We start from the raw sequence: 576716 nt of genomic DNA on the forward strand, positions 1-576716 counted from the left end.
CCAGAAGGCTGGCCCTGGCCGCATTGCCCCGCTGGATAGCTACACTTATCCGCTGAGCGAAATACTGGCCAGCCCTCTGGTCACCAGATGCGTCTATGAGGCGCTTGGAAAGCTCCTCATAAAGGCGACGCGCACTAGGCCCCCACGGCCCCAAGGTTTCAACCCCAAACGCCGCAAATATGTAGCTACTTCCGAGGTTGGCATACTTGCGACGTTTGAGGTCTTCAGCCGAGGATGCAGCCGCACCAGCACCAACTTTAGTGCTGACCTGTTTAAAATATTTATATTTGCATAATATAAGAAATTGTTACACAAATAATCATCGTCCTCCTTGCGTTACCTCGGCATCTGCCACGGCTCATTTGGGCCTGGGGTCCGCTTTGACAACTAATCCCAAGATTTGGCGTAAGCACTAGTTTTACGAAAGCGACTCCCATCTGACCTTCCAACCCGAAGGGTAACTAGGCCTTATTGGAATTAGTTCGGTTTCCTCACGATGTTTTCCTTCAACGAAAAGCGACTGGCAAATATCAAATGACATTTCGTAGGTACATAAGTTCCAAAAAACGCATTGGTACGAGCCGGGGTTTGACCCTGCAATCTCCGAGTCGAAAGTTGTACGCTCTTAACGCTAGGCCACTAGCGCTTCAAATTGTTATACAAATAATTACTTCCAGAAAATAATACATACTATAACATCTGCATTAAAATTTGTTACATAAATTATTTTAAAACTAGAAAAGACGATTGTCAAGTTTAGTATCTTTTTTCATTGGCAGACTATTCATAAGAACGTTGAAATTGTCATAATTTTAATGCTCTAGTAAAAAGAATTTTCCACAAAAAATGCTGGTTAAAACGCTACAAAACGTACTCGCAATGCTCGTTGTTCTAGAAAGTCGCCAGAGGCACCAGTTATTTTAGCTCCAGGTACCGTAGCGGAATGGCATTTCTGCGAAAACAAAACGCCGCGAAAGGTAGTCTGGCTCTGTCGCGCCAATACTCATGAGCGATAGAGATAGATATCTACGAGCGTTTCGTTTCGTGAGCGTTTGTGCCATTCGGCTACGTACCCAGATATGCCTGTGTCAAAAAGAATGTTTCATCAAAGAAACATTTTATATCTGACATTTATTTAAATCGAGTATTTTTAATATCTTTGAAAATATCCTAAAGATGAAAATGGGACGTCATATTACCTTTATAAATAAATGGAATGCAAATACCTTAATTTACAAAATAAACTTGAAACTGCATAAACGTCGGCAGCAGCCCTGCTACCTGAAAGTTTTTTACGACTATCCGAAGCTGTTTTCCATTGAATGATCGGTTTTATGTTGAATTTAAACGTTGACATTTTAAAATCGAATTTGTGAATTATTTATCGCGGTTTTTATGAGCGTTTAAACAAAACGGGAAAAACTATTTTATATTTTAAAATAAGAAAAGGGACTTCAATTTTAAGATTGTACTTCGACGCTTAAATTAAGTAACTTTCAGAAAGGAACTGGTATTCTAAATAAATCCATTTTGAAGTTGATCGATAATTTGTATCCGGTAAAGCATCTACGATCGTGTGTACTTGCTTAATTTAAAGCCCTGTTGACATATAAATGTATGTATTAGGCATGTGCATAGCTGGGCATTAACTCGTTAATCCGTTAATCGTTAATTAACGAAGTTAATATTTCGATTAACGGATTAACTTTTAAGTTAACTTGAAAAAATGTTAACGGACTCGTTAACTTCCGTTAAATTTCTCCAAATCCGTTAATCGTTAATCTAGTAGGGCACAGGCGCCATCTGCGCTGCGAAAAACACGTTCTGAACGCTACTATAAAAGCCCGAAGTACGGCATGACATTATACTGACAGCAGGGACAAATATTTTAAAAAATCGTAACTACCGAAATATAAACATGCATACATCACAAAGTTATTAGATCAAGTCTAGATGTCGCTGTGAGGGCACGCAAGTGTGGGCAGCTTTCGGAGGACTCCTCCCATCGTTATCTGCGAAAAATCTTTTGTCTACGCCTATTGACAGGAGTGTCAGTGTGACTTCATACACGGTGCCTCAGCCATTGCCCTGTATGCAACGCGCCTGCGTTAAGCGTCACAACTCCGCTTCCTATTGGCCGTCGCCAAGACAACATCAGAACAACACATGCGCATCAACTGGCTTTTCAACCTGACTGCTGTCAACATTGCCTTTTATTTATTTACTTTTTCTTAGAACTATTTTTAATGTATTATTTTTAGATTTATCAAGTTATGTTATGCCACTTATGTCTTCTCAACCCTGCCCTAACCGCCCAGAGTTGCTGTGTTGCCCCGTTTGCAATGACAATAAACAGTACAAAGGTCGGCGGGGGCTCGCGATACATACTGCTGCCAAGCATGGCACACGTATGGCCGTCGACCCCCCGCTGCCCAGCGCCTCTCAACCTGCGCCGGCATCCCCCGCCCGGGGCAACACCGCTTCTTCTACACCACCAAGAGCAGGAATATCTCTAGCGGATAGGTTAGGGTTACTTAAAGCTAAAAGTCCTGTTATAAAGAGAATACCCCGTGGTGCACGCTTCAGTGTCGCACGCTGCCTCGCAGAGTGCGTAGCCAAGGTTGTTACTGAAAATTCCACTCAAGCATGGGAGCGCCTTTTTACCTTGCCCTATATAGTTCTACACGCAGACAAATCGAACAAAGCTTCACTGACATCCCAAATTAAAAATAACATATCATTTATATCTAATTCAACAGCTGGTTCTCCAACTCATCAAAATTATACACGAAGACCTCACAATTCACACAGTGACAAAATTAAATTAATTGAGAATAAATTTTCGGAAGGGGATATTAGTGGAGCTGCTCGTCTGTTGTTTTCAAGTGACGACTTGGCTACGCACTCTCCTGACACCTATGCCGCCTTGATGGAAAAACACCCCTCCCCTGCCGCCTCCTCCACGCTGCCAGCCCCTCCCGGCTCTGACGACTCTAACATCCATGTGTCTGAGGACGCAGTGCTGCAAGCCATAGCATCGTTTCCTAACGGATCTGCTGGCGGAATTGATGGATTATCCCCACAACACCTAAAGGATCTGACTACGAAGTCTCTAGGAGAAGCAAGATCCGATCTGTTAAGACAACTCGCAGGATTGACAAACCTTATGCTATCAGGACGCGTACACCCAGAGATTGTTCCGTTGTTGTATGGTGCTAATCTTGTAGCCCTGGCAAAGAAAGATGGTGGGATTCGCCCAATCGCCGTAGGTTGCACCATAAGAAGACTGGCTTCAAAGCTCTGCTGCAGGAAGATAAAAAAGCAACTGACAACCGCCTTTAAACCGCAGCAGCTGGGCTTTGGGATCAAGGGCGGCTGCGAGGCAGCAGTGCACGCTGCGCGCACGTTTTTGAATCTTTCCGATTATGAGGTATTTGTTAAATTAGACGTCAAAAACGCTTTCAATTCGGTCGACCGCGGGGCTCTGTTAGCAGAAGTTAAAAAGGAACTGCCTGCACTTTTTAATTACCTTTGGCAATGCTACGGAGCTCCCTCAAAATTATTCTTTGGAGATAAAACTATTCCTTCGAGCGTGGGCTGTCAGCAAGGAGATCCGCTTGGGCCCGCCATTTTCAGCCTAGTCATTCATCCCATCATCACAAAATTAAATTCAAAATTTAACCTCTGGTATTTAGATGACGGATCCCTTGGAGGCGATGCTATAACCGTTCTTCAGGATATCCAATACATCATTGATCACTTTTCTAAAATCGGCCTTTCATTAAACTTTACCAAATGTGAAATTTTCATACCAGATCACCTCCCATCCGAAGAAAAAATCGAAATTTTAACTAAATTCAATGCGGTACTGCCAAATATTTCAGTTCACTCCAAATCATCCCTCACCCTTTTAGGCTCCCCAATTTTTGACGAATCCGTCACCCCTGTAGTCAACTGCAAACTTAATTTATTCAATAGTACATCTGATCTCCTGTTTAAAATTAATCCCCATATTGCGCTTTTCATCATCCGTTTCTGTCTTTTCACCCCAAAATTCATGTATTTACTCCGTAGCTGTCAAATGTGGAAATTCACTTCAATCTTTCATCCATCGACTCCTCTCTTCAGGTCACTTTATCAAAAATTTTAAACATTCATTTTGAAAATAGGCCATGGACCCAAGCGGTTCTCCCAATAAGATTTGGGGGACTGGGTGTTCGCACATCGACTAGCGTGGCTCTACCTGCTTTTCTGGCCTCTGCTTATGGTTCGCTTTCTCTCGTCGGCATTATCTTAAACCGTTCCACGATGCTTGACGATGAGATAGCGTACCTGAGGGAGGCCAGGGAGGCATGGTGTGAGTCGTGTCCGAGCGCCGACATCCCAGTTGCCCGCCATTGTCAGCGGGATTGGGACTCCCCACGTCTCAAAGTAGCCCATGCCTCACTAATTGATCAAAGTCCGGACGATTCTGAACGTGCGCGTATCCTTGCGGTTTCAGCTCCCGAGTCGGGTCACTGGCTGCAAGCTCTCCCATCGCGAGCGATTGGTACTATTCTGGATCCAAGCAGCTTAAGGATAGCAATATGCTTGAGGCTTGGGTCCAGAATATGTGTTCCGCATACCTGCGTCTGCGGCAAGGACGTGGACCGGCTGGGCCGACACGGCCTCTCATGTTCCCGAAGCGCCGGCCGAATGTTCCGCCACGGCACAATCAACGATTTGGTCCGTCGCGCGCTTGCCACCGTCTCTGTGCCTGCGGTGTTGGAACCCGTGGGCATGACAAGGGACGACGGCAAGCGGCCCGATGGAGCGACGTTGGTGCCGTGGAAACTCGGAAGGACCCTGGTGTGGGACGCAACGTGTGTAGACACTTTTGCTCAGTCCCACATTCAGGGGACCCGCATTCAGGCCGGAGCCGCGGCTGACCAGGCCCAAATACTCAAGCGCCGCAAATACTCGTCGTTGCTCAACAACTACGAGTTTGCGGCGCTCGCAGTTGAGACTTTGGGTCCCTGGTCAGACAATATGAAAAAATTCATGGGGGCACTGTCGGCACGGCTGGTCGACACCACAGGGGACCCCAGGGCTGGCGCGTACCTCTGTCAACGTATCTCACTGGCGATACAAAGAGGAAACGCCGCCAGCGTCATGGGGTCCATGCCGCAGTCCGACCTATTAGAAGGGGTTTTCTTTTTATAACAGGGGTATTTTTATAGGTAAGTTTTAGTTTGTTATTTAGTTTTATTTATAGGTTTAATTTTATTCATAGGTTTAGTTTAGTTTTCATGTTATTGTTTTAGGTATTACTAGTTTATATGGTTTTGTGTTTAATTTAATATATTAATAAAAACTGGTTGTATTTTCTCTCAGTGCCGTCCCTATCGAACTTACAAATGTCTAGTGCGATAGGGACGGCCTGATGTCTTATCATTTATCGCGCGACCATGCTTGCCTACCTGGTATGCAAGCATGGTCGCGTGATAAACGATAAACGTCAGGCCGTCCTTTTCGCTCTATTTGTAAGTGCTATAGGGACACCACAATGAGATATAGTTTATCGAACTGGTGTGCTACATCCGCAGGACAAGGAATCATACAGTTTTTTACTATTCTATTTTAACATCTTCGTCGAGAAATAAAATACCTACGTGAAGTAAACAATGTATTATTTATAAGGTGCTTAGTCTTTCATAAACATTTTATTACGTTTGAGTCAAACTTCGTCGGTTAAAGGGTTTCTGATTTCTCGACCTACATATTTGAAGTCTCGAGTTCGAGAAATATCGAGTCCAAATTCTCGAGTCTTCTCGAGTCTCGAGTGTTTTTTATAAAGGGTATAATTTCAATAATATTAAAAACGAAAATTTATGATAAAAATGCTTAACAACAATAAAAACCTTCTTTGAAATAAACAAATCAAATTTTACCATAAAATCTACAATTATAGTTCTGAAAATAATGCCTTGTCTTTGGCATCGACATTATCTGCCCCGTCTGTGCACGGGTTAAGTAAATTATAATGTAATGTATTAAATCATAATGTCATTGAAATTAACTGTTTAAAATAACACAGGTTGTCAAAACTAGCCAAAATCGCTGGCAGCTTACTTTGGTATAACTCTACTAAAACATTCATTCAGTAATCAACAAATATAATGTACTTTAATTTCACTCTAAGAAAAATCAACAAAATACATGATTACTTTATGTAAAGGTTTAATTCAACCGAGTCACGGAACTACCCAGCCGACGTCGTCGCCCACGCAACGCGACACCGTTGCACACACGCATCATAGTCAAAACTAAGCGGAAGTCTGCCAAAATTCCCGTACCGAGACCCTAGCGAGCGGTGGCCATATTGGGGAACGAGAAGTTAGATCGCTTTATCTAGTTTCAATTTATATCCGCCGTTCGACACTGACGCCACAGCTTCACGATGAGATCGGGCAGAAGGCAAAAAGTTGCATTTTGCTTCAGTTCGTACTATACATTTGGAACTCTCGTCTTTGGAGAGTTTCGGGTACCTGTAATTTTTTCTCGTCTCGAATGAAGCCGAAAGTCTCGATTTCTGTCGAGTTAGAGAGTCTCGGGCAGAAACTCTAGTCACTCGGTAAGAATTATTATTATCGCTTTTATTCCAAGAATCGATGCGTCGCTGTAGACACAGTAAATCAAATATAACAGTATGGAAATTGAAACCCATGTTTGACCGCAGTCACAGGCTTGGTTTTGGTCAGTCATTAAAATAGGCTATTTCATGACGCTGACGTAAAGAGAGCAGACAATTAATTATTTCTGTTTATTTCTCGGACAAAATTTAATTATACTTTATTAGCTTACTGTCGTACAGATGTAGTGCGAAAAGGGTTTCCTTCGTATTTTTCCGGAAACGTTCGTTTTGGCATCGGTAGGTCAGTCAATGTCAGTACAACTTGTACTGAGTAACAATATAATTATACGAAGCTTTTCTCACTACATCTGTAAGATCGTGTAAATTGTCACAATCATATAATAGTTTATATTTATTCTTCTAACATTTTCTTATAAGATTCTTATAAAATGTGCCCATGTTCCATGGTAATCATTGAAACATGAAACATTGAAACATTTATTTAAATAACACAGTGAGTTAATTTTAGTCTGGTCCCCACACTAGGCATAGCCTGTCCTGTGGTGGACAATCTCAAGATCGCTTATATTATGGGCCTCCAGACTACGATATTTATCATAGACAAATACTTAAAATACATTTATAAATAATTCTCGATTCACACTCGATACACGCAATAACGGTGAATTCTAAGAAATAAAGAATCATTCAATAATATTTATTAAATTATTATTCCCTATAAATCTGTGTAATACGGGGAAGTTCAGTTGAGTCGTAATCCCCGGGGATTTGTAAGTTCATTACCGTCAGTAAAAGTTCTCGGGAATTAAAACGCAGATAAAAACTTGGCAAGAGGGTGAGATGATCGAGCGTTTTTGCTAAGTACGACTCAATGGTTCGTGAGAATCTGTCCATAGGGCACGGGTCGTACTTGGTCTCAAGTGATAATCTTTCCATCAGCTTACTCAGAAAGTCCTGCCATGAATTAAAAACTGAAATATTAAAGAAAAGGTGATCAAAGCGACCGATTGCCGTACTATCCGATCGTCACGGTACGGTACAGGTCTAGAATTATTTGAAGTTATATTTGAAAGGCTAGGCGCCTTTTTGACCAACTGTTACTCCGTTTTCACATTATCCGACCCGATATCGGATGTCGGAAGGATTTCAATGGAAAAAATCCAAGATGGCACCTGTAATGTATGGGATATCGGTCCGACGTCCGATATCGGATCGGATATTGTGAATACGCACTAAGGCGGTGAGCCACATATTGTGTTGGCACTGCACCTCCTATACCAGACCTGTACCAGATGGTTTTTTTACTATGGTACACGTCATCCTCCTTGCATTATCCCGGCATTTGCCACGGCTCATGTGATCCTGGGGTCCGCTCTGACAACTAATTCCAAGATTTGGCGTTAGATTTTATAAAATGTAGTACCTAGAAAACGTCAACTTCTTTTACGATTGGGTCTAAAAACACATTTTCAATACAGGTAGAGGTTTTTCTTTACGCATTAGTGCGAAAAGTGGTTCATTATATGACAGGTCGAAACTTCTGTACTGAAAAACGTCGTACGGTACAGGTGCTAAAAGGATATCCGTAACTCGTATCGATTTAAAACACTCCCTTCGGTAATGTACTATTTTGATATATTTACATAAATAAGACTGATTAGGGTGATAATTTTCTTATTGTTTTTCCGCTTTTACAACTTCAAAACCAACAGTGAAACTACTGACAGAAATGTAAAAAGTGTTTTTAAGAACAATTTTTGTGCATTTAAATAAAATTCAAACTACCTTTCCGAGTCAGATCTAAATTATAGTTAGCTTTCAGGGTAGACCGCATTCAAGAGAGAGAGTAGTGCAGCGGGAAATGCGACAACTGTGGAGATTTACGTTTATTAAAGCGCGGAAAGTATAAAAATAGTTATTTGTTTCACAAGGGGGAAAAGTTAAAAAAGCCTGCCTCAGGCACCAGAGGACTTGGTCACTTTTTCTTTCATATGTGTAATTTATTTCGGTTTTAATTTATATACATAGTAGTGTGACTACTTTAAGACAGCACAAGTTGAAATATTTTCAATAGATTATAATTTAACTTGTGTTCATTAGAAGGGGGAAAAGTTGTTGTTTAACCGCACGTGCCAATATTGATACCCGACCTAGCGAAAGATTCCAATATTGAACCGAGCGTAGCAAGTGGTTCAAAAAGTGGAATCTTGAGCGTTGCGAGGGTTTCAAGGCACGAAGGTTAAACAAACTTTGCCACTGAGTGAACACAAAATTTTTCACCACACCATAATAAACATAAACACGAACAATACACGTGCGAAAAGGAAATTCGTAACTCGTGTCGATTTAAAACACTCCCTTCGGTCGTGTTTTAATTTATCGCCACTCGTTACGAACTTCCTTTTTTCCGCACCTGTGTCGTAATACTGTACTATTATGTTCAACGTTTTGTTAAAGTATTACCTGTCGATGTAAACGCATTGATATGATAAATTTATCCTCGTCGTATAACTCATAACCGAGACAGTTCGCATAGATAATCATAAACCGTCTCAATCGATATCTCAAGCGGAAGCAAATCCCTGTTTGTACCGAGTTTCTGGCAAACTGTGAAATTGAATATGTCCACTGGATTTGTGCGGAAAGGGAACAACATAACATATATACCATTTTGATATAAAGTTGTGGAAGGGAATTTTTATTATTGTAAGTACCTATAATAAAAAAAAATCTCTTTATTTCAGACCAGATGCCAAGATAGCTTCGCAGGAGTTTATTGATTGCAGGAGTTGAAATTTAACGGTATCTCGTATCTTACTTCACCAATTTATCATCCTTGCAGCAACGGACAAGCCGAGAACAGCGTTAGGATCTGTAAAAAAATGATCAAAGCTATCTTAGATTCTCAAACTTGTAAACATAAAATTAATGAAAAGCTTCAAGAATTTTTATTTGAGCGTCGAAATACCATTCATTGTTCGATATCGGCTCGTACAACAACAACAATAACTTATAATATTTTTCATTAGATTAGCATTAGTGTAGGTTAAAAGTATACTTTACTACAATCTTAGATATTTTTTATCACAATCGACGGCCCATTGTAAGGCTCGTTACATTGAAATAATATATTTTATACAAAGACAAAATTTATTCAGAAAAAATGTCAATGGGTCACTTTTACAAGTCAACATTACACAGAAATATTAATAATCGAAAATATTTATTACTAACATTTGCCCGCGTCTTCGCTCGAGTTAAATTCGAAAATTGCGGATTTCTCCATACAAACTTATACCCCCATTTTAGAGAAGTGGAGGGTAAGAAAAGACAAAACGTAGCCTATGTTACTCTCCGTCCCTTCAACTGTCTCCACTTAAAAAATCACGTCTATTCGTTGCTCCGTTTTGCCGTGAAAGACGAACAAACAAACAGACACACACTTTCCCATTTATAATATTAGTATGGATATGGATAAAAGCAAAATATAAAAAAGACTAGATATACTCATTTCTTCATTCCATTAACATTTTACTTTTTGTATCCAGTACTAAAAACACAATTATCATGGGCGCCATAGTAGTCAGCGGAACAAACATTTCAATCCTAAATAAACATTTCAATCTTCAGAAACAAGAAAATTTGGTAGAACATTTGGTTCGTTGGGTGGAAAGAAAATTTGGTAGTCAACATCTCACAGAAACCTTCTGACGTGTTTTCCCAAAACAACGGCTTCATACGGCATCGTAGGCATAGTGCCAGTGAGTGCTACACGTACGCTACGCCCGTAGCCGAAAACATTGAAAACTGCGATTGAAGCGGAAAGCGTCTACGAACATAAAACCCGGGTATCGAGACAGCGGGACTGATTATGTTACCTATTATTTATTAAATTTCGACATCTTAGAAAACATAAAGAAATAAAAATCATAAGAACCGAAGGTGGCCTATCTAGTTAAAATCCGTAGCTCTAGTTCCTTGGCGCCGAGATAAACCCTCTGCCATTCCTCATTCATCATTTTGCTTTCCTTTTTCACAAAGCGTATGTAACCCTTTGCAACATTAAGGGATTTTTGTATTTGCAAAGTGGTCATTGTTATCATATATTCTGTATGAACCTACATAATCCTACAGAGCAAAGTGCACTTTGTTTTCAATTAATCAAATTGTAATGAGAATTTTGTATACGAACAAAGATATAGCGGGATAACTAAGAGATTGACATAAAATAGGAGAAATAAAAAAAGAGACATATTTTAAGCGGGTTACTCACGTATTAAGTCGATATAGCGTTCGACATGTTTCGGTTCAATTTCGAGAACCTTTCTCAAGAGTAGCGACACCCCGCCTTTACATGTCGAGAGCGCGACGCATACTGCGGGCGCTTGCTCGGTGCGCGCGGCTGCTGAGGACGGGCGCAGGGGGGGTCGGCGGCGCGGGCGACGTCACCGTGGCGAGATCGGAGCTACCCACTATGTTACTTTTGTCAAAAGCAGGATTGCACACAACACTTATTACGTCACTTGTTAAGGGTGCGTTTACACTGGGGACCGACGTAGTGCCTAGAACTGTTTTCCAACTAGGTGGCACCGACCAACCACTGTCACGATTGAAATTAGGATGACGACTAATTTCTATAGCTTCCCGTATTTTCCGCTGAACGAAGAACTTTTCTCGCGCCAGTACGGTTACCCTATCAAATCTTACATAGTGCGTCGTGTCCGAATCCAATACGTGTTCTGTCACCGCAGAGCTGTGGGTGTCCCGGCCCTTCATACTACGTATGTGTTCAGAAAGCCTTGTCGAGATGTTCCGGCCGGTCTCTCCAATGTATGACTTCCCACAGGAACACGGGATCCTGTACACCCCGGGAACATTTAAGGGCTCCTTGTCTTTTGGCGAACGCATCCATTTCCTGAGCTGCGTGTGAGGACGGAAAATCGTCTTGATGCTATATCTTCGGCGTAACAAGTGTCCGATATTATCCGTCACTCCCTTGATGTACGGCAAAAATATTTTTAAATATGTATGAGTCTCACGGGAGTTTTATAGTTAAAAAAAGAGACCTTTACAATTCCAATACGAAATTGTTGAAGTATTTCGACGTTTTACCCTCTTATTCATAAACGTACTCTGTACGTTTGTCCTTTTTTTTAATAAATAAATATTATAGGGCATTCTCTTACACAGATTGACTAAGTCCCACGGTAAGCTTAAGAAGGCTTGTGCTGCAGGTACTCAGACAACTTTATATATAATATACAAATACTTATATACATAGAAAACATCCATGACTCAGGAACAAATATCTGTGCTCATCACACAAATAAATGCCCTTACCGGGATTCGAACCCGGGACCGCGGCGTAGCAGGCAGGGTCACTACGCGCTAGGCCAGACCGGTCGTCATTTCTATCACACCAATACGTCGAAAAGGGACAAACGAACTTTATCGGCTTGATAACATTAAAGCACGTTTATGAAGGATAAGGAGGTTAAGAGTCTACACCGTGTTTCCGGTATCACTCAAAACCTCAGACACCCCAACTGATTTTTATTTTTTCAAACGTGTCTAGAGTGTTCATCTTTTAATCTGATGATTATTATTTTTTTAAATTGAATTTTTTATTTTCTGTACAGCTCTACTCGACTTTTAACTCTACACTCAATAAAATAATTGCTAGCTACCATCATAAACCTTCTAACTATTTATTTGTGTACGTTACTGCAACGACATAAGGTTTAACAATAGACAGCTATGTCACTGTAAAGCACTTAAGCTTTGTCACAGTAAACTTCAAATTGGACAGGTAATCGCAGTAAGCAAATTTAAACCTAACATTCAAAATGACAAAGTTGTAATTTGGTAGGAGTTCAATTTGTTATGACATTAAAAGTAAACTGACACACAACGTCAAATTCGTAGCGGAAAAAATAATCGTCCACGTAACCAGCCATTATTAATACCCCTAAATACTGAAAAAGGTATATAACCTCTAGCAATGTGATATGCACAATGTTGTATTAGGAATTAGTAGAATGGGCACGTAAAAAATAACTAATTTAATACAAATTAAAACAAAAAATATTACCCCCATCAAGATATAGCTCAATCGATTCTACTCTCGATTCTGAACAAACGGTTTTCAGGTTTTTAGTGTTAAGTGAAACACGGTGTATATGTAGCTCAAAATCAGGACGAGTGGAAAAAGAGAGGGGAGGCCCTTGCAGAGTTGTCAAACCAATACACTTCCTATGTATGTATTCAACCTACTTAATTACTAGTCATACAATATAGTACCTGAAAGGTACTGATGAATATTGCCAATGAATTTCCGATTAACCCAAAACTCAACATTGCATGATTACGAGAATCGTTGATTTTGATTACACTCCCACAAACCGTACTAAGTAAATTCTGCGTAGCTACAAACTCAATTCCCAAATCGAAATGAATACGTAGCCACCAATTTGGATCTATGTAGTCCATTACTTCCAACACATGCAACCCCATTTGGCCAAACAATAACATTAGGACAATAATTCACGCAGTTTCACGTTCACTTGCCCATAGCGGACACGCAGGACGATAAATACCAATAAATTCATGCCCAAAAATCCGGTTTGCGTTTGTCATATGGATATATCGAGTACTATTATTAATGTAAGCGTGGGGCACATATGTGTTTGAGTGCTGTTTAGTGAGCGCTTGATACTTAGCAGCGAGTTATGAATGGTAAAACTTTAAAAGCGGTGAAGTTTTCCGTTAGACTATTCTTATGGCATTGTAGTGTTTTGAGTTGTAAAAGTTCGCGTCCGGAACAACGGGCTGCGCTTTAAGACTCACATCGCTGACTTTGACAAAAGACTTAGGATTAAATGAGACTGGACCGGCCAACTATATCGCATGCATATAGATAGGTCGGCTAAGATATAGCAACCGATAGGATGCTGAATAGGACGCGTGAGTAGGGTATGCCCATGGCGGCAAGAATCAGTGGTCAGCTACAGGTAGTTCCAGGTCAATAGTCCGTTAATGACTTTGAAACGGTTGTCCCAAGTAATAAAATAAGCTAACGGCCAAAATTACATTAAAAATACAAATTAACCGACAAAATAAATGTTGTAGCTACCCTAGAATAAAAAATAAAAAATCAAATTGAATGAATTCCGTTGCTTTCATAAGTGTAAGCTTCTTACTGCCCATACAACCATTTCAGTCGCAAAATCTTCAAATCAGTAACTAACTGTCAAATGTGACATAACGCGTGGTAACGGCGTGCAAACAATGCGACCGTATTGATACAATAACAAAATGTAGTCGTCGTGTGCACTCGTTACGGTAACAAAATGTGTACGAATTTGTGGCTGTCAATGTCACTGTCAGAATGACTTTTAACGACACTTTATTAGTCGACGTTTGCACACATAACGGTAACAACATGTGGACGAATTTGTGGCTGTCATTGTCACTGTCAGAACGGTTTCTGACAGTGACATTGACAGAATTTGTACACACATGTGTAGGTCTGATTACCGAACTGCTCCTAAACCACTGTATCCGCAAATGACAATCTGAAATACGAAGGTTTCTCAAACTGTCTTGTGAAGTTGTGGACTGGTTGCTTTGAATCATTTAAATATGAGCGAATTAAATAATAATAAACGACGACGACCATTTAAGCACTCTTCGACATTTTATAGAAATGTGGGAAAGTTAAGAAAAGTGCAGAATGATAATACAAATAGATAAGCACTTTATAGTTACTTAATGTATTAAATATATAATTTTTAATTCTTATTGATAAAAATGAAGTGTAGTGTTGCTTTACACAATAAAAGTAGGAATCAAATGAAATAGAGTATTTACTGTGATATTAATAGAATTTCTGTTGCGCAATGATAGTTTTTTTCAGTACAGATGCTGCTTTTTTTAACGCAGTAGTGCGAGCAAATCAAGCATTGATTCATTTCTTGTCTGGTCGAAACTCTTAGCTTAGATTTAGGTACTGAAAATCGTCGTACGATACACGTGCGAAAAGGACATTCACAACTCGTGTCGATTTAAAACACTCCCTTCGTTCGTGTATTAATTTATTGCTACTCGTATCGATTTTCCTCTTTTCCGCACTCGTATCTACAAGTATTTTGTTTGGGTTACAAAAAAAACACATTATTTACTCTACTACGTTTTATTTATGTCTCTTTAACATTACAAATTTGTAGACACTTATCTATACAAAAATCTTGACAAAAGTACAGATCGCTGAAATGAATGTTGATAGTAATATTAATGAAGACTACTTCAACAAGTGTCAATTGTGAAATGCCGCACAATACTAGTTGCTCTATAGAAGACCATAATAATATGATCCCCGATCCTTTACAACCCAGCAGCTCGGTACGCACGTTACAATTTTTTTTTAATCTTCTTTAGTGAGGGCAACTGAGTACGACGGCATATTTAATTGCTTATAAAGTTTGAGGATACCTGAAAAAAATGAATACAAGAAGCCATTCTGCTTTCGGTCACGCGTGTACGCTGCGACCATTTTGCGACCGTTTGTTGACCGTTTGGTGACCGTTTGGCGACTGTTTTTTACATGGAATATTACCGTCTTAATCCCTATTTTAACAACTTTATTGGTTTTCTAGGCATTATTTTTATTATTTCAGTATAGTATATGCACCAGAGCACTAAAACTTCACCAATCAATATTCATAACACGCAAACACCGAGTAGTCAATAATATTATTACTTGTTAAACTGAGGTAAATTGATGGCGCGTAGATAAATTTAGACTTATTTTATGAAATCACTCGAGCAATTTAATTGGCCATGGTAATTAGCCCACATTATATTACAAATGCAAACAATATTTATCTTTAACAAATTCTTACGCCATTACATTTTAATGTCAAATGATTTTATTTCTTTTTTACTTTGACGTCTCTGACAGTCGCCATTTGAAAAGAATGAAATGAACGAATGATTTTGGGAAAGTAGTCGCCAAACGGTAACAATGTGTGCACGCGTAGTGCACACTTCTGTCACTTCTGTGACCATTTGTGCCTGTTACCAATCGTCCCCATTTGGGTCGCCGCGACTAAACGTCGACCGTACTGCGACTAAGCATTGAGACCCGAAGACCTGTGTGTACACAAAATAGGAGGATTTGCGTAGGAACGGCGACCGATTATGGTTATATGGGTGGCCACTTGTAATATCGAACCAACTGAATCATGACATCATGACCCACCATAAGCTCATTTTGCAAAACCGTCTTAATGTAAGTAGATCGAAATTCGCTTACAGCTTACAGATAGGGTTTCCTTGGTGACGAACTTATTGTTGTTTTATTAGACACTGACATGTGTGTAGTGACATAATTAAGTTGGTATTTAAAACGACCTAAGTGCATTATAAGCGATAGACCTTACAGCTTTGAAAGGTTCAAACGAATTATAAGTCAAATACCCATTTGACTTATCAAATGAATGAATCAGTTGGTTTGATAATACGTGCGAGCTGTCGCACAATTTTGAATGGCTGTTTTAGTAATATTTTGTAAAATTCACACTGCAATGCCGATAAACTGCCATTACAATACCGAGAACAATAGCCATGAAATGTTTCCGTCATTGAAAGTTACTAAAAACATTTTCAGCAAACAACTTCTACGGTCCGATGCGAATATCTCACAAACAATTCACACAAGATTGAAACGGATTGCCCGTTCTGTAAAGTTCCACAACTCTATTTTCCGATCGGGAATTACATGCCAAACGATATAAGGACTAATGGACAGAGAATTAGGTGGTCATTTGGGTTCGTCAGGTAGAAAAATAAGTTGGTCAACGACTATTGAGTGATTGATTACCATGCGTTGCGTAGTTTGAAATATTGGTATGCATTTATGCTGACCTGAGAAGTTGGAACAAAATAGTTGCGTATTTTCCTCTCGTTAGTAAACAAACCGGTGCGTAATGATGTTTGCTCCAGTTTCGGAACATTATTCGAGATAAAGTTGGCTAAATGATGTTAGGAAGAAATGTTTTCGCAGTTAAATAAAAAAGGTCTTTTCCTTTTTATGCCTTGGAGAAATGATAATGACGACAGCAAACATGAAGCGTTCAAGACAAATTTGCTATAAAATGGTTGACATTTTATTACATTAAATAACTAAACTCTTGCTGCAAATACTTATTTAAGTATTTAATTTTGTTTTACATAAATGTAAACAATGTAATATTACTTAAGGGGCACAAGGCGTATCGGATGCCAAAAACAAAGATATCTAGATATTGTAGATATGAGCACATTTAAATTTCAGCGATATTGCGATGTTATTAAGAAATATTTTATTTAAATCTCAAACTATCTGATTCGATTTACCTTGCGATCCATTTCACTTTGGTACATTTTTTTCATCACTTTCGTATAGATACTGCATAAACTAAATTGAAAATATACTAAGCAATTTCCTAAAATACGTTGTATAAAAAAAAACATCAAATTGAATAAAAACATAGTATTTCAAAGTAACAAAAAAAAAACAATCAATGCCGCAACAGAAAAAGCAAATAGATTTTTTATCGTGGAGTCACCGGATATTGCGACTGTGTACCGCTCCGTGCTTTAAATAACTTGATGTTTTATTTTTGTTCCCTTCACGAATATTGAAGTCTTGTTAGTAGTCACAGTCTGCGTCAAATACTGTATGTATTTGATAGTTGTCACTATTGTATTCTTACGTTATTTAATTTTTTTACGAAAGATAAATGGAATTCATTTCAAGCGATTTAACTTGCGACCTAACAGAACACCAATACAATCACTACTACCAATTAAGGGGCTACTAAAGGAGCGACTGACAGCTCATAGGCCACGCTTGTCAATTACCTCAGCCCCCGCAAGCACGCACACATAGAAGCGCCGAAATGCGTTCCGCGGAGCAATAGCCCAGCTAAAGCTCCATCTAGCTTCATAAATGTAAACTACAACTATCGGCAGTCAGCCAAAGAAAAATATTTCGGCAAAATGACATTGACAATTTCACGCTTCACAGATGGCGTTGTAACTAATATTGTATTCAATTCATTCGCCCAATGTCAAATAACAAAACGAATGGTTCTTAATGTTTATATCAAAGCTACTATACGTTACGTATAGCTTATGGAGTTTTTTCTACACTCCATATTATGCGCCTTAGGAGATTTATAGAGACAGCTATAATATCTATATTAACGAATTATTCTTGGGTATAGGTTTAAGTAGTTTATTTAACCCCTCTTACAAATAACATTTCCTTGCTACCTAGGTATCTAAATCGCGTTGTATTTTTTTTATTGTTTTGCAATACTTACTTTACTTACCCTTTGGAATATACCCTACGTTCTGCAACACTGCTAGCCCCGTGATGTAGGTAAGTGCGTTTTCACATTATCCTATCCGATATCACATGTAGGACCGATATCCCATATATTTACGCCGTCATCTTTAAATTTTTCCTTGTACTTCTTTCCTACATATATCCGATGTCAGATTGGATAATGTGAAAACGCACTACGTACCTACAGCGAGTCACTAGCCCCGCAATTCCCGTTTAGTTTGTACATTTGGATCACGTCTCTGATTTGGATAAAAATTGGTAGGCTGATAGTCCATGATGCTGAGCAAGATTCACTAGGTTTCCCAAAATGTCCTAGATTGATTGTATGAAACTTTCCTTTTTTGTTACCGAAAATGCATAGAAATCTGGTAACAACAAAGGAAGGTTCTTGCTCAGCATCATGGACTCTATCAGCCTACCAATTTTTATCAAAATCGGAGACGTGATCCAACTGTACAAACTTAATGGGAATTGCACAGCCGGCCTCTTCACCATTTTTTAGTTATATTTTTCACACCCGTGGCGCAGCAGCTACCAGATCTTGCTATGCCACTATGCGAATACAGGTGATGCTATACGAAAACGGTCTAAGGAAACCTCTAGATTTGAAATTAATGAAAATTGGCGTAATTTACAGATTTTGCAAGAAAAATCACTTCATTTTAATAACTGTCAAAATTAATTTTCTGAACTTTTTGCTGATACGGAATTAATATGAAATTGAGTCTCACTCAATTGTTCTAAAATGATCAATGGACTCTATTGTCAAATTAAAGGTGACAGCTAGTAACTAGAGTTGCCAAAAGCAACTGAGTAGCTACTGACGCCACGGCCAACTCATTTATTTACTTTACATATTTTTATCAGACTTAATAAAATTTTTATTCAAAATGTTCATGTTTCTCGAACAGTTGTCCCTTATGTTTTATTTCTGAATGGTATATAGTACCTACATTACGATACAAGTGCAGAAACTCGTGTCGAATTTTTGACAGCTTGTTTAGGATTTCCTCTTCGCACGTGTATCGTACGATGTTTTTCAGTGCCTATCCTACATATGACCCTTTGAAATTTCGACCTGACAGAAATAGCCTGGTATGCGAACTTGTTCTGAAAAACACCATACATGTAAGAACTGAAATAGTAGGTACATTATTAACATTTAGCATTTTCGCGAGAATAATCACCAAAAATATTTTTTCTAAGGTAGGTAAAATTTATGGTTTTCCTACTCAGAATCACGAGCCCTTTCGATCTGGGGCAAAAAACAAGAAATAAAAAAATGGTCCGCAAATTTTCTATTATTTCGCATACTTTTCACTTTGTAACCGCAGCACAAAGTGTTTGAAAAATGGTAACGAAGTGGGAAAAATTAAGTTTTTTTTGCAAATTCAACAAGCTGCAAATTCCACTTCATGCCAATTGAAATTTAAGAAAATTCATCTTTAGGTATGCAAATTCGTCATTTTAACACAACATGCTGCAAATACTTTTTTTTTTGCAAATGCAACATTTCAGAAATTCAACTTCTGGCTGGACACCACCTCAACTCACTGGCACCTATCACTACGCGAAGACCAATCAACATAGACTTACATTAGATTATAATTATATTGTCTTCGGTTAGGACGATAGTTATTTATTACTCATGAAATAAAACTAGCTTTTAATGTCGTCGTCGGAAAACATCAGGATATATTTATAAGTAAATTAATTATACGCGATTTAATCTCTTTTCATTTTTAGAAAGAACGTTGAGTTTGCGGTCCCTTCATTGTTACACGGATCCGAATTAGGGTCCATGTAATGAACGTCCGTGTACCCGTGTTACGTCGTATGTCCAAATTCATGGAGTTTAATTTTGAAATGAATATTGCTAATCACAACAATAAATTGCTGTAATATTAAAAAAAAAGATGATAATTGCTTATTATTAACAATAAATATGGCAGGGATGGAACTTGGCAGGAAGAAGAAGTAATAGCTTGTACAATTAATTAATTATGCAATCATGCACTTATTGTTATGATTTTTTAATGTAAGGTACAGCGGGGCAAATCTCGACTGGGGGCAAATGTAACTGGTCCATTTTTTTCATGTTTTACAATGCTTGAATTATTAATTAGAGTGTCCACTGGGGGCGATACGGGATTTTGTCACTAAAATACCGGTTAAAATAAGAATTTTCTGAATTCGAACGCGTGAGACTCAAAAGCCGGCCCGCTTATATATGGTAGGCGTGTGCAGTGGATCTATGTAGAACTCATCATCATGTATGTAATAAATAAACGTTTCTTAGAAATAAACAGATTTTTTTTATCATAATATAAAAAGGATCAGTTACAATTTCCCCCCAGTCAAGATTTGCCTCTCTGTACCTTACCTGGTACTATGATTATAACAGATATACCCATTTTAGACTAGCGGTCCCGTATGGTATCACTTAAATTCATTTGATTGAATTGATTGAAGTTTGTGTGTCTTGTAATTCGATAAAAGCTACTAACATTACGTACACTTTGTTTTATTGTAAATTATTAATTTTCTGTATTTACATTACAATTAGGGAACAAATCAAATTATTTTATTGAATATTTTTCGATTTGTTTTTTTTTTCAAGTAGTTACACTAGTTCACACTACTATATTAATTATAAATTTAAATAGATATCATACACGAAAGAAAAAACGACAGGGCCCACCAGGGGCCACTGGTGGCTGAGCCGGGAATCGAACCCGGGTCTTCAGCTTACGCGGCTAACGTCCTTACCACTAGACCACTCGCCCGCCCCCGGGTGGCGCCCCCGGCTATATTTAAATTTTATTTAAATTTATAATTTCTTTATTTACATTAATTATCGCCTAGCCAACTTACTCCGAAGATGTGGTAGGTTAACTAAGAGTCTGGAGTTTAGAAAATCGAATAGATACGTGTTATAATTGCAAATAAATACTTGCGTCAAAAATAAAGGGTTTAGAGACCCGAATAGTTCTTCTATCTGTAACAACAATTATTTTCATTAAATTGATTCAAACATCAAAGATATATGAGCTGAAGCCAAAAGTTAGTCAACTATCCCCGGTCTCCCCTAACCTACTTTTTAGGGTTCCGTAGTCAACTAGGAACCCTTATAGTTTCGCCATGTCTGTCTGTCCGTCCGTCCGTCCGTCCGTCCGTCCGTCCGCGGATAATCTCAGTAACCGTTAGCACTAGAAAGCTGAAATTTGGTACCAATATGTATATCAATCACGCCAACAAAGTGCAAAAATAAAAAATGGAAAAAAAATGTTTTATTAGGGTACCCCCCCTACATGTAAAGTGGGGGCTGATATTTTTTCATTCCAACCCCAACGTGTGATATATTGTTGGATAGGTATTTAAAAATAAATTAGGGTTTACTAAGATCGTTTTTTGATAATATTAATATTTTCGGAAATAATCGCTCCTAAAGGAAAAAAAAGTGCGTCCCCCCCCTCTAACTTTTGAACCATATGTTTAAAAAATATGAAAAAAAATCACAAAAGTACAACTTTATAAAGACTTTCTAGGAAAATTATTTTGAACTTGATAGGTTCAGTAGTTTTTGAAAAAAATACGAAAAACTACGGAACCCTACACTGAGCGTGGCCCGACACGCTCTTGGCCGGTTTTTATTAAATGTAGTCTAACATGTCTACCTATTACATATTATTATGTTGAAAAGGTCTGTTTGTTAATAAATACTTATAACAGATTTTTATAGTATTTTCTTACTTTTACCAGGGGCGGCTCACTCCGCGCTTTTATCGCCGCGCTACAAGTACATGTCGGCGGCCGCGAATTCGCGGCCCATTCAGTGGTGACGACTTTCGCGCCGCGCAATAAAATTCAATGTCGCCTGCTCGCGTGCGGTCCGTTTGTTAATGTAGGTAAAAAATTAGAAAGGCGGCATTTTGTGGACATCAAAGGAGTGAGCCTTCTGTACTTGTACTATTATATATTCTATGCTTTTACCTCTGTGCGAGGCTAGCGGTCTCATATGGTACCAGCAATCATTCCAAAAACCGAAGGTCACACATTTTTTTACTCAAATATTGTTACCTTTAGTCAAATAAACCATAGATATATTTAAAGAACTACAAACATTGGATTTAACAAAAAACACTCACTCAATGGGGCTAAGTATCTTGATTGTGTACACTTATGAGGACACCGTGAATCAATATACATTTTAAATAAAGAATAACGATTAAATGGCGGTATGGTCTCAGTCGTTGGAGGTATACATACAGTACCTGTACAAGATAAAATATACTACTGTGTATAATGTATAATACAAACTATGCCAAGCATAACCAAATAAGGATGTAATTCTGCAAATAAGTGATTGAAATAAACAATTTGGTAGTTATGTTGTTTTATTTTATATGTATTCAAGGAGATGAAGAATACAGGTATGCTATGTGCAAATTTCTTTTTTGATGATTTTTAATTGCAAGAATCCATTTGACCTCAATGGTCTGGAATCCAATTAAAATCGTAGGCAAGCTCGGGTGCCAAGTAAATGATATTATAAGATTAGGAATAATAGGAATGCATCCTTAAAATTAACGTAACTAAGAAAACACCGTGTAGAATATTCATATGTCTTGAGAGAATCTGTATCTCTCTCAGTTTTTCTCACTCAGAAGGTGGATCTTCAACACGTCTCGGGTAGTCCGGCGGTTCCTCTTTCTGCAGCCAAGATGAAAGCGAAACCTTGTCCTGATTGTTGACATTTAACTGAAAGTTTAAAGAAATTTAGTAGGTAGTAAAATCACGTTTTTAAAACAAAGATGTCAAATCAGGTAAACAGCTGAACATAAAAAAATCTCTTTAATCGAACTGAAAGAGAGAGAGGCTTTATAACAACAAAAATAGGGTGTGAAATTATTGAAGAATTCGATACGACTGGACGATAATTTCAAGAACAGAGAGGATTGAGGCCCAAATTAATAAGTAGTTATGACTTATGAATGCTAATTGTTACCAGAACTGGTTTCAGACAATACGTATGTTGTCCCATAAACATAGTAAAAAATCTAGGTATTAGGAACCCTTTTACTCAAAAACTGTCCGTAGTTGAAGCTGTAGACAGATCCTTAGTCATTAACATATTATCTTCATCAATTTTCACAGCTAGGTAGTACCTATCTAGTACGTATAGAGTACCTATCTCTGCTGACATTAGAATCCCCTTAGTCAAAGTCCAATCCATCAGAAAGGTATTAATTTTATTTATTATTTTAAGCCAAGCTCAGTTTAGTCAAGACTAATTTAAAACTGTAAATTAAACATAAACGCACTGGCTAGCTCAAACTAACGTACAAGGTAAATCAACTGATGATTATTTTATTTTACATTTTGTCAGAGTTTCGTTTCCTTTCAACCCCTTATTTGCCAAGTCTGGCATAGAAACATGAGTAGTTTCATGCGCTCTGCCTACCTCTTTATGGGATACAGGCTGATTGTATGTATATTTCTAAATATTATTTTATGTAAATTTTATTGCACAATTCATTAAAAAGGTACAAAATTCGAACTTATTTACTGACAAGTTTTATGTGATAGATCAGTAAAAAACCTGAAGCTGTAAAAACAACCTAACAAAACCATCATATTTAGAATAAAACTGATGTAATATAAAACAAAATTAAAGTTTTTGAAATATAGAACGTTAACTAAGGTTTTTTTAGCAAAGTTATTTTTTAATCTTTAGTATAGTATGATTTAGGGGAGTGTACAAGTTTGTAATGGGGTGGCAACGCGCATGTGACACTCTTTGAGTTGCAGGCGTCCATAGGTTACGGTAACCGCTTTCCATCAGGCGGATCGTATGCTTGTTTGCCACCGACATAGTATAAAAAAAAATAAAAAAAAACCTAAATTATTTAGTTAAATTGATAACCAAGGTACAAATTTTGTTTAGTTTTTTTTTTATATTGTGAGATGTGTATCATAACCTAGAGGAACTACACTGTTCAGTTTTATAAATAGTGGCTAAAAATTAGTGGAAATTAATATATGAAATAAAAGTTTATCATAATACAGACTTAGGTATATACCTACGCTTACTTTGTACCTTATGCTCGTTTAGCATGTCGTGTACTGGATATAATGAACTAATAAATATTATGCATTATTTGTATAAAATCCTTTAACTGATGGTATCTGAAATAAAAACTTAGGTACACAGTAAATATAGACTAACTTAAAAATAACCAAATAATCCACCAAAATGAATTCCCACGGGAAGTACGAGTAATTAGTCAACTATGCCTATTACATCAATATTACTCGCTAAATTCTTTGGCCAAGGAATGGACCAAGCCTAGGGTTTCCTAGTACTATCGAAGAGGACCTTCTTTATATATTATCTGAAGTAACTCTCTAACTTCACCATACCAGTCCAGTCTACTACATATTAGTAATGATCAATCCTTCTAAGTAGTACTAGTACCTATCAAATACCAGAAGCGATGTTATGCCTTATCGTATACTCCTTATGCTAAGAAATGATGATGGTTACACGTCGTCCTGTAGAAACAAACCCATTCGTTGTTTGTGAAATTTCTTAAAAATATTTATTAACATGTAAATATTTGTCTCTTAACTATTCAAAAACGCACTATAGAATAAATAGCTTTTTGGGTTTTCACCGGGCAAGTTGCCCAGAGATTCCTTGTACTTACTTACTTACTTTTACAGACATGATTTATGTTTTAGTTATGAAGATGACGGTTAATGCAGTACAAGGATATTTTCCATACCATCTTCGATTCCTATTTCTATATACCTCTATATAGAAAAAAATGGAGTAGGTATATATAATTGGTCGCTTATCTACCTAACAAATAAATAAAAAGTGGTAACGGTTCGGGAATCAGCAGATATCACATACGTCAGTATACCACAGGTCGATATTCGAGTCCCTACACTTTTTATTGCATTTTTCTAAACACTCTCTCATCCGTCACTATCCGATGACATCACGGCGCTTTTTAGTGGCAAGGACGAACCTGTTTAGTCGGACCTGATTACAGTCTTCTAATCACATGTAAAAGCTACCACATAAGTACCATTCTTTAACACATGAGCTTCTTCTACTCCATGCTTTTAACATTGTGCTTAAAACTATAAACTTAAAACTATACATACATAGAAAGAAAGAAAGAAAAAATATTTATTTGGTATAAGAACAGTATAGGTACAACACACTACAAATAGAGTGAACCGGTGTACCAAATAGGATGCCGCTCAGCGTAGACCATGTCTAAGAGACACGGCACTGATTTTCAGGGCACCCATAATTAAAACTAAACTTAAAACTACTTATGACAAGATCAAAACAGACATACATACAATCACGCCTGTATCCCATGAAGGGGTAGGCAGAGCACATAAAACTACTCAACTTCTCTACTTAAAACTATGTGTATATTAAAAGACGTAGTACCTTGAAGTTTCTGGGCCTTATAGTATTGTTCGAAAATAAATGAATATTCTATTTCGGAACACCTGAACCTTGCAAAAAAAATTTACCGGATTATCAAATGAAAGTAAGAAAACTAATTAACGTTTGCCTCCTAGATAGTTATGATTACCAAGACCTGTTCTCTGTCAAAAGAAAAAGGTACCCGTTCTAAATGTCTGCTTGTGTATTCGTGTAGTCCCGGCAGTGCTAAGTTGCCGAGGTACCGAACCCGTCCTTTACAGAATGATTTACATTCCTCACTGTTATAAAATTAAAAACGCATCCATTCTACTGTACGTAGAAAGCAAACTGGACTGTACTTAGAATCCGTGAATCCGGACATATTAAACTTGGGTACCCGGACCTTGATAACACGGACCTAGCCACAAATCCGGATTTATATAACACTACATAAAAGCGAGCCAGGCACCTCATACACGAAACGCACATGCGACTGCGATCGATACTGAAGAAATAATAAACTTTAATGTTTAGAGACACATGAAATGATGACGACCGGTCTGGCCTAGCGCGTAGTGACCCTGCTACGCCGCGGTCCCGGGTTCGAATCCCGATAAGGGCATTTATTTGTGTAATGAACACAGATATTTGTTCCTGAGTCATGGATGTTTTTCTATGTATATATTTATATAATTAAGTATATCGTCGTCGCCTAGCACCCATAGTACAAGCTTTGCTTAGTTTGGGGCCAGGTTGATCTGTGTAAGGTATCCCCCAATATTTATTATTTATTTATTTATTTACATACACACAAACGCATAAATGAGCAAATCCCTAACATGAGCTATGTGTCACTGAAGGGCTCCTAATCGGATCATCATCAGCAGTTCTTTCATCAATCTCTTAACACGAGCTATGCGTTTTTGAGGAGTTCCGTTCTGATCATCATCAGTTCCACTTCGTCAAATGTAAGTCCTTGTCCTTATTCATAATCCAAAACATTAGAGAGACCTTGGTGATAATACAAAAGTCACTACAAGTGTGCCGTTCAAATTTGAGAAGTTCCCTTGGTCTTTCATGGATTGGTATCCAAAGGAGATCACCAAAACTCCAGCATGATCGAAATCTGACTTGAAACCTCAAAGTGCTTAAAAAACTTAACTCGTTAAATTCGTCGTTGAAGAGTTCCGCTCTGATCATCATAAACTGTTCCACTTCACCATATGTGACTGTTTTGAATGGAAATGCATGATGTTCTAATAAAACACAAAAATCACTATATATTATGCGCCTTTCAGACTTTAGGAGTTTTCTCGATTTCTCCAGAATCCAATTATCAGAACTGGCTTTCAATAATATGTACATACACTAAAAAAAATCGAAACCTGTCTACTTAGTAACAAACATCAAACATTACACACGAATTGATAAATGATAACCTCCTCGAAATTTGGAAGTTGGTTAAAAACACAAGTTTTTAAAATTGATAATTAAAACTAGGTACCTTATATTATTTAAATTACCTTTTACAATTTTTTTTATACCACGTCGGCGGCAGGTAAGAGGAAAAGAGGTCACCGGAAACTTTGGACACCTGCAACTCAAGGGGTGTCACATGCGCGTTGCCGACCCATTAGAAACTAAGTACACTCCTTTTTGAAGAATCCATACTGTAGTTCATCGGAAATACCAAAACTATGCTTTATTTCGTGCTACCCTAATAAGGAATTCTGGTAGTGATCGCATACATCGATAAGACCGCCTGTTGCTGCCTTTATTTTCAATGTAATTCTGTTATTAAATTTGTAAACCTGTTATCTTTGTGGGGCAATAAAGAAGATTAACTTATTTACTTACTTAAAAAGTAAAGTAGTGTGTAAGTGCGTTTTTACATTATCCGATCCGATATCGGATGTAGGAAAGATTTCAAAATAAAAAAATCAAAGATGGTGGCGTAAATATACGGGACATGGGATGGGTCCGACATCCGATATCGGAACGGATGATGTGAAAACGCACTACTAAGAGAAACTATGTAAGAGACATAGAGTCATCGAGTATTTTGCCGAACACGCAGAAAATAGACGGGCCGAACCGCACCAGAAAGGTTCCTTTTGTGCCTATGTTTGGTATGAAACCCTAAAAAAGAGAAAGCCAATTCTTAGGTTTATTTTACAGTTCTGGATTAAGCTTGAGTTTAGCTATATATAAACAATAATAATAACATTTGTCGGACACTATCCCGGTGAGTCACTCGGGCACATTGCACAGACATGACCTCATAACTAGGATAATTCACCAGCAGTTAGTATTTTCCATACAATCTTGTGGACCGCGAAGTATCGTACTACAAGTAGGTACTTACTACTTACCTGCGCCAGTTCTCGAAAATGGACGAGATACTTGGTTGATTCGACGATCATCGTCGTTTCGGCGAACGATCTCATAGGCAAAAGTGAGCGACACTCGCTAGGGGTGAGATGCAGAAGGCGGTACTCCTGTACACGGCGCGTAGGTCGGTCACCTTGGGCCCTGCCTGCCCCGCTGCTGGATGTATTTAAAAAATAACCATGTACCTGGAGTCTGTCTTTTCCCTTTCTTATACCATTGTTTTTGTATCTTTTGTATTTTTAGCATAAGCTACAGAAAATATTTTGACATACCAACGTCAACGAGTTTTAATCACAGACAACCGCAGAACAGAAAGATCACTGCACAGACCATACAGGTTGTTTGATAGCGAAGTACGTACTAAGTAGAAAATATCAAAGAATTATAGCAGAGAACGACATAATTACTTATGTTTTAATAGCCAAGCCGAAACGGCAGATTTAACATTTTAAAATTGTACTGAAACACATCCAACTTATCAGTACGTATAAAACCATGAGTCGTTTATGTAAATGGCCTTGGAGATGATGAAATGAGAAAATGAGCCAAATAAATATCTGTAAGTACTCCTCACACTAATAAATACCCTTGGCGGGATTCGAACAAGGGACATCAGCTTTAGCAGGCCGGCAGGGCCAGTCCAATCCAATATGTACAAGGATTTCACTCCAGAGTTGTGGGTTCAAATCCCGTTGCGTGGCCAACCAACTTAAACATTGTAATTTTTTTTATTGCAATATCTATTCTTATTTCTCAATGAATGTATTTTTTTATTTTTGTTTTATTTTATTTCACTTATAATTGTGTAAATTATGTACAACACACAAAACAACATTGTATACATTAGGTTAGGCTCCCTCAGAAAAGGTTTTCTTCTTTTGAAGATGAATTAATATTAATTTCTTTATTTTATAATTTATTTGGTATAATAAGAAAGAAAAAAAAAAAAAAAGTAGAAATTTCGAAATAAAATGGAAAAAAATCACCTAGAAGTTAGCATATTTAGCTGATGGCTGGTACCACAGGGCCACGGACACATTATCGTTCCTGTCGAAATTTCATAGCATCTTGTAACTCAAATAGTATAGAGTTTGACGTAGCTTTGGCAATACGCACACATGCGTATATATAATAAATATACAAAATGAACGTAGTTTATGGAAAAGGATCTAACCCACAAACATTGCCAATAGAATTTAAACTTTCTGACAATAACAATAGTCATTCATTTCAATGGCAATTTTATGGAGATAAATCCTTTTCGCTAAACTACGTCCAAATTTTCGTAATTATAAATTGTCAAAACGCTGCGCGATTTGACATAGGTCTTGCCTCCTCGAGGCCCGCCGGCCGTCTGACATTTTTGACAATAAGGACACATGTATACGATTGACGTATGAAAGAAAGAGAAACGAAACCGCATAAAATGGCCGTTTTCTGTTGAATTCATGATATCGTAAATGATGATAAATCTTTGTATATACGATAATAAAAAATATTTCCTTCTACGAGAGACTAGATAATTTGGAAACCTTCACTTTAAAGTAGGTTAGACTGATTAAAGTTGCATATTTTTTTCACAATGTTAGTTAAACGAAAAATTAAGGCCTTACTTTGGATTAAATTTCTATCGAGAAAATTGTAAGCATTCGTGTTTCGAGCTGTACAAAAATTTCAATCATATAGTCAAGATATACATATCCAAAAATCAGATCTCTAGGTTTCCGGGGCTAAGCACACCAGTGAATCTAAAATCCTAATATTTATCGATGCATGGCCTTAAACCACGGAGGCCTATCGGATGTGTGGCTATGTGTATGTATCCATTCATAAAAATAGGTAAAGGTTTCCTTAAGATTATTTTTGAGCAATAATAAACTCACAAATTTATGGGTCATACAGAGTGTAACAAAAATGGTGGTGATCCGTTTAAGGGCGTACTCAGTATCGTATTCTTATCAGGAAAAAGTAGAAGAAAATTTTTTTTTCGCTAAAAAAATTTTCACTTTTGTATGAGCCGGGCCGCGCGAATCGGTCGAATCTCCATACAAAGATAAAAAAATTTTTTGCGAAAAAAAATTTTTATCCTACTTTTTCCTGATGAGAATACGATACTGAATACGCCCTTAAACGGATCACCACCATTTTTGTTACACCCTGTATTATGAAAAAAAAAAAAAAATTGATATCCTTTTAAAACTTGTCTTAAGTACATACTTTAAAATATCTATCAGCTTTAAAATCTAAAACGATTACATTTATTTAATAGAAAATAATTGTCTTTGAGTTATGTACCTTGTTTTTAAATTTATTATATTCGCTAATTTTATGCTGTATTCGTAGTTAACATACCTGATAACATTATATTGGTTTCGTAAAATAATATTACTTAGAAAATCAAAAACATAATAAGTATTATCATCGAAGTAGACAACAAGAGTTCAACGTACTTACAAAGTTCGATACACTTGCGTGGGACAAAGAAACTACATAAATATACCCCTGTAAAAATAGTGTATTTCAACTTCACATCATACATATATAAGAGGTATATATAAGAGAGAGGAGGCAGAGCAAAAAAAAACTAATCAAGTTTCAGTGCCCTCTTGGCAAATAAGAGGTTCCAATTTAACCCATATCCCATAGTCGACTTCTACGACACCCACAAGAAGAAAGGGGGTGATATTCTTAATCCGTCACTATACGGGCAACTTCGCATCATATTCTGTTAATATTGATCACGCCTTAAAATTTTCTAATACATTACATAAACAAAAGAAGTTAAACACTAAGTAATATGAAAACATGAAGATAAATATATCTAACCCATATTGAACACATTCACCCTATCAATATCATCTTTGGCAGATTGCCTTCACTTCACCTCAAGCGCTAGAAATACAGATATACCGGCGAAGGAAGTGTCATAATATCTATTTTATGAATAAGAGTGCAGTACTAAGTTTCTTTCCTACAAGATGAAGTGAATACTTAAGGTACAGCGGGGCAAATCTCGACGGGGGGACAAATGCAACCGACCAAATTTTTCCATGTTTTGCAATGTTTGTATTATTAATTATAGTGTCCACTGGTTTATATAATGGTACTCGTGATCAGTGGATACACGTGGTTAGTAGTGTAATAATGAAAAAAAGGAAGTTTCAATTGCCCCCCCGTCGAGATTTGTGCCGCTGTACCTTATCTACTTTTGTCGCACAGTTTTTGATCAAAAACTGCTTTAAATTACTTTAAAGTGAAGATAAAACGGAAAACATAGCAACTTAGACCGTTTGCGATGTAGACTAATAGCGATATTTTTGAAGTGAAATGAAATGAAATATTTATTTTTCAAGCAGGCATATTACAATGCGCATGATTATGATCCTCAAATAAAGCTACGCCGGCTCTAACCCTACGCCTCAGCCTCGAGAAGATTTTAGTCCCCCCTCAGTTGGGAGGGGGGGGTGTCCACTATGGGACCGGCAAGAAACTCGGCGGGCCACTTCTTTTCAAAACATTACATCTTATAATTAACATGCATTAAATAACAAGATACAATTTAACATACAAGAGTATTCATCAAAAAAATGTTAACAGACTAGGTAGGTACTCTATGGAAATTAATTTCAATAAATTATATTATGGCTTAATAAGACGTCGTTCTTCTTAAGAGAAAACATATCAAATTGTCACAGAAGAAAAAGAGAATATAAATCTCAATGTCATTAAATATGTACTTTACACAACATAAAATATTTGATGTGCTTTCTTATCTGAACGGTTTCCTCTACACATAATACAATTATTTTGATTGCTATTGGTTTTTTTTTTAGTTTCTGGTTTGGGCCATGCATGTTTGTCTGTCAAATAGTCCTCGGCTCTGTAATAAGCCTTTAACATCAACGATTTTTTTAAGTAAGTAGTTCTTAATAGCTGGGAGGGGAGTATTAAAGCCTGACAAGATTTTATTTCACCCTGAAAGAGTGTCGCTACAAACCGCTTTCATATGGCAATAATGTGCGGACGTCATATATAATGGGGACAGCGTGTACTGGTTTCGCTTTAATATTTGTAGAAAATGAAAACAGGGTTTTAGAGAATCAAAGTTTAATAAGCAAGGTTTAAATACTCGCTATTTGTTTCCGCACAGCCTAAAATCCATGAATCTTGTGCCTTTATCGAAGTCGTCGATGTTTATTTTCTTTTTGCGTGGGACCTTGTTTTATACTGGTGTCAATGATGTAACGGCCTTCTTATTTCTATAAATATTTTTCACGGCAGAGCTACAGACACCTTAAATAAGAACAAAAAATAAATTAAGCTAAATCGAAACCAAATAATCAGTACAGGACAACCGCACTATAAATTGTCAGTACCGGACATGTCAACAAACGATTTCGGAACATTGTTATCGAAATACTGTGAAATCCTTCATCCTTTTTTGTTGTTAGTAAATTATCACCTTAAGTATAATTATTTTCACTTTTTTAAATATTATTTTGGGCAAATTTGCGATGAAACCGTTAGAAAATTGAAAATATTTACTTCTCGTTTACATCACTGACATTCAATGACTTTTGACGACGGGTGTCAAATATTAATCCTTGCCAGTAAAATAAATTAGTTCAGCTGAAAATCCGCAACGTGGCGAGGGTCAAATAAAAACTTGTCAGGCTATACACTAGTTATTTTGCGTTCTAGACCATCCGCGAATAACCCTGCACTAAGAAAAATTACAACCAGTTTTCATGTTCGTTCAACAAGTTTTTTGGTTAAAATAGCGCCTACGTGCTCTTTGGTTCAAACAACAAGCTACTTGTCATTTGAATCGGCAATATATTAGAATCAACAAGTCGATTTTATAAAATAAATTTTATAAAAACAACACAAACACAACACAACACTTTGTTTTAAACATACGTTTGGCTGATTCAAACGGATAAACCGCAACAAGTCGAACTTGTTAAATTCACAATGCAAATTTCTCTCAGTGTGTCAAAACATGCTCAATAATGTAGGAGGTAGGGCATAGGGTAGGAGGTAGGGCATAGCGAATGATATTCCGCTTTGTGTGGTAGGGCACAGTACAGCGGATATCGTCTCGCTCGAATCTAGAGCAGAGCCCAACTGGGGAAGTACCTCCGCCTTACAGAAGACCACAGCCAACTAGCACTAGACCCTACTCATAGTGTTGTGTTCCTGCCGGTAAGTAAGGCTGCCAGAGCTCAACGAGGATGCGGTGTGTTGAGGACGGGAGGACTTACGGAACTAATTTGTTCCTTTGAGTCGTCGGCAACCTGAACCCTCCTTAGAACTTGTACACTCCTTTTTGCTGTGTACCTCTATACTTAACACAGCAAAAGGGAGTGTACAAGTTTCTAATGGGGTGGCAACGCGCATGTGTAACTCTTTGAGTTGCAGGCGTCCATAGGTTACGGTGACCGCTTTCCATCAGGCGGACCGTATACTTGTTTGCCACCGACGTAGTATAAAAAAAATGTTAATATTCCGAGGAAAATGTAAGCTACATTTATAAGGAAAGGCAGTTTCGCAAGGTTGTCCACTTACGTTTCAAGACCACGATTTAACACTCACGTCTAGCACTTGCCTCACGTTTCACTTCTGCACGTTTAGTGCTTTTGTGCGCTCTGTGCACTGAAATCATTTTATAAGCTATTATTTATATTGGTTTGAAATGTTGTTTAAAAGGCTCATTTGATCAAGGAATAGTCTAGATCTAGATTCATAAATTTTCAAAAAATAAATTTAAAAAAAGTACCTACTCAATGGGACCTTGTGCTTTTGTTTTTAACTTTTTATAGTTTGCGTCATAAATAGTATTTTATGCAACTAAAAAGGCGAGTGGCGTGAGTAACAATTTGAGGCGAAGCCAAAAATTGTTAATAAAGACGCCACAAGTATTTATTGACTCAGTTAAACTCCGTTGCATACAATACTTTTTCTACGACCATGCACTTACTTTTTAATAGTTTTCTAGAATAACTTTCGTGAAATTCGCACTATTTCCTGTATTTCGACGCGTCGGCCTCCCCTCTGTTCCTGTCTAACCCTGTCGCTCGCATTCCCCCGCGCCGCGCCGCCGCCGCCAGCCCCCGGTGCCCCGCGCACCCACGCTATATCCCTTAAAGGCTTCCTAACAATGCTTTAAGAGCTATATCGTATGCGTGGATGCGCGGGGCGCCGGGCGGGGTCGGGCATCTTTTATGTAGGGTTTTAACGATCTATGCACGACACTTTAAATGACGAATAACAACATGGGAGTAGAAAAAAGTTATTACTTGTCATTAATATAATTAACTGTCTTTTCAGTAGATTGATTTTTCGTTACCTAGCTTATCTTTTGACTAGGATATTCCTTGAAAAAATATCTCTGCCTGAAATCGGGGGTAGGTACCGTTGTGGTTTAACAAGCTTAACTTTGATAAGATAGTTCATTTGTTTCATGTTAAGTTTACTAGTTTAGGTAGATACCTCCTGTGTAGTTGGTAATATCTACGTTTTACGTAATATCAGTATTTAATTTAATATTAATTTAGTAGTAACTTAGACAATTTAATTTGCTCCTTGTTATTTGCTCATCTAAGGCTCTAGCCACTTGAAAGTCTAACTTTGACGACAGTTATGTTGAAAATCCATCGTATTACATTGTAATCCATTGTATTATCTGTCTATACCCCAAGAGCTATCCGGTCTTGCTACTACTGGGAAAATAACTTAATTCTATAACAGTACTTTTTATGTCACCAAAAATTAAGTTTGGTAATTTGGTATAGTTCTTTTAGTGAAGCCACCAAAATTTGTGGCAAGAAACGTATGATATAATAAAAAAAAGATTATTTTAATTCACTAAAAATCAGGCGAAAATGGTATCAGGACTTTTGTTTTAAATTCGACTACTTTAATTTACGACCTTTATAACACACTAAGAAACCACCTCTTTTTGTGAATGATACTTCGTAGTAACAAAAAGCGAACTAAATAAATTAGTTATGACACAAGCAATAATAGGACAAGTGAAGTTATGGTTGTTTTGTACATACATTATGTGTTGAAACACTATTTCTACTGAAACCACCCTAAAAACAAAACGGAAGTTCAATTTTTTACTAGCTCGGAAGAACATTCACGGCAAAAATTATATCAGCAAAAAAATTGGAACAGACTTTTCGTTAAGATCATAATAAAGAAGTATAAAAAATAAGCCACCTTTAAATGCACGCCAAGAACCGCTAAAACCTGTACTGAAAGAAGTATTTTCATAATTTTCATGTACCTACAAACTCTGCTATTGACGATGTCATTTTCTGCATTATTTCAAAAGTCATTACATCGCGGTATAGTAATATATTTCGCCACCTTTACTATCGCTTAAATAGCTCAGTTATAGTGGCGTAAGACAATGGGCGCGCTCCTGACCTGACGTTGTGGGTTCGATCCTCGGCAGTAGAAATCTTTTTTTCTTGTTATTATTTTTTTATATTTTATACCCTTTTCAACCCTCTCTTTTTAAATATAGATTTTTTTAGTATTAGATTTACAGCCCATTTCATTGAAATTTTGTTAGACACATGTACTTAATGCAATAAGTTTAAAAATTGTCTTTCAGTATTAGTATTGATTGAAGGTAACCTAAGGTTCAACATCGTTCCTACTAACCGCAATACTCTGTCTTAGCTAACCATCGCTAGACGATATGCCCTTGTAATAAGGATTACAAATGTACAGTGACAGTTGTCCGGTATGACTCATAGATTTATATATTATTTAGCTAGATTGAGTTGTTAGGCCAAAAAGTGTGTCCACGCGAGAGGGTAAAGTTCTGTTGGGGGCTGGTGTCCCTCTCGCACTTATTGCCACTGTCAAAATTATTTGAATAACGTCATCACTGTCATTATTTGGGGATACCAGTCAATATTCAAAGTTACTACCAAATCTGCTAATACCGAATTAAAGGTTTTTTTTAATTGCTCAAATCTTTGGTTTTATGGCTTCATAATAATGACTTACCAATTCGTTACAAGGTATTAATATCTTTGCCTCGATATAATACAAAAATTATTTAAGAAGTTTATGAACTTAGTTATCATACAGGTAAAAATACTACTACTATTGTAATCTCTTTAACACTGGTCACACGTGCGAGAGGGACATCAGCCCCAACTTTGACCCTCTCATGTGGACACACTTTTACTAGTCTAATAAGAACGCCTTTCTGCACCGGTGATAAAGTTCAATTTAGTATGGCAAAAAAAGTGTGAGCTCAGTCCCTATTGAAAATCCATGGTATGACTCAATGAAAAATTGGCTAAATAGTGATCGGAAAAAAAGGGTAGAATATATTTCTATAAGTTATTTCTTTGTATTACATTACAAAATGAATGTATTATACATTATAATACTCGTTGTAATTGTATAGATTTAAATAAGTAATTTTGTTAGTTCAAATTAATGACCGTCAAGGAACAAAAACTATTGAGTCGCTATTAGACCGTTTTCAGATTATCCGATCCGATAACGGATGTCGGAAGGATATCAATAGAAGAATCCAAGATTCCGCCTGTAATGTATGGGATATCGGTCCGACATCCGATATCGGATCGGATAATGTGAAAACGCACTTTTTAAAACCAAGATTAATTAGAGTGAGTTGTATGGTCGGTATGTAGTGTAAATAAAAAGTCGAAAAGTCGTAGGTCCTTTCTATACTATTTGCTATGTATTTTATATTTCAATAGGCAGGCTTTTGTACCCATATTACAGTACTTTCAATATGTGCTATCCTATAAATAAATTCGAACACTCGCGTAGACACTTCTAATATTATTTGAATGGCATTACCAACATTAAATCTCTTTTTAAAACCAAGATTAATTAGAGTGAGTTGTATGGTCGGTATGTAGTGTAAATAAAAAGTCGAAAAATCGTAGGTCCTTTCTATACTATTTGCTATGTATTTTATATTTCAATAGGCAGGCTTTTGTACCCATATTACAGTACTTTCAATATGTGCTATCCTATAAATAAATTTGAACACTCGCGTAGACACTTCTAATATTATTTGAATGGCATTACCAAAATTAAATCTCCTTTTGAAAAGAAATTTTAAAGAATATCCCACTATCAGATCAGAGCCACTGGTATTTAATTTAAAACAAATGCCTATAATAAATAAATCCGATTAACCTTTGGGTTGTCTGCTGTCGAATTTAATTATTTTCATAAAAAATATTTTCCTTCCAGCTCGAGATTCTTGGAAGCCCTGTAAATTTTTCTTTGTGACAACAAGATATGACATTTATTTCAGGAAATTTACACATACATACATTACATACATTTATTGTAATAAACGGAGTACAAGTGACCAAGATAAAGATGATACAGTAGGGTATTTTTAAAGTTTATGTAATGAAGAAGTAAAATTGCGGCCTTTTTTAGGTATTTCTATTTATGGAATAAATTGGAAATATCTAATACCTACATACTTATTATATATTGGTAGCGGCTCCATTCGTTCAATATTCGTTCGTAATTCATTTTGACATATAAGTCATTTGAGCATATTATGACAAAAGGTATTTTGATAAAGAGTTTTTAGTGTGTCGCAGTTCCATTTGCAATTTTGATACTTAGGTCTTTATACACTAAGTTGGTTATGGCATGAACGATTTTTTTCCTAAGCAGATAAGAAGTTAACGTTATTAGCATCAACAAGAATGTTATAGATATAATTTAGACCCTGATTTTTAAAACATTTTTGTTAGGAATTGTGCGTCCTTGTATTTACATAATGTCATTGCAGTAGCTTGTACTCATCAACTTATAATATAAATAAAACATAAAAAAAATGAATTAAAAATGCTGTAATATCTATGTATGCGACACTGAGATTTGAACCCGTGACCTGTGGCTTGTAAGTCTAACGATAATCACCGGGGCTATACCTGGCTGTGACATATGGGTTGAAATTAGACTTAGCATAGCTTTCGCGTGTTTGTAACAAGCGTTGCTTCAACGATTCTGAAGAATGGAAGAATACATTTCACAAGATGACGGAGATCTGTCAAATGGTAGAAGAGAAAAACGTGAGATAGATGTATGTACTGACAAGTATATACTCTTTTCGACGACTGTCAAATCGCATGCCTAAAATAAATATGTAATTTTTTAAATTACTTTGGACTTTATTATCAATGGGAAACGTCTGTTTTTAATCTACCTAAAATATTACTTATGTAGAAACAGGCATGTAATGAGGAGGAACACTCAAAGGATATGACAGATGGCGCCACCCTATTAGTCCGTGAGACGTGAGAGCGAGAAGCTGATGATTATGTTTTTTCTCTCTCTCACATATGAACGACAGTGACATGCCTAGACTCTTGCATAGGCGCCGCCTGGCGGGGTAAAGTGTCAGTGTGCCACCTCATTTACGTTAATGTGTAATAGAAGAACAGAATAAAAAGCATGCGACACGGCTCATCACCTACTCTCGGCCCAGCTCCACTGGCGTGGTGATTTGCCATATGGATTCCTAAATGTAAGACACTAAGGTCCAAACCAAACCACGCAAAAATGTAAATATATTATTAAATTAAAGTATTAAATAAAGGTCAAACTTATTGGGTGGATTATCATGCTGTTAATATTGTTAAATAGGGACAATAAAAGTCAACCTCGTACTATTATCTGTTTCGAATTTGCCCGGTCAAATATTTAGATTTTTTTATTTCCATATAAATATGTTGGTGGTTTTTATATGTTAAATATCTGGAAAATTATGTGCTATTCATTTCTGCTTAAAAATATCTGTTATTATATCAGCTCTAGAGCACGTTAGACAAAATTCAAAAATTCTATATCAATAAAGTTAAATTTAGGGTAAGCATTATTTAGAATTATAGCAACTTAAGAACGGTACATAGCTTTGTAAAAAATGAGCGCTGTCTCGCCAACAAACTGCATGAGCAGTTTGGCGAGGAACTTTAAAAATGTAAAATGTATGTTACCTTTAAATAAATAAATAAAAAAAAAAAAAAAAATAGTCTTATTTCCCGTCATATGTATAGGTGGCTTCGGGTTGTAAACCTTAAAACGGATTTTTTTCTACATGTTTCCACCATTAAATTACTGTTAGGTATTTTGCTGAAAGAAAACGCTTACTTTCTGGGCGTAGTTTTTTTTAATATCTTCCATTCCAAACTATTGGTGGATTCGAAAATATAGGTTTTTTAAATTGCGATTAAGCGCTGTATATGAAATAAAACTACTGTTATAGAATTATTTTCAAAAATATCGTACCGGTCTTAGGCTACTAAGAATGTCCTATAATATCTATTTTATTTATTACTAGATTCTTGTGAACACTATTTAATTCGAGAGACAATATTGCAGAGCAGCCTCAAAAGAAACTGATCATTTTCACCTTTAGTTTCAAATATCGTCTGTTATCTAAGTACACTATTTTCTTATTTGTCAATCTCAACTGTTACATTTTTATAGTTATAACATTTCGAAGTGATAACACAACCCTAGGATCTTACGGGACCTTGGGTTGTCTCTATAACTAATAACTATTTTCTTCATAATACATATTATACTGTCACCGCGTACATAAAAAAGAGCGCCCTCTAAACAATAATCATATATCTCGTTAGGATTTAAATCCGATTTGACGGGACACAAGAGTAAGCAAAGATATACTTACTAATTGATTGATTGACCTGCAACACCGGGTTTCAACGCCTGTTTATAAAAAAGTACATAATCATAAATAGTTACATGACATTCATAAATGTGCTAATTAACAACCAAAAGGCCAAAATGTAAGCCTTCTTACACGATGAGCTTCATAAACAGTGGAAATAAAAGTACCATACATTTTTGATGAATAACTCAAAAGCTGTATACTTGTATAGCTATACCTTTGACTACAACCCAGACAGAAAACTAGTCATTGTACTTTTAAAACCTTTAAACGTATCATTGTCAAGCTAAATTAAACCGTGGACGATAGCAAACAGAGGCGTTAAAGTGGCCCGTCGAGGATCAGCGTGCATTCAGACTCAGTGCCTTTATAAGAGTGTCCTTTCAACTCACTCCTTTTTAACCCGGGGCGCAATTATAGCTGACGTGCCCTAGGGTGGTTGCTTTTCAGGGTTCCGCAGACTGTTGATACATTTTTGATGTAAACTTAAACTTCGATGGAGTGTTAAGGCTCGTTTAGATGTCGTGGCACCTGAAATTGCATGAGAGTTCAATTGAGAGTTGAGTTGTTGTTGACGACCGTTCTGGCCTAGCGGGTAGTGACCCTGCCTGCTAAGCCGCGGTCCCGGGTTCGAATCCCGGTAAGAGCATTTATTTGTGTGATGAGCACTGATATTGTGTACCGTGGGACTCAGCCTTGATTGCCTAACTAGTATCAGGTAGGCGTACTTGACAGCCAGATTGCCTAGTATCAGGTGGGCGTACGCTTTGCCACCGAAGTAGTGTAAGTGCATCCATAGTGTAAAAACGTATATCCATCCAATCTAAAACACATAAAGTCGGTAGCAAAACTGGCACGCGAGTACTCGCCTCTAAATATGCCTTTTTAAACATAAAATTACACCAAATTAGGCTTGTGTCGTTCACGAACTATGAACTGTTAGGAATAAAATCCCATCAATGACCGAAATGAACTGAATCTTTCCGTGGTCTGAGAATCGGTCTTTGCTCATTTAGTTCAGTATAGGTTCGGCGAGCGCGAGCGGTTTGGATCGAGAACGAATGTGTGACTGCGCCGACCGAGAGCGAGAGCTACTTAGCAGAGCAACAAATAAAGACAAGTTTTCATATTAAACTTCGGTTACCTTTCGGCCCGGAATGTTACTATCTGTGGACTATTCGTATCATTTTGACACTATTCGGTCCCATTCGTTCTGATCTTTCCGACCTCAGTGGTCGTTGGTCTGGCTGAACTAAATGAGCAAAAGACCTAAAAGAGCGAACTAGTTCGTGGGAGCGATTGAACGAGATCGGAGCGCTCCGATCAACGAACGAAACGGCACAAGCCTACACCAAATCATTATTTTACTATTTGAGACCCACCCTAAATTGTCCTTTTTATACGCACAGCCCAATAACATAAGACATCGCAATAGCCCTTTTTAAAACATTTATGAAATAAGTATTCAAATGTGTCCGAAAATAGGTATATGATAGATTATTTTCCGCTACTGCAAAGTGTAAATTACGATAATATGAATGATACCTACCTACCTTCTTACATTGTATTTTATAATTAAGCTAAGTTACCTACACGTTTTTAAACCTGAACGATTGGTACATACAATAGTTCATATGAGATTCCTAAAGTAACTATAAATAATTATCATAATACTGAACCATAGAACCATAGTACTAGTGCCTTCGAAGTTTTTTTTACGTTTTGCGGTACACCTCGTAAAGCCTGCGTTATCCAGTTTTTGTTGACGAAAAATAGCCTCTTCTCTTTTAAGTCTTTTTTATACTTCAAACAGGGAATATTTTTTTACGACGTTGGCTCTAAACCCCGTACTTTAGGCTTATGAAAGATCAATTTGAAATCTACTTACAAAGATAATGCATTTTATAACTATGCTTACACAAGTAATTATATTTGGGATTTTACGTACAGAATATAACACTTAAGTATAGAACTGTGTAAATATTTCAATAGGGTATAGGTAATGTAATATGTAGTAGGTATACCTACTCTAGAATATTAAGTAACAAGATAGAAATATATGGATGTGGTACAGGATTACTTACTTCGCTGCTTGGTAAGGTAATTAGTGACAATAGTGACGTACTACTATTTATATTTCCCCGGGATGTCCGTATAGGTTTTAAGATAGAAGTTTACCTCTAAATTCCCGTATCACATTAAATATATAATAATTTTTAAGAAAAAACAACCGCTGCCTTTAGGGTTCTAGTGAAAGCTACTTGCGAATGTTGGATTATGTAGAAATGTGGAGGTATTTTTTTTAAACTGCCTTTAATGCTTTAATTATTTATTGATGGCAACACAAATGAATATACGTATACAGTTAAGGTTTGAGGAGTTTCCTCAATTCCTCATGAATCCGATTATAAGAAATCGAAGCTTGACAAAATTTGACTCGAAAACTCAATATGCTTAACAAACATAACAAATCTCATAACAAACAAATGTCTCTGTTCTGAATTTAAATGCATGCTGTTCTTATAAAAATACCATATTAGTCACTATAAGTGTACCGTTCAGATTTGAGGAGTTCGATTCTGACCATCATCAGCAGTTCCACTGCACCATGTCACTGTTCTGGGCGTAAGTGCATGCTGTTCTTATAAAAATACCAAAGTCACTATAAGCGTGCCGTTCAGATTTGAGGAGTTTGGTTCTGGCCATCATCAGCAGTTCCACTGCACCAAATGTCACTGTTCTGGGCGTAAGTGCATGCTGTTCTTATAAAAATACCAAAGTCACTATAAGCGTGCCGTTCAGATTTGAGGAGTTTGGTTCTGGCCATCATCAGCAGTTCCACTGCACCAAATGTCACTGTTCTGGACGTAAGTGTATGCTGTTCTTATAAAAATACCAAAGTCACTATAAGCGTGCCGTTCAGATTTGAGGAGTTCGGTTCTGGCCATCATCAGCAGTTCCACTGCACCAAAATGTCACTGTTCTGGACGTAAGTGCATGCTGTTCTTACAAAAATACCAAAGTCACAATAAGCGTGCCGTTCAGATTTGAGGAGTTCGGTTCTGGCCATCATCAGCAGTTCCACTGCACCAAATGTCACTGTTCTGGACGTAAGTGCATGCTATTCTTATAAAAATACCAAAGTCACTATAAGCGTGCCGTTCAGATTTGAGGAGTTCCGTTCTGATCATCATCAGCAGTTCCACTGCACCAAATGTCACTGTTCCGTACGTAAATGCATGCTGTTCCATTAAAAACACAAGAAATCACCACATGTATGCCTTTCAGATTTGAGGAGTTCCCTCGATTTCTCCAGGATCCCATCATCAGAACTGGGTTCTGAGAAAAATGGGACCAATCTGTATGCATATACATTCAATAAAAAAAAAACTCAAAATCGGTCCAGTAACGACGGAGATATCGTGGAACAAACATTAAAAAACATACAGACGTCTTGAAAACCACCTTCCTTGAGAGATTTTAGGCGGCGGTAAAAAAAACTATTTAAATATAATATATGCTACTTACCGAGCTAAGATTATTTATCTGAATTTTTAGCAGTGGGACACTATTCATCATTCTCTTGCTCTTAATCCGTCACTTGGGGACGGCGCAGCATGTCTTTCTCTTCCATACATGTCTGCCACCCGTTATCTCATCATTAACTTGCCTTCGTTCCATATCATCTCTCACAAAGTCCACCTCTCCTTCGGTTTTCCTCTCCTGTTACTTCATTCTACATTTATTCGTAATATCTTACTCGTCACATGACTGCCATACCTCCGCATGACATGTTCAATAGTGGGACGCTATTATAGGCTAGTAAAAAATAAATATAAAGAAACCTAAATTGTTACACCTGTCTGTGTGTGTATCGAGATTCATACCCATAAAAGAACCGTAACCTATAGCATTCTATTGACAACGAACATGAAGGAGCGGCGGCAGGCGAGAAGATTACCTAGAAAGGAACGTAATCTTGTATGGGCATGTTAAACATTGACGCTTTCGGCGGCCGTCGTTGGAACTTTTTTGATTCCATAAAAAACACAGACAAGCTCACAAAATAAAGACAGCAGGAATTGGACCTAGCGAATACCGATGTCCTAATCTATGGAGGAACTTTAATAGTTAAGGCACATCGCCTGATAGGTAAGTGTAATGTAATGTAAGACTTCACCACCAAATCGATCAACGACCACATTAGATCTAGATATCTTTAATATTAACACGAGCGACATAAATCAAGGGTTATGGCGGCACCGATCCAGAACATGGAGTATAAATTTATCGAACCCACCCTAAGTTATATGTGGGTGCGAATCTAATCCAAGTTATTGCATTTATGTGTTTCAGTTGAGTTCGGGACGCGCCTGGAATTTCAAGCGAGAATCGATTTATGTTACACTTGGTCGTTATGGCTTCTGTTTTCAATTAGTTTTAAGTGATATGGCTGCTTGCTTTGGGTTCGGTAAACATACCGGGATTGAAGGCGATGTGGAAGATTTAGGTGCTTGCTTAACTTCTGAACCCGTTTGGCGGGCTCATGTGATGGGCGCAAATGAACAATGGGGTTATTATTTAATTCGTGGGAAGGTGAACAATCTTCCTTATGTTCTGTACGAGTGTGCTAAAGGAGACAGTTGGCAACCTAAAGACATGGTAAAGTTTTGCGAAGGTGCTGGGGATGAGTTGGTATCGCTCTTAACTCGTTTTTCACGCAATTTATTAGCAAAATTTAGTAAGATTTCCAGGTAAATAGTGTTTACATTTTTTTTACTACCACTTTTTTATGGGATAGGAGGCAAACAAGCATACAACCGCCTGCTTGGTAGGAATTACCCTATCCTATGGACGTCTGCAACACAAGACGTTGCTGACCCTAAAAAATATTTGAAGTAGGTACCTTTTCCGAAAATGTATTTCAACAAGCAAATAAAAAAAGTTTTTAAAAACAATACCTAAATGAAATAAAAGCAACTGCACATTTAGAGTATTGAATTTTTGTTTGATCAATGACTTTAATCGACTTATATAAATACCTAGCTTTACCTACGTATAATACGTGTGGCTTCTAAATCTTGGCTCAATACAACCTTACAATTTTTCTCCACCACCAGCTTATCTGGGTCCTTATTGAAAGTAAAGCGGTCCCAGCGGCCAGCAGGGGATGAAAAATGGCGGACCATACCCGTATTCACAACACGTCTGCCGCATGCCGGGTCTGTACTAAAGAGAACCAGTATAACGGTGACCATACAACTCTTAGTATCTTTTCATTATCAAAGACCAAAGATTGTTGGTTAGTGGAAAAGCGGTTGGAATATTGGACAAGTAACGTGGGTTTAGCGAGATTATGGAGTGAGGAATAAGGCAATTATTAGTAGTTATTACAGAGGTAAGGGGCGTTTTGAGAGGGAATTATCGACAATGTTGTTATAGGTGGCTATTTAACACAGGGGCTATTGTATACAAAAGGGTTCTACATTGAGTAAAAACGAATTAAAATATAACATTATTTATTGCTAATGGTCGTGACTTTTAGCAATTGTGTGATAAAATGTTTGTAATACAATACAAATTTAGAAGTAAATAAATGTTGGTACTACAAGTTACATTTCAATTTCCTACGATGGCTAAGCTAGGAAATCGAACGTCAGCATGGGTCTCCATTTCAGATTGAATAAAATTAAATAGTTCGAATGTCTTCTACAGGTCGCTTTTTAAACGAATTTACGTGAAATTTTGATTGGTAAGTCCAGATTAACTTGTATTTTACAAACTTATATTTCAATAAATTGGATTGTTAACGAAATATTTATAGGTACGTATTTTTTTATTATTATAAATGGGCTTACTCTTGGCCACAGACTAGCCAAAAGCAAAGACGTGGCCTACGATGGAATGAGCTCGCCAAGAACATGCCTGTTCACTCTTGATTTGAAGGTTCCCGAGTTATATGTATGACGTACTACGAGTTAGAACCTTTATGTGTAGTTTAAAATGTACAGTCTTGCTAAAAATAGTTTGAAAAATATATAAAACCAGCAAACGGGAAGATTCGCGAAGGTTCAAACATTCATGAAGCTGCATTTCATCCTGTTACTTATTTGATTTTAAATTCACAAAACGGGCATCGTATCGTACGAGTACATTTTGTTCTGTAAGCAGCTTTACCGTGCATTTTTAGAGGAAGTTACGTCACATTTTTCCGGACAGCGTTCTTTGTACGGAGTTCGGTAAGTGCTGCGTCCGTTCTAGAACTTTAACCCCTAAGTACAGTTAGTGAGTTAGCGTCTATACAACGCTTACTTTTAGCGATAAGCTGTGCACTGGGGACTAAATGACCTGTTATTTATGGCAGTATTGACATAAATTCTGAGACACGACTGCCATGCTATTTCTGGCAATGTCGCGCGGCGTGAGAATCGAAACTAGATTACTTATCTGCCGAGGCCGTAGGCTGAATGCAGGAGTGCTGTAGCGCGTCAGTATCTGATGGTTCGCTAAATATACGGACTTTTTTTTCTTATTAATAGTGTAGGGAAATGAAAGGTAGTAAGTAGCCCATCTCGCGATGTCGTGCATAGCAGGTAAGTGGCACGACTATGAATGCCAAGAACATCTAAAGGTATCGTAACGGCCGCGGCCGCCCACATCGCCACCTAATAGAAAGAAGCGGTATAGAAAAGTAGATATTTTTGTTAGAGTAGGTACCCACTGTATTTACATTTGTAAAAATTTCATATACTGTAAGGACCAAGCATAAGGACTGTATCGTTAAGTATAAGGACAAAACAAACCTCGTCTAAATGTTGACATGTGCATAATTTTGTATTATTATGTTCCGAGAGTATGATCTTAAGGTATTGGTAAGTACTATTTGATATAAGAAGGTCTGATATTTTTTTTATTTTAGGGACTTTATGGTACTTTCATTAAGGTCTAGCAAATAAATTTCGGACAACCCCTATCTGGCTTAATTTGAGAATATTTCAATGACTCTTTGCACGATTTCAACAAACAAAGGTTAATATGCTGCCAAAATATATTCTTTAAGAGTCCTCTTCATGGTTTTTCCAATTGGGTACTTGTAGAATAAATGCGGCGAATTTATATAATTTAAAAAAACGCAATTTTGAGCAACGTTCCGGATTGCCGTAAATTTTTGATGCTAGCAGGATGAGAGAAACAGATAAAAAAATTAGCCATAGGCCAAAGTCTAATTGACATTCATGGTGTTTGAACAGTGCTTAAACCAGATCGATATAAACAATGTATGATAGTCAAATTCGACATCAAAGTCGGAGTTAGAGTAAGCACCATGCCACATTCTCTAAATGGCCGCCATACACAGATCTTGAACTATATTTTTTTTAAAGAACAGTGGCTAGACTATGTCCAGATATTCTGCTTTGTGGATCATGTGTCGTTGAGGTTCGCACCATACAATTTTTTTTCGCAATCGTATCATCTTTTACGCACTTTGTGAATTCTCTAGTAGCATTTGTCCGGAATCGTAATTGGTACTCGGGAACCATGCGTACCTTATTATGTGCCTTATTAAGCCCATGGCTTGTTATAAGAAAAAAATATAATAGCAAATAAATACGGCTACTCAAAGTTGTCTTCATACTTAACGATACAGTCTAATATATTAACCAAACTAATTCGAAGTGAGCCCTGACCCCCAGAGCTCTAATAGCGTGGAACAAGCGCCTAAGTGGCAGCCACATTTCATTCACGGGTGGTGAGTCGCTACGTGAATCACATTTTTCCAGAAGTCCATTATGTAAACAGAGTTTTTAAAGCTCTTACCTACGGAAAACTGTGTTCATACCTATTATATTATTAGGTACGTCGGCTGCCCTACGCAGAAATCAAGTATCTCAAAATTTTCCAAAAAATGGTTTTTTACATCATTCGATTAATTTTTTCAAATTACATCTTTCAGTATTTTTTTGAAATTTTTAAAATGTATATTTTTCAAAATACAGAACTTTAAAAAATTCAAGTATCTTTTTTTAACGGGGTATTCTACGCAAAAGTCAAGTATCTACCCTATTTCTATCCTGAAATCGAGTATCTTGCGAAAGATACTTGCAATTCATATTAGATGGCTAAGTTACTTGACTTCAGAGTTGAAATATTGATATTGATTGCGAAGTTACTTGACTTCAGTGTAGAAATATTGATATTTATTGATAAGTTACTTGACTTCAGCGTAGAACTATTGATATTCATTGCGAAGTTACTTGACTTCGGCGTCTATAATTTTTTTATGATGTCAAAAGCTTGTAATAACTTATATTGTACATGTATTAATTTAGGTTTCGGGTAAAAATTGTCTTAGTATTAAAAAACAACCAGATGTTGTAGATGTAAAAAACAAACAGTAAAAGCACAAGGAACTTGTCTTATTTAATATGTAACTTCCTTTATACAAAATACGAAAATACATATAACGAACGTACAATTACATAATTATTGCATGTTGGTTAGTTGATCAATAGGCTAGTCTAATCAGCTTCTTTTTAAGTACTGTCAAAACGAATTTGAAAAACTGGCTAATATGGAATTTATATGAAATTAAATTGAGTGACGTCACGGTCAACTTAGTTACTTTATACATATATTTCTACCTGACTTATTAAATAGAAATTGGATTTAAAAATAACTGATGTCCATGTTTTTCTCATAATTATCTGATGCTTTATTTCGTACATGATATAAAATATTTTATTTTAACTACAGTCAAGTTCCCTATTATTATAATTAAGGAAGACTATAACTTTCATTATTTTTTTCTGTCTTCGAGTATTTAGGCACCTACCTACTGTACTTAATTAATATTGTGCGTTCCACGGGAAATCGCTTTCGAGGTTTTTTAATTATTTAAATAGTCATCTACAACGTAAGTACTTGATTAATTTTCATGAGTATTTTTGAACTTTTCGTGACAGATAAACCTCTTAAACCTATAATCTTAAGACAACTTGCATTCAAACACAACCAGAGCTTCTTTTCCGTGGATTACTCCAATCTTGCATTTATATTAAAACTTAATTTACACAAGCATGACGTACACTACATTAAAGGCATCTATCTAAAATGTATACATTGTATACATATACTAGCGGCCCGCCCCGCTGCGCACGGGGCTATCATAAAAATGGTTATAGTAATTTATCCGTAAAAGATAGACATATGCTAGTATGGATTTTTTTATATGTCTATGAAAGATACATAATTTTGCAATACATTGTTTTGATATAGCTCAAACAGTTTGGGCAGTGTTTTCGATTAAAGCTCTCAGCCAGCAGAATTTTGTCCGACTTGGTTAGCAAAAATTGACATATCGATAACTTTGGGTTCAATTGGCGTAAAGGACAAAATGCAGGTTTTCAGGAGAAGCAAAAAACAACTTTTTTTTTAGAAAAATGTTTATATCTTTTTTGTTTTTTGACCTATATTTGTGACGTATATAGAAAAATATGTAGATTTTTAGTATCCTTCACCTAGTGTAGCAACCGTAGTGATAAACTAAACGGTTTAGAAGTTAGATGGTTGTAAAGGACACGTCAAAATGCTATGAACGTCCTTTACACCCACGATTTTTTTGAACAATTAGAGTCGATAGGGTCGTAAATGACGGTCTTAGATGATTTTTATACAAATTCGGGGCGTAAATGTAACCAGAATGGTACAAATGGCAACTGTTTTTAGCTTAGTTTACAATTGAGAAACTTGAAAAATGTATCAAAACGTAATTAATATGGCATAGAATAGCCACATTAGTGTTACAGTGTATATTTATCTAAATATTTAGCAAAGACAAAGAACAAGATTATTTTATATCCAGTTATGCAATAAAGAAACAACATTTGCTTAAAAACTATCTAATATTTTGGAAAGTTATTATTTTAGTACTCGCCGCTGTCTCAATAAGTTACGCATTCAGTATTTAATTCTAGCAGGGAAACGCTTTCATAGTTTAAGTAAATATAAAATCACTAATGGTAATCACGTAAATATTTAATCAGCAACTGTGAATGGTAGACTATATTAATACGACAGTAATTTTAAGTCTAAAGTAGAAAGAAGTTCTAAGAATAACTAAGAGTTAAGTACTTATAAACGCAAGTTAGGACGCGTATACAAACTGTAGTCAAGACTACCTACTATGTTGATTCATATTTTTGATAATTTTAAAACAGAAGATTGTTATTTAGTCTTAAACCTGTTAAATAAGAATAATCTTAATTATGAGTACAATCCTAGAAATATTATAGTCAATGCTTTAAGTACCTGGGTACATAACCAAGTCACCAAACTAGCAAAACGCACCTGTTATTGTCGCACTAAATGTTAGTCTACTGTTAAACTTTACTGCCAGCGTAGCAGAGCTGAATGGCAATCTTCTACGCCAGACGCCGACAAAAATGCAGTCTGGTGCAATACGCAAGAGCGATAAAGATATATACTTAGCTACGAAATAGATATTATCGTGAGCGTTTGTGCATTTGGGTACGTACCCTGATTACCATAATCTTTTTTTTAATTACCTACATCTCGCCGCAGTATAATAATACTACGAAAGCGTTTCCCTGCTAGAATTAAAGACTGAATGCGTAACCTACTGACTATTCAGACAGCGGCGAATAAAAAAAAAATAACTTTGAATTTGTTGCCAAAGTATTAGATAGTTTTTAAGCAAATATTGTTTCTTTATTACAAAACTGGATATAAAATATTAGTCTTGTTCTTTTTTGTTGCTAAGATAGCTTAGATAAATAATATACTGCATTAAACTAATGTAGCTATTCTATGCCATATTAAGTACGTTTTGATACATTTTTCCAGTTTTTAATTGTAAACTTAGCACAACATTTGTACCATTTCGGTTACAATTACGCCTCGACTTTGTATAAAAATCATCTAAGACCGTCATTTACGACCCTATCAAATCATGGGTGTAAAGGACGTTATAACATTTTGACGTGTCCCTTACAACCATCTATCTTCTAAATCGTTTAGTTTATCACTACGGTTGCTACACTAGGTTAAAGATACTCGTAATCTGCATATTTTTCTTATACACGTCACAAATATAGGTCAAAAAAAACAAAAAAAAGTGGGTTTATCTTTGTCTTGGAAACCTGCATTATATGTCCTTTACGACAATTGAACCCAAAGATATCGATTACAGTTGCGGATAAAATATTTTTAGTGCTGGTCGTAAAGGGCGAAGAACAAAAAAACTTGTCCTTTACGCCCAACTTTATCACACTACTAAAGTGATCCTTAGAAAGTAAGGGCTTAAAGGGCAACAATATATATCAAGGTGACTTACGACTATATTTTTATTTGTAGATTTCCTTTACGACACAAATAATAATTTATAATTAATGACTTGATATTTACGCCCCTTCAGAAAAGCTATTTTTGCAAGTCCATAGTAGAAAATCTTGGTCGTAAAGGCAACTTTTTAAGAGATATCGAAATTTTAACTACACAGATCGATAGCGCTTGAAATTCTGAACAAAACTGTATATATAACTCATTTTCGCCAAAATGTCCTTTACGCCAATTGAACCCAGAGGTATCGATATTTCAACCAATTCAAACAAGATCTCAACAAATTATATACCAAAATCTTTCCGCAGAATCATTCTATTTACTGGTGAAAACCGCATGAAAATCCGTTCTGTACTTTTTGTTTTAGATACAGTTAAAAATAACAAGCCTACCATAGCTAAATAAAAACAGTTCAAGATACTTGCTTTCTTGTAGAAAAGCTTTAAAATTTTCTTATCGCATTCTACGCAGAAAGCTGTTTTTGTATTTTAAAATGATTGTGCTAAGCATTTTGAAAAAATAATTATAGTACACTATTAATGATATCACGTGCGTCCCATGACTCGAGGGCAAGAGAATCATCCGCTCGGTGTAAACCTTACATTTCCTAAAAGTGTCAAAAAAGCCTATACGTGTTAGCTTCCGGCCCGGAACACCATTGTTCCGTGACGGGAAAGACTTGTTCATAAAATCAAGGAATAATATCTCGTGCGTTGTTTTAAATTTATTAATTTCCCCTATACGTGACGGAATAGTATGTACATTATGAGTTCAGAGGTCAATTGTAACTTTTCGATTAACCTTATAAAACATAGCAACCTCTTACTAAATCATTCTTTAAAATTTTGTGTAACTATTTCTAACAAAAAAAATACTTTTCCCCTCACTAGCTCGGAAACACGTGTTTTGTCCTTTAATACCAGCGGATAAAAACGCATTTTATCCACTAGTGGGTAAACTAATTTGACCTTGAATAAAGTCAAATTAACTGCTTTAAAATTGGTAAAAGTAGGTGAATCTAGTAATAAAGATGATTTACCGCCTGTGGAACTATTGGAAGCAGGATAAACGCATTTTTTGCGTTGTAGTTTCCTCGCTATAGTGAGGGAAAAGTTTTGTGTTACACTCGGGTGCAAATGTATTGTACTTCTCGTGTGTTAAAAAATTCGCAAGTTCAGGATTCTATTCTCGAACTACTCGCTTCGCTCGTGGTTCAACTACAGAATCCTTTCACTTGCTCGTTTTTCAATTCCACACTCGGCGTTAAAATACAACTTTGCCCCCTTGTATAACAAATAACTATAAAGGGATACCTAAGTTCGCCTTTGCACTGAAACTTTTTATTTGAAATATTATGTGTTGTATTCTTGTACAATAAATTGTCTTACTTACTTATATATAATCAATTTAAATAATAAACAATATTAGTTAGTGTGCACGGGAAAACGTCCCACTATGTCGATTGCTATAAAGCCACTTTGTCATTTTATTCATATAAAGATAGAAGGAAATCTCGCCTTAAAGGTGACCGACAAAGTGGGACGTTTTACTAAACACACTCACATTAAAGTTTCCTCAGTTTAGACAATACACATATTGCGAAACCAGCTCAGTAGCTACTATAGTTACGTATCATATATCTTACAATCTATTTAGGAGTTTGTACAATGCCGTATCGAAATATAAATCATTTCGCTGTAGGGTGCGGTATGGAATGCAATATCGACTGGCATTCAAAAATGGTCACACTGCACGGTTGTATCGGATGCCTTTGTGCGGGGTTGCTTGCGTTTTCGACAATCCAATCTTTAAAGGAATTTCTCGTTATGTATCAACAAAAGGTATTTCCCAAAGGTATAGTACAAAGATTTGCTTTGTCTGCGGAGGAAATATGTTTCAACTTTCAAGTATATAATGCAATAATAATTTCACATCAATATTTCGTATTAAAAAACCGGCCAAGTGCGAGTCGGACTCGCGCACCGAGGGTTCCGTACAAACCTGCAAGGTTTACAAAGTTCGTTCATTACGACAATCGAGTCATAACTATGGTATTTTTATTGCAAAAAAATGGGTAGTAAGGTTAAAATTATTAAAAAAAAATATATTATGTGATGTAACTAAAAATTTATGGTTTTCGTAATTTTTCCTTTATCTATGCTATAAGACGTTGCTTCGTACCAAATTTCAAGATTCTGAGTTCACGGGAAGCACCCTGTAGGTTTTGATTCCCTTGCAAGTGTCGAAAATTTGCGGCATAAACGGCTGTATCTTTTGATTGCGTTGGCTTAGAAGTTTGATTTTTTCACAGCTTCAAGGGACAGTAGACCTGAGTAATTGATATAAATTTCAGCTTCATACCTCCACGCGTTCCTGAGAAAAAGGGTCTTGACAGACGGACGGACGGACGGACAGACGGACAACAAAGTGATCCTATAAGGGTTCCGTTTTTTCCTTTTGGGTACGGAACCCTAAAAACTGAAAAAAAAAAAAAGCAAACAGACTTTTTGCCCTTTAGAATTGGTCAAAAGCGCTTAGCCTTTCCAATAAACAAAATAATAGACAATTTTGGGAAAGTTCCGTCGTAGCCCGGTGATGGGAGGGTAGGAACATTAATGGCATGTAAAAAATACGCAAGTAATATAACGGGTTGCACTTGAATAGCACGTTATCTATTCTCGGATTAATTGAGCAATGCAATTTTGTGGATTTTGATTATCATGGATACACACAAATTGTTGATACATTTCCGCTAAGTACTTAACGCCTGATTCCATCGAACGTCGCAGTCGTCGCTTAACCAATTCGTTGCGTGTTCCATTTTCGAAAACTTTACGCGGTGACGGCGAACAACTTTTGTCGATTTTAAAATGTGCGTATGATACGCCAGGCGTGAGAAACGGTTAGGATAATATCGTTATCGTAACTATTATGTAGCTGGCTACTAGGTAACAGGGACTTCTGACGTACTACAGCTAAAGTCGGTTTGTTTCCGGCTTTTAGACTCCGGTGTCAATATTCGACTTCGGTCTTTGCAAGTGGCTTCTGACTTGACTGAAGTTTATTTTAAAGATGCTTTACGTCTAATAGTGCTTGCGAAAATGTACTCGCACCTTGACAGAGTAATAAGTTGGACAAAAGATGTCTGAAACTCTTTTCCTTGAAGAATGCTAAGAAACTTTTGGTAAGATGCTTTAAATTTGAAACTGTTTAAATAATTTGAAAATAATAATATGTTTTCTTCTTGTAATTTTAAATGTCAAATGAAATGTAAAATACGTACCTAATAAATTCATTCATAACGCGGAACAGGATAAAAAAATTAAATAATGTTAAACATACCTAAAAAAAAATTGTAACTCTTCCAATACAATTGGTTCAAAGCGATCAGGTTAAATATAATTATGAAAAGCACAACATCGTAATAAAATAGATTATGTTGTAATTAACTTCAAATATTCCGACATAATTACATTCCAAATCGAAAACTCCGAAAAAGTAATCCACGGAATCCTTGAGATAAAATTCTGTAAAAGGAAAAGAAATTTCAACTTTTCCTTTGCAAGTTTGCAGATGAAAGCGATATTCATTATTAAGTACCTATGCCACTCATTCAATTATGTACGATAAAATTGAACGAATGCTTTTTGTGACATCAGACCCTTTAGCATAACTGCCTTGTCGCGCGCGAGTCCATACATCAAGCGCGACTTCAAGTATGGACTCGCGCGCGACAAGGCAAGATGTGCTAGAGGGGCAGGTTAACTCAAACTCGCAACAAAAGGTTAACTCAAACTCGCAACAAAAAATATGTTTTACCACACCAAGTGGTAAAGGCTCTCTTGATACTTCAAAAACGGATGATGCAATGGATGAGAAAGTTGCATTTTTTCTTTAAGAGTAATAACTTTTTAGTATTTACATACACAAATTTTAAATTGATGCTCGAATCTGGCTGGTCAAATTGCCGTTGAAATGATAATGTAGAATCAAAAATGTTAAATTAATTGACGGGGTTGATTCCCTGTAGGTATGTGTGAAGGTAGTGAAAATTTTTGTGTTTTACTCGATGGCAAATTTTGTTTAACCTACGTATCTTGAAACCCTAGCAACGATAAAAATTCCACACTTTGAACTAAATACGTAAGTACTAGCAGTTTTTTTGTGGTTTTGCTAGGTAGCAAAACCACAAAAAGTGGGCAGGTAGGTAGGTGTAGGTTATTAAATTTCTAGTAGACGCCAAATCGCTTCAGTTTTTAATTTGATCCACCCACTGTAAGATCTTCTGTTGAAAGAAAAGCTATTCGGTATTTCTCAGATGAATTGAGATGTTTGGAAGTTGGGGGCTACCAAGAACATGAAAATTATAAAATTGTATATTTGCATCCCTCTTGCTCGATTATGGTAATTAGTATATAATTATGTATGTTGCTACTTTCTCGCTCTAGTGCGTAAAGAGTAACTATTTTATATGCCTATATAGATTATGTCGAATCTTATAAATATAATACCAATTTTCTTTTTTCCGCACCTAACGTACGTAGGTACGTACGTCGTACGTACGTACCTACCTATTCTACGAAGTTTACTTCTAATCATGTGAGACTTTTCTTTTTTTCAGTACAGATGGTATTTTTTTTACACACTAGTGCGAGAAGTGGTTCATTATATGTCAGGTCGAAACTTCGGAGGGCCATCTGTACTAAAAAACGTCGTACGATATATATACACATACGAAAAGGAAAATCGTAACTCGTGTCGATTTAAAACAGTCCCTTCGGTCGTGTTTTAATTTATCGCTACTCGTTTCGAACTTCCTTGTAATGTACTATTATAGACTTCTGCTGCGTGATGTTGATGAGTGCAACTGGCCCTTATAGAGTCTTTATAGAAAGAGAACCACCTTTACCAGTGTAAAAACTACGTTATTAAAATTCGAATAAGGTCGTCAATCGTATTATCTTAGCATGTTTGCTGTATAGTCTGAAATAATTTCCCAAAGTTCTGCAATTCATTATTCCGATTGGTAACTCAGTTCAAGCTAGCGACGGAAACACCTTTTGAAAGATAAGGTTGCAAATACTTAGGACTTTTATTCGATTTTTTGAAAATTTATAGGCTTCATCAAAATACTTCTTAAACCGATTTCGACATTGGCCCGTACATTTCAATACAATGGCTTATATTATTGCTTTCAGCGAAAGTAACCTTCAACTCATCAATTGAAAAAACAGAGCAGACAATTTTCATCTCCAGTATCACAGGCCGATCCGTACATTTTCTTCGAAACTCGTAAGTCACAGAAGCACGATTATCGCTTGTTCCTTCTGACCTTTAGGTTAAATAAGATATCCTTTGAAATGGCGCGTAAATGTAATATCCTGCGTGTGTCATGTTCTGATAGATAAATTGTGTTACGTTTTATAGATCCTTTAATGTTTTATAGATGATAGACGGATGTAAACGTGACATGAATTTGAAGACAAATTTCATTAAAATTAAAGAAGTCAACCTAACATATTAATTCTTAACCAGTCCACGCTCAGTGTAGAGTTCCGTAGTTTCCTGTATTTTTTTCAAAAACTGTTCAACCTATCAAGTTCAAAATAATTTTCCTAGAAAAAAATAATCACTCCCCACTTTACGAGTAGGGGGATACCTACCCTAATAAAACATTTTTTTCCACTTTTTATTTTATCACTTTGTCGGCGTTATTGATATACATATTGGTACCAAATTTCAGCTTTTCAGTCCTAACGGTCATGGCGAAACTATAAGGGTTCCTAGTTGACTACGGAACCCTAAAAATAACGTATCACCACAGTGTGGCCTGCCTCTGCTCTGCCTTTTTAGTCTGCGTACCCATTAAAGAATGTTCTTCCGCGAGCAACAGATGCAGAAAAGAACACACGTGCCGCTTATCGCTATCGAAGTGATTGATTGTGTGGGATGTGTCTAGAATCTGTTCTCCTTGCAGCATTCACTTTAGATACGCTGTGGTAAACGACATAATGTCAGGTCGTCCTTTCGCACTATTTGTAAGTGCGATAGGGACACACGGATGCGATAAAGATCAGCGTTGGCCCTCCCAGGCTAACACCATGCTGAGTCGGGACCATTTCGTGGCAATTATTATGTATGTACCTATATTTTTGTGTTGTGTAAATAATTTCTGTTGTCACTTGTCACGAATAAATGATTTCTATTTCTATTTCTATTTCTATAAAGGTTTTCGAACTAGTGTGCTACACCCGCAATGTTGTTTTCGGTTAGCGCGATAGTTACTGATGGAATAAAGGAACGTCATGAAGTTTTTGAGTCCGTGGCACACAAAATGGTCTCGCTGGAAGATCAGCGCTGACCCTGTGGTTAGCATTACGCTGAGGCGGGACCGTTTCGTGATAAACTATTTTATCGATATGTGTTTTTTTTCTTCTCTTTGTTTTTTTTTCGTTAACTTTAGAATGTGCTTGTATTGTTTTATATGTGTTGTATCTTATTACGAATAAATAATTTGTATTGTATTGTATAAGTGATCAACGGGTGATGGGGACGCTGTAAAGGATTCGAAACGTCGGGATATGTTGTCATACAATCCAGACTTGGTGTCATACAATAAAATGATGCTATGAGTAAGGCCTTTCAAACGAGATATGTTTGATGCGTATATATATACATTCATGGGACAAAATGCCCATTCTCCTTTATACTCGATATAATCAGTTTCCGTAGTTTTATTTCAAAAGGTAATGTTTTTCAGCTCCTCAGAAAAGGGAAAACAGCACGAGTATATATACACACTTAATAATAAATGGCCAATAAAATATGATAATACCTACATATACTTATGAGATTGTAGGAGGTATGAGACATTTCACTGCCCTAAGTAAGTAGAGCCTGACCAGCAACATATGACTATTGACAAGAGGGCGCTGTTATTCTCATGTATGTATGCGGTGACAGTTCATAATTATATAAATTACTAGCTTTTCCCGCGACTTCGCTCGCATTAGAAAGAGACAAAAAAATAGCCTATGTCACTCTCCATCCCTTCAACTATCTCCGCTTAAATAATCACGACAATTCGTCGCTCCGTTTTGCCGTGAAAGACGGACAAACAAACAGACACACACGCTTTCCCACTTATAATATCGGCACTACTTTTAAAAAATCTCGTATCTAACGCTGTTCCTCAAAGTTAAAACGCAGTAAGTCTATATGCATTCCATGCATTACATACTTACTATAATTTTCTTTTCATTGACAGACGGAGATACAAGTTTTTTTAAAAGTAGTGACGATATTAGTATGGATTTGGTCCGCCGCTTACCATCTTGTTTGACTACCTTCAAACATTTTTAACTACTGTAAACCGTCTATTTTGTTTTCCCTTGCACAATAAAATGAGCAACGTGCACACTTTGCATTGAATTTCGTTATGATAATAATATTATTTGAAAAATGTTCCCACCTCCAACCCATTTCTGCATACTTGGCTTTCTGTCCTTTGCAATGTGCAAAACAAATTGTGTCGTGTTTCTGGGCATGCAATATCTTGCATATGGTGCATTCAGACGCGCTAGTTGCCGTTTTATGTTTGCTTATTTTCAAAAGCTGGTTAATTTATTTTCTGTACGTTTTATCCTTAAATATGTACAATGAGTAGGTAGCGTTTCTGTAGGCACTGCCTGAAGGTGAACATGATATGTTAACAGTAGCAAAATAATGAGGACTTGTAGCTTGGTAGGTATCAAGCAACGAACGATGAAAAGAGATGTACGAAGTTAAACATTGTAGTCTTTTTCCATCCTCATTTCTCATTACTAATTTTGTATATATTTCAGTCAATATTGAAGTTTAAGATGCAGGCAGGCCTACCATAAAAGAATTGAAACATTTATAATAGGTGTTCAAATCCGCATTGCTTATTATTCTTAATAATTCTTCATAGACATTCTAGAACTATAATTTTTTTTTTTTTTTAATTTATTTATTTAAGGTCGCTCAAACATCTGAGGTCATTAGCGACCACTGTAAGAATACATAATCAAATCAAGTCATAATAATTAACTAATTTAAGGAATTTTATCGTACTTTCTGCGTTATTTAAGCATTCTTTTAAACATTTAGGAAGATTAACAGTCAACCTTTCTGCATTATACAACGGGCAATCAATAAGCAGATGTTTAACAGATATATCACTGGTGCATCTTAAACATTTCTTTTGGGTTTCCTTAGTTATAAGATGTAAATGAGTAACATTACAATGTCCTATTCTTAATCTATTCATAACTACTTGATCTCTTCTATTATTTACATAAAATGACTTTTTTTCAAACACTGATTTTCTTATCTCGTATAAAACACTGTTGTTATTATTTACCCAATGGCTGTTCCACAATTTCTTAACATTAAACTTTAGGTATTTTTTGAGGTCTTGTTTATTAGAAGTCGAGAAATTGCATTGTTCATACTTCAAGGCGTCTTTAGCAGCGGTGTCCGCCCTTTCATTTCCAGGCATACCTTGATGACTAGGTATCCAGAATAATTCCACTAGGTATTGTTTATCTGTTAAGTCGAACAGGTTATCTCTTATTAAATTAATCAAAGGGTCTTTGTTATTAATATTTGACAGGGCCTTGAGTGATGACATTGAATCAGAACAAATGATGTGTTTCTTACTACTTGAGATATTGCTAATTACTTCTAGGCATTTAAGGATGGCCACAGCTTCACATGTGAAAATAGATGCATAGTTTTGTAATCTGTACTTATAAATACCGTTTGTTGTTACGATCGCGCAACCGGTTCTACCCTCACAGACGGAACCATCGGTATAGTGAAATGTAAAATCTGGGTATTTATTTTTAATTTCATAAAAAAGGTTTCTATAGGTATAGTCAGGAGTAGAATCTCGAGGGTTTTGGTTTGCTAATTCAAGGTTAACTTTAAGTTCAGTATTTTTCCAGGGTGGGTAGTTAGATTGTTTACGCGGGAATAAAGTAGGTATGTGGCAGTTAATTTCGTTTAAATACTTTTTTATTCTAAGTCTTAAGGGGGTGGGGAGAGATGGTTGTAGGTTGTATTCAATATCAGACGGTAATTGGGTTTTCAAGAGTAACGCCATATTACTATTATTTGTATGGTTAATGGCATATGAAAGGCATAGTTCTTTTCTTCTAAACTCTAGGGGCATTTCGTCCGCCTCCGCGAAAATACTGTTTACTGGGCTAGTTCTAAAGGCTCCTAGACTCAATCTTAAACAAGTACTATGTGTGCTTTCAAGGAGTTTTAAAATGGTGGGAGAAGCCGAATCATATATTATTGAGCCATAATCGATTTTTTGCCTGATCAGTGCTTTGTAGGTATTTTTAATGCAAGTACTATCCGAACCCCATTTATTGGCTGATAAAATTTTAACAATATTCATTCTGTTGTAGCACTCAGATTTTAGCTTTTTTATGTGACTAACCCAATTCATTTTTTGATCAAAAGTTAGGCCTAAAATTTTTAACTTATTGACTTCTTTGATTTGTTGATTGTTAATAGTTAAGTTAACAGTGCCTTTGATTTTTCTTTTTGACAGGGTCATTAATTCGGTTTTTGTAACAGAAAATTTAAACCCAGTACTTTTACACCATTCATTTAGTTTATTTAATGTGTTTTGTAATAGTTTTTCGGTAGGTTTTAGGTTGTTACCGCTACATAGTATTGTCAGATCATCTGCAAATAAGTACCCCTTTACAGGTCGTTCTATTACATCTAAAACGTCATTTATCGAAATCAAGAACAAAATAACGCTTAAAACCGATCCTTGAGGAAGACCGTTTTCAGTAATATGCGGATCTGAGATTTGATCATTAATTTTAACTCTTATAGTTCTGTTAGTTAAAAAATTTACAACAAAGGAGAGGATATTACCTTTAATATTAAACTGTTCTAGCAGTGTTATAACCCTGTGTTTCCACACCATCTCATATGCTTTTTCTAAATCTAAAGCAACAACTACTACACTATGTTTGTTTGCAAAAGACGTTGAAATTTCATTTTCTAAAAACGCTAGATGATCCGATGTTGACCTAAACTGTCTAAATCCAAACTGATATGGCGATAAAAGCTGAGTATGTTCTAAATACCATCTTAATCTATTACTTACAATTTTTTCAAACAATTTACACAAATTACACGTAAGAGAAATAGGTCTGTAACTTGAAGTCGTAGTGGGGGGTTTACCCGGTTTTGGAATAGGGATTACAATAGCTTCTCGCCATTGATCAGGAAAGACGTGATTAATCCATATGTAGTTGTAAATGTCCAAGAGTCTTTCAAAAGCTATCATAGGTAGTTTCTTAATTAAGGTATTGGAAATTTGATCAGGACCCGGACTTGAATTGCCAAGTTTTTGTAAAATTAAGTAAAGTTCGTGTATTGTTATAGTTTCATTAATTGGGTTACTATTATCTTGCAAATTAAATGAATTATTTGTCATTTCTTTTTGGTTTTTGTACTGTAAAAAATCATGATTGTAATTACTGGAGCTTGAATTTTTTGCAAAAGCTGTTACTAATAATTCTGAGTTAATTTTAGGATCACAACATAATTCTCCGTCATTGTTTTTTAAAATTATAGTTTGTTTTTTCCTTTTCTGTCCGTTAATAGAATTTATTTTTTGCCAAATGATTCCTAAGGGAGTATGATTATTAATCGAAGATACAAATTGTTCCCAATTATTTTTCCTACTTTCTTTAAATAATCTTCTAGTTTGCGATCTCTTTTTACGGTATTCTATTTTAAGTAATTCTTGTCTATGTTGCTCTTCTTCGTTAATTTCTTCGTTATTCATAATATGACTATTTTTGGATTTCTTCGCTTCCTTGACATAATTTCTATAAGCTTTTTTAGTTTCCTTTAGTGACTTGGCACATTCCTCGTTCCACCATGGAACTTGTTTCTTTCTTAGTTTGCCAGAGGTTTTTGGAATAAATTTTTCGGCTGAATTAATTATGATTTGATTAAATTCGTTCACTATGTCGTTAATACAGACATGGGAAGAAGGACTTAATTTATCTAAATCTTTAATCTTATTTTCTATTTCGCTACGGAAGTTAGACCAATCTGCACTATGATATTTCCAATACTGTGGGATTCTTTGGACATTTGGGCTCAGATCTATACTAGATGATATAATAATAGGGAAGTGGTCGCTGTCGTAAAGATCATCAATTGCATTCCAATCGAAATAAGTTGATATACTTCGTGAAGCAAAGGTTAAATCTATACTACTAGTATCGCCATTTCTGCTATTGAAGTGAGTGGGCTGCTGAGAGTTAAGAAGAATAATATCATCATTGACATCTAACCAATTAGCTATCACTTTACCACGCTGATCACAATGATTTGATCCCCAATAAAAATGGTGACCATTGAAGTCTCCCAATAATACAAAAGGGGTTGGGAGCTGATTGATTAAAACATTCAGATCATTTTCACTAAAGGAACAGCTATTGGGTAAATATAGGTTACAGACAGTTAAAGCCAGCGGAAATTTGATTCTTATTGCTACTACTTCTAGATTACTTTTAATGTCTATACGTTCAGGAAGAGTGTGCGGCTTAATGTATATAGCTACTCCTCCGCTAGCTATACTGCTGTTTGTACGATTTTTATAAAAATTTTCGTAATTTTTTAACCTAGCACAATAACTATTTTTATAGTTTGTTTCCTGAATGCAAAAGCATAACGGATCAACCTCATTTAAGATGAGTTTTATGTTTTCAAATCGTGCGTGGAACCCGTTAACGTTCCACTGCAAAATGTTCATTGAATAACTTTCAATAAATAAATATATAAAAAGGTTTTATTGAGTCTTCTTCCCTAGATTAATATTTTGAAGTTTTCTGGAGAATCTTGAACATCTGTTTTTTAAGTTCTTGTTCATTTTAGGGCGAATGAATAGGCACATTTCGATTAATTCAGGAATGTTATTGGTGTAATCTTCAACTATTTCTTGTATATTTTGTTTGTTGCGAGATTTGTCTAAGAGACTTACGAATTGGTCCAATGTGATAGGGAAGCGAGATGAACCTTTAAATTCATTCATTTCTATTTGTATATCATGCCAAACTTGTTCTTCTGTTCTGTTGTCTAAGGTTTTCTTCTTCTTTTTAAGAGATTTGTTATTTGGTGATTCTTCTTCAAGGGACATGTTACTGTCGTTATCATCTGTGTTATCACTCAGTGGTAAACTCTCCTCCAAACATATATCAGTTTGTTTCTGGTCCGTATTTGAAGGCTCTGAAGTAGTAGTGGAATGAATACGTTTATTACCTTTGTTGTAGTCTGGCTTATTGGGTGGAGCACTAAACGGGGTACTTGTGATCGGTGTCTGCGTCTGTTCAATATCTATAGGAAGGTGGCTCGGAATTTCTTCACCTACTTTTGAATTACTCTGACTGTTTGTTTGAGTCAATGAAGGTTGAGTTTGTTGACAGTGTTTGGCTAAATGTCCCATACCATTACATATGAAGCACTTCATCGACTCATTTGTTATGTAAATCCAGTAATTTGTATCGTCATAATTAATTTGCATCGATTCAGGTAACTTTTTTTCATCCTCCGGAGAAACGTATACCTGCCGTCGGAAACTCATGATATGGGAAAAACCGGCATCGGGTATCCCAACTTTCATATATGTAATAGGAGACATGATTTTAACGTTCATTTCATTGAATTTTTCTTCTAATATTTCGTGTGGGATAACGGGGCAAACATTGGATAGAACGATTCGCTTATTCCTTGTAATTAAAGGTCGAATCTGCAGTGTGTGTTCTTTGACTTTGACTTTTTTACTTGGTCAACAAGTTCATCCGCTGTTTGTTTCGAGTCCAAGTAAACACATACTCTGGAATTTGAGATACGCGATATAAATCGTATAGACGATGATTTCGTAACCTTTGAAAGCGATAATAGATAGTCTCGTATCATAATCCCGTCTATTGAATCTATTACAATAGCTTGCTCTTTTTTGGGGAGGGTAGTTTTAGAAGTAACGTTGGCGTAACTTACATTGGGGCTTGGAGTTGGGTCTTCCATTTTAAATGGTGCTCCCGTTGCCAGGAGCACCCTCGAGTAGGTACTAAAGGTGGTTCACTAAGGTGAAGTTAAATAATTACTCGCGGCGAATCGGCACATTTATCTAATTGCGATAAGACGCGTGAACCGAACGGCGGTCGCAGGGTAACTGAGAACTATAATTATATCTCATGCATGTTGTGTTATTAAATTATTACCATTTGGTTTCACTAAATAATATCAAAACCAAAGAGGATCGAGTATTATAGAGTGTTACTGTCGAAATAAAATGTGTAAGTAATCACAGTGCATAGACTGCCATCTCTTGACACAGGCTTAAAACTTTTGAACCTCAGTTTTGACAATTTGGCCAATATTATTAGCTTGATATGTGTTAAAATGTCAAATATTAATATTAACGCCATCTAGCTGAGCGTACCCCAAAGGTGTAATGCCATCTAGGCCAACGTACCTTTTTCTGTATGGTACTGAGGTACGTTTTTTTCTTAGACTGTATGTGTCTATACGGAGGTATATTTATATGTCTTTGATCAAAACTAAGTATTCACGATTTTTTAACATTGTTTTTAAAAACAATTTCTAAAACCGACTCGACCCAGGCATGAAATTAAACTAAAATATCTCAGAACTCAGAAAATATTTTAGTTCGTGTGACTAGTCTCTAAGCTCAAACCACCTTCTTAAGGCGAAGCCACAAACGCTGGGAGAATGTTCTGAATTGTTTTCCAGAGAATTCTCTACATGTAAATGCTTGGAATTTCGCGCTGATAACAACCGAATGTTGGTAAACTACGTATGCAAACTATGTATCAAGTGACAAAGTTAAAGTGTTGTCAACGTACATATATTTGATTCCATACAAAGGGTATAATTCATTAAATAAGTTTTTTTAATTATAAAATTTCTGTGACACTTATACAGCTCCTCGTTATGGAGCGAAACAAATATATCGAGCAAAGTTCATATTTATACAGTCAAGTGCAACAATTATGTCACAGACATAATATCTAAGTAAGTAAACTCTTTATTGTACCACCAGCACCAACAAAAGTATACAAGACATGAAATATAAAATAAAGAAGAAAAAGGAAATACAAAAGTGGAACTTATACCTGATAGGGATTTCTTCCAGTTAACCTAATGAAGATAAGTAATGAAGATGTTAGATTTAAATAGTAAACAATCCTATTATCTATCATCTAAATATATCTACATAATTATATATTTATTAGACATAATATACATAATAAATACATGAAACATAAAATATACGTTGTAACCGAACACAGCGTTGGCTGTTGAGTGCCAAGATTTTTTCAGTATAGATATATCTAATCCAGTGTAATAAGAGCGTTAGTGCCATATTTATTGAGTCCATACATATTTTTGCTCTTGTGTCTTGACTGTATATGAGGGGCACGATAAATACAAGATTTATTTGTTTAACCCATCCGATCGTTATTTTTACTAGCGTAACTAAATAACTCACCTATCGTGGATATTATTATTTCTAATAAAACTTTAACTACCGTTCGGTTCTATCTTTGCAACTGTTGTCGTAGTTAATATTATTATGAAGATGTAGGCCATAGGCCCGGCGTGAGCTTCTCAAGACACTTTATTGTCTATTTAGTGTTTTACATTTGCACCGCGAGTCCAGACTAAATGATGAGTCACCGTCTGCCTATACTTTGAAACATAAGTTATGTTTCGGTACAATTTGGTATAATAGAAATCAGTAGTGACTAAAAAGCTTTTTCTACTCGTCGACTGTAATCTGTCAATTAGGACACCACAGACTAAACTATAAGTGCTAACTTTCAGTGTTGGATACTCTATGGCAGTTCCGACTCAACTATAATAATCTCATTATAGTTGACTTTAGTTAACTGTAATAATTTCAAAAATAGAACTTCATACAATTTCTATACTAATTTGCGATACCTGGCAAATTTGTCGGCATCTGAAACACATTTTTTTTAATCTGTCGCGTTATCGGCCAATCGGAGACGGTTATTACAAACAATTGGTTGCTAGGTAATTCGATGTTGATACAACGGTGAACGACGCTAATAACATTAATTTTAACTTGCATGAATGATGATATTTCCGTCTATTGATGATGAAGATGATGACTCGTAGAAAAAGTATTGTATACAATAGTGATATAATTAAGCTTTTCACTCTCGTACCGTACTATTAGGCCACTCAGCAAAGCTTCGTGGCCTAAACATGGTACTCGACTGAAAAGCTTTGTATTATATCACGATTGTATAAAATACTATTATGCATTATTTGATTTCCTCGTATGCTTCGTATATTCAGTCACTGAGTCTATAAAAGATAATATTTTATTCTCAATAGCTTTCCATTCTGGCGGATACTGCCTCTGCATTCGTCCTATTACACGAGCAGGGGCGGCATCCGCTTAGTGTAAATAGTTCATTAAACAGTCGAAACTGTGTGACTAGCCGAATGCACAAAGGCTCACGATAATATCTCTTTCGTAGCTATCTATCTCTATCGCTTTTACGCATTGGCGCGACAGAGCCAGACTACATTTCTGCGGCGTTTCGGTGGCGTTTCGCGTAGTACGGCCCCTGGACGTAAATATCCGAAACAACATTATTCTGTCCAATATTATGTTGTATTTAAACAGTAAGTAATTTAAATATTTCAGCGGCGGTGTGTGAATGTTTGAGATTCTCAGAAGTGATGGATGCTAGCTGCTGAATATGTTCCAATATAATTATTCGTGGAAAGTTTATGTTAATAATTATAGTTGTTCTTAATAAATTCACATTGGCCGTGTCATAATTATGTGATGCATTAGTTAAATGTGATACCGTGTTATTATTTATCAATGAATTTAATTATAAAAAAAATGTTACCTACCTATATATATTATGATATTTTAATAATAATACTACCATGAGACACTGACCTAATAAACATGTGAAATCGAAAATTATCGAAGGTCGCTCGACATGTTTCGCTCCCGACGCAGACACAACTGTCTGCGTCGGGATACCATCGGCATCGCTCGTGCTCATTCAAATGAAAATGCTCCTCGTTACGGAGCGAAACATGTTGAGCAACCTTCGACAATTTTACATGAGTTACCCGATATGCCTGTGCGTACAATTAAATTTTGTCAGGTGCCAGTGTATAGATTTTAATATAAAATTATTCTATATCAAGCAAGCTTTTTAGTGATAACTACTGTTTCCACATTTATAACTCTTTATATTTTCTTCTTCCTCCTCCTACCTTTATTGCAAGTTATGTGCTCCATTTCACTCACTCAATTATTGCTTTCTCATAACTTCTTTCACACATTTGAGACAATCCATCCATCGCTGTTTAAATTATATCATTAATCTTTCATGAAACATTACCCTTTTGTAAAAATCCTAAACTCAGTCATGGTCAGTTTAAAAATAACTTTCTAAAGCCCTAACAGCCAAACTATAGGCTCATTCGTAGCTGTATCTGTAACAAACACGATGTAATGAGCACTTACAAAAGAGCCCGCTTGAGGCGTCAGTCAACAGGGGCTCCGAATAATTGCACCCCCAGGGCTCCCTACAAAGGGATCGTATTTAAATGCTTAGCACCAAAACGAAGATTTTATAGGTTGTTATGATCACTATTTCTTTCTAGCTGAAGATTGGACGTAATGATTTGAGTTGCAGGTAATCGGAGTATCTTAAGCGGGTGGTAGACGTTCACGAGCAAGTACGCGTACTTATGGCTCGACGGCCTTTTTCGATTATGTGCTCCTAGTGAGTATTATATTCTTTGATTGTGTGTCACCGTAAGTACGGGTACTTTAAAACTGCCGTAGTATGCGTACTTGCTGATACGTCTATCACCCGCTTTGCTTTAATCGTAATAATGTGGATTTAGCAGAGAATTGCTGTGTCATCTTTATTACCGATACGGGTCGTTACCTTAGCGATTTTCTTTTTAGTAAAGTAGGTACCTTGAACGTTAGAGATGTGTTATGAAAGGGCATGACATTTATTCCGAGGATATAACTAATACATGAATAGACATATTGACAGGGATATAGACCGTGATTACAGTTTCCTACAAGTTTACACGGGAAACTGAAGACAGTTTCCTACAAGACGGTCTATAGGAGTCCCGGTCAATGTAAGTATAATTAAACTAACCGTGAATCATTTAAAACTATTAATCAATGAATAATTTGGCTAGGGACATACTTAAATTCCTAATTTTTTTTTATGGGATAGGAGGCAAACGGGCAGACAGGTCGCCTGATGGTAAGCGATCACCGCCGCCCATGGACACCCGAAACACCAGAGGTGTTGGAGGTGCGTTGCCGGCCTTTAAGATGGGTGTACTCTCTTTTCTTGAAGATTTGAAGGTCGTATCGGTCCGGAAATACCGCAGGCGACAATTCATTCCACAGTTTAGCTGTGCGGGGTAGGAAGTTTCTGGAGAAACGCACAGTTGAGGACTGCCAGCCATCTAAATTTTACAAATCTTAGTAGTCTATAATGATGTTGTTAAGCGCTGCCTACTGTAAGTTTTGGTATTTTACTTTGATTATTTACGTTAATATTATACCTATAATTACAATTTACTGGTACGGGGGACAGAAAGAGAGGAAAAGACCGCAATGCAAAGGTCCGACGAGGTTAGCAAATCGCTTTCCGTCAACGTCAATTGTGCCTTGGAAGTCGCAAGGGAAGGCCTGGAAATCTGTCATCCAGTATATTGTGGTCTACGTAGAAAGTCACACAACTCTCAGCATTGAAAAGAGCGAAGCATGAAAGAATACCTTAATATCGTGCCACCACCATACCATACCTACCTTCTACGCCTATCTTAAAACATATTCTGCGAAACACACCACTCTTTACAACAATAACGTAGCTCTGTTCTCTCCAAAGGTACAATTCATATTGTTTGGAAACAACGCACAAGCTGTTTTAGAATTCAGTGGTAGCCATTTTGTCTGTCCTGCACACGATTTATGGACCAATAGATCTTACAACATCTGTGGCCATGTCTATCAATTTCGGGCAGTTTTTGAGCAAAAAATTTAGTATTATTTTCGGATACTTGCTATTCGTTGACGATGTTTAATGTTTTTTTTTTCCTGACGAATATTCTGTGACGGAGTTCAATAAAAGAAAGTCAAATCCTATGGGCAACGCCAGTTCGACAGTTTTACACATATTTTAGTACAAAAGCAGTCGTTTAGTAGTTATTTAAACCTGAAAAAAAAATTCATTTGAAGTTAATTTTATTAGCACACAAGTAATTGGTTTTGTACTAAAATATAAATGAATATTGTGTATAATTTAGATGTAGTTTTAATTTCATAATGGTCAGGGTTAGCAGGAACTCGCGTTTCAGATACTTAGTTACTTACAAAAAATATTGCAACTGGATTATTTATCATCCCGCCGAATCCTACGCCGAGTCAGACGATGCAACGGAGCCACGCTGTTACGACGTCGCCCAAATCTAATGTTTAATTTGTGTTATTTTTTGTATTATTTATCGTTTGTGTCTTGTTTTGTATTTTATAGTTTCACAGTGCCTTAGTGTAAACTGTAATGCTGTGTTGCTTTTTTGATTAAATAAATAAAATAAATAAATCATAGGTTAAAATAATGGACACCGTTTTTAAATGTGATTCAGCAATTCATTTCAAAAAATACATTGGCCACCATCGGCAAATACACTTTATTGCGTACTAGAATACTGGGATAATAAATGACCATACTTCAGGCTTCATCCATCCATTACTCGGTCAGTTATGTATGGCAAGTATGAGCCACTCAAACAATACTAGCGCCAGTTGTCGTTGCAAAGCATCTAATGTGGCATTCTCCGGTATAAGATACCACGTTGTCACGCTCATAACATTATTTAATATACATATTTTGAGCGGGTTACTCACGTTTAATTCGCTCGACATATTTCGATGCATTTCCGAGGATATTTTTCGAAGAGTATCACGCGTCAAACGGTGCGGTGCGTACTCGTTGCGTTTAAATAGGAGACATGTCGAGCGTTATTTCGAATATTCCAAATATGTTTGAGTCTCACGGGAGTTTTATAGTTAATACGCTCAACCCCGACTCGTACCAATGAGTTTTTCGGAACTTGTGTGCGAAATGTCATTTTGATATTTGCCAGTCGCTTTTCGGTGAAGGAAAACATCGTGAGGAAACCGGACTAATACCAATAAGGCCTAGTTACCCTTCAGGTTGGAAGGTCAGACGGCACTCGCTTTCGTAAAACTAGTGCCTACTCCAAATCTTGGGATTAGTTCTCAAAGCGGACTCCGAGTTCCTATGAGCCGTGGCAGATGCCGGGCTAATGCAAGGAGGATGATGCTCTAACTTGTTATCCGTACAATAGTTACCAGCAAATTTCGCCCGCATGACTACCGTCATACGCACGTCATACGGTACCTTTTACTTGACAAAGTCACAAATACAGTTAAACGGGTACGCAACCGATATTTTTTTAGTATTAATCACAGTGACAGTTTGACATGTGTCTATCAAAACTGTCGCTGAATAATATCACATTGTCGCAAAGTTGAAACACGACACGCTGTATCGATGACATGTTTGTAAACACGAACATATGATGTGTTTTAGTTGTTTACAGCAAGTATTTAGATCTATTCTTTATTTAACGGCGCTGAAGTGTCTGACCTAAAACTAGAAGTTTATAAAACTTGGCTTGCTTAGTCTAAAATGCATTATTCACTTCAAAAGTGTTTCATCATCAACTCATCAACCTTTTTTTTTTGTTGTTGCTGTGCTATGTTTATTGTTTGTAAAATTGTTTCTTACTAAATAACATTTGATTTCAATTAGAGATTATTCTTTACATTTAGGTATACCATCTCGCTCCGCCTTACTGAGCCATTTGGGGCACTAGGTAGTAGGTGCATATGTTTTCAATATTTAGGTACGCTATGAAAGGTCCAATTATTTAGCTTCCTTCTTCCTGGATTCCTCATGGCTGAGTCGCAACCTCATCACGAGGTACTTATTTTGTGCACCAAATCCCTTATCCAATTTTATTGACCTATACCTAACCTTAAATTGCTCAACAATCACGGAGCGTGATGATCTAAATAGACACAGTCATATATTTTAGTATACATTTTCCGTTTCTGTTGAATGACTCGCTTATAAGATAATAAATTACGATTCGACCTTTCAACCACGTGTATCAACAACGCAAATCCCACACTAGCGTACGAACCTCACCGAAGGGGCCAACTTTAATGGCTTTATTTAATACGAGTTCGATTATTGTTCGACCCGAAAGCGAAAACTGGTCATTACCCGAAATGCGGCCCCCGATTATGTGACACAGCGTCTTTCATTTCAAAAAACATGCAGCCATAGGCATAACGAGCATTTTTTTATAAACTGTGGTGACGGGTAAAGAATTTCACCACCCCCTTTCTTCCCGTGGGTATCGTAGAAGTCGACTGTGGGATATGGGTTAAATTGTGGCGTAGGCGAGAGGCTGGCAACCTGTCACTGCAATGTCACAATTTGGATTTCTTTCAACTCCTTTTTGCCAAGAGTAGCACTGAAACTTAGTAGTTCATGTGCTCTGCCTACCCCTTTATGGGATACCGGCGTGATTGTATGTATGTTATATGTATATGTATGTACTAATATGTACTCGCAATGTACAATATAAAGTGCATATGGTTTACTAAATATTTATTCCTGAAATTATTTTTTTCCTAGTTTAGCCCAATGGTTGTCGTTGATTGAACTAACAATTGGTACGGGAAAGAAAATCAGTACCTTCAGGAGAACTAACCTAACCTAACCGCAAAATTAAAATTTTGAAAAAACTTCCGACTGCGACATAGTTGACCGATTTTCATGAAACATAGCTAAGAACACTCCTGACTAACTCAGCTTTCAGACAAAAAAAACTAAATCTAAATCGGTTCATCCGTTCGGGAGCTACGATGCCACAGACAGACACACACACAGACAGACAGACAGACAGATAGACAGATGGACAGACAGACAGACACGTCCAACTTATAACACCCCTTCGTTTTTGCGTCGGGGGTTAAAAAGTCAATATGTCAATAAAATATGTACATATTATAAGCTAACGCCTGGATTTTCCAAAACTCTACCAGTGATGGTGTTGACCTTAATCTTCTTAACCTGCACTTCTCTTCTTCTACCTCTTTTGCTGGGTCAGTTAAGACAGACACCCTTAACTTTCTTTCAAGTATCCCTACTCCTGATTATCCCCCTTTCTGTTTTGTCCAATTTTCCGAAAGTGAAGTTAAAAAGAACGTTATCGCCATTTCGTCTAATGCCATTGGAGTCGATAACTTAAGCCGAAATATGATCCTCCCTCTAATTGATATTGTAGCGCCCATTATCACTTCTATCTTAAATAGTTCCATTTCATCCAATGTTTTCCCGTCGCTTTGGAAGGAAGCCGACGTTATTCCTTTGCCAAAAAAGTCCAGTCCCTCTTCCTTCTCTGACTACCGTCCTATTTCCATTCTTCCTTTCCTATCCAAGGTTTTAGAGCGCTTAGTCCATCAGCAATTCACTTCTTTTTTGAACAGTCATGCGCTCATGAATCCATATCAATCCGGTTTTCGTACAGGGCATAGCACTACTACAGCTCTTGTAAAAATTACTGACGATATCCGGGTCGGTATGGATAATCGCAAGATCACGGTACTATCGCTTCTTGACTTCAGTAACGCTTTTAACTCAGTCGACTTCGATATCTTACTTGGCATATTGCGCTCACTTAATGTATCTCCTGCGGTAGTTGAATGGTTCCATAGTTATTTGGTGGGCCGGCGGCAGCGTATAAAAGTGGATTCCTTTCGTGCTTCGTGGTGTAACACGCTGGCTGGTGTCCCACAGGGCGGCGTGTTGTCTCCTTTACTTTTTTCGATCTTCATAAACTCTATTACTTCCAATATTTCTTCTTCCTACCACCTTTACGCTGACGATCTTCAGATTTATGCTCAGAGTTCTGCTGCCGATCTACCTCAGACTATCTGCGCCTTAAACACTGATCTGGAGAGAATACTAAACTGGACTAAATGTTACGGTCTCTCGGTAAACCCTACTAAATCCCAGGTAATAGTCATAGGTAGCTCAAAGCTTACTTCCAGGATTGACTTTAATTCTTTACCTGCCATTATGTTTGATGGCGTACGGATTCCATTCTCTCCAAAGGTTAAAAATCTGGGTATCTTGATGGATCAGAGTCTTTCTTGGACAGCTCAGGTGAGTGAGGTTAGCAGGAAAATGTTCGCTGCGGCCGCATCTCTCCGTAGGCTTCGTAATCTCTTGCCTTACGCAACTAGGATTGCGCTTGCTGAATCTCTCTTATTGCCCATATTAGATTATGCCGACATTTGCTATATTGACCTTACGGAGGATCAACTCAATAAACTTGAGCGTCTGCAGAATCTTTGTATAAGATTTATTTTCGGCTTGCGCAAATATGACCACGTGTCTCACTTCCGTTCTCAGCTCAAATGGCTCCCTATTCGTCGCCGCCGGGACTCTCATATACTCGCCCTTCTTTTTGGCATTCTCTTTAACCCTGCTACTCCGCCTTATCTCAAAGAGCGTTTCAAGTTTCTCTCTTCTATCAGATGTTCTCAAACTCATATTCTTGCTCCCCCACCATCTACTTCTAAATTCTATAGCAACTCTTTTACCTTCCGGGCTGTACAGTTGTGGAATTCCTTACCAGTAGAATTAAGACTAGCAAAATCTCTTCCAACTTTCAAAAATCTGCTTAAATTATACTATCTATCTCTATCTTAAGTTGCCATTTTTATTTATTGTATTTATTTATGTATGTATGTATGTATTATGTGGTTGTAAGGTATATTTATTTATGTATTCGGTATATATGTATGTGTGTTTGTGTTGGTTTTCTCTATATTTTTTGTTCTTGCACTGCCTGTTAACTTTTGTTTCTGTTCCGTTTTTCCAGCTACCCTAAGGTTGTCTGGAAGAGATCGCTTTTTAGCGATAAGACCGCCTGTTGTTACCTAGTTATACTCTCACTAAACATTCTGTATACTTATAACATGTAAAATGGTGCAATAAGGAATATTTACTTACTTACTTACTTACTTCCCAAAACGGGTGTGCTCAAGTTTCAGTATCACTGACCAGCCATTGAGCCATTGGCATCAACGAAAATGGAGGGTTAATCCGATGGTTAACCCAACATTTTATATGAAATTTGAGAGATGACAGCCCACTGACCCCGAGTTAAGTGGTTGTTGCAAGTGGGCCTTAGCAATTATGGACTCGAAAAAAATTCTATGATAACGTCGCAAGCAGAACGTATTATTTCTAGAACGTACTTGTTAGATCACTTGCACCACGGAAAATGGAGGGTTAACCCGCGGTTAACCCACCATTTTATATGGACTTTGACAGTTGACAGCCCACTAACCTTGAGTGCAAGTGGCCCTTACTAGAATAAATTGTTCTGCATCAAAACAACATTACAATGTAATATTCATTATCTCAAGGCGTCGACATTACACAAACATCTTGCAGACAGAGAAGCACGTTTGACCAGGCTACTGTGCAAATTGATTCGATTCGGTGCTTTGGCACTGCTTAATTGCCAATGACGTTGTCCGCAAATCCAAATTAAGCTTGAGTACGTCAATACGATATCGATGAAGGAGACATTGTACTGACTACTGATACTGCTGTGGTATTGCTGTGGCAGAATTGCTTAATGAAACACGCATATCACATACAATAAATTGACGTCATTATTACTTACTTACTTGGCTGGCGCGAATACCCAAAATGAGTTTTGACTTCCAATACAAGAGCACGTCTTTTGCTCGGTCTTGAGCGGTAGTATCGCGCCAGCTTTCGCCGACGCCGACGAAGTCTACCTCCACTCTATCCGCCCAACAATATTTTAGGTAACCAGCAGGACGGAGCCAATTGGGTCTCCCCAAGTAGACCCTTTTGACTGACTGATCTTCTCCCATTCTCTCAATATACCCTGCCAACGGAGACGATGCGCTTTGGTTTCACCTATTATATTTGACTCGGCTATTAGTTTTTAAATTTCGGCATTTCATTTTTGCGGATCCTCCAACTGCTATCGTCTCTTTTAACGGGTCCCAGAAACTTCCTCAATGGGGTACATTCGGTACGTTCCTAACGTAGGGTTGTTGCGTGACTAAAAGGCCTCCTCCTTATGTAAGCGTCCAAGCGTCACACTCATACATAGGATGCCGGATCACGGTCTTGGAATTACTATCGCAACTAAAAACTTTACGATATCGAAGAATAGCACACTCAATGAAGCCTATCTCGCGGGAAATAATTCGTGTATAGGCGGATTTTGGCATAGTTGTAGGGAATGGTGTTCTAATCCACATACTCAAAGTACTGATGGGTAGGGGAGGAGCTAACGGGTGGAGGGGGGTGTAAAGGTCCCTTTTTTTAGTTTTTCGCGAATAACTCAAACTGTGGCACGTAGCAAAAAATGTTCTGAAATACAAGTAATCTTCATAAAATTCTCTACAAAAAAGTCTTATACACTTTTTATCTGGGACCAATCGTTCATGAGATATGGAAGGGAAAAGATGGTCAATAAAGGAATAAACTCATTTGTTTATGAACAATACGTTTATTCTTATAGAGACGCGGTAGCGTGTCAAGCCAGGTTCAAGTAACAAAAGTAGCAAGCAGCACCGTGTGTAATATTACACGAACCGTTTGGAGCCACATTTGACCCCCTTCTAACTCAAAAACGTGTTATAATGCAACGTAAAAAGAAACCAACGCGCGTAGTAAAAGTATGAGCTATAAGCGCTCCTCAATAAGCCCGGTACTAGCAGCCCGCCTTAGTGCGTTTTCATATTATCCGATCCGATATCGGATGTCGGAAGGATTTCAAAGGCAAAAATCCAAGACGGCGCCTTAAATGTACGGGATATCGGTCCTACTTCCGATATCGGATCGGATAATGTGAAAACGCACTTACTCCGCGCGCGCGCAGCCCTCTATAAGCCATCGCGCGGCCGGCGCTCGCTCATCCCAGTCGTCCTCAAAACGTCGACGTAAGACCGCCCCACAAGGATGGGGCGCGACCAGATACAGCCCTCACAGCGCCCAGCGCGGAAGGGGCTACTCACACCCCAGCAGGGGTGTTGAACGACATTACAGCAGCGCTCGCTCAGTTTGAATGAATGAATAGAAAAACGTTTATTGCAGAAACCATCATACAGCATCACATACATTGAAAAAAAAAGAAAAAAAAAAAGAGATCTTAGGAACTAAATACTTAAAACTATATTGCTTATTATTAAATACAACAAAAGGTGCTGATGCTGCAGATAGAGGCCACAAAAGGACTCCACTCAGCATATGCTCCAGCATATCCAGCTCCAGCATCCAGTCTCGTCGCGAGCGCGCTAGCGACAGGTCGTGACACTAAGGAGCCATAAGTGCGCGTGCGCAATATAAGTTCTAACAATGGTGAAATGCGTAGCAAACGGTTGTAACAAAGTGATTAACACAAAAGCCCCGGGAGTGCAGTGCAACAAATGTGCCAAATGGTGGCACGCATCATGTGCATCATTGTCCACAGAACACCTGAGTGCATTATCTGTAACGGACGCAATTGATTGGAAATGTCCCAAGTGCATACCAACGAAAGGTGCAAAAAAACGTATATCGGTGATTCTGCCAGACCGTGAAGAAGAGGACTCCGAGGCGGAAACGCAAATCGAAGCAGAGAAAGTGCTACTAGAAATGAGGCAAGAAATCCGGCAGTTACGAAAAACCGTTAAGGACATAATAGAACAGGAACTTAGATCTACCCTCGACTTTTATTCCGACAAAATCGATGAATATGAAAGCAGGCTAACGGACCACGATACTAGGTTTAAATTAATAGAAAATCAGTACAAAGAACTAAACAATACATGTAAGAACCTTACTCTAAAAAACGAAGTACTGGAGCAAAAACTATACAAAAGCGAACAGGCGATGACATGCAACGATATTGAAATATGCGGAGTCGTAGAACAAGAGAACGAGGATATCTACAAAATAGTAAAATCAGTAGGACAGATGCTGCACCAAGATCCTGGAGACGTCCTTAGGGCCTACAGGAAAAAAAAACCCTTACGCTCCGACTCCGCCCAAGCCGAGCGCGCCAAACGGGACGCGCCTATCTCGGTGACCTTAAAAGAGGGCAAGCGAAATGACTGGTGCGAGACAGCAAAAACAACAGAAATAACTGCCCAGGACATCGGAGGACAAGGCAATAAGAAAGTGTACGTGCGCGAGTCGCTGACACCTACAACATCCTACCTACTGTGGAATGCCAAAACGAACCTTAGGGACAAAGAGCTGTGCCAATACGTCTGGTATAAAAACGGCCAAATCATGGTAAGAAAAAAACATGGTGATAAAAAAATCTACTACGTTAAGGCCGAAAAAGATATCGAGCGAATTGCCAAGGAACTTCAAAAAACATAGATATGTACCTACAAGATATAAGTACCTATATCGTGTGATCGAATATGCCAACATGCCAAAAAAAAATTATATATATACCTATATAAATATAAACTAAGAAGGATATAAATAAAACATAATGGATATACCTAAAACAACAGCTATAGAGAACTTTTACGACTCCTGGATAGATTTCATGTTTAGTTTACCAGACGCACAAAATAGTTTAGTCCTGCTACATGTCAACATACGGTCATTAATAAAAAATCACGCCCAACTGGAATACATCGTCACTAACACCCCACGAACAATACACTTAATAATTATCACAGAAGTAAACATTACGGAATTAATAGCGAGTTTATTCGACATACCAGACTATGTTATGTACACAGAACTACGAACGCGAAGAAAAGGAGGCGGCATTATCATATACGCGCATAAAAGTGTTCAATTCACCAAAACTCCAGTGAATACAGTGAATTTCGAGTGTATGTGCGGTGAAGTGGAAATCGCTAAAGGTGGTAAAGTGAATCTATGTTCAATCTATAGGCCACCTAACTTAAGTAAGTCAAACTTTATTAGTGAACTTTCGCAATTAATTTCAAAATATCCCATTAACTCTGACTGTATAGTAGTAGGTGATATGAATATTGACATTTCGTGCACGAATAGTGTTGTAAAATCATACCTAAACAGCCTAAACGAATTAGGATTTGAAAGTTGTATATCACAATTTACGAGAATAGAATCTAACAAAAATAGAATATCCAAATCCTGCATAGATCACTTATTCGTTCGTGACGTTGGCAAGTACGGGGCGTATGCGCGCTCCCTACGATCAGCTGTTGTGCGAGATGCGCCGGCCGACCACTTCATAACCGGACTAGCTCTTATCAGCGAAGCGAGCGAATGTACCTACAAAATAGTAAACAAGCTGAATAACGAACAAGTCAAACTAGAATTAAGTCAAATTGACTGGAGCGCGGCGCTTCAATGCGACGACCCGAACGAATTAGTAGATCTCATAATTAACAAATACCAATCAATATATAATAAATGTACGTACAAATCTAAAATATGTGTTAACAAAAGGCAGGATAACCCCTGGATAACCGATAATTTAATAAATATGTGTAACAACAAGAAAAAACTCTTAAAAATATATTTAGCAGACCCAAGTAACAAGGAAAATGAGTTAATATACAAAAAATATAGGAATAGAACCAATAGGAAAATATGTCAAGCTCGAAATAATTTTACAAAGAAAGAAATATGTCAAAATTACCGAAATCCCAAAAAAATGTGGGAAATTATAAATAAACTTACAGGGAGAATTGTTAAAGCAATTGATGATGTAATACTAAAGTCATTCAGGTTAAAAGCGAAACACTTAGTCAATAAATTTGCAACGGAGTTTAAAGAAAATGTCGAAAATGTGATAACTAAATGTAACATGCCATTACTTGACGAGAAATCGTACATAAACACCCCTAACCTAACATTTCGCCTGGGGAAAATTAACGAAAAAACAACACAAAAAATAATAGCCCAGATAGACGATAAAAAAAGTCCGGGATACGATAAAATAAGGGCAAAAGACTTAAAATACATTTCGGAACATATGACCCCAGTATTAACACACCTTATAAACTTATGTATAACGCACTCCGTTTTTCCTGACAAACTTAAAGTAGGGTTGGTAAGACCCATTCATAAAAAAGGTAGTCACGCTGACACTAACAATTATAGACCGATAACAATCTTATCATGTATAGATAAAATCATAGAAAAATATATAGGTAGCTCCCTAAACTCATTCTTATCAATTAATGGCATAATTCACGAAAGACAGTTTGGTTTCCAAAAAATAAAAGTACATCCCAATTGTTATCATTGTTTACTGATGAAATTAACGAACACTTGGAAAAGAAACATCATATACTTGTGGTAATGATTGACTTTAGCAAAGCTTTTGACACTTTGGCTCACACTAAACTATACAAAAAACTAGAACAAAATGGGATACAGGGACCCATGCTGGAACTTATCAAAGACTATCATGCTAATAGACACAACGCCGTAACCATAGCGGGCGAACAGAGTGACCTAATTCCGACCTTATGCGGCACCGCCCAAGGCTCGATTTTATCTCCAACGGAATACTTGCTATATGTAAATGATATGTGTAAAATCTTCCGGCATGGTTCGGTATACCAGTTTGCAGATGACACATGTTTAATTACAGCTCATGAGAACTTGGAAACTGCACAAAACATGATGCAGCATGATTTTGATATATTGTGCAAATGGGCTCACGACCTAGGTCTGACACTCAACTACGCCAAAACCAAAATGATGCACATTCACTCTCCATACAAAAAAAACTACTTCACACCAAAGATCGTGGCCCACGAGCACAAATGTCTACACATGCCTAGCACTAATTGTAAATGTAATCACCTAGATATTGTAAAAGAACATACTTACCTTGGGCTAGTTATAGACCATAATTTTAATTGGGGCCCACACATCCACCGAGTATGTAATAAACTTAGGGCTATATTATCTAAGCTATGTATTCTAAAAAACAAAGTCCCTTTTAATACATTAAGACTACTATACATGTCTATGGCGGATTCTGTCATAAGTTATGGCCTGGCTAGCTATGGTAGGTCATACAAAACCTACCTAAACGATATATATAACCTACAATTACGTATCCTTAAGACTATTGTACCTACAAAAATTAAATATAAACATAAATGTAACTATGAGAATCTATTCAGTTACTGCGGGGTGTTAACTGTTTTTGAAAAGATAGATTTAGCTATTATAACTCAATACTACAAGAACATAAAATACTTACGGAAAAAAACACGACCTCTGCGGCTTCGTAACTTAGATAACATTCCAACATACGAGATCGAAAAAACTAACAATGAGTACGGGCGAAGAGTATGGAAATGCACATTACCGCGGATACTGAATAGATTCCCAAATGAATTGATAGACTCATTAGAAAGTCGAACCTGTAGCCAAGCTCGTTATATACTGAAAAAACACTTATTAAAAACGAAAAAACTTAATTATGTATAAATAAAATAAAGAACAATTCATATGTAACTAGACTCCTTAACTCAAATAATCTTTTCAATTTAAGATTAGCAGTTAAGTATATTATAAATGCATGCACGTTTCTTAGAAATAAACAGATTAAATTTAAAAATTTAAATTTAAAATATAATGCTACAGCGCTGGTCTTCCGTGAAGCCCAGGAAGTAAGAAGATAGCTCAGAAAACTAAAGGAAGTGTCAATATAAGGAACAAAAAAAAAGTGATTTGATTAAAATAAGGAAGTGGATAGCAATTATTTAAATAATATATAAACAGGTCTGTGAATGTATTAAATATATAATAAAGTAAAATATATAAATATTACGTTTAAGTAGTTTATAAAATTAAGTAGTCATCAGATTTTAAACAACTAAACACTCATACAGTTTGTCTCGCGCAGCGATCTGATCACATTGTAGCTGACTTGACGAGCAAAGCATCACGACCGCCCGGTATTGCTTTGATGGGATAAATTCATAAATAAAATTCCTAACTATCTTCCGTCTCTACTTCGATGGGAGCTCCGTTAGTGCATGCTCCCGAGCATACATCACAGACACTGGAGCAGGCAATTCCTGCTTTTCGGCAGCCGCATCGCACCCCACACCCAGTCTTGCATCGGCAAAATATAGTTTTGAGAATGGAGTCAGGTGCCACTGGGTCGTTGGTTGTCACTGGCTTTAATATGCCATCGCCTCTTCTAGTTCATCCCCATTCAGTAGGTGGTAAATAAGTTGTACGTTAAATACAAAATATTTGTACAAAATATTGACTTAGATGGGAATCAAAGCAATACCGGGCGGTCGTGATGCTTTGCCCGTCAAGTCAGCTACAATGTGATCGGATCGCTGCGCGAGACAAACTGAGCGAGCGCTGCTGTAATGTCGTTCAACACCCCTGCTGGGGTGTGAGTAGCCCCTTCCGCGCTGGGCGCTGTGAGGGCTGTATCTGGTCACGCCCCATCCTTGTGGGGCGGTCTTACGTCGACGTTTTGATGACGACTGGGATGAGCGAGCGCCGGCCGCGTGGTGGCTTATAGAGGGCTGCGCGCGCGCGGGGTAGGTAAGTGCGTTTTCACATTATCCGATCCGATATCGGAAGTAGGACCGATATCCCGTACATTTAAGGCGCCGTCTTGGATTTTTGCCTTTGAAATCCTTCCGACATCCGATATCGGATCGGATAATATGAAAACGCACTAAGGCGGGCTGCTAGTACCGGGCTTATTGAGGAGCGCTTATAGCTCATACTTTTACTACGCGCGTTGGTTTCTTTTTACGTTGCATTATAACACGTTTATGTGAAATAGTTTTTGAGTTAGAAGGGGGTCAAATGTGGCTCCAAACGGTTCGTGTAATATTACACACGGTGCTGCTTGCTACTTTTGTTACTTGAACCTGGCTTGACACGCTACCGCGTCTCTATAAGAATAAACGTATTGTTCATAAACAAATGAGTTTATTCCTTTATTGTCCATCTTTTCCCTTCCATATCTCATGAACGATTGGTCCCAGATAAAAAGTGTATAAGACTTTTTTGTAGAGAATTTTATGAAGATTACTTGTGTTTCAGAACATTTTTTGCTATGTGCCACAGTTTAAGAGTTATACGCGAAAAACTAAAAAAATTGACCTTTACACCCCCCTCCACCCGTTAGCTCCTCCCCTACCCATCAGTACTTTGAGTATGTGGATTAGAACACCATTCCCTACAACTATGCCAAAATTCGCCTATACACGAATTATTTCCGCCGACGGACAGTTAAATGTCTTCGTTAGGCGTGCTAGAAGGAGGCATGAGACTGCAAAAGCTTTAAATACTGTGATACTGTTCTGGTGTTGCTGCGGGTATTCTTGTTTGACGAAGCTCGCTCTGTGCTAAATGCAAATGGACGTCAATGTATTATGGAGTTACTATCGACACTAAAAAAAATGTCAGTTATAGAAAAATGCATATTACATATTAATCATATTACATGAGAAAGGCCAAGAAAATTCGTACATTTTTGATGAATAACTCAGTAATGGCGTTACTTATCAGATAACTAAAAATAGCGTAGTTTGAAATAAAAAACTTTTTTTTACCTCTTACTTACCTGTTTTTCAGCCCGTGTGTCCCAATTGTAAAAGGCAGCCGATTAATGAAAAGCGCCAGGGCCCAAACTCTCCTATTTAACACAACTCGCTTATTCGATTTATAGAACAACTTTACTTCAGAAATGAAGAGTTCCTACGTACGGCGTATTATGAACGGAACAATACATTTAAAACTTGGCTTTTAGACACTTATTTAGGTTCACAGGAATTTAATTTCGAAGATTTGGATTATTTTGATAGGGATCAACAGTATACAAAAGCTGAAACTTCATAAGGAAACCTACGTAGGTATTGTTCGTTTGTTTTAAATGTTTATTTCAAACAAGAAATGTTTTATGTATTCGAAATATATATATGAATTGCAAGTCCTGTTTTCTAAATTACGCGATACTTACCTACCTATATTAATGCGACCTTTAAGAAAAGAGCGTACCTAATTTTAAAGTTCCTATAATTTTCTAGCGTTGTAGCTGCAACCGTTTGCTCGTTTGCTGCTATATCATAATTAAAACATATTTTAAGTGCGTAAGTTACTATTAATGACGTAATTTCGAAAGTCACATAAAAATCACAATTATTTCTATCATAATCAAGATTGTTTCGAAATTACCCGAGCATTTCTGTGATTCGAAATTACCCCAACCTTAGGTAGGTTGGGGTTGTTATGATTGTTAACCCAGTTGATGTTATTTTAACCCAAAATTGACATGAAAAACGTATTCATAATAATCAGTCAAACAGTACTTTACAAAGTTAGTATAATACATATTTCTTGGCATTTGCAACGTACTATGTCTATCCGCAACCTTTTCTCCCCCATGACATTTACCGCACTGTACCGACTCGCTAATGATGCTCCACAATGACCATTTAACACTTCCATAATGAGACAGCAAGACGGTCGTTATTCAAAGTTCGCGACTCGGTACTCGCCTGAAGTGAAACTGCAGTAAATCACGGCGACGTGCGATGCAAGCACAATAAGTGCGCGGTTGATGCTGACAAGGATATGAAGATTTATAAGCGTTTTTTGTGGGAAAACACATAGGTGGGAAAAATATTGTTTTATGACTGATGACATATAGCTACCTATTGTGGGATATTATACCAAGTAAAAAAATAATGGCTGTGTTCAGAGCAGATGGAAGTACAAAGTACAATAAATGTAAGTGCGCGGTTGACGATGACCAAGGATATGAAGATTTATAAGCGTTTTTGAGCAAAAATTGTTACATATTTAGGTGTGGGAGATATATTGTTTGTTGAGTGATGACGTCGTGTACCTATTCCGGGAAATAATAAATAAATAAATATTGGAGGACACCTTACACAGATCAACCCAGCCCCAAACTAAGCAAAGCTTGTACTATGAGTGCTAGGCGTATATCGCATACTTATATATGTCACCGTAAAATTTTAAAAACTGTTAGTTTATAATTTCACTAGCGAGATTATGAACTAACGAAATATTGTGAACCGTAACGTACAGTTCACAATTTGACTGATTATTTTTACGTTAGATTATAATCTAACGAAGCGAACCCGTCAAATTGTAAACTGTCATGGCGTCGGAACGAAGCTAGCGCTCTGATTGGTCGGTTTTATAGTAGATCGTTCTGTGCCCATAGAGTGATACAAATAGACACTGCAATCACAGATGTCAATCAAAAACCTTAATTAAACTTTTATCATCTGAATTTGATATTTTGTTTAAGGAAACGGTCGAACTTTCCAAAGAAACAAAATTGTCAGCTATTTTGCTTGTTATGTGGCGGCTTAATTCATATATTTCTTGTGGTTTAATATTCAGTTTTAGAAAAAAAGTCGTTAGTTTATAATCTGACTGGTGAGATTATGAACTGACGAGTTATTGTGAATCGTAAGGTTAGATCGTTCTGTTCCCATAGAGTACTTTACATAAACAGACACTACAATCACAGATGTCAATTAATAAGTACATTACTCTTCTTGCGGTATTGTTTTGATACATGGACACTCGTTTCAAACTTCCTTTTTTTCACACTTGTATTGTTCGACGTTTTTCAGTACGTATGGCCCTTTAAAGTTTCAATATAGGCACATAATGAACCACATTTCAGACTAGTGCCATAAAATCGCACCATCTGTACTGAAATATATTTCAGTACAGATGGTCTTTTTTATGCACTAATGCGAGAAGTCGTTCATTATATGTCAGGTCGAAACTTCGGAGGGCCATATGTAATGAAAAACGTCGTACGATACACGTGCAAAAAGGAAATTCGTATTTACGAATTTCCTTTTCGTGTCTATTTATGTTAAGTACTCTATGGGCACAGAACGATCTAACAATAAACAGATCGTTCAGAGCGCTAGCTTTTGACGCATATGATAGTTTACAATTTGACGGTTTCACTACGTCAGATTATAATCTAACGAAAAATAATCCGTTAAATTGTGAACGTTACGGTCGACAATAACTCGTCAGTTCATAATCTTACTAGTCAGATTATATACTAACGACTTTTTTCTAAAATTTAATATTTAACCACAAGAAATATACGAATTAAGCCGCCACATAACAAGCTAAAATAAATTTCAATTTTGTTCCTTTGGCAAGTTCGGCTGTTTCCTTAAACAATATTTTTTTTATTTTATTATTATAAATGGGCTTACTCTTGACCACAGACTAGCCAAAGGCAAAGACGTGGCCTACGATGGAGTGAGCTCGCCCAGAAGATGCCTGTTCACTCTTGATTTGAAGGTTGCCGGGTTATATGAGCTCGGAAATATAGCCGCCGGCAAGGAATTCCACTCCTTGGCAGTGCGCATAAGAAAAGAAGAAGCAAAGCGCTTCGTGCGGATTCGTGGAATATCCACCAAGTAAGGATGTAATATCCAACATGTGGAATATCCACCAAGTAATATTTCGAATTTTGATAATAAAAGTTTAATTAAGGTTTTTGATTGACATCTGTGATTGCAGTGTCTATTTGTGTCACTCTATGGGCACAAAACGATCTACTATAAAACCAACCAATCAGAGCGCTAGCTTCGTTCCGACGCCATGACAGTTTACAATTTGACGGGTTCGCTTCGTTAGATTATAATCTAACGTAAAAATAATCCGTCAAATTGTGAACTGTACCTTACGGTTCACAATATTTCGTTAGTTCATAATCTCGCTAGTGAAATTATAAACTAACGGTTTTTACAATTTTACGGTGACATATACATAGAAAACATACATGACTCAGGAACAAATATCACACAAATAAATGCCCTTACCGGGATTCGAACCCAGGACCGCGGCTTAGCAGGCAGGGTCACTACCGACTACGCCATACCAAATCTTTGTGAGTTAGGAATTGGAAGACGAAATAAGAACAGTTGCAAGCACAATAAGTGCACGGTTGACTCTGCCGAGGATCTTTTCCGTGCAAAATTCATAAGTAGGTAGCGGAGAATTTACTATTTTATGATTTATGACCGATGAAGTGGTATAGCTACATATTCTGAGAAACTATAGGATAGGAAATTTGTTTTTTATCATGCGGAAACGTCTGCGAGCAATATTACATATTTTTAAATTAAATAAATACACTATGTATTATGTATTAGAAACGATAAGGAGCGGGGTTTAATAGTTAATTTATTTGTAAATATTTATTTTAAGTTACCTTTTATTAAAATGTTGTATTTTCTTGGAATAACCAATAAATTGCATTATAACTATTAAAAAATATAAATATATTTATATATATATATATATATATACTTTGGCTCCGGCAAAGCCAGAAGTCGCAGGTTTCAGTCCTGCCGAAGGTGTGAATTTTTCCATTTTTCCTATAATTTAAAAATATTAAACATGTTTAGAGCAGATGAAGGCAACATGAGTGCGCGGTTGACGCTGATGCAGATCTTTTGATTACCTAATTATAATAAGTCAACGGTTCTTGGGAAAAATAACAATGTGCATATTATAATTATATTGATTTTACGGTCCTTAACACGTAGTTTGATATAGTCCGTTCCTTAGTAGGTATTAGTAGCTAGGTTTATTTAATGATTAACTACTGCTCTCGATTCATTGAAAAAATATATCAAAAAGCAAAACAAAATAAAATAAAAAACTTTTAAAGTTACATTTAATTAAAAAGTTCCTCGACACTCAAAAAATTTGAAAATGGATTTAATTTTTAGCAAACAGATTTTAAAACCAAGTTATTGGAAACTTTTTAAAAGTTGATTAATGAAATTGTTGGTAAAATACTCTGGATAGCTGATAAAAAAAGGAAATTTAAATGCGCTTTAAAATTATTAAATTTTCGGTTGAACGCGCGGATTCATGTACTTAATTAGACAAAATAAAAAAAAAGTTTCTTAATCTGCATTGTTTTACCGTATTTAATTATCTGTTAATTCATAAAATTGGAGAAATTACCCAATGAAATATATTAACTTAATTACAATACGTACTTACATTTTTTTCGCGACTGCGACTCACTCCTACCTAACAATTTTATTGTAATAAGGTACAGCAGAGCAAAATCTCGACTGGGAGACATTTGTAACTGATTCATTTTTCCATTACTACACTATGAGGTTGAGTTCTACATGTATCCACTGAACACGCCTACCATATATAACCGGTGGACACTCTATTTAATATTGCAAACATTGTAAAACATGGAAAAAATGGAGCAGTGACATTTGCCCCCCAGTCGAGATTTGCCCCGCTGTACCTTACTTAAACTTAGTTTAACTGTCTCGTTTAATTAATTTTCAAACTAGGATCATTTTTTGGCGCAAAAACTTTTGAATTTGAAATTGTTGGGAAAACCATTATTTTTAACCGGTTAGCTGGTTACGTTCTCTTACATACCCATAACATTCTTGTCGTGTATATGTCGTATGGTTTAAAACAATAAAAACCGGTTTTTTCAAAGGTACTGTTTATGTTTACGCGACACACTTACAATCGAGCCAGCCGGACTGCCCGTCGTTTGTCGAATAAACCTTGTATGTACGTACAATAAACTTCTCAAAACGTTCGCGTTTTAAAACTTCGGGATAAACCCGAAACCGGCTCCGTGTTTTGCACACGGCAAATTCAGTAAAAACTTGTAAAAATAGAGAACATAGCATCATGTTAAAACACGGTATAGCAAAACGAGTTTACCGTGACAAGCAGCCCAATCAGGACAGGCCCCAGCTCGATTTTCCTCCGATATTCGTACGATATTGCCGGCACCGGATACGCCGACAGCGTCCGGCGCGATCGAATTCCAAATTCATGATTCCGACTAAAATTCGGAATTGAAATATGAAGAAAACGATGTCGAAAACAGTTATAAAATTAAATTAGCACGTGAAGTAAAACTACGAATTGAAAATAATTACAACTAACTACAGATACATTAAATCCCCTGTAAATCGATATCTACAGCACAATAGTAACAGCAGCTGGAATTTTAAAATTGGCAGGTATTGATACAAAATTTCATCAGTCTGCCACTGACCACGAACGCATTGTTACGTTCGAAACGTCGGATCAGTTTTCGTAATTTTTCGTAGATGTCACGATAAGGATAGTCAACCCAAAAAGAACAATTTTGACACTAACAAATCGGTAAACTACGCTGTGACGTCTTAAACTAACTGCTTGGATCGCTCCGTTAGAATGAATATTGAACACCCGTATTGCACAAAAGATTGTGACTCAGTCGGATTCTCCCACGTTACATCTTGTAGCTTTCCAGGTTAATTCAATGACAGATGAATTCAATTCCCATATTGTCCCAAACCCAATACAGGTTGTAATTGGAACGATTTATGCTCCTCTTCTTCTCAATTGTAATGTATTTCTATCCAAATAAGTGTAAGTATGAAGCTTAATTTGTGAATCTAGGAACCGGTTAATAGTCCGTGTTAAAGTTTTCAGTCAGACTTTAGAGCTACCATTTCTCCTCATTTTGCATTCAACACCCATAAATTCTCATCAGATCGGATTCCGACTACAGCGTCCCGAAATTAGTGCAATCGCACTCTATGCCTAGCTTGCTTCAAATTCACAATAGAGGAAACTAGTCTTTATTCTTCGTAGCTATTGTGATTTGCATTACTACGTGACTGCTACATGCATCCTGGGTTAGAATCCTGGCTCGTACCAGAGAGTTTTTTAGAACATGTACGAAATATAATTTGATATTTACCACTAGCTTTTCGGTGAAGGAAAAACATTATGAGAAAACCTGTATTACACCTGCGAAGAAATCCAAAGTATATGGATTTAAATATATATATGGATTTAAGTATAGTATATGGATTTAAGTATATGTGAAGTAAATCCGTAGGTATTGGGCTCCCGTGAGGACTAACTATAGTCTCGGCCCTCTCAAACAGACTTAGTGAAAATGAAACACATTGCTGTTTTGCTTATTTAACCAACAAAGACCGCTATACTTCTCTGTCCAAAACCGTTTATCTGTTCTCTCTAGTCGACCGTGCCGAGTACGCTTTTTCGCACTTGTATTGTAATGTTCTATTTAATTATTTGTTATTTTAGCAGTATAGTTGTATCTACATAACGGTATCTACTTTGTTAATATTCTTATCAAGAATTTGACGAAACGGCTCAACTCTCAACATAATCTCTACTCTCTCAACTCTATTTGGTTATTATTTCTGTCTATCTAAGGTAATATCTATATCTACCTGTATGACCCGAATATTGCCACGTAGTATTTTAGGTCATTGCAATAGGCGTGTGTCGGCATAAAACGAACACATCCAATATTCCTTCATCACGCAGTACGTGTGTTTTGTTGTCCTGACGATTCCACAGAACGTTCAAACCCAACCATTCCAAAACAGAAACACATCGTCCTGAAATTAGCACATTTCACACCCCTATTCCAGCTCGACGCCATCGGCAATAATTGCTGGCTCCGTATTCGAGCAAGTGAGTCAGCAATAGGTATTGATTGGGACGTTCGATTCGATTGGTCCTGAATAGGTTGGATTACAGGGCGTCAACACGGGAAGTAATCAAGTGACCGACGTCTGATGACGCGACGGTTTCAATTCCAGAATAGGGGTGTTGAGGTGGCGGAGTTTTGAGAGAGGCAATTCCGTTCTTGTAAAGTGTTGAATTGGATAGCATAACGGCTTGATTCAAACTTCACAAGTTCTAGATTCGATATGGATGGGATATGTCAGACTACGGAGAGCGTGCTTAAATATGGTAAAGCTGTATCATTTCTGGATTTTAAACAAGCTATGTGCTTGCTCAATAATTAAGTGAACGTATCAAAAAAATCGTATGCTGTAAAAAATTGTACCTATTCAAGGTATGATGTAACAATTTTATTTAATCAATGTTACGCACTTCAAAAACGTTCAATTTGTTACATTTTAATTAAGTCGGACTTCAGCAACGATCCTATTCGTTTATCTATGAAAGCTTTCATTTAGTTATGCATATTTCACGTTTTTTTTTGTAAGTTCTATAATTCTTTTTTAACCTAATGGATTTGTGTTTAGCTTTTTTTTTTTTAGTCTGTTATTATTTGCCAGCCAATAATATGATTAAAATTTATAATACATTTTAATTCTGAAATTTCATCGCAATTTCACCTTTCTCAAAAACGATTCCGAGAAAATTAAACCCCTTTGTAATTATAATTTCATATTACTCGTACTTTATTTACAGAGTGAAATGCAAAGCTTTGAGTAAAAACACATTATTTATATAGTTATGAGTAATATGAAATAATTCTGTTTGTCTGTGCTCATAATTATCCTAGTCATTTTTTTGCTAAAGAAATGGACCTAAATTACCTATTACACGTATAGTTATGAGCTAGTCATTAAAAAAATCCTCTTTTTTTAATTGCCGCTTTTTGTTTAAAGACGGAAGTAGCTTAACATAATATAATGTTCTTTAAATGTAGGGTACCTTATAGGTGTTTATTGATGCATTTTTTTAATACTCAGGGAAAGAACAGAAGACTGAGATAATAAAGCTATGTTGGGTCGGTCTACTATACACATATCCTCTTGTGTAAAAAACTTTTTTTTTAAATTATGATCTATTTTGAGACAGTTTTTTTTATTTTTCATATGACTGCAATCCGTGATGAAGTAATAAAAATGGTGAATATGATTACAACCAACGGAAATATTTACGTGAAGAGTTCCAAGACACAATATTCCCCTTCTAACCCTGTAAGTGACCTAACTTTACAAACTTAATAATCTTAATAATCTCTTTCACGAGTCCCAAAAGCTGTATTGCAATTCAATTAATTAATTCAAAATTAATTATTTCAGAAACAAACTTGGCTTCTTAAAGATGCCTTTACTTTTCTCTTCATTTGAAATTTCATTACAGACGTTCAGCGATGAGACACAATTTCTTTTTAAACGGATTATTAATGGAATTACTATTCTGTCAAAGGCTGACAGTTTCATAAGAATACTAAGGTCGGTGATCGATTTCGAGTTCTGCTTACAAATTTAATAGGCATGCAATGGCAGATAGGCATTTACGCGAGAAGAATCATCAAAAAAAATTGTTTCAAAGTTGGTAAATTTGCACTTTATAGCCGCTGTTTGAAAAATAGGTAGTAACGAAGTGCAAAAAATTTGAGACGCTTTTTTCCGCCTAGCAGGATCGATAGGGCTCGTGATTCTGAGTAGGAAAAACATTAAATTGACCTATTTTGGAAAAAAAAGTTTTTAATTTTATTTAGCTAAATGCCCAAATCTTGCTAGTTTTGTTATCTGTACAATATCACTGCTGATTTGAAAAATCATAGATTACTTATCTAAAAAAAAATCCAAAACGAAACGTAGGTAGGTAAGGTTTTAGATTGGAAACAATGGGGGCTCTGTTTTGTTCTCATGTTCAATATTACTAAAAAACTGTTCTATGTAGTTCCTGTGAAAAACGAGTCGTGTAAGTACAGTCAACCAATTGGAACCCTGCCACTCTACAACTATGTCAAAAATGACAAGCAGTAAGAGATTTTTTATTTCACCTCTTTAGATTATAATAAGTTACCTAATAACATTAAAGCACAGGAAACATCTCCATTATTTTATAAAAGCATCAAGTCACTTTTGCAACAAAAATTCTATTATTCTGTGGATGAATTCTTTACTGACATTTTTGATTAATTAATTTTGTGTATAATGTAGTGAATAATTGAGATTTTAAGTAGCTGTCTAAATTTGAAATAAGCAATTAATGTAATTATTATTATAATAAGCATTTATTTTTTTTATATTAAAGGAAAAAATGGAAAAATTTACGCTTCCGGCGGGACTTGAACCCGCACCATTTTTGCAATCCGTGCAATGCTCTTACCAATTGAGCTACGGAAGCCACGCCGGACCTCGCAAATCTTTCCATGCCTTTCCTTTTTGTACACACGTCTTGGGGTGACGTCTAGCGCCATCTACCGACAGACTATTACATCTTGTAACGGCACTGGAGTCTCAAGTTATATTGAGAATTCACCAGTAACAATGTGCTAACCCATACTAAATTAATTTTATTAAGCAGAAACGTCTGCTAACGATTCTAAACATTTTTATATTAAAGGAAAAAATGGAAAAATTTACGCTTCCGGCGGGACTTGAACCCGCACCATTTTTGCAATCCGTGCAATGCTCTTACCAATTGAGCTACGGAAGCCACGCCGGACCTCGCAAATCTTTCCATGCCTTTCCTTTTTGTACACACGTCTTGGGGTGACGTCTAGCGCCATCTACCGACAGACTATTACATCTTGTAACGGCACTGGAGTCTCAAGTTATATTGAGAATTCACCAGTAACAATGTGCTAACCCATACTAAATTAATTTTTATTAAGCAGAAACGTCTGCTAACGATTCTAAACATTTTTATATTAAAGGAAAAAATGGAAAAATTTACGCTTCCGGCGGGACTTGAACCCGCACCATTTTTGCAATCCGTGCAATGCTCTTACCAATTGAACTACGGAAGCCACGCCAGACCTCGCAAATCTTTCCATGCCTTTCCTTTTTGTACACACGTCTTGGGGTGACGTCTAGCGCCATCTACCGACAGACTATTACATCTTGTAACGGCACTGGAGTCTCAAGTTATATTGAGAATTCACCAGTAACAATGTGCTAACCCATACTAAATTAATTTTTATTAAGCAGAAACGTCTGCTAACGATTCTAAACATTTTTATATTAAAGGAAAAAATGGAAAAATTTACGCTTCCGGCGGGACTTGAACCCGCACCATTTTTGCAATCCGTGCAATGCTCTTACCAATTGAGCTACGGAAGCCACGCCGGACCTCGCAAATCTTTCCATGCCTTTCCTTTTTGTACACACGTCTTGGGGTGACGTCTAGCGCCATCTACCGACAGACTATTACATCTTGTAACGGCACTGGAGTCTCAAGTTATATTGAGAATTCACCAGTAACAATGTGCTAACCCATACTAAATTAATTTTTATTACGCAGAAACGTCTGCTAACGATTCTAAACATTTTTATATTAAAGGAAAAAATGGAAAAATTTACGCTTCCGGCGGGACTTGAACCCGCACCATTTTTGCAATCCGTGCAATGCTCTTACCAATTGAGCTACGGAAGCCACGCCGGACCTCGCAAATCTTTCCATGCCTTTCCTTTTTGTACACACGTCTTGGGGTGACGTCTAGCGCCATCTACCGACAGACTATTACATCTTGTAACGGTTTTTCCTTTAATATAAAAATGTTTTTCCTTTAATATAAAAATGTTTAGAATCGTTAGCAGACGTTTCTGCTTAATAAAAATTAATTTAGTATGGGTTAGCACATTGTTACTGGTGAATTCTCAATATAACTTGAGACTCCAGTGCCGTTACAAGATGTAATAGTCTGTCGGTAGATGGCGCTAGACGTCACCCCAAGACGTGTGTACAAAAAGGAAAGGCATGGAAAGATTTGCGAGGTCCGGCGTGGCTTCCGTAGCTCAATTGGTAAGAGCATTGCACGGATTGCAAAAATGGTGCGGGTTCAAGTCCCGCCGGAAGCGTAAATTTTTCCATTTTTTCCTTTAATATAAAAATGTTTAGAATCGTTAGCAGACGTTTCTGCTTAATAAAAATTAATTTAGTATGGGTTAGCACATTGTTACTGGTGAATTCTCAATATAACTTGAGACTCCAGTGCCGTTACAAGATGTAATAGTCTGTCGGTAGATGGCGCTAGACGTCACCCCAAGACGTGTGTACAAAAGGAAAGGCATGGAAAGATTTGCGAGGTCCGGCGTGGCTTCCGTAGCTCAATTGGTAAGAGCATTGCACGGATTGCAAAAATGGTGCGGGTTCAAGTCCCGCCGGAAGCGTAAATTTTTCCATTTTTTCCTTTAATATAAAAATGTTTAGAATCGTTAGCAGACGTTTCTGCTTAATAAAAATTAATTTAGTATGGGTTAGCACATTGTTACTGGTGAATTCTCAATATAACTTGAGACTCCAGTGCCGTTACAAGATGTAATAGTCTGTCGGTAGATGGCGCTAGACGTCACCCCAACGTGTGTACAAAAAGGAAAGGCATGGAAAGATTTGCGAGGTCCGGCGTGGCTTCCGTAGCTCAATTGGTAAGAGCATTGCACGGATTGCAAAAATGGTGCGGGTTCAAGTCCCGCCGGAAGCGTAAATTTTTCCATTTTTTCCTTTAATATAAAAATGTTTAGAATCGTTAGCAGACGTTTCTGCTTAATAAAAATTAATTTAGTATGGGTTAGCACATTGTTACTGGTGAATTCTCAATATAACTTGAGACTCCAGTGCCGTTACAAGATGTAATAGTCTGTCGGTAGATGGCGCTAGACGTCACCCCAAGACGTGTGTACAAAAAGGAAAGGCATGGAAAGATTTGCGAGGTCCGGCGTGGCTTCCGTAGCTCAATTGGTAAGAGCATTGCACGGATTGCAAAAATGGTGCGGGTTCAAGTCCCGCCGGAAGCGTAAATTTTTCCATTTTTTCCTTTTTCCTTTAATATAAAAATGTTTAGAATCGTTAGCAGACGTTTCTGCTTAATAAAAATTAATTTAGTATGGGTTAGCACATTGTTACTGGTGAATTCTCAATATAACTTGAGACTCCAGTGCCGTTACAAGATGTAATAGTCTGTCGGTAGATGGCGCTAGACGTCACCCCAAGACGTGTGTACAAAAAGGAAAGGCATGGAAAGATTTGCGAGGTCCGGCGTGGCTTCCGTAGCTCAATTGGTAAGAGCATTGCACGGATTGCAAAAATGGTGCGGGTTCAAGTCCCGCCGGAAGCGTAAATTTTTCCATTTTTTCCTTTAATATAAAAATGTTTAGAATCGTTAGCAGACGTTTCTGCTTAATAAAAATTAATTTAGTATGGGTTAGCACATTGTTACTGGTGAATTCTCAATATAACTTGAGACTCCAGTGCCGTTACAAGATGTAATAGTCTGTCGGTAGATGGCGCTAGACGTCACCCCAAGACGTGTGTACAAAAAGGAAAGGCATGGAAAGATTTGCGAGGTCCGGCGTGGCTTCCGTAGCTCAATTGGTAAGAGCATTGCACGGATTGCAAAAATGGTGCGGGTTCAAGTCCCGCCGGAAGCGTAAATTTTTCCATTTTTTCCTTTAATATAAAAATGTTTAGAATCGTTAGCAGACGTTTCTGCTTAATAAAAATTAATAATAAGCATGTTAAGAATTTATAGTATGTAAGTTACTATGTTGCTATACCCTGACGGGTGCATGTTGTGACCTAATCTATAAAAACACCTATTGTAAGCACATGTATATGCAATAAATGATATGAATATGAATATGAATAGATTTCAATCTGATTTATAATGTCACTATGACATACTTCTACAGTGGCCTAGGGTTCCAATTGGTTGACGTACAAGTGTTGCGTTTCGATGTCCAAGTAGCATCAACGATTGTCACTTCAGCTAGACTGGCAGGTTGTATGTTGTATTTGTCTATCTATTGACAGCGCCATCTATGATTGCTTTTACATACTATTCCGAACCCTAGATGGCTTACCTCAAGGAGCGGATGTTCTCAGTCGATATAGGTCATTAAGTATGTAGTTTCCAATACCGCCGATAGGTGGCGGTATTATCAATAGTAATAAACTCATGCTAATCCCTTAAAACTGTGTAACTAGAATAAGTACGTTCCCTTTTGAAAATGAATAGGCCTGAACCAAGCAACATCGGTTTTTCTCTTCTATACCTGCCTAAGACCCTCGACCCCCAGACACGTGGCAACAGACAATACGAGTAGTTTTGTATTATTCAGCGATAGAACGGAACAGAATGGAATAGTAATACAATATACAGGTAGGTACTTAATATAGGTACTGTATAAATATAAATCATATAGGTATAGGTACTTTAAATAATAATACGTGTACAATCATTTAAGTTTTATATAAATGAAGGCATTACTTAATTTTAAATAACGTACTTTATTTTAAACCGTCTCAAAAATCACAGAATTTAGCTGGCAATTAAAATACGTACAGCTCCCTAACTGTTAAACCAACGAGAAAAAGTGGAACATTAATAGAAATTTCGCTTCAAACGTGTCGACGGAAAAGCTGATTTATTTTAATTAACACGGCACATGGTTGAATATATTATGCAAATATTTAAATAAGATTAAGGGTATATTTACAACTAATTTGAAATACAACTAGGGAACAAATCAAATTATTTTATTGAATATTTTTTGGTTTGTTCTTCTAGAGGTTGGTTAGCCCTCGGGTTAACCTACCATTTTCTTTGGTGCAAGTGGCCCTTAGTCTTGAAAAGTCTTCTTCCTTGCGTTATCCCAACATTTTTCCACAGATCATTCTTATTAGCTCTCCCTTGGGATTTTGACAACTGATCGCGCGATTCAGTGGAGCTACTATTACACTTTGTACTTTTAGGCATTTAAATTAACATAAACAAATATTTTTTAAATTTTCGGGCAGTTAGAACCTTTGTTGATTAACCAAACAAATACAAATTCAAGCGGATCTGTCACTGAGCAACCTATATTTAACCTTGTTTTTTGGTCGTGTTATGTTTTAATTTACTGAACTGAATAAGTAGTAATCTTTTAACTTTCCTTGACCTTTAACCTTTCCAAGTTTACGCATCAAAGGTTAGTAGACGATAAGAAAGCGCCCTACACATTCGTCATCGTGTTTAGTGATACTTGATATCCAGGCTTTTGTGACGGACAGTTGACCTCATTCGTATTATATTCTAATAATAAATGTACACCAAAGAGAGGGTGAATAACCCAACTAATAAATATGTCTCAGAAAGTAGGTGAACATGTCTAAGGTAAATGACCAGTGGGTGATTTACCTTTTCATCATAGTATTTGATAATATTTATTTTGAGATATACATACAACCTTGTTCCTCCGTCCCCATTTCACCTTAGGACCACCAGAAAATCGGCAATGCGGCATCGCTTCACGGTTAGTATTCCAAAAATACGCACTAAGCGTTTCGCTTTAACATTTATTTTGCGAACCGCCAAGGAGTGGAATGCCCTGCCTGAGTCTGTGTTTCCACATGAGTACAACACGACCATGACATGAGCACGGGAAGCATGGTCGCGCGATAGACGATAAAATATCAGGCCGTCCCTATCGCACTATTAGTAAGTTCGATAGGGACGGCCAGATGTTTTATCATTTATCGCGCGACCATACTTGCCTGCCAGGTCTCTTTAAAGCAAGAGTAAATAGGTATCTCATAGGTAACCGTGCTCCATCGTAGACCGCATCATCACTTACCATCAGGTGTGATCGTGGTCAAACGTCTACCTATTCATACAAAAAAAAAACATACACTTCCTTATAAAACACGTCTTTAAATATTCCTAAAACTTATGAAAGTTGCTAAAGAAACAACTCCCATCAATAATTTTATTTAGTCAACTAGTTGTTCTCGAAATATAAAAATTCGTAAAACAGGCAAACGGGGCTGATTCATTTTCTAAAATATTGCAACATTTTGATCAATTTAGACTGTTTTTTTACTTTCATACACTTGGGCTCCCATTATTTTTATTACGTACATTACTTGATTGGAATAAATATCCAACTGACCCACTTTATCCCCAACACGCTGTCTTAGAGGAAGTCAAAATTACCATACCCATTCTGAAGATTTATAGGTACAGAACCTACTTAGGGCACCTTTTCCTTGCATTAACGACAGTCCAACCCTTTTCAGCTGTCAGGAGGCTATTCTTGAGTCCGTCTTGAGATTTCAACTCAAACGAGATTCACAATTACTTACTCACGGTCTTCGTTGGATTTTAAACGCACTGGATTGCATTTATAAAATGGAGATGCAGGATTTTTTTTGATGAAGTTTATCGTTAGGGTTTCGCGGAAGGTACTAAAATAAATTTGTTGTCGCTCTTAATTTAGTTTACTTATTTTAACACTTAATATTACACATACCTACCTGCCATGTCAAGTAAACAACATATTAAGAGTAAATTAATAACGATAGTATATTGATTTATTGATATGTAATAATAAAAATAAACAAGCAATCGTTATGTAATTAAAAATATTTATAAACTTTGTGAATTAACATTCGGATTATAATTATTAATTAGAATTCATTATTATACTCAGGATTCAATACGAAGTTAAAAGTTAACGAAGTTTTTAACCCACGCTGATTATTTCCAAGAACTGAAGTTTCATAGTTAATTCGTGAAATAATAAATATAAAAAATATTTATTTCAATAGGTATCATGAACAACGAGCACTTTCAGTGAACTGCCAATTTGATTCAAATTATTATTCTTACCATTTCTACGAATCAGAGCAGTCACGACCATCGTGACACTTCATAAACATCGTCATATAAAAACTTGAATGATTCGCTTCGGCCCGAGGCAGCAATCCAACTTTTTAAATTAAGCCAGACAAGAAAATTCCAAATTCATCTCGAATGAAAGAAACAGACGAGTTTTTGTCCATTATATGAATTCATAAGTGGTTCCTTATTTTGTTCACGTAAACATCTAAAAAAGTCCGAATTATATTTTCTTGCAACCTAGGTAACAATGTACCCCCTACGTACTTTTAGTACGTACTTACCAACTAGTAAGTCATTATTTTCTACCTCTATAATCAGTTATTTTGTAAATATTAAGTACTTACCAGACCTATTTGCTCCTATCAATTATAAATCAATATCGGCTGCTCGCGTGCGGTTCGTTTGTTAATGTAAATAGGTAAGAATTTAGAATGGCGGCATATTGTGAATATCAAAGGAGTGAGTTTTCTGTACTTGTACTATTATAATATATATTCTGCGGTCTAAGCTGCTTCTGGACAGGTATGTGTAATAACATTTGTGGTTCTAAGCGTAAAGTCACAATAAAAGACACTAACTATATTTCTTTTGTTTCAATGTTATGCTATGAAAAAAATATTTCTATTTCTATTCTATTAAAGTACAGATGTAGTGCGAAAAGTTTTCCTTCGTATTTTTACGGAAACGTTCGTATTTGTCATGCTAGTTCGGATAGTATCAGTACGTCTTGTAGTGTATGCACGTCCTACTGAGACTGACTGAAATAGCATGACACGTTCGTACGTTTCTGTAAAAAATATGAAGAAAATTATTTTTGCACTAGATCTGTACAAATTTTATTTCATAAAATCATTTATATTTTTAATGCTTGACAACCAATTCTCTGCCATTTCTCTTCATCTATATATTCTACGAAAATGAAATAAAAAGTCCACCAATCTAAATTGCTTGCGTTCAACATAAATTCTCCTAAATAAAACCTAATTTCTTACCGGTATAACACAAAACACTCTCCAATGCCAATAAAAAATGAAATATACCGGTAAACATAATCGTATATAAATATTTCCAGACGAAAATTAAATGCCTCTCTTCCGCAATCGTGGCTCCCAATATGCGGAAAAAGATTTTTCGCCTTGAGCCATCTCAGATTAATAAGGAGTGGCCCTGAATGGTTATAACAGAAATTGCGGAAAATGTCTTATAAAGTGGGACACAAAGATTTGTTGAATGGTAAATAAGAAATAAATGGTATTTTTTATTTAGGTACAAAAGTGATAAAGAAAGATCAAGAGAAGATAAGTATAATCTTACGGTATCTATTTATGTAAGTATATTATAATTATATTACAAATAGGTATTAAGCAAAAATATTGAGGTAGAAAAACCGAATATTGTGAGTGTTGTGTCAACAAGGTGACATCCTTAGTGCATAAGTTCAAGTGGGATGTCAGGACCAGGTGCGGGTAGTTTGAAAAACTCGTACAGCTAGAAGATGTTGATGTCAACTTTAGCCGGTCTGCTCCCAGACAACGGGGACAATGCCGCCCTTGAAACGTCGGAGGTTAGTATTTAAAACATAGTAAGGTGCATTAGGGTAATTCCGAAAGTCGTCTAATTACGAAAGTCACATAAAAATCACCATTATTTCCATCATATCAAGATTCCCCTTTCGGAATTACCAGAGCATTTTTGTCATTCGGAGTTACCCTGATGCAATTTTAAAATATGTGTAAAAATCGTGAAAGTTTAAATCAGTAAAATAAAAAAAAATATTGGGGACACCTTACACAGATCAACTTAGCCCCAAATTAAGCAAAGCATGTACTATGGGTGCTAAGTGACGAAATATTATTTAATATTATTTTTATTATAAAAGTACATCCGCATCATATATATTGTAAATTACATAACAAACATTCAAACAGGTATTAAGTACTGAAATATACACCGTCCACGTAGATACGTAAGAAAACCATAGGTACGAGTAGGTACTTACGTACGTACGTACGTTACATACAGTCAATCAATTGGAACCCTAGGCCACTGTAGAACGTCATTGTGACGTTATAAATCAGACTGTAAGAAATCTCTTAACTGCTTATCATTTTGACATGGTTGTAGAGTGGTGGTTCCAATTGGTTGACTGTACGTACGCATCACATCACATGGCTTGAAAAGTTTGTGCACATTTGGATGACTCTGAGGAGGCAGATTGACATACATAATACACTATGCCATATCCATTATGAATATGATAGTTTACTGTGTACGACAGGCGCCAGATCACTGTGTAGTAAATATTTGAGAGACTGATATTATTCTTCTCAGACAGAACTGTTCATAATAAATGACACAATGATTAGGTTCCTGAGGTTCCTGACTATTGTTGAAAGACAGGCGAATTTACTCGTTACAGAATTGCGCAGAATTATGCTTTATGAATCTGGGTCAGAATCACAATGGAAAGGATTATAAGCTTTCTGTTGGTGTGAAGTTATTCTTTTGAAGTGTCTTTTTGATGATCATAATGATATTTTGTTCCAGAATTTGTATCCTTATTTGAAATCAGGAGAAACGATTAATTTATGTAAGTACTAGCTTTTACCCGCGGCTTCGCCCGCGTAATAAAAGTATTCATTAAGATTTTCATTTGGATCCTTAGGTTTCTCTGTAGGTATATTTATCTGCGATTATTTCGATTGCACATAATACTTTTGCTTGCAATGATTGTAGAAATATTACACATCGACCACAGCGTAGGTAATTCTATATACGCTGGGGAAACCTTTATAAACATCCCACATAGCCCGTATTTCGACACTATGATCGGTGGGTAAAAAGTACTTTTTTCTATTATCCCTTACAATTTTTTACATTTTGCTTATACTTATCGCAAACGTAATCTTCAAGCAATCAAACAACGATCGTCTTAGAGCACATTGATTGTAAGAGACCGCCGACCGATTATCCGTATCCCTCTAACGATACCCATATTATCCGTATCCGTATCCGTATCCGTATCCGTATCCGTATCCGTATCCGTATCCGTATCCGTATCCGTATCCGTATCCGTATCCGTATCCGTATCGCTATCGCTATCGCTATCGCTATCGCTATCGCTATCGCTATCGCTATCGCTATCGCTATCGCTATCGCTCTCGCTATCGCTATCGCTATCGCTATCGCTGTCGCTATCGCTAACGCTTACGCTGTCGCTATCGCTAACGCTATCGCTATCGCTATCGCTATCGCTATCGCTATCGCTATCCCTATCGCTATCCCTATCGCTATCCCTATCCCTATCCCTATCCCTATCCTTATCCCTTATCAAGATGTTTAATGATATAACACTTAAAGTTCTCGCGTTTTGTACACATATTTAAAGTCACATACAGGTCGAACGCGATTAATTAACATTATTTTTACCTTTTTTCCCAACGTTTCGGCCAGGTTGCACTGGCCGTGGTCGCGGAAGACTGACGTCCCAGCAAAATGTCACCGGAGATGTAAACAACACAAAACTACCCGATATTAATTTATATAAATGTTCGGGGTAGACAAATAAATATAATCTACCCGCTTTTAGTTAATGTTTATTTCCCACCATGTTTATTTTAAAGGTAAAAATAATGTTTATTAATCGCGTTCGACCTGTATGTGACTTTAAATATATGTTTAATGATTTCTTATCAAGTGCTAAAATAATTATAAAGTTTCATGGTTTTATCTTTTAAAATTAAGAAATCCCATACAAACTTTCAACCTCTTTTTCAACCCCTTCATCCCTTTTTTTCGAAATAAAAAGTAGCCTATGTTCTGTCTCAGGGTCTAAAGATTGTCTGTTCCAAATTTCATCAAAATCGGCTGCGTGGTTTAAGCGGGAAAGCGTAACAGACAGACAGACAGACAGACAGACAGACAGACAGACAGACAGACAGACAGACAGAGTTACTTTCGCATTTATAATATTAGTATAGTAGTATAGTATGGAGTATGGATAGTATGGATTAGCAAGGATTATTTATATAGGATTGACAATCTTCATACTAAGAATCGTATCTCAATTATTTAGCGCCACGTCCTATTAAATACTATCATAACTACACTGATGATGCCTACAATTTTTTTTTTCAACGTGTATTGACGTTGTGTGGGCTTTTTCAGCCCCGCTATAAATATATCGTCCTTGGTATTAGTACTCAAAGAAAAGAATAATGTGCTTTACAATATGTGTTGCTGTAATTTGTTAAATGCAAATATATAATATTTTAATGCGTATTAATTCGCATACTAACACGAAGAAAAATACTGCTTAACTGCCTCACGGCTCGAGAAAAATATCAAATGTCGAAAGTAATATCATCACAAACCGCTTCGACGAAAAAAATTTAATCAATTTTTTGGCCGCCGAAACCATGAAATATTTTTACATTTGAAACGATTTTCACAAAAACTGAAACAGACCATCGATAGCGGTACGTCAATGGAATTTAGAATATTAAACATGTTTCAAAAAGTATGAAATTCGCAAACAAGCCAAGGTCACATCCCTTACCAGGTGACTCCAATCTATCCCACACAAGATTTGCCACAATAAAGATTTCCCTTGCCCTTCCAAGATTTATGGCCACCGCAACCTTTCGTTGCAATATGTACGATATTGCATTTTTTACCGAGACGCGTGTGAAATTGCGTGATTTGTTACTTGTTCACCTGAAATTTTGGGGCTGGTATTAAAGTTCTCGGTGAATGAATAATGTTATTGCTACAGTTTCAACTTTATGACCATCTGGCGTAATAGAAAATAAATAATATGCTAGGCCCTATGTGTATATACGCCGAATATTAATACACACATAAGCGGATATTGATATGAGACTTGTGCACCTAAAATTTTGGAGCTGGTTGGTGTTAAAGGTTAGGTACGGAGAATGAATAACGTTAGGTTTCAGCCCATGCCTGTGATTGTGGCGTAATAGGAAAAAAATAATATGCCAGGTAAAAACGGAACATGTCAGCAATGTTTACGTTATTTTAAGAATATTAGATTGGTTTTATTACAGCAGGGTAAATGAACGAGACGCTTTACGCTTAATAGCTGATTATTAAATTAACTCCCATCAACTTACTTTGCTTATTTCTTTTACGAAATTTTAAACACACCAATTTAATTCTTTAGAAAAGTCTGAAACGCAAAATTGACCTAAAATTGCGAGATAGTAAAAAAACGAGACGTTACTGATAAATCCAAGCTTATTGAATTCTTCTAGACACCGGTGCTTAGCAACTAATTACTTAATAACCTTGACATTCATTTATGTAGCGTAATGTACGTAAATTACCAAAGGTGTGTGTATGAGTAGTCTCTTCGCTGTCAAAGTGTATCCCAGGGTCCCCAGGCTCCCATGAGGCGTGATGAATGCCGCGATAATGCATGGAGGATGATGATATAAATTATTTTCCTTCGTATCAGATAAATTAAGTATTAGTTTATAAATAAGCACGTACAGTATATAAAATGAAAAAGATGTATGATTGTTTACATGGCTCAACACTTTTATCGAATAGGTAATTTTTCCGGTTGCCAAAATTTGACTTAATCCGATGCGAATAATGAAGAAGACCAGTATCATGTCAAAAACAGTAAGAATAACTTAAATATTACCATGACGCAAACCAGGTAGGTAATTTGTTTACTTACATTTTTTCTACGAATTCTCAATGACAAGAACCATCATATACTAAATAATATTAAGGAGACTGAATGTAAATCGAGACCCTAATGAGTTTCTGTTCCAATAAATCTCTTTGATACTCATTAAGTTATTCCGAAATTCAGACTGACACAGACTATTAAAACAGATGGAATTCGGCTACTTATTTAAGTGCTTGTACAAAAACCGTCCATACTTAAAACTTAGAGATGTTGATTAAAAACAACGAAAGGCGGTCAGAAGATCGAGAAGTTAAGACGTTAGCCGAGTAAGCTGAACCCAGGTTCGATTCCCCACTCTGTCGCCAGTGGACTTGGTTGAACGTGAAGATTGATATTTTTATGGTAAGTTGTTTTGGAGTACCCAATGACCAATGCCTAAAGGTTCTCAAGTCCAGAACTATAGTTAATAGTAGTAGTAGTAGTAGTAGTAGTAAAACTCTTAATTGTACCAGAAAATAATACAACACACAGGAAAAAGAGCTTATTACAAGTACAAAGGCGAACTTATCCCTTTAAGGGATCTCTTCCAGTTAACCTTTGAGCAATCATCAAATCAATAATCATAAAGCTATGCAAGTAGGACTACTTAATAGCCACGATTGAAAAAAATATTGTTGCTCTTTTTTCCTGGACATATAATTATGTATATAAAAAAAATGTTGGTCGACCAGTTGCAAATCGGCGATGTACTTAGTTATCTAGATTTTTTTTTACACCGCTGACCCCGCGCGAGTTAAATACCGCTGACTGCATCTAAAACGAATGGAATCGTGTCCTAGGGCGAGCATCGAACAATGTTTGATGTCGACGATATAAAAGCCAAAGCATATCGATGTCACCAAGTATTCCTTTGTCGCAAAGAGGCACCTAATAAATAAAACAAAGTGTCACATGCATTTTCCTGTTTGTAAATAGATATTGAGTATCGTAATTTTATTTTTTGAATTTTTATTGTCATTCTAGTACATTCCAGAGCTATGCTAAAAATTGTACAGAAGTATGTACCTATTTTTGAGAATTCCACGTTTGTTAAAATAAATAAAATAAATAAAATAAATATTGTAGGACATTCTTACACAGATTGACTGAGCCCCACGGTAAGCAACGATATATATAATATACAAATACTTATATACATAGAAAACGTCCATGACTCAGGAACAAATATGTGTGCTCATCCCACAAATAAATGCCCTTACTGTTCGAACCCAGGACCGCGCCTCAGCAGGCAAGGTCACTAGAGACTGAGCCAGACCGGTCGTCAAACCGGTCATCAGACTGAGTCAGAACGGTCGGTTGTTACTGTGTTATGGTAAGTTAAACTTTGTCAAAATTCGGTTTTAAGTATCAAGAGAGCCTTTAACCACTTCTGTGATGAAAAATATTTTCCCATTTAAAAAAGTGAATATTCTGTTCCTGTTACGATGTAAACTCGTAATGTTAGTCATTAGAAAAAAACCGGCTCGATCGATGTCGCCTTGATACATTTCAAATGTTCTTTTAAGGACAAGATAGCGAGACGTGTTTTAGTGCCTGTAAAAAGTTTGATTTTCCTCGATATTGTGCATTGGCGTAGAATAACTATTTGAGTATTGGCAAGCGTTTGTCCTTCTATTTTGTTCTGCAAAAACATATTCTGCTTTTGATATTAAGTGAATCAATAAATATGTAAATAATACTTCATACAACCTACAACTAATTAGTTTTACTATTTATTTATTAAATCGGACTGTTGTTGATACCTATCTACCTGTAATGTAACTGTTAGTTGTGTTATATTTGAATAAAGAATTTATTATTATTATTATTTGCTTGTCTTTTCCATATCTCGGGACCATGGGGTCCCGGACCTTTGGGAGGCATGTGTGGGGCCGAAGCCAACAGCACAGAGGCCCTTTTAGACATTTTAATCTAAAGGCAAGGGATACACGTGGCGGATACCATCCCCGAGCGCACAATATCATACAATCGGAGATGGTCCCCGCCAGGTGCAAAGACTATTGCAGTGCAGCACTTTTGTGCTGCGATGGGAGCTAAGGTCATGGGTTATTGTTTTGAAAGTTGGATGAACTGGTTAAAGGGCTATGGGAGGAGACTATCGGACACCTGCCGTGACAATTAGTCTCACAATTGTAAAAGGCAGGCGGTGACTCGCCAACTCATTGAGTGGGCCCTGCAAAACGGCCGCACGCACGGTGCGACAACAGAGCAACACTTGAGAGTGGCTAATTATTATTATTATTAATACATAAATACGAGTATTAGACGACTTTCATACACAGATTGACTGAGTGGCGCGGTAAACTCAAGAACGTTTGTGTTGTGGTACTCAGATATCAAAACACATAATATCAAAACAATTTCTGTCGTTATTAAAATTACTTAGACTTACAAAAAATGCAGTTTAATCTAGCTGTTAATAGAGAAATAGTATTTTATAAAATCGTGATATAATACAAAGCTTTTCAGTAGAGTACCATGTTTAGGCCACGAAGCTTGCTGAGTGGCCTAATAGTACGGTACGAGAGTGAAAAGCTTAGTTATATCACTATTGTATACAATACTTTTTCTACGAGTCATCATTTTCATCATCAATGGACGGAAATATCATCATTCATGCAAGTTAAAATTAATGTTAATAGCGTCGTTCACCTTTGTATCAACATCGAATTACCTAGAAACCAATTGTTTGTAATAACCGTCTCTGATTGGCCGATAACGCGACAAATAAAAATAATGTATTTCAGATGCAGAAAAATTTGCCAGGTATCGCAAATTAGTATAGAAATTGTATGATGTTCTATTTTTGAAATTATTACAGTTAACTTAAAGTCAACTATAATGAGATTACATATATTATTATAGTTGAGTCGGAACTGCCATAGAGTATCCAACACTGAAAAGTTTGCACTTATAGTTTAGTCTGTGGTGTCCTAATTGACAGATTACAGTCGACGAGAAGAAAAATATTATTATGAATAGGTAGGTATTACGTACAAATATCTTAATGGGGCTGGAGCGAGTCGCCGGCATGCGAGTGTGGAGATCCAAAGCAGACCATTAATCACATGGTATTTGAGTGCCCTGTTATCAGATACAATGGACCAGCTGAGGATTTTAAAAACCTGACACAAACTGCGTGTTTGTACCTGCAGACTTCTAAATTTTAAGTTTAAATGTAAATAATATTATGTGTGTATTGTATCGCCATACGATAAATAAATAAAATATCTTAATAACACGGGGATAATAACGCCTGAATATCAAAGAACTTACACCCGCTTTGTGATATTGTATCCAAAGGTATTTTGTTTCCAAAACAACAATGTTTAATTTATTCTGATTTTATTTATGTTGTACTGTATCTATATACGATACGATACATTATATTTGAAATAAACTAATTAATTTGTATAATAATCATTTTATTATGATATCCCAAACTGAAGAGAAGTTGACAAGACGTCAAATGTGCTAACAGAACTAAAATCAATATTAATAAGGAGTCAGTATACCACAATCCTCCCCACTAAAACAACGAAACAATAACACTCTAATAATGTCTAAATAATATAAATCATAATATAAATTACCTGTATACAGGATTTTTATTCCTAGTACAACGTGGCATGGGGCGGTTCAACACAGGAGATGAATTCACATTTGTACTACTCCCACCTCTTACACTATCCCCCTGAGGAGGTACTGGCGCAGACCCTACAACCGGCTGAGCTGGGACCTCTGCTACGATGTCACCCGACAATGAAACATCAGGCGAAGCTGGTAAAGGCAACGGCTGCGTATTTACAAACGGAGGTTCTGGCCCTGACAACGGACATGATAACAATTTCAATCCTTTTGGTCTCATTTGATCGACATGCCTGTGAGCTACTTCACCGGTATTGGTTGTCACTGCATAATCAGTGTTCCCTAATCGTGCAGACACTACGCCAGGCATCCACTTGTCCTTTGAGTTATACCGCCTGATCCACACAGAGTCACCGACGTCAACTGATCTCTGGGAGCCACCGGCCTGTTCCGCCATCTTCATCTGTGAGCCCCACACTTTAACCTGCCTATCGGGTTTAAGAACGTCAAGACCCGTCCGCAACTTTCGGCCCATGAGACACTGAGCTGGGCTTTCACCCGTAGTACAATGAGGGGTGTTCCTATAATGTAATAGGAAGGTCTGTATTGACATCTTAGTGTCTATGTTTTGCCTAATAGCTTTTTTTACCACCCTTTTAACCGTCTTAACTGCATTCTCAGCTGCGCCATTTGAAGATGGATGATAAGGAGCTGAAAACACGTGTTGGATATGGTTTCCCTTCAAATATTCACTAAACTCCTTACTAGTGAAAGGAGGGCCGTTGTCTGACACAAGTTGCTTAGGAAAACCAAAACGAGAAAACACCTCGGCCAGTTTTTCTATTGTGTGAGCAGCTGAGGTACTCGATACTTGGAATACTTCCAACCACTTAGAAGTGGAATCAACCATGATCAAATAAAGCTTTCCATTAACCGGACCCATAAAATCTACATGAATCCGCGTCCATGAACTGCTAGGATAAGGCCAAGGGCAAGGTACATGGCCTCTAGGTGAGTCCTGCTCCATCGCACAAACCTCGCAAGTTTTGCATTTAGCCTCGATCTCTTCATCCATGCCAGGCCACCACACATAACTCCGAGCCATAGATTTAGTTTTGACGATACCCATATGAGGCTCATGTAACATCTCCAATACCGCTTGCTTGCAAGAGTTAGGAACGATCACCCTATGGCCCCACATAACACATCCACGCTCAGAATATAACTCTTTCTTCCTATTAAAGAAAGGCTGCAAGTTTCTTACATCATTCGAATCAGGCCAACCGTCATCAATATAAGATAAAATTCGACTCAACACCGGATCCCTAGCGGTTTCACGTTTGATGACTTCACTATCGATAGCCAAAGCATCTTGGACATAATGTAAATATGTATGTTCTGGAATAGATGGTTCCATTCCTACATCGCCTTCGATCGGTAGCCTTGACAAGCCGTCAGCCAAGTTTTCCTTAGTATTGATATACTCTATGTCATAAGAGAATGCCGACAATATCAATGCCCATCTTTGCATTCGGCTTGCAGCCATCGCAGGAACACCAGTCTTAGGCCCAAACAGACTCACCAATGGCTTGTGATCGGTCCTTAAAGTAAAATGTCGCCCGTATAAGTACTGGTTAAATTTCTTTAAACAGTAAATAATAGCCAAGGCCTCCTTATCGATTTGCGAATATTTTTTTTCAGCTTCACTTAGCGATCGTGATGCATAAGCTATGGGGCGCTCGCCCTGCACACTAGGTTGTGTCAGCACACCAGCGACGCCACGTGAACTAGCATCACATGTCAAAATTAAAGCCTTATCCTGATCATAGTGCGCTAAAACCTTCGATCCAGATAAACGCCGCTTAATGGTCATAAAGGCCTTTTCACATTCATGTGACCAATTCCAAGCAGCTCCTTTTTTTAGTAAATCATGCATGGGACTCAATATCGAACTCATATTTTTAACAAATTTCCCATAAAAGTTGACCATCCCTAAAAAGGATCGTAACTCTGTGACATTTTTAGGAGTAGGCACCTTTAACATTGCCTCAATCTTAGCCGGATCAGTCGCAATACCGTCTTTAGATACAACATACCCAAGATAATTTACCTGGCTCACTAGAAATACGCACTTGCTTTTCTTAACCTTTAAACCACTCTCATGCAATCGCTTAAGTACCGCATCTAAAGCCTTAAGGTGTTCTTCCTTAGAACTGCCGCCTATAATAACATCATCTTGAAAAATTCCGACGGACGGATGCACTCCTTTTAATAAGTTAGTCATAGTTCTTTGAAATATCCCGGCACTAGATGCCAATCCAAATACTAAACGGTTATACCTAAACAAACCCCTGTGCGTGTTAATAACAGTTAAGTCTCTAGATGTTTCGTCGAGTACTAACTGATTGTAAGCCTGAGACAAGTCGATCTTACTGAAATACTGCGAGCCATTTAAGGTCACAAGTAAATCCTCAACGCGCGGCAATGGATATCTGTCAACCAGCAAGACCGGATTTAAAGTTATCTTATAGTCCGCGCAGAGCCTCAAACCTCCGTCAGATTTACTTACGGGTACCAAAGGCGTAGCCCAGTCCGAGCTATCAACCGGCTCTATGATTCCATCGCGCAGCATTGAGTCTAACTCATTATCCACTCGCCGCAGCAGCGCGTACGGAAGAGGACGAGCGCGACAGTAAATAGGAACCGCTCCGTCACGCAATCGCAACTGTATCTCTCCACCATTGAACCGTCCCAAGCCACCATCAAAAATCTCCTTATACCTGTCAAGTAATACATCAACATTTAATGACACATCCGTAGCGATATTATTAACACAACTCGCATGTTTACACATAGTAGGTATTTTTAATTCAGTAAGCCAATGCCTACCGAGCAGAGATGTAGTCCCTTTATCCATTACAAATAATTCCAAATTCTTGGAAATTCCCCCATATTTAACATTCGGTTTCAATACCCCGACATGTTGAATTTTTGTCTTATTATAACAATTAAACCCTTGACTATACGGTTTTAACGGCACGTCAGCAAACATAGCGTCATACGTTTCCTTTGATATACACGCTATGGGGGCACCTGTGTCAACCTCCATACTAATAACCTTATCATTAACAATCAAAGGTAAACTAACCGGTGGATACTTGCTCAGCGACAAATAATTAATAAAATCATCATCACAGCTTGAGTAGTCCGTGTCGTCCACATCGTTACTCCCGACAAAATTGACACCTCTTGTCTTCCTGTGACTATTCGTCGATAACGGGTCTCTCCTGCAAGAAATATCAGCCAGCGGACACATCCTACGAAGATGCCCGACATTTTTGCACTTACTACAAGTGTGTTGTCGATATTTACATTTTACCGCAGTGTGGTTGCGCCAACCACACACAGTGCATGGTAGACCGTTAGGCGAATCTGCTTGAAATTGCATATTTCCTTCAGCACGTGTCGAACAAGCTGCCTCTTGTCGCCCTGCCTCTCCATTACGCTTTCCTCGTATATTTAGCTTGTTTAGCTCAGGTGTAATATTACCAGCCTGAGTGTGAACAATTCCCGTTCGCTCTACTGATGCCGCATCTCGCTCCGCGGATTCCATTGACTTGGCAAGCCTTACCGCTGTCTCATATGTCAAGGTTTCCTCCGCAAACAGCCTTTGGCGAATCACATCGCTGCTAACGCCGCAAACAAATTGATCTCTGAGATTCTCTTCTAAAGACTTTCCGAAATCACAGTATTTCGACAGGCGCTTAAGTTCCGCAACATAACAAGCGACTGTTTCAGTTGTCATTTGCCGCCGCTGTCTAAATTTGTACCTTTCAGCCATAATGGATGGTTTCGGTTGCATCTTCTCCCATCACGGAAATAAGCGTAGGCAGCCGCAAAATACATTTCCAATCTTTCCGTATAGAAATTCCAGTTCCCATCTTGTAGATTGAACTCTTTTATACTCCCGATGGACATTTTTGCGAAGTAAATATTCCTCGTCGCCAATGAAATAAACTAATTAATTTGTATAATAATCATTTTATTATGATATCCCAAACTGAAGAGAAGTTGACAAGACGTCAAATGTGCTAACAGAACTAAAATCAATATTAATAAGGAGTCAGTATACCACAATATTATATGTACATAGTAGTAGAATTGTGCACAAAATGTAAGCAGAGAAAACGTCAGCAAATCAATTCACAATTTTCTTCAGTCAGTTTCATTTTCTGAGCTATCGTTCTTTTATGTATAAATTTTATTGGTAACGTACATGTAGCTCCTAACACTAGGGTTACCACAAAACCGACGTTACCCCAGAAGTAACCAAGGGTCTCATTAATGTACCCAAATGTTAGGGTTGTCGCAAACGTGAAGAGTAGAGACATCATGTTCATTATAGTTCCGACAATAAGTTCTGACTCAGGGTACGTCAGTTCCGTTGCCACGTCGAAGCTCACGGCTGTGAATCCACAGAGAAATGTTCTGAAAAATAAATTAAAATTTTATGGAAATGGCGGGGTAGGCAAAGGCCTGATGTCGGGACAATTTTGATGCTTTTCTGAAAAACTGGCCGGAGGAAATGGAGAATCGGGAGTCATGGAAAACCAGGGGAAAGGCCTTTGCCCAGCAGTAGGACACTCACATAGGCTAAGAAAAAAAATGGAAATTATTTAGTTGAAGTCCTAGCAAGGGCAAATATTTTTGTCCTGTAAGTTTGTACTAAAATGCGTAACAGACAATAATATTCTGTAAATTAAATGTCAAAGCAAAGGCCCGTTCAAAACAAAACCGTTCAAATCAAAACAAAACATGAAATTATAGGGCTGCCGAGCACTAAAACTTCCCTTGGATTCTGATGAAAATGTAATTCTTGTTGGAATTAAATTTTCCAAGAAATAGTGACAATGACACTCAACTTTATGACGATACAGGAGGGGTCAATTCTCCATACAAACGCTCTGGACTATCGTCTCCCTGGTTTTTGAAGATAGAGCGCTGACTTTTTCAACACAGATTATCATTATTTTTATCTGTGTTGTGGACCGTTTTGATTTTTTTTATATTCTCATTTTTAAAGACGCCCATCAAAAAATTCCAAAAACGGCCTTATTGATTATGGCGCAAAAAAAGTGTGGTATTTAAAATTGGTAACAATTAGCCAAAAAAACTAAACGGTCCGATACAGACAATGTCATTGTTATTCAGGATCTTAAATTTCGTTACGAGTGATTGTTTTGAAGGAGATAATTTGGTGGACGTTAAATAATCACATTATTCGATCCGATATCGGATGTAGGACCGATATCCCATACATTTTGATTTTTACTATTGAAATCCTTCTGACATTCGATATTGGATTGAATAATGTGAAAACGCACTTAGTAGTCGTTCTTGTATGGAGACTTACTGAAATGCCATGAGTGACTTTTCTTGAAGGAAATACAGTAGGTAGGTAAATCCTTACCCAACAAAAGCTGCTCCCGCGAACATAGCCCAAAGCGCCTTACAGTAAACCAATAGAATAGTTAACGTTGCCATAGCAACCGCAGACATATAGTAAATAAAAATAAGCAGAAACTTGAATTTCTTGGTTCTATCAAGTATGAAACCATATGTCACAGATGCCGTCATACCGAAAACTATCATAGTCACGCCTATGTTACCAGCGGTTTCTTCTTGGCCCTGAAATAAAATTATATCTTTACCTTGTGTGGCAACCGTTTTAAAACGTGCCTCCATTGCGTTAACGTGCAGGGGGCCGATTTTTGAGTCTCACGGCGTTCGAATTCAGAAAATTGTCACTGAAAATAATAGGCAATTTACCGTTTTCAACCGGTATTTTAGCAAAAATCGGCCCCCAGTTTCTGAATTTGAGACCCCCCAATTAGCGTAAGTTGTGAACAAAAATTTACTCACTGTCAGTTTTGTTACGATAACAATTAAGTATGAAATTTCAATAAAAATGCTGTCTTTGTGTTAATTTCCTAAACTTTAAGCGATAATCTACATTCAGAATGTGAAAAAGTAAATTTTTAGACAGATTTTATGCTTAATTATTTGTCGTCACAAAACTGACAGCGAGTTAATTTTTGTTAACAACGTACGCTAATCGGGGACCCAAATTATGAAATTGCTCTAACATCAGTGTGCGTAGCCGAATGCAGAAACGCTCACGATAATATCTCTTTCGCAGCTATCTATCTATATCGCTCTTGCGTATTGGCGCGACAGAGCCAGCTACATTTCTGCGGTGTTTCGGTGGCGTTTCGCGTCGTAGAAATGCCATTCGGCTACGGGGCCAGGATCTACCTATGACAACTCTGAACTTACTTTAAATAAAAAATACTAAGAAAGGAAGTGTTAGTATAGTCTCAATTTCTTTAATTCCACACATTGGATTAGGAAAACCTGTTAATTACATTATTAGCTACTTAAAATTTAATACCAAAAGCTACAAAAATGGTTAGGTTTGAGGTAAAAGGTTTCAGTTTCCATAAAAATGATGCAAACGATCCTCTTCGCACCTCGTGTACAATATTTAAAAAAAAATTTGAATAACAAAAGGTTCCAAATTCAAAAACAAATCGAATGTTTCGAGGATTTCGAGTTGGAACGTAAATAGATCGCATAAGAAATTCAACCAGTAATAATCCCCAAAAAATCCTGACTTAAGTACATTATTTATTCAATCGTATATAAAAGCTAAAACTAGTAACGAACTTACTGGAAAATAATTCACAAAAATCTGGCTTAGCAAAGTGGAGAGCCCATTAAAACATCCATTATTGATGCCCGTAGTAATAAAAAGAGCTAGCAAACTACGTTGAGAAAAGATTCTTTTAAGAGTTCTCATGTATAGTTTTAAGTTACTTTTGGTGGCCGATCTTGCTTTAGCTTGGCTTAAAGTTGGCGGTAAAGATGGTTCAGCCTTGAAAGCTGAAACATACAATTGTAACTTAGAAAACGCTTTTCAAGAAATAAAATAAATAAATATTCGGGACACCTTACGCAGATCAACTTAGCCCCAAACTAAGCAAAGCTTGTACAATGGGTGCTAAGCGACGATATACATACTTAAATAGATAAATACATACTTATATACATAGAAAATATCCATGACTCAGGAAAAAATATCTGTGCTCATCACACAAAGAAATGCCCTTACCGGGATTCGAACCCAGGACCGCGGCTTAGCAGGCAGGGTCACTACCGACTGAGCCAGACCGGTAGTGATTGTTTCCAATATAAGAAAAATATTAAGAAATATAACAGATATTTCAGTTTTTTGACACCTCATAAGTTGTTCGTGGAAATCCTGTTAAAAATAAATTTTAATATATAAATAGGTATTAATACAATATGCAAATGAAATAAATAACTTACTGAAAATAACTAGCACTGCCACTAAACTGGATGTAACAGCGAAGTAAATAAACATTTTAAATAAATCTTCTCCAATCTCGTTTGGGTCATTATGGTCTGAGACTAATATTGGAGGCAAGAAAAATCCCACAACTAGACCGAATTGGAATCCAAAAACTCCTATACTGCAGGCTGATGATACCTGAAAACATAATAAGCATACATCAGGGTTTTGGGAGCGGGAATGATTTACACTAGCCCAAAAATGGTGAAAACGATAAAAGATAAACATTACTTTAACATTTCTAGGTACATTTGGAGCCAGTTACATAGTTTTTTTTTATATACCACGTCGGTGGCAAACAGGTATACGGCCCGCCTGATGGAAAGCGGTCACCGCAACCTATGGACGCCCGCAACTCAAGGGGTGTCACGTGCGCGTTGCCGACCCATTAGAAACTTGTATACTCCTTTTTTGAAGGACTCCATACTGTAGTTCATCGGGAATACCTCGACAGGGAGCTCATTCCACAGCCGGAGCGTTCGTGGGAGGAAATTCCTCTGAAACCGTACGGTGCGCGACCATTTAGGTTGTAAGGTGTGTGGATGAGCGCCCTGTCCATGGCGAGCGGTGCGATGATGAAAAGTGGCCGTTGGCATCATGTTATATAGTTAAATATGTATTTCAGTAATTCATATTACTATAAACAGAGTTACAAATACACGAATTCATTCCCGCTCCCAAAACCCCGATGTATGATAATAAGAGTAAATTTGAACTACATTTTAGTTACTTAATACGTACTGTTGTATATCGTACCAGTGCGATGACATATCGTTATTTGTATTATTTTGCTAAGTGTGGTGGAAAGTAGAACTAATAATCATGAAAATCCCAATTTTTATTTTTATATAAATTGGGATTGAGTAGAATTTCTAAAAGCACCTATTTGTATAAGTAATTGAATACAACTCTCAGTTATGTAAAAATAATTCACTTATAATGTAAACCTAATACTTCTACCGTTTATTTTTTCGTTAAAATAATGCTTCAATGACTGTCATGACATTTATTACAGTAACGCAATTTATATCGCCTGTCAAGTTAGAGTTGCAGAGAAAATTATCCAAAAAACATAATTTTTTCCCTCAAATAAATAACGAGTTATTTATGAATGTGAGCAAAATACGTTGCACGTTTGAAAATTTGCATTTTAGATCTTCAGAAGCATTTGGGTGTTCCAATCCAATAATCCTTCTTTAGTGGTCTGCCTTATGGGAAATGGTCGAAGAGATTTAATAGTTCAGATCTGGAAACCGCTATAAATTTTTTAGAATGTTGTTGGGGAGGTTTTGAATCGTAAACTGTTAATTAAAGCTGAATTATCGAGTAACCTAATAATCAGACGTCGTCGGCGGGGTCACAGTATTATGAAGAGTACTATCGTACAGTATGGCCACTCCCGCTCCCCACTGAAAGTGCCGCCCACCCCCTCTCGGTTACCTCACAGTTACCGCCTGTCAAACACGCGAACAGTCTACCGGTCATATTTCACTCATACAAGCATAATACGCGTTAGACTGTGTGCTAGGAACGCGCCTCTTTCATATTTGATCGCCAGTGTCCGAGGTGTGGCGGGGTTGAGCTATTTTCATACTTAATTTGACATGTTTGACGTCATATTTAGTAGGAAAATAGCAGAGCTCACCCCCGCCGATCTCTGCTAATAATGCACAATTCAGAATTATGGCTTATGTAGTAGGAGGATTTATCTGCATTAGATAATAAAAATAAGGTTTCTCAACTAGTCCTATTTGCACCAAAGTCGTAAGATATTGTTTTGATTTGTTGTTTTGTGCAAATGAAATTAATATTAATAAAATTGAGTGACATTTGTCATCTTTAAATCTGCAGTCATTAAAACAGGAGTGTTCAAAAAACCTGGACTGAAATTATGAACTTGGCAAATCTAAATTAATTTTCTTTAAAATTGTTATGAATAGGAGCATCAAAAGGGGCAATATATCTACCTACGAACAATGAACTGTAATGTCAACATAAATCTTTATATCAAAAGTAATAATAATTTAATAGAGAATAACAATGTAATTATTTGACATGCAATTGTTATTGTCTGTAATCTGTTTTTGTATTTCCATGTATAAAACCTAAAAAAAATTTAATTTTGGAAAAAACCCCCGACCGCGACATAGTGGACCGATTTTCATGAAATATGGCTAAGAACACTCCCGACTAACTCAGCTTTCAATTAAAAAAAAACTAAATCTAAATCGGTTCATCCATTCGGGAGCTACGATGCCACAGACAGACACACACACAGACACAGACAGACAGACAAACAGACAAACAGCAGACAGACAGAAACAGACATACAGACAGACAGACAGACAGACAGACATACAGACAAACAGACAGACACGTCAAACTTATAACACCCCGTCGTTTTTGCGTCGACTAGTTTCAAAGAGAATACATCGAAATGAAACCAATCTACTAGGTACCCTATACCTATGCAATCCAAATAAACGTCAGTGAATAGTCGGCCGGCGATTGGCATTGTAAGCCTTTGGTCGTGCCGCCGCAAACATGTAAACTCATGCGATACCTACCCCGTTCTATGTAGTTCTAAGAGCTTATAGTGTGTAATCCTTACGGGCGATACATCACATCAGACTCTAAGAATTCATTTGTGTTATCATTAATTGAGAGGTATTTAGAAAATGTTCTTAATTTTCAACCCAAACCATTTTTTTTCTCAGCAGCAGTGTACTGTAAACATGGTTACGATGACAGTTAATGACTTTACATACGGCAAAGAGGATCGAGTATTATAGAGAGTCACTGTCGAAATAAAATGTGTAATTACAGTGCATAGACTGCCATCTCTTGACACAGGCTTAAAACTTTTGAACCTCCGTTTTGACAATTTGGCCCATATTGATATATTTTAAAATGTCAAATATTAATATTAGCGCCATCTAGCTGAGCGTACCCCAAAGGTGTAATGCCATCCAGGCTACCGTACCTTTTTCTGTATGGTACCAAAGACCTATATAACTCCATATAGACAGATAAAGTCTAAGAAAAAAACGTACCTCAGTATCATACAGAAAAAGGTACGGTGGCCTAGATGACATTACACCTTTGGGGTACGCTCAGCTAGACGGCGCGAATATTAATATTTGACATTTTAAAACATATCAAGCTAAGAAATTAAGAATATGGGCCAAATTGTCCAAACTGAGGTTCAAAAGTTTTAAGCCTGTGTCAAGAGATGGTAAGCAATGCACTGTCATTACACATTTTACTTCGACAGTATCTCTCTATAATACTCGATCCTCTCTGATGGTACTGAGGTACGTTTTATTCTTACACTTTATCTGTCTATACGGAGTTGTATATGTTTTTGACATACGGGTATAGTATGAATTTTCTGAGATGAACGTTTCGAGCTTCGTTTATATGAGCTTTTAAAAGTAACTGTCTGCGAACGTTTAGCGCTAGTATTTGCATTAGGTACATTACACCACGGGCCAAATCTTTTTGTAGAAAATGCTCGACCGGCATCGTATGAGATTAATATAAAGTATGTAATATTTGACAATACCGATGAGAGGCCATGAGTTAAATGCGGTATTAAATTTAAAAGTGGAAACCAGAGACTTGAACTCATCCAGAGGCCGTGAGTTCAAGTCTCACCTCTCTCACCCAAGGCAGACATTTTCCACTTTTAAATTGAATACCTACCGCAGTAACTGCAAACGCAGTGCCATTGTAGGAACATTCTTGAACGCATTGGCGTTAATGGTGTTACATCGGCAGCCGTCAATTGGACTATTCCCTTGCATCTTTGATTAAGGTCGATAATCGAGACGGTGAAGTGACGTGTATGATTTTGTCGATAGTGTGAATATCGATATTGCAATAATTTTATACAATACAATACAATACAAATACTTTTTATTGCACACCTTGATAAAATACAACAATATAAAACAAGGAAACAACACGAACAAAGGTAAACAACAGGCGGTCTTATCGCTAAAGAGCGATTTATTTCAGACAACCTTAAGGTAGCGGAAATTGATAAATGTACATTAGGTATGTCAGTAGGTGTCAGCAAATTCGAAGAAATAAACTTACCGCACAATACAGACTAAAAATATAAAATACATAAACATACATACATGCAGATAAACAACTATATGCAAAAATATATGAATAAAAAATATATAAATAAATACACATATAACAGTAGCAGGTATTTAAAAGGAGTAATCAGACAAAAATATTATGGAAGAGATAAAAATGGAGTTTAAGTAGTCTCTTGAAAGAGTTAGGAGACAGCACGTCTTAATATGTCATGAGGTAGGGAATTCCAAAGTAGAAGATAGTAGGTCTAACATCTCTGATAATCAGTGATCGGTTTTTTGGATTCGACATGGGGTGAACGACCTCAATCATTATGTTAGCTAGTATGGATATGCCCCGGGAATCCGGGCTTAATGTTGTTAGAAAAGGCAAAAAAATATGTACAATGTCCACAATGCCAAATGGTTTTTTTTTTTATACTACGTCGGTGGCAAACAAGCATACGGCCCGCCTGATGTAAAGCGGTCACCGTAACCTATGGACGCCTGCAACTCAAACAGTGTCACATGCGCGTTGCCACCCCATTAGAAACTTGTACACTCCCTTTTGCTGTGTACTTAACACAGCAAAAAGGAGTGTACAAGCTCCTAGGAGGGTTCGGGTTGCCGACGACTCAAAGGACAATAGACGGAACAAGTTAGTTCCGTAAGTCCTCCCGTCATCAGCACACCGCACCCTCGCTGAGCTCTATTACTCAACCAAAAATATAAAGCAACAACATTAACATTATAAACTTGAAATAAACATAGAAACTAAAAATAGTACATAACGTAATAGGCCTTACTAACATGCGATTTCATAATCGAAGTTTTTATCTCAACTGGTTGCCATGTAAGAGTAAAAAGTTCCTTAGAGATAATTTCGTCGTATCAATATTAACTTTTCTACTTGATATCCCGCGAGGGTGAATCCAAAAAACCGATCACTGCTGATAATCTATTTAGTAAGTAAATGGGGAGGAAAACAGGTACGAGAAAGTCAACGTTATTTAGAATCCGGAGATAATAAAATAAGTGTATTTGGCTTTTTCTGTAAACTGTTGATCTATAGACTCTGCGCTTAGGTAATCAAAATACGAGAATAAAGTGAGAAATAATTAAATAGGTAAGAATATTATTTGTGATTTTAATATTTATATATTTATTAAGATCTTTATTTATTTATTATTTTCACTAACATAGCGCCATCTCGTAAAATGAAGTGCGCTTATTATACGTATTTTGAAAATAACCTACTAAAAATTATGCCTAGAACTGTACAATCAAGGAACACTAAATAAACCAAACGGTACTTTCCAATTAATTAACGAGCCGATTAGTTCTCGATAACTCGCACATAAACTATCGATAACTCACAAAAAACTATCGATAGCCAATCGCCAGCCCTCAACCAGCACTTAAAACGTCTCGAGTCGATCAGTTGTCCCAGAGCGATAATTGTGCAGCTAATGGCGGTGAAAATTACTTTCCCAATTGATTACAGGAACTGGTGCATAGTTCCCGTTGCGAACTCAATTGCAGCTGAAGGAACTAGTTTATTGTGCAACTGTTGCATACGAGTAGTACATTTGAGAGCGGATGAAACTTATTTATGTACTCAGCATGAATTTCTAGGAAAGTACTAGTAAATGATGCAATATACCAACGACGCTTTTTCAATACATGTTCATAATTAATATAAAACTGCTAATTTCATTGATACATTATATTTCAAAATATATAGCAGAGTCCAAGCAATTGACTAACATAATCATGTAAAAAAATCAAGGTGAAAAATTCTGACACCATACAGATTTTCACTCCCAAAATTCGTAAAATGTAAATTGTAACTAGCCCATGAGCCATAAGTATATATAGACGTCCGTTACATAAAAATAATGATTCACCTGGAAATTGTTTAAGTACATTATTTTTATGTTTACAAGAATAAATTATAAGTTATTCTTGTAAACAATACGTATATCTAGTTGTTTACAAGAATAATCTTATAATTTTATAACTTTTATGAAAATAGTAGGTAGGTGTTTCAAGTTTATAATTACTTAATGACTTGTACCTAATTAATAGCGTGACGTGGGAAGAGATAAAACTAATACCAATTATTATGTATAAATCAGCGAAAATGTAATCATTTCTCAAAAAAAATATAGTTATGCGTTTCGCTGAACAATGCTCATTAATAACCGAAACAACAAGCATAAATATCAAACAAAACAATGACGCCGAGAACCGAATAGAACTGAATCAGTTTCATTTGTGGTAAACAAAATTCACGATCCGTTTCCGTGATTGAAATTGATCCATGTCACGTGAACGCGGTTTCAAAAAAATGAACCAATTTTTCATTCGCAAAAATATCCCCGGAGAATAAAAGGCAACCTATATTTGCAGAAAATACATTTTCTCCACCATAACATAACAAGGGTAACCATTATAAATTCATTATACAAGGCACCTCCACGTTAAGAGAAAAAACATGACTAAGTGGTAGGACATTTTTTATGCTTTAATTTGGTTCCTCGATATGTGTTATTTTTTGGTTAATAAAACCGAAATAACACAGCAAAAGGAAGCACAAGTTTCTAATTGGCAACGCGCATGTGACACTCTTTGTGTTGCAGGCGTCCATAGGCTACGGTGACCGCTTTTCATCAGGCGGACCTTATGCTTTTTTGCCACCGACGTAGTATAAAAAAAATATTTTTTGTTATAGGTAAATGACATAATTAGGAACTAAATTTTTTTATTACTTTTATCTTAACTCAGACGATTTACCTTGGTTGCACTAACTGTGGTTCGTGTATCATGGGGACAAAATGAAACTATTTAAATATTGTAGGTATACCATTGACTTACCTCGCGCTCTCCGAACCAAATACTCGATAACTTCTGTGGCACGCTCAGCATCAAGACTTGGGCGACGGCGACCACAGTCTGGCCGGCCAGAGTGACATAGAAACTGCCAGGACTAGCAGAAAACAACTTGATGCAGGAGCCGAGAGCAGTGCCTGATGAGCCGAGAATTGCCGTCCAACGGAGACTCTAGAAGAATTGTTGACATTGTTGAAAATGTGTATTTGTTTAGAAATGTAAACCTATGTTTTCACATCACGTTACCAATATTTGTTACAAGTAATGTCAATAAAGAAGAATGTTCCAGATTTATTTGCATTTTTTTCATATAGGTAAGTTGAATCAAATATTGGACATTTGCTTATTGACGAAATATATTTATGAGGTTTAAAGATGCGAAGCCAACCAAAGGATAAATCAAAAACAAAAAGAAATCTTTCTTTACAACAGTGACATATTTATAGTATCGCCAACAGTAATAATTTAATGTATAAAGTGTATTAACGCAAAAGTAAAATGTTTGATATTTGAAGTAAAAATACTACTATTTACACATGCTGTCATTATTAATTAGTATTTTATTAAGTATTCTGTTGATATCAACACTTTAGTTGAAAAATAAACAACAAGTATGTATAAAGAAAAGTCCATAAATCTTTCGGTTTACAATGTTAAAATCGAACAAAAGCCACTTACAATCCGGTCCATAAAGCTTGCCGCGGGCAGCGCCAACGGCAAGTAACACCCCATCATCACAAGCGAGGTCAAATTGACATGCCAATTACTGACTCCATAAAATTTTGTCACGGCGTTCGGTATAATAGAGTACTGAAGCCATTGCGACGAATTGCATACCATGTACAACACGTATAACGCTAGCATGTACCATCTCTGGGGATAGACTTTTAGTGCCACCTCTTTCTGCTTTTCAAACTGGTCATTTTCACTCGGTTTTGGTGTGTCATGTTCATCCACTCTCAATTCCTCTTTCCCGTTTAAAAATTGATTTTCGCTTTCCATTGCCTCTTCCAAATTTGTAACCTCGTAAACTATGAAGAGTTTTTGTAAGACGATATTCTGTAGAAGACTCCATAAGCTTTTTCTTGGACACCAGCAGAAATATAGAAGTACTTAAGTATCTGAAAATAAATCAGAATTTGAAACGGAGTCAGAGTAAACGGTTGGGTTGATGCAAACTAAGGAGAAACGAATAAGACTGTTGCAGATAAAGTGATCATATTTAAATACTACGTATATCTTATCTAGTAGGTGTAATATCAGTTATAAACTTGAGCACTATTCAACACATAAAGATAGACTACTCATTTTTATTACGGTGCATATACAGTCATAGCATAGTCATTTAGCAAATAAAAACGTTTGTATAGATGTTTTTTTCCAGCCACATACATCAAGTGCCACTTTAACATTGTAAGTATAATGGGGATATTATGTATAACCTAATAGAGAGCTTTTTTATCGAGGACCGTGTTTAAGCCTTGAAGGTACGAAATTGAAAAGATAAATTATTAATTATTAAAAGAGTTTGGTACAAATGGCGATAAATAAAACACAACCAAAGTTTTGCAAAATACGGAAAGCTACATTTTAACGCGTCTTAAATTAAATCAAATAATATAAATAAGCTGTCAGTTTAATGTTTTTCCTTAACACTGACTGTCTATTATCTTGTTTGATAAGCACTTATGTTTGTTGTTTCTCTAAGGAATAAGTCTCCTAAGCCTTTCGCAATATTTTATCCTCACGAGGTGTTTTATCACTTCTGATTCTGACGTAAAATTTATTAGAATAAGTGCCTTGTTTGGTGAACATTAAATTTGATACATTAACTGAGCCTGCGATATAATATAACAGAACGTTGGTTCAAACGACAACAATTTTATGTTGTTTAATGTAATAAAGATTTGTCCTGAATCTTAATGACGTGGCATTAAATTACTGTTTGTTACTGTATGAATATAACGTACCGTACCTTGTATTGCTTGTACGCGGTTATTTATTAAATTAATATATTTTTCTTTTCAACTTTTTGCTTATAGTTTTAGTAAAAATGTAAACTTATTCTTTATTATTTTCTATCTCAATAAAATTGATAGACTTTATACTCAAACGTATTAGGACTTGCAGACAAGAGTACCCGGTCACACACTGTTAGCAAAACTAGCGACGCAAAGGATGTCGACAATTTTGTACTTTACACATTGACGCATGGAAGGAGAATTGAAATGGAGGCCGATTCTGTATATGTAAATCAATTGATACTTTTTGAAGTGAAACTTCTAATGCGACTTCCAACTGACAGCGCGTAACACTCAGTCATTGTTACATTGCGTGAAATGCCGCTCACTCAGCGCGTAACATTCTGTCAGTGCGCGTAACATTCGCTCAACGCGACACACTCATTCCATTCATTCACTTATTCACTTAGTGACAGAACAGAATGCCCAAAATGATTTTGAATGGTGGAATGGTTGGTTATGTGTGTGTTTTATATTTAGACAGACTTAACTAAACGCAAAAACGTGATGGTCACTTGACAAAATGTTTTTGAGGTTATGTTATGAAGTTTCACTTCTTCCGCGCGGAGGGGCTCCACGCACTGTTCTTTTTTTACCTTATTTTGACGTATCAATTTAATTTAATTCAAAAGAAACAAAAAAGTAACACTGAGTGTCATCATCAGGCATATGCCAATATAATTAGAAAACTTCAACACGATTCCAACTTGAACTGCTGTCAAACTTCGGTTTCGATTCAAATTATATTTATTTATTTAGTGTGTAGTTGTGTACACTCCTGATTAAATGTCGTCAGCACTAATCAGTGTGTCATTAACGCTAATTGGTGTTTATAAGCTAAGATCTGTAGGAGGTAGGGCATAGCGAATGTAATTCCGCTTTGTGTGATAGGGCACAGCACAGGGGATATCATCTCGCTCGAACCTAGAGCAGAGCCCAACTGGGGAAGTACCTCCGCCTTTCTGCTTCACCCAGCCCATAAACGTACAATTAAATATACACCTATTCATAATCAGCAAGAGCTGGACGATATTTTAGCAAACCAACATACTACCAGCACTTGGCGCATGTACACAGATCTGATGGAAGCCTTACAAAAGACCGCAGCCAAATAGCACTAGACCCTACTCATAGTATTGTGTTCCTGCCGGTGAGTAAGGCTGCAAGAGTTCAAAGAGGGTGCGGTGTGCTGGCGACGGAAGGACCTACGGAATTTGTTCCGGTTATTGTCCTTTGAGTCGTCGGCAACCCGAGCCCTCCTTAGAACTTGTACACTCTTTTTGCTGTGTAGTTAACATAGCAAAAGGGAGTGTACAAGTTTTTAATGGGTTGGCAACGCGCATGTGACACTCCTTGAGTTGCAGGCGTCCATAGATTACGGTGACCGCTTTTGGTATCAGACGGGTCGTATGCTTGTTTGCCACCGACGTAGTATGAATAAAAAAAAGATCACCCAAGGTCGTATCAAAACAAGATTGAGATAACATAGATTGTTTATACACAATTGGCTTCCTGGCGTATGCATACATGGTGCCTTATATCATTTTGTGTTAATAAGAAAATGACATGACTTGTTTCAATTGACACTTCGTAAATAGTAAGGAACATACAACAATCCTTACTAATATAGAAATACAGAGAGACGAATTAAAAATGCATACAAATTCTAAACTTGGTTTTATTAACTTATATTAGATAATCCTAATGTTAGTTACTGGTATGAGTTGCATTGAAAATGAAAATGAAAATGAAATATTTATTGTACTTAGATAAAACTTTTTTATAGGTTAATATAAAGTACCTTTGGAAATAACTTTTTGTTTCAACGCTATCGAGTCTAATGTAACCTTCTTTTTAACCGCCGCCTCAAATCTCAAAGGAAGGGGTTCTCAATTCGTCTGTTTTTTTTTTTTTTTTTAATGTTCGTTCCTCGATATCTCCGTTGTTACTGGACCGATTCTGAAAAAATTTTTTTGGTTGATAGTATATGCATACAGATTGGTTCCATTTTTCTTAAAACCCAGTTCTGATGATGGGATCCTGGAGAAATCGAGGGAACTCCTCAAATCTGAAAGGCATACATATGGTGATTTTTGTGTTTTTGAAGTAACAGCATGCATTTACGTACGGAACAGTGAAATTTGGGGCAGTGAAACTGCTGATAATGGTCAGAACGGAACTCTTCAAATCTGAACGGCACGCTTATAGTGACTTTGGTATTTTTATAAGAACAGCATGCCCTTACGTCCAGAACAGTGACATTTGGTGCAGTGGAACTCCTGATGATAGTCAGAACGGAACTCCTCAAATCTGAACGGCACGCTTATAGTGACTTTGGTATTTTTATAAGAACAGCATGCGCTTACGTCCAGAACAGTGACATTTTGGTGCAGTGGAAGTGCTGATGATGGTCAAAACCGAACTCCTCAAATCTGAAGGGCACACTTATAGTGACTTTGGTATTTTTATAAGAACAGCATGCAAGAACAGTAACATTTATTTAGTTATGTTTGTTAAGCATATTGAGTTTTCTAGTCAAATTTTGTCAAGCTTCGATTTCTTATAATCGGATTCATGAGGAATTCAGGAAACTTCTCAAACCTTAACGGTATAGGTACGTATATTGATTTTTGTTGCCATCAAATAATTAGAGCATTAAAAGCAGTTTAAAAAAATACCTACACATTTCTACATAATCCAACATTCGCAACAAGTAGCTTTCACCAGAACCCCAAAGGCGGCGGTTTTTTTTCTTAAAAATTATTATTTAACTGCCGAAATATTATTTTCGTGTATTTTTAGGGTTCCGTATCTCAAAAGGAAAAAACGGAACCCTTATAGGATCACTTTGTTGTCCGTCTGTCCGTCCGTCCGTCTGTCAAGACCCTTTTTCTCAGGAACGCGTGGAGGTATGAAGCTGAAATTTATATCAATTACTCAGGTCTACTGTCCCTTGAAGCTGTGAAAAAATCAAACTTCTAAGCCAACGCAATCAAAAGATACAGCCGTTTATGCCGCAAATTTTCGACACTTGCAAGGGAATCAAAACCTACAGGGTGCTTCCCGTGAACTCAGAATCTTGAAATTTGGTACGAAGCAACGTCTTATAGCATAGATAAAGGAAAAATTACGAAAACCATAAATTTTTAGTTACATCACATAATATATTTTTTTTTAATAATTTTAACCTTACTACCCATTTCCTCATAAACGCGTAGAGGTATTAAATTGAAATTCATACCAAATACTCAGGTCTATAATACCTTTAAGCTGTAACAAAATCAAACTTCTATGTCAACGCAATCAAAAGAAACAGCAATTTAAGCTGCATATTTTGAAACTCGCAAGTACTCGCAAGGGAATCAAAACCTAAAGGGTACTTCCAGTCGACCTAGAATCTTGAAATTTGGCATGAAGCAACGTTTTTTAGCACACATAAAGGAAAAATTCCGAAAACCTTAAATTTTTAGTTACATTACAAAATATATATTATGACTCGATTGTCGTAATGAACGAACTTTGTAAACCTTGCAGGTTTGTACGGAACCCTCGGTGCGCGAGTCCGACTCGCACTTGGCCGGTTTTTTTTATTCAGTCTTCAACTGTACATAATGGATTCTGGCAAATGGGGATTTATAGTTAATATGGTATGGTTTTTTTCGATCTCTTCGCTTTATTGTCCTGTGTGTGTTATCTGTCGTGGCATCACCGAATGGGCCCTACGGAAGACCAGCGCTGGCTTTCAGCTAGCAATATGCTGAGTTGGGTCCATTTCGTGATGCGCACTTAATGCTCTGTTCTTTGTTTTTTGTTTTCTTGTTGCTTGTACATGTACCTACGTGTTGGGAATGACAAGAATAAATGTCTTTTACCTTTATATATAATAACATTACACACGAATATTGTATCAAAATGCCTCCATATTTAAAATCAGCAGTCCATTTAATTTTGCCTAACTAGTATTCTAAAGATAGGTATATATTGTCTACTTTGTTTTTGTTGTTTTAATCAATGTTACCTTAACCACTAACAGGCTCCCAAAACCCGTGTTCATCCGAAATTAGAACTAAAACTAGAGTTAAAAGGGAAGGTTGTATCGTAGAGGCATTAACAAATGTAGGATCTTTCGTCCCTTTTGCGAAACTACCTTGTTTTGCTCAATTCCGCCCTAACAGAATTAATTAACGTTACTTTCGAGGGTCAAACGTCGCAAACTTACATTAGATATTTGCGTCTGAGCGACATTTTGAGACTTACCTATATTAACAAGTTTAGTTTAGTTATGAGCAGACATCGTAAAATTTGTAGCGATTTCGTTGCAGCATTGTTGCGTTAAAAGATAATGTATGTCCGGATGTAGCTGGAATAGTTGATTAGGATTAATAACAGATATGAACCTGAACTGATCATCTACATAGAAAATGGTTGTATAAACTACTTTATTTCAACCATGTTGCATCGAAATAGCTAGAAATACATACATACATGTTCCGAATGAATATTTGTGATTACATACATACATACATACATACATACATACATACATACATACATACATACATATAATCAAGCCTGTATCCCATAAAGGGGTAGGCAGAGCACATGAACTACTAACTTTCAGTGTACTAATGTTCATTGCTAGAAATAACGCCTGGTTATGAGAAATGTTAATAGGTTACATTGGGGAAATTTTGAAGCACAGAAATGCTGGGGTAATTTCGAAAGAGGAATCTTGATACGATGGAAATATTGATTTTTATGTGACTTTCGAAATTACCCCAATTCATCCTATACGAATAAGGCTGCATATATTTCTAGTATCTAATGTGAAATTCCTGTTCTGTTTAATTAAAAGCTAGAGAGCTTTAATTCCCAAGAAATTTGAGGTAATTTTAGGATATTAATATTTTCTCCAGTGAGAATTAAACTGGCTGTGTAGACAAGAAACCAATCGTTTACGCTCTTTAATTTTTTTTTATCATAAACTGGCCAATGAGTCCAGTGATTGACCTTAGTCGCACCTGTAGGAAAGTGACGACAATATGTAAATATCCAACTGACTCAGCTTGACAGAAACTGTAAACACTGTGCACTGTTGAACTCGTTAATGCGAGTACCTAACGACTATTCCTTAGCAGAATATTAAATCAGCATTACATAAATACATGAGAAAACCTCTCATCTTTGATGCGTCCATTTATTCACATTCCAGACACGTACAAAAAAAGGTCCAAGATGAAGAATCGAATCGGATAGCCCATCGCGAGGAATTCATATAATCGCATACCGATTATTATTATGCATCGAGCGCCAATCGAATAATTCGAATAGAACTTGCGCGAGAGACGTGCGAATGGTATTTGATAGTTCGTATCTGTTTTATTGGCAAATGTTTTTTTTATATTTAAAGTCCGTAGAAAGTTATTTTCTCAATATACGAGTTTTGAAACGACTAGCTAGATGTATCTGAAACTTTGTACTAACGAGTATCTACAATATTATTACATGTATTGATTAAGCAAATTAATTGCCTGCCGCTTGTTTATTATGTGGCTTCGGATATAATTATGTTCCGAATGAATATTTGAATGTAATAGGTACATTCAACGCTATTATTATTTCATTTAGCTATAAAAACTGTAACAGGCTGACGTTGACAAAGTAGCCTGTTAATAACTAGTCAAAGTTTGTAACGATTCTGCACTCTATCGACGGAGCTGAACATTCCACTGATTTATTATGAATATCATATTACTATTAAGGATTGAATGTTTAAGAAACACACATCAAATGAAATTCTTGGCCATATCAAAACAGTTTCTACGGGTTATTTTTCATTATCATATATTTTTATTACTTGCCATATTATAGGTACTTATTTCATATTTTTATGAAGGAAAATCTACAAAAAAACAAATACAAACAAAAAGATTCCAACTTTGTCTTTAGAAATTAAGAGTAATTTAAAGCAATAAAGAATATTTTATTTCCGGAAAGAAAACGGAAACGTGGAAGTTTTAAAACTCAAGCACAGCTTGACTTGTTGACTGACGAAGATTTGGGGAATTGTTTCACAAAATATACATTATATTTTAAAACGACAGCGTTCCTTTGAGATTAAATTATATAGTTTATTTTCCTAATTAAAAAATGAGGTCAGGCAGGCAAAAAGATAATGACTTAATTCATGGAAAATCACACCAACATCCTCCTTTAGATTAGGTGTTTATTATTTTTTTATAATAAACAAAACTATAGCAATTACGTTTATTCAATTCAACCTTTGAAAGCGATATGGAAAGTTGGACAAAATTCTGTTTCCCAGCCATTAGTGAAGAACGACCAATTAAACTTTAACTCGGCTGAATGAAACGTAAACTGAATAGCGAATCAGTCACAGTAGGTTAGGAACCTCTTGAAGGTCTCTCGTTTGAGGTGCTAACTTTTACTCAATTTACACCGTCCGTAAATGAGATTCGACGGTAATAAAAAAAAAATTAAGGTACCATTCCGTTTTGAATCGCATGACTGCAGCTGCACGCAAAATCAGCCATGTAACTAAAATCGTGCGGGTAAAATGGACTGGTAATTTAATGTGTGTCGAAGTTCATACTGGTTAGTAATGATTACTCACCTTATACTGGGTCCGGATTACGCAGGAGCTTCTAATGCTTCAATTTCAATTTACAAATGACTTTTGACCAAATGAATCAATACAAATAGAAACGCTGGATGCTTAGACCCGAGCCCGATCCTCTCTAACGTAAGTCATTCCTTACTGGTTATCCATTCCATGTCCTGGACCACTAGATCACTCAGATAATCAGCAACACAGCACAAAAACAAACATAAATTTGCGATCATGATAGAATTCGATGTGAAAATTCGCTACTATAAAAATATGCTTTTGTGATAATCATCTAACAAATCACGGTAACCGTCTCAATTTAGTTTTGTAATATAGATTATAGATGTATGCTACTCTAAGTCTAGGCGCCTTTAACCCACTTAAGTAGTCAGAATACTTAAAATGTCAATAAAAAAGAATCCATGAAATAATTTGATTTGTTCAATAATAAGACACTTTGTTCTGTCATTCTGTACTTCTATATCAACTGCGAGTCAAATTTCAGCAACCAACCGGATGGTAGAAACATAACTGGCTTAAGTAACAGTTAGCAGTTAATTTGGTATCTTATCCGCTCTCACTTTGCAGTCGAGAACGCACGGATCATTTTAAAGTTTCTGCTATCTCTCTGCTCTCTGAAACTACGAATTATCATATTTCACCCCGACTTTGAAATATATTCACGTAATAAATGGATGTACGATTTATGAAAGTGGTTCAAATTTTCAAACATAATTATTATTTTAAGACATTTAGTAGAATATTTACGAATTAAAGCAAAAAATAATGTAAGTTAAGCTTCCATAAAGTTGAAAAAAATCGGAATAATTATAAACAAATAATATGAATAAATAAATATAAATAAATATTGGGGACACCTTACACAGATCAACTTAAGCCCCAAACTAAGCAAATTTTGTACTATGGGTGCTAAGTGACGATATACATACTTAAATAGATGAATACATGCTTGTATACGTAGAAAACATCCATGACTCAGGAACAAATGTCTGTGCTCATAACACAAATAAATGCCCTTACCGGGATTCGAACCCAGGACCGAGGCTTAGCAGGCAGGGTCACTACCGACTGAGTCAGACCGGTAGTCAATTAAAAAAATACATGAAACAAGAAAAAAACTGTCATCTAAAAATATATTTAAGTATGTTCTTTATTATTTTGTACATACGAATTATTGACTTGTTTTGTACCATAAAGTAATCTACTAATATTTCTGTAAGATTTATTTAAGTTTCCGATGCTGAAATACACCTAACGCTGAGATCGCTGTTTAGATTCACAATCTCCATCTATGTTTACCAGAGATTTAATTACGCAAGCCGGATGTGCCCGCGACACAGGGGACGGAAGCCTTTGTTCTGGACCCCTGCAAAGACCATCTAAAGAAAATGAGCTGTAAGCAACGCCACGTCGTCTCTGTCTGGGGGTGACAGTTCTTTGGTGGTACTAGTCGATAATCTAACCATAATGAGTTATTTCTAATTAACACAAGTCAAGTTAAATTAAATTCTATTGAAAATACCTCAGGCACTGGAGGCCTTGGTCACTTTTTCTTTCATATGTGTAATTTATTTCGGTTTTAATAATGAGTTATGTTTATAAACTAGACAGGTTAGTTATAGAAGTTAGGTGGAAACACATCTATTCAAGCGCATGTTGCGCAAGTATTTCCTTGACAAAGTTTCTTCATCGTCATCTTAATGATTTACACTAGGTATAGGTATATCAATGTAAATATTTATGTATGTTTGTTTTTATTACGTATGTATGTAAGTGTATCTTGAATATGTATAGTTTAATACTCATTTATTCATAGTTTAATTTGGTTACAGTTTCCTTTTCCTTCTTTTTATTAAGACACTGTACCTACTTAACTTGATATTAAAATATTCTTGATATTAAATCAATAATGTAATGCAAAATAAACAATTTGGTTTTACACGGGGTCGCTCAACAACCGACGCTGGCGTTGAGCTAATCAAACAGATTGTCGATGCCTGGGAGGAGTCAGAGGATACCTTAGGTATCTTCTGTGATTTATCTAAGGTTATCAATTGCATCTGTCATGAAACACTGATCAGGAAATTGCACTAATGGAGTGAGAGGATCGGCACTGAATTTAGTCAAATCTAACTTACACGATAGAATATAAAGGGTCGACGTGAATGGACAGCGCTCACCGGGGTCACTAGTCTCTATGGGTGTACCGCAGGGATCAATATTGGGGCATTTCCTGTTCCTTATCTACATTAATGACCTGCCATATCTTGTAAATACCCACCATGATATAGTATTGTTTGCAGATGATACTTCCCTTATTTTCAAAATCAAACGTCAGCAAAAAACCTGTGAAGATGTAAACAATGCTATTTCCGAAGTAGTTCATTGGTTTAGTGTTAATAACTTATTGTTAGTTTTTAATAAATAAATAAAAAATAAAATAAAACAAATTTATTTCAGATAAAAAAATCCATATTATCGTTATCATACACATTTAAACATTAAAATTATTTTATAAATTTGAACATTACAAATTAAATAACAATTATTACATTTAAAATCAATATTAAATACAAGTCACATCATTACAAATATTTCAATTACAACAATCATTTTAATAGTTTTCTTGAATAACTTTCGTGAAATTCACACTGTTTTCTGTATTTTGACGCATAGGTTTGCGCTGTCAGCTCAGCTGCCCAAAGCGCGCAGTATCGTTATAACAATGCGTTGCCATGGTTGCAGAGCCAAACAATGCGTTTTCAGTTTTTTCGATACTGCGCGCATGCGCGGAAAGCTGGCGTACGCTGGCTTTGGGGAATATACTTTTATGTAGGGTTTTAAAGATCTATGCACGACCCTGTAAATGACGAATAACACTTCGGGAGTAGAAAAATGAACAAAAGATAATTACTCCCGTGTAAACAAGATAATAAAGAGACACGGCGATGTTTATAGTTACTCGTCCAGCGGTGAACTATCAATATCGCCGTATCTCTTTTTTTACATGGGAGTGCTTATCTTTGTTTGTTCTTATAACCAATAGCTCAATAGCTAACTAGCTCGCGATGGGACCAGTGCCTTAGCTTGACACACGTGACACTGTTGTATACGCCTTCGTGTTATAAAAAATAATAATAGTTCGGAAATTAAATTTTTTTTTTTCTATTAACGAATTATTATGAAATACAAAAATAGTTATGAATTGTCTTTTCCCACTTGTATCGTAGGTACCTACACCGTTCAAAATGACAAGTAACTTACCTACTACTTTGTGAAGTAGTGCAGCAGAAAAACACCATAAATTATGTAACTACTGTTATAGTATTTTGAGCAACTTTAAACTTTAAACGCCTTAAGTGAGGTCAAAAAAGTCTAGTGACGCCACGAGTATTTTTTGACTCAGTTAAACACCGTTGCATACAATACTTTTTCTACGACCATGTACTTACTTTTCAATAGTTTTTCAGAATAACTTTCGTGAAATTCGCACTGTTTCCTGCCTTTTAATCGCACTCCCCGCCCCCGGCTGGCGCCCTTCGCACCCACGCTATACCCATTAAAGGCTTCCTAACAATGCTTTAAGAGTTATAACATATGCGTGGGTGCGCGGGGCGCCGGGCGGAGGCTGGCATCTTTTATGTAGGGTTTTAGAGATCTGTGCACGACACTGTAAACGACGAATAACACTACGGGAGTAGAAAATTCTTATAGCCGAATGGCACAATCGCTCACGAAACGCTCACGAAACGAAGCGCTAGTAGATATCTATCTCTATCGCGCTTGCGTATTGGCGCGACAGAGCCAGCGGCGTATCGCTTTCGTTTGGCGTCGGAGAAATGCCATTCGGCTACGGGGCCTGATGAGAATACGATACTGAATACGCCCTTAAACGGATCACCACCATTTTTGTTACACCCTGTATAACTCACGCTCCACCTGCGTGCAATAAATAGTACATTTAAAGTGCGGGTGTGATGAAAAATATTTTTAACACATTGAAGTTGTGATTATTGCTAGCATGTGATTTGATGAAAATGCAAGTACATGATTCAATAACCATTTTCATTAAGAAGTCACTTTCACAATTATGGGTTTCTAAATAAGGTACAGCTGCGCAAATCCCGAACTGGGGGGCAAATGTAACTGATCCATTTTTTCCATGTTTTACAATGTTTGCATTATTAAATAGAGTGACCATCGGTTATATTATATGATAGGCGTGTAGATCAACATCTTAGTGTAATAATGGAAAAAATGGATCAGTTACAATTGGTCCCCCAGTCGAAATTTGCCCCGCTGTACCTCACATCAAAACCAATTCTCAATAAAAATAAAAATTAATTAAATTAAATGTATGAATTTTCTTTTCAAATAATCTCCATTAAAATTATTATGAAGCAAAATTACGACGAAATTAATTTTATGAGAAGGATTCCTTTATTTATGTGAGAAACATGAGCTCATTAGCCTTTATTACATGGGCTTGTAATGAGATTGTACTTTTAAAGAACAGGACATTTATACGAGTGGTTACGTAATGAAAATACGTAGGTACTGTCATGATTTATTTATAATTACACTTACTTACGATAGCAGTAAAATACATTTGAAGTGTGGCAACATTATTACGTTACCCTAAATATACACGGGTAATTGGTAAAATAATATCATACTACTGGCAACACGGCGGTAGGTTCAATAAGTGGTGGGGACGAAGGCGAGATGGGAGAGAGACACGACCGGCTCGTTCACTTGAAAGGTGGTCAATGAAGAGAGCACATCGTGAAAGATTAGTCAGATAAGTGTACCTGCGAGTACTCCTTGTTTTGTAGATAATATTTAGAGTAGGATATTGATGAGCCTTCACATTACCTACTTCTTTTCTGCCTTGACTAGCATGGCCATCTGCTGCATGCAACTAGAGTTCTGTGGAGGTGGGCAGAAATTATCACGGGTGCCGCAAGACAAGCGAGGATCTCCGGCAGGGTTCTCACGCGCAAGTCCATATCTAGCGCGAATTTAAGTCTGAACCCGCGCGAGAGTGCAATTTGTGCTAAACCACCTTAGCACATGATGGCTAACTACCTGTCCTTATGTCCAATTAGACAAAGACGTGTCATCTATCTCGCGGCGACATCTCCCGCGGCCATCATGCTAGGCATACTGGGTAGACCCAAGCCACAGTATAAGGACGACTCAGTAGTTTACTCTCCGGCAGCGGCGACGCGAAAGGTTTTACGCTTAGACTTTATCTGTCTATACGGAGTTACATATGTCTTTGGTTTGGTAGCACCATACGAGTATATACTGTAAATACGTCATAATTGTCTGACCTTTTGCAAGCATATTTTAAAAGCATTAGACATTTACACAATAATATTACACTAATAAATTATATAAGAATTTAAGCATTCCAAATGTTAAGTCCTAATATTCAGCAAGAGTAAACGGTCCTAATGAGACTAATTATGATTTGAATTTTGAATTTGCAAAGTAAAGTCAACACTTCTATCTCTGAAATGTAAAGTTGAATTAAAATAGCGTTATCATATCATTAACTTGTACGTTTCTACGAAGTTAGAATTAAAACAGGTTTAAAGTTAAAAAGAATGATAATTGAAATAATATAACTCATCACAGTCTTTGTGTTCTTCAAACAGTTGTATGAGTTGTATCTTTTTGATAATGAAAAAAACTTAACTTTAGGTAAAATAGTTTTATCTCGTATAATGAAATAATGAACTCAAGTCTCATTTACAAATCTTTAATCACATAACTAAGTAGGTAAGTATTACAAGATTTAAAAAGGAAAACAAACATGCTTTTTTTACACGGACACTGTTTTAAATTTGAAAAAAAAAATGTGTCTAATTTTTTTTTATCTAACAAACGGACTTTATAGATTTATGTCTCGCCTATTCCACCATTCAATTTCGCAGCTCTCGCAATATATCTCGCTTGCGCTTGTAAATACAAAGGTACATTTTTTGGATCATGGAAAATACATTAGGAATTATATCAAGGTGGGTCGTATCGTACTATAACAATGGCGTAGCGTATCAAAATGATACTGATAAAATACTGCTAGTAAAATCAATCGCATAATAACCTAACCACAAATTTAAAATTTTGAAAAAACCCCCGACCGCGACATAGTGGACCGATTTTCATGAAACATGGTTAAGAACACTCCCGACTATTTAATTCCGTTTTCAAACAAAAAAACACTAAATATAATTCGGTTCATCTGTTCGGGAGCTACGATGCCACAGACAGACACACACACAAACAGACAGGCAGACCGACAGACAAACAGACAGACACAGACGTCAAACTTATAACACCCCGTCGTTTTTGCCTCGGGGGTTAAAAATACGGCTAAGAAAATCAATCGCATAAAAAAACATCAATCAGCTAACATACTACGTCAAAATTCTAGAACCAAACTACATTAAAGAATGAACCTGGAGTTTTCGAAACAGTAATAAAGATAGTGCCGACTACAAAGCAAACGGGAAAGCTATGAATCAAGCTTTAAAGAGTCAAATAAACTCGACTCTACTGTTAGTCAGTGTTAACAGTTTGTGCTACTTTTTCGCTTTAATGGATACAAGTTTTCAAACTTCAAGCATAGGATTGAGCCGTCTTTGTAGACGTTAATAAGAACGTTATTTATTGCTGCATTAAAATGCATAAGGAAGCAGCATTTTATTCAAGAATGTTCCCTACTCTTTCTTCAAGTTCTTACCGTTCAAGAATCTTACCTAATATGAAACTCTTCGTATGAATTATTTCGTTTGTAATTTGATTCTATGGACATTTAGGTCCAGCTTACACTACTAGCGTCTTCTGGAGTACCTAGCCAAGCTTACAATCACTTAACTTTTCGTAGCTAAATAGTTCTTCCTATCGCTCTTCTGTAGTGGCACGACAGATCCATACTGCGTTTCATAGCCACTAAACTCTATCGTGCCACTACAAAGCGATGGGAAAAGCTATCTACGATACGCTTACGAAGAGTAAACGATTGTGACGTATCGTAAAGCTATCGTTTACGATACGTCCCTGATCTACCTACTTTTCAACGCTGATGACGCAACATTCTCTAAACAGGTCCCGTAGCCGAATGGAATTTCTGCGACGCGAAACGAAAACGAAACGCCGCGAAAGGTAGTCTGGCTCTGTCGCGCCAATACGCAAGGGCGATAGAGATAGATATCTACGAGCGTTTCATTTCGTGAGCGTTTGTGCCATCCGGCTATGCACCCTGGCCCCGTAGCCGAATGGCATTTCTGCGACGCGAAACCTAAACGAAACGCCGCGAAAGGTAGTCTGGCTCTGTCGCGCAAATACGCAAGAGCGATAGAGATAGATATCTACGAGCGTTTCGTTTCGTGAGCGTTTGTGCCATTCGGCTACGTACCCAGTGGATTATAAGTAACGCCTGTCAGCCCGTGCAAATGGAACATGATAAAAAAAAACTTTAGTGGAGAAAAATACGAATGAAAATAATTTGGGGGACTGATCTAAATACTCCAACGCAAGCGACGCAATATTATCTAAACAGTAGATACTATTGACAATACCTATTTTATGAATTGACCTTTTCCTGTTATAGCCCGCAGCCAAAAACCGAACAAAATAAGTTGAATGCCAAGAAGGTTATTGTTATTGTGAAATAGACCGTAAAGGCTACCAGTTCCAACTTTTAGAGCTTCCTGGGCGTTTTATTATTGTTATCAAAGCAAAGAAAACATTTTTATGTAAATGTTTTCTGTTTATCAATCTAACCTTTGTTGTTGAAATGAGAAACTTGTCGTACAACAGGCGAAACTAGTAGTACCTAATGTATGGGTTAATTTAAACACAGTTTATAATAAAAAATGTATAGCAGAATATATTTAGCACAAGATACAGGAATATAGAAAATCAACAACGATGTCAATCAATATTGACATGTCATCTGTACTCGCTAGGCAGCCAGGATTACAATAAGAAGGTTTATACTGTGGACACAAATTAAACCCCTAACACGCCCTCTTAATCTTGGACGACTTCTAGCAAGTCTTGAACAAATTTAATGATACAGGAATATAGAAAATCAACAACGATGTCAATCAATATTGACATGTCATCTGTACTCGCTAGGCGGCCAGGATTACAATAAGAAGGTTTATACTGTGGAGACAAATTAAACCTCTAACAGTATCCTTTAGTTTTCGACGTTTATTTGCGTTCATATTGACAGGATAATGAACTAAATTTTTGAGCAACAATACAACACGGAAGATACAGAAACATAGAAATTCCAATAGAGACAACGGTTTTCAGTAACATTTTGTCATTCAATTCACATGGAGCCCAGTCATTAGTAAAAATAAAAAGAAACAAAATATTGCAGGTTGAAGAACGGAATATCGTGATTGTTATGTGTATAGACAAGGTGACATCCCTATTGGACAAAACACTCGTGTGAATAATCAGGGCCAAGAAGTGAAAGTAGTTCAAAAAACTCGTACAGCTAGAAGATGTTGAAAGTTAACTTTATGCAGTCTTCTCAGAGACCTTCTTTCTCCAAGACCACGTGAAATCGCTGTTCTTGAAATTTCGGAGCTTAATTAAACTAATACGCGATTACAATTTTAATTAATGTTAACTTTGCTAGTGTAAGATTGATTACCATCGTACACCTAGTAGGCCTAATTGATTAAGCCCCGAAGCTTTACTCTAGGGTATCGTACGGTCGAGTGCACAAACATCTTAAAAGCCAACATGCCAAAAATATGTATACGCGTCTCTAAGACAATGACATTAAGGTCGTATACATATATTTGGAATGTTGGTTTATAAAGATGTTAGTGAACTCGAACGTGACGGTAAACTTGCTTGAAGCCATCAATGGGGCTGTGTTTTGGCTGTCCCTGTAATTAGTATTAGGTTGAAAGATGTAACGCAACACTCAAAGGACCTTGAGTATTTGTTATTGGCATACTGATCTTAATCTCGGTAAATTGTTAGATACGTAGACAAAATGTAAATCACTGGAAATAAATAATAAAATCGGGATGATCGTTTAAAGCTGAATTAGTCGGGATTGTTCATGGCTAAGAACAATCATAAATTTGTTTTTTATCATGCAGAAACGTCTGCGAGCGATATTATGGCTGAGATACGCGTCATACTCGTGAACGGGTGCCGTCTGTGAAGACCGGTCTGTTTAAGCTTACTGGGGCTGTTATAACTTAGTAACTTTAATTCTAATTTTTATTAAATTAGGACACTTTGTTCGGTTGTCGTTTGTTTCCTTTCTTTTAGTGAATATTTTAAATATATGATTTTGACTCATGGAGACCATATACATCTCTAAGGAGAATTAGATTAAGTAGATATACATTTTATTTTTAGTTGTGACATTTAGAGTCATTTGCACCCCTAAAGTAATTTTAGACTGTTTTTTTTTTTGTATTTGTACTTTTTATATTAAAATTTAGTGTAGTTCTTGGTTGTAATTCGACATTTAGAGACCTTCTACATCTCTAATTAATTGTATAGAGTTAACTTTAGTTAGAACTTAGAATTAGTATATAATAGTATCAATTGTAATTTCAACTCAATTTTAAATATTTTTTTAAATACCTATGTACATGTGACGTGTAAAAGTGCCCCTGTGGCCTATTTGCTGAATAAATTATTTTGATTTTTGATTTGATTTTGATTACATATTTGTAAATTAAAGGAGAAATAGAAAAATTCACACCTCCGGCAGGACTCGAACCTGCGATCTTTGGCCACAGGTCACAGGTTCGAGTCCTGCCGGAGAAGTGAATTTTTCCATTTTTCCTTTAATTTAAAAATAAGAACAATCATTTCATAAAAATTGGTCCACCGTGTCGGGGGTTTTTTAATTTTAATTTTGTGGTTATTAAGTTACAAGCATGTAAACATACATGCTGTGTCCTTTCATAAAGCAGCGTCAGTATAATTAGCTGGTATCAAAAGCTGCGAATGGCGTTTCATTAACGGCTGAAAATGCTTCTAGAAGAATGGTACAAGTTAAAAGATTTTGGGTTTCTGCTTGGCTACCATTTTTAATGCTTTACTCGATAGCGTGAACGTCACGGAAAATTTGGGACACCCAAGTAGCGTAAGTTGTTAACAAAAATTAACTCGCTGTCCGTTTTGTGACGATAATTAAGCATGAAATTTCTATAAAAATATAATTTTGTGTTAATAACATAAACTTTAAGCGATAATCTACATTCAAAATGGGAAAAAAACAAATTTTTGGACAGATTTTATGCTTAATTGATAAAGATGAAGGTGGATGGTTACAACGGTAGTGGAAGGCCTAAGAAAAGATGGATGGAATGTGTGAACAATGATATAAGAGTGAAAGGTGTTAGTATGGAAATGACGGCTGATAGAGAAGAATGGAGGAGGAAAATCTGCTGCGCCGACCCCAAATAATGGGAACAGGGCAAGAACATACAAAAATCATTCAGCTTCTCAAAAAAAAAATCAAAACATTTGCAACTCATTGCGATGGACACATTGTGCATTGGTGCAGCGTGCGATCTAAAGAATTCGCCACCACCTCACCTTACCAACGTAAGTTTTGGTTTTAGTAATCGTTTGGATGTGGTATTTTATGCTATTGAGTGAATATGTGTATTGTTTGCTCTTCTAAAATTCACTAGCGATAAGCACATACACTCATCTACGATACTTTTTAATAATTTGTCAATCAATAGTAGGTAATGTATTCATATTATATAACTTAGTTCGATCTACAGTTGATTCAACGAGAATTACCCGTCACCACACGGACAAGTTTTTAATATTACGAGTATGTACTTTACCCACAGGCGTCCCGATTTATAAGTTTTTGCATTTTTTTTTATATTTAATTTGACGACCGGTCTGGCTCAGTCGGTCCTGGGTTCGAATACCGGTACGGGCATTTATTTGTGTGATAAACACAGATATTTGTTCCTGAGTCATGGATGTTTTCTATGTATGTAAGTATATATTTATCTATTTTACGTTTGTATATCGTCGCTTAGCACCCATAGTACAAGCTTTGCTTAGTTTGGGCCTTACACAGGGTTAGTGGGACGGCAACTGTCAAATTCCATATAAAATGATGGGTTAACCCTCGGGTTAACCCTTCATTTTCGTTGGTGCAAGTGGGCCTTAGGTGTCCCCGATATTTATTTATTTATATTTATTGTAAGTGTCAGTGAGCTTAAATGATTTGTTTACGCTTGTTAGTGCCTTAAACAAAACTGCATGTTTAAATTAAAATGTGAATTAAGAAATACAAATACCTTGCCGTAAAAAACCCTATTAACTTGGACTGGACCTGGCCCGCTAAAGCCTGATGAATACTTCATTACTACGGAAATAGGCCAAAGGTTACCTTCTGGAATGCTTTGTATTTTTTTTTTATTATTTTGTTGAATCCACTTAATTTATATTGGCTTTGATGTGATCTTTCTACTCATTAGCTTACCTACATCATAAATTAGAAGACGTATATATTTAGAATACCTTTCTCCATATGTTGATTCTGATAAAGATGTTTTATGTATTTACATATAAAATAACTGGCTTTTGCCCGCGGCTTCGCTTGCGTTCAATTCGAAAAATGTGGAATGCTCCATACAAACTTTCACCCACTATTTTAGGGAAGCGGGGGGTTAGAGAGAGAAAAAAAGTAGCCTATGTCATTCTCCATCCCTTCAACTATCTCCAGTTAAAAAAACACGTCAATTCTTTACTCCGCTTTGACGTGAAAGACGGACAAACAAACAGACACACACACTTTCCCAATTTATAATAGTATATATGGAAGTATGTATTTGTCCTTATGATACAAGCTTCTGTACTGTTACATAAGATTTAAGTATACCTACATGTATATTCTTTACTTTTATCTCTTTAAGTTTACTGCATTTAAATAAGTGATGCGAAATGTAAAATGTAACGTTTACATAATAGACTTCCAGCTGTAGAAGTTTAAAGCACTTCTGGTTCTGCGGAAACCACGCGTTGAAACTCAAAATAAAATGAAATAGTTTTAAAATCGCTGCCCAAAATACCAAAGCCCGAACACCTGGCCCTGAGCACTTAAACTCGGCGGCGTACTGTGTTTTAGTGGCGAATTCTCACTTGAAAATTTATCGTAGAATGACCGTGAAATGAAATGGTGAGCGCTTTATGAAGTGAGCAGATGATCTCGAATGGTGCTAAAATGGAATAGTTGAAAAGGACCTGTTGGACTATTTGATTATTAGCTTTATTCAACCCAAAATCACTTTCATACGTATTAATCATTTGTTTTCTAGGTCGGGGACCAACTGCATCAAAAGGGCTTGCCTCGTGATCTTCGTGACTTTTGCTTTTTTGCGTAAATGATGCTTCTCTGCGCGATTTGAGCGTAACACGTCAAATATTTAGATACAAGCTCAAACCAAAATGTCCCGTTAAATAACGGAAGGGTTACCACGAAAGACCAGCGTCAAAGTATCCAAAAGGTAGCTTTTTTTTTAATTTATTTAAAGGTAACATACATTTTACATTTTTAAAGTTTCTCGCCAAACTGCTCATGCAGTTTTTTGGCGAGACAGCGCTCATTTTTTACAAAGCTATGTACCGTTTTTAAGTTGCTATAATTCTAAATAATGATTACCCTAAATTTAACATTAAATAGTAATTTAGTAAATACACACCTATGTGAATATGTGCTTAAACTAACATGCTTTACAAAATAGTAAGTATGACAAACAATACAATGAATTCCTATTACTGCTTGGTAGCTGCAATTAAGGTAGGTTATCTATAAGTGTTTTTTTTAATTTATTCTTTACTTGCAATAAACTATATTTGTTTTCCTTTTGTGTGCTTGACACCAAGCTGAGTGGAAACCTTTTCAGTGACGTTTAAATGCAATTATTGTCACATGTTTTTATATTTTTTTTATTGTTTAAGTGTCCTGAATAACGGTTTTTCTATTCTATTCTATAAAATGTCACTTTTGCTACTGACATATCGCATCTATTGCCGGTAGTCTCACAATGAATATAGTGCGAAAAGCTTTTCCTTCGTATTTTTACGGAAACGTACTTATTTGTCATGCCAGTTCAGGCAGCGAATGGCATTTCTCAGTACGCCGCTCTTGTACTGCCAGACGCGATGAGATAAATATCTACTAGCGCTTCTTTCGAAATTCGCTATGACAGCGTTGCGTCTTGTACTGAGACTGACTGAAATAGCATGACACGTTCGTAAGTTTCCGTAACAATACGAAATAATTTTTTTATGCCACATCCGCGCTTTCTCTCTTATTCAATTGAAAGCTACACTCGCATATTATGTACTAGGCTATACACGATAGACGTGACAATAGTTAATTTGTTTGACAAGGGGACAAAAGTTGTTAATTAACCGCACGTGCCAAAATTGATATCCGTGCAAGCGGAATATTCCAATATTTAATTGTCAGAAGTGAAATCTAGCACAATATTTGCCACGGAGTAAAACACAACATTTTTTACAACACCAACACTGTAGGGAATCAATTTATTATATTAAATTAAACATGACGTATAAATATTGTCTTCAGTTACCGCGATAGTTACTCATGAAATAAAACTATGGAAACGGATTAAATCGCGTATAATGAATTTACAATTCATCCCGACGTTTTGAACACTTTACAGCATTCGTGGTCAACGGGTGAGGAAAAATTACAATGTACAAAAGCTATCCACATACAAGAAATTTAATATTAATGAACCATGACCATAAATAATATAGATTTCTAAGGCAGGTTCACACACTATTAATAAAGCTAGTTAATATTTCTCCTATGTGGGTAGCATTTGCACATTGTAATTTTTCCTCAGTCACCCGTTGACCACGAATGCTGTAAAGTGTTCGAAACGTCGGGATGAATTATAAATTCATTATACGCGATTTAATCCGTTTCCATAGTTTATTTCATGACGTATAATTTCAAATCATCTAAAAGTAAATTGTACCAGCCAGCCTTAGGATATCAAGTTAAACTTTGCACTCTTGTGGATAAAACGCAACTTTCTAATTCATTTTCGAAGTATCAAGAGAGCTTTCAATTGGTGTGGTGAAAAAAAAGTTGAAACGCTTTCACGTACACTTTTAATATTTAAATATTTTGTGACGGTGCGTTAAATAGTGCCAGAGGCATCACGCCTGAAATCGTATACGCCATTTTAGGTTTTTCGTCAAATATTCAAAAGGACGTCATCCAATTCATTTCACATTCCAATTTTAAAATAGTATGAATTGAATCCTTTTGTCTTTGAAATTGAACGTTGAAGTTGTTTTGAGAATTAAAAAAGAGATTTTTATTATTTTTTATGAACATGAATTGTTAGCCAATAATTTTCTAGGTTTTGAATATCATTAATTTCCGAAAAGTATCGACTGATTACATTGATTATACAAATAATTATATATTATATTGTCTTTTTCAAGTACATTTTTAGCACTAATAATATTTGCTTGCCAATATTGATCGTTAGGTCATAGATACTCACGACTAGCATAATTGATGAAATGGATATTTTCGCTTATTGATTCTATCAATGCTTGATTCGGTCAACTTAACAACCAAAACGTATTACTTATGGTGCTCTTCAATACACACGGGCAATACAATTCCAAGCAATCTACATACGCACCAAATAACTACGGAGCAACCGCGGCAATGATGTAAATTACATTAAATTAAAAAAATAATCTAATAAGAAATCATAATTATTTTCTGCAATCTTCGAATTGTGTTAAACTCCATTAGAAATTTCATTTTACCGAAAATATACTTATAAGTAAGAGTAATGAAATGAAACCAAATCAACACATCAACCGCGATGTTATTATATTATTGAATTGTTCAGTCTAAAATTAAGATCCCGCGATTATTATTCCTCACCAGAGATACAAACTAAAGATACTTAAAGAAATACTTGTTCAGACAAAAATATATTTTTCAGTATTTTCTAAATGTTTCTCTTTTATTTGATCAGTAGATTTCTTCAAATAGACAGACAACTAGTGTTCATATTTTGTGCGTGTTTTATTTCGTGTGTCATTTGATATGACAGTTATTACAAAGATGACGATGCAGAAAACTGTATAAAAATCTAATTTCTTTTCTTTTTCGTAAACACATAAAAACAAAGTGCGTCACGAAATTATTTCAGCCAGTAATTTTAAGTACCTATTGGTAATGTAATTGGTAGTTATAAATTATAATGTATGTTTAAGCTTCGCTCGCGCTAAATTCGAACATTGAGGAATGCTCTCCATCCATCCAATATGATCCTCCATCCCATTCAACTATATCCACTTAAAAAATCACCTCAATTCGTCGCTCCGTATTGCCGTGAAAGACGGACAAACAAACAGACACACACACACAAACACACATTTTCCCATTTATAATATTAAGTATGGATTAAACTAAAATATTAAACATTAATATTTAGCGTAAAATTTTAATAATGAATTTATGATTAGGTTATAACAATACCTATGAGAAATTTAGCTTATTCCAGTTAAGGCTAATTTACATATTAAGTATGTCTACTAAGATTTCTAAAAACTTCTATTTTTAATTTCAACATATTTTCCAGTCTCACAGAATTATTTTTAACAAAGGGGACCATTTTACAAAAAAAAAATGTTGAAACGTTTTGCGGTGTTAAATTTTCAATCAATAATAATTGTATAATTTTGATGACTCATGATAAATTGACAATTGTTGATAAATTGACTCATGATAAAAAAAACTAATAATTAATGTTCAATGTTATCTCAAGGTTACATACATAAATAGATACAAAAGCCTTTCCAGTCGAAAATCGGTCCAGCTTAAGTGTCAGCCAACAGTCATCGATCAAGGAGTTACAAACTAAGTTAGGAGTTTGCACAATGGAGTGGATATATTTTTCATTACTTGTTGGGAGTCTTTGCAAAGGTCCAAAGTCTTGGTTAATTTGTTAAACATTAGTGAAAAGTGAAACATGCCAGTGACCTGATTTTTCGAGTTCTCTGTTCGTTAGCAATGTATCTGTAAAAGGGATTTTGCATGTTATCAGCTGGGCATTTTCGCGAAAAAAGATTCTAAAACTTATTTTTCCAAATTAGGTAAATTTAATGTTTTTCATACTTAGAATCACTAGCCCTTTCGATCCTACTAGGCAGAAAAAAGCGTCCAAAATTTAATTTTTCCACTTCGTTACTATTTGTCAAACACTTTGTTCAGCGATAACAAAGTGGAAAGTATGCAAAATAATAGAGAATTTTGTGACCATTTTTTTGTCTCTAATTTTTTATCCTAGATCGAAATGTCTCATGATTCTGAGTAGGAAAAACATAAATTTACCTACCTTAAAAAATTTTTTTGGTGATTCTTCTCGCGAAAATGTAGTGCGTAGCACTTGTTGGCTATTGAATATTTAAATATTTTCGAACTCAATATTATACCTATTATATTCTCAAGTATAAACTAGGTACTTTGTCGCTTACCTTAATAAAAGAAATCAGTTCCTTACTTTATATTTAATAATTTGTTAAAGCGTACATATACACGGCAATTCGGTTGACGAGGACGTCACATCCATACTAATATTATAAATGGGAAAGTGTTTGTGTCTGTTTGTCTGTCTTTCACGGAAAAAGGGAGCGACGATTTGACATGATTTTTTAAGTGAAGATAGTTGAAGGGATGGAGAGTGACATAGGCTACTTTTTGTCCTTTCTAACGCGAGCGAAGCCGCGATAAAAGCTAGTGTTTGTATATTTTATAGTTAGTGGCATTATATTTCACATGCCAAAATTGAGTAATCCGTAGTTTTTGATCTATAAAAGGCTTAGTGAATTTTATAACTATCTGATAAATTATTACTCAAACAAAATATTTCATTTTAATATTTAAATCATTTCAACCTGGGAAATTCATTGTAAATAAGTAGGTACATAATTCAAGAGAACATGTCGGTCGGTGAAAATAAGGCGTGGCGGACTAAGGCGTTTAAAAACAAGTGGTTTCCTTTGGCAGAATCGGTCTTTAGTACCCAAAACTTAAGGATTTAAGGAACCACCTATTAACATGATTTTATTAGCTTAACCTGTATGTATGTATGTATGTATGTATGTAACGGAATATTTTAACTTCATCTTTATTTTTAATGTAAGTTTTTCCGGGAGTGGGGTGGGTGACTGGACTGTGTAGTGACTCGCATCTTTATATTGAAAAAAAAATCCCTACATACGTCGTTTTTAAATATGAATATCATGGACACAACGCTTCTCCTTTTAAATTATACTATGTATACTCATTTAGATATTATAACTTAATTTTGAATTCATCATTAATTTAATGATAATAATCGTCACCAATTATCTTCGTATATTACGGTACCGATTAATGAAAGGACCCCGAATTTTGCCAAACTGTAATCCGTTTAACACCTCAACTTGCCCATCTCGAACTCCGGGCCGTCGGGAACAAATTTCTAACTGATTATGGCTATTTATTCAATGAGATAAGTATGCTTGTTTGTCAGCATTCAATTTGTAATTTTAAACGTACCTAGCGAAAGGCATTTAGTTTAGTTTAAGTGCGTTTTCAAATTATTTGATCCGATATCGGATGTAGGACCGATATCCCTTCATTTAAGCCGCCATCTTTGATTTTTGCTGTTGAAATCCGTCCTACATCGGATCTGATACGGGATCGGATAATGTAAAAACGCACTAAGGAACAATGCCTTCGTATTTTCGTGATGTCCGCTTTTGAATATTATGAGCTCGCTATGATAATGACAAATGGAAGTCATTATTCAGTGATGTCATACTTGAACTTATATACAATCAATAGCATCATAGATAATTTTTAAGAAAAAAAAAACCGCCTTCCTTTGGGGTTCTGGTGATAAATACTTTCAAATGTTGGATTATGTTATCAATTCGTCTGTATATTTTTTAATGTTTGTTATTCGATATCTCCGTCATTTCTGAACCAATTTTGAAATTTGGATGATTCTGAAGTACTTACAGATGAGAACGATTATCAGAACGGAACTCTAACCAGAGGCGGCTCACTCTTTATCAGCAGTTCCACTGCACCAAATGTCACTGTTCTGGACGTAAGTGCATGCTGTTCTTATAAAAATACCAAAGTCACTATAATTGTGCCGTTCAGATTTGAGGAGTTCCGTTCTGACCATCATCAGCAGTTCCACTGCACCAAATGTCACTGTTCTGGACGTAAGTGCATGCTGTTCTTATAAAAATACCAAAGTCACTATAAGTGTGCCGTTTAGATTTGAGGAGTTCCATTCTGACCATCATCAGGAGTTCCACTGCACCAAATGTCACTGTTCCGTACGTAAATGCATGCTGTTCCTTTAAAAACACAAAAATCACCATATGTATGCCTTTCAGATTTGAGGAGTTCCCTCGATTTCTCCAGGATCCCATCATCAAAACTGGGTTCTGAGAAAAATGGGACCAATCTGTATGCATATACATTCAATCAAAAAAAAATTTCAAAATCGGTCCAGTAACGGAGATATCGAGGAACAAACATTAAAAAAAAAATACAGACGAATTGAGAACTCCTTCCCTTGAGATTTGGAAGGCGGTTAAAAAGTATGTCTATGTTTATTCTTAGCTTTATACAGTTGTTCAACCAATGTTTGTTTTGATATAAAATTGACTACATTACAAGTTAATACAACTGCTTATTATTCAACTTAAAAATAACCCTAATTATGAAGTTATAGAATTCTATTTCCCGCGGCTTCACTTGAGTTAAATTCGGAAATTGAGGAATGCTCCATACTAACTTCCTCCCCCATTTTAGGTAAGTGGGGGATTAGAAAGAGACAAAAATTTGCCTATATCACTCAACATCTATTCAACTATCTCCACTTAAAAATCGCGTCAATTCATCGCTCCGTTTTGTCGTGAAAGACGGACAAATAAACACGCACACTTTCCCATTTGTAATATTAGTAATGGATTTTAAATTCGTGAATACAGACAATACTAACGCCGTGGCTTGCGTGGGCAACGGTCGCGCGATGATCGCGCGACGGCGATGCGACGCATACGAAATCAAACCTTATCGATATGGAAGTATGAGACGCGACGGCGACGGTCGCGCGACGGTCGCGCGACTGTCGCGCGACTGTCGCCCACTCAAGACACAGCGTAATTACACGTTACAATACAAACAGAAAAGAAAGAAGCAAGAAGAAGTTATCAACAGTGCTCGGATACCGGTTAAATTTACAAACCGTTATCATGTACTTGCGGCAAAACCTTTAAATATCGTTTTCGCTCGAAAAACCGCTATTTTTAAACCGGTGTTTAGGGGAACGCTTTCATAAAGGTTTCGTTCGATTAACCGGTTTAGAACAAAATAAACCGGTCTATTCCGTAGCATGATGGATACGTAATACTGTGCTAACCAAACAAAAAAGTCGCTGCGTGAACGTAGGTATTTACGCGGCGCCGGTGCGTCTCGCCGCTCGTCGAATAAATCGGTTAATTTCAGTTAAAATAAAGTTCTCATAACGTTCGCGTTCTTTTCAAAGTTCGGAGTAAAATCGAAATAAACCGGTTTTAACCGGTAAAACATAAATCGGATCCCAGTCTTGGTTATCAAGCTAATAATGACCAAGATCATTTAAAACAGACATATTTAATGATATAGCGTTAAAACCCAGTATTAATTCAACTCAACATTTTTAGCAACCGGAAACCATAGCAGCTCGTGTTTGCTCGCGGCGGCAGCCACTCCCGCTCACTTCCGTCCGCCATCTTTACTAAAAGGAAGTTTGCTTAGTAGGAACACATTGTTCCTAAAGTTGCCGAAGTGGCTCTCAGCCAAGACTCAGGTTCGGTTTTTGTCTAAGCCTTCGTAATTTTAAGCATCTGAGATTGTAAAGGATCGGAGTTTGAAGTTTGTAAAGTTATGTATATATTTTGTTCTAAGATTATTATTACATACATACATACATGGTTTGTCGACCGGTCTGGCGCAGTCAGTAGTGACCCTGCCTGCTTCGCCGCGGTCCCGGGTTCGAATCCCGGTAAGGGCATTTATTTGTGTGATGAGCACAGATATTTGTTCCTGAGTCATGGATGTTTTCTATGTATATAAGTATTTATATATTATATATATCGTTGTCTGAGTACCCACAACACAAGCCTTCTTGAGCTTACCGTGGGCCTCAGTCAATCTGTGTAAGAATGTCCTATAATATTTATTATTATTATTTATATTTATACATACATATAATCACGCCGGTATCCCTTAAAGGGATACCTCTGCCTACCCTTAAAGGGGTAGGCAGAGCACATGAACTACTCAGTTTCAGTGCCACAGATTATTATTATTATTTATTTTACCAACTTACATTTACAGAGAATCCAGGCATGCAAGTTATGGGTTACAAATTACAAACACTTAAAACTAACAATAAGCTTATAACTAAAATCAATTAATATTAATAGATGTGGGAGTGGATATGGACTCGAGGTAGCAGGATGCAGAGGCTAGGACCTTAGGTTCTGTCTGCGAGAAAATATCAATCAATCAATCAATACCATTTTAGGGCAGTTGGCGTCGAGACCCTAGGGCCATGGGGTCCAAGCGCCCGTGAGGTTTTTAAAGAGCTGAGCGCAAAGCTCAAAGAAACTACCGGTGACCAGAGAGCTGGCAGCTTTCTCTCGCAACGCATTAGCATTGCTATTCAGCGAAGGAATGCTGCCAGCATCTTTGGCACCATGCCGCGGGGGCCATATTTAGACATATTTTAGTTTATTTTTAGTTTAGTTTAGTTTTTAATTTAATTTTAAGTTGTTTTTTATTGTTATTTTTAGAGTTAGATATGTATTATTTATTTGTTACTTAAGTTTTATGTCTAATAAAAATATATTATGTTTATCAATCAATCAATCAATCAATCAAAATATTTATTCGTAATAAACTTAAAACTACACAATATGCAAAAAAACAGTATTACTAAAACTACAAACATATCAAGATTGGGATTATGTAATTATGTTATTAATAGGGTTAAGTGCAACATATAGAGGACTAGTCACTAGTGTCATTGTACTGGTCCTGCGTATTACGAACAGAGGTGAAGAATATTGATTAAAGAGAAGTCAGGAAGATTAATTAAATTTAGTAGGTAATAGGCGTTAAAACTCTAGGTCCATTGGGTCCCAGCGCGAACAAGTTTTTCACAAAAATCGCAAAACGTCCGGTTAAGGTAACTGATGACGAAGAGCTGGCGATTTCCTCGCACAACGTAGCAGCATTGCGATACAGCGAGGAAATGTCGCCAGCATCCTTGGTACAATTACCTACTTTAGATATCAGCTAGCTTTAATATTTATGTATATAAGTATTTATAAACTCTTTATTTACATGAACATATTTACATAATCTAATTATATAAGAAACTAAGACTAAACTTAAAAGCTAGCTAATGTCTAAAATAGGCCCTTGAGGCATTGTACCAAGGATACTGGCGACATTTCCTCGCTGTATCGCAATGCTGATACGTTGAGCGAGGAAGTCGCCAGCTCTTCGGTCACCAGTTACCTCAACCAGACGCTTCGCGATTTCTGTGAACAACTTGTTCGCGCTGGGGCCCCATGGACCTAGAGTTTCTGCTTTAATATTTAGTCTTAGTTGCTTATATAATAATGTAAACATGTTCATGTAAATAAACATTATAGAGCGAAAGTAAAATTTACTGAAATGGAAGTTGTTAGTCTAAAAATACCTACATAATTATATTTGAAATCTAAAGAATTTACATTTGATGAGCTATAAGCAATCATGGAAAGCGATACAATTGAAAACATTTGAATAATGCAATTCATCTCAAAATGTGTAGTCACATACCTAATATATCACTACCGCTAGCTGGAAAATGCAAATGTACATATATGGATGTCAATGCATTTGTCTCAAGTATAGGTGAAACACTTAAGAAAGTCACCTGTTGTATGTGTGGGTGACGTGTTCGAATAGAGAACACATATTTAAAATTAGTAACACAAACAAAACAAACGCCTATTCGAACACGTCACTCACACATACAACAGGTGACTTTCTAAAGTTGTTCACCTATAGTGATGTAGAAGACATAGAACGGTCAACCAAATCTTGCCACTAAGAAATGGCGGGAAAATTAAAATTTTCTATGGCAAGTACGCATTCTCCCCTACATTTTCAATCAATTTTTAAGTGTTATGGCTCGTCGATGATTCAGCCGTCAAGGTTTACGAATGCATGCGTTTTATAAAGAGAATTGACCGCTTTTTTTAGTGCCAACATTTGATTGATTGAATACCAGAATTGCTTAACACGTGCGGGTAGCGTTTAATTTCAATTTGTTATTTGAGCTCATAAATAAACTTTGCTAGAATTAATATAATAATTCTAAAGCAGTTTCCAGGAAACGTTGAACCTATGCCGAAATTAATATAATAATTTATTAGATTCAGCTGAATATTGGGAAAGTTCAGTTTCCCTAACAAAATTTCACCGGTCACTAAACGAAAAGTGAATTTCGAATAATAACAAATTCAATGAGTTTAAAATTTAATATACGGGCATAACTTAATGAATTAACAGACCAAAAAGGAGATGGCGGGACGACCTGGACGCATTCTACCCGAAATGGTGGGAAAATGCCAACAACAGGGTCGAGTGGAGAAAGCGAGGGGAGGCCTTTGCCCAGCAGTGGGACACAAAAGAGGCTAATTAAAAAAAAAAACTTAATGAATTATCCTTTATGAGTTAATTTTATAACATTTATTTATTTATTTTTATCGAGATCAAAGTTTGTTTTACACGAGGCGCAGTTCGTAGAATGTTATTTTTAACCCCCGACGTAAAAACGACGGGGTGTTATAAGTTTGATGTGTCTGTCTGTCTGTCTGTCTGTGTGTGTCTGTCTGTGACATCGTAGCTCCCGAACGGATGAACCGATTTCGACTTAGTTTTTTTTGTTTGAAAGCTAAGTTAGTCGGGAGTGTTCTTAGCCATTTTTTATGAAAATTGGTCCACTATGTCGCGGTCGGTGGTTTTTTTCAAAATTTTAATTTTGTGGTTAGGTTAGGTTATGAAAGTTCCCCCCGCAGGTTGCTCACCTTGTCGTGGTGGAGGGGCTTAGTAACCGTGGCTTGGTCACCCACGGTGAAGCGAAGAGGCAACCAGGGCCGGCTTGTTGCTGGGCGAGCTGGCCCGAGGAGGATTCTCCAAGTGGGCTTCATAAGCTCGCTTGTGACGCATTGGCGGAGGACCGTCGAGGAAGAGGAGTGTCGGTATTGCGGTGAGCCGTTCTCCCTGTCCTCGGCGGCCGAGGTGGGATCGCAGGGGGAGAGGCGTGATGGTATAGCGGTGCGCCACTCTCCCTACCCCCTGCGACCTTGGCGGGGCCGCTCCGCTGTAGCGGCATTGGTGGGGCCGCAAGGGAAGAGCAGTGCCGGTATTACGGTGCGCCGTTCTCCCTATCCTTTGCGGCCGACTTGGTTAGCGGTGGAACCAAAGACCATGTCCACCGCCGGGCGCCGGAACTCTTCTGGCGCCCATGGAACCTGCGGGTGATGGATCGGGAGTCCCATCACCCGCCTCAACGAGGTTCCGAGCTGGAAGGCCCTCCCGTGTTCCGAGGGCCTTCAGCGCAGTAAGCTGCCTAAGCAGCTTTCGAGAAGGGGCCCGCAAGGGCAACGCTGACGGGGTATCGGAGGCCTACAACCGAGTGCCCGAAACCCCGTCCAAACAGCGAGCGGCGGAACGCCCCAGGGGGTTTAGTCCGTGCGAGTCGGACATACCCACTGGCTTCTCCCGGGCCAGTGGGATCCATAATGGATTCCCCCTGGGTATCAAAAAAAAAAAAGTTATGAAAGTTAATCACTTATTTATTTAGGTAATTTTTTATTGGAAACAATAAAAACCTTATTAAATGGTCAATCTGTTCGTATTTCATAATACTATAACTCAACTTAGATATATTGTTAAACAGAAGGACTGAAGAAGGCTTGCCAAAACAGCAATTCCTTTCGTAACAATTCATTCATTTTTAACCCCCGACGCAAAAACGACGGGGTGTTATGAGTTTGACTTGTCTGTCTGTCTGTGTGTCTATCTGTGTGTGTCTGTCTGTGACATCGTAGCTCCCGAACAGATGAACCGATTTAGATTTAGTTTTTTTGTCTGAAAGCTGTGTTAGTCCGGAGTGTTCTTAGCCATGTTTCATGAAAATCGGTCTACTATGTCGCGGTCGGAATTTTAATTTTGTGGTTAGGTTTTATTAGTATGTTACAAGATACATTAATTAATTGTACACCCTAATTTTGTCTTTTTTACTAAATAATATTTTTTCCGTGCGTTCAAACTCCCATTGCGCCTGATAGCTCTGTTATGTGCAATCGAGACTCGGACTCTGATTTTTTTTTAATATTTCCAGAAAATGGAAAATACAGATACGCTAAATAAACCGCATTAAAATCATAATTACCCTCTAATTCCTCCCCAAGCGCAAATTACCGAAACTCGCTAAAATACTAAGCATTATCGGACCAGAAAATACCAGGTGCATCGTTTTACGGGTGGGTATAATGCGGGCCGTCAATTTCACTTTATGGCTGCGTTGCGCACCGGCGCGTTGGGGTGGCCAGCCGAGCGGGGCCAGGTGTGGGGCGCCAGTGTCAGCGGGATCAATTCGACACCACCTCTGCCGGCGTAACTGAATGGCAGACGACAGAAATGAAGTCTGGCTCGATCGCGCCGATACACAACAGCGATAGAGATAAATAGCTACGAAACAACGTATCCGTATAACGTATAACATATCAGCTCCGTATAACGTATAACGGAGCGTCAATGTCAGCGGGATTAAATCGACACCTCTCTTTAGTTTATACTTCCCGTGTTTCGGTTTACTGGGAACGCGTTGGAATAATGACTCACTGTCTTAATTAATGTAACACCTATTATTAACAGTAATTTATGAATTGTACCTGCACCTCCTAGTTGTAATTTAGTTATAAGGAACACTTGCTGTACCCTAACAGGGTTCATGTGTGAACCTACTTTATTGTAACACCTGTTTTGTACCACATGATATGCAATAAATTATGAATTATAAAAAGACAGATGAAACACGCGACATGTGTTACGATGGAAATTTGAGACTGGAAAATTATAATTTCAATCAAAATAATTATGTGCCTACTGAAATATAACTAGAGACTCTGTAAGTTGTATTATAGTATTTTTTTTGTGCAATAGTATTTACATACTCAGAGGTGTAAGGGCCGTCAATTTCACTGTACGGCTGTGTTGCGCACCGGCGCGTTGGGGTGCCAGCCAAGCGGGGCCAGATGTGGGGCGCCAGTGTCAGCGGAATCAATTCGACACCACCTCTGCCGGCGTAACCGAATGGCAGACGACAGAAATGAAGTCTGGCTCGATCGCGCCGATACACAACAGCGATAGAGATAAAAAGCTACGTAACAGATATTATCGTGTGCGTTTGTGCATTTGGCTGCGTAGCCTGTTTAGTTCAATACTGCAGTGTTTTCAGCTTACCGGGAATATGACGTTAGATATATATGGGGCGTCAGTGTCAGCGGGGTTAAATTATCTTCTCTTTTTAGTGTATGTATACTTCCGTATTTTCAACTTACCGGGAAAATCACGCGTTGGGATATAATATACGGGGCGCTAGTGTCAGCGGGGTTAAATTGACTCCTTTGTTTAGTTTATACTTCCGTTCAGTTTACTTAGAATGTAACGCGTTGCACATATACGGGGCGATAGTGTCAGCGGGGTTAAATTGACTCCTTTGTTTAGTTAAATAAAGTTAAATACTTCCGTGTTTACAGTTTACTGGAAATTAGAGGTGTTGGAATAACGAAAAGGCGGAAGAAGCGTAGTGGGTTTTGATAAAACTTTTGAGTGAAAAACGATAAGATTTAATTATAGCTATGATGTGCTTACAACAATACTGAAGGCTCTAGTACCCGTAGACCTCATTCTAAAAAAAACGTAATCATTTTACAGCGAAATCAGCAGTATTACAGCGAAATCACTTTATTTTTGTGTCACAATAGGACGTGTCTGGAACACATTATCAATAGGGACACTTGTACCAGCATTTATAACGAAAAGTGCCAATATGCATTTATTAACATGCATATTGCATATGCCATGTTCCGGTCGACATCATTAGGTAGAACAAGTAGGGCAGGATATAGGTACGTAAAGTAGAAAATTTTACGAACAGGCAGTGGATAATAGCGACCTACAGAAAATAATCAGCATTTTTGCCAAACCTATAGCTTGGGTGGTTTATATACAGAATATAAGTATAGAAAAGCAAGAGGACATTTTATAGATTTAATATTCACATGCAGTAAACATGATAATAATTAGGTATAATATATATAAAACAATAAAATTTTAAAAGGTAATCGACTGCCGCTATAAATCGCAATGCAACCCAAAACAAAGTTCCAAAAGCACATTTTCATAACATCCTTGCATTTTTTTCGTGACCACAATACCGACTGAAACCTTCACAACACTAAGTCGAAATTCAATTAACATTTTACGAGGAAGTGGTCACAAAAACATGAAGTGCAGTAATGAAGTGGCCATAAAAACTGGAAGAGTTTTTCGGGACCATAAAAAGAATGAGACTCTGAAACGATTTTACGCTATATTGGCTAAATAATAAAGTCCAGTTTAATGGTCTAAGATAAATCCTGAGTATGAAAGGCTTTTAACGTCACCTTAAACAAACGACAATCGCTCTATAAAAATCGAGAATATCTTAATTTTTCTCAAGGACGTTAACATACAGGAAAATTTAGTGGCCAGTATTATTTTACAACTCTACTATTTTATGAGGATAAAAAATTTTAGTAAAAAAAAATATTTTAGGATTACACATCAACCCAGTCCAAAGCTAAGCAAAGTTTGCTAGTTGATACATCCCACGTAGGGTTAATTCTCAAAATTATCATACAAAATGAACGTTATTTTGTTCTTCTTAGTACATAGTTTCTAGAGACATCAGCAATTATTTCCAATAACCGATAACAAAAAGAAACAGAATGTATTTTATTGGATTTGTTTTTGACAGTGATTTTTGAGATTTTATATTTTAATCTATAAAAAGACTATCAAAAGATCGAAGTCGATTTCATAGTATTCTACAGATAAATTGCACAATAGACTTTCACGATGTTTTCGCAGAAACATTTGCATTTGTAAAAAGAATGGATATAGAGGATTAATGGACATTGTCAGAGTAAAAATTGTAGTCACAGTGAATTCTAATGCCATCTATCGACACAGGAAAACGTCTAAAAAATAATTGCCATATACATAACTGGGTATCAACCAAATGATCATGGCAACGGCACCATCTAAACTAAAATATTTCTGTCCGGGTGTTTCCGAAGTTGGAATGTTTTTATTTTTAGACTTTATTTGTCTTTTTGGGAGTTTTATTGTCCTTTGTATTTCTCACATTACGTCACGTGCGTTCGTTTCCGTGAAAATTCGATAGATAAACTTTTTAAGGCCATTTCTACTAGGATTACCTCAGGAGCTACCGACATAATACAGGTTGCTTGAAAATAAAAAATGGGATGTGACAGATGCACGGTCAGACGAAGAGAAGCACGAGTGATCATATAAGTTTTCATTTTTAGGGTTCCGTAGTCAACTAGGAACCCTTATAGTTTCGCCATGTCTGTCTGTCCGTCCGTCCGTCCGTCCGTCCGCGGATAATCTCAGTAACTGTTAGCACTAGAAAGCTGAAATTTGGTACCAATATGTATATCAATCAGCCAACAAAAGTGCAAAAATAAAAAATGGAAAAAAATGTTTTATTAGGGTACCCCCTACATGTAAAGTGGGGGCTGATATTTTTTTTCATTCCAACCCCAACGTGTGATATATTATTGGATAGGTATTTAAAAATGAATAAGGGTTTCCTAAGATTGTTTTTTGATAATATTAAGATTTTTGGAAATAATCGCTTCTAAAGGAAAAAAAAGTGCGTCCCCCCCCCTCTAACTTTTGAACCATATGTTTAAAAAATATGAAAAAAATCACAAATGTAGAACTTTATAAAGACTTTCTAGGAAAATTATTTTGAACTTGATAGGTTCAGTAGTTTTTGAGAAAAATACGGAAAACTACGGAACCCTACACTGAGCGTGGCCCGACACGCTCTTGGCCGGTTTTTTTTCTTTTTTTTAGGTATGGAACCTTGTAGGAAGCGCTGACCTAGCGGTAAGTACGTCATACGTGCTTACTTTCTTTTTTTTTTTCGTCTAGTTACCCTTCGGGTTGGAAGGTCAGATGGCATTCGTTTTCGTAAAAACTAGTGCCTTCGCTAAATCTTGGGATTAGTTGTCAAAGTGAACCCCTGACTGCCATGAGCTGTGGCAAATGCCGGGATAACGCAAGGAGGATGATGATTTAGGTATGGAACCTTGAAAATCGTAATTTGATAATTTCTTCAGAAGCATTCTTACGGATAAGTAAACAATGGAAAGAGTATTTGAGTCTCAGCATGTTTGGGAATTAGATAATTTAATTAACTAGTATTTTACAGTGCTATTAAGTTACAAACAAAACTGTTGGAACAAGTTTCCGTCTGTAATTAGCAGAGTTTAGGCACTGGTTCCACCGCGAGCTAGTAAGCTATGAACTATCGGCTATAATGACCTAACCACAAAATTAAAATTTTGAAAAACCCCCGACCGCGTGTCGACCGATTTTCATGAAACATGGCTAAGAACACTCCCGACTAACTCAGCTTTCAGACAAAAAAAAAACCTAAATCGGTTGCTCCGTTCGGGAGCTACGATGCCACAGACAGAAAGACACACAGACAGACATGTCAAACTTATAACACCCCGTCGTTTTTGCGTCGGGGGTTAAAAAGGAACAAAAGATAAGCACTCCCGTGCAAACAAAAGAGACGGCGATTCTGATAGCTCACCGCTGGGCGAGTAACTATTATAAACATCGCCATGTCTCTTTTATTTACACGGGAGTGCTTATCTTTTGTTTGTTTTTATAGCCGATAGCTCATAGCGTACTAGCTCGCGGTGGAACCAGGGCCTTAAGCTGAAATCCGTTTGGGATGTACTGGCCAGCAAGTTAAGCTAATATTCATATTCTAGGCGTTTTTAGGGTTCCGTAGTCAACTAGGAATCCTTATAGTTTCGCCATGTCTGTCTGTCCGTCCGTCCGTCCGTCCGTCCGTCCGTCCGTCCGTCCGCGGATAATCTCAGTAACCGTTAGCACTAGACAGGTGAAATTTGGTACCAATATGTATATCAATCACGCTAACAAAGTGCAAAAATAAAAAATGGAAAAAAATGTTTTATTAGGGTACCCCCCCTACATGTAAAGTGGGGGCTGAATTTTTTTTTTATTCCAACCCCAACGTGTGATATATTGTTGGATAGGTATTTAAAAATGAATAAGGGTTTACTAAGACCGTTTTTTGATAATGTTAATATTTTCGGAAATAATCGCTTCTAAAGGAAAACAAGTGCGTCCCCCCCCCCTCTAACTTTTGAACCATATGTTTAAAAAATATGAAAAAAATGACAAAAGTAGAACTTTATACAGACTTTCTAGGAAAATTGTTTTGAACTTGATAGGTTCAGTAGTTTTTGAGAAAAATACGGAAAACTACGGAACCCTACACTGAGCGTGGCCCGACACGCTCTTGGCTGGTTTTTTATTTGATGGATTACAAAAAATCAAATTGAAAGGCCAATTCGAACGTTAAGTGATATAAGTTTGACATCTGATAGATGTCATTCGGTTCGGATTTCGTGAGCCTGATTATCGATTTCAATATTTGGCCATGCATGTATTCGCACGGCGAAAACTCCGAGTAACTCGTACATGATTCAAATATCATTATGATTTTGTCAGCAATTCCCGTCAACTTTGTACAAAAATTAAGAGAAAAGTTAAATTTGTTTTTATTAATTCCTATTTTGTTACCAAGATTTTGTTGATTAATTGAGATTTTATTAAGTTTTATTTCGTCATTAAGTTCTCTAGTATCTATATTTTCTTAATTATAACAATTATCCTGTATTCTTACGAAAGTCGAATTATATTACAAATGTTGGTAACAAAATAGGATCAATTAAAATTTGCTGACGTGGCATTGTACAAAGTTGACGGGAATTGCTGTTGTGTGAACCTGAAAGCGAGCAGTTCCCAAAAACCTTGTCAGCCAAGCCAAAATAGCCATGTCAGCAAATTTTAATTGATCCTATTTTGTTACCAGCATTTAGTAATATAAGTCGACTTTCATAAGATAAATACAGGATGATTGTTATAATTAAGAAAATATAGACTGATACGAACCTAAAAGTTACATAAAAAAATCAATTCAGCGTATGAATCTTGGTAACAAAATAGGAATAAAAACAAATGATTTAACCTTTTCCTTAATTTTTGTACAAACTTTTTGAGAAGTGCTGAAGTCACGTTTTCATTGCGCTACCCCGGCTTTTTTTTCACGGCCCATAGGAACCCTGGTGTCTGTTTGACAACTAATACCAATTTGAGATTGAGGTTGGCCCCAGTTTTTTTAAGAAAGTGACTACAATCTGATCTTCTAACCCTTGATCCTTTGGGTTAGAAGATCAGATTGTAGTCTGTTTTCATTATAGTGTAAACTACAATCCTATTGTTCTTCTTTGCTGATAAACTGGTAAAAGCGCTGGTAGCCTAGCAGTAAGAGCCTGCGACTTCCAATCCGGAGGTTGCGGGTTCGAACCCCAGCTTGTACCAATGAGTTTTTCGGAACTTATGTGCGAAATGTCATTTGATATTTGCCAGTCGCTTTTCGGTGAAGGAAAACATCGTGAGGAATCCGGGCTAATCCCAATAAGGCCTAGTTACCCTTCGGGTTTGAAGGTCATATGGCAGTAGATTTCGTAAAACTAGTGCCTTTGCCAAATCTTGGGATTAGTTGTCAAAGCGGACCCCAGGCTCCCATGAGCCGTAGCAATATGCCGGGATAACGCAAGAAAGATGATGAAAAACTGGAAATACCAAATGATATCTATTTCTTATATGTTTATTATTTATATCAGTTAAACAGCCATAAATAATAAAATTATAATGTCAGCGTAAGTTCGAATAGACTTGCCAGTTTCTTAATATTAAACTTCTCAGGTATCTATAATCCAGGCTATTTTGAACTAGTCTGAAAGTTAAATTTTTTGCGCTCCGGCTAATAATGTTGAGTCCGATTTTCACAATATATTTACACGCTACTGTCATAGATTATTAATATAACCTAACCACAAAATTAAAATTTTGAAAAAAACCCCGACCGCGACCTAGTGGACCGATTTTCATGAAACATGGCTAAGAACATTCCCGACTAACACAGCTTTCAAATAAAAAAAACTAAATCGAAATCGGTTCATCCGTTCCGGAGCTACGATGCCACAGACAGACACACACACAGACAGACAAACAGACAGACAGACGGACAGACAGACAGACAGACAGACACGTCAAACTTATAACACCCCGTCGTTTTTGCGTCTGGGGTTAAAAATAAGTTACTAACGTAACAGCTCCTTCACTTGCCCGCAAAACGACAAATACCTACGCTTTATCTAACTAATACTAATAAGTTACTACGTTAAAACTCAGAAGAATAGTAGGTAAGTGCCACGCGACTACACAGTTAGGCGGGCACGTAGTGCCCCACGGTCACTTGTTCATTCGAATGAACGGCTAGCGTGTAGGTACTTAAGAGGATACGGTAGCGAAATTGCTAAAATGGAAAGGAGCCCCCCTTTCAGCTTGGAATTTTAGTTAAATATACAAGTGTTATTAACTAGATTTATCGAAAAAAAATTGTCCATTAAGAACAACTCAGTCAAAAGATATTTAAAAAAAACTTTTAAAATCGAGGTTCCGCTTTCGACTCTTTCCTCCTTCAAAACTTAATCAATCGGAACGAAATTTGAGAATCTGATTAACAATGAAATAATCTATGTCGGACCGTTTAGCTTTTTTGGTTAATTGTTACCAATCTTGAGTATCACACCTTTTTTTGCGCCACAATGAAAAAGGCCGTTTTTGGAAATTTTTGATTGGCTCTAGAATCTTTAAAAAGCAGAATATCAAAAAAATCAAAACGGTCCGACACAGATAAAAATAATAACAAACTGTGTTGAAAAAATCATTGCTCTGTCTTCAAAAACCAGGGAGGAAATAGTCGAGAGCGTTTGTATGGAGAATTGACCCCTACCGTATCGTCTTAACGGGCGACCGCGAGCGAGTGACGTAGGCCTGGCTAGTGTAGAAACCCTTATAAATGCAAAAAGCATAGCATTGCCTGATTATCAACCAGATTTGTCCGGATTCGTACGGATTTAGTTTAAGTAGGGCTAATGACCGGTAAACCTTATTGGTAAGTACTAGCCAAATCCAATTTTAAACGTGTCTATTCAATAGGTGCTTATGGTACTGTCCTCTATTTGTAGCCATGTTAAATAGTTATCCTCCTTGCGATATCCCGGCATTTGCCACGGCTCATGGGAGCCTGGGGTGCGCTTTGACAACTAATCCCAAGATTTGGCGTAGGCACTAGTTTTTACGAAAGTGACTGCCATCTGACCTTCCAACCCGAAGGGTAAACTAGACCTTATTGGAATTAGTCCGGTTTCCTCACGATGTTTTCCTTCACCGAAAAGCGACTGGCAAATATCAAATGATATTTCGCACATAAATTCCGAAAAACTCATTAGTGCGAGCCGGGGTTCGAACCCGCAACCTCCGGAACGAAAGTCGCACGTATTTACCGCTAGGCTACCAGCGCTTCCAGACATGTTAAATAGTATGGAGTCAAAAGCAGCTCAAAACAGCTTCCTTTACTGACAATATCAACTATCTAGCCAAGCTCTTTGTTCAAACATATATTATCTAAGAACTCTATAGGAGATAAATAAAGTGTATAAAAATGAAATCATGAAAATTGTGTGCTCGTTTAGGCGCAATATCTTTGCTCCATGGGCATTTTCAGAAATTGGGACTCAAAATTATTGAAATGAAATGAAATGAAATTGACAGTTGTTAATAAAAATTAACTCGATGTCAGTTTTGTGACAGCAATTAAGAATAAATTTTGTCTAAAACCAACTTTTTTCATGTTGTAAATGTAAATTATTGCCTATAGTTTATGGAATTAACACAAAAGCAATATTATTTTTGAAATTGTATGCTTAATTGTCGTTACAAAACTGACATCGACTTAATTTTTGTTAACAACTTTCACTCATTTTGCACCATGACTACAAAGTCTACCTTGGTATGCCAGTACATAAAAGATTTTTTTTTTTAATTGTACATATAAGATTACGTGTAAGTAAGGATGGTACAGGAAAGAAGTACAAATTAAACGCCCGTCAAAATTTACTCCCTGTACCATATTTGTGACAATAATAGTACATTGTGCAACAAGGGAGGTAAGGGGGATTTTGACAACGAGTGTATAACTCGCGACAGCCGACACGAGTTATCAAAATCCTTAACTCCTGAGTTACACACAATCAAATGTTTTTCATCACATTTGAGAGGAAAAAATCATGAGGCAACCAGTAGTCTATCTTTACCTACTTTATTCTTCAGTACACGTAGATGCAATTAGACCTTTAAACAGCAAACGTGATGAAAACTTATTTGTGATAATCAACGCCACTCCACCGTCATTGCAATATTATTGGGTGGTAGGTCAAACTGGACAAGGTGAGCTGAGTTCACGTAATGCCAGACCTTTTTTATAACGTATTGTAAAAGACAGTTCATCCTATCTGAAATGGATGGCCTTTTTTATTCAAAATTTAAGCCAGATTTAATATATAAAAACATTGAATATACTGACCGCTTTACCTATTCTTTATATCCCTAATGCGGGTCTGAATTATTTATTTTTATCCTAAACAGGTTATACCTTGTAATGCATTTTTAGATCGATTTTATTTCTTATTTTAAGAAAAGACTACACCTTTTCAGATATTAAGTAAGTCACAAGAAGGTATTTGTATTGATTGATTGATTTAATTGTAAGCTTGCTTACCTTAATACTTTCCTATTATGTATTAATAAAGAAAATGTAAGGACCTATACACGGATCTAAGTAGACTAATAAAAAAAACTTCACTAAAAATCTTAATATTATATAAAATTACAATAAAGATAATTTCGGCAAAATTTTTTTTACAAAAATATACCTATACCAAATTTTCTGTTGTCGATAAGTTTGATTTACATTATTTGATTCTTAAAAAAAAACAATATTTGATTAACAGCCGACAAGTACCTTTTCGGTTGAAAGTGGCACATATAATCACGAATTTAATTAGAAACTCACTACACCACATAATAACGTTGGATCATAATTTAAATTGACGACACGCGTCCCCCTGCTTATGTTTAACTTTCGTGTCAAACTGCCACTATTACGATGCCTGCCGAAATGAGACATTTCAGTCCATAGATTGTAGAAACCCCTAAATGACGCCACGCGTGACGTCATAACACCAGTTTTTCATTATGACTGATAGCCAGCTGCAGAGCTGGTCACCAAACATGTATTTATAATTTTCAGAATAATATTGAGTGTTATAGTAATAAATAATATTGAGAGGAATAATATTGAGTGGTAGTAGTAGTAGTATGAAGCGCTGGTGGCCTAGCGGTAAGAGCGTGTGACTTTCGATCCGGAGGTCGCGGGTTCGAACCCCGGCTCGTACCAATGAGTTTTTTGGAACGTATGTGCGAAATGTAATTTGATATTTACCAGTCCCTTTCCGTGAAGGAAAACATCGTGAGGAAACCGGATTAATCCCAATAAGGCCTAGTTAACCTCCGGGTTGGAAGGTCAGATGGCAGTCGCTTTAGTAAAACTAGTGCTTACGCCAAATCTTAGGATTAGTTGTCAAAGCGGACCCCAGGCTCCCATGAGCCGTGGCCAATTCCGGGATAACGCAAGGAGGATGATGATGATAGTAAAAAAGGGATAGATACCACGACACTGATTAAAAATTGCCTATTTGTCGCTTTCAGTATACGGTATGTTCTCTAACAGTGTACAGGATATAGATCGTTAAAAACCTTCCATTTATTTATTTCGTCTGTTGTTTTCCTATATCTATGTTTTCGTCAGTCGACGAAATTGCCTAGGGTCAAATCTAACAGGTTTAGTTTATTGGGTGCGCCAATAAAAGCCTGGGTTTGTTATAATTACCCGTGTTACGGGTAGTTATCATGCTACCTGCCCGCCCTGATAATAGGGGAGAAAAGAATGTGTGGATAGGGCGTTCGTAGACTAGAGGTATATGAAAATATAAATAACTAGTTTTTTTCCGCGGCGCGTTGAATTCGAAAATTGCGGAATTCCCCATACAAACTTCTAACCCCCATTTTAGGGAAGTGGTGAGTTAAAAAGAGACAAAAAGTAACCTATGTCACTTTCCATCTCTTCAACTATCTCCCTACTATAAAATCACGTTAATTCATTGCTCCGTTTTTCCATGAAAGTCGGACAAACAAACAGACACACACACTTTCCCATTTATAATATTAGTAATTAAAGTAATATTATATCCTTCGTTTTTAATATTTTCTGACCGTTTTTTTAATAATTGCCGTCTTTGATCGTAAGGATAAAAAATATAAAAAGGTTTTGAATGTAACATTATATATATATACTAATTAATAATTAACCGTTTCCGATTTTTGGGTAGTAATGAAATAAATTGGTGTCACGAGCGTTCACACCACATTTTAAAATAATGAATGTACACTTAATTACATTTAATGTGTAGTTTTATTACTGTACCTGCACATTGGTGTACACATGGCAAATGCAATCTATAAATGTAAATAAATCTAATCTTAACGTCCAATAGCCATTTTCGTTTCACTAAAAGCACGAACTGAACCTGAATCTACGATGCTAATTGCACAGTTTCCAAACGAAAGAACCGTTAGTTTTCAACCAATTGAAAATTCATAGTTCTAGAGCGAAGCGCAAATAAAATGACGAAAGTCACGTAGTATGGTTCCGTGTGAATTTAGATTTGTTTGCCCGATTTGCTGGCGTTTTTCAAACTGTATTGTTATTTTATTTTTGATAATACCTGACGCTGATGGGTCTTAAATCAAACTTTCCCATTTATAATATGGGACGAATATTTTATTTGACAACAACACTCTTAGAATAAAAACAATAATACTAAACATAAACTAAACCTTAATCTAAAAATAAATACCTAAGTAAACTAAAAATTATAAAAACTAAGAAACTTCTTAGGCATGGTGCCGTAGATACTGGCAGCATTTCCTCGTTGTATCGCAAGGCTTAAATTCTTTGGGCGAGGAAGCTGCCAGCCCTACGGTCACCGCTGTCTTCTGTCAGTTTTTTCGATATTTCCTTAAATAAATTTAAGGCGTTCGGACCCCACGGGCCAAGGGTCTCAACGCCAAATGGTACGAAATGGTATTCGGCGCCAAAACCCCTGTATTTTACTTTCTTTAATTTTTCGACCGCTTCAGCCGCTGCGCCGACCTTAACAGATGTTCCGTGGAGATGAGACGGGGCTAGGGTGTCTACACATGTGGCGTCCGGTCTCTTACCATCATCTCTTATACTACCGGGGGGCTCGAGAAGAGCAGGCACATTGACACTGGCAAGAGACCGGCGGAGGATGTCATTGACAGCGGCGTGTCTGGAGAAACGGCCTGCGCTCTTTTGGCAGGAAAGCCCATGGTGTCCGAAGGCTTCGACGTCAGTGCCATTAATATGCCTACAGTCTGATCAAAAAGAGTAGAAATTAAAAAGTGGCAGCATCGTAGTGTCGTCCCGTTTTCTCACACATGTTGATTTGAAAGGGATGACACTACAATGTTGGCACTTTTTAATTTGCTCTTTTTGGTCAGACTGTAAAAATAATAATTTGTAAATACATATTAAAAAGATTAAATGTAGAAATATTTAACAGTTTTCTTTTTAAATATTAAAATCAGAACCTTGAATTAAATATTAAAATGACAGTAAAGAATACCCATTTTATCCCTTTCATTCTGTTTTATAGACCCTCAAAAGAATACTAGCGTAACGTTTAAAAACAGCAGTGCACGTAAAACTTCAGGTTCCGTAGGATGTCATGGAAAATAGTAGAATCGTTTTTCAATAAATATGCTAATTCAACTTTTAAGCATATAGCACGCAATCCATTAAAATCATACGAATCAAATGGAGGCGAAGGCATCAAGGTTCTATTTTATATTTTGGGATGTTTCTTTCTTTTCTAATTAAAGGATCAGTTTTGAACAGATCAGGTAATTGCAATAAGTATTGTGTTGGTTTAACTTTGTCTTAGTTTGATCGGTTGTTATAAGTAGATGTATGTTACCTACTTACACCTGCATTATACAACAGTCACGCTTTTTTTCTTGGGTAGATAAACATCGCAGATTTCCACTAGCACAATCCTGATATCGCGCTCGCCAGATTAAGGTACTCCAAGCCTCGCCTTTCTACACTTTAGTATTTATATTTTGAATAAAGAACCATTTTATTTCATCACATCAACTGCTCCATCAAGCTTTCGCGGAACCCAAAGACAAGACAAAACACAGGTACCGTATCCACATTTTTTTCTCTCCAGCCACAATTCCCCCGGGTAGCTCGCATACCGAATAGAAATGTGTTGATTATTTACAAATAGCGTGATTCCACGATTCCTAGTCGGATATCGTCTATTCTGATGTGATTCAGACTTTTATTGGATTTAGTGCAAGGTTTCAATTCGATTTGGTTTACAAATGTAGTGATTAGAGTGCTTTTGATTTGTTAAAAGCCGGTGAGTTCCGAGGGAAGCTCAATGCCGATTGTTTAATTAAATGTTGCTTTGTAAATATTTCGTTCATTTGCGTTAGGTTCAAGCTTATTACGTTATCGCAGAACATGTAACTAGGTTGCAAATGGACTTTGATTTCTTGTTCACGAATATAAACAAAATACCAAATAGCCATATGCCACAGGATAAACTTCTCCTCGTTGTGTATGAATCCTTTAAAAGTATTGAGCAGCATTATAATTTTAAAAGCTTTATTTGTTATGGGTGCCATGATTATGATCTTGACACTATGCTCCTTGATTCTACGATCATTGTCACACTTGTTTCAGCAAACGGTCTCTTAGCGGAGATCATCGTCCAACTTCTCGATCGACTTTCACTAGGTGGCAGCATTAAAGGGCCAATCCCAGAGATCTTGGACACGATGATGTGGATTTAGTTTGTCGATTCCTGTCACATAAATTAGAGAAAGTCACAAGAAAGAAAATTTGTCACATAAAATTTCTGGTTTCCTAGGATAGCTGATACCAAAACCGCTCGAGAGCATAAGATTTCTATCTCTGATGATCGCCTCTTGAGGACGTCAGATACTTCAAAAATGTGAATAAATTCAATTTTGTCATAATAACCGACCAAGTCCAAGTCTCCATTCGTACATTATACATACATTGTAACTTTACATACATTACATACATATTGGTAGCTTTATTTTTTATCATGCAGAAACGTCTGCGAGCGACTTAATGTATTTTTGGTTTTTCCTATTTCTACGGTATAAGAATAGTTTTATATTTCATAGGGTCAGGTCAACAAGAAATTCGTACTGTTCAAATTACAAAATTATGTTTGAATTGTACACCAGAAGTACAGATCTGAGTATTCTGAGTGTAGGCTTAATTTTGCTCACGCTGACAAAGCTTCTTGACTATTGCCCTAGGCCGCGTTTGATATATAATTACCGTGAATGATACATTACGATAACAGCTTCCAATTACCTTTGATTTAATTAACAGGAGATCTTGACTGTATTTCGATTAACATTTGAATTTCTGAAGACTTACAGCCTTATTATAATGATATACCTAAGATCGCACAGTGATGACGATGAAACTTATATATCAGTGACAAAAAGTGACATCTTTGGTATCAAAAGTGACATTTTTAGTATCATCTCCTTACGTGGGTACCATGCTTGACAATAATTAGATTGGCGGCCGTGGCTCTCCGTCTGGGCTGCGATGTTTGTGAACCCCATGTATGCATCTGCGGTCGGTAGTTGCTGTCGGTGTGCAGGGAGACACCCTCGTCACCACGCGCTGAACGATATCGTGCGGAGGGCGTTCGTCTCGGCGAATATACCGTGCGTGCTGGAATCACCGGGTCTTAGCCGATCGGACGGAAAGAGGCCCGACGGGGACAAAACTGTTTGTATATACCTTGATTATATAATTTTAAATATTGTACTTTTTGGAGCCTTTTTTCTAGCATTTCGATGTTCGTGTTACATGGTGCTTTATATTTTTCATTGCCATTATACATTTTGATAAATTATGCTGAAGACTGTTTTGAAACCTAACATCTTTGACGACCGATCTGGCGCAGTAGGTAGCGACCCTGCCTGCTACGCCGCGGTCCCGGGTTCGAATCCCGGTAAGGGCATTTATTTGTGTGATGAACACATTTGTTCCTGAGTCAGGAATGTTTTCTATGTATATAAGTATTTATATATTATATATATCGTTGTCTGAGTACCCACAACACAAGCCTTCTTGAGCTTACCGTGGGCCTCAGTCAATCTGTGTAAGAATGTCCTATAATATAATATAATATATATTAGAGATGGGCCGAATATGGACTTTGCCGAATACGAATATTCGGCCGAATATTCGGTTCAGGTCTTACCGAACCGAACATTCGGCCGAATATTCGGTTACGCCATATTTTTTAAGAGGATGTTCCTTAAAACTATTAAACGATTGATAATGGTTACATATGTTACTACAACTATGTTTTTATGATTTAGTGGATAACTAAAACTTAGTTAAAACAACTCTGAACTCTTCCCAACTGTTAAAATACGGTTTCTTAACTTTTTTACAAAACAATTGTATTTATATTTTGACGCATAGGTTTCTCTCTTTTTAGCAGTTCATTGAAAAGCTACTAAAATAGGAGCTTATTCTCCAATGGAATACGTAAGATCTTCGTTAGTTATTTAGTTTGTTTATTCGGTAAATATTTGGCAATGCAACCGAATTATTCGGCCGAATACGAACATTGAAAAACTTGCCGAATATGCCGAATAGCGAATATTTACCGAATATTCGGCCCATCTCTAATATATATAATGTTAGCTACAATGTCTGCAAACTGCTGACGAGGCAACGCGACCACCCGACGGGACCCCTTCCTCAGGCTGCGAGGACCGAAACTCTGCCTATTTGGCCGTAGACGCTCGCTCGATTAACATCTTACAAACTTAAATACTAGCTCTCAGATTTTTGATCATAAATTTAATTCAAATATTGAAAATGTACTTGTATTCGTATTTTCTTCAATTAAATTGTATTTAATTTTGGTTTCGTATTTCATTTTAATGAATAATCGACTGATTTAACTAAAGTTCCTCCCTAAGAACTAATAATAATATAACATCTGACGTTTCAAGGACGGCATTCTCCCAGTGGTCTTGGAGCCGACTCACTTCGACTTTCTGTCACCACGAGGACAATGACGTCCTGATAACGTTGGAAGTTAGTTTTAAATACAGTTATACTCGATTAAGTCCCGTTTTCATAATTTAAAATCGTAAAAATTATAATCAGAATTACACTGAAGATTTATAAATGAGCGTTTGAGCTTTAATTTTTTGAATATTTTTGTTATGTTGGTACATAGCTGAGCAACAAATTAATTAGCTAAGTTAGACACCTTATTAGACACCTTACACAGATCAACCTAGCCCCAATCTAGGCAGAGCTTGTACTATGGGTGCTAGGCGACGATATACCTACATAGAAAACATCCATGGCTTAGGAACAAATATTTGTGCTCATCACACAAACAGCAGTTCTCAGTAAGTTTGTAGTTTGTACATAGCCACGTCAGCAAATTTTAATTGATCCTGTTTTGTTACCAACTTTTAGTGATATAAGTCGACTTTCGTAAGATATATACAGGATAATTGTTATAATTAAGAAAATATAGACACTAGAGAACCTTAATGACCAAATAAAACTTACTAAAATCTCAATTCATGAAATAAATCTGGGTAACAAAAAAGGAATTAAAAAAAAAAAACTATTTTTTTTTCTTAATTTTTGTACAAACTTTTCGAGAACTGCTGATAAATGCCTTACCGGGATTCAAACCCGGGACCGCGGCTAAGAAGGCAGGGTCACTACGCGCTAAGTGCAACCGCCAGTCTTAATGTTTGTTCTTCCCTAAAATTTCGTGTATTTGTGATAATAATCGCCACATCGACACGCAATAACGTTGCCAATGGTACCAACGTTACCAAAATAATATTATATAATTATTTATATGGGAATTGTGTTTTATATCTCATAATGTTATCAAAAACGTATGATTGACAAATAAAACCCTATGATTTTCGACGCATTAAGGCCATTACTTTTATCTTTTTATGCGGGCAATTAACGTGAATATTTAATAAAGTAATGAAAGCAGCTTTAAGTCTCATTTAGTTAATTGTATGATAAAAATACGATACAATATGAAACGAGGAAATAGAAGCTATTAATATAATCATATTATGAAGTTACTGCCTGTTCCAGCCCTCATTTTCTAGGTTTTTAAATGTTTAATTTTATGGAGTCAAATGAGCGATTGTGACGTTTGGCTAGGCACCCAGCGTATCAATCATGCTGCCAATTTTATCACTTATCCACGTGGATAAGACATCTGTCACTCTCACACTGACATACTTGCCAAAGCGTGACGGATGCTTTATCCACGTGGATAAGTGATAAAATTGGCAGCATGATACGCCGGCTGGAGCTAATATCATCTTATCAGTTTTAATATTAAAGTGTTCTAAATATCAACTACCAACCCAAAAATTCTGTCTATCTGTTTTTTTTTAAGGGATAGGAGGCAAACGAGCCGACAGGTCGCCTGATGGTAAGCGATCACTGCCGCCCATGGACACCCGAAACACCAGAGGTGTTGGAGGTGCGTTGCCGGCCTTTAAGATGGGTGTACGCTCTTTTCTTGAAGATTGTAATTCTATCAGAGTCAATATATACACGAACGAAGAATAAAATTAAAGCTGCATGCGATTTACTGAAATAAATCTTGACATAATTTTCCAAGATTTTCATCGTCTAATTTTCTTCGCTTTTTCCTTTTGCTCCCGAACACAGGTCTAAACCGAAGGAACTTAAAAAATCACAATAAAATTGAAGTTTAAGATTACTTCAAAAAACCATTATCTGAGTGAGTTCTTCGATTAGTTTTTGATTATTAATATAATAAATATATAAACACCGTGTTTTTTTTTGTTTTCCGCTTAATTCGACACGTCGTTAGGTTAATTATCAGGAACCACCCTTTATATCACTTTTAGTTAAATTCGCAAAAAAAATATTCATCATTTTCATACATAATAAATGAATTTATTAGTGTGAGAGACCCTTAAGAATAACATTCAAGTTAGTTTCAAGTGATTGACGGCACATGTCAAAACAAATAACATTAATAATTGGTAAAGGCTGTCACACGCGTGTTCAGAAAATATCTTTATTTTTTAATAACTCGATAACCGCAAGAGTTAAGACGCTAGTTTCTTAGAGAATTTAATTGTATTTGATGTAATGAATTAAAATTAACAGAATTCAATAAGAACAGGGTGTATACAATTCAGAAGCATAATATCCTTGACCTCCCACTATCCTTGGCCACCCATCCCGGTCCCGCATAACCTCAAAAAGTGAGATTGAATTCTTGAAATGAATCTTTGAAAGATTGATGTTTGTAGGTTTCCGCTTCTTCTCGAAAATCAAGATCATACTCTCAACTTTCAAGGGCATTTTGTCTTTAGGTAGCTCTTGAAACGCGGTGAGCCCGATTTAACCTTTAATACAAATCAGTTTAACTTTACAAGAGGGTAATTGACAATATTGATTTTGATTGAAACTGCTGGGTCCGTACTGGGTAGTATTTGTGCCAATTATGTTAAGGGTTTTATTCATTACGTATTAAAATAAGGTCACGTGTATTATGGAGATCCAAACAAACTTAATATGCGGCATTTGATGCTGATAATTCGGTATTTAACCCTTAAATGCATGGTGATGTATATGTCGCAGTAAGATAGATAAAGCCGTTATATAGTTATAATCCTAGTAACATAGTTAAACGAAAGCGATTAATTGCTATCTTACTAGGAATATAACTATAATACGTTACTAGTTTAGTCATATAGTTATATGACTGGATTCGGCGTAATAATTATATTCCTAGTAAGATGGTAAGGAATCGCTTTCGTTTAGCTATGTTACGGCATATAATTATATCCCTAGGGTTATAACTATACCTCCGCCGCACCGCCGGACTCCTGCCTACAATCATTTCACTAAACTGAATCCAGTCATATAACTATATGACTAAACTAATAACGTATTATAGTTATATTCCTAGTAAGATAGCAATTAATCGCTTTCGTTTAACTATGTTACGACATATATTTTCGACATATAATTATATCCCTAGGGTTATAACTATATAACGGCTTTATCTATCTTACTGCGACATATATAATATATGCATCATATATTTGATGGCCCGTGGCTATCCACAATCACATTTATTGCTTAATTATTATTCATTATTTATTACTATTTTAATAAACGATTAAATAAATTATATAATATAATGATTTACTATTCATTATTAAAGGATTAAGATGAAACGGCGGAAAAGTGTAAAAAAACAGGATGATGGCGATTTTTAGTATGGGATTTAGGCAGAATTTTTCGAAGTTAGTAATTATTTTATGTTTTAACGTTTTATCATAGGGGTTTCACAAATAGTGTACCTTTATAATAGTAGTATTTTTTTTAAATACAACTTACCAATAACGCTATATTTATATAAATAAGATTTGGCCTATTTAATTTCTAACACTGATTTAGTATAAAAATCGATCTTAAATATTTTTTTTATTATTTTTCCCAGAGTCAGAAAACCATTGTCTATCACATAGTTATATTCATATCTCGTTAAAAGAAAAATTCATGCATTTAAGGGTTAATAAATATACCTAGATATTTTTCTGACATTAACGTCAAGTTGTAAGTGCTTGATAAAATAAAAACATCGACAATCCTTTTATCGATAAAATAGCCTTAAGTACATAAGGTTAATAATTACCACTAATAATAACCTCTAAAATATTGAATAATAATGTAAGAACTTAGATAATTGAAGAAACTATTAAAATATGGTTCGTTTTACTATTATTGTCCATTTATTTTCAAACATGTGACATTTGTATATCAAATGTACAATGAGCCTAACGTCATTAAGACCATAAAAATCGGACGCCTGCGATGGGCAGGACACGTGATTAGAATGGACGAGGCCAGAGTACCCAAACGCCTTTTAGATGGCCGACCGGAGGGCAGCAGAGGTAGAGGCAAGCCCAAGCTCAGATGGTTAGACGGCGTATACCAGGACATCAGGTCCCTAGGAATGAAAAGTTAAAAGGAAGGAAATAGATCGGGCTGGAGAGACTTGCTTGACCAGGCAAAGGTCCACCCGCGGCTGTAATGCCTCAGATGATGATGATGATGACATTTGTATAAAACATTAATGTTATATACATCTGAATTCACGCTTATATTCCCTAAACGGGGTAGGCAGAGCACATGAAACTACTCAAGATCCAGTGCCACGGCAATAATTAATGATATAATTATAATAATTAATGGCATATTATTATGTAAGTTTTCGATGAACTAAATATCGGAAGGAAGTCATTAGTATCACTTCGTTCGTGGTAGAGAAATATCTAGGTATATTAATAAAACTAACTTAATATGGTAAATAAACGCGTAACATAATATGGTAAAAATAAGAATCTTTTTTCTGTTCTTTTTCTTTCTTTTCTTTTCTTTATTGGAGAAACAACAGAAGTAAGCACAAACAAGATTACATTAGATACGATATATACAGTTCAAGAGATGTGCACCTACCTCCTAAGACGCTCTCACTGAGAACTATTCAAAATATAGATAAGACACTTTTATTACTACAGTAAATTAAGCTTAACGCACTCAACGGCTAAGTAATGATGGAACTAATGAGGTATCTCTATTCCTACAGCTTCTTGATTTGTATAACATGTTAAAAACTAAAAAAACTGTGAAACTGATTTTGATATTTGCACATACAGTATGTATGCTTTTAGGTGTACACTTGAAAGTAAGAAATACATTTAAATGTATTAATATTAAACAGCAAGTCACATAAAGGGAGACGAGCGAGACGCGAGAGTATGTTAATGGATACCTATCATAAAATTATGAAGCTGTAGGTAAATGAAAAGTTGAATAAAATACCGAACATTTAAGTGTGCGGAAAGAGGAGAATCGTAAGAGAAATTTTACAGCTAATCTATTTCTGCAGGTATAGTCAACCAATTGGAAGCCACTGTAGAACTATGTCATAATGACGTTATGAATCAGATTGTAAGAAATCTCTTACTGCTTGTTATTTTGACATGGTTGTAGAGTGGCCTAGGGTAACAATTGGTTGACTGTACGTAGTCAAGCACAAAAGCTTACGATAATATCGCTAGCTAGCTATCTCTATCGCTCTTCCGTATAGGTGAAACAGACTGCTTTTCGATCGGCCTATAGCTTTAAGGATTGTTATTACGGCTAGGCCGACAGACTACTGAGAAATGGACTATGTTTCAAAGGCAATAGAATCAGACTAAGTAGTTGGAATTCATACTTGTGGTTAGTTTAATGTAAACGTAAGCCATGTTCTACGAAATCTTGCTAACGGGCGAATGAGGGAGTATTATTTGAACATTAATTGAAATGTCTGAATTCCTGAAACCAGAAAACTTACCTTTAATTGTATAGTACTATGTATCTACGGTCCTGGCGCTTAAGAACGAGGAGGGCCGACCCCAAATAATGGGATTAAGGCAAAGAGAAAGAAGAAGAAGGAGGAGTACTATGTATCTACGTCCGTAAATCCAACTACTAAGAAGGTTAAAGGGGGATTAAAATTTATTGAATTTGATTGAACTTCAGGAACTTGACACTGGGTTCAAATGTAATTATGTCAAATACAATAAAATATTTTTTAGGATTTTTGGAAATTAATGCCCTACGTAAATGGGACTTCAAGATGAAAGTTTAAGTTTAATTAAGTCAGGGATTGGAATCTTCGTACAATTAATACAAAAATTCTAGCATAGTAAGTCGCGAGAAATACCTAGTATATTATGTGGAACATTTCCACTCGGCTGATGTTATTAGGTACCGTCTACCACTGCCTGCAGCCTGAAAGCTGTCATAGACAAACACCGCTAGTCCAGCAAGAATTCTTAGAATATCATTTCCCCTACCTAAGGTATAACTTTCGTATAGGTATACTTAAGTAATTAATTCGAGTACCGTTAGTTTATTTAATACATAAACGAATAAACAAGGTCCATAAACGAATAATCATATGTACGTATGTAAACCTATAACATTGATAATTTGGGCATTTCTACAAGACTACGTCGCAGCAAAATAACGATCACAATTTTTACCGGTATGTTCACTCATTTTGTACTTCCTTGTACTTATAATTAAATCTGTTTGTAAAATTGAAACGTTTATCGCGGTGTACTATTTAACAACTTATACTTTTTCGTCGCACACTCACTGCGCAATATTCAAATAAAGCGCCAAAGGGATATATTTTTCAAGATTTTCGGTCATGCGCGAACCGCCCGGGTACCAATACAAGTTTCACTTGTAGGTGATCGGGTACACACATTCATAATCGCCGACTATCAGTACTCGGAAAATCACGGACACAGGCAAAGAAAATCACGCACACTTTGACCCAATCTCTGTAGTACACTGTGTAAGCATGGGGGTTCCACGCACACAGCGCCGCGTCAACCCTGCGATGCTGTGTACATTAGTCTCCTCCTGGGTACCGTGTCGCAAGGACGTGTATTTTATCATCATTTTTATGACGTTCGTGAGTGTAACGATGTGAACTCGGTATCATAAGAGTTAACTCGAGTGTTAAGCTTTTCACGAGTTTGTATGGATAGTGGACGTTTGAAACTTTTAAGTGTATTTATGTGGAGTGTTGATACAGTTGTGTGAATATTTAAAGGAAATACATTTGGTGTTTTTGGATAAATTAGCAGGTAAGGTATGTAAGCTATAAATTAATTATCAAATACGATTTTTATTTGCTGAAATATTTAAAAAAACTTTTTTATCGTTAATCATCGTGAACTAGGTAATTAAATAGGTTTATCAATTGAAGATAAAGTTACGTAGGTACGTCACAAAACTGGCTTCTGCCAAAAGTCAAGACACTACTTTTGCGGTAACATTTAACAAGTTTTAAATGCCTTATTGCCTGATAAGAGCGGCTCTCATCAGCCTCAACTTTAGTTGGTATACTCTTGATAGGTATTTTTTGCGACAGTTATCAGAGTTATGTTATCTATGTACATAGTATTATTATATAAAAAGTTATAATAATATTATAAACATATATTTAGTTTTGCGTATATTTCGAGAAATTTATCTTTATTTAAGTTCAGTTAAAATCAAGAAATTTTTTATTACATTGTTTATCCAGGAACAAATTAAATGTTGTTACTATTGGTACCGACTTCACAATAACGATTTTATGGTACCTATTGTGTGCTGGATACTCGAACCTCTTAAATGATATTCACGTCGTTAGGCACGTGCAAAAAGGACTATAGTAATGTGAATTTTAATGTTCTGTGATGACATTGTTTCTCTTACAAAATTAGTAAATCTACTTACTAAAAAGCCAAAAAAATGTATTATAAAATAGACTATACCATTTTGAGTAATTTTTGCGGGCAAAAAAATGTACCACTTAGAACCCTCCTAGCAGGGAAAGGAAAACGCTTTTAAAAAGAGGTGAGGTGAAAATTACGCGTCTTTTAGAGAGATACCAAGAAACATTCAGGATGCAATATCCGTTAGATACGTCGCGGTCGTTTGTACCTACCCGTGGTATAGTAATGTATTTTTCCCCTCACTAGCTCGGAAACACGTGTTTTGTCCTTTAATACCAGCGGGTAAAAACGCATTTTATCCACTAGTGGGTAAAGTAATTTGACCTTGAATAAAGTCAAATTAACTGCTTTAAAATTGATAAAAGTAGGTGAATCTAGTAATAAAGATAATTTACCACCTGTGGAACTACTGGAAGTAGTGATAAACGCATTTTTTGCGTTGTAGTTTCCTCGCTATAGTTAGGGGAAAAGTTTTGTGGTACACTCGGGTGCAAAAGTATTTTACTTCTCGTGTGTTAAAAAACTCGCAAGTTCAGGATTCTATTCTAGAATCAACTATAGAATCCTTTCACTTGCTCGTTTTTCAATTCCACACTCGGCGTTAAAATACAACTTTGCCCCCTTGTATAACAATAGTACATTACGATACAAGTGCGTAAAAAAGGAAGTTAGAAACGAGTGGCGATAGATTAAAACACGACCGAAGGGAAAAAAACAACATCTGTACTGAAAATAACTATTTCAGTACAGATGGTGTTTTTTTTACGCACTAGTGAGAGAAATGGCTCATTATATGCCAGGTCGAAACTTCGGAGGCTCATCTGTACTGAAAAACGTCGTACGATACACGTGCGAAAATGAAATTCGTAACTCGTGTCGATTTAAAATACTCCCTTCGGTCATGTTGTAATTTATCGCCACTCGTTTCGAACTTCCTTTTTTACGCACTTGTATCGTAATGTATGTACTAATTTAGTACAGATGGAGTTTTTTTACGCATTAGTTCGAGGAGTGGTTCATTTCCTGCCAGGTCGAAACTTCGGACGGCCATTTGTACTGAAAAACATCGTAAGATACAAATAAAATGACGGAATTCGTAACTCATGTCATTTAAAACACTCCCTTTTATTTTTATCGCCTTTCGTTTCGAATTTCCTCTATTCCGCGCTTGTATCGTAATGTACAATTACGCTAGTCCTGAACATTAATTGGTATTACATACATAATATATACACGATTATCTAATAGTTTCGTCCTATATACTACAAAATATAATTATGTAAATGTTTTAGGGCGGGAAATCCAGCAATATTGAGATTTTCGCTTCGTCGGAAATAAGAACAAACTGCCGAGGCGGGCTGATCCGCCGGATTCCCAAGGGTTAAGATGAATGCTCTAAGATCTCGGCCACCTAAAACGCTCACACAGAAAATGAGACCATTTTTATGTCCATCTTTAGTTATTCTTGGCACTTAGTTACGCCAGAGAATATATACTTATGTTCCACTTTGATATAAATGCCAGTGACCCGATAGTCGGGTTCTCTGTTTGTATGCGGTGTTCATTACATACGCATTTCTACATGTTATCGTCTAAGCTCGTAGAAGTTGTTGCGCGTAGCACGCGCTGCCGTTGAATGTGTTAAAATAAAATCGTAGAGTAAAACATGTTTGTACAAATTTCATTTTTTATTCATCTTTATTTTAGTACCGACGTATCTCAATTAGTTTAACCATAATTTTAGAACAAAACGGGACTTAATCGCGTAAACACTTACATTCTACCCGTGACCACGAACATAATGTGATGTTCGAAACGTCGGGCCTAATATAAATGTAAGTGTTTACGCGATTAAGTCCCGTTTTGTTCTAAAATTATGAATGCAAATCGTGTTAGTTTAACCACTTTACACAAAACCACAAATTATGCAGCCAAAGCTTCGTCAAAAATCACTATTGGTTGGTGACAACCGCATGAAAATGCTTTCATTATTTTGAAACTTGTCCAACAATATTATTTTACTTATAATTTGTTATTCAGTAAACGCCCACAATTATTTCGGAGTGCAAAGTCATTGCTCCTTTCAAAATTATTAACCCAATTTTGAACATCTTATAAGAAAAAATCAAAATAACTTTATTTACGGAGCTTAATGTTTAAAACATCAGGGAATTTATGAAGTGAGCGTGCTTGGGAAAAATAGGCTTCATGACAAATAACTTGGCGTCTAGTATACACGTAATATTGTAACCTGTACAAGTATGGTTAACTGGTACTTACCTTAATTGCCGCACTAAAGGTGTTACGACGTTGAACCTATTAGGTACGTAACGAGGCATTTCTTTTGCACACGAAAGAACATTAGACGGCCATCTTGAATTTCTTCGTAGTTTAAAATGAATGTCTAGGGAATTCTGAGCGATTATTTTACAGTTATTATTTTCAATGTAAACATGTGGTAACAAAATAAATGTATTTTGTTTTTCGTCCATTTAATAAATTCTTGCTCTTAAACTGTATTAACACCAAAATAATGTGGGTTTTTAAATTAAATTGTGCTCAACATATTTCAAAGCTGCTTCCAACATTTTTCATTAACGATTAAATTCTTTAAAAAAAAGAGGTATATACAGATTTTGGCACAATTTTTAGATGACTAAACTTCGATAGCAAAACGCTTTGATCTTGTTATCATTCTTCCAAATTTATCGCGTCAAACACAGATCCTTTCGATCTAACGGAACGTAACCGATTATGACCTTGGCAAGGTTACTTTAGAAAAGTTAATTACATCCCTCACCGTTGCCTGGGAAGAGACTTCTCTGGGTTTTCATGACGTCCAATTTTATATTTATTTAACCGGTTGTGTCGAGAAAGAATTCTCACCACATCCAGCTGGGTCTTTCCCGATTAGACTTTCTTTTGTCTTGACTTTTTGATGGGATAGGTACATCCACTTGTCGACCATTTTATATTTTTGTTCCGTTTCATCATGGCTGTTAGGGAAGCATATTTTTGCGCGACAGTATCTCTTGCGGTTGAGACTGTTGACTATCCGTCCCACTTTAATTAATATAGTTGGAAAAATGGTCTTCCTGGTTAACTCCTATCAGAGTTTTTTTTTTCGACATCAGGAATGCGAGTTTTAGAGCGCAGCGTAGTGCACCGGATACCATCAGTCCGTTTGAAGTTTTGACATGTAAAAAATTGCGTCGATCCAATACAGTTCCGATAAACTTTTAGATTGGATTATTGCTTTTTTGCTAGTGGCTTTGAAACTACAACGCACGAGAAATGTCAACGATGATAATATTATGTTAGTGAATGATTAATTTTATTGCCTCAGAAATTTTCGATCTGACCCAACATTTGAATCTTTAACCTCCTCCTCATCTTTGCTTCGCTCTCTCCTCCTCAATGCTGAGGGTCGTGACCTCCTACGTGTATCACTTGACTCCGGACGACAGATTTCTAGGCCTCTCGGTCCCTTGCGACTATTAAGGCATCATGAACCTTGACGGAAAGCGATTTGGTGATTTGGTCGGACCATCGCGTTGGAATGCGGCCCTTTCCTCTCTTTTCTTCCACTGAACCAGTGACCATAAGTTTTTCCAGGTTGTCTCCTGTCTTCCTGGCTATGTGTCCGAAGAATTAAAGTTGCTTTAACAGAAAAGCGTAATCATAAACAAAGGCTAGCAACACTGCACATATTTACAACCCTCTGTTTTTTTCGGCCATCGATTGCCATTAGGCGATTAGTTTTATTGACATTTGGGCATTTTCAGAATTTGGGTCCCCCCAATTAGCGTAAGTTGTTAACAAAAATTAACCCGCTGTCAATTTTGTGACGACAACTAAGCATAAAATTACTTTTTTTTCACATTTTGAATGTAGATTATCGCTTAACACGAAAACAATATTTTTATTATAATTTCATGCTTAAGTATCGTCATAAAACTGACAGTGAGTTAATTTTTGTTTACGACTTACGCTAATTGGGGGTCCCAAATTCTCAAAATGCCCATTTACGTCTTTCTTACACTATTATGCACTGTAAGTAAAAAACAGTGTTTTTTTTTTTCATTAATATAATAACCAAGCCCGTTTTAATGCTCTCATTGTCTGTTTTTGTCTAAAAGTACAATAGACGTCGAGGAATTGAGGAGTTTGAAAATTCATTATCAAAGTCCTTGCGCGCGCGAAGTACAAAGGGATGGTTAAAAAGCCTGATACGACGGAATTTGATGATTGATAAGGCACGATTTCATTGGGTTAGTGGGCCAAATGTTTGCGTGACAAAATCGAAACTTGATTGACTTGAAAATGAATAGTAAATGTCAATAATGCAAATCATGTTGTTTACCCAGAAAACAACAATCAGGACAAGTTAATAAAACATTATAATTTAACTAATATTTTTTATCCCAAGAGATTCATATGGACTTATATTTGTCCGATAAATTGAAGTACTTATTGTGCCTGAGCTTTAGTAGTAGTAGTAGTAGTAAGCACTTTATTTCACAGAACAAATTACAAGTACAGTGAATAATTATAATGGTTATGTACAAAGGCGAGCTTATCCCTTTAAGGGATCTCTTCCAGCTAACCTTAGAATAACTAAAAGAGAAAAATAGGAGATGGTAGACAAACACAACGAAAGTGCATCGGCATATATATATATACAAAATCCCTATAAATTACATATCTTTACACATATTTAATATACATCGCTAATCTAAAATCCATAAATAATATATATTTATATATACAGTTAAACATGTATTAAAATAATAATAATAACCGCACATAGCCCAGCTTTCAAAAAGGTTTGCGGATTTAAGAGCAAAATACGAGAGTAAGACATGTCCGTGTCTTTGTTATTATTTTATTAATATAAAGATAAAATTATTACAATAAAATTTTATTATTAGTTGTCTGATTATGCCCAAAAACCGAAAACTGTTTTGAAATTTCACGAGCTGTATCTTCATTTGTATCAGCATATCTATCTACTTATAGTTATTTTCTGCAGTGTACGTACTTGATATCCAAATATTAAAATATGCCTCTTTCTAGTCAATTAGTCGGTTTTTTGTAAAAAAAAGGTACCGAAATACGTATAGGAAGCGGAAAATACAATATGTCACAAATACCTCCGTGAATAAGAATTGAAATGGAAAATTATACAGCTGGTAAGGATTTTTGCAAAACAACTATTATAGGTGAGGTACCTATAAAATGTTTTGCTATTTTGAAATTATATTACAAAAACTGTAATAAGCAATTAAAACTTTATTTATAAAGGGCACAAACCAGGAGCGAGACGAGATAAAAACTCAATTATGTGAAGCTTTTCTCTTAAAAAATATTATCTGCTAAACCGCTTGGCATTTATTAGGTACATCAAATCAGAGTTTTAATTAAAAAGTTTAAATGCTGTTTATAAACTGATTGTATGCACGATTATTTTTTTGCTCAAAAATACTCGGGGTATTTTTCAGTTCATTTCTAGGAAGCGCTGGTAGCCTAGCGGTAAGTACGTGCGACTTTCGTTCCAGAGGTCGCGGGTTCGAACCCCGGCTCACAACAATGAGTTTTTCGGAATTTATGTGCGAAATGTCATTTGATATTTGCCAGTCGCTTTTCGGTGAAGGAAAACATCGTGAGGAAACCGGACTAATTCCAGTAAGGTCTAGTTTACCCTTCGGGTTAAAAGGTCAGAATGGCAGTCGCTTTCGTAAAAACTAGTGCCTACGACAAATCTTGGGATTAGTTGTCAAAGCGGACCCCAGGCTCTCATGAGCCGTGGCAAATGCCGGGATAACGCAAGGAGGTGATGATTTTTCAGTTCAAAAAGATAATTATTATGGACGGTCAGTAAATATGTTTTTTTTTTGTATTTGTATTGAAGTTATTGTTAGGTTTTTCAACTAAAGTAACTAATTGAGCATGGAAGGAAAAATGTTCAACAAACTGTTTCATTAATCATCAAGCTCAAAGAAATCATAATCTGGTATGTATTTATTCTGAAACGTGAAAAATAAAATACGGAACGGATTTTTACAGGGTTTTCATTTCAATATGTAGAATGATTTTTAAAGGCACGTTTAAGTATATAATATTTTAAGATATTGTGGATTAACTTAGATATTGATTTAAATTTGCTAATCAAATCATAAAAAAACTCTGCGATTTTTTATAGAAAACGCTGTTCAATGTTTGAGGTTTAACCATACAATGTATGGTAGGTAATATTGTCTGGTTTTGACAGGTCTACAAAACCGTGGAAATGTGTACCTTTAAGAGGATACGGTAGCGAAAATGCTAAAATGGAAAGGAGCCCCCCTTTCAACTTGGGAATTTTAGTTAAATATACAAGTGTTATTATCTAGATTTATCGAAAAAAAATTTGTCTATTAAGAACACTCGGTCAAAAGCTATTTCAAAAAAATGTTTAAAATCGAGGTTCCGCTCTCGACTCTTTCCTCCTTCAAAACTTAATCAATCGGAACGAAATTTGAGAATCTGAATAACACTGAAATAATCTACGTCGGTCCGTTTAGCTTTTTTGGTTAATTGTTACCGATCTTGAGTATCACACCTTTTTTTGCGCCACAATGAAAAAGGCCGTTTTTAGACATTTTTGATTGGCTCTAGAGTCTTTAAAAAGCAGAATATCAAAAAAATTAAAACGGTCCGACACAGATAAAAATAATAGCAATCTGTGTTGAAGAAATCATTGCTCTATCTTCAAAAACCAGGGAGGAAATAGTCGAGAGCGTTTGTATGCAGAATTGACCCCTACCGTATCGTCTTAAGGAAAACTTACTATACATACATACATACATACATATAATCACGCCTGTATCCCATAAAGGGGGAGGCAGAGCACATGAACTACTAAGTTTCATTCAGTGCCACTCTTGGCAAAAAGGGGTTGAAAGAAATCCAAATTGTGACATTGCAGTGACAGGTTGCCAGCCTCTCGCCTACGCCACAATTTAACCCATATCCCAGTCGACTTCTACGACACCCACGGGAAGAAAGGGGGTGGTGAAATTCTTAACCCGTCACCACACGGGACACTTACTATACCCATTTCTAAACCGCGCAATAGGTACCCCTATTGAAAACTGACTTGCAGGGGCCCATTTTCAAAACTGAAAGTTACAAGGTACAAGGGGAAGTCTCTTTCCAACTTGTCATATTAGACGTTGACTACCACTTGTAAATAAAATTGTAACTTGTAGCTTAGAGAAATGGGACCCCGAAGTCACGACGCAATTTGTTATAACAAAGCGCAATTTAGTATCTCAACTCAATAATTAATTAATATAAATATAAATGGGAAAGTGTGTGTGTCTGTTTGTTTGTCCGTCTTTCACGGCAAAACGGAGCGACGAATTGACGTGATTTTTTAAGTGGAGATAGTTGAAGGGATGGAGAGTGACATAGGTTACTTTTTGTCTCTTTCTAACGCGAGCGAAGCCGCGGGCAAAAGCTATTAATTAATATTAATATAAATGGGAAAGTGATGTGTCTTTTGTCCGTCTTTCACGGCAAAACTGACCGACGATTTGACGTATCTTTTAAGTGGAGGTAGTTGAAGGTTTGGAAAGTGACATAGGCTACTTTTTGTATCATCATAGCCCTCCACTTCCCTATAATGGGTGGAAGTTTGTATGGACCATTCCGCAATTTTTTCGAATTTAGCGCGAGCGAATATAAATTCTGCGTATGAATTGCTGAATTGTTGGTTCTATCGACGTCAATGGAAAAAGGTCACGCGGTCCCCTTATCCCTTTAATTAAAAAGTTAAACCTCCCAAGTACTTGGGATTCCGGTTTGAAAAATAAAATTTAATAATGCCTGAAAATATTTTTTTGAAAATTGAGAGAAAATATCTTGTTATACAGAAATTTGATATTCAATCGGCTATAAGTGAATAAACAAGTAAGTATAGGGCTTCTATTAAAATTAGAGAGTTTTAAAAATGTGGTTTTTATTTCAGTCAAAAGTTCACTTTTCAGGTACACAGTACCTATACTTTTTAGTCGTTATTAAATTATGTGGCTCTGACAACCCTATCACACTATAAGTGGGTAACAAGTAGTATTTCAATTTTAAATGATTCAAACCGTTTTAATACTGAAATTTTAACACATTAAATGACTTTTAAAAGAACTTAAAATCATGTAGGTATTTTCTGATCGCAATTTGCAAGTTTTTATCGTGGTAGTACAGTCGGCGTTAAAAGTAGTGGATCAAACAACAACGCTTTATCAAGCAACCTACATAAAAAATATAATTATATTTTAAAAACCAATTTCTATTTAATAAATCGGATATAAATAAAATAAATTAGTAGACCGTTACGTCACTCAACTCGAACTCATATTATTAGCAACTCGTTGTGACAATTCGTAACTAACCTAACCACAAAATTAAAATTTTGAAAAAACCCCCGACCGGGACATAGGGGACCGGTTTTCATGAAACACGGCTAAGAACACTCCCGACTAACACAGCTTTCAGACAAAAAAACGAAATCTAAATCGGTTCATCCGTTCGGGAGTTACGATGCCACAGACAGACACACACACACACAGACAGACAGATAAACAGACAGACAGACACGTCAAACTTATAACACGCCGTCGTTTTTGCGTCGGGGGTTAAAAAGAAGCTGATTTGACTAAAAGGGAAGAAGCCTGTAGAATCCCTACTGTTTAATAAATTGTGTGTTCCGAGCCTTTGTTTCTATTATTTATTTTAGGGTTTAATCAGTAAAGAACGAGGGTCAAGGGAACGAGTCTTAGATCCTTATATAGTTCTATTTATCGAGGTCACGTCCATAATGTATGCAGTCTAGAACTCTGTCGCTTTGAGAAAACATGTAAGCTGCGAGTTAATGTCGTGGAAAGTTACAACGACAACGTTGTAAAAGTTTACTGACGGTGTATTTAACAAACACTAACATTTGACTTGAACTCTTTCGCTTTACCGAAGCGATGGCAAGTGTGTCGTATTTTGAAACTTTAGTTAGGTTTTTTTCTATGTTTCTCAAATCATTTTGAACATTTTTCTGTACGACATTACCTAACAAAATATAGGTATAGTTACTGTAAAATATATCACTAATATTAGCATAATTTAGGAAAAAACTTATTCCAACTCGCAAAAAAACTTATTCCAATAAAAAAATGGCAATCGCTTTGGCGTAGTAGTTAGTGCTCCTGCCTACTCAGCTGATAGTTTTAGGTTCTAATCCCAGTAAGGGCATTTATTTGTGTAATGAATCATACTTAGGTGTTTTCTATTTTTTTATATTTATTTATTACCAAATATATCGTTTCTAAGTACACATAACACAAGCCTTCCCGAGCCTAGTTAACCATTATTTATTTTTATTAAATATTTCATTTAAATGTCCAAGATTCCTTTGTTTTACATTGTCTGCAGCTTGAGCTCTTTCCTCAACCACTAACTTAGTCCTTATCTGAGAATGTAGGTACAACGGATGTTCTTAATGTTTACGCTACGAGAGATCTTGCATACGAGTGCACCTGCGATGCACTAGTGCGCCAAATTATTCTAGTATATTTCGCTAAGGATTTAGTAAATTGTATGTATGTAAGTACTTTGTTTAATCTAAAGGAGATCAACTACAAAACACGTTACACCACAAAGAAACAAATATAATGTACAGTCAACTAACTAAATGCTAGGACACTCTAGAACCCTGTCGTATCGACACCGTGTTTATTTGGTACAGAATTCAGTTTGACTTTTAATGTGAAACGGTTTTACAGTGGCCTACGATTCAGATTGGTTGACTGTACAAAGGCGCACTTGTTCCTAAGAGATCCACTCAATATTCTTGTAGTAATTAATCGTGCATTGTGCATGTTTTAATAGTTAGAATACAATTGCAAAAAAGTACTTAAATAGACAAGACTTGCAATTTATATATTCGTACAATTTTTATTTTTATTCTAAGTTAAAAGTATACTTTATTTTTTAAATTTTATCTTGAAATATTACCTTAAGTATTTAATTGAAACTAATAAATAATAAATAATAAATAATAAATAAATATTATAGGACATTCTTACACAGATTGACTGAGGCCTCTCGAGTAATCTCATAGAAGGCTCATAGTGCCCTGGTCACTTTTTCAGACAACGATATATATTTTAATACATATAATATATATATACATTTAAATAGCATCAAGTTGAATCAGGAACAAATTTCTGTGCTCATTAGACAAAAGTAAATAATTTATTTTTCGAAAACCGCGGCGTATCAGGCAATCATTACCGACTGCGCCAGACCGGTCGTCACTAATATCTGCTACCTCTAGCTGTACGGAAGATGAGAACTCTTTTCATGTCATTTTTCGCAATTTTTTTCCACATTTCCGAACTTATCTCAAGAATGTGTCTTTATTTCTGTCTAAACCGTTGTTGGTTTATCTGCCTATTAGCAAAGATACCTACTTACACAGATAAATATCCGGATCTGTTAAATCAGAACATTTTGATGGCCAATCACCGTTATGTTGAGCAATATTTTTAATAATTAAAAGAAACGTCTGTTTAAAACTTTTCAATCTTTTCATATTTGTCATATTTATATAAAATATTTTCATAAGTACTACAAAACTGCCTTTGCCGAAAAGACACAAATGGCGGTATATGTCCAAACTGGAGCGTGCTGAAATATATTACACCCATCTTAAAGGCCGGCAACGCACCTCCAACACCTCTGGTATTTCGGGTGTCCATGGGCGGCTGTGATCGCTTACTATCAGGCGACCTGTCTGCTCGTTTGCCTCCTATCCCATAAAAAAATATTTTTTGTGTTAGAACTAAGTGAAATATTTATAGAACACTACGTAAGTACGTACGAGGGTCATGCCAAAAGAAGTTAGATACTCCATGGTCATTTGATTGATACTGGCCAGTTATAAACCAATGTAAAGGTAGGTTATCTGCTTATAAATTTAGAAATGGAACACTTGGAAATTCTTAGGATTCCTTTTTCAATTATTTTTTTTCTAAATAATTTTGGCGGGAATTTTCCGCAACAATGGAGCTTACTCGACGTGATTTTCGTGTTATGATATATTATGACTTTAAAAAAGGTTTAACACCTCAAGAGTGTTTTGAACTTTTAGTCTCGACTTTTGGAGAGTCTGCGTGTTCACGTGCAACTGTTTTCAATTGGTTTGCTGAATTTAAAAGAGGACGGGAGAGCTTTGAAGATGAGGCGAAGACCGGACGGCCGCCAACCGCAGTCACTGAAGAAAATGTAAAGACTGTGGAAAAAAATATTATGTAGAGCTCGAGCGTGAACTGGGCATTGGATCAGCAGCATTGCAAACTATAATTCATAGTAAACTGTCTCTCCATAAGCGTTGTTCAAGATGGGTGCCGCACAAGCTCACCGATTTAAAGAAAGACCGTCGCGTAGATTGGTGCAAATTTATGATAGATAAATTCGACGCAGGCGAGAACAAAAACGTATATGATATACTTACAGGTGACGAAACATGGCTATATAACTACGATCCCGAAACAAAGCGACAGTCCACAGTATGGTGTTTTGAAGATGAGCCGACGCCAACAAAATGTCGCCGAAACCGAAGCACACAAAAACAAATGGTTGCCTCATTTTTCTGCAAGACGGGACATATTGCTACAATAGTGCTAGAAGATCATAAATTAACTTTTTAACAAAAAATAAAACCGCCTTCAAAAAAAGCGTGTTACAAAACACGGAGAAACTAAAAAGCCAAAAATAATAAACCTTCGAATTCAGATTTCTTATCGGATTGCAATAATCTAAACATCCAAATTATAAACAAATCAATTATTTTTGTAGTCGGTACCAGACCTGTTCGTCGCCTTGCTATTTCCTGTTTGCCCCACCCAACCATACGCAGGCTGGCCCCGACTCCAAAAATAATTGATTTGTTTATAATTTGGATGTTTAGATTATTGCAATCCGATAAGAAATCTGAATTCGAAGGTTTATTATTTTTGGCTTTTTAGTTTCTCCGTGTTTTGTAACACGCTTTTTTTGAAGGCGGTTTTATTTTTTGTTAAAAAGTTAATTTATTTGTTGATTTTTAGTGGTTCCTAGTGATATTATATGTATCAGTCCGAATATATGTACAGTAGTGAAAGAATTATCCTTTAACTCCTAACCGTTGAGGAGTTGACCTTCCATCATCAGCTCAGCCACATAAAATTATTACCATCAGGCGTAAATACTGGTGTACCTTTGAAAAATACACAAAGAACATTACATGTGCCTATAACATTTGAAGAGTTCCCTCGATTTCTCCAAGATCCCATCATCAGACCCCGACTTGGTGCCAATGGGACCATCTCGGGGTTATACCCGTTCGATCAAAAAAAAAAAATTTTGAAAATCGGTCCACGATCCTCGGAGATATCGAGTAACATACATACAAAAAAAAAAAAAATAAATAAATAAAAAAAAAAAAACATTCAGTCGAATTGAGAACCTCCTCCTTTTTTGAAGTCGGTTAAAAAGACAGTTAATTCAGAATGGTATGTGACAGTTTGTGCCCCAAGAGTACTGTCAGCTTGGTGTGACAAGCGGCCGAAGTCAGGAACCCGGCACCTGCTCTGGCACCACGACAACGCTGCCCCGCACACTTCCGCTAGAACACTTGACTATTTCAGCTCAAAAAACGTGACTATTCTGCCCCACCCCCCATATTCCCCTGACTTAGCCCCCTGTGATTTTTATCTTTTTCCTAAAATTAAAGAAAAATTAAAAGGAAGGCGATTTGAGAACAAAGAAGATGCGTTGGCTGCGTATAATTACGAAATTTCTGAGGTGTCTAAAGAAGAGTGGTCATCGGTATTTTCTAAGTGGTTTAGACGGATGAAAACGTGTATACGTGTTCACGGTGAATACTTCGAAAAAATAGATAGCTGTAATAAAGAATAAAGTATGTAAATTTTGAGTATCTAATTTCTTTTGGCATGACCCTCGTATACGTAATACATACCTATAATAAAAAAAAAATTCATTGGCCCAAATTCTTACAAATGCTTGGAAATATAAAGGAAAACTGAAACAAAAATGAACAATATGAGCTGTGATGGCCCATTTGGTATGGAACCGTCGTAATTTCATTGTATTGTTCTGTGTTTGCCATATTGTCTGCTATTACAATAAAATTGTACCCCGTTTTATATTAAAATGCCAACAAATTTAATACATGGCGTCAATTTATAAGTTTTGTATATCTAGTTATTGCGTGTTATAACTTCTATATGTATTTTCCATATGATTGTTTTTGTTAACAATTTGACAGCGTTATATTATGCTTTTAATACAATTAGACACTTCTTCAATTATGTAGGTATGTGTTGTGCATAATAATTATTACCAATTTGTTGTTAAGGGGAAATAACATAGTATCGTCTTAAGTCCGCCCTAAATTTTGTTTATTACATGTAAAAAAAATGGTTTAAGGTTGACTGGTAGATATTGGCATTAATTATACCTTTTGTGCTATCTATAAGATTTCTGTTTCGCAATAAATTTTAAATATATTGATTTAGACTAACACGATTTGCACTCATAATTTTAGAACAAAACGGGACTTAATCGCGTAAACATTTACATTTATATTTGGCCCGACGTTTCGAACATCACATTAAGCTTCCTACCGTTATTTGAAGCCTATTTTATTATATTTGAGAGAGCAATCCTGTTAACAGATGACGTAGCGGTTCAAATATTAGCTGACAGTAGTCGCCATTATCCCCACCACCAGTTTTACCTTTCCAGTTTTATCCCCTCACCACCGGGCGGTAGCGCCTGCGGGCGCCGTTTGCCTCATTGGCGTTCTGTTCTTCGGAGCGTACGGTTCACTACAAAAAATTCTTAGAATTTCTGAGATTCTTAGAATTTTTTGTAAGTAAAAAATATGTAATATTTTACAAAATATTTCATATTTTAACGGTTTTACCGTTCGATTATAAATAATAAAACGTGACGGACATTCCTTGTCCGTCGCAATATTTTTAGATAAGCTGACATTTCGAGCGCAGCGAAGGCGTCGCGGTAAGTAAGCGACGAGCATTTGTTTTACTTTATTTGCAGTGAATCGGTTCGCCATAAGCACGGATCAGGTCATTGAGAATTGAGACAGTTTAAATTAGACCACGATTTCATAAATTGTTCGTTAATTATAAAAAGAAAGACGCATCTTTGTCGTCATAATTTATAAGTTGTTAAGTGGTCGCGGTCTCATTCCTGAATGAGCATATTTTGCAGAAATGTCTGTTTGAGCGGTTGCTAAGTAATTAAACTTTTTGCACAAGCCTGCGCAAGGATAAAGTGCATCCTATTAGGATACTTGATTACTATTTTGTGAGGGACGCTTAAATTTTTAAGAATATATTTATGACCTGATATTTTCCGTGCATATCCCCAGTATTATTACTATGCAGGCTATGGCGTGTAACAGTGATTGCTTTCAAAATTTTGATGGTCTCGCAAGAAGCTAAGATGCAATTCATTAACGATTAAGTAGATAAAACCTAGGACACGTTTAAAACCTTGTTGTATCAACTTTTAAAGGTTCTGGTGTCATATTGGATTCCCTATTGGGGTCCGGTCTACTTTAGGGTTAATGAAGCCCCGCTTGAGCCGGGCTTCTGTTCCCGTCCTAAAGGACAAAAGCAAACTCCAGCATTTATTATTACTATTATGTTATTTTCTTCATTCTTAATTAAAGAGTGCCTACTATTGATGCACAGTATCGTTCTAAGTGTAAGCGTTGAATAAATTTCCGGTACTAATAATAATAATAATAGACTTACTGGAAGTTTGCTACTCTAGCTAAAGTAAAAGATTTTGAGTGAAACCCCTGTATGTGATATAAAATTGTAATGTGATATGCATGCTTTTCTATGTCTAAAAAATGGCTATTTCACCCTATGTCTATAGTGTGAGGTCTGAGATTTACCAGAATAACCATTATTATTTAAAGTAGGTACCTACTCTGTTGTAAATTACCACATACAGGAGAGTCACTATTGATCTTTTGCTTCTATCCAATTAGGATATATAAATAAATAGTAAGTGACTGTCTGCTGATTTAAGTACACAAGTTGTTGTGCAATAAATTTATTATTATTCTGCTGCGCAAGCAGATGTGTTGACTATGCAGTATTCGTATCGGCTCATATCCTAGATTTAGCGTTACAAAGAAAAGACCCGAAAATTGTTTTTTATTCGAATACCTACTCTAATAATTTCCGCTTGCGCAAGGCGTAAAGAGACATCATTATAATAACATTGTTGCTTGGGATATCCATTGAGACGATTTGCGAGGCTGGGCAAATGTTAGCGGGAAATCCGTGTAAATAGGAAAGTTTCCGCCAAGCCTATGTATCTAATCTTAATTACTCGTACTTCCGTCTGCGCAAGACGTGTAAGTATTTCTACTTACCCAACAAATAATAAGCCTGCGCAAGGCCTTTGTTTGTTATTTTTTGTTATTTGACTGCTACACTAGCAGACGAAATAAAAGAAAGGAGCCTATGAGACTATCTATCTAGTGTAATGAATTACCAATAATATAGCAAGCCCGTCCTGGCCTGCGCAATGTAGCGTGATCATAGAACTTGCCTTTTTATAAAATTTTATCTGCCATTCCATAATATTCATAATTTGCCTGCGTAAGGCATGTGAATATTATGAATATATTGTGAATATTCAGCAACAAAACATAATCTCTGAAGAGATTTTGGCCGTCACGGCTATAGCCTCCGCAGGGCGTGTTAAACTTACAACTCGGCTCTCTGCTAGAACTATCAGGAACCGGATATTCTTAAATTAATGTAAACAGCATTCTTAAACTGTTTTTGCAGGGTTTAAGTAGGTAAGCAAGATATGATAAAACATATGTATTAGCCTGTTACATATCGCTAAACAAGTGCTTTGATTATGCAAGTAGTATTTGCTTCGGCAGTACATATACTTAAATTGGAATGACAGAATATTAGCATAGCCCCTGCGTAGGGAAGACCCGCAAAGTGGTTAATTAAGCGTCTGGCCATATTACAATAACATAAATATATGCTTCCGCAAAGCAACCACAAGTCATATACTGTGTATTATTGCGTATCGGGCTACTACCACGAAAACGCATGCTATTAAGTAAATATACATTTCAAATACAAATCATCATATTCATGAAATATCTAACCTAACCTAACCTATTCAGCCGCCAGCGACTAGCTAAGCGAACTTACCGGTCAATGGCTCTTTTCAACCACATATGTATTGCCGGCTCCGCTAGCAGCGTGAAGCTCGCACTAGCGCTGAAACCAGCACCACTTGCACTTTTATATATTCTGTGCCAGCACCAAATCAATGATTTTGAATACAAGTCACGTGGAACGGGATGAGCCTAGTTCCTTATTAAAGCAAAGGTTGGATTAGTGGGTGTACTCTTCGTAATCCAGCTTGCCTGGTAAAAGTGGTAAATAACCAAATTGTTCCTATATCTAAGATTGTGGTAATCTATACTGGAACTGAGTAATTGGCTTGCAAAAACCTGACAATTTGTGTTGACTATCAAATTTACGTCATCAAAGACTCAGATCTTTAACCTTTTATTAATTTCCTATGAGTTAGACACTTCACTTCCTTCTGTGGACATAATAATATATAAGGTTGTACCCCGCTGTATGTGAATATAACGTTGGAATTCTTTAACCTTCCACGTATAATATATATAAGAACAATTTGGATGTTTACCGTATGTAAATACCTATGACCCACATAGGGTATGATATGATCAGAGATGAATAAAATTTATCTGTACGGTACCTGTCTGAACGACAATAAGCCATGCCATACAAAGCTTTTAAATCAAATGATTGATATCGATTCCAAATCAAGAACCTTCTAGATTTCCTAGACAACTTGTCTAACATCCCACAGAAACCCGCTCTCTGGGTAAGAAGGAGGCCAAAGTTCTTTTCGAGAAAAGGGATGCACCGTAATCCTAAATGTGACGTTAGAAGAATGTACATACAACATGTACCTCTTAATCAGCTTGAATCTGCTCCTAACGCTAAAAGACGGCTCTTTAAGATTTTTAGTATCAAACACTAATTATTCTGGGAGCTTCATTCAGGCAAATAACCGCGAAGGTTATTGCTGCAAGAATACTACCAATGTTCAACAAGAACTGATCGCCGAGTCTGCCTACATTCTTCCCTTGTTTTTGACAAAAATAAGTTATGAATTATTTAGTGTCTTGCTTGGCTACTCGTCTAAAATACATAAAATGTACTAATATTAGAGCTATGCGCCTGTGACATAACTAATTTATGGGGTCAAATCAATGCTAAAATCTATTTTGGAACTATTTTTAGTCTTTTTTTTTTTTTTCAAATATAACTAAAACTTCAGTTAGGCCTACAGTCCAAGTTATTTATATATCTTACCATAATGTGTATCCAGCAGATATAGTTGGTACTTATATATATTACAATGATAAGTGAAAACCAGTGTTTTTCTAGCTATACTACAACTTATTAGCAAAGGTAGTGCTGCTTGCTGCTTACCATATCAACCTAACTAATTGCAAATACTTATATGTACAACAAAATGAAACCACTTATAGGGTGGTACATATTAAAAATGGACTGAAACGAAAATCTTATAAATTAAAAGATAATTTATTGACTAAATAGCTGCGCTCTGTATACTACTATTATTCACCTTTAGGTGGGCACAAGAAATTCGTCTTTTATTCGTATATGCCAACTTAAATCGGCCTGGAAATACAATGCATGTACATACTGTGACATCACGCAATGATCACCTTTGTTCAAATTTGTACGTACACACTTGACATTGTTTAGCCATTATATGCTAACAACAAAGTAAGGAAATATTGTAGTCGATTTATATATCTTCAAGGGAGTTCCCGTTGTTTTTGTAAAATGTTGTATAAGTGCACTTGATTCCTCATAAAGACTATAAGAACTTTCAAATAAATATTAATACAAAGGAATAAGCCATGAAGATAATTTTGTGTCTGTAATGTAACCTAAACAGTATTATGCCTTAGTTATACTGAGATCTTTAGATCTAACATATATGCTTTGCTGTGATAAAGACAAATAGGATTGTGGCTTGTAATACCTCAACAAGATTTCACTGTCTTTTTGCGAAGTAGATCGATGCATAATGATAAAGGATCCTGAAATTAATAGAAACAGACAATACCGAAAACTATGAATTGATGGGTGAAATGAAATAAACATATGAACTCGCTTTTAGAAATAAGATTTAATCTTATAACTTGATTCACATTGATTTATTAAAAATACAGTATTCACAAAAATAGTAACATGTATCACTGCAGATTCCACTTAGTTGGTTGAATTGAAATGATTCACCCACACACGCAGATTATTAAGTGCACTAGTTGTTTCCACCAGTTTCACTAATGATGAGGAATTAATCACATTGGCGTTATGCTGGCCACCAGGCGGTCACAGACAGGTCTCAAATATAATAAAATAGGCTTCAAATAACGGTAGGAAGCTTAATAGCAGCGTTTTACCTTACAATAAAACGCATATTAAGCGAAGTACCTTATTTGAAGCCTATAGTTTTTAGGCCGCCAGTGGCAATATAAGTACACCGTTGCAATAAACCACTTTACTTTTATTACACCCATGGAGGGTAGGTTTAACTCACTAATGTATTTTATCACCTTCACCATTCAGGTTGCAAAATCCAACACCTATATACTCCAATGTATACTGGTATGTCCCTGTTTTTATTTAAAATGTACATAATAAAAATAATTATTGCAACCTTTTTAGTAAATTGTACACTTATTGCAACTTTGTCTTGGTTATAATTTGAGAACCAATGAGGCAAACGGCGCCCGCAGGCGCTACCGCCCGGTGGTGAGGGGATAAAACTGGAAAGGTAAAACTGGTGGTGGGGATAATGGCGACTACTGTCAGCTAATATTTGAACCGCTACGTCATCTGTTAACAGGATTGCTCTCTCAAATATAATAAAATAGGCTTCAAATAAGGTACTTCGCTTAATATGCGTTTTATTGTAAGGTAAAACGCTGCTATTATGTTCGTGGTCACGGGTAGACTGGCGAGGAATTGCATCAACATCTTCTAGCCGCGCGAGTTTCTCGAACTACCCGCACTTGTTCTTGATTATTGTTATGTTTACGCGATTAAGTCCCGTTTTGTTCTAAAATTTTAAATAGATAAAATAACTCGACCTCATAAAATTCTAACTCGTTATAAAGTACCTATTCGGTACTCATCACAAGACGTGTTTATTGAATATCAATAGACTACTTGCCTCCTAGTCAAATCAGCTTCTTTTTAATAACTGTTAAAACGATTTTTTACGACTTGCTAATATGGAATTTATATGAAATCGAGTTGAGTGACGTCACGGTCAACTCAGTTACTTTATATATTTCTACCTGACTTATTAAATAGAAATTGGATTTAAAAATAACTTCTGTCCATGTTTTTCTTATAAATATCTGATGCTTTATTTCGTGCATGGTATAATAGTACATTACGATACAAGTGCGTAAAAAAGGAAGTTCGAAACGAGTGGCTATAAATTAAAACACGATCGAAGGGAGTGTTTTAAATCGACACGAGTTACGAATTTCCTTTTCGCACGTGTATCGTACGACATTTTTCAGTACAGATGAGCCTCCGAAGTTTCGACCTGGCATATAATGAACCACTTCTCGCACTAGTGCGTAAAAAAAACACCATCTGTATTCTGTACTGAAAAAGATTTTATTTTAACTACAGTCAAGTTCCCTATAAAAACTCAAGTACTGTCAGTTTTGCATTTTAGGTCGATGAACGTGGCTCGGATCGGATCTATCGATTGGTGTATTGCCAAAAATAAACGTTTAAAGGTTTCGAGTCTCACATAGGTACTTTAAAGTTGTGTTAAATATAGGCTCATTTATAATCGGTATTCGGTACTGACGGCACTACACCGCGGAATTCAGAGTACAAAATGCAAACTATAGAATACTATAAGTATTTTGCACAAAATCATGGCACTTGAATCATGTTTCTAGTGTCCGAATTAATACTGATACAATGACAACACGCCATAGCATGGCCATGGCATCGGATTGACAGCGCAGCACACCGGGATTTAGGTATATTATTAAATTGACAGTTCAAAAATAAAAAAATAAATTTTCATTCATGTTCATATTATATTTAAAACGCAATATGCCACAGTATGTCATCACTGCCACTGTTTATTATTGTATGTATCGCCCACATATTCGATGTAGATATCAGCCTTCTTGAATACGGCTGCAAAATCTCCAACCAAAATCGAGTTAAACGTCACGTTTCACGATGAATGGCGTCAACCGTCCCGCTCGGCCCCATACCTTTACACCTACGCAGCTGTAAATTGGTACACACAAAGATTGCTGAAACCTCTAGATGATGGGTGTATGACGTCATCATGGCACCAATTTTCCCTAGAACTATATATGGCAAAAATAGCCAGTTGCTCACGTCGGAGAGGAAGACCCACGGTTACTGATTGAAGATCGATAGGTATCAAGGCACGCGTCGTGAAACACGATGTGTTCACAGGCTAAAATAAAAGCGTCATCAGACTACTTTTACACCCGCCGTCACACGTAAAGGCATAATCACCGGGCATTAGCACCCCATTCACGACACTGTTAATTAAGCAGGGTGTTTACTGATTAAACAGATTGAAGGCGTCATAGTTGTATAACTATACAAGCTTCCTGAGGGAAATTGTATGCGGGTTTTTGATTACGATTCGAATGGGAAATGATTGCTGGGATTGGCTGGCGTAACTATTAAGTTTAAATAATAGTGCTGGGTGACGTGTTTGCAATCAGGTTCTTTACATGTCTTGTTTTAGTTGATTTTTGCATTTGGCAGTTCTAACAGCGGTATTCATGAAAAGAGGTTCAAATAGATATTTGATTTGAGTTATATAGTTGTTAGGGCACTGGCGAGTTGCGATTTCACTACAAATTAGCAACGCCGTCGCCGCGAGTACTTACGCTATGTACTCACCGCCAATGGATCTATCTAGTTTTTCGAGCGATTCCGTTGCGCACTCACGGCGAAATCGCTGAATTTTCGCGGAAAGTACGCTCCATGCTCACCTCGCTCGCTACTCGCGTGCGTGGGCATTTTCATCAGAATTTGGGTCCCCAATTAGCGTAAGTTGTTAACAAAACTTAACTCGCTGTCAGTTTTGTGACGACCATTAAGCATAAAATATGTCTAAAAATTTACTTTTTTCACATTCTGAATGTAGATTATCGCTTCAAGTTTATGTAATTAACGCGAAAACAATTTTTATTGAAATTTCATGCTTCATTATCGTTACAAAACTGACAGTGAGTTAATTTTTGTTAACGACTTACGCTAATTGGGGGGTCCCAAAATCTGAAAATACCCGTGTGCGTGATGTTATTGCCAATTATACTATTACTGACGCAAAGCCAAAATGTTTACTTTTCATAGAAACATCAAATTCCGAGCCCTATGTTGATTAGCTGTTAACGCTTGAAACGTTTTGATTGCTACTTTAAGAAATAAACATATTATGTAAATCACAAAGCTCAAAAAATCGCCCTGTAAATTGCGTTCACGGCCCTTCAAACGGACGGGACAAATATTAGAAATGAGCGCCGAAAGGAATGGAAATACCTTTTGAAATGAAACGTCTCCCTTGAGGAAGGTGATTTAATCAAACATTTTATGAAGTACATAGTGACAACTACTTACTCTGGAAAATTGTATTGATGACGTCATGGCCGGTATTTCAATTTAGATTGGCGTTCTGTAGACTTAAATAAAGGTTACTTACATAATCCTACGATTAAATGGAGCCAGGCACTTAGATATTTATTAAAAATTACTCGTGCCATGTGCCATTTTATATTTACCATTTCTTTAAAAAGAGTGACATGATCACAGACATATCACGTGACTTTCCAAATATTAAGAAATAAACTCGTCTCGGTCTGATTGGAGTCATCTTTTAACCCCTATATCGTAAACTGGGGTTACATTGATCAATTTTAAAGTTTAAACTTAATGGTGCCTGTGCGGTGACGGGTTAAGAATTTCACCACCCCCTTTCTTCCCGTGGGTGTCGTAGAAGGCGACTATGGGATATGGGTTAAATTGTGGCGTAGGCGAGAGGCTGGCAACCTGTCACTGCAATGTCACAGTTTCGTTTTCTTTCAACCCCTTATTTGCCAAGAGTGGCACTGAAGCTTTAGTAGTTTCATGTGTTCTGCCTACCCCTTTATGGGATACAGGCGTGATTGTATGTGTTGTATGTATGTGTTAAAAAAAAGAAAAAAAACCGGCCAAGAGCGGGTCGGGCCACGCTGTGTAGGGTTCCGTGGTTTTCCGTATTTTTCTCAAAAACTTCTGAACCTATCAAGTTCAAAACAATTTTCCTAGAAAGTCTTTATTATAAAATTCTACTTTTGTGATTTTTTCATATTTTTTAAACATATGGTTCAAAAGTTAGAGGGGGACACACTTTTTTTCCTTTAGGAGCGATTATTTCCGAAAATATTAATATTATCAAAAAACCATTGTAGTAAACCCTTATTAATTTTTAAATACCTATCCAACAATATATCACACGTTGGGGTTGGAATGAAAATAAAACAGTCCCTACTTTACAATACATGTAGGGGGGTACCCTAACAAAACATTTTTTTTTTCACTTTTTATCTTACCACTTTATCCGCGTGATTGATACACATATTGGTACCAAATTTCAGCTTTCTAGTGCTAACGGTTATCGGCTGAGATTATCCGCGGACGGACGGACGGACGGACAGACAGACATGGCGAAACTATAAGGGTTCCTAGTTGACTACGGAACCCTAAAAATGGGAACATCAACTTTTTTTAGTCTTTCTCTGTTATAAATCTAGAAAAGCTAACAAAATAATGTATGGAGGATGCGTTGGAACATGTAGATTTTTGCGTTTAAAAATAAACCGAAGTTTTTATCAATGTAGTAGTATCAAGAATCAAAGTAACCCCAGTTTACGGTATTAGGTACACACTCTTGTGCCTTACTTAAGCCACGAATTTTGTTGAGAGACCTCAATACTTACATAAATGCGATACTTGACCGAAAACCTCTATAGGTAAAGACATATTTTTTAAAATACAGCCCACAATAGCCAACATTTTGCAACTTTTATTCGCCTCTTGTTAAATTTTGCTGTTTGCCAAAAAAAAAGGTAAAAATGTCCCCAAGCTACAAAATTGGCCCCTAAATACATGTATCTTACATGTATTTAGGGGCCAATTTTGTAGCTTGGGGACATTTTTACCTTTTTTTGGTAGCATTCCTTTCATCGTTACCTTCCTTAACCCAATTATTTTGGGTTCGGCAGTACATTTAAGGGACGCTAGAGAATTCACCTGAATTCAGATTTTGTCTTGACAGCCCTGAGGGCTTTAGGGTGTCACTAACCTTATTCCAATAAAAAATCTAGCATGGTTTTGGACTGAAATCGAAAAAACGTCTATGTCGGACCGAGCTCGCCCAGAAGGTACCTATAGGCTTAGCTAGGAAATGTAGTCGGCAAGGAAATCTACTTGGCTGTGCGCATAAAGCTAGGTTTACACGGGCTTAATATTTCTCATTAGTATTAGCGATTAGGGGCTTCTCAGCAAAGTGACAAGTGACAAGTAGCCGTCTACACATGGGTATTAGAGAATAGTATTAGTTACAAGATATTGCCATGGTAACGAAATAAACTAATCACTGAAGTAGTTGTACTTCACCTGTCAGTAATGTTTACACTACCTACTTGTAAAGCGGCAAGTATTAGTATTTTTTGCTGGGGCGATAGATACTTGTCGCTTAGGAAATAGAACTGACTGCTATTCACTTGCACTCGCAGTTGCACTAATACTAAGCACTTGTACAATGTGTTTACACGCATGTGACAAGTTAGTGACACGCACTAAGCATTAGCTACTAAGCCCGTGTAAAACCAGCATAAGAAAAGTAGAAGTAAGCCGCTTCGTGCGCATCTACAAGTGAGAGGGGAAACCGGTCGGTCGTGCGTCTAAGAGTCCGATGGTAGAATGTAGAACGGGGATGTCAAATCGGAAGATTCTGTGATGAAAATGAAAAACCATGGAAAAAGTCAAGTATGGTACTAAACATCAAGTCTGATGAAAAACATTGTGTGTAACTCGAGTCATAAGAATAGTGCAAACTCGAGTTTTTAAATCGCTCCGGCAAGCCTCGTTTGCGATATTCAACTTCCGCTCCGTTGTACAATGTACTATTTTACTTCATTGTTAAATTTTAAATTATAAAAAGACTACAAAACCCTGAAAAGAAACGTCTGTCAGTGTCCCATCTTCAGCCAAGTGATGGCCGCTTGGGGTTCGGCCGATTTCCATTTCAGTACCGTGTTTATGTGAGGCGGTCCATCTGTTTATGTTTACTGCCTTTTTGGTATAAAGACGGTATAACAACTTAAAAAAGGTCTAACACAACATTTTGCAAAATACAAAGGGCTTTCATCTGCCAAAAAAAATGTATTCGTGCCATATGTGGAGTAGGCCAGATGACATCTTGTAAACCTCTGTTCCCCGAATTAAATTTTCTTCCTCTACCTTGTCTCTATATTTTTGAAGTATGTAAATTTGTGAAATTAATGTAAACTTGTTTAAGACTGCCAAGGAAGTGTTCCCTAGAAATACTAGGAATACCAACAGACTTGTTGTACCTAAACAACAAAGAACTGCCGCTTTTAAAAGTAACTGTTATTCTATGTGTGTCACGATTTATAATAAGTTACCACAGGATATAACAGACCTACCATGCAATAAATTTAAAAATGCACTATTCAAATGGCTAATGGCAAAACTGTTCTACTCGATTAAAGAATTTGTGGATAGTAATGGGGAAGTATCAACAGAGTAAGATATGCTGTAAATATTGTACATATTGTATACCTTAGTTTAATAATAAGTTAAGTAATTAAGTTAATTTTTAATGTAGTTTTAGTTATTGTATAATTTGCATGCTGCCAAAACACAGCTAAAAAGTTGGTACACACAATTTATGTAAGACCTATCATGTTAACACTTTTTAAATGCGAATAAAGAATTATGAATTATGAAAAAATACTCTTCATAATACTAACGTGCAGGTTTTAAAATATTCATTGATAAAAAGACGATAGTTTTGGGAACCCATTTGGCTGGACAGATTTTAAACAAAACAGTAATCAATGTATTGAACAAATCAAATTATTTCATTAAATATTTTTTGATTTGTTTTTTTTTTTTTAAGTAGTAACACTACTATATATAAATTGAAATAGATACACTAAAAAGCGCCGGTCGAGGTGGTGTAGCGGTTTATCACGTCAGCCGCGTTAGCTGGAGACCCGGGTTCGATTCCCGGCTTCGCCACCAGTGGGCTTGATCGCTTTTTCTTTAGTGTATGGTATCTATTTCAGTTTACAAAACAGTAATCATGAAATAAAACTATGGAAACGGATTAAATCGCGTATAATGAATTTAAAATTCATCCCGACGTTTCGAACTCTTTACAGTCACCCGTTGACCACGAACGCTGTATAGTTCGAAACGTCGGGATGAATTTTAAATTCATTATACGCGATTTAATCCGTTTCCATAGTTTTACTTCATGAGTAACTATCGCGGTAACCGAAGACAATATTAAAACATTAATCAGTTAAAGTTGTCGTAGAAAACAATTTCGATTAAAATGTTTAATCTAATATTATCTTTGTCCTGCCTAACACTGATATACCTAGTTGAAGAATCAAAAATTTAAATAAAAATATATATTTTAAAAGTAACTCAAATAACGTTTAGAACCGCTGCTATTTGTGTTTTTGCTGCAATGACAATCTTATTTAAATGTGTATATTTAATTATGACTTGTAACTTTAAAATGGCAAATATGAAACAAAATGTTACCAATCAGTAGGTAATTGTTATAAAACGCAAAAACTATCTTTTTCTTTTGAACTTGCAAACTAATCGTACTCAAGACCGTTTAGAAGCCTCAAAGCACCAAGAAATCCCAAGGCAAATAAAAATATACGAGTAAGTAAGTGAACAGATACCTAGCGAAAGTCACAATCGCTTATGCTTCGTAAGCGGTTCCTAGCTAGCTGTCCCTGTCGCTCTTCTCTAGCGGCGCGACAGAGCCAGACTTCGTTTCCATCGCCACGTAGCGTCAACAATTGCCACTTCAGCTAGGCTCGTTGGAGCTAGACTCCGCTTAAAGCTTTAAGGGTATTATCTTTTAGTTCCTTTGCGTTTTCCTCCTCAGTTATGAACAGTGCTTTGCTTTGGGAATTAGAGGACTATAAAAAATATGTTAATCGCATTAAGTTGTTTCTACTGGGTGCTCCCCTTTAATCTTGGTTGAGGGATCACTATTAGGTTCATTAGTATTTAATAGGATTATTGCTGTTCATTATTTTGTATAAGACTTAATATGTTTTAGTCTCTGTTACATTTTTATAACATAAACTTTTTATGCTTGAATAAAAAACCTTTTGTGGATAACATGTGTTAAAAAGTAAGAAACTACATTCATTATATCTGCTAAATATCTGAACGTAAGATATGCAAGATTAAAGATACAGGTGTCTTATAAGGTATAACAAATAGGAAGTTCCAAACAGAAAAGAATAAATAAATTATATATGTAATTTACGATAGAATTTAGGATAGAATATTAGATAGGTATGTACCTGAATTGACTTGCGATAATTATTGTCTCATTATTTAGTAAATGTAGTGTTAGTTATAATGACTGTAACGTTCCCTTTACAGATACCTAACTATTAATCTTTCTCACTCATCCAAAATCCTGCAAATATTTTATTTGTTCAGCCTACGGACAGCAAAATTCCAATTTATCCCAAGGCAAACAGGCACTTGAATTATTATTAAATATTGATATATCTTGTCTTTTTTTATAAGAAAGTTATAGTTAGAATCAGGACCGGGTATACTTCTAAGAAAAAATAAGGTAGAAAAGAAATATATCGTGTAACAAATTGAGTGTATTATTTGCCATCGTTTGTTGCCCAGTGAGCTGAACATGTTTGAAGTTCGAATAACAATAGGTCGAAACCTCTTTGATTTGTCAAGAAAGTACCTATCCAATCATAAGCAAACTTAGTCCAACACACTCCTTCTATAGGCAATAAATCAACTTACAAAACACAAACCAATATGAAATATATCTAGTTATAACACTTATAACAGTTGCTTTATTACTCAACGTATTTGGTCGTAAAAAAATAAATGAGATCCTTTGTCTCTAAGGAAGAAATCCTCTTCCCGCGATGAATCGCAGACCATTCAATTTTGTGAGGACTCCATCGATCAATACTCCGTGGGATGATATATGGTTGATAGGACGTGTCACAATCTAACCGATGAAATTATATTGGCTCGCTTATACTTGGGCCTATGCAATAAATTTTCGTCGGATTATATTTAATTAAGGTAATAAATGCTTAAGTGATCTAAATTGCTTTAGTGGTCTCATTTTAATTCAGATTATTATTGAATTAATTCCAATTAATATTCCTGACACCTGAAACCACTTTAAAAATCATATTTATTTTATTCATATTTTATAAACAATGAAGAAAATAATGATTATTACATTTTATTATAGTAAAGAGAGTTCACTATTTTATTCATAGCATTTTATTATCTGAAAACGCCACATGTAGCTATAATATTACGTATGCAAATATGTTAATTCTCCAATTTGATTTACTTTACGATAAATCATATTTTGAAGGTTTAATATTATGTAACAGTAGAAAGTTATTGGCAATAACCCAGAATATGTAAATTTCCTGTCTGGAACAAAAACGTGACGCAAAAACAGGCATCTTATCAGTCTACGTATCTCACACATTGAACTATCATATACCTATCTTTCTAAGACTTCAATATAAGCATATGCTAAGATGCTTCAGAAAACACAATGTCTTCAGAAAAGATTCATCACTTCCACATATTTACAGTTATCGCAAACTACGAGCGTAACCAATAACACGGGCAATACTTATTTTGTTATACAAGGGGGCAAAGTCGTATTTTAACGCCGAGTGTGGAATTGAAAAACGAGCAAGTGAAAGGATTCTATAGTTGAACCACGAGCGAAGTGAGTGGTTCGAGAATAGAATCCTGAACTTGCGAGTTTTTTAACACACGAGAAGTAAAATACATTTGTACCCGAGTGTAACACAAAACTTTTCCCCTCTCTATAGCGAGGAAACTACAACGCAAAAAATGCGTTTATCACTGCTTCCAGTAGTTCCACAGGTGGTAAATCATCTTTATTACTAGATTCACCTACTTTTATCAATTTTAAAGCAGTTAATTCAACTTTATTCAAGTTCAAATTACTTTACCCACTAGTGGATAAAATGGGTTTTTACCAGCTGGTATTAAAGGACAAAACACGTGTTTCCGAGCTAGTGAGGGGAAAAATATATGTAGGGACATCTATTAGTTATGATTTGAAAACCCACTGGCCGGTCTATCTGAAGTAACAATCGTTGACGCTTCGTGGCGATCGGCTCTGTTGCACCACTATAGAAGAGCGAAAGGGAAAACTAGCCACGAAAGGCTTACGAAGTGATTGTGTCGTTTGACTACCAGACACTGCTTAGTCACTGGCATTAAATGTCTTTAACTCATTTTGTCCAATTAGAATTTTAGGATAATCTTACACAGTAAAATACTAAAGAAACATCAACCTGGATCAAATCCATCAATTCATTGAACATTTATGTTTAAACTCATTATTTAAAGGTCAATTGTACCAGACAGCTTCGTACATCCAGGTAAATTTTGTGGATAATCTGAAATTTTCTCATTCATTTTGGAATAGACAAGAGCGCCTTTACCGTTGGTGTGGTAAAAAAGTTTCTGCCCCATCCCTAGAAGCGTTTAAGCGCAATTCAGATTATCCAGCTTAAACCTAGATGCGTAAACTGAGTTGGGAATCGTGTTACTTGTAAATAAGTAAAAATATTTTACCTTACCAAGTAAAAGAGACGTTCTGTTGTAGTAAACGAAATTTTCACTTACCAATAAGGACGGAATTTGATTGTATCTCTTTCTACGAATAATATTACGTTAGAGTTTCCTTATAAATTTTGATTAGATACCTGTTTTGTGTTAGGCATATCAATGCTTGAGATCGCTATATAATAAATAATGTAAGTAGGTCAAAATACACCTCAAAGGTTTTGTGGTTTCGATTACATCGGCGAATAATGTTGTACAAAAAATGCAACTTCGTATTTTGTGTCCAGGGTACGTAGCCGAATGGCACAAACGCTCACGAAACGCTCACGAAACGAAACGCTCGTAGATATCTATCTCTATCGCTCTTGCGCATTGGCGCGACAGAGCGGCGTTTCGTTTTCGTTTCGCGTCGAAGAAATGCCATTCGGCTACGGGTCCAGTTCTATTCTAAATACAAGCGAATCGTGTCAAAGCTCACACGTCTAAGTAATTTACATTTACTGTAACTCCGGACGCTCACTCAGAATTACTTATCAACCGTAGGATCAAACCTGTTTTGAACTTTGATAAAAGGTTGTTGCTAAACCTGCTACAAGTTAAAATTTTGATTAATTTAAGAGATAAAAGCGCGCTTTAATGTTACCGATTTATCTTTTAACAGAACTTATTCGCAGAATTGCTACTCTTGTATTTTATGTAAGTTGCAATAACAAATAAATGTGTATAGCTACTCAATTTACGCCCGCTCGCGCCTAATTACTCACGCCCGTATTACCAAAAGGGGTATGCAGAGCACACGAAACAGCTTGAAAGTAAACGAAACTCACATTACAGTGGCAGGTTGTTAGCCCATCGCCCACGACACAAATAGAACACAATGCTGAATAAAATTGCATTTTATTTTCAGGAAGTTTTTCGTTTATTTTCCCGTAAAATACAAAAAGAAATCGGATATTTCTGAACGCATTATGAACATAAACATCAACGCCAAAAACCTAAGACCGGTAATGAAATCAATCTCGATCTGTCAGCTTGAAAGCTTATTGTTTTCTCCCTATAATTTATCAATATTTTTCTTATTTTCACTTTCGCTGCGGTGTCACGCCGCATTGTACCGCTTCTGTCACGACCTCATACGAAATGAGATATAAATCTCTTTACAAACCTGCCAGCGAAGCTTGAGCTGTGACAGGTCGGACGTTTCCTCCGCTTTTTGTGCTAATTTCAAAGCTAAGGATGAAGAGGGGGGGTCAAGTATGTTGGTCTTTTCGTATCAGTGACATACGTTTCTAAGATGCTCAGTATCGCGTGGATGCCTTCGATTTCTATATTTTCTCGGCCTATTGTGAGAAGGATTAGGGTTTATTAAGTTACTTTGGGTTAGATTCTGAAAGCCTTGTCGTCACACGGTTTAAGGCTCACTGAGCATTTGACTCTTAGGGACAAAGCAAATAAAAATTGGATTCAATCCATTTTTATATTTATCACTAACTTTTGCCCGCTTTGGCTATCGTTAGAAAGAGACAAAAAGTTGCCTTTGTCACTCTTCATCCCTTCAACTATATCCACTTTAAAAATCACGACAATTCGTCGTTCCGTTTTGCCGTGAAAGAGGGACAAACAAACAGACAGACACACTTTCCCATTTATAATATTAAGTATGGATTGAGTACTTTTATTCATTTCTGCGACGGCTAGTCTGGATCTGTCGCGCCAATACGCAAGAGCGATATCTACGAGCGTTTCGTTTCGTGAGCGTTTGTGCCATTCGGCTACGGGGCCAGGGTGGCTAGCCGAATGGCACAATCGCTCACGAAACGCTCACGAAACGAAGCGCTAGTAGATATCTATCTCTATCGCGCTTGCGTATTGGCGCGACAGAGCCAGCGGCGTATCGCTTTCGTTTGGCGTCGGAGAAATGCCATTCGGCTACGGGGCCTGGTCTATTTATTTTAAACTAAAGTCTCTCGGAGCGTCTGTCTGCGTACTCATGAAGAATAAAGAACTGATTTTCATGCGGTTTGCGGTTTGCACTGCACATGTCAATATTTTGATTCCTGAGGAATGTTTAAATTTTAAGGGTTGCGAGTAGGTAATATGTACGAAGCCGTGATCATATAAAACACGTGGGAGTAGGGGGTAATTGCACAAAAGATCCCTATGGGTCAAAGTGAATAGAATAGAATAGAATAGAAAAGAATAGAATAGAATAGAATAGAAGTGTATCCAAAGTGTATCCATTAAGCGCCCATGCAGATTATAAGATAAGATAATCCGTACGAAGCCAGGCTAGTTTTAACTTAAACAACTTTAGGTAAATAATTACTTTTCATAATGTAACTTTTAAATGTTTCAACTACAGTTAGCTTTAAACAACATTTTTGAGATCCGACGATATAATAATATATACTGCGTTTTAGAATAAGGAATGAAAAATGTATTGTTATTATTTTGTAGTTTTTGTATTATGTGGATGTGTACCGTCTCAAACTCTCCCTCAAATGCTCAAAGGTTAACTGGAAGAGATCCCTTAAAGGGATAAGTTCGCCTTTGTACTGAAACTTTTTATTTTAAATATTATATGCTGTATTATTTTCCTGTGCTATAAAGTGTTTACTTACTTATTATATAAATGTTGTCATAAATCATCATCATCCTTGCGTTATCCCAGCATTTGCCACGGCTCATGGGAGCCTGGGGTCCTCATTGACTGCCATCTGACCTTCCAACTGGAAAAGTAACTAGGCCTTATTGGAATTAGAAATGTCAAGTCATAAATATTATATCCAAAACAGTTGCAGAAGTAGATACTGTACCTTTAGGGTAGGGGATGGAATCTCGTGCAAATATGTCACCAGAAGGGCGCGTATCCCTTAATTATTGATTTACTAGCGGTTTTCCCTCTCGTCGACCAACGGCCTGGAATTTGTACACAAAAAGCAATTACTTATATAGGGATAGAACTTGGGATTTGCCTCCGGTTTGGTTGTTATTTGGGTTTACTACGTTGACTTATATGATATGTCCCGAGACTCCCGAGGGATCATGTGTTACTTCGTGTTTTCTTTTTATACTTTTCTTCCATTTTTATACGGCAAATTATTTATTATCATACTAGGATAAAATTATGTTATATAACGATTTCATTATAGCAATAAAACGATAAGAACACATTAGAACTAAACTTAATCTAGGAGGACTTCTAATGTCTTCTAAGTCGCTGCCAGTTGCTACTGTGCCCATAGGACTGGCCGCGTTTCCTCGCTGGTGAGTTAATGCGTTTAACGTTATCAATTGGAAATTTCAATTACCTATTTGAAATATCTCGTAGCAGCCAGAAATACCCCCCTGTATCTTATATGTCATAGATTATATTGTTACTCATTGTTTTTTTTATTTTGTTGCAGGTACTGGTGATTAATGACGTTGGATCTTTATTCTTTGACGAGGAAATGATGGTATTAAAATAAAGTAATTATAAATAACCTTTAGCTATAATTAGCAGAAAATAATTACGTCTCAACCTTCTGGAGGATATTTTCCGTTTACCGTTAAAAAATATTTTAATGTTAGGTAAGGTTATTTTATTTATAATTATACTGTTATTTTCTTTATTTCTTTACGTTATCCATTATAAAGAGCTCGTTTAAATTTCATCGAGATAAAACCAACACGAATACCTTCTGATTACTTACATATTAATTAATAATAATAACCACACCGGTGTAATTTTGCACCGCCTACAATACAATACAATACTCTTTATTGCACACCTCACATAGTTTACAAGTAATACACAAGAAACAAAACAAATTAAACAGAGGTAACAACAGGCGACTACAACTTCTTTGCTTTGCCTAAACGTCTGGTAGAGAATGCCTTATGGAATTAAGTTCGCCTACTGTACCTACATTGTGTTTCTTTGTTCAATAAAGGTTAAATAAATATTTAATTATGCATCGTGAAAATATAGGTCATCGAATGGTATGGATTCAGTGTCATTTTAATAAATGATTTCTTTGGTTATGGTTGGTTAAAACTAAACTAATTGATTAAAAATATAAATAAACAAATATATTATAGGACATTCTTACACAGATTGACTGAGGCCCACGGTAAGCTCAAAAAGGCTTGTGCTGTGGGTACTCAGACGATAATATATATAATATATAAATACTTAATATACTTATATACATAAAAAACATCCATGACTCAGGAACAAAAATCTGTGCTCATCACACAAATAAATGCCCTTACCGGGATTCGAACCCGGGATCGCGGCGTAGCAGGCAGGGTCACTACCGCCTGCGCCAGACCGGTCGTCAATTATAATGGTATATTACCTACAGATAATCCTATTTACGTTATCGGTTTTTCAATTCAGTCATTTTCAACCTGACTTAGTAATAAATTTGGAGTAAGTATTTTTATATTCCTTATTCACAAAGTTTATAATATTACATGTCATTTTTACATTGGTAGCTCGGATTTTAAATGGGTAACATTAGTATATTACTTAATAGTTGTACATTTTTAATGAAACAACATAATTATTACTGTCACATGACTCCGCACATTTATAAATTTGTAATAGCAGTAGAAGATGTACTTGTATAACAAATACACCTTCTATTCAACTGAAATATAAATTTTATCCAAACATGAACCATTACTCAAGGAACCGATCCCATGTCAAGCGATTAACGTATGTTACTCCGAATGGATCCCAACGAGCGTACGCGCACTGTAGCCCCGTTACCCTTTAGTCCTTTTACACTACACTGCGCTCAGTATTAATCTCTTGAATAATTCCTCCTGCAAATGCGGAATTCATACATAATCCTGTGTACGCGTCAAATATTCTTAGCTTTAACATGATGTAACAGACACTAAAATTATGTTTCACTTTGAAACCAATTTACTGGTTTAACGAGATGTGAGAATAAAAGTTACGCGTTTAATTCTCTAGATATATAAATAGCTCAATCAATTTTTAAATTAATAACCTACTGTTTTATATTACCTCTTATTTTGAAAATGCGAAAACGAAACAAGACCAAAAGATAATACTTACATCAAATCTTAAAGTAGGATGAACTTGTCGTGCGATGACGGGTTATAAAATTCACCGCCCACTTTTTCTCCCGTGGTTGGTGTCGTAGAAGTCGAATGTGGGTAATGCGTTCTTTTGTAGCGGGCACAGCCTTCTGATTTTTAAGAGTGAAATATATCTTGATAACCTTACTTTATCTTTAGACATATGAATATTTTAATGACCAAATTCACCGTTAATGACGAAACTTGCAAATATTTGCCAACTTACTTTACCCCGTTCCATGGAATTACAAAATTTCCCACCGATCCGTGAACGTGAACGATACATGAATGAACTTGGGTAACCTTTTAAGTTGAGTAAAGGCTTTCAGGTGACCCTTGGAACCTTGCGGTGTTGTCCCTTCATAATTATGTAAATACTTTGTATACACGTGTGTTTAGGTATCTGTGTAATAAACGATGATAAGTACTTATCTTCTGATGTCTGTGGATATTTTATAGGGGCATTTTCAGAATTTAGGACACCCCAATTAGCGTAAGTTGTTAACAATAATTAACTCGCTGTCAGTTTTGTGACGACAATTAAGCATAAAATCTATCTAAAAATTTACTTTTTTCATATTCTGAATGTCGATTATCGCTTAAAGTTTATTTAATTAACACAAAAACCATATTTTTACAGAAATTTCATACTTAATTATCGTCACAAGACTGACAGTGAGTTAATTTTTGTTAACAACTTACGCTAATTGGGGGTTCCAAATTCTGAAAATGCTCATAGTCCTCTCATAGTTTGTTTAAAATACTGTTATTAATAAGTTATGATAAAAGTAATTTCAAAAAATTCACCACTGAACTGGGCTAATAGACGATCACTAAATAGTTCATGGCATCAGGTTTTACATCGCGTAAATAAATGAAAATAAAAATCAAGAAAATACTTTGCTAATCCACAATTCTATTTGTGGATTCCTAAATTTTGATGATCACTAAACGTTACCGAGCAAGTATTTAATAGACAGCTCTGCTATTTTGTAATATAAAATTACCCACTGGTTTACTTGTACTTCTTATTTTAAATATGGACTTCCGGTTCGAACGCCATCTTAGCGGTATCGTGTCCAGAATAATTTATTTTTCTTTTGCTCATTAATGTTGTTTAAAGTGTAATATTGATAGCTTATTATGCAGAAAACTAATGTTATAGTGAGAAGCTGATGAAGAATTAATCTCGAAAAACGTTTAGCCACTTTTTTGCCGTCAACGGCAGGTAGTCCACGTGCTCTTGTAAACTCTAGCTATCATCAATTTACAAGTGCCAACTCACCGTACACTGTCGTACTTATCGTACCAAAATCGATATGAAATGAAATGAAATATTTATTTTCCAAGTAGGCATATTACAATGCGCTTATGAACGTCAAATAAAACTACGCCGGCTCTAACCCTACGCCTCAGCCTCGAGAAGATTTCAGTCCTCCCTCAGTTGGAGGGACCAGCAACAAACTCGGCGGGCCACTTCTTTTCAAAACATTACATCTTATAATTAACATGCATTAAAAAAACGAGATACAATTTACAATTTACGAGACACAATTTAATCAGCAAAAGTATTCATCAAAAAAAGAAATATTAACAGACTAGGTACCTACTCTATGGAAATTCATTTTAATAAATTATACAAAGTACAAAGCTACTAATCGATAACAATTAGCTTAAATATCACTTTGACACTGGCAAAATAGTCCCAATGGACTGAGGCCATTTAATTTTAAAAACTTAACTTATTTTAAATATTAACTTCCATATTATTTCATATTTTTCTAATACCAGATTAAATGTTTTATGCGATAAACAGGTTTTATTGGCACATAAATTAAAGGCGCTCGGAATTTTTACGACAAGTAAATAAAAATACGATAGATGTCGTAAAAAGAGATTGATTCGGCGAATTGGCTGAGCTGTGGGGTGTCGTCGATGGCTTTAATCGCCTGAGAGCCATAAGGATGCTTTTTCTCCGGCAAGGTGAGGTAAGGATGAGCGGGATATTTTATGAAATATATGAACGAGGCAATATGAAATAGAATGACAAACTCTTCATTTCTTGCTGTCGACGAGGCTGTATTAATATGTGTGCTATTGAAGTGAAAAGCACCGTTGAATACGATTTAGTACCAATATTGTGTGATTTTTTTTTAACTCGATAGAATTTTTATGAAATATACTCAAGACATTACTTAAAAACACGCTGGTGGCCGTAAGAGCGTGCGACTTTCAATCCGGAGGTCTCGGGTTCGAATCTCGAGATTTTTAGAACGTATGTGCGACTGTCATTTGATATAATTTGCCAGTCGCTTTTTGGTGAAGGATAACATCGTGACTTATTCCCATAAGGTCTAGTTACCCTTCGGGTTGGAAGGTGACATGGGTCGCTTTCGTAAAAACCAGTGCCTAAGCCAAATCTTGAGATTTGTTGCCAAAGCGGACCCCAGCCTTCCACTAGCGGATGATGATACTCAAGACATTACTTCGGCAAAACAAGGTCTAATTCATCGACGCCGACGTTTCTATTCTAGTCTTAGTCCAATTAACTGTCAAAGACTAAACGGACCATCGGTTGTCAGAACTAAGTTTAGCAATTCACGTTCAAGTCGGGGCCAGGACGAAATGTTCTTAGCTGTAATTATCTCCAATCCGCTCTGACCAACCGGGGAAGTTTAAAACACTAGATATAGGTTTGAGAAGTTTAATCTTCGGAGATTGTAAAAGTTCACGGAAAGTTGATTCAGATAAAGTATTAAATTTGCTCTTCGAGGAGGTTCATTGAGGATTTTATTAAAAAGAAATCAAAATTGCGTCTTCCTCTTGGTCGGTTTTTTTTTATACATATACCCCTTATTCATTGCGGTTCAGCGTGGAAACGCGGCCAGGGTGATGGGCACCTTTGCGTCGGGAATGATGCGGGGTGGGTTATTTGACTAATTTAGGTAGTTTGTTAAGGTTTTTTTTATGTAGGTATAGGTATATTTATAAACTTTGTATTAAATAGTTAAGTACTTATAAAAACATGTTGCATTGCATAGCTTGTACATATATCTGTGTATTTATAGTATTTTATGCAACAGGCGTTTAAAGGAGGTCAAAAAAGACGAGTGGCGCGGGTAACAATTTGAGGCGAAGCCGAAAATTGTTATTAAGACGCCACGAGTATTTTTTTGATTCAGTTAAACACCGTTGCATACAATACTTTTTCTACGACCATGCACTTACTTTTTAATAGTTTTCTAGAATAACTTTCGTGAAATTCGCACTGTTCCCTGTATTTTGACTTGTCCTCTGTAATGATCCTGCACTCACCCTGTCGCTTCCACTCCCCCGCGCCTCCGTAACCCCCGGCGCCCTGCGCACCCACGCTATATCCCCTAAAGGCTTCCTAACAATACTTTAAGAGCTATATCGTATGCGTGTATCAAGCCGAAAAAGTTCTTTTGGTGTGATAGAAAGGGACAAACGAACTTTATCGGCTTGATAACTTTGGTGAACGTTTATAAATAAGGGGGATAGAGTATTGTGTTGAGCCCTGCCGCAAAATTCCTCAATTTTTTTACATACTTGTGATAGTGTGTAAAGTACAGGGGAGCCATCAAGGCTTGCAGAAGATTTCAACAAATCCAAAATATTTTCACTGTTACGTTATGATACAACAAATCCATCCAATATTTTCATTGGCATTTTAGTTAATAGTGTAAAACATATAAAATATTTCGGTAATCCGTGGAAAATATTTCGATTACTTGAAATTATTCGCCAGCAATTAAAATATTCACTAGTCATTTGCAATAATATAGTCAACATAGTTATAGGTAGGAGTTTGACGACCGGTCTGGCTCAGTCGGTAGTGACCCTGCCTGCTAAGCCGCGGTCCTGGGTTCGAAACATCCATGACCAAAACATCCATGACCCATGAACAAATATCTGTGCTCATCACACAAATAAATGCCTTTACCGGGATTCGAACCCGGGACCGCGGCGTAGCAGGCAGGGTCACTACCGACTACGCCAGACCGGTCGTCTTTTTAATCAAGAGTGAATATACATTTTTTTTTTGTAAACATGCTTCATCTTAGACTGTATGGGCACTTTCCATCAGGTGAGATTGAGGTCAAATGATTTACCTGTTTGTCATTAAAAAAAAGATGCCGCGCTGGTCGGAAGGTATTACAATGCTGGACAAAATTATAAACATAAATAAGAGGCATTTATTTTGATCAGCAAAATAAATATCAAAATCACTGCGATAAGCAACAACTGAACGGGATTAACAAGGTCACATCGCAGCCGCAGCCAATTCTTTTTACTGACTTGTAGCTAGTTTTCTTGTTTACTCCACTGGCCATCAGATAAATCTTTCTTATTTTCGTCACGACCTACTTTCTTCATTATGGCAATCATTCATCTCTCTTTTGTTCTTTGATATATAGCGATGTTTAAATCAGCGATATCCAGCCCTTGCCAGGAAAGCTACGTTAATGCTGCACGAGAAATCGTTTTCCTGTTTGCATGTTGGTATTACTTAATTATTTCCTTTGATTCCTTTCCTTGTTTGTGGAAGATTAAGTAAATTATTCTATCGTTTAGGAAACGTGTCGGCTGGCTTCGTCTAATATTTTTATTTTGTAGTTAGAAAATAACACGTTAAGTAATATAGTGTTAGACGACGTTGCAATTTATTCTGGACATAGCTGTGTAGGTTAGGTACTTTGAATTCAGTAGATAACTACACCATACAACTCAAGCCAAGAGATAATAAATATTTACAATTATTTCAGATTAAATCTTACATAATCGTAGGTAAACTCGTAAATTCACAAAATATTTTTTCAACTTTCAACTGTTGTCGGCTATTGAGGTTCGCGAAGTACTTAACCACTTCACTGCCTCAATACGGACCGCTCAGTTGTAAGTGGCTTACCTGCCGGCGTATTATGTGGTATTATGCTTTCGATTTCGTGACGGATATTTTACCCACATAAGTGATAAAAATTAGAAGAATGATACGCCCAGTCTACGTCACAATCGCTTACTCCATAATATTATTATGGTTACGAACGATTGTCACTCTGGTTAGGCCGGCCGGCGTCAGTGGCATCTAATCAAAGTTTATCTTTTCAAACACTAGTTTCCATAAACCAGTTATTTGTATTTATTTTTATTATAATAACATTTTTTAAATTAAAGGAAAAATGGAAAAATTCACACCTCCGGCACTGCCGTCCTAAGGTAAAAGGCAGCTATTCGACAAAAGCTAGTTTTGAGATAATCGCAAAAAACCTTCTTTTTTGAATTTCTACAAAACGGATTAACTTTTTTCATTATTTCTTTTTGTATATAGTAGGTATAAGTGTTTACTTATTTTAGACATTATTTGTGTGTTTGTACAGCGACTGGTTTTTTTTTAATTCGATAAAAGCCTTTTTGCATAGTATTAAGCTTCAAAAATGGTAGATATTACAAGTCAAGAAAGCGGTAAAACATGCTTTATACGGTGTTCTAATCTAGGATTTTCTCTTAAACTAGGCTATAACGCCGTATATAATCACATACTATCTTATTGCTTAGCAACAATGCCCATCTAGCACTCGAGATTCTATGTTAAAGGCAGTATCGTAGTTATTCGGCCTTTTTAATTAGTATCCTAGTGAGTTTTCCAGATTTTCGACTGTACTGCTAGTCTAAAAGAACGCATACTATCAAAAAAATCGTATATACGGCTTTATAGATTAGTATATTTGGAAGAAATTGGAACAAAATGCAAATACGTCGTTTAAAAACGTATGTATTAAAGAAACAAGAAAACGCCATTCTGTCCCTATTTACTTAAAAAAAAAACTAGATCTATCGATTCTTTTTGGATAGTGATAAATATAATATAATAAACTTTTACAGTACACAATAATACCTGCTTTTTAAGTTAGTCAGTAAGTAGTCAATTATTAGTATCTAATCGTCATTTTTCCTCAAAGCCTAGATGATAAGAGTGCCGTCTGTATACTAAACATACGTGTACTCATTCGGAGTTTTGTGGAAAATTTCTTACGTTGCTAATGGAAACAAGTTAGTAAGTAATGATAAAAAAGGTCAATTTGTTATTTTGCTTTGAAAAAAAGGTCAATTTTTATATCATATGTCATATGTCAATCTATCGCGTCACTTCTGAGAATTGGAGGCAAAATAAATTATAATTATGTAATTTTAATGCCAAGATGAGAGGTAAAACAACAACGGGTTTTAATTGTGACCAATCTGTCTGCAAAGGATTTGGATGACTATGAAATTGGCCGCATAAGATGTGAGTTAGAAAGCAGTTTACACTACCTACTACCAAATGGTTTCGCATGAATTATACATACAGTTTAGAAGAATTTCATAGTCGCTCTAAAAAACCCGGCTCTTTTCTATAAAAAAATTTAGAGAAAAAGATAATATAATTATTATGTGACGAACAGTTTGCATACAAAAAACAATTTTACCAATTTCTAGTAGAGATTGTGCGAATATGTAGCAATAGTTCAGTAAGCTAAAGAGCGTCATTCACTGCGGCTGGTTATATACATGAAACAAATACATCCAAAACGCATCCAAACTCAGGAATCACCCGTCAAAACTCGAGCTCGAAAGTTAAACGACCAAGAGGTACCTCATCCTCTGATAGGTTTCAAATACCTACGATAAAATGATTTTTTGCGAAAAATTTGGGCAAAAAGTGGTTTGGCAAGCAATTTGTCCATTCGTTTTTTGTTTAAGGAAACTTACATTCCTAGGTTTACAAGAAGGAATGCCTTCATAAGCAGGTTCTGCCTAAGTATATGAAAGTACAGGGATCAAATATTCTTCTGGTACGATTAAGCTGCTTTTCACTACGCTCGCCAAGTACCGGTCTGGTATCAAAAGAATGATGTCGAGTTTGTTGCGAAAACATTAAATCCGTCGAACTACCCTGAAATGAATTAAGCTAAGAAACAGATAACATCGAGCAATTCAGAAATGACTGGATTAGTAACCATAAAAATCTTCAACAATGTTACAATACAAAAATTGCGATCCAAAAGTTTATAGTGAGTATCAAAATCAAAGTCAATCAAAATAATTAGTTATAAATTGAATTCGACTACAACAAAATAGTCATTTAATAGATTTTCTGGAAACAGTGGCAGATGACCCCGTAAGTTTATTATATAGGCCTAACTTTCACACGACCATGCCTATGCTTTTTGATACTGGTTATCAAAAATATGGTTATTTTCATATTCAATTTCCTATTATATTTATATTAATATTCCATGTTTGTAAAATAAAACATAGTTGAAAATGTAGACTACTGCCAATACTTCTCCTTCTTATTCCTCATACCCTTATCTCATTTTATGTGGGGTAGGTAGAACAGGTCTTCCTCTTTCATTCTCCTCTTTCATTCTCCTCTTTCGTCATCTCAACATATCTTTCTCTCTAATATCCTATTTCACATAATCCATTCATCGTTGTTTGGATTTACCCCTCCCTCTCTATATCAACATTCATCTCTAACGTTCTCATTCAATAATTGCAAATTATTTACTTGTTTTACTGTAAATTAAACCAAAAAGGATAACGTTAAATACTTAAACCGTGGAATATTAATATACCTCATATAGTGTTTGCGGCAAAAAAAACTACATACGAACAACTTTCCCACCGCAAACTACGCTAAAAAGACGTATTTGCTTTCGAGCAATAATATCTGAAAATCGAGTTAAATGTTTGTATCTCGAATAAAAATGACAATAGAAATGATGTAGGAAATGTAAACAATAGTTATTATTGTTAAAACGTATCAAAAATGCAATCATTCAGTATTTTTCCTAACTTCGTTTGGTTTCGATCAATATTTCGCGCGAAAAAGCCAGCTGCGCTCTCGTACTGTCAGTCACAAGCTGCGCCGGTGCTCGCAGCTCGTCACTGATGGCTTTTCCATAGCATAAAGTATCTTTCGGCTGGCGGGTGGATTGACAAAGGTTGGAGCATATACTGTTTTATAGGCTAGTTTGCAGCACTTTCACCCATTTTAAAAGTTTTTTTACGTTTAATATGACACCCATACAAAATAAGAAGAACGTATAACACTTATTCGTTTTTATAGACTAATATTGTGTTGTAAAACAATCGAGCGATACTAGGCTTAAATGACGTATTTGACATTTTTTACAGAAAAAATGTATATACGCTTTTTTAGACTAGTATCAGTTTAAAAAATTTATCAAAATCCTACGCTAAAACTACGTATAACGTCTTGTACGTATTTTTAGCCTAGTTTTTCACTTTTACGTACTTTTAGGCTAGTAATACTGGATAACATGTCAACCTAACCAGAGCGTAAAAAAACGTATATCTGCATATACGTTGATTTAGCTTAGTTTTGTTAAATAGCTGCTTTTTTGGCTAGGAAATCTTGGAAAATTAGTGCAAATACTGCCTTTTTAAAGAAATTTTCTCGGAAACTAGGCAACATATCGAAAAACGGAAAAAAGTGGTCGATGCAGCTTAACCTGTACATTACGAATATTACAATAAGTCAATTTCGGCAAAATGTCGAATAGCTGCCTTTTACCTTAGGACGGCAGGGCAGGACTCGAACCTGCGACCTTTGGCCTTGCCGGGGAGGTGTGAATATTTCCATTTTTCCTTTAATTTAAAAATATTTAGTATCGCTCGCAGACGTTTCTGACAAAAAACATCTGACTGATAAAAAACAAATTTATAATAACATTGATTGAATTTCTATATTCTCTTCATGGTGCCTATGGCTTTTAACTAGACATTTATAGTATAGGCTAAGGGTAAGTTTCTAAGCAAAAGGTATAGCCACAGAGATAATGTCAACAGAAGTATAGACAAGTACCTTCTGTTATCTTTGAATTCACCAAAATCACACAGCAGGCCTTTGTATGTCTCGCTCGCCACTACATTTGAATTTAAATGACCGCAGCCACAAAAGCCTCTGGGAGTCGATGAGCTGAAACAATCATATACATATTTATAGGCACGTGAATGAATAGGCAAGTTTAGTTTGTATTACAGTCGGCCTAGCCGAAGTGAAAGTAGTTGACGCTATGTGGCGATCGAAAATCGAAACGCAGTCTGGCTCTGTCGCGTCACTACAGAAAAGAGAGAGAACTAGCTACGATACGCTTACGTGTGTATGCGATTGTAACGTTGGCTATGTACGAAGGACGAAGTATTCGGAAGATATTTTAGTATATTAGGTTGTTTCGGTGTGGGATTATCTGGTGCTTTGTTTCCAGTTTGCTACCGCGAATGCGTTTCAAGTGGTGATTAATGATAATGTGAGTTGTACCGAGGTGAACATGAAATACGAATTCCTACAATTTCCGTTCTACAGTTTGATGGAAAGTGTAATGTAAAAAAACTGATTCATTTTTATTGAATTAATAACTTAATTTTTTTTTATTTATGCCGGCGATATACCTAAGAAAGTTTATATACGCTCGTGCCAAAATGTCGTGTGATATTTTCTAGTCACTTTTCGGTGAATGAAGATAAGTATGATGAGGAAACCGGAGAAATCCTAATCCTCATCATCATCATCATATCAGCCCTTTATCGCCTACTGCTGAGCATTGGCCTCTCTTTTAGTACGCCTCTTCTCCTGGTCCTGGGCTAATCTCATCCAGTTGAGACCCGCAGTTATTCGGATGTCGTCGAGCCAACGGATACCAGGCACTTCTAACATTTGTTGCGGCCACCGTTCCGTTAAAATTTTGGTCCACCTGCCATCCTAGAAATCCTAATAAGGCATATTTATTTACCCTTTGGATCGGAAGGTCAGATGGCAGTTGCTGTCGTAAAAACTAGTGTCTACGCGAAATCTTAGGTTAGTTATCAAATCGAACCACAACGCTTCGTAGGAGGTAGTAATTACCGGGATAATGCAAGGAAAACAAACGAAATTGTAGTTACCAATTGCAGTACCAACGTAGTACAAAATTATCTAAGCGGTATTATTACACGTCCTCGAGTGTCGAAACTAAGCGACCGGCGTTCAAAATCGAGACAATTAGGAGATAAATAGATTATCAAGCTGGCGTCACCCCTAATTCTATTAGATACTGTGTTGTTGACCGTACGTAAGTGAACCAGGGATATTCACAAAGCTTGAGCACATCGTATGGTAAAACCAGTAAGATCTTATATGTAAAATGGTCAGCATGATAGTAAGAAGAAGGAAGAATTCTTCATTACTCTCTGTCTGATTCTCTTTAAAAGACCGGTCGTCCTAGCCAAGTGACAATCGTTGACATTACGTGGAGATTAATTCCAAAGTGCGGAAGTGTACGTTGGCTTGGTAACCAGTTACCGATCAGCAATCAAGTAAATTCGAAATTGCTGTTAAGAGCGTTATAACATTTCGGCGTCGGGCGAAATTAGGTATTTTACCCGCCGCGCGAGCCCAATATGCCGACCCTTTCTAGCACGTCTTATCACTCGCTCGCACTACAATAATGGACAAAACAATCTTGATCCTTTCTATGGAATTTTGATAACAACCACAATCTACTATCTCGATATAAACTTTTGGTTTCTAATAAACATTATTTTGTACGAAAATACGAGAATATAGCGCGAAATAATATCAATTATGTTAAAATTTATTTAAAAAATTAAAGTAATAATTATAAAAGTAGATCCCATCCCAAATATTTGCTTTTGTTATATGATAAGTATTAGAGTAAAGTATATATTAATATGATGATAAAATAAGACAAATACAATTCTAATTACTTCAAGGTGGTGCTCAGGGTCTGATGATGGAGCCAGATGGTGGTCACCAATACCAATGAACAATATGACTATACAACTTCGTGGTTTACATGTCATTCTAGCATTTTCACTTTCACATTTCAAGTGCATATACCACGAGTATAGGTTTTCGGGTGTGCTGATTTAAAAATTAATGACCGATTTGGAATCTGACATTGCTGACTGTCACTTTGACACAAAAGTCGTCATGGGTGTCGTAAAATAGGTTTTAGGGGTGCTGATTCCAAAATTAATGACCAATGTGGAATCTGACATTGCTGACTGTCACTTTGACACAAAAGTCGTCATGGGTGTCGTCAAATAGGTTTGCGGGGGTGCTGATTCCAAAATTAATGAACAATGTGGAATCTGACATTGCTGACTGTCACTTTGACACAAAAGTCGTCATGGGTGTCGTAAAATTGGTTTTAGGGGGTGCTGATTCCAAAATTAATGACCAATGTGGAATCTGACATTGCTGACCGTCACTTTGACACAAAAGTCGTCATGGGTGTCGTCAAATAGGTTTGCGGGGGTGCTGATTCCAAAATTAATGAACAATGTGGAATCTGACATTGCTGACTGTCACTTTGACACAAAAGTCGTCATGGGTGTCGTAAAATTGGTTTTAGGGGTGCTGATTCCAAAATTAATGACCAATGTGGAATCTGACATTGCTGACCGTCACTTTGACACAAAAGTCGTCATGGGTGTCGTCAAATAGGTTTGCGGGGGTGCTGATTCCAAAATTAATGAACAATGTGGAATCTGACATTGCTGACTGTCACTTTGACACAAAAGTCGTCATGGGTGTCGTAAAATTGGTTTTAGGGGTGCTGATTCCAAAATTAATGACCAATGTGGAATCTGACATTGCTGACTGTCACTTTGACACAAAAGTCGTCATGGGTGTCGTCAAATAGGTTTGCGGGGGTTCTGATTCCAAAATTAATGACCAATGTGGAATCTAACATTGCTGACTGCCACTTTGACACAAAAGTCATCATGGGTGTCGTAAAATAGGTTTTAGGGGGTGCTGATTCCAAAAATAATGACCAATGTGGAATCTAACATTGCTGACTGTCACTTTGTCATTTTGACACAAAAGGAATCATGGGTGTAGTCAAATAGTTTTTAGGGGTACTGATTCCAAAATTAATGAAATGATTTAAAAAGTAATGACCGATTTGGAACCTGACATTGCACAGTACCCCTGGAAACCTATTTGACGACACCCATAACGACTTTTATGTCAAAGTGACAGTCAGCAATGTCAGATTCCAAATTGATCATTAATATTGAGATCAGTACCCATGAAAACCTATTTGAAGACACCCATGATCACTTTTGTGTCAAAGTGACAGTCAACAGTGTCAGATTCCAAATTGGTCATTAGTTTTCAAACACCTCCGGATACCTATTTGACGACACCCATGACGACTTTTGTGTCAAAGTGACAGTCAGCAATGTCAGATTCCAAATTGGTCACTAATTTTGGAATCAGCACCCCCTAAAACCTATTTTACGACACCCATGACGACTTTTGTGTCAAAGTGACAGTCAGCAATGTCAGATTGAACATTGGTCATTAATTTTGGAATCAGCACCCCCTAAAACCTATTTTACGACACCCATAACGACTTTTGTGTCAGAGTGACAGTCAGCAATGTCATATTGAACATTGGTCATTAATTTTGGAATCAGCACCCCCTAAAACCTATTTTACGACACCCATGACGACTTTTGTGTCAAAGTGACAGTCAGCAATGTCAGATTCCAAATTGATCATTAATATTGAGATCAGTACCCATGAAAACCTATTTGAAGACACCCATGATCACTTTTGTGTCAAAGTGACAGTCAACAGTGTCAGATTCCAAATTGGTCATTAGTTTTCAAACACCTCCGGATACCTATTTGACGACACCCATGACGACTTTTGTGTCAAAGTGACAGTCAGCAATGTCAGATTCCAAATTGGTCACTAATTTTGGAATCAGCACCCCTAAAACCTATTTTACGACACCCATGACGACTTTTGTGTCAAAGTGACAGTCAGCAATGTCAGATTGAACATTGGTCATTAATTTTGGAATCAGCACCCCCTAAAACCTATTTTACGACACCCATAACGACTTTTGTGTCAGAGTGACAGTCAGCAATGTCAGATTGAACATTGGTCATTAATTTTGGAATCAGCACCCCCTAAAACCTATTTTACGACACCCATGACGACTTTTGTGTCAAAGTGACAGTCAGTATTGTCAGATTCCACATTGGTCATTAATTTTGGAATCAGCACCCCCTAAAACCTATTTTACGACACCCATGACGACTTTTGTGTCAAAGTGACAGTCAGCAATGTCAGATTCCAAATTGGTCATTAATTTTGGAATCAGCACCCCTAAAACCTATTTTACGACACCCATGACGACTTTTGTGTCAGAGTGACAGTCAGCAATGTCAGATTGAACATTGGTCATTAATTTTGGAATCAGCACCTCCTAAAACCTATTTTACGACACCCATGACGACTTTTGTGTCAAAGTGAGAGTCAGCAATGTCAGATTCCACATTGGTCATTAATTTTGGAATCAGCACCCCTAAAACCTATTTTACGACACCCATGACGACTTTTGTGTCAAAGTGACAGTCAGCAATGTCAGATTCCACATTGGTCATTAATTTTGGAATCAGCACCCCCTAAAACCTATTTTACGACACCCATGATGACTTTTGTGTCAAAGTGACAGTCAGCAATCTGAGGTACTCTACATATTCGTAATCTGAAAGTAATCAAGTCAATAATTTCAGTTATTTTGAATCGACTATGATTCCGAATTATTGGTAATAGTAATGATTGTATAGATGATTAGTGATTCCTTTACATGTAATGGTAATTTATCGTTTCACTTGATTACATTACAAGTAATCTGACACCCAGTAGTGTCAGATTACAAAGTAAAATCAAGTAATCGTGTAATCCGGAATCGATTACGATTTCCCCATCTCTGGGTTTAGTTATATGGTTCATTGGTACTGGTGACCACCATCTGGCTCCATCATCAGACCCTGAGTACCACCTCTTGTCAAAGGTCTTGTTGAGACGAACCCAACGAGCCTAAACACGAAGTCGTTTACTTACATGGTTCACTGGTACTGGTGACCACCTTCTGGCTCCATCATCAGATCCCGAGTACCATCTTGATGTGTCTTATCATCTTGACCGTATTGTAATTTTCACATTTTTATCATCACAACAACGTTGTAATACTTTAACATTCAAACATAACAAAGTATTACAAAAGCAAATATTTACGGATCTAGGATCAAATTCGTTGGTCGCTGTTTACACACACACAATGCGAGGATAGCCCGTGTAGAAACAAGGCGTCCGACCCACACAACAATAAATATTCTCGACGTTTGCGATGAAAACTCGGAGACCAAAGCGACATACGTCTTACCTGCTCGAGCTCCGGCGCGGCACTGAAATCGCAGGCGTCCGTCGCCGGTAAAATAGCGACAGGAAGGCTAGTTTTCAAAAAATTGGCAAAAAATCATGATAAAATATTATAACGACAAATGGATAACAGCAGTTTAAGCACATTATTGTTTAATGGGCCTTAAGTACAAGATATTTGGAACTTAAATTTACCTCATTTATGAGAGTGATCTTATCAAATTGTACATAATAAGAGCTCCGAATTCTGTGCTTCACGCGGTTTTTTCTAAACGAGCATCAGAAAAACAATCATTACTAATTGAAAAAGCTTTTTTTTTCATATGTTTTTTATTTAACCGACAGTTAATAAGATGTTCTAACTGAAACAAGTACTTTCACTGTCTTTTAGTATGAGTAAAGTGTACAATTTTGTCGATAAATATTGTGCATTTTACAATATATCGCCTTTTTTTGTCATAGCGCTCTTAAGTTGGTATTACGCGCTGAGGTTGATGTCGATATCAATTTCTTTAGATGATTCTTTAGAGGAGGAAGTGAGCGTAATTGCCATTCATAAACGTAGTCATTTTTCTCTGTGGATATTAATATTCAAAAAAATATCAGTGGCCCATTTTTCAAAGCTGAAAGTTATAAGTTACAAGCAGAAGTCTCTTTCCAACTTGTCATATTAGACATTGACTACCACTTGTAAATTGTAACTTCGAGAAATGGGCCCCCGGACGCAATTATTTTTATTATACTATTTAGTCACAGTCATGCTCCTACGTTTCATTTTCCGACTTTTAATATATATTATATAAATCTGGGTCACTTAGAAATAAACAGTCTTTAAATAAACTTTAACAATTATCGAAATTTTGCAAATAGAAGACTTCGTCGTCTGTCCACTGGCGGGCGCTCTCATTGGGAGATTACGTTTTGCAATAGACATATGTATGTACAATAATGTATGAGAACAATTTTATTATTTGATGTATAATGATATCGATTCATCACAAAAATAAATGCACTTACCGGGATTCGAACCCGGGACCGCAGCTTAACAGGCACAACGCGCTAGGCCAGACCAGTCGTCAAAAAATGTAATTATGTTTATAATGATTTTCAGGTCGAACGCGAATAATTAAAGCAATTTTCACCACACCAACGGGTAAAGGCTTAGTTTGCTATTCGAAAACAGATAGCAAAATTGCATTTTATCCACAAGAGTGCAAAGTAATTTCATGCAAATTTTAACTTGATACAACAACAACAACAACAACCTTAAGCTAGCTGATAGAATTTATCTATAAATGATGATTTTGAATCATTAATATTTAATAAATCGATGGATTTGATTTAGTTTGATGTTTTATAGTCAGTATTTTGTTCGTGTTGGTGTGGTGAAAAATTTTGTGTTTCACTCGGTGGCAAAGTTTGTTTAACCTTCGTGCCTTGAAACCCTCGCAACGCTCAAGATTCCACTTTTTGAACCACTCGCTACGCTCGCGGTTCAATATTGGAATCTTTCGCTTGCTCGGGTATCAATATTGGCACGTGCGTGTGGAATCCCAAGCATTTTATTCAGAGGTCAAGTTATACAGGGGATTCAGTCGATAAGTCTGTCGAGACGTTTAGTGAACTACATTAGCAGGGACGCGTGGGAGTGATCGATGACCTCAGTGCGCTTGTGATTGGCCACAATTCGCGCCTATGACTCGCATTTATCCCCATTGATAGAGCATCCATCTCTTTCTGACAACGACTATTGGAAAAGTGACGGATGAGCGCTATAAATAAACTCTTTACCTGTTTAACAATATGTTTCCTCATTTAGAAAAATGCAAGATCATACAGAGTTTATATGCATAAGAATGTCACTAAGACAGATTTCAAAATACAGTCCCCGGTAAAGTGACAAAACTTATAGTCACAAAAGAGTTGTCAAAGTTTTCTTATGCTTATTTACTCATCCATTATACTAACCTGTAGTGAATTTAAAATGTATTTACTGTCAGCATACTTACATAAGATGCAATGGCACAATATTATTGAGTAGGATAAATACCTTATTCCATGTCGTTCCGGACAAACTTATTTTTAATATGACAAATAGGGCAAGATAATGATCATCTCTCTTTGTAGATCATAAAACCCATAAAGTCACCTGTTATAAGGAATCATTTAGGTGCCATTTAGATTGAAACTTATCTTATATTCTGTTTCACTGTGACACCGTGACAATTGTCAATATATCACAAGTAGGTTCAATATGTATTATGTATTCTGAAACATATCTGGAAGCACAAAAACACAACACACAAGTGAGCTAATGATTATTCATTACTGCAGTCTCTCTATATATATAATGATAATTAATAATCTTTGCCCGGAGCATTGTTGTGAATGACAACTTGGATGTGATGTGGTTAGCATCTCACCGTCCATGACTTACTGTGGTACTTATTGTGATACATTTTGTGAGTATATCAATGTATTAGTATCTTCAACATGTACATAATTTGATCTGAAAGAAAGAAACAACACACTATTGGCTAATAGTGGATGTTGATCACTTCAGCCCCAGAACACTATGTTTGGACCACTTTTACTTCCTGTTACACACTCATTATGATCAAATACTACTCCAAAGTGTAAATCTTATACTATTAAACGAGCAATTCTTGTATATTTATTTATTTATTTATTTATTTATTTATTTATTTATTTATATATACCGACGATCTTGGAAACCGCTCTAACGATTTCGCTGAAATTTGTTTTGTGGGGGTTTTCGGGGGTGAAAAATCGATCTAGCGTAGCCTTAGATCCCGGAAAACGCGAATTTTCGAGTTTTCATGAGTTTTTCTTTCGCATTTGTAAACGTAAAATATGGTCCTTAATTTCGCCGCGCGCGCATCGATTCCGCTTAGCTCAGTCGCACGAGGTCGGTCTAATGTACGCAGATAGATCGTAGGTGTCAGGGTTTCGAATCCCGGTCAGAAATTAAGTTTTTGTTTTTTGTCTTTTTTTTTGTTTTTGTATTTATAAGAGTTTTTTTTTATCTAAAGACGTGATATATTAAAATAGAACCGAGCGAAGCTCGGTCGCCCAGATATTATCTCTTAAAGTGCAATGGATCAATGCGTTGAAGACCGAAGCAATGGCTCCGGTGTGAAAGAAAACACAAGACACAAAGACCACAAGGTACGCCAGCACACTAGGTTATAATCCACCTCTTCTCCGGCACAATTATGTACTCTATTTTGATTACATTTTGCATCTCACACATTTAACTGTAGTATATGGTGCTAGTGTCTTTACTCGTCGAATCAGATCGACTGATGTTAATTAAATACTGTTGCACAACAATAAAAGATTACGAGCGCGGCGCGAGAATGACATTGTCAATTTCGGACAAATTTCATAGTACGGGCGTATATGGGTAACTTAATATCGCGCTTCTGAAACTGTTAGAGTAAAAACACCAGGATACCACTATTAATTATACAGTTTATTAAACGGAATCTCAAAATACAAGTTCAATGACAAGCCATCTTCAAGTGACGCCCTGAGTCCGTCTGACGCCATTTTTGACAGCGATGCTAGTGAAGGGGACGTTCGACTAGTGATGTCCTTATAATAATTTAAAAAAACGCAATTTTGAGCAACGTTCCGGATTGCCGTAAATTTTTGATGCTAGCAGGATGAGAGAAACAGATAAAAAAATTAGCCATAGGCCAAAGTCTAATTGACATTCATGGTGTTTGAACAGTGCTTAAACCAGATCGATATAAACAATGTATGATAGTCAAATTCGACATCAAAGTCGGAGTTAGAGTAAGCACCATGCCACATTCTCTAAATGGCCGCCATACACAGATCCTGAACTATATTTTTAGGGTTCCGTAGTCAACTAGGAACCCTTATAGTTTAGCCATGTCTGTCTGTCCGTCCATCCGTCCGTCCGTCCGTCCGTCCGTCCGTCCGTCCGCGGATAATCTCAGTAACCGTAAGCACTAGAAAGCTGAAATTTGGTACCAATATGTATATCAATCACGCCAACAAAGTGCAAAAATAAAAAATGGGAAAAAATGTTTTATTAGGGTACCCCCCCACATGCAAAGTGGGGGCTGATATTTTTTTTCATTCCAACCCCAACGTGTGATATATTGTTGGATAGGTATTTAAAAATGAATAAGGGTTTACTAAAATCATTTTTTGATAATATTAATAGTTTCGGAAATAATCGCTCTTAAAGGAAAAAAAAGTGCGTCCCCCCCCCTCTAACTTTTGAACCATATGTTTAAAAAATATGAAAAAAATCACCAAAGTACAACTTTGTAAAGACTTTCTAGGAAAATTGTTTTGAACTTGATAGGTTCAGTAGTTTTTGAGAAAAATACGAAAAACTACGGAACCCTACACTGAGCGTGGCCCGACACGCTCTTGGCCGGTTTTTTTAAATAACAGTGGCTAGACTATGTCCAGATATTCTGCTTTGTGGATCATGTGGCAATCGTATCGTCTTTTACGCACTTTGTGAATTTTCTAGTAGCATTTGTCCGGAATCGTAATTGGTACTCGGGAGGATTAAGTCAATACTGTCTAAACCATATGCTTTACGTCGAGTTTCTAGGACAAAATGTGTACCTTATTATGTGCCTTATTAAGCCCATGGCTTGTTATAAGAAAAAAATATAATAGCAAATAAATACGGCTACTCAAAGTTGTCTTCATACTTAACGATACAGTCTTTACGTGTTATTTGTTGTTATTATTTAACAAAGTATACACGTTTTACACAATGTAATCATTTAAATAATTTGCGATACTAAGCGTTAGACGTGAGTGATATCATGTAAATAAACTTTTGATTGAGAAGAAAAGTTTTCATGAACGTTAGACTTGTTTATTACATATTTAAACAAGTTCCTGCTTTAATCGAAGACGCATCGAGACGATTAAGTTAATTTAAATAACATCAATGTTAATTACTTCTTCAAAACTAACGGACAAGTCTCATTTTGTCCTACAACAGTTTCAAAATAACCCGACGCAAAATGTTTGATCAATTTTCATGTCATCTATTAGAATTGCTTATCAGTGATGATCTTGAATGATAAATATTTACCAATATTTGGATTTTAATGTATTATTAGACATAATATTGTCTTCGGTTACCGCGATAGTTAAAACTATGTATATTGTATAACTAGCTTTATTAATATTGTATAACTAGCTTTATTAATAGTGTGTGAACCTGCCTTAGAAATCTATATTATTTGTGGTCATGGTTCGTTAATATTTCTTCTATGTGGGTAGCTTTTGCACATTTTAATTTTTCCTGAGTCACTCGTTGACCACGAACGCTGTAAAGAGTTCGAAACGTCGGGATGTATTTTAAATTCATTATGCGCGATTTAATCCGTTCCCATAGTTTTATTTCATGTATTATTAGACGTTTAAATGATTTGAGGGCATTGATTCAAGCTCAGCACGTAATTTTCGTCATCATAGTACAAACCCATATTGGAATTTTCCACGAAATCATCTAAGCGACTTCCTTTGCCAAACTCATTAACAAAGATTGATCAGTTTAAATTATGATAAACAATTATTGCTATATTACATGGCACAAATTCATCCAAAATGTTGAGGAAATAATAATAATATTAACATAATAATATGTTGATGAGGTTAATTATGCATCTTGTTAAAACCATAATGTGTGTTAAAATTAAGGGCATAGCACTGAAGTATAGTGTATTGTTGATGCTGTTTTGTTTATAATAATGCTGGTTTAGCATTGCAAACATTTTTGACAAAAAAAATGTATTCAATGTTCTAAATTGAACCAAAGACAAATATATTACCTAGACAGACACTTGGAACATTTATTATCATGACATAGTCCAGTGTCCATTTAATGCATTGACAGTGATATAATTTGTTCTTTAAATTACATTCCTTTCCAGATTAATTTATTGATTACAGTAGTTGCCTGCCGGTAATCCGGAGACTATTGACCATAAGTTGAAAATATTTGCATTGATAAGGCATGATTCCAGAAGTTCCTGAGGTTAAATCTTGCTAAAAGCTGGAAACACCAAACTGGATATCTATTGAACTATTTATGACACTGGTAAAATTTGTCATAGCTAATGGTAAGAGATTTTGATATTTATAGACCCGATGGACTTTAACGGTCTACATGCTATACTTGTCTGTTACAACAAATCAGTTTGATTTGGAATTGGGCTTGAAACATGCCAATCAGTTAAGTTTTTAAAAGATGTGCAATAATCTGAGGTAAATAACTTAATTGGAGCTTCTAATAATTTTAACCACTTCACTGCGAAGGAATGTTTCCGAACCGAAGCATGACAAACAGGTTACCGTTTGAAGTTGACAAGTATTGTCTACTTTTAATATGTTCTGTTCCTTGAAATATAAAAATAACTGTACACTTCTATTGCTTCTTGATTTCACAAGAATATATATATTTTACATGTTTGTGACTTTTGCAAGAATCAAAAATAATGATATTTTGTTATAAAAACTCATTAACTTGTACTAAGTATTCTTGCATATGCATAGTATTAACACAACTAACAAAATTATGTAGTTGTGCAGGTGGCAGCTATATGGATAATGTTGTGCTTTAAATTGCACATATACCTACAGCTGGAGCACCTCTCTAGTGTGTCTTTTGAAGCATTGTCTGGCAAGCCTGATGGTTTAATCAATAAGCTTATGCACAATGCCTGATGATGATATATAAATACCTTTGTCAAGAACCATTTGGTAAGTGAACAATGATAGATAAAATATTACATTATTTGAATGTAGTGAAACCTCGATAAGTCAAGCCAAGTGCCATATGATTATTCTTGCTTGGCTGGACTGTAGGTATTTCAATAATGGTACGTGTTACCTTATTTAGGGGCACGGGAAAAATAAGCCAAGTTTCATAAAATTATTTTTGGTTGGCTGAAAATGCTGAAATGTATTTTAATAATGGTATATATAGTAAGCGTGATTACCTTATTTAGGGGCACGGGAAAAATAAGACAAGTTGCACGCCGGATTAAGAACCGAGTTGTGTTTTGTCTTATTACTCTCAGATTTAAGAACTAAGTTGTCATTACATATATGCACGCCGGATTAAGAACCGAGTTGTGTTTTGTCTTATTAGTCTCAGATTAAGAACTGAGTTGTCATTACATATATGCACACCGGATTAAGAACCGAGTTATGTTTTGCCTTATTAATCTCAGATTAAGACATTAGTTGTCATTACATATATGCACGCCGGATTAAGAACCGAGTTGTGTTTTGTCTTATTAGTCTCAGATTAAGAACTGAGTTGTCATTACGTATATGCACGCCGGATTAAGAACCGAGTTGTGTTTTGTCTTATTAGTCTCAGATTAAGAACTGAGTTGTCATTACATATATGCACACCGGATTAAGAACCGAGTTATGTTTTGCCTAGGGATGTATCGACTAGTCGCCGACTAATCGGGAAAGCCGACTATCCGGCCAATTTTGTAGTCGGCGATTAGTCGGCGACTAGTCGGCAAAAAAGGCCGATTAGTCGGCACATTATAAGTGATAGAAAAACAGTACAAACATAAATTAACAGCTGATATTATTGTATTATGAACCTATTTGTTATGTTGTTAGTCAAAAGAAAAGACTGCGGCAATCACAGAAAGAAATGTCCTACCAAGGACTATCGGTTTCATAGGCAGGATTCCTACCCACTTAAGCCAAACCGTTTGTTAAAAATGGAAATTGTATATCAATATTCTCATTGACCTATGAACCTTTAAAAAATAATGAAAAGCGCCAACAAAGGACCAATGTAATTCAAAAACTTTGATAAATTACTCGAAAATTATGGTTTGGCCGACTAGCCGACTAGTCGGCCGAGTAATCGGCCACCCAAGCGCCGACTAGTCGGTAGTCGGCCTAGTCGGCCAAATCAATAGTCGGTACATCCCTAGTTTTGCCTTATTAATCTCAGATTAAGACATTAGTTGTCATTACATATATGCACGCCGGATTAAGAACAGAGTTGTGTTTTGTCTTATTAGTCTCAGATTAAGAACTGAGTTGTCATTACGTATATGCACACCGGATTAAGAACCGAGTTATGTTTTGCCTTATTAATCTCAGATTAAGACATTAGTTGTCATTACATATATGCACGCCGGATTAAGAACCGAGTTGTGTTTTGTCTTATTAGTCTCAGATTAAGAACTGAGTTGTCATTACGTATATGCACGCCGGATTAAGAACCGAGTTGTGTTTTGCCTTATTAGTCTCAGATTAAGAACTGAGTTGTCATTACATATATGCACGCCGGATTGAGAACCGAGTTGTGCTTGTGCTATTACTCTCAAATTGAGAACCGAGTTGTGCTTGTGCTATTACTCTCAAATTGAGAACCGAGTTGTGCTTGTGCTATTACTCTCAAATTAAGAACCGAGTTGCCATTGCATATATACACGCCGGATTAAGAACCGAGTTGTGTTGCCTTTACATGATGTTAATAATATATTCTGTTCACAGGGTTTCCTGATATATAAGAACATTGTACCTGAATCTTGTGGTATCCATGGTAGTGTAACTAATGTGATATCCACAAGTAAAAATGAAGTGATTTCCGTCACTTAAAGTGTGAGTCATAATTATAATGATTACTTTAATGTCTGCTATACATTTAGCACTTTGATTATTGTTTCTTAAGTATTTCTGTTTATGCAATGCAGGCCTTAGGAGGCGGACCATGTGCATAAGACCTATTATTGTGATGCAGGTCTTTGGAGACGGGCCATCATGTGTTATATAGACTATCCTTGTGAGGTTAGTTCTATTTCTGGTATTTGTGATGCAGGTCTTGGAGACGGGCCATCATGTGTTATATAGACTATCCTTTTGAGGTTAGTTCTATTTCTGGTATTTGTGATGCAGGTCTTGGAGACGGGCCATCATGTGTTATATAGACTATCCTTAAGAGGCTAGTTCTGTTTCTGGTATTTGTGATGCAGGTCTTTGGAGACGGGCCATCATGTGTTCTATAGACTATCCTTAAGAGGCTAGTTCTGTTTCTGGTATTTGTGATGCAGGTCTTTGGAGACGGACCATCATGTGTTCTGTAGACTATCCTTAAGAGGCTAGTTCTGTTTCTGGTATTTGTGATGCAGGTCTTTGGAGACGGACCATCATGTGTTATATAGTCTATCTTTAAGAGGTTAGCTTGAGACCTTCTTTGTCAAAAGCATGTTTTATGACCTTAAAGAGTAGTGATCTCAAGGTTACCTTGAAAGGGTTGCTTGCACTAATACTTTCCAGAGGTTGCTGGTGGAATTACGGTTTCCAATAGAGTGCATGCTACAGGCTGCGCGACAACCTTGTCATGAAGGGCCAACGTCTGCGGTCGTTGCGCCGCCAGCCTCGAAAGCAGCCGTATCACCGTGGCTTGCGTATGAAGCTTTGATATGGTAATGTTTGTTATCTTATAGCAAAATTGGTGGCTAGTACACATTGATTATTACCTTTTATTAATTTTATCATGTTGATAGATAAATAATTAGCAGTTGTTAAAGGTCCTGCCAAGGAGCAGCCATGTATTCTGCTTAATATATTTTCATAAAAAAAGATTACATGACAATATTTTCTAATATCTTCATTGTCATTGTTTATTACTAAATTATTTTACGGCTATGTAAGCCGGATCTGTAATTGAGAGCATCGACTATGCCAATTGTACATTAATTTCTCGTAACCTTATCATGTTACTTGAACGACAGTTGTGTTGTACTGATTCTATCACCTACTGGCTTAGTTCCAAGGAAAAATTATCACGTTCTCGTTACATTAAGGAACTTAGTATTTCCCATGTATGTTACAGAGCTTTTTAATAAGAGCTTTCTTGCTGCTTGCTGTGTTAGAAGGCGGCTATGCTCACGCATGGAGTGTGTCATGTTCACCTCTCACGAGTTTGATGTACGCGTTGTTGCGCGTGCGGGGAGCTTCACAGCCTACAGTGACGGAGCCAACTGTGAGTTGTTCCATGTATTTGCTATTTAAACGACGCCAATCATCATTATTATATTGAGCGGTTGGTTAGTTTGGAATGCACCGCTCACGTAAGTCTTAACTTAAGGCATAAATGGCATAATACTTACCTGAAAATAAATGAAATGTATTGATGGGTGAAGTTATTTACAAGCAAATATTAGATGGTGTTTTGTACACCAGTAATTACCTGCCCGCCGCTAGATGTCATCTATTTTACATAATTAATTTGACTAATATATAGTATCGATCATGGCGGTAAAACATGTACTTTTCGTACCATCGCACCTTAATAGTTTTAAAGCCTTACTGGCTGTGGAGTTGTTAAATAATGACCTGACTTACTTGTACTAGGCTAGTCTTGTCATGCAATCTTGAGTTTAGTTATGTCATTACTATGATTCGACTATAAAATGAGACCAATTACATATCTTGGTGTAAGTTAGTCTTAAACTACACCGGCCGTTTCCAACGGTACTCGAGTTAATCACTTCAAAGGACCAGGGCCTGAGTATGAGCTGGAGTATACAAAGTTCTTGTTCACTCCGCAGAAAAGAAAAGAACAAATGAACAGATGAAGTCTACCGCCACCAGTTGGAGGCGCAGCCTGCTTCGGCTGCGTTGACTGCGGCAGTCATCAGTAGCAGCATGGATAGCAGAGACTTTCGGGACGAAAGGTCAAGGTCAGAATGGTCGAGTATAAGGACATCACTAGTCGAACGTCCCCTTCACTAGCATCGCTGTCAAAAATGGCGTCAGACGGACTCAGGGCGTCACTTGAAGATGGCTTGTCATTGAACTTGTATTTTGAGATTCCGTTTAATAAACTGTATAATTAATAGTGGTATCCTGGTGTTTTTACTCTAACATTATATAAATTCGCCGTATTTATTCTACAAGTACCCAATTGGAAAAACCATGAAGATGACTCTTAAAGAATATATTTTGGCAGCATATTCACCTTTGTTTGTTGAAATCGTACAAAGAGTCATTGAAACATTCTCAAATTAAGCCAGATAGGGGTTGTCCGAAATTTATTTGCTAGACCTTAATGAAAGTACCATAAAGTCCCTAAAATAAAAAAAATATCAGACCTTCTTATATCAAATCGATACCTTTGGGTTCAATTGGCGTAAAGGACAAAATGCAGGTTTTCAGGAGAAGCAAAAAACAACTTATTTTTTAGAAAAATGTTTATATCTTTTTTGTTTTTTGACCTATATTTGTGACGTATATAGAAAAATATGTAGATTTTTAGTATCCTTAACCTAGTGTAGCAACCGTAGTGATAAACTAAACGGTTTAGAAGTTAGATGGTTGTAAAGGACACGTCAAAATGCTATGGACGTCCTTTACACCCACGATTTTTTTGAACAATTAGAGTTGATAGGGTCGTAAATGACGGTCTTAGATGATTTTTATACAAATTCGGGGCGTAAATGTAACCGGAATGGTATAAATGGCAACTGTTTTTAGCTTAGTTTACAATTGAGAAACTTGAAAAATGTATAAAAACGTAGTTAATATGGCATAGAATAGCCACATTAGTGTTACAGTGTATATTTATCTAAATATTTAGCAAAGACAAAGAACAAGACTATTTTATATCCAGTTTTGCAATAAAGAAACAACATTTGCTTAAAAACTATCTAATATTTTGGAAAGTTATTATTTTAGTACTCGCCGCTGTCTCAATAAGTTACGCATTCAGTATTTAATTCTAGCAGGGAAACGCTTTCGTAGTTTAAGTAAATATAAAAACACTAATGGTAATCACGTAAACTTTAAACAGTAACTGTGAACAGTAGGCTATATTAATACGACAGTAATTTTAAGTCTAAAGTAGAAAGAAGTTCTAAGAATAACTAAGAGTTAAGTATTTATTTATAAACGCAAGTTAGGACGCGTATACAAACTGTAGTCAAGACTACCTACTATCAGGGGCGGCTCACTCCGCGATTGTATCGCCGAAATACAAGTACATGCCGGCGGCCGCGAGTTCGCGGCCTAATCAGGGGTGAAGCGCGTTCTCACGGAACGCACGTTCGCACTTTCTATTGTTACTTTACATCGCGAGTTTTTTTATGGCTCATATGTGATGTCCACGTGTGGAATGACTAATAATGCATAGTTAAATAGACATCATGAATAAAATAGGATAATCTTACACATATCTTATTGATTAAGTCCCACGGAAAAGTTCAATAAGGCTTGTGATGCTGAAGGCTTAAACAAAAATATAAAAATACTGTATTGTACCTATACCTAGAAAGAACCCAAAACTTGAATATATAGTATAACATTTTATCTGAGAATTAATTCGTTTTAATCCATAGGCAACCCTATCATCCGACGCTGCGCACGTGCGGCTCGTTTCTTTGTTAGAATTTTGTAGGCATTTAAAAAGGCGGCATTTCGTGAACATCAAAGCAGTGGGCCTTCTGTACTTGTACTGTTATATTATATTCTGTGCTACTATGTTGATTCATATTTTTGATATTTTTAAAACAGAAGATTGTTATTTAGTCTTAAACCTGTTAAATAAGAATAATCTTAATTATGAGTTCAATCCTAGAAATATTATAGTCAATGCTTTAAGTACCTGGGTACATAGCCAAGTCACCAAACGCTAACGATCATTCGCTAGCGAAACGCACCTGTTATTGTCGCACTAAATGTTAGTATAGTCTACTGTTAAAGTTTACTGCCGGCGTAGCTGAATGGCAATCGTCGACGCCAGACGCCGACAAAAATGCAGTCTGGTGCAATACGCAAGAGCGATAAAGATATATAGCTACGAAATAGATATTATCGTGAGCGTTTGTGCATTTGGATACCCTGATTACCATAATGTTTTTTTTAATTACCTACATCTCGCCGCAGTATAATAATACTACGAAAGCGTTTCCCTGCTAGAATTAAAGACTGAATGCGTAACCTACTGACTATTCAGACAGCGGCGAATACTAAAACAATAACTTTGAATTTGTTGCCAAAGTATTAGATATAGTTTTTAAGCAAATATTGTTTCTTTATTACAAAACTGGATGGATATAAAATATTAGTCTTGTTCTTTTTTGTTGCTAAGATAGCTTAGATAAATAATACACTGCATTAAACTAATGCAGCTACTCTATGCCATATTAAGTACGTTTTGATACATTTTTCCAGTTTTTAATTGTAAACTTAGCACAACATTTGTACCATTTCGGTTACAATTACGCCCCGACTTTGTATAAAAATCATCTAAGACCGTCATTTACGACCCTATCAAATCATGGGTGTAAAGGACGTTAATAGCATTTTGACGCGTCCTTTACAACCATCTATCTTCTAAATCGTTTAGTTTATCGCTACGGTTGCTACACTAGGTTAAAGATACTTGTAATCTGCATATTTTTCTTATACACGTCACAAATATAGGTCAAAAAAACAAAAAAAGTGGGTTTATTTTTCTCTTGGAAACATGCATTATATGTCCTTTACGACAATTGAACCCAAAGATATCGATTAGAGTTGCGGATAAAATATTTTTAGTGCTGGTCGTAAAGGACGAAGAACAAAAAAACTTGTCCTTTACGCCCAACTTTATCACACCACTATAGAAAGTGATCCTTAGAAAGTAAGGGCTTAAAGGGCAACAATATATATCAAGGTGACTTACGACTATATTTTTATTTGTAGATTTCCTTTACGACACAAATAATAATTTATAATTAATGACTTGATATTTACGCCCCTTCAGAAAAGCTATTTTTGCAAGTCCATAGTAGAAAATCTTGGTCGTAAAGGCAACTTTTTAAGAGATATCGAAATTTTAACTACACAGATCGATAGCGCTTGAAATTCTGAACAAAACTGTATATATAACTCATTTTCGCCAAAATGTCCTTTACGCCAATTGAACCCAGAGGTATCGAAATAGTATTCTCGGAACATAATAATACAAAATTATGCACATGTCAACATTTAGACGAGGTTTGTTTTGTCCTTATACTTAACGATACAGTCCTTAGTTAAGGTAAATGTACGTACATTCCTATTAATTACTCGTATAATGTTTCAGAATTTATGGTAATGCTACACTAAGAAATGTTTTACGAGCTGTAATACCAAGCTCTAAGGGACTACAATTTAGTGTTACGTTTGTCATAAAATTAGTGAAATCTTTTAAACGTAATTAAATTATTTAAAGACTATAGACGTGTGAATAACCTTAAAAGATTAAATATATTTAGCTCTGCCACCCTACCCGATGTGAGAAACGTTGCGCGTCTGTTGCGCCAAGATGGAAGAGTGTGCAGTCAACCAATCTGAATCCTAGGCCACTGTAGAACCCTTTCACAGTAAAGCTCAAACTGACTTATATAGCAAATAAAGCACACTCGGGTGTATAGGAGCCCCTACCATTTATCGAGTAAAGGGCGCTTAGCCGCCCGACTCAAGAAGGTTCAAAGCAAAAAAAAAACTGTGTATACGACAGGGTTTTGGAGTGGCCTAGTATTGTAATTGGTTGACTGTACCTAATGAGTGTAAGCGATTGTGACGTTGCCTAAATACCCAGTTAGTTCAATGATTTCCTCGGATTGTGTATAAATATATATAATTATATTTTTATGTAAATTTTCTTTACTCTTGAAGACGCCTAGATTTTATTTTTCAGGGACAATAATATGCGGCGAAAGCGAGTTCAACCCATTTGCAGCTATCTTTTAAATTCAGCGAAGTAATCTAGCAAATCGAAAACATGCGACATTACCCACGTCTTAAAGACACGTGAAGAAAATCTTGGTATTTTCGTGGCATATTTCTGTCTCTCAGCATAAAATAAATTTACTTGATTTGTATGTGAGCTTTACTTTTTGCTCATTGGATTTGATTCATATGAAGATAGCAATATCCTTTGGAGAAATATATCGATAACACCTATTTAGGTTCTTATTTATAATATAATAAAAACAACTGTTTTCATGGACTTACTTCTACCTCTATGATGATAAATTCAATTGACCATGTCGAATGTTCAGTAGTCCGTATAAATTCATCTTCCTGTCTTTCCTCGAACGAAAATATTCATGTAATGTGTTGTGTATAAATAAATAATAAAATATTTAAAAATAAAAATAATATAAAATAAAATGTATTTATTCAAAAATCAAGGATACATAATTGCTTACAAACAATTAAACTAGGTATATGATTAAATACTATTAAGGCTAGTTTAGGTAACCATAAAGTTACTTATCTTATAGGTGTAGTTTATTAGCAATGTATTTAATAGCATTCTATTATGATTATAATTACAGAATCATAATAGGTATAGCCTCGTTTTGCCCCGCCACACACAGGCTGCGTGACTTGCAAAATAGAATAATATATGTCCTGAATTAAGCACATTGGGCGGGACGAGGTTATTGACAAGTAGAAAAAAAATATAAATTTATTTTTCTGATAAATCATGCTCTTGAAATCAAAAAATTTCAAACCGTTCACAGATCTTAATTAAAGTTTCTCTCCCAGAAGTTTTTCTTATACTTAATATACAAGGTTTCGTCTAGCTTTCTGATACTTCGCGGTGCAAGCTAGAGGTGGACTGATTTATGTTATGAAACGAAGTTTTAATTGAAATAGTCCAAAAGTTTCGTAGAAATCTGCACAGAGCAGCTGACGTGGCACGTAGGCATATGTGGATAGTTATAGACGTAGTTATTTAAAACTTAAAGCAAGTAGGTATATTTTCGTTAGGTATGCTAGGCATTTTCCGCATGTCATCACCATTGAACAAACTGACAAGTAGTTGTTGTGAAGGCCTATATAAAAATCTCTAAATTTAAAAAAAAATATTTTAAGCGGGTTACTCACGTATTAAGTCGATATAGCGTTCGACATGTTTCGGTTCAATTTCGAGAACCTTTCTCAAGAGTAGCGACACCCCGCCTTTAAAAAAATGCCTTAAAATATTTTTAAATATGTATGAGTCTCACGGGAGTTTTATAGTTAAAATCTCTAAATTATACAAAATTTTGTTTGTTTCAGAGATTTCTAAAAATACCAGGACTAAGAGCCCTGATTTGGCCTATTAGATCTTTAAAAACCGGCCAAGAGCGTGTCGGGCCACGCTCAGTGTAGGGTTCCGTAGTTTTCCTAATTTTTCTCAAAAACTACTAAACCTATCAAGTTCAAAACAATTTTCCTAGAAAGTCTTTATAGAGTTCTACTTTTGTGATTTTTTTCATAATTTTTAAATATATGGTTCAAAAGTTAGAGGGGGGGGACGCACTTTTTTTCCTTTAGGAGCGATTATTTCCGAAACTATTAATATTATCAAAAAACGATATTAGTAAACCCTTATTCATTTTTCAATACCTATCCAACAATATATCACACGTTCGGGTTGGAATGAAAAAAAATATCAGCCCCCACTTTACATGTAGGGGGCGTACCCTAATAAAACATTTTTTTTTCATTTTTTATTTTTGCACTTTGTTGGCGTGATTGATATACATATTGGTACCAAATTTCAGCTTTCTAGTGCTAACGGATACTGAGATTATCCGCGGACGGACGGACGGACGGACGGACGGACGGACAGACAGACATGGCGAAACTATAAGGGTTCCTAGTTGACTACGGAACCCTAAAAAGCGGACAGATTATACCTACCTACACCACACGAGAAAAGTGAGTAATACAGCACATGGTACCCACGCTCTGCTACCTAACTTGTGCCACACAGATACACAACCTACACCAGAAATGATTTGGCAACAAGCCAAATGCCTGGTATGTTTCTTACAAGCCCAGGATTTATCATGGCGATGAAGAAAACACGTTTTAATAAGCCTTATTATTCTGGAGTTTCCCAACGACACTTTGAAGTTGAGTCTCTACTGTTTTAAATATACATGAGCGTCTCAAGTATGTAGGTACCGTTTTGTTCTGGTTTATTTTTATTTTGGTATTTCAATATACGTCCCTACTTGTGACACTTAATTTTTTGGTCACAAGTCTTTTTGTCGATCTTTTCACGTCTAAGTATGTTGATAAAAATTACAATAAGGAAAGCTTCTATTTATTTTTATATAAATAGTATTTAACTGTGCGTAAATAGGTATTGCTCACTCAGTAATAAAATATGTCTAAAACTCAGTAGTAAACTCAAACAATATTTCATTCAAACAATACAACCCATATTTGTCAAAAATACAACCATAATATTGCCTACACTACTATTATTTACTTTTATTTTACAGTAACGTTTCTTTACCTAATGTAAATTTGAATTTATTCTTAGGTTAATCATTATGTACCTACTCATTTGGTTTTTCCATTGTAATTTATACGCGTACGCGATATAATCCGTAAAAAAAAATCATTGATATTGTTAACTTAGGTAGTCGAATTTTTATTTACAATTTCAATACTTTACAATGACACATTGTATACTTCTACTAATTCCCATAAATGTGAGTAAATAATAATCCTAAATCTCCAAGAAAATAAAAGATTCATATTATAAGCGGCGGGGATTAAAACTAAACTTAACACAAAGCCTTAATCCCCAATTTCGCGAGACAGTCTTAATTTTGGCGTGAAACTCAGCTCATAGCTTCATAAAAACCGCTTGTGTAATCTTTATTCTTAAAGCGTTGGATACAAGGACATATAAAATATAGTGTAAAAACTCCGTAATGTCAGCTGCCGCGCTAAAAGTTGGCTGAGGCTTCGACCCACTTGGCAACTCACATAGATACACGCCTCAGTTTTATATTTACTAGCTGGGTAAACATCGCCTTGGCTTTGAACAGTGGCCATTAAAAAGATACATGCCAAACATGTCAAACAATTTAATTTAGGACAAAAAACCCTTGAAACCCTTAAGAGATAAGTAGGAGTTTAGATATATGTCTCCGTCGCATACTATCTCCAAGTAAATGGAACAATTAGATATTCAAAAACAGTTTCATAAAAAAAATTGGACCAAAAAAGGTGGCTGTATAAGTTGTAAATTAAATTCTTAGCTGTACGTAGCTTTTGAAATAACTTTTTCAGTTACCTGTGCAAAACTCCTCAAATTGGAGCCTGAAGAACCTACGCTATCGCTAAACGAATTTATATTCCTCTACGAACCGAAAAATGATATAACACACCTCGGGCTTAAGCAGGAGACCCCTTTTTTCACACTACTGTCGTATAATATTGAATATTAAAATATATATTGGGAGACACCTTACACAGATCAATTTAGCCCCAAACTAAGCAAAGCTTGTACTATGGGTGCTAGGCGACGACGATATACTTACTTATATATATATGTCGGGGACAGGTCAGGATTGGCACCATTTTCAGACATCGGGGCGTTGCTGGGTCATCGAGGATTGAGACGAAGACGATAGTAATCAACGATTTATTTTACACACTTTAAATTTTACAATAACTGATAGGTAAACAACTTGGTTTAGAACAATTATAGCGTGGACAGTTCCGAGGAGGCTCTAAGACTTCTTGTCTCTAGCGTGGTCCGCCAGAGAGTGTTGGGTCTCAGGTATCCCGGCTCCGTCCTAGCGCACGAAGTGGGGACAACAACTGGTTGGGTGGACAACTGGTTGGTTGTGACGTCAGCTGTCCAGCTGCGACTCTTCGCGCGCTGCGCTATAATTGACTGTCCGTGCCAATATCCGGTCCGTCTCCGACACGGCCTTCCTGCGCTTACACACGTCCTCGTGTGTTTTACTCTGCAACAATAATAGACAAGCAAAGTACACCGTTCGGTCATTCCTGACGAAATCTCAAAGAAACTCGGTAAAATGATCAACGTTAAAAACTTTAAGATAGCATTTACACACTATTACGTAGTGCCAAAACGGTTGTTTAATTAGCAAGTGCCAATTTAGTTATTCTTCACAATAAAACCTTCAAAACTTTAAATTTCAAGAAATGGATAGCATTTATTACACACTATACGCAATGCCAAAACAACCAAGTTCCAATTCAGTTATTTATTCTTCCCAATAAAATCTCCAAAATATTAAATTTGATAAAATGGATAGCATTATTTACACACTATACGCAATGCCAAAACAACCGAGTACCAAATGTTGTCTTTTTTCACAATAAAATCCTCAACACATTTAATCTCATAAAATCCAAACAAGTATCTCATTCGTGGCCTATTGGTTATACGATAACCATACACTACGCGCATCCCCACGGGATCGCCGAGTCAACCATGTGACTCTACGGTCTCTGCAAGACCCGACCTCCGCCAGAGCTCCCCGCGCATCGCGCACCCACGGACTGCACACAGCAGATACCGACTTCTAACGGGCTACGACTACGGTGAAGCCTCTGGTACGGTCTGACCAGCCGAACTGAGATCCTCATTCTCAATATTACACTCGCTATCTTTACATCTAAATCATCAAATGGTACGTGGCTATCTGGCATTTTCCTCAATCTATCGTGAGCCCATTAAATGTTAACCTATTTGTTTGCTGTCACAGAACTACCTAAAATTCACGGTTCGCCAAACAACGACTCTAATCCGCAATTAAAATTGTAAGATCAAAAAAAGCCTTTCACTTTTTCTTTATTATGAAACTAACTAAAAACATGACCAAAAAGTCAACTTTACCAGTTTTATATTTTGTCCTATCATTTTAGTTAAGGACAAAAAAACCTTTTCAAAATTGTATGTAGGTACCAAAATAAGTCAACAATAGTAGAACGAAACTCAACGTGTTGATCTCACTGATCAAAATGTCACTAAATCAGAATCAAGGTAATGAGTTACAGTGCTCTAACAGTTGCATCCATTCGGCAACTTGACACACGTCATACAGCTGACACACGGCGACATATGAACCACCTCTACCCGGTGTTCATCACATGAATATGGACTACCTCCATACGGCATCCAACATCGACCGATTACACCACCAAACCAAACGCACGCCACCCACACGTGGCCGCACAGAAACAGAAAAATAGATCCAAATTTTACTCCTACGTTTACGAATGATTGTAATGGTGTACGCAGTCTGAGCCAAAGCAACATATAGTAATATGGTACAAAATAAAAATTATGTTAACCATGAAAACAACGAGTTTCATTCTTCGATTGCAAACTAATGTTTACCAAAAAAAAATGAATTTACTTTAGCATTAGCAACAGATGAGTTTTATTCTGTTTAGAATTCACAACCTAAACAGAACAAATATCTCAACAATATCCCAATAAAATGAGAACTGCTCACCAGATAAAGTATCAGAGTCCAAAGGTGTGTTCTTATTCGTAGACCTCACGATGACCAATTCACGCACGAAAACTCAATGCTTCAGTTGCCACTGCTATCGCTGCTGCAGCATCAGATGAAATCACGACGCGACGTCGTTTCATAGCTGGCCATTACTGAAAAAATAATTTGCACGGTATCAGTTTCATTGTTTACCGAAGTAAAAACTCAAAGGGAAACAAATTCACAAATAAACAACGACTGGCATTGTCTTAGATATGAAATTTAACAATTATTATTTTATGAACTTTCTCTGATATTAAAATAAAACTTGAAATGGACAAACAAGTGTGAGCACGTGTTTGTTTGTCTTTAAACCTTTACTAAATAAAACGGCTTTTTTAAACTGCTTAACCATGACACTGAATAAAATTCAATAATAAACAATTGGAACGAAACTTGTCCCCTTTTTTTCCCATTCTCCTTGTGCTGCAGTTTCTGCGATACTGGCGTGATGGCACACATTCCTAGATACCACACGTTGTGTAGACTGGACTGTAGCACACTGCAACATACAATTTCATATGCGTAGCTTCTGTTTACAATAAACAATTCGAGATAGATCACGAATTAAGGGGTCGGTATTACTCTAATACTGGCAATAACTTGTCAAATTTGATAAACTACGGAACGTTACAGAATACGGATCTTGGAAACTAACAAAATCAGAATAAGAATCTCTGTTTTTAGATTAAAAGACACTAAATAATTTTAGCACAAACAATAATTACGATTTTCGGAATTTTATAATCACTACGTTTTCATTCTCATCAAGTGTGGATATTCTCAAACTTTCAACAAATAGGATCAACAATTCACGAAATAACATTATGGAATGCATCACTCACCTGCTTTCAAGGTGAGACACGTGACCTTACTACCACGTTTCTAGGTTAGCAATTAGCTCGCAATAAACAGCTCCTGGAACTGTTCCCACATTAAGCCTTTACCCTGGCAACACAAAATAAGGACGACTGACTACTGAGTCGTATGTGAATATCTGGCAGGGGCGACGCGGTCGGCATTTTTCTGGATATCTAGGAATTCTGAATTTCCCGATTTTTAGAACTGTTCTCCATACATAATGATGATGATGTAACGAAATGTCCTCGGCACTGATGTCATTTACACACACATGTCAACACAGACTGTCCAATCCAATATTTCTCAGTTTCGCATGTACTTGTTGCGTGCGAGGGTAGTTTTATGACGCACAGCGCGGCGTGAAGTTTGTACGAAGCGTTATTACTGCTATACTGTGTAAGCGATTTGCGAAAGCTACGTAGACGGCTAGACGATGCTCCTTTTAACTCGTTGACATTATTTTTCTAGCGGGTACTTCCTCTTTTTTTTCACGGTTATGATAACGAGTATGACCGTTTCCATTCTTATCACTCATAAACAACATTTTCCTTGATCGCTTCATAGTCACTGCAACTTGCGGATGGCGACAACAAGCTGGGGTGGCCAATGGATCGTCGGCCATACACACGTCGGTCGTTGCACACCACGTCATGGCGTTGGTTTCTTGTTTGTCGGGTTCCAAGTCCGGAAAGGTCACCCGTGGAATATAGGTTGGTATTGATGAAGTTTTCAGTGTCTCGATAAGGGAGCGCATTTGTTGATTTTGCGCTTCGAGAAATTGCCAATATAGCGGCACTTCCATTCCGGATTTTGCGTCTCTTTGCCTCGATGTGATCCCACCTTCTGATGTCGGGGACAGGTCAGAATTGGCACCATTTTCAGACATCGGGGCGTTGCTGGGTCATCGAGGATTGAGACGAAGACGATAGTAATCAACGATTTATTTTACACACTTTAAATTTTACAATAACTGATAGGTAAACAACTTGGTTTAGAACAATTATAGCGTGGACAGTTCCGAGGAGGCTCTAAGACTTCTTGTCTCTAGCGTGGTCCGCCAGAGAGTGTTGGGTCTCAGGTATCCCGGCTCCGTCCTAGCGCACGAAGTGGGGACAACAACTGGTTGGGTGGACAACTGGTTGGTTGTGACGTCAGCTGTCCAGCTGCAACTCTTCGCGCGCTGCGCTATAATTGACTGTCCGTGCCAATATCCGGTCTGTCTCCGACATATACTTATATACATAGAAAATATCCATGACTCAGGAACAAATATCTGTGTTCATCACACAAATAAATGCCCTTACCGGGATTCGAACCCGGGACCGCGGCGTAGCAGGCAGGGTCACTACGCGCTAGGCCAGACCGGTCGTCTATTATATTGTAATTATTTTAGCCACCATTTTTTATTATTATTTAATTATTATTAAAACCAAGGCACTGTGAAACTAAAAACAATCACATAAAAGTAAGAAAAAATCAACTCAAATTAATTAGATTTAGGTGACAACGTAACTTTGAGGCTTCGTTGCGTCGTCTGTCCGGGCGTAGAATTCGGCAGGTTGCCCTGGAACCGTCGAAAGACCCCTTAGGCCAGAAGCCTGCATTCGCGATGGTGTCTTATAGCGGCCGCCGCATGCGCACAACAAACGAGCTGAAGTACACGTAGCGGCGTGAATGCAGCTGCTGCACCCTTAGCGTGAAGCCAGTCTTCCGGCGAACGTACTTCACCACTTCGTCTGCCACGGCGTAGTAATGCAGGCGAGACACTCGCAGAGCGGCTTACTTGGTGTGGCAACCTGAAGACCAGAATTAACCGGATCCGCAGTGCCACTCACAGTCTTACGAGGCTTGCTTTTCCATTCCTTCCACCAATGTGAATCCCTCCGTATCTACATTGGCGCGGGAGGACTTCCCCTTAAGAAGAGCTAGTGATTCGCATTTCCTAGAAGGCCTTATTATAAACATTTGTAAAACTGTCGCAATTCCCATTATTCGTTCATCTCTAATAATTAATAACCGAAATTAAGTGCAACCGTTGTGAAGCGATTGCTTGTCTGTATTTAGTACAAGAGAACCATATATGGCCAGGCAGAGCCTCGGTTAGGCTTATCAATTCCATTAACGAGAACCCTGCCGAACTGTGTTGAATGGCACAACTCAGTAAACTACGAAATAGAACCGCAAACAGTACAACCGAAACTTCATTATCTCGGTACCGTCGGCCCGTAAAACTATTTCCATTTGCCTCAACCTCACTTAGCGTAATCAACTCAGTATCGTCAAGCGGTGATCTACATGAAACGGTGACCATTCATAAAAGTAATAAATTGTTTATTACATGTCTTAATTAAAAAAGTAAACTGACATCGATAATAAACATACGTATTAAGTAAACTGACATCGATAATAAACATACGTATTAAGAGATTTTTTCCCTAAGTACGCCAGACTTATACGTATCATATGAAGGTATATTTCGTATTACTTCGACAAACACTCAAACACTAGACAACTCTTCTTGCTAGCTAGTAAGTTGTTAAAAAAATAATTATTACTTGGCATAAAACGTAAAATGTAAAGAATCAATAGATTACTACATAAGCAGGAAGCTTATCTGGCGCCCAACGTGGGGCTAAGTACTGTTCTAACTTGGTATATTTCGTATTACTTGAACAAATACCTAAACACTAGCTAGGACTTGCTAATTAGCTAATAATTTGTTAAAAACTTAATTATTACTAGGCACAAAACGTAACGTTGCCCGTATGGTGACGGGTTAAGAATTTCACCATCCCCTTTCTTCCCGAGGGTGTCGTAGAAGGTGACTGTGGGATGTGGGTTAAATTGTGGCGTAGGCGAGAGGCTGGCAACCTGTCACTACAATGTCACAATTTCGTTTTCTTTCAACCCCTTATTTGCCAAGAGTGGCACTGAAACTTGAGTAGTTTCATGTGCTCTGCCTACCTCTTCATGGGCGTGATTGTATGTATGTATGTATGTATGTACAAAACGTAAAATTTAAAGAATAAATAAACTTAATTAGCGGGCGGCTTATCTGGCGCCCAACGTGGGGCCAAGTACTGTTCTAACATGGTATTTTTCGTATTACTTGAACAAATACCTAAACACTAGAAAGCAATTGCTAATAATTTGTTAAAAACTTAATTATTACTAGGCACAAAACGTAAAATTTAAAGAATAAATAAACTTTATTAGCAGGCGGCTTACCTGGCGCCCAACCTGGGGCCAATTACTGTTTTAACTTGGTATATTTCGTATTACTTGAAAAACAGCAGATGCCTCTTGCTAACTAGGTAATAACTTGTTAAAAACTTAATCATAACTAGGCACAAAACGTTAAATTTCAAGAATAAATAAACATTTTAGCGGGTAGCTTATTTGGCGCCCAACGTGGGGTCAAGTACTATTCTAACTTGGTATGTTTCGTATTATTTTAACAAATACCTAAACGCTCTAGCTAACTAGCTAGTAATTTGTTAAAAACTTAATTATAACTAGGCACAAAACCTTAAATTTAAAGAATAAATAAACATTTTAGCGGGTACCTAGCTTATTTGGCGCCCAACGTGGGGCCAAGTACTGTTCTAACTTGGTATATTTCGTATTACCTTAACAAATACCTAAACACTAGATAGCTCTTGCTAACTAGCTAGTAATTTGTTACAACTGAACTATTACTAGGAACAAAACGTAAAATTTAAAGACATATTATGTTAGAATGTTATTCCTTTTACGATAGGATCGATAATGACAATTCGTTTTTAAAAAATCATCACTGTCGACACGCACGTATTGAATACGTGCGTGTTGACAGTGACGATTTAATCAATTCAGTGACGATCGTAATCGATTAGATCAAATTTTGATCTATAATGCATAATATAGAGAATTTAGATAAAAAATTTACACTCATAAAAATTCAAATAAGTTCGTTGAAGAAACCATTATGAAATTACGAATTAGTTTGATTGTAAACTTATGAATGCATGAATCAGTTATGATATTTAAAATAGTATTCATTTATCTTTTACATACTAAAATTTCTAAAGTCTGCCTGCCCATTCCACGCTTTTACGCTCCAGATGCTGTCATTTAATAATGTCTACGCGACTTTATAGAGTGGACACTAAACCGATGAATTGTGCTAGTTTGTGCGTGTCAAGATATTCCATAAAATTGTCCCTAAGAGAAAGTCTTGGGACTAATTAAATTAATGTCCAAGACAAGATTGCCCAAAGTGTTTTTAATTTAGAGATGTCAATCCTTATGAATTATCAATATTTGAGTACCTAAATAAATACCTATTTGTAGCCTTAATTCCTAGTATGAGAAGACAATAATCATTTTTCAATTATGTTCATCAAGTTTTCCATTACAGAAGTGTTCTTATACTGTGCAGGTCTTCTTTATTCTTGCAACATAAGGAGGCTTAAATTATGTGCTTCATTTAAAAAATTGTATAATACGTTTGCCTGTTAAAAAACTACTATTTCATTATTTGCTTCTTGAATCGCACTGAACTAAAATATATTGCAGCATTTTTACGAGTTCCAATCCCTTTTTAGCCTTGAGACATACGCTGCCGCGCTGTCAGTAAGTTTGTTTAGGGCTGTCCATCGTTCGGTAGGGTCCGAACTAAATTTAATTATATAATAAAGTGCAACCCTTCTAGACGCTGTGCCAATCAAATAAAGACGGGATTTCAAAACGACACCTTTTGTTAGCGAGCGATATTTTCCTCTTAGTCGAAGGGGCAGAGTTGGCAATGTTGTTGAGCGGGCAACGTGGTTACAGATATTGGAACACGTTTCTTTTATAAAAGCGTTAAAATTTGTGACAAGATGCCAATCCAGTGCAAGTATTTTTTTTATACTACGTCGGTGGCAAACAAGCGTACTGTCACCCTGATTCAATTCGCCGTGCGCCGCTAGTCCACCTAATTGTTACTATGTTGGTACGCGTACACATTTCATTTCATTTATTTATTCATACACAATAATAAATTGTGTTTTAATGCTACATACGTAAGTAGTTAATTAATAAAATATGCCTTTTTACAATATTCTGAAAAAAAAACACTACTATCTAAACTCACTATTTCTAACCACTTAATATCACAATAGTTAATAACTATAAAGCAATACAATTAAATACATGTCACGAGTAGCGATAATAAAAATCATAATTAACAAACATTAAATAAAACCAATAATAATTAATAATAATTATATTGTGTTTTTTTTTGTTAATAGAAGCGCGATTTTATTCCAAATTTTATCCAAATCATAAACATTAAATAAAACCAATAATAATTAAAAATAATTATCTGACATCCAAATCATATATCTGACATTTGAGCTGTTTTAAAGGCTCGATTCAAACCGTAAATTTTGATGTATTAGCTGTTTTAATACACAGGGAGCCCGGTATGATATTGTATATCATTATTAAACTATAGTAGTTTTAAATACATTTTATAATGTTTGCATAGTAAATGATCAGGATATCCTCTGTTAGCAAATCCGATACATCTCAGGATAAGGGATGACATTGATAAGGGTAGTTCATGCATGCAATATGCTCTTTGCATGTCAATGTTGATCCAATGTTTTATAAACGCGCTTACTATATGGCGCAAGGTTTGAATACATTATACGCTAGTTCAAACGTGGCTGATATTGTCTTGGAAGTAGTTTATCGCAACAAAGACTAAGCTTTTGATAGAGTAACTTGTAAAAATATTTTCTTGACGGTTATGAGAAAAGTTCAAGTGAACCGACACAACAGTCTTAAGAAATATGTTACCTGTTTTATGGGGCCTACAGATAACAATCTCGCTGGACAATATCGGGCTGTCAGTTATTTTATGCACTATTTCTTTTTGCGAATAACAACTGACATTCCGAAATCTTCTATTATAATAGCGAACTAGTAATCTACCCATATAGATATTTTTGCCTTTTGCCGGTGTTCACCATTAACCTTAAAATAATATTTATTTAATGATCATTGACCACTAATGCAAAAATGTCAAGTGTTTAATCATTGGGTCTGTGAATCGACAACACTACATAGGTAAGCACATTCTTATTCATTATAATTATCATATTCGAGAATATATTTTGAGATATATACTTATTGGCACTGATATATCCGATCCATATCATCAGAGCTAATATTAAATGTATTGTTAAATTTCGAATCGGTCTAGCAGGCCGATACAAAAAATATTTTAGGACACCTTTTAGCTTAACAAGGGTGCAAAGAATTCTAACTAAGCCGCAATATTTTTCAACTGAAACAGACTTCCTTTTTGCCTTTGATTAATTTGAACCAGCATTAACTCAGACTTTAAAGACAAACGTTCTTCTCATTACAATAATTACACGAATTTCTCACCCGAAGCCGCGTATTTGATAAAGTTAATCCCTGTTATTTAGAGTCCCATGATACATTTGACTAAAGTTTTGCCGCAAATGTCTTATAAGACATATACGTAAGACGTTTAGTTACTCGTATCGTATTTAAAGGACTTGTGCTTATGTTGTAAGTTCGCCACTTTGTGTGATCAAACGATTTTTAAGGAGAGTTTATTTTGTGAGTTTACATTGGTACCAGATAAACTTATTTCTACACCCAAACTGTTATTCGTCATTTACAGGGTCGTACATAGATCTTTAAAACCCTACATAAAAGTCTATTTCCCAAAGCCAGCGTCCGCCGGCTTTCCGCGCATGCGCGCAGTATCGAAAAAACTGAAAACGCATTGCTTGGCTCTGTCACTATGGCAACGCATTATAACGATACTGCGCGCGTGCGCGGGAAGGCTTTGGGCAGCTGAGCTGACAGTGCAACCCTTTGCGTCAAAATACAAGAAACGGTGTGAATTTCACGAAAGTTATTCAATAAAACTATTAAAAACTAAGTGCATGGTCGTAGAAAAAGTATTGTTTGCATCGGTTTTTAACTGAGTCAAAAAATACTCGTGGCGTCTTAAAACAATTTTCGGCTTCGACTCAAATTGTTATCCTCGCCACTGCCTTTTTTGACCACCTTTAAACGCCTGTTGCATAAAATACTATAAATAATTATCTGTTCAAATACAAATTGTAAATAAATATTTCACACCGAGTATGAAATACAGCACAAGAAGATTAAAAGAAAAGTAGACAGCAGGTATTTTCAGATACCATTTATCCATACTAATATTATAAATGGGAAAGTGTGTACGCCGCGGTCCCGGGTTCGTTTATTTGTGTGATGTTTGTCCGTCTTTCACGACAAAATATGTCGTTGTCTGAGTACCCACAACACAAGCGGAGCTTACCGTGGGCCTCAGTCAATCTGAATATCCTACGTATTTATTTAATATATTTATTTATTTTATTTTAATATATTTAATATTATAAATGGGAAAGTTTTTTTTTAGTGTCTTTCACGACAAAACGATATGTTTTTTATGAAGGGATGGAGAGTGACATAGGCTACTTTTTGTCTCTTTCTAACGCGAGCGAAGCCGCAGGCAAAAGCTAGTATTATATAAATCGTTGTCGTAGAGAATTATAACGAGTAGGTAGCCTGTGTGGTGACGGGTTAAGAATTTCACCACCCCCTTTCTTCCCGTGGGTGTCGTAGAAGGCGACTATGGGATATGGGTTAAATTGTGGCGTAGGCGAGAGGCTGGCAATGTCACAGTTTCGTTTTCTTTCAACGTTTCAACCCCTTATTTGCCAAGAGTGGCACTGAAGCTTTAATAGTTTCATGTGTTCTGCCTACCCCTTTATGGGATCCAGGCGTGATTGTATGTATGTATGTATCTTGAGTACCGTGACGTTAACTCGTTATATTATGTTTGATACCTCAAAAAAATTAGTTTATTTGATTACTAGTCAAATTCCCTGTACTGTACTTATACAAGTACCTACACGTATCCTAACCTTTTGAATAATATAATTAATATAGTATTTATTGAAGCAGAAAGTCAGTTCCAGCACTGTATATTTATAGAAATAGCCCCGGTCTATTTACCGTGCACCTAAGGTTCCGCAAGTTACACTAGAAACAATATTAACTATAAAGTTACACGTGAATTGAGCTCAAAGCAAATTAGATTTTCCTCCAATATTTTAGTTTCATGTTGATGTTATACTAGAACATTTTTGCTTCAGAACAATGTTTTTTTTATCATGCGTAATATAAGCAAACTTCTGAAAGAATGTACACGTCTGTATGTATGACATCTTCGGCATGCTTTACAGTAGTGTTTAACTCCCGACGCAAAAACGACGGGGTGTTATAAGTTTGACGTGTCTGTCCGTGTGTGTGTCTGTCTGTTTGTCTGCCTGTCTGTGTGTGTGTGTGTGTCTGTCTGTGGCGTCGTAGCTCCCGAACGGATGAACCGATTTAGATTAACTGAGTTAGTCGGGAGTGTTTTTAGCCACGTCTCATGAAAATCGACCACTATATCGCGGTCGGGGGTTTTTCAAAAAATTTAATTTTTGTGGTTAGGTTATAAATAACTCTAAATTGTAATAGTGACAAAAACTGTAAACAAAAATATCCCACAACTGCGAGATCATAACTGCAGACATCAATTGCAATGATCAGCTATAGCCAACATGGGACTCGAACCCATCTCTGAATTGCCAGTGTAAAGCATTATAAATTCTGCAATGCCAAAAAGTAGGGGATGTGGCCTATATCACAATACAGTTACACTTCACCGTTCATTACCTGTTCTACAAGGAAATATTGACGCTGAGTAACAAGAAATAGGCACAGAAGTGTCAGTGTCAAGTGTCAATGTCACTGTGGTAAAAGAGCCCACTGTTGTATCCTAACATTCATTATGTTAGTAATGCTAAAAAACAGTGCTCTTCAACATTTGATTATCGTAATTCACACAAACACACCATTTACATAGTAAAAAGTAGAGATTAAAGTGCTTTCAATCACCATGTATGCATGCATATGGCCAAAGACATTACTGTTACTCACCCTGTCTTGTAATCAAGGTAGCAAGCTCGATTTACCTGACAGAACACCCTTTGATAACGTCTTCGGAAGTCGATCTGATTGTAGCTGAAATAATGGCATGCGATTCAAGATACCAAATCTGGTTGAATGTACTCTTGTACGAAGGATAATAAGGGCGCTATTATTCTAATGTATGGGATGACAGTTCAGTATATTATTAAGAAAATAGTTCTAATGAAATTCCGCAACATGTCGCGTAGTCAAATATTTTTGGTCAGGGTATATATAAATGGCTTATCGCAGAAGGACTTGTATGAAAACTGCCCCACTGACTGAACGCCTAGTGAATTTCGGCATTTTCAAGATAACTACTAAAGTTTCTGTTTCTTCAAATGATAAATACTACTACTTGACCCTTTTTTAAAGTCTATTTTATATTATTTATTCCTGTCCAATTAACCGAAGAAACATAATACTATATTTTATTACGACTTGAAAACCACAAAAAAACATTTATAAAGTTTACTTTAACTTGAAATACTATTCTTTTTTTTATTTCCCTTCGGGGTGTACTAGAGGAGGGGAAGAAAACTGCTCAAAGTAGTAACATACAAAATTTATTTAACTCTGCACCAAATGGGCTTGCTTACTGACAACTACTTATGGCTTAGGGCCTTTTAGCTTATAACTTATCTAATTACGGGAACACAAGGTGATATTTGGTCGATTGCGCTATAGTACGGAGATGTTACAGAACTACTAGGCCGGAGAAGAGAGCGGCAACAACGTTATAAGGCTTAGCTGGTTTGAAGCGGCGAGGCGATGGTCTTCCTCTCAGCTGGCCGGAGCTTCCAGTCACTCCGCACCTGCCAGTCGGAACCACGAGGAGCCGCAGCGCTGGGTCTGGCCCTCCAACGGCCACGCCTCTACCAAACACCTCCTGAAATATTCCGGACACGGAATTAATTCTAGCCGAACTTCATCAGAGTTCCTGGTTCGCCCTGCGCGAAGCAAGCACGGCGCACTTCAATAAGTACGATCTCCGATACTTGATTTTTCCTCTAAGGTTACCAGGGCGTATCAGTTCAACGTTACGAGAGAGGAACGTGGCACCGCATGGCGCGCCATGCGCCGAAGTTCACGACTATGACAATTATAACAGCGAATGCTTACCTGTCGGAGGAAAATTGTCCTGCGGGGGGTTTACGGTGAGCAAATGTCAACTCCAAGGGGACAGAGACGCGCCCGGCGCCCGCGGAAGCCGGTTAGTCACGGCCCGCTTTTCTGCCGAACAAGGGCAGCTGGAAGAAACAATTCACGTTAAAGATCGATGACACCGATTCGCATTTCGCGATTTTCCTTTACTAACAGCCGTAAGCAAACTTACCAAGGGAATAAAATCGTCCAAAACACTCAAAGGCGGCCTATCGGCCTATTCTTGGGAGAAAATTTCTCTTCAAAATGGCGTTGGTCCATCTTTTTTCTCGCTTCCTCTTCGGTGTTGCCAGGGTCCCAATCCGGGTACTTCCTCGGAACACTCGACGTCGTTTCGTGTTACGGGAATTAATTTAAAGCGCAATGAAATTCGCTGGACAAGCGGAAAATAATATTTATTAGAATAGAGGGAATGTTCAGAGACAACAATCACTCGTTTGACAAGGAACATAATATTTATTTTAATATCACACGGTCCCCGTCTCGACATAAGTCGAGAAATGTGGACAGAAGGTGCTGGCAACACGACGGGAATAGCTGTGAGTTCAGTGATTCTTTGGCGGGAATTTGAACTGAGAGGGCGGAAAATTTCAAATATTTTTCAAACTTTTCAAAATTCTGTATATATATATATTGTAATTTTGTCTGTAATATAGTATTAGTGTAATATACTGATAGAAAATGAGTGACGGCGAGGGCGGGGGTGAGAAACCCCCGGCCTCCAGGAACAAAAAGAATAAAAGGAGTAAGACAGTGGACCTAGACAAGGAAAATGGTAATGGCGTCGGCGGCGGTGAGGAAAATTCTTATTTACCTTACTTCAAGCCTAATTACAAAAGACTTTACCCAGAAAACTCACTCAACAGTGAATTTAAAGTTTTTGTTGAGTCAACTGGCACGGACAAAATTGGAAATAAAAGCCCGATTTACCTGAATCATATATTCACAAATGGAATCAAAGGTGTGCAGGCTATTCGCAGAGTTAATGCAAATAAAATTGTAGTGGCCTTTAAGCAATTTAACACGGCGAACAATTTCATAAATAACTCCGCTTTTCTTGAAAAAAATGGCTTGCGAGCATTCATTCCTGCGGCGCATATAGAAAAAACTGGTATCATACGATTTGTTCCAACGACCATTTCTAACAAGGATTTGTATTCGAAGCTGTCGTCGATTTACGAAATCATTTCAATTCGACGATTCACAAAAAAAGTAAGTAGGTCAAGACCGAGTGCCTTTACAAACTGTAAGCATCACATTCTTGTCGAACACATTACCGGATAATGTCCAATACGACCTGTTCTCGTACAGAGTCTTTGACTATGTTCCTCCTCTGCAGCAATGTTACAGATGTTTTAAATTTAATCACTCGGCCAAGATCTGCAGCGGCAAACAGCGCTGCAGCTGTTGCGCTGGTGAGCATCACTACAAGGACTGTGAAACCCCAACGGAACTTAATTGTGTTAATTGCAGCGGACCTCATATGGCGATTTCCAGGGCATGCCCAATTAAAATGCAGAAAATTAATGAAAAAAGGAGTAAAATCACTTACGCCTCCACTGTAAATACTGTTGTAAATACTGAACACCTGACTAATTTCCCAGCCTTAAAGGCTCCGCTGCAAGCAGCGCAAAATGTAAATACTAATAATGTAAATACCAATGTAAAAAAGAATGTAAATAAACCTGTAACTATAAATAAGTCACAGACCCCACCGGCACTGCCCACTGTTGCCGATGTTAAGGCGCAGTTACTGAGCAACGATGTTCTGGCCTCAGCTGTTGTTCAAACTTTAGTAGATTTAGCAAATAAAGTTGACGACTCTCCAATTAACACCAAAATAATTAAGGATATGCTCTTAAAGAATTTGTCATAACATGGATTCTTGTCCCTCTCATATTTCACAGTTAAGAATTGCTTTACATAATATTCAAAGTGTTAAAAATAAAAAACCTTTACTTATTCAGTTTTTAAAAGAAAATAACATAGATATTTAAACACATAAAAAAAAAAAAAGTAAAGTGTTATATATATTGGTGTATTAATGTAATTGTATATGTATATATTTGTTACCATGTGTATACAAAATTTGCATTTAATTCTTTTAGTGGTTGTACATTTTTGAATTCGTCACTCATCGTTAATTCGCTTCTACTCATTTCCTCAAAGGTTGACTGGAAGAGATCCCATTAAGGGATAAGTCCGCCTACATTGTATATTACTGACTCTGTAACTGTGTCTCTTTTGTTTCCTTTATGTACAATAAAGCTTATACATACATACATACATATTTGTTTACTTAACGAAACGTGGCTCACAGATGGTTATAATTTTAATATTCCTGGATACAATTTCTATAATAAAAATGCAAAAAATAGACATGGTGGTGTAGCCATACTTATTAAACCATTTTTAAAGTACAAAATACTACAAACAGATTTCTATGAGGATGTACAGACAATTGCTTTATCACTGTCGGTTGAAACAGGTAAGTTGACAATCTTATGTGTTTACTGTCCTCCAACAGGCGGTCTTTTAGAAATTAATAAATTAAAGAAAATAATTCTTGATCTACCTAAACCTATATTCGTATCAGGCGACTTCAACGCTCATCATATAGCATTTGGCTGTGCGTCCACCAAACCGCGTGGCCGGCAATTATTTGACATGATAGAAGAGTGTGATTTATGCATTTTGAATGATGGTAGCTTTACAACTCTTAATTATCCAAATCGTAATCCTTCTGCCATAGATGTTAGTTTAATTAGTCCTAGTGTTGCCCCTCTTTGCGAATGGTTGGTAAATGATAACAACATGGGAAGCTATCACTTCCCGACCATAACCGACATTACACTTTCAGTTGATAGATATCAAGTAAACTCTCCTATTGATAAATATTTATACAGCAAAGCAGACTTGACAAAGTTTAATCAGTTATCAAGTAGCGTCTTTGAAAATTTTACTGTTGATTATGAAAATCCTTTAGAGTCATACAATCAATTTTGCATAGGTCTTGATACTCTTAAACAACAATGTATTCCAAAATTTACTAAAACATCAACTTTTAAAAGCAAACCTCCCGCTCCGTGGTGGAATGAAAAATGTGAGCAGAGTGTCATCAACTCTTATCAAGCTTTAAAATACTATAGAGCTAATCCTACTATAGATAATTATATAAAATACAAAAGACTTGATGCATTAAAAAAACGAACTATTGCAGAGGAAAAAAGTAATGGCTGGAAAAGACTTTGTAATTATTTCAATAGAACTACGCCAATAAGCATCATTTGGAACTACATAAAAAGGTTTAAAGGTATGAATACAAATAAAAATAAATCATATAGTGATGAATTTGTCCCCTCCTTTTTAGATAAGTTGTCTGATGACAGCACAGTTTTGTTAGATAATCTTGATGTTTACTACAATCTCAATAATAACAACGAAAATACAAAATTTCTTTTGCAACCATTTTCAAGAACTGAATTCTTATCAAGTCTTTTATCACGTAAAAATACTAGCCCTGGCTTAGACGATTTTCCCTATATATTAATAAAAAATTTGGATTCAACAGTACTAGATATTTTATTAGCCATCTTCAATGCATTATGGTCGAAACAAATAATTCCGCAGTCTTGGAAAACGCAATGTGTGATCCCAGTCCTTAAGCCTGGTAAGCCTCCAAATAACGCCGATTCATATCGACCTATATCCTTGTCTTCATGTATAGGCAAAATATTTGAAAATATTATTAAGTGTCGACTTGACTGGTTTGTTGAATCTAACGGCATCATTCCTCATGTGCAATATGGCTTCAGGAAGGGTAGGAGCTGCGCAGACAGCTTCCTTTCTCTCATATCTGACCTGAAATATGCAAAAAATAGTCATTCTAGTGCTGTATGTGCTTTCTTAGATGTAAAAGGGGCATTTGATAATGTCCAGCCTAGTGTTCTAGTTAAAGTCTTGACTGGCTTGGGGATACCCGGTCTACTTGCAAAATGGATATATGAATTCCTAAGTAACCGTATTCTATATGTGAAACATAATAACATGTTACATGGACCAAGATCTGTATCTAAGGGTACTATGCAAGGTGCAATTTTATCCCCATTGCTATATAATCTGTACACTAGTGAGATTTGTAAATATGTAAATACACAGTTTGTAAATATTTTGCAATTTGCAGATGACCTTGTATTATACTCAGTGCATCATAGTGTAGACATTGCCATAAATAGGGTAAACTATGCTCTTGAGGAACTTCATTCATATTACTCAAATAAATTACTACTACAAATAAATCCCTCTAAAAGTTCCGCTATGATTTTTAGCAAAGATTTACCATCTTTTCATATTTTATTTAACAATGAAATAATTCCCCATGTTGATCACACATAAATTTTTGGGTATAGTTATTGAAAGTAATCTGTCTTTTGAAAAGCACATTAAATATATTTCACAAAATTCAGCAAAGGGTCTAAACATAATGAGATGTTTGGCAGGAGTATCTTGGGGGCAGACCCAAAAATACTCACTATTTTGTATAAAGCCATAGTTAGGAGTCATTTTGATTATAGTTGTTTAGCGTATTTAGATAGTAAGTGTGTACAAAGATTAGATATTATTCAGAACAAGGCTTTGAGGATAATTTCAGGAGCTATGTGCTCCACCCCTATAAGGGCAATGGAGATAGAAACTAATATTATGCCACTTACATTGAGAAGGTTACTACTTGCAGAAAGATTCGGTGTGAAGCTACTAGCTTCAAGTAATCAACATATAATGAAGAAAATCATACCTTGCGAATTAAACTGTAGGGAGCATCTAACAACAGGTGCTGATCTTCTCAATGGCCATCCTCCCGAACTGTCTCGCATTTTGCTGGAATTAAAGAAAAATTACCCATCAATATACTGTATTTCACCTTGGCCATGCTATTCTCATACATATGATTGTTTGTTTTGTGAGGTTTCAGTAATTAAGGATTTAGTCAATAATAATGAGGAAATGTTAGAGTTTTTAAGTAAAAATGAAGAAGTCTATAAACTTTATACTGATGGTAGTAAAGGAGATCACCATGTACGTAGTGCTGTTTATAATCCTCAAACCAAATTTGTCCAAAGCTTTGTTCTGAACGGTAACTTTAGTATTTTCTCTGCAGAGGCATATGCAGTCTTAGAGGCCATTAAAATTATAAGTCATGTAAATAGTCATCAAAAGTTTCTTATTCTCACCGACTCTTTAAGTTTAATTAAAGCTTTAGAAAGTTTTAAGATACATTTCAAAAGTTTGTATATAATTTTTAAGATAAAAGAAATGATTACTATTTATAAGAAAAAGGGAATTGAAATTTCCTTTATGTGGATCCCTTCACATAAAGGAATATCCGGAAATGAGATAGCTGATAAGGCTGCAAATGAAGGACTTAACCCATTAGATGTATCATTAATGATAAATATACCAATGACAGATTGTTATTCGACAATAAATAATGAAATAAGAAGTTTGTGGAAGGAGTTTTGGAAAAAAGATCAGGAAATTAAAGGAAAATGGTATGGAAGTATCCAAGCAAACTTACCAGTTAAGCCATGGTACCACAAGTTAAGAACAGCAAGTCGCGACTTCATCACAACTTTAAACCGCCTCCGTTTTGGTCACACTAAAACACCTGCTCACCTACCCAAACTTGGGATCATTGGTGATGACAAATGCACCAACTGTGGTAACATCTGTGATGTACAACATATAGTCTTTTCGTGTCCAGCATATTCCATGGCTCGTCTCATTCTGGCCACTGAGGTAACTGAAAAGGAAGTGCTTGAAGTCACAGACGACCCCTCCCGCCGCCTAAAAGTGTTGTTGCAAAATGTGGACTATTATCAACCAATTTATAAGTTCGTTAAAAACACTTTTGGTTCAGTTTGACGTTACACCGGTTTGACAGTATGCAACGAAAGTGAGTTTTAAATGTGTGAAATGTGAAGTGAACCAACTTAAAAAACCGTACAAACGCATTACCATTAAAATAAAGACAGCTTTAGTAAAACTAGTGATATTAAAATATGAACTGTGAAGTGAGCAAAGAACTGACTCATCACCATCAAAAATAAAGACTTGGCTTAAAGGTCTTAGATACCAGGCCATAAAATTACAAAAAAAAAAAAAAAAATGTGAGTTCAGTGATTCATTGACATTTGACAAGTGTATTTTCCTACCAAACAAATAGCTGTGTTTTCCATTACAAACTTAATTAGGAAAAAACATCATTAGCCATGTTAATCTATAGATTGTCTGCGCATGACGTAAATCGAATTGAGCACAAAATTTTCTGACATTTAAGTTATGAGGCATAAAGTACATCATGTCAGTGATTGACTCGGCATGAAGGTAAGTTAGGTTCTATGACGTCACTACACGTCTGACAGCGTTTTCGGTGGCCAAAGTTAAAATAAATATTACACACATTTTGAATCGAAAATACGTAGCCACCATACACTTTTAATACCCAAAATCTATAAAAATTGGTTTCTTATGTCAAATACTACAGGAAACAATCTTTTCTTGTGCCAAATTCGATAAGAGTCTAGTAGCCTACTGAAAGTAACAAATAACATAGCTGTTTACTACCTACATCAACAGTAAGTTCCCATACAAGTTGCAGGTGCGTCTGTCTACATATTCGCTCCTTGAAAAACATAGTGTCATTAAATGAAAAACGTCTTTTTTGGGTACAATGGTTTAAAGTTTTGAAATTTTTGAATTGTCAAAAATTGCCATTTTTACAACAAACTTGTAATTTTTTGGCAGATCTTGTTAGTTTTGTGACTAAACCTGGGGCCCGTTTCTCGAAAGGTACAAGCCTTGTATTACAAGTGCGCAAACTGTCAGATCGTATGGGTCGTCATGGAAACACACTTGTAATACAAGGCTTGTACCTTTCGAGAAACGGGCCCCAGATAGGTATAATAGTAAATTGTATTTTTTTATTTTGTTTCTAAGATAATTAAGCTTAAACAAAATGGTAGTGACACTTTTCCATTTATTTTTGTTTAGGGACACATGACAATTTTATATCTTCGTTTTACTTTGTGGAAAAATGACACTATAGCCATTTTTTTATGAAATTTACCTATTATTTCAATGAATAATTAGCAATCAAACCACCTTTTATGTATATACATTAAAATTTACTGAATTAAATGACATTCGGTCTCAAACCCTGTATCTATTTAGCATTACTGCCCTTAAAAACTAGTGTAAACACTCCTGGCTTGCCCTCTTAAACAATAAAATATAACTAAAAAAATATTAGAAACAAAAATCACTTTCAGTCTTGACATTTGCGTTAGTAATACAACATTTATTTTAATATCCATAAAATTCATGACATTTTATACAAAAAATTAAAATTGTCAGGAAAAAGTAACCAAAGTGCATTCAGGTTAAAATTTTAAAAAATCAAACGCAATAAAATCAACAAATATCGAAAAAAATTACTTAAAATTAACCTTAAAACCCAGTGTTCCTCCCTCTGGCCCTTCCTGTAGCTTCCATGCGATCAGTTATGGACGATCAGTGTTACGATCAGTTTTTGAGGAATATTTTCCCATTCCTCAATAACTACGGCTTCCAGTTCGTTGACGGTGGCTGGAGCAGGATCCCGTGACCAAACAAGCCGTTTTAACTCATCCCAGAGATGTTCGATGGGGTTCAGGTCGGGGCTCGTTGCTGCCACTCCATTACGGTGCATTCCGACCTCATGCATCAGGGAGTCCCGCACTATCAAGGCAGTATGGCAACGGGCGTAGACGTGCATGAATTGGAAATCAGGTCCAAAAAACTCAGCGTACGAGACCATACGTTCTTCTAAGATCTCCATAATGTAACTGCCTGCAGTTAAGGATCCGTTTTGCCGTCGATGGAAATGCCGCCCAGAACATGCACAAGCCGCTCCCGTAACTGACTGTTTCTTCGGTGAAGACTGGTGTAACCTGCTCTCCTTGACTCCTGTACACCCTTTTGCGTTATAGTTGGTGTAAATGATCTCCTTCGTCTCGTTGGGGAACAAAACTTTCCTCTATTGCTGCAACGTCCAATCCTTAAGCCTTATAGCAATTCGATTGGGGTATTGGCTCTGGCTTCAATTGGTAGCCTCTGTCAGCTCTTCGGGGTATCATTTTCTTCTCCCTCAATCTTCTTCTGATCATGGAGACACTCACTACAGTCCTTCGAGCTGCTCTAAGCAGTATCTGCAGCTCAGGAGCGATAAGAAAGCGGTTCCGCAAAGAGGCCGATACAATGTACCGGTCGTCTCTAGCGGTGGTGCAGCGTCTTCTCTCAGATCCTGGCCTCCTGATGTAGCTACTGGTCTCCAGAAACCGCAACAAGACTCGTCGCACCCGGAAACGGATTATGCTTAGGCGTTCAGCAACTTGCTATTGCCGTAGTCCGTTTAGGAGCAGTACCACCACTTGAGCTGCTTTTTCTGGTGTTTTACCCCTATTGCCTTCAAGGCTTTTTTTTCTGCAGGCGTTCGTCCTCGGTGACTTTTGGAGTGCAAAAGATCCACATGACACCTTTACAGCTCCTTCTAAAACCATCTGGGGTAGCACACCTAGAGTCCCATTAAAATCGCATCAATACCTTTTTTTTAAACCACGGCAGATTGGCGATTATTGTTTTTAAGAAAGTTGTACACCTTTTCTCTTAAAGGGCTTTAATTGTACTTTGAAATGATACAAATATTGATAAGTAGATTACAGTAAATAAGATTAGAGATATTTTTGCTTGAAACGATTTTGCGCGAGGTGCGATTTTTTTTTGACGACGTGGTATACCCTAACTTATGCGAAGTTTAGTCGGCCGCTTGAAATGTGCATGCTCGTGGCGATGTAGCAAATAGGTGATCTGTAGATGCTGGTGTGTTTATACTATTGATGATTGCTTTGAATTTTTGAGCCTTGAATATCGTTGAGCCATTTTTTACTGTAACAAACAAATATACTTATTTATGGCTAATAATTTAGTTATATTAATGCACAAGAAATTTATCCACTAGCAATCATAGTTTTTAAATTGTATCTTAAATTAGTAATTGTGTCTTGTAGATCACAAAAATAGCAATTACTTCGTAAAAAATAATTATACAAAAAATAACTTTCATTTTTATTAGCGCTGTTTATAGGTATTTTACAAAAAAATAGAGTAAAATGTCTCTTTCATAGAATTTTATCAAAATTGTGTAGGTTTATGTGCTAAACTTAAATGGAACAATGGTATTAAACGTAATATGTCTAGAAGGTAATTAATCATTAACTGTTTTGTAATTTTAATTACCGCAAAGCATGACATAAAACTTAAAGTGACAATAATCAGTCAACGCGCTTAAAGCTACCATTACCAGTTAAAGAGGCTTTAAACTCATAACAGCGGTATTCCATTGCTTTGCAAGCGTAATTATGGTAATTCATACAATCAAAAATGACACTAAACAGATAATGACGATTCATTCATGCAAATTATTTTTAGCGAGTTAAGACCATAACGTCATTTTAAGTAAAAGTACAGTACAACTTTATTTTTAACCTGCATTAAGCCTAATAGTTTAAAGCCAAACCGTCATTACGTGCACAGTGTCACTATACCTATCTCAAAACGTTTAGAATTGTTAAAGTACTAGTGTCATTATAGCAAAAATGACACTGTTACTTTAAAATGAAACTCAATATTGAATAGTTATTACAAGTTCAAAGTGACACTTTAAGGATTGATACAATGTTCCATAAGAAAATTGTCATACTTACCATTCAATCTCGCGGAAAACCGTCACTAAACATAAAATGACAACTTTCGTCTTACAGTTCACTACATTTTGATCGGCGTCCAGGTCATTAATGCAAACATGACATTGTTCCCGTCCCCCACGCGTCTATTCCCACTATTCGCCATAGTGACATTAGCGCCCCCTGTCGCTTGTAAGCGAGCTAATTCGATAGGTGTCTTTGCATTGCGTTCGTTATGAACGCGCGACCTAGATGGCGTTGTTAACTAAAAACCTATGTTTTTTGGATAGTGTCACTATGTTTTTCAAGGAGCGAATTATATTACGTTCCCATAAACATTAAATAAATAAAAAATATATACAAAGAAATACCTATTGCTCTTAAAATTACCTGAAATAAAGTTGGCTCCGTTTCTTTACAATCGACTACACCGAAATGTTCGATAAATACATTAGTTCAATAGACTTTTAATGTCAATACCCAATCAGACGTATCCGTAGAACTCTAATAAACTCTTCCAACTTCTAGCTTTGTGGTAAATCAACTCGTTATAAAGAAACAAATTCAACTTCGCTCGACCGTAGCTCTGCGTACGAGAACGAAATTGGATGCCTTCGTTTCTTCGCAAAACCAATCGTGTACTGAATTCCTAATGAATACTGTCTTGTAAACGGTATCTAAATTTTATACTGGAATAAAGTTTTAGCTTAGCTTGTAAATATGTATGAATTACTCTACAAGAAACCGTTCTATTGTTCGATCATAATTATCTACTGAATTCTTTATCTGCTAAGGCCCACTTGCACCAACCACTTAACTCAGGGTTAGTGGGCTGTCATCTGTCAAGTCCATATAAAATGGTGGGTTAACCCTCCATTTTCGTTGGTGCAAGTGGCCCGAGGAAGGTAACATGTACCATCGGCGACACTGTTTAGCTGTACATTTGTAATCCTTATTACAAGGAAATAAAGCCTACCGATGATTAGTTAAAGGTGTTGCTGTTTGTACTTAAGTATTGCGTTAATCGGATGGCCAAGCTACGTCTGAGCGACAGATTTTTTTTTTTATATTATGTGTCAACAACCCATTTTTATTTCTGTTATATTCTTCATTGCATAACATTTATATTGATTTGTCTTTTACAGGTAAATTTGAGGGGGAGTCAGCTAAACGAGATAGCCCTCAGCTACCAAAACGTGCGTATTTGTATGGACTTTTCAAATGAGATCATTGTATGTTACATGCCGTGGTAACATGCTATATTGGATCCTATTTAGCATCCTAGTTTGTGTTGTGTTTACCTTCATACCTTGTATTTGTCCAATTTGATGTTTAATAAAGTATATTCTACTCTATTCTAAGTTTGAAAACCACTCAAATTATATGTGTATATAGTTGGGTTAGAACCAAAAATTACATGGCAGCTACATTTTGTACGTCTTGCAAAAGTCTCTTCTGAGATTGTTTTTTTCTAATTATTGATGAGAACCTGTAATGTCCCTCTGCTGGGCAATAACCTTTCATTTTTTTTCATTCCTTGTGAGGAATACCGGGGTGTTAAGCAGTGCTCGGCCATTCGTCCAAAAAGGAGTAGCTGGTTTGGCCATCGTATAATTATGTGGTGAGCCGCTGACTGAATGAGTGCCGCTGTTTCTGAGAAATAACTAAAAATAATAACTTCCGCAAATTAATATTCCAGTTTGACATCAAACACTGTAAATCAAAGTAAACAAACCTAAAATTCTCGTGTTTTAAAGAAATACTTGTTTCTTTTCACCTTTTTCTCGTTGGGTTTTGTTGAAATATTTTACGGTCGAGAAGAAATATAGAGCTGATTGTTTGGATTCCGGACTTGGAGGGTAATTTAAGAATATTGTGTAGGTGGATAACAAAGGTTGACCGAACAGAAATATTTGTATGGGCCTGTAGGCCTTTTATAATTTATATTATAAGTCCGGATTGATGGAAAAAATACATGTAACTTTGAAGAAGATGCTTAATATTATCTAACTGAAAAAAATATGATGCTATAAAAAGTTTCGCTTAAGGTACAGCAGGGCAAATCTCGACTAGTGGGCAATTCGTAACTAATCCATTTTTTCCATTATTACACTAGGATTTTGAGTTCTACATATATCCACTGAACACGCCTACCATATATAACCGGTGGATACTATATTTAATAATGCAAACATTGTAAAACATAGAAAAATGGACCAGTTACATTTGCCCCCAGTCGAGATTTGCGCCGCTGTACCTTACTCTTATGATTATATACACGAAGATATATCTAAATCTAATACAACTACGTAATACCTACCTATATATATTATGTTATGCAAAAGTTACCCGCTAAATCATCCAAATCCTCAACAAAAATGGAGCTAAGATTGCAGAAAAATCGACGAACTTAAAAGTATAGATATAAATAACCAAGTTCAACAAAATATGAGTGCTCACATTGTCAGTGCCAAACGAGTGAACATTAAAATGCAATTTCTGTATCAGGCAATGGAAAACGACTTTTATTGCATTATGTCTGGAACGCAGCTTTTAATGGTCTTGGAAATTATTCCGTGGATTACTATCATTTCGCTACAGATTTATTTCGAGATTTGAGTATAAATATGTTGAATATTTAAATTCAGATACGACTATCCAATTCAATAACCTGAATGAAATATTCTGATATTATGTATAATACTAAAAAGAAATGAAATAAATTGTAATATTTACACAATAAAAACAAGTAAAGATCTTCACGAGAGTCGTAACAAAAGCAAGCCAATGTTTTTCATAATCCAAAACAAACAACGGCTCAAAGTACCAAAAGAACTTGTCAAAACAAAGTGCTATTTTCCTACTAGAATGTTCTTGTTTTCGAGAAAACGTCATTGGTCGGATGCTAGTTTGTTTTGTCAGTTTGTTTTGTGCGGCGACCGAATTGGGTAATGACCAGGAGGTGAAATATTGCGAGCACTCGAGATTCGGCGATAATAGCCCGAAAGGGATGTTTTTTGCTAAGGTCAGCAGTAAACAATAGTTATTTGTTATACAAGGGGGCAAAGTTGTATTTTAACGCCGAGTGTGGAATTGAAAAACGAGCAAGCGAAAGGATTCTATAGTTGAACCACGAGCGAAGCGAGTGGTTCGAGAATAGAATTCTGAACTTGCGAGTTTTTTAACACACGAGAAGTAAAATACATTTGCACCCGAGTGTAACACAAAACATTTCCCCTCACTATAGCGAGGAAACTACAACGCAAAAAATGCGTTTATCACTGCTTCCAGTTAGTTCCACAGGTGGTAAATCATCTTTATTACTAGATTCACCTACTTTTATCAATTTTAAAGCAGTTAATTTGACGTTATTCAAGGTCAAATTACTTTACCCACTAGTGGATAAAATGCGTTTTTACCCGCTGGTATTAAAGGAAAAACACGTGTTTCCGAGCTAGTGAGGGGAAAAGTAAAATTTAATGACCTGATAAGAAATGAATCGAGATTCGTATGATTGATGGTAAAAAAAGTATTTTTTGGGTCTTCTTATAATAAACTATAAAACTTTGAAAATTCTTATGTAAAAATACTGATTTGTGTTTTTTATTTACACTGTATTTGTATTAAGGAAAAGTAAACGTTAATTCCAAGCAGCATCTTAAGTTAGAACCAGGCCAACGCCAAGAAATCTAGTCTACTTAGCCAGTCGCCACTCTTTACACTTTTTTTTTCTACATCTGTTTCACAATTTTGCACATAGGTACAATAAACACATGCAATACACGTTATCGTTATATCACTGCTAGCTAAAGATCATTGATCTCCATCTTGAGCAGTCTCGGGCCAGTCGCTGACCAAGTCCAGGACCAAGTCCAGGTCATCCCGCTATCTGCGTTTGGTGTGATCCTCACCCGTCCTGCGGCACCCGACCGAAGCAATTTTTACTTACCTCTGTGGGTGCATGCGACAGACTTAGCCAGCACAGTTCCATTTTAGCTTGGTGGTTTTGGCTCCAACATCAATAATGCGAGTCTTTAAGCGCAACGAGAGTTGATTAGGTCAATCCGTTGTATCCGAACATGGCGCGCTCCATACTCTTTGGAAAACCTTCAATTTAAAAAACCAAAATATATAACAAAATGACAAAATCAGGCTCAAGTTTACAGTTCCACATAAAACAGCATTATGGGCACGACGGCTGCCAATCCCTTTATCAACGCTTTAATAGCAGTGTGCCTCCACGCTTCGCTGGCTCAAGCACGCAAAATGTTAATTTACTTCATTTGTTCAGTGAAATAATTGAACAATAATTATGTTTCATATTTTTGGAATGATAGTAGAATTATAATTTAAACCCCTGTTGTTATTTATGAAATTTAGTTGTAAGAATTTTACTTCCGCGTATCCGTACAACAGTCAGACAGACTGCAATAAAGTTTTGTTGGGAATTAATTTAATACGCATATGGAATACGTTTTAGGTCACATGGCAGTCACTTTTGTAAAACTAGTGCCTACGCCTAAACTTGGGATTAGTTGTCACTGTAGACCTGGTTCCCATTAGCAGTGGCAAATGCCGGGGTAACGCAAAGAGGAGGATGATGGAATGCATTAAAAAAAAAAACTATTTTAAGAAGCTTTTACTCTTCTGGGCGAGCTCACTCCATTGTAGGCCACGTCTTTGTCTTTGGCTAGTCTGTGGTCAGAGTAAGCCCATTTATAATTAAAAACAAAAAAGAACTGGGGTTATATGTAGAAAAACCTTCAAAGCTACAACTTACACTACTCACGAACAGATTAGAACTTCTCAATTGACATTTTAGGTTATGAAACCTATATCATCTTTGCAGCCATCATTTCCTAAAATAACAACAATCTGATCGAGTCACTCCTTGAGTTTGTAGTTGCACACAATATTCTCAAACACAATATCGAAGTCCTGAATAATTCCCCCAAGCGGCACGTAATCAACTTACTAAATCAATGTTGACGCAAGTATTAAGTCACGCCAGAGATTTCTCTTACCGACACCGTCGGGAATACGGCTTCGAGCTGTATGGATTGTATACAGTGTGTATTTTTGATATTACCGCTTTAACCAGACCAAGGTTTTTAGTGCTAAGAACCCATACAAGAAGTAATTATAAGTTTTTTCCTAACTACCATAGTGTAGTTAATTTTTAATAATATATTGTGCAGCCATGTATTGCGTGCACCTATTTGATATCTGGAAGACCCAAAACTAATTGACAGTTCTTATGTCAAGTGTTAGCAACACTAGCAATGTTTAAAAAGATAAATAATGTGAGGGTAGAAATGGATTTTTATTAAAAATAACAGACGGGTATTCTGGGAAAAATGGGGCATTGATTATCGAGTTGTGACAGTGAGTGGTTATGTGCAAATTAAAACTATGTAATGATTTTGAAAAGTAATTATATCAGTTTGAGAATCAACAGTGGTATACTTTACAACAATCACCGTAAACCCAACGACCTACAATAAATCCGAAGTGGTAAGAACGTTGAGAGAAACTTCAGGTATGTGTTTTTTTTTCTTTTACCTGGATTGCTAGCTGCAAGTACACGCCTACAATGTGGAATATAAAGAAGTTAAATTTGAGTAGGTACTGTACAATAGTATACATAATGCCAATAATCTCAAAAATTATAAGTTTATTGAGCAGTTTGTAATATCAGTTTGTCAAATTAATTTTCGTTACTTTACGAAGTGATCTTGTAATAAGTCACACAGATATCCCAGTAAAATACTCAGTAGACAAAGATACCTACTTACATAACTTTTTGTTATTTAACAATAATTTTATTTAATTTATAAAGGCGTTGTTAAGGGTAACTTGTTTATTTTAGAGATGTACATTCCGCAACGTGATATTTAAAGGTTTATATCTAATTCAGTAAATAATCATCGCTAAAAAAAAAGAGTACTCAACAATGAACGAAACGTTGCATACATTAGCAACTAACAAAACGCGTGTTTCCGCCTGCATACGCTGGCCAATGTAAGTTGACCCCACGCTTCAAGTTATTTACACGCGAATGAACATCAACGTTATTCTGGTTTTTTCTCCGGTATGCAGAAATCGGAGAGCTTCTTGAATATGAAAATTACTCAGGAAGGTTATGGCAACTTTAAATCTTTTGCCCATTCCATAAGGTTGATATTTCAATGAGTAATTGAATGATTACATTTAACCTAATATTTATTTTTTTATATTAGAATCCTTGCATTTAAGTACGTGCTAGGGTTTTGTATAGGAAGTATGTACGATGAACGTCAAATAAAGGAAGTACAGTTTTGCATTGTGCGGTGACTACGTTGCTATTTTAAGAGCAGTAGGCAGAATATTTATTTAATAGTATTGGTTAATGTTTTATTTCAATTTAATGAATACCTGATAATTAAATCGTTTAGTATAGTTACCTATTAACCCAACCGAACCAAATTGCTATTATGCATTGCGTGAAACAATTTATGAATAAACAAAGAAGGTAATAAATGCACCTAAACTGTTTATGGTTTCTGTAAGATTGGTCATTTACGACTCACATCGCTTAGGTAAACGACAATATCACTGTTTAAATGCTTAGCATTTTTTTATGTACCTACTTACTTACCTATAAGAATTTCAATGAACTAATGACGTGTTTATTTCTTTACCCTACGTTTCTTCCTTACTAACCTCCTCTTTTACACTAAAATGTAAAGACTCTCCCAAGAGAAAGTAGCATGAGCACTTTGAGTCCATCGCCGGATAGGTCAGCATATACGCCACCGCTCCCTCGTGGTACGAGGAACAATGACGGTGGTACTAGATCATCCAGACCACCAACACGTTCGGGAAACAGGCGACGACGTGGGCAGTCGAAATCGAAGGCCCCGTTACGCCACCAGCGTAAGCGAGAAACGTATCGAAGCCGATCTCGTCGTCGGACTCGACGACTTACCAGGTCCAAAGACAGAAGCTCATTTAGTAATTCGTCGACGCCAAGTTATACTACGAGCAGTAGCGCTTCGCGCCTTTATCACCGCTCTCGCAAGACTCGCAATAGAACTACCGTACGTCGAGTGACTCGGCGTGGTACTAGCTCATCGACGGGCAGTTCGGACGGTCACGAGATACGTAAAAAGCGACGTAGTCATAGACGTAGACGAACCAATAAACGTAAGCGCAGCGCATCATCTAATTCGACTTCATCGGGTTCAAACCGCGAAGGTCACGTTCGATATAAGAGGCATAAAGTCAATAAGAACCGTACCTCATCAGATATATTTTTTGATCAATTTTCAAAACTAATACAAAATAGGCGGACACGATTTGAGGGAGCTCAGAACGTTATTCCTGATTTTGACCCTGACACCAATGCGCAAACAGCAGCTGTTTGGTTACGTAAAGTTGATGACACGGCAAAAATTTATGGTTGGGATGATAGGGAAACAGTCTATTATGCATTACCAAAACTTTCCGGATATGCAAAAAAATGGTATCAAGGTCAAAATTCTATAAGCTATAGCTGGAGACAATGGAAGAGTAAAATACTAAAGACATTCCCGGACGACCGAAATTATGCTGACAGATTACATGAAATGCTCGAGCGTAAAAGTCAAAAAGATGAGTCATTAGAAGAATATTTTCATGATAAGGCGCGATTGGTTCGAATGTGTAACATTATGGAAAGAGACGCGGTTGACTGTATCATAAACGGGATTTTTGACCAAAATGTAAGATTGAATGCGCAAGGTTCGAATTTCCGAAGACCATCCCAGCTACTGAGATTTTTAAGACGAATTTCTAAAAAGAGTCAGCTACAAAAGAAGACAGGCCCTCTGAATAGCACAAAATATAATCAAATAAAACAAAACGATGCCAGCTCTAACAATGCAACCAAAACACCGACAGCGCCATCATTCCAACCACGCAGCAGATATAGGTTAAATCGATGCTATAACTGTAAAGAACTGGGGCACACGGCTGATGCGTGTAGAAAACCTCTGATTCGTTGTGAAAAATGTAATCGCCTCGGTCATGATGCAATACAGTGTACTCGAGACTCATTTTACGACAAAGGTGGACTTTCTGGTGACAAGATAAATAAAAACATCGAGAAAAAGCCTAATGATGCTAATAACAAAGTTTTGCGCATTACAGCCGAAAACAAGGACCCTAACGGCAAGTATTTTAAAACAATATCCTTAAATAATGTAGAATGTTCAGCGTATGTAGACTTTGGGAGCCGATTCACTTTAATAAAATCTACTTTTGCGGAAAGTTTAAGCTTAATCTTGGATAAATCTAATTTGCCGGTTATGAGAGGATTCGCTTACGGTTGCGTTACACCAATAGGTAGGGCGTCAGTTAATATTGTGGTAGACGCAGTTAATGCAATCGTAGAAGCATTTGTTGTTAACGATGAACTTCTAGAGACTGACGTATTAATTGGTCAATCTTTAACGGAGTTGCCAAACGTCGTGAGTCTTAAGCTACCGACACGGTTAATATTGTACTGTGACGAATCCGAAGTGACGAGAATACAGATATTTAACGCGGCTGATTGTATTGTGGATGGCATAACCACGCTTGAAGTCGAAGCTAGTACTCCGTACACAGGGTTTTTATTTGTTCCGGGTAATTTTTGCATGAAACAGGGTTGCGAGTATGCTTTGCTACAGGGAGTTTACAAATTTGATGAAGGCAAAGGACGCTGTCTAATCCTAAGTTGGGCAAAATCGCCAATAAGCCTTAAGAAACAAAGAATGATAGCACGCGCCGTATGTCTGCCTGCCAATGTAAACTCCAATGTAGTACAAACAACTCCTATAGACATACAAACAATTGTTCCTTCCAACTCAGTAGTGCAATCATCAAATCAGATAAAAGAACCAATCACACTAGACATGATAAATGTTGGCCCCAGGGTAGCGAAGGAGCAAAAAGAATCCTTGCTTAACCTGCTCAACAATTACCGAGATTGTTTTGCTTTAAACATACAGGAATTAGGACTGACAGATGTTACCGAGATGATTATTCGACTGAAAGACGATACTCCTGTTAGTTATAGGCCATACCGTCTCCCGTATAGTGAGCGTGCGAAAGTTAGAGAAATGATAGGTGAACTACTAGCTAATAACATTGTACGGGAATCTAATTCACCATATGCGAGTCCGATAGTTTTAGTTCGTAAGAAAAATAATGAACATCGATTATGCGTGGATTATCGTTCATTGAATAAAAAGACTATAAAAGATTGTTATCCGATGCCTGTGATAGAAGATCAGTTAGACCGATTAAGTGGGAACTCTTGGTTTACTAGTCTGGACCTCGCATCGGGATATTATCAGATACCTGTATCTGAAGAGTCGCGCCAATTCACAGCTTTTGTCACGCCTGATGGGCACTACGAATACACTAGAATGCCATTTGGACTAGTAAATGCGCCAGCTGTATTCCAAAATATGATCAACAAAGCTTTAGGCATGAAGCGATTCGAACTCGCCATGCCTTATATGGATGATCTTTTGTCAACAGGTAAAACATTTGAAGAAGCTTTTAGAAAGGTAGAGGATATTTTAAAACTATTGAGAGATGCAAAACTAACGTTAAACCTTAAAAAGTGTTACTTCTTTCAGACCGAAATAAACTATTTAGGGTACGAAATATCCGAAACCGGTGTAAGACCAGGAAGCGCGAAAATTCAAGCTGTCTCTGAGTTCCCAGAACCCACTAATGTACATCAGGTACGACAGTTTGTAGGCCTAGCAAGTTTCTTTCGCCGTTTTGTTTATAATTTTGCAACAATTGCTAGACCTTTAACCAGACTAACTAAAACAGATGTACCGTGGACATGGGGAGAAACAGAGAAAAATGCTTTCCAGGACATTAAAACCAAATTAGTTTCTCGTCCTATTCTTGCTTTGTATAATCCAGATTATTATACTGAGGTCCATTGCGACGCGAGCAAATTGGGGGTAGGAGGAATGCTACTTCAAAAGCCCGATAGTGACAGCCCATTACGACCTGTCGCTTACTATAGTCGTCAAACGACACGAGAAGAAGAATTCTGGCATTCTTATGAGTTAGAAACCATAGCTGTCGTACTGTCGCTAAAAAAGTTTAGGGTGTACTTAATCGGGATCGAATTTGTAGTAGTGACTGATTGCAATGCTCTGAGATCGACACTGACGAAACGAGACCTGATACCAAAAATTGCAAGATGGTGGCTAATGCTTCAGGAATTCAATTTCAGTATAGAATATAGACCTGGGCGCAACATGCAACATGTTGACGCACTTAGTCGGAACCCGGTATCTGCACCCGACGAGCAAGTAGAATTCAATATTTTGAGTATAACAAGTACAGATTGGCTACATACGGTACAAATGACAGACCCAAGAGTTAAACATATCAAAACTATCTTACAAACACACGAAGATGACATTAAGGACATAACTAAAAATTATGTTCTACGTGACAATAGACTATACAGACGGGATGGACGAAAACTAAAATGGGTGGTACCAAATGGAGCTCGCTGGAGATTATGTCAGATCAATCATGATGAGGCAGGGCACTTTGCTGTTGAGAAGACGTTAGAGAAAATGCGCGCTGACTACTGGTTTCCTAAAATGAAACGTTTCGTTAGTAAATATGTAGCAGCGTGTATCAGTTGCGCTTATAACAAGGAGATGGCAGGCAAGAAAACTGGATATTTGCATCCTATTCCGAAAGTTAGTTGCTTATGGCACACATTACACATGGATCATTTGGGCCCATTCATTAAAAGTAAAAGGGGTAATACTTATATTTTGGGCATTATCGATGGCTTCAGTAAATATATCTTCATTAGAGCAGTTAAGAACACTAAATCTAAAACCACTGTTAAGGTTTTGGAAGATATATTTACCGAAATAGGCTGTCCAAAAGTTATTATCTCTGATCAAGGTACGAGTTTTACATCAAAAACGTTTAAATCATTTGTAACGCAAAGGGGGATAAAACACGTTCTCAACGCCGTAGCAACTCCTCGGGCAAATGGCCAAATTGAGCGCTACAACAGGACAATCCTTAGCTCCTTGGCAGCTATGAATCATGGGGTGGATGAAAGAGATTGGGATATAAACACTTCAAAATTGCAGTGGAGCCTTAATAATACACTAAATAAAGGGACAGGTAAATCACCTTCCGAAATAGTTTATGGGCAAAGGACGACTGGACCTGCAGAAGGAATCTTAAAAGGTGCCCTTCAACAATCTGAAGATGTTACAGTTGATGAAAGAGAAAAGATACGACAACAAGTACAAGATAAAATTATTCGTAACCAACAAATGATGAAAGAAAGATTTGATCTAGCTAGAGCACCTACAAAAACGTTTAAAGAAGGCGACCTGGTCATGATCCCAAACCATAACCCTGATAAAGGAAAGAGCAAAAAGCTAGCTCCAAAGCATCGAGGTCCCTTTAAAATAACGGCTGTTCTTACTAACGATAGGTACCAAGTCACAAATATCGAAGGCCACTCCCAACGCAAATATAGTAATATATTTCCGGCCGATCAGCTTAGACGTTGGATTACGTTCCAAACTTCTCCTCATAATAGTGCTGACGAGACTGATAGCGATGACTCTGTATTGGCTCCTGAAAGTAATGCTACTTAAAATAACAATTATTTATAAATAAATATAGATTTCGTGGTATGCACTCCGTGCTAGTTGCAGGGGTGATGTTATGAAATCGATACTGTAATTAAAAAAAACAACTAATTGAAATATATTTTTTCTCTGTTGTTGGTCCTCGCGTGAATTAAAGCTTGGACATTGTTGTTTGATCACATATGATGTAAATTTAACATCCTTTCCCTATTCCTACTCTTTACAGCCTAGGTTTGGTATGGAATGGAGTAGCATCGGTTGCTACCAAAGAGATGATTTATTCAAATGAAGATGTTGAATTCATATTGATTTTAAACAGCGTATCTGACCCGCGGGTGGCAGTACGATTGTTGAATTAAAAGCAGACCGTAGCCCGAGGGAGGCAAGCGGTGGTAATGATGTCCTTGGGTGACACAGTTATGACGTCCCTGGTGTGTGTGACCACGTCTACGGTGACGGGTACACAGTACGTGAGAAGTGTCAGATCACGTCTACGGTGACGTGTCTACAAAGGAGGCGCGATGTCTACGCCGAAAAGTGTGCAATTTCTAGACTATTGTTAATTATTTAACTTTAAATTAATATTATACTATTGTTAAAATATCTCAAAGTTTACTATTTCAGTTTTTTTTTGTTTTGTTCTCTCTTCCGTGCGAAAATTTATGATGTATCAGATCAAAGACTAGTCTAATTAATTGTCTTAAATTTTAGTTTAATTCTGAACTTGTATGAGGCCATACGCCTTGTTTAGAATGGCCGAGCATTAATCGGAATGGGGACATTCCTTCAACAGAATGGCCGTCTGTTAGCAACACTAGCAATGTTTAAAAAGATAAATAATGTGAGGGTAGAAATGGATTTTTATTAAAAATAACAGACGGGTATTCTGGGAAAAATGGGGCATTGATTATCGAGTTGTGACAGTGAGTGGTTATGTGCAAATTAAAACTATGTAATGATTTTGAAAAGTAATTATATCAGTTTGAGAATCAACAGTGGTATACTTTACAACAATCACCGTAAACCCAACGACCTACAATACAAGTGAGCTAAGGCAGCGTTCCCACTTAAGCGCGCGGCGCGCGCCACGCCACCGCCACGCCGCCTGGGGCGCGTCTTACGTCCTTCCTATACAAAATGTACTGAGGAGACGTTTTTTGAATTACATTCAGGCGGCGTGGCGGAGACGTCCGTTGCGCGCCCTGAGACACGCGACGCTTAAGTGGGAACGCTGCCTAAGTAAGACGCAAGAAGAATAGAGGCAACCTCTATTCTTCATGGTGCGACCTATTAAAGAAAAATAAATTAGAAATACATACGCAACTATGGGAACAAATCAAATTATTTTTAACAAATATTTTGATTTGTGTTTTTTAAGTAGTCACATATATAAATTAAAAATCGAAATAAGATGTCATATATAAAAGAAAAAATGACGAGCACCACCAGTGGTGAAGGCCGGATTCGAACCGGCGTCTTTAGCAATCCGGGCTAACGCCATGAACCCCTAGGCCACCTCGCCACAGAAATACATACGCAACTATGGGAACAAATCAAATTATTTTTAACAAATATTTTCATTTGTGTTTTTTAAGTAGTTACACTACTATATATAAATTAAAAATCGAAATAAGATGTCATATATTAAAGAAAAAATGACGAGCACCACCAGTGGTGAAGGCCGGATTCGAACCGGCGTCTTTAGCAATCCGGGCTAACGCCATGAACCCCTAGGCCACCTCGCCACAGAAATACATACGCAACTATGGGAACAAATCAAATTATTTTTAACAAATATTTTGATTTGTGTTTTTTAAGTAGTTACACTACTATATATAAATTAAAAATCGAAATAAGATGTCATATATTAAAGAAAAAATGACGAGCACCACCAGTGGTGAAGGCCGGATTCGAATCGGCGTCTTTAGCAATCCGGGCTAACGCCATGAACCCCTAGGCCACCTCGCCACAGCGGAAGCCGTCGAAATTAGAAATACATTGCTTACTGAATTATTTTGTCTGAAAAAATAAAAGTAGTATTTTTTAATAAAAAAAAAATTATTCCATTTTAATGACAAAAAGTTCCGTAAAGCTACTACTAGTCACCCTTTAAATATGCGGTAATATCAAAAATACACACTGTATTTATTTTGACGTTATTATTCGTTTGGTGCATTGTTTTGACGTTATTATTCCTGATTAAATTGGCTTTGAGTAACAATACGTGTAGGTACAAGTTTTAATTGAATGCTTCTAGGAGCATTCCAGTTTGTATTTTAAAATTTGTCATTTCACATATGTTTTCATGCAATGACTATGAATTAATTTCAAATAGATTTATTGAAATCCATACGTTAAATGAAATCAAATTGAATTGCCATTAATTATAAAAATATTGGAAACATTGCAATTTGCTCAGAAACATGAATTAGGGGCGACATAATATCGTTCTCAGAAAAGGGCCCTCATAATGATTTAAAACACATTAAATTATGATAAACATTAACTGATTTATGTGTGATTGTGTTTACATAATTTAATGTGTGCAATAATTCCATATTTGTATTATTAGGTATGTTATAAGATGTATATATCTAGTAACTACAACTATGTCGAGGATAAACATTTTATTACTTGAAAATGGCAAAAAAAACATTAATATTAATTTGAAATATTATTAACTCTATTAAAACGAGCTCCGTTGCCTTAAGTTCCATTTACTTAGTGTGAGAACTCGCATGCGAGTATAATTACATTGCGTAAGTGATTTATCTCGCAAGCTCGCTAACTATAATCGCATTCTAGTTCACATGTGGTATACAAATGAGCCTTAAAGGTACTCATTTGCAATAAGACCTGTGTGCCTAGCCGAATGCACAAACGCTCACGATAACATCTCTTTCGTAGCTATCTATCTCTATAGCTCTTGCGTATTGGTGCGACAGAGCCAGAGTCTGCGGCGTTTCGGTGGCGTTTCGCGTAGCAGAAATGCCATTCGGCTACGGGGCCTGGACTGCCAGTAGGATAAAGCTTTTGCCACGATGCGTTTACTTAAAAGTTCAGGGTACCTAGCCAACGTAACATTGTATCGTTGCTAGGTCTCCCTATCGCTCCTCTATAGAAGCACGACAGAGTCAGACTGCCGGTTCGATCGCCACGTAGCGTCACCGATTGTCACTTACCCTAGACCGGATGTTGTGTTAAAAAAAAAAACATTTTCAGACCAGATCATTAATTACCTGCCACTAACACGCGTCTGTACTTAAATTTCAGTGGACAGAGAAAACGCTGATTGCTTTCGAACCTGCTTGATTGCAGTTCATTGGATTTCCTCGGTCAAAGAAAATTTATTTACTCTCTTTGTGGCGCGATACCTATAAAATGAGTCTGGACATCCAACACAAGAGCACGCAGCTTTGCTCGATCTAGAACGATACGAGTATCAAATCAACTTTTTGTCGACTTCGAATTCACAGAGATCTGTCTCCAGTGTCTACTGTATCGGTCGAACTATATTTAGGATGACCAACAGGACGGCGCAAGGCAATTATAATTGTTGGTACGTATGTAATTTTTGGTTAATACTTAAACCAAACTTTAGTAACCGTGAGATTACTGTTCACTTTCTCCATTCAATTAATTTTCCATGAACTTGACGCTGGCGAGTTTTGTATCCTGATATTGCAATAACTCATTGTAGAAGCCATGATGCTACGAGGATGATCTCGTGCAGTAAGTCATGATCCTAACGTTGATAAAAAAAATAAGGGTTCCTTTTGATACGGAACTCAAAAAACAATATATTATTTAAGTGTTAAATTGATCTAATGGGGTTTTTCTGCCACGACAAATCAAAATAATAATTTTGGCTTGTTTTGTAATTCATAATATTTTCGATTACTAATTATTTTGATTTAGATATATAGGTTATGTTTCATTAGTAGACTGCATGTGTCCAATGACAGCTGCGCTAACCGCATAGGTAAGCATTTTGTGTATCACGAGAAAATTACAAATATATATATATATATATATATATATATATATATTATGACTAATGTTTTCGTTGCCTACTGACCTTTATAAACGTTCGCGCAGCGTTTTCTGATTTATAGCTGGACCAAGATGGCCGAAACGCCGGAAATCGAGAATACAAATCTCCGAAGTAAGGATATGTATTTAGACATACATAATATATTATGATATTATATGCTTGAATATTCGAATCTCTAGTATATTATGTAACTTATATGAAATTAAGGAATAATAACGATAAGCGATGACCCAAAATTAGTCTTGGCCTCCAACACAAGCCACTTTACGCAGTCCAGACTTCCAGAGCGATATCACGCCAACTCTCGCCGACGCTGAAAGAATGCCCTATTTCGGCATTCTTTCGGCGTCGGCGTCGCAAATATAATTAGTGAGATCAAGGCACATCGCGTCCGGCTGCCTTAGGTCGCCCATTTAGGTCGTCCAACTAGACGTCTCCCTACTGGCCATATAGTGGAGGCAGATTTCCGTGAACAGTAGGTACCAATTTTTAAATTCTTATTCATTTTAAATTCTTGGTATGTGATTTATTTAGTTTTTTTTTATGTAGGTACCTACAGTCGCGTTCATATTTAATTCCCAATTGTAAAGACAGAGAAAAATATGTAAAAGGTAAAATTCCTTATAACGGAACGAAATTTAAATGTCTAAATACAGAAATCCTTCTTCGAGATATCAACGAAATGGCAATGGTAAAGCCGTAGCGGAAATAATGACACACCGAATAAAAAAGTTCCAAGAAATGTATCCATTCGTGATCGTCTTTTTTTGTATCGTTTTCGATGTAAAATTATTATTACTGAACATGGATAGAAATACTTCGTTTGCATTTAAAACTACGGATCTTATTTTTATGGACTCGGATCGGATTCCGATCTTCAGGAGATTTCTCGATTTCAGGAGATGCTTCGTAGAGAGGCGAAATACGTGTCGAGTTTTTTATTTTAGGTGGTGGGTTGTTATATTCATTTGCGTATTTATTTTGCGGTGAGACGAGGACGAAATCAATTGTATAGTGTATAAAAAACGCAAGTAAGTAAGTATTATGTAAGTATGACGCGTTAGCACTGATTGAATTGCACGTTATCTATTCGCGGATTAGCTAAAGAATGTTCTAGATTTTGGTTACTATGAATTTCCGCAAAGTAACGCCAGGCCCCGTAGCCGAATGGCGTTTCTAACACGCGAAACGAAAACGAAACGCCGCGAAAGGTAATCTGGCTCTGTCGCGCGTTTCGTTTCGTGAACGTTTGTGCATTCGGCTACGCATGCTGATTCCATCAATTATAATAATTTAAGTAGGTACATATTGTACAACCAAAAAATAATTAAAATTTGAATAATTTTATTATTATACACGTTAAACTTTCGCGAGACATATTCAAATAATTAATTAAACTACGGTTGTACTCACGTTATTATCGCTAATGCTGCCCCCACACAAAGGTTAGGCAGGTGCTGCGCTCTCCAAAAGATAAGGACCCACTAGCCCGGGGGTATACGAGATACCTTGTGACTGTGGTAGAACGTATGTCGGCGAGACAGGAAGGAATGTCTCCACGAGGTTGTCGGAACACATACGAAGCGTGAAGAACATGGATACCAGGAATTCCGCAGTGGCAGAGCACGCGTACGATACCGGCGCGTCCCATTTTATACGCTTCGATAGAGCACGGTTATTGGTACGGGAGAAATGTTATGTACCACGCAAAGTTTTCGAGGCCATTGAAATCGGACGCCGCGCTAATTTCAATCGTGACGGAGGCTGGATGTTGCCACCAGCATGGAAACCGGTAATACCTAGTGTGAAGCAGAAAGTGTGTTTTGACAATCGCGTGGACACAGTGAGTGCAGTGTGCTTACCTTCATCGGTCGATACAGCCGCGCTACCAGAACTCTACACTACAATTACAACTGCAGACTGCTCTGCGCCCCCCGCCTCCGTCCTATCAGCGCGCGCGCAGCGGGCGGAGCGGCGCGCGGCGCGGTTAGTCTGCGGAGTTTAACCGTCGTGTGAACTCCTATATGCCTGAAGAGGGGCCTCCGAATTGGCCCGAAACATGTCGCAGCAATAGCGATAATAACGTGAGTACAACCGTAGTTTAATTAATTAATTTTATTATTGATGATGATGATACTGCAGTGTGGATTGTTACTCGGAATTGTATTTTTTAAAGTATAACCTCTTGCCGCCATTACATTTAGATGTTCATTTGGTTACAATGGAATTTTAAGTTTAATGTTAATAACTTGAATTTTGACAAACCTTAATAGTCAAGAGTCTAATACCACGCATTAAATAACCACAAAATAAAAAATTGGAAAAAAGCTCCGACTTAGTGGACCGACTTTCATGAAACATGGCTAAGATCACTCCCGACTAACTCAGCTTTCAAACAAAAAAAAACTAAATCTAAATCGGTTCATCCGTTCAGGGGCTACGATGCCACAGACAGACACGTCAAACATATAACCCCCGCCGTTTTTGCGTCGGGGATTAAAAAGAGAACACAATTCGACCTTGAACCACGGTCAAACTCCGTTTTTGTAGGAAGTGTACCTACCTGTACCTATAATAATTCTCTGATATTATAATGGTGTGGTAACTACCAACCTTTTAAGTTAACTACCATTCCACTTTAACTTGTTTCATCAGTATTTGTGTCGCTATTTAAAATGGTAAGCAAAGCGTGTAAACATTTGTGACTTTGTGTTTGTTCCCTGCATTTTACCTAGATACAACTTGTTTTCGAAGTTCGTTTGTGAATTAAACAAAGTTTCCCTGAAATCATGTTTCGCTTTAAGCCGTTGCAGTATTCATCGTGAGACCAGTGTAGCGTGGTTTCACATGTATATTTTACTTGTTACAGTTTTGTAAAGGTTAAAAATATGAGGCGCAATAAGGTATCAAAAGTTTTAAAAAGTACCTAAGTACTAACAAAATAGTAGCACTTTATTTGCCTAACTAACTTGAAAGTAATATAGGTTTATTATGAACTGATAAACGTTGTATTTTCGAAATATTTTCAACTCGAATTGATTTAGGAATTTTTGAACAGTAATTGTGGTTGTGTTTGTTGTAGCTCGTTTTAAATTTTCGATTGTAATGTAATATTTCTTTGGTTTATATATAGAACCTTCCTGTGTGGTGACGGATTAAGAATTTCACCACCCCCTTTCTTCCTGTGGGTGTCGTAAAAGGCGACTATGGGATATGGGTTAAACTGTGGCGTAGGCGAGAGGCTGGCAACCTGTTACTGCAATGTCACAGTTTCTTTTTCTTTCAACCCCTTATTTGCCAGGAGTGGCACTGAAGCTTTGGTAGTTTCGTGTGCTCTGCCTACCCCATTATGGGATACAGGCGTGATTGTATGTATGTATGTATATAGAACTTTACGGAATGGATGAAAATGTTGGCTCAACAGCCATAGGATATGATTGGCGTCACCGCAAGATAGATCACACGTCTTCTTGTAATCGTATTAATGACATAAGAACATTTTTTTTGCCACTTTTATGAAAGTGATATTTTTGAAAAAAAATATGGTATTTCTACTCAGAATCACTAGCTTCTTCAATCCTAGTAGTTAAAAAAATTGTCCCATACGATTTTTCCTATTTTGTTACCACAAAAGAAGAAAGTACCTAACAAAAATGTATGTAAATTCTGGGACACTTTGTCTCCCAGTGAGATTGAAAGCACTCGTGATTCTGAGTACAATTGACCTAAAATTCCCTAAAAAAATCTCAACAAAAAAATGGCAAAAACAAGAAATGCTCATAATAAGATGGGTAGTCTATCTCGCAGCAATAAACTCTCGCTCCAATCATATGCTAACCTTGTAGCTTGTATAAATAAAAGATTTTTATGTACTCTTCAACGTTTCCATCAGAACCCAGTAATGGAACGTACAGAAACATTAGAATCCACAAAAGTGAAGATGAACACGTGAAATATTATCAGGCAATGCGACTGACATCTATCTCTATACATTGGCATCGAAGCGATTTACATGGGATAAGGTTTATTCGGAATTTTCTTCATCCAACGGGAAGGTTATCCATAACAAATTCAGTCAAGGTCTGATAAGATTAGCAGTCGGATTAAGTCTAGGAAAACAGATTATATCGCGTTTAATGAATTTGTTATAATCTATGTTTCTAACTGGTTACAACGTTCGTGAGGGGTGAGTTAGGAAAAATTACAATAAATAAATAAATAAATTAATTAATTAATTTTGAAGCTGGCCAATACAAAAAAACTAAGGTAAGGTACAGCAGGGCAAATCTCGACTGGGGGGCATTTGTAACAAATCTATTTTTTCTATAATATTTTTTCTAGTTCTACATGTATCCACTGAATACGCCTACCATATAACCGGTGGACCACTCTATGAAATAATGCAAACATTGTAAAACATGGAAAAAATGGACCAGTTACATTTGTCCCCCAGTCGAGATTTACCCCGCTGTACCTTACCCATTTGGGCCATGACGGCTGATGGACAATTTTAACTAATCGAAATCATTTCCATGTATTACATTATTAACTATAGTGCAATTTGTGTCCATTGGTCACATAATGGCACGCATGGTCAGTGGGCACTCTAGTTTAAATTATCCGCCAGTCGAAATTGACCCTGCACCTTATTGTAAAGTTTAGATAAAGCTTCGCGATAAAGTTACGCCGGCTCTAACCCTACATCTCCGACCCAAGAAGATTTAATTTCCTTCTAAATTGTAGGAGAGTGCCCCAATTCTAAGCTTCGGCTTGTAATGTAAATTCAATACTCGATAGAACCCATTCCCATAGTTTTATTTCATTAGTAACTACTGCCACATCTCGGACACTGGCGATCAAATATATGAAAGAGGCTCCTAGCACACAGTCTAAGCTCGTGTAGGTGAACGCGTACCATGCTTGTATGATTGAGATATGACTGGTCGACTGTTCTCGTTTTTGACAGGCGGTAACTATGAGGTAACCGAGAGGGGGAGGGCGGCGCTTTCAGCGGGGAGCGGGTGTGGCCATACTGTACGATAATACTCTTTATTATACTGTGCTACTGCGGTAGAAGGAAATAATAATATGATTAGGTTATTAACAATTTGAAGTACCTAGTAGTAAAACAAATTTTTGCACAAAAAAAAATAAAAGCACAGAGAATACAATATGTGTGGACAAAGGCAAACTTGTCCCATTGAGGGATTTATTGAGTTTTTTTAAATATAATTTCGATGCAACATACAAAAGGAAATTATGTAAATATGATGTTTCACAGAACAGCCCATTTTTCTGTTATTTTATACTTACACCACAAAATATAAATAATATAACAAGTAACTGCACGTAGAATTTTTTTATTAACTTTTCTCGCAATGAAATTTAAGGAAATAAATCTTAAGCTAAGTAAATCAGGCACGGCTTTTAACTAATAAAATAATTTAATGGAGCGATCAGTTAATTCAACTGTAAAGGGTCTCCTTTTCAGTGATTCTACTCTCAAGGTTCCTGAACAGAGCCGTTTCTAATTCTTACATCTGAGTACCTAGCCAACATCACAATTACTTACGCTTCGTAAATATTTGATAACTCTCGATACCGCTCTTCTGTAGTAAATTGAGTATCAGACTGCGTTTCGATCGCAACCAAGCGTCAACGATTGTCAATTCAGGTAGGCTGGCTATACGAGATAGCTATGAATCGCCACCCCTCTTACAATCAAATGGCCATTATATATTTGAAGGAAGCGCACACAGTACAAGCTCGAGTACGTGAACGCGTACTATGCTTGTATGATATGACAGATCAACTGTGTTACGTTACGAAGTGCGTAAGCGACTATGATGTTGGCTAGGCGTCCAGTCATCCCTTATTTCTCTCGGCGGGAAGCAAAATATCGAGTTACGGCGTATTTTCTGTTAGTGATTGTATTACAGTCAAATACTTGATGAAACTGGAAATCATGTTCCGTCAGTCAACCTTGTTTTCCCTCTTAATAAGGTGTAGCACAGCAAAAGGAAAAAGTGTATTTATTTATTTGTATTTTTGCCCCGTATATGATGCGATGACGGCGATATGTTTATTTTTGGTAAGATATAATGTAATAAACGTTCCAGTTACGTAATTTTGAACACTGCTCCAAGTCGGAACATTTTAGTAACTCAGCCAAGCTCAGCCAATTAATCAGATCTTTGAATCGAAACGACTGCTCTGAAGTTACCTCACTAGAGGTAATCTGTAAAAGTTTTTAGTTGTCTGCTGTCAATAAAAGTTTTAAAAATAAAAACACAGAGCGCATCTCGCTATCAAACGTTGCAGTTTGGCAAGGATATTTATAATGTATAGTTATTAAATAAAATCCGGGATAACGCAAGGAGTTATTAAAGAAATTTAAATAAAATGTTTCCGGCGGTGGTAGGGATATAAATACGAAGACATGACGTGAACTTAAACCCATATTTACTAGCGGAAACTACATAGAGAAATATTACGTTATAATACATAGACTCAAAATCATGATTTTCTATTTATGGGTATGTCTTGATTTATTTTAATATAAAGAAACTATTTGAAAAATGCTTTTTAAAAACTTCACAATCAATCAAAAATTATGCATAAGTACCTACTTGTTTTTCGGTACGGTAAGCGCTAACGAAGGTATATTTCTAAAACCCTTTAAAGTAAGTCAGTTTAGTGGTTCACATTTAATCCATACTGATATTATTAATGGGAAAGTGTGTGTGTCTGTTTGTTTGTCCGTCTTTCGCGGCATTTATATTGACGTGATTTTTTAAGTGGAGATAGTTGAAGGGATGGAGAGTGGCGAAGCCGCGGGAAAAATCTAGTATTACATTTATGTGTTAGAGTTCACTACGGAATAATTCAATGTTTATCAGGTTCAGACTATCCTAATACTCAAATAAGCCTAATAGGTACTCAAATCATCAGCTTATTGGAAACTACTTAGTTTGAATAATAAAGCAGTAAGGTAAATAAGGTAAAGTCAATACGGGTTAGTGTGTCATAAGAAGTGTGTCTGGCGACTCTGGCGCTCACATTTGGCCAGTTAAACCAATGACCAGTGTTTATTGACAGTTCATATCCGCCAGTAATCGTGAGTAGCAAGTACCTACTAAAAGTATGAACTCGCAAGAACACTAATTGTGTCAAATGTGAAGGCCAGTCACAATTCCCCTTATGACACATTTATCCGTATTGAATTGACCTTACCCTATAATTATGTACATATTGGTGAAATACTATATACATCGAGCGGATTTTTCAATATTATTACAAATAAAAAACCTAAGTGTACATTTTGTTCGGTTTAATATGAGTAACTAATATTTACCTCCTCTAATTAAATTAATTATAATTGTATCCGATCGTAGTAAAGAAAATGTATTTAGTCTAATGACTGTAAAATTTTTTAAGTATTACCTACTGTTCATGATTTCTTTTGCTTACCTATTAGCTTACATACCTAATTTTGTTAGTAATGTTAACAATCTTTATATTCAGTAATGAACCTCCAGCACGGGTAGCATGGTCGCGCGATAGACGATAAAATATCAGGCCGTCCCTATCGCACTATTAGTAAGTGCGATAGGGACGGCCAGATGTTTTATCATTTATCGCGCGACCATAATTGCCTGCCAGGTCTTTTTTTTATCCAAATTACTTAGTAGGTACCTACATTGTAGTACACCAACTCATTTGTTTATGTGACTGTTTGTGTTCTAAATAAATTAAAAAAAAAAATATATTGCACGGTAAGAGCGTGCGACTTTCGGTCTGGAGGCTCGTACCAATGACTTTTTCGGAACTTATGTGCGAAATGTCTTTTCATATTTTCCAGTCGCATTTTGGTGAAGGAAAACATCGCGAGGAAACCGGACTAATTCCAATAAGGCCTATTAGTTACCCTGCGGGTTGGAAGGTCAGGTGGCGGTCGCTTTCGTAAAACTAGTGTCTACGCCAAATTTTGTGATTAGCTGTCAAAGCGGACCCCAGGCTCCCATGAGCCGTGGCAAATGCCGGGATAACACAAGAAGGATGATGATTGCACTGTGTAAGCACTTACATAAACACGCCTGTACAGTATTCCCAAAACATTTAGGCATAAAACTGCTCAAGTTTCACTCATAGCAATTATGGGGTTGAAAGATAACGAAATCGTTGCACTGTAGTGACAGGGAGCTAGCCTATAGTCTACACCACAAATTGAACCCATATTCCGCAGTCGACTTTTACGACACGGGAGGAAAAGGGGTGGTTCTTTACCCATCACCACACCTGTGTCACAGTATAATAAAGAGTACTATCGTACAGTATGACGATTCCCGCTCTCCGCTGAAAGTGCCGCCCTCCCCCTCTGTTACCTCACAGTTACCGCCTGTCAAAAACGCGAACAGTCGACCTGTCATATTTCACTCATACAAGCATAGTACGCGTTCACCTACACGAGCTTAGACTGTGTGCTAGGAACGCGCCACTTTCATATATTTGATCGCCATGCATATACGATAGTACTCTTTATTATACTGTGCCATCAGTGTCCGAGGTGTAATAGTAGTACCTAGTAAGTAGTAATCTTAATACAGGATGATTTTGTAAGTATTAGTAAGGAAGTATAGGTACATTTCGACTGACGTGAATAAATTGATGCCGGTCATTTCTATACTTAGAACGGAACAGTCCATGTTTTTTTCGCGATTTTAGCATTGGTATTAAGTATTGCAAAGTTTGATTAGTGATTCTTAGAACAAATTAAATTATTCTCATTTGAAAATATTTTAATTTGTATTTTTAAGTAGTAACACTACTATCAAGCCTTCGGTAATTGTGTCATATACTTGGAAATTTCGACCCTTGCTTTCGTGATCCGATGGCCGAGTGGTTTTACAGGCATCCGTCCGGTTAACGGAGTACGCTGGTTCGATTCCAGCTCGGAACACTTGGAGGCCTTGGTCACTTTTTCTTTGTATATGACATTTATTTAATGTTGATTAGTGATGATGATGATGATGTCCTCCCAGACGTATCCGTCGACGGCGACACCTGGACAATTCAGGTATTTTATAAGTTCTGACGTGCATGGGCTCGAACGTGACTTGCGAAGCCGAGTTTTGTTTTAAACTTCCGGTCGCAAGTCATGCAGTAAAGCTCACCATTTGCGTCATAGGTGTATGTGTAGGAGGGCTTGGGCCGAGATTTTCGGATCTGGCGTTTAGCGTCAAGATCTTCGAGGCATGCACTTTCGAAGTCGTTGAGACCAGTGTTGATCGCAGTTCGCCAGTCCGATCTCTGAGTTGCAAGCTCCTCCCATGATTCACACGATATACCGATGGCCGACAGGTGGCGCTTTAGGTTATCCTTGTACCTCAGATATTGCCCACCAGCCTTGCGTTTACCCGAAGCTAGTTCAGAGTAAAACACAATTTTGGGCAATCTTGATGGTGGCATGCGCACAAGGTGTCCACACCAACGCAGTTGACCTTTGATGAGTAGGCATTCCATACCCTTCATACCAGTACGACGCAGAACCTCCGAGTTTGGAACACGATCCTGCCATCTCACCCGAAGAATTGCTCGGAGACACTTTAGGTGGAAGGTGTCGAGACGTTTGATGTCTCCCTTGTACAGACAACAGGTCTCCGAAGCATAAAGCAACACAGGCAGAACTATTGCTTTGTAAACGGCGAGTTTAGTGTGAAGCCTGAGATCGTGTGATTTCCAAACTCGTTGGTTGAGTCCGCCAAAGGCTGCTGCAGCTTTTGCTATCCTGGAGGATATCTCAGACTCGAGGCGATTGATTAGTACTTACAAAATCATTCGTTCTACAAAAGTTCTAAAGTCAATAAATTCTAGTGCCGTATATAAAATACAGCAAAGCCTACGCCGTATATGGCTCAGAATCATAATGTCCCGTTAACTCTTGGCTTCACACCGGGCCAGTTGGCTCGGCTCCATTCCGCTTTGTTCAGTGAAACATGGGAGTATTAGCCTCGATGACGTCACTCTGGTAATTCTTTGTAATTGGATCTATACTCGTAGTGGAATGGCTTAGCTGTTTCTGGATTTGTTTTATTTTATTAAAGACCGAGTAAGTGCCGATTGGATCCCGAACATAGCCGAAGTATTGAAATGGTGAATTTTATGAAATTTTCGTTAGCTAATTGTAACATAAATACGCAGCGTAAACGGCAGTTTTCATACTCATTTTCTATTCCTATATTTAGACAATAGATTTAAATGGTTTTCTACTACGATACTTGCGTTGTATCCGAGAAACGTGGTCCAAAAGTTCTTAAAATTTGTAAGGCGCCATCTCGTTTCTTCCCTCGTTTTTTATCCCTTTCTGGTTTTTCGTTTTTATATAAGTAGATTACGACTCACTGATAATATGAGCAAAATATACATTAATACTTCATGAAGGCAGTATACTCAGCGATCGTCTCTACTTTCGTTTTAATGGTGACTTTTGGGTGATAAAAGGAACAGAATTTTTGAAAGGAGAATCTACCTATTGTATAAGCGCTGGTAGCCTAGCGGTAAGTACATGCGACTTTCGTTCCGGAGGTCGCGGGTTCGAACCCCGGCTCGCACCAATGAGTTTTTCGGAATTTATGTGCGAAATGTCATTTGATATTTGCCAGTCGCTTTTCGGTGAAGGAAAACATCGTGAGGAAACCGGACTAATTCCAATAAGGTCTAGTTCGGGTTGGAAGGTCTGTAATGTTATTTGTTTTGACATGTTCCGTCAATCACTTGACACTCACTTGAATGTTATTCTTAAGGGTCTCTCACACTAATAAATTCATTTATTATGTATGAAAATGATGAAAAAAATTTTTTTTGCGAATTTAACTAAAACTGATATACAGGATGGTTCCTGATAATGAACCTAGCTACGTGTCGAATTTAACAGAAAACAAAAACAACACGGTGTATACATAGAAAACATCCATGACTCAGGAACAAATATCTGTGCTCATCACACAAATAAATGCCCTTACCGGGATTCGAACCCGGTACCGCGGCGCAGCAGGCAGGGTCACTACCGACTGCGCCAGACCGGTTAGGTTATAAATTAGGCACTATCGAATGGATAAGTCTTTGAATAAAAGTCCGGTAGGTATTTATTCATTTACTTCTGCCCTCAAGTTCCTTGTTTATCTGCACCAAAGTTTTCCCCTTAGTCTCAGGTAAAGCCACATACACAATGATTACTCCAATAAAGTTGAACAACGAAAACCCGAAGAACATTGTGTGCATGCCGAAGTACTCGGTGATCGGTGCAAAGACCATAGTTTGTATTGAACAGATACCCCAACTGTAGCATACTAGAAGCCCGAGAATTTTTGTTCTTAGCTAAAACAAAATAAACGATTTTTTTAACAAGCAGAAACGTACGCGAACATTGAATGGTAAGCTTAGAATAAAATTAAAAATTTTCAATTCAACTTATAACTCAGAATTTGGCCCATATCGTGGCTTCTTGGGGGCTTAGATGTCCACAGAGGCTGTGGGTTCAAACCTTACCCCATTTTGTTCCATTTTTAAATTTAAATTGAAATAGTGATGTAATGTCACAAAAAATAAACAACCGGATATACACCTCTTTTTTTCGGGTGAGGAGGTAAAAGCGGCAAATGACTGGACATATAGTGATAATAACAAGAAAGATGCGACTAGTATTAGCATACTACAGTAAATAAATATGTACCTAATGTTTGTTTATTATTATTTATTTATTCAATTAATATACATGTGGATACAAGAACATTATTTTAAATATATGGCTCCACAAAACTATTTATATAGTTTGACTGTGGAGTCAGAGCTCGCTAATATAACAAAACAAAAATATCGCTATATTTACCTGCATGTTGAACATTTCAGATATGACTACGTATGGTAGAGGCATATGCTGTCCACTTGAATACAAGGACATGCCAATACACACGACTGCTAGCCATGACGGCAAAGATTGTCCATTATTTTGCACGAGGATTATTACTCCCAACACGGCCAACGGTATACCAGAGAAAATGGCACTTAGCATTATTAGAGGCTGTAAAATACAAATGTAAATACAGTCACCACAAAATAGTCACCACAACAATTATGATTGCTATCGAAATCCACTTAATATACCTTACTATGGGACATCTGATTTTAAATTTGATAAATATAAGGTTAGTATGTAAATAGGCCATACAAATCAGATCCAGAAAATAACGATTTAAGGAATTAATTCCCATAATGCTGGAAGTTATCTTAATGGCTTAATTTTATTCTAAAAGCAATTATTTTGAGTCTGTTCCACTCCATCCCAAGAGACGTGGATACATTTTCGCAGCCTAAAAATATATATACAGGGTGTAAACCTAATACGGGCGAACCTCTTAACGGTGGTGAGTATAGGACATAAAAAATGGAATTAGATAACTTTTACTTAAAATTGAAATATTTTTTTTATCCATACAAATTAATTCGGCCCGCAACGTAATGCAAACACACTCGCGTTAAACGCTCATTGACAGTTGTCATTGATTGTCATCGCAACCACGTTTACAGTACATTGCTGCTGGGAAATTTTTCAAAAATTAATTATGGGCTGAAACTGAAGAGTAACTCAAAAACACCTCTTAATTAATGATAACAATATTGAATTATATGCCTTGTTTCATTTATCGCCCTTATTACGTTTACGCACTGTATATATTGTTTTCGGTATCGACTATTATATAAACCATTTTTAAAGATAATATTACCTTTCTCCCAAACTTCTCTATAGTTAATACCGATAATAAAGATCCCAAGGTCATAAGAGCTGGAAAAGACAGGGCTTGGACTTCTGGGGCAAAGGATACTCCAGCGTTTCTAAGGATCACTGACGCGTAGGTCAGAATAGCGTACACCCCACTCATGTCCAACAATGTGATGATCAAACACGATAACCACAAACCTTTTCTTGTCGTCGGTTCACATACTGAAAATGAAAACAATAGTAAAATAAACCAGCCAAGTGCGTATCTGTGATGCCATAGATTAAATATAAGAACGTCATACCATTCATTAAAATGCAACCGCCTAAAAACGTGCACACACTACACATGCTACATACTATCTACATTTGTAGATTGGCGTTAAGTGTCACTTTCGAGCCATAAATCTATGTCAAAAGTGACAGTTAACGCCATCTACAAGTATAATCGAAAGCTAAAAGACATTTTTTTGTGGCGCCATCTATGTGTGGTGTAGTGTATGCGCGTTTTTAGGCGGTCGCATTTTAATGTATGGGATGGTATGATGTTCTTATATTTAATCTATGCTGAGGCGCATAATGAAGAGATCCATCGCGGCAGTTTTCGTTACAGGTAAATTCAAAGAGAAAATTTAATATTTAACAAAACTAAAAATGTAGCATGATCAGATCATATATTGTTTAATACTTACTAATAGATTTCCAAGAAACTGGTGGCAGGTTTTCGTACTCCGCAACTTCGTTTTTGGCAATCATGATTTCCCGTTCTACTTCTTTGTCGTTTACTTCTAGTCCTCTTAGCCAGGCTATCACTTCAGCAGCTTTCTAAGTACAATAAATAAAGAGGATATCAGAATAAAGCATCTTAGTGCTGATTTAGGTAGTGAGAGAACTTGCAAGCGACTTTCAGTATATTGCGGTATTTAATTGGTGCGCTAAATGGTATGTAACCTAAACAATCCGTAATGTAACTAAAATCGCCCACCGTGGAAATGCCCCTTAGACTTATTACGTTTGCTCTTTATTTCATGATATATTTATGAGTATTCTTTTTTCTCTCTTAGTGGCGAGATGGGCAGGGTCGCCATGAGATATGATGAAGTTGGAGGGTCGAATGGAGGTTAAGTAAAACTGGTCATTATGGATGATGTGTTGTAGTGTCGATAATCAATACAGGAGAGAGAGCAAAGTAAACTAAAGATACCTTATTTAAAGTAAATTATTGCTTACATGCTATTTATTCACTTACGTGTGTCACATGTATGTTGCAGACAGTACCGTTAAGTTACTGTTAAAGTGTTAATTAGGGATATACTACAGTAGGAATTGTAAGTATATATTTATCTTAATACGCTTTCTGCAGTTTAATTTTGATGTAAAAAAATCCATGCTTACCTCAAATTTTCCTCTCTTTACCAAAAAAGCAGGAGATTCGGGTATTATAAATAGTGCAACTAGGTTAAGGATCGGAATCCAAGTAACTATCCAGAGTACGGTATAGAAATCCAAATATGCTCCCATCGCGTACATTATTAGCAATCCTATGCTCTGAAAAACAAATAAATAGTATTGGTATTTAACAATTATTCTACTCTCTGGCAGAAATCAGTGAAGCCGCTAAGAAAATAGAGAAACCGTCATAAAATTACATTTAAAATATGATATGCCATGCCAGCTACATTTTTAATTGTATTTCTATTGCTGTTGCAGAATCAACATTGGGCGTTAATGTTGCCGCTATAAATCTGTCAATTTATTTGTCAAAATAAGCATTTTATCGAGGAACGAAACTAACATTATTTTTTGCTACACTGTCATTGTCACTATCACGCATGCAGTAGCAATTTTAACGAAGTCAAACATATAAATGCCACAACTCAGTTGCATACATATCAAGTGCTTTATTTTCAGAATCCTACATTAACCTACCAGTAGGAGTATTCCAAAGGATCCCAAAATGCCTCTTAAGGAGTCTTGAGCAATTTCTTTAATGTACACAGGAGCGACACAAAACACGCCGCCCCCGGCTATCCCGCAACACGCCTGCGATATCATTAGACTTATAGGGTGCGCTGACACCAACTTTAAGGCGAAACCAAACTGAAATTAATATTAAAATTCAATACATTAGATTCTTCATATTTGAGATGTCGATATGACATTAAAATAGGTACCTACAATAAAAATTCAATACTTACAATCTGTGGTATAACTACTAAGATCAAAGACAGGCGTCGTCCATAAGAATCTGCTATGTAACCATATATAACTGCTGTGCCGGTGGCAACGGTACTAATACCACTAGCTATAATAGAGATCTCGTAGTTAGAGAGTGGGTAGCCACATGGACTATTCTCAGACTGAAGAACGATGATAAAGGGTGACATCCAGCCGTTTTGCAAACCATATATAAGTACTGTGGCCCCAGCTAAAACAAAAAATTAAATATTGAAGTATACCAGCCATGCTAGCAGTAATTTCTGTAAGGGTCAAAGGTACCTGGAGACATCATATCAGGGCCTTTGAATGCGAAGACTGAACCAGGGTTCCTGTAATGAATAATCATCTCCCCTCCCACACTACAAAATCCGTCGTCACAAATCTCTTTCTAAATCTGTTATTATTATAAAGCTATTAGCTTAGATATCCAAGATGTACCTACATTTTCATTGAGTTTTGGAAGTCGGTTAAGAGCGCTTTCAAAAAATCTGCTTGCTCGCATTTTGACGCCGGCGGCGCTGGCGTGCGCCTGTGTGCAGACGCACACTATAACCAGAAGCATAACGATTGTAGCCTGCGGTACAGACATAGCGTGCGATCCTCTTCGAACCAACCTTACGTGCGGCTAGAGCGAAAGGGATAGCATTCATGGTCGGTACCGCCACGCCGTCAGTAGCGTTGCGGACTAACCATTATTGATACTTGCGTAAAAACACCACCATATATATTACATATTTGCATACATGATTTCGTGCATAAATACTTGACCTTTTAGTTTAATTATTAAACTTATCACAGTTTTTTTTATTAAAACGTGTGTAGCCTTGGAAGAAATAAATTAAAAAACTTTTATAATATAATAAATTGTGTATATAATATTGTCTTCTGTCACCGCGATAGTTACTCATGAAATAAATTTATGGAATCAGATTATATCGCGTATAATGAATATAATCCGTTTTCTTAGTTTTATTTCATTTTGTATATGATATGTTTTCTAGGTTCTTTTCGGTGAAGGAAAACATCGTGAGGAAACCGGACTTATTCCAATAAGGTCTAGTTTACCCTTTGGGTTGAAAGGTCAGATAGCAGTCGCTTTCGTAAAAACTAGTGTCTACGCCAAATCTTGGGATTAGTTGTCAAAGTGGACCGCAGGCTCCCATGAGCCGTGGCAAATGCTGGGATAACGCAAGGAAGATGATGTTGTTTTCTAGGTACATATATATAATGGAACTAAGATCGGTTTTCTTTAATTTTAAGTAGTTTTTTTTAATATTTAAAATGTGTTTTTAGGGTTTCGTAGTCAACTAGGAACCCTTATAGTTTCGCCATGTCTGTCTGTCTGTCCCTCCGTCCGTCCGTCCGTCCGCGGATAATCTCAGTGACCGTTAGAACTAGAGAGCTGAAATTTGGTACCAATATGTATATCAGTCACGCCGACAAAGTGCAAAAATAAAAAGTGGAAAAAATGTTTTATTAGGGTACCCCCCTACACGTAAAGTGGGGAGTGATTTTTTTTTTCATTTCAACCCTAACGTATGATTTATTGTTGGATAGGTATTTAAAAATAAATTACTGAAATCGTTTTTTGATAATATTAATATTTTCGCGAATAATCGCTCCTAAAGGAAAAAAAAGTGTGTCCCCCCCCCCTCTAACTTTTTAACCATATATTTAAAAAATATTTAAAAATCACAAAAGTAGAACTTTATAAACTTTCTAGGAAAACTGTTTTGAACTTGATAGGTTCTGTAGTTTTTGAAAAATATGGAAAACTACGGAAGAGCCGAGCGGCTATTTACCAACGCGGCTTTAAAAACCGGCCGAGAGCGTGTCGGGCCACGCTCAGTGTAGGCACTGAGCGTGACCCGACACGCTCTCGGCCGGTTTTTAAATATTATGTTGTTTTAATTGCATGGAGCACAGGAAGGTCCACATCTATGTATTAGTTTTTTGTAAGGGAATACAACTCTACGCTACGCCTACCTGCTTTAGTTGACTGTTGACACACTGAGACAGTGGATGCGCCAGAGTATAAAAGAGTGATCACCATCTCTTGTCAAAGATCTTGTTGAGACGAATCAAACGAACCCAAACACGAAGTGGTTTCAAGACCTGGTCGTGGAATACTCTTGACTACCTTCCAGCTTCATCATCAGATCCTGGGTACCATCTCTTGTCAAAGATCTTGTTGAGACGAATCAAACGAGCCCAACCACAGAAGAGTTTCAAGACCTGGTTGTTGAATACTCTTGACTACCTTCCGGCTTCACCATCAGATCCTGGGTACCATCTCTTGTCAAAGATCTTGTTGAGACGAACCAAACGAGCCCAAACACGGAGTGGTTTCAAGACCTGGTTGATGAATTCTCTTGACTACCTTCCAGCTTCATCATCACATCCTGGGTACCATCTCTTGTCAAAGATCTTGTTGAGACGAACCAAACGAGCCCAAACACGAAATGGTTTCAAGACCTGGTTGATGAGAACTCATGACTACCTTCCGGCTTCATCATCAGATCCTGGGTACCATCACCTCTTGTCAAAGATCTTGTTGAGGCAAATCAAACGAGCCCAAACACGAAATGGTTTCAAGACCTGGTTGATGAGAACTTATGACTACCTTCCGGCTTCATCATCAGATCCTGGGTACCATCACCTCTTGTCAAAGATCTTGTTGAGGCGAATCAAACGAGCCCAAACACGAAATGGTTTCAAGACCTGGTTGATGAGAACTCATGACTACCATCTGACTTCATCATCAGAACCTGAGTACCATCTATTGTCAAAGATTTTGTTTGAGACGAGTCAGTAACCTAAAATGATATTCAATAATAAATAATACTTACTAAAAATATTAGTCAAGTTAATTAGTTAGTTACCAAAGTCGTCAACCCAAGGATCAAAGTTTTCGGTCGCAGTATACATGCAACAGTACAGCCAAACACGCACTCAAGTGCGGTTTTGGACACGGCGGATGCCGCACACAATGACAAAATAACTTCGCGATCGTCGAGCCGCGTGCGGAGCGGACTAACATACGTCCTGCCTCTACAAGCTCTGCCGCGGTACTGACATCGCAAAGCGCGCGTAACCGGTAATAAAGAGGCATTTTTAAAAAATCGTCAAAAATATTAAATTGCAATTAATAGAAAACTTTTGCATAAAATCTGTTTGAGTAAGCGTTGCAGATTATTTTTATATTAAAGCTACTTCAAAAACACGTAAGTTTTCGAAGAAATTGACACTTATTCTGAGGTGATTTCTGAAACAAATTGGATTCATCATATCCTCATTTACTCTATTCTAAAGCCTTATAACAAAGAAGTAGTCTCAGAAGATTGTAGTACAGGATATACATAATACAAATTTACCACTTGAAGCATTCAAAACTATCCAAATTTTACAAAGTAGACGGACTAAGTCAGCACTTTTCGCGGGTTTTCCTAAACATGCACCAGAAAAAAAATCATAATTCATTAAGTGAGTTAGTTTTTAAAAATCCAGTCTCACAAAATGTAAGTTAAGAAGATGTCCTAATCGAATCCTGAACTTAATAAGTCTTTTAGATGACGGAAAGTGTAGCATTTTGCCGACTAAAACTATCAATTTTACATTATTACGACGTTTTCGTTGAATGCCCTCTTAAAAACGGTAAGCTTAGCAAATATTTACATAATGTAACCAAAGTTTACATTTCTAATTTCAATTTGTGTACATTTCTAAAAACTTACCAATAATACCAATTATCCATTGTTTATAAACAGTGCCCTTTGTTGAATGTTCATAATTTTTCATTTTATTTATATTATTTTCCTTTTATCCAATGTATGCAGTATCAAATATTAACAATTTTGTTCAGTATTTTGCTTCAAATATATTGCTTAAACACGTTTAATTTATAGGCACAACTCACAGGACGTCTTTATAGGTAATATTTTCGCAAAGTGAATTAATGTGTTTATTTTAAATGTCCTAAATATAGGTAGTCAAACATAATATTTATTTTCTTCTTTATCAGTAGCTTTGATATTAATAAGCCGCACTAAAGATAAGTAAAGTCTTGAGTAATGAAGATTGTACGAAGACAGCGAATTTCATTGTATTTGCACATCAAAAATATTAAAGGTGACATATTGAATAAACATGACGCATGTAAAGAAACTTAATAAATAATATTATTATGCTACAAAAAAGGGCGACAAATATCAAAGTGTCATTGAACCCTTGATATAAATAAGAAATCGAGTAAATATTGAGTATTTTTGAACGACAAGTTCTGGATTAATTGTTTACGAGATTGTCGGTGAGGACATAATACAGCAATTCCCGATAAGTTTGTACATTTGGATCACGTCTCCGAATTGGATAAAAGTCCATGATGCTGAGCAAGATCCACTAGGTTTCCCAAAATGTCCTAAGTTGATTGTACTTTCCTTTTTTGTTACCGAAAATGTATAGAAATCTGGTAACAAAAAAGGAAGGTTTCGAACAAACTATATAGGACATTTTGGGAAACCTAGGGGATCTTGTTCAGCATCACGGACTATCAGCCTACCAATTTTTATCAAAATCGGAGACGTGATCCAAATGTACAAACTTTTCAGGTATTGCAGAATATTGGATCACTATTTTTGATTCTACATTTGTGTATCTCAATATTAAAAACGAAATATTTAGTAAAGTAAGTTGCAGAGATGAGTGACCCAGAAACAATATGTTTATATATATGTCGGATCGTGGGCGTATCATACCAGAACCGTTGTCAGGACCCGTTGTAGTTGTTTATGAGAGCTTTTCAATGAAATACCATGTCCATTTCACAGAATTTACTTCACAAAATCAATTACACATTAAATTGCGTTATAGATTACATCCCGCCTATTATTTCGAGCAAACTGCCGGATTAGACCGAAGAATCTCCAACAACGCCAGCACTCCTCAACCATTTCCCCTGCAGCTCGATTGGCAACCTCCAATCATCTGTTCATCATCTGTTTTTCGATTCTGTTCTTTTAGACAATAGCGTCCTCTCTGACGTTTTGGCAGAACTCAGTCGAATACCAGCCAGGTTGTACAAAGTTGTAAAACCCTTGTTTGCTCCATTTGTCAAATATAGCGTCATAAAACGTATCTTAAACCACATTTTGGTCATTCTCCAACATATATATAAACTATAGAATGAGTCAAAATAATTCAAAGGTTCAAAGACAGGTATATTTTATGAGATTAGAAGTTTCCCATCCGCATTGGCCTTGCGTGGGGACTACAAAGCCAGAGCTATTCTCATGCGTGAGAGCTGGGGAGGCCTGTGCCCAGTAGTGAGATCCAATATTAATAAATATATTACTATGACTAGTCCGTTAAATTTGACAAGTCATTAGGTTCATTATCAGGAACCACTCTTTATATCACTTTTAGTTAAACTCGCAAAAAAAAATCATCGTTCTCATTTATAATAAATGAATTAACACGTTCACTGCGTTACGGGGGTTTTTGAACCCCGTACGGTGTCATCACTCAGTGCGGGTGAGAAAAATCGTGTTCACTCCGCTGGTGCGGAAGCTGTATTTTGGTCATTTTTGCAACTACGAAAATGACAAATATACACTTGGATTTCTGTTCAAAAGTATTATTTATTGATATATTAATTATATACGGGGTCTCAGGAACCCCTTACCGACCAGGGAACAAAAATTACCTTCTAGTGCGATACGGGTCTCCGTGAACCCCGTAAAAGAATTTGCTGGCCCGTACGGGGTTGTGGGCATAGTATCGCTAGTGCAGTGCTTACTGAAATTCTTGTTATCGACAAATTAAAAATGAAGCTCCGAACCACACGTTAGAAATACTATATTCCAAAAACAAAGGTTATCCCATACAGTAAACGTCAAAATCACCACAAATTGACATCTAATTGCAGGCAGGTAATTAAATATATGTTTTTAATACGTAAAAACGGTGGTGGTTTATCTTATTTTATTTATCTTTGTTACTTAATTATATTAACTACTTTCACAAAAATCCAAGAGTGCGAAGTATCATATTTTTGATGTGTAATGTTTTTATTAATACAGCACATACATCGATTTTTTTATTTCCCATCACTACTAATTTATCGACCTTAATACATTACATGCGTTACGGGGCGTACTAAGCCCCGTATTTTTTCAATTTTAGTGCGATACGGGGATAAAATAACCCCGTATTGTCTTTTCCATATAATTTTGTGAGTTTTTATCGTATCCACGTGCGGGGATAATGAGACGTAGGAAATTTCATACTCTTACAGTTAGTTGAAAAAAATATTGGAAAATCCAATATTTCAGGAACTTACAGCACTTTTAACAGGCTTAGGCGTACGGGGCACTTTTATACCCGTAACGCACTACGATGTAAACTATTACGGGGCGGATTGGGCCTCGTAACGCACTAGATTTTGGGTTAAGGTTTTGGCTTGCCGCAGCGAACGTGTTAATTAGTGTGAGAGACCCTTAAGAATAATATTCAAGTTAGTGTCAAGTGATTGACGGCACATATCAAAACAAATAACATTGGGAAGTGGTAAAGGCTGTCACACACGTGTTCAGTATTTTTTTTTAAATAACTCGATAACCGTAAGAGTTAAGACGATAGTTTCTTAGAGAAATTAATTGTATTTGATCTAAAGAACCTTCTCTTAAAGTTGACGGAATTCAATAAAAACAATGTGTAAATTAATAAATTCAATATAAACTTCACTCATAATATCTAAAGTCGCTATACGCCCAATCTGTCCAGTATGACACGTGATTCAATAATGTCAGGATACAGACAATTACCAATTAAGTCAATGCAATTTCACCTCATTGTGCATCGTAATCCAATCGCATCCTTATCACAAGGCAGACAGGCTGTCGGCACTGGTTTTATTATTCTCCTCATTCATTTAACGACCAGTCTGGCCTAGTGGGTGGTGATTTAGCTTGTGAAGTAGAAGGTCGTGGGTTCGAATCTTTGTGAAGGTTTTTCTTGCCATCATGTATTTATGTACGTATTTTTATATGTGTGTGGAAAATTATGTCGGTCTTGCATAGGTTTGTAGCCAACAAAAGCGATATTTCTGCACCATAACATAAATCATCTGAAATAGACGCTAATACCTGTATCGTTGCCTAAACCCTATACATATAATTATAACGCTACACGCTACATACAAGGTGTTTAGTACTTAAGTTTAGTATGTATTATAAATATAAATCATATGTTTAAAACAAATAAGATGCAGTGATATCATAAGTAATACTTATAATAGAACAGTTAGCAGTTTTAAAAGTAGAAAAGTTATGACATAGGTTATGTACTTTGATCGAATAATAAAATAAAATAAAATATGGTTATAAAATTGTATTAAACCATTCAGACAAAACACGAGCTACGTGGGCGACAAAAATTCTATTTCTTTAATAGAATCACGTTACAGTAATATTTCCATGTTCCTAAATCAAATTATTTTTCCCGATGAAATAAACGAGAGCGCCCTTATTGCCCGTTGGCGCGGAAGAAATGAAAACGTCGCAGTGTTCAATGCACCTTTCAATAATAGTATTGTAGCATTATAATAATAGATTTTTTTTCAAAAATGAAATGAAATGTTGTCATTACCTACTTCAAATTAGGTCGGGAAGTACTACGTATCTGGTTCGTTGAGTGAGGATGATATGTAATGGATTTCATAGTAATTTCCCCATCTAAGCCAGCCATGCTCGAGTCATTTGTTTCTAAACGTCAAATTCTGACACACCGCCACAGAATAAATAATACTTCGGACGTCATCATTAGAAAAAAAATATGCAAAATGGTTTACATAAGACGGTGGCGCCCCTTATTAATTTCTACTCTTTTTTGCCAGACTATAATGCGGTAAATATCACCGGTTAAAACGTTACCTCAAACAGATTTAAATATAGAGGTACATATATACCCTGTGAGCCCTTCTTTCCCGACGTCTGACATAATGTAAGGTGCATTAGGGTAATTCCGAAAGTCGTCTAATTTCGAAAGTCCCATAAAAATCACCATTATTTCCATCATACCAAGATTCCCCTTGCGAAATTACCCGAGCATTTCTGTCATTCGGAATTACCCTTATGCTTATGCTATTTTTTTTACTAACTTGCTGGCGCGATAGCCCAAAATGAGTTATGGTTTCCAACAGTACTTCACCACCACCACAGCTACTTCAGTCGGTCTTGAGCGGTATCGCATCAGCTTTCACCGACGCCGAGTTCACGGAGGTCTACCTCCACTCTATCCGCCCATTGATATTTTGGGTGACCAGCAGGACGGCGTGCATTTGGTCTCCCCAAGTAGGCCCTTTTGACTGCCCGATCATCACCCATCAAGGTTACTTAGCCAGCGGAGTGATGATATATTTAGGATATCAGTGAAAAGTTGAATTGAATAAATAACTTCACATTTTTACTGAACTAATTTAAAAGCGAATCGAAGTTCTAAAACTAACCTTAGATGTTTCTAGAGAAAATTCACAGTTTTAATTGTTTGTGAAAATCGTGAAAGTTTAAATCAGTGTTTCTACAACTTTTACCTAAAATACGAATAAACTAACCTAATCGAGGTTTATAATGCCTACTAAAAGGATTCATCCTAATTTACGAATTATTCCTTCCCAGTTAAATATGTCAAGTCACAAAGTGTATTTTTAAATTAATCATCAACAATATCACACCCATCTTAAAGGCCGGCAACGCACCTCCAACACCTCTAGTGTTTCGGGTGTCCATGGGCGGCGGTGATCGCTTACCATCAGGCGACCTGTCTGCTCGTTTGCCTCCTATCCCATAAAAAAAAAATCAAAACATGGCATTATTAACACGCAAAAAATACTGTTAAAATGACAAAATGTATATTTCAATGTTGAAGTTGTATTAGGGCATTTTCAGAAATTGGGACCCAAAATTAGTGACAATTGTTAACAAAAAGTTAACTCGCTGTCAGTTCTGTGACGACAATTATATTATATATATTCGTATTTTAGGTAAAAGTTGTAGAAACACTGATTTAAACTTTCACGATTTTCACAAACAATTAAAACTGTGAATTTTCTCTAGAAACATCTAAGGTTAGTTTTAGAACTTCGATTCGCTTTTAAATTAGTTCAGTAAAAATGTGTGTTAAAAAACTCGCAAGTTCAGGATTCTATTCTCGAACCACTCGCTTCGCTCGTGGTTCAACTATAGAATCCTTTCACTTGCTCGTTTTTCAATTCCACACTCGGCGTTTAAATACAACTTTGCCCCCTTGTATAACAAATAACTATAAAGTTCATAAAGCCTTTAGAACAATTTCTTTCAAAAGGGATTTTAGTTTGTACAGGCTTGGGTGTTCCTACATATTTATTTATATATATCTTTTGAAAAGAAGTAAAAGCTTTTGGTCTAAAGCTACGCCGTGAGGCTATTCAACATACATAGTTTCAAAGTCACGTCTATTGTGTCCTTTGAAATTTTAAAGTTCTTTCTGAGCACAACTTTTCACAATATAAAGAACTCATTGTACGTACTTAGTTGCTTAGCAAGTAAAATCCATTTAGCATTTCATACCCTATTCAGAAAATGTTATACATTATTTAATTTGAAAATCTAAATAACAATGAAATAATCTGTGGCGGGCCATTTAGTTTTTTTGCTAAATGTTACCAATTTTGAATACCACACCTTTTTTGCGCCATAATCAATAAGGCCGTTTTTGGAAATTTTTGATGGGCTCTGGCGTCTTTAAAAATAATCAAAAAAATCAAACGACACAGATAAAAATAAAACTAATCTGTGTTAAAGACATCATTGCTCCATCTAAAAAAACCAGGGATGAAATAGTCAACAGCATTTGTATGGATAATTGACCCCTCCTGTATCGTTTTAACGCTTTCGTTCTAGACGTGCACATAGGCTGCGATGACTGCTTATCGTCAGAGTAACAACCATTTAGTTATCCTGTATTACGATCTTGCATGTATGGACTTGTTGCACCACTCTGCTAAACTGTGAAATCTTATAAAATTTCCACTGGCTGCCCAAAGCTTATTTGACATGCCATAGGATTACTTTGTTGTTCACGACCGGTCTAGCTCAGTCGGTAGTGACCCTGCCTGCTGAGCGGCGGTCCTGGGTTCAAATCCGGTAAGGGCATTTATTTGTGTGATGAGCACAGATATTTGTTCCTGAGTCATGGATGTTTTCTATATCTATAAGTATGTATTTATCTATTTACACCCATAGTACAAGCTTTGCTTAGTTTGGGGCTAAGTTGATCTGTGTAAGGTGTCCCCAATATTTATTTATTTATTTGTTTGTTTGTTATTACATTATTTGATTGTTGACAAATCAATATTGATTATTTTAATCGGACCTTGTTTTGATGAGTTGATGTTATTCATTACACACAAAAGGCTGCTCTATATATGCTGATTTATTTAATAAAACCTGATTTTATTGACTAAAAACAAAACTTAAAAGGACAAAAAATCTTTTTTAATACAGTTGCTCAAAAAGTGCCCGTTTTTTGTCTGTTTAGCGTGCGAGAAGTTGTATTTTACGAACTAGTGCGTAAAAAGTATATACGTTCCATTTTACGACTACTTACCGAGCTGTTTTCATATTAGTCTAGTTTACTAAGACAGAATAAAACTATAAACATACTATTAAGTGATTAATATTTAAAACGTTAATATTTCATATGTAATTGTTTACTTTTAGTCATACTAAACATAATTTATAAAATGGTTTATACATTGAAAAATCGGTCATAATGAGTCGTGTAAACAGAACATGATTGGAACGAAACGCGTCTTCTACTGTCAAAGTAGAGGCGTCTACCATGTTTTAACTTAATGCACGTTCAAAAAACCTCAATATGTTACGCGATTTGTCATAATTATTTTACGTTATTTGCAATACGTCGGGGCATAAATGGATCGATTAAATTAAAATGTAGTTGTACATTAAACAATCGTCCCAAATCGTAAATGTTTATGTTTTTATGGCACCCAATGAAATAAATTATGTTAGATGAATAGCAAACTCGAAAATATGCACGCAAGTTTAAAAGCTTCAAAAATACGCCTTTGAATTGTCAAATAATCCGTCAATGTCCATGGGAAAATTGATAGTTCGGATTGTTTTATTTCGTTGTAAGTAGTAGTGTTTTTTCGCAACTGTATTAAAAAACGTCGTTCGTCACACGTGCGAGAATGTCATTCTTCACTCGTCCCGAGATTTGCAAAATGTCTCGGGACTCGTGAAGTAATGACATACTTCTCGCACTTATAACGAAATGTACTATTTCATGTAATTTATTGACGACGCGCCGCGCAGACTTATAAAATGTTCTTACCTTATTACAATAAATAATTAAAAAGACGAGCTTTAATGTTCCTTTATATTTTTGAAGTCTGAGTACCCACAACACAAGCCTTCTTGAGCTTACCGTGGGCCTCAGTCAATTTGTGTAAGAATGTCTTATAATATTTATTTATTTTTTATTATTTATTTATTTTTAAAGGTTCTGCCAATCCCATGTTAAGAGTTCACGTCTGCCTTTATGTACCAAATTTCTATCGATCTAGTGAGATCACTTCCGGAGCAAATTGGTTATTACTTTATTAACAAATGGACGGATTGAGGGACAGGGAAAATTGTGACGCAGTATTTTCCTTTTGGGGTAAGTAAGTAGGTAACTACTTAAATATTATTTATTGCACCACTTACTCGGGTATAGTATAGTAAAAAAATAAGTCTTCTAGTAAGGGTTCTGTTTTTCTCTTTTCGAGGTACGGACTACGGAACCTAAAAAATTGTCAAATTATGCTTTCGTTAAAAATTTAACTCCAACTGAATCAGGAATGCTTTTTTATTAAAACGGTGTTTTCTCAAAGTTCCTCGAACGCCTGTCTGTCACAGAGTTGTAACTTTCAGGCCGGTTCACTCAAACAAATACCATCGCGTTGAATTTTTTATTTCTAGATTTTAACTGTCAGGGCTTTTAATGGTAATTTTTCCGTTCCGTGTTCGTGCTTTTTACTGTGTTGCTGTTGTGACACACTTAATCATGGTTTGGTTAAGTGAGAAAATATTTCGCTTCGCAATTTATGTATATTTAACAATGCCGTCAGGCTTTTGCCTGACTTTTCTGACTTTTGAGCCTGACAGTAAAATGGTGGTTTTTACCATTTTCACCCGAGTTCAACATTCTTCTTTGATTTTTTGCGCATTGAGAAATACGACCTCGGTCTCTTTAAACGTAGAGTGAATAGGCTATTACTGAATCGGTGAGCTCCATCTTAGACTCTGTCTTCACTTCCCATCAGGTGTGACTAGGGTCAATCGCCGATCAGTCCATAATAAAAAAAAAAAAAAAAAATTGTAATATGCCTACTTGGAAATAAATATTTCATTTAAAAAGAAGCAAATAAAATACACGTATATTAAAAAAAGGCAGTCGAGTACTTGTTAATAACAATTAAAAAACTTTTTTAATAAGGAAAGAAGAATATAAATTTTAATATAGGAAAGAAAGTTATTCTGTTTATTTTTAAGCAGGTGCAAAAATATATCATACCATTCATTTTCCGACTCCACAGAAAATATAGAATACTCAATATACTCGGTAGCTTTATGGTCGTTAAAAAAATAATTTTATTTTTAGATGACATTTCGTATGATTTAAAGGGGTACCCTATTTATGAAAGTAGGTTGAATTCATTACAATTTTACTGTATAACGTTGAATTTACCTCATCTCCAGGGTGTTATATTTATCACATATTGGTATTTATTCAGTCGGTCGTTTCGTTTTAATATTCTATTTCTTTGGTTATTATATGATATCTGAATAAAATAGAACAAATGAATGATGAATAAAATAGGACAATTTTACTCATGTCTCTCTACTATTGATTATGTCCCACGGAAAAGTTCAATAAGGCTTGTGTGTGATGTTGGTATAAATTTACAAAAATATATAAATACTGTATGTATGTATACCTACAGAGTACCCAAAACTTGACTATAATAGTGTAACATTTTATCTGATTTTAATTCGTTTTAATCCATAGGCAACCCTATCGTCCGACGCTGCGCACGTGCGACTCGTTTCTTTGTTAGAATTTTGTAGGCATTTAAACGGGCGGCATTTCGTGAACATCAAAGCTGTGGGTCTTCTGTACTTGTACTATTATATATTCTGTGAGTGTACTTCCAAAGTTTAATTGGAAATTATTCCAAAACATTAAACATACACCTGTACTGAAAAAAAAGATTGCTTTTTATATAGGACTAAATCATGTATTTTTATAGCCATAACCACTTATAAAAGAGTCCCATTAAGAACAAAATAACGAACCAAAGAATAAAAAAATCGAAATAAATGTATTTTTCTACGACATAAAGACCGGTCTCGAACTCTGCCATAAACATTTTCTCTAAAAAAAATCGCCCTAAATATATACAGTCGAAGGTGATAAAATATCAACTTCCACAATTCTTCGGAACTTCTTAAATTGACGTTGAAAAATCGCCCCCGATCGAATGATTGATGGCAACAGTATTTGCGTTTAAAAAACAATTCGGACGCTTAATTTTTCTGTCGTCAGATGCCGCTGGTGGCGAGTGATGGATTGGGAGGATAACGGGCGGTTTAGACGCGTTGTAACGCCCGGGTTACTAAAAACAAACTAAATGGTACAAACAAACTGAGTCGGAAATGACGTCCTTGAGTAAATATTTTTCCCCTCACTAGCTCGAAAACACGTGTTTTGTCCTGTAATACCAGCGGGTAAAAACGCATTTTATCCACTAGTGGGTAAAGTAATTTGACCTTGAATAAAGTCAAATTAACTGTTTTAAAATTGATAAAAGTAGATGAATCTAGTAATAAACATGATTTACCACCTGTGGAACTACTGGAAGCAGTGATAAACGCATTTTTTGCGTTGTAGTTTCCTCGCTATAGTGAGGGGAAAAGTTTTGTGTTATACTCGGGTGCAAATATATTTTACTTCTCGTGTGTTAAAAAACTCGTAAGTTCAGGATTCTATTCTCGAACCACTCGCTTCGCTCGTGGTTCAACTATAGAATCCTTTCACTTGCTCGTTTTTCAATTCCACACTCGGCGTTAAAATACAACTTTGCCCCTTGTATAACAAATAACTATTAAAATAATTTGATTAATTTAAACTGAACTTGTTACATTCAGCAACAGTCATCCTCCTTGCGTTAATCCCAGGATTTGCGACGGCTCATGGGAGCCTGGGGTCCACTTTGACAATTAATCCCAAGATTTGGCGTAGGCACTAGTTTTATGAAAGCGACTGCCATCTGACCTTCCAACCCGACTAGGGCCTTAGTATTGGAATTAGTCCGGTTTCCTCACGATGTTTTCCTTCAGCGAAAAGCGACTAGCAAGTTTCGAAAAACTCATTGTTACGAGCCGGGGTTCGAACGCTCTTACCGCTAGGCCACCAACGCTTAATTACATTCAGCAACAGTATAGGCATGATATGTGAGCCACTGAGTTTAATTGTGAATTTATTCGACTTGTTGCGAATATTGTTTAAAACAATATGTGATTTTTTTATAAAATCGATGCGTTCAAATGTAACCCCACGTAGGCGCTATTTTAACCAAAAAACTTGTTGAACGAACATTGGTTGTATTTTCTTTTATTGGAATATTGTGTGATTTAGGATGCAAAACTGTTAAAAACTAAATATAACAAATTGAATCAGAAACGTCGTTATTGAGAATATATTAAAAAAAATATGTATTCAATCAAACATAACTTGTTACATTCAGCAATAGTGATATGTAATCATGTGTGCATGTTTAACATTTTTAAATATTTTGTTGGAATATTGTCAATTATGCCTCGTTGTAATGTTTATTTAGAATAAAATATTGTCAAAAAATCAGTTACTATATAAATACAATTGTATTTATATTTTAAAACCTCTAATACCCAGCCTCATTCTTTCCAGACACAAAGTTATAAACGTGTAATTTCAGTAAGTAATATAATGCACTCCATTACAATTATACTTCTTTCCAGACGATTTATTTCCAGACTTGTAAAAACCGTCCCACTGGGCCTTATAAAAAAGAAATTGACGATACACGGTCGTTTTCGCGCCAAGTTTTCACACTTATCGCTCCCAGCCTCCCCGTTCCAGCCATAATTCCAAATAAGTGTAGGTGAGCCAAAAACGGCCAAGTACAATTTTCATATTTTTCACATAACGTAAAAATTTACCAGTAAAATATGCCACGTCGTAAATATAACAATATGAAACCCCAAAACCTATTTGGAATGGTTCCAAATATTAATATAGCTGCAGAATATGGTAAACAATGTGCTATTATTACGTTAGGTACATAATATCAACCGAATTGTTTCTATAATATATTATACCTGTAAGCATGAAGCTCCTCGGTTTATTATAAATGATGATCTATGTAGGAGAACAGCAGAATGAAATTACATACTACTTATAAGGTTTGTAGGCAACCATGGATGAAGATAATCAAGATGTTAGATTTCAACATACATACATAACATCGCGCCTGTATCCCATAAAGGGGTAGGCAGAGCACATGAATGAAACTACTAAAGCTTCAGTGCCACTCTTGGCAAATAAGGGGTTGAAAGAAAACGAAACTGTGGCATTGCAGTGACAGGTTGCCAGCCTTTCGCCTACGCCACAATTTAACCCATATCCCATAGTCGCCTTCTACGACACCCACGGGAAGAAAGGGGGTGGTGAAATTCTTAACCCGTCACCACACAGGCAACATGGATGCTGATAAGCAATAATGTGTCAACCCACACGCCAACCATTTTGAGAAAATGGCGTCTAAAGATTTTTTCTCATTTTTTTGTGTTTCTCTTAAAAAAAAATGTTTTTATATAGATTGTTGTGTTTTTCAGCTATAATACGTTCAGTAGTAGTGATTATTGTAGCTTAATTTCAAAACAAACTTCAATTTGACGAAATAATGCCCTTTTCTTTTATTGCGAATTGTTCGACGACGTCAAACTTTTTCAAGACTGTGTTATGATACTTAACCCACTTTTGCTAATTGTTTAAAAATATCTATGAGTCTTAAATAAACATGTTAAAGCACATAAATTGTTGTTGTAAAATACTCTACCTATGCATATTTTTAACTTTATAAGTGTTAAGTAACATATCAGTCATGGTCACTTATGTTATTAGGTATGTAGGAATCAATACATTATTTATTTATCAAACCTTTTAATGAGTTTTCTACTCCCGAACTGTTATTCGTCATTTACAGGATTGTGCGTATCGAAAAAACTGAAAACGCATTGTTTGGTTCTGTAATCATGGCAACGCATTGCATTAACGATACTGCGTGCGTGCGCGGGAAGGCTTTGGGCAGCTGAGCTGACAGTGCAAACCTTTGCAATACAGGAAACAGTGTGAATTTCGCGAGAATTATTAAAAAAAACGTTGTAAAAGTATTGTATGCAATGGTGTTTAACTGACTCCAAAATACTCGTGGAAAGTACGCCACTCATATTTCTTGACCTCCTTTAAACGCCTGTTGAATAAAATACTATAAATTAACTATTAGAGTAATGATCATTTCTAGACACATATTTAAATTATCTGTGCTTTTTCAATAAAAAATCGTTACAAAAACCAAATAATCATCTTTAAAAAAAATAAACTACTTATTTAAAATATACAACAAAATATTTTTTTACACTAAGAAATAGACTAAGTCATTTAAATTATGAATAACTCATGACTTGTACAAGAACAAAACATAAAATATCTTTAACAAAATAATAAACTACCATTCAGTAAGTATTCAAAAATCAAACAATATTTTTATGCATACATTAACACGTCTTAATGTAATTAGTAATTATAAAAAAATAGTAGCTTATATTAGATTTTTATATAAACACGTACTTGTAAAAAATGTTTGCAAATTATAATAACGAATATGTATATTCATGACTTAAAATGTTCAATTTCGTACTGAATTTACCATTCATGTGCAAAAATATACTAATGGACTAAGTCATAACTTATTCAAACATAAATTAATATGAACAGTTATATTTTACAATATAGCGTCATGGTACTTACACCAAAAACGAACAATTTATGACCCGAATATAATTTAACAATAATGACTTATGTTTTATAACACGGGTCGTAGCATAAAACAACGAATAAAATATCATTTTGCAATAATCATTCAAGTCTCATAGTGGGTAACTATGTCATTTTTTGCGTTTTGCAAGAATGAGTCATGTGTAAAAAAATCGTTGAGTCAACCCTCTTAACACATTATTGTAATTTAAATATGTCTTCTGCCAATTACTATAATAAGTTAAGGTTCTTGACACATTAATGCAAAACAGGCAACACACGATAAAGGATTTGTGTTAACCTATTTTTTCACTTTTGGGATAGTGAAAATTTTCAAAATGAAAAGGTCATTTTTGCAAATAGAAGTTTAAAAATCCAGCTATAACATGGCATTAAAATCTCATTTTTTTAGTTTTTGTGGGTTGACACATTATTGCTTATCACCATCCACATACCCTTTCGTAATAATCTAAGAATGCGACAATCTTCCACTACTTTTTAAACGCACGAACACTGCAAAATTCTCCACTTATTCAAAAGTGGTGAAATACATTATCTTCGCGCTTTATTGTTCAAACGCAGTTTCGTCGAACTTCAAACAAACCTACAACGTGCAACGCCCCATTTTACTTCTTTGTAATCATTACCTAATTCAATGAGGCGCGCTTCCGTCTTTAACACACTTAATTTATTATAATGATTTTAGGTTCATCATCATCCTCCTTGCCTCATTCCGGCATTTGTCATCATCCACTTTGAAGGGTAACTAGGCCTTATTGGGATTTGTCCGGTTTCCTCACGATGTTTTCCTTCACCGAAAAGCGACTGGCGGATAGCAAATGACATTTCGCTCATTGTAGGTTGCTTTAAATAAATAAATATTACAAGACTTTTTTACACAGGTTGCCTAAACCCCACGAAAAGCTTAAGAAGACTGAACAAGAAGAGCGGAAGTGGTCTCATTCATTCACTCATTTAATATACAAATAAATACGATTAAAACATCCATGACTTATCACGCATATAAATGCCCCCTTACCAAAGTCTAGGCTAAGGCAGGGTTTACGAACTACGCAAGACCGGCCGTCAAAAAAATGTAGGCTGTATTAAACTTGTCGTAATGCAATTTGCTTACATGATGTTATATAACAAACAAATACCCATCCAAGCATAATAAATACCGATACCTAAATTAATTTTGTCCGACTAAAACTAGTTAAAGTTTCGAGAACGGTGCATTTATTTAGGTTCTTCGCAAATCGTATCGGGGTAAAATAAGCCACGAAATGTAAAGCTGGCAGGTCTTGAATTTACGGCATCCGCTTTAGCTGAGCTCTTTTAAATATTAAATGATTAAAATTTTGAAGCGAAACTTAGTAGTGATGGGTTTAAACAGCTCCAAAAGCCAGGATGTTAATAATTATAATTATTGTTAATTAAAATGAATATTGGCCTTAGCACATTAGATAAAAATTATAAACATCTACAAATAATTATGGCAACTATAATAACTTTGTGGAACTATGAGATGAAGGTGACAGGTAAAAATAAACGAACTAAAAACTGATTATAAGTTAAATAAGTTTCACGACAGATGTCTATTGCAATTGCTAAGAAATAAACATTAATAAAATTGTGAGTTTACAATTACATTTTACTTTTAACATTTCTCGTTGACATTAAAATAAAATGAATGAACATTAAGGAATATTCATTTAATACCTATATTATTTTGGCTGGCCGTATTTGATTTTCTGAGTGTCTTTGTGTTTTTTTTTGTTTTACAAATTAATTAGCCCCAGAACGCTTGTGTCATAGTCACCTACCAAGACAACGATACAATTTAAAGTTCATCAATACTTACATTATATAGAACTTCCATGATGACTCCGGAATTAATTAATGTCTTACCGGGATTCAAACCCAGACCCTCGACTTAGCAGGCAGGGTCACTATCAACTAAACCAGACCCACTTGTGTTGTTGCAATTAAATATCACGACGCATTTTTAATGTTTTTGTTGACTAACAAAACTCCTTAACTCAACTTACAAAAATTGACGCTCCGAAAGCTGCAAGCTGCGATTAAAGACAGACAACTCAGTGGATTTTACTGAGTTCATTAAACACGCTAAGTAGATACGTTTGATTGATCTATGGTATATGTATATGACATATGTACCGGTCGCCATGCTTCATGTCTGGTTACATTCACACCAGTATCTTCCGATGCCTTACCACTAACGGTGTCACGCAATGGATTAGGTACATAGGCAGCTCTGTTTTGTACGTTTACTGGCAAGGTTTAATACTGAACAATGAACATGCCTATTTACTAAGTATATAGATACTTAGAATCTGTTTAGAATTTCTCACAGAAACCATTTTACTTATTCATCAAGCATGTAAAAGGCCAGGTCAAAAAGTCCAGGCCAGAAGTACCCGACGAGCATGTAAGACAAACGTTACGAAACTATTTATTAAGAATCGTAGGTTCATAGTAAATGGGAATCCGTGATCTCTGTATACCTCTCTGGGAAACAGGTGTGAATATGTATTTGTAGGTGAGTGAAAAAACATTAAAAAATAATACCAAAAATTGCTTTATTTGTGAAAGCGATAGCGTGATATTTCAACATATTAATTCATTTAACAACTCCTGAATTTGGCGAGTCCTAAACTAACATTAACTTACAGTAAACTGAGCAGGAACATTGTAACCTACCTATACAAACAAGGAACATGTTTTATATACATACCAGACAATTTACGAAAATTATTCGTTATACGGAATTAAATTCAAACAAAGCGTTTATTATTCTGCGTGGGAGCACTGTCTGTGCGCGCAGGCCGAGCTGCGGCCTCGCGTGCTCGGGAGCCTCTCAGGGACACTCAAGGCCTTACTTACTCTACGCAGGTGCACAACTTGTCATAGATCAAGAGCCCAGGCCCGCCAGACCTTCCTCAAATTCTCAAGGATGAAACTTTGGGACAATGTAGAGTTCACATCGGCGTTTAATGTGTGCATATTTTCTAGTTCGGCCCATCGGCCAATTTTTTGCTATCAAGTGATGAAGGTGAAAAAAAAAGTGCTTACTTTCCTTAAATTCTCAAGGCTGATTTTTATATATGTGTTAGAGCACGTTGTTAGAAATTGGTTATCATCAATGCCAGACCGTTTCCGCCGGCCATAACTTTTACCAGACGCGACAAAGTTGGCAAAAAACGACTCTAACTTACCTCATTTTCTCAAGCCTGATTTTGATATATGATACGCAGGGACCTATAACTAGACCGTTTGTAAGCAGCCAGACCAATCGGATGGACCCAACCATCCGCCAGACCGACTTAAAGTTTCGATATGAGCATTAATAGAATTGAAATATTCCGGGTCTATAAAAGCTAAAAACTTGAATTTTCTACATTAAGCTACGTGTATATTGTATACTTGACGTAATAAGCGACTTTCAAAAATTTTACTTCTAAGGAAATAAAAAATTGAAAGTTTATATGTGGTGCAAGATTAATTTTAAGCTATGAATTTTATTTACACTGCGTAAGTACATGTGTATTTTATTATAAATATAACTTTTACCAGACGCGACAAAGTTGGCAAAAAACGACTCTAACTTACCTCATTTTCTCAAGCCTGATTTTGATATATGATACGCAGGGACCTGTAACTAGACCGTTTGTAAGCAGCCAGACCAATCGGATGGACCCAACCATCCGCCAGACCGACTTAAAGTTTCGATATGAGCATTAGTAGAATTGAAATATTCCGGGTCTATAAAAGCTAAAAACTTGAATTTTCTACATTAAGCTACGTGTATATTGTATACTTGACGTAATAAGCGACTTTCAAAAATTTTACTTCTAAGGAAATAAAAAATTGAAAGTTTATATGTGGTGCAAGATTAATTTTAAGCTATGAATTTTATTTACACTGCGTAAGTACATGTGTATTTTATTATAAATATAACTTTTACCAGACGCGACAAAGTTGGCAAAAAACGACTCTAACTTACCTCATTTTCTCAAGCCTGATTTTGGTATATGATACGCAGGGACCTGTAACCAGACCGTTTGTAAGCAGCCAGACCAATCGGTTGGACCCAACCATCCACCAGACCGACTTAAAGTTTCGATATGAGCATTAGTAGAATTGAAGTATTCCGGGTCTAAAAGCTAAAAACTTGAAATACTGCTTTCTCTGTTAGAGTCTTTTCGGAGAGAGAACAGTCGTGGGTTTTTATATTGGACTCCATACATTTCGCTAATCTTCTCCTTCCAAACAGACTCTAATCTTACTATTATTTTGTTATGATGGGAGTTATTATTTAACATTATTATTATTACTAACGGAGTAAAATTTGGTTTTACTTAGTTAGTAAAGTACCTATTGTTACTCCACATTTTTAAGTCAGCTTTCCAATAATAGTAGGTGACTATTAATATTTATTATTGTTTTTAAATATTACCTAACAATTAAGTAAAAATTGGAATAGATCTGATATTTGTTATGACTTTTAAAAATAGTAGAATGCTTTTTATTGTATTCTAGTAACACGTCTTTGATTGCAAATCTAAACTTCAACTCTATTATAACCCGTGTAGGGGATGAATATTCAAAATGAAAGTTTAACAACTTTTCTTGCATTATTCAACGATTATGCTTTTGTAAAAAAGTATAAAATAAATTGAAATATATTCGATGTAGATTATTATTCTATCTTATATTGTAATAATTAGTATATGCCATATTTATACATAGTGTGAGGTCCCTCGCCCACAAATTAAAAAGGATCGATCTTAAAACTAATTTGAAACCACCTTGTTCGACGACCGAAAAAAAGTTTAATTTACTTTTCTTCTTTTATTTGTAATAAAATACACATGTATTTACGCAGTGTAAATAAAATTCATAGCTTAAAATTAGTCTTGCACCACATATAAACTTTCATTTTTTTATTTCCTTAGAAGTCAAATTTTTGAAAGTCGCTTATTACGTAAGGTATACAATACACGGTGTTTCCGGTATCACTCAAAACCTCAGACACCCCAACTGATTTTTATTTTTTTAAACTCATCTAGAGTATTCATCTTTTAATCTGATCGTTACTTTTTTCTTAATTGAATTTTTAATTTTCTGTGCAGCTCTACTTGACTTTTAGCTCTACACTCAATAAAATAATTGCTAACTACCATCATAAACCATAAGACTATTTATTTGTGTACGTTACTGCAACGACATAAGGTTTACCAATAGACAGCTAAGATGTCACTGTAAAACACTTTAAAGCTTTGTCACAGTAAACTTCAAGTTGGACAGGTAATCGCAGTAAGCAAATAAACTCAATATTCAAAATGACAAGGTTGTAATTAGGTACGAGTTCAATTTGTTATGACTTATGATAAACATTAAGATTAAACTGACAAACAACGTCAAACTAGTAGCGGAAAAAATAATCGTCCAAGTAACCGGCCAGTATTAATACCCCTAAATACTGAAAAAAGCCTCTAGCAATGCGATATACACAATGTTGTATTACGAGTACAATAGAATGGGCACGTAAAAAATAACTAATAATACTAATTTAAATAAAAATATTACCCCCAATAAGATATAGCTCAATCGATTCTATTCTCGATTCTGAACAAACTGTTTTCAGGTTTTTAGTGTTAAGTGAAACACGGTGTATACACGTAGCTTAATGTAGAAAATTCAAGTTTTTAGCTTTTATAGACCCGGAATATTTCAATTCTACTAATGCTCATATCGAAACTTTAAGTCGGTCTGGCGGATGGTTGGGTCCATCCGATTGGTCTGGCTGCTTACAAACGGTCTAGTTACAGGTCCATGCGTATCATATATCAAAATCAGGCTTGAGAAAATGAGGTAAGTTAGAGTCGTTTCTTGCCAACTTTGTCGCGTCTGGTAAAAGTTATATTTATAATAAAATACACATGTACTTACGCAGTGTAAATAAAATTAATAGCTTAAAATTAATCTTGCACCACATATAAACTTTCATTTTTTTATTTCCTTAGAAGTAAAATTTTTGAAAGTCGCTTATTACGTCAAGTATACAATATACACGTAGCTTAATGTAGAAAATTCAAGTTTTTAGCTTTTATAGACCCGGAATATTTCAATTCTACTAATGCTCATATTGAAACTTTAAGTCGGTCTGGCGGATGGTTGGGTCCATCCGATTGGTCTGGCTGCTTACAAACGGTCTGGTTACAGGTCCCTGCGTATCATATACCAAAATCAGGCTTGAGAAAATGAGGTAAGTTAGAGTCGTTTTTTGCCAACTTTGTCGCGTCTGGTAAAAGTTATATTTATAATAAAATACACATGTACTTACGCAGTGTAAATAAAATTCATAGCTTAAAATTAATCTTGCACCACATATAAACTTTCATTTTTTTATTTCCTTAGAAGTAAAATTTTTGAAAGTCGCTTATTACGTCAAGTATACAATATACACGTAGCTTAATGTAGAAAATTCAAGTTTTTAGCTTTTATAGACCCGGAATATTTCAATTCTACTAATGCTCATATCGAAACTTTAAATCGGTCTGGCGGATGGTTGGGTCCATCCGATTGGTCTGGCTGCTTACAAACGGTCTAGTTACAGGTCCCTGCGTATCATATATCAAAATCAGGCTTGAGAAAATGAGGTAAGTTAGAGTCGTTTTTTGCCAACTTTGTCGCGTCTGGTAAAAGTTATGGCCGGCGGAAACGGTCTGGCATTGATGATAACCAATTTCTAACAACGTGCTCTAACACATATATAAAAATCAGCCTTGAGAATTTAAGGAAAGTAAGCACTTTTTTTTTTCACCTTCATCACTTGATAGCAAAAAATTGGCCGATGGGCCGAACTAGAAAATATGCACACATTAACCGCCGATATGAACTCTACATTGTCCCAAAGTTTCATCCTTGAGAATTTGAGGAAGGTCTGGCGGGCCTGGGCTCTGGGTCTATCATATTGCTTATTGTCGAATATGCATTAAGAGGATACGGTAGCGAAAATGCTAAAATGGAAAGGAGCCCCCCTTTCAACTTAGGAATTTTAATTAAATATACAAGTGTTATTAACTAGATTTATGGAAATAGTCGAGAGCGTTTGTATGGAGAATTGACCCCTACCGTATCGTCTTAAGCACCTATGCTATTAATAATTTTACTCGCTAAATATTTTCAGTTGTTCAATTATTTGTAACTTAAGTATTTAAAAAGGTAACATAAGTGCAAGTTGTGGAATGAGCTACCTTCTGAGGAAGCATGTATTTAGGGTTCTCAAAGGTCGGCAACGCATAAGTGGCTCCCCTGATGTTGCTCCTCTGCTCGTTTGCTGCCTCATCATCATCCTCCTTGCGTTATCCCGGCATTTGCCACGGATCATGGGAGCCTGGGGTCCGCTTTGACCACTAATCCCAAGATTTGGCGTAGGCACTAGTTTTGCGAAAGCGACTGCCATCTGACCTTCCAACCCGAAGGGTAACTAGACCTAATTGGAATTACTCCGGTTTCCTCACGATAGTCACGATGTTTTCCTTCACCGAAAAGCGACTGGCAAATATCAAATGACATTTCGCACATAAGTAAAAAACTCTTTGGTGCGAGCCAGGGTTCGAACCCGCGACCTCGAGAACGAAAGTCGCACGCACTTACCGCTAGGCTACCAGCGCTTCCACTCGTTTGCTGCCTATTTCATAAAAAAGTGCACCAAATTATTCGTGACACAGTTTCCATGAACAATATAAATAGACTGTAAATTATATTCGTGACTTAGAACAGTTTGTGAATTGTGTTGAGTTAACACTTTCGAAATCGGCTACGCTTCTACGAGCGAAGTCGGGTTCTTGGTAGCGAAAGTGTTAAGAAGTATGACGAATGAGTTTATAAACGTTTCAACAGAACTGTCGATGAAAAACGTAGCAATAGCATCAAACCAAGTTAAGACGACACAGGAGGGGTCAATTCTCCATACATACGCTCTCGACTATTTCCTCCCTTGTTTTTGAAGATATAGCAATGATTTTTATAACACAAATTATTATTATTTTTATCTGTGTCGGACCGTTTTGATTTCTTTGATATTCTTATTTTTAAAGACGCTAGAGCCCATCAAAAATTTCCAAAAACGGCCTTATTGATTATGGCGCACAAAAAATGGTATTCAAAATTGGTAACAATTAGCCAAAAAAACTGAACTCAAATTTCGTTCCGATTGATTAAGTTTTGAAGGAGGAAACAGTCGAGAGCGGAACCTCGATTTTAAAGATTTTTTCGCAATATCTTTTAACTGAGTTGTTCTGAATGGACAATTTTTTTTTCGATAAATCTAGTTAATAACACTAGTATCTTCTTCAACTTAGCGTTTTCCCGGCCTAGCGCCAAGGTCCGTTTTTCTGCTCATCCTTCTCCACTTTGCTAGTTTACAAAATATAGCCGCATTTTATGATTCAAAGATAATTGATTAAAAAGTTCTTGTAAGGTGCAAAAACATATAAGCGGAATTCCACACAAGTCTTGTCAAATAGGGAACTGACTTGCTCAATGCAATACTGTAGTAGGAGGAGATGTAAAATAATCGCTTGCATACCATACTAATTCTTTGCAAATAAACAAATAAATTAATTAAAATAATAAATTTGACGACCGGTCCGGCTGAGTCGGTAGTGACCCTGCCTGCTGAGCCGCGGTCCTGGGTTCGAATCCCGGTAAGGGCATTTATTTGTGTGATGAGCATACACATTTGTTCCTGAGTCATGGATGTTTTCTATGTATATAAGTATGTATTTATCTATTTAAGTATGTATATCGTCGCTTAGCACCCATAGTACAAGCTTTGCTTAGTGTGGGGCTAAGTTGATCTGTGTAAGGTGTCCCCAATATTCATTTATTTTATTTATTTATCTAAACTTACTTACTTACTTAATCATCGGCCTAGAAAAGCATATACAATGACACGAATTTTCTAAATGGATTATCTCATTATGTTTTTAAATGTGAGACCATAACTCGAAAACGAAGTAGTAACTATCTCTTAAATTTTTACTACAACCCTTTCATGCCCAAAACAGGTGCATGTCGAACCAATATTTGAATACAAAATGCATAACAATCCTATGAATAATGGATTCGGTGTAAATATCGGCAGCACAAAAGAGGGTTCGCGAATCGCCTTCGTCCATGTCCATCACGGAAAAAATATTTTCCAAGGATTTAGAGGGATACATCATGAATAAATTCACGGGAAAAGGCTTGGAGTCTCCCGTTTTAGGAGTCGTTTGGAGCTAGCGCCTTAGCCCAAATGGATTCAGATAGCTGTAATGCTGCTTTATTGCCTGTAATTTATTTTAATGTTTAATTGACACTGCTTTATTTTTTCGTTTTAAGCTGTATATTAATATTATAATTAACTTTACAGAAAATCCAGGCGGGCCCATCGCAAAGCAATTTTCTTTACCTTCTTTATTCCCGATCATTCGCCGAAGGCTGATTACTCTGATCACATATTGATTATGTTTGCGAAGACTTATGTACCCAAAAAATACTCGCAAACAAGACCTATGTAATTTGTGTCGTAAAGCAATATTTGGCGATTGATCCATTTTTAGAAGAACATATTTAAATTAATTTTAAAAACACGATTTCTACTCATGACGATTAAAATTGAGTTGGGTTTCAATTTGTATTCATAACGCAAAAATTTTAAATATTTAAAAAATAGTAAATTTAGAAGTAGACTGGTGTGGTGTTTAGATAATAATCCTTGAAAAGAGCAAATAAGCATAAATACTTGAGCTGTTTTTGAAAACATCAAATGACACAAATAAAGTGGTCAAAGATATTTTATGAACCAAAGGAAACTATTTTAGTATTTTTGATATTTAATTTATCATGTGTTTGAAGATGACTACTATAGAATGGAACGTGTGTAAAAAATTGTTTCATTCAATTCTGCCACCACCCTCTGACTGACAAAGGTCACTGGATACAATTAAATATTTTAACTGACCTAATTTCATTTATTTCAAAGCCCTTTATTAACGTAGTTTAAATGGGTACGAAAATATTGCCAGGTACAAATGTAAAGGTGTTAACGAAAAGTATAACCTCCGCAGTAACGAACATAAAAATAGGCTGGTAGTCGAAACACACCGACTCGCCTAATCAGCAAACTTGACACAAATTTTGGGACCTTGTGATAATCGGTTGCCCGACACTATTAGAACTGCAACTACCACCGCGGCGTTCAAAAACCAATTAAAGTTGTGGCTATTGACCCACTTGTTTTATACTCTTGAAAAGTTTTTGAACCTACCTATCCTGACATAATAATATAATGAAATTGTAATTTGTACTCAATTACTCTGTATCAATCTTTATAGCTTTTAAAATTATTATTTATTATTTAAATCAGTAAATTTATAAAAATCTTATACATAATACCAACCTGACATGTAACTTTGTTATTAATAAACTATGTATTTCATTTCATTTCATATAATAATACAGTCTCCCACATCCCACGTCTACGCCTCCACATATCGTTTGTGATATTCTACTTAAAATACTTCATGTCTGATTACCTCGTCACGCAGCTTCGTACGGAAAACTGAGATCCACTTACAATGCAAATCCACGTATTTGTATGTAAAAGTTTACATTTGCATGGGTCCCGTGAAAAATTGTGTGCGTCACGGCTTACCTTTGGGACTTGAATTTTTAGGGACTTTAGTGAATACGAAATTTAGTTTTGTAGTTTGTGAAACGAAACGTGCTGCGCTTAAAGAACTAATCTCAGTGAAGCCGAGTGCATGCATTATTTAGAAACTAATATAGTGGTTTCTGCTTTGAAGTGGCAACTTTCATTCATTAACCACGGGAAGTTTAAAATGTGTGGATAATTTTCATCGTATGCTCAGTAAAGTTCCGCTTAATCAGGAAAAATACAAACGCGATTAAATTCACTGATATGTATAAATGGTGAAGTAAACTTTTAGATACCTATGCGTTCTGAAAATTGCTTCCAATGACCGCTCGCTGCGACGCATACAATAGATTCACAAGGCGTAATTATTTCCCATATATAAACGAGATTTTATTTATTTATTTATTTATTTAAACTTTATTGCACAGTAAAAATATACAGTTACAAAAGGCGAACTTAATGCTACATGGCATTCTCTACCAGTCAACCTTTAGGCCAAACAGAGAAGACCAAAAAAAGGTGCGGGGTGTGTAAAGAACACTAAAGACTTGATTTTATTGGACTACGTTATAGAAAAAAAAATAGGGACTTATATAAATATATTTACCTATTTAAGACACTAATAACTATAATAAATACATATATTAATAATAAATACATATAAATTACATATTCTTCCCGTGGGTGTCGTAGAAGGCGACTATGGGATATGGGTTAAATTGTGGCTGGCAACCTGTCACTGCAATGTCACAGTTTCGTTTTCTTTCAACCCCTTATTTGCCAAGAGTGGCACTGAAGCTTTAGTAGTTTTATGTGTTCTGCCTACCCCTTTATGGGGTACAGGCGTGATTGTATGTATGTATGTATGTAAATTACATATTAAACAAACTATATTATTTTTATTATTTAACGCCGTGGGAAAAAGCCACCCTATTATAACCTAACCACAAAATTAAAATTATGAAAAACCCGCGACCGCGACATAGAAGACCGATTTTCATGAAACATGGCTAAGAACACTCCCGACTAACTCTGCTTTCAGACAGGCTACGATGCCACAGACAGACACACACACAGACAGACAAACAAACAGACAGACAGACAAACACACAGACAGACACATCAAACTTATAACACCCCTTCGTTTTTGCGTCGGAGGTTAAAAACAATGGTGAAGCATTTCTTTAATGTTCCCTAGTAACAAATTCAGCATCAAGGGTCAGGACGTCATGAAGCCTTTTTCCAGCAGTGGGACACTCAAAAACGCTAGGAATAACCTAACCACAAAATTAAAATTTTGAAAAAACCCCCGACCGCGACATAGTGGACCGATTTTCATGAAACATGGCTAAGAACATTCCCGACTAATTCAGCTTTCAAACAAAAAAAAACTAAATCTAAATCTGTTCATCCGTTCGAGAGCTACGATGCCACAGACAGATACACACCGAAACAGACAGACAGACAGGCAGACAGATGGACACGTCAAACTTATAACACCCCGTCGTTTTTGCGTCGGGGGTTAGAAAAGAAAACAAATTACAACTTTCCCAACGTAGGTATATTAAGGCCGTTATGCACGGTGGAGCAGTGTTCACACACACCGACGAAATGACCCTTTCCAAACACACAATAATCTAGGTAATGGGTGCAGGACCCAGAATTAAAATGATGTATTAGGGAATAAGCTTACCTTCCCGAAAGTGACTCCCTAAAAGGTGTTACTGTGGAAACGCGCCGCAAAAAGTGCCTTTGCATAATATGTTAGCCTACCCAAGGGACGATTTTTCTCTTAGTATGAAGACGAATGTGAAATGGTAACCGTGCGAATGAGTAAATTCCAGTAGGTTATAACAGAAATATGTACTCTTTTTTTACTTATAGAATATTGACAATAGTAAATGTTCTTAGATGATATACCTTAGGGACCGGCCACACTTAAGAGGTGCGGAACGGACGTCCGCGCCACGCCGCCTGAATGTAATTCAAAAAAGTCTCCTCAGTACATTTTGTATAGGAAGGACGTAAGACGCGCCCCCAGGCGGCGCGGCGCGCGCCACGCCACCGCCACGCCGCCTGGGGCGCGTCTTACGTCCTTCCTATACAAAATGTACTGAGGAGACGTTTTTTGAATTACATTCAGGCGGCGTGGCGGAGACGTCCGTTGCGCGCCCCGAGACACGCGACGCTTAAGTAGGAACGCTGCCTTACACTAGCAAACTGTGCCTAATCGGATTACAGGTAGTAGGTATCGGATCAGGCTAATAATCTCTAGTCAGTATTACTTGGAAGTGGATGTATTTGGCGGGCTCTAAAATGATTCCACTTAGATTTTAATGAGGCGAATGATGTTCCAATGAAAATCATCCCTATCAAAATAATTATACCGTAGTGCCTGTAGTCATCAAAACGGCCTCGCGTATTTCCGTCGATCGGCTTACCAGTACTCCAAATGAAGTCTATAATTTGGATGAAATATCGTATTACGAAATTTATCTTGAGAGTTTGATAATTATACTCACCCGAATTTAAGCCCTTTAATAAAATCTATGCACAGTCGAGTACACAAATTGTCTTCACAGACCACCATTCTAGATGTAGGTATACACAAACCTACTGTCGTTTTCTTAGAGACATGTAAATATTTTGGCATGTTGGATTGTAAAGAGATTAGTGGACTCGGCCACACCTATGTACTGTGGCAGGTAAATTTCGAGCTAAGAGGCAAGTTCCACATTACACTTTTGCTCCCACACCTGAGCTGTGCGAGACTTCAATCCCTTTTAACTGGGGACCTGTGGACCTGTGGGGGGACCTGTGATTATACAAAAACAAATATGGCTCGAGATCCCTCAAAATAATATGTAGGATACATCTAATCTGAACCATTGAGTAAATGATGATTGCTAAAAAATGGCAGACACGTATTATAGCTCTGAGTAGAAATTATAAAAGGAGATGAAAATAAATAAAATATAAACTTTAGGTAACAACATAATTATGTATCTTACCTAAGTTTTTAATACTAGGTTCTTTAAACTTAATGGATGACCATTTAATCATTTTTAAGTAATTTTAATAGTTATATTATTTTGTCAACTTTAACCCTTAATTTGGCAGACATAGAAACATTAAAAATACCGTTTTTTTTTGTTGAATACTATTTTTATGGGTCAAAAATAATGAAAAAAATCATAATCTTTCAGTTTTTCAGGAAAATTATGTTCGGTGTGGCGAACACTGCCAGCTAATCAAGAATTAAAAGTGTGAAATAATTTGCTATATAAATGTTAAGAAACATACACATTTTTCGTAGAAAGTGAACATAAAAGTATTGTCTACACTTTGTGTGCCCTTTTTGTACTTTGTGACCCCGAAACTAGACCTCCTTCGTAATGTTGACACCGAATATCCCGATACTTTTGGAGACGGTAAGGGGAATGTCCTGGAATTTAGGCGCTATGTTATGTCAAATGGGGTTTTATATGCGGAAAATGTCCAAAACTTCTTACTGGGGTTCAACTAGACGAGATTATGTTTACTCCACTCGGATACCTGCTCAAGAGAGGCATCGATTTGAGACACAAGTTGCATTCTGCTTTCCAAAACCTGCTCACGATAGGCATTTGCACGACCTATGTACTGGCTATCATCTGTGCTGTCATCCGCATAGCAATAGATATTACTAGTTTCTAGCTTATCATTGATATGAAGGATGAACAGGGTCGGTGATAGGATAGATCCTTGGGGTACACCTCCGTTAATGGGCCGGATTTCTGAGTATTGATCGTCAATGAAAACTGAAATGCTTCGCCCAGGTAGAAAGCTGACGACCCACGTGCGAAGCCTTTCTGGGAGCCCGTACGAGGGTAGCTTGGGGAGATGCGTCTTATGATAAACTCTATCAAAATCCTTAGGTAGCGATATCTAGGCTAACTAGCAGTGTCTCTCTCTTGTTCTCAATGGCGGTGGTCCAACTATAAGTATACCAAAAGATCACCAGCGCCACGACCATGGCGGAAGCCGTATTGCCGGTCACTATAATCTGGTGTTCTTCAAGTACGCCAAGAGCTGGTTATTAACCACTTACTTCATTGCCTTGGAGAGAAGAGAGGTTCTCTCATCTGGGCCTCAATGGGCCGACAATGTGTAGGGTTTGTGCGAGCACCATTCTTTGCGGTTGGATGGACTCAAGCAGTCTTTCAGGATGACGAGCATTTACCTGAGCAGTATGAATGCCAAAAAACGCGAATTAAAACTGGAGTAAGCTCCGCAGCGCACGTTTTCAGCACAATAGCTAGAATACCATCAGGCCCATTGGACTTATTGACACCGAGGGCAAAAAGTGCATGCCTAACTACACTTTGAGTGAAGCGAACCTCGGATGAGAGTATTGAGAATTTTTTACTTGGATGAATGATGATGGATGAATCTACTCTTAGAAAGTATTTTTGGGGAAGTGGGAAGACTCATGAGGAAAAGGGGTCTGAATCCTCGCTGTAGGACCTTCCTGATGCAATCCATTGCGGTTCAACACGGTAACGCGGCAAGAACAGTGGTAGGTACTTTTGCATCGGGATGTGCGTAATTAAGTTAGAGTTAGCTATTTTTTTTTTTTATTTAGACGTCATATTAATCCAATTTAATTTACTTTTGTGCTCTTTTGTGAAATAAATATTTTGGTATAAGGTCCACCGATAAGTTGGCAATGTTCGTCACACCGAACATGCAACCCTGGAATTCAAACACTGCGTAGCTGGCGGTGTTCGCCACACCGAACATGCAACAAACCTACTATTTCCCTGGTGTGTGTGTGGATTGAGTGAGCACCTTCCGAAAATTTAAAAAAATATGCTGATCATTTAGTAAAAGTTCTAAAACAATTGTAAAACGAATCTCTGAATTTGTAAAAAGATAAATCAAAAGATACAGCCATTAACATGTGCTCACTCAGTTCTCACAAACTACCAACGAAAACAGTGAATATATTCATTTAACATATAATATTTATATACTAACATTTAGTAAAAAATAGGCCAACCTACCTCTATAAATATTAGATCACCTAGTGACGTATTTAATTTTTTACAAATAGTTTCTTATGCTCACTCAATCCACACACTTTTGAAAAGCCGAATTTTGATGAAAAACATAAGATTTAGACCGCTATTATATGTGTATAGTTTAGTAAAAGTGAAATGGGAATTTGTAAAATACAAAACGAACCACTAACGTGTCAGGTTTTTTTATAATAAATTTTTGTAAGTGCTCACTCAGTCCACACGTTTTGAGAAAGTTAAAAATGTAAATATCTTACGATTTGTAGCACCTAAGACACTCGAAAGTACTTCAACATTTAGTAAAAATTTTTACTAAATATCCACCATCTAATATTTTATATTCGTTGTCTGGTTTTAAAGATATTCAGACATAACTTTTCTCATACAAATGTATCAAGTAGGGTGACCACACTATGTCGGCTCCTGATTTTCCCCACCTTCCCATTGTCATATTGAGATTGGGGAGTTTCGTTCAATTTTGATAATAGTTTATATTAAACTAATACCATATTAATTCTCCATCTGCAAACTGTTTTTAGGTTATGTTCTTGGCCTAGTGATGATGTGTATTGTGTAATTTTTATCGACGTCAGGATAATAACCATATCGACATTCATGCATTAAAAAGGACATGAATGATAATTGGTAAGAAACAAAGAATATAATACTTCACTAGTAAGAAACCAGAACCTGGTAATCTAATCGTGCTAACAGATGAGCGTACCGGATTTGTAAGTGGGAGCGAGAAAATAATAACTATTTCTCGCTCCCATTTACAAGCTAGCAAGCATCCATATGGATGACCTTGGTGCGGTACGGTGCTCGTACGGTCATGTGTTAGCTGCTTTACAGCGTGCGTAGCCGAATGGCATTACTCCGACGCCAAAAGAAAACGAAACGCCGTGCCAGTTAGTCTGGCGCGACAGAGCCACTTACAAATCCGGTACGCTCATCTGTTAGCACGATTAGATTACCAGGTTCTGGTTTCTTACTAGTGAAGTATTATATTCTTTGTTTCTTACCAATTATCATTCATGTCCTTTTTAATGCATGAATGTCGATATGGTTATTATCCTGACGTCGATAAAAATTACACAAAACACATCATCACTAGGCCAAGAACATAACCTAAAAACAGTTTGCAGATGGAGAATTAATATGGTATTAGTTTAATATAAACTATTATCAAAATTGAACGAAACTCCCCAATCTCAATATGACAATGGGAAGGTGGGGAAAATCAGGAGCCGACATAGTGTGGTCACCCTACTTGATACATTTGTATGAGAAAAGTTATGTCTGAATATCTTTAAAACCAGACAACGAATATAAAATATTAGATGGTGGATATTTAGTAAAAATTTTTACTAAATGTTGAAGTACTTTCGAGTGTCTTAGGTGCTACAAATCGTAAGATATTTACATTTTTAACTTTCTCAAAACGTGTGGACTGAGTGAGCACTTACAAAAATTTATTATAAAAAAACCTGACACGTTAGTGGTTCGTTTTGTATTTTACAAATTCCCATTTCACTTTTACTAAACTATACACATATAATAGCGGTCTAAATCTTATGTTTTTCATCAAAATTCGGCTTTTCAAAAGTGTGTGGATTGAGTGAGCATAAGAAACTATTTGTAAAAAATTAAATACGTCACTAGGTGGTCTAATATTTATAGAGGTAGGTTGGCCTATTTTTTACTAAATGTTAGTATATAAATATTATATGTTAAATGAATATATTCACTGTTTTCGTTGGTAGTTTGTGAGAACTGAGTGAGCACATGTTAATGGCTGTATCTTTTGATTTATCTTTTTACAAATTCAGAGATTCGTTTTACAATTGTTTTAGAACTTTTACTAAATGATCAGCATATTTTTTTAAATTTTCGGAAGGTGCTCACTCAATCCACACACACACATTTCCCTGTGAAGATGCCAGTGTTCGGTACCACGAACATGACTTTTTAAGTGTCACTGTCACTAATTTAAGACTTACAGTAAACTAGAAACTCTTTAGTACGATTAATTACCTCATTGGTAACCGATAAATGTCGTTTTTATTAATGTGACACCATAAAAATCTAATATAATGTCATAAATAACTTGATGATACTTCGCGGTTGCCGTCTTGCCGAGTAAAGTTCTTATTTGAAATAATCAACTATGTTCACTTCTTGGCTTGACGTCAAAGAGCCCGTTAGCAGAAGTTGCATAATCCGTGCTCCATATAACCAAGATTGTAAGTTTCGAACTAACGTGCAATAAAATAAAGTGCGCTAAGTTCCGACTGAGATACTGACAGGAAACTCAAGTTAGGAAATAATTTCTCTAGAGTCTGCACTGAATTGTTTTTGAACTAGTAGCATACTTTAAAAGCGTTAGTAGCAACTGGTCTAAAATGTAAATAACCACAAAATTAAAATTTTGAAAAAACCCCCGACTGCGACATAGTTGACCGATTTTCATGAAACATGGCTAAGAACACTCCCGACTAACTCAGCTTTCAGACACAAAAAACTAAATCTAAATCGGTTCAAGCGTTCGGGAGCTACGGTGCCACAGACAGACACACACACAGACAAACAGACAGACAGACAGACAGACAGACAGACAGACACGTCAAACTTATAACACCCCTCCGTTTTTGCGTCGGGGGTTAAAAAGGCCATCAATACTTGTTATTTTTTTTTCGTTTTATCTTAACTTAAGCTATATCGACGGAGGCACGCTTACGCGGGGCTCCTATTCTGTGCAGTTTGGAGCCATTTAAGGATATCTAACGAATGAATCTAACCTATACCTGGACATTTTGCGTTTTCGACCAGTTAGGACTATGGGCATTTTCAGAATTTTGGACCCCCCAATTAGCCTAAGTTGTTAACAAAAATTAACTCACAGTCAGTTTTGTGACGATAATTAAGCGATAATCTACATTCAGAATTTTTAAAAAGTAAATTTTTAGACAGGATTAAAAATTCTGAAAATGCCCCTATACGCTTTAGAATACACATAAAATAAAGAACTGTTTAATACTGGTCGACATGCATACCCAATAGCTTTATATTAAAATTAAAAACTATAATGTATCACAATAAATTCAGTAATAACTACGAGTATAATGTAATAGCATTATTACCACCTCATTAGCAGCACAAAATATTGGGTATTATTTTACCTAATTAATTACCATGGATGGTATGTTCATATATTTTTATATGCACGATGGTCTAGTAATCCGAAAGATTTAATCTAACTATTTTCAACCTAATAAAATAATAAATAAATAACCCAATGGTGTAAAGTAGTAGGTAGGTAGGTACGTAGCAGAAGAACGAATTAATTTTAAGTACCGGAAAATATTGCGCATTGTTTGCCAGAAATTGTTTTGCTTCGTGCTCGTATTTCAAAGTATAACAATAAACGATTCTTCGATATAAAATGTTAATGGCATATTTTTACTTAAAATTTAACATTGCAAATGTTTCATCAAAAAAAATATTTTCGTTATTTAATTCAATGAATATTGCAATTCATTAGATCCAAATTATATTTGATATACTGACTGATTCGATTTATTAGTCCAAGCAAAGATGATAAATACCGAGAATGACAATCTCATAAAGAAAAACTAAAATAACACCAATATTTTTAGGACGACATACTTATAGACAAGACAAGACAAGACAAGACAAAGATGATAAATACCGAGAATGACAATCTCATAAAGAAAAACTAAAATAACATCAATATTTTTAGGACGACATACTTATTCATTTATTTTAATAACATAATATATTATATGTATCTTATCTATACGCATTCAAAAAAAATAGTAGCGATCAGTGTAGTTACGATATGATACTACGAGTATTTAATGGATGGCGCTAACAAACGGAGTTACGATGTACTACGTCAGGAATTCCGGAAAAGTTACCGAAAATGTATAGAAATCAGGTAACAGTTCCTGAGTCCGGTCATTGGCTTCGGGCACTTCCGTCGCGACAAATTAGAACTGTTTTGGACCCAAGTAGCTTGAGAATAGCTATATGCTTAAGACTTCGGTCCAAGATATGTGTCCCTCACAAGTGCACCTGCGGCAAAAATGTCGATGAACTGGGCCGACATGGACTTTCATGCACCAAAAGCGCCGGTCGCCTGTTTCGCCACGGCACCATTAATGATTTGGTTCGTCGCTCGCTGGCCACCGCCTCTGTGCCTGCAGTTCTTGAACCCACAGGCATGTATGGGACGCGACATGTGTAGATTACCTTCGCGCAGTCCCATCCAGGCGACCCGTACTCAGGCCGGTGGTGCAGCTGACCAGGCCCAGGTTCTCAAGCGCCGCAAATACTCGTCCTTGCTTAAGGACTACGAGTTTGCGGCGTTTGCTATGGAGACACTGGGTCCTTGGTCGGCTGACATGAAAGCCTTTGTGGGATCTCTGTCGGCGCGGCTCATTGACTCCATGGGAGACCCTAGAGCTGACGCATATTTCTCTCAACGTATCGCCCTGGCGATACAGTTACAGAGAGGAAATGCCGCCAGCATAATGGGCACCATGCCGCATGGAATTTTCTTTTTATAATTGGGTTTATTTTTAAATAGTTTATATTTAGTTATAATTTAGTTTAGTTTTGTTTAGTTATTTCTAAGTATTTTTTAAGTTTTATATTGTTATTCTTTCACCAAGGTATATAATTGTGTTTACCAAATAAATAGGTAACAAAAAAGGAAGTATTCATACAAACAACCTAGGACATTTTGGGAAACCTAGTGGATCTTGCTCAGCATCATGGACTCTATCAGCCTACCGTACAGTCTGACCAAAAAGAGTAGAAAATTAGAAATTAAAAAGTAGCAACATTGTAGTGTCATCCCTTTCAAATCAATATGTGTGAAAAAAAAACGGGATGTTTATCTCTTATCTACTCTTTTTGGTCAGACTGTATCTACGAAAGTTGTCATTGTTGTCAATCTTTTAATATCATCCTTGGTCTCAGCACCGACATTTTTGAGAGGATTGGCAAGTGTGCCTACTGGAGATTGTATTACAGTTGCCTCCTGCACTGTACCGCCGGTAATTTTTCACCTCATGTGATATCAGGCGAGGTTTTTCGAGATAAAGCACTCACGTGCCACACGCTGGGAAATAATTTAAGTGTTTGTCTCCAGCCAACAGAAAAATGCTCAAATATTTTGGTGCACGCTTATTATATTATCTTATATTTGCTTATTATTGCTTATATTTTCGAAAATAGTAAGTATTAAGTATAATGCTTAGAAAACAAACAAAGATAATACTCGTAATGCAGACACTGTAATACACCTGACTCAGTAGGTTCGTGATGATTAATAAGTATACTTGCTCATGATACCTAAGTATAGTCACCTGAACAATTATCAGTTCCAACTTACCTTATTGAAGTTTGTATCACAATTTTTTACTAATTTCAAAAATTCTTCGACATTTAAGAGTTAGTAGACACCTACTTACGTATCTTTAATCATTTTTCTTGAAGGTTATATTAATATTTTATTGCAAATATCGATCTGATCTGATTATGTTTTAATAGAAAATTTATATATTAAGTAATATTGGAAAAACAATAAAACAACTTTTTTTGCAAGTATGATCGTATTTTTAGGATTTACTAAGACAGTTTTAATGTCTGCGAAAATATATATCCGCGGTCCTGGGTTCGAATCTCGGTAAGGGCATTTATTTGTGTGATGAGCACAGATATTTGTTCCTGAGTCATGGATGTTTTCTATGTATATAAGTATTTATATATTATATATATCGTTGTCTGAGTAGGTACATGCAACACAAGACTTCTTGAGCTTACCGTGGGGCTCAGTCAATCTGTGTAAGAATGTCCTATAATATTTATTTATTTTTATTTTATTTTATTTTATATCTACGCCGCCAGGTCTACTTATCTTATACGTCTGTTTTTTACTCGTGCATCCAACCGTAGCATCAACACAAAGAAAATGTTCACTGTAAGACATTAAAAGTTGCACGTTAGGCTACTCTCGGGTGATTCAAAAAGACGCTTTAATGGCCTCAGGAAGTTTCTTGACTTTCTTTGTAAGCGGTAAACTCACTAATTGAGAAGTTTTCGGTGGAAAGCTTGGGAGGGTAAAACCTCTTGAGAAATAATTTTGAAAAATGAGAGCATACCTATGGCATTCATTTTCTTTCAACGAGTTTGTTTTTGTTGGAGTTAGCTGAAGCCGTTTAGGTGAAATTACATTTTTAACAATAGCGATGGATATCTTATTATGTTTACCTCTTCTATTGATTGACATTAACTCGAATTTTTGAATTATATGATTTTTATGACAGTATCATATTACTATTAGATACTTACTGATAAAATTGTAAGTCATTAGTTTAAATGGTTGTTAGAACTGGAGGCTGAATCATTTTTTTTAATACTACGTGGTGGCAAACAAGCATACGGTCCGCCTGATGGAAAACGGTCACCGTAACCTATGGACGCCTGCAACTTATGGAGTGTCACGTGCTTGTTGCCAACCCATTAGAAACTTGTTGACTCCTTTTTGATTTGTCAAGTACACGTGTAACTCTTTCTTGTTACAGATAATGCACGAAAAACGGAACAGGCAGGGCGTTAAAGAGTACAACAGATGGAGGATGAGCTGAGCCATGGGTGCGATGTGGCGGATGGCAATGCCGGGCTGGCGCGTCAGCTATCGGCTCGAGATCGGGCTTGTGGTTATAGTCATCATGGTGCTTGGATTTTTCAATGAAAGTCAAGGTTAGTCATCAGCTATGAGACAGCTAGTGTCTACTATATATCATAAGACCAGAAATGACCCTTCTAATAAACGTTACGCTGCACGTATGTCAACCAATTGGGACCCTAGGCCACTCTAAAATCATGTCAAAATGAGAGCAGTAAGATATTTCTCACAATCTGATTTATAATGTCACTATGACATAGTTCTAGGGTTCCAATTGGTTGAATATTATGCACGACATGGACGCAAGCAACACAGGTGGATGAGAATGATTTATTCTCGTTCATTCTCATAAAAGCGGAGAAGAATGAACGAGAACGAAACCTGAGTCCCTTAAATATAACTATGGGGTAGTAACTGAAGATGTGTGACTATTGTTATATGACTGCAACGGCGTTAAATCATCTAACAGCGGCAGTAATATCGCAATTCATTAATGCTTCGAATATCGTCTATCTTAGGCACTGGTCCCACCGCAAGCTAGTACCTAAGCTATGAGCTATCGACTATAAAAGAGACAAGGCGATTTTGATAGCTCACCGCTGGGCGAGTAACTATAAACATCGCCGTGTCTCTTTTATTTGCACGGGCTTAATTATCTTTTTAACCGACTTCAAAAAAGGAGGAGGTTCTCAATTCGACTGAATGTTTTTTTTTTTTTTTTGTATGTATGTTATTCGATATCTCCGAGAATCGTAGACCGATTTTCAAAATTTTTTTTTTGATCGAACCGGTGTAACCCCGAGATGGTCCCATTGGCACCAAGTCAGGGTCTGATGATGGGATCCTGGAGAAATCGAGGGAACTCTTCAAATGTTATAGGCACATGTAATGTTTTTAGTCTATTTTTCAAAGGTACACCAGTATTTACGTCTGATGGTAATAATTTTATGTGGCTGAGCTGATGATGGAAGGTCAACTCCTCAATGGTTAGGAGTTAAAGGATAATTCTTTCACTACTGTACATGTATTCGGACTGATACATATAATATCACTAGGAACCACTAAAAATCAACAAATAAATAAACTTTTTAACAAAAAATAAAACCGCCTTCAAAAATAAGCGCGTTACAAAACACGGAGAAACTAAAAAGCCAAAAATAATAAACCTTTCAATTCAGATTTCTTATCGTATTGCAATTAACTAAACATCCAAATTATAAACAAATCAATTATTTTTGGAGTCGGTACCAGCCTGTGTATGGTTGGGTGGGGCAAACAGGCAATAGCAAGGCGACGAACAGGTCTGGTACCGACTACAAAAATAATTGATTTGTTTATAATTTGGATGTTTAGTTTATTGCAATACGATAAGAAATCTGAATTGAAAGGTTTATTATTTTTGGCTTTTTAGTTTCTCCGTGTTTTGTAACGCGCTTATTTTTGAAGGCGGTTTTTGTTTGTTTTTATAGCTGGTAGCTCAAAGCTTACTAGCTCGCGGTGGGACCAGTGCCATAGTCGAGAAGCCACTAAGTATCACAAACTATTTACAACAGTATACAAATATAACAAAACACAGAGTACCTAAACAATCACAAGAGAATGTAGACGTAAAAAAAGTAAAACACAACCAAACGCAACTTTGTTGAATAAAAATATGCCGGCTGTCCGCGATACAGAAAAGTAAAAATATAAAGATGATAAAAATATTACTTATCGATCCTTTTACTAAATACTAGGGACCCAGGGCCTTTATAAGGTTTTACGTGATTCTCAAACAGGACATTCTTAAAAAAAAAAAAAACAATGATCGGACGACTCGTACAATTTCACCATCTCGTAAAACTCTACCATAAAATAAAATGATCATTTGACAACGTGATCGGTAAACCCGTGTTATGCCGCTAGATTGATTATTTTCTCGGCTGAGTGCCGACGGGAATTCTCGAGAATTCTCCAAATTGTGAATCGTTAAACGTAATGACTTAACGTTTTGTCGCTCCAGTGCAGTAAACGGTGCTCAGTTAAAGTTAAACGTTTATGTAAACTCTTGGGAGATGTGATGACTACTGTCATGTAAAATATTAAGCATTATTTTAACGTATAATTCTAATTATAATTCTAGCCTTGTGCGTACTTAAACGTAAGTAGTGGTATACAGAATTGTACCATTTCTCGTATTATTCCATATGAATATTATAAGAACCAGCTACATAACAAGTATTTTTTTAAACAACAGATTATATTCTCCATATTTTTTAATAACTCAGTCCCTAATGTAATTAATTTAATTGTCATACAAAAAAAATGCTATAAATAAGCCCTTTCAAACGAGTCATGACCCATCAGTATACATTCATGGAACATAATACCCATTCTCCTTTAAAAGTCTCAAAGGTCGTTTCACTGTATTTTAAAAAAAATTACACCATGCATGTAATAAGTAAGTATCACAATAGTTATTACAGTTATTTTTATAAATGAAATATCTATTTCAAAAGCAATATTTGTCCCGTGTTAAAAATTTCACCACCCACTCTCCTCTTGTGGGTGTCGTAAAAGTCGACTGGATATGGGTGTCATTGTGGTGTGGTGTCATTGTGGTGGCAACCTGTCAGTGTCAGTTTTCAATCCCTTAATAGCCGAACTGGGCAATGAAACTTAAGCAGTATCATATGGCAACTTTTGGAAACAAATACGTGTGTTTTAAAAATATATAAAACTTTGCAGACTATCTTAAATGTAACATAAATTGTTAGTATTTCAATTAAAGTCTATATTTGGTGGCAAATCTGCTGATGAAATAAGCTGATTTTAGATTTGATTAGTAGATTCTGTCTTCTTTTGTGCTCTGCGACATTAATATTTTTTGAAGTAGGTATTCTCAATTTGAATTATTATTACTTGTATTTTTTTCAAATACCTACCTGAAATATGTATGTACTTAGTCATTTCCATGAAGTACGTTTAGGCACTTATTTAGAAAGACATCTCTGTTATTAGTTTACCCCTCTTATCATAAGCCTTCAATGTGTTCTTTTATATCACTACAGCAAATCTGCCATTATCAAATAACTATCCGTTGAGAGCCACAATATTTGTATGTTTGTCCCAACCCCCGCAAATGTTTGAACAACTAATGTGATTATTTTGTGTAAATAGATTGTGCTCGCGCGATAGTTGGGAATATTTTACCAGTGATACGAGTAGTATTGGTTTTCCACATTGTTCTCGAAATTGGATTGCTTGTATCTTACACGATAGGATATTTATAGGTATCGAGACAAACCTTATTGGTTTAACGATACTATGTAAATTAATTAGAGATTTATGTTTATAATTACCTAAAATAAATAATAATAATAATAACGAAGTGTTCTCGAATTATTGAAATTATTTTATTAGAATCCAATTTGATAGACGATGGTTCTGCTTATTCCATTTATCGTGAAGTGAATGGAAAATTCATAATCTTGGTATACAAATGTTTTGTAGAAACATGATATTACAGCTATAAATAAAACTTGAACTCATCGTTTTATTTACATGAGCAAATTTACACATAAATAGAAACTAAAACGTGATAAGACTAATCATACAGCTTTATAAATATCTGAAAATCTAAACTATACCCTTGAGGTCTGTACCACGGATATTGACGATATCCCCTGCCATACCGATACTTGCACCAATGCACATTTGCAAAACAAACAGACGCTTCGTAGTTTTTGCGAAAGACACCAACTTAGGCACACCCACCTCTCGCCATCAGGTCAGGACATAGCCGAATGGCACAAACGCTCACGAAACGAAACGCTCGTAGATATCTATCTCTATCGCTCGTGTGTAGAGATGGGTAGTGAGTAAATACTCAAGAGTAAATATCGAGTAAATACTCAGTATTTACTCAAAATACCCGTATTTACTCGTTTTTACTCAAATTGGTGGGTATAAACTATTTAGCGTGCTGAAATGGAAATACAAATTAGAAATATTGGTGTATTTTGTTATCGGCTACTCAGTTAAGTAATCAAATTTATATGAATTTTATTTTAAAGACGTGCTCTCCATACATGTAACTATTTTTCACAAAAATAAAATTCAGAAATTACCAGTGTGTTATACATCATCTGATAGGTCTTTAAAAATTAATTGAATGTTTCTAAAAAAGTTTTTTAATAATATGAACAGTTTTGGAATAAAACGATAATTAAGGCCGAAATAATGTTTATATCTTTTTAACTTTCGAATTCGTTGTTGGAAAAATATCCAAAAACCGTCAAATTATTGCCCATATAATACAAAACACAAAACTAGTACTTTAAACGTCATCAGCTGAGCCATTTTTGAGTTTTCTTTAGAAAACCATCAATAAAAGGTCGTAAGTGCCACATTAACAATCACTTCCGAACGTCATGCCGTTATCTAGAACATCAATTTAATTTAAGTCTCATACTTTTACTGTAAATACCTGCTTTTTTAAAACAAACCTGCTAACTAAACATTATCACTATTTTTTTTTCACAATGATTACCTCTTTTTCGACAAACTAAGACTCCCATAAGCTTCTAATAATATAAATCTCATTTAAACATGTCCACACAGTTAAAATAAACACGACTAAGTACTTAAATCTCATTTTTAGGGTTCCGTAGCCAAAATGGCAAAAACGGAACCCTTATAGTTTCGTCATGTCCGTCTGTCCGTCTGTCCGTCTGTCCGTCTGTCCGTCTGTCACAGCCGATTTACTCGGAAACTATAAGTACTACAGTGATGAAATTTGATGGGAATATGTGTTGTATGAACCGCTACAAAATTATGACACTAAATAGTAAAAAAAAGAATTGGGGGTGGGGCCCCCCATACATGTAACTGAGGGATGAAAATTTTTTTTTCGATGTACATACCCGTGTGGGGTATCAATGGAAAGGTCTTTTAAAATGATATAAAGTTTTCTAAAAAACATTTTTCTTAAAGTGAACGGTTTTTGAGATATCAGCTCTCAAAGTCGTAAAAAGTATGTCCCCCCCCCTCTATTTTTATAACTACGGGGTATAAAATTCTAAAAAAAATAGAGGTGATGCATGCTAATTAACTCTTTCAACGATTTTTGGTTTGATCAAAGTATCTCTTATAGTTTTTGAGATAGGTTGATTTAACTGTAATTTTGGTTTGCTGCTACGGAACCCTTTGTGCGCGAGCCCGACTCGCACTTGGCCGGTTTTTTAAATTATTTTTAGGTAACAGTTTCTACTCACCCAAATGAGTAAATACGAGTATTTACTCGGTGCTTTGAGTAAATTACGGGTAAATACTCAGTATTTACTCACCCCTACCCATCTCTACTCGTGTGTATTGGCGCGACAGAGCCAGACTACCTTTCGCGGCGTTTCGTTTTCGTTTCGCGTCGCAGAAATGCCATTCGGCTACGGCACCTCTCGCCTCTTGCCATCATCCTTGATAATGCCAGTCAACTAAGAAGAGCAGAAACATTGTTAATGGCCAGAAGCTTAGGTTTTATATCATTAATTCACGACAATATTTCAAATATTTTTGCTACAACATAATGCTGGTCACATAAAAAAATTAAACATCGCCTCTTCTTTTACTAATAATTGATATTGTAAACATCAGTCCAAAGTAGGTAATTAGTTGAACATTGTGAGAATGAAAATGGAAAAGAAAATTATTCCATTATTAAACAACTTTTAGTTATTTGTTTGTATCAGAAAACACGTTTCATTTATAATAAATTTAGAATTAACTTTGTAGTGATTATATAAATAAATGATTTTCCTTGTTTATCAACCTACAGTAATTAAACTTAAACAATAGTCTCATTTTTTATCGAACGTCTAATGAACACTTAAGTTGTTATTGATTTGTTAAAATTTTCCTGTGTAATATAGGTACCAAATCTATCACTCGTGTAGGTTAAGGATTTCACCACCATCTTTTTTCCCGTGGGTATCGTAGAAGTCGACTGTGGGTGGGATATAGTCTCAATTGTGACAGGTTGCTAGCCCATCGCCCACTATTGTATCCAAATCCCAGTCAACTTCTACGACACCCACGTGATATTAACATTGCCTTTGTATGAAATAGGAAACGTAAAGATGAAACGTGCAATTCTTGACTTCATATATGAAACAAAAGACGTTTTAGTGTGCACAGATGTTATTAATGTGTTTCATTAGACCAGAGAACGGAATAAGGGTAGCTGGAAGCGACAGAAGTATTTGGCAACTGGTTAAACAATAATTATTGCTTTATGCAAGAGGGGAAATATAAGAAAAGATATGAAATAATGGTAAAGCGTCACAAGCCGCTGAGCTAAACGAAGTCGCGGCTTCCCGATGTCGAACGAAGCGGAGCCGAGGTCAAGAAACATGTAATCTAAGGCTAATTTATTTACTGGCCAAAAAGTGTGTATACTTTATGTTCAGTTCGACGGAGCCAGGAAGCGACAACGTCCAGCAAAGCAGCCCGAAATATTACGCAATTCGGCCGAATGATAATAAATGTATATTTAGGATTGACACAACTAGTTTAGTCACTTTTAAAAAAACTCACACACAATAAAACATTATACAGATACAAAAATAATTAAGATTCAATATCCTTCGCCGATTCAACATCTATGAAAAGGAATTACTTCATTATACATTATTTTGGCGGAGCTCGCAGGAACAAAAGTGTCGAGTTGCATGTAAAGGAGGCTGCTCGTCTTGTAATTAATTTTAATTAAAATTTCGCAGAACAAGTGTGACAAGAAGTGATTTTATATAATAGGTAATTACATAAGAATTTATTAATTTTTCAGCATATTTGCTCGTGAGCTGGTGACATACTTATTGAACGGATTTTAGAAATCAGCCAAGAAATTACACGCGTGTGTTTTATTAATTACTTATATCAATGCTCTTATATCTATAATAATCCGATAGAGTAGAGATTATACAAATCTCTAATAATATATTTAGACACCGAGTCTTCTTGAATTGGTCGAGCACATTATACAACGAGAAGTGATAGGTGCCGGTGGCGGCGGCGCCCGGGCGCTTTCGACTCCGCGTAACCCAGGGCGCTAATCGGGGCAGAAACTGAATTTACCCAACATTTGTTTCGCAATGTAGTATAAACAAGGGGTATACTGTAGCCTACTGCTTAGCACATGATTGCCGCGAGTATATGTCGCTGCGAGATAGATCACACGTCTTCTTCTAACTGTATTAACGACATAAGGATGGGTAGTCTATCTCGCGGCGACATACTCTCGCAGCAATCATGTGCTAACCCTGCAGGTGCCGTAGCCGAATGGTATTTCTGCGACGCGAAACGAAAACGAAACGCCGCGAAAGGTAGCCTGGCTCTGTCGCGCCAATACGCAAGAGCGATAGAGATAGATATCTACGAGTGTTTCATTTCGTGAGCGTTTCGTGAGCGTTTGTGCCATTCGGCTACATAGAATAGAATATTCATTTGTATTAATTGTACATCGTCACATTCATCTTTTATACACTATTTACAATTAGGTAAAATAATCATAAGTATTTCAAAATCACAATCAAATCATTACATTAAATTATAAAAATTAAAATGATAAATACATTAATAATTAAAATGCAATACCCTGGGTAGCTATTCGTTCGCGATCCACCTCAACGTTGCTGGTTTCATGTACGTAAGTAGGAACGAGATCAACGGCCTTTGGTAACAACGTACAATTACGTTAATGGTATCGTTGCATGTCCACAATATTCGCGTTCCTTTGTCAATAAGTTAGGCTACGTCAACCACAGTCATCTGAATATATACTGAAGGTAAGTAACCTTCGAACTACTTATGTATTAATTTTACTAAGCATTTGCTCGCGACTTCGTATATATTATATTATATGTCTATATCAGTTATCAGGCAAATCATATCACTACTTTAATACAATATTTAATAATTAATTCTAACCAGTTCGACCTTTTCGCATTCGGTAGGGATGATATAAATAAAAAATACTTATTCTAAATCCGTTCGGCGTAAGAGACAGACATTCGCATTTATAATATTAGTATGGATTTTGTCTCATCACCATTGACGTCATCACATGAAATTTTCATTCATAAAAGCGGACTCTTTATAAATGTAAAGTAGATTTCTTGAAGTATATCCATAAAGTACCAACTCAACAGTAAAAACTTCATTTTTATAACCGTGAATAACCTTCTTCACGCAGCTTGTGAAATTTCGCAGCCGCTTCAACTTAACGACTGGCAGTTAATGTTGCCATATATTAATAAAAGGGTAATAATTCGACAACGGAAATACTTCGAGATACCGTTTGTTACACCGTCGTGATAAAATTAAAGTAAAATGGCAGTTAAAACCGGCAGTTTAAACAAGAGATTACAACCGATTTCAAGACGAGATTTGATTTAAAAACTTTGTCGTTATCCGGATTTGGTCACAGAGTAATTTAAGTGATACAATTTATTCGCCGCCACGACATTGAGGTAATAAAGTGTCATCAACGTCATAACAAAAATTGCACGTGCCTATTACATAACCAGCCGGCCTAGCCGAGGTGATAATCGCTGACGATATGTGGCGAGCCAAATGTAGTCTGGCTCTGTCGCGACACTTCAGAAGAGCAGTCAGTAGCTAGACTTCTTACGAAGCGTAACGCCGTGTCTTGCGTGGGCGACGGTCGCGCGACCGTCGCCGTCGCGTCTCATCGCATCGTCTACTTCCATATGCATAAGGTTTGATTTCGTATGCGTCGCATCGCCGTCGCGCGACCATCGCGCGACCGTCGCCCACGCAAGCCACGGCGTAAGCGATTGTGACGTTGTCTTAATAGTCGAGGCGTGTGTGGGACGAAATGTATTGACTTTGTATTTATCAACATCAAGCCAGTGGCGCCGAATAGGCTAATAAAGAATAATGATCTGATCTTTGATACATATTACACTATATTATTTGTGTTACATTTGTTTTAGCTATATATATTGTGCTGTAGGTAAGTATAATACCAGTGTATCAATAATATTACATAGTTCACAGATCACGTAACGTATCGTAACGTAACGTATGTAACAGTTTCGCATGTTTGCTAAGACGACCATTTCAACTAAGCGTCTATGAAGTTTATCTCTCTACTAAAGTTTCTTATACAGTTGCAAATTAACAAACTCCGCACAACACTTCCCGTTCGGACTTTGACCGTATGAACTCCTCTCAGTGTTTTCCTTTATTGTATTCTAAAGTCTAAACTGATGGTTCTGTGAGCTCTAGACCTTAGCGATATGCTTAGAAAAGGAAAAAGTCAAAAACATTACCACAGTCAAGTCACAATGGTCTTAAGCGTCATAAATGTTAGCGCTTAAGTCTTTTATGGTAATTTCTACAATTAAAAAATCTGGATCGACACAAAATCCTTGAATCTGTTCATGACATTTTCGAGAATCGATTGAGAATGAGGAATTATAGAGTAGAACACCCGGACAGCTAATGCAGTTAAACCGTAAATCTCCGCTATCACTTCGGGTCTGAAAGTGGCAGCTACCTGGAAAAAGAGATGTTTGTCCAGTCCGATATATTTTAACATTATTCAGCGTCACAGTCAAAATTGCGTTTACAGAACATAATGAAATAAATTAATTTGTGTAGAACATTTCAAATGTCATCGTAATCCATTAGTGAATAAGGGTAGTTAGTAAGGATTTAATTTATTTAACATTCAAAACTAGCTTCAGAATAAATTTAATTTCAACAGATTAAACACACAATATGTTATAGTTACTTACCTGTTATTTTTTTACGTTACCTGTATTTTTTATGCAATGGCAAATAAAGCTATGTATTATTTGAAAGTTATTAATATTTAAAAAGCAATATTTTATTTTTCAACTTTCAGCTTGATTCAGGTATTTTTAGTCAACCAATCGATATACTTTGTCCGATAATAGTTCAGAAGCTATTATGAATTATATAAACCGTCAGCCGGTTGTCTCGCAGTGGAAATGCCGTCAGCTGGTTTGAATATTATAATAATGTCCAAAATACGCGCACCATTAATATTTTACTATGTCTGCCCAAGAGGATACGGTAGCGAAAATGCTAAAATGGAAAGGAGCCCCCTTTTCAACTTGGGAATTTTAGTTAAATATACAACTGTTATTAACTAGATTTATCGAAAAAAAAATTGTCCATTATGAACAACCCAGTCAAAAGATATTTCAAAAAAATCTTTAAAATCGAGGTTCCGCTCTCGACTCTTTCCTCCTTCAAAACTTAATCAATCGGAACGAAATTTGAAAATCTGAATAACAATTAAATAATCTATGTCGGACCGTTTAGCTTTTTTGGTTAATTGTTACCAATCTTGAGTACCTATCACACCTTTTTTTTGCGCCACAATGAAAAAGGCCGTTTTTGGAAATTTTTGATTGGCTCTAGAATCTTTAAAAAGCAGAATATCAAAAAAATCAAAACGGTCCGACACACATAAAAATAATAACAATCTCTGTTGAAAAAATAATTGCTCTATCTTCAAAAACCAGGGAGGAAATAGTCGAGAGCGTTTGTATGGAGAATTGACCCCTACCGTATCGTCTTAAGCATTTCTCCACTCCATTTCTCGTGTAGGTGTGTTAGAAGTTGGGATTTGAGTTCAATTGTGCCAGCTGACATTAAAACTTGAGCAGTTTCTTATGCTCTGTCTATCCTTTTCAGTACAGGGTTGAATTCATCCTAAAATATTTCGCAATATTACTACCACCTACCATAACAGAGCTCAGCAATACCCATGTTGGTTGTCATGTAGATAGGGTGTGTTTTAATAACATAAGTTATGCAGATGACATGGTATTGCTGAGCCCGTCGGTCGGTGGTATAAGAATACTCATTGAAAAGTGCGAGTCTTATGCCAAAAAACATAACCTAAGATATAACGTCGAAAAAAGTGTGTACATGATCTTCAAGGCGGGGAGCAAATGCCCATCATACGTCCCACCCATTCGTTTGAATGGAGAACAATTAAAGAGGGTTTATACGTTCAAGTATCTTGGGCATTTGGTCACCGAAGACCTTCGTGACGACGAAGACATTGAGCGAGAGCGCAGAGCGTTAGCTATTAGGGCTAATATGATCGCCCGTAGGTTCAGCAGGTGTACAGCGCAAGTTAAAATAACACTTTTTCGCGCTTACTGTACTTCGCTGTACGCCTGCAGCCTGTGGACGAAATATACGCAGCGTACTATAAATGCCATACGTGTACAGTACAATGATGCGTTCAGGGTACTGTTGAGACTGCCGCGTTACTGCAGCGCGTCGGGCATGTTCGCCGACGCGCATGTGGACGGGTTCCACGCGACGTTGCGCAAGCGCTGCGCTGCGACGCTCCGCAGAGTGCGCGACAGTCGCCACAGTCTCTTAGCTGTAGTGGCAGGTAGATGGGATAGTGCATTTGTTAGGCACTGGACCTCCCAACATCTTAGTTTAAGTATTAACATAGTAATTTAAGTATTTCTGTAACTAACATACTATGGACTGTATTGTCTGAAATAAATGATTTTTATTTTTATTTTATTTTATTTTTTTATTTTATTATAAAAATATTTTGTAAAGTAACACCATCGTACGTACCAATAGCGTAATCGAAAACAAACCTTGTTAAGCAAACGAGTAACATTACGTTTCGGTGTTATATACGTTCTTTATGAGGCCTGTAACGATCATTGCATATTCCCGGCACGGAGTAGGTATAACGCCGGATCTTCATTGCTAAAGAAAGTTAAAGGTGCCCGCGAAAAAAGGGTGTTGGTATTCAAAGAAGAGACCGCCAAACCGCACCTTTCACTTTAGCGGGGTAACGTTACCACCTGAGTGAGATGAGCGTTAAAAGTTTTTGTGTAAAATATGGGAGTGCTGGCTCATGCGTTTATATATTAGATTTGTGAGTTCGCTGCGAATTTTGATATTCTAATTTCTTTTGGAGGATGTACAAAGTGCTCTATAAATGTGTGTAGGAAAAATAGCTCAAAATAGAAATTAGTATATATTTATGTAGGTTTTAAATTCCAATCCACTATTGAAACGTACGAACATGAGGAGAATTATTAATGGGAAAGAAGACACCATAACGAAACGTCGCAATCGGTTGGAAGCTTCCCTTGTCAGATGTGTGGCAAAATGTGTCGCTATCGCATAGGTCTCTTTAGTCATCAAAAGCGATGTCTTTCGGACATTGCACCATAAATCGTCTGAAATAGACGCTAAGGCCTTATATATATGTTATTGAATTATTTTTTCTCTGAAAATGCGTTATCTTTATAATATTTCTTAATCTACTGGACAAAACATTTCATTTTCAATTCTTGGCAATGGTCAACTGTGTTCTCCAGATACTTAGGTACTGCTACGCACAATTAGGTACAGTGAGCTGCAAAATTGCATGGAGAAATTGTAAAGGAATTCATTGATAAATTCACCATGCACTTTTGCAGCTGGTAGTACATTGTACCTGTTTCTCGCGGTATATCTAGACCGACGCAACCATAAAACCATATAGTGTACTCATATTTTACTGGCTAGCAGAGCGCTTTTGACCTTTCTAGTATTATTATAGTCTCCTCTCCAGTAGTACGAGGACAATTGCTTCCCACTAGACGATGAATCCGCTCGGTTACTTATAGACTTGTACAGAGGATCGAATGAAAGAAGATTAACAAAGAGAGAGTATGAGAGAAAAAGAGTGGGCCAAAGAAGGGGTGACCGAATCGGGAAAATATTTCAAATTTGCTGGTCTTCTTCTGACCCGGGTCAAGAGTACCATAAACCGAAAATAAACTTTTTAACAAAAAATAAAACCGCCTTCAAAAATAAGCGCGTTACAAAACACGGAGAAACTAAAAAGCCAAAAATAATAAACCTTTCAATTCAGATTTCTTATCGTATTGCAATAAGCTAAACATCCAAATTATAAACAAATCAATTATTTTTGTAGTCGGTACCAGACCTGTTCGTCGCCTTGCTATTGCCTGTTTACCCCACCCAACCATACACAGGCTGGTACCGACTCCAAAAATAATTGATTTGTTTATAATTTGGATGTTTAGCTTATTGCAATACGATAAGAAATCTGAATTGAAAGGTTTATTATTTTTGGCTTTTTAGTTTCTCCGTGTTTTGTAACGCGCTTATTTTTGAAGGCGGTTTTATTTTTTGTTAAAAAGTTTATTTATTTGTTGATTTTTAGTGGTTCCTAGTGATATTATATGTATCAGTCCGAATACATGTACAGTAGTGAAAGAATTATCCTTTAACTCCTAACCATTGAGGAGTTGACCTTCCATCATCAGCTCAGTTGATTTTTAGTGGTTCCTAGTGATATTATATGTATCAGTCCGAATACATGTACAGTAGTGAAAGAATTATCCTTAAACTCCTAACCATTGAGGAGTTGACCTTCCATCATCAGCTCAGCCACATAAAATTATTACCATCAGACGTAAATACTGGTGTACCTTTGAAAAATATTATTATTATTATTATTATTTATTAATTCATTAACAATATTACAATTGTATTTGAATGTTACTTAAATCTAGTCCTTAAATCTAAAAAAGTAAATAATTTAATCTAACATGCAGAACAATATCAAACGTATTTATTTAATTAAATTAGCTACATTGGCAAATTACTAAAGTAGGTCGTAAACTCCTCGATAGAATAAAAGCACTCCTTCAACAGCAATGTTTTTAATTTATTTTTAAATTTACTAAGGCTAGTGATAGTTCTCCACTCACTGGGAAGCTTGTTGTAGAGCTGCACACTCTGATATTCGGCACAGTGTGTGACTATTTTAAGCTTAGGCTGCAATTTACAATGTAGGTATTTCCTTCTTGTGCTTAGGCGTATCTCCCTCTCCTCAGGGGTCTCGTAGTCGTTGAGATTTTTGACCAAGTCTGAGAGGAGTAGAAGGATGTACAAGGACGGGACAGTCAGAATTTTTAAATCGAGGAAAAATTCCTTACAGGACTGTGTTTGTGGAACTCGTACTATAGTTCTCACGGCTCGCTTTTGTATTATAAAGGCTTTATTCATGTTATAGTCATAGCTGTTTCCCCAGCATTTGACACTATAACGAAGTTTTGATTCCACTAGTGCATGGTATATCATTTTGAGGTATTTTTGCTCCACTATGTACCGCAGACTTCGCAAGATATAACAAGCTGAGCTAATTGAGTTTTCTATGGTCGTTAGTTCATTTTTCCATGTGAGTAAATCGTCTATATGAATACCAAGAAACTTCACACTGCTTACATTTTCTATTCTATGGCCACAGAACGACAGATTCAGTTGGTCCTTTTGTCTGACTGTAGACTTCAGGAGCATGGCGCAAGTTTTACTCGAGTTCACCTTCAGGTTGTTACAGCTAAACCACCAGTCGAATAATTCCAGAGCACGATTAGCTTTTCTATTCAGAGCCTCAAGTGAATTAGCGCTTACAATCGCATTTGTATCGTCGGCAAAAACTATTAGGCTGATATCCGACAATTCTCTTCTTATGAATTGTGCCAAGTCGTTTGTGTAGAGCACAAAAAAGACTGGACCCAGGATAGAGCCTTGTGGTACTCCACGCGTTAGCTTAATGGGTCTGGATTTTATAACATTTTCCCGATCACCTTCTACATCTGTTATTTCCACGAACTGCGTTCTATTGTGAAAGTAGGATTGTATAAGATTTAAGGCCTTGCCTCTAATGCCGTAGAACTCCAGTTTTGCGAAGAGTATATTATGGTCGACCATATCAAATGCCGAGCTTAGGTCCAAAAATATTGCAGCTACTTTGAGCTTATCGTTTAATTTATTTACTATAGTATTTATTAATGTGTCAATCGCTTGAATGGTACCTTTAGACTTTTGGTATGCGTATTGAGTTTCACTCAGGATCGCGTTCGAGCATAGGTGAGCCATTAGCTTTTTTAGAACAATTTTCTCTAAAATCTTGGATAATGTTGGTAACAGGGATATTGGACGATAATTAGCTGGATCCGTTTTTAGCCCTTTTTTGTGGATGGGAATAATTCGGGCAATTTTGAATTGATCCGGAAATAACCCCTGTGAAAGGCAGTTGTTATACAAGTGTGCTAATGACTCCGCAAGAATATCCAGATTTTCTTTTATTATGGATAAAGGAATGTCATCGTATCCCACAGATTTCTTACTTTTCATATGTTTTACGATATTTCTAATTTCTTGGGCATTTGTTTCATTGAAGTGTATGTCATTATATTGTCTTTGGTTATTATTTACTAAAATATTTATTGCTAAGTTGGGGTTCAGGAATTGGCCCATGCTAGTGTTGCCTTTATCAAACACAGTAGAGAAAGTGTCTGCCACTTCGTGAGGATCGCTTATGATTCTATTGTCTATCTTAAGTAGCAGCTTTTGGCAGCCGATAGTTGGAAGCTTATTTCTATGTTTGTTTACAACTGACCAGATTGATTTAGATATATTTGCAGCGTTTTTTATTTCATGCGTGATGCTATTCCTCTTTGCTGCGTTTATAATTTTTCTATATAGGCGTATGTACCTCTTCCTATAGTCAGCAATAGATTTGTCTAAACTATTTATGTTTCCACTAAGCAAGAACCTTTTCATCTTGCTCGAGACTCTGAGGCCCTTGGTTATCCAGATTAATTTGTTTACTTTCCTTAAGTTTGTTTTTTTCTTATGTTTTTTAAAAGAACAAGTAAATGCCGTGTTAAAATTGTCAATAAATTGGTCTATTCCCAGTGCGCGCCAGTTTTGTTGCATTAGTTTAGTCTTAAACATAACATTGTTTTTTTCAGAGAGAGTTCGTCTTTCCCTGTACAAAATTTGTTCTTTCAGTGCGCTACCCGTACTTTCGACTTTTAGGCGGCACGAGATTCCTGCATGTCCGTCACCTAGTCCATTGTGATCGACTGCTGTTAAGACCACGCAGTCCCTCGGCAGGTTGGTCAGTATGTTATCTAAACAGGAAAAAGTCGAATCTCGTTTGAAGGTAGGTACATTGATAAGGTGCCTGAAGTTGTAACGCTTAATTAGTGAGAGAAATTCAGTAGCCTTATTTGTATCATTCAGAATATTGATATTAAAGTCTCCGACCAACAAACATTTTTTGTCAAAAAAGTGCTCCAAAAATTTCTCTAATCGATCCATAAACGTGTCGAAATTTTTATCTACCGGGTTCCTATAACAACAACATATACATATATTCGTTGACATATCTTTAATACCACATAGTTCAAAACTTTCACATTTATATAGTTTCTTACATATTACCAGGTCTTCGACCAGTTTATTCATTTTTCCAACAATTAAACTACCACCTCTTATTTTATTTGGTCTGGTATTATAGCACATTAAATCATAATTATGTAAATTAAATAGAGGAGCTGTAGCTTTGTTGAGAAAGTGTTCTGTAATGCCGATGAAATCATACTCTACATCAGTTCCCTCAAGATACAGCTCCAGCTCATGTGTTTTATTGCTAACGCCACAGAGGTTTTGGTGAAAAATATTTAGATAAGTGTATTCTACATCAACAGTATTTTCATGTAGTATATTATTCATTTTGGGAAAATGTTTGAGAGATCTGTCTTCCGCGTTAGGCACGAAAAAAAGATAATTGATTAGTTTTTTCAACTATATTTATGTGGTCTTGTAAGCTAACAATAATATTTCTCATACCACTATTTTTGAGTTTGCCATTCCATGAAGAGAACATTTCATAGGTAAGATTTAAGTTAGGATCGAAAAAAGTTGAGTATTGGTACTTCATGATGTCATTATACAAAAAAGTGTTAAAAGTGTCTACCCTAGCATTAAACAACAGAGCACCACATATGTATGTCGGACACACGATAATAACGTTGGTAATATTATTTAGTTCCTTTAACACCTCTCCTGTCTGTTTCACCAGTTTATAATAGTCTTGTGTGTTGCAGAAATCTTGTTCTCCTGTCAGAATCACACAATAGTCTTTTTTCGTTAGGGTTTTTGCCTGGTCACTCGCCGCTTTTAGCAGGTCCTGTAGCCCACTACTAGGCAGGATGTGATGACAATACTCGAAATGCTGAAGTCTTTCTTGTCCTTTTATTATTTGTAGTATCTTGTTCCTATTATTGTCGCTGAAGAAAAGAATCCTGTTTTTTGAAGACTCAGGTGTGTGACGTACTTTTCGTGGTATATTCGTAGACTTTTTCAATCTAGGTGTATTTGTTTCCACTAGTTGTTTGAAGGGCTCTAGCGTTGAGATCGGAGATATATTTTCAGGTGAGCCATCGCATGACAAGGGTCTCTTTTCTATCCTAGAACTAGAGGAAGTCCGAAAGAGTGAGTGTGATTTTTTTGTGCTTCGCTTCACTTTGCTAGATCTATTAATAGGTGTCCTAATAGGGGATCCCACTGTTTGACTTTGTACCAAGTTCTTGTAAAAGTCACATTTTTTCCGCGTTTCGCTTAACGTGTCTTGTAGCTTATAATTCTCAGTAAGTAGCTTTTGTACTTCGTTGTCTGCCCCCAACAGCTGTTCTTTAAGAGTTTTTATTTGTAGTTTTAAGTCGTCTACTAGGTAAGTCTGAACCTGAGAGTCCAGGTTTGGCAAGCTGTTGGCGCTATTATCCAAGGATGACGAACACGACGGAGGTGATTCGAGGGCTTCGTTGTCTTCGTGTTCTGTTAGTTCTGTCGTCGAAGCTTCGTTATCTTCTGGGTCCGAGTGGGAGTCTGGGAGGGATTCAAACGAATTTTGAGTAGGAATATTCAATGTAATTTCCTCTTGAGATGTAGAGGCGCTGGTTTGTGCCGCACATACCTTAGTAGATGCGGGAGATGTGCGTTCCTTAAACTAAAAACATTACATGTGCCTAAACATGTTCCCTCGCTCCAGGATCCCAATAGACCCTGACTTGGTGCCAATGGGACCATCTCGGGTTATACCGGTTCAATCAAAAAAAAAATTTTGAAAATCGGTTTCTCGGAATATCGAGTAACATACATAAGAATTTCATCGTTGATCCTCCTATCGGTTAAAAACTTCAAAATACTTAAAAATGTGCTATTTAACAGACTGTAATATCGCTTTATCATAATAATTATGTATCTTACTTGAAAAAATAACCGGAAATTAACATGTTATTAAAGTAACACAATCTAGTATGTTAACTAACTACGTGGGTAGCTCAACTTACCTAATACAAATTACGATATCTACCTCACGGATAAAACAATCCAGCAAATTTTCTCCTTAGGCAAGAGTGTGCAATTACTCAATAAAGCCCCAACGTAATTTAGGCACGATCAGGGCCAGCGTTTGATGTTAGCAAACTTCCTCTATCTTTTTCCTCATCGAATCAACATCGCTAGTTCACATCACGAGCAGAATAAATAATTCCCTTTATACATTTTCTTTAAGCCTGCCTCTTCTTTACTTTCTTTTGTTGTCTATGATTATCTCGTTCAGAACTTTATATTCCGTAGGAAGTTCTGTAGCAGACATTTTTAAGGAAAATAATAAAAAATGGTAACTGACGTTTTCGATTGAAAAATGCATTACTATATCCACAGAATATAATATACATACATACATACAATCACGCCTGTATCCCATAAAGGGGTAGGCAGAGCACATGAAACTACTAAAGCTTCAGGGTCACTCTTGGCAAATAAGGGGTTAAAAGAAATCGAAACTGTGGCATTGCAGTGACAGGTTGCCAGCCTCTCGCCTACACCACAATTTAACCCATATCCCATAGTCGCCTTCTACGACACCCACGGGAAGAAAGGGGGTGGTGAAATTCTTAACCCGTCACCACACAGAAATATAATATACCACAGGAATAGAATATAATATACCTATGTATAGTAGTACAAGTGTACCTATATCTAGTTTTAAATAAGTAAAGTTTAGTTCTACCATCGTGTGAATAATAACACTTGACCCAAACGCTCGGAGGTACATTGATTCGGCAGGCAGTTCAATCAAAATCCAATTTTGATTCCGTTTAATTAACAACATGGATGGCGAGTCTTGTTGTTGCATTTCGAGTTTGGTTACACGTGGTAGGTAAATTAGAAATGCTGACCGGCATAAACGAGTGCATTTGCTGTAGGTGTGCAGTCGAAAATTATATGTATTCAGCGCAAGTAAAAATACAAAACAAAGACTTATTTACAAACGAATTACGAATTGTCGACGATCCCAAACTCACGGGCGGTATTGAACCCTTAAGTCTAAGGAGGGACTTCGCCTCCTTATGTGTGTTCTATCGCCTGTACAATGGGTTGTGTTCTGAAGAACTGTTTGACATGATGCCAACGGCCACTTTTCATCATCGCACCGCTCGCCATCGACAGGGCGCTCATCCACACACCTTACAACCTAAATGGTCGCGCACCGTACGGTTTCAAAGGAATTTCCTCCCACGAACGCTCCGGCTGTGGAATGAGCTCCCTGTCGAGGTATTCCCGATGAACTAGAGTAGAGTCCTTCAAAAAAGGAGTGTACAAGTTTCTAATGGGTCGGCAACGCGCAAGTGACACCCTTTGAGTTGCGGGCGTCCATAGGTTGCGGTGACCGCTTTCCATCAGGCGGGCCGTATACCTGTTTGCCACCGATGTGGTATAAAAAAAAGTCTAGTAATGGCTCATTTTTGTATTGTTTTATTTATTACATTTACTGGGAATCACGAACATTAAAATTTTAAAGTGTTTTCTAATCTAGTACAAGAAAAAAGTGTAGGTACCAAAGATCAATTACCTACGTTGGAAATTTTAAAGTGATGGGTGTGACGATCACGGAATGGAATAATCAAAAAATGTTTCAGAAAGTTTGGGACTATTTTATTCTCCTAACTACCAGGATCGGAAAAACTCTTCATTGATGGGCGTTTTCCGAAATAAATCTCGAATATCGAATTGCACTAGATCTGGACTTGACTGGGCTCATTCTTCTCAGAATCACGAGCTGATTCGATTCTGACGATAAAAAATGTGTCCTATTTTTTTTTCCTTTACGTCACGATTTTAGTATGAACTTCACAGAACTATTTTTTCATATATTTGTATAGGGGCCGAGCGTGTCAAATTTTGTACTGAAGTTGATTCTTGAATTTTAAATATGTCTCAGGCTCTTGATTGTTCAAATTTTTGTGTTGTTGCAATTGAATATCACGTAACGAGGCATTTTTTATGTTTTGGTTGACTTCAACTTACAAAAATTGACGCCCGAAAGCTGAAGCGTATCAGTGGATTTCACTGACTTTGACGCTGAATTTTGTATCTATGGTATATAATCTGTGATAAACTTACTACACGGGACACATTTTTATGGAAAATTTGGAACACATTTTTTTATCGTCGGGATCGAATCAGCTCGCGATTTATTCTGAGAAGCATTGAGCCCAAACACGTCCAGATCTGGTGAAATTCGATATTCTAGATTTATTTTGGTAAACGCCCTGATACGTACAAAAAGAGCACACTACTTTTTTACACACAAACTCGCGCGCAGCTGCACTCACAAATCGGGTTAGCAGAGCACATAAAACCGCTCAAGTTTTAGTGCCACTCTTTTGCAATTTAGGGTTTGAATGAAAATGAAATTGTGATATCGCAGTGACAGGTTGCCAGCCCACATCAAAATATTACTATATCCCACAGCCTACTTCTAAGAAGGATGGAAAAGCGGGTGCTGAAATTCTTAACCTGTTACCAAGGGAAATATTTTATTTCGTTTTAATGTTTATTTGGGCAAACGGTATCATAACTAGAATAGTTTGGGTAATAGTCAAGGATTTAAATTCTTGTATTCTTGTATCTATGTCGGACCGTTTAGCTTTTTTGGTTAATTGTTACCAATCTTGAGTATCACACCTTTTTTGCGCCACAATGAAAAAGGCCGTTTTTGGAAATTTTTGATTGGCTCTAGAATCTTTAAAAAGCAGAATATCAAAAAAATAAAAACAGTCCGACACAGATAAAAATAATAACAATCTGTGTTGATAAAAATCATTGCTCTATCTCCAAAACCAGGGAGGAAATAGTCAAGAGCGTTTGTATGGAGAATTGACCCCTACCGATACGGTAGGGAAAAACGAACATTTTTATTTTAAGTGCCAGTTTTACGAATAACATTTACTTTTTATGTGAATTAAATTTAATTTAAAAAAAAAACAAATTACATACACAAAAAAAATTTTTTACGCGAAATTTGTTCAACGTCATATAACATTTTAACTTTATTTTCCCTTCAGAAATTCGTAGTTACAATCTTTCGGTTTCCTCATGTTACACTGTGTAGAAGAGCGATAGGGAGCGTTATCAACGATACGCTTAAGAAGCGTAAGCGATTGTGACGTTGCCTATAGGTACCTATATATGACAGATCCTGCCGGCGTATCATGCTTCTAATTTTATCACTTATCCACGTGGATAAGACATCTGTCACGCTTTGGCAAGTATGTCAGTGTGAGAGTGAGAGATGTCTTATCCACGTGGATAAGTGATAAAATTAGAAGCATAGTACACCGGCAGCTGCTTATCGTTCGCCACGTCAGCGATTGGATCCTTTGCTTTAGGTTCTGAACGGTCAACTCAATTAACCAGTATAAGCAGAACTTTTGTAGCAATAACAGTTAAACGAAATGAAATACAATACTTATAACGGTTTAGTCCGAAATTCAAATCCGGTTAAGAATAATCGTCCTGATTAAATCTTGCCCTTATTCCGAGCGATTGGCAAAAGTGGCAGGCAAATTACGTAACTTTGAAATCCGAGTTTTGATCCAGTTACTGACAGATCTCATAAGTTTAAACTGACATTTTACGGGTAAAAGAACTTTGAAACTGAACTTTCAAGATAAATTATCATTCAATTTAGGTAAAGGTAATTTTGTATTTTCTTAAGCTATTAATTTATTTAGCCGTAATCAAATCTGATCATAACCTGGTTATTGTTGCTAAGCTTCCATTTATTACTTACTATTTTTTTACCAGTAAAGCCAGTTGAGGTCAGCCTCAACGACACGACAGCGTCGTTTGCCTCTACGGTTTAACTCGATTTGCAACTCCTTGTTGTTCTCCTTACCATGACGTACTAAAGACGTTCAGTTTAGGTTGAGAGAAAGGGACACAGCTATAGCAGTTACATAGCTCCGTCTCTCTCTCTCAACCTAAACTGAACGGCTTTAGCACGTCATGGTAACCCCCCAGGTCGCAATTCTCAACCGATTCTTGTGAAATTTTGTAGTCGAGCCAGTTTTTGGTGTTCCAAAATGCGGAAATTAAAAGATTTAAGCGCCAAAAGCGTTTGTGGTGCTTAAGACCAACGTGACTTGAGTGTGATAATGACTTGAAGAACTGTTTGTCAGCTCACAGAGGCAACTAGTGTCAACCTTGTACAATATAGCGTACTATACCTACATACCTACTATGCTATCTTTTTTTTATTATTATTATAAATGGGCTTACTCTTGGCGACAGACTAGCCAAAGGCAAAGACGTGGCCTACGATGGAGTGAGCTCGCCCAGAAGATGCCTGTTCACTCTTGATTTGAAGGTTGCCGCTATCTACCATACATATACATAAACTTAAATATGCTTAATTCTCTATGGCAACTCTAATTAATAAACACTAAGCAGCTTGTTAATGAAAACATTCATATTAATTTCAGGAACTACATTTTGAAATGCATTCACGTCTCACCGTATAAGGCAAAGGCTGCGTTGAAACTTTACGCCATTACTGCGGCGTTTCAAAGCCGTTTCTCTAGCCGCTGGTCTAAGCAAAAGTCCTACAGTTAAAAGCATTCCTTTTGAAACTAATTATAAATGGTTTCTTATTGTTGCTGTGAATTGTATTTAAATATCGCTTTGATACAATTTTATTTTAAATGTCCGGAATATTATATAGCATTAGAAACGTTTTGAATTATAGATACCTACCTAAATATTTTATGCATATATTCAACAGGGAAAATTATGATCGTTCGTATTGAAGTAAGTTTTATAGCAGTACGCTCAACTGCTGAACGAAATTGTGGTCAAGGGTGAACAAGTACACAGGATTGCCTACATATTTGGTGAGTGGGCATTCTCTTTGCATTGAATAAATTATATTATATCCTGAAATAGGTCCACATTCAAGAAGTTTATTTTACGACGACGAACATTACCTTCTTATCGTGAGTATTTTTTGAGGTCTCAATGTTAGTATTGTTGGATAAACCGCGATGAGAAAATGACTAAAATGCTGGCAAAGGTAGCATCGCAGTTTTTTTTATTGTCATAATTTCATAACCTAACCCTTTGCGTAGTCAGGACGTTAGCACTAAGAGGCTTAGACTAAAGGCATTAGGTCAAGTGGCCTGGCTTCTTTCGTTAAGCCAGTTACATTAGTAACGAGGCTCGCTCAAAGGGAACTGGCGCGATGTTTTAGTTGCTTATGTTGTAAACATACAGACATTATGATAGTGGAAATTATGTGACATCTGTGTCTGAGGTAAAATACCTTCTATCCACGACCGGTCTGGCTCAGTCGGTAGTGACCCTGCCTGCTGAGCCGCGGTCCCAGGTTCGAATCCCGGTAAGGGCATTTATTTGTGTGATGAGCACAGATATTTGTTCCTGAGTCATGGATGTTTTCTATGTATATAAGTATGTATTTATCTATTTAATTATGTATATCGTCGCTTAGCACCCATAGTACAAGCTTTGCTTAGTTTGGGGCTAAGTTGATCTGTGTAAGGTGTCCCCCAATATTTTTATTTTTATTTATTTATTAATCCAATTTTGTCATTAGACCTGTTTAAGAATTAATACGTTTCTGTCAGTGTCCATGCTCCTTCATTTGGCATGCCAGATTAATCGTCAGATTTAAGTTTGAGTTTTTCATGAAGCACTATTTTACAACTATGAAAGCTTTCCTCTTTTATATGCTTATATAAATAAATTAAAAATGCCCTCATTTTTCTAGTAAAGTAAAGAGTTATTTCTTGTACAAAAACTGCAGTTATTTGCACGACTAGTTTAAAATTACCTTGCCAATTTACCTTAAACTACACCACGTTCTAATAACAATGCGATGGTGTAACTATTATGTACTTTACAAATAGCAAACCCGTTACAAGCGAAACGAAAGTCAACCTTAAGCGGGAAAAATAGGGACGTTTTTATATGTGGTTAGTAGTCTTTCAAAAACATGCTGTAGGGTCATAAAAAGGAAGTAAATGAGACGTGAACCGCCCGATTAAAGTCTGGTAATTTGGCTAAATGGCGGTGGGTAAGCTCTAGAAGGGTTAAGTGAGAGCAATGTGGAAATTGTGCAATGGATGCGGTAAGGCGGGAAACTGTTCAAGGTACATAATTATTTAGACGTGATCATATGTTACGTACCTACTACAATAATAAAAAGCCTTTTCTTTTTTTAATGAATAACGACATTTTTCATATTAACAGATCAGATCCACGGAAAATCCTGATTTAAGACATATCCTATATCATATGTACAGTCAACCAATTGGAAATACTGTAGAACTATGTCATTTTGACATGGTTGTAGAGTGGCCTAGGGTTCCAATTGGTTGACCGTACGGCCTTCAGTACTTAGGTCCTGATCTGAACTCTTCTGAACGATTCTGAACGAAAAATGATCAATCTTTTTTTAATCTTGTCTCTAAAGACGAATTAATCAGTGAAACAATCGTAGCGTCGTGCCCCTGGCCGTGTTCGTTGATTTAAAAGTAACGACACTACGATGCCACCAATTTTTAATTTCTACCCATTTTGCCAAGCTGTAAAACAACCATATCCAGTCTTTCCATGTCATCGAGTAAAAAAGGGCTGTACAAACCCCAGAATTAAAGCCACTCACCTGCGCCGCATTAAAGCCCTCAGATGTTTTGGTCCCACATAATTTCTTAATCAACATTAATTTAGACTAAGCATTATTACCTATTCTATTTGAAACGCCTAGAATGCTTATTAACATGTACAAAAAAGTACAAAATAAAGATCAGCCTAATTATAGCGAAACCTTAAAACAGAATATTGATACTGAATATCTGAGAGATTCAATTTCATATTTAATGAAACAAACATTCAGCGACTAAATTCGTCAAGATATTACTTAGGCTTGTTTAATGTTGGTTACGACTTAATACGACAGATGATTTTCCAGCAGATAAATCAAGCGGGATATTTTAAATAGTCTTAAGACTATGGGCACAGTATAAACCACTAATAAAACTCTTCTAACAAACGTACTTGGATTTGGATAAACGTAAATAAGAATAATATGCATAATGATATTCTTTGTGTTTTCTGACTGATATAATGTGGTATTTTTATACTAATACTTATAGTTAATAGTATTAAATAACAACATCTTACTTTGAATGATGTCGAGTAACATTTATAGTAATTTTGTTCAACCACGTGCTTTCGAGCGCAGTAGGTACACTCTAAAAAAAATTTAGTTGTTCCTATCAATATTTTGATAGTCGTAGTCAAGCATCTTGATTCCATACGAGCCTGATAAGATCTTAGACATATCAAATAAGGTAATTTTGATTGCTCTTACTTTTGCAACGTAACTGATCCGATTTAGATCTTGTTCAATAATTCCATGAAAAATAATTATGCGAACTAAATTACCTTAGTAAGTTCAACTAAGGATTGAATCAACCTATGTTACATAGTTATGCCTAACAAGTTAATAATTGATTCAAGGTGTACAATGGTTAGGAATAACAAAACACCTAAGTTATTAGTTCAATAATACATTCTTTTATTGTTTTTAGTAATCAGCTTTATTTGAATTATGTAAGATCGTAATTGTAGTGATTAACTTAACGTCAACTAAGAGAAAAGTGCTCTTAGTTGGTCTTTATTTTTTAGAGTGTACCTTTCGCGTCGCCGCTGCCGAAGAGTAACTACTGAGTCGTCCTTATACTGTGCTATGGACTACTATTGTATGCTATATGCGCCGCCAGAGAAAATGTTCTACGGAAACACCAACGTTGACGCGTGAAAACCACAATAGTAAGGAAAAAGTACTTGTGTTCGACTTGCTAATGCCCAGTACATGCCACTCTTCTGACACATTTATTGACAGATTGAAAGTGGCATCTGGACACAGCCGAGCATTGATATCCATCTACAATACTTTAATGTTACTTCTCTATAGGGACGCAGCGTACAATGTGACACAGTAAGCAACAGCCAGAATTTATAAAATTTCTATTACATCTTTGTAAATGAATCTAAAGAGGCACAGCGTATTTTAATGTATTAAGTACCCTAGAGATATTATCAACCGCATGCATTAAAGTACCATTACCTTAAACCATTAATTAAAGGGTAATAAAATTACGTTACGCCACGGGTACTTAATAACCTTTGTAAGGATGTTCTATTCGTTGTCAAGGGTTCCGTAAGACTAATAATAACTTTATTAAAATACGCCTGGGACAGAGAGAAGTTGGAAGTAGGACGCACGTAAGAACGGTAAACATGTTCACTGTAATGGACATTCGGAATCAGGACACCTGCTCAGAGAATTGTAGCGTACTTGAGAATTATAGATTGTATGGAGTAACGTAAAATGAAATAGTAAGAGATTTTATGGTAGATTATGGTAGGCAGTAGTATGATGTCCCAGCAAATTGTCAAAGGTGAGTGTTTTATAGGAAATCATTTCTTGAGGAAACCAGACTAATTCCAATAAAGCCTAGTTACCCTTCGGGTTGAAGCTCAGATGGCAGTGGCTTTCGTAAAACTAGTGCCTACGCCATATCTTGGTATTGGTTGTAAAAGCGGACCCCAGGCTCTCATGAGCCGCAGCGAATGCCGGGATAACGCAAAAAGGATGATGATGATGGTAGGATGATAAGAAATCATTTCGATTTGCTTTTTTGGCGAAACTTTTTATCAATCTATGTAAAACACTGTTTCATTTAAAAAAATCTATCTATAGGTATATTAAATTGCGTGTCCAAGCTATAATAGGTTTCGGTAATCGCTCTCCATCCAAGCGATTCAGCTTGTTTGTCTCCTATCTCAATAAAATTTAAGACCGTCTATACTCGTAGTTTCCAAGATATGGACACTTTGTCAACAAAAAGGTACCCGTAGTCCCGTATTAACCCCACCGGGCTCCCCTATTATCTAATATTGGGCAACGTCCCAGGGTGTACTAAGTTACTTAGTTAAGTGTTAGGTTCCCGTGTACTAACTAGATTGCCTAAACAAGTTTCACCTTAATCTTGTTTCCATTTCAGGAACGGCGCACTACGGGGAGGACAGTGTGGGCTCGTTTCCGTACTTCGAGTATAACGTGCCGAGGAATGTCACCACCGTGGTCGGGCAGACTGCCTTCTTACACTGCAGGGTTGAGCAACTTGGAGATAAAGCGGTAAGTGTGCACTTTACACAGGACAGTATGGGGTTCACTAGGGTTGCAAAAAACGGTATTTTTTTCTGGCTTGAAAAAAAAACATGAAAAAAACCGTGAAAAAAGTATTTTTTCTGGAGTATGTTTTTTTTTCTAAAGGACGAAGTCTCAAAATTTGCAAAACAGACAATAATTTTATACGGTTTTTTAGACTTTTTATGTTAACTATTAAAGGAATTTAAGTTAAATAACTTTAATTTCTGGTTTCATAAAACTAACATTGTCGCTATTTACTGTTGTCAACACCACCGCCTCTCCACGTCGCATCGGGGATTCCCCAATAAACGTTTGCATACTGAGTTGAATGTTTATCGAATTAAAATGTACGTTATTGTTATTGAAACGTTACAAATTACGAAAAACAGTTATTGTCGTATTATTTGTTCATCTGAAAAATACCATATTTAAAAAAAAACATGGTGCGTTTTTTTTTCATGTTTTTCATGTGTTGGGTTAAATTGTAGCGTAGGCGAGAGGCTGGCAACCTCTCACTACAATGTCACAATTTCGTTTTCTTTCAACCCCTTATTTGCCAAGAGTGGCACTGGAACTTGAGTAGTTTCATGTGCTCTGCCTACCCCTTCATGGGATACAGGCGTGATTGTATGTATGTATGTATGTTTTTTTTCCATAATTCTGAAAAAAAAAAAAAACATTTTTTTTTTTCTATTTGCAACCCTAGGGTTCATGCATGTGTAGTTTTAATACAACGTACCATGGAATATCACCACCGTGGTCGGACAAACTGCGTTTTTACACTGCATGGTGGAACTGCTTGGGTATAAAGCGGTAAGTGTGTATATTAGAGCGTTCGAATCTTACAATGTGCCATAGAATGTCGACACTACCTAACCGTGGTCGGGCCTTCTTACACTGCAGACTGCTGACTGACTAGTGAAGAACACTGCAGGGTTGAGCAACTTGGATATAACGCGGTAAGTGTGCTTTTTACACAGGACAGTATGGGGTTCATGCTTGAAGTTTTAATACAACGTGCCACGGAAGGTCACCACCGCTGTCGGACAAACTGCGTTTTTACACTGCAGGGTGGAACAGCTTGGGGATAAAGCGGTTAGTGTCTACATACACTACTGCAATGATAGCGTGGGATTGTGCTTATAGTTCAAGTACAACGTGCCTAGGAATGTCATCACCGTGGTCGGGCATACTGCCTTCTTACACTGCAGGGTTGAGCAACTTGGAGATATAGCGGTAAGTGTACACAGGAGAGTGATTTGAATTGAAAATGATTCTTCTTTTTGGACATACACCGTCAAGTTTCAGCATGCTGCGTTAAATGAAAGAAAGTGTCTAAAACGGGATACCCCCATTTGCCAGAATTTCATTTGCCATAATTTTATTTGCCATCCTATTCAACAATCATAATATTGTTTCTCATAACATCTTATGCCATAATCATTGTTTACTATATTAATCTAGTGCCAGAAACTTTGTTTCCCATAAAGTCAGTTTCCATAATGTCATTTGTCAGAATCATCGAAATCCGTAATTACCACATTCCATACCATCATTTGTCATACAAATTAGCGTCCAGAAAAGTCAATTTCCATAATGTGCTTTGGCAGAATCGAAAACTACTATAATAGGTACTAGAAGGACTAGAGAATGAAACTGCTATCAGAAAGTAGGTTAGGTTAGGTTAGAACTGTGACCCCCTGGAAAATGAAACTGCTATCAGAAAGTAGGTTAGGTTAGAACTGTGAACCTCTGGAAAAGGAAACTGCTTGAAAAGTAGGTTAGGTTAGGTTAGAACTTTGACCCCCCGGAAAATGAAAATACTATCAGACAGTAGGTTAGGTTAGGTTAGAACTGCGACCCCCTGGAAAATGAAACTGCTATCAGAAAGTAGGTTAGGTTAGGTTAGAACTGTGACCCCTTGGAGAATGAAACTGCTGGAAAAGTAGGTTAGGTTAGGTTAGAACTGTGACCCCTGGAAAATGAAACTGCTATCAGAAAGTAGGTTAGGTTAGGTAATAATATGGGCAACAATTAATATGGCAATAATTGCTTTTGGCGTTTGAATATTCTATGAAACCATATTATTGCACTTAATAATATGGCTAACAAATAGTATGGCATTGTATGATTATGGAAGGTAATATTCGGATAAACAACGAGTATATCATATGATTTTTATGGTAAACAAATCATTCGGGCAAATGAAATTCAGGCAAGGCTGATTCGGGCAAATGAATATTATGTTAAATGACTGTCGGGCAAACAATAGACAACCTTTAGATTAATCAGACTTTAGAACTATTAACATTCTTTAAAATTATTCATAGAATTAAGTATAATTTCTTTAATAAATTGCATTAGGGATGGGATTATAAATGGGAAAGCGTCAGTGTATGTTTGTTTGTTCGTCCTTCACGGCAAAACGGAGCGACGAATTGTCGTGATTTTTTAAGTGGAAATAGTTGAAAAGATGGAGAGTAAAATAGGCTACTTTTTGTCTCTTTCTAACGCGAGCGAAGCCACGGGCAAAAGCTAGTACTTAATAATAATTATATGGGAAAGTGTGTGTCTGTTTATTTGTTCGTCCTTCACGGCAAAACGGAGTGACGAAGTGCCGTGATTTTTTAAGTGGAGATAGTTGCATTTTTAATAAAAATTGTACCGCAATGTGCGTGGAAATATATAATAACTTGCCATCTGACATCAAATGTTTGCCATTTAATAAATTTAAGCAAGCCTTGCATGAATGGTTATTAAATAAAATGTTTTACTCACTCAAAGACTATCTGACATAATGTATATAAAATAATACTTAGGTATTGTAGTGAATACTTAGTTTAAGAAGAATATTTGCATGCTGTTTGTGGACGGTTGAATAAGGAGAACATTTTGTATTATGTAACACCTGTAATCTGACCCTATTCACGCAAATAAATGATTTATGATTTATGATTAGGGATGAATAGTGACATAAGCAACTTTTTGTCTCTTCCGAACCCCCTACTTCTCTAAAATGGGGGGGGGGTTTGTATGGAGCATCTCGCAAGTTTCGAATCTAACGCGAGCGAAGCTGCCCAAAAGCTAGTTAGGTCTGAAGAAGCATATCTTTTGGTGTAATAGGTACTTATATACGATACGCAAAATAAAACTCATACTCGTAAAAAACTTATTTATGGCAGCATCGTATAGCATTCAAAGTTTAAAGACTACACTCATTCCCCAAAGTTCGGCAAAGTTGTTGAAATAAATTCTGTACCTCTATTATGCTCGAGTAGACATTCAAATCAAATTCGGGAAAATTGCGCGATATAATTTACTAAGAGGAGCCTAAAAGGTTCGATTTGTTCGAGAAATTTGAGCCTCGAGCCATTGTTGTTAGTGAAAAGTATGTTGTTGGGTTTCTAGTTTAAAGTTATTAGAAACTACATTTTTACTGATTTATTTTTGTAAAGGAGAATAGGCATTTTGTCCCATGAATGTATACAGATAGGACATGGCTCGTTTGAATGGGCTTATTAATAGCATTATTTTGTTGTATGACACCAACTTCGGATGATATGAAGATAATTATAATGATAATACGAGGGTCATGCCAAAAGAAATTAGATACCCAAAATTTACATACTTTATTCTTTATTACAGCTATCTATTTTTTCGAAGTATTCACCGTGAATACGTATACACGTTTTCATCCGTCTAAACCACTTAGAAAATACCGATGACCACTCTTCTTTAGACACCTCAGAAATTTCGTAATTATACGCATCCAACGCATCTTCTTTGTTCTCAAATCGCCTTCCTTTTAATTTTTCTTTAATTTTAGGAAAAAGATAAAAATCACAGGGGGCTAGGTCAGGGGAATATGGGGGGTGGGGCAGAATAGTCACGTTTTTTGAGCTGAAATAGTCAAGTGTTCTAGCGGAAGTGTGCGGGGCAGCGTTGTCGTGGTGCCAGAGCAGGTGCCGGGTTCCTGACTTCGGCCGCTTGTCACACCAAGCTGACAGTACTCTTGGGGCACAAACTGTCACATACCATTCTGAATTAACTGTCTTTTGATCTTCTAGCACTATTGTAGCAATAAGTCCCGTCTTGCAGAAAAATGAGGCAACCATTTGTTTTTGTGTGCTTCGGGTTCGGCGACATTTTGTTGGCGTCGGCTCATCTTCAAACACCATACTGTGGACTGTCGCTTTGTTTCGGGATCGTAGTTATATAGCCATGTTTCGTCACCAGCAAGTATATCATATACGTTTTTGTTCTCGCCTGCGTCGAATTTATCTATCATAAATTTGCACCAATCCACGCGACGGTCTTTCTGTAAATCGGTGAGCTTGTGCGGCACCCATCTTGAACAACGCTTATGAAGAGACAGTTTACTATGAAGTACTTATAGTTTGCAATGCTGCTGATCCAATGCCCAGTTCACGCTCGAGCTCTACATATGTAAGTCGTCGGTTCGCACGAATATTTTTTTCCACAGTCTTTACATTTTCTTCAGTGACTGCGGTTGGCGGCCGTCCGGTCTTCGCCTCATCTTCAAAGCTCTCCCGTCCTCTTTTAAATTCAGCAAACCAATTGAAAACAATTGCACGTGAACACGCAGACTCTCCAAAAGTCGAGAATAAAAGTTCAAAACACTCTTGAGGTGTTAAACCTTTTTTAAAGTCATAATATATCATAACACGAAAATCACGTCGAGTAAGCTCCATTGTTGCGGAAAATTCCCGCCAAAATTATTTAGAAAAAAATAATTAAAAAAGGAATCCTAAGAATTTCCAAGTGTTCCATTTTTAAATTTATAAGCAGATAACCTACCTTTACATTGGTGTATAACTGGCCAGTATCAATCAAATGACCATGGAGTATCTAACTTCTTTTGGCATGACTAAGAACGACCGAACGAATCGACACGAGTTGCGAATTACTTATTCAATACATCGTTTTGCAGTTTTTGACATAGCTGCGTAATGAGCTCATTACCAAACGAGTGCGGTAATATAGCGCCATACGTGTATATAATATGTGTAAATACCTTAAGCAGTCAATTTATGTGTAGTTTCTCTCGCGTTGAATCTTTGCTAAGTCAATCGTGCGATCCAGATTCCCAGACAGCGTTGAATAAATTAAGTTATTTAATTAATTTGTCGTGTGTTGTGTTTAATAAACGTGAATAATAGTTACAAACTCTAATATGTCTCGGGTTTTAATATACTTATACTAACATACACAATTCAAGTTTGTATTTATGTTAATACGTTTTGTTTTATATTCCTAGGTAAATAATAGGCATTCGGATGGGTTCATGAAAGTCAAGGTTGGTAAGTCAAGATGGTTTACGCTAAAAAATTTAATTTGACAATATAAAGTCTTTACTCGCCTATTGATACCGGACCAAAAATATCTATAAAAATTCGTTACCGGCTTCAATAAAACTAGTTTAACTATAGTTATGCGAAGTGGCACATGGCGATTTTAAATCTAATTTGCAGCGGTAGGCGGCTGGATATTTTGTAACAATTTGCCTTTAAAATTAATCCAAACGTCTCTTCGGAAATTGCGATAGTTTCTACAGTATGGATATGGCATCAATGTATAGGTAAGGTCAGTGTGGAGCAGACCGTATACCAGGAAAGACCGTCTATTGACTATAACTTTTGTGTTTATATATCTACGCCTCTCACACCTCCGGAGGTATAGCAGTTTTTCATCCTTAATCCAGTGGTCTTCAATACATATCCCTAGGACGAACACCTGTTAACAATAAACTTGATTCGTGTTTCGAAATCGACCATCGAGTTCAACATGGTTCCCCAAAAAATTAAAATGAAATAGAAGCAGTCGGATCGGAATATTTGTATATCATGTATGTAACGTAGTCATTTAATAACCGTTCTTTCTGACTAGTACTATAAATCTACTGAAAACGCGCTCAATTTCTAGTTTTATGTTCTGAAATATGTAACTTAGAAATTGGCCTACTCAGAAAGTCCGGCATAAAAGATAAAGGCAAGACCGACATGCATATGATAAACAAGGAGTTGCCAACCTTTTTTAGGCTTTATTGGAAATAAGTCGAGCGTATACAATATCAATATATATATATATAGGCTTATGATAGTTGTACCGTTTTTGATTTTAACTTCGAAATACAGTTTTGATAATGATTCGTATGTTGTTACTAAAATCATTCGAGAATATTAAGTAAAAATAAAACATGTGACATGGTTGTGAAGAATGATAAGAGGTGAACAGAAGTAAGCCTACATTGCATTATTCATCATCATATTGAAGTTGGTAGAATTATAGTAAGTTCTACCCGTTTTTTTATTATTTTTGTTTAAGTATATGTAGATTATGCAACATGCGGTGGCACATATTTCAAAAGAGAGTAGGGTTTCAAGTTGGTCATTATTTTTATGATCAGCATTACCCAACAGGGATCACATGGGTACCCTTTAAAACGGTTGTGACCGACTATTTTACGGCTACCCGACCATTAATTGACATTGCTGACTGTCACTATGACACAAAAGTCGTCATGGGTGTTGTCAAACATATTTTCAGGGGTGCTGATTCCAATAACCAATACAGCCAAAAAAACTGTTTGATGACACCCATGACCACTTGTAAGTCAAAGTGACAGTCAGCAATGTCAGATTCCAGATTGGTCATTAATTTTGGAATCAGCCCCCCCCCCTGTCCCCCCCCCCCCCCCTCCTAGAACCTACTTGACCACACCCATGACCACTTTTGTGTCAAAGTGACAGTCAGCAATGTCAGATTCCAAAGCGGTGTTTAATTTTTAAATCAGCACCCCCGAAAACTTATTTGACGACACAGCAGACGACTTTTGTATCAAATTGACTGTCAGCAAAGTCATGATTTCAAATTAGTCATCAATTTCGGAATCAGCACTCCTGAAAACCTATCTGACGACACCTATTACGATAAGAGTTCAATCGCCCGTTTTAGATTCACGACCCGTATATAAAATATTAAAGGTCATGCCTTGATCAGAGATAGGTATTAATCGATTAACTTTTTATCAGACTAATTAATCGTCTTATGTTAATCGTTATTCGTTAGTCGATTACTTTTTGTCCAACTCTGGTAGTGACTATAGCAAAAACAAGCATTGCTAAGAAATGTTACCAAACGAATTCACGTATCATATCGTATTACCTTTTCTTAATAACAAAGTTTCAAAAACAGATAAGTAGTCGACTGTAATATCGTGACTAAATTGGATTCGCAGGTGTTCGTTAGAAAAACAGTATTATGCAATATCCGGACCTGAAAAGAAAAGGTTATGAACCCCATCTATTACGGGATATATCGGTCTTGCCTTATAAATAGAAAAATGCTTATATGTTCAAAATTACAACGTTATTTTATTAATTATCTAGCACATTCTGCCCTGTTATTACGTAAAATAGCAATGATCATGATTTTGGAACCTATTGTCTCATATGAAATTACGCGACAACAATCACTAGACGGTCTTTCCGTACTCATCGCGGGAGGACGGTCAAACCGCCAAGACTTAAAAAATGTGATTTTTATCACTTAAAAGTACCTTATTTAACCAAAATGTTGTAAAATATCTATAATATTTGCTAACCCGTAGGGACCATGCATATTACGCCAGACTACATTAATTATAGAGTTTTATCCACTCAAACTTTATTTCAAATAAACTATGCAGGTCCTATACCCCGAATCGATTCGGGTCGAATTGGCCCGAAACATGTCGCAGCAATAGCGATATAATAACGTGAGTACAACCGTATCTCAATTAATTATGCAGGTCCTGCCCGCACTCACCTTTCTCTACTCTTTCTATACTTTTTACAATAGCATTCTTACGATATATTATACTTCCTATCCAAATCCGAGACAACAAATATTATTTACTATGCAGCACACGGAATCGTACCGTCCAAAGTCACACATTTCAGAGATATAAAATTTAAAAAACAAGTTCTCGCCATGCATACCTACTACCTTCAACATAGCCCAGCGCCCTGCGGCGTAAACCCATCATTACATGTTTTTGTGTCGTCCGAGTCACACGTAATTTCGTCAAAATAAGTGTTCCTCTAAAAGTGTAAATGTTGTGAATTTATGAAGTTCGGTAAGTGATTTAATACCTACTTATGTACCTATAGTGCGCTAAATGGTGATTATAGAATTCAAACCATATTTGAACGACTGCCGACCGCCGTATAGTACCGGCGAGTTTAGTCTAGTTATCGGCGAGTGTATAATAGTTTTGTTTTTCATTCGATCGTAGCTACGAGCTAATGTGATTTTACACATTAACACATAGCTTGCCTCACTTGCCTATTGATAACTAGAACTAAGAAGTTAACGAAATACTAAATTTATTTGCGGTCATATTTGGTCATACGATAGGATTTTCTACGACTACCTTCTTTTTCAAACAAAAGGCTTTCGGTATGAATACTTAAGTTGCAGTAGGAAAGTAATACGATGTAGTGTTACCTTATTACTAGTATATGTGTTTAAGTAATACGTAAATCACAGATTACTTACAGTAATATGTAACTATTAAACTACCTACTGACAATCGATGTGATCTCTGACTTCAATATTTACGAATATGATTTTACTCGTATATATCGTAGGCGTATAGAACAGTATATTATACGTTAACAACATGTCTGATCTATAAACATATTTTTTCTGGTTGGTGATAAAGCGCCTTTTATAAAAAGTTTAAAAGAAAAACGCATCGTTATGTAAATTGTAACAACATTCAACAATATTTATAAGTCAAACGAGCAATAGTTGTAGCAATATTTACAAATACTGGAACCAATAATTAAACTATATTTTTTCTGTTGATTCATTCAATAATGTAATAATAAATATAATGACCGACTGCACATTGCCAGTAACTGATGCATTTAAACAGGATGCGCTTGCACGATCTTACCTAAGGCGCCTTAACTAATACCGAATCCATGGCACAAACAGCAACACCTTTAACTGACTATCGTTAGACTTTATGCCGTGGTAATAGGGATCACAAATGTGTTGACAGTGTTGCCTGTTGCTTGCTGTTGTATATAGTACGGGCCGTACTTCGATGCCGACGAAAGGATTTATGCGAACATTACGGGTTTCTAGCTCGGCATCATGGTCACATCAAAATTTTTTCTATCAGTTTTGTGTGAAGACAAGTACCCTATGTGAGCAAGTCTCTTTTTGTAAGTAATTACCTACTATTTGGATGACATGTGTCTATGTCCAGCAATTAAATCATAAAGAAATAAAAATAAAGACATTAGAACATTAGATATTGTTTGACATTGTTAAGACATTAGAGATTATAATTATAAGAGCTTATTGTAAATAAAGATTTACTTGTGTCAATAATAAATATTGTAAGCATGTCTTGAAATAGTATTCCGATAGTATAATAGCGTCAAGGATGATTGGTTGAGTATCGGGTAGAAAAGAAATAAAACCCTGATGAGTGATGAAAATTGAGATTACAATGTTGGGTACCCCACAAAAAAAAAAAAAAAAAAAAAAAAAAAAAAAAAAAAAAAAAAAAAATCGAGAGTTCTCCGCTAAATGCGTTGTAACTATATGTACCAAATTTTAATAGTGGCGTGGTATTTTTCTCCACAAATAGTGTCGCGGGCTCCGCTAAATGCGTTGTAGCCATTTGTGAATGAATTGAATGAATTACTTTATTGCGATAAACATGGTATACATTAGTTGGTACATTACTATTTTTGACTAGCAATACATGTTTAGCCAAAAATGGCATGCAAAATTATATCTGAACCTACAGTAAAATGCCCTTCTTTATTAGTAGCGTGACTATTTTTTCTCCACGAATTGTGTCGAGGGCTCCGCTAAATGCGTTGTAGCCATATGTGCCCCACTTTAATAGTGGCGTGGCTATTTTTTCTCCACAAATTGTGTCGAGTGCTCCGCTAAATGCGTTGTAGCTATATGTGCCCCACTTTAACAGTGTCGTGGCTATTTTTCTCCACAAATTGTGTCGAGGGCTCCGCTAAATGCGTTGTAGCTATATGTGCCCCACTTTAACAGTGTCGTGGCTATTTTTTTTTTCATGAATTGTGTCGAGGGCTCCGCTAAATGCGTTGTAGCTATATGTGCCCTACTTTAACAGTAACGTTGCTATCTTTGTTCACAAGTTGTATCGAAGGCTCCGCTTAAGGCGTAGTAGCTGTTTGTGGCACATTTTAACAGTGATAGGCTATCCATTCAACTCAATTCAAAACCTTTAATGGCATAAACAAAACATGTCAAAAATACAAAAATAATAATACAATAAATAAGGAATTAAAATAATCTTAAACAACTTAGTCAAAAAATAATGATAAATTTAAATACTAACCATAATTATATATATAAAACACAAGAAATTAAAACAAAATGTTATCATTTTAAATTAAACTTACTATGTAATTCTCCACGAATGAAGTCAAGATCTCCGCTCTCTGACTGTTGAAACTTTGTGGGCTCCACTTTATTAGGAAATAAATAAAATAAACATTAATAGTGTGATCTTTGCTTCAAAACTGTATCGATGGCTCCACTTTTATAGATACATTTTATAGAGAACATTGTATTTATAGCGTTCTAGCTATATGCACATCAAGTCAACCTTAAAATGACTATATTTTCTCCACAAATTGTCTCAGGAGTTCTTCTTTCGTTCAAACTACATTGAGAATTCCGGTCTCACAGTGCATTGTCCACTGTGTTTTTTCAATCGGTTTACGCTTCGGTGGATTCACGCTTCTGTCGCTACGTTCATCGGTCACTTCGCTCTTCGCTCGCAACTCCAACGTTCTTAGATTGCTTCTCTCCTCGCTGTATTCAATCTGTTTATTCTTCGGCCGCTCCGCTCCTTGGTCTCTCACAAATTAAAGATAGTAACATTACTCCGCTTTAAAAGTGTTAATGTTAATGAGATTTACATTATCTCGAGACTTGTTAATCAGATTTAATGTAATGTAATGTTGTTATATAACTTATGTAGGTACCTACCTACTTAACGCACATTATACAGAATGAATATAAGAACACTTTCGTCTAAGGATTGAACCAATGAACCAATGATTGAACAGTAAACAAAAATGTAAATCTTATTTTCCTTAAAATTGCTAATACTATTGCTCTGACAAGACATACAATATAATGTTGCTACACCATATGAGCATCATGCATACACTAAAATAATAAAATATACGCCGTATTAACCCTTCAGTCATAGCTCTATGACCTATACCACAGCCTATACCTACACAAATCACTTTACAATGCTTAGTACGTGTCATCATTAATTACTCGCTGTTATAATAGTTATAATAATGAAAATAAATAATCAAGGCGCAATAAATCCCTTTCAGGGTGGCTAGCCGAATGGCACAAACGCTCATGAAACGCTCACGAAACGAAGCGCTAGTAGATATCTATCTCTATCGCGCTTGCGTATTGGCGCGACAGAGCCAGCGGCGTATCGCTTTCGTTTGGCGTCGGAGAAATGCCATTCGGCTACGGGGCCAGGCGAGCAACGACTATACCTGTACGTTGCCACATACGCATTAACTACCTACATCCTACACTTTAATTAACATACCTCGATTGAAAGAGAAATCTAATACAATATTTAGAGCTCTAAACTATAGGGGAATTGTGGTACGGAAAACAGGGGCTGACTCGTGGGTGGTGCACATTATCTAGGCCTATATACCCGGGGCGTAAAATCGCCGATGGAAACTAATACACACAATATAGTTGTGCAGTTATGCAGAGTTATTGCAGCCGTGAACAGCTAGATTAATAAATCCAATTAGAAAATAAAGTTTCCAATGAAATTAATATTTAAATTTGAAATCCCTGATTGACATACAGTCTCGCTTAGTAACAAGAAAGTTTAAATAGTTATAATAGTTGATTGTATAACCCAACTACCTATTTTCTTTCTTGTTAATTGTAGTTTTGTATCACAATACATAGTACAGCTTTACTGTAACGTTATTTTATTTTATTAGTATGTATGTTTGTTGTTTGTTACTCCCTCAATTAATTAATAAAGGAAACTGTGGCAAGTGTGGAATAAGCAGAACTGTCTTCTGAAGGATTACCGGACAAACACACCTTTAAAAAGTTCTAATGCTTCAGGTTTTTGGTGTTCATGGGTGACAGCGATCTGTCTGCTCATTTGCCTTCTTTACAACTTTACAATCAGATGTTAAAATTGAATGTTGTATATTTTGTCCTCAAAACATCGGCAATAATTACATAATAATTAAACTAGTAACTAGCTAAGTTTACTTCTTCCTTTTTAAGTATAGGAGCCTTTTTTGTTGGCATCTATATAAATTAATATAATACTTACCAGGTTACTTATGTTATATGAACAAAGTGATATGACGTTTTAAAACAATAATATCTGGGCGACCGAGCTTCGCTCGGTTCTATTTTAATATATCACGTCTTTAGATAAAAAAAAACTCTTATAAATACAAAAACAAAAAAAAAGACAAAAAACAAAAACTTAATTTCTGGCCGGGATTCGAAACCCTGACACCTACGATCTATCTGCGTACATTAGACCGACCTCGTGCGACTGAGCTAAGCGGAATCGATGCGCGCGCGGCGAAATTAAGGACCATATTTTACGTTTACAAATGCGAAAGAAAAACTCATGAAAACTCGAAAATTCGCGTTTTCCGGGATCTAAGGCTACGCTAGATCGATTTTTCACCCCCGAAAACCCCCACAAAACAAATTTCAGCGAAATCGTTAGAGCGGTTTCCGAGATCGTCGGTATATATAAATAAATATATAAATAAATAAATAAATAAATATACAAGAATTGCTCGTTTAATAGTATAAGATTTAGAAAGTAGTATACTAAGGCATTGTATGGACTTACTTTTTAATTGCATAGTAACTGAATTTGACTTTTAATTCACCTTAGAATATAAATAAAACATTGTAACATTTGTAACTGCGTATGCTTATTGCTTGCATTGCCAATGCACAAAAGGGAATTTGTTGCTACGCATAATTTTACATGAGATTTCTTGTACATCAGAAAAACCTTAAATGAAAACTGATGAAACTATAATGACCTTGACTTTAAAACGTAATTAATACTAATTTAAAAACATTTCATTAAAAGCCAAAAAGCGCCGTTCTAAGACCTTAGAAGTTGCAAACTAATCAGTGTTACCATAACCAGGGAATATCAAAAACATTCATAAAGCTTAATATAATTATAACATTTTCAATAGGTTATATATAAAATAATAGGAATAACTTAACTTTAAATAATAGGAATAACTTTTAATTTGCTTAATGACGTCATCATGACGTCACATCATCAGATACTTAATACCATTAAGTAGGTACTCATACGAAACTTAACACTATATCATATTTTGATGTTCTTACTTTATTTTATTTTCGCATGCAGTATTTGTATTGACATGCAAGGCTCTGAACATCTGCATAGTAAATAATATTTGTTGTCTCGGATTTGGATAGGAAGTATAATTAATAATCAAATGAACTTACCTGTGAAGTTTGATTACAATTATACGAGTATCCAAATCCGAGACAACAAAGTCCCGCCCCCCAACCCCGAAAATAACAATAAAATGGTTTCACGACACAAAAAGATCTACTCTAAAATAATGATGGGTTTACGCCGCAGGGCGCTGGGCTATGTTGAAGGTAGTAGGTATGCATGGCGAGAACTTGTTTTTTAAATTTTATATCTCTGAAATGTGTGACTTTGGACGGTACGATTCCGTGTGCTGCATAGTAAATAATATTTGTTGTCTCGGATTTGGATACTCGTATAATTGTAATCAAACTTCACAGGTAAGTTCATTTGATTATTAATTATTTTCAACTAAAAGTACCTTTGTACTATGACTTTCAAAAGCGCCAAATTCTGAAAATATTTAAGTATAAATTATTACCTTTTTATGACTTACACGTCGTTTACATTATGTTTTTAATGGTATTATGAATTAAAATGAAAGGTTTCAAATAAAACAAAACGTATTATCCTCAAAATATTCTCCAGCTTTGATATGCAAACGAAAACGTATGATAAAATTTTCAACATTACGCCGCAGGAATAATATTTGACAGAGTATTTTCGGTTGATTCCGTAAATAAAACGTAATATGTACCTATTATCCAACTGCCAACTACTAATATAGTCTCACCGCAAAGCCCTAGTTGAACTAAAATAGTATAATCGATAGCGAACGGACAGGCTTTGTATCATCGCCCTGCTTCTAATAAAAGACTGGCTGTCTGAGCCAGAGGCTTGCTGAACCGTCTGAAGACCGGGTGTCTGTGATGGATTGACGAGTCATCCGTTGCTGTGCATTTTAAATTCGTACCTTCGTGAAGGTTTCTTTCCTTTCAATGATGTTTGAATTTTTCATTGGAAACTCTAGCTACAAATAAATAGTACGAGTACCTACCTGGCCCCGTAGTCGAATGACATTTCTGCGATGCGAAACGCCGCAGAAATGTAGTCTGCCTCTGTCGCGCTACTACGCAAGAGCGATAGAGATAGGTAGTTACGAAAGAGATAATATCGTGCGCGTTTCGTGAGCGTTAGTGCATTCGGCTACGCACACTGGTCTAGTAAAGTTACAGTGGAAAAAATAGACGACACTTTGTAAAATTATCAACAATTTTTTTTGCCGAACTCATTGGAAATGAATTTTTAAAAAATAAATCCATTCTGTTCTAATTTTTTTTTTGTGGACATAAGTACGAGTAGGTACTAATCACTGGCTTGATTGAGTTGGTAATATAAAGGGAGCGCTGTAGTTTTCAGCAAATACAACTTCTAAAATCGGAGCGAACTAACTATTCGGTAGCTATTTTTAGATATATACATATTACACAATATTGTTCAGTACCTACATTTTCCGAAGGAAAATCCACATAACGTAGAGATTCTAAGAAAATACAATTTACAATATAATTCTAGTCGTGAATATCCATCGAACTGGGACGTCCATTACTAGTTTCAACCCATTGAATGTCTAAAGTGCTTTTGTGTCTTTATTCGAATCGAATTCTATGTAAGTCGTCCATAGCAGTAAATTCTGTTATTACTTTTCGCAACGGCGGTGAATTTACACTGTTTTTCTTGTTTTCATTAGGTTTTATTTGCGATGACAAATATTTTTCCACGGGTATCCGGGGTTCATGATTTACGCCCGGGGAGAGTTATATCGCGTTTTATGATACCGAAACTCAAAGAGAAGTGGAAATGAAAACTTCTTTAGCACCACTCGTAAATTGATGTGTCATGTCAATTGCGTGAGGATTCTCTTTAATGAATGTTACGAATATTAACCTTTATTTTACCGTTTTTATGTCCATATTTATCTCTAAAATAGAATATATTACATTGCACTTTTGCACATTGTAATTTTTCCTCAGTCACCCGTTGACCACGAATGCTGTAAAGTGTTCGAAACGTCAATATGAATTCAATATAATCCGTTTCCAATCGCGGTAACCGAAGACAATATTATATACATAATTACCTATAAAACAACTTGTGATTATTATTCGTCATTCATTTCTTAGACACATACATAAATTCACGCCTGTATTCCCAAACAGGGTAGGCAGAGCACACGAAGCTGTAAGTTTTAGTGCCACTTAGTTATGGAGTTCAAGAAAATAGTTATTTGTTATACAAGGGGGCAAAGTTGTATTTTAACGCCGAGTGTGGAATTGAAAAACGAGCAAGTGAATGGGTACTATAGTTGAACCACGAGCGAAGCGAGTGGTTCGAGAATAGAATCCTGAACTTGCGAGTTATTTAACACACGAGAAGTAAATACATTTGCACCCGAGTGTAACACAAAACTTTTCCCCTCACTATAGCGAGGAAACTACAACGCAAAAAATGCGTTTATCACTACTTCCAGTAGTTCCACAGGTGGTAAATCAACTTTATTACTAGATTCACCTACTTTTATCAATTTTGAAGCAGTTAATTTGACTTTATTCAAGGTCAAATTACTTTACCCACTGGATAAAATGCGTTTTTACCCGCTGGTATTAAAAGACAAAACACGTGTTTCCGAGCTAGTGAGGGGAAAACGAAATTGTTATACAGTGACAGGTTGCCAGCCTATCGCCCATACCACAATGGAACCCATATCACACGACGACTTATACGGGTGGTGCAATTCTTAACCCGTCACCACAGGGGTACCAACAAAATAATTAAATAAATAAATAAATATAGGACTTTCTTACGCTGTGTCTTGCGTGGGCGACGATCGCGCGACCGTCGCGCGACCATCAACGTCGCGTCTCCATATCGATAAGGTTTGATTTCGTATGCGTCGCATCGCCGTCGCGCGACCGTCGCCCACGCAAGCCACGGCGTTACACAGATTGACTGAGTCCCACTTTAAGCTCAAGAAGGCTTGTGTTTGCAGGTACTCAGACAACGATATATATATAATATACAAATACTTATATAGGTACATAGAAAAACATCCATGACTCAGGAACATTTGTGCTCATCACACAAATAAATTCCCTTATCGGGATTCGAACCGCGGCGTAGCACAGGCAGGGTCACTACGCGCTAGGCCAAACCGGTCGTCATGATTATTGTCTTTGTTTTCCCTACTTTGTAAACACAACTTACTTCAGGAAGGAAAAAACATTCTTACAAGATTAATTTTGTTTGGAATTATAATTTAACTCAGAGTCCAATTTGAGTTATACCAATAGAGCTTTGGGGAATACAAGATTTGACACAAACTCGAATTATTCATTTCATTAAGAGGAATAGGCCTCTGGGGGGGCTTGCCTTGGAGCTAAGAGTAGTAGCCAAGAAAGAACGGTCAAGGATTCTTCGCACTGGGTCACAGCTTGCTATTTTGCTTATTGTGTCATTTAAGTATTTGATGTCTTCTGATACATACTCGTGTTTTGAAAGTTGCTTAGCAATTTTGACACTTTATTAACACTTTATTTGTAGACCAACCAGGAGCATTCGAAAAATTATGACGTTAATGGATAAAGTAAGTAATGAAATCCATTTCATTTTATCTCGGTACTACTTAATTACATACTCGTATTTATGAAAATCGCTGGTGGCCTAACGGTAAGAGCGTGCGACTTTCAACTCGGAGGTCGTGGGATCGAACCCCGGCTTGTACCAATGAGTTTGGAAGTGATGTGCGAAATGTAATTCATGTTATCATAGCCAAATATTGGGTTTAGTTGTCAAAGGGGACCCCAAGCTCCCATTAGCCGTGGTAAAATACTTGATTAACGTAAGAAGGATAAATATGAAAGTCGAGAGCTCATAAATTATAAGAACTAGCCCGGATGTGGAGAATCTACAAAGTCGCAAAGAATCAAATTAAATAGGTTGACATGCTATATGAAGCACGTTAGAATATAAAAATGCTGTGTTATTAAATAACCAACATAATGCAATAATGACATCAATGACGTCAAAGCTACTTCAAAGTGAACCGTAAACGGAGAATAATTTTGAGGACGTGCGGTGAGTGCTCAAACTTGGGTTAGTTTATTCTCGGCCGTCAAGTTCAAATTCAATCTATGTTAAGCTTATGAAGTTTCACTCAGTAGGTATTTCATAAGGATAAGGCATTTCATACAATTTCGATTGAACCCTCATTTGATGTGCCTTGGGTGGAATACTACAACGCGATTGGTTAATGAGTTCGTATCATGCGCACAATTGGTCGCACAGACTGCACGCTTGGCTTACATTCAGGCACAGCGGTGTTGCTGACACCGCTTTTCGTTTGTCGCCCGTATGCCACGTCCTTATGACGTAGTATATAAGTCAATATTCATAGGTATCTTTAGTCACGTAAACTAACCTCAAACTTACTTGAACTTAAATCTGTAACGTATTATTTGTAAATGAAGCTAAAACACGGTCTTACGTCCTGACCTAGTTATCTGAGGATATTCGGTATTCTAATTTTATACCAAGCTAAGTGCACATCTCTCACCGGAATTATTTAGGCAGAGTAGGATTAAGATATTTAATGCCTTCTCTGACAGGGGCGACGAATGCATTATTATTTTTCAGTACAGATGGTGTTTTTTTTACGCACTAGTGCGAGAAGTGGTTCATTATATACCAGGTCGAAACTTCGGAGGTCCATCTGTACAGGCCCCGTAGCCGAATGGCATTTCTCCGACGCCAAACGAAAACGAAACGTAGTCCGGCTCTGTCGCGCCAATACGCAAGAGCGATAGGGATAGATATCTACTAGCGTTTCGATTCGTGAGCGTTTCGTGAGCGTTTGTGCCATTCGGCTACGCACCCTGGAAACGTCGTTCGATACGTGCGAAAAGGGAATTCGTAACTCGTGTCGATTTAAAACACTCCCTTCGGTCGTGTTTTAATTTATCGCCACTCGTTTCGAACTTCCATTTTTTCGCACTTGTATAATAATTATGTTTTGACGAATAAGCAAGGTCGTAATTGTCTCGCTGTACCTACCTTATAAGTTACATGATATAAATATCATCCGTGGATCAAATGAGTTTATGTGATATGTTAATAACTCACTTCGAATATCACACATAAATTTCACTTTTTGTAAATTCTTGTAAGATTAAAATAATCTTAAGCCTGCAAAAAAATTCGCTAAAATATCTCTAAGTAAGTACATGTAATATCTTCACATTCTTCAGCCTCCATGTGGTTGATCACAGGATTTAAAAGCTCGATATTTTATTGTTACAGGTATCCTGGATAAGAAAAAGGGACCTCCATATACTTACAGCTGGGATATTAACTTACACGTCAGACCAAAGGTTTCAAGTAAGTTTATTATTATAGAACTGTAATATAATAAATAAATAGGGTAAAAGTACCAGGCCCCGTAGCCGAATGGCATTTCTACGACGCGAAACGAAAACGAAACGCCGCGAAAAGTAGTCTGCCTCTGTCGCGCCAATACGCAAGAGCGATAGAGATAGATATCTACGAGCGTTTTGTTTCGTGAGTGTTTGTTCGCCTACGCACGCAGTGCTCGATACGATAATGCCCAATATACAGGTACGACACCCTTATGTCACATTCTTAATACAGGGTTTTTTTTTTTTTTTTTTAAACCTAATACGGGCGAACCTCTTAACGGTGGTGAGTATAGGACATAAAAAATTGAATTAGATAACTTTTACTTAAAATTGAAATATTTTTTTTATCCATACAAAATAATTCGGCCCGCAACGTAATGCAAACACACTCGCGTTAACCGCTCGTTGACAGTTGTCATTGATTGTCATCGCAACCACGTTTACAGTACATTGCTGCTGGGAAATTTTTCAAAAAATCATTATGGGGTGAAAATTAAAAGTAACACAAAAACACCTCTTAATTAATGATAACAATATTGAATTATATGCCTGGTTTCATTTATCGCCCTTATTAGGTTTACGCGCTGTATATTTTCGAGATTCTTATCATTTATCAACGATACTAATCTGCAGGTGATAAGACCGGACAAGTCAGAAAACTGGACGCTACAGATCAAGTTCCCTCAGGAGCGGGACGCGGGCATTTATGAATGCCAAGTCAACACGGAGCCTAAGATGTCACTCGCTTTTCAGCTGAATGTAGTAGGTGAGTCAATTTAAAATATAATAAAATACGCTTCATATGTGACACAAAATTGAAGGGTTTTTCTTAAGGGTAAGATGGAATACGTTCCGTATAACGAAGCACTACCTAACTGCTTTACATCTTAACCTGCAAGAAAACCCACCAATCTTTCCCCAACTTACTTTGCATACAAAATAGGACACATGCAGACATAAGGGACAAGGGACGCTAAAAATACGATTATCTTTTTAAGGGTAACCTCTCGTATGCCACGATTTTTATAAAGATGTTACAAATATTCTGCAGTTTTTCGGTACCTATTCGGCCTTTTCGACCAATTCGTTGTTTGGCCAAATATTTCCACTTTTCGGTCGCTAAATATTCCGTAAGGGGAGGGGGCAAAATATACTTAATACTTATTTGACCAAACTCGGGGAAACTGTAATTATTTCATCCTCAAAGTGCGTTCAGATATTTTCAAGTGAAACTGTATAAGATTCTCGCAAGACAAAATCGCGGTGGGTATCTAAATATTTATAAGCACTAATAACTACAAAGTTGCCACTAAGTAAACTCGTAAGTCTCCTTAAGAGCCCGTCACGATGGGTAAAAATTCAGTATCTGTCAAATTACCCCATTTACACACACTAACGCACGTCACACTCACCAACATACTTTTCGCACACTACCGCAATTTACTAGAAGAGGTCAGTGACCTAAGTGAGAGGAACTTAAGACAAGTCTATAGTTTCACTGAAGATCAGTTCTAACGTTAAAATCCCATCAAAACCAAAAAAGGGAAATATGAGCCAAGTTCAATATTATATATGCCTTGGTTGTTGGCGTCAACGACAAAAGCAGTGAGATCTAAACGGGTGCCAAGTTCAATGGCAGTCCTCAAAATGTTTTATGACAATTGATGACATAAAATATCATTTCTTATAACTTTTATAATAGAATAGAATAGAATATAATTAATTTATTCGTTAACACACACACAAAATAAACGTTACAAATAATAAGACATAAACAAGAAGGAGATCCAACGAAATGGTCTAATCTTCCGATCAGACCATCCGGTGAAACAATCACGACAGGCACATAATATGTATGTCACAAATATCAATATAAGAGCCAAATTTAAGACGTTTATGTGAAATAGTTTTTGTTGTGAGGACGCCCATAGAGGCTCCAAATAGTTCGTGTAATATTACACACGATGTTGTCTGCCAGTTCGGTTACTTGAACTTGGCTTGACACGCTGCCGCGTGTTTAGATTGCGGACAGTGTCCATTTAGTGTTACCATCTCACACGAATTGACTCCGATTATTTTTCAAAATAAATTTGTGCAAACACCATATAATATCAAAACAACTCTGGTGTAAAAAACAGTGCTTCGTTTATTCTAATTATAAATGGTTAAACCCTTTTCCGAATGAATTAAAATAATTCACTGTTCCTGATCGGTTTAGCCATTATAACATCCGTTATAAATGCACTGAGACAAAGGTTGAGGTTATGTATGAACAGAGGTTGACAGTCAGTTTACATGTAAAATTGTTGCCATATATAGAATTCTTCATTAAAATAATAATTTTCAAAATTTAGTTAAAGTTGTCTGAATCTAAGGTTACGTGCCCCGTGTGCAAACACCATTTAAAAATTATATTGAACGTAAGAAGGTAAGTCATACAGAACAATTTTGTGATAAGATAATATATTATTACAATTAATAGTTTCGCCATTAACGTAAATAATCGTTTATAGAATATAATTATAATGATTAGTTCTGTTAGTTTTTTCATACACCACACTGAATGTCTCTTCGCGATAGAGAATGTTACACACACTGAGACACTAAATAATGTGACCAGTATAATGAAAATAAAGTCCAACGAGTTAAAATTAATTTTAAAACTCTTTCATTTTAATAAAGTTTAGAAGACAAATAATACCTATATTTCTTATCATTGTATTAAAGTTACATATATTTTTTTATTTCTCAACAATAATAAGTAGTAAACAACACAAAAAAAAAACGATTTTAAACTGAGACTCTTTTAGACGTGACGATATTTATTTACCTTATTACTTTTGAATATATTCATAGCACTGGCAATCTTTTTGCATCCGTATATGATTTCCAGTGTCAAAAACAAATGTCATTGGAGCAAATTTGGCGACACGTCCGCTCCGAACGAGCCCGATCGGGCGTCTGACTCAATAGAATCTGTTCGCAGTTTTGACGTTTGTATGGAAAATTTACGAAAGTTTATATTCAACACAGATTTTATTCGTTCTCTTTGTAAGGAAAAATATGAAAAGGTAATAATTCTGTAGTCCAGTTATCTAGCTTATAAAATAACATTATTTTAAAACTAAAACACGGTCGTACATATTCAAATTTATGAAGATGCCGACAGGGGTCGACCGCATTTTAGTTACAACTTTAAGTAAGTATGTATCTAAAATTGGAAGTGTTTCCTGATTTGTATTACACACTATTTTGCATACACATACTTAAAGTTTATAATTATCAAGAAAGCCTTTTGTTTGCCTAAAAGGTTTTCGAAGTAATTGCCATTTGATTCGAAGTATTTTTAGACAAATATTGATGTCGTTTAACTTCCATTTACTGTATTTTAGTAGCATGATAACACACATGTAAACTACTGAATTTTTAGTTTAGGATATAAGTAATGCGACAACATCAATTTTAGCAGCCTAAAGTATACAAAATTGAGCTCAGCTCACTCAGACGTGAGCACTATTTGCGGGTTTTCTTAAACTAGCGTCAGGAAAAAAATCATAATTAATTCAGGGAGTAACTTTTCCTTGATGTTAACTACTGATTTTGTAGATAAGAATACGCGCTGTTTAAAACAAGTGCTTTTCTTATCAATAAGTATATACTGAAACTAAAACCGGACGTAGAAAACTACCAATTTTACGATTTTCTACTTTTTGATATTGACGGCCTCTTAATAAACTTGTACAAGATGGCCAAGTTAGCAAAGTTGACAGAGGTCGAGAAACTATCTGGACGTCACCATTTCTTACTTGGCTGTTATTCCTTGTTTATATAAAGCAAATAATTGAGTTTGTACCTAATATTATCAATTAGCGTAGGTACAAGTGATTAAAATACAAAATTTGTATTTATACGTTCTCATTTATCTAACTCACATAAAAGTATTAATTAATTAATTTTCAAATAATCTATAATACATACATAAATATTGACACGCCTGTTGTTTTCGTTCGGGGTGGGCAGATAACACAGATTTCCACTTCCTACGACCCAGCTGGACTAGCCGAAATGTCAATCGCTGACGCTAGGCTATACGCCGATCGAAACACGGTCTGGCTCTGTCTCGACAATACCACAGTATAATGAAGAGTACTATCGTACAGTATGGCCACTCTCGCTCCCCGCTGAAAGTGCCGCCCACCCCCTCTCAGTTATTTCACAGTTACCGCCTGTCAAAAACGCTAACAGTCGACCTGTCATATCTCACTCATACAAGCATGGTACTCGTTCACCTACAGTACGAGCTTAGAATGTGTGCTAGGAACGCGCCTCTTTCATAATATATTTGATCGCCAGTGTCCGAGATGTGACAATATGGAGCGATAATAGATAAATCAAAAGCGTTTGAGCTACTTACCCTGGCATAGCTCTTCTGCTTCTTTGTTACATAACATTCTTTATTACACGCTAAAAATCTATCGGTTTGAACAATTTCTACAAATAATTCAGAATTTTTTCTCATTACATCTCACACTACTTTACGGTAGGGTCCTAATGACGATAGGGACGGCGATCGGTCGGCACTTCCTCGGAGCAAATGGCCGATTTTACCTAATGGAAGCACCTCCTTTACCTTGCCTTCTTTTAAGTAACAAGTAATTTCAGAAAGTTCCTACTTAAAACTTTTGACTCAACAGTTAAAGTGCAGATTGGCCTGGTTGGTTGAAATTGTAAATTTGTAACTGGTGCCGTAGCCGAATGTCATTTCTGCGACGCGAAACGAAAACGAAACGCTGCGAAAGGTAGTCTGGCTTTGACGCGCCAATACGCAAGAGCGATAGAGATAGATATCTACGATCGTTTCGTTTCGTGAGCGTTTGTGCCATTCGGCTACGTACCCTGGGCTACTAACGAGAGGAGGTCATTCATATTTTCAGTTCTCATTTCCTTGTAACATTTGTAAGTTTTAAGTGGGATACCCCCATTTGCCAGAATTTCATTTGCCATAATTTTATTTGCCATCCTATTCAACAATCATAATATTGTTTCTCATAACATCTTATGCCATAATCATTGTTTACTATATTAATCTAGTGCCAGAAACTTTGTTTCCCATAAAGTCAGTTTCCATAATGTCATTTGTCAGAATCATCGAAATCCGTAATTACCACATTCCATACCATCATTTGTCATATAAATTAGCGTCCAGAAAAGTCAATTTCCATAATGTGTTTTGAAAACTACTATAATAGGTACTAGAAGGACTAGAGAATGAAACTGCTATCAGAAAGTAGGTTAGGTTAGGTTAGAACTGTGACCCCCTGGAAAATGAAACTGCTATCAGAAAGTAGGTTAGGTTAGGTTAGAACTGTGAACCTCTGGAAAAGGAAACTGCTTGAAAAGTAGGTTAGGTTAGGTTAGAACTGTGACCCCCCGGAAAATGAAAATACTATCAGACAGTAGGTTAGGTTAGGTTAGAACTGCGACCCCCTGGAAAATGAAACTGCTATCAGAAAGTAGGTTAGGTTAGGTTAGAACTGTGATCCCCTGGAGAATGAAACTGCTGGAAAAGTAGGTTAGGTTAGGTTAGAACTGTGACCCCTGGAAAATGAAACTGCTATCAGAAAGTAGGTTAGGTTAGGTAATAATATGGGCAACAATTAATATGGCAATAATTGCTTATGGCGTTTGAATATTCTATGAAACCATATTATTGCACTTAATAATATGGATAACAAATAGTATGGCATTGTATGATTATGGAAGGTAATATTCGGATAAACAACGAGTATGTCATATGATTTTTATGGTAAACAAATCATTCGGGCAAATGAAATTCAGGCAAGTTAGATTCGGGCAAATGAATATTATGTTAAATGACTGTCGGGCAAACAATAGACAACCGTTTTAAGTAGGTATATTGGCACTGCCAATCAGTAAAAGGGTCTTTCTGAAGACAAAAGGTGTAATGTGAGTAATGTCCTGTAAGTAAATGACTGTAAGATTACAATTTGGATAAGTACATACGCGTACAAAATATCAGAACAGAAATAAAGGCGTGTTTACCTAATTTTGTTCGTTTTCGGTATTCAAAAACAGTAAAAACACCATCTTTCAATTAAAATATAATTAGGTCAGTTTATGTTAACGTTATTTCACCGAAAAAGACATGTCTTCTGTTATTTTAAATAAAATGAGCTTACTTCTTAAAAGAATTTCTTATCCAAACATCTTTTATCCAGTTGTTCTAGCGAGCAAAGTTCCCAGTATTACAAGATAAACAAGGAAGCAATAAAGTTGATTGTTTGCTGGATATATTTTACGCAACGAAAGTATAGTAAGTTGCAATGAAAGTGTAGTAAAGTAAGTTGAGTTAACATAGGCGATCCAATTAGAGATCAAAAACATAAACAAATAAATTTTATGTTACTTAATCTCAAAGTCACGTTACTGGGGCATTATGGGGTAGTTTTATTGTATTTTATTGAATTGTATCGTATGTAAGATATTGGTAATTATCAGAGAAACAAACAGTCATGAACTGATATAAACTGTGCGAAAAAAAACTTGAAGAACCTACTTAAATATTAATTGATATTGTACCTATGTATAAGTACACAAATTGTAATACACATAAACATCTTAAAGTAAGCTTTGAAGTGTATATTTTGTGAGTTTTTATCGACTGTTTTTCGATTTATTTAACGTGAGTAACTCGCTTAAAATATTTTTGTCTTCGAGTCTCACGCGTGTTTTATACTTAAAATCTTATATGTAGCAACTAAACTTTACGATTTAAGGTCTATTTAGTCAGCGATTGAATTATTTTTTTCTTGTTGAGTGCGTACTGCATATGGTTTCAGCATGTATTAATCTATTCTTACTACCTACGTATACTAATTTTCCCTAATTCTATTTGATATTAACGTTGGCGTTAAATTTATGATCCACTTCAATGTCTTACAAAAAACAGACTAAATTATTTAGGTTTCAGTCCTAACTATCAGTATTACTTTACAAATTACATCATTTATCTTCCAACTTCTAATCTCTTTTCACCCTTTAGTACTACAACTCTTTTAATAATAACATCTTTCTGATCGACTAACTTTTAGAGCCTCAAGCCTGATTGACTTTCAGACGAGTATATCAGGGCCAAGCGATCGAAACTTCTGGAACTTTCGACTTCACAAAATATTGCTTTATTTTTCCACTCCGCTGGATTGCGGGGCTCGGAGGCAACCTCTTCCTATAAGTTTATGAAATATGACCTATTTACCTTGAGAGTGAGATGAGTAAGATGTCTGTTGGGACTGATTTGAATTAAGGCAATTTTTAACACTACGTTTGTGGCCCAGCGGTAAGAGCGTGCGACTTTCAATCCGGAGGTCGCGGGTTCGAACCCCGGCTCGTACCAATGATTTATTCGGAACTTATGTGCGGAATGTCATTTGATATTTGCCAGTCGCTTTTCGGTGAAGGGAAACATCGTGAGGAAACCGAACTAATTCCAATACGGCCTAGTTACCCTTCGGGTTGGAAGATGTCAGTCGCTTTCGTAAAACTAGTGTCTATGCCAAATCTTGGGATTAGTTGTCAGAGCGGACCCCAGGACTCCCATGAGCCATGGCGAATGCCGGGATAACGCAAGGAGGATGATGATGATGTTGGTGGCAAAAATAAGCTTTCGGCCCGCCATGATAAGCATCGTCTCTGTATTTTATGAACGCCTGGAATTCGAGAGATGTTACATGAGGTTTGCCGACCCTGACAATTATCACCCCGTTGAGACAGTGACATTTAGTGCAGTGGAACTGCTGATGATGATCAGATCGGAACTCCTCTAATCTGAATGGCACACTTATAGTGACTTTGGTATTTTTATCAGAAAGCCAAGTAGATACTTACATGAACAATAGTGACATTTGATGAAGTGGAACTTCTGACGATGATCAGAACGGAACTCGTCAGCGACGCATAGCTTATGTTAGGAGCTCTGTTCTTTTTGTTATGTTTGTTAAGCATATTCAGTTTTCAAGTCTTGTCAAGCTCGATTTCTTATAATTGGATATCGGCCGGATTCATGAGGAATGGAGGGAACTCCTCAAACCTTAACGGTATGCGTACGTATATTAATAACGTATAATAAAAGTAGTTTCAAAAAATATACATTTCTACATAATCCAACATTCGCAACATTCACAAGATTTTTTTCTTTAAAATTATTATAAAGTGCATTTACTTAAAAATGAACCATTTATTCATTTCTACAATGAATTGCAATTAAGAGCTCGAAAATATTATACAGTTCAAGTAGATTTCAAACTTCGTTTTTCTGTGGGTTCTATTTATAAATAAAGCTTCATAAAGCTTTAAAAGCGTTTAAGAACATTACCGTTCAAATTTCTGGCACCGTTTAGCACACACACAATTACGCCTACATTTACACAAGACAATACGTTTACAGGCCCTGTAATCAAAACTGGTAAACAAAACAATAGTCATCTCTTTTATACTAATGCACACAGATAAGTGTAGCTGAAATGCATATAATGTCACTAACTACCAATCAGCGATTTTATTCGGCTAAAAACTTTCTTGCTGTACGTACTGGCAGCTGAGAATTCGCGGTTCATATTTGACTAAAATTTGACACGAAAAGGGATGGGATAATTATAATTTTATGCATATTAAAATATAACTACATAATTAATTTGTTGTTATGAAGTAACAACCTACATATGGAAATAATAATTATGTCGTACACGTATTCCGCTTTAATAAGTATTTTTATGGTTAGATAAATTCAATTTATACATATCTGTATAACAATGTACAGTCACGTTCAGATTGTTATTGATCAGTTGCCATCTATTGTTAACAGCTGTTAAACGTAGGCTTTCATTTTATAAATTTTACCTTTTCAGGGCTGGTTTTTAGTACAGTACAGGTCAGATAAATGTCAGCTGTCACTGTCATTTATACGTGTGATGAAAAAGATAGTGATAACTTTATCTGGTAGATATATTTATCTGGCGACTGAAAAACCGGCCCTTAAATATGTAATTACTTAGATGTCGCTACCGAAAGATAATAACATAGAACACTTCTTTCAAACAAAATGCCAGTCAAAAAGTGGTTCCAAGATCATAATACGCCGTACTGACACCGGACCATAGGTCACGTCTATTTCTATTCTACAACCTTTTAAACTAACACGTTTAGGGACGCTTAGTGACGTCATCTGTCATAGACCAAAGGAAACAAATGACTACGCGTATGCTATACCATACGTGTCCACGAATGTGTTCAGATTGGCCATTTAAACCACTATGCCGGTGACACAAGGTCTGTGATCAAAATAATCGAACTCCTATGCCACTGACACGTACGTGTGTTTAAACAAGTTGACTGGCCTATGTCGGCCGCACAGCAGGCAGGCAAACATGATCGCGCGATATTAATAAAATTATACAAAAATGAAAGTTTTAAAATATCAATGGCTATTAAAAATATTGCATAACATCATCCCCATACAAAAGTAGTTCGTACAAAATAAATCGAAATAATTATGATCCTCGCCAAATTACACATGAAACTTAATCCCATATTTTTCTACGTATTTGTTGGAACGACTAGCTCATGATATTACAAAACAGTACGGCATATTCTTTTTGTAAACATATATTCTAAATATGCCGTACTACGACTGTTCCGAGTGGCCGCCATTAGCGCACTGACAAGCTCCGTGGCACAATTTTGAGGCCCCGCCTACCGTGGCACAATATTCGTGGGGTCATTTTTGAGAGCTCTTTAGACATCTAGGTATATTAACAATCGCTGCGTGAAACCTATTATTATCTCACTCGCAATTTATAATAATTAGGTATTTACAATAATAACTTCTCGTAAATAAAACTTTCATCTGCGCCAATGAAAGAAATATATTCGCTTAAATAGCCTGATTTGAAGGCATTCCTTTTGATATTCAATTCATCTTTTATGTGATTAAATACTGTGGCACGAATCTATAAATAAATAAGCCATATAGAAAAAAAAACATTTACAGTTATTCAAAATGAAATTTATTTAAAGCATAAAATTTATTTGCTAAGAGATTATTTCATAGTAAGGTAGACTTTTTATAATAAACTGTAAATATTTACTTGTTAACTGGAATAAGTACTTTTTATTTACCATGCGGCAACGCCTTCTTATAACGACAGTACAAAATACAGGAAACAGTGTGAATTTCACGAAAGTTATTCTAGAAGACTATTAAGAGGATACGGTAGCGAAAATGCTGAAATGGAAAGGAGCCCCCCTTTCAACTTGGGAATTTTAGTTAAATATACAAGTGTTATTAACTAGATTTATCGAAAAAAAATTGTCCATTAAGAACAACTCAGTCAAACGATATTTCAAAAAAATCTTTAAAATCGAGGTTCCGATCTCGACTCTTTCCTCCTTCAAAACTTAATCAATCGGAACGAAATTTGAGAATCTGAATAACAATGAAATAATATATGTCGGACCGTTTAGCTTTTTTGGTTAATTGTTACCAATCTTGAGGCCGTTTTTTGAAATTTTTGATTGACTCTAGAATCTTTAAAAAGCCGAATATCAAAAAAATCAAAACAGTCCGACACAGATAAAAATAATAACAATCTGTGTTGAAAAAAATATTGCTCTATCTTCAAAAACCAGGGAGGAAATAGTCGAGAGCGTTTGTATGGAGAATTGACCCCTACCGTATCGTCTTAAAAACTAAGTGCATGGTCGTAGAAAAAGTATTGTATGCAAAGGTGTTTAACTGAGTAAATAAATATTTGTGGCGTCTTTATTAACAATTTTCGGCTTCGCCTCATATTGTTACCCACGCCACTCCTCTTTTTTGACCTCCTTTAAATTACTGTTGCATAAAATACTATAAAAGAGAACATAAACAATTTGACAAGCATCTGCCGGTTTACTACTTAATTTGCCAAAGTACATTAAATATTATAATATAGGCTTGTACTAATATTTTAACTATAAAACTCCCGTGAGACTTGGCTTTTCGTACGAGAACCTTTCTCAAGTAGCGACACCCCGCCTTTACATGTCGAGAGCGCGACGCATACTACTCTTGAATTTGAACCGAACGAACGCTATATACGTGAGTAACCCGTTTATTTTTAAATACTTGTACATATGTTTATATTTTAATATTATTGAGCATAATTATTTTGTTTTCTTGATTCCAATGGGTATTGAAATCATACAAAATTCAGCAAGTATAATTATTTTTGTTCTTCGAAAAACATTTAGAAATACTTTATGAAGCAGTTAATTTGAGTAGGTATTATATTGTGGCAAAATAGAACTCCATTTGCTTTAGCTACACAAAAACAGCCAAACACTATTTCGTATAGGATTTAGAGAATAATAGAAACTGTGTCAGTATTTGGTATTACTGCTATGAATGTCAAAAATGTGAGCAGCAAAATCGTTTTTGACTTCGTTAAATTACCTTCGCGCTTCAATACTGTTGCTGCAAAATTCATGTAGTAGTTTTTTTAGGGTTCCGTAGTCAACTAGGAACCCTTATAGTTTCGCCATGTCTGTCTGTCCGTCCGTCCGCGGATAATCTCAGTAACCGTAAGCACTAGAAAGCTGAAATTTGGTACCAATATGTATATCAATCACGCCAACAAAGTGCAAAAATAAAAAATGGAAAAAAATGTTTTATTAGGGTACCCCCCCTACATGTAAAGTGGGGGCTGATATTTTTTTTATTCCAACCCCAACGTGTGATATATTGTTGGATAGGTATTTAAAAATGAATAAGGGTTTACTAAGATCGTTTTTTGATAATAATCATAGTTTCGGAAATAATCGCTCCTAAAGGAAAAAAAAGTGCGTCCCCCCCTCTAACTTTTGAACCATATGTTTAAAAAATATGAAAAAAATCACAAAAGTAGAACTTTATAAAGACTTTCTAGGAAAATTATTTTGAACTTGATAGGTTCAGTAGTTTTTGAGAAAAATACGGAAAACTACGGAACCCTACACTGAGCGTGGCCCGACACGCTCTTGGCCGGTTTTTTAAATATATATAGTATTTTATTCCTCAATTAAACTTTTTACACTGCCCCAGTAATACAGACGACTAAGCAGTATTTTTTGTCCCGATTTTAGTCGGGCTAGTAAGCTATGAGCTATCGGCTATAAAAATAAACAAAAGATAATCACTCCCGTGTAAATAAAAGAGACACAGCGATGTTTATAGCTACTCGCCCAGCGGTGAGCTATCAAAATCGCCGTGTCTCTTTTATTTGCACGGGGGTGCTTATCTTTTGTTCGTTTTTATAGCCGATATCTCATAGCAGTCATAGCTTACTAGCTCGCGGTGGGACCAGTGCCTAACGCCTAGCTACCTTCCTCTGTGTTACAAAATATAAAGTGGATGCTTTTGTCCCACATAAGCGAAGGCCATAGTGCTGGGCCTATAACACCAAAACACTTAGCTGCTGTCTTCTGACACAAGATATGAAGTGTATTCTTTTGTCCCACAGAAGCGAAGGCCCATGTGGCCTATAACACCAAAACACTTAGCTGCTGTCTTCTGACACAAGATATGAAGTGTATTCTTTTGTCCCACAGAAGCGAAGGCCCATGTGGCCTATAACACCAAAACACTTAGCTGCTGTCCTCTGACACAAGATATGAAGTGTATTCTTTTGTCCCACATAAGCGAGGGCCTTAGTGCTGGGCCTATAACACCAAAACACTTAGCTGCTGTCCTCTGACACAAGATATGAAGTGTATTCTTTTGTCCCACATAAGCGAGGGCCTTAGTGCTGGGCCTATAACACCAAAACACTTAGCTGCTGTCCTCTGACACAAGATATGAAGTGTATTATTTTGTCCCACAGAAGCGAAGGCCTTAGTGCTGGGCCTATAACACCAAAACACTTGGCTGCTGTCTTCTGACACAAGATATGAAGTGTATTCTTTTGTCCCACAGAAGCGAAGGCCATAGTGCTGGGCCTATAACACCAAAACACTTAGCTGCTGTCCTCTGACACAAGATATATTATGAAGTGTATTCTTTTGTCCCACAGAAGCGAAGGCCCATGTTCTGGGCCCTGCCGACCTGTACGTGAAGACCGGCAGCTCGCTGAAGCTGACATGCATCTTGAGCCAGGGTCCGCATGACCTTGGCACCATATTTTGGTATAAGGGTAAGTATTTTCATTTATTGCGCATAATGTCTTATCATGTCTTCATAATGTATTGTTAACACGTAGTTAAGAAGTCTCGGATCTTTTACTTCATGGGACAGTATTACATGATCTGTGACTTGAACGAAGCCAATGATGCAGTCCCCTTTTAAGTAAAGTACCTACTTACCTATTTATTGAATAAAAATCCACGGAATACAGGAATATTGTATTGTACCTATATTGCAAATAACTGTTTTTAACTGTGGCAGCTGGACAATACTTACTTAATTTAACATTTTCAGTTTAACTCGTGAGAGTTTTGAATGATTCACGTTTAGTTTCACTAGACATAACTATATTGGCCGGGATATGTATCTCTCGATTTTAGACTGGACCAAATGCTTGTAATCAATGATCAGGAGCTCGACATGAAACAAAAACCTAATCACGTTCTATATACTGTTCAAAATAAGTCTGATTTATAAAGTAATTGCGTATTATTTATTGATTTGTTTTCGTTACCTTCTACGGTTTGACATGAAAAACAGCTATAACAATAAAGATTTATTCGATTTCAGCATAAAATTATTATAATAAGAAGCTAAAGACCGTGAGCTCGCAGACAAGGTCACTTCACTAAATTAAACAGAATTAGACGATAGGTACCTAAACTGAGTAAACCAGACAAGTGTATAAATTAATCTAGGCATAACAGCGGCGTAGTCGAATGGCAATCGTCGACGCCAGACGCCGACAGAAATGCAGTCTAGCTCTGTCGCGCCAATACGCAAGAGCGATAGAGATAGCTATAGCTACGAGGTTGCGCATTCGGCTACGCACACAGGGTATCTAGCAAAGATGACATACGCTGACGGTCCGTGACGTCACAGTATAATAAAGTGAACTATCGTACAGTATGGCCACTCCCGCTCCCGCTGAAAGTGCCGCCCCGGTTACCAGTCTATCCAATCCAGTCAGCCTATCAAAAACGCGAACAGTGTCATATCTCACTCATAGATTTCTGATGCATAGCTGCACAAGCTAGAAACGCGCCTCTTTCATATATTTGATCGCCAGTGTCGAGATGTGGAGGCGTACAATACGGAACGGTCTCTCTATCGCTAATACTGAAGAGCGATAGAGAGATCTAACTATCGCGTATAGTATACGATACGGAGCGTCACGATTGCACTCTTGTCTTGGCTATAGGGCCAGATTTGCTTTTTGTCAACAGAAATATCAACCAGTTTATGGTTCTGACTTGAATTAAGGACTTGAATACAGTTGTTATTAAATAAATATATCCTCTCAATTCCTATCCATAGTCATATACGATTATTATTTATCCGTAACCAAAATAAAATAGTCACAAGCAAATATTATTAGTCCAATTAGTTTTTATAGAACCAGGGTGGCTAGCCGAATGGCACAATCGCTCACGAAACGCTCACGAAACGAAGCGCTAGTAGATATCTATCTCTATCGCGCTTGCGTATTGGCGCGACAGAGCCAGCGGCGTATCGCTTTCGTTTGGCGTCGGAGAAATGCCATTCGGCTACGGGGCCAGGCCAGGCAGGAGATAGATATCTACTAGCGCTTCGTTTTTTGCATAAATTCTACCATAGATCTGATACCTACTTATTTTTGTTGAACAAGGTCACGTATATCCTGTACGAGAAATAACTAGAAAATCTTTTTCGCAATCTTCAGGATTATCGGAAACTACTACCTAGGGATTTTTGTAACCAAGTACTCGAGTATTTTATATCTAATTTTAATGCTGCTACAGGCTTCTTAGGTATCCGTTTCTAATGCTGAATGTATAGCAATTTTAACCTGTTATTTCACTGAATTTCCTTACGAGCAATATAAGAATGTATAGTTAATTAGCTGGTTCAATGGGTTATGGTTAAGACGCTACAGGAGCGAATAATCCATACTAATATTATAAATGGGAATGTGTGTATGTCTGTTTGTTTGTCCGTCTTTTACGGCAAAACGGAGCGACGAATTGACGTGATTTTTTAAATGGAGATAGTTAAAGGGATGGAGAGTGACATAGGCTACTTTTTGTCTCTTTCTAACGCGAGCGAAGCCGCGAGCAAAAGCTAGTACATATTATATTAGGTACTTATCACTAATCTGATTGAGTTGGAAATCAAAATGTGCCTTTGTTTTGGCGAATGCGAGTTCTCATTATGGGGTAAACCACAGGGGTAAACTTTGTAAATAAATAAACATATGATAATCAAAACTACTTACTACCACTCTGAAAACCAAACTATATTTTACCTTTTAAACTTATCTTGTATTTATTCGTAGACTATTATTAAAAAATTCGTTAAACACTTTTACATATAAAAGTAATTTACAATATGTATACCTACATTATTTATTAAAGTTCACTTTTTCGCCACACACTAACAACACTAGCCATTTTTCCAACAATCACTCTCCAACTTCTGAATAATTAACATCCCGCCTCTACAAAATACCTAATAGTTCGCAGCCTTCGGGCGCTAACAGGCAAACTCAAACTCAACATAAATCCACCCAAATTGCGTAGGCTCAAAATAAACTAATGAGCCTTGTAAATAACGACCCATAATTTGACATTCCGAATTCAGTCGGTTTTTACAATCAGTTGTACTTAATCTGAGGTAAAACCACCCGTGCATTTCCTATGTATATTTTACTAGTATTGTTAAACGCTGGTTTGCGTGTTGAAGTGGTTTTCATAGAGTGATTCAGAATTACTGTTTTGCGTTCGAAATCTGATTTGACCCTTTGTTGAACAAAACCATTGAAGGTAGTTGACAGCGTTCTCGGAAAAGCTACCCATGCATAGTTTTAGCTCGTTGTCCTTAATGGCCTTTCATCGCTTTCGTGTTGTTGTACAAATCGTTAGGGAAATCTCTCTATTCGTATATGTATGCAGATTGGAAATATCAGAGAATATTGGTGGTTCTTTCACTTCTTTCAATTAATTGGTCACAGAATCCCAAGAGAAGTCAACAATATAAAAAATCAATATTATGTATACTAACTAGCGTATCGTCTGCCTTCTTGAAACATTGGAATCTTTTCTACGAGCCCTGTCTTTACTGAGTATAATGGTGTGACCATATTGCATTCCCAAACTGATCTAGACTATTTAAGGGTCGGTTGCATCAAACCTTTGGTCACAATTAAAGTGTTAATTTTTGTAACTGGAAGTTCCATAGACATCAGACTGCGTGACATTGACGTGTCTGTCTAATGTAGTTGACGCAACTGGCTCTAACTAATATATTACTGATATATGCTAATGCCTCGTTTCTTTCCAGGATCAAAACTAATAGAGTATAAGGAACTAGAAGCGAACGAAATCGTAGAAGAGCCGCGAGTCCGGTTGAAGACCGAGTGGACTGAACAGCTGACGTCTCGACTGACCATCGAGAGACTGCTACCAGGAGACAGCGGGAACTACAGCTGTGTCCCGACCATGGCTGAGGCGGCTTCAGTTAATGTCCATGTCATTAATGGTAAGAATGAAACTGTTCCCGCCACGTTTTTATTATTAAATGGTAAGAATCAAACTGTGTGTCCCGTGTGGTGACGGGTGAAGAATTTTACCACCCCCTTTATTTGCGTGGGTGTCGTAGAAGGCGACTGTTGGATACGCGTTAAATTGTGGCGTAGGCGAGAGGCTGGCAACCGTCACTGCACTGTCACAATTGCGTTTTCTTCAACCCCTAATTTGCCAAGAGTGGCACTGAAACTTGAGTACATTTCATGTGACCTGCCTACCCCACCTTATGGGATACAGGCGTAATCGTATGTATTTATCAAACTGTTGAATCGAGTTTAGCTGTTGTAGTTAAACTAACTGAACTTACTCTTGGAACTTCCCCGAGTGAAGAGCCGCGCACTCTAAGAGTGCAATTCTAAATTCAACAATTCTATAAGTACGCTGCTGCAAACTCTTCCAAAAGTCAAATCATCATCATCATCATCATGTCAGCCCTTTATCGCCCACTGTTGAGCATAGGCCTCTCTTCTAGTACGTACGCCATGTATCCCGGTCCTGAGCTAGTCTCATCCAGTTGTGACCCGCAATTTTGCGGATGTCGTCCACCCAAAAGTTAAATAATTTACAGTAAGTATTGAAAATGAATGCACGACGTTTGTGGTTCAAATAAAACCTCTCATCTACTTCCTAACCTCTATTTCAGCAACATTAGAAGCTGTTCGCGACATATGTACGCGTATTTAAATACTTTACAGAGTACTTAACCTAATTTTCGAGAATTAAGTGTTCATATATAAAATTCAATTACCTAACCAGCCAGGCAATTTAAATAATTCAATTTGAGCATTATTCTTACGTCAATTAACAGTAGCTAGGTGTTTTTCAAAATAAATCTCGAATGTCGAATTTCTGGACGTGTTTGATTCGATCCTGACGATAAAAAAATGTGTCCCGTATTTTCTATACAAAATTCGAGTTTCCAATACGTTACGCTCGTAGTAAGTTCATACTAAAATCATGACGTAAAGGAAAAAAAATAGGATACATTTTTTTATCGTCAGGGTCGAATCAGCTCGTGATTCTGAGAAGAATGAGCCCAAACACGTCCAGGCCCCGTAGCCGAATGGCATTTCTCCGACGCCAAACGAAAGCGATACGCCGCTGGCTCTGTCGCGCCAATACGCAAGCGCAATAGAGATAGATATCTACTAGCGCTTCGTTTCGTGAGCGTTTCGTGAGCGATTGTGCCATTCGGCTAGCCACCCAGATCTGGTGAATTCGAGTTTTCGATATTCGAGATTTATTTTGAATAACGACCAGCTGCCTCTGTTATAAAAAAAACTATATCCACTGGGCTCAAACTATGTCACTTTTTTTAGTGAACTGGTTTTTTTTTTTTATACTACGTCGGTGGCAAACAAGTATACGGCCCGCCTGATGTAAAGCAAGCCTGAGTTTAACAGTAGAAGAGTGAAGAGGTAACACAAAGACCAAACTTTAGCATTTATAATTTACTCGTAAGCTTTGTTATATTTCCGTTTCATTTTTATACTAGGTAACCACCATTTAGACGAAGGCTTATAAAGAACTTCTTGTGTAACAAAATTGCTATTAAGACCCCTTATTCCTTAGAGCGCTCATCAATTTCACGAAACGGCCATCGATAGATGGCGTTGGCGCTCGGTACGCGAGCACCGGCAACTCAACGCGCGTTTCAACGCAGACACGAATAATCTTGATAGTTTTGAATTAAATTGCTAATAACATAATTTTGAATTTTATATGGGGACTCTTTATTTAATTTCATATTCATGGTATGGTAGTAGTAAATAAGGTATATGAATGTAGTAAAAGTATTAGTCTACATGTACATATATAAATTCAGGTTTCCTAATTGATTGATTCAACAACCAACACCGCTGAGCCGAAACTACGAAAGCTAGAAAGTCGAAATTTGTATAGATTGCATTAACAAAATTTCGAAGAGATAATTCTTGAATCGATTATGAAAATTTACACCCCTAGTAGAGGGAAAAAGGGGGTGAAAGTTTGTAGCGGGATCAATTTGTTTTTTTTTTATTAGGAAAATTTTAGTTAGGAACTTGAAATTAGAGAATAGTTTAATAGTGATTTCTGTTTTTTAGGGTTCCGTAGTCAACTAGGAACTCTTATAGTTTCGCCATGTCTGTCTGTCCATCCGTCCGTCCGTCCGTCCGTCCGTCCGTCCGTCCGTCCGTCCGTCCGTCCGTCCGTCCGTCCGTCCGTCCGTCCGTCCGTCCGTCCGCGGATAATCTCAGTAGCCGTAAGCACTAGAAAGCTGAAATTTAGTAACAATATGTATATCAATCACGTCAACAAAGTGCAAAAATAAAAAATGGAAAAAAATGTTTTATTAGGGTACCCCCCCCCCCCCCTACATGTAAAGTGAGGGCTGATTTCATTCCATTTCATTTTTCATTCCAACCCCAACGTGTGATATATTTTTGGATAGGTATTTAAAAATGAATAAGGGTTTACTAAGAGTTTTGAATGATTCACGGTTATTTTCATTAGACTTATATTGACCGGGATATAGACCGTGATTACCTTTTTGATTTTTGTCGAGCTCCCGATATTTCGACGCAGTTGCATGCATCATGATCACGGAAAACTGACGAAGGCGGGTGGATGTTAAAGTTGTATAGACAGCGCGCGATCTACCCTCCTTCGCGCGCGTCGGCTGCGTTCACTTTCAGCGTTACCACTGGTCGCGTTCACACTCGATGGTCTGTCCAAACACACTACACTCACAGTGTCACTACGTTTGTTCAATTCTGACTTCACCAGTTTTTTACACAAACAAATCACTGGATTCCATACATTAGATAGTTTGAAGCCATCCTCACGACTGAAATTTTTATATTTGTGAATCTCAATGGCTTCTCTGAATGGCTTCTTTGGCCGGTGAAGTCAGAATTGAACAAACGTAGTGACACTGTGAGTGTAGTGTGTTTGGACAGACCATCGAGTGTGAACGCGACCAGTGGTAACGCTGAAAGTGAACGCAGCAAACGCGCGCGAAGGAGGGTAGATCGCGCGCTGTCTATACAACTTTAACATCCACCCGCCTTCGTCAGTTTTCCGTGATCATGATGCATGCAACTGCGTCGAAATATCGGGAGCTCGACAAAAATCAAAAAGGTAATCACGGTCTATATCCCGGTCAATATAAGTCTAAGGGTTTACTAAGATCGTTTTTTTATAATATTTTCGGAAATTATCACAGTTATAGTGACTTTCATATTTTTATAAGAACAGCATGCACTTACGTCCAGAACAGTGACATTTGGTGCATTGGAACTGCTCATGATGTGTCACTTTTTAACCGTCGCCTCAAATCTGAGAGATTTGAGGCGAGGTTCTCAATTCGGGATCCTTTTAATTTACCGAAGATTTTTTTGTCGAATTTCATTTCCCAAACGAATTTTGCCAACTACACGTTTGTCAACACAATCTTTCCCATAATAACATTTGACAACGTTAAAATCCGTCAAATGATAATTTCCCAAACTGTTGTAATGCAACTTTTATAACCCCAACTGTTAATTTCGCAAATGTTTCACTTTGACTAGAAAAGTTTGCTCAACTTTACTTTCGTCAAATTAATTACTGGACAAAATTATTTAGTCAAATAGTTTGTTTAGTAAAAAAATTTTTCCTTAAAAACACACTATGCAAAACCAGTTTTTGACAAGTGTTTTAACATGATTGTTTTCATTTACCGAATTTCATTTCCCAAACAGATTTTAACAACTACTTACACGTTTGCTTCCCACAAACACTTTTGACGAAAATACCATAATTATGACGAGTCAAATAATCTTTGAAAACCTAAACATAGCCCAAAAACCTAAAAGTAGGTTTAGGTTAGGTTGGAACTGCGACCCCCACACAAAATGTTCCTAAAAAAGTAGGTTTAGGTTAGGTTGGAACTGCGACCCCCACACAAAATGTTGCTAAAAAAGTAGGTTTAGGTTAGGTTAGAACTGTGACCCCCACACAAAACTTTGCTAAGAAAGTAGGTTTATGTTAGGTTGGAACTGCGACCCCCACACAAAACTGTTGCTAAGAAAGTAGGTTTAGGTTAGGTTAGAACTGCGACCCCAACACAAAACTGTTGCGAAGAAAGTAGGTTTAGGTTAGGTTAGAACTGCGACCCCCACACAAAACTTTGCTAAGAATGTAGGTTTAGGTTAGGTTCGAACTGCGACCCCCACACAAAACAGTTGCTAAATAAAGTAGGTTTAGGTTAGGTAAGAACTGCGACCCCCACACAAAATGTTGCTAAAACAGTAGGTTTAGGTTAGGTTAGAACTGCGAACCCTACACAAAACTGTAGCGAAGAAAGTAGGTTTAGGTTAGGTTAGAACTGCGACCCCCACACAAAACTGTTGCTAAGAAAGTAGGTTTAGTTTAGGTTAAAACTGCGACCCCCACACAAAATGTTGCTAAGAAAGTAGGTTTAGGTTAGGTTAGAATTGCGACCCCCACGCAAAACTTTGCTACGAATGTAGGTTTAGGTTAGGTTCGAACTGCTACCCCCACACAAAACTGTTGCTAAGAAAGTAGGTTTAGGTTAGGTTAGAACTGCGACCCCCACGCAAAACTTTGCTAAGAATGTAGGTTTAGGTTAGGTTCGAACTGCTACCCCCACACAAAACTGTTGCTAAGAAAGTAGGTTTAGGTTAGGTTCGAACTGCGACCCCCACACAAAACTGTTGCTAAATAAAGTAGGTTTAGGTTAGGTTAGAACTGCGACCCCCACACAAAATTTTGCTTAAAAAAGTAGGTTTAGGTTAGGTTAGAACTGCGACCCCTACACAAAACTGTAGCGAAGAAAGTAGGTTTAGGTTAGGTTAGAACTGCGACCCCCATACAAAACTGTTGCTAAGAAAGTAGGTTTAGGTTAGGTTAAAACTGCGACCCCCACACAAAATGTTGCTAAGAAAGTAGGTTTAGGTTAGGTTAGAACTGCGACCCCCACACAAAATGTTACTAAAAAAGTAGGTTTATTTCGAATACGTTAAGATTTGGTTATATAAAAAAATGTCAAAGTAAATGTGGTTTATTTATATTTTTGTCAACTACTCGGTTTGAGTAAACAAGGTTTGTTAAAATAAAAAATGCCCAAGAAATGTTTTACCAAATGTTAGATTTGGCTTTTTTTCTGTTGGGATAATATTGGTTGGCAATTAATCATTTTGATTAATTGAAGTTTGGTAAAATGAACATTGCCAAAGTAAGGAAATGTCTAAATATTTATTTGGATATCATTATTTTGGCAAATATGTATATGTCACACGATAAGTTGGGAAATGATGAGTTGCCTTTTAAATTTTTGGGATACATTGTTTGGGATGTGAAAATCTGGCAAATAACTTTCGGTAATACATTAGTAACCCTCTCAATTCGTCTGTATGTTTATTTATTTTTTTAATTTTTTGTTATCTTTGTTCCTCAATATCTCCGTTGTTACTGGACCGATTAAAAAAAAAAATATTGAATGTATATGAATACAGATAAAAAAAAAGTAGTAGATAAAAAAAAATATCTGTCCCCTCTTTACATGTAGGGGTACCCTAATAAAACATTTATTATTATTAACGACCTTCCACATATTTATAATGAGCCCAAACATGATGGGGTTATGATGAGGAGAATAGCAGTTCTGTTGACCACCTCCTGACTCCATCATGAGAACTTGGACCTCGTCTAGTTCGATGGTGCTCGTCAGCCCAAATCTAATGAGCCCGAACATGATGGGGTTATGATGAGGAGAATAGCAGTTCTGTTGGCCACCTCCTGACTCCATCATGAGACCCTGGACCTCATCTAGTTCGATGGTGCTCGTCAGCCCAAATCTAATGAGCCCAAACATGATGGGGTTATGATGAGGAGAATAGCAGTTCTGTTGGCCACCTCCTGACCCCGTCATGAGACCTTGGACCTCATCTAGTTCGATGGTGCTCGTCAGCCCAAATCTAATGAGCCCAAACATGATGGGGTTATGATGAGGAGAATAGCAGTTCTGTTGACCACCTCCTGACTCCATCATGAGACCTTGGACCTCATCTAGATCGATGGTGCTCATCAGCCCAAATCTAATGAGCCCAAACATGGTGGAGTTATGATAAGTAGAATAGCAGTTCTGTTGAACATCTCCTGCCTGACTCCATCATCACGAGAACCAGAACCTCATCCTGGTCCCAAAATATAATAATAATTCAAACTCTCAACAAACTTCACGTATAACTTAAAATCCAAAATCATATGAAAAGCATGTCGAATGCTAAAATTGCATAAGGTGTAAAAAGGATCAAGATTTGTTTGGTCGCAGTTTACGGCACTTCTCGGAACTATCGCGCTGCTTACGAAAGCTAGGTGCGCCGGACGATCAAACGCAGGTCCGTTGTCTTCGAGCGCTCGGCGCAGACTGAGCGGGCTCGCGTTAGCACAGTGTCTTTTATTCGAATTTTAGGTGTTTTAAAAACATATCTATCGACAGAAAGGTATGTCTTATATGTATGATTTTTTTTTATAGGTCAATAAGAAGTTCTAGTTTAGGATAATATTATTTAAGAGTTACAAAAAATGCAGGAATCGCAGGAAAAATACATAATGTAAACCTCTTTTTATCGAAAAAATGGGGAGGATACGGAAGGTTATTTATCCACCATTTCAAGTAAATCTTAAAATGTCAAAGTATTAGCTAACTCGTACAGGATATAACAAATAGGATTGTGATCATTTAATACCCCAAATAACATTTTTAACAGCACAATCACGATTCTAAACGAGCTATTCCACTACGAAATTTGAAAACGTCTTCCGAAAAAACTGATTTTTCGGAAGTATAAAAAGACATATTTTAAAGTAGTACCAATCGACTTTCTAGCTTAAGATATGTACTTTTAGGAACATTATCATTTTTTTAATAATCATTTATAGTTTCTTTATAATTTTGAATGAAAAAGGTTCTATTTTGCAAAAAACGCTCGTCTTTAGGAATAAGGCCTCTTAAACAACGTTCCATTATTTTCCCTTCCACCTTTTATAAAAACCTAATGAGCAACGGATCGATAAAGCATCGTTAGTGCTAATTATTCGCAAATGAGCATGCTCGTTACCCCAGTGAGGTTACGTAGGAAAGAGGTTCTATGTCAAGAAAACGTTGCATGAAATACATAAATACGTAATAAATACAGGGTGAAATAAAAAGGATCGTTCAAACTTTGCATAGTGACCTTTGAGGTCATAATGAACAACTTTTATTATGGGACCAATGCTGAAATCACGAAAAAAAATTGGCTGTTCCATAGAAATGAGCTGTATCACGACAGTCGAAATCTATGAAACAGCCATTTTTTTTTGCATTTCCAGCATTAGTCCCATGGTAAACCTAGTTCATTATGCCTTCAAAAGTCTTTATTTCACGTACCTATACTTACCTACGCCTGTATTCCTTCTCACAAGAGATAAGTTAGCAACACTTAGCAATTAAGGTATTGAAAGGAAACGATATTGTGACTTTGCAGTGACAGGTTGCCAGCTTCTGACCAACGCCACAATGAGAAGGCGCACTCAAAGATTATGACAAATGGCGCCACCTCATAAGTCCGTTGCACAGATAAAGAATTTCATACGTGAGGGCGAGAAGAAGATATACTTTTCTCTCTCACACATATGAATGACAGTGACATACCTTGACACTTACACAGGCGCCGCCTGGTGGGAGAAAATGTCAGTGTGCCTCCTCATTACACCCATCAATAGTTGGCTTCTATGACACCCACGTGGGGACAGGAGGTAGTGAAATTCTTAACCCGTCACCACACAATATGCATGATATAAATACTAGAGTAAAACAATGAGAAATGAGAAATGAGAAATGAGATTTTTATTGATAAAATTATAAGTAATTTTACATGTCGCTCCAATAATAAATAATTCTTATTAACTAAACAGACTAGTATATTGCTAGGCCCAATTAGTGAGTTAGGTACATCTTTTTATCTTATAGTTAAGTTAATGAGTTAGTTTATAGTTACAGTCGTTACAGAGTTTTTTATTTTGCAACATTTATGTTAAAGAGAATTCATTTTAGTTTGACATCCTAGTAGTTCTTAATATAAATTCGTTTATTGTGTAATAAGCAGATGTAATCAACATTTTTTTAAGTTTATTTTCAAATATAGCCTCACTAGGTGAGTCAATGACCTCTTTCGGAAGTGTGTTATAAATCTTTACACCCATGACACCGAGTGACTTCCGAGCCTTCGCCAGGCGGCGGCGCGGGACCAGCAGCAGGTGCTCGCCGCGCGTGTTGCGCCCGTGGCTCTGCCCGCGGGTCATGTACAACCCTAGATTGGACCGCACGTACTTGCATGCAGTCAATATATAGACACATGGCAGCGTGAGGATTTTGTGTTCTTTAAATAACGACTGCGCTGGGTAATCATATGGTTTATTTGAAATTATCCTAAGGGCTCGCTTTTGCAATCTAAACAGTCTATTGCATTCGGCAGCGGTAGCCCATAGTTCTACACCTTGTGTTAAAATTGAGTGGAAGTACCCGTAATATGCTATTCTGAGGTTTTGGGGTGTTAGAGATGGGGCGAGTCTAGCAAGGGCGAAGCACGCCGACGCCAGCCTGTCAGAAACCGTATCTATATGGGGGGTCCAGGTTAGACCCGCGTCTATGGTAAAACCGAGGTATCTAGCTTGCTCGACCTGGGGAAGCATAGTATTGTTTACATATATTTCTAGCGGACATATACCAGTGTTTCGCAGTTGAAAGTGCATAATATTAGTTTTTTCTATATTCAGAATCATACCGTTAGATGAAAACCACCTGGCAATGTTATGCATTACTTTATTTGCTGTAGTTTTTAAATTGTTGAAATTATCTGCATTTATTATAATGCACGTGTCATCCGCGAACATAATATATTCAGGGTCAGAGCATGCTGTCATTATGTCATTAACTAATATTAGGAAAAGGTTATTACCCATCATAGATCCTTGCGGTACCGCGCAATCTCCTACAGGTTCAAGGTTCGACTTCGAGCCATGGACGACAGTGCTTTGTTGTCGGTTTCTCAGAAATGAGGCGATCGTATTAAGAAAGTTGCCTTCGAAGCCGTAGCGCGATAGTTTGGAGAGAAGCAACGAGTGGTCGATCATCTCGAAGGCGCGCGACAGGTCGCAGAATATTGCTGCCACCTGCCGCCCGGCCTCGAGATGCGTCATCACTCGCGCCACCACATCGCGCGCTGCATGCGTCGTCGATAGGCCTGTCTGGTAAGCATACTGTTGGCTATTTAAAAGTTTGTATTGAGTAAGGTGTTGCATAATTCTCATACTTAGTAAACGTTCGAATATTTTTGATATTATAGGAATGAGCGATATAGGTCTATAGAATTTAGGTATATGCATTTCGCCTTTTCCTTTATAGATTGGTTGTATTTTTACGAGCTTCAAAGTGTCGGGGTAGACACCCGCTGTGACACATTCATTGAATATTAAAAGTATTAAGGATATGACATTAGGAGGAATTAAATCTATGACATAGGTTGTCATATCATTTATGTCTTTAGATTGTTTTCGTTTAACGTCCTTACATGCCTTCAACATCTCGCTAAGAGTGAACGGTACAAACACAAACGCGGGCGGTACTTGCGGCAGATATCTGTCGAGATATGCGAGAGCGTCATCAGCGCACGGGCGCGAGTCATTGTTGGTGTGCGTGTAGTAGTGGTTGAGCTGGTCCGCGGCGGCCGCGGCGCGCGCAGACTCGCAGGCGCCGGGCGCGCGGCTCACGAGCACGTCCAGGGGCCCACTCCTGCTGCCGCTGCGCCGGCCTGTCTCCGACTTGATGACGCTCCACATAGCCCGACAAACACTAAAGACTGTATCGATAATTATAGGGACAACTTTTTCTGGTCACAAATTATTTTAAGTTTGTTTTTTAACATAAACGTCACATGCAGGTCTTAGGTGACATGTCAGAAAGCACATAATTATTTCAATATTTATAACTTGCTTTGTTTAAATTTGGCAAAATGAAAGGCCTCACACTAGAGCAACGAAAACGGATCGTGGACAAATACGTACGTGAAAAAGGTATTTCTATGAGAATGATCGCAAAAATTGAGAAAGTGAGCCGTTCTGCTGTTTTTAATGCTATCAAAAACTATGGCCAGGACCTGTCCTTTAAAGATAAGCCAAAAAGCGGCAGAAAAATTGGTTCACATAATCGCAATTTGGATTCCAAAATATGCCGAAAAATTAAAACATCACCAAATGCTTCAATAAGAGATGTGGCCAAAAAGTGTAAAACATCGGTAGGCATGGTCCAGCGGGCAAAGAAGCGGAACAACTTAAGGACCTATAGAAAACAACGGAAACCAAAACGATCTCATAAGCAGGCCGCAAGCGTAAAAACTCGCCTTAGAAAATTATACGATACTGTTTTGACCAAAAATGAACAGTGCATAATACAAGATGACGAAACCTACGTGAAACTCGATTATTCAGTACTGCCGGGGCCACAATACTTTACTGTCCGCAAAGGAGAACAACTGGACGAGGGTAAAACGTCAATATATGCTGAAAAATTCGGGTCAAAGGCAATGGTATGGCAGGCGATATGTGAATGCGGCATGAAGTCCAGAGCGTACATTACCACTTCTACTACAATGACTACTGACGTTTACATCAAAGAGTGTTTAAAGAAGCGGATTTTGCCCTTGATTCGACGGCATAGAGGGTCTACTTTGTTTTGGCCTGATTTGGCCAGTTGCCATTATGCTGCTCGGACTAGAGAGTGGATGGAAGCGAACGGTGTCGAATATGTAGAAAAATCCATGAATCCACCCAACTACCCTGAAGTCCGACCAATCGAGGAATACTGGGCTATCATGAAGAGGATACTTCGGCAACGATTTTCCTCAGCGGATTCTGTCAAAAAATTTAAATAGATTGGGTAAAAGCGTCCAAAACTGTCACTGTTAGTGTTGTCCGCAACTTAATGAAGAATGTACGAGTCCAAGTTCGAAATATCACCAGAAACCAGAAGTAAAAAACCTGAAAACTTAATTATAATGCTTGAAATATGTTTTAGTTATATTACATAATGCCACCAACTTATGAATATATAGATTGTGTAAAATATGTCACTTTTTAGTTGTCCCTATAATTATCGATACAGTCTTTACCACCTGCACAACATACTATTTTATTATTTATAAATTCTATACGATCATTACGTAACGTAGCCCAGTACTCCGCTTCCAATTTTAATAGATTCGAATGCAACTCGATATCATTAGGCTGTTTAGATAACTTAACCTTTGTTGCGCGCAATTTATGGCGTAGCTTACGTAAGAGGTCATTAACCCAGGTGTTGACAATCTTCTTAATAGGTTGTTTTCGCATAGGGAAGTAAATGTCATAATAATGTTTAATAATATTGATTACTGATGAACTTATTTTATTAGGACATTGATATTTTATAAAAACAGAGTTCCAGTCATATAACTCAAGGCTCTGAGTAAAATTATATTTGTTTTGATTAGAAAAAGATCGTTTAGTTATGTACTTAATTGGGGAACCAGAATTATTGGTATTTATGATGACATTTACACCGAGGTGGTCAGACAGATACATTTCCTTACAAGATACATCACATATCATACTTTTGTGTATATTAGTATATGCATGGTCGATACAGGTTTCTGATGTTGCAGTTATTCTAGTAGGTACATTTACAAGCTGTCTAAAATTATGCTGTTTAATTTTATTTAGGAGACATCGGGTATTAAAGCATTTAGTTAATAGATCAATATTAATGTCTCCAACTAATAACACATTACTGTTTTGTATACTTTCTAGATTTAATAATTCATCTAACTTAGTAAGATATAAAGGTACATCACCATTGGGCGGACGGTAGATACACACAACTATCAGGTCCCGTTCTATGCACTCGATGGCACAGGCTTCAAAGTGGGCTTCGATGGATAAGTCAGCGACCTCCCTGCGTTCCATTGTGATCATATTCGATTTTGTGTAGTCAATCGTACGTGAATGAAATCTTGTGCAATATTGAAACAATATCTTAAAACTCAGCCTCTACGCCTAGTGTGCCTAACTTCGGCTGATTTATTATTAGAAGCTAAATACCGCCTAGTTTTTTTTAATGCAAGTTCCACAAAATTTAATAAATCCAAGTTCATCAATTTATTTGGTATTTAGTTTGCTTTAATAACAGCGGTGGTAATAAAATTATTTCATAGCTTACATATATTATTTTGTATTCCACTGCTGAGTAAAGGCATACAAAAGTCTTTATTTTTGTAAGTTCTACTCACGGGCTCTTTGACAAATAATAAATAAGTAACTTTGAATAAGATAATAAATCCTTATTAAACTTTATAATGCGGTGCCTATCCAAGGCGTCAATTGTTACGACGATGAAACGCTTTGCTACAGGGACAGTTGTGAATTTCAGTTAGACTTCTCAGATTTCACCTTAGTGCTTAAGCATAGTATTTATACGATAAATATACATAAATAATTCGTGTGTTTGTTTGTTAATAGGAGAACATCCAGCCGCAATGCAACACGGGAACGCAAACACGGCATCGCCTTGTGCTCTGTCAGTAAACCTTCTCATCTCTCTGTACTGCACTCTGGCCACCCTGTATACCAACACAGTCGACGGCTTCAGGTGAAAACTAGTACAGCTTAAACAAACGTTTGAGCAAATGTTTGAACACTTTGTAAATGTATTGAATTTTATGGATTAAATTTTATATGTCACGGATAGCTGTAAAAATTATTTGTGTAAATGTAAGTAGTGTTGTATAAAGCTTTATTATATTAATAAGTACTACAATTATGTTCTCTGGGGTACTACTTCCATACAAAATATTTTAGAAGTCAACAAGAATTCATGGTTTAAAATTTCGATTTTTTTTAAATTGTTTTACGTTTGTGTTTTAATTACACTTTTTTAATGAGCCTATTTCCTTGTGCGCATGATTTAGATACAAATAAAATTTTAATTTACGATAGTTATTTTATTATACCTAAATTGTCACAAACCATTTTATACAGTATTCATTATGGCTAAAAACTTCACTTATTACTATTTAAACAATTAGACACAGTTTTTCACTTATCGACACTTCTAGCGGCAATAAAATACTTTAAATTAAATAAATAGGGATATCTCACGCACGAAAGATGACTAGCACATTTGGGAATCACATGTTTTGAAAATCAGTCGTTTTACTTTGTTGTAAAAAAATATAAATTTTTAATAATTATAAATTGTTTAACATTTTTACGTTAATTTTGTTCTTTGTAAACAAAGTAGGGTATATTTAAGTAAAGTTTAAGTAAATTCGGCCTTCTGATTCCTATGTACATAGAAATCATTTTACGGTTAGCTAATTTTTTCATGTTTCATGTTTTGAACGTTAGAGGAAAAAATACTTACCTAATATAATAAAAAAAATATCTTATTGTCCTTGTTTCTGTTATATTACAAAACATTTCATAATTTATTTAACAACAGATATAAATAAAATCACCCTCTTCCAAAATACAAATTACAAACGTTAGACAAACAATTTTTAGTAAAAAATATTTCTACTTTATAAAAATTACAAAAGTTATTTTTTCCTTTGGGACCATAACCTTCGAAATGTTACATCTTTCTGCCACTTTTTTGTTAGCAATCGACAATCTCCTAAAGAAAATTATGAATTTAAGTCGATAAAACTTACGAAAGTACCTAATGACCGAAATGAAATTGTATCTTAATTTACTAAAAATCGTTTTAAGTATTTAGAGCAAAGGAACCAACCCACAATAGATTTCATTGAAAACCCTTTAATTGACAGTCAGCTTAAAAATAGTGATTTGAGTAATACAGTCACCATCAATAGTAACGGATCGAATAACGCTTCAGGCCCCGTAGCCAAATGGCATTTCTGCGACGCGAAACGCCGCAGAAATGTAGTCTGGCTCTGTCGCGCCAATACGCAAGAGCGGTAGAGATACATAGCTACGAAAGAAATATTGTCGTGAGCGTTTCGTGAGATGTGTTGCTGTGCATAGAAAAAATAATTAAACTTGGCATTTCTGACTGCGAACAGGGGACCCATTTCTCAGAACTGAAAGTTACAAGTTACAAGCGGATGTCTCTTTCCAACTTGTCATAATTAGACATTGACTACCACTTGTAAATTGTAACTAGTAGCTTCGAGAAATGGGGCCCTGTACAGATTTACCCATAAATATTTAGAAAAAATATCTGCTACTATTCATAATGACTGTACAAGTATAAATAATATTGGGTTCTTTTCATTTCTGGGCGAGCTCACTCCATCGTAGGCCACGTCTTTGCCTTTGGCTAGTCTGTGGCCAAGAGTAAGCCCATTTATTATTTAAAAAAAAAAAGGTGATATAGCCTATAAATGTATGTTGAGAATAATTTTATTGAAATGTTAGACTGCTGCTGCTATCTTTCAGTTGGTATATTTTAGTAAAATATTTTAGATCAAAGGATAGCTTATAAATATCTGTACATGTATGTAAATAATACTCTGTAAATAATTAGCTATTTTAAAAATAAGTTTTACGGATCAATTAAAAACCTAACTTTTTGTTTTAGGTATATTTATGTTATACTTCTAGAGTTTATAAATGAACATTATTTGTTTTTTGGAGTTACGAAAATAGAAACAGATGAAAATGTTTATATAACAATAGAGCTAAGAAGAAATTTGACAAATAAAGATAGCTACTTACTCAGCCTTTCATTTATATCCTTTTCATTTTCAATTAAAATATTTCTTTCTCAGTGGACGTAATAGACTTGACTGTACTTAAAATAAAATATTTTATATCATGCACGAAATATAGTATCACATAATTATAAGCAAAACAGGAACAGAAGTTATTTTAACTTCAATTTAAATTTTATAATTCAAATAAAAATGCATGACTTAAAAATATATATAAAAATAAATGAACAGAATACAAATATATAAAGTAAATCAGTTGACCGTGACGCCACTCAATTCGATTTCATGTTAATTCCATATTAGCAAGTCGTTCAAAATCGTTTTGACAGTTCTTAAAAAGAAGCTGATTTGACTAGGAGGAAAGTATATAAGAGAAAGAGAGACAATATAATACTCGTACATATAAATATAACTGACAACCAGTTCCTTACCAAAATATATAAGATATATTTCAATAAGTCGGAGTGTAAAAGTGGTACCACGGTACTGATTGAAGATCGAGTAGAGTAGTTATAACCGCCTCTTTCAGTATATGGTATACTTTATGAGAGTGTACAGGATGACATAAGGTTATTCAAATATTCACTTCCTGTTTATACCCTCGGATTGGACGTTACTCACAGGATATAAATTCTGATTGCGTCATAATGAATTGGAAGCTGCAATAATATTCCACGTTGCAAACGTAAAATGCTACTATGTTGCTTGTGTGAAATTACTCAGGTGCTTCTGATGAAATTGGACTGAATTTTACACCTGAACTTTTGAGAGTTAAATTCTGAAGTTGATTGCTTTGCGAATAAAAGTAATTGACAAACATCAAATATTTAAATATACGGTTTTTGTACTTGCGATAAAATGTCGCGATTGGCGACATTGCCTGCACTCATGCTTGATGATGGGTCTTCATATAACTCGAAACTTAACACCAATCGCGATATTTTAATGTGAGTACATTATCATTGGCCACAACATCTGAGCAGATGATTGTTGCAGTGATTTTATTCTGTGGTGCCGGTACATCGTCTTTGGTGGCTTAGTAGTCCGATGGCAATACGACACCTTTTGCCACATCTGTCACAGGTGAAACCTGAGTCAAGAGGAGGAGGAGCTCTGGAACGGAGCTTTTTCTGCTTAAGGTTGTCGAGCCAGGCTTTGTCGTGCTCCGTCACCCCGTCGAATAAGTCACAGCGCCATTCAGGTCTCATGCTAGCGCGTGTCTCCCAACTGTCTAGGTTTATACTAAAAGATTGCATATCCATATTTTAATGTGAGTACAACCCTATATTTAAATATGCCTCACGAAAGTTTAACGTCTAAGTATAATCGAGAAACTTGCTTTACCTGGCCCCGTAGCCAAATGGTATTTCTGCGAAACGCCACCGAAACGCCGCAGAAATGCAGTCTGCCTCTGTCGCGCCAATAAGCAAAAGCGATAGAGATAGATAGCTACGAGAGAGATATCGTGAGATCACACTGACCTTTTTTAAATTAGAGCTCTATAGAAAAAAAAACTATACTTTTAAGCTACTGTTAAAAACTTTCCTAAATAGTCTGTTCCCATTTTCAATTATGTAGAATGGGAAATTTCAACAAACAAGAACTAATTGAGTTACAGTTCAACGTTTATCGCCTAGAGACCCAAAGAGTTTAGAAACAGTACAGAGTAACAGCTTTAGGTATACAAATATGAGGCTAAATTAGGTACAATAACTACAGGCACTCTAGCCAAATGTAAAATCAATGTTGACGCTGTCGCCACAGATAGTATCAATTCCACTCTTGAGCTATGTGACCAATACAAGTTCATGTGACAGCTATTTTTTACACAGATAAAGATTATTTCAGCTAATTTGATACCATCAACTATGTTCAACGAACAGTTTCAGCATTTCTCGTTCTGACTCTCACTCAAAATCGACGATGGAAGAACTACCTCCTGCCCTTAACTATTACACTGCATTGCATTTTGGAACGACGTCCAATGCTGTAATTTTTTATCTTTCTACTTACTGCATTTGATTTGTTTGTAAAAATAGTATAAGCACATTGATCTCGACTCTAGTGTGTCAATTGACAATCGTGCGACGATTCGCGCTCTTGGACAAGAATGCGATGCATTCAGAAGAGGCCGCCGCACCGAGCTTGTACTAATGGGTGCTAAGCGACGATATACTTACTAAACTTACTTATATAGATAAATACATAGAAAACATCCATGACTCAGGAAAAAATATCTGTGTTCATCACACAAATAAATGCCCTTACCGGGATTCGAACCCGGGACCGTGGCTTAGCAAGCAGGGTCACTACGCCAGTACGCGCTAGGTCAGACCGGTCGTCAAAGATTTGTCGTGGATCGCAGCTTCGGAGGCAGATACCAAGGAAAGAGCAACGAAATCTTAACGTCTTTGTCGCACGCAGCCTTCGCAACAACCCACGACAAAGGATGGTAGCATCCTATGTTCCTACTAGCATGGATCATGGTAGTAGCAAGATGTACCTTCATTAAGTTTCTTTACTCCTGCTGGAATTTTTGATGGCCGTCTAATTAAGACGCGCCTTTTAGACATTCTGCGTAGAATGCCACCCTCCTGTTTTAAGAAATTATACCTACAACTCTAATTAATCTAAATGCGACGCAACCCGGTTCAAAATATCGTACAGAGCTGAATGGCTTCATTTGACACCTTTGAATTTATATGTTGAAAATCAAGCTTTGCTGTAAATTGGTCGGATTTTTTCATGTCCATTTTGAATGAGGTAAAATGTAAAATAATTATATAGATCTGTAACCAAAAAAGGTAGAATAGCAAATCCAGGGCCGTACCGGACATCCATTACTGCACAAAGTTCTTTTTGTTAATGGGTGACATTGTTTTTTTTTTGATCCGGCAAAGGCTCGAATCCTGCCGGAGGTGTGAATTTTCCCATTTTTCCTTCAATTTAAAAAATGTATTGCTAGCAGGCGTTTCTGCATGACAAAAAAAAAACAAATTTAGAATAGAATAGAAATCATTTATTCAGGCAACACATCAGCAAGTACAAATAACTCTATCTATAGTAGGATAAAACACATTAAACATAAATAGATAAAATAGGATAAAAAGTTGCACAAAGTAAAAAGTAGTAATAACGATGTGAGGCCTAAATAGTCTCCACTCAGCATTGCAGCAGCTGACACGGCTAGCGTGGTCAACGGCGCTAGTTTTCATTTAGATATTGTAATTGCTGTAAAAAACTGAGTTAGGTATTTTTAACTACCATGGTTTGTGTTACATTAGGCCCAACCCACCATTTTCGTTGGTGCAAGTGGCCCTTAGAAAACTTGCAAAGTTTTTGTTTGTCTCAATTTTAACACTACAATAAAAAAGCCAACTCAAAAATATTGCACTGGAATCCGTGGCAAGAGTAAAATGGAGGCAAGCCTTTAATATTTTTAATTCCGCCAACCTATTAGGTGCGTCGGCTATGTCAGCCGTTTCTCGTAAACATCGTTAATTTGTCCCGGGTTGCCTTTTGGATTTAATTAAGAATCACTGGAATATTTCATTGGTTGTTCTGCATTTTCGTAGGTTTTAAATTCAAAAACATTGCGATTATGATTAGATTATAACAGTTTTACTTCCAGTGTAGCATTTTTAGTAAGTTACTTTAAAGAGATAACAGCGCCCTAAACGGTTACTTACTGGAGCAAAAATTATGCTGATTTTCTTAAACTTTTCGCTATTGAGTAAAATATATATAAAATGGGGTACGTATGTTTCATTACGGTCGAAAATCCCTAGTAAGCGAGTATAATTGTAGTCTGATATATTTCAAGTTTTTTGAACACCTATACAGGATGATTCATGAGTCGTGAGCAGGAGTGAACAGGGTACTGGGGAGGGTCACACTGAGCAACTATCATAATGGGGCAACACTGAATTGTGATTTTTTTTAAAGAACGTAATTGATAATTAGCTATCAATTAAGTCATAGTTAAGAAAAAAAAAAGACAAATCAGTGTTGCCCCATTATGAAAGTTGCTTAGTGTGACCCTCCCCAGTACCCTGTTCACTCCTGCTCACGACTCATGAATAACCCTGTATACATATGTAACCTTTAATCCCTTTAAGTATTTAGTGGCACAGTATAATAAAGAGTACTATCGTATGGCCTTTCCCGCTCCCGGTGAAAGTGCCGCCCACCCCCTCTCGGTTACCTCACAATTACTGCCTGTCAAAAACGCGATCAGTCGACCTGTCGTAATCTCACTCATACAAGCATGGTACGCGTTCACCTACACGAGCTTATAATGTGTGCTAGGAATGCGCTCTTTTAATATTTGATCGCCAGTGTCCGAGATGTGTTAGTGTCTAGGCATTTATACGTATCCATTTGGTTTGAAACTGCCACTGATGGAATATGTAGTCTAAATATCCAATACTTCCTTCCAGAGTTGGTAAACCTAGTATTTATATAATAATGAAGAGAATGTAACCAAACTTTCAACTGTAACCAATCTACCTTAATAGATTTATAGAAACACATGAGACTCAAATCGGTTTGCGTTTGATCTACGATCGCTTACTACTCCGACAGTATTTAGTCAGTCGTCTTTGACGTTGTTAACTCGTGAGGCACACATCAAATCTGTTACTTGTGCTGGAGCTACTACAGAACTCGATTAGGCATGAATTTCAGTCAGACTGACATCCTCAGTAGGGAGAACGTCAGTCCGTTTCATACCTACTCATTACAGCAGTTAGACAAGTTAATTAGAATGTTTCATTCCTAATACATGTAGACAAGTTGATTGGTTAATCTATTGAACAGAATCATCATAATTATGTCATAGATTAAATATAAGAAGATCATACTTTCCCATATATTAAAATGCGACCGCCTAAGAACGCGCATACACTACACCACACATAGATAGCGCCACAAAAAATTTAAGCACAAGATGGCATTAAGTGTCACTTTGGACATAGATTTATGGCTCGAATGTCACTTTCGAGCCATAAATCTACAAATAATCGATGGCAACAAGGCATTTTTTGTGGCACCATCTTCTTCTTCTTCCTCCTACCCTTATCCCACGTTATGTGGGGTCGGTACAACATGTCTTCCTCTTCCATTCTCCCCTATCTCTCGTCATCTCAACACTCACATCTTTCTTTCTCATGTCCTCTTTCACACAATCCATCCATCGTTGTTTGGGTTTACCCCTCCCTCTCCATCCATCAACATTCATCTCCAACATTCTTTTGCCTATATGACACTCATCCCTCCTCATTACATGACCGTACCACGCCAACCTGCCACTCCTCATCTTTTCCGTTATAGGCGCAACTTTCAAACTTCCCCTAATATACTCATTCCTGATCCGATCCATTCTGGTCACTCCACACATCCATCTCAACATTCTCATTTCCGCTACGTGCACTCTCCTTTCATCCTCCACCTTTGTCGCCCAGCATATTGTATTGTATGCGCGTTCTTAGGCGACCATTTTAATGTATAGAATGGTATGATCTTCTTATATTTAATCTATGATTATGTAGATATATTAGATGCATTTTCGACTAGGTACTAATCCAAAACGCCTTGCGATGACTTGGAGGAGTAGTGTAGGTTTTTTAGCAGGACGGAGGCCAACCGACCCATGTAGGCGGCTCAGGCCCCGTAGCCGAATGGCATTTCTCCGACGCCAAACGAAAGCGATACGCCGCTGGCTCTGTCGCGCCAATACACAAGCGCGATAGAGATAGATATCTACTAGCGCTTCGTTTCGTGAGCGTTTCGTGAGCGATTGTGCCATTCGGCTAGCCACCCAGGTGCCGTAGCTGGCATTTCTGCGACGCGAAACGAAAACGAAACGCTGCATAAGATAGTTTGGCTCTGTCGCGCTAATACGCAAGAGCGATAGAGATCGATATTTACGAGCGTTTCGTGGGCGTTTGTGCCATTCGGCTACGCACCCTGGTATATTTAGTTGGAGCGATGTTGTTTAAGCGGATCTAACTAACTTTCATTTTGTGAACCATGCGTTACTTTGCAAAAATTCGGATTAAAATATATTGATGAATCGACTAACCTAATAAATTAAATTCTGGGTATTTTGCATGCTATTAAATTAGTGTCCTGGTTTTAGCTAATTGACCAGCATATCATTGTAAATCGTGATTTATTGAAATCCAGTCCCACTACAATAATCCACCTTACACAATATAATGGAATATTTAAATCCTCCAGGAAGTATATACTCGTAGTTAGAAGTAATACAAAATGTATATTATTATGTTTCTTTCAAATAGGAGTGTGCAGTGTACTTGGAGCTTAGCGGTAAGTACGTGCGACTTTCATTCCGGAGGTCGCGGGTTCGAACCCCGGCTCGCAACAATGAGTTTTTCGGAATTTATGTGCGAAATGTAATTTGACATTTGCCAGTCGCTTTTCGGTGAAGGAAACCATCGTGAGGAAACCAGACTAATTTCAATAAGGTTTAGTTTATCCTTCGGGTTGGAAGGTCAGATGGCAGTCGCTTTCGTAAAAACTAGTGCCTAAATTTTTAACTTCTGATTAGCAGAAACATTTAATTTAATTTCATTTATTATCAACCAACTTACACTAACAGGTAAACCAAACATGTAAGTTATAGGTTACATTACATTAAATCACAACTATATAGGTAAATTGAATAAAATTAACGAACTAGACAGGACTACACAATATTATATATACACTGTTTTATTTTAAATTTAACAACTTATTATACTACTTACTAACTAATTAGCCTACCTAAATAATTAGTACATAATAACAATGACGCTATGACGTTATAGTTGTAGGAGTGGAGATAGACTCCAAATAACGAGTAGCAGTGGCTAGAAGCTTCGTTCGTACGTCGAAACGTCTGCAATCGATGCCACTAGGCTTAGAATAAATTTAAAAGTGGAAAATGTCTGCCTTGGGTGAGACTTGAACTCACGGCCTCTAGATACTACTATGAACTAGTGCCTACCCAAAACCTTGGGATTAGTTGTCAAAGCGGACCCCAGGCTCCCATGAGTTGTGGCAAATGCCGGGATAACGCAAGGCGGATGATGAGTGTACTTGGAGCGTACCAGTCCGACCCCCTGTAACGTCTTACCCAGGGTAAGCTCAAAGAAATAATGAAAAATTTATTCTTTGCTACTTCAATAAAATTATTGACTCTACTCAAGCTTTAATACTTACCATTAACTAAAAGTTGAACCTATAATAATTAGGTGTAAGCTACGAGGGTGGAGTATAAAATAAACAAAATATTAGATACTAAAACATTTCGATTTATTGTATCTATAATCATTTATATTTTTATCAGAAAATAATTACTATAACTCTGTATTCAATTAAATCTGACTAGGATCTACTTGAATACACCGCCTTCATTACTAGGGCCAAGTCCCTACGTCAGGAAAAGTAGACGGAAACAAAAACCTGACTGCCCAAGTTTAACCTGTACACAAGCATAATAAAATATGTTACGGATAAAGAAGTAAAGCATATTAAAATACACAAACAATGTATGGCAAAATCATCTAGGGTAATATAGACTAACGTTATGTTAAGTAGTAGCCAAAGCTCCTGAGGTGTGAGACATGTTAGTGATACAACCAGTGATATGTTCCAACAAGCATAATTCGTATCCTTAAAGTGATCTAAATTATCTATTAATTACAGACAAATATAGAACTAAATATTTCTAAATGAATGGCATAATTAACGCAACTAGAAGTATATAAAAAATTTTGTTGTTTATAATTTAATAATTAGAAAACCATGATAATAATGAAAGTTATTAATGGTGTTTGGTTAAAATATTGGTTTATAAACACTGTTGAACGATAGTGAAATTTAGAGATAAATTGAGATTAAAAAATATGTTTGTTGAGATTCAAGTTAAATAACATATTAATATGTTATAAGATCAATAAACCTGACAGGTAAATCTGGCTTATGACTAAATTAATATTCATTTATATCAATAAATAAAATAGCTGGTTGCAGTCAACGTTCAGGCAAGCTTTGAAATCTCATAAAATTATCATGCATAAGTCGTTATTATGGGTACTACAAATATGTCTAGCCGCAAGCCCCTACGTGAACGCATCCATACGCATGGTATTATAGTCACTTGGACCCGCATCGTCTGCAATACCGTAGACCCGTCGTCTACATGGACTACGTCACGTAAGGTTCAGACTAAAGAGTACTGAAACCGGGACCAAATAAGTAAGTATATGACATGAGCACCCATAAACGATCATAAACAAGACAATGATATAAGCGTTGCCCTTGATATCATGAGATCAGCCATTTCATTATGCATCTGTAACATCACGCAAAAGTAAAATACGACTGTTTATTAAATTAAGCCAGTTGAATAAGACGTTAATACGGAATTTCATGATATTTCATGAAATTCGAGGACAAAAATAATAATATTATAAACCATTATTCCTGCTTATAAAATGCTATTGTGGGATTTTCAGTCTGGTTTTTTAACCATAAGATAAACAAGACCAGTATCTATAAACGTGATTTAGACATGATGTTTTTATTAACATCTATAGCACGCTTATATTGGTCAAACAAAATATATCATGAAAATATATATATAGTTTAGACTTGGTTGGTTGGGTAGGGATCTGGCTTTTGTAACTCAGACTATAATTGTATATTATGTACAAAGAATAGTTGTTTGCAATTCACTGAAAGGCCAGGCTGTGATTCTTATAAAATTACTATGCATACGTCACCTCTATAGACAACTATGTCAACCAAAGTCCTACATGAAGCACTCCACACGCTACCAGAAATATATTACATACAAATACAATCATTATGGGCCCTACCTAGCCCGGGTGTATGTTACATAGTAACTTGCATAATTTTGCAAACCCTTGGGTAATAATATCGATCATGCAACCATAATGAATTCGCCATTTACTCGACTGTCCGAGTATTTTTAGACGTGTAATTGGCTATAATACGTTTCAGTATGAACCCTAAACCCTTTTTTTTCGTGAAAGTGCCTCATGTGAATACAGTAGCGAGTACAGTAGATAGTTAATCGACAAATAGTGTCTAAGAGAGACTATAAACACAGCAATGATATAAAACTGACCGACAACGTCCTGAAACCACCCATTCTTTATTTCTTTACAGATACAAAGTACTGAAAATCAATTAGAATTATCGAAATAATACAAATAAAAGCCAGTGGAAAAGGATTTGATTAAATTACCCATTACCACAAAAATGCCAAGCATTTTCAATACAGGCCTAATTCCAGGTTGAATCATACTAAATATCTTACTGACTAATTTTTGTCCTCATTACCGAGGTATGGCCAAACCAAGACTCAGTAATAATTGAGTTTTATTGAAGAGGTAAAGGGGTTAGCGCTCCTCCAACAATTTATATTATCATTGGCCCCGATACAAGACTATCTCATCCATATAAAATATATAGTTGTTTAATATATAAAGGAGTCTTAGACGACTTGTACCGGTAAACGACAATACACAATTATCGTCCACGGGAGGTTAATAATCTCTCATAGGTTCTAGACGGCTTTGATGTGTGGTATCCGACCAGAGTCCGATAAAAGATCATATAATTCTCCATGATCACACGCGTCTCTATAGTTAGAGGGAAGGCCAGTAAACGTTTTGTATGAATCATAAGATTACTACAAACAAGATACTTAGCAGCTCCGCTACACGTGTTACTCCACCGTAGCCCTCCCTTTTCAAGGATTACTTTCAGTGGGGATGGGACCTGAGGAGAAGCCCTCTTCAATGAAACAGAGACGGGGGCCCTATAATAAAACACATGGTTCGTATTTCCTCAACCTGGACTAGAACCATCGCTCAGCTTAATCTTACATGAATATAAATTTGGGTAGTACCGAAACCTTTGTCATAGCTGGAATAAGTCAATATGAAGACAGTTCCAGATATAACTAAAATTACCTCATTGTCGAAACAGCCACATGTATAATAAAGCCACTGTGACCGGTCTCAACAACTACAAATTAGCAAATAAATATAATATTATTTCAAATGAACGTAACGGCCGCACGAATGACTTGATTGAAAATGACACGTGAATTGGGTACGTATAAAATTCGAATTATGGATTATCACACCCACAATAGCATTTCATGACTCCTGAACTTCATAGCATATAGCTGTTTGCGAATCATACTGACTCGAGATTGAAGTTTACGTAAGACCATAAATATCTATGCCAATCTGTTTAATGAATAATGCGTTACTAATAAATATAACATTACACCTTAGCAAGGTCATTAACATGCACTGCAAATGATTCATGATTCGCAACCAGCCAAAGCTAAATTAAAGTGTGCGGAATATAGATATATGAATAGCTTGAAGCTATGTATGTACTCGTGTGTATTTAAATATTATTCTTATAGTGAAATAAATGTGAATTATTATATTAGAACTTGGATACGAAATATATTAGGATAAACGCCTACATAACTATATGGTACCTAACATCTTACATCTAAAATAAATACGTCATCATGATCATTAAGTAGGTGTCAAATATCAACAGATGGCTATACCAGATAAAGGGTCTCGCAATGTCAACAGAGTCAGGAATAAGTTCATTTGTCATAAAAAGCATCTACTTCTAACAGTCAATGACTAGATATGTAAATCAATAATTGTCGTTAATAAATACGATATTAATCAAGATTCCGTTAAAATATACAACTTTTTGACTGAACCGCAATAATGGAAATATTCAAATATACATAACACGTGTCTTAATTTTAAACAAAATATGCCGCAATAAATTTAATCATTTAAGTAAATAAAACGTACCTAACATCAAAACTACCACGGCTAAAATCTCGGAACACGCAATATAGTTACGTTCTACGCGAGTAAGTAAATCCTCTACGTCTCCGCATGGACTATAGCGTCGTGTTGACGGCTCTGTCCGAAGATCTCACGGCTCATGACGATGGAGACGGAGTGGCTCACACGTAGCTAGTCGTAAAGGAGCTCGCGTCTGACGCCCATCGAGGCAGAGGAGGCCCGTCGTAGCGCCGTAGTAAAACTCTGCATGTCGCCGATGGCATCAGGCTCGCACCCGCAACCGCTCGTGAACCGGAAATAGAAATAGAATTATGTTTATAACATATCTAAATATTTGTTCCTGAGTCAGGGATATTTTCTATGTATGTAAGAATTATATATATTATATATTATTGTCTTGAGTACCCACAAGGCAATCCTTCAGCTTACTGGGACTAGTCAATCTGTAAAGGTGTATCATAATATTTATTTATTTGTTTTATTTTATTGGTTTTATAGTGCCGATTAAAATCAAAGGAAAATCCTATAAATACTGCACAATGTAATAAACTCAAGATTGTTAAGAATACGGTAATTACCTTTACACCCTAGAGTGATCATCATTTTGATATTTAACTATAAATTATAATCATACCTTAAAAGGGACTTCACTATTAAATTACTTCTCTTAATTAAAGAAATAATAAATTACCGTTTACAGCACGATCCAGGCTTAGATTATGCTAGTATGACGACCTAGGGGAGTATGTCAAATTTTACACAAAAATATGAAATCAAATCAATCATGATTAAGATATTAAATATCAATTCAGAACCAACGCACCGTTTGTATTCTCTTCGGTAATACACCATTTTACATTTGCACGTCGTAGCCACGGCACCTTGGCTAGATGCCGGCGAGAAGCACCTTGACCCGATGTATTTTGCAAGTGGCCCGAGGTGACGGTAATGTGACCGCATGTCCATGTAGAAGGGTTTCCAAAACCTCGACGATACACTGGTAAACTGGAGGTCTGGTAATCCGCTGACGGAGGTGCTCGTCGATTCTCCTCGCCCATGGACCGAGAATTGAGAAATGAACAATTTGAATAATATAGTAAATAAAGGAATGCAATTACCTACAACGTCCGTTTATTTCAAATCCTATAGGTACTATTTCTTTACGTTTATTAATATTAGGTAATATTACGATTAAAGTAACTATTTGATAAATTTCTGATCGTTTGAATGAAAGAACTTAACGCTACCTAAAACTGTATCGAACACATCTACGATTCAAATAAACCATTGAGAACCATACATACACTACTCACTTCTATAATGTAATTAATCGCAAATTGAATGTAATAACTATGTGGTAACAATTACAAAAATCACGCATATAAACAAATCACTAATAGTACCAGAAAGGTTGCAAACACACGGCCGCTATTTATAGACTACACCTACTTCTACCATATCTACACGTAACTAAATAGGTAAATACTCGTCATCATATTACCAAATTAACATACACACGATTGCAATTTATTTCGACACAAACCCTAGTAAATATTACAAAGTCACGCGGGTAATCATATCACTAGTAATACTAAAAGGTTGCAAATACGTGACCGGTTTTTATGATAGTACTATTCTTCTACAGCCTTTACGCGTACAAGGGACAGACTACTATAAACATACATACTTTGAGACTTACTTCCGTGAAACTAGTGCCTACGCCAAATCTTGGGATTAGTTGTCAAAGCGGACCCCAAGCTCCCATGAGCCGTGGCAAATGCCGAGATAACGCAAGGAGGATAATGATGACGTTGAAACTTACTTCCGTGAAACTAGTGCCTACGCCAAATCTTGGGATTAGTTGTCAACGCGGACCCCAAGCTCCCATGAGCCGTGGCAAATGCCGAGATAACGCAAGGAGGATAATGATGACGTTGAAACTTACTTCCGTGAAACTAGTGCCTACGCCAAATCTTGGGATTAGTTGTCAAAGCGGACCCCAAGCTCCCATGAGCCGTGGCAAATGCCGAGATAACGCAAAGAGGATAATGAAGACGTTGAAACTTACTTCCGTGAAACTAGTGACTACGCCAAATCTTGGGATTAGTTGTCAAAGCGGACCCCAAGCTCCCATGAGCCGTGGCAAATGCCGAGATAACGCAAGGAGGATGACGTTGAAACTTACTTCCGCGAAACTAGTGCCTACGCCAAATCTTGGGATTAGTTGTCAAAGCGGACCCCAAGCTCCCATGAGCCGTGGCAAATGCCGAGATAACGCAAAGAGGATAATGAAGACGTTGAAACTTACTTCCGTGAAACTAGTGACTACGCCAAATCTTGGGATTAGTTGTCAAAGCGGACCCCAAGCTCCCATGAGCCGTGGCAAATGCCGAGATAACGCAAGGAGGATAATGATGACTTTGAGACTTACTTTCAACTCCGATTGTACGCACTAACCCAATAATACGTTCACTCTTCATAATCGTTCCCGAACTCCGACCCACGTATATTATTTATAAACCGTCAAAACACAAACAAGTATCCGTTACACTGTTAAAAAATCTAACTAAACTGAGAATATTCACTTCGAACGTTATAGCATAGCTGGCAAACTAAAACAATCAACAAGATTTAATTTATTGCAAAATACAAGGTATAAGCTAACGTGACCTATGGAACTACCCGCCATTCATTCAAGACAAATATTACGTTCCGTTTTCACTACGCCCATTATGTTTTGTTTATGCTACTACGAATTCTATGAAACCATATGAACAATATATGATCTTACTAATAAGTACGCGGTCATTATAACCTATGGGTATGCACAAAGTTGAATAACAACCAACAACTAAATATTTAAATTAACGTACCATGCCAGTGTTATCCAATGTCACGTCCACCTCGTGGTAGGTAGACTTACGTGGCTCCACTCGCCCACGTGAATGTAGAAGCCCCAACCATGTGCCGTCCATCTTTGACACAAGCTCTGTCCTAGTCTCCCTCACAAGGCGATAGCAATTAGATACTCACGCCCATGTTAGGACTATATGACGTGTCTCGGTCAGCATGCCTTCAGGTTTAAGAATACTGAATACTCACAGTAATCATGACGCTAATGATAAGTAGTCGTTGTGAAAGCTGCCTCGATAGCCACGCTGTCTTTGGAATTCCTCACGAAGATAATAGGTAGCACGTGGATATTTACGCCCATAGTTAACTATGTAACTTACATTTCAACCGACATGGCTGCAGACTATTCAACAGTGACCCAGATCTTACAGATGGTGTGCTGTAAAGGAAATAGATAAGGAACCTGAACACTCACAGTAACCCCGGAACCAGTGAAACGTAGCTCTTTTGAAACCTCATGGCGGCATGATGCTGTCTTTCGCGCCAACGCTCAGTTTGCCACGACATGCCGCATGCAATGTCTCGCCCGTCACAGCCGTTGGTTTTCTTCATCCTTTGAATCTTCTGATGGCGAATGCTAGACCTCGTATCTGTGAACAAGCTTATTACACGTTTTCCTTACAAACTAACACTCACAGAATTCCCTACTGTCTCGACGCTCTGCCGACGGAAAAAGCCCCTAACTCCCCCGTGTCATCCATCTTATCACCTCGGTTGCTCCCCGTAGTTCCTACCAATTCCTAATAGGTCCTATCAAAATACCGCGTCCTGATTGGTTAATATCTTCGACGCTAACATATGATTGGTGGTTATAGTTCCCGCGCATTTTAATCGATCTCCCGGCATAACTTTAATAAGAAGGTCGGTAAAACAGAAATGTACAATAGATCAGTAATTATTTTGTTGAACAAAAATTAGATTAAATAATTTATTTTAAATGTTTACGTTAATTCCGCAGGGTAGCAAATAATGAATCAAAACGAATCGACCTAATAGTTACACAAAATACCCACAGATGGCGTTCATTTGAACGTCAAGTCTACAATCCCAAGATAACGCGCGAAATTCAATATTGACAAGTTAAATTATCTAACTGAATTAAAACGTTAAATAATTGACTGTAGATGTCGGTCCGTTACAAGTCCAGGTCTTTCCGCCATCTCATCTTTGGTCTACCTCGGCCTCTGGTAATTTGTGGCACCCATTCGGTCGCTACCTTGGCCCATCTCTCCGGATGCATCCGACAGATGTGTCCCGCCCAATCCCACTTGAGCTTGGCTGCCTTCACACCACCATCTGCGATACCTGTTTTGGAGCGCAGCTCCGTGTTCCTTATCCGATCGATTCTACGGACTCCAAGTATGCTGCGCTCCATTGCTCGCTGACAAATCTTGAGTCGGGACTTTTGGGCTTCTGTCAATGACCAAGTTTGGGCGCCATAGGTTAGGATAGGCAGGATGCACATGTCGACAAGTCTGCGTTTTAGCGCAATTGGAAGGTTGCCCTTCATTAACGCCTTCATGGACCAGAAGCTCTTCCAGGCATGTGCTTATTATTTATTTTCTAAGCGTAGTATCACAGAATATATAATAGTACAAGTACAGAAGGCCCACTGCTTTGATTTTTAATCGCGGAGTGAGCCGCCCCTGGTAGTATGATAAAATACAAATATGACTAATACTGCCATTGAAATCATAAGTTAGTTAGTTACGTACCTACTATGTTAAATACCATAAAAAAATAAATTCTGATCCGAATGTTTTGCTTCCTTCGCATCAGCATTGTAACCAATTTATAAAACACTTACTTTTATCAAAAGGAGAGACTAAAGTAAATTGAAACACGGGGATGTAAGTTGATACAACGTCCATTTTGGCGTATATTATAGCGTTTTAAGACAGAACGCGAAATTTTGATACACATCGTCTTTTTGCTTTAAGTATATCTTATGCTAACGTCGTCTCAAAATTAACGTTGTTTTATTCCACCTCTGTTACAACTTACCTGAGTCTCCCCTACTTAGAAAAGAAATTAAGATTAAATCACCAGACGCCAAGTCCCAAATAATATTAATAATTCAAATAGATTTGTCAGTCGCAAAGATAATTTTATCCAGAATAACGAAGGAAAATCCACTTAATCATATTTTATCGTGTAGAAAAATTACAATTAATTATTCGGAAGCTTCTCAAAGTTTGGGCACTCTTGATTAAATCAAAACTTAGCATTTCATGGCATTTGCATCATAAAAGTGACATAATAGACGTTCACCCTACGCTACGGCATAGACAGAAAAAAATATAGATGGAAAGCTTTCAGCAGGATCTACGTCGCCATCAAACATATCGGTGGTATCAAAGTTCTCACATATATCGGAACGGCGCCTCTATTGTCAAGACGGTAGTGTGCGTGTTCCGATATTTCTGAGCTTTGGCAGCTCAGGCCCCGTAGCCGAATGGCATTTCTGCGACGCGAAACGCCACCGAAACGCCGCAGAAAAAATGTAGTCTGGCTCTGTCGCGCCAATCCGTAAGGGCGATAGAGATAGATACGAAAGTGATACCATCGTGAGCGTTTCATGCGTGTCTGTGCATTCGGTTACGCACACTGAAATATCTGATGGTGACTGTACAAGTGTGCACTCTCATGAAGCGTACCATAAACTTAAAGTGACAAATTTAGCTACTCTAATACTCTTCAATCAGTAACGTGGTACTGCTTTTTATCTCCTACTTCAATAAAATATAGGAATGTTTGGTGACCAACTGACTACCAGAAAAGTGGTGCCACGATGACGTCACATACAAGTCATCTAGAGGTTTGTACAATCTATGCACGACGGTGTTTCACAAAAAAAGTTTCCTTAAACTTATTTCCTTCATCTACATTTTATTAAGTCAGGATATTCTTCGGGAAGGCAAGGTGATTGAATATTTTTTTATTAAAAACTTCTCAAGGCAACTCGTTTTCGCGTTTTATTTTTTGCGGGTAGATGTGTACATCATTGATTGCTTGCCCCTTGTTCGTAAACGTACACTAAAGTTATGAAGCCGATAAAGTTCGTTTGTCCCTTTCCGACGTATTGATGTGATAGAAAGAGACAAACGAACTTTATCGGCTTGATAACTTTAGTGAATGTTTATGAATAAGTGGGTTAATCTTTAGTGGTAAATAGTGTAGCTTGTCGAAGCTTAGCTGAGTTAATTATATTTAGATGAACTTAAATTACACTTAAACTAAATTAGAATATTACTCTTGAGTCTATTAATTCTGGGGATAAAGTTTCATTAATTAAGTAACTCAAATTCAAACCATTAGTGGTATCAAATGAATTTAAGATATTTAATGGAAGGTCATAGACAAGAGTTTTGGTTGAATGGTATTTTATGTTTGTACGAAGACATTCTTACATAGATTGACTGAGTTCCTCGAAGGCTTGTGTTGTGTGGGTACTCAGACAACGATATACACCGTGGGCCCGCACGAATTTTTGTTGTAATAATTTTTAAGAAAAAAAAACCGTCGCCTTTCGGGTTCTGGTGAAAGCTACTTGCGAATGTTGGATTATGTAGAAATGTGTAAGTATTTTTTAAAACTGCTTTTAATGCTTTAATTATTAGATGGCAACACAAATGAATATACGTATAACGTTAAGGTTTGAGGAGTTTCCTCAATTCCTCATGAATCCGATTATATTATAAGAAATCGAAGCTTGAAAAACTTTGACTTGAAAAGTTTTCAAGTCAAAGTTTGTCAATGAAAACTCAATATCCTTAACAAACATAACTAAATAAATGTCACTGAACTTAAATGCATGCTTTTCTTACAAAAATACCAAAGTCACTATGAGTGTGCCGTTCAGATTTGAGGAGTTCGGTTCTGACCATCATCAGCAGTTCCACTGCACCAAATGTCACTGTTCTGGACGTAAGTGCATGCTGTTCTTATAAAAATACCAAAGTCACTATAAGCGTGCCGTTCAGATTTGAGGAGTTCGGTTCTGACCATCATCAGCAGTTCCACTGTACCAAATGTCACTGTTCTAGACGTAAGCGCATGCTGTTCTTATAAAAATGGCAAAGTCACTATAAGCGTGCCGTTCAGATTTGAGGAGTTTGATTCTGGCCATCATCAGCAGTTCCACTGCACCAAATATCACTGTTCTGGACGAAAGTGCATGCTGTTCTTATAAAAGTACCAAAGTCACTATAAGCGTGCCGTTCAGATTTGAGGAGTTTGGTTCTGACCATCATCAGCAATTCCACTGCACCAAATGTCACTGTTCTGGACGAAAGTGCATGCTGTTCTTATAAAAATACCAAAGTCACTATAAGCGTGCCGTTCAGATTTGAAGAGTTCCGTTCTGGCCATCATCAGTAGTTCCACTGCACCAAATGTCACTGTTCCGTACCTAAATGCATGCTGTTCCTTTAAAAACACAAAAATTACCATATGTATACTTTCAGATTCTAGGAGTACCCTCGATTTCTCCAGGATCCCATCATCAGAACTGGGTTTTGAGAAAAATGGGACCAATCTGTATGCATATACATTCAATCAAAAAAACAAAATCGGTCCAGTAACGACGGAGATATCGAGGAACAAACATAAAAAATAAAAAAAAAAACAAAAAAAAAAACATACAGACGACTTGATAACCGTCCTTCTTGAGAGATATGAGGCGACGGTTAAAAACAAACAAATAATATTATGTGACTTTTGTAATTTTCGGACAAAAATGGCAAAGTTGCTACGATAAATACTGTCGATGGTTTCCACAATTTTGTTGTTGTTTCTTTAAAATGCAAAGCTTTATTTTTGTGTTTAAAATACATAATATGGGCCTTATAGATAGATAAATAGATAGAATACTCTTTATTGGCACACCTCAGCAAAAGATACAGTGGAGACAAAACAAATGATTATAAATAGAGGCAGACAACAGACGGTCTTATCGCTAAAGAGCGATCTCTACCAGACAACCTTTGGGTAGCGGAAATAACAAACATAATCAAAAAGAGTAGGTGCTTCGAAATAAAAAATCATAATTATTCTAATGTCCAACACACAGATTGAATAAACATACACATATAAGAGAATATAAATAGACTTACATAAACATACTTAAATAGTAATATACAACAAGCCAGATATATAGTATCAAACCAAAAATATACAGCAATCATACCAACCACAGAGTAATTATAGCAATACGATCACTAAGGGAGAGATAGATAATGTTCTTTAAGCATTTTTTTAAAAACAGAAAGAGATTGAGCCCGTCTAATGCCCAGAGGTAGAGAGTTCCAGAGTCGAACAGCTTTGAAGGTAAAAGAGGAGTTGTAAAATTTTTAAGAAGAAGATGGGACAGACAAGACAACAGACTGCGGGACAACCTTACAGGGCCTTATGTTGGTCAGGTACCTTACAGTTTCATTACTTGCTCACGTTACAGGTCCCACCAGGTATGCCTACCCTAGGTTACTAATTTATTTTCCAAGAAAAAACATTACGCCGGAAATCTATTCGCCACGGGGTCGTTTGTAGCCGGACGTGAACCGTTGAACCGTAAAATGCGCTTTAAATTCAATTAGTTAAATTTAACGGCACACTAAACTCGCGGTTTAGCATAAACGCAACTGGCCGCAGCAAAAGTTGTTAATTAAAATATCTATGGAACAGGTTTTTAGCTCCTGTATAATTAAGACAAATATTTTAATGAAATATCTTGCTGAAATGGCATATTTTAATGCACTTTCAAAGGACAGGATCAGTTTTTTTTAATTATCCGTGTGGTGACGGGTTAAGAACTTCACCACCCACATTATTTCCGTGGGTACCGTAAAAGTCGACTGTGGGATGTGAATTAAATTGTGGCGTAGACGAGAGATCGGCTTGTTTTTTTTTCGAACCCTTAATTGCCAAGAGTGGCACTGAAACTTGACTAGTTTCATGGGCTCTGTCTACCTCTTTGTGGGATACAGGCGAAATTATGTGTATGTATGTAAATATTCAGCGATATTATAATTTTAAACATCTCTGTTATCACAAGACCCCAGCTGATATAAAAAAAGTTATAGACGAAACATTTATTGTTGGCACAAGATTGCATGGGCTGCATGGAGCGCTCTTGTTTGTTATTCAATAAGTGTGAGTTTGTTATATCGTGTATGGATTATTTTTCGAGAAAAACGGGGCAAAATGCACTTTTCTGGCATTTTTTTTTTACATTAGAACATCGTGTATTATATTTATAAAACATAATATAAAAACACTTAAATTAAAATCTTACAAATAAGTAAAACTAAATTCTAACTAAATAACTACTTAAAAAACTTATACTAAACAATACTGATAAACAATAATTAGAAAATAATAAAAATACGACCCAATTATAAAAAAAAGCCATGCGGCATGGTGCCCATTATTCTCGCGGCATTTCCTTGCTGTGTCGCCAGAGCGATACGATAACGATAGTCGATGAGCCGTTCCAGAGCTCCCACAAAGGTTTTCATATCGGCTGACCAAGGACCCCTGTCTCCATAGCAAGTGCCGCAAACTCGTAGTCCTTAAGCAAGTATGTATGGCACATAATAACATAATAAATCTGTATTAATCACCCGTCTCTCACCCATTCTACCAATTCCTACTAATCCGGATATCATTGAGCCATACAAATCCTCGGTGTCATTTATCTTGACAAACACAGGAGCTACATCTGCACGGTCGGTTAACCGTCTCATTAGCCCGCGTTACAATCGGCATTATGATTCTCACGTAGATCAAGTCAGTTATGGAAGCGATTCCATTACATATAGACGGTGTACCAAATCTTGGCACAAAAAAATGGGAATGAAACCTTTGCCACTATATTTTCAATCAGTTTTTAAGTGTTATGGCTTGTCCAAGTTTCCGCAAACGTCAAGGCTTAGGAAGGCACGCGCTGTATAATAGTACATTACTACAGAGGCCGGGACAAGACCAGGCCTCAGACCTATCCGTCTATATGTCTTCGGCCGGCAACCCCATTTCCCGCCGAGGTATGTATAGTGCTTTTCTCAAACATGGTATGAAATAAATAAAGTCTACTGAAAATAGTAACTTTGGATGGCTGTATCTCCTAAACGGTGCGTCGTAGCGCAAAAATAATCGAATTTTCGTTCCCCTTTGATGCCCCGTATACGCTTATAAAAAAACAAAAAGTTAAAAAAAAATTAAAAAAAAAACAAAAAAATTTTTTTTTGTATGAAAACGCACCCAAAATCAAATATTGTCTAGGGCCCGTACCAATTGCAGTCGGCACGTCTATAAAGCCCCTTATAGTTTTTTTTTTTAATTGGCTAAATACCTGGATGTTATGTCACAATTATCTGTGTTTGGAAATTAAAAAAGAGGACTTTGCCGGCCTTGGCCTGCAAGGTTTGTATGAAATTCCATTATCTATCAATCGTCCTAGCCGCACCTACAACGTCATACTTCGCTGCCAATTATAAGGCACATAACATCAATATTTCATACCATGTTTGAGAAAAGAGTATTTATTAGCCGGGTGAGCCTTACATTTTTCAAATGTGTCTTTTTTTATAGTGCCAAGATTTGGCTGACCGATTATATCCTGTCTATTTGTATGTCTGTATGTCTGTATGTGTCTCTTTTCTGTGGTATCGTAGCTCCCAAACGAATCAACTGATTTAGATTTTTTTTTTGTTTGAAGGCTCAATTAGTCGGGTGTGTTCTTAGCCATGATTGATGGAAATCGGTTCACTATACCGGGGGTTTTTCAAATTGCAAGTCACTTAATATACAGGGTGATCATCAGAGTACTAGCCTAACTTTGCTTAGAGACTTTTGAGGTCTAAATGAACAACTTGTATTATAGGACCAATGGTAAAATATAGAAATAAAAAAAATTTTGTTCCATAAAAATGAGCAGCCTGCATCACGTCAGTCAGAATGTCAGTTTTGCGGGGTTGTGTTTAATTATAAACTCTATACTGTAATTAATAATAACAATAAATAAATAAATAAATAAATGTTTCATGAAACAGCCAACTTTTTTTCGCGATTTCAGCATTGGTCCCATAATAAAAGTTTAGCTCAAAAGTCACTATGTATTTATTAAATTTATTAGCTAGTAGTCACTTTAAAAAAATTGGCCTGTATTTTATGAAAAAGCTTTTAATTTTATATTCATTTTTACGGATTTATAATTTCAACTACCACGGGTGCCTATCAAAAAACTAATTTAATTAAGTCGCGAGCAGCGACACATAAAAAACGAATACTTTACTAGAAAAGTGTTTTGTTAAAATATATTGTTATTTAGTAAAATAAGAGACATTTTAGTACCTCAAATACCTCATTAATTTAATTAAAAGTCCCAAGCAAGCTCGACCGAATTTCTCCTTTCCATACAAACGGAGCGGAGTTTTGTGCTCATTTGAAACTAAGCGTTGAAATGTAATGAAACTTTTGCACGTATAATGACATAAAGAAAATTAATGTGTATTGTTGCATAAATACAAACGTAATAGGGCAAAAACAAGATTTCTTTGAAAATGTTATATTCTCAGTATTTTTAACTAGGAATGGTAAGCTATTTAGGTATGTAGCCACATAAACGAATAATACTGTCCTAAATATAGGCAAAGACATATAAATGTAACTCCGTATAGACGGATAAAGTCTAAGAAAAAACCGTAGCTCAAAGCCATAGAGAAAAAGGTACGGTGGCCTAGATGGCTCTCTTTTTCGCTCTCTTCTTTCTCGCTCTCTTTTAACAATATGGACCAAATTGTCAAAACTGAGGTTCAAAAGTTTTAAGCTGTGTCGAGAGATGGCAGTCTTTGCACTGTGATTACACGATTTATTTTGACAGTGACTCTCTATAAAACTCGATCCTCTTTGATATAGGTAATCTAAATCTAGTTTTTAATTTATGTCTTCTTATTTTGTTGTACCTAATATTTTTTTTAAGAGAAAGAAAAAGAAATGGAAGCGTTACTAGTTCATATGGAGAACTTAGATTACTGCAGGCTCTTAATAAACGAATGTCGTTTCATTTCCATTGCTTTGGTTTTTAATCAATCTATATAAATAGAAGAGCTGGTAGCCTAGCGAAGTACGTGCGAGTGCGACTTTCGTTCCAGAGGTCGCGGGTTCCAACCCCGGCTCGCACCAACTAATCTTTCTGATTTTTGTCAGTCGCTATAATAAATTGTGTATGTCTTCTGTCACCGCGATAGTTACGAAATGTCATTTATCGATTTTTTCGGTGAAGGAAAACATCGTGAGGAAACCGGACTAATTCCAATAAGGTCTAATTTACCCTTCGGGTTGGAAGGTCAGATGGCAGTCGCTTTCGCAAAAACTAGTGCCTACGCCAAATCTTGGGATTAGTTGTCAAAGCGGGCCCCAGGTATGGCTCATGGGAATGAGCCGTGGCAAATGCCGGGATAACGGAAGGAGAAATCAATCTATATAAATGTTTCTTCGGTTCCTAAATTCGAGGATAGAACAACCACTGATCAATACGGAGAAGCGAGTACACGCCCTAATTCAGAAACTTTACTTTGGACTTATCAGGGTAAACTTAGTGAATAATATATATCACTTACATACTTTAGTTCCAAGACAGTTATTACCATGCCACCCTTGATTTAGGGTCAATAGGGTACTGTTAGGGTACCCTAATGGCGGTCCGGTCCCAGGGTCAGACAGATGATAAGCCAAAGTTCATCTGATAATCAATCATAATTAATATTCGTGCCTCAAACTTTGAATCGATTCCGACATTTAACTAACAAAATTTGACGGAATTATGAAATTTATATGAGTACTGAGAATTCCTAATTAGAAATGATTAAGACGGCGTGCGAACTCGCATGCGATTTTAGTTACATTGCGGGCTGTTGAGGGTACATACAATTTTGCACAGCCAGCAAATACCGCAATGTAATAAAACTTGTATGCGAGTTCTCGTACCGTCTAAATGGGCCCTTAATCTGTGGACGAAAAGATTGAAATAAAATAAGTAGAAGTTACTCTTTTCCAGCAAGCAATAGGCTACTAGACTCATATCGAATTTGGCACAATAAATGATTGTATTTTGTAGTATTTGACATAAAAAAAAAAACAATATTTATAGATTTTGGGTTTAAAAAGTGTATTTATTTATTTATTTTGGCCACCGAAAACGCTGTCAGCGATGAAGTGACGTCATCGAATTCGAACCTTACTGCATGTCAAAACAATCCCTGACATATTTAACTTTATGCCTTCATACTTAAAAAGTCAGAAAATGTCGTTTTCGAATAGAATGACCTGCATGACAGATAATCTATAGATTAACATGACTGTGTTGTTTTCGCTCGATTACGTAAAAGTATACTTTAAAAATATTTTTTGCTGTTTTTAAGTCATAATATAATGTGGTAATATTTTATTTCGGTTAATTGAACAGTGCTTAATCATATAACACAGACTTTAAAAAAAGGTCAAAATGGCCTATAATTTGGTTGTTGGAAAAGTTTAAGTACGAAATTGTATTAAAGTTAGAATTAGAAACTAAGAATTGTCTTATAAAATACAACGAAATACAGCTAATACTAATATATAAAGCTGATCTGAGGGCATTTTCAAAAATTGGGACCCAATAATAGTGGTTGGTCTTAATTTGTTGTCACAAAACTGACATCGAGTTAATTTTTGTTAACGACTGTCACTTATCTTATCTTATCTTAAATCTGCGGGGGCCCTTACGGATACACTTCGACCCATCGGGATCTTTTATGCAATTACCCCCTACGATCCTAAGATCCTTCAGCTATTCAGGAGCTTCTCGACCATCTCCACGTATCGGATGATGAGGCTCATGGGTAGCTCTCTGAAGTCCTTTGGTGCCAGGTAGCCTGCTCCAAAGTTCTTCATTCTTTGTCTGGCGAGGGCGTGACATTCACACATTAGATGTCTGACTGTCTCTTCCTCTTCGCCACACATGCGACAATCAGTGTTGTCGGCGTGTCCCATCTTGACCAGAATTCCTTTGACCCCGTAATGGCCTGTGAACACCCCCGTTATAATTTGGAGTTGTCTTTTGCCTAGCTTCCCTAGCTTTTTGCTCCATCCAGAATCTACCTTCTGCATAAAGAGCTTTGAGTGCTTCAGACCCACCAGGGCATCCCACTCTTTTTGGTGATTGGCCTTTGTTTGGTCTTTCATAGCCGTTTTAATGGTTCCTTGTGAAAGGCCCACAAAAGGTTCCGGACCTATGAAGTTGCCTTCAGATCCGGCCTTGGCAAGTTCATCAGCATTTTCGTTGCCAATGAAGCCTTCGTGCCCCGGTATCCATACCAGTTGCACCTTGTTTAGCCTTCCAAGCTTGTTACGAGCTTGGATGCCGTTTAATACCAGTCTAGAGTCAACTCTGGGCGATGTGAAGGCTTTGAGTGCCGCTTGACTGTCGCTGAGTATATAGATTAGTGATAGAACGACTGTCACTAATTTTGGGTCCCTATTTCTGAAAATGCCCCTAAATACATTGCTTGGTTACGTAAGCTAGGTTATTTACTCAGAATGTATAATATTGACCCATTCATACAATTTATTTACAGATGTTTCTTCAGAACCTTTTCTCTTCAGCTCTCAGCTTTGTGTAAGCAATTAAAAAACTTTTTTTTTAAACACAACTATGTCTAATAATTGGCCAACACTTCTAAATAACAGTGTATCATACTGTACAGCGACTCAATATATTCCAGTACTCTGATGATTATAATGTTGATAATGATTCATTGTACCCTGCCGGCGTATTATACTTCCAATTTTATCAGTCACGTAGCTGAATGACTAAAATGATCGTGTTTCCTTTTCTTCCTTTCATCATGGTGTCATTTCCAGTTAGGTTTGTTCATCTGTATTAGAATTGGCTCAGAATTAGCGGAACGATATTAGTATTGCCAAGTATTACGCTGCATACCATGTCTCGAGTAACAATGTATTGTAGATATTAGGTACCTACATCGCTACTTAGCACCTGCCCCAAATGTAATGTATAATGCTGTCACATTATTTTTGTGTTTTGTTGCTGAGGTGTGCCAATAAAAAGTATTATATCTATTCATCGTCTTACCAAAAAAACAGTTCAAGGTAAGGCGGTTCTGCATTCTGCATGAAATATAATGTAACAAAGAAAGTGGCTGCATAGGGGCCATTATCATAATCAAAATTTGGGACCCCCTAATTAGCGAAAGTTGTTAACAAAAATTAACTCACTGTCAGTTTTATGACGATAATTTAAGCATGAATTTCAATAAAAATATTGTTTTTGTGTTAATTACATAAACTTTAGGCAACAATCTGCATTCAGAATGTGAAAAAAGTAATTTTTTATAATTGTCGTCACAAAACTGACAGTAAGTTCATTTTTGTTAACAACTTTTGCTAATTGGGGGGACCCAAATTCTGAAAATGCCCATGGACACTACATACAGATTGCACCACAGAACCCTGCACACAGCGTGGTCAACAGGTCATCGTACTACATAAATATATGAATGGTGAGATGAACTACATATTTTTCTTTGGATGGGCTTATTCTTGGCCACAGACTAGGCAAAGGCAAAGACGTGACCTAGACCTACGATGGTGTGAGCTCGCCCATGAAGATGCCTTGGTCACCTTGACAACTACAGTAATACGCTACTTGCCTCCTAGTCAAATCAGCTTCTTTTTAAGAACTGTCAAAACGAATTTGAACGGTTTGCTAATATGTACTCGATGGCTAATATGGAATTCATATGAAATCGAATTGAGTGACGTCACGTTGGATTTAAAAATAAATTCTTTCCATGTTTTTCTTATAATTGTCTGATGCTTTATTTCGTGCATGGTATAAAATGTTTTATTTTAAGTACAGTCAAGTTCCTTATTATATATTAAATGCTGACTGTACGTATTAGCATTAGCGAAGGTATTTTCATAAAGAAGGATGGAAGCGCGTTATGAAGAAGTAAGTTTTCTAAGAATCACATTATTTTCACAACAACACGTAACTAATTGGTTCTAAAATTTATTTAAGTGAAATTACAAAAACCTTTTCCACCATAAAACCAACACAAATAAGAACAGCGTCCTAAGAAATAATTAAAAACACGCTTTCAAGCAAAAATATGCTTTGGTTCGGTAAGATTTATTAAATATTCTATTAAGGCAACATAATAAAACGTACACTGCCCTTTATGAAGTACCTGGCTGCTTTTATTTTACTTCTTGGGGTTGCTTGACAGTAAATATTTAAACAGTACAGTAATCTGTCATTTTTGTAGCAAAATAGTACATTACATCAGAGGCCGGGAAAATGAGGATTTCCGGCCAAGTGGGTATATACCGGATAGGGATACGAGGCCGGGAATCCGTTTTCACGCCGAGGCATGTATAGTGCTTTTCTCAAACATACAATGAAATAAAAAAAAATGCTCTAAAGGACAATATTTTATAAAAAAAAGTTACTTTGCAGGCATAGGCCTAAAAAATAATATGAAATCCCTTTACAGTCCTCTCGAGTTGTTGCGCCCAAAAAGCGATACTTCCCAGCCTATTTTAAGGAACGTAAAGACAATATTTCATTGCATGTTTGAGAAAATAATATTTACTGCACATTGGGTTTTGGAAAGAGACAATCATGGACATTTAGGACTATTTTCAAACACTGATAAGCGAATATCCAATTTTTAGATTTTTGTCTTTATTTGTCCAGTAATATTAGATTTCTTACCTTATTTCAGGTTTCTAAGACTTCAGGAAGTACCCCAGAATTTTGATGATCATCAGCGAGTCAGAGAGTGAGTGACGAAATCTTGTCTTAAATTAGCTGTTTTCATGTTCTCTCTTACTTTGCAATATTATATGGTATGTGTTTCGTTCACAATCCTGTTCTTACGGCATTTGACATTGCACCGCATATTTTCAAGGCCCTAGTTTTGGAGAAACTTGCGTGGAAAGAGTAGTCTTCTTTTTCTGAATAGTCTAATAATATTGTGTTTTAGCAGCCAAGGGATCCAAACGCGGTATTTAATATATGATCTAATATTTACTGTGGCATCTGCAAAATCTAGGTTTTGCTAAAATACTGAGCAACTTCATCTACGATGATATCGCCCGGAGCTACACTTACGTGGAATATGATTCATGGCGTTTATACAGAATGATTTGAAATTCGCTTGTCGTTCTTGAGCTGAGGGGTCCAAAATCCCTGGTTTTCAAATAATTTGGTAAATTCGTTCCAATAAGATTAGACCTCCTGGATTAATTGAAATTGCGATTTATTACAATCCCTTTAAAGGAAAAGCGTTTTTTTTTACCTCTTAATTACTAAGAAAGGCATTGGAGTAGTTTCACGTCCCTTTTACAGGAGTACCTACAAATAACAGGAGGGAGTATGTATATATGTTTTTTTTTTAATAGCCCGTTTATGTGGGTGCTTGCGGCAAACGTGGCCTGCCCAGTCCCACTTTAGTCTGGCGGTCTTCTCCCCCGCATCAGCTATTGGAGTTTTGGAGCACAGTGTAGTGTTTCGGATGCGATCCATCCTAGTAACACCTAAAATACTGCCCTCCATTGCTCGTTGGCAAACCTTCAATTTGGACTTCCCTCGGTGAATGACCACGTATATATGTTAGCGCGTTTTAAAAATAAAGTTTCAAGTTACGAATTTCAAAGTTAAGTACACAATCCTCTGTGTAGGAAGCGATTGGACAGTGATGTCATGTCATCCTGTATCGTTATAATAGAATTGGTAGAATTTCATTTACGAAACTATAGGTTAATGCTATGCTGAAACAGAATAAGCTTTATTGAAAGCTCTGCTAAAATAATAGTGCGATTTTACTTTTAAGCTCAATGCATTGTATCAGTGTATTGTTGAGTGAATAAATAAACAACGGTCATGCGGCTATTCTACTGTATCGAAAATCATGGATTGTTTTAACTAGAACAAATAGAATCACATTACTCATGAGATTCTTCAATCAAGGTAAATTAGTAAAATTGGGGAAATCAAATCAATAGACGGGCATTTTCGCGAGAACAATCACCAAAAATATTTTCTATTCTAGGACAAAAAAAACAAGACACAAAAATGGTCCCAAAATTATCTATTATTTTGCATAATTTTCCACTTTGTAACCGCTGTACAAAGTGTTTGAAAAATGGTAACGAAGTGGAAAAATTAAAGGGACGTCCCAAATTTAATTTTCACTTAGATAAATTGATTATCAATATTGAAAAATACAGATTTTTCTCACATTTATTTCGTCGATATTGCCCATGTTTCGACATAAATGTGAACAAAACCATATTTTTCAATATTCTAAAAGATGTTTCATTAAAATTTTACTTCTATAATATTAAAATTGTTATTTATTTATTTTTCACTACCTACTCTGGTTGTTGAACTAAACAATGAAAAGTGCCATCGAATTTTCTCTAAAAATACTCTCAGTACATACAGTGCTTCTTTTACGCACTAGTGCGAGAAGTTGTTCATTTCTTGTCAGGTCGAAACTTCGGATGGCCACCTGTACTGAAAAACGTCGTACGATACACGTGCGAAAAGGAAATTCGTAACGCATGTCCATTTAAAACACTCCCTTTGGTCGTGTTTTAATTTATCGCCACTCGTTTCGAACTTCCTTTTTTACACACTTGTATCGTAATATACTATGATAATTTTATAGACGATTATGATTCCAATCATAAATTTAGTTAGGTAAGATGTACAAAGACTAGTCAGATAGAGTTTCTTACAGAGAAACATTTTAATTTTAACAATGCACTAAACATTAAGCTGTAGTACTCAAAGTTTACTCGCAATGTAAAGCTCTTGTAAGAAGTAAGCTCCTTACTAGCGACTCGACGTAAGTCGCCTAGAAAAAATGCTGTTTATAGCAAGGTTCCGTAAGTGGGAAAGTAACTCGTAATACATTGCACCCGAATCGCACGTTCCGAAGTTTAGCGGGATGGCATTAAACTTTGGAACATGCGTATCGGATCTGCTATGCGCCCAAAATCGTGTTATAAGGAAACGAACTCAACAAAGTATCGTCTAAAGAAAAGTTTAGTCTTTATACTTTACCTATACTTTATTGCAAAGTCTGACATAAAACGTTTCTTTTGTGATTAATTTTAAACATTACTTATTTATCTGTACTGAAAAATGTCGTACGATACACGTGCGAATAGGAAATTCGTAATTCTTGTCGATTTTAAAACTCTTCCTTCGGTCGTTGTTATCGCCACTTCTTATGAATTTCCATTTTTCCGAAAATGTATCGTAATGTACTATTTCCCCAAGGAATTAGGAAATTTCTAGTATTATAAGTATTTTTTTTATCTTTATACCTACACCTTTTTTTATGAAAAAATCGTGTGTTAATAATATCGCAATCTCCCTTTAAATCGATTTAAGTATTTACTCTTCTAGACCACTGATATTTCCTTTTACATGATTTATTTAAACTGTGCCTGAATTTTAAAACATAACATTAAAATTTTGTCGTAAGTATCAAAAGCAGTATGTGTCATAATGTAGCAAAATTATTTACATCTTAAATATATCAATGCCTCACTACGCTAAAGATTCCACTTTAGAATATCTCGCTGTGCTTGGGATTCAATTAAAGAGCCTTGCGCGTTCAGATTCAATAACGCCCTCCCTGTAAAGATGCTATTTGGCTTCCTTGTGACACAATGTAATGTGTTTCTGTAGGTAGTTTTTTGCCCGAAAAATAGTGATAAATAATATTTGAAATGACACGCTTATTAGGTATTGTATAATTTATTATATTTATTACGTTGTGTCAGAGATCACGAGTACTGCTTTCTTATTCGCAGAATTCATTATTTTGAGGCTAAGTTCTAAGAAACCTAACCACCATATTCTATGAAACGTCTAATAACGTGTTTAATTCAAATTACTTAATGTATAAATAATTGGCCGATCGATTTCCAATAATATTTTCCTCTCACTAGCTCGGAAACACGTGTTTTGTCCTTTAACGCCCGCGAGTAAAAACGCATTTTATCCACTAGTGGATAAAGTAATGTAAATCCACTAGTGGGTTAAGAATTTCACCACCCCCTTTCTTCCCGTGGGTGTCGTAGAAGTCGACTGTTGGATATGGGTTAAATTGTGGCGTAGGCGAGAGGCTGGCAACCTGTCACTGCAATGCATGTCACAATTTGGATTTCTTACAACCCCTTTTTGCCAAGAGTGGCACTGAAACTTAGTAGTTCATGTGCTCTGCCTACCCCTTTATGGGATTCAGGCGTGATTATAGAGGTATGTATGTATGTACACATAGAAAAGACACAGTATAATAAAGAGTACTATCGTACAGTATGGCCACTCCCGCTCCCCGCTGAAAGTGCCGCCCACCCCCTCTCGGTTACCTCACAGTTACCGCCTGTCAAAAATGCGAACAGTCGACCATAAGTCGACCTGTCATATTTCACTCATACAAGCATAGCACGCGTTCACCTACACGAGCTTAGACTGTGTGCTAGGAACGCGCCTTTTTCATATATTTGATCGTCAGTGTCCGAGGTGTGGAAAAGATCCATAACTCAGGAACAAATATCTGTGCCCATCACCCAGGACCGCGGCTTAGCAGGCAAGGTCACTACCGACTGAGCCAGATCGGTCGTTTTTTAAACACTGAAACATTCAAAAGTTTGGACAAAGTTTTTCCGGGTGCTATATATGTTTTTATACCTACGCACGAAGCCTGCGCTGCGCCTGTGAATTTAGACGTTGATTTGTATCCTTTGAATGTTAAAAAGAAATAAAAATATTAATGGAATATTGTTGTTGACATAACCATTAACCTATTGAAAACTACATTTTAATCCCCGCGATAGGATCAAACCAAACCCGGGAACCCGAAAAACAAGTCGTAATAGTTTTTTACGGCTTTAGTTATACGCAAACATTGCTCGTAAAGCGTACAGTTTACGCTGTTGCGTCATAAACTCACACATTGGCTAAGCGTAAAATATAGAAGGGAAGTAAAGTAAAAGTCATATTATTAAATTAAAACGAGACTTAATCAAGTAAAACTTACGTTTTTATTTAACCCGACGTTTCGGACGTGACATTACGTCTGTGGTCACGGGTACACTGGCTGAGAGTTGTATCAATATCTAGCTGTACGAGTTTTTCGAACTACCCGCACTTGATTGTCATTATTAGTCACCGGGTTGCAACTTTGCCTACTTTGTGAAGATCGTGTTAGTTTAAATCAATATAAAGTAAAAGTTTAGTATCAGTAGGTACAAGTTGGAAGTTAATCGTAGATCTGAATTTATTGCAATATTAGTTTTTTATTTACTACCATAATTAGCAGATGTCGGATAATTAGCGGACGTGGTGAGCAATTTTTTTAATTTTACATGACTTTCGTCATATTATTAAGGAAAATCATCCCTTGCCAAGATCTGGTAGGTAATTAAATTACTAGCAGCGTTTTACCTCACAATAAAACGCATATTAAGCGAAATACCTTATTTGAAGCCTATTTAATATATTGAGAGACAGCGATACTGCTTGTAGATGCGTAGCGGTTCACAGCAGGTACCTACAGCTGAACACCTGTAAACAACTTGCAACTCCAGTTTTACGATTCAGGTTTCCCCTTCCACCAGGCGACCCGTGCCGTAGGGACGGCAACGATGTTTCATCATTGGTTCTCAAAATATTAATTTAACCGAAGTTGCAATATACCACTTACCAAACGGTTGCATCATTTATGAATTCAAATGTGAAATGAAATAAAGACGTATCTTAGAAACTGAATAGTCTAAAAATGTTGTTTACTAGCAGCGAACAACAAATACCCTCAAATGGAAAAATAAATGTGCCTTGGTTATAAGCAACTGAGTGTTGTAGCCACAGGCGTAGTTAAAAATATAGGCTTCAAATAAGGTATTTCGCTTAATATGCGTTTTTATTGTGAGGTAAAACGCTGCTATTAAGCTTCTGTACCGTTATTTGAAGCCTATTTAATATATTGAGACGTGTCTGTATTCGCCTGGTGGTCAAGAAACGCCAATGTGATTAATTGAATCGCCAATGGAAATAACAACTTCAAGTGCACTTCACACATCAGATACCTTGTGTACCTATATGGAGGAATGTTAATTGCAGCTGACAGCAGCTGCAGTGACTGAATTGATAAGTGCACAGTGACCTATTTTTCTATTGTAACTTATTATTCGTCGGTAAGGAATGTTTGAAACATTTTTAAATTTTATGTATATACCTATTATGTATATACCCATAATGATATTAAAATAAATTATGAAAAACCTGTTACTTTTTTATTTTATCCCCCTAACAAGGTCAGGTCATGACTTATGTTTACGTTTATTTCATTATAATATTCAATTTAATACACTTAGTATGTTTTTAATGTTTTGACCCCGACTCTGCAATTGCCAGTAAGTAGGGTTATTGTAGTATCATTACTTTTAGGGTATAAGCGAAAAACTTAAGTTTTGGATTGTGTGTCAAATTCCTCGCAACTCGTTTATCTCTTTTCAGTATCATAGAATAATCGACATGACATAGGTACATTATATTGATATATTGATTTGCATGACATGATATTATTACATATGATATTATAGAAAACAGTTAAGGAACTGATCCATTCATTAATGCCTTATCCAAATAGTCACTATTTATTTCCGGCAATTACAGCATTACATAATAGACAGTGAATATTATAATTACTGCCTTATGGCTATGACATGGCAAAATTTGGTCGCGAAGAAAAATTTCGCTCAATCGGCTACAACTTTAAAAGTGTATAACACTAATGTGCGCAGCTATTGAAAACCTTAATACCCATGGTATTACTAATGTTCCGACAATCATGGTTCTTTCGTTATGTACTTAATTCGTTTTATGAAATCTAATTTTAGTAATTTTCCCGAGCATTCTAGTATACCGGAAATATTCTTGGCCTCTTGGGTATAACCCATACTGAACCCATGTGTAACGTGGTTCCAATTTTATTAACGGAAATAATAATCTGGGCACGTTTGGTAAGTGCTAAAAAAATAATCTAATCATTCTAAAAAGTCTTATTATCATATATTGAGGATAAGCAGAAGCACACTTGTGAATTTTTCATCATTAAAAACTCCTAAGCATAAGATACTCTTTTGGTAAACGAATCTATCATCCAGGAAGGAAGTGTAAGTATATCAAGTAACAAGACTATTGAGGCTTTGTATAAGTATAACTTAGTCATTCGTTATACATTATGAGTATACGTATTAAGGTCATTGAATCCATGTATGAATACAGTCCTAAACAAAGTACCTCCTGTGCAATTGGTAGTAGTGGTACTACAACAGTTCAACTTTTAATTGCCTTGGTTAACAGGCTACAACTTAACCTTAGACTTTTTGTCTGGAGAGTTCTCTCCCAGTTCCCTAATATTTTTTGTTAGTTATTTACCCAATATGTATGTACTTCTTGTTAAGCCAAGGATTGGCATAGGCTAACAACGCCTAGGCGGCTAGACGCACATGTGCGAAGCGTTTTATTTGTAATTTGTACACATGTTAAGCCAATGCTGATGATAGAATTTTCTTCGTATATAAATGCCTTTTTGTTTTGGGTAACCAGCTTATGAAAGCGCAAGATGTTACAATCAAATATTTTTCTCCTTAAGGATACGTATGTATGCGGGTAAGACTCGTGATTTTCGTTGGAAGCATAAAGATATATAATCATTCCATTATATGGCATGACGTAGCCTTCTGGTTTTGTAATGAAGAATATGATATTGAGGTTAAGGTACCTAGATCTGTAGTTCCGAGATCTGAGGTCCAAACAAAATTTTGAGACACTCATCAAACCCCATGGGTCATGGGCTTATTCGGCATAGCTTTAAAATCGTTTTGACGGTCCATCTTTATATGTGTATTAAAATCATTTTGAAACCACATTAAGTACTTATCTTGCAAAATATTGTTACCAAAAACAATGATTAGGTATGAAAAATAGTTTTCCGAATACCCCATGAATGTGATATATTTATTAACCATAGAGGTTACTTTATTTAAAAAACAGATTAAAAGCTGTAATATGACAGCGTTTTAAGTTTGTAGTTGGGTTTATTAACCCGTACATTTCATCACTTCTTACGTAGGTGTTCTTTTCCCCTCTTTTATTTTTAAAAACGTGTTATGGCGGTAATCTTAACCTAAAACTCATAATTTAAATACGTATTGTTTCATTCGGACTAAATAATGAGTAGACGAGTCACCCCGTGCTACTTTATGAGGATGTGAACACATTTTAATGTAATGGTTCTTTGTAACATTGGTTCAGGTCGTTCCTGGAGCCTCAAAATATGTAATAACATATCACAACTGCATCTTACATAGCGAAAAACTATGCAAAAATGTTTGCTATTTCATCCACATAGCTAATTCCTTAAAATGTGTTCAGCCCACGTGGGCTTAACTGAACAAATTAATGACCTAAAACAGTCCAAAGCAATCTGATCTTTAGATTATTGGCCTCATGTGGCGCCGGAGCGGCCAGCGGGCTAGATAACTATTTGATTAAAATAATAGAATAAATAACCCATTTAAGATGTTTGGGAAACGGTTAATATCCTGAACCAAAGAATACTGCGGCCTTGATATGCATCAACACTATCAACAGGTTTACTTAAATGATTAAATGACCTCAAATCCCACTTTAAAACCTAAATAAGTAGGCTGATAAAACCGCGTCAGCGTGAGCTAGGTGTTTCAAACGTCGTTAGCGACAAAGATAAAATATGTAGTAGAATTTTATTAGTATTGTAACAGAAAACTCGTGTGTGACAGGGTCAGTTTAGGTGCGACGACGAGCGAAGCGAGGAGGAGCGTGTTAGGTTGACAGTGAGCAGTTAGTAGTAGATAACTAGCAGAGCAGCATGTAGTAGATAACTATATAGTGGAAAAAGTTTCCACAAAAAAAGAAACCACGTTTATCAAGTCGCCAGCAATAACTGTGATAGTCTTTTTAGTCTTCACCAGACTCATCATCGTCCTCCTTGCGTTATCCCGGCATTGGCCCCGGCCTGTGAAGGCCTGGGGTCCGCTTTGACAAGTCTTCTCGAGACTATTTAATGATTACTGGGAAGTGATTCCGCAGTAGAAATTTATATAACCCCTGTCAAAATGACTTTGTAATTAACAAAGTAAGCACTTGGTACTAAGCTTAGGAGGAGTTATCATATTGTGTTGTTTCCTCCATCACACGTAAGTTTCAAAACGCCTTGCGTAGGCCGACAAAACCCGCTTTAGAACCATGCTAATTGTATTATACCTATTATACCACATCTGCTTGATCTGCTTGTGACGCAGGATATGTAAACACGCGCCTTGCGAAGGCGGCAGGTTTTCAGCAGGCTAAATAAAATATTTAATCGCCTTGCGCAGGCAGAAAATTGAGTCACGAAAATTGCAAGCCTTGCGCAGACTGCAAAATTTTCAGCTGTCTTAACAATCATATTATTCACACACCTTGCGCAGGCGGGAAATATGAAAATGGGAAGATGCACGTCTTGCGCAGACGGCTGGTTTTTATCTAGATAAATAGTAATACTCATAAGCCTTAATAAGCGGGAAATTTATTATCGGTACCAAAATAAATAGACATTGGGGAATCTATTTTGCCAAAAACTGAGGAAGGCTTGTACTATGGTAGCAAGGCGACATATTACTCTTATTATAGACATATGTATACTTAAGTACATAATAACACAACCGTAACTCGGGAAAAAATGGACGTAGTAAAAGGAAAAAGATCCAATTCATATAAACATAATTATTAGGTGTACAAATAAGTTTTGAGGGGTTTACAAAAGATGGCGTAACTAGTACTACATCGCATCGGACTATCTTGAAACTTGCGTATACATGTTAAAACGTGACCATTTTCCCCTCATAGTAGGATTTATTTCGTTGAAGTGTAAACGACACGCATTTTTGTGCTCCAACTATGTCAACTTTTGTGCCAACTAAACAACATTTGCGGGAAGCACTGCTTTTTTGCTTCAACTTAAAGAAAAGTGCAGCTGAAGGGCATCGACTGCTATGTGAAGCGTATGAAGAGCATGCTCCATCAATAAAAACATGCGAGTATTGGTTCCGACGGTTTAAAAATGGTGACTTTGACGTCAGTGACAAAGAACGCGAAGGGAGGCCAGTAAAGTTTGAAGACGCCGAGTTAGAAGCATTACTGGACCAAGATTCATGCCAAACTCAAGAGGAACTTGCTGAGACCTTGGGAGTGACTCAGCAAACGATTTCAAATCGTCTCAAGGCATTAGGTATGGTGCAAAAAGAAGGACATTGGGTTCCGTATGAACTCAAGCCTAGAGACGTCGAACGCCGTTTTTTCACGTGCGAACAACTACTTCAAAGACAAAACCGGAAGAGTTTTTTACATCGAATAGTGACAGGAGACGAAAAATGGATCAAGTACGACAATCCAAAGTGCAGAAAATCCTGGGGTAAGCCCGGCCATGCCTCAACTTCAACGGCCAAACCGAGTATTCATGGCAAGAAGATAATGCTGTGCATCTGGTGGGATCAACTCGGAGTTATCTACTATGAGCTACTCCAGCCTAACGAAACTGTCACTGGGCAACGTTATCAACAACAATTGATGCAATTGAGTCGAACATTAAAGCTTAAACGTCCCCAATATGACAAAAGACATGACAAAGTGATATTTCAGCACGACAACGCTCGGCCACATGTTGCGAAAGTTGTCAAGGAAACTTTAGAGGCACTGAACTGGGATGTCCTACCTCACCCGCCGTATTCGCCAGACATTGCACCTTCGGACTACCACTTGTTCCGGTCAATGGCTCATGCGCTGTCTGATCAGCACTTTACTTCTTATGAAGATGTGAAAAATTGGCTCGATTCTTGGATCACCTCAAAAGATGAGGATTTTTTTAAACGCGGTATCCGTTTGCTGCCTGAAAGATGGGCAAAGGTAATAGAAAGCGACGGGCAATATTTTGAATGATATACATTGTACCAGTTTTTCTCAATAAAAATTCAAAATTTAAAAAGAAACCTCAAAATTTATTTGTACACCTCTATATTTGAATATAATCTCAACGTAAAAAGGGAAAAGCCATTCAAATAAAAGGCTATTTTCAGAGGATGGCTCTCTTTCGTTCAACTACGTCCCGCTATTTGTGTGCATCACACAAACATATTCCCATACTGGGATTCGAACCCAGAACCATAGGCTCTACAGACAGGGTCACTGCCTACTGTGTTAGACTAGTGCTTTTACACCGTCTTAACACTTGATATTTTTTCCACTAATGCCTGCTTCCACAGAATAATAATTATTATACTAGCCTTTAATATCCTTAAGCGGACTATACACCAAATAAAAACGTACTGGTTGTAAATTTCTTCACACCTTGCGCAGGTAAGAAGTTTTTAGTAAGCTAGTGCAAGTAGTAGCCAAGTAATCAAATTAATCAAATACGCTCGCCTTGCGTTATTAAACGCTATTATTATAGTTAAGGATTAAAGAGTGACTCTCTCGTATGCGGATTTTCTCAATTATCTTTAACCGGAACTTATATTTGGTAATTAATACAACTCTCCACATACCTGAGTTTCACTTTGTAATCCTTTACTTCCACTGGCAAGCGGCTTAGATTTGATTAAGGCATAAGAACATTACCAAACTACATTTTTCAGAGGTATCCCTGACGATACCGTACTGTGCATTTAAAATTGCCCATATTTATTTACGGATCATTTTTCGGATTACACAAACATGTTCCCCAAAGACGCTAATGATATAGGTTTGTTAGTTACCTTTCTTTAGAGCGGAAAGTCGATTTTAAGGCACACAGGGATCGGATATAAAAGCCAACATGATACTTAGAATCAATAAATATTTATTGACGCCCTTGCCAAGTCCGGCAGCTATAGGCTTTAACTTTCGACTTTTGATCTATTTCTGAATTCCGTTACAGAATATCGATCTATTTAAAGAGATTGTAAAGGAATTTTATCCCGCAGCACAGTACCTACCACAATGGGCACGCACGGAAATTATCAGGTCACAGCACAGGCTCATCTTCGGCCGCAAGGCAAAACAAACACTAATCGCGTCAATTACGACTTTAATTAGGACTGTTTTAGTCTCAAAGAGGACAAGGAGATCATTTTTCAATTTTTACTTTCTTGACCTGTTCCGTGCTTAAGACCAATCGATTCACTGAAAAAAATAACTGAAAAAGAAATAAAAAATCGCTTACTTACGCGACACGCTGCGCTCAAAGTGAATCGATCAGGTGCTCAGCTTCTAAAACATTTAATTTATAATAGTAAACGAACGGTAAAACCGTTTTCTAAAACGATATTTTTGATTAAACTTACAAAAAATTCCAAGAATTAAAGAATTCTAAGAATTTTTTGTAGTGAACCGAACGTTCCGACAAACAGAACGCCAATGATGAAACATCGTTGCCGTCCCTACGGCACGGGTCGCCTGGTGGAAGGGGAAACCTGAATCGTAAAACTGGAGTTGCAAGTTGTTTACAGGTGTTCAGCTGTAGGTACCTGCTGTGAACCGCTACGCATCTACAAGCAGTATCGCTGTCTCTCAATATATTAAATAGGCTTCAAATAACGGTACAGAAGCTTAATACATAATTATGAGCTGACAATGCCGTAAACATCGTAAAGAACAATTTAAAATACGACCGAAGGGAGTGTTTTAAATCGACACGAGTTACGAATGTTCTTCTCGCACGTGTATCGTACGACATTTTTCAATACAGATGGCCCTCCGAAGTTTCGAACTGAAGAAATGACGCACTTCTCGCTCTAAAAAACACCATCTTTAAGTATTGAAAATTTATTTGCATCAGCGTCGATTGTAGATGTTCTGCTGTACCTGTTATGTTTATAAGTCCGAATGTATCTTAAAATGTACAACAACTTTTTTGGTTAATACCTGGTTTGGCCCTACATATTCAAAATAACTACGACACAAGAAATTGTGATATAACCAAATTCACTATTCAAATCGCACTAAATAATTTATAGGTATATTGACACCGCGCGCGTTGAAATATGGGCCATTATATGCAATTTATATTGATAAAATATCGGAATTCAGCAAGTGATTATCCAATTACTGTTTGAAAATAAATAAAATTACCATTAGTGACCGAAATGCGACGAAAAACCTGACGCAATTATATATTAAATTCTCTTTACCCGTAATTTGGGTGGTCACTGTAGCACAAATCAAACTTGGCCCTAATTACCTACGTGACTTGGAAACGAATACCTCAATTTACGTGGATACGGCAATGACCGATTCATTCACATGAATATTAAACATCTCGCATGGTAACGGGTTAAGAATTTCACCAGTTTCACAACGCCGTATCCTCCCGTGATGGTTCAATCAGGATTTTTTTTAATTATCCTCTTTTAGTGTCCCACTGCTGGGCAAAAACCTCCCCTCGTCGCTTTTTCCACTCGACCCTGTTATTAGCGTTTTCCCACCAGTTTGGGTAGAATGCGTCTAGGTCGTCCCGCCATCTCCTTTTTGGTCTGCCCGAACCCCGGCCTGCATAGGCTATCAATCAGGGAATATTATTACAATATTCACCGTCCCATTACAGCAAGCTATGTATAATAAATAGGTACTAAAATTGTCCATTACATATTTAGGCAGAAAGAAACAAAGCAATAAAAAGATAAGTTTTCTTCCTGTCTATGGCAATTACTATGTTTGGGCCAATATCTATAACAATCATCCTATTGCCATACCGTAAAATGGTTGAATCATCATCTTGCTAGGCCTTTGTCCCATTTACTTGGGGTCGGCCTTCCCCGTCCTTTTCTTCCATTCTGCACGATTGAGTGCAAGATCGGCGTCTATATTGTGGTCTTTCAGGTCTCGTTGAACCGTCGTCAGCCAGGTTGAATGGTGCCTATAATTGGATAGTTACGCTACGAGAATATTTACTGTTGGAAAATATCTAAGTACTTATTATCGATAATACTATGAAATTCTGTTTTATAAAATATTTGAATCATGGATCCGAAAAACATTTATTGAGGTAACTTATTGATTGTTGTGTATTTTTTAGAGTGCGAATTGTAGAAACATGGACTATGGGTTATACATAGTTGATTGTACCTCTTAAATTCCTAGGTGTTCAGTCAAAATAGGTATTGTACTCAATAATTAACAGATTACAGTTTTTACTTAAGTTTTTCTATTTATTTGTAAAAGGTATTGTTTGTTAATGAATCACTACTACTGAAATGTGTTTTATAATTAAATATCTACTTACAATGTTACTGCTTTGTTCTTGAGATAAAATTAAAAATACACATAGGTACTTATAAAAATTGCAGGTACTATCAGCTGCAAAAGTGCATTGAGAAATTATGAATGAATTCATTGATAAATTCGCCATGCCCTTTTGCAGATAGTACGTACGTTAAATCAGTTCATTATTGCTCTGATTTGAGTGTGTTTGTATTCATTTATAAAAAAATATAAAGATTAGATTAATAAATATTTTGTCTATTACGCCATTCACATGTGTAATGTCACGAGCAATCCGAAAACAAACAATAAAACACAGCTCCTAAACTCAAGCAATTTCGTCGAAAACAAAACAAAGTCATATTTCGCTCTTCAAAACAACCTTTTGTTCCCCAAGTTGCGTTATAACAAGATTGTCAACGTATTACCTACAAATACATTAACTCTCCACTGCGCCCCACTCAGGCCCGTGTCAGCAGCAGTAATCCACTCAGCAGTGCTAGTGTTAAAATTATGGGCGCGGGAGTTTTAAAAGCGAAGCAAGCGAAGCTTAGAGATAATGCCATTAAACACATGCCATTAAAATGTAAGTATATTATTATAATACTAACTTTGAAACTGTAATGTAATGCATGATCACAATTAGACCTAACTCAATTAGAATCTAAATAATAATAGATTAAGAGTTTTGTTTGTAAAATTCTATAAAAAATGACTGAAATAAAGTTTTTTTTTACATACACGTAGGCTGTTTTATTACTAGTTGCGTTTAATTCAAATATATGTACTAGAAATTGGCTCACTATTTGTTGTAACCGCTCGAAAATTGTAAGATTTAGAGGGATTTTAAAATAATACATTACGATACAAGTGCGTCAAAAAACTAAAACGTTTTTCAAAACGTCGTACGATACACGTGCGTGAAGGAAATTCGTAACTCGTGTCGATTTAAAACACTCCCTTCGGTCATGTTTTAGTTTTTTGACGCACTTGTATCGTAATGTGATGGCTCTCCGTAGTTTCGACCTGACGTATAATGGACCACTTTTCGCACTATTGCGTAAAAAAACTCCATCTGTACTGAAAATAAAGTTTAATAGTATTAGCATAGCCACTTGAATATTTTAGCACTATTTAAACTTCTACATTTATTTTAAATATACATTATGATTAGTTCTAGTCTAGATGGATTACCTAATAAAATATTCGGAGTCACTCAAAGCTAATGCATCCTAGAATAATAACTTATTCATATTCTTTAAGCAAAACTTGCACCAAAATGCCAGTCTATCCCAATTATCTCCATTTCCACTAATTGTTTTCTGAACACTAATTACAGCAAAACACAATCTAGTAAAGTATCCTTCAGTTTCTTTATTAATATTTTACTCATGCCAGGAAACATGACATTAATATGACGAGAGAAATACGTAAATAATATCTTTATCTTTTGCTGTTATTGTGTAGGGTTAATTTTGATCATTCATTTGAATAAAAAATCAGGGTTTCAGAAAATCGTGTCTTTTAAATAAATATTATATTATCTAATTTACTTTAGAGCAAGTTGTTATTTTCAACATCGGTTATCTAATATTGGTTTGATCCAGGGTTAACTGAAGTTCTAGTATTAACTGAACTGGTGGATACCTATCATTTAAAGTTAAGCTTATTTCTTGTACTAAGTGTTTTTGGTTACTTGGATTGTTATATTATATTCTACATCTACATTATAGGTATCTACCTGCAGGCACCGTGTCCCTGCCAAGGCTAGCTAAGCGATGCATAAGTGCGCAAGGCGCCTACCTTTTTAGGGTTCCGTAGTCAACTAGGAACCCTTATAGTTTCGCCATGTCTGTCTGTCCGTCCGTCCGTCCGTCCGTCCGCGGATAATCTCAGTAACCGTTAGCACTAGAAAGCTGAAATTTGGTACCAATATGTATATCAATCACGCCAACAAAGTGCAAAAATAAAAAATGGAAAAAAATGTTTTATTACGGTACCCCCCCTACATGTAAAGTGGGGGCTGATATTTTTTTTCATTCCAACCCCAACGTGTGATATATTGTTGGATAGGTATTTAAAAATAAATAAGGGTTTACTATGATCGTTTTTTGATAATATTCATATTTTCGGAAATAATCGCTCCTAAAGGAAAAAAAAGTGCGTCCCCCCCCTCTAACTTTTGAACCATATATTTAAAAAATATGAAAAAAATCACAATAGTAGAACTTTATAAAGACTTTCTAGGAAAATTGTTTTGAACTTGATAGGTTTAGTAGTTTTTGAGAAAAATAAGGAAAACTACGGAACCCTACACTGAGCGTGGCCCGACACGCTCTTGGCCGGTTTTTTTCCTTTTACTGAAACATCGGTTCCCTTTCCTTTTTAACCCCCGACGCAAAAACGATGGGGTGTTATAAGTTTGACGTATCTATCTGTATTTCTGTCTGTCTGTCTGTCTGTCTGGCTGTCTGTCTGTGTGTGTGTGTCTGTATGGGGCACCGCAGCTCCTGAACGGATAAATCGATTTAGATTTATTTTCGTCTGAAAGCTGAGTTAGTCGGGAGTGTTTTTAGCCATGTTTGATGAAAATCGGTACACTATGTCGCGGTTGGGGGTTTTTTCAAAATTTTAATTTTGTGGTTAGGTTATTCTTTCGTTTCTAATGAGAAATAAAGCTAATTAAGCTTACAATGGGAAAATAAACGCAGGAGCGCACACTGGTAAAATCATAAATCTCTCAACATTTTCAGCTTTCACCACGATAAAATAACACAGTAACTAGGTATGTGTGTTTACTTTACCATATTTATGCCTTTTTCATTCAATAAGGGGTCATTGTACCGTATATTAAAATATCTGGCTTTTTTACCCGACTACGGCAACGCAAAAGGAGGGTTATGATTTTGACCGGTATTTTACTAAGTAAATGCCCGCTTTATGAAGGGAAATTATTTCGTTCGTATCCGCAGTAGCGTAAGTATTTATATTTGCCATCGTAAAAGAGCCGGATTACCCACGCGCAGAGATGGGCAAAATGTAATCGACTAACGATTAACGATTAAAATTACAAGATTTAATTGCGACTGACGATTGAAAACCACGAATGATCAATCTTAGTTGTATAGAGCGCGACTAATTTAGTTGCAACTAAATTAGTTGCCGATTGATTTCGGACAACTAAATTTTGTAATCGACTAATTAGTTAGACTTATTTCTCGCAACTAATGTTGACAGACTGATTAGGACATCTTAACGAATGTTTAAACATATCATCATGTATTACCTACTTAAGATATTTTAACCATTTCTAAGGAGTTAGATCGGTGTTCTAACTATTATTTTGCTACTACAGTCACTTTGAAATTGGATTATATTTCTCTTATCTAAGGGTAAATAAAAAATGGGTACTTTGTTTGTGCATTAGTAAAATAACATTAAAAAAACACAATAAAAGTACCCGGTTGACTGGTTTAAATACATTTCCAAAAAAAAATAATGTTTGATTTATTTTTTGAATAATTCTACAACCGTAAGAGTTAAGTCGCTAGTTTTTTAGAGCAATTCATTGTATTTGACCTATGGAACCTTCCCTTAAAATTAACGGAATTCAATAAAAACATGGTGTATAGTATATACCAAATATCGTGAAATTCGTTGTTGCCATTATATAAATTTGAATGTAGAAGCAAGGAAGATGAACAATAATTAACGCTGAGAGTTCTTTACATTACAAAGAGGTTTAAATATTTTAATGACAACAAAATAGTGCGCGTAGATAATAGATAAACAATATGCAGATGTTTGATTCAATAGAACGTCTTATTTTTAGAAGATGCGTCGGCCCTTGCACCAAAATGAAATTATTTCCAGGTAAGTAGGATTAGTCATTTAGCCCAATGTTTTGTCACCACGTGCCACTAAAAAGAGTTTTACTATCGACAGAGACAGCAAAATACTGGTAATTTCTATGTCTAAGATTTACTCAGTATCGTATAATTTAAAGTATTGCAATAACATACTTAATTGTTTTGTTTGCTACTTGTGAACACTGCAGTTTTTCGCTATTTTTCGTTACCGATATATCGTTATAATATTGCATTGTCATTCAAGCATTACAAATTAAACGTGTATACGTAATTTTAGCTCAATCGGTCCAATATATCTACTTCAAAATAATCCACAAAATTCCACCCAAACCAACATAGTTACAACATACGAGTACCTCCAATGTTATATACATACCTACTTGTAGTTACAAATAAGATATAAATGCAAAAACGGCCGACTGTGTAGTTTTAATGATTTATTCGTGGAATTTAGTCGATTGAAACTAAAACTAATTTAGTTGTTAGTCGAACATTCTCACAACTAATTTAATCGCAACTAAATCAATCGCGATTGAATAATGACGATTGATATTTTTAGTCGATTGATTAGTTAACTAAAAAATCAATCGATTGATGCCCATCTCTGCCCACGCGCTGGTTCAGCACAATCATGAAAGTCACACGCGTTGGGCTCGAGGTTACGTAACCAAATGGCACAAACACTCACGAAACAAAACGCTCGTAGATATCTATCTCTATCGCTCTTGCGTATTGGGGCCATTTTTTTTTTTCAAAATTGTCTTCCCCACTTTTTTTGTAACATGGGTATTTTTTACGCGATTCATACTCAGAACCAAGAACACTTTCGATCCTGATAGTAGAAAAAAAAATGTCCCAAGAATTCCGTACATTTTTTCGATCCTTCCATTCCGTTACCGCCATACAAAATGTATGAAAAAGTGGTAACGGAAGGGGAAAAAAGCCTTGGGACACTTTTTTTCTCCTATTAGGATTGAAAGAGCTCGCGATTCTAAGTAGAAAACACATAAAAAATTCCAAATCTAAAAAAAAGTTGGGTGGACAATTTTGAAAAAAATGGCCCATTGGCGCGACAGAGCGGCGTTTCGTTTTGGTTTCGCGTCGCAGAAATGCTATTCGGCTACGAAGCCAGGGATCCTTTAGGAAGGCAAAAGATCAGCCTGAGTGGCGAGCACTGCAAAGTACAGCGACTTATGGTGGTCACGGCCCTCAGTTATGAGGTTTCGGCGAAGGAGAAGAGAAGTACATTTTACCTAATACTTAGCTCTTGCGACCTCCTTGATGATGGAGAAAACGCAAAAACAACAAAATTATGTGGCTGTATGTGTATACCAGGCCAATTGTAAATTATACAATTATCATCAGGACATTCTGAATGTTGTCAGATATCGTTCATTTCGCTCTCGCTTTCTTGTATTTCTATTGGCGCGAGCAAGACGCAAGGACGAATGACATCTTTCGCATTTTATATTCTGGACGTGCGAATTGGCCGGTACTTAATTTTTTAAGGGTTGGAGAGTTTTCAGCCTGAAGTCTCTATGTAGAAATTAATTTTGTAGATTGAGCCTTTGAGCAAACTCCCTCATAGCTCAATTCAAAAAGATAATCATTTTGGGCGAACAAGAACAATATTACGTACCTAAATTAAACAGAAATGAAAAACTTTGTACTGAGTATATTTTAAAACGCCCTACCTGGCAACAGGAAAATTCTATCTACCTTATGGCCGTTTTCATTACAGTTTTAAGTTCGTACGCTAGTAGTAATAATGATTTAGTGAAACATACAATTGCAGTACTTTTAATATACAAAAATAAATAAATATAGGTAAATAGGTACATTATTTTTAAACACTAGAAACTTTAATACTTGTTACGTTAATGTGGGTGTTAATGAATATGTGAGTTAAAACAAAAGTTAACATACATATTTCTATTAATAATTGCATTTATCAACCAACCATTTTTTCTAGCCATATGAATGTATTTGCGATATTTATACCTAGTTAATTCACACAATTAGATGCCAAGTTTCAGTTGCTGATTATTATTCTGTGCACGAGTTCCAAAGTCCAAACAGTTCAGGCTGTGAGTACCCATAATACACTTGTCTCAATATTAATCCTCGCAATAGATACCTAAGCATTACCACTGCGCGTAGGTCGTGACAATGCATCATGAACACACACACACACATGCTTTTCATTGTGTAAGTGTAATGTAGTACCTACACTCACACAATAGTGATGAAACAATCTCTCATCGCGATAGTGAATTGATAGTTTTGTTTGTTACATCAAACTTTTAGTAAAACTTTATTTATAAAATCTTTCGCTTGCGCAGGACTGCAGGAATCAAAATAAACACTCGAAAGAATTTCAAACTTTGCTCTAAGGCCAGATTGAGACGGCGTGCGAACTCGCATACAATTTTAGTTACATTGCGGGCTGTTGCGGTTACGTACAATTTTGCACAGCCATCAAATACCGCAATGTAATAAAACTCGTATGCGAGTTATCGTACCGTCTAAATGGGCCCTAATACTGTATTGACCACTTCGAGTATTTCACCATACCAGTAGACTCATGTGATACCTACTTCAAAAAATAATTTTTCATCACTTTTGCTGTTTAAAGGTCTCATTGCGTCTACGTGTACTAAAAAATAATGTACTATTTTGTTCCCAAGGGAGTAATGGATTTAGTTTTAAAAATTAAAACAATCCGTATAATACTTCAGGCAAAGGATGTTTCAATCAGCCAAGGATTTTTGTTGCAGACCTAAAATTTGACTATTAAGCTATAATAGTACATTGTGCAACAAGGGAGGTAAGGGGGTCATTAAATACGAGTGTCCTGATATATTCACGACAGCCGCAGGCTGGAGTGAATATAGACACGAGTATTTAATATCCTTACCTCCTGAGTTACACACAATGTTTTTCATCACATTTGAGAGAAAAATACAAAAAAAAAGTCATAAGGCAAAACCTTCAACGCAACGACGGCGCAAAGACCAGTAGTGTATCTTCATCTATATCAGATTATTCACATTAAATACCATTGTTTTTGATAACAAACACTTTTTGAACGAAAACAAATACGAAAATCCTGCATATAAATTAAATGCAACGTTCAAAAAAGCATATAAAATCATATAATTGAACTAACTTATTTTCCATTCATTCATTCATTTTGATCTGTTGTACTCTCCGTTGCTAGGCAACGGTGGGCGCCTCGCGCTGGCACGCGGTCAAGCGCGAGTCGAGAACATATTGTCAGATTGTAAATTATAACGATTTATCTGAGTTAAATTTACAAAATAAATGCAAAACACACTGAAATAATTCTAAAACATAAATAAATTGCATTTTTCATACCGTATGCTTTGCTATTCGAAAACAGATAGCAAAATTGCATTTTATCCACAAGAGTGCAAAGTAATTTCATACAAATTTTAACTTGATGTCTAAAGCTGGGTGTTGGAATTCACGTATAAATGATGAATTTGAATCATAAACGTTAAATAAATTGAATTTTTTTATTTATTTTGATGTTTTACAGTTCATATTTTCATAGTCTTGGTGTGGTGAAAAATTTTGTGTTTCACTCGGTGGCAAAGTTTGTTTAACCTTCGTGCCTTGATACCCTCGCAACGCTCAAGATTCCACTTTTTGAACCACTCGCTATGCTCGCGGTTCAATATTGGAATCTTTCGCTTGCTCAGGTATCAATATTGGCACGTGCGGTTAAACAACTACTTTGCCACCTTGTAAAACAAATAACTATTGTAGCTTAATAGTCAAATTTTGGTTGTGCAACGAAAATCCTTGGCTGATTGAAACATCCTTTGCCTGAAGTATTGTACGGATTGTATTAATTTTTAAAACTAAATCCATTATTCCCTTGGGAATAAAATAGTATATTATGCTTCACTACACCTAGACGCAATGAGACCTTTAAACAGCAAATGTGATGAAAAAAATATTAAACGGTTTAAAAAATGCATTTTATTTATGTTTTACAATTATTTTAGTGTGTTTTGCATTTATTTCCTAACATTCAGATAAATCGTTATAATTTACAATCTGACAGGAAATTGTGACGGCCATCCCGATTCGCGCTTGATCGCGTTGCCATAGCAACGGGTAGTACAATAGAAACTTCAATTAGAAAATGAAAAAATGTTAAAAAAATTTTTTGACGGACAAGTAAAATAAGTTCAATTATATGCTTCTTTGAACCTGCATTTAATTTATATGCAGTATTTTAAGTGTTTTTTGTGCTACAAAAACTGTTTGTAATCAAAAACAATGGATTTATTATGAACGTGAGATAGACTACTGGTTGCAGCTCCGCCATTAAAGGTTTTGCCTTATGACTTTTCTGTATTTTTCTCACAAATGTGATGAAAAACATTCTGAGTAACTCAGGAGGTAACGATTTTGAAAACTCGTGCCCTTAACTCTCTCCAACCTGCGGCTGTTGCGAGTTATTGACACTTGTTGTCAAAATCCCCCTTACCTCCCTTGTTGAACAATGTACTATCAACAACATGAGTGATGAGTGCAAAGTAATTTCATACTCGTACTGTAGTTATTTTGTTATCTTAAGATAAAATTGTTATTCTTTTGAATGAATCATTAATTCATAGACGCTCGCGGTTCAATATTGGAACTTTTCGCTTGCTCGTATATTATAGCATGAGCAGTTAAACCACAATTTTCCTCCTGTAAAACAAATATAACTATTATCGTATAAAAAGAAAACTGCGAACAAGCTACAGGCGACCCCTTCCGGGATTTTAAGTTTCCGAATAAACCGCGGAGTCAGCAAACAAAACCGTATGGGACCTTGTAACTTTACGCGGGGGTGCAAACAGGGATCGATTAACCCGTTCCCGGCCATTAGTGGTGCAAACATGTTTGTATGCCGCCAAATGACGGGTTAGGGCGCTAGCGGGAAGTTGATTAATATGAAGAAATATTTTAGATACTTAACTTTAATGTGTTATTCTATTATGTGTTGTTAATATTATTACTGTACGGTGTTTAGAGTATACCTATATTTACTAACAACTTTATAGTGTACTACGAGATTTTGAAGTTTTAAAAGACGTTGCTCGAAACTTCACGGAAAATGTATGTAATTTTTGGTTCTAGGTACCTAAGTTCTAACCGTTCAGACGCTGTTCAGTATTTTCATACAGTGAATATAATTATTTTTTTCGTGTATTTTATTCTTATGCTATCCACTACCGTATTTTAACGTCAAAAACTCATTGTAGCACACTCAATTTAACCCAATTAGTTACGTTACCAATAACAGTCTCTGCCACGGGTGTCATTTAAATATATTTTAATTTAATTTTAAGTTTTATTTTTATGAAATAAAACTATGGAAACGGATTATATCGCGTATAATGAATTTACAATTCATCCCGAGACGTTTCAAACACTTTACAGCATTCGTGGTCAACGGGTGACTGAGGAAAAATTACAATGTGCAAAAGCCTGCCTTACTAAAAACCTGCCTTAAAAATCTATATTATATGGTCATGGTTCATCAATATTTCTTGTATGTGGGTAGCTTTTGCACATTGTAATTTTTCCTCAGTCACCCGTTGACCATGAATTCTGTGAAGTGTTTGAAACGTCTCGGGATGAATTGTAAATTTATTATACGCGATATAATCCGTTTCCATAGTTTTATTTCATAAAAATAAAACTTAAAATTAAATTAAAATATATTTAAATGACACCCGTGGCAGAGACTGTTATTGGTAACGTAACTAATTGGGTTAAATTGAGTGTGCTACAATGAGTTTTTGACGTTAAAATACGGTAGTGGATAGCATAAGAATAAAATACACGAAAAAAATAATTATATTCACTGTATGAAAATACTGAACAGCGTCTGAACGGTTAGAACTTAGGTACCTAGAACCAAAAATTACATACATTTTCCGTGAAGTTTCGAGCAACGTCTTTTACAACTTCAAAATCTCGTAGTACACTATAAAGTTGTTAGTAAATATAGGTATACTCTAAACACCGTACAGTAATAATATTAACAACACATAATAGAATAACACATCCGCGTCGGGATGAATGGTAAATTCATTATACGCGATATAATCCGTTTCCATAGTTTTATTTCTTGAGTAACTATCGCGGTAACCGAAGACAATATTTTATTTTTATTTTTAGAGTTATCTATTTGTTATTTAAGTTTTACAACACGTTAAGATTAATTTACTTTAGGTAGTTTTGCATATTATATTTCGTATAGTTTTGAGTGCCAGCGTCTTAACTAGGAGATAGAATATGCACATCTACCTGTGTATAACACCTGGCAGGCATTTATGGTCGCGCGATAAATGATAAAACATCAGGCCGTCTCTTTCGCACTATTTGTAAGTGCGATAGTGACGGCCTGATGTTTTATCGTTTATCGCGCGACCATGCTATCGGTGCTGATGTAACGTTGGTACTGTACTGTTGATTTTCCAATAAAGAAATTATAACAAAATAAAATTTTAACAACTGAAGGTAAATATTTTACTAGATACATTAAACTAGCTATCTACTTTAAAATTGAACCCTGCTTACGTTTGAAAGAATTATTGGTTTACTAGTAGTTTATTTGAACTGATAACGTTAGTTAGGTCCCGCAGGATTAACTCAGCATAGAACGATCCCCTTTAGAAACATAAATGCGTAAATTTCACCAATTTTACTGGAAATAATATTGTTACTGTTTTTTGCTCTGTGGATATTATTGTACTTTCGAGGTTTAACTGATGTACCTACAGTACCGACCATAAACATATCACATTTATTTTTTTAATAGATAGGTATTTGTCAATGGTTTCAACTTCACTAGTTTGTATTAGACCTATGTCCTAGCGATGAAAAAAAAAATATTTAAACTTTATTGCACAAAATATACACAAAAATGTACAAATAGTGACGTGATTTATATTATTGGCCGGTAATGCAATTGTTATGATATCCGTGTAAGTGAATATACTAAGTATGAAACACTGAAAATAAATGTTGCAAAATATGTTCTGAAATTATTTTAATATATTTTTTGCAGTCAATTTGACATAATTATGTCAATTAAATAATCTGAGAATTTACTTTTATAAAATCTACATTGTAGGTACGAGAAACAAAATATAACGATCAGTGTCGAATGGACGATGTTTAAGTTCATACTGAAAAAAAATATTTTATTCGCTATATTTCTCAATATGTGTTGACAACTGGGAAAATAATTGCTAAAATGAATATTGATTGATTGAATTAGCGTCACCTCAGGAAAAAGTGCAGGCTCCATACATTGCTGCCACTATTTACTCCAGTACTCAGAGGGCCTACCGGGGACGCCCAATCGCACTCGTAAATTCATACCTAACTCTGACAAGGCGGCAAAACGTCCAACGTCGTTCGCGGTAGGTCCCACGTTGTCCCACAAAACTTCAGCAGTATTTTATTCTAACTCGACTGGCCGGTCTCTATTAGTCGTGCGCTTTGTCGATAAATGGCTGACTTAGTTTTGAAGCTATTTATTTATAGGTCTAACTTAGTTTTGTTTTGAACACACCTTTAGTTTGCGCGACTTGGGAGAAGTTTAAGATTAATGTCACTGGTGAAGTTTTGGTCTTAATCTAATGATCTACTAATGAAAATTGGACTTTTAACTAAGAACATTATTTTAAATCACATATCTATACCGTAGGTAGTCGTAAGGTAATGCACACGTGAGTGACTTTTTTATTATACCTATAATATACCCAATGTACCCATATTATGACTGGGTTTTTAACCGACTTCAAAGAAGGTCGAACCGTTGTATCAACGTTGTTTCTGTCGTTGGGATATATTATGTTATGAATTCATTACATTCGATATAATCCGTTATATAATCCGTTTTCATAATTTTATTTCATAAGTAACTATCGCGCTAACCGAATACAATCCATACTAATGTTATAAATGGTAAAGTGTGTGTGTGTCTGTTTTTTTTGTCCGTCTTTCACGGCAAAACGGAGCGATGAATTGACGTGTTTTTTTAAGTGGACATAAGAACGGATGAACAGTGACAAAGGCTACTTTCTGTCTCTGTCTAAACCCCCACTAATACTTCAATAAAATATTGTTCACCTTTCATCTTTATCCCCTAACATTAGAGAGAACGTGAAAGCACGAACCACGAGGTCTTTTATATAAGGCATTTTTACCACAACTGTCATTAATCAACTGACACTATCAAAAACAGACATTTTAATAAAACACTCTTTTGTTTTTTTACATTAAAATTATAAAATTATGTTTAATATTTACTTAGAAATAATATTTGCAATTAAACATTTAATTTGAAAGTATTTGCTTTAATCTGTATTATTTAAAATTTCCTACTTTAGTTCTGGAAATATTGCATATTAAAAAACCTAATAAATAAGCAGATATTTGGAACTATTGGTTCATTTTATGAGCTGTCAATGTTGTCAATAGTATTTATTTGTTTATATAATTATATTAGTTACGTTATTCTTTGTATTAACGTACAGAATTTTATGATATAAGCACTTATTTTATTACTTTGTTACTATTAAATTATATTTTGTGCTGTGTGTTTGGTGGCATATTCGACTGTGTTTACTGCAATGGATCAGCCACAGGCAGGCCCAAGTGGCTTGCAAAAACACTGTCACGTAGTCCTCTGAATGTTAGTTTCTCGAATATATAAATAAATAAATAATCACTCCAATTTTGTTTAGCGAAATCACATGATCCGTTTGAAATTTGAAAGAAATCTAAAAATAATTAATATTGATCTGTTATGTTCTCGTTCTGGTCAAAGTTCTTAACATCTAATATTTGTCCTAAGAAGATAGGTTGACGAAGACTGCTTCTTTGTTTACCAAATTTCTAATTATAAAAAAAAACGAGGTATAGCCGTCGCCTAATATTTTGCGAGAAAATAATTAACAGGTGAGCCGATGGGTTCGGATTTGCAAGCTATCAGAAATCCCGCTTATGCGGCTTATGTACCGTATCGACAAGTTACAGGAAATAGGTATAAGAGGTGCTGCTCATAAATGGTTTATCTCGTACCTCGAGAACCGTAAACAATATGTCGAGATACAGCACCACGACTACCAAACTGGCATGATCAATAACATTAAATCGGAAGCGCAATCTGTCAAACACTCCATTCCTCAAGGATCGTGTATAGGATGTTTGTTATTTTTAATATATATAAATAATCTCCCTAGAAATCTCAATGACATGTGTATACTTTTCGCGGACGATATTTCGATCATGACGTCCTGTCAAAATGACCTAAATCTAAAAAATGACATAAATGACATACTGACAAAACTGACAGACTGGTTGACTGACCATAACTTGGAGATAAATTTTTCAAAAACAAAACTTATACAATTTAGGCCATATCAAAAAAACGCACTAGACATAAATTATTCCTTTAAAGATAATGCAATAGAATGTGTAGATACATTTACCCTCCTTGGTCTGGATATTGATACACACCTAAATTGGAAAGCACATATCCAAAAACTAGCCAGCAAACTTTCAAAATTTATATACGCGCTAAGAGAATTAAAAAGATCGACAAACTTCGATTGCGCCCTTAAGGCCTACTACGCATACGCCTTTTCCTGGTTAAATTACGGGATAATACTTTGGGGAAACAGTACTGATATTGAAGAAATATTTATATTACAAAAAACTTGCATACGAATACTGGCAAATATTACGGTACCGGACAGTTGCAGACCCTATTTTATCAAGTATAAAATTATGACAGTAACTTCAATGTACATTTTCGAAATTTGTAAGTTCGTTAGAAAATATCCAAGTCTTTTTCCAAAAATAGCCGACCGTCCTCGGCGGTACGAGAGTAGGCACAAACATAACCTGGCGCCACCGGAACGTTCAGAACTACACATACACAAAACAAGCCCAAAAATTATGGCTATCAAAATATATAATAAACTTAGTAACGATATTAAAACTCAGACATCACACAAACAATTTAATAACGAATTGAAGAATTTATTACTAAGTAAGTGCTACTATAAACTTAATGATTTTTTGGATGAAAAGAATGATGATAATGAATGCTATTAGTTTTAGTTCAAATTTACACACGCCAATTTAATTAATATAATTTTAATCTTATTTTTATTTTCTTACCCTCTTAATTGAATATTCTGTGACATATTATCTATTTTGGTATACGTAGCAACTTCAAGTGACATTCATAATTTTAATTCTTTTTTGACATACCTACCTTTATGTCCTATTTCATTGTTTCCTATTATATACTTTTACATAATTACCTTGTTAAATTCAATATTGTAATATTATAATCGATTCAATACCTAGCATAATTTAGATTTAAGACTTGCTGTACCCTGTCAGGGTCCATGTGAAACCAATATAAATATGTAACACCTAGATGTAACCATGGATGCAATAAAGAAATTATGAATTATGAATTATGAAGTTTATAAAAGGAAATTTTGTCACGTTTTTTCCCTCCGTCTTTGTGAATAAAACATTCATAGATCAAGAGCCCAGGCCCGCCAGACCTTCCTCAAATTCTCAAGGATGAAACTTTGGGACAATGTAGAGTTCACATCGGCGTTTAATGTGTGCATATTTTCTAGTTCGGCCCATCGGCCAATTTTTTGCTATCAAGTGATGAAGGTGAAAAAAAAAAGTGCTCACTTTCCTTAAATTCTCAAGGCTGATTTTTATATATGTGTTAGAGCACGTTGTTAGAAATTGGTTATCATCAATGCCAGACCGTTTCCGCCGGCCATAACTTTTGCCAGACGCGACAAAGTTGGCAAAAAACGACTCTAACTTACCTCATTTTCTCAAGCCTGATTTTGATATATGATACGCAGGGACCTATAACTAGACCGTTTGTAAGCAGCCAGACCAATCGGATGGACCCAACCATCCGCCAGACCGACTTAAAGTTTCGATATGAGCATTAGTAGAATTGAAATATTCCGGGTCTATAAAAGCTAAAAACTTGAATTTTCTACATTAAGCTACGTGTATATTGTATACTTGACGTTATAAGCGACTTTCAAAAATTTTACTTCTAAGGAAATAAAAAAATGAAAGTTTATATGTGGTGCAAGATTAATTTTAAGCTATGAATTTTATTTACACTGCGTAAGTACATGTGTATTTTATTATAAATATAACTTTTACCAGACGCGACAAAGTTGGCAAAAAACGACTCTAACTTACCTCATTTTCTCAAGCCTGATTTTGGTATATGATACGCAGGGACCTGTAACTAGACCGTTTGTAAGCAGCCAGACCAATCGGATGGACCCAACCATCCGCCAGACCGACTTAAAGTTTCGATATGAGCATTAGTAGAATTGAAATATTCCGGGTCTATAAAAGCTAAAAACTTGAATTTTCTACATTAAGCTACGTGTATATTGTATACTTGACGTAATAAGCGACTTTCAAAAATTTTACTTGTAAGGAAATAAAAAAAATGAAAGTTTATATGTGGTGCAAGATTAATTTTAAGCTATGAATTTTATTTACACTGCGTAAGTACATGTGTATTTTATTATAAATATAACTTTTGCCAGACGCGACAAAGTTGGCAAAAAACGACTCTAACTTACCTCATTTTCTCAAGCCTGATTTTGATATATGATACGCAGGGACCTATAACTAGACCGTTTGTAAGCAGCCAGACCAATCGGATGGACCCAACCATCCGCCAGACCGACTTAAAGTTTCGATATGAACATTAGTAGAATTGAAATATTCCGGGTCTATAAAAGCTAAAAACTTGAATTTTCTACATTAAGCTACGTGTATATTGTTATAATTGACGTAATAAGCGACTTTCAAAAATTTTACCTGTAAAGAAATAAAAAAATGAAAGTTTATATGTGGTGCAAGATTAATTTTAAGCTATGAATTTTATTTACACCGCGTAAGTACATGTGTATTTTATTATAAATATAACTTTTACCAGACGCGACAAAGTTGGCAAAAAACGACTCTAACTTACCTCATTTTCTCAAGCCTGATTTTGGTATATGATACGCAGGGACCTGTAACCAGACCGTTTGTAAGCAGCCAGACCAATCGGATGGACCCAACCATCCGCCAGACCGACTTAAAGTTTCGATATGAGCATTAGTAGAATTGAAATATTCCGGGTCTATAAAAGCTAAAAACTTGAATAACGAATTGAATTTTATATTATAAATAACGTAAACAAGGAAAAAACAAATTGGTGCAGTGCATTATAAATTTAATATTCAATTCAAAGAAGTAAACAATCAATGTTACAACGGTATATAACTAAACGAATTTCCTTTCTCCTACAAAACATGGTAACATACCTAAATAAGTGACGAACTTTAGAATTACAAGTTTAGGAAGTTTAAACATTTGTACTCAATACGAACATCATCAACCCCGTTATAACCCATGTCGGAGATGCTGAATTTTCAGACACGAATAAATTTTTGGCATTCTTCAAATACATGTATGCCGTTATAAAAAGTTTAGAATACTTTACGTGTGTACACAACATATACACTTATACTTTCCACCTCATTTTAACTGAACTTATATAAATGCTTAAATAACTTTTGTAGTATGCGAGGGATTTGACATTATATGCAACATACACATAGTGCCTTTATACATAGTGTGAGGTCCCTCGCCCACAAATTAAAAAGGATCGATCTTAAAACTAATTTTAAACCACCTTGTTCGACGACCGAAAAAAAAGTTTAATTTACTTTTCTTCTTTAAATTTATAATAAAATACACATGTACTTACGCAGTGTAAATAAAATTCATAGCTTAAAATTAATCTTGCACCACATATAAACTTTCATTTTTTTATTTCCTTAGAAGTAAAATTTTTGAAAGTCGCTTATAACGTCAAGTATACAATATACACGTAGCTTAATGTAGAAAATTCAAGTTTTTAGCTTTTATAGACCCGGAATATTTCAATTCTACTAATGCTCATATCGAAACTTTAAGTCGGTCTGGCGGATGGTTGGGTCCATCCGATTGGTCTGGCTGCTTACAAATGGTCTAGTTACAGGTCCCTGCGTATCATATATCAAAATCAGGCTTGAGAAAATGAGGTAAGTTAGAGTCGTTTTTTGCCAACTTTGTCGCGTCTGGTAAAAGTTATATTTATAATAAAATACACATGTACTTACGCAGTGTAAATAAAATTCATAGCTTAAAATTAATCTTGCACCACATATAAACTTTCATTTTTTTTATTTCCTTACAAGTAAAATTTTTTAAAGTCGCTTATTACGTCAAGTATACAATATACACGTAGCTTAATGTAGAAAATTCAAGTTTTTAGCTTTTATAGACCCAGAATATTTCAATTCTACTAATGCTCATATCGAAACTTTAAGTCGGTCTGGCGGATGGTTGGGTCCATCCGATTGGTCTGGCTGCTTACAAACGGTCTGGTTACAGGTCCCTGCGTATCATATACCAAAATCAGGCTTAAGAAAATGAGGTAAGTTAGAGTCGTTTTTTGCCAACTTTGTCGCGTCTGGTAAAAGTTATATTTATAATAAAATACACATGTACTTACGCAGTGTAAATAAAATTCATAGCTTAAAATTAATCTTGCACCACATATAAACTTTCATTTTTTTATTTCTTTAGAAGTAAAATTTTTGAAAGTCGCTTATTACGTCAAGTATACAATATACACGTAGCTTAATGTAGAAAATTCAAGTTTTTAGCTTTTATAGACCCGGAATATTTCAATTCTACTAATGCTTCATATCGAAACTTTAAGTCGGTCTGGCGGATGGTTGGGTCCATCCGATTGGTCTGGCTGCTTACAAACGGTCTGGTTACAGGTCCCTGCGTATCATATATCAAAATCAGGCTTGAGAAAATGAGGTAAGTTAGAGTCGTTTTTTGCCAACTTTGTCGCGTCTGGCAAAAGTTATATTTATAATAAAATACACATGTACTTACGCAGTGTAAATAAAATTCATAGCTTAAAATTAATCTTGCACCACATATAAACTTTCATTTTTTTATTTCCTTAGAAGTAAAATTTTTAAAGTCGCTTATTACGTCAAGTATACAATATACACGTAGCTTAATGTAGAAAATTCAAGTTTTTAGCTTTTATAGACCCAGAATATTTCAATTCTACTAATGCTCATATCGAAACTTTAAGTCGGTCTGGCGGATGGTTGGGTCCATCCGATTGGTCTGGCTGCTTACAAACGGTCTGGTTACAGGTCCCTGCGTATCATATACCAAAATCAGGCTTGAGAAAATGAGGTAAGTTAGAGTCGTTTTTTGCCAACTTTGTCGCGTCTGGTAAAAGTTATATTTATAATAAAATACACATGTACTTACGCAGTGTAAATAAAATTCATAGCTTAAAATTAATCTTGCACCACATATAAACTTTCATTTTTTTATTTCCTTAGAAGTAAAATTTTTGAAAGTCGCTTATTACGTCAAGTATACAATATACACGTAGCTTAATGTAGAAAATTCAAGTTTTTAGCTTTTATAGACCCGGAATATTTCAATTCTACTAATGCTCATATCGAAACTTTAAGTCGGTCTGGCGGATGGTTGGGTCCATCCGATTGGTCTGGCTGCTTACAAACGGTCTAGTTATAGGTCCCTGCGTATCATATATCAAAATCAGGCTTGAGAAAATGAGGTAAGTTAGAGTCGTTTTTTGCCAACTTTGTCGCGTCTGGCAAAAGTTATGGCCGGCGGAAACGGTCTGGCATTGATGATAACCAATTTCTAACAACGTGCTCTAACACATATATAAAAATCAGCCTTGAGAATTTAAGGAAAGTAAGCACTTTTTTTTTTTCACCTTCATCACTTGATAGCAAAAAATTGGCCGATGGGCCGAACTAGAAAATATGCACACATTAACCGCCGATATGAACTCTACATTGTCCCAAAGTTTCATCCTTGAGAATTTGAGGAAGGTCTGGCGGGCCTGGGCTCTGGGTCTATCATTCAAGTTGTATTAGGATGACGTGTGGTCATTCTTGGTCATAAACGAAGTAAACGCGACCGTCTTAAGGCTGTTTGGTCATTACGCCGGGCGTCAACCCCTTTTAGATGGCATGTTCAACATTGCCCTACACGAATAAAAGTTCAGGGTGTGCATTATTAAGGGCCAATTTGAAACAGTGTAACATTGAATTTGTTACGAAAGAACATCTTTTTTCGACAACTAAATTGTTCAGTTGTATCTTATGTTGACTCTTACTCAAGTCATTATTTATTATGTGAAAATCTCATTATAAATAATGAATATACTGATTAAAACGCTAAATATTCTCTTTGAGTATATGAGACTTACACCACATACAGTAAATACATAGTACTACCTGTCCTTTCTCATAAATTATTATAGTAAACTGAATAGATCCGCTACCCGATATTGAATTAAATACCTACAATAATGTCATTCGTCGTATTTTCCAAAAGATCGTGCCCTTGAGAAACTATAATAATAGGTAACGTAGAATGTTGAAAAAAGTTTTGAAGTGAAAACTAAGAAAAGCTTCGGTAAATATTTAATATATTGATTATAGCGTAATATAACATTTTGTTATACGAAATCACTTCCCTTTGTGAGTGGTATATTTAAATTTAAAAAAAAACTAGCTAAGTAAGTTAGCTATGCTATGCTCGAATGAACGACGAATAAAATGAATAGGAATTTACTTCTTCAGAGTTCCGTGGAATCGTAGAATAGGATTGGAATACGTCAGCGGATGCCATTACGATCGGTCCAGTATTCTGTGCACCGGGCAGTGAATTCAAGGAACCACAAAGAAGAATTATTTTACTTCTGAAATGTGCAGTTTCTGGTCATAAATCAATTTCATAGAGCAATGCTTGCTTAATAGGGAACTTAACTGTTCTTAAAATATTGTATACCATGCACGTATATTGTCGCTGAAAATACATATACGGGTATGTCCTTTCTGCGGCAGTAGTTCGGCTGTCGACGTAGTGTCAGCGAATGGGTTAATTCCATATTAGGAAGTCGTTCACATTCGTTTTGACAGTTCTTAAAAAGAAAATGATTTGACTAGGAGACAAGTAGCCTATTGTAAAAAGATTTTTATCCTACGCCAGAGACGATGATCATCATGTATTTATTTTCCGTTGTCTTTGGGTGTCTACGTACAACAGATAAAAATGTTACATGCGTGTTGTGATGCTAATTTCGCAATTTTGCATCCTCGTTGACCTCTAGCAACCTTACTCACCGTCAAGAAAACAACATTATGAGCATTTATGGTATAGTGCCATTTGTATTTGGTGTTTTCCGAAATACCAATAAAATTATAGGATGTTACTTTATAATGTATATTCCAATAGCAGCCGCCTTTGCTATTGTTGGTTGTTTTTGTCTTCCAATTATTATTTTTACCGACTGTTTTTTTTTGACATGATGATTGCTGTTTGGCCGCGCCTGGGGCCAGTTACAGCTGCGGTGTGAGTGGCTTGGCAGTGGCGCGGCCTGAAGGAAGGAAGGAAGTAAAAAGTGAAGAGGAAAAGTACAGAGTGGAAGAATAGTAGATAGAATGGAATAGAGAAGTGAAGTGTTTTTTTTACCGACTGAGCGAGCGCGAATAGTAATAGGCAAAAAGCTTTTATAAATATCACTATTATCACTGTTCTTATTTTAATGTATTCCTGTATAACAGTGATAGGATGTTTTTTTAAATATTAGTACGTTTGTAGGTACTTCCAAGGAGTAGAATTCCTTGCCGGCGGCTATATTTTATTTTATATTTATTTCAATAAGGTGTGAATAATCATCTTCTGGGCGAACTCACTCCATCGTAGGCCACGTCTTTGCCTTTGGCTAGTCTGTGGCCAAGAGCAAGCCCTTTTAAAATAATAAAAAAAGGTACGAGTGTGAATGCACGTTGACACATTTTTCATTCTATTCATTCGATGTTATTTACGAAGAATTCCAACTCAAAAATGAAAACATTCGTCACCTCGTGGCCGACCGGATTTAAAAGAATGATAGTCAAGTCCATTCAGTCGTTCACTCACGGATAACCTGTTCACTGAAACTGAATGAATCAGACAGTTGGCAAGTCAAGCCCGAAAATAGAAAAAGCCAAGGATTAGCTTTTCCTGTAGTGTAGAGTCCACAGTAAACTCGACTGAATTTCAACCTGGCAAAGAAAAATGCCTTTACCGGAATTCGGACCACGGACCGCTGCTTAGCAGGCAGAGTCACTACCCGCTAAGCCAGGCCGGTGGTCACCATATCATGTAGACATTATAAGATTTATAAGTATTCTTAAAAAGTGTTGGTATCGAAAAAGTTCTCCTTGTCGCTATTTGGACTAAGGCCAATTTTCATAGGGCGTTAGCTTTGTTTATTAGAGTGCCATAACAAACATTTGCCATTGCAAACTTGCTTAACACACACTTGTACTAATATGTATTCGGTGACACACACAAAATGTAACAAATTAAGTTATTAATAAAGTTACATTTCAAATCCAAGATTTGGTAATTACAGTAGCAATCACACTCCTAACATAAAAGGCACTTCACACACCAGCGCCATCTAACCGATTACCCTTATAACCTGACTTAACCCTCAGTTAACCCAAAATTAATTAACAGTTCTACTACCGAAAGCGCGAACACATCAGTTAAGACTGTTACTACGAATTCGTTAAACTATTTTGCCACTCCAACCCTCCATTTTAACCTTTATGTCAGTAATAATACGGTTAAAAGTTAGAGTCAGGAGAAAGAGAACAAGGCGGGTATTATACGGTGTAATATCTCCTTATATTTATTAGAGGGACGCCATACTTGGTCCCTGGTCTCATATCCACAAGTTTCCCTCAAAATTACTTGCTTATCTCACCTGGTTAAGGATTAAGGATGAAAAAGGTTTCATACTTTTGGGCTTAGTTTTGATCCGCTGATAATAATGTATTGTTAAGGTATATAAGAGAGAAAGACCTTGTAGGGGTCATCCTGTTATCGAGGATTACAAAGATTTGGGTATATTTATAACAATTGAATATTCAAAACTGTATGTATTATTTGAAACTGTCGCCTATGATCTCTACTTATAATACATTTTGTCTAATTCAATTACAATTACAACATAAGTTTATAATATTTTTTTTGCTCAGCTAAATATTATTTTGTTTTGCGGTATTTTTTTCCAATATTACCTTCATTGAGTATGTACACCTGCTGTAACGTTGCACGTACATGTTTTAATTATAAGCTTTAATTTTATTATTTTTACAATTTTAATTATACAAATTTTAACCAAATAACTAATTTATAAATTAATTTTAATTATAGCTGCATGAATTATTTTAATCAATTATTATTTTTATTATTTATTTTAATCAACTAACTATTTATTTTTACTAATTTAACAATCAATTTTATATTTACATTAATTATCTTATTCTACTTTTCTATTTTAAAGTACGACTAAGAATAAAATAAAATAATTATGTTTTAAAAAACCTCTGTAATAGTCATCGCAAGGTTAATCCGACCGTCCATGCGCTATTCGTATCAACTGTACTACGACCGGTCTGAGCTGACGTCACGGAATAATCTGGAACTGGCGCGAGCGCTGCCCCGCCGCGCCGCCCAGTCATCAGTCCGCGCCAGCCGCCAAACGTTACGCACGTACGTACCGTCGCGCACACGGGCCAGCCCGTGTCGTCTCGCGCGCTGTACAAATTATAATTTTAATTATTTTCTGGTGGGCGCGGACACCTGCAAATTTATTTAATTTAAATATATTCGGCGACGTAATCGCGAAATAACGAGTTCCCGCACCCACGTACTGGTAAGTGCAAAGTGTTGAACGTTATTTTAAAAAATAGTACATATAGTGTAATTTTAATCCTAATGTGAGCTCACTTGTAATTATCTTTTGTTAACTGTGTTAGATCCTTAATTTAAATTACTCATTCCCATTTTATGCTAAACGCTTTTAGAGAGAATGACTTTGCAATTTCCTTTGTTCTGTTAGTGCTAAGTAATGTAATGGCGGGTACGAATAAGTATGTGTGCGTACCTCCTTCTTAATTTAGTCACTTTCTTTGTTCTTTCTTCCTTACTTCTGTGCTTTTCCTTGCTGTGCTTGTAACTCCGCTCTGATTTGTGAACACAAACACGCTATCTGCTTATGCACTTATGCTGCTGGCGCACCGGCTTATTCTTGGTCCCACCTTCATCATCATCATCATCGTCACAGGGTGTTCACCTATCAGAGCGAGCAAGAACAGGGTCTCATCACTAAGACTATGCGTGGAAATTTACAGGGTGCGCCGTTATCTTTTAAAAGAAGACCGTTCGGCCGTCGGTCACGACCGCCATCAGCATCCACACACAACATCTAGACGGCTGGGTTGGAGCCTGAGTCGTTCGCCCGCCGTCGCCCCTGCTCCTCTTCAGCGCTGGCCCCCACACCTGCTGCGGACCACCATCATAACCACCAGCCAGGGCAGTACCGCTCCGCAGTGGCAAATTATAGACCGGGCCTTGACCACCCACGACCCTATTCCAAGATTTTAGTTTTTTTTAAATAAATTATTTTTGTTAACGTTCTGGTAGAATTTTTATTTATGCCCTACCAGTCCTAGACGTTACATTCATAAAATATTCGACCGACTGTACTAGTCTACACTACACTAGTACAGGGTGATGATAAAATTACAATAAATAATGTCATTCAAAATAAAATTATTTTAAAATTATTATTAAAATTACAATTCCACAATAAATAAATAATTACAATTATTATTATTAATTAGGTACACCTTAGTTACTTGCAACCAAAAAAAATAAAAAACGTTTCACAAAAAAAAACAACAAACACACAAATTCTGCGGGGCAAATTTAGACCTTAAGACCACGTTGGGCCAGGGGCGGCTCACTCCGCGATTCTATCGCCGCGCTACAAGTACATCCTGGCGGCCGCGAGTTCGCGGCCTACTCAGGGGTGGCGCTCGTTCTCACGGAATGCATGTTCGCACTTTCTACTATTACTTTACGTCGCGAGGTTTTTTTAAGCGATGTCCGCGTGTGGAATGGCTAATAATACTTAGTTAAATAGACATATTGAATAAAATAAATACCATAGGACATTCTTACACAGATCTACTTCTGTTTAAGTCCCACGGAAAAGTTCAATAAGGCTTGTGATGGTGGAACTTGGACAAAAATATATAAATACAGTATATATACCTAGAAAGTACCCACGACTTGAATATAATAGTATAACATTTTATGTGAGTAGTAATTCGTTTTAATCCATAGGTAACCCTATCGCCGGACGCCGCGCACGTGCGGCTCGTTTCTTTGTAAGAATTTTGTAGGTATTTAAAAAGGCGGCATTTCGTGAACATCAAAGTAGTGGGCCTTCTGTACTTGTACTATTATATATTCTGTGGTTGGGCGCCAATGTAACGTCTAGGACTGGTAGGGCATAAATAAAAATTCTACCAGAACGTTAACAAAAATAATTTATTTAAAAAAAACTAAAATCTTGGAATAGGGTCGTGGGTGGTCAAGGCCCGGTCTATAATTTGCCACTGCGGAGCGGTACTGCCCTGGCTGGTGGTTATGATGGTGGTCCGCAGCAGGTGTGGGGGCCAGCGCTGAAGAGGAGCAGGGGCGACGGCGGGCGAACGACTCAGGCTCCAACCCAGCCGTCTAGATGTTGTGTGTGGATGCTGATGGCGGTCGTGACCGACGGCCGAACGGTCTTCTTTTAAAAGATAACGGCGCACCCTGTAAATTTCCACGCATAGTCTTAGTGATGAGACCCTGTTCTTGCTCGCTCTGATAGGTGAACACCCTGTGACGATGATGATGATGATGAAGGTGGGACCAAGAATAAGCCGGTGCGCCAGCAGCATAAGTGCATAAGCAGATAGCGTGTTTGTGTTCACAAATCAGAGCGGAGTTACAAGCACAGCAAGGAAAAGCACAGAAGTAAGGAAGAAAGAACAAAGAAAGTGACTAAATTAAGAAGGAGGTACGCACACATACTTATTCGTACCCGCCATTACATTACTTAGCACTAACAGAACAAAGGAAATTGCAAAGTCATTCTCTCTAAAAGCGTTTAGCATAAAATGGGAATGAGTAATTTAAATTAAGGATCTAACACAGTTAACAAAAGATAATTACAAGTGAGCTCACATTAGGATTAAAATTACACTATATGTACTATTTTTTAAAATAACGTTCAACACTTTGCACTTACCAGTACGTGGGTGCGGGAACTCGTTATTTCGCGATTACGTCGCCGAATATATTTAAATTAAATAAATTTGCAGGTGTCCGCGCCCACCAGAAAATAATTAAAATTATAATTTGTACAGCGCGCGAGACGACACGGGCTGGCCCGTGTGCGCGACGGTACGTACGTGCGTAACGTTTGGCGGCTGGCGCGGACTGATGACTGGGCGGCGCGGCGGGGCAGCGCTCGCGCCAGTTCCAGATTATTCCGTGACGTCAGCTCAGACCGGTCGTAGTACAGTTGATACGAATAGCGCATGGACGGTCGGATTAACCTTGCGATGACTATTACAGAGGTTTTTTAAAACATAATTATTTTATTTTATTCTTAGTCGTACTTTAAAATAGAAAAGTAGAATAAGATAATTAATGTAAATATAAAATTGATTGTTAAATTAGTAAAAATAAATAGTTAGTTGATTAAAATAAATAATAAAAATAATAATTGATTAAAATAATTCATGCAGCTATAATTAAAATTAATTTATAAATTAGTTATTTGGTTAAAATTTGTATAATTAAAATTGTAAAAATAATAAAATTAAAGCTTATAATTAAAACATGTACGTGCAACGTTACACTGCCTCCTTTGCCTTTAAAGTTTCTTGTGCATTATTAAATTATCTTCAAACTAATTTATCATTCGCTAATCATAAGTTGAACGTGAGCTAAAACAATCCTTCGAGTAAATCTTCCTGTTGAGCTGAAGTTTCCTTGTAACCTGGCTGAAATCTGCCGGCAAAACTATTTTAATTAAAAACTGTAACAACTTGAGACACAGTATATGTTTTATGTTATAAACGCTTGCCTCGGCTATTTTCAACTACCATTATTTTTAACTTTTTCACTTAGCATGTTCTTCACTAATTATTTTATTTTCCTGAGAGATTAAGAGATTAGACAATCGTTGAGAGCTAAAGCGGCAATTAAACAAGTAATTTGAAACTAATTCAGTGATCGTATTAGGTGAACGATACAGGGTAATTGCCGCTAATGTTTTACTTAGGCCAATTCAATCGTATACCGACTCTAGAACGATATCCGAAAGATGTCATTCCGTCATCATGCGCCCCTTCCTGCGTCAATAGGCTACTAGACTCATATCGAATTTGGCACAAAAAATTGTTGTTTCCTGTAGTATTTGACATAAGAAACCAATGTTTATAAATTTTGGGTATTAAAAGTATATAATGACTACGTATTTTCGATTGAAAATGTGTATAATATTTTTTTCTCAAACATGGTATGAAATATTGATGTTATGTGCCTTATAATTGGCAGCGAAGTATGACGTTGCAGGTGCGGCTAGGACGATTGATAGATAATGGAATTTCATACAAACCTTGCAGGCCAAGGCCGGCAAAGTCCTCTTTTTTAATTTCCAAACACAGATAATTGTGACATAACATCCAGGTATTTAGCCAATTAAAAAAAACTATAAGGGGCTTTATAGACGTGCCGACTGCAACTGGTACGGGCCATAGACAATATTTGATTTTGGGTGCGTTTTCAAATCAAGCAAAAAATTATTATGGGAAAAGAGCAAAAGAATATATGATACCCAAGATTTATAATGAATATTCTTTTCTATTGAGAACGCCTAAAATCAGTATAGGTAGTTTAAAATCAAAATTGAAAGAAATTTTACTGCAAAAATATGAAAGTTAACTATTAAGCACCTTACTTATTTTCGGATGTTAGCTAGTGCCTACCTATACTTGTAAAAATAAGTATACCTAACTGAGTCTTCCAATGACTCGTCGCATAAGATTATTTTATTTTATTTTATTTTTCTGTTTTTGTTTATTATTGTATCTACCTAAGTTTACAGGTATGTATTTTAAATGTAATTTGTCATTCATTACTTAACATAAGGTAACCTGTTACTGGACAAAATAGTGTACCTACCTACATACCTTTACTTTATAGAAATAGATTGAGCGCAACGCCAACAAACTGCTCCGCAGTTTGGCGAAACATTAATGCAAGGTACCCAAATTGTAATTTTTGATAAAACAATAAAAAAAAAAATACAAAAAAAAATTTTTTCGTTTTTTTTTTGAATTTTTTTTTAACCTTTGTTTTTTTATAAGCGTATACGGGACATCAAAGGGGAACGAAAATTCGATTATTTTTGCGCTACGACGCACCGTTTAGGAGATACAGCCATCCAAAGTTACTATTTTCAGTAGACTTTATTTATTTCATACCATGTTTGAGAAAAGCACTATACATACCTCGGCGGGAAATGGGGTTGCCCGCCTCAGACCTATCCGTCTATATGTCTTCAGCCGGCAACCCCCTTTGTCCCGGCCTCTGTAGTAATGTACTATTTAACTTTGGCTACCGAAAACGCTGTCAGCGATGTAATGACGTCATAGAACCTAACTTAACTTTATGTCGAGTCAATCACTCACATGATGAACTTTATGCCTCATACATAAATGTCAGAAAATTTTGCGTTCAATTCGATTCACGTTATGCACAGACTATCTATAGATTAACATGGCTAATGTTGTGTTTGCCTGATTAAGTGAAAGTATACTTTAAAAATGTTTTTTTTTCGGTTTTCAAGTCGTAATAAAATATGGTAATATTTTTTTTCGGTTCATTGAACAGTAATTAATAATATAAAATAGACTTTAAAAAAGGGTCAAATAGCCTATTAATACTGTTAGGGACAGTCAAGCGAGCGAAATGTATTGGTATATTGTTACGTTACGGTCAACAAATTTGATAACTAGACCATTCTGGAACCATGGCTCATTGACAACATGCTTTACTAGCTGTTAGAAGCCTATGAAAAGGTTCTATAGTTTGAATCATAGGCCAGATACAACTTCGTTGTTGTCTGAATGGCATTATTTCAATGTTCTAGCGACATCAGTATAAGTTTAAATTTACCTGTAATATTGCTTTCAAGCTCATTATGGTTAATGTAACCATAATAAATAGCTGTATAATGTATTAACTATTTATTAAATTACGCACTGATGCGTGAATTCAAGAGAATTAGGTACATTAAAGGAGCGAATGAACTTTGGCCACAGCTTAAGTAGCTCATAGATCTTTCATTGTAATTTACTTTTTATAGAAGAATTAATTAGTTTAGTTTAGTTTAGTTTTATTTATTTCATAATGATAAATTACATTATAAATTATGCTATGTTAACCTATACGAATTTACATTATGATCGTCAATATAATTATTTCACATGCATTCATTCAATTGTATAATATCAATAATAATAATCAAAACAAAAAGAGTTAACATAATTTGGATGTTTATATTATTGCAATCCGATAAGAAATCTGAATTCAAAAGTTTATTATTTTTTGCTTTTTAGTTTCTCCGTGTTTTGTAACGCGCTTATTTTTGAAGGCGGTTTTATTTTTTTGTTAAAAAGTTTATTTATTTGTTGATTTTTAGTGGTTCCTATTGATATTATATGTATCAGTCCGAATATAAGTACAGTAGTGAAAGAATTATCCTTTAACTCCTAACCATTGAGGAGTTGACCTTCCGTCATCAGCTCAGCCACATAAAATTATTACCATCAGGCGTAAATACTGGTGTACCTTTGAAAAATACACTAAACACATTAGGTACATGTGCCTATAACATTTGAAGAGTTCCCTCGATTTCTCCAAGATCCCATCATCAGATCCCGACTTGGTGCCAATGGGACCATCTCGGGGTTATACCTGACCGATTGAAAAAAAAATTTTTAAAATCGGTCCACGATTCTCGGAGATATCGAATAACATACATACAAAAAAAAAACATTCAGTCGAATTGAGAACCTCCTCCTTTTTTTGAAGTCGGTTAATAAAAAAACGAATTCAAACTAAAAAAAATAATACATAATTGAATACATTTCAAATGAACAAATCTAATAGGTGGTAGGTATAGGTGGTACCGTTATTTGAGTAAAAATAACAATGATTTTTAGTGACTATGGCTGATACTTTTGTTGAGTAAGAATACATATGTAATTTATTTAGTTAAGTAATACACTTAAGTATACCATTCCATTATTATAGATATAATAACCACAGTAAAACGCTAGCTGGCATAGGTTTTTAATGGGTAAATTTTATTAAGTATATCGTATATTATCTTTTCGTATCTTATGTCATCGATCTTATCTTTTAGTATCCTATCTTATCTTATTTCACCTTATAAAGTTGCATACGTTTCATCATTACTGTATGTGACTTATATTGACCTGGATATCGACGGTGATTACTTTTTTGATTTTAGTCGAGCTACCGATATTTTGACGCAGTTGCACGCATCATGATCACGCTGCTACGGATTTCCGTGATCATGATGCATGCAACTGCGTCGAAATATCGGAAGCTCGACAAAAATCAAAATAGTGATGTGCAAGATCCGGAAACTTTCAAAAAAAAATCTTAAATTTCTTAAAAAATTCATGAAACTTTCACGAAAAATAAAGGGAATTTAAATTTATGAAATGGAATGTTTCCATTCATACAATTGTCCATATAAAGTATGGAAAGTTTCCGAAGTTTTCCTATGTGAAAATTTCAGAATTTTGGAAACTTTCTGTCGGCACATCAGTAAATAAAAAAAAGTAATTACGGTCTATATCCCGATCAATATACATACGTCTAATGAAAATAACCGTGAATCGTGAATTCAAAACTCTCATTAGTATATGTGCCTGGTTTATCTGTGTTGTATATTGGAATTTTCCGATTACAAACCTTTCTGTAAACCTCGGTTTTATATTTCTTACAAGACACAGACTCTATTGTTCTCTTTATTTTTAACACAATGCTTCACTGTGACGCATTCTAGGAAAGGAAGGACACTATAAGGACGCCCCAGGACATAAATGTGATAATTTAACCATTATTATCATATTAGAGCCAGACCAAGGTAAGTTTGTAACGTTTTTGATAACCTCATCTATGCAAGGGTCATCTATGTCATCTATGCGAGCTGGTGGCCTAGCGGTGAGAGCGTACGACTTTCGATCCGGAGGTCGCGGATTAGAATCCCGGCTCGTAACAATGAGTTTTTCGGAACTTATATGCGAAATGCCTTTTAATATTTGCCAGTCGCTTTTCAGTGAAGGTAAACATTTTGTGGAAACCGGACTAATCCCAATAAGGCCTAGTTACCGGGGTTAGAACTGTTCACACTTAAGGTCAGATGGCAGTCGCTTTCGTAAAACTTGTGCCTACGCCAAATCTTGGGATTAGTTGTCAAAGCGGACCCCAGGCTCCCATGAGCCGTGGAAAATACCGGGATAACGCAAGAAGAATGATGATCTATGCAAGGGTTAAATAAACGTCATATTTTATAAAAAATCTGGTGTTTAAAATAACTTTTGCACCGGCGGGGCTGTCAAAATCGCTGTCAACTTACTTTGGTATGACTATGAAAGCAATGATCTGTCAAATACTCTTAAAATAATTTTTAAGAAAAAAAAACCGTCGCCTTTCGGGTTCTGGTGAAAGTTACTTGCGAATGTTGGATTATGTAGAAATGTGTAGGTATTTTTTAAAACTGCTTTTAATGCTTTAATTATTAGATGGCAACATAAATGAATATACGTATAACGTTAAGGTTTGAGGAGTTTCCTCAATTCCTCATGAATCCGATATTATATTATAAGAAATCGAAGCTTGACAAACTTTGACTTGAAAACTCAATATGCTTAACAAACATAACTAAATAAATAAATGTCACTGTTCTGAACTTAAATGCATGCTTTTCTTGCAAAAATACCAAAGTCACTTATGAGTGTGCCGTTCAGATTTGAGGAGTACGGTTCTGACTATCATCAGCAGTTCCACTGCACCAAATGTCACTGTTCTGGACGCAAGTGCATGCTGTTCTTATAAAAATACCAAAGTCACTATAAGCGTGCCGTTCAGATTTGAGGAGTTCGGTTCTGACCATCAGCAGTTCCACTGTACCAAATGTCACTGTTCTAGACGTAAGCGCATGCTGTTCTTATAAAAATGGCAAAGTCACTATAAGCGTGCCGTTCAGATTTGAGGAGTTCGGTTCTGACCATCATCAGCAATTCCGCTGCACCAAATGTCACTGTTCTGGATGAAAGTGCATGCTGTTCTTATAAAAATACCAAAGTCACTATAAGCGTGCCGTTCAGATTTGAAGAGTTCTATTCTGGCCATCATCAGCAGTTCCACTGCACCAAATGTCACTGTTCCGTACCTAAATACATGCTGTTCCTTTAAAAACACAAAAATCACTATATGTATGCCTTTCAGATTCGAGGAGTTCCCTCGATTTCTCCAGGATCCCATCATCAGAACTGGGTTCTGAGAAAAATGGGACCAATCTGTATGCATATACATTCAATTAAAAAAAAAATTTCAAAATCGGTCCAGTAACGACGGAGATATCGAGGAACAAACATTAAAAAAAAAAAAAAAAAAACATACAGACGACTTGATAACCGTCCTTCTTGAGATATGAGGCGACGGTTAAAAACCGGCCAAGAGCGTGTCGGGCCACGCTCAGTGTAGGGTTCCCTAGTTTTCCGTATTTTTATCAAAAACTGCTGAACCTATCAAGTTCAAAATAATTTTCCTAGAAAGTCTTTATAAAGTTCTACTTTTGTGATTTTTTTCATATTTTTTAAACATATGGTTCAAAAGTTAGAGGGGGGGGGGCGCACTTTTTTTTCCTTTAGGAGCGATTATTTTCCAAAATATTAATATTATCAAAAAACGATCTTAGTAAACCCTTATTCGTTTTTAAATACCTATCCAACAATATATCACACGTTGGGGTTGGAATGAAAAAAAATATCAGCACCCCTTTTACATGTAGGGGGGGGGGGGGGGTACCCTAATATTTTTTTTTCCATTTTTAGGGTTCCGTAGTCAACTAGGAACCCTTATAGTTTCGCCATGTCTGTCTGTCCGTCCGTCCGTCCGTCCGTCCGTCCGCGGATAATCTCAGTAACCGTTAGCACTAGAAAGCTGAAATTTGGTACCAATATGTATGTCAATCACGCCAACAAAGTGCAAAAATAAAAAATGGAAAAAAATGTTTTATTAGGGTACCCCCCCCCTACATGTAAAGTGGGGCTGATATTTTTTTCATTCCAACCCCAACATGTGATATATTGTTGGATAGGTATTTAAAAATGAATAAGGGTTTACTAAGATCGTTTTTTGATAATATTAATATTTTCGGAAATAATCGCTCCTAAAGGAAAAAAAGTGCGTCCCCCCCCTCTAATTTTTGAACCATATGTTTAAAAAATATGAAAAAAATTACAAAAGTAGAACTTTATAAAGACTTTCTAGGAAAATTGTTTTGAACTTGATAGGTTCAGTAGTTTTTCAGAAAAATACGGAAAACTACGGAACCCTACACTGAGCGTGGCCCGACACGCTCTTGGCCGGTTTTTTATTTTTGCACTTTGTTGGCGTGATTGATATACATATTGGTACCAAATTTCAGCTTTCTAGTGCTAACGGTTACTGAGATTATCCGCGGACGGACGGACGGAACCCTAACCAGCTAGTGTCAGCTAAGACAAGTTTTCAACGATTCCAACAGCTTCGCTATTGTAAATGTTATTCTAACCGTCAAACTTTGATGAAATTATCATGTTTACTGCAGATGCGGAGTTATTAAAATCGTTATCTTATCCTCATCCCCTCTTACTCAGTCATTTCAACGAGAAAACGTAGGTATATTTCCAATTGGCTACGTGCACGACAATTACGCCCACTACCATGTGAACTTGAAATGACATGTAAACAAACATTATATTTTAACGATCTTTCGTTAATTTTAAATAAATCGAATAACAAGAGCTACTATTTCAAGTGTAATTTAGGTAGATAGATTATAAAGACATGGATATAATACCAAAAATCAGTTTCCAAAGCATTACTCACGGTATAAACTTCCAACCCCAGACTACAGAAAGAGTCAATAAATTGGTGCTGGCAGGGCATATAAGGAATCTTGAAGAACATAGGGAGTAATGGTACAAGTTCTTCGAGCTAGTGATATATTATGGTATTCGCTAAACCTCCGTCCCGTTAATGCCATATAAAACAAATCTAAACGTAAGTACCTAGTCATGTCCGCGGCCGCAGAAATCTCCGACACGGGCCTATTCCCAACCCACGCTAGGCCTGAATCTTTAAGCATAATCTTTTACGGTAGGAAAAATACTAACAGCGTATTGAACAATATTAGGTAAACAAAGCTTAAATATAATTTATTATAATGTTTTGTTTTGACATGTCACTTACGTTTTCTTTTCCATTTAGTTCTTTGATCCAATTTCCAGTGTGCTCTAAGAAACGCATAGAACGTGCAACGACTATTTATGCCATTATTTTTACAATTAACAACGAAACAACATTGATGCCCCATATCAAACATTACACATTGTATTATATTTTATGAGTTTTGATAGATGACAACCACAATCAGTGTCGATTTTGACCACCGCAAGCACTGCGATCGCTTTGCTTACCCCCTCCGTGCACTTCGCACGAAGCCATACTGAAACATTTCTTTCAAGTTGATATCATAAAAACTCAACTCTTTCCTTCGGTTTAACGGCCTTATTGGGTATTCCAGAGGCATGGCCTGTAAAAATTGGCATTACTTCACACTTAGAAGGTCTTTAAAATTCCACTCGTGCCACGTTTTTGCATTCAAAGTGGCCATTACCTGACTTTTGGCCCAGCATGTGTGTTGATGTGGATTCTGAGTTAGAGTGTTTGTACGTATCCAAGTGGAGTTTTGTTATTTCTTTTAGCTTAAGTTTTATTGAAGGATGATTGATAAATACCCGTATAAGGGAGGCGGCTGCCGGATCGTAAGCAAACAACATTAACGAGTAAATGTGTTTAATTACTGACTAATAATAGGTTACATATGTTTTTGTATAATAAGACGCACGCACATCGGCACACAAGGCACAATAAAGAGACCAAGGCACATCATCTCCACTGGCTTGGCCATCTTATAAGGATGGGTGATGATCGGGCCGTCAAGAGGGCCTATCTGGGTTGTCCAACTGGACGACGTCCTGCTAGCCATCCTAAGTATCGTTGGGCAGATAGAGTGGAGGCAGATCTCCGTGAACTCGGCGTCAAGGAGGGCTGGCGAGAGGTCGCTTTGGACCGCGCAAAATGGCGTGCTCGTGTTGAGGGCCAAGACTCACTTTGGGTCGTCGCGCCAACAAAGTAAGTAAGTAGTTTATACAATAAGCAAGTACACATAGACAATACACACACTGCACCCGTATACAAAATTAAATTTTTCCTCAAGGTTGTAACGACATACGTGCCAATGGCTTTCATAGTTTCGACCGATTGCTACGAAATAAAATAAAATCTGATAAAAAAAATCAAATGCTCAATTTAGTACTTTATATCGAACGTGTAAAAAAACCTAAAATAAGTATATAAAGCTTATTTAACGTTTTCGCCTTTCAAATACCGGCTCACATTTCATATTTAGCAAACTGCAAACATTTATTCAATTTATTTTCACGGAATTCAAACTGTGAAAAGTTTCAGGTGAAACAATTTAATCGCAGTAGGTAATGGAAAATTGCTAAGAGCACAAATTCAATAAAAATATTTCAGATATTTTCCTTATGATGAATGGGACCCGGAATGAAATAATGTCATTCCTTTTGGAAAAAATCAGGAGCTGACTTCGAATACAATATGGCACCAACCTGTATTTACAAGAAAGTCGTATGAAAAAATATACACACCCTGTTTTTATTGAATTCCGTTAACTTTAAGGGATGTTTATTTAGATCAAATACAATTAATTTCTCTAAGAAACTAGCGTCTTAACTCTTACGGTTATCGAGTTATTAAAAAAATAAAAATAATTACAGAACACGTGTGTGACAGCCTTTACCACTTCCCAATGCTATTCGTTTTGACATGTGCCGTCAATCACTTGACAATAACTTGAATAGTATATTATACACTAATTAATTCGTTTATAATGTACTAGCTTTTGCCCGCGGCTTCTCTCGCGTTAGAAAGAGACAAAAAGTAGCCTATGTCACTCTCCATCCCTTCAACTATCTCCACTTAAAAAAAATTACGTCAATTCGTCGCTCCGTTTTGCCGTGAAAGACGGACAAACAAACAGACACACACACTTTCCCATTTATAATATTAGTATGGATATGGATGAAAACGATGAAAAAAAATTTTTCTAAAAGTGATATACAGGATGGTTCCTGGTAATGAACCTAACAACATGTCGAATTTAACGGAAAAAAAAAAATCACGGTGTATGTAGATGTGGATGTCATCACTACCGTAAAACCTCTTTTCTTTGCTTAGTATAAATACCTTACTGCGCCGGGCTATTATATATATTCCAATTTTATCACTTAACTGTGGATAAGACATCTGTCACCCTCACAATGACATACTTGCCAGAAAGTGACGGATGCTTTATCCACGTAGATAAGTGATAAAATTGGAAGCATAATAGGCACAAGCTATAATCCTAGTGATTAGAGCAGGTTTCCAGAAGCTCTACAAACCTAGATGAAGTAAGTACCATAGTTTAAGGGGTTTTAAGACATACCTTAGACGCCTTAGTCTACCAACGCGAGCATCATATGTTGTGTCTCAGTGGAGGAGGTTCTCAATTCGACAGATTTTTTTTAATGATTAACTGATAATGTAACAGCTTAGTTGTCTGTGTTTTGGAGTTATTTTACATGTGTACAATGTATTGAATTACAATATGGAATAAGAAGTATGCCCTCGATTTCTTTTATTCTTGTTTACTTATATATTTTTAACGCTATTAAATAAAATAATTATAAATTTTATTTCAAATTGACGTTGCCGTTTTGTTTTACTGATAAATTGGAACGTGTGTTACAGATGTAGTGTGTAAAGTGTTTCCTTCGTATTTTTCCGGAAACGTTCGTATTTTTCGTGCTAGTTCAGTCAATGTCAGTATATCTTGTACAGAGACTGACTGAAATAGCATGATACGTTCGTCTATTCGTTTATATCCTGTAACAATATAAATATTGGGGGACACCTTACACAGATCAACTTAGGCAAATCTATGGGTTCGCACTACGTCTGTAAATATCCTGAAAACATCCATGTCAGGAACAAATATCTGTGCTCACAATTTGATAGCAGCGAATCAATAGTCAAGTAAATACCATAGACAAATAAGTAAAGGAAGAGTTTTTGTAACTCCGTACATCAGTAAATGCGAGTTATTTCTTTAGGCATAGTTATAGTGACATCTAGCGACAATCACACGTCAATCACGCGTCAACAGCGTAAATTATCAGTACTGCTATTTGTCAATAGATGGTCGCGACGAACGAAGAATCTAATACTCACCAATTTTTAGCTAATATTACAATAGTATAAATCAGTATTCTGTTTTCAATTCGTTCTGCTTGTAATATAAGTTGTAAGCTGTTATAATATAAAATGTTTGGCAGACGAGATACTATTGACACCTAGCAGTGGCGGAGCGTCGATACAACTCGATTCCCAACGGGTTTGGCAAGTCCATACAAAACAGATTCAAAAACCCCTCCGGCTTTACCAACGAAAATTTTCACGCTCCGCCACTGACACCTAGTATCGAGTAGTGGTACTGATAATTCACGGTATTTGACGCGTGATTGTCGCTAGATGTCACTATTTAATTATGTCTATACAAATAACTCGTGTTCACTGATGTATGGTTTCAACTTTTTAACCGACTTCAAAAAAGGAGGAGGTTCTCAATTCGACTGAATTTTTTTTTTTTTTTTTGTATGTATGTTACTCGATATCTCCGAGGATCGTGGACCGATTTTCAAAATTTTTTTTTTGATCGAACGGGTCTAACCCCGAGATGGTCCCATTGGCACCAAGTCGGGGTCTGATGATGGGATCTTGGAGAAATCGAGGGAACTCTTCAAATGTTATAGGCACATGTAATGTTTTTAGTGTATTTTTCAAAGGTACACCAGTATTTACGCCTGATGGTAATAATTTTATGTGGCTGAGCTGATGATGGAATCAACGGTTAGGAGTTAAAGGATAATTCTTTCACTACTGTACACATATTCGGACTGATACATATAATATCACTAGGAACCACTAAAAATCAACAAATAAATTAACTTTTTTTTTTACAAAAAATAAAACCGCCTTCAAAAAAAGCGTATTACAAAACACGGAGAAACTAAAAAGCCAAAAATAATAAACCTTCGAATTCAGATTTCTTATCGGATTGCAATAATCTAAACATCCAAATTATAAACAAATCAATTATTTTTGGAGTCGGGGCCAGCCTGCGTATGGTTGGGTGGGGCAAACTAGGTAATAGCAAGGCGACGAACAGGTCTGGTACCACTACAAAAATAATTGATTTGTTTATAATTTGGATGTTTAGATTATTGCAATCCGATCCGAATTCGAAGGTTTTATACTCGGCTTTTTACACTTCGTTTTTGTACCTTTTTTTGAAATGATTTATTTTTTGTTAAAAAGTTATCCCTTCCATAATACTGAAAAACTGTTTCTTGCTTAGTCATATAACATCTCCGCCATTATACTCGGCTTCTTACACTTCGTTACCTCGCCAAATGATAAATATTTCCATCCTGAAAAACAATCTTAAATTTCACTGCGGGAATTGTAAATAAGCGTTCGCCTTGGTTGAGGAAACTGACTCGAATTATAAGTTGTATTGTGAATTCCTTGTGTTTTTTGTTATTTGAGATATCTTCTGCTTCTTCTGTATCTTGACGAGCGGTCTGGCTCAGTCGGTAGTGACCTTACCTGCTAAGCCGCGGTTCTGGGTTCGAATCCCGGTAAGGGCATTTATTTGTGCGATGAGCACAGATATTTGTTCCTGAGTCATGGATGTTTTCTTTGTATATAAGAATGTATTTATTCTATTTAAGTATGCATATCGTCGCTTAGAACCCATAACCTTTGCTTAGTTTGGGGCTAAGTTGATCCGTGTAAGGTGTCCCCAATATTTATTTATTTATTTATTCTGTGCATTTGCTGCTGTACAGCTGCAAAACTGCATGGAGAAATTATGAATGATTTCATTGATAAATTGACCATGCACTTTTGCAGCTCACTGTACAGCAGTGAATGTACATTACCCCAATTATTGGGGGAAAGTCTTTATTTTAATATCGTGATATCACGTCAATACACAGTTTGAAAAAAAATTTGTAGGCATCATCAGTGTAGTTATGATAGTATTTAATAGGTGGCGCTAAAAAATTGAGGTGCGATTTTTAGTATGAAGATTGTAAATCCTATACAAATCATCCTTGCTATAATGACGCTTATACCGTACTGCAGCGATGGACGGTTGTATGTATATTTGTCACCATGTCTGTCACGTTCTTACAAGTATGTAAGTGCGAAAGTGACGCATGATGTGACAAGTGACAAACACGACCGTCGTATCAAAACTAATTTATAGCTGTTCAGAATCTGGTTCTCATATTTTTACTTTTTTTATGTATTCTGTGTTTTTACTAGATTTGGACTCCTTGTAATAACTGGTGTTTCTAAAGTTTATACAATTTTGAGAACCGTATGTTACAGAAAAGGCAGTCTAAAATCCTAGCAACACCACGCTCGCTTGAGCTTAAATGAGATGTCCCACGCGAACGCGTTGACGTTTTTGTAGTTTGGCCCACGTAGCAAACAGTAGACCAACAAGCAATCCCATGTTTTGTCAGGTAGGTATCCTAATAAATATGTATGTATGTAAACACTGGATATGGGTTAAATTGTGGTGTGGGCGAGAGGCTGGCAACCTGTCACTGCAATGCCACAGTTTCGTTTTCTTTTAACCCCTTATTTGCCAAGAGTGGCCCTGAAGCTTTAGTAGTTTCATGTGCTCTGCCTACCCCTTTATGGGATACAGGCGTGATTGTATGTATGTATGTATGTATGTATTAAACGACAGAAATATCTATTAAAATATTAAACATGACGCCGGCCACACATTATATTGTACATAAGACAAGTTAGGACATAGAAATACAGTATAGTTATAGTCTACAAAAGCGAACTTATCCCTACAAGGGATATCTTCCAGTCAACCTTTGAGGAAACACTAAAACATGATATATATTATAGATAGGTACACTGGTACCCGAAGAATTGCGAGCAATTCTTCGGGTGAGATGGCAGGATCGTGTTCCAAACTCGGAGGTTCTGCGTCGTACTGGTATGGCGGGTATGGAATGCCTACTCGTCAAAGGTCAGAAACTGCGTTGGTGTGGACACCTTGTGCGCATGCCACCATCAAGATTGCTCAAAATTGTGTTTTACTCTGAACTTGCTTCGGGTAAACGCAAGGCTGGTGGGCAATATCTGAGGTACAAGGATGTCCTAAAGCGCCACCTGTCGGCCATCGATACATCGTGTGATTCATGGGAGGAGCTTGCAACTCAGAAATCGGACTGGCGAACTGCGATCAACACTGGTCTCAACGACTTCGAAAGTGCACGCCTCGAAGATCTTGACGCTAAACGCCAGATCCGAAAATCTCGGCCCAAGCCCTCCTACACATACACCTATGACGCAAATGGTGAACTTTACTGCATGACTTGCGACCGGAAGTTTAAAACAAAACTCGGCTTCGCAAGTCACGTTCGAGCCCATGCACGTCAGAACGTATTAAATACCTGAATTGTCCAGGTGTCGCCGTCGACGGATACGTCTGGGAGGACATCATCATAATCACACTGGTACAGTCTATTACTAAAACTACTTAACCCCGGAAAAGGTGTCTGAACGAGGAGAAAAAGTATAAGTTTGCTGAATGTAGGAAGAGGTGAGCTCTTGCCCACAAAGTACTGTACCACAATCGGAAGTAAGTACTTACTCGTACCTACCTATCATAAACGTAAAGTTTCTGTGGGAATAGGTTGAACTGAGAAATTGGGGTTTCAACCATCGCTCCGGATTCTACCTGGTCCAACTAAATTTCCTTGGAAATTCAACGAGGCAGCTGAGACAACTTTACAGTCCGGGTGGCACCAAAACCTAAGATTCATTTAGTGTTAATGTTTGCCGAAGCCAGTTGCGGATTACTTCATTTGTAAGTAGATGCCGATGCCTGTAGCTGATTTGATTTACGTAAGCTTGACGAAACCTGCGCTGCTAATCGAGCATTTCTTTTTTTTTTGCCAATAAAAAAATTTGATTGTTTTAGGGAATTTTAGGTCAATTGTACTCAGAATAACGAGTAACTACTCTCAATCTCACTGGGAGACAAAAAGTGTCCCAGAATTTCCATACATTTTTGTTACTTTCCTATTTTGTTACCCCATACAACATGTACGGAAAATGGTAACAAAATAAGAAAAAATCGTATGGGACAATTTTTTTAACTACTAGGATTGAAAAAGCTGGTAATTCTGAGTAGAAATAGCATTTTTTTAGGGTTCCGTAGTCAACTAGGAACCCTTATAGTTTCGCCATGTCTGTCTGTCCGTCCGTCCGTCCGTCCGTCCGTCCGTCCGTCCGTCCGCGGATAATCTCAGTAACCGTTAGCACTAGAAAGCTGAAATTTGGTACCAATATGTATATCAATCACGCCAACAAAGTGCAAAAATAAAAAATGGAAAAAAATGTTTTATTAGGGTACCCCCCCTACATGTAAAGTGGGGGCTGATATTTTTTTTTATTCCAACCCCAACGTGTGATATATTGTTGGATAGGTATTTAAAAATGAATAAGGGTTTACTACGATCATTTTTTGATAATATTAATATTTTCGGAAATAATCGCTCCTAAAGGAAAAAAAAGTGCGTCCCCCCCCTCTAACTTTTGAACCATATGTTTAAAAAATATGAAAAAAATCACGAAAGTAGAACTTTATAAGGACTTTCTAGGAAAATTGTTTTGAACTTGATAGGTTCAGTAGTTTTTGAGAAAAATACGGAAAACTACGGAACCCTACACTGAGCGTGGCCCGACACGCTCTTGGCCGGTTTTTTTTTCAAAAATATCACACTTCATAAAAGTGGCAAAAAAAAAAGAATTGCTCAATCATGAACTAGGTTTGTTTATCTTATTCGTATAAATACACTAGCTTTTGCCCGCAGCTTCGCTTGCGTTAAATTCGAAAATATGGGATTGCTTCATGCAAACTTCCACCCCCTATTTTAGGGAAGTGAAGGGTTAGAAAGAGATAAAAATTAGCCCATGTCACTCTCTATCCCTTCAAATATCTCCATTTAAAAAATCACGTCAATTTAATGCTCCGTTTTGCCGTGAAAGACGGACAAACAAACAGACACACGCACTTTCCCATTTATAATATTAATGAGTATGAGTATGAGTATGCGTATGAGTATGAGTATGGATTTTTGAATAGCATGAAAATCGCCTCTGTCTAGTGCTTTGCAACCCTCAGGCATTCAGCCCGCGTGACAGACCTGTCTACTCTACACTCTTAAAGAAAAATGTGACGCTAACGTGTCGCTTCGAGGCTAAATTTAAAATTCAACTTTTTACTAGCAACTGGGGGACGCGGCATACATTTCGCATAAAATTGAAATTTCAACATTGGCATGTTTCGCACTTAGTGTTGAGTTTAAAAATATTTGCTGTAGGTATTAAATACATTTAATATAATTTAACTTATGAAATATGCAGAATGCTATTATGATTTCTTTTTGTTAGAATTAGAATGAGCTCAATCTCAGGGTATATGTATACTATAATAATATATTTGGGCACATCTTATAATTCTTCTGTCTAGATCATATTTACATATATAACCCTCTGCCAGAGACGTGACACGTGACTGGTAAATTGTTGATTACTATCATCATTGTAATAGACTCTGGTAGACAGCACAGCGGCATCGACAGAGGGTTTCTCCCCAATTAGCGTAAGTTGTTAACAAAAAATAACTCGCTGTCATTTTATTATTTTTTATTATTATTGGGAGTCTGTCATGTCCCACTGCTGGGCAAAGGCCACCCCTGCTTCTTCCACTCTTCCCTGTGTTGAGCAGTCCTCGGCCATTCTTCCAAAAAGGAGTCTAGCTCGTTCCGCCATCGCATACGTGGTCTGCCGGGTCCCCGTTTTGGCCTGGGCTGCCACTCTGCAAGCATCTGCAAGCATAAAATCAGTCTAAAAATTTTTTTTACATTTTGAATGTAGATTATCGCTTAACGTTTATGTAATTAACAGAAAAACAATACTTTTATTAAAATTTTATGCTTAACTATCGTTACAAAACTGACAGTAAGTTAATTTTTGTTAACGACTTACGCTAATTGGGGGGTCCCAAATTCTGAAAATTCCCCTAAGCAACACCTACATACTAAGTAGAAAAACACAGTGTGCAATCCTTAAAAAGGAACAATTGGGTAGATTAAAGCCCGAATCGTCTTCGATTGTTAAAAGGAAGACACACATTGTCAGGGACGCGCCCTCACCGCAATGAAGCGTAAACAGAAGCCGTTACCATGAGATTTTGACGTCTTTGAATACGTTGCTCGAAAGTGTAAACGACATGGCAAATGACATACATTATAATTATGGAGAGAACTAAAAGGGTATTTAACTACCTAGCCAACACAACGTGACTCTCTCTCGCTGCCTATTGCTTTTCTGGGTGCGTAGCCAAATGGCACAAACTCTCACGAAACGCTTACGATACGAAAAGCTCGTAGATATCTATCTCTATCGCTCTTGCGTATTGGCCCAACAGAGCCAGACTACCTTTCGCGGCGTTTCGTTTTCGTTTCGCGTCGTAGAAATGCCATTCGGCTACGGGGCCTGTAGAGCTGTTGTGCGCTACAAAGCCAGAATGCGTTTCGAGCGCCACATAGCGGGAATGATTATCACTTCGGCCAGGCCGGCTGCGCCCCCAACGGCTACTTTACTAGAACTAAACATTGCAATGCGCTACTCATTATCATTGGTCACAGCTTCTTGGCACATAATAGTTGCTGCGACTATGGAGGTATCTAGACGTACAGTCACACGTCAGACGTCAGTCCACATCGACTGATGGCTGTAGTAGAAGCCGATGGCCGATCGGTATTTGTAGCCGCATCAATTGGAACATGTATGCCGACTCCTGAAGTGACCCAGCAGTACGCTATCGAAGATTCATCATCATTATCAGCCAGTTGCAGTCCACTCCCTGACATTTGCCTCTCCCAAAACTATACGACACAGAGCTCTGTCTTCTATTTTACTATGTCCAGTCGCTGTCATCCCGCCATCTGGACAAAAGGCGGCCCACACTACGTTTGCCCAGACGCGGTCTCCAACCCAGAACTCGCTTACTCCAGCGGTTATCAGTTCTGCCCAATACCCACTACCATTTCTAGCAGTAGGTAAAATTAGTAAATTTTTAGTAGGTTGAAATAGAATAAAGTATACTAGGTATATCTTCAGACACCCATGGTAGAGGTAGAACCTCTGGAGTTTCGATAAAGACCGTGTTTTGTTTTGGTTGTACCGTCGAATGTAAATGGGGCACTGACTCATTAGAAAGATATTGGTAAAGTACGTGACGAGTTTGTGGCTGTTCTAAAAATTCGTTTGAATCGCAATATTGAGAATACATTTATGAAGAATAAGTTAATGTTTGTATTACGAACCTAACTTATATATAGAGGGTATTAGGCAACTTATAGTTATACATCAAATCAAGGGTGAACATGCATCTTCTGGGTGGGCTCACTCCATCGTAGGCCACGTCTTTGCCTTTGGCTAGTCTGCGGTTAAGAGTAAGCCCATTTATAATAATAATAATCATACATAGGAAGAATATTAACGTTGGCTCTTTTAGTTCTCTTTGTGTTCCAGAGTGGAAAGAAAATATATAGTTAATCTAATTTTATTCTGTAATATCAAGTTGTATAATGATTATGAAATACCTAAAGCCTATTTAAAAGACCAAGCTCAAGCTTTATAAAGGTCACATAAGATAAAAGCTGCCTTTGAAGAAATCGGAACCTACGTCAATACGTGGGATCCAATCAGAATACATAAAACGGTACTTACGCCGGAATAGAATATAAGATCCATCCTTAAAATGTCTGAAAGTCTTATATTTTATTATTATTTCTACAAGGGGTTGTTTTAAAAGTAGTATATATTTCATCGAAATTTGCCATAGCTCTAATGACCATTTAGCTCTATACATTTTAGAAATGTCGTGGAAAAAAATTAAAAAAATGATTATATTAGATTCTATCACGATTCTATTAGGACATTGAAATACTTATAACAAATTTGTACCAAATTGAAGTCAATTCACATAAAAATTGTCCAAATAGTATAAAACCATCCACTGTAACTTTATTGCAAGTCAATTCAGTAGCAGATTTAAGTGGTCTTTATAAAGGCTATCCGGTGATAAAAATAACTACTGCGTCCGCATTATTGTTCCCGCTTCAACGGAAACCCCAAGGAAAATGTAGCAAGCTGACCTCGGGGCAATTTTTCGCACTATTTCACCTGTCCGTAGCAACACTCCGTAGTTCTTACCCGCCGTCGCGGAAATATAGATGCTGAACCATTTGGTTGCTGATAAAAAATAGATTACAGGAATTATAGTTCTATCGTTTAACTGCTTTATTGTTGTATTTATAGCTGCCACCATTATAGCTGCTTTATTGTTGTATTTAACTCAGTTGTTCTGTTAGAAAATTAGCGGACTTTTATTGCCTATCGCCGAGGCAAGCGAGGTTATCTTAGGAAGTTATGTTAGTTAGTTACATAGAGGTACATATATCTATGAGCAAGTTACCAAGTATAATGTATACATACATACATATATTTATGTGCAAAATACAAAAGTAGAGGAAAAAGCGTCCACGACATCGCGTCGAATGCATTTAAAAATGTTTTTGTCATTTGTACTACTGACAAAATGTCCAATGTGTCTATCATACACGCCACAGCGGCATCCGCGCCACTTTCACGTACACATGAATAAGAATTGACATAATTTTATAACTGGTCCTATCGATATAATATCTGTACAACCGTTTAGATTTGGTACCATTGTTATATAAGTACCACAATCTTGTTCAATCAACAAAGAATAAAGCGATTAAAATAGAAACAGCTGAAGTACCATCCAATCATATGGTTGGGGTCGACACAAAAGAAGCTCTCAGCACGAGTGTTTCCTGGCAACGTGCTGTGGTTTCAATCTCTTCGGTCAATCAAAGAGAGTGTCAATCAATATTTTTGAGTGTCGTTGAGAATGAATCAAAATTCGAAAAGGGTTGCGTTATTGTAGAGCGTAAATTTAATATCCGATTTCGATTAATCTTTAAGATGAGCTATTTGGATTCTTGCCGAAAGATGATTTACTGCACAAACACAAAATTTATTTGGCTTTCACTGCCAGTAACACGACCTGCGCGCTTCAAGCTTTGTGTAGATGATAAGACCTTACCTAATACCAAGGATTACTTATATAAGACTAGCTTTAGCCTGCGGCTTCGCTCGCGTCAGAAAGGGACTTAAAAAATCACGACAATTCGTCGCTCCGTTTTGCCGTGAAGAACGGACAAACAAACAGACACACACACTTTCCCATTTATAATATTAGTATGGATTTAGATACTTCATACTAAGAATCGTACCTCGATTTTTTAGCGCCACCTATTAAATACTATCATAACTACACTGATGATGCCTACAAAATATTTTTTTTTCAAAATGTGTATTGGCCTGATATCATGATTTTAAAATAAAGAAATATGTCATTTGTTCTTATAAAACATAAAAGTACACAATAAATATTTGGAGAAAATATGATTTTGGCCACTTCCAGGCTGAGAACAGCGCCTAGTTCTAAGCAGCATCTAGTTTTAAGCCTAAAAGGCCCATTCATTTCAGGGGTACGCTTTTTTTGTATGGGCTTTGTCAGTCCCGTATTAAATCATTCTTGCCTACTAACCATGTGTTTTCTAAGTTTTATAAAACTTTACAAAAATGTACTATCAGCAGCAAAAGTGCATGAAGAAATTATGAATGAATTCATTGATAAATTCGCCATCCACTTTTGCGGCTGATAGTATGTAATTAGTTCGAGTATGTAACCGTTTAGGGCGCTGTTTACTATCTCGACGCCACCACGCCACGCGTTCAGTACGCCACGAATCGTCTGTCATCGGTGTCATTTAGCGTTTCTTAATTTTTTGTATGGGAATTTCCATACACTACGGCTACGTGACATGGTGTCTGTTAACTATCCCTAAGGGCCAGTTGCATCAAACCGTCTGTCACCGTTAAAACGTTCGTTAATTTTTGTTGTATGGGAAGTTCCATAGACGTATGCTGCGTGACAATGATGTGTCTGTAAATGTGGTTGATGCAACTGGCCCTAAGTATCGTAATTTCACCTAAAAACGTACATTCACGGACTTAAATTGTTAAGCCATTCAGAGGCCACAATAATTTTGTCATGTCATAGTTAAACTATGACGTGTCCAGTATAGAATAGGCTAGAAGTGGATCATGTGACCATACTATCAGCTGTAAAAGTGCATGGCGAATTTATCAAAGAAACCATTCATAATTGGACGGTGTTATGGAATAGCGAACTAAGCGCCAAAATCCGAAAAAAAAGTTATGAATGCAGTTCGGATATAAATGTGATAATCTATAGTATTTACTATTTCTTTGTTGAAAAATCATGCTTACAGCCTTATCTTAAGGGGTAGAATCAAGCGACACGTTAAAATTTGTATGGTCCTGTGTACTAAGTCGTTACGTAAAAACGAATTGAACGCCAAATTTACTTTTACAAATTATAATAAGCGTATATTCTAAATCGCAAAATCGAGTTAAACGCCATAAAAATGTTATTAATTCGTTTTGGTTTAAAGTTTTGATGATTTATAAACGCAATATCGATTTAACCGCCCTAATAGTGTCATTTAATTCGTTGTTACATATTTGAAATTGCAGGATATTTCGCTTAATGAGAACTAAGTATCAAGAGGTTTTGTTATATCATAATATCTTATGTGTGTAATCCTGGCTAGTACTAATGAATTATTATTAGTTACAATGCCAATTTTGCCATATATGCTGATTTTTTTGACATTTATTAAAAAAAGTTGATTGGAGAACAAAACTAAATTGTTAGACGGATTAGTCCTAATCATTGTGGAGGAAAACATTGTTGTTGATTTATTTACAATAGCACTATTTACTCAAATATATGAAATTTTATTTTATTCCAGTATTCACTTTACCTCTAACAATTTGCATTAAAGAATCAAGCGACAAAATATGTCTCATAGTACGCTACGACGAAATAAATTAACCTCATCCCAGTATTAGTTCAATAAAGAATCAAGCGGAAAAACGTTAATAACTTCGAAACTTGAATAGGTATGGTGTTATTTTTTTTATCTATTTAAATTATGAACACTTTTATAGGTTCAATGTCAAAATTAACTTTTTTACTTTATAAATGAACTAACAACAACTGATTCAAATTTCAAATCTTTCTAGCTCATTTTCTCGATTTCAACTAACTGTCGCTTGATCGCTTATTCCATAACACTGTCCAATTTTTCCACGCACTTTTGCAGTGCTTTGACGGTGGTCCTGGGTTCGAATTTGATAGATACCCTGCTAGCTGGGCTAGCAATACCTTTCTAAAGAAGAGCTTTGTTTCAAACACTTTTTGTAAGAGTAGAAAATCTATTTAAACTGCATAGAGAAAGAAATTGCCTTTGAAAATGGTTAAATTGAAACTAAAAGCATGGCTTGTACAAAAGGTTTCAGGTTCCATCAAGGAATATATGCCATTTTTTTACTGTGGTAGGTAATAAATGGGCCTACTATTGAGTTACCGGTACTTAAGAAGGCTTATCATTATATTTATTTTTCGTTATTTTATTAAATTATAAACTTGCTGTTTTGCATCTCCAAGCTCATTCATACTTATAAGACGTCACTACTCTGAAAAAAAACTTGTATTTTCTTCTGTCAATGAAAATAAACTTGTAGTAAGTATGTATGGAATGCATATAAACTTACTGCGTAAGCTACTGCTACTTAAGTACGTATTAACTTTGAGGAGCAGTGTGAGATACGATTTTTTGTTTTTCAAAATTGTGATGAAAATTATGTGAGTGTGATTGCGTTAGAGTTTAAAGCTTAATTCTGCACCTGAACCAAAATGTATTCTGTAACCTGCAAAACCTGGTAAGGTAAGGTAAATATTGTGTTCAACTTTTAGTTCTAGTTACAAATAACCTAACCACAAAATTAAAATTTTGAAAAAAACTCCCGTTATATTGGACCGATTTTCATGAAACATGGCTAAGAACACTTCCGACTAATTCAGCTTTCAAACAAAAAAAAAACTAAATCTAAATCGGTTCATCCGTTTGGGAGCTACGATTCCACAGACAGACAGACAAACAGACACGTCAAACTTATAACACCCCATCGTCTTTGCGTCGGGGATTAAAAAAACAGATAAAGTTTGCTTGTGTATTTTATTAGTTTACTCTTAATAATATAAATCTCTAATAAAGCTAGAAGCAACTCACAAAGTATACAAGCTTTTGTTTAAATATTTATATTAGTATACACTATCCCCAAAGGTTACTTACGGTCATCCATAACTTGTGAAGGCATTGACCGTTTGGGACGCAACTTGCTATTATTAAAATATTTATGTACCTACAAGTAGTGTCTGAAAAATGTTGAAAAGACTAACAAATCAAAAATTTTAACCTCTAGCGACCCACCATACAAAAAATTTGCCAATCAAATTTGAATCAATGGTACTATAAAACAGGGCCGAATTTCATTTTTTTGAAAATCGAACGAATCAAAACAAAAGCAACTCAATTCTATTTAACGTAGATTCAAATTCCATCGTAGGTATTTTGTCCTAGTATTAGGACATTGAACCCCAGGAGGTTAAATATTGAAATTTATTGCTTCCAATATTCAGAATTTGCGTATGAATATAATCTATCACGTACTATGGTATTTTTTACGAAATAAGTCGTAACCCTGTAACAATTTTCTTGTTGTACGTTATTTATCCGCCTAATGGTAAGAATGCATATGGGCGCCTCAGACTCTGAACCCTGGCACAGATAAAACAGATTATTAATAAGTTAAATAGACAGACAGACAGACAGACACGTCAAACTTATAACTCCCCGTCGTGTTTGCGTCGGGGTTAAAAACAAACATTATGTAAGCTACTATGTACTGCTGAAATATTCCCACAAATCATTTTATGTGTCTGTTTGTTTACAGCAATCTTCGTGTTCATGATGTCTGCCTTCAAAGAAAATTAGGGAATAAATATTCGATGCGAGTGCCGGATGTTGGCGACGGATACAAAATATTGCCTTGTGTAGGTATCTACTTTCAATAGAATTAAACCTGCTGAGGTTAAACCATTTCGTGGCACCTTCTCGTTTTTATGTGTTCCTATTTGTAATATTTTTCTCTTTTGTGTGTTTACGAATAAAATTTATTCTATTCTATTCTATTCTATTCTAATTAGCGACGAGCACTGAATTTCCTAAAATAATAAAATAGGGTATATTTAATGTTAGTAGGATTCGCTATTTTGTGTCTTTATAATAAGAAATTCAATATTAGTAACCAAGAACGATTTAATACTGAACTGATAAAGCCCATACAAAAAAGCGTACCCCTGAAATGTATGGGCCTTTTGGGCTTAAAACTAGATGGCGCTGTTCGCAGCCTGGAAGTGGCCAAAATCATATTTTCCCCAAATATTTTTGCGTGTTTTTATTTTTTATAAGAACAAATGACATATTTCTTTATTTTAATATCATGATATCACGTCAATACGCATTTTGAATAAAATAAATTTGTAGACATCATAAGTGTAGTTATGATAGTAATTAATAGGTGGCGCTAAACAATCGAGGTACGATTCTTAGTATGAAGTATGTAAATCCTGTATAAATAATCCTTGTTAGTAACATACACGATTGGTGTGTGTAAAGTCTCTAATACACATCAGGCCCTCGTGGCTGCCCACGGGCCAAGTACAGGGACTCCTAAGACTCGTAAGTATTCTAATACATATTTGTAATGAAGATCCAATAGTTATTTACTTAATATTAAAGTCTAAATTTAAGAATTTTCAACTTATTGTTTTCGATATATAACCAGTCATGATAGATTTTTTCACTGTTCGTGAAACGTCACGGATACGTTTAAAGCAAGTATGTCATAAGCAGGGCTCGTAACTTTCATGCCGAAGACATCAATTTGACGTCACGTTACATATAGGATGATTCAAATAGTTTTATTTTAATAATTAATCATTATTCATTAATCAATTTAATCATGTACTAATAATAATTAATTCCTACTTGATACGTGAAACGAAGAGGAAACAATTTGTTTCACGTATTAAGTAAGTATTAATTATTTCAATTATGAATAGATTAGTTTTGAAGTCATGATTAAAATGATTGATGAATAATGATTAATTATTAAATAAAACTCTTGAATCATCCTATATGCAACGTGACGTCAAATTTATGTCATCGGCATGAAAGTTACGGGCTCTGGTCATAAGCTACGTGTACAACATCGTCAACAACATTAGTAAAGAGATGAAACTAATGAATATAGTTACGCGTGGTTGTAATATTTTAGAGTTTCAATGAAAAACATACTGGAGTTGATTAAATTCTTCTTCTTCGTCGTATGAGGATAAAATATCCTCATAGATAGTGATAGGAAAAGCTTACGCTTACAAAGCGTAAGCGATTATGACGTTGGTAGGTAGGTACCAAGCGCGGATCCAGCTTCGTGCCCAGGGGGGGGGTCACGTGGTAAAGGCCCGGGGCCCCAGGGGGGGGGGGGGTCACGTGGTCTATTTGTATGGCCAACTTAGGCTCCAGGTGGGGGTCATGACCCCCATGACCCCCCCCTGGATCCGCGCATGGTAGGTACCCAGGCAAAATTAGGTCTATCCGGTCTTTTCCACTTCATGAAATGTTTATGCAACCAGTTAATATTTTATACAAACTCAGTGACGTAAATTGACGTCCCGAAGAACCGCGAGGGACTTTGTTCCATTTTTCCAACTTTCTCTTTTAATCTGTCATTTTCACTTTAATGGAAACAATGCGTACCTTCGTTTTCATTAGTATCAATAAGTAGGCTATTCATACATAATATGTAGGATAGGATGTATCTTATATTATAAGAAAATATCAGACGTCTGCCGTCTACTTTATTTATTGACCGAGCAAAGGCGCATAGTTCTCTGTTTCAGTTTGTATAATAGTATACAATACGATACAAGTGCGTAAAGTTCGAAAGGTGTGGCTTTAAATTAAAATCGATACGAATTTCCTGTACCTAATGTACTTTTATAGCCTACGTTATCCCGGTCAACTTATGGAAATGGCTGGCTGCATTGAATATAATAGCTGTACGCCGTATCAATAGCTAATGATAATCGTCAGTGTTTTAATTATGGACGTTTTGAACCCCCGACTCAAAAACGACGGGGTGTTATAAGTTTGACGTGTCTGTCTGTCTATCTATGTGTGTGTCTGTCGCATCCTAGCTCCCGAACGGATGAACCGATTTAGATTTAGTTTTTTTTTGTCTGAAAGCTGAGTTAATCGGGAGTGTTGTGTGTGTGAAACATGGCTAAGAAGCCATGTTTCGTGAAAAGCGGTCCACTATGTCGCGGTCGGGGGTTTTTTTTAATTTTAATTTTGTGGTTAGGTTATTGTGTATGTCGCTCGTCTAGTAAGATACATGGAATTTAGCGATTAAGTTTATTTTTTTACGCCAAATCTGGGAAATGGAATCTTAATAGATGCTAATGCTCTTTTTTGAATCTTGAAAGCAGAGCGACCGTTTCGTTTTCTTTCAACCTTTTAATTGCCAAGAGCGAAACTAATATTTTAACTGTTTCACATGCTCTGCCTAACCCAGTTGGGAATACGAACGCGAGTTTAATAAAATATAACAACTTCCCCATAAAAAGTCTAAGTCTGTATCGAAGTTTAAATTCTACTAATGTCTACCTATATAATATTTTCAAGGGCTTTACCCACCATCTTCTAGAGGTATTAATTTTAATGTTTTTACATGTCTATTTTTTTAAATAAATCAATAAATATTGGGGACACCTTACACAGATCAACTTAGCCCCAAACTAAGCAAAGTTTGTACTATGGGTACGACGATATACATACTTAAATTAGCGGTTTTCGCTCGCTGTTCAAATGTAATAAAATAGTATATACTTAAGTGTTTTTAGATAAATAAATTAATAAAAAAAAATAGATAAATACATTATTATGTACATATAAAACATCCATGACTCACAAACAAATATCTGTGCTCATCACACAAATAAATGCCCTTACCGGGATTCGAACCCAGGACCGCGGCTTAGCAGGCAAGGTCACTACCGACTGAGCCAGACCGGTCGTCGAATTATAATGCCCATGGTTCTCAAATGCAAGTACGTAATAAATACTTCGAGATCAGTTATAAAGACCAATAAGGATACGTTCTGCCGGTAAAGGAAACTTATGGAAATAGCTGCCTGCACTTAATATACATAATAAGCTTGGTACGCGTCTCTGGAATGATAAATCGTCAGTGTTTTATTCATGGACGTTTTAGTGTAAGTCCCTCGTCTGGCAAGATACAAGGAGTTTTAGCGATTAAGGTTTATGTTGCTGCGAATAATCTTTTCCCCTCACTAGCTTGGAAACACGTGTTTTGTCCTTTAATACCAACGGTTAAAAATGCATTTTATCCACTAGTGGGTAAAGTAATTTGACCTTGAATAAAGTCAAATTAACTGCTTTAAAATTGATAAAAGAAGGTGAATCTAGTAATAAAGATGATTTACCACCTGTGGGACTACTGGAAGCAGTGATAAACGCATTTTTTGCGTTGTAGTTTCCTCGCTGTAGTGAGGGGAACAGTTTTGTGTTACACTCGGGTGCAAATGTATTTTACTTCTCGTGTGTTAAAAAACTCGCAAGTTCAGGATTCTATTCTCGAACCACTCGCTTCGCTCGTGGTTCAACTATAGAATCCTTTCACTTGCTCGTTTTTCAATTCCACACTCGGCATTAAAATACAACTTTGCCCCCTTGTATAATAACTATTATCATTCAGGTCTGTTTATTATAAAACTGAAAAGGTATTTTCTAGTATTTATGTCACAAAAACAAAAACAAACTTAGTATCAAAAAAATCATAGGGAGTTTGGATAACTCACTAACGAGCATCTCCTATTTTTTTTATAAAAATGTGGACCTAAATAGTAAATGGCAAACGACCAAAAGTACTATACCTACACTCGGGTGCAAAGAAATCGGACCACCTCAGCATTTTTAACGTTTTCTCAATTTGTGTAAAAACTACACCGTGTTTCCGATATCACTCAAAACCTCAGATACCCCAACTGATTTTTATTATTTTTTTAAACGTATCTAGAATATTCATTTAAACTGATTAATTGTGTACGTTACTGCAACGACATAAGCACGTTAAACTGTGTCACAGTACCTAAACTTCAAATTGGACAGGTGACGCAGTAAGCAAATTTAAACCTAAAATTCAAAATGACAAGGTTGTAATTAGGTAAGAGTTCAATTTGTTATGACTTATGATAAACTTTAAAATTAAAGTGACGCACAACGTCAAACTCGTAGCGGAAAAAATAATCGTCCAAGTAACCAGCCAGTATTAATACCCTTAAATACTGAAAAAGGTATACAACCTCTAGCAATATGATATGCACAATGTTGTGTTACGAATTTGTAGAATGGGCACGTAAACAATAACTAATTATACAAATTAAAACAAAAAATATTACCCCCATCAAGATATAGCTCAATCGATTCTACTCTCGATTCTGAACAAACGGTTTTCAGGTTTTTAGTGTTAAGTGAAACACGGTGTATAAGCGTGACTGAAATAATTTTAATACCACGTGTTAGATAATTTTCTGTCCTATCAAATGACATCAATATTCAAGGGTGGGGGTGGATATTGAGTAAAATTTGGGCGGGAAATTCAACCCCCCTCCAAATGTCTCGTTGAGACATGTACTGACAAGAACTTGCAATTAGGCATAAAACCAGTAATTGTCAATGTGTGTGCATCATTCCTGATTGATACGTCATCTTGAATACTGCTCTCATCGAATTGCCCCGGAAAAACTGAAGAAAAATGGATACCACCGAGGCTGAAGCTGGCCAAGCAGTTGCCCTGTTGCAAAATGGTCTTAGTCAGCGTGAAGTGGCTCGCCAACTCAACCTATCGAAATCATCAGTTCAACGTGTGTACCAGAGGTTCCTCAACGACCACATTCTCTCCAGAAAACCCGGATCAGGCAGACATCGCATCACTTCAGAGAGAGATGACCGATTCATCGTAACTTCCTCGCTGCGAAACCGTCGACTGAATGCTGTTCAGCTTCAGCAGAAGCTACGAGACACCCGGAATATGGTTGTTAGCAGATGGACCATCAGAAGACGACTGCTAGAGAAGGGATTGACAGCTCACAAACCTGCCAATGGCCCAAAGCTCACCCCAGACCACCGCACTGCACGACTTGCCTTCGCTCGGGAACATGAAAATTGGACCGTTCAGCAATGGAGGCCTGTGCTTTTTTATGACGAGTGCAGGATCACTTTGTTCGGCAATGATGGACGGACACAAGTCTACCGAAGACCTGGAGAGCGGTTTTCACAATGCTGCATCGAAGAACGTGTCGCCTATGGAGGAGGATCAATAATGGTCTGGGGAGGAATTTCTTTGGAAGCGAAGATGGACATCGTTTTCATCACAGGGCCAGGTACCAGGCCAAATCCGGGTGGTTTGACTGCTCGTCGGTACATCGAGGAAATCCTGGATGAACACGTGATCCCATTCGCGGGATATATCGGCGACGAGTTCATCCTGATGCAAGATAACGCTCGACCACATACGGCCCGGATCACTAAGGAGTACCTGGAGGAGGTCGGCATCGAGGTTATGGATTGGCAGCACGAAGTCCAGACCTGAACCCGATCGAGCACCTATGGGACGAGTTGAAAAGAAGAGTTCGGGCCAGAAATCCCGCCCCTGAAACCTTGCTGCAGTTGCGGCATGCGATTGAAGAAGAATGGGCGGGCATCCCTCAAGACGTAGTGGTGAAATTGATAAGGTCAATGAAAAACCGAATGATTGCTTGTCGTAAGGCTAGAGGAGGCAATACACGTTATTGAAAAGCTGAAAATTGTTTTCATTTTTCCTTATTTTCCCTGCAACCCCACTTTTCCCGTTAGGCATAAGTTTAACTCCAGTACGCATTTTTAGGGCAGCAACGTTCGAAGCCCTGAAAATCTGAAAATGTTGGGCGGAAACTTTTGAAAAGTATATGAATATGTAAAGGAAAGCCGTAGCTTTCATTTGGTATATAACACATCGCGGTGTTGCTTACAGTTTTTACAGAAATTAAAGAAATGTTAAAATTGCTGGGGTGGTCCGATTTCTTTGCACCCGAGTGTATATAGTGCTGCGCAAGTATACATATTTATTGCCGTTATCCATATTCAAAAGAATTAAAATTTTGAAAAAACCCCCGACCGCGACCTAGTGGACCGATTTTTATGAAACAATGCTAAGAACACTCCCGACTAACTCAGCTTTCAGACAAAAAAAAAACTAAATCAAAATCGGTTCATCCGTTCGAGCGCTACGATGCCACAGACAGACACACACACAAACAGACAGACAAACAGACATACACACAGACAGACACGTCAAACTTATAACACCCCTTCGTTTTTGCGTCGGGGGTTAAAAAATTAAAATTTTGAAAAAACCCCCGACCGCGACATAGTGGACCGATTTTCATGAAACATGGCTAAGAACACTCCCGACTAACTCAGCTTTCAGACAAAAAAAACTAAACCTAAATCGGTTCATCCGTTTGGGAGCTACGATGCCACAGACAGACACACACACACAGACAAACAGACAGACAGACAGACAGACAGACGGACAGACAGACAGACAGACAGACAGACACGTCAAACTTATAACACCCCTTCGTTTTTGCGTCGGGGGTTAAAAACGCGAGACTGGTCAGCGCAGACTCGGCTATTGACGACTTAGCTACGCTTTTAGTTATAACCTTAGGGTATGACCTTCAAAAAGATAAAAGGGTTAATTTCTGCTTAAAATTAATAATACCTAGTGTAAACAAGAAAATAACAACCAATATTTAGTAAATAAATATATTCTATTTCACGTGGGTGGTAAGGTGGTAAGTAATACCAAAATACGTTGGATCATGTTTTTGGCTTAAAAGTACTTTAAAAAACAATGTCAATAATTTTTTTTAAATCAATAATCGCCAGTCTGTGGTGGTTACAAAGGAAAAAAGTGGGTATGCAATTTGACTGGTTTCCTAGGTTTGATACCCTAGACGAGTTTAAAAGGGGAGGTAAAGGTGACATATGGGTTTTTCTCTGGCCTAAAAGCTACACAGAGGGTCAGGGGAGAAAAAAACTAGGGTTTAAGTTTAGTTTTAAGTTATTTTTTCCTTTATTTGTTGATTTTATTGTGTTTAATTTTTTTGTAATTTTATCAAGGATACACGTTGGTTTCTTTTCTTTTTTTTTTAATACTACGTCGGTGGCAAACAAGTATACGGTCCGCCTGATGTAAAGCGGTCACCGTAACCTATGGACGCCTGCAACTCAAACAGTGTCACATGCGCGTTGCCACCCCATTAGAAACTTGTACACTCCCTTTTGCTGTGTTAAGTACACAGCAAAAAGGAGTGTACAAGTTCCAAGGAGGGTTCGGGTTGCCGACGACTCAAAGGACAATAGACGGAACAAGTTAGTTCCGTAAGTCTCCCGTCATCAGCACACCGCACCCTCGTTGAGCTTTTGCTAAAAGTTGCCTTTTTTATGAGAAATGTTATGAATTTTATGGCTTTTTCCGATAGAGACTAAAATTAACTTTCAAATAAGGCCACATAGTCATACTTTTACTTATATAATATTAAGGGTATGACTATGTATCAGTAGGCCACATAGTCATACTTTTACAATATAATATTAAGGGTATGACTATTTATCAGTATGACTATGTGGCCTTATTTGAAAGTTAATTTTAGTCTCTATCGGAAAATGCCATGAAATTCATAACATTTCTCATAAAAAAGGAAATTTTCAGCAAAAGAAACCAACGTGTATCCTTGATAAAATTACAAAAAAAAATAAACACAATAAAATCAACAAATAAAAGAAAAAATAACTTAAAACTAAACTTAAACCCTAGTTTTTTTCTCCCCTGACCCTCTGTATAGCTTTTAGGCCAGAGAACAACCCATATGTCACTTTTACCTCCCCTTTTAAACTCGTCTAGGGTATCAAACCTAGGAAACCAGTCAAATTGCATACCCACTTTTGTCCTTTGTAACCACCGCAGACTGGCGATTATTGATTTTAAGAAAATGATTGACATTGTTTCTTAAAGTACTTTACTTAATTGTACTTTCAAATGATACCAATATTGATAGGTTACGATGAATAAGATTAGAGGTATATCTGCTTGAAACGAATTTTGCGCGAGGTGTAATTTGGTAGACGCCGAATGTATGGGAACGCGTGTCAAGCGGTACTCCCCGCCTACAGGTATGTGGTTGTAGTTTGCTTGTTTATTATCCGATCGTAGAAATTTAAAAAGCAACAGATAGCTTAATAATGTAGTTAAATGATTTATATAACATATTTTTTAGCTAAGTGGCCGTTTTCATTGCCTTTTTGAGTCACAAAAATCAAAAAAGAGAGTAAAAAGTCTACCTCCAAGACTAAGTAGAAGAAATTTTATGAGATCAATTGACATAATTAATGCAATGTTTTTCATAGTTTATAGCATTTAATAAGTAGTGCCTTTATTATTCGAGACAGAAACTCAGAAAACAGACCCATTCGAGCTCGTGTAGCCCACGAGCTCGAATGGGTCTTTTTTCTGAGTTTCTTCTTGTACAGCTTTTTAAACATTGCTTTTGCAGTGTCATTTTATGATTTTTTCAGAAAGTATCTGCATGTTTGTTTGATTTTCGTTACAACGGTGGAAATAACATCTAGGTAAATACCCATTTATAAAAATATTGTATAATCTACATAAAAGTATTGATTTAGATATTGAATTTGGTACCCTGACTGAGAGATAATAGACACTTGGGTAAAGGACAGTACTCTGTTTCGTACCTGCATTAATAGAAGTTAGACGTTAGGTAATTGAAGTTACGTCCCAAAGCATTTCAGACGCTTGGAGAAGTTTCCATTATTTGTCGCCCAACAGTTTGTATACACGTCTAACTCTGAGCTGTTTCAGACCTTGAACTTTTGAATTGTTCTAGACTGACAATATGGAAATGGAACAGTTCTTCTTGCCTTGAGACAGTGGTCAAAAAATTTTAGGTTTTGCAATAAACGCCCCAACTAACACGCTGAGGGTGTTCCAGCTACAGTCGCGCCACTACGTGCACTTCAGTTCGTTTGTGTTGCGAGTGCCGCGGCCGCTGCGCTGCAGGACACCATCGCAAGCACAGACTTCTGGCCGAAGGGCGTCGTGTTTCGGCGGTTCCGGGACAACCTGCCGAACCCTATGCCGCCGTGTCAGACGACATAACGGAGCCACGCTGTTACGTCGTCGCCTAAATATAATATTGTTTTTGTTTTTGTGTGTTTTTAATCTGTTTTTACTATTCATGTACTATACGTATTTTTATTTTTTAGTTTCATAGTGCCATGGTTTTATATACTGTTATGCTGTGTAAAATTTTTGAATAATAAAATCATCAAAGACTCCATAAATTGAAATGCGATACTTGCTGACAATGCTGACGCACTACTGAGATATTAAATAATAATGTAGTTCCTATATAATAATGTACCTGACTGTTTTTATTATTTAAGTTAAATTTTATTTAGTTATAGGAATAATTATGTATATTGTATACCGTAAAACGGTTGATTGTGGCACAAGCTATAATTATTTATTAATATTGTAACATCTGTAAACTGATTTGCACAATCTGACAATAAATGATTACTTACTTACTTACTTACCAATACATCGAAGTTTTGGGTGCGCGAATGATTATAGAGGTATTGTACATTATGAAGGTTTATCCTCCTGACCTGATAAATAAAAATTGCAATATTTTTTCCAGACATTTCAACTGACAACGCAGAGTGAGTTTATTTTGGTCCGTTCGATAATTGAACGAAACAAAACAAATTCAATTATGTTTCTTTCAATTTAACATGTACAATCTTGGACTTTAGGACAATATTGTCCTTATTGGTGTACCAACCAACTGCAAAAATGATAGGTGTGTTGATTTTTTTACAATAATCACTTTGTCCCAAATTAATAGCCTAGTGCATTTCAGATTGCATCAAGTCTAGTCCTTACACCCGTGCTGACTTTGCCTGAGGTACATGACACGGGCAAGGGCAGCATCCGCTACATTTTATCAAAGTGAAAAACACTCCCACGCGTACGCTCCCAAAGGTCTGGAACACCATTTTTGCGTGACGTGAGATGTTTGTAACGTAAGATAAAAGGAAAATGTCTCAATTTCTCGTTTCGTCATAATTTATATTACTTTTTATTCTACGCAATTTTCAATATTTGCATAATGTTCTGTGTTACATGATATTTTATTCATATCTCGTTTATCTAATATATAACAAAACATACCTCGTCATGGCTTATAAATTGAATTGATAAATTACCTCAAAACATTTTCCGTATCCCAGACAAAATGGCGCCTCCAATGAGGAAAAATCATCAAAACACTTCCAAACAAATACACCTCCAATCAATAAATGGGTGCGATGAAGAACGCCCCATATTATAATATTCCTCCGAGCTTCCATGGGGAAAGCGAGATAAATTAAATTCTTCATTTGATCGCATTAATTACCTACCTACATAATCACAATAAAAATACTCTAACCACACTAAATGAGGTAGTTAGCAACTTAAAAACACTGGTAGGTTACGTAAAGGAGGTTGTATCACACATCACACAACATAATTATTTAACACAATGGTTGTGGACAAGCGGAAAAATGAGGCATCAAGTCCGCCATTGGGCTTTATTTTGTTGTGCAATTGTAAAGATTAAATAAATAAAACTGCCTGAAAACGAATTTACTGCCTACATAATTAAATGCAAAAGCACATAAACTTGTATGAAATAAGCCACTATTGAAACAACTGCCATAGCCGAAAAGCCTTTGAATATTCACGAGTCATTAAAACGGGGGAGTGACATTTACAATTGGACTTGGGGCTTAATAGGCTTAATAGGCTAAGAATTACTTTTAATGTAAAAGGGAAAAATAAATGTCTGACTTGGTTCGACTATAAAAGAGATTTAAATCAAGAAAATATCGCTAAATTTGTTCATTGTATGTCTGCCTTATCATTCTCTGATGTATTATCCTCTGACAATCTGTCAGTGGCTTTCACTTTGTTTTACGAAGTTCTGTGCTTATTTTATAATCTCTGCTTCCCAGTCATCAAGGTAAAGGTAAACAATCAGAACAAAAAAATTAAGTGGCTGTCTAAAGGTATACGAAAGTCCTGTCAGACAAAGCGTAAGTTATATCTCAGATACAAATTAGAAAAAACAAATAAATTGGGAAACAGAATGAAATTTAAAATATATAGGAAATTATTGAGAAAATGCATTACAAAGTCACAAACAATTAATAATAACAACTACATATCAAATCATAAAAATAAATGTAAAGCTACGTGGGATGTCATCTCCGCTAATTCGTCTAGTGCTTATAATTATAATGAAATTGATTATGTGAATTTTAACAATAAGACATTCAAAGATCCTCTAGATATTTGCAATTTATTTAATAATTATTTTATCGACATTACCTCAGTACAATCTGCTATGAATCGTAATCAGGCAAATAGAATTGACAACATAAGCAATTATCCTTCCACGATATTTTTACATCCTGTAGATTCAAATGAAGTTTATAAACTGATAATTACTTTAAATAATAGTAAGGCTTGTGGTTATGACGACATTACCTCAAGAATCCTTAAATTAATTGCTAATTGTGTATGTCAACCTATAGCTCATATCATCAATTTATCGTTTTCTCAGGGCATCTTTCCAGACCAATTGAAATTATCTGTTGTTAAGCCTTTATTAAAGAAAGGCGAACGCAGCGATCCTAACAACTACAGGCCAATAACAATTGTTCCCGTTATCTCAAAAGTTTTTGAGAAAGCTTTATGTGAGAGATTAACAGGGTTTTTAGAGAGAAACAATTTGCTGAAACCGGAGCAATTCGGTTTTAGGAAAGGCCTTTCAACTGAGTTGGCCTGTTTTGAGCTTGTGAAGCATGTATCCGAGTGTATAAATGGCAAAATACCTGTAGTTTCTTTGTTTCTGGATCTAAGTAAAGCCTTTGACTACGTAAACCACGATAAACTCCTCGGGAAACTTGAATGTTATGGAATAAGAGGCGTAGCACTAGAATGGGTTAAAAGTTATTTATCGAATAGGAAACAATGTACAGAAATTGTTAAAATTCAAAAAATGAAAAATCATTATGTCAAAGTCAAATATCGATCAAATTTTCGTGAAATTAAAACTGGAGTGCCTCAAGGGAGCAATTTGGGCCCCCTTTTATTTTTAGTCTATATAAATGACCTTCCTCTTACTATTCCCCACAAATGCATATTATTCGCTGATGACACTACAATATTGATAAAGGGAGATAATATTCATGAATACGAGAATAATATAAATGATACATTAGCTGACATAAATAATTGGACAATCTGTAATAATTTAAATTTAAATATAGAAAAGACATTTTTTATTCAATTTCATTCATATAACAGTAATCCATTGCAATTAAATATTAATTATAATAGCCATTGTATATCAAATTGTGAACATATTAAGTTTTTGGGATTATATATTGACCAGCACCTTAATTGGAAAAAACATATCGATTATGTCTGCAGCAGAATAGATAGATTCGTATTTGCTCTGAGAAAACTTAAAGATACTGTGAATACTGCAGCGGCGCTCACAGCCTATCATGGCTATGTGTCCTCGGTGCTCAATTATGGTTTGCTACTTTGGGGTAATTCTGTTGATGCCGAAAGAGCCCTACTGCAACAAAAAAAATGCATCCGTGCAATACTTGGCGCATGGGTAATAGACAGTTGCCGACCACTTTTTAAGGAATTAAAAATATTGCCATTAGCTAGTATGTATATTTTAAAAGCATGCCTATTTGTAAGAGATCGGCCAGACATATTTAAAATGAGATCAGAGGAATACTGTGACTGAAAATTCTTACAAGAACAACCTGTAACTACAATTAAGTATTCTTGCAAATAAATGATTGATTGATTGATTGATTGATTGATACCTGGCGCCAGTGACCTTCGTTTTAGTACCTTATTTTACTATCAGCAACGGCTTTAAGAGATTAAATTTCATGCTTACTTCAAAATTTATTGTTTCCGAGATATTTGTTGACAATGGATGAAAAAACTAATTGGGACAACACTTTTGGGTTTAGAATTTTTAAATTTAGAGACAGACGTCGAAGATACACCCAAATACGTTTATTTCCTATGAAATATCTCTAAAATCAATTATGTAAATTCCGAAAAAAGTTTTTAAAACCATTTTGGATTTTAAAAAAAATATTCGTATCAAAATCGGACCGACAAGAATGAAAATAAAAGATTGAAGAACCGGAAGTTAGTTGTTTTATATTTTTACTAGCTTTTGCCCGCGGCTTCGCTCGCGTTAGAAGGAGACGAAAAGTAGCCTATGTCACTCTCCATCCCTTCAACTATCTCCACTTAATAAATCACGTCAATTCGTCGCTCCGTTTTGCCGTGAAAGACGGACAAACAAACAGACACACACACTTTCCCATTTATAATATTAGTATTAGTATTGATTATTTTTGTTTCAAATCGGAAATCCCCTTATGTTTTCTGGGCAACTCGCAAGAGTCGCAAGTAATAATTCTGGAGTTCCATAGTCTAATACGGAGGCTGCAAACCATCAGCCTTGTCTCTTATCTAAGTACCTAGTGTAAAAAAAGTCTTGCGTATCTGGCTCTCAAAATTACAACGTAAAAAATGTCAATTTCATCAAATAATATACGAAAAACTTCTATAACCCTTTCGAGCATAATAGACCCACGTCAGCCGTTATCCGCATCAGATAACTTTGAACAGCGGGGTTAGGCGGGCTTTTCGCGTCCAACGGGTTGAATCAATGGCATTAGCGTTACCATGGAATATGATTTGACGTGGAATGATGATTTTAGGAAACTAGGGTTAGTGGTGATATGCTGGAATTTAGGTACAGGTCGAATGTAAGCACTATGGAAGAAACACGAAGTTAGCATAATAGTAGGAGGAAGCGGACATAACAGGTAAATCAGTCCAATCATGAACGCAAAAAACCGCCTTCAAAAAAAAAGCGTGTTACAAAACACGGAGAAACTAAAAAGCCAAAAATAATAAACCTTTGAATTCAGATTTCTTATCGTATTGCAATAATCTAAACATCCAAATTATAAACAAATCAATTATTTTTGTAGTCGGTACCAGACCTGTTCGTCGCCTTGCTATTGCCTGTTTGCCCCACCCAACCATACACAGGCTGGTACCGACTCCAAAAATAATTGATTTGTTTATAATTTGGATGTTTAGATTATTGCAATCCGATAAGAAATCTGAATTCAAAGGTTTATTATTTTTTGCTTTTTAGTTTCTCCGTGTTTTGTAACGCGCTTATTTTTGAAGGCGGTTTTATTTTTTGTTAAAAAGTTAATTTATTTGTTGATTTTTAGTGGTTCCTAGTGATATTATATGTATCAGTCCGAATATATGTACAGTAGTGAAAGAATTATCCTTTAACTCCTAACCATTGAGGAGTTGACCTTTCATCATCAGCTCAGTCACATAAAATTACTACCGTCAGGCGTAAATACTGGTGTACCTTTGAAAAATACACCAAAAACATTACATGTGCCTATAACATTTGAAGAGTTCCCTCGATTTCTCCAAGATCCCATCATCAGACCCTGACTTGGTGCCAATGGGACCATCTCAGGGTTATACCCGTTCGATCAAAAAAAAAATTTTGAAAATCGGTCCACGATTCTCGGAGATATCGAGTAACATACATAAAAAAAAAAAAAAAAAAAAAAAACATTCAGTCGAATTGAGAACCTCCTCCTTTTTTGAAGTCGGTTAAAAAGATAAAGAAAATTATCGGTCATCACTCATTTTGTCTCAAATAATTAATAATCTTAGCGTATCGCACTCCGAGGGGAACAATATGCTGTGTCGCACAAAGCGGAGGAGCGATATAGAGAGATAAAAGAGCGATTGTATTATTTACTATGTCTAATATTAATCCCTACATAAATGATACAGAGAGACAATCGTCTACGAGTATGAATATTTATTCATACTCGTAGAAGATTGTCTCTCTGTATCATACATATATATGTGTGTATATTGTGTTTTGCTACCGGACCGACACATGCCTATGGACCAAGAGCCCAGGGTGCGTAGCCTAATGCACAAACGCTCACAAAACGCTCACGGAACGAAACGCTCGTAGATCTCTATCGCTCCTGCGTATTGGCGCGACAGAGCCAGACTAACTTTCGCGGCGTTTCGTTTTCGTTTGGCGTCGGAGAAATGCCATTCGGCTACGCACGCTGGCCCCGTAGCCGAATGGCATTTCTACGACGCGAAACGAAAACGAAACGCCGCGAAAGTTAGTCTGGCTCTGTCGCGCCAATACGCAGGAGCGATAGAGATCTACGCACGCTGGCCCCGTAGCCGAATGGCATTTCTACGACGCGAAACGAAAACGAAACGCCGCGAAAGTTAGTCTGGCTCTGTCGCGCCAATACGCAGGAGCGATAGAGATCTACGAGCGTTTCGTTCCGTGAGCGTTTTGTGAGCGTTTGTGCATTAGGCTACGCACCGCAGAGCCGCCAGACCTTCCTCATTTTCTCAAGGATGAAACTTTTGGATAACGTAGAGTTCGTATCTACGTTTAATGTCTGCATATTACCTAGTTCGGCCCATCGGCCATTTTTTTGCTATAAGCTTTTTTAGGGTTCCGTAGTCAACTAGGAACCCTTATAGTTTCGCCATGTCTGTCTGTCCGTCCGTCCGTCCGCGGATAATCTCAGTGACCGTTAGCACTAGAAAGCTGAAATTTGGTACCAATATGTATATCAATCACGCCAACAAAGTGCAAAAATAAAAAATGGAAAAAAATGTTTTATTATGGTACCCAAAAATGAGTAAGGGTTTACTAAGATCGTTTTTTGATAATATTAATATTTTCGGAAATAATCGCTCCTAAAGGAAAAAAAAGTGCGTCCCCCCCCCCCCTCTAACTTTTGAACCATATGTTTGAAAAATATGAAAAAAATCACAAAAGTAGAACTTTATAAAGACTTTCTAGGAAAATTATTTTGAACTTGATAGGTTTAGTAGTTTTTGAGAAAAATACAGAAAACTACGGAACCCTACACTGAGCGTGGCCCGACACGCTCTTGGCCGGTTTTTTTAATACTAACTTTCCTTAAATTACCAATGCTGATTTTATATAGGTATGTCTTAGAAAAAAACTGTAAAGATTTGATAATCATCATTTCCTAACCATTTCCGCCGGTCGTAACTTTTACCGGACGCTTGAAAATCTCGACATTAAACGTCGATACGAACTCTACATTAACCCAAAGTTTCATCTTTGAGAAAATAAGGAAGGTCTGGCGGGTCTGGGCTCTTAGTCCATAAAAGACGTCACATCATAATGCGTGTACGCTGCGGCAAACGCTGTATTCTGCCCCTAATGGCTACTTCATCAAATAACGAGCAGCCCATTCATCCTGTAAGAGACCTGGGACATAATAATAACAATTTGACTTCACTTGCCTCCCACGAACAATGAAACACGGTCATATCCAGCCGTTGTCAAATAAATTCACACAAAGGGTCCGCATATCCGGGGTCAGAAATGCCAGAACATACCCAGTTTGCTTAATTGAATGGGAGGGTCGAAGGTGTGTTAGGACACATATATTTTTTTGTAATTTGCAGGTTTTTGTTGTTATTTTGGACCAGCTTCGCTTTAAATCCGTGGGGATGATTTGAAGATACGGAAGCGCAACATTTCAGGTAACGAGCGTGTAAGTAACATGTTTTTCGTCTCACGAACTCATCATTACTAGTTATTTCAGCCAGTCTCAGTACAAAAATTAGTAGGTATTGACGTTGACTAAACTAGCATGGCAAATACCTACCTACAAAAAATTTTATACATCGTGTTTTACTTATTCTTTATTGTCCCAGATTTGTAAGTTCACATTTTTGACACATTTGTTTTGAAGTATGTTGCGATGTGGCTAAGACGTATCGTTTGCCAAATCTAACGATTAATTTCGAATTGGTTGAATCGATTAGGACATATGTACAAGGAGGTGCTTAATCAAATATACGATTTCTATCAACTTAGTGAAATGTCATTTGAATCGAAATGACAGATTCTGCCACAGCACTAGTTTAAAAATAAAAATGAATGATAAATGACATAATAAGTAAATCCTGCCGGCGTATTATGATTCCAATTTTATCACTTATCCACGTGGATAAATCATCCGTCACGCTTTGGCAAGTATGTCAGTGTGAGAGTGACAGTTGTCTTATCCACGTGGATAAGTGATAAAATTGGAATCATGATACGCCGGCTGGGTGACAAATTAATATCGTAAAATACTCACTAACGAAGATCCGCAAAAATGTAACATGTGCTAGATTATGTTTAAAGTAAGCGAAATATTGTTTTTAAGTACTTGATGTTTTTAAATATTATTACAGGATTTATTTAAAATTTCATTAGGTTGCGCGAGTTTACGTTTTGTGGACGCTGTCATGTGTCAAAAAGAGGTTCTTACAAATCTGGGACAATAGTAGAAAAGAAAGGCGGAAGCACATACTCAGCAAAATGGGACTAACTCGTAGGTAGTCATCTTTCTATACGATAAACTATTAATTAGGTATCTCTATTTGTCTTATCTTTGCATAGCTTGAAAATAAGCCATGTGTGGCTGTAGACCCCGGCATTTTATCAAAAAAATAATCAGCAGTGTCCACGTATTAGGACCACATACCTACAAACGAACACACAAGACGAAATGAAAACGCTTCGTGTTCGTTCGATTAATTAATTTGTGTATAAGTTAAAATACTAACTTAGTTTAGTTAAAACAAACTTGGTCATACATAAACAAGCACGAAGATTTCAACGGGTATATTTTAAACTTTTTCCATTTCTAACTTATTACGTACACGCTATAAAACACATCGTAGAAGATAGCTTTAATGCATTTTAGTGCAAATAGAAGTATGCAAAACATTCCTATTTTGTATTTTTATCTCGGTCCTCGAATGCGGGAGAGATTTTAAAATTGAAATTTATATACCTTTAGGAGCAGTTAAAATGTATCACAGGGCCTCTAGCCAAACGTACAATGTTCCGTAGCAACCGATACGCAACTGGCTCTGTCGCGCTAATAAGAAAGAGTGACAGAGAGGGATAGCCATGGTACGATACAGCGTCAGGGGTGGAACACTCTTCCGATCTGGTGATTCCAGCAACGCTCAGCTCGCATTGCTACGTAGCAATTACTAGGGTTGGTATAATCACAGAATATATAATAGTACAGGTACAGAAGGCTCACTCCTTTGATGTTCTCAAAATGCCGCCATTCTAAATTCGTTACTACAATAACAAACGAGCAGCCGACGTTGAATTCTATTGCGCCGCGGGAAGGTTGTCACCACTGAATGGGCCGCGAACTCACGGCCGCCAGCACTGCATGTACTTGTAGCGCGGCGATAGAATCGCGGAGTGAGCCGCCCCTGGTATAACTTGACGGCCTTTGTGCGCCATAGATAAGATAATCATTACACAATACATTATAGGTATTATTTGGTATTGACAACCCTAAATAGTCGAAAAGGATAGTGCCATGCATTAAAAAGGGACAACATTATTCGACCCTGAACTACTGTCAAACTTTGGTGTTGTAGGAAGAGTACGTAAAGGACTTATTTCCTAGTTTTACCACACGCGGCGCTGCACATGGTTCGATCTCGGATGGTCTAGAACGCAAAATTACTAGTGTACTACTTTACCTATATCGCTATCAGTCTACATCGCAAACGGTCTTGAACGCAAAATGCCTACAAATATTTTCCGTTTTGTACTAACTTTAAAACTAAGTCGACGGAGTCCCGCTTCCGCGGGGCTCCTATTCTGTGCAGAATGGCCTTCGGCCATCCTTGTCGTTTTTTAATTATTTCTGTACGTAGGTACCATTATTCTGTGATGGAGCGTCAACGATTGTGCTCTTGGCTAGAGGACCAGAAGTGCTGTTACTTTGCTTGGTCATGTATTTCTATTGTACCATGTTGTTATTATCATTTAGTATCGTACGCTATTTGGCCAGATGTTTATTGCTGTTTTCGTTGCAGTTTTATATTTATTATTGTTTCAAGAATTAAAAAAAAAAACAAAAGGAAGAAGTAATGTCCACAGTACTTTTCTTGGAAACATAGAGAATAATCAGATTGTTTAAGAATAACATTTATTCAACTAGAAAATTCAGTTCATATAAATGTTGATGTAACAAAACTAAATGTGTCTGAAAACTGTATAAAATAAATAATAAAATACTTTACTAAAAAATCCTCTTTTTGTGAATGTAGCATTTTATAAATAACTACATTACGTAACTAAAATAATAAATAAAGTACTGTAATGTATTGTACGATACAGTTGTGTCTTCTGGTCGTAAACGTTATTTTTTATATTTTTTTCATTCAGTATTATTATAAATGTGCCTACTCTTGGCCACAGACTAGCCAAAGGCAAAGACGTGGGCTACGGTGGAGTGAGCTCACCCAGAAGATGCCTGTTCACCCTTGATTTGAAGGTTGCCGGGTTATATCAGCTGGTACAGTCGGCCAAGAAAGTGGTCTACCAGTTTTTACAAAAGTTTCTGTGAGCTCTAACGATCGCTAAGGTTGACTTGACACATGGCATGACGTAAACATCATAATATAAAGACAGAGCGATTGTCACTGACATAATATTATTGCAAGCGGAAATCGACCTTGTTGTCCCATGACGTTTAAACGAACCTCACCCGTAGGGTGGTAAACCACATTTTTGGTCGACTGTACCTATAATACTTACATTTACTTTCTATAACATAACATATTTTCCAAAAGTAATTTAATTTGTTCTACGAGGGCCAAACTGAAAGTTCTTAGAAAATCAAAAACTAAGCAAACTAGCAAGTTATTAGTTTTACTATATTTTTTAAAATAGTGTTCCTTCACATCGAAACGTCGCTGCATCTGATGGAACCACAGAAAAACACTTTGCCCACACGTCTTTATTAGTTATTTTTGGGTGACTGTCAAATTGACAACGTTTCAAAAATTTCAATGTCCCTAAATCGAAAACCATTTCGAGATATACGCTTGTAGATCACAAAAATCATTTTTAAAATTTTTTTTTCCGCATTTTTAGTATAAAAAATCTTAAAAATAGTTTAAAGGGGAAGTGGCGTCAAATAGCTGATTTAGAGCTGCCACTATATCAAAAAAATCTTCCAGTTGGGATGTCACTTGAGTTTGACAGTGAAACTTATCACAGTTCGCAGCAAAGATATTAAAAAATCATGGCTTAGTCTATGATTCGTAGTCATTCACTAGTGGTTGACAGTGACACTTGACAGTCAGATATACCGGACTGTTTAAGCTGACTGTTAAAACTTTTTTTTTAGGAATGATTTTGTCGTTTTCTTAGGTGTATGAAACAACATATGTGACGTCACGAAGCTGTGTCTTGACGTTTGTAACTTACGCTCTTTCTGCTCGAAGCAGTAATAAAAAGGGAATTTCTCATTAAAATAGCAGTTTTTGGAAAAATAAAAAAATACGTGTATCTTTTAGTATTGAGTTCTTTCAAACCAAACAATAAAAAAGTAGTACTCAAAAATATGAAATGTTGTCAATTACGAGTATGAGGTATCCACTATCCAATAGCCACAAAGCCTCCTGACTACTAAATGTCCATCGAGGATTTTGTGCACTTGACTCATACCGATGCCTAAGTTTGTCGGAATATGCTTGTAGGTCACTCTCTTGTCTGTATCTATCAATGTATACGCCTCACAACACTGATGTTATCTTCAGTCATCGCCGTAAAAGGCCACGAGGATTACGTTCAATTTTATTAAACCAGTTTAAACAGTGCCACGAGATGGGGCTTCATTATGAAAGGCCAAACGAAGTCTATTATAACTCTTTTGTTGATTTAAATGACATCGAAAGTCATAGAAAATTTTCTCTCGTGAAATACATACTAAAGTGAAACATATAATTTTATTTTTGCCGCTAAATCGTAAAACAAATGGTAAATGAATGAAATGCACACACAATTATATTGGCAAAGAGTTCTATTTTAAAAGTGGCCAGTTCTAAAAACTTTCAGTGTCGCCCTCGTAATATTTCTAACATATAATTGTATCAAAAATATACTATGCCCATATTCAGATATCTAGAATGTTTGAATAAAATAAGGTTGAATATTGTGTACATTTATTATTGGCCGCAAGTAAGAGTTTATGTGGTCATTACTGGTTATCGGCGCTCAGTCGTGGCACGCTTGTATATTGCCATGTTTTTTCCACTTGCATCCCTAATGGTATGGCTATAAAAATGGCGGAAACTGGTATGTTATATTTCTTGAGTAGGTACTAAATATTTGGAATGTTTTTTTATGGCTGATAATTAACTAGCCTTGATTTCGAAAAATTCACACATCAAATTACCAAATCTAGTTTATATTAATTTCATTAGACGTAAGTATATTGACCGGGATTTGGAGAGAGAGACATAGAAATTAAATTACCATTTTTATTTTTGTTGTGCTCCCAATATTTACACGCAGTGCCATACGAGGCAGGGAGCTTTTTTGTAAATTAAATTTGAAAGCCCAAAAATACGTTAAATTTCGTATATAAAGTCCAGACTCGTCACAGTACTAGGTACTCAGTAAATGTCTAACTTCTCTTGAGTAAGCGTTGTTTTGCGGCTTAGCGTATGATGCGACGCTGTAAACGGTTGTTGGTGTATATAGGAATTTGTTAACCGCTTGTCTTTTTTCCATTTGGTCCAGTTCGCGTTTAGTTTAATATGAAATTTGCTCTAAAATAGGCACCAATGACAACTTGACAGAAGCAGTTGGTCCTAATCGAAGTTAGCTATTTGCATTTTGTTATACTCGCTGCTCGTCTCAAAAGAAGTTCGTCTACTTAAAAGTAGATCGTTCTTTTCGCATCACCTTTAAAAAGACTTATCTTCTAATGAACACAAGTTAAATTATAATCTATTGAAAATATTTCAACCTGAGTTTGGTTCACACGGGGGGCAAGAACCATACCGTTCTGCCCTAGGGATGGACAGAGGGCGCTACGAGTCCTTGTATAGATTACTCATATGAGAGATAATTTTGACCTCGACAGCTGTGACCTGGGTGGCCGAGCGGATAAAGAGGCATCTCCCGCGATTGGAGAGTACGCTGGTTCGATTCCAGCCTCAGGCACCAGAGGACTTGGTCACTTTTTCTTTCATATGTGTAATTTATTTCGGTTTTAAGACTTATCTTCCTAAGTATGAGGGATCAAACTTACATTTTACCATTAAAAGTTAGCTTTACCATGCTCTTGTCTATATTGACCTAAGTAAATATTATAAACTCAGTATCTCAGCTTGATTTATATTTAAACCTAACTAAAATCGCCCATTTCCTGGCCCCACATGTTCGCCGCCCGACGCGGTTCGAATGAGAAACACGCTCATTACCGCGTCGTAGAAGAAATCTCCCGATTGAATCCCCGGGCGTATTAGCCGAAATTAAAAATGTACCAAGTGTTCTATTTCTATTTGCACCAAATTAAATCTGACAAAACACACAAGGGGACGATTGGCTACTTATTGACTGAATTCTGATATACATAATAAGCAGTTTAGAATGTTAGATCCTGGTAACAGTTTTCCATTTCGGAAAAAATACAAGTGCGGATTCGTAACAGAAATCGTGTCGATTTAAAACACTCCTTAGGGTCGTTTTACTTTATCACCACTATTTGTTTCAGACTTCGGACTTATATAGTAATGTACTAACTATTTTTTTACCAGAAATGAATGGCCTGCATAAAATAATAAGTTTTTTCCAAAAAAAAAAAAAACATTTTTGGCACAAGCTTTTATCGCCGACTGTACCTTTCTTTCAACAGTCATCTACTGCTCTCCGAGACGTTCTTAAAACCCCTAACTCGATCCTATGACCACCTTTCTGCTCCATCATCAGATCAGCTCCATGATACCATAATATTGCATTGTCACGTAATTTACATATGTGTGCAAAATTTCAGCTCAATCGGAAACCGGGAAGTGGGTCAAATTTAGCTTCTACGTTTTGACCCAAACTAACATACTAAGAGTCACTTGCACCAACGAAAATGGAACCCCAGGGTTAACCCACCATTTTATATGGAATTTGACAGTTGACAGCCCACTAACCCTGAGTTAAGTGGTTGGTGCAAGTGGGCCTAACAAGGCAAGTTGAATAAAAGCTTGTAAAAAGTGACCAAGCGGCCTCCAAGTGCCAGAGACTAAAGGGTATACTTAGTTGGAGAAGTGCTCGGTTGAAGAAGTACATAATTTTATCTCAGAGAATATCCATACGAACAGTTGCTGGAGAGCGCATCGGGGGTTGAGTTAGCTCGGTTAAAGGCGGCAGTAGCGCCCGAGTCGGGGGCCTGGCTACACGCCTTGCCATCATCGCACTTGGGTACGTTGTTGGATAACGACTCCTTGAGGATTGGTGCTGCGTTAAGGCTCGGGTGTACTGTGTGTGAGCCTCATCCATGTGTCTGTGGTGTAACGGTGGAGGCAAATGGGCACCATGGGCTGAGTTGTGCGCGGTGTGCTGGTAGGTTTCCTCGACATCATGCGATTAATGATATCGTTCGCAGGGCGATGGTGTCGGCGAACCTGCCGTGCGTGTTGGAGCCCCAGGGCCTTAGTCGTACGGATGGAAAGAGGCCTGACGGTCTCACTCTCGTTCCGTGGGCTAAAGGTCGTAGTCTGTTGTGGGATGCTACGTGTGTGAGCACGTTTGCTCCATCACATCTGGCACAGACTACGCGTGCGGCGGGCGGGGCGGCGGAGTACGCGGCAAGGCAAAAGCATACCAAGTACTCGAACTTGAAGCCGGTGTACGATTTTGTCCCTGTTGCGGTTGAGTCGGCTGGTCCCTGGTGTGCCGAAGCCAAGGATTTTGTGAAGGCCCTGGGTAGACGCTTGCGGGATAGGGGTTGCGATCCTAGATCGGGTTCGTACCTGGTACAACGTATATCGTTGGCTATACAGCGCGGCAACGCGGCTGGTATTTTGGGGACGTTTGTTCCGGGTACTGACCGGGTTGGGATATAAGGTTTTTATTAAGGGTATTGTGTTTGCCTTTTTTTTTTGTGTGCTTGAGTTTTGACGATGCGTGTTGCGGATAGTGTATGTTATGGTAATGTTTTATTTTGACGAAACCTTAGGTGGATGGACACTCTGTTATATGACGAAGCCTGCGCTGTATATCCATACTAATATTATAAATGGGAAAGTGTGTGTGTCTGTTTGTTTGTCCGTCTTTCACGGAAAAACGGAGCGACGTATTGACGTGATTTTTTATAAGTGGATATAGGTGAAGGGATGGAAAGTGACATAGGCTACTTATTGTCTCTTTCTAACGCGAGCGAAGCCGCGGGCAAATCTAGTAGACAATAATAGAAAGCGGACACGTCGCCGGCGGCCGTGTCGCAGTTGTTAGCTCATTGAGCATAGAGTTCTCGTTGTGTATGTACACACACATGGAAATGATGCGCATGTATTGCGCAATAGGAGTCGAGCGTTCAAGTTCATCTACAAGTGTGTAGGTAAATAAATATAAATAAATAAATATTATAGGACATTCTTACACAGATTGACTGAGGCCCACGGTAAGCTCAAGAAGGCTTGTGTTGTGGGTACTCTGACAACGATATATATAATATATAAATACTACATAGACAACATCCATGACTCAGGAACAAATATCTGTGCTCATCACACAAATAAATGCCCTTACCGGGATTCGAACCCGGGACCGCGGCGCAGCAGGCAGGGTCACTACCGACTGCGCCAGACCAGTCGTAGGTACTCGTAGGTTCAAACACTTGCGACAATACCTATTTAATAACGTCGCCGGGCTTGTCCGATCTCCTTCGTTCCTATACCTGTTTATGTTCACGAGGTATTAAATAGGTGCGCGAATAGATAATAGTAATTACTTACACGTGTAAACTACCAAAACAAAACAACAAAATGTATTCATTATTCATAATGGATTAGTTTTATTACTTAATTTTCCCATTACATAAACCAAATAACAATGAATAAAATGGCCGGAAAGGATAACAACATTTAGCTGCGTGGTCGTCATTACCCTTGATGGGAGGGTTATTATAGTTCGCTATTGTCCAGTTATTGTTGTACCCTGGCTTGGGCCGTTATGGCAGGGCCGTGAAAATGTACCTAATGCTAAAATGGTACATAAAAACTTGCGTTTCGGTTTTCGTGTTACAGGTTTTGAGCCTGGGAAAAAATAAAACTAAATAGTGGCAACATTGTAGTATCGTACCATTTTCTTACATAAATTGGAGGGATAACAATACAGTGATGCCACTTTTCAATTTTAAATCGTTTTTGTCCAATAAATAGACCACCGACTAGAAAACATAATATGTGAGTGTGCACGGAAAAACGTCCCACTTTGTCGTTGCTATAAAGCAGCCGCTTTGTCAGTTTATTCATTAAAGATACAAGCAAATCTCGCCTCAATGGTAGCCGACAAAGTGGGACGTTTTACTAAACACACTCACATATGGCTTTAAATATACATACACATACATACATATTGGGGACACCTTACACAGATCAACCTAGCCCCAAACTAAGCAAATCTTGTACTATGGGTGCTAGGCGACGATATAAATACTTATATAGATAAATACATACTTATATACATAGAAAACATCCATGACTCAGGAACAAATATCTGTGTTCATCACACAAATAAATGCCCTTACCGGGATTCGAACCCGGACCAGATATGGTATGAAGTACGAGTAGTATCTATAGATATTTGAAAATAATTATTGTAAAGCACTGAAACTATTAAGTGAAAAATTGAAAATGCTAGCACCATTTCTTTGGGCTCTGATGGTAGAATTTTGAATCCGTTACGCAGAGTCGTAAAGTTTAACTCACGCCACGCCTGCAGCTCTTAAACGATCTAAAACGTTACAGCTTGTAATTTTCTCTGCTAATGTGCCTTTTCATATTGCCTATAATATCTTTGTCTCGAAACGACTGTCACACAAATAGTTTCATTTTACAAAGCAAAGCTTATTGCGCGGCTTATTGGGTGGCTTATTTGGGCGGGCGTGTGGTCTAGTGGTAAAGACGTTAGCCGCGTAAGCTGAAGACCCGGGTTCAATTCCCGGCTGGACCACCAGTGGGCCTTGCCGTTTTTTCTTTCGTGTATGATATTTATTTCAATTTATAAAGCTTATTCGGTTTTGTTTTTCTCCAAGAAGTAGTAAATAACTAATTCTACCGGAATGCTGGGTTTTTTACGATTTATAATAACGGTACCTACAATAACTATGTTAAGGATTCTAAATAATTCTCCGCAAAGTTACTTAGATTCATCTTGGAGGAAAAAGTTAAAACTAACTACTTTTGAGGTTATACGATTTCTGAGAACACGAACAGTGTGGAAAAGGAGAGGTATTTTTTTAATATAATTCCAATATTGTTAGGTACGCTATTTCTGGAACTGTACAATATTAGTGATGAAGGGTAGGTACTTGTATCCTTATCGTATCTAATTAAGAATAATAATTGTATTTAATATTATACTGATTTAAAAATTTTGTTGACATGTAAAACTATGTTTTATAAAGGAATAAATGAATGAATGAAAGCTGCTTTAGATAGGTACGTCAAGGATTTGCAGCAAATCTTTGATGTACAGTGAGCTGCGAAATCGCATGGAGAAATTATGAATGAATTCATTGATAAATTCGCATGCACCTTTGCAGCTTAGGTACTGTACAGTCAAGTGCAAAAATACGTATCGATTTTATCCGCTCAAAAATATGTACCGAGACCTTATTCCACCGACATAAAGTGCTATGGGACATATTTTTGATAAGTTGTACGCACCCATATTTTTACACTTGATTGTACCTATGTATGTAAAATTTCTTATCACGCCAAAAGTCATAGATTTAAGCATATCTAGAACTGAGAGCGCCTGGGCATAGATTAAATATAAGAAGATCATACTATCCCATACATTAAAATGCGACCGCCTAAGAACGCGCATACACTACACCACACATAATTGGCGCCACAAAAAATGTCTTCTAGCTTTCGATTATACTTGTAGATGGCGTTAAGTGTCACTTTTGACATAGATTTATGGCTCGAAAGTGACACTTAATACCAATCTACAAATAATCGATGGCAACAAGGCATTTTTGTGGCGACATCTTCTTATATTTAATCTATGGCCTGGGCTAACATTTGTTTCAGGTTTTGTATGACAAGTCTCTTCCTCGAACTCCGTTCTAAACATTTTACACCGGCACGTGACTCCAAACGCTTCATAAGCCTTACGTTATTACCCCAGTTTATTTTGAAAGTTGCTGAATTAAATTAAGTTTGTCGTTAAAAGTTTTATCCTTTCCGCTCTTGAGGCGTACGTTTACGCACAATTACTTCGGAGAAGGATGAAAGCTTTTGAGTTAGATTGGATTTATCTTGACTCAGGAAAAAGCATAATCCCAATAAATCGATTGCATTTTAAATCTCTGTATCCTGGCAACAAAGATAATCCACGGATAAAGTAACTTCGAAAAATGTATAGAATTATTCTTTAAGGTAAGAACCACAATTATAAAATTTAAGGTTAGTTAGTATACATAAGTGGCATACGACCACGGCTATCTTCTGAATCTCTGCAAGTATTTATAAAATTTACAAACTCATTATAACATTGAATTGATGTATTGAACATGCATGTAAAATTTCATGAAATAATTCTATCTTGTTTCATACTTTTTAGTTCACATTTTATAGTAGTCGGATTTTAGTTTTTGAACTTATTTTCTTTTTTTGTCACTGCGTACGAAAATGGCGTAATTAGTATGTACTTTTGAAAACACAACAAGATACGTATATGTACTACTTAAGTAATATGTGATACTCAGCATGTCGAAAACAATGTTTATATGGAATGCAGTTTCGGTGCAAAATGTAGCAGCTATCCGCAACAAAGGGGGAACCATGTTGACGACGCCATTACGCTGAAGTAGATGGCTGCGACACTGTCTCCTGATAGTTTTGGGGCCCCAATACCGCGTGCATACTAAAAGTGATATTAAGATGGTTGCTCTGAATTATCATATCATTTGAGTAATGAGCGCCACATGTGTTTAGTCAACATTTTGAATTTTTATTAACCCTTTAAGTGAAAGAATTACCTACAATATTTTCATAACATCGAGTAGGTAAGTAATAAATACTTAAAAAATAATGATTTGTTCCATTTTAAATCATAACGACTTCCGTAAGGACTTCAATATGAAATCAGTACTTAAGTCACATTTATTTATTTTGTTATTTATTAGGTACCTAAACAAGAAGTCCATAATTTTAGTTTATAATTTATGCAAATATTTGACTTCAATTAAACGGTTATTACCCAACGAAAAGTTTCGTAATTGCTCTTGAAAATGGGAATGACTCTCGATTCACGTATTTCATCTAAATATATAAAAGAAGAAGCTGACTGACTGACTGACTGACTGACATATCAACGCACAGCCGAAACCGCTGGTCCTAGAGATTTCAAATTTGGCACGTAGGTTCCTTATATAGTGTAGAGGAGCACTAAGAAAGGATTTTCCAAAATTCACCTCCTAAGGGGGTCAAATGGGGGTTCAAAGTTTGTATGGGGAAACAAGATTAGTTTGACTATTTTATTCGAAACTTCACAAAAAGATTCCTTAAGACATATGACTGAATACGTGTTTCAGGTTTTTCGAAAATTTAACCCCTAAAAGGGTGAAAAGGGGGTGATAAAGTCAAAAAATCAATATGGATATCGTTTTAATGGTTTATCGGGTCGCTGATCACGATTAATACAACGTTTTTAAAATCTAACGAGGCGGAAGTGAAATACCTTCTACCCTGTTGTGGTGCAATGGGGTTTAAATATCAAAAAAATATATAAAAGAAGATATTGACTGACTGACTGACATATCAACACACAGCCGAAACCGCTGGTCCTAGAGATTTCAAATTTGGCACGTAGGTTCCTTATATAGTGTAGAGGAGCACTAAGAAAGGATTTTCCAAAATTCACCTCCTAAGGGGGTCAAATGGGGGTTCAAAGTTTGTATGGGGAAACAAGATTAGTTTGACTATTTTATTCGAAACTTCACAGGAAGATTCCTTAAGACATATGACTGAATACGTGTTTCAGTTTTTTTGAAAATTTAACCCCTAAAAGGGTGAAAAGGGGGTGATAAAGTCAAAAAATCAATATGGGTATCGTTTTTATGGTTTATCGGGTCGCTGATCACGATAAATACAACGTTTTTAAAATCTAACGAGGCGGAAGTGAAATACCTTCTCCCCTGTTGTGGTGCAATGGGGTTTAAATATATAAAAGATATTGACTGACTGATTGACATATCAACACACAGCCGAAACCGCTGGTCCTAGAGATTTCAAATTTGGCACATAGGTTCCTTATATGGCGTAGAGGAGCACTAAGAAAGGATTTTTCAAAATTCTCCTCTTAAAAGGGTGAAATGGGGGTTCAAAGTTTGTATGGGGAAACAAGATTAGTTTGACTATTTTATTCGAAACTTCACAGGAGGATTCCTAAAGACATATGACTAACATGTTTCAGGTTTTTTGAAAATTTGACCCCTAAAGGGGTGCAAAGGGGGTAAAGTCAAAAACACAATATGGGTATCGTTTTTATGGTTTATCGGGTCGCTGATCACGATAAATACAACGATTTTAAAATCTAATGAGGTGGAAAAGAAATTTTCTCCCCTGTTGTTGTGCAATGGGGTTAAAATATCCAAAATAGCCATAAGTATAGGTTTAGTTTTTATCTTTACTTCTGGTTCAAGAGATTTCAAATTGACACGGAAGTTCCTTAGAGGACCACTAAGAAAGGATTTTTCAAAGTTCACCTCCTAGCATGATAATTTGACAGGTAAAGGGACAGGAATGGGTTAGGGATAGGGATAGGGATAGGGTTAGGGATAGGGATAGGGATAGGGATATAGGGACAGGGATAGGGGACGGGAACGGGGATAGGGATAGGGGAGGGACGGGGACAGGGACGGGACGGGACGGGACGGGGACGGGGACAAAGATAGAGATAGGGACGGGGATAAGAATAGGGATTGGGGTCATAATAATCGGTCGGCAATCGATATCTAGGCAGTGTAAAATGCAGGTGGCTCAGTGGGAAGCGATTAGTAAGTAGGCATCGGCGAGTATCCTGCATCCGTAATAACTATTACATTCAATGTGTTGTAAGAAGATCGTTGTTTTGCTTGCCTTTTATAGGTTTACGTTTGCAATAAGTATAAGCAAAATGGAAAAAATTGTAAGCGATAATGCAAGGAAGTACTTTTTAGGTATATAGGTAAAATACATACATATTCGTACCTTAGATAAGTATAAATATTCTGCAAAATTTACATTGCTTTAATTAACATTTACCTATAAGTATGTCGAATAAAATGTACCCTTAAATTCCAGTTTTCTTTTCATTTCTGAGCTAACCTCCGTATGAATGAGTATATCTACTTGAATGTATCCTTCACCGCATTTTCATAAAATTTACGGTATGCCGCGATGTGTATTCGTTGCCATGCTTTTGTGCAGCGACTGACGTGAAACGTGTAGCCGGGGAAGCGTATCTATTAAATTTTGCGCATTTTCACGCCTTACAACTCACTGTACTTTTGACATCCAATGACGTCACCGCCATTGCACGTGCATTTCTTTTATTTGTTTTGTGTCGTATGAATGAGGTACGATGTTTTTTGGTCACGGGTCCCAAGATGATGAATAAAAGGCTTTGCTTCCTCAACGATGGGTACTTAATATTTTGCTAAAATCTTCAAAAATAACGGTTGATCCCATTTAAAAGACAATTTATCTATCAATACAGTTCCATTCATGAAATCCCTTGCGGATATATTTTGCTATGTTAGAAAATAAATTACCTGCGTTTATGCCACCCACGTGGCCGATTGCCGATTTCCTTATAATAGTAGGTATCACTAAAGTTACCCAAGGACGTTGTGGCTTCGGCACGTGTCATACAGACGGGGATCACTGATCACTCCATGTAACAAAAATAAAGGCTTTTGTTTAACAGATAACAGAGGCCTGAGCCTTAAAATCTGAGATAATTCTTACTAATTTGCTAAGATTAGTCTGTTAATATCTGGGAGACCGAGCAATAAAAAAATATATTTTCATCACCACACCAACTGGTAAAGACTCTCTTGATACTCCAAAAACTGATGAGAAAGTTGCATTATCCATAAGAGTGCAAAGTAATTTTAATCGATGATGCCCAAAGCTAGTTGGTAGAAGTTGAAGTGATGCTATTGAATTATATACATTATATAATTTCAGGAATTATATTTAGTTTGATGTTTTCATTTGGATTCTTAAGTCGAGATCCCCGAAATATAAAAGAATTTTTCTATCAAAGCGTAATAGCGATACCCCTTTTTATAAACAGTGATGGGCGTGATGGAAAAGAAATAATAAATGAAAAGCAATATTTGCAAATAAAACTTACTTATTCTGAAAAAAGGAATAAGCTAAAAATGTAAATGTATAATGTCTAAAAACTTTCACAATTTTCACATGCTCTCGTTTTATTCTGAAACGTCTTATTTTCTCGGCATCCACTGTACACGCCTGCTCAAAAATGGATAAATGTGTACAGTTGTACACCCACTTGGTTAAGTCGAAAAGTAGACAACTCACACCATAAACCTTCATGTGTACTGCCAGTTGTTTCACATACATGACTCATACGGAAAATGTTACTGTTCACCATCTTGCGCGGATAGGGCACGATCGGTTGTCCATACAAACGTAAGACTATGTTTGTATGATTTTCCTGTTTTGAAATTTACATTATGCAACAGTATATTACGATACAAGTGAGAAAAAGAGGAAGTTCTAAACGAGTGGTGATAAATAAATACACGACCGAAGGGGACGACACATTTGAAGTTTCGACATATGCACATAATATAATACCACTTCACGCAATATAGTCATAAAGTAACACTCTTGTGTTCTAAATACTGAAAAAAAAACAATTTCACTCAGTTTATTCATACCTTTGCCCCTACATTTGAAATATGTAGGTACATATTTAGAAAATTCAATTATTATGACAGTTTGTAGCATTATTTTGGTATGAAATTAGTTTTTCGCCCTTTCTTTTACAATAATCAAAAATATTGAAAACTAAAACATCATACTTTTAAGCATCATCATACATACATTTTTAAATATGGAAAAATATTTCCAATAATTGTACATTTCTAAGGAGGAAAATGACTACGTTTGTATGAAAACCCGGTTTTAGGCCCGGTTTCGTCTTAATCGTGAGTAATTCTATATCTCGTAAAGAACGCCGCGCCGTATAATGTATGCGAATGACGGATGAAGGATGGAGTTCGAATGTTTTATTAAAGACTTGAGGCTTGAGGAAATTGACTTCTTATTTGATGTCTTTTTGTGGTTTCGAGTAATTTCTTTTTTTTTGCTTATACTTTACTATTCAAAGTCGGTTGTTATGTATTTTTAGTTTTAACATACTTATTTAATTTAGAAAAATATAGCAACTATAAAAAAAGCTTTGTTATTAGTTCGGTCATCAAAAGAAGACTATTCTAGATGTAGAATCCCGTGGCAGAGAATGAATCAAAGAATATATATAATACTCACTGAATGAATGCTGTAAGATTTTTTGTGCATCGCTTATGATAATTGATTATGGTATATTACCAATGTCCATAATCTTATGTACACTTTGTCGATTGATAACAATATGATAGTTATTAACTGTACAGTTAGTTGTACACCCCTGTCACTAATGCGGAAACTGTTGCATTAACTTTACATATTTTATACGATCTAATCTAAATAGTAATTACATTATCTGGCAAGTCTCACGTGTAACACGTTTCTCGTTTGATAAAATAAACTTATCGCACCCGGACTCCCGTTTCCCAGGAACGACATATTTCTCCGAAACGACTGGTGTTGTAACATTTCCAGGATGCAGTTAATAAAAAGCGCAAACCTAGTGGCATTCACCATCATGTTTGTACACGGATAATTCACTGTAATATCCGCCAGTCATCTGAGCTCTCAAGTGTCTAGTCGTCTCCTATAATAGGTTTAGCGACGCGTGCCCAAATTAATCTGACCTGCCGTGTCTTCTCGCGAATTATGCCATACGTTTCACACAGGTACAAGGAAAGTTCAATCTCCGGCTCCGCTTATACTGGTCGATGTATGCAGCTCTGGCTCGAACGAAATCATTTCAAACTGGTCTCAAAGGAATTTGAACCGAGCTCCCGGAGGGTAAAGATGAGATTGAAAGCTGTAATGTGTGTCTGCAGTATGTCGACCGCATTTCGTAGAAATTGATCTCAATTTTGCGCGAGACATTGCGCTGGGTAGTATTAATAGAGATGTAAGTTAATCTAGACAGGCATTTGTGCAGAAACATATACATATGTGGATTACATCAACGTTTGTTCATACTTTATGTAGATTGATAACAAACATTAAGTCCAAACTATGTTGGTACACACATGAGCTCATCTGACTAGGTACTTTTACAAATACATATTGATAATCCGGTCAGGTCAGGTTAGGAATTTATAGTAATTTTATTTTACATAGGCTTACCCTACTTATCATCCCCATGATGTTCAATGGCAGCGACCGATCGTAAGACCAAGTGTTTAGAAGTATTTTTTTGACTGGTTGTAATATAGGAGTAGCTAGATGAGCAGGATAAAACTTTTGCTAGGTTGTTCCTAATGTTTGAATGGCCATCTAAAGGACTTAACTAGCTGTCACCCCCTTAGAACTCTGTGTCAGTGGTCGAACGTAATATCCATCAGATAATGAGATTTCTAGGCATAATTATGGTGATACTTGAAAAAAAAAATCTCATTTCCTGAGTTGACAAAGTCCCGCACTGCGGGACTCTATTTAGATGCCCGTTTGAAGATTATAGCTCCCCATTGATTTTTTTGTAATTTTAACATAGGAAAACATTTCACGCAAACATACTACTCGCCATTGAATAGCGAAAATATTCACACAATTTCACAGCCACGTTTAACAGCACAAATAAAAATAAACATCCGGTGCCGACATTTAAAACCATCGCACAATAAACATGAAACTCATGGCAGAGGGTCATCAGTTACCTTAGTAACACTCGGCGTTAGTGGCCTAACTGCTCGTCATTTATTCCCTTCGGGGAGAGAAATGACGGGATCCGCACTAGGCGGTGAAAAGCGGCGATTTAGAAAAATAACTCAAACGGTATTACCCGAAACTCTGTCTGTGATAAATTAATGGGCTGGAGGCTTGTTCGGATTTTGAATGTGTTACTAATGGCACAATCGCTTTTGGTTATTATGGGGATGCATTAATGCATACTGTAACGGACCGACATCTACAGTCAATTATTTAACGTTTTAATTCAGTTAGATAATTTAACTTGTCAATATTGAATTTCGCGCGTTATCTTGGGATTGTAGACGTGACGTTCAAATGAACGCCATCTGTGGGTATTTTGTGGAACTATTAGGTCAATTCGTTTTGATTCATTATTTGCTACCCTGCGGAATTAACGTAAACATTTAAAATAAATTATTTAATCTAATTTTTGTTCAACAAAATAATTACTGATCTATTGTACATTTCTGTTTTACCGACCTTCTTATTAAAGTTATGCCGGGAGATCGATTAAAATGCGCGGGAGTTCTTATAGTTATAACCACCAATCATATGTTAGCGTCGAAGATATTAACCAATCAGGACGCGGTATTTTGATAGGACCTATTAGGAATTGGTAGGAACTACGGGGAGCAACCGAGGTGATAAGATGGATGACACGGGGGAATGAGGGGCTTTTTCCGTCGGCAGAGCGTCGAGACAGTAGGGAATTCTGTGAGTGTTAGTTTGTAAGGAAAACGTGTAATAAGCTTGTTCACAGATACGAGGTCTAGCATCCGCCATCAGAAGATTCAAAGGATGAAGAAAATCAACGGCTGTGACGGGCGAGACATTGCATGCGGCATGTCGTGGCAAGCTGAGCGTTGGCGCGAAAGACAGCATCATGCCGCCATGAGGTTTCAAAAGAGCTACGTTTCATTGGTTCCGGGGTTACTGTGAGTGTTCAGGTTCCTTATCTATTCCTTTACAGCACACCATCTGTAAGATCTGGGTCACTGTTGAATAGTCTGCAGCCATGTCGGTTGAAATGTAAGTTACACAGTTAACTATGGGCTATATATAGATATTTACCTACGTGCTACCTATTATCTTCGTGAGGAATTCCAAAGACAGCGTGGCTATCGAGGCAAGCTTCCACAACGACTACTTATCATTAGCGTCATGATTACTGTGAGTATTCAGTATTCTTAAACCTGAAGGCATGCTGACCGAGACACGTCATATAGTCCTAACATGGGCGTGAGTATCTAATTGCTATCGCCTTGTGAGGGAGACTAGGACAGAGCTTGTGTCAAAGATGGACGGCACATGGTTGGGGCTTCTACATTCATGTGGGCGAGTGGAGCCACGTAAGTCTACCTACCACGAGGTGGACGTGACATTGGATAACACTGGCATGGTACGTTAATTTAAATATTGAGTTGTTGGTTGTTAATCAACTTTGTGCACATCCATAGGTTATAGTGACCGCGTATTTATTAGTAGGATTGTATTTGGTTTGATATAGTTCGTCATAGCATAAACAAAACATAATGGGCGTAGTGAAAACGGAACGTAATATTTGTCTTGAATGAATGGCGGGTAGTTCCATAGGTCACGTTAGCTTATACCTTGTATTTTGCAATAAATTAAATCTTGTTGATTGTTTTAGTTTGCCAGCTATGCTATAACGTTCGAAGTGAATATTCTCAGTTTAGTTTGATTTTTTAACAGTGTAACGGATACTTGTTTGTGTTTTGACGATTTATAAATAATATACGTGGGTCGGAGTTCGGGAACGATTATGAAGAGTGAACGTATTATTGGGTTAGTGCGTACAATCGGAGTTGAAAGTAAGTCTCAAAGTCATCATTATCCTCCTTGCGTTATCTCGGCATTTGCCACGGCTCATGGGAGCTTGGGGTCCGCTTTGACAACTAATCCCAAGATTTGGCGTAGTCACTAGTTTCACGGAAGTAAGTTTCAACGTCATCATTATCCTCCTTGCGTTATCTCGGCATTTGCCACGGCTCATGGGAGCTTGGGGTCCGCTTTGACAACTAATCCCAAGAGTTGGCGTAGGCACTAGTTTCACGGAAGTAAGTTTCAACGTCATCATTATCCTCCTTGCGTTATCTCGGCATTTGCCACGGCTCATGGGAGCTTGGGGTCCGCTTTGACAACTAATCCCAAGAGTTGGCGTAGGCACCAGTTTCACGGAAGTAAGTTTCAACGTCATCATTATCCTCCTTGCGTTATCTCGGCATTTGCCACGGCTCATGGGAGCTTGGGGTCCGCTTTGACAACTAATCCCAAGATTTGTCGTAGGCACTAATAGTTTCACGGAAGTAAGTCTCAAAGTATGTATGTTTATAGTAGTCTGTCCCTTATACGCGTAGAAGCTGTAGGGGAATAGTAATATCATAAAAAACCGGTCATGTATTTGCAACCTTTTTAATATTACTAGCGATATGATTACCCGCGTGATTTTGTAATATTTACCAGGGTTTGTAGAAGTAAATTGCAATCATGTGTGTGTTATATTTGGTAATATGTTGTAGAGTAGGTGTCTATATAGTTACGTGTACAGATACGGTAGAAGTAGATAGTTCTATAAATAGCGGCAGTGTGCTTGCAGCCTTCTGGTGCTACTAGTGATTTGTTTATCTGCGTGATTTTTATAATGGGTACGACATAATTATTACATTCAATTTGATTATAGAACTGAGTAGTGTATGTATGGTTTTCGGTGGTTTACTTAAATTGTAGATGTGTCCGATAAAGTTTTAGGTAGCGTTAAGTTGTTTCATTCAAACGTCCATAAATTTATCAAGTAGTTACTTTAATCGTAATATCACCTAATATAAATAAACGTAAATAAATAGTACCTATAGGATTTGAAATAAACGGACGTTGTAGGTAATTGCAATCCTTTACTTACTATATTATTTAAATTGTTTATTTCTCAAATTCTCGGTCCATGGGCGAGGAGAATCGACGAGCACATCTGTCAGCGGATTACAAGTTCTCCATTCTACCAGTGTATCGAGAGGCCTTGAGGACCCTTCTACATGGACATGCGAGTCTACATGGATGTTCCTGGGTGCTCCAGCCTGCGTCACGTTATCGTCCTCTTGGGCCGCCTACAAAATACATCAGGCCAAGGTGCTCCCCGTCGGCATCTAGCCAAGGCGCCGTGACTAGGACGTGTAAATGCAAAATGGAGTATTACCGAAGACAATACAAACGGTGCGTTGGTTCTGAATTGATATTTCTCTTAATCATGATTGATTGATTTCATATTTTGTGTAAAATTTGACATACTTCCCTAGGTCGTCATACTGAGCATAATCTAAGCCTGGATCGTGCTGTAAACGGTAATTTATTATTTATTTAATTAAGAGAAGTAATTTAATATTGATGTCCCATTTATGGTATGATTATAATTTATAATTAAATATCGAAATGATGATCACTCTAGGGTGTAAAGGTAATGCCCATATTCTTAACCATCTTATTACATTGTGCAGTATTTATAGGTTTCACGTTTTATTTTAATCGGAACTATCAAACTAAACTAATAAAATAAAATAAATAAATAGATATTATGGTACACTTTTACAGATTAGTCCTGCTAGGTCGAAGGATTGTCTTGTGGGAACTCAGACAATGACTTATATATAAAATATAAATACTTACATACATAGAAAATATCCCTGACTCAGGAACAAATATTTAGATATGTTATAAACACAATTTTATTTCTATTTCCGGTTCACGAGCGGTTGCGGGTGCGAGCCTGATGCCATCGGCGACATGCAGAGCTTTACTACGGCGCTACGATGGGCCTCCTCTGCCACGACGGGCGTCAGACGCAAGCTTCTTTACAACGAGCTACGCGTGAGCCACTCCGTCTTCATCGTCATGAACCGTGAGATCTTCGGACAGCGGCCGTCAACCCTGACGCTATAGTCTATGCGGCGACCTAGATGATTTACTTACTTGCGTAGAATGTAACTATACCGCGTGTTCCGAGATTTTAGGCGGGGTAGTTTTGACGTTAGGTACGTTTTCTTTACTTAAATGATTAGATTGATTGCGGCATATTTGTTTAAGATTAAGACACGTGTTAAGCATATTTGTATATTTCCATTATTGCGGTTCAGCCACACACGTATTTATTAATGATAATTATTGATTTACATGTCTAGTCATTGACTGTGAAAGTAGACGTTTCTCATGACAAATGAAGTTATTCCTGACTCTATTATTGATATTGCGAGACCCTTTGATTATCTGGTAAAGCCACCTGTTTGATAATTAATAATATTGACACCTACTTAATGATCATGATGATGTATTCATTTTAGATGTAAGATGCTAGGTACCATATTATCCAAATATATCTCGTATCCAAGTTCTAATATAACAATTCATATTTATTTCACTATAAGAATAATATTTAAATACACACGAGTACATACATAGCTTCAATCTATTTATATATCTATATTTCGCACACGTTGATTCAGTCTTGGCTGGTTGCGAATCATAAATCATTTGCAGTGCATTACAATGACATTGCTAAGGTGTAATGTTAGATTTATTATTAACGCATCATTCATTAAACAGATTGGCATAGATATATATGGTCTTACGTAAACTTCAATTTCAAGTCAGCATGATTCGCAAACAGCTATATTCTATGAAGTTCAGGAGTCATGAAATGCTATTGTGGGTGTGATATTCTATCATTAGAATTTTATACATACCCAATTCACGTGTCATACTGAATCAAGTCATTTGACTGAAACTATGTTTAATACATATTAAATGTAAGGTTGTACTCCGATACGTCCGTCCGTTCGAAAGTAGGCATATTATATTTATTTACTAATTTGTAGTTGTTGAAACCGGTCACAGTGGCTTTATTATTATACATTTGGCTGTTTCGACAATGAGGTAATTTTAGTTATATCTGGAACTGTCTTTATATTGACTCATTCCAGTTATGACAAAGGTTTCGGTACTACCCAAATTTATATTCATGTAAGATTAAGCTGAGCGATGGTTCTAGTCCAGGTTGAGGAAATACGAACCATGTGTTTTATTATAGGGCCCCGTCTCTGTTTCATTGAAGAGGGCTTCTCCTCAGGTCCCATCCCCACTGAAAGTAATCCTTGAAAAGGGAGGGCTACGGTGGAGTAACACGTGTAGCGGAGCTGCTAAGTATCTTGTTTGTAGTAATCTTATGATTCATACAAAACGTTTACTGGCCTTCCCTCTAACTATAGAGACGCGTGTGATCATGGAGAATTATATGATCTTTTATCGGACTCTGGTCGGATACCACACATCAAAGCCGTCTAGAACCTATGAGAGATTATTAACCTCCCGTGGACGATAATTGTGTATTGTCGTTTACCGGTACAAGTCGTCTAAGACTCCTTTATATATTAAACAACTATATATTTTATATGGATGAGATAGTCTTGTATCGGGGCCAATGATAATATAAATTGTTGGAGGAGCGCTAACCCCTTTACCTCTTCAATAAAACTCAATTATTACTGAGTCTTGGTTTGGCCATACCTCGGTAATGAGGACAAAAATTAGTCAGTAAGATATTTAGTATGATTCAACCTGGAATTAGGCCTGTATTGAAAATGCTTGGCATTTTTGTGGTAATGGGTAATTTAATCAAATCCTTTTCCACTGGCTTTTATTTGTATTATTTCGATAATTCTAAATGATTTTCAGTACTTTGTATCTGTAAAGAAATAAAGAATGGGTGGTTTCAGGACGTTGTCGGTCAGTTTTATATCATTGCTGTGTTTATAGTCTCTCTTGGACACTATTTGTCGATTAACTATCTACTGTACTCGCTACTGTATTCACATGAGGCACTTTCACGAAAAAAAGGGTTTAGGGTTCATACTGAAACGTATTATAGCCAATTACACGTCTAAAAATACTCGGACAGTCGAGTAAATGGCGAATTCATTATGGTTGCATGATCGATATTATTACCCAAGGGTTTGCAAAATTATGCAAGTTACTATGTAACATACACCCGGGCTAGGTAGGGCCCATAATGATTGTATTTGTATGTAATATATTTCTGGTAGCGTGTGGAGTGCTTCATGTAGGACTTTGGTTGACATAGTTGTCTATAGAGGTGATGTATGCATAGTAATTTTATAAGAATCACAGCCTGGCCTTTCAGTGAATTGCAAACAACTATTCTTTGTACATAATATACAATTATAGTCTGAGTTACAAAAGCCAGATCCCTACCCAACCAACCAAGTCTAAACTATATATATATTTTCATGATATATTTTGTTTGACCAATATAAGCGTGCTATAGATGTTAATAAAAACATCATGTCTAAATCACGTTTATAGATACTGGTCTTGTTTATCTTATGGTTAAAAAACCAGACTGAAAATCCCACAATAGCATTTTATAAGCAGGAATAATGGTTTATAATATTATTATTTTTGTCCTCGAATTTCATGAAATATCATGAAATTCCGTATTAACGTCTTATTCAACTGGCTTAATTTAATAAACAGTCGTATTTTACTTTTGCGTGATGTTACAGATGCATAATGAAATGGCTGATCTCATGATATCAAGGGCAACGCTTATATCATTGTCTTGTTTACGATCGTTTATGGGTGCTCATGTCATATACTTACTTATTTGGTCCCGGTTTCAGTACTCTTTAGTCTGAACCTTACGTGACGTAGTCCATGTAGACGGCGGGTCTACGGTATTGCAGACGATGCGGGTCCAAGTGACTATAATACCATGCGTATGGATGCGTTCACGTAGGGGCTTGCGGCTAGACATATTTGTAGTACCCATAATAACGACTTATGCATGATAATTTTATGAGATTTCAAAGCTTGCCTGAACGTTGACTGCAACCAGCTATTTTATTTATTAATATAAATGAATATTAATTTAGCCATAAGCCAGATTTACCTGTCAGGTTTATTGATCTTATAACATATTAATATGTTATTTAACTTGAATCTCAACAAACATATTTTACATATCTCAATTTATCTCTAAATTTCACTATCGTTCAACAGTGTTTATAAACCAATATTTTAACCAAACACCATTAATAACTTTCATTATTATCATGGTTTTCTAATTATTAAATTATAAACAACAAAATCTTTTTTATATACTTCTAGTTGCGTTAATTATGCCATTCATTTAGAAATATTTAGTTCTATATTTGTCTGTAATTAATAGATAATTTAGATCACTTTAAGGATACGAATTATGCTTGTTGGAACATACCACTGGTTGTATCACTGACATGTCTCACACCTCAGGAGCTTTGGCTACTACTTAACATAATGTTAGTCTATATTACCCTAGATGATTTTGCCATACATTGGTTGTGTATTTTAATATGCTTTACTTCTTTATCCGTAACATATTTTATTATGCTTGTGTACAGGTTAAACTTGGGCAGTCAGGTTTTTGTTTCCGTCTACTTTTCCTGACGTAGGGACTTGGCCCTAGTAATGAAGGCGGTGTATTCAAGTAGATCCTAGTCAGATTTAATTGAATACAGAGTTATAGTAATTATTTTCTGATAAAAATATAAATGATTATAGATACAATAAATCGAAATGTTTTAGTATCTAATCTTTTGTTTATTTTATACTCCACCCTCGTAGCTACACCCTAATTATTATAGGTTCAACTTTTAGTTAATGGTAAGTTTTAAAGCTTGAGTAGAGTCAATAATTTTATTGAAGTAGCTTTCATTATTTCTTTGAGCTTACCCTGGGTAAGACGTTACAATACCTAATTAACAACTATGACAACTATGATAGCTAGCTATCCGGCTCGATCATGGAATTCGTCTTTTGGATTCGAGTTTTTAGTGGTACTAATTTGTTTGACATGCATTCTCCAGAAAAATCACTAAGGTACAGAAGGGCTAATCCAACCGATCCATTTTTTTATGCTTTAGAATGTTTTTATGATTAAATAGTGACCACCGGTTATACAGGGTGTAAACCTAATACGGGCGAACCTCTTAACGGTGGTGAGTATAGGACATAAAAAATGGAATTAGATAACTCTTACTTAAAATTGAAATATTTTTTTTATCTATACAAATTAATTCGGCCCGCAACGTAATGCAAACACACTCGCGTTAAACGCTCGTTGACAGTTGTCATTGATTGTCATCGCAACCACGTTTTTAGTACATTGCTGCTGGGAAATTTTTCAAAAATTAATTATGGGCTGAAACTGAAGAGTACTTAACTCAAAAACACCTCTTAATTAATGATAACAATATTGAATTATATGCCTGGTTTCATTTATCGCCCTTATTACGTTTACGCACTGTATATGGTAGGCGTGTTTAGTGGATACATGTAGAACTCAACATCATAGTGTAATAATGGAAAAAAATGGATCAGTTACAATCCAAAAGTCGAATTCCGTGATCGAGCAAATTTAATAATGATCTATTCGAGCTATTGAAATCATTTAATTACGTTTAGAAAAGCATTTACGCACCCCCTAGCCCACTTACAGAATAAATAATTAAATTTGATTCTTCTCATTATTCTTTTTGCATTATTCTGACAACCGTTGCCTTTTTCATAAAATGTCACCCTGCACAGTTCAAGTGTTATAAAAAAGGGTATCCTCAAATGATAAATGGCACTGACAGCAAATTTGCTTTGAAAGGAGGAGACAAAGGTCTCCGCACAATGAAAATGTATAAATGTGACGTTTTGGAATCATGCTTAAGTTTAAACTGACGTTTTTTTATGTCAATATATTATTTGTCTTCAAGACTCTCGACGTCTCGAAATACAAACAAGACTGTCTGCCAAGTTTAACAAAACCTTTAAAACATATCCTTCAAATATAGCAATAGTGTATTTTGTAAATTATGAAATTACGGAGTTCGTTTACCTATATTAGCTATTTTACCTATAAGGTACAGCGGGGCAAGTCTAGACTGGGGGGCAGTCGTAACTGATCCATTTTTTCCATTATAGCACTATGATGTTGAGTTCTACATGTATCCACTGAACACGCCTACCATATATAACCGATGGACACTCTATTTAATAATGCAAACATTGTAAAACATGGAAAAAATTAATCAGTTACATTTGTTCCGCTGTACCTTATTGGGTTATTTTCAACGATGAATTTGTTGTGATACGCATCGCATCCAATGTTGTAAAGAACTCTGTTCAATGTTTCTAAATATTTAGTAGTGTAACATTTTTGGAAGATGATTTGTTTATTTCCCGTCGAATCAAATGAAGTATGGCTATGAAATCAAACTTAGATAGATTCATAAATCTTACATTGTTTAGTGTTCAATTGACATGTTTATTTTTTCGGTATGAAATATCGTAGAACCATTTGCATACTGGTATAAAATACAAACACATAAAATAAAATATGAAACAGATAAAATAACAACCTGCACGTTTGTTAGAAATTGAAGTCTTACGTAGAAAATACCTACAGTGCCATGATTTTGTTTTGGAAATACATTTCTCGATACCGTAAGGGTCGTAAGTCTTTTTTGGTCTTAATTATATTATTAAATTATTAGTTAAAATGTTCTTTTTGTATCACGATGAAACGCTAATTTTAGGAATTTTCCATAATTAATCAAGTATATTCTTACCTGTAAGTTGTATGAAGGTATAGCACCTAAAATTTTGTACACGTGTTAAATAATTTCAATAAGATTTAACATAAAATTAATTTACAAATAACTTGACGCATTTCATTAAAAGTTAGCTGTTGTCGTCAACAAATGGCGAATTTCCATACGGAATTACATATACGAGTATATGCCATGCCGCCTTATTAGAATAACGCCGTGGCTTGCGTGGGCGACGGTCGCGCGATGGTCGCGCGACGGCGATGCGACGCATACGAAATCAAACCTTATCGATATGGAAGTATGAGACGCGACGGCGACGGTCGCGCGACCGTCGCCCACGCAAGACGCGACGTAATACGACTAAGATATCAGATCACTACATCATCCTCATCCTCCTTGCGTTATCCCGGCACTTGCCACGACTCATGGGAGCCTGGGGTCCGCTTTTACAAATAATCCCAAGATTTGGCGTAGGCACTAGTTTTTACGAAAGCGACTGCCATCTGACCTTCCAACCCGAAGGGTAAACTAGACCTTATTGGAATTAGTCCGGTTTCCTCACGATGTTTTCCTTCACCGAAAAGCGACTGGCAAATATCAAATGACATTTCGTACATAAATTCCGAAAAACTCATTGGTGCGAGCCGGGGTTCGAACCCGCGACCTCCGGAACGAAAGTCGCATGTACTTACCGCTAGGCTACCAGCGCGTCGTTAAGAGATCACTGCTGTATGAAAATAAACTGATTAAAAGTGTCGTTTTTGTTGAGTAAAAGTCACTGACACCAACAAATCGGTCTCGTCGGTAATGAAATGAAATTATTTATTCTTCAATTTAGGCATTAACATAACGCTCTCATGAAAGTCAAGGGGCACATTTGTACAAACATAAATAAATTGAACAAATTATCACAAATGAACATACAATTTCAATTATAATGTAAACACGTTTTCCATATATCCCGGTCAATATAAGACTATATCGGTCATTAAAAAAAGTTAACAATATGGGCCAAACTGTCAAAACGGAGGTTCAAAGTTATCCTGTCTCGAGTTACGGCAGTGCGACTACGCATTTTATTTTGACTAATTCTCTATACATAGAGAACTAGCTTTTTCCCGCTGCTTTGCTCGCGTTAGAAAGGGACAAAAAGTAGCCTTTGTCACTCTCTCCACCTTTCATCTATCTCCACTTAAAAAATCACGCCAATTCGTCGCTCTGTTTTGCCGTGAATGACGGACAAATAAACAGACACACAGACTTTCCCATTTTATAATATTAGTATGGATACTTGATCCTCTTTGAAGTCAGTAAAGGTAAACACTTACAAAGAGCTTACAATAGTTATTTGTTATACAAGGGGGCAAAGTTGTATTTTAACGCCGAGTGTGGAATTGAAAAACGAGCAAGTGAAAGGATTCTATAGTTGAACCACGAGCGAAGCGAGTGGTTCGAGAATAGAATCCTGAACTTGCGAGTTTTTTAACACACGAGAAGTAAAATACATTTGCACCCGAGTGTAACACAAAACTTTTCCCCTAACTATAGCGAGGAAACTATAACGCAAAAAATGCCTTTATCACTGCTTCCAGTAGTTCCACAGGTGGTAAGTCATCTTTATTACTAGATTCACCTACTTTTATCAATTTTAAAGCAGTTAATTTGACTTTATTCGAGGTCAAATTACTTTACCCACTAGTGGATAAAATGCGTTTTTACCCGCTGGTACTAAAGGACAAAACACGTGTTTCCGAGCTAGTGAGGGGAAAAGTAAATTCTTACCGTGTTTAACATTCACGAATATTTTTTCTTGCGCGACTTGCGGCGTTCTGCCGTTCAGTGTTCCCTATCATTATTGTCGAGTAAAGCTAGCAAATCTCATTTTAATCAAAAATTCACGACCCGTTTTTGTTTTATGTCTGCTTTAACGCAAACATTGCCTCGGTATTTTTAGATGTAAATAAACGTAAGTAATGGTATTCGAATATTTAGCCGTTTGATGGAAGTACCTATTTACAATGTGATTTCAATCCGTTCAAACCGTTCAAAATTAGAACTAACTATAAAATTATATGATGGATCTGTTATGTCAGTGTTTAAACGTCATTTTCGACATGGACATAAGTTAAACATAAGAAGATCATACCATCCCATACATTAAAATGCGACCGCCTAAGAACACGCATACACTACACCACACATAGATGGCGCCACAAAAAAAACGTCTTGTAGCTTTAAATTATACTTGTAGACGGCGTTAAGTGTCACTTTTGACATAGATTTATGACTCGAAAGTGACACAACGACAATCTACAATTTGTTCTACAAATAATCGATGGCAACAAGGCATTTTTTTGTGGCGCCATCTATGTGTGGTGTTGTGTATGCGCGTTATTAGGCGGTCGCATTTTAATGTATAGGATGGTGTTAATTCTTATATTTAATCTATGTATGACATGGACAGCCGTTATGTATATCGTGCCTAGAGCTAATTCACTGTGTACTCCAAACTGTCTATTGAATAAATAAGTACCTAGTTTTTTTTTATACTACGTCGGTGGCAAACAAGTATACGGTCCGCCTGATGTAAAGCGGTCACCGTAACCTATGGACGCCTGCAACTCAAACAGTGTCAAGAATACTACAGTAAATAACAGAAGTCTCCTTAAATAGCTCCTAAAGTATACACAAAAAATATTAACAACTCAAATAGGTACCTAATTAATATAGAGTCATCGTCTTTTTTTTGTCCTAGCGAGTTTTTTACGAGTGATATCATTAGAAGTAGAATTACAAGATGTTTCCTTCTGCACAGTACCTAAACAAAACCGAATCATTACAAACAACATAATTAGATTACTCAGAGCTACGAGGAACACAAGGCATCCTAGAGGTACATTACAGGAACAATAAGTGTAATAGCTAACATAGAGGTAAGAACTAACATAGTATTCAATGAAACAGATAATTTTCAAGCGGCCGGATCTGTTATAGAGCACCAGACCGGAGCACTAAATTTTACAAATCAAGAATTTCCAACCTAAAAGATAAACTAGGCCTTATTACGAGTATTTATATTTTACAAAAAAAAAAACCGGCCAAGAGCGTGTCGGGCCACGCTCAGTGTAGGGTTCCGTAGTTTTCCGTATTTTTCTCAAAAACTACTAAACCTATCAAGTTAAAAACAATTTTCCTAGAAAGTCTTTATAAAGTTCTACTTTTGTGATTTTTTTCATATTTTTCAAACATATGGTTCAAAAGTTAGAGGGGGGGACTCACTTTTTTTTCCTTTAGGAGCGATTATTTACGAAAATATTAATATTATCAAAAAACGGTCTTAGTAAACCCTTATTCATTTTTTAATACCTATCCAAAAATATATCACACGTTGGGGTTGGAATGAAAAAAAATATCAGCCCCCACTTTACATGTAGGGGGGGTACCCTAATAAAACATTTTTTTCCATTTTTTATTTTTGCACTTTGTTGGCGTGATTGATATACATATTGGTACCAAATTTCAGCTTTCTAGTGCTAACGGTTACTGAGATTATCCGCGGACGGACGGACGGACGGACGGACGGACGGACGGACGGACGGACGGACGGACGGACGGACGGATGGACGGACGGACGGACGGACAGACAGACATGGCGAAACTATAAGGGTTCCTAGTTGACTACGGAACCCTAAAAACGATAAATATTTCTGGTAAACATTTTTAACAAAATTCATAAGGTACGAACCAAATTAAGCAAACGTTACCGTTAAATAATTGAACACGGCAACGCGGCTAATAAAACCGCAAATATTATTTACAGTCATTTGAAAAAGCTTGCCTTCATTTCAATACGTGGATTGTTTTAAAAATATACATACCTACAATTAGACCACAAACATTGCATTGTAAACACTTTGGGTACGGAACCTTAAAACGCTTGCCCTGTTTTAAATTAAATACCTATGATGCTTACTAACGAGCAAAGACATATATAACTCCGTATAGACAGATAAAGTCTAAGAAAAAAACGTACCTCAGTACCATACAGAAAAAGGTACGGTGGCCTAGATGGCATTACACCTTTGGGGTACGCTCAGCTAGATGGCGCTAATATTAATATATGACATTTTAAAACATATCAAGCTAAGAATATGGGCCAAATGGTCAAAACTGAGGTTCTAAAGTTTTAAGACTGTGACAAGAGATGGCAGTCTATATGCACTGTGATTACACATTTTACTTCGACAGTAACTCTCTATAATACTCGATCCTCTTTGCTAACAAGGCATTAAACCTACGGTTTACATAGACATGACTAACAGAACCAAAATAAAAAAAAACCGGCCAAGAGCGTGTCGGGCCACGCTCAGTGTAGGTTTCCGTAGTTTCCCGTATTTTTCTCAAAAACTACTGAACCTATCAAGTTCAAAACAATTTTCCTAGAATCAATCATATGGTTCAAAAGTTAGAGGGGCACACTTTTTTCCTTTAGGAGCGAATTTTCGAAAATATTAATATTATTATCAAAAAACGATTTTAGTAAACCCCTACCTATTCATTTTTAAATATCTATATCCAACTATATATCACACGTTGGGGTTGGAATTAAAAAAAACAGTCCCCACTTTACATGTAAACCCCTTACATACCCTACCCTAACAAAACATTTTTTCCACTTTTTATTTTACCACTTTGTCGGCGTAACTGATATACATTATTTGGTAACCAGCTTTCTAGTGCTAACAACGGTCACTGAGATTATCCACGGACGGACGGACGGACGGACAGACATGGCGAAACTATAAGGGTTCCTAGTTGACTACGGAACCCTAAAAGCCGCACTTGCACAAATATAACCTCTTGAATATACAAAACGTTGTCTCAATCGCATTTTTCCGGATGCGAAGCTCGTTTTTTGCCGCCCTAAGGCAGCATTGTGCTGCTAGTCCTCCTATCGGCGCTGCTATCTCTCGCAGCAGAGCTGTCGACAAACAAGTCAGCCGCGTTTATCTGAATGTTGACCCCACGTGCGCTAGACTCGCTGGCGACGTGCCGGCGACAGTACACAGAGTTAGAGGTGTTTTAAACCCCTAGCCGAATAACTTTTAATTTTAAATAAGAAATTAAATGATGTAGCCAATAATTGACATGGGGTTCTTCAATAATTCAGGTGTTTAGGGTTGTCGAAGGTGGGCAATGTATTAGTGGCTTCGCTGATGTTGCTTATGGCCATCGACGGATAACTGCTTCCCATCAGGCGGCTCGTCTGCTGCCTATACTATAATAAAAATAACATAAATTTCAATTAAGTAAATTCCGGTTTCAAATTCTCGAAATGATTGAAATAGGTTTCATGAAAGCTAGTGCATTTTTTTACGAATTCGAACATAATTTTCCGAAAAAACCTCAATCGTGAAAAAAGCAAAACTGCATTAATGTGCGTACTTACGGCCTCACACAATTTTCCTAAACCACATTTTATTTCGTGATTTGTATTCCACTATACCTACAGTAAGTAGAACTGTTAGAAGTAAATATGGAGCACGAGGTATATAGAACCACACCAGGCCCCGTAGCCGAATGGCATTTCTACGACGCGAAACGAAAACGAAACGCCGCGAAAGATAGTCTGGCTCTGTCGCGCCGATACGCAAGAGCGATAGAGATAGATATCTACGAGCGTTTCGTTTCGTGACCGTTTGTGCCATTCGGCTACGCCCAGCAGAGTTAAAATTTCAACAGTTTACTTTGCATATCCTCACTACTTTTAAAAAAACTTGTATCTTCGTCTGTCAACGAAAATAAAATTGTAGTAAGTATGTATGGAATGCATAATTATAGACTTACTGCGTTTTAACTTTGAGGAACAGCGTGAGATACGAGATTTTTTTAAAGTAGTGACGATATGTACCGTGTAAATAAAATCTGTGCACTGTCCTCCAGTAGCTCGAGCACACAAATGGATGATTTTGGTTGGCTTGCTTGCCCTAATCAGTATTGTCGGACCTAGGTAGGATAATTACTATTTGATTGTTGGCTTTGCTCAAATCAAGAACGGTTTAATACTGGACTGAGAAAGCCCATACAAATAGTTACCCCTGAAATGTATGGGCCTTTTAGGCTTAAAACTAGATGGTGCTGATCGCAGCCTGGAAGTGGAAAAAATGGAAAGTTAAAATACAAATTAGTTTTAAAAGTCGCTCAACATAATATGTTGGTCCGTATAAGGAGCACAGCCTACAGTTAATTTTTTTGCTTTTGTTACAGGCCCCACCCGGTAAACTTAATTAGTGCTTTTTTCTGTCTCAGAGTATTTTCTATGCTGACTGTACGACTGGTGCAATGTCTCCATAGGTAGGTACTTTAAAAAAATACATTCCAGTTTGTTTCCGTTTTTCCCAACGCAAGATGACATTTTTAAATAATTGGTTGTATACGAAATGTTGTTTGGCGAGGCTAACTCATTAGTCAGAATTATTACTTTGAAGATGAATATTAGGTACTTCGTAGAGGTCAATCAATCAATTCACACGTGTGGGTTTTTGTGGACTGGTTGACACCAGGGATGTAACGGAGCTCTGCTTCTGCTTCCGTTTCTGCGGAACTTCCGTTTTGTTTTACACATCCGCTTCTGTTCCGGTTCTGTTATATTTCAAACGGAAGTTATAGCGGATGTCGGAACCTAGCGCGACGGTGGGACATGAGCGGCGTACATCAAAGACCAACAGGTCTATCTATACCTGTCATTCGCTCATCTCTCCGCTTGCCACGTGCTGCGATACTAAACATCAATCGCTTCATTCCATTGCGCGCCAATATTTGTCCTGTCCACCTAGTTAGTAGCGAGTGAACAACTATTCAGTGGTGCAGGGCTTATCTACGATCCCCTTAGAAGCAATTTGTTTATTAAATACAGTTTACTTCTTTTACAATCACACCATTTAATTTAAAAATTTAATTGTGTGCTAACAATTACATATATAATTTTTATTGGTTCGTTTTGGATTGTATTATACTACCTACGAGTAAGTTTTCTTTTCGTTTCTAAAACCTTTTACGGCATAATAAAGGTTTAAAAGGATTCTTATGTGATTTTTAGTAATTACCTAAACAACTAAACATCTTAAAGTTCAAGGTGATTTAAGTTTTTGGATTGTAATGAATGATATACTTAAGATAAAATATCAGGTAACTTTTCTTTTCGTTTTTAAAACCTAAGTGGGCCTAAAGGCTAATTACAAACTGCTGATTACAGGCTGAACAGTAAACACCTAAAAGTTCTAGGCAATTTAATTAGTTTTGGTGTATGTTATACCTGTGTGGTATTTTTTCGTTTTGTTTTTAACATCTATAACTTCCGCTTCTGGTTCCGGTTCCGCTTCTGCTTCCGTTAAACTAAATTCAAAACTTCCGCTTCCGCTTCCGGTTCCGTTAAAACCACATCCGTTACATCCCTGGTTGACACTACACGTGTCGGCCGGCGACGTCACACAAGGAATACAAACAATATCGGACGTCGCGGTAGTGTCTCATCAAACGTCACCCTTCACTTTAAGGGGACTGACATTGAGAGTCAATGCCACCCTTGAAAATGTCTGTGATTATCCAACGCATATTTTATACACAGTCCTTTTTTAGGGTCATCAACAAAAGCGATTTTGGTATCATTAAATTAGAAAAAAAAAATTTTTTTCATACATTAGGTACATATAAATGCGTTAACAAGTACTACGGTAACCTTACGAAAAACATAAAAGTTAGTATCAATGTATTTGACGGCACATGTCAAAATAAATATAACATTAAGAAGTCCTAAAGGTTGTGACCCAAGAAGGATCTTGATTCTTAGCCACATCACGCCATTTGGGCACCCCGAGTGCGGACAGGCATTTAGCTTCCTCGCACCAGCGATATCTGGAACGCCCCCGAGGACGTTTTCCACCCGGGTGTCCCACATAATATGCTCCTCTCACACCACGATACTCTTCCATCATTTCCAGATGCCCGGCGAGACACCACTCAGAAGGATTATTTCGAATGGCGGCTAATTTATAGCAGTCAAAACATAGTTCCAAAAAACATACAAATAACTATGAGAGGTTTGAATAATTCACGTTTATTTTCATTAGACTTATATTGATCGGGATATAGACCGTGATTACTTTTGCATGCAACTGCGTCGAAATATCGGGAGCTCGACAAAAATCAAAAAGGTAATCACGGTCTATATCCCGGTCAAAGTAGTTAAGTCTAATACAAATAGCTAGCTCAAAACAATGTTTTTTCTCGTAAAATAATAAATGTACCATGTTGCATTTCCGTTTAGCTGTGGCTACGTGGAAGTTGCTTTGAGAAAACAAAGTTGCAACAGTTCCCGGTATGCAATGCAACCGCCAGACATAAATACTGGCAACTTTGGAAACTCATTAGTGCTCAGTCTGATTTTGAGTTTAACGGGTACCTACTTCATAGTTATACTAATAAAATATATGCTCTTTGATGCAATACCTAGGTACATAACATGATCTGTATAATACAAGGGTTCAAATAAAAAGAGAAGAAACATTTCAATTATTTTGAGTTAAAATAAATAATAACATACACCACTGTCGATATCGGCCCGTCACTATATTTAAGTATTTTCCTAAACTATTTATATTTTTTCCCAGGCGGCAATAGATTTAACACGCATTACCAATTTAGCGAGACATGTAAAATCCAACAACAAAATTCTCACACTGTTAAATAGTACTATTTAGTTATAATACTTGGCCCAGCAAATATGAAGCTAAACGTTGTAACAGAAGTCATTTCATTCCGGCCTCTCGCCGTCACGAGTGGCAAATTTAATTCACTCCAACTAAAACTTTGACGTGGGTAAACTAAACGTTGCCGGAGTACGTAGTCAAATGCACAAACGCTCATGGTAATATCGTTATCGTAGTTACTACTCTCTCGCTCTTCCGTAGTGGTGCGACAGGGTCAGACTGCGTTTCCATCGGCGTCTAGCGCCAACAGTTGCCATATCGGCTAATAGGCCGGCGGGACCGTTGGTTAGTAACTGGACTGTTTTAAATATCTGTTAATGTTTGGTTTGTGGTGTTTATTTTGTGGAAAATTATCCTTTCTGGGAACCCATGAGGGGATTTTTGTGCTTATTGGAGCGTCTGGTCGTATGAGTAGTAATATGATTTTTGTCGACCAGACAGGACAGACTAAAGAATTGTTCATGTAGGTAAGTAAGTTCCGTAATACTTGGGATGGGCCGGGACTCAAACCCGCGACCTCAAGATTAAGAAAGACACCTAATAAGCGCTAAAAAGGCTTGCTAAAATCATCATTTTGCTCTACAGCAACGTCAACATAGCAATTTGTACACATTTTCTTCCTGTTTACATTATTAAGTAAAGCATTTTGTTAAATCAGCTCCCCTAATGACTGGCGTTTCGCAAGCCTCGTTAATTTTTCAACCTCCAGCTTGTTTTTAAGCCTAAAAGCGCTATGTCTAATTAAGAATTTAATTAATTAAGTTTTTTACAGCATCATTTAGTTTGCAGGTTAATTGCTATACGGGCCAGATATAAAAAACTAAGAATTTTGCGTGCGAATGTAAGATATTGTACAATTATAAATACTTACTTACTTACTACTTACTTTGTTGGCGCGACGACCCAAAGTGAGTCTTGGCCTCCAACACAAGAGCACGCCACTTTACGCGGTCCAGAGCGACCTCTCGCCAGCCCTCGTTAACGCCGAGTTCACGGAGATCTGCTTCCACTCTATCTGCCCAACGATATTTAGGATGGCCAGCGGGACGGCGTCCAGTTGGACAACCCAGATAGGCTCTCTTGACTGCCCGATCCTCACCCATCCTTATAAGATGGCCAAGCCAGCGGAGACGATGTGCCTTGGTCTCACCTATTATATTCGGTTCGGCTATAAGATGTTCAATTTCGGCAATTATAAATACTTACCTAGATAAATATTTAATTAAGTATATTTGTTTGGGCTGTAAACACCAACCCAACACTGATAAATATAATATTTAACTACTTGCTTTTGGACATTCAATCGCCTATTACGGAAACGATATAAGGATGTCATGTTTCGCCTGTACTCGTTTCAAATTTCTTCCTTCCGCACTTGTATCGCAAATATAGTAATATACTATTATATGATATGTATGTATGTATGTATGTATAAGTATTTAGGTAGGTATTATGTTTAATAGAGTCCATTGAGATCAAGAGTCCGAGTCCGAGAGGCCATTGAGATCAAGAAATATCCAAACTTTAATAGAGAAGATGGCTTTACTTACCACCGGCTTGGGATCCAGTAGTACATCTGATAATGGAACAAGCACGACGAAGGCTGTGAGGCATTTGTGTTGTATGGTGTTGGACATTTGCAGTTTGTTCTTTGTCAATTTTGTGTAGATTAATTGGTTAATTATTTTTTAACATAGTAATGGTAAATTTTTTGAATATTGTATAACTAGCTTTATTAATAGTGTGTGAACCTGCCTTAGAAATCTATATTATTTGTGGTCATGGTTCGTTAATATTTCTTCTATGTGGGTAGCTTTTGCACATTGTAATTTTTTCCTCAGTCACCCGTTGACCACGAACGCTGTAAAGAGTTCGAAACGTCGGGATGTATTTTAAATTCATTATACGCGATTTAATCCGTTTCCATAATTATCGCGTCATTAGACATTTTGGTTAGTCTTTAAAGCGTGGGTGTGGAAATGTCGGTTTTCAATGACCCAGTTTATTTCCAAGCTATTAGTAACATAGTAATAGCCAGAAAGCTGGAACGGGTGTGTAATGATTGGTATAACTATTTTTGGTATAGTAACATTTGATATAACAACATTTGGTATATATTTAATGAATATAATCACTCATTTGACATAATTAACATTTGGTATAACAACAAAATATCTACTTTTATTTTGTATAATCATTATTTCCTATAACAGTTATTTATAATAACCGTTACATGGTATAACTATCTATTGATATACGACTAGTATAATATAACTAGCAAACAGTATAAAACATTTCATGAAGTAATTTTATTCTTTTTTGAGGGGATCACAGTTCTAACCTAACCTAACCTACTTTTCTGATAGCAGTACATATGTTTAAGGGTCACAGTTCTAACCTAACCTAACCTATTTTTCTGGTAGCAGCGCGTTGTGTGTAGGGATCACAGTTCTAACCCAATCTACTTTTCTGGTAAATGATGGTTCTAATTTATTGTACAATTTTTTTATTCTAACTGTGCTTTAGAAAGAATTTGTGTTATACAATTTAATTATTATCGGAAATAAGCATTATACTCAAAGTATGTTATAGTAAATGTTATTCGAAGAAATTATCATTATATTAAATAAGAATTATACAATTTGTTAGTATATTATTTGTTGTTATATGATTCAATAATTATATCAAATGATCGTTATAACGACTAAAAATATATCAAAAAAGGTTATATCGATCGATACGCACCCTGCTGGAACGACCTACCACCACGTATGAAATTGCTTATCTATCGCCACTTTTCAAAATAAAGACGAAAGTAAATAATAAGTTAACTCTAAAACATCAATTTCATTAACGTTTATAGTTCAAAAACATCATTTTATACTATTTTATTTTTGCTACAATTTATTATAATTTCTGTATTTTCTTCGCTTCGCTTCAATTCGCTTAGACCAAAAAATTGCCTCGGGTAGAAATGGGTCACTTTATGGAGATGCCCTCGTTGTACACGTACAATCTACTACTTATTTCAATCTTGTATCCCATTTATGTCAGGTCAAAATACTATTTTACAGTTTGCTTAAACAATTTTTTTTAATCGGTGTTAATAAAATTTTAAAACTAAACAAATAAATACATATATGGTTTGATTTAGTAGGTTATACATACCTGTAAGTACATTATCCGAAATCTAAGAGTGTTCCTTCATTCTTCATTCCGATAGAAAAGTTTCAATAAAAGACTTGCTGTAACTGAGGATAAGAAATAAAAACAATAAGATGGCAAGCGTTCGTTTTTCTGAACTAAAAATTCCACCTCTGCGTTTTTATTATACTACTTAGACGGGAAATGGGAATTTCTACGAAGAAACGTGGAAAATTGGTTAGCTTCAGCAGCCACAGAACACTGGCCGGCTGCCCAGTACTCATTCCACCCACTGGACGCCATTAGGTATAATTTTAAACTACCCTCTTGTGGTTAGAATACACAGAACACCCCACTAGAAGCCAAATGCAAGCGATATTGTTCGAGACGCAAATCACCAATCCTTGCGGGGTGAGGCGGGCGCGCACGGTGCTGCCATTGGTCGTTTCAAATAATGGCGCGCCTTTATGATTAGCAGTAGGGATGGGAATGGGACATGTCTATTATAGACAATGGTACCGGTACCAGTACTGTGGTGAATTTGTTTTGCAACAAATTATAATATTATAATTAAATTATAATAAGGCCTAGTTACCCTTCGGGTTGGAAGGTCAGATGGCAGTCGCTTTCATAAAACTAGTGCCTACGCCAAATCTTGGTAGTAGTTTCCAAAGCGGACCCCAGGCTCCCATGAGCCGTGGCGAATGCCGATGCCGGGATAACGCAAGGAGGATGATAATTGTGATAGCATCTCAATAAAAATCATTCTAGTAACAATAACTAAACGTGCATTTTTACTTACGTTTACTAAGTTAAATAACCAACTAAATATTCTAAACTAATCAATGAACTAAATACCACTACAGACTCTACAGATTCTAGATAATTATTCACTATTACAAATCTGCTTTCTTTTATATTTCATAAAATGGTAGCACATGGTACGAACGGCAGTACGAAGTTCCCGCAACAGACATAAACTAACATGGCCCCATGCCTAGTCGTTTACGTGAAAGGGATAGCATATCACATTGTTAACTCGGTAAAGAGGGATGGACGCGCCTCGGCGCCGCTCAGCACAACCATATTGACCAGTATAAATGAACTCCGCGGACAATAAACAATATTCAACAAAATAATTAATTTGACTTAACTGTGGAATGTTGTTCCATCTTTTTTACATGTAGAAGTGTTAGAAGACTTGCCACACCACTTTATGCTGTAAGAGACCATTGTTTGCAACCGAAATTGATTATTTAAGATTTTTTCCCGAGCGGACACGGACACTGTTAGCGGGTCGTATACTTGGGCGCTACTGATCGGTGTCGCACGCGTTCAAACTTTTATAAACCTGATTTGTCGTATGCTTGGTGACTGCGAGTCGCCCTGTAAGGGCCATCTTGTTGTATTGATCTGTGTTAGAATACCAAGTTACAGGAAAATCTCCCTTATATTAGGTACAGAAAAGAAAAGCTCTCTTTACTTGAATACTTACAACAACTTTGGTGTATTTATTTTATTCAATTAGATACACTAGACTTTAAAATATATAAGCGCTGGTAGCCTAGTGGTAAGAGCGTGCGAATTTCGATCCGGAGGTCGCGGGTTCGAATCCCGACTCGTACCAATGAGTTTTTCGGAACATACAGAGTGGGACTTGTAACAAAGGCGAAGAATTGAACTGTAGGCTATTCTCCTTATACTGATCAACATTTGTTCAGTGACTTTTAAAAATTATGAAGTCTTTAAATTTTTAATTTTTCATACAAAATAAATATTAGCTTCAATGTACGCCATTATTGTTGTCATTGACGTTGTCTGTCACACTTTAGACTTAACAGAATTCGCAATACATTACCTCTTAGAAAAAACTTTCAAGGGTGATAAAAATCAAAATACAAGTTATTTTTAAAAGTCGCCGAACAAATGTTGATCAGTATAAGGAGAATAGCCTAGATTTCAATTCTTCGCCTATGTTACAGGCCCCTGTATATGTGCGAAATGTCATTTGATATTTGCCAGTCGCTTTTCGGCGAAGGAAAACATCGTGAGGAAACCGGACTAATTCCAATAAGGCCTAGTTACCCTTCGGGTTGGAAGGTCAGATGGCAGTCGCTTTCGTAAAACTAGTGCCTACGCCAAATCTTGGGATTAGTTGTCAAAGCGGACCCCCGGGTCCCATGAGCCGTGGCAAATGCCGGGATAACGCAAGGAGGATGATGACACTAGACGTTAAAATATATTGACTGTGAAGTTGATCATGATTTCCCTTTTGTTTTTGTTGAGCTCCCGACATTTAGACGCAGTTTCGTCAATCATGGTCAAGAGTATATGAAGATAGTTGTTCAAAAACTCAAATTTTATTTAGACTCTAGGTGCAATGCGTTAACAATTTCCCTGCCAGACAAGAAATGGCGCACTGCTCAAAAAACTGGTCTCTGTCTAATACCTTACCGTTATCTTGTATAGCGACCGCCCGCCTAGCGGGTTGTCCGGCATCTGAGCAAAGTTCACGAGCACCCACCAGACGGGTACCTAGCAGTGAATGTGTTAAGTCATCACTATAATCATTTCCTCGTCGAAAACGGTTTGGTCGATAAGTAATTACGTGTAAAAATCGTCATTCACTTGTGTTACTTTTTCTCAACTAATTTAAAATTTGATTTAATATATAGGTAGTAGTGTCTACAAATATTCCTTATTTAATAGCGCCAGCACAGAAGCGCCAGTATAGTAAAACACGAACTACATTGTTGCTCCAAAAGCGCCCAAAGATCTCACAAAAAGTAGGCCCAAGTTGAGTGATGTTTTAAATTTGGTCGCGTGTGCTCGGTGCCGGAGGCTGTAATCTGCCCTAACAAGCAGCCTTTGTGTCCCGCGACGCGGTAAGTGTTACGAAAATATAGTGTCCGTCGCGAAACACTCAAGCTGTTCGTGAACATTAAGAGAATAGAAAGCATCCATTTGAACAAGCCCACTCATAATTTACACACAAACTACCTGCTTTAGTTATCGTGGATCTTGAACCTCTAAATCAGTTTATGGAAAAATACAAGTAAAATGTAGAATAACTAAATAATTAGATCAGTAATTCCCGAAAAGTTTGGACATTTGATTCACGTCTCCGATTTTGATAAAAATTGGTAGGCTATAAACTTTTTAACAAAAAATAAAACCGCCTTCAAAAATAAGCGCGTTACAAAACACGGAGAAACTAAAAAGCCAAAAATAATAAACCTTTCAATTCAGATTTCTTATCGTATTGCAATAAGCTAAACATCCAAATTATAAACAAATCAATTATTTTTGTAGTCGGTACCAGACCTGTTCGTCGCCTTGCTATTGCCTGTTTGCCCCACCCAACCATACACAGGCTGGTACCGACTCCAAAAATAATTGATTTGTTTATAATTTGGATGTTTAGCTTATTGCAATACGATAAGAAATCTGAATTGAAAGGTTTATTATTTTTGGCTTTTTAGTTTCTCCGTGTTTTGTAACGCGCTTATTTTTGAAGGCGGTTTTATTTTTTGTTAAAAAGTTTATTTATTTGTTGATTTTTAGTGGTTCCTAGTGATATTATATGTATCAGTCCGAATACATGTACAGTAGTGAAAGAATTATCCTTTAACTCCTAACCATTGAGGAGTTGACCTTCCATCATCAGCTCAGCCACATAAAATTATTACCATCAGACGTAAATACTGGTGTACCTTTGAAAAATAGACTAAAAACATTACATGTGCCTATAAAATTTGAAGAGTTCCCTCGATTTCTCCAGGATCCCATCATCAGACCCTGACTTGGTGCCAATGGGACCATCTCGGGGTTATACCGGTTCGATCAAAAAAAAATTTTTGAAAATCGGTCCACGATTCTCGGAGATATCGAGTAACATACATACAAAAAAAAAAAAAAAAAAAAAAAAAAACATTAAGTCGAATTGAGAACCTCCTCCTTTTTTGAAGTCGGTTAAAAAAACATTCAGTCGAATTGAGAACCTCCTCCTTTTTTGAAGTCGGTTAAAAATAGAGTCCAAGGTGCTGACCAAGGACCACTAGGTTTCCCAAAATGTCCCAAGTAGTTAGTATGAAACTTTTCTTTTTTGTTACTGGTAACAAAAAAGGAAGGTTTCATACAAAATACCTTGGACATTTTGGGAAACCTAGGGATGGATCTTGCTCAGCATCATGGACAATCAGCCTACCATTTTTTTATCAAAATCGGAGACGTGATCCAAATGTACAAACTTTTCGGGAATTACTCACTTACTACTGTGGTATCAGAACGGTCGCATGTTATGCTAACGCGGCGGTGCATCCTTTTCGCACTTGCACTACAAATTTGTTAGATGACAAGTCAGATGATAATCATGCTGAGACCGCTAATGTAGATAGTAATGTAGTAGTAGTGAGAACCGAAAAATCATCTAAATCATCTCCGAAAATTTTATTTCCGAATATCATATCGCAACCAATTTTTCGCATAAAGTCATTTCGCCGAATATTCACGTTCCAATCAAACCTTCAGAAATCGTTTTATTTCCCAACTAAACTGTTGGCAACTGCACCTTTTGCTTTTTTTTAAAGGCACTTTTAATAATGCACATTTTCAAGTTGTTAGTGGTTTATTAAGTATAACATACATATTGTTAATTAGTGTTTACCAAACGTGTTTTTTGGGTATGGTATCATGTTGTTACTGAATTATTAAGTATAACATACATATTGTTAATTCTGTGGGTCTAGTGAAAAAGGGTATAACTCAAATTGACTCGGTGAAAAAGGTCACAAGTCCGAGGTGGGACTTGTGCCCTTTTTCACCGAGTCAATTTGAGTTATACCCTTTTTCACTAGACCCACAGAATTATTATTTACCAAACGTATTTTTTGGATATGGTATCACTTTAACTTGTGAAACGTAAAACACAGGTGGACAAAAAAATCGGTTCTGTTTGTTTGTCACTGTCTACCTAACACGCTCCTCCTCGCTTCGCTCGTCGTCGCACCTAACTGGACTCTGTGAAATAATTCTTATCAAAATTATTCTTAGATGTAGGACCGATATCCCATATACTAAAGGCGCCATATTTGACATTTTGACATACATCCTATATCCGATATCGAATCGGATAATGTGAAAACGCATTAAAAGGCAAAATATTTTTTTATGGGCGATAAAATGTGAGCATATGATAAAATGTGCGACGTCCCACTATATCGATTACTTAAAAAAACACGCTTTGTCAATTTGTATAAAGATACAAGCAAATTTCGTCTTTATGGTAACCGATAAGAGTGGGATGCCAAATGTTGCCTTCTGTATGGAAAGGTAACTGTTGTTTTGACAAAATGTTGTTCGTGTAATCATTTTTTGCCCTAGTGTTTTTTTTATAAGTAATAGTTATGCCATAGTTTTAATGTCATAATCATAATCGGCCTTAATATAATTCAGCCAAATAAAACTTTGCTACATAAAAATTAGCTATAAATGGGTTGCCAAATAAATCATCTGCAATAAACTGGTTGGCAAATGAAATTCGGATTAAGTAAGTTCGGAGAAAAGGCAGAACACCCAAAAGAACACCTTCAAATCGTTATAAGTGCAAACATTTAGTTTTCAATGTCAAATGTGTATGTTTTGTAAACGTCTTCGATTTACACGCAGCTTTCGCTTGAAAGCGTGACGCTTCACTTTCGGTATTGATTGATTTCTAAATTACTTAAGCTTAATATACCATATTACTTTTAACTATTTCGACAAGTCGATATTAGTAATTCAAAATGAAGTAGATAAGTATGGTTTATAAAATGTACGCTGGCATGAAAGTCTAGTTCTGCAAACAAGCTATGTTATGAAACAATTTCAAATTACTAAGTAACATCTCGTTTCTTAGTAAGTGTTTGCCACGTGTTTGCGTGACATTTAATTAGGTACATATACAGCACCTTACGCCCAACCTTAGTAATAAAGCTAACCTCACACAAAAATTATAGGCACCATTGTCAAACAAACGTTTTTTGTCCAACTGTGAATTTATTAGGAAGGGGTTAATAAGGGAAGCTCTGCCAAATCCTTTGTACTCCATGTATTTAAACCGCAAACTGCTCGGAGGTCTGCCGAGGGCTTAAGATGACAAAACCCTCGTTCTAGTTTTGGTTAGAACGTTAATTATAATTTAAGTGCTACAATCTGAAATACAAATCTTTGTAACCCCACGGTTGTCCAGCCTAGATTGTTTGTTAGAGATAAAACTGCCGGTTGTTACCTACAATTACCTACTGGGCATCATTTTTAGGTAATACGAGATAGGCCTGCCTGCCTGTTACGCCGACTGCCCTGGGTCAATACAAGGGCATTTATGTATGTAACATGTCTGGAGTAATTTCTAACATTGTCTGTGTTCCCTCAATGCAAGCTTTTTGAATTTAAGGAACCCTCTGGACGCAGTCCGTATGTGTAAAAGTAGGTATATCATAATTTATAATATTACTATTTCAACCAGTTCATGGGAAATCTCGACTGCGGGATATGGGTCCAAATGGGTTTTGGAAGTTGGCAATCGGTTAGGAACCAGTTAATACAACATCACAATTTTGTTTTCTTTCGACCCCTTATTTCCTAAGAACTGCACTGAAACTTGACCAGTTTAATGGACACTGAGCTGCAAAATTGCATCGAGAAATTATGAATTAATTCATTGACTAATTCGCCATGTACTTTTTCAGCTCACTGTACTATGTATCATGTGATATACTTGTATACATATATGTACTTATTTATGTATCAGTTTTATTATTTACTTGCTGACAATCATCTGCTAGAAAGATTACCTTAGATATGTATCTAGGTGTAAGACGTCCATTTTTTAACCCCCGACGCAAAAACGTGTTATAAGTTTGACGTGTCTGTCTGTCTGTCTGTCTGTTTGTCCGTTTGTCTGTATGTCTGTCTGTCTGTCTTTCTGTGTGTGTGTCTGTCTATTGCATCGTAGCTCCTGAACGGATGAACCGATTTAGATTTAGTTTTTTTTGGTTGAAAGCTGAATTACTCGGTAGTGTTCTTAGCCATGTTTCATGAAAATCGATCCACTATGTCGGGGGATTTTTCAAAATTTTAATTTTATGGTATTTGCTCCCAAGTCGTTAAGAAATGGTGTCCGAGCTCCGACGCCGAGATACAGTGTTAATTATTCGTAAACCACTTTATCGTGATCCCTCCTCGTTTAGAGCTTTTAGGTTGAGTGTCCACTTAACTCTTAATGTAGTGGCGACTGGACGAGAGCTCACTAATGTTTGTGTCGCTGACAATACCTAGTATACCTATACTCAACTCGTAAAAAGCTCCTGGAAAAATGTTTCTTTGAACGAAAACAGAAACAGTGACATGACCGAAATTTATCAAACAGATATAAACACAAACGTACTCTAAAATAAATAACCTTGTATTGTATCATTCTGTTCACTCTCATGAAGCATACCATATACTGAAAAAGACTGATATCTACTCTACTCGATCTTCAATCAGCAATTCAGTACTGTGGTACCGCTTTTTCTCTCCAACATCTCAATATTTTTATGAAAATTATGCTACCCAATGCAACGATGCCCCGGGCATTTATTTACACTAGGAGACATATTTACTGTCATTTGAAAATTATAACATTAATTTTTGATGACTAACTGGCTTTCTTTCTTTTATATGTGATTTCTTGTATATTTTTCCTGGTGGTACAATAAAGAGTTTACTTACTTGCTGTCAGTATAATTACTGTCGTAATGGAAAAGTGGTGCCTTGATGACGTCACATACCCGTCATCTATAATCTTTGCTAGGTATCAACCATGGACTTTCAATAGGGACTGAGCTCACACTTTTTTTGCCATACTAAATTGAACTTTATCACCGGTGCAGAAAGGCGTTCTTATCAGACTAGTAAAAGTGTGTCCACATGAGAGGGTCAAAGTTGGGGCTGGTGTCCCTCTCGCACGTGTGACCAGTGTTAAAGAGATTACTATAATAGTAGTATTTTTACCTGTATGATAACTAAGTTTATAAACTTCTTAAATTATTTTTGTATTATATCGAGGCAAGGATATTAATACCTTGTAACGAATTGGTAAGTTATTATTATGAAGCCATAAAACCAAAGATTTGCGCAATTAAAAAAAACCTTTAATTTGGTATTAGTAGATTTGGTAGTAACTTTGAATATTGACTGGTATCCCCAAATAATGACAGTGATGACGTCATTCAAATAATTTTGACAGTGGCAATAAGTGCGAGAGAGGGGTGCCCTCTATTTCGCCTATCATTAATTCGCATAATTTGAATTCGCATAACAGATTTGGCATAACATAATTGTTCATAACATTGAATAAGCATAATATTAAAAATGCATAATTCTTATTTCGCATAACAATGAATCTGCATAATTGAAATTTGCATACTATTATTACGTATAACTTTAATTATCCTAAAATGAATTGATATACAAAATAATGAACGGCTTTTATAGTAGGTTTAGGTTAGGTTAGAACTGTGACCACACACAAAAACGACCAGCTTACAGAGTAGGTTTAGGTTAGGTTAGAACTGCGACCTACACAACAACGAATGGCTTTTAAATTAGGTTGAATTAGGTTAGGTTCGACTTGTAATTTACACAGAAGCAAACAAATTGCAGAGTAGGTTAGGTCAGAAACTGCGACCCTACACGTCAACGAACGGTCTATACATATGCAGGTTTAGGTTAGGTTAGAACTGTGATCACACAGAAACAAACAGCTTACCAAACAAACAGTTTACAAATTGTACAATTTTAGAAAAAAAACCTAATTGAAGTAATATTATGCGTAATGAATTGTATTTAATGTAAAACAAAATGAAATGAAAAAACACGAAACGAAATTCCATGATATAAAGTATACTCGGAATAAGTTATCTACGAAATAAAAGTCTACGGTTTTATTTTACTTGTATCGATTGTTCTACGATATGAACATTATGAACTGTCGATGAAATGAAATTATTTGAAACGTTGTCTTTGAAATAATATTCGAACAAGTGTCTGTTGGCTATTCAAGGGTAAACCGACAGTGATCGCTTCCAGATAACGCTTCTTGGTGAGGTAACAGTCTTTTTGTTGTAAAATATTATTGCGCAAGTTTGCTATCTGTTTTCGAACTGCAAAGTAAGCCTTTACCCGTTAGTGTGGTGAAAATATATTTTTTTTTGTATGCCATTTAATAATTCTACGAAACAAAGTTATGCTTACTATAGTTATACCAATTCATCGTTATAACAATTTACATTATGCGCATTAACATTATACGTAATCTGTTATGCGAAATAATGATATGCGTATTAAACGTTATGCATAATAAACGGTATGCCAATTCATATTAGGAGTATTCAGTTATGCGAATTAATATAGACCCGCGAGAGAGACACCAGCCCCAACTTTACCCTCTCATGTGGACACACTTTTTGGCCTAACAACTCAATCTAGCTTAATAATATATAAATCTATGGTATCAACTAATAATTATTTGATGCATCAATAAAGTTTGAATATTTGGATAGGAAGTATAATACTCGTAGCTGGGTTCATAATCTATTTGCTAGTTTTGCCATCTTAAGATGAATACGTACAATGTACAAAGTGACATTACAAGTGACGTCCTTCCAGTGACTTCTTTATTAAGGGGATTGTGTTTTCTAATAAATTATAAAACCCATTCCTGTATGAGACAGCAGGTAAGTACGTAATTATTTTCAAGTTTAGTTGTTATTCTACTGATACCCCAACTTTAAAAAGGTATGAGAATACTTAATTTTCATTCGCTATTTGCTGAAAAGTTACAGCAAAACAAAAACGATTTTGGGAATAATAGGTATTATTATAATATTATTTGTAAATTTGGTATTTTTTTAATACATATTTTTGGTGTTACATTTATTTTGTTTAATATTGTAAATATTTATTGTTTGGTTAACTGGAAACTATCGAGTGCAAATTTGAATAATACTTCAATTAATATTTATTGCAAAATATTGTTTTTTTAATTTCAAATCCTGTGTTATTTTAGTTTATATTAAGCAAAGTTGCTTTATTATTTGTTTGGTCAACGATCTGGAAACACTATGAGTGCCATTCGAGTAAAACTTTATTATTTATTTCAATATTTTTTATTTCAACTCCCGGGCTACTTTAGTTTCCAATTTTAAGCATAATTTGCTTTATTTACTAATAGCTATGCCAAAATGTAGTGTAAAGCAACCCGTTCCCGAAGGTCGAGTGAAGGGCGAGTGATAAATCGGTTCTAATGAAGCAAGTTCCCGAGGCGGGCATTAACCCGATATGTTTCCGGCGCAATTGTGAGACGAAGCACTTAATACCAATTTTGAAATGGTTTCATTTTGCATCATTATTAGAAGTCGAGGCCAATTGAAACATTCACTTTGATTTCACGTTCAAATTAAACGTGGGTGTATAATAAACACGAGATCAAGGTTAAGCACATGATTGCTGAGCATGTCGCCGCGAGATAGACTACCCGTCCTTATGTCATTAATAGGATTAGAAGAAAACGTATGATCTATCCCGCGGCGACATACTCTCGCGCCAATCAGGTGCTGGGTCGCCGAAACTAAAAAGTGGCATTTGAAAACATAACTTTTAAATGTATAAGTACCAATGCTCGACAATATCCTAGTACTTGGCACTTTCATATGATGTCATTGTCAATTAATGTGACGGAAGTTGTCATCTAGTGGGCATGCATTAGCCACACCTCGGATACTGGCGATCAATTATATGAAAGAGGCGCGTTCCTAGCACACAGTCTAAGCTCATGTAGGTGAACGCGTACTATGCTTGTATGAGTGAAATATGACAGGTCATCTGTTCGCGTTTTTGACAGGCGGTAACTGTGATGTAACCGAGAGGGGGTGGGCGTCACTTTCAGCGGGGAGCGGGAGTGGCCATACTGTACGATGGTACTCTTTATTATACTGTGCTTTAGCACTGGTATTTTAATTATAGGAATTACAACATTATGTTACAAGCACAAAGTGGAAGTTGTAAAAGTGTGGCGACAAAATTAAAACACGACCGAAGGGAGTGTTTTAAATCAACACCAGTTACGAATTTCCTCTTCGCACAATGTATCGTAAGACGATACATATACAGCGCGTAAACCTAATAAGGGCGATAAATGAAACCAGGCATATAATTCAATATTGTTATCATTAATTAAGAGGTGTTTTTGAGTTACTGAAAAATTTCGAAAAATTTCCCAGCAGCAATGTACTGTAAACGTGGTTGCGATGACAATCAATGACAACTGTCAACGAGCGGTTAACGCGAGTGTGTTTGCATTACGTTGCGGGCCGAATTATTTTGTATGGATAAAAAAATATTTCAATTTTAAGTAAAAGTTATCTAATTCCATTTTTTATGTCCTATACTCACCACCGTTAAGAGGTTCGCCCGTATTAGGTTTACACCCTGTATAATGGCCCGTTGAAGTTTCTGACAAGTAATGTACTACTTTGCGAACTAGTGCGGAAAAAACACCATATGTATTGAAATAGTACATTACGTTACAAATGCGTAAAAAAGGAAGTTACGAGTGGCGATAAATTAAAACACGACCGAAGGGAGTGCTAATCGACACGAGTTACGAATTTCCTTTTCGCACGTGTATCGTACGACGTTTTTAAGTACAGATGATTGTCCGAAGTTTCTACCTGACAAGAGATGAACCACTTCTCGCACTAGTGCGTAAAAAAACACCATCTGTACAGAAAAAAGTAGGTATTTTATATGGGATAGAAGGCAAACGAGCAGACAGGTGACCTGATGGTAAGCGATCACTGCCGCCGTTGGACACCCGAAACACCAGAAGTGTTGGAAGTGCGTTGCCTGCCTTTAAGATGGGTGTACGCTCATATTTTGACGGTTTGAATGTTTATCTTACTTTTGAGTCTGAAGACAAGACAAGTCTCTCAGGTCTAAGGACATTTACTAAGCTATATTAAATGTAATCATTCACGGTAAAAGGAAGTATTCGTTTCGTTCAACGAGGTTCGTACAAGGTTTTGTTTTCAAACTGATAAGCATTTGCCGACTCTTGACAACAAAAGCCATTGTTTAAACACGTGTATATTTTAATTTTATATTATTACTTATGATGAATTTCTGCAAATGAATTGCTAATTTACTTGTGTTGTGTATGGCGTCCCCTTTCATCTTTCTTTCTTTCATCATTTACATGTTACGCTACCTAGTATACACGCATATGGGTATGAATGTCGTTGGTTCCGTGGAGTATGGGACGGGTGCTGGTTTGGAACGCAATGTGCGTTGCCACACTGGCCCCGCCTCATCTCCAACGAACCTCCGGCAGAAGCAGAGGCGGCCGAGAAAATGAAGATAGGAAAATACAGCGGTCTCGGCGCCGAATATATTTT

The 576716-nt window shown here is 36.6% G+C and overlaps 4 protein-coding genes, 1 long non-coding RNA gene and 1 pseudogene across 6 annotated transcripts; 2 read left to right on the forward strand and 4 right to left on the reverse strand.

The window, feature by feature from the left end:
- Positions 1 to 107631: 107631 nt before the first annotated feature.
- Positions 107632 to 123533, reverse strand: LOC125242301 (uncharacterized MFS-type transporter C09D4.1-like). The gene is made up of 7 exons (XM_048151068.1): positions 123039 to 123533; positions 122346 to 122531; positions 115338 to 115518; positions 114679 to 114890; positions 113419 to 113636; positions 112089 to 112436; positions 107632 to 107750 (listed from the first exon to the last, which is right to left on the reverse strand). The coding sequence occupies exons 1-6, from the start codon at positions 123360 to 123362 to the stop codon at positions 112139 to 112141; spliced, it is 1419 nt and encodes a 472-aa protein (XP_048007025.1). The 5' UTR covers positions 123363 to 123533; the 3' UTR covers positions 107632 to 107750; positions 112089 to 112138.
- Positions 107950 to 111449, reverse strand: LOC125239106 (uncharacterized protein K02A2.6-like). The gene is made up of 2 exons (XM_048146600.1): positions 111328 to 111449; positions 107950 to 110728 (listed from the first exon to the last, which is right to left on the reverse strand). The coding sequence occupies exons 1-2, from the start codon at positions 111447 to 111449 to the stop codon at positions 107950 to 107952; spliced, it is 2901 nt and encodes a 966-aa protein (XP_048002557.1).
- Positions 123534 to 178257: 54724 nt separating the features above from the next.
- LOC125242385 (zwei Ig domain protein zig-8-like) lies at positions 178258 to 415394 on the forward strand. Of its 2 annotated transcripts, none has more exons than XM_048151188.1 (8): positions 178258 to 178464; positions 339191 to 339368; positions 366615 to 366748; positions 385584 to 385661; positions 386333 to 386465; positions 398803 to 398922; positions 402231 to 402428; positions 415055 to 415394. In XM_048151188.1, the coding sequence occupies exons 2-8, from the start codon at positions 339257 to 339259 to the stop codon at positions 415186 to 415188; spliced, it is 909 nt and encodes a 302-aa protein (XP_048007145.1). In that variant the 5' UTR covers positions 178258 to 178464; positions 339191 to 339256; the 3' UTR covers positions 415189 to 415394. The 2 variants fall into 2 exon arrangements, with proteins under 2 accessions (XP_048007145.1, XP_048007146.1); XM_048151189.1 differs by lacking the exon at positions 178258 to 178464 and adding an exon at positions 306608 to 306635.
- Positions 195115 to 195212, forward strand: LOC125242432 (annotated as a pseudogene).
- LOC125242386 lies at positions 258728 to 259345 on the reverse strand. Its single transcript, XR_007178864.1, has 3 exons — positions 259285 to 259345; positions 259071 to 259198; positions 258728 to 258837 (listed from the first exon to the last, which is right to left on the reverse strand). It is a non-coding gene; the product is annotated as an uncharacterized LOC125242386 (long non-coding RNA).
- On the reverse strand, positions 295749 to 299809 carry LOC125242384 (facilitated trehalose transporter Tret1-like). Its single transcript, XM_048151187.1, has 7 exons — positions 299585 to 299809; positions 299316 to 299486; positions 298782 to 298934; positions 298079 to 298211; positions 297394 to 297611; positions 296499 to 296690; positions 295749 to 295987 (listed from the first exon to the last, which is right to left on the reverse strand). Exons 1-7 carry the CDS (start codon positions 299771 to 299773, stop codon positions 295760 to 295762), a joined length of 1284 nt encoding a protein of 427 aa, XP_048007144.1. The 5' UTR covers positions 299774 to 299809; the 3' UTR covers positions 295749 to 295759.
- Positions 415395 to 576716: the final 161322 nt, after the last annotated feature.

Source organism: Leguminivora glycinivorella, chromosome 2, assembly GCF_023078275.1.
Source record: "Leguminivora glycinivorella isolate SPB_JAAS2020 chromosome 2, LegGlyc_1.1, whole genome shotgun sequence".
NCBI lineage: Eukaryota > Metazoa > Arthropoda > Insecta > Lepidoptera > Tortricidae > Leguminivora > Leguminivora glycinivorella.

Excerpts from the sequence above, each read along its gene's own strand:
- LOC125242385 (XM_048151188.1), top strand. The coding sequence starts at position 339,257 with ATGGGTGCGATGTGGCGGATGGCAATGCCGGGCTGGCGCGTCAGCTAT. Across the intron at positions 339,369-366,614 it reads ATTTTTCAATGAAAGTCAAG|GAACGGCGCACTACGGGGAG; the intron begins GTTAGTCATCAG and ends TTTCCATTTCAG. Across the intron at positions 398,923-402,230 it reads CACCATATTTTGGTATAAGG|GATCAAAACTAATAGAGTAT; the intron begins GTAAGTATTTTC and ends GTTTCTTTCCAG.
- LOC125242384 (XM_048151187.1), bottom strand. The coding sequence starts at position 299,773 with ATGTCACCCTTTATCATCGTTCTTCAGTCTGAGAATAGTCCATGTGGC. Across the intron at positions 296,691-297,393 it reads TAGAGAAGTTTGGGAGAAAG|CCTCTAATAATGCTAAGTGC; the intron begins GTAATATTATCT and ends TGTATTTTACAG. Across the intron at positions 295,988-296,498 it reads CTGAAATGTTCAACATGCAG|CTAAGAACAAAAATTCTCGG; the intron begins GTAAATATAGCG and ends ATTTTGTTTTAG.
- LOC125242301 (XM_048151068.1), bottom strand. The coding sequence starts at position 123,362 with ATGGAAAGCGAAAATCAATTTTTAAACGGGAAAGAGGAATTGAGAGTG. Across the intron at positions 122,532-123,038 it reads CAAGCTTTATGGACCGGATT|AGTCTCCGTTGGACGGCAAT; the intron begins GTAAGTGGCTTT and ends CAATTCTTCTAG. Across the intron at positions 114,891-115,337 it reads GGCAGTGCTAGTTATTTTCA|CTTTCAAGGCTGAACCATCT; the intron begins GTAAGTTATTTA and ends TGTATGTTTCAG.
- LOC125239106 (XM_048146600.1), bottom strand. The coding sequence starts at position 111,449 with ATGGAGAGGCAGGGCGACAAGAGGCAGCTTGTTCGACACGTGCTGAAG. Across the intron at positions 110,729-111,327 it reads GTTGGCGCAACCACACTGCG|GTATAAGGAGATTTTTGATG; the intron begins GTAAAATGTAAA and ends ATTACTTGACAG.